The sequence below is a fragment of the Ischnura elegans genome, chromosome 5, assembly GCF_921293095.1.
Source record: "Ischnura elegans chromosome 5, ioIscEleg1.1, whole genome shotgun sequence".
NCBI classification, from domain to species: domain Eukaryota; kingdom Metazoa; phylum Arthropoda; class Insecta; order Odonata; family Coenagrionidae; genus Ischnura; species Ischnura elegans.
The window spans coordinates 81168115-81655701 of NC_060250.1; the positions used below are offsets into that span (position 1 = coordinate 81168115).

Here is a 487587-nt window from a genome sequence, read left to right on the forward strand (position 1 = left end):
ATCGGCGAAAAAACGACATTAAAATACCTTGGAGAAATGAAATGAGTTCTTTGGCGGAAATGAAACTTCCACGAAAAAGTTTGAAAAAAATGAAAAAAGCTGAATACTCCTTAAAGACTAACTTTACCACTTTGAAGCTCTTATCTTCCATTTAGCCATTTAAAATAGGTTTTAAAAAAATCAGTAGTTAAATCTAGGCATTTTTTCTTAATAACGCCCACTTATTGGCATTTTCAACTCAAACAGACATAAAAACTTACCCGTATATGATTCAAGGGCATGGAACAAATTCACTTCAACCAATGAATAAAAGATAAAAAGCGTAGGCCCCAAGATCGTTCGGAGACATTATACATGAGAATGCTGCAGGACTTGATTCCGTGACTATTGAGAAGAAGGAAGAGTTACATGTATAACATGCTAGGACGTTACAAATTACGAACGTTTTGGATGTTACGAAGAGTTGGTAACGAGAATACTATGAAATTATCTTACCGCTTCGCCCGCATATTAACCGCTGAACAGTAAACACATCTCTACAGATAATTTAAAGTCATTAAGTACTGGGAACTCATTAGTCTTCAATGCTCGGGAGTAAGAGTTTCCGCCCTCAATAAAATTAGATGTAAAATTACTGATGAGCAGTCTCTCCATTGCTAGCAGTGGGTACTAACGTAACATGAATAAGTACTTGTCGATCAATACATTGACTACCCATAACAAAGTATAAACCTATATTCGTTATTTCCACTTACTGATAAAAAGAGGAAACAAAATGACAAGAAATTAAACCGCGTACTACAGTATCCATCGAACAGAAAATAACGTTTCGTGTGAATTATTACTACGAATTAAATATGATATCTCTACCATTAATATTGTAATTTTATGAATTGATTCCTATTCAAATTAAGCCCAAATAATCTATATTTATTCAACATGAAATGTGTACTGAATAGCCTTCTTAAATTGAAACAACATTCATTGAAATTCTTTGTTCTCTTGCGGCAAATAAAATTATAAACTACACCACTTCTCCTTCCTGAGCTTCATGAAGTACTTACAAGGCGATTTACTATGCAACTTCGCAAAATATCCCAAAAGGAGGGAGGGAGGGAAGGAAATTTAATGGAGTTCATGACATATCTTACATCAACACTTCTCCACCTTCAGAAGTATGCAACTATGATGATTCCATAGGCACATCATTTTTCTTTAATAAAAAAATAATTTATTTGAAAAACAATAAAATCATCAAGATACACACAGAAAAGACTACAATAGATTGTCATAACGAATATCAAAATCTTGAACTTAAATACACGTAGGATATAAATATATCTAGGAATAAAAATCCTGAATTCAAAATATTTAATCACTGGAAGACAAAAACTGCACATTTTTGAATAGTGATCCAATTTTATGCTTTCCCTTCGATAACAAGTAAGGAAGTTTTGAAAAGTCTTCGCGGGAAAGAAGAAATCCAAAAACAAATATAGGCCAAAGTAGACTGACATCAACGAATCTAGCTTACCGTGGAAGACATAACTCAGATGTACCTACAGATGAATAAAAACTTCCTATGTCTTTCATAATCCAATCACCGCACACAGGCCTCCCAGGACGAGACAATTTAAGAAGCCTTCTCCACGGTTAGAAGACAAAGTGAAACGGGAGGAAAGTCCTCAACATGTCACTCGCAATCCCTTGGATGAATCATGCCGCTGGAAATCACTTTGAATGCATAAAACAAGCACCAAAACCCACCTTTCACCATCAGACGCAAGCATCCAACGTGTAAGCTCCATTCATCCAAGGCGTAGCAATAGTCCCTCCCCTGTTCAATACCAGGGAATTCACAGACCTCAAACACAGGAGAAGAGCGAGCATTTAACACAAAAAGATGTTTAAAAACTTATAAAACGGGAGTATTTTCCTTAGTTTTTTTTCCAAATATGTTAATGCGGAGGATAGCGCTAAAAGATTAGGGTGGAAATCACAGCATTCACAGCACCAGTTAATCGGTGCTTTTACGGGTCCTGCTAGCGAGAAGTTCCCCCATAGCTGGTTGAACGATAGTAGATGTGCCGTTTGGTCCCCCAAGCACTTGCAATCACCAATTTCGCTACCCAATCTCCAATTCTCAGTGTCCGTCTGAATTACCTCTTCCCACACTTTAGTCCCTTCCATTCCTTTATATACTTCCGAGTTTCATCTTCTCTCAGACCTCTTCAATTGCATTTTACCACTCTCTCCCTCAACTTATGCTTACAACCGCAACTCTTTCACCCAACACCTTGGGCTTAGGGACGGATCCCCAGTTGCGTCCCACATTGGACCGAGATGGCAATGTTGGCTTTCGTTGGCCATGGACTACCAATAGAAGCCCATAATGGCCCAATATTAGCTACTCAGCGGAACTCAATACGGGCTATCCCATCTGTTTATACTGGTCCCATGAAACTCAATATATGCTGCTCAATTGTAATTATGATGGTAAATCATAGAGTTCACTAATATCGTAAGCCTTAGCGCACGCGTTTTCATGATAGTTTTCACGCTTAAATATTCAAGGCTTACTTATTAGAGACCAGACACACCAATGTTTTCATATTTTTATGTTCTGTAATAAATATACAAGAAGGAACACTGCTCCCCACCCCTAAGAACGATTGAGGGGGAGGCTTAGTCCCCTCCAGAAATTAGATATTGGTTATTCCTTGGATCTTATTCCATTGCAATCATATACCTAGCCAATAAGGGGTGCCAATTGATAACCAATATTGGGTGGCTCCTGGGGGATCCTTTTCACGCACTTGCGGCGGTTAATAATTGATTCCTAGTAATCACAATTAATATAAGTTTCTTTTCGTTTTTCCCTCCCTTTACTTGTGACCTGTATCATCCTTGCCCATTTGGAAAAATTTCATCCGAACCATTTCAAATCACTGCCATTCTGTCTCATCCTCTCATGCATTCTTTTAATTATATTTTTTCTCCAATTATTGGATGAATTAACACTATTTTGTACAATCAGGCACCAATTATCCCTTCGTACGCCCTTACAATCATCTATATTATAGTTTCTATAATGTTTCTTTTTTTAACGACTAAGAAATCAACTCCCATCCCTAACCGATCCAACTTTCTTCACGCTCATATTTATCGGTCCTCCTCATCACTAAGCCTTCCTTTTAAGGAAGGTGCATGCAGTCATTATTCCTTCCATTCTTTCTCCGGAAATGGTTACTGCAACAGGACGGTTTCACTCCGCCTATCCACCTACCAATGCGGTTCCATTGCATTATATCTATTTCTCACACCCGTTCCTATTTTTTCTGTAATACCACAAGCATTCATTACCCCACTGATCATTATTATTCTTTCTTTGCTCAAATTTTCTCCCATATTAATTTTTTTAAACTCGCTTCCTACAATCTACCTCCCCCAGTTTCAACCCATCGCAAACCAGGACATTTTCCCATTCCAAATTATCCCATCGTTATTTCCCCTCCACCCAAATATTCATCTCCCTTTATTAATGCCATTCAAATTGTTTAAAAACTTTCCCTGCGTTTAACATCTTCCTATTTTCTCAACATCAGCATTTCTTTTTATTTACTCTTCATCGGGTATACCTTCTATTTCACCACGGGTCTTTTAATATACCTTGCTATTCATCGCATTTCCTTTCATCTTAAATTCAAAGTAACTTATCTCCCGGGTAATTCATCTATTTCACTTACAACTTTCCATTAATAACCTCTCCCTCACTATCAAACTATCTCCATCTCTCATGGATCACTCAAACAGTAAATTTTTCGTTAATCAACCACTCACTAGCTGATATCCATGTATCTTGAAGATAGAAACTGTTTCTTTAATGCTTGATTACTTTAATTTGATATGCTGTCAAAAAGTCTCTGACTCACACAACCTATCTTCCCATCTCACATTAACTCACATTTTATATAGCCATCTCTCATCACTGATGATGTTTCATGATCTGGACAATTCATAGTTCTCGTATCATTTTTATTTTTTCAATTTTATTACTTTTCTTTATTTTTTATTCACTTCCTCTCTGCTTTCGGTTTCATCCTATCCCACCATACCTCATCAATTAAATATCAGTGATGAGAGATGGTAAGATAGGGTAAATCATGAGTCGTCCTCTACCCTTCTAGAATTTTTCCTGTTCCCTTGACGCAATGCGTACATTTTCATTTCATTGAATCCTCAGTGTACAAAAACCATTCTCCTACGTAAATGCTAACAAATGGAATGCCATTTAGCAAAATAAGACCGAGATTTCTGACACAGTTCCTCACGAAAGATAACGTATAACAGGAATTCTTCAACAGACGCAAATGGTAGTCACCATTTGAAAAGTCATCACAGCATCCAAGTCGAGCATACCATTTTGTTTTCGCTTTTATCACTTAGAGAAGGGCAAAAAATACACAGTTAAATTGTAGGCTAGATGAGGGATAGAGTGAAGGTGATGAAGGTGAAGGATGAGCAGAAGACATTGGAAAGGAATTTTCAGTCATAAATTGTCGAAGTATATATAGGAAACCTAGCGAGAAAATAAAGACGACAAAGAGAGCATTAACAAACCACCTGAATAAAAACATTCACAATTAAAATGAAGGGACCGAGTACGGAACGAGCGAAAGAATGTCGAACAGCTTCATGACATAAAAAGTACGTGGTATTTTTACGGATCTGTTTAAACCATTCTCATAACACACCTGGTCCCAACAGCAAGTCTTTGAGCAGCTTTCTAAAAACAAGTAGCACCTTTTTCCTCGATAAAACTCTGCCCTGAAATTCTTCCACACAATGTCACCAATCTCTCTGTTCACTGATACCATTCCTCATCTTCGTCGTAGACGAATAGGAGGACGAAGATTCCAGAAAGTGGTAACGTATGTTGTGGACACTGAACTCGAAAACTCAAGTTCTTCACCGCCAGAATCGGAAACACAAATGATCACGCACTAGTTTATCACGCCCTAGAATGTCACTGATATCTGGCAACGATGTCCCTGAGGGATGTGTACGACCCGATGATCAAGCCGAACATAGCGAAGAAGAGGATGAGAACGTTCTTGAAGAGCATCAGCATCCGCTTTGTCTCCTGTCCTTCCCAGTTTTTGGGATGATGTTTTGACATTAAGCCCGGTATATACCAGAAAGTGAAAGACTGCAGCAGGGCGGGATATATGAGTCCAACGCTGGAGAGGCAGAAAGCACCAAACAGCGAGATGAACAACCCCAGTTCCGGTATGGCAGCGGCAAGAGCAACTGGAGCGAGACACAAAACAATTAGCTGAGAGCATGACTTTTGAAGCTACTGCGTCCTTGGGGTAATGACTGACAGCCACTGACAGACGGTCACTATCTCTTACTTACGTTACATACGTTTGCACTGTCTTTACTTCACTGATGTGGTGTAACTGGTGCAACCTCAACCACCCCTATTGCATCTATCCACTTAGCAATAATCAAGTGAAAAAATATTAGGCACATAAGATCTTAGATTCTCCCGGCGTATCAATTGCAGGAAGGTTTCTCGGGTTTTCCACTTGGTAAGTTGCTCCGTGTGACCCGACGTTTCGAAAAGTGACTTGCTCTTCATCCTCAGGGAATCTTCTGATCTCCCGGTTTTGCTTTTTGCTAGCAAACCGTCCGGTAGAAAACTCGAGAAACCTTCTTCCTGCACAAATATTAGGCACCTTAAGTGCACTTGCAAAATCGTTTCAGGCGCTTGACGTGGTGGTAATTCGATATATCCATGACAAAATATAAACAACAAATGGTTATTTGCACACCTTAATACATCAATCCACATCCGACTATGACTTCGTCACTGTCATTTTCAAGGTATTTTCATATGCAAAGCAAAATAACTGTCGTTTGTTAACACCTTGAGAATGACAGAGTGACGGAACCATAGCTTTCAGAGTATTTATTTAAGTTCGGACATTGACATATGTTTTTTATATTATATCATGGATACACTTGCATATGATTTTCCTTTTGCTTATGAATATCATTAAAGAAGCAGGTCACAGACTTAGCTTTATGAATATTATGAAGTAATCCCTTGAGCCTTACTGAAATCAATTTTTGCCATACAATGTGTACCAATGAACAGATGGAATTCACCAAATGCACACAACGCGGAAATCAAACAGACGAAAGATGAAAATTCCTTGTGAAAATAGATTCTAACCTATATTTAAGTCTTGAGACTGGACATAAAATTAAATAGAATTAAATTTATAATCCATTACGTTGATTGTTTAAATGACACTTATCAGAGAAAATAAATTTTCACTTAAATGCCACTTACAGCACACCAAGACGATCAAGGCTCGGACCACACCTTCTATAAGTCTGAGGTGGGGATTCTTGATCAGTATGGGCTTGAGGTAATAATTCCAGAGGATATCAACAGCGACGTAAGCTTGAACAGCGAATGTAACACACATTGCAGCAGAGAGCATAACCTTTACACTTTGCGCCAACCTGGAGATACAAAATCATACATTTCAGTTAGTCACTGACAGTTGAGTTAGAGGTTGGCTCTTACATACGTTTCAATAAATTATAGGCACAAATAGAAATAACCCAAGGGGAAATTCTACGGAAGAAAATTCATAGCGATTGAACTTTCCAATATTGAATAAAACATGAGTCTTGACAGTGCGTTATGCATGAAATACAATCGCTAAGCTAGAACGTTGCGTTAACAAATTGATAAAATTGAAATCTTGGATTTTTAAGCACCAAAATGAACGTTTTTTCGAATAAATATAAACGACAATGCATTGGTGGGAAACACAAAGACTATCAACTGTAGAGACTAAGTTCATTTCAACTCCAAATGAATATAGAAAGATATGTGGGCCTTTCCGGAAAATTCTATGAGTATAAAAACTGAAACTACGGGACTTTCACTCCTTTCACCGCAAAAATGTTAACAGCGCTCGCCAAAGACTAATAGCATATTTTTTTCAATTACAATTGCTACCACATGTATTGTTTACAGTTCTTAACAAGAAAAAATCGCGCCTCAAACCAGTAGAATTTCATTAATAACGATATCCTCATTATAAATATTGGCTGGAGCAATGTGAAGTCACGTCAAGTCACAAGCGGCCCATGCTAATTTATGATAATGTCTTTTATTTTATAATTTAATAATTTCAAGAATTATTAAATATCGAAGATTCTAAATTACTTCAGTCGTCCGTGCGCCTACAAGAATTTACTACTTACCACTCTTTCTGCGGTATGTTCAGGGTGATACTCCCCTTACAATCAGGACCGTACTTAATGTATCCCAGGAAAGCAATTGCCGAGTACAATATCGCAATGAAGGACATTGCTTGATTGAGCACACCAAAGTAACCACCGAACCCTCTTGGAGTCTTCATATTATTTTCCAAGGGCATGACCTGAGGAAACATAATAAATACGCACATATTTAAGGTTAACAGATGCATGGTATGCAAAAGATTGACGGACACTTGATGGCCGGAAGTGAAAATAAATGGTTTCATTCAGTATCATTAATATCATAACATTATAATAAAAACTGGAAATGGCCTCAGCACACTAAAAGACCTGATAGAACAAGTGTAAGTAATAAAAATATTGCATTTCTAACCATGCCTTCCGGATTCAGTAGAAATTTGATTAAAAAGCGAATTCGTGATACGAATAGCGATTTTGTGACGGCACAAAAACCATCCAGTGTTGAGAACCAATGCGATTAGCCGTGGTCGCATAGCAGGCCGAGTGGCAGCCGCTACTATTACCAGCCGCAAGTAAATATCTCCATCAGCCAGCGGATTTGTAGGGTTCACATTATAAGTAAATAGCCTCTAGTACAGTTGCTGTTGCCGAATTGAAAATATTGTGTGTGTGTGTGTGTGTGTGTGTGTGAGTGTGTGTGCGTGCAACATGTCATAAATTGGCGTGAGTCGTGACGTTTTGAGACGCGTGTTAAATGTTGGAGTTAGAGAAGTGTGTGAGCAGATGTTGAAACGGAAGAACGTTCATCAAGTCTTTACAAAAACTCATAATAAACTGCGTCTTTGGCAAAGGATAATTTCGAAATAAATCTAGAAATGTTATAATGCTGTTGTAGAAAAGTTATAAACCCTTGTTGGTATCAACCATATTCACTGTTATTCGCAAAAAGTAGTAGAAAATACAGTATAACGAAATTAAATTACACTGCATAAAACCAACTAGACACGTCTTACTTCACCAGCCACTTGTGAGCTAATAGGGGCACTAGTGGTTCACATTGGCCGACTGGAGCCAGCGATGAGATCACGTGACTGCCAGCGGAGGGTGGGCAGTGCTAAAAAGTTAAATGTGTTCAAATTCTGATTTCAGCTAAACAAAAACTAGCCCGCTGTCAATCACCAGCCGCTGGTTCTGGATCAGACTAGGTTATTTGCTGGCAATATTACCATCGGCTAATTAATACCCCTACCTCTCTTATAATTTAAGTAATATTAATCCTTTACAGAATGGGGGGTTAAGCAGTGTATTCATTCCTTAAAAACTTTTCTATTAGCTACCATATCTCATGCAATAAAAAGCGAAGTAAAATGGTTATTTCAATGGTTTTTTAAGTTTTTTTTTTCGATGTTCACCCCTTAAATATTTTCAACCACAGTCACGTTTGTGTCTTTCATGACCCTGATAGACTCAAAACATAATTTATTTTAATCAGAAGCAGATAACATTAGTAAAAGCCCCTTGTAAAGCGATAAGTTTAAATACGGGGTTGGTTTCCCCAATTTAGGGGTTGCTCGTAAAAGTGGAGGGTGATAGAAAAAATGGAGGTCATTTTCGGATTCAGCGACCCTAAATTGGCCAGAAAGATGGTGAAGAGTTCTCGGGATCGCCACCGGGTCAGGAACTCCATAGCTGCCGACGCGACGTTTCGATGTCCGACTCGGTCATCGTCCTCAGGGCTGTGAGGACGATGACCAAGTCGGACATCGAAACGTCGGCAGTTATGGAGACCCTGACCCGGTGGCGATCCCGAGAACTCTTCACTAAGTCCATTCGCCGGGAAAGCACGAAATCTTTCGTAGCCAGAAACACCCTAGATTGTATTCGAGCATTTTTGAACACTTTTTTTTGCAGAACTGTGTTAGAAGTGGCTACTGAAGAGCTTAATGTGACCGCGGCTTTACTAGAGTCTCATGATAATGGCGCGAAAGCATTTGTGTGACCGAATCTTTTTGAAGGGGTCATGACCGATGGAATGCATACCACTCCGATGGCGTCCAGCGCGAAGAGCACCATGCCGAAGAAGAGGGGCATGTCGTCGAGGGAGCCGACGGCGTTGCGGGTGGAGATTGGCGGCAGTCCCCACACGTCGCTGCCCTCGTCCGGCGCCGCGATGTAGTACAGGATGATGCCGAAGCCCACGAACGTGATGAGGTTGCCGGCGGCGGAGAAGGGCGCCAGGGTCTTGAGGTCCCGGATGAACACGAGGATAAGCACCAACGGCACCACCACGACCACCATGTACAATCGGAGGTCCATCGAGTCCGGAATGTAGGCGTCCACCACCTGCAACGCGAACAATCATAATAGATGTAGAATTTTATTTTTTCCCGGCGTAGAGTTATGAGGAAACTTTCTCGGGTTCTCCACCGGGGGTAGTTTTGGGTAATTGCTCCCAAATTTTCAACGGCTGAGTCTGCCATCATCTTCACGGTTAGATTCCTTTCTGAAAACAAAATACTGTAAAGATTTTTCCCTGAAGATGATGGCAGACTCAGCAGCTGAAACGTTGTGAGCAATTACCCAAAACCACACCCGGTGAGAAGCTTGAGAAATGTTATTTCAAATTAAAATATGAGAATTACAATGGGGAACAGCCACTTCGTTGTCTCAGATCTGTGACTGGTTTTAGACTAAATTTTGGCCCCTGGATAAGAAAAAAACCTCAGTGTTTATCTATCACGTCAGCTTTTTAAGCCACAAATCAGCCTCTTTTTTCTCGTTAATCCTACAAAATTTGCAGGTAAAGGGAGATATTTTTCATTAAATTTAACTTTCAGAATTATTTGCGAAACTAAATATACAGCTGATTTAATGAAATGTATGATTTATCCAAGCGTGCGGACGGACAACAAAATATCAGTGCAGGCAACCTGAACACCACCCTACCTTCCCCCCGAAGCACATGCCAGGCTACACGCCTGCGTCTCACTATGGTATCTCCGACGTAACTAAACGGCTATGCATTTTTCTCTGGTTTCGGTCAGAGAAGGCTGTCAGCCAATGGGTGCAATGATGCCTCCTGTTATCAATACTCAATCCAGCCGTGTGATGATATACACGTAAGGCTTACAGAAAAAAGACGTTGTGGTAAAAGAAATCTAGCAACATTTTTTTAAAACGGCATATCTATTTTAACATTTTCTATTTTTATTTATTTAAGCACGTCAAAATAATAACACCCTGGGATTAGTAGGTTTGGGATTCAGTCACAACGTGCTGCACACTCTTCCAACAAAAATATCGTGTTTATTTTCAGATAAACTCCAATGAAAAGCCACCCACTTGATAAAAAAGCAGTGAAATATAAGGAAACTAAGGGAGAAGGAGTGTCGCGTGATCCCCTCAGTTATTAGATGGGAACCCCATATGGCAAAAACAACGTATTACACTCCTTTCTGAGAAAAAGCAGTGAACTTCGATTTTTCCCCGTCGATGGCTGTAGAAATAAGAGACAGATCTATGTCAGAAAGAAATTGCATTCTTTTATAAATTTAAGATAAATATTAAAGTAAAATAAATTCATTACTGACGTTGAAAATCTCATTTGAGTCATGATGAGATTATATGTAGTCCGGCCTCACGATGAAGAGAATACTTTTTTAAATAACTTTTTCCTCCAATGAAACAAAAATATAACAAGATAAATGTACTGCAAAATAGATGGTCTTTTAGTACAAAATAACAAACATTGTACACACAAGTAATGCGAGAGGTTTTAAGCCTAAAATAGGTTAAAAAAAATTATTCACTATTTCGTTCACGGGAGGGACTAATTAATACCAAAATACGATATCTCCTTTTGATTTAGAATTGAATGGATATAGAAATATTCTTTACATTGGCCCTACAACATTTTAACTACTCTGATTTCACAATTACATCAATGAAACATTCGTTCCGATACAAATTTCTAATGTCTAGCAGCTTAACTAATAATAGGCATGCACTCGGAAAACTATAGGAAACTGCATGAAAAAAACTCCGAAATTCAAATTTGAAAAGAAAAATAATTAAAAAGCAGCTTTGTAATTTATTTAACCCAAGTAAAGTTAGGATGTTCCATCGATTGAGTTTCATTGGAAAAATATAAAAACTGATAACTTGTAACCCATTTCACGGTGTAATCACTTCTCACACCATTTTTGAAGAAATGCTGATACGTCTTTAAATAAAAACTCTCAAGCGTAAAAACTAGCGTTGTGTATTTGGTAGTAAAGCTAGTACCACTCAAAACTTAAAGAAACAACAAGGAAGCTTAAAATAAAAGTTACGATTTTGAAAAATTGAAAGCAATAGGGTAGTTTCCTTCATCAAAGAAAACGAAAGGCATTGATTGCGATTCGTTACCCACCATTAGTGTTTTCATAATACACAAATTATTTGGTTTTTGAAATACCGGTTTAGACGAATGGCAAGGGTCAAATTTTATCCTCATTTGAAAAAGGCCAGATTGGCGCCCATGCGATTCCACTCCACGTGACGTCACAGGGACCTAGTTTCTACACGAGAGGATAGGAGTTATACATCGTCTGAGGTTAGCAATGCATGCATGAGGCACAGAGCTCAGGGAAACATGTCTTAATAATCACCTACTAAAACTGGCTAAGTTCGGAAAGTTTTCTTCGTTTGATAAGGTATTAATAAACCTTTTTTAAGCCAAGCGCTACCATTCAGCAAGGTACTCAGCTACCCGCTGGCAGCCTGCGACGTATCAGCGCTAAGCCTCGCCTCAAGGTCACCTCACCGGGCGGGAGGAACCAGAAATACGACGTACGGAGATATTTCCCGGCATTCATACTCGAGCGTCGCGTTTTCGCGCGCTTGAAAATTTTCACTTTTCATTTAATAGCGAAAAATAGATATTGTCACTTAAAAATCTAAAAGCGTGAAATACGTACTCCAGGAGTAATAATCTTTCGATTAAGGCAATAAAAAAATAATAGGAAACCACCCTAATGTAGTTTTAAATTACCTTTTTTCATAAACGACGGCCGCCATATTCCTTGATTAGGTGATAGATTCAGTTTATAAATCGCAATACACCAATTTACAAGGAATCAGATATTTAGCTATGAATGGCTTCGCCAATTCAACTGATAACCGGGGGGAGCTCTTTTTAAAAAAAACATTATTTGGATGAAAGAAGAGATTTTACATTCAGGTGTCAGGTGCAGTATTTGTGCAGGTAAAATGCTCAAGCTAGAAAATATTCATCGCAATTATTTTGCATCTCTGGCGTTGAATCAACGTATTCCCACTGAAACAAGTCAACCCTGAAATTAAGTACACCGAGATGAAATATTCCAGCGCTCTAAATCCCGAATAAATTAAAGCTAGAATTAAATTTAATCATCATAGTCCAATATTTGAGAATAACGGGCCCACCGTAATTAAGATTTTACTCCCATTCAATCAAGGCCAACAACGCACTAAGCCCTCATAAAAACAGGACGAATTAATTATTTTTTGAGATTAAATTATTATAACTTTTAGATTACGCACAAAAGAATTACTAAAATGAATAAAATGATCAATGAGGGATAAATTATATTCATATTCTCACGTGAAGAATTACTTAAAGTCGCAATAATTATTTCTTTAGCTCCACCAGAGAAATCTCATTTAAAAAATGCGAAAATTCCACAGAGAAAAAGTTAATGGACTTAAAAGGGATTTAAACTCGGATCTCCCGAATTAACAACAGGTGTTCTGCCACTACGTTTCCGATGCATCTCCGACCTCCGCGGAGTTTTATTGGATCTAGGGCACGAGATGGCTTCAACTGCCATGCATACAATAGCACTGGCCAGCAGTTTTGTGCACAAAGCGAGTCCCGAGTCTATTGCGAGAACTTAGAACCCTAGGGCATTCACTGAAAGTATTATTCGTGGAAATAGCCAGAGACGGCGTACCTTTACCCGCAAGCAGTGAAGTGCAAAAATTCCATTCAATCCATAGAGGCAGCGTTCGTTAAAAATGGATATCTTTTAACTTTGAATCGAAGAACTTTGGATAGCCAATAGAGAAATTGAAAGGAAAACTTTCAATGGATTCACAATTTAAATAGAATAAATGGTGAGTTTCCACCGATTTGTTTTTAAATCGTTTAACAGAGCTTAAGTTCGTAAAAAAAGGAATGACCTAGGATTGCGTATTAGTCCCCAGAAAAAATGAAAACGGCTTCATTTGCCTCTAAGTAATTCAGTCTTTCATGAAAGCAATCACACACTTACTTGTTTCACGTGGCCTAATTTATTTCGATGTGGTCACCATCATGAGGTAATTGATGGTGAATACACTGAGTAAAACTGTCTTTTCAGTATTTATGTTTATTTCTTGAACAAATGCTTGATCGATCAAAATATATCATAAAGAAAGCCTATCCAGCATCTTCAAGAGAAATATTACGTCTAGTTCCTCCTACTGCCTTGTATAAGTGTATATTGTGGAGTCAAAAGATTAGATTTGTGACACTTGGATTTCTTGTTCATACCACACCTCATTTACTTCCATTTTTCCTCATATATTCTTAAATAATCAATCCGTTCGACCACGATTAAAAAATTTAATAAAAGAAACTAAGCGATGTCTCCTTTCGTTGACTGCAAAATGGTATTTTAAAATGAAGAATTTTGTACCACCATTATTTTGCACCATTAAAGAATAGGTTTAATACAACTAACCACCCAGTCAGAGGCGTATGCTTAAAAAATGACACATAACTCAAGAAATACAGTCTCCAAGCTTAATAATAACAATTAATTCTCCTTGAATCAACAAATAAGCTATCTAAATCAGAGATAAAAGGGAGATATATGTGGTAAATTTCTATTATAATAGCAGTGAATGAATTTAAACAATTTAATTAGCTCGCAAAAATTCCAAAATTCTACACTGAACACTTAAACTAAAGAATTATTTTTTTAAATTGCTTTATTTCGTAAACAAAAAAGAAAAGTTATCTTGCGTTCATTTCTAGACGGAGGGAGATGAAAATTCTTTCGCGCCATTATGACACTGTGGCATTCCTGACTGAGAGAAATAATTTTTGATGGTAGTTATGTAGTAGATGTTTTCATCGGAGCTATATTCCATTTGAAAAACTATATCACTAATTTTAAAATATATATTTAAGGAAAACTTGCCATAGCAAATTATCTAAGAACTTTCACTTGGGGAATAGACGGGAAAGTTTTTGCACAACCCTTCAAATGGAACGAAACCGCCAAAATGCATTAAATTGAAGGAATGACTGAATGCCATGGAGCTCTGTTCATTGACCGTCAACATGGTTGGACTTGGCTTCTGGGTTAATCGCAGATATTTACGGACTTTTCATCGTGATTCCTCTATACACTTCAACGTCGCGAGTCAGAGGAGGGACAAGAATCACGACTGGTTATACATATTAAAAACAATGAATTGAGGAAGAAAAGTTCAAAAATCTATTCGTGCGATACTGTGCAGATAAGAAAACAATGACTCGGCATTCTCGCGACTGATACACACTACATGTTCATATCCTTCAACAAACTTAACTTCTGAGATACATCGAACGTTGCCAGAAATCAATAAAATGCGAGGAAAGCGGTATATGTAGAAGTTATCTTCCCCTTTTTCTTAAGAACCAAGAAAAAATTCATTATTCTACATTCTCAGACTTAGACTGACCTCCTTAAGATTTGTCGATATGAAGACGATGTAGACACACAGGGTTCCAGCCTGGTAAATGACCTGTAGCCAGTTTAACACGTGCCTGCAAGTATAAAGCGTAAATGGAGAAGGAAACGTTTTACTTAAAAATCAATTAACATGAAGGGGAATAAAATAGAGTAACATGGAAAGAGACCTTGATATAACAGGTGAAAAATCTAACAATAGGTACAAAGAAAAACGTTAATTAGTCACACTAAGGTCACTAGCATTTTAGGTAAGAATTGAAGACTTTCAAAGATATATAATTTTTAAAAAAACATGACGTATGCAAATAAGAGATAAGAAAAAATAGAGTAGTTCTTCATGAAAAGCGATGAGAGGGATAGATAACCCACATCTGACACCATCTCCTGACGAAGTCCTCTTAATATAGCTATGCTCAGCAACTCAGAAGTGGCGACCCCATGTTTATAAGGGTGGGCAGAAAAATGACTTTTTTTTCATGATTAAATTTGCCCAATGCGGGAAGTTGCGAACTTAAATCAGGGTCTCAGATCAGAAATTTTCTCAAAATCGAATGCTGTTGATCACTGGCGCCCGGAGTCTTGAGTTAAAGATTTTGCGAAACAACAGGCAAGGCCAAACACCTATGGATAATATGTAACTACAACTATGCTCATTTTACCAAAAACAAATGATGAATTAAACATTCAAGATTATTTTGACGAGGTCTAAAGTTTAGCAATAGAATTTTATGGTTTTGCGATGGGTGAGAATGATCAACAAATGTAGAGTGTATGCAACCCACTTGCCACCAAATATTTGTGGCTGCATTATGACATCACTTCAAATTTTGCCATTTGGAAGCCGGATTTGCGGTGAATTTAACTAACTTCCCACATATTATCCTTCTTTAAATGCCAATTGACAATTTGGAGCATTTTTTGTCCATGATCATTTTTTATGGACAAAAGTTTTTAAAATTGTGTCCCCTACCACCTCCTGAAGTATTGAAAATTCCTCATTAAAAACCCTGTATTCCTTCATTCCCTCATATTTGATCTGGGAGAAAGGTTTGGCACTGTTGTCCACTAATCTCTGTATTTCACATTCAATCCTCACTCTTGCATCCCACATAACCGTCTTTGCATTCACGTATCCTAACAATGCCGATCTTTCACAACCTCTTTTTTTACTGCACATAACATCCCCATTAGCATGGCTGTCCGATTCATCCCTAAAATGTGCAGCAGCCACCGCGACCTTCAAATCTTTCATGGATATCCTCTAATGAAAGATCTTGCATCGCCGAAGCAACCTCCAATATCCTCCTTTGATTAAATAATTAAATTTTAAAACTTAAATATTTTATTACACTTTTGAAAATTTACCGGAACCCCGGAAATCTGTCGCCCGGGGCACGTGCCCCCTCTGCCCCGCCCAAGTTCCTGGCCTAGTGTAGTCATTGTATCATTGTGTATTATTTTCACTCAAGGAATCAGCTCTAAAGTTAGTTAGGATTTGGTAGGGTAAAGCACAACCCAGTGTATGATATTCCTGGGCAAGTGTAAGGCAAGGCACATATCCATTCCCTGAGCCGCCTCACACTTAGAAGACTTATTTGGGAGTGTCCAAAGACCATAACCGCAGTCAAAGCTCAGGATTTTTCGATTAGTAGCCAAGTCCTCCTCTCATGAGACAACCAAGCTACCTAAGGTAAGGTTAGATAATGCAGAGTAATGACACCCAATGATATTTCATACATAAATTAAATATGAAATAAATGGAACAAATTAGCTTGAGCGATAGGCCTACTGTTTGGATAGGAAATACTACGACAAAGACAAGGACAGGTTGAATGACAAAGATTTCGATTTTCCCCATTGTCTTCAGTCGCCACAGAACTGAGTGAATTCTTCCAAGAGATTCCTCACCCAGCATATTTAGAGGCCATCTTCGCGGGTGGTGGTCCAGCGGCAAACGCAAGTTTGGCGGTCGTCGGGTAGTTTAGGCTCGGCCTCTGGTGGCGACGGCACAACTCGTACTCTGACGCAATCTGGCGGAGGAAAAGAGAAACAATTACAAGACATGGATCCCAACTTGGCGCTGAAGAGAAATGCCCGGTCGTTTAGGGTTGTTGCGGGAGAATGCGCGTAAGTGAAACATTACAGTGTTTCAGTAGGAAACGGCAATACTTCAGGAGGTAGTAGGATAGACAATGTTAAGCTTTGTTGTCCATTAATATGGGGTCAACATTCCTTAGTTACTGAGTTATGGGAACGCAAACATTTTATTACGTGCATTTTGTTCATATGGTGACAAGGCATGAAGAATTCGACTTTTCAAAATTAACATTGTAAATTTCCTATCTTATATTTTTTCATCTTCTCGTTTTAGTTCCATCCTGATATTTACCATCTTTCCAATTCCACTTTTTCTTCTTTTTTGGATAAAAAAAGGATTGATATGATAATTTGTTTGCATCTTTCTTCACATGATCACAGCGCCGCCATCAGATTTTGGTGGCCCATTTTTTGAACTTATCCCCACACCCAATTTTAAATGAATAGATAGATTTTAAAAATTTGAAATTCAACGTTTTTGACAATTTTTCCTGAGGTGTCAGATGATTTTTAGGGGGTGTCGATAATTTGACTTTTTGTTGTATCTCGTCTCGTTTACCCCAAACATTTGTATGAGTAAGTGAGTGGTCGTAAGTGGGCTTTATAGTATATGGACTCAAAGCTCTCGTTTGATTAGGCTCCAATAAAGATACCACCGCCTAAAGTGTTTCAGATTCCTCATGAAACACCCCGTGTATGCCACACAAATTGTTTATGGGCAAGTGTTTGCAGTAAGAGTATACTGAGATTGACAGCACGTAAAAATTCAAGAATGGGGCAAACGATACCAACTAGGGATGGAAAATTCGAACATCTATCCGCTTACCTCTCGATTATTAAAAAATTTAGAATATGAGATAGGTAATATCGAATCTTTGTGGAATTTTCATCATTAAAATATTTAAAATTCAAATCATAAATATACAATGATAACAAGTATAGTCTTTTCTATTACTTCACTCTATATATACTCGATAGATTTGGGGCATTCAAACATCTCTTAGGATTTTGATTAGACAATATTTTTTTAAAATTTCAACCTCAAATACTAGTAATCAGTACATTTTGCAAATGCGCGAAATAAGAACAACGGTATTTTAACTGTCATATTAAATCATAAAGGGAGATTATAACGAAATTTTTCTATTAAAAGGTTAAACCAGACCAAGGTGCAATCATTATTAAGTAAGAAAAATAACGATATGAAGCATTTTATTTTGCGGAAATTGAAATGCCATTCCACTTTTGCACGTTGTCATTCCATTTCCGCTCATGTAAAGCACGGTGGAACCTAATCTCGCTGTAAGTATATGCTACTATTACCAACAGTCGTACCAATGAGTCAGAGCAATTAATCTTAGCAACGAAAAACAAGTGAAAATAAAAATTGAACTCACTTCGCAGAAAAAAATTTATTTTAAGCAGCTGTGATCAATTGAAAGTTTAGTCACATTAAAAAAATCTTTGAAACGCAATTTCATATGCACTCAAAACACATTGGAACAGTATTGCAATGATAACAAGAACCTTTCAATACATGAGTGTGATAAAATTTATCAAATTTCGTGGGTTCTATTGTTATTTTTCCATTGTTTTCTGGGGATAAACACCTATCTCAGAAGTTAATATGATAAAAGATAAGAAGTATCCGATTCTTAAAGAAAATATCAATTAGGCCATTGTTTACTTTTTATATTTTCCTGAAGTCACAGTAATTACACCATTAAATTAAATTGGTTTAAGCTGATCGTGGAGCTAAGTTTCATGTGCATGGGGTAAAATTCGATGTATTAATGTCAAAATTGAAAGTCTGCAGCTGAAAAAGGAAAGGAACAAGATCTTCTCACAAGTGTCGATATTAGAAGACAAAACCTTCAGCTCCACAAGAATTATCATCGCAATGTAATTAGTGTGCCTTACAATAATGTGTCCAAAGCTGATAGCTAGGTCCACGGAAATAAATACATGCTGAACATATTTACCTGAAAAAAAATTCACTGTATTCAATAATTTAACATTCCGTCGTTTTCCATGACTCCTATAAATGATACTTACGCATTGAAACTGATATTATTAAAACTTAGCGAACGTATGCATTCCTTTTTGGAAATGGAGTGATTTCCTAGAAGCGAAACCAATTTTGTATTCTCATACTATTTTCATTCGACTTCTATAAGTAAGATATCGGAGAAAAGTAACACATACTTTCTAGATTTATGAGGAGCAGGAAGAGAAGACGTTTGAAGATAGTCTATATAGGAGGAAGAGGTTGTCGATGAATTAGAATTGAAAGAGCCAAAAGGCAGGATGTGAGAATATTATTCAGTTGAAGACAGCAGGACCGAACACTGAGATGATGAGAAGAACTGAGAGACAGTTGAGACATGGTTTGAAATCGGTTTTCGTACGATTCAGCTTTATTGGAATAATAAAGGTTAAGCAAAATGCGACGGATATGATCATTCCCCATGTATATGGGGAATAGAGTTTTTTAAATTCCCGGTTTTATGAGAGCATTGCGAGGACAAAATCTTTTAAGACGGACGTCTTTAAGTAGCTACTGAATTGGCCACTTTCAGACGCCAATGAGCTTTGCGCTAATTTTTTTCCGCCACTGCATATATGGCAAAGCCTCTAATTATCTATTATAATATTTAAATTGAAAAGAATGTTATATTAAGATAGTAACTATCATAGACAGAGGAGTCTATTGCAAACATTCTGGAATGTATATCGGTACAAGAGAAAAAGTCACGCAATTTTTCACATAATTTATAAACACGATTTCGAAACCTTTTCTGATTAATTTACTTTTTTAATCGGTAAAGGCATTTTCAGATACAGGGAAACCCTAACGAGTGAATCAACCTTACCAATCAAAGTTTTTCAGTAGAATTGACTACGCTCATAACATGTTTTTATTTCAACGACATCGCTCCACGCGGTGATGACTTCATAATTATCAGTAAAACATGGCGCATGCAATTGCTTTGTGGGCCGAAAATTGAAAACGGCTGATTTAACGTTGATTTCTCCATTTTATTGCTTTTAACCTTCTTCTATATAATTAAAGTAGCCATGACACTGTATCTTTCACAAAGATTTCCCAATGCTATACAGTACATAACGCAGTGTGCAAATTTATAAAATTACTCCCTTCAACAAAAATTGGAAAACATTGAATTCGTAAGAGAATTAGAAAGCTGGGTTGCCTCAAAGAAAAATCTGTGCTGAAGCAACCTTAATAACTTTGTGTTCATCGCTAACATGTCTATTTTCCCATACAGAAGTACAAAAAGGAAGTTTCATATAAGAGTAACAAAAAAATTGAAGCTATTTACATATGATTCATAACTAATGTGAGTATGACTACAAAACGAGTGAATATTCTTTACTAGGAGAAATATCAAAATCTGATGACATAAAAAGAATCTTGCAGCATTATAATTAGCCAAAATCCATGACTTAACTACATATAAGTAAAAAAATCTAAATAATTTCACATTCTCGTATTTTCTCGAGCAACAAATAATTAACCCATGTAAACAAATAATCGTTTGAAAATATTGAAACTAGGCTTCATCACTGGGGCACTGGGGTTTCGCCATCTCAAATTAAACTTATACATGCTTCCTCATATATTTGAAATATTACCACACAATTTATAAAATAATTTCAATACTTTAAGTACTTAATAATGCTCTAATGGAAGTAATCTCATATTCGGGAACAAAAATATTAAAATATACGAATGTTCTAACATGCTTTCAATGCCATACTTCTTATTTATAACTTGTTTTTGGTGTCATAATTCTTATTTCTAACTTGTTTTTAATATCATGCTTCTTATAATTCTTTTTTGAAGGATTACAGCAAGCTTTAATTTGTTATTGTATGCGCCACCAAAAACACTCTGGGGATGAATGGGAAACATGTATTTAAGGCGCCAAAAATCGGGGCAATACACTTTTTACGCTGCGCACCAGCAATGATATTCGTCTAAGCTCCCAGTATCAGAAGACAAATCTACTAATACACCGCCCTGGCATCGACCCGGAAATCTTCCGAGCACCCCGGCGTATTTACAGCTTCCGGCTTGGAGACAATAGACGCAGCGATGTCGGCGGCGAAAAATGCGGTCTCTTATGTCTCCCGCAGCCAATGAATCGAGAATCGGAAAGATTCTGGAAGTGGCCCAAGATGGTGTTTACGGAAAGAAATTAAAGACGGGGTGATTTATTTCCTTTCCTCGAAGATTTTTTTATTTCCCATTTCCAATTTCCTTATTGAGATATCACGAACCAAGGAACTGCTCCCACTTGAGAAGTGATTTCTTGCTTTTCCCGAAATCAAACTTTGACGAAACACCAACAAGAAATCAGCATTGGATCGTTTCAAGCCGTAATGCTCTCGGAACAGGAACGAATTCACGGTCAAAGCCTGCACTTGTCAAAGCCGGGCAACAAATGTATTTTCGCCGTTTTATTCCATGCTCCGGCGTCACTAACTTCGTTTCTGTAACTTTAAACCAGGGTTTTTTGACGACTAAAGCGATATGCTATTCATTTCTACTCGTCTAAAAATAACAGACTGTTCACCGTCTTCGCTTTTTCGCCTTTTACATTGACAGCAGCCCTAGATCGGCTACAGCAAAATGACAGGAACGTTGAAATATACGCGAGGAAAAGTATCGATTCTTTGAAGAAATGGGACGTTAGATAATGCTCACAAGCACAGGTATAATTATTCAGACTCATTCACAAAAGAAAAGCAAACGATAGATCACTTCTCATATATCGCTAGCTGTACATAAGACCGCTGCAGATTAGAAATGAAGCTGAGTGCACACAAGTAATAAGTAGCGCCTAACATTTATATCACATCGAATAAAGAATACAATTATTTTTTTAATTGATATGAAAAATGTAGTTTACTTCTGTGTCAAAAGGATACTTTTTAAATTTACTATTTTGGATACTTAGTAACCCCTACCATTACAATCAAAAACTTGAAATTAAGAAAAACTATCGTGTTTCATTAAAAAAAAATTTAAAATAATTTGCATCAACACTTAAGGATTCACAAAATTCGTTACCGCCTCAGTTATCATCGCCATAGGAGCCAACAAAACATAAGAAATTACGCAATGCCTGCGTACACAAAGCCGATCTCTGTTTGCTATTGAAATGCAAGCGTGAGATTCCTCTCCCTCCTCAATAATTGCGTATCCCTTTTCATTCTTCTTGGAAAAACCCTTCTCATTATAAGCACGTTGATGAAAGTTTTACATTTTATGCTGGTTCCTCCTTATTCAACATTTTTCGCCCCCGAAAAACTTAAACGAAAACCGAAATCAGGTTGCCCCTCTTCCCTTCACCCCGACATATGACAGTCATAATTGAAACGAATGAATACCAACGTGTAAAACCATTTTATTACTTCAAGGTATACCTTTCCTTAAAATTTAAAATGTATGATTGAAAATGTGAAGTGCTCAATTTAATGAATTTGACTCAATTAAAATGATGACATATCAAGAGAAATAACATATCGAACGGTGCTGTGGTAGATGGAAAAAGCCAGAAATCAGAGGGTAAAAATGCTTGACTGGGACTCGAACCCAGAACCTCCCGGTTGCCGCCCGGTTCTATCAGTTGCGCTACCAGGACGCTTAGATTTACCATTATTTCGGCGGGGGTTTACACACAGAAAACTCCCTTTGCTTTGGCCCACAAGATAACCAATAGATGGCACTGGGGCAGCTTACCACTCACCAACAGGAGAAATGGACGAAGACACAAGGATGAAAGTGAAGGCACACACTCACACGATAGCGGATAAGAGATACGTTCATGCGTTTCGGGGCACGCAGAGCCCAAGTGAAATAAGCCAATATGATACTGCAAAAACTTTTCATACATTTATGAACTAATTTCACTGCGAGTCCTTTATGAAAATAATAGGTTTTTCCGGAAAGAGCGAATCTCGAAAAAACCACTACAACTTACAGTGCGAACTAAAAGAGGCTGCAAGAGTAACTGGAAAAAAATCCAAATGAACATGACATACAACATCATCGAGATGGTGTACTTTAACTTCAATGCCATAGATCTTCGTTCTCTGCTCAAAGCTTCCGAGGTTAGGAAATCTACTCATATCTGCCAAAGTTTAGTTAAAGCAATCGCCCTAATTTGAACCGAAATCTCTTGAATTAGGGGCACTAAGTACTCTCTAATCATTAAGGAGGACAATGCGAGGGAATTACGTCATTCCTAGCGCAAGTCCATTGAGCGTATTTTATGTGTAAGAATCTACCAAAACGTACACGTTGCTCGTGAAATAGAATACTAAGACGCCCTTTACTAATGCAATCAGAAAATTGAAGTCTCCATGCAACGAGATTTCATATCAATCAATGCCATATACGCGTAAAAAAACCACCGCCAATCAATAAAGTGGTTGACTTCGATCAAGAGATCCTCTGATTTCTCCACAAACCGGAGGATGCATCACCAGCAACAGAAAACGAGTAAACTTCGCCATGAACGGTTGAATTTGATCGGAAGTTGTTGACATCCAAATAAAATATCTCGTATGATATGCGCCATGATGCAGTGAAAGTTCTTAAAATTAGTTCAATGAGGCATTGCAATATTTCCACTGTATTTTATTTTAACATGATGTTTCTTTGTTACAAATAACATTACCAATTGCCAGTGGCTTGTATATGATAATGTTGTTTGTAACAACCAAAATAATGCTAATATAGCTTTGGCATTTGGAAGTGTGTTGGGGAAATATTTCCACAAACAATATGTGGGACGTAAAACTAAATTTATGTTAATAGACTTGCTTACTTTAAGCACTTTCTACAATCGAAGCAAATTCGTTACCCCAAAAAAAAAGTCTATCGAAGAGCCACTAACTGACAGCCAAGCAATCAGTGCCTTCAACAGCTATCTCACCCCACCTGGCATTAGTAAAACCAATAAATACTACCATTGCGTATTCCATGAACTATAACCAATATAATAGGGAAGTACTTTCAAATCAGCTAATTTATGTCGCACCAACACGACTTGCTGCCACGCTTTAAAACAGAAACTTCCAGGTCACGGCTCCCAAGCGTAACCCAGAAAGGACCCTCTTCATAGCGGAAAAAAATGTACGCACAGGCGAAACCAATGGTATGTGGAAACACGCTAAGGTCATTCGAACGAAGCAGCCTTGGCACCAACCCCTAACACCATGAATAGCGCAGATTCACGATGGAAACCCCATTAACTCATTCGACTAAACCGCTCGCGCGTTACACGACTTCGCATCAAAACTAAAACTATGCACCACTGCGCTGGCGTAAATAGTTCCGACAAACACGAAGCTTCGCGAGAAAAAAAAAGGAAAATTTAGGAAAAAAGGCGAGGCGCCAGAGGCAGGACATACTGCATTTTTAAATGGCAACGTCACACACTAAAGGGAGCAGTACGTGATAACAACATTTTACTTAAAAGAAGTCCACTCGACAATTTTGTCAAAGTTCACTACGCATCCGCAAGAATTACGAGGATACATCACTCCTTCTCGTCCGCTCGTGATTCATCTTTTTCCACGGCGTATGACTCGCTTCAAACTTATGTTATAATATTGAAATTTTCATGGTATGTAGAGCATATAATAGAAGATATAAGGTTCGAATGCCAGCTTATCCAAATACATATTTTCTCATGGCAAGTTTCCTGCTTGGTGTATTTATATATCCATATCATTACGCCTGCAACCAGTTTTTGCCATTTCTTATTATGACGTTCTCATAAACTCGCTTTGTTCTATGTCATTTTGTCCGGGTAAAATTTTGCAACTCAATTGTAACCCACTTTCCGATTAGCAATCAAGCTGAAATTCTCAGGATATTCAAAACCAGATATCAATACAATATTTCAACACTTCAAATGTATCTCGATTGTTATCCAGAATTTTGAATTAAATATGGACATTAGTCCAAAAAAAATGGCCACAAATATACGATGGCAGCACTACGATCATTTAAAGGAGAAAGAGAGATAGAGTCAAAACGATATTTTTGCTTACATCAAATTTCATTGAAAAAACTTACTAAGAAAAGGAGAAGAAGGAGGTAAAACAAGAAGACGAGAAAAATAACGCAGGACATTTACAATTCAATTTTTGAAAAGACATATTCTACATTGCTTGTGTACATATGAACAATTTCACCCTGAAAAATGTGTTGTTGTAAGATTAATATTCCCTTTTGTTTCGCATTTCTTACTCACTAAAACTATACTCGCGTATACATTTCTCCGAATTGTATCCTAATTAGTTCGCGCTAAGATCGTTCTTTTTTATTTAATTTTAGTATAATTTTAGATCGAATTTAACCTGATGTACGTGCTGATGTTCGACTGAATTGAACACCAAAAGCACAAAGAATGAAAAATGGCTTGCAGGCACGCTCTTTCGCGTGGATACGGCGAAGAAATCCACGGTTTTGCACATCTTGTCATTCGCAGGCACACACAGAAGCGTGACACTCAATAAGCAAGCGCTCAAATACACATCCCGAGGGAGCGCGACATAATTTTTTCCTCGAAAACGTTTGAGGAAGAAGAGGAAATAGTCGCAGATAGGTGTACTCACTAGAATATGCATGCAGTGGGTGTATATGACGGCGATGGCCAAAACCCCGACGACTCCGATGACGTATCCGGCGTGCATGAAAGCATTGTGCATGGCGAGGATGCCAGAGCCCAGACTGCCTTTCAGCAAGTGGAACAGCGTCTCGAAATTCCTGGAACGACGACATGGAAAAATACATTAAACTAATCCACCACATGAATCCGAGTGTTTTGGCCAAGGGGACTGCATACAGAAATCAGCCTTCCATTCAATGAAAGGCTGATTTCTGTTGCCACTTCAGTGGCATTTTAAACTGTCTGCGGCGCGGTGACGAGTGCAATGCGATGGCTTGGTCCGCGGTGAGCTCTATCGAAACCAACCTTCTGGTTGAATCACTGAGTGAATGATGTTATATCGAGTGCAATACTTTTTAATGCATTTCCTCGTTTGAGCAAATACTTCGTCAGGAACAAATCTACCGCTCTGCGGTACCGTGCTTGCGGTTTGAGGAGTACGGTTTTGAAAACCGATTACAAAGCGGGCGATATGCCAACATAAATAACATAAATATAAATATTTTACGGGCAGGACTGGAGCACCTTGGTTATGGCGATGATATTAGTGTACTTACCTGTATTTATTCATTACACATTGCTATAATTTGGCCATTTCCTGGTGGAAGAATGGAATTTGAATAAACTAATGAAAACTCAATCTATCCTAGAAGTAAAGAGGCATAAAATACACCTACAGCATAAAATACACATTAATTCGAATATCTTACAACTAACAAATTACATTTGAACCAAATAACCCAATTTCCAACTATTATTAATAAATCATAATGACATCAACCAAGACTCGATGCATTATGGCACATATACTCCAAGTACTTTATGGCATTTCCGTATTGAGTCTGTAGCTTATCTGAAAAAGAGCACACAGGTGGGAAAATTTTTCGAAGCGTCTAAATGGAAGCGTTTGTAAGAGACGCAATTCGTTAATTACGCCGATAACCGTTAAATTCGTTTTCCCTCTACTTCTCACATCAAGTGTATTACAAAATTTCGAGGGAATAGAGGGGAATAACCCCTTAAATGAAACACTGATTTAGTCAGTCTTGGAAAATTTGGAAGCCGAACTCACGTTCGAATCGAAAGTTGACCGACACTAAAGTCAAAAAATAGTATTCCGTCTTCTATGAGCGATGTCGGTCAAATGAGCATTGATCACTGAGAAGAACGCATTTTTTCTGAGACTGAGTACAGACGCAGTAGTTCCCTGATTATAACCGCTAAGGTGAAAATGTCATCGATAAGGAAATAAAAATGTAGATCTTTCTTAAACGATCTGAGGCCTTAGCTAGATCTCCTCCGGAGAAGTATTAGAATCCTGGCTTTTCTTTCCATTCCTATCACAATAATTTGATATTTTAAATGAATACAAATATTCAACGGACGACCAGTAGCTCAAATTCAAGGCCAGGACCCTTAAGTACTCGTTTTTTCACACATTCGCACAATTTACTACGAGGTTGGCAAAACACAGTTAATTGACCTCGGAGACAGCTGATTTCATGAAAATTTCAAAATAAAAACTTCCGACTGGACTTGATGGACAAAAGGCTACAAAAAAAGACTTTTCGGGCTGTAATTTTAGATCGTATTTGATCATCATCGAAATCGCAACAACCGCATTTAAAAATCCGCAGTCTTTTACAGGCTATTATGAAATTATTTATCTAATCAATGGGCAAAGGTTCATAAATGCCAGTATTTCGACAAAAAAGGTGATATGATATTCATGATATAATGAGAATCATAATGCAAATAGAATTTAGGCACAAAATGATGCTGCTTTTCGAGTTATTAACAAATAAATGCTTTAATTTAAATCAAATCAATATGGTTGCACTGATGTGACCCAAATGTTGGCTCAAATAGTTTATAAAAAGAGTTAAATAAAAATATAAGGATTATATATTCAACATTGTTTGACCCAAATTTTACTTTTAAAACTTCGAAATATGTCGTGAACGTTGGTCACATGCGATTAAAATTAATTACGCGAAAATTATTTATTTGTTTTGGATTGCGCAGTTGCGAATCAACTCCAAAGCTCAGCTGAAATGTCATCGGTACTTAAAGTTAAAACTTTTCTTCATTTATTTCAAATCTAACACAACAGTTTCGTCGTTGTGCGGCATCGTCAGATGATATAATCGACATCGTCAGGTCAGAACGTGAGGTCGGGGAGATAAAAGTTATCTATGTGAAATCTAAAATGTTTTTTGACTCGATACGAAGAAATTTTACGAAACCACGCCTCAAAATATCCATTATAATAAAACATGCTTCGTGAGAAAAACGTTTAACAAATTCAACGTTCGGAACATGGTTTTCCCTACTTCACAAGGTAATCAAAAACCAAACAAGGATTGCCATTTCACAATAGTAGCCGTCGTGAATCGATTTGGGCCTTTCTTCGTATCTTTCCATATTTTCACGGACACCCCTCGCATACGTTTTCATCGATGCAGAGCACAAACCGGATGAAGGTCTCACCCATGAAAAATGGGACTGGACAGAGCGTTGAACTCTAAATCAGCTGATTGCAGAGAATTGGCGGTGTCCCGCAGTGAATACGTGAAGCGCGCCCAAGGCAATAAGCCGCTGCGAGAGTGTACGTGCCAACGAATTTTGCAAAACGTAGCTATGGAACTGGGCTTTATGACGGGCTGCGCAAAAATCAACAGAAAAGAGGAAAATAGTGATAAATCCGGCCAATACTAAAGAGGGGTTTTCGCAGAGTGTTTTTATACAAAAATTGGTTAGTCATCTTACCAACGTCGCATTTTCTAAATTCATAAAATTATAGGAGGGATTTCACTTATATGGGCCTCATTTTGTATACCTTACTGCCAAAAACTTTTATGTGACCCTTCCGGTTGAAAATGGTATTAAGATTTACTGATGCAATTGCGATCATTTGGCCGTACACACTACAGTGATCGTGTTGGCCTAAAGCTAAAAAAATTGAAATTAAATGGCATCGTGTATTTTTTTTTGTTATTTATTTCATTTCGTTTATTTATTCGCTAAGCATGAACTGAGCAGAAGCTTGAACCATTTTGACTCGAGTTCCACATAACCACACACCAAATCCTAGAATATGGATATCCACGCAATGTTTAATAACACCCAACACAGGCACGACTCCATAGATGAATCATTTTAGTTACTCAGTTGGCCACCTCAGTTTGAGTGATCCCATCTTACATCCTAGGTTTGTGGATGAATTCAAACAACACAAGAGAGAAGGATGAAGACCAGCTTGTAAAAATTCAAATCGAGAGAAAATTATGAAATGAATGGGGATAGCAACCATCTAAATGGAATTTACTAAGGGCTAATGTATTGAGCGACCTCTGCCAACGACTGGCACTACTAAAAACATGTTCTTTTAGGTTTTTAAGTGGGTTTTCTCCATCGCGATCACAAAGCTATTCTGAGAACATACTTAGGGCGGTAAAAGAAGCATGTATCAAAGGAAAAGTTGGATCTTCGCTCAATAATACATGCAAAATAGCTCCAAAATACGGATACCCAAATATATTAAATAAATTGTAAGCAGTCAAAAATATCACATGAGAAGTCTACAAAAATTTACGAAAATCCCTTCGGCCAATTTCAATTGTGAAACAGAAGACATCAGTCTACGTGATAACCACTTCTACGCGTCCATCAGCTACCCCTTTTGGTACTATAACTTCACAGATAACATCCGCTGCGAGACGCAGCATAATGACGGATTTAACAGCACACTCGGTACAACCAGGGAGTAAGTATATACTTACTCTATGGTACAACACATCATGCGCAGCATGAATGAACGATTTTTCGCCCCCCAGAAATTTTTACGCGCAATAAACAATTTCTGGCCTTAAGCTTTTCGTCAATTGGGGAGAACACAGACTGACCCCCCCCATAAATTCTCATTTAATGCTCAACACCACTTTTCAACAAAGAGTTAAGGCTGTTTTACACGTGGCATGGAATTGCGCAGGTTAGTACTGCATTAATTTGTATATTTGGCGTGGAATTAAGTAGAACATGAACGAAAATAGAAAAGGGGGTATTTTTCCATCTCACGTCCACGCGTTCTCCCATAAGTTCTAGCAAATCACCGCTTAACCCTACCCAATTTTGACTGCGCCTTCGTACACACGTCAGATTGTGCAACTTCGTGCCCCGTATAAAGCGGCCTTAGGTGAGAAAAAATGTTGCGCCTCAACATATCAATACTTACGATGTGGGTTTGTCGACTACTCTGTGATCGTAGGGCTCATATTCCTCCAAGAAGTCTTCATGCCTGGGCACCCCAATGACATAGACATCCTCCTTTACGCTCCCGTTGGCTTGGCTTCCATGTATACCCTTTCCTGGGTCCTCGGACGTGTTCGGCTGGTCCATGGTGGGCAGGTGACCACCTCTAGATGACCACTCTCTGAACGACGAGAAAAATAGCCTTAAGTGCACTCCCGACCAAACCATGGTGGTGGATGGTGAAGAAAAACCGAAGATGAAAACACAACAGCGGGAGGGAGGAAATTTTAAACAGGCGATATCGCCAAGAACGCTCAAGTCCAACACAACAACCCCGACTGCGCCAGTACGCCAGAGATAAGTTCCAATTTATACCAACTTCCTCCCGCTTCCAGGGGAGAGAATAGTCGACGTCACCCTGTGAATTTACACCTTGGAATACTGACGTGTATCTGGAGTTTGCATCGCGGAGGGCCGGTTACGAAGACATGACCCTATTCAAATAGATCCCACTTCTGTTTTAGCCCTCGATTTAATGTCAGAACCAAAACAAAATCGGCGAAATCATTGAAAAAATCGGGGCTCAGTCGAAATGCAACACTGCGCTCAGAAATACTTAGGCCCTGAGTCATTTTTGGTTGAGGTCTCTAAAATAGGTTGCAATGGCGGAAGGAAATTCTTTCCAGCTCACTCATTAAGTGTCGGGCACACAGTTTATTGCTCGCTGACTAAAATATTGATAAGAAATACGGATTCTTGTCTTCTTCGAAGTATAACTCCAGTTTCGCACGTTATGCAGTTTTTAAGGCCATTATTATTTTTTTTTTCTTTTCTTGACCTTATTTAATATATAATATGGTATTTCCTGGAGTATAGGTCATTTATACAAAAGTTAGCAGCCAAACTTCACTTCAAACTAAAGTAAATACACTGGTTAAAAAACTTTTTAAAGAAAAGAAAATAGATTTAAGACAAAATGTAAATTAACAAAAAACAACGGTACTCCTCCAAAATTGTATGGTTTAGTTAAAGATCATAAACCTAACATACCCCTAAGACCGGTGGTGAGTTTCATAAATAGTCCTACTTATGAATGTGCCAAATTCCTTGCATGCATTCTTAAGAATCTATCCTCAGATAAATATAACTTAAAAGATTCATTTCATTTTTATAATAAAATTAAGCAACAAACAATTCCCTTAAATCATAAACTGTGCTCTCTAGATGTTAAATCTCTTTTTACAAACATCCCACTAGACCTATTAAACAATATTATTATAGAAAATTGGCTTTTTATATCTGATCATACAGTATTAAACAAGGAAGAATTCTTTGAATTGTATGATATTACTGTCAATCAAGGATATTTACAATATAAGGACCGTCAATATCAAATAAAAAATGGAGTTCCCATGGGTTCCCCAGTAGCGACTATTTTAGCTGATTTGACGATGAACCATCTTTTAGACAATGTAATCACTAGTTTGCCTTTCAAAATTCCTTTCATTTACAAGTTTGTTGATGACTTATATTTAGCACTTCCCAATGACATCAAGGAAGATACCATTTTAAATTATTTTAATAGTTTCCACCCTAAATTGCAATTTACAATAGAATATGAAAAAAATAATACTCTACCATTTCTTGATATGCGAACTATTAGAAATCACGATGGACCCATTCAAGTAGACTGGTGGAAGAAACCACACAAATCGGACAGATTTCTAAATTTCCAATCACATCACCCTCTTAAACATAAAGTAAATGTAGCACTTGCGCTAAAATTTAGAGCTCAGAATTTGAGCGATAATATATTTCACGGAAAAAACCTTAAAATAATTGAGGATATTCTAAAGAAAACCATTTTCCAAAGAAACTTGTTCATTCTATACTTCACAAAAACAACACTAGTTTTTCACGTACTCAAAATTCACTAAACAAAAATGATTCAGCAAATACAACATCCCCATACCGTGGAATCATCTATATTGGTAAATTATCTGAACAAATTACGAAGGTATTCAAAAAAATAAATTACAAAATTGCACACAAAAATCATAACACTCTAAACAAGCTCCTATACACAAAAATAAAATCTGAAACCCCTAAAAATCTAAACAGTACTTTAATATATAAAATTTCTTGCCTCGATTGTGACACTTGTTATATAGGACAAACATCACAATATTTAAAAAATAGAATTTCACAACATAAATCGACAGTAAAAGGTGGTATAACTCTGTGTGCTCTTGCTAGCCATAGCATAAGCAATGGCCATAGTTTTGATTTTGAGAACGCCGAAATTTTAGATCTTGAAGTTATATTGAAAAAAAGACTTTTCAAGGAAATGGTTTATATTTCAAAAATAAAAAATTGTTGTAATAAAAAAACAGACATCGATAACCTCAGCAAATTTTATTTTTATTTAATACATCAAAATTAATGGTAACCTAGGTTGTGGCAATACCTTAGAAACAAAACATAAATAAATATGTTCAAAGTTTAGAGGTATGTCAAAATTTTTTGTATATTCCATTGTTCTTATATATATGTTTATATATACATGTTTCTTTAAATTATATTGTATTATATAAAAAAAAACAATTGTTCCTTCTTTAGGTATAAATATTGTGTATCGTCTTATTCTCTGTATTTTATATTGTTTCACACTTTTTCTAACATAGCCCTGAAGATGATTTAAGAAAATAAATCGAAACGTTGGTTGCTAACTTTTGTTTTTAAGGCCTTGATCTTACAGGTCACAATACGTTTAGGTTTAAATTTAAGTCCATCCCTAAACCGAAGTCCATTGCATGAATTGGGGTAATAAGGTTGAATATTAAATGAAAGATATAATATAGCATTGCCATTACCTCTATTAGAAAAAAAGAATATTTTATCACTTAAATATGTAAATCTGGCTCAAAAAGGAGTGCAAATTCTAAAAAGCATCGGCATAAATACTGCAGGCCGTTCAAACCAATTCTCATTCATCAAGTAATGATCTTGAAGAAATTTTAAATAGAAATATAAAAGCCTATTTTTAATGCGGGACATTTACCTTCATCTCTTATACTTTTAATAGGTATATACTAAGATGATTATAGAGATCCGAAATCGCAACACCAATATAATTATAACACGATATGAGCAGATATCTTATTATGTTCGGCAGGTATTTCATTTTCCAGAAATTTATTCTGCAAACGAAACGAAAATTACGACCCAATTGCAATGGCTTTACGCCAATCTAAATATAAATACAAAGGAGAGGACTTAAAACCTTGTCAATCCTGAAAGATTTTCTCCTCGTTTTTTTATTTTAGCAGCAAAGATATTTTATATGCGATAAAAATTGCCGTAGCAACACTGCAAATGCTATATTTATTTCGTTAGGATTGATTTTGGCTTGAAACTTCCTTCGTCGGCATTTATGTAAGATTCTCCTTGCAACAGCGACGACATGACATAATGATCAAAGCGACTAATGAGTAAATTTTTCATTTCCCTCTCTAGCAATTATGACGGCAAAATACAGGCCAGGGAGAATTTGAAATAGAAAATGCAAATCACCGCTCCATATTTATTGATGTGAAAAATATAAAATACCGTTCACTTGGATATTTGAATATCAAACTACAAAATAGTATTTGAAACACCTTTTATAATACAAGATACATTTGTGCGGAAACTAAGAGATCTGAAAAAATAAACTTCCTTGGCACGTTATAGATAATTGAAAACATGAAGAAAACGATTGTAACCAAAACGAAGTAATCTCCGAAGCATAATGTTATAGAAGCATTATCAGAGCTACTTCAAAAGTATTTTTCGAATGTATTTTCTATTTTAGGATGGGAAAATACCAAAAATCTGTATTTGAAATACCAAATACAAATTACAAATGTATTTCAAATGAGTATTTTAAAATACCGGTACTTGAAATACTGCCCAGACCTGCAAATTTTTTTTTTCATTTTTAAGCTGTGAATGAGCAACAGTGATGACATAATATGGTGATCAAAGCGACTAATGAGTAGCCATTCCATTTCCGCCCATAGCAATATAATTTTAAACAAATTTTTACGCTTCGTAAATGAGCTCATTTAAACGTTCCTCTCTTCAAAGCAGAAAATCAATGATGGCTTTGGATGATAGCAGCATTTTGGAGGATTTATAGGTCATAACCACTAGAATTCGCAGAGCAATACAAAACGGTTTCGTTTCGAGTTTCGCAGGTAAGCCTCGATGTTTATGGCCCCACTGCATCCGCTCATATTTCATAAACTTGACCCACTTTTGAGCATCACTGGGAATACTCAACGATGAAAAATGACCGTGGACATTATGACCGTGCTGAAGTTCACGATCGCAAGTACGCGAATAGCCCAGGAAAATCAAAATAAAACGTTTTATAAGAGGGTAACCCATTCTAAAGAAGTTAGATGACGGTTTCATATGGGACCTTGGCAAGTACTTAACTTAATCTTAACCAGGAAAATCCATTCACTGTATCTACATTCCACGGGCAAGGCGTAGCTTTTTTATCAATTGTTTTTTTTAATAAGCTCATCATATGCATTTACACCATTAACTTTTTCATCTTGACTTTATGTAGCTGTTTGCAATTTTGGAAATTCGGCATTTTTCAATATTTATCTTCCCGATTGCAAATATTAAAATTCAAATGGAGAACTATCCGGACACCTGGCGTTGTTCGGGTAGGCTAGTACCCAAAGGAGAGGGAAACTTGGAACTTGGAGTTCGCGGTTATATGGAACATTGGTAAAGGAACAAATCAGGTTTGGTAATGGTCCCCCCTGCCTTCTAACGTATGTCGACTCAAAATTTAAGTAAGGCGGTGAACGGAAGACGCTAAACAGCAAACAAACGAAGAAAATATTTCCGTATGTATCGTGCGAGGGATCAGTTTATACCCCACTCCACAACATTGATGGTTGTGTGTGTCCGTTCATGCATAGACCAAAAAAGTCATGTGAAAGCATGAGCCAGCAAAAAGGTGTGCACCGAGAGGATGGCAAGTGTACTATCTTTAGAGTCACGTTCTCCTTACAACATGTTAATGTGTGTGCCTAACCTGCAGGATGTCCGACCGAAGAGTTCGTATTCCGTGACGTAACAAATTTTAATTAGAAAAACGACACAAAGAACGCGTCGGATGCGACCAAGAGTAGCACTACGGGGTTTGGGAGCATGAGATACTCTTTTGTACAAACTTTGGTCGCAATCCGTTCAAGCGTATGGATACGCAGAGCGGACAGACAAACAGGCATCCTCTTTTACATAAATACATAGAAATACAGAAGACAAATAAATGGACCGCTATGCAATCAACGCCGCGCAGCGAATATTTTTGAAACCCGATTAAAATGCACCCTATGTTGCAACCTAAATCAAACTTAATCGGGACTGACCGGATAATCCTCTACGTAATGTCCTTACCCGATGTGGTAAAAGATGAAAACTCCCTGTATTTGAAAACGTTTAAACTTCATAACTCCTTTATTAGACGAGAGGCAAGCATGTCATCGATGAACTCGAGGTTGGTCTCCATCTTGAGTGTGGTAAGCGAGAAAAATCCGGCTTGAACGCCTAGGTCGTTCAATACAACCCATTTCTGAGCATTACTGATAGACGAGGTGGGAAAACCGATCGGAAATGAGCGTCTGGCAAGACCTAAATGGGATGGATAACATAGCAATGCATCTCCAGCGAACTTAAAATCGTCATCGCATTCCTACTGCCATTAAGCCTTGAGCCAGAAAAAACCACTCGGCCGGTCACAAGCCGTTGTTAATGATTGTATATCCCCGACTTCCGATTGGTAGGTATGCTCCTCGGCAACATAACATGAGCGATAACCACTGAGACCCAACGTGCGATCGTTGAGAGACCAGAATATTTCTCGACCAGAGAATTTTCATTTAGTTTCAGTGCCACAAGTGGCCAACAATTGGCTTTCTTGGAAGTTTTGATATCTCAATACGATTTGCTGTTACAAAGCGAAGCATCCGCGCAGCAGCCAGAAATATGCGCTTAAATTCAATTTCTGAGGGCATTATTCAATTATTAATAACATCAAAATAGTTTGAATGCCATCGGACGACGCAAAAATAAAATAATTTTAATATGGTGTACAGTGTATTAAAAATCTATTGAGCAGTATTTGAGGTATTGTACTCGGGTAACAGAACAGTGCAACGGTTAGTGGCTAATTTCTGCATACGCGTTCTTCCTTACTGTCACTATTTTATGCAGTGCTTTATTTTAACAAATGGTGGATTTCTTTACCGTGCCTCTTGAGTGCTACTGACTATTATAAACCTACTTATTTAAGAGCCATGGTCACTTAACGATCATTTACAGAAATGAGTATTGAAGGTATTTCATATTAAAATATAAACAAAAATTTTAAATATTAAAAGCCATTCAAACGGTGGTGAAAAAGGATCAAATAATTCTCCTCATAAGTGTGCACGTCGTAATGCCTATTTGCAAAGAAAGCTTCTTTTCCACTTATCAAAAGTTTGTCACAGCACATCACTTGTAAATAAAGGATAAAAATATCTTATTTCTCCAGTGTTTTAGTTAAATTATCTCCTTGTGAGTAGCAGATGTTGTAGAACCCTTACATTAGTGTACTTACAGTACGCAATTCTAATTAAAATACGCAAATTCTATTGAAATAATGAGTTCATATGAAAGATTTAAAACTAACAGAGTGATAGCGGAAAAATTTGAGTAGACATAATACGATTATAAGTTTCAAAAAGATTTTTTTAATGGACAAAAAAAGAATTCTTATAATATCTTAGCATTATATTCAAGAGCTGAAATATTTCCTAAGTGAATACTTCGAAATTTACGAATTTTACGACCACTTAAAAGTTATGAAATGGTATTATCGACTATTTTTCTTCCCTATATCAGCGAAACACACAAGGAAATGTTTAATGATACCTACATAGGGCACTTCCTAAAACTAGAGTAGGAAAAGAATCACTTATACCTTGAGACGCTAAAAGGTCGAGTGCCCCATTGAACTACACTCAGTACTTGGAGGATAATAAATAATGTTATGCCCCAAGAAATACAAACGCCTCTACGCTTTTTGCGCGATGCTACTCGTTTAACTCCCATTCTGCAGCAGCGGTCCGGGAAATTTTGACTTTATCATATAAAAAGAGTGCAAATAAGGGTTTATGTTTCCACGTGCTTCGAGAAAGAAAATATCTCATTGTCTCTGAGAATAATAGGCCGCTGCTTTCAATGCAAAGATAATAATTTGCTATGTTTACAAAGGAGACATCAGCCTACTTAAGAAAAAATTAACAGCAACCATACCGTGAGCAAACACACAGAGAGAGGGAATTCAAAAGCGAAAGAGAAGATAGAGCCAAGAATTTAAAAAAATATCAAAATTAATGCATATTGCAATTGAGAAAAATTCACAATCCAAGCAAACGCCAAAAAATATTTCCTACTGTACCACGAAATAATACACATAGCGTATACACACAGAAAATCACATAACCCAGAGCGAGAAGGAACGACTATAGCCACGATCACACTAAAAGTAATTGGGCTGCACAATTCTACCGCGACAATCACAGTTTTCAACTATGCTTCACAAACTAGCATTTCATAGTTTTCAATTTCATTCATAAAAATTCATATGAGAGCAAATTAGTGGGTATATATAATTTAAAATGCAACGGTTCTAGGACGAACCAAAAATATGTATCGGATTTCAGTTCTCGTCACACGCACCATAACCACCGAAGGAAAAGCCACCCTGCGCTGAAATACATGAGCCTCCGAAGGGAGACTACAGAGCCTGAATATTGATCATTGCCACGATGGGATTATTCGACTCCTTAACTACATTATTAGATTTTTCCATAATTATAGGACTGCATTGGAAATAAAGACAGACGTTATCATTTTTTTCTAACACACAAACGTTACCAAACGGACTGAGAATGGTTCAAAATGGCCACTGTTTCTCTTATGCTTCCTGATTTAATCGCCTTCTCTTGCGCTTTAAAGTTCACATTCTCGGGCGAAGATAGGGTATTCCCTATGTAAATACTAGGTCGTTCGAACCTTTGATAGCCATGCGTTTTCCAATTCCAACATTTTATTCCCCATACCTTTCCAGGAGCTAATTTTACAGTCCTTATTCATTGTGACCAATGCTTTCAGATCTATTGATAACAAAAATTTAATAAATAAAATAAACTAGAATAAATCGCAATCTTTATTAATGCGTGGTACTGGCACCTCGAGTTCAGTACACTTAGACCTACCTATGGTGACAGTTTTGATTTTTTTTAAAAAATGGGTCAAAATTACCCCTTTACAACGGGCGGATCTTGGGAAAATATTCAACTATTTTTACTAATGCATATCCCAAAATTTAAATGGAAAGTTCAGTTCACACTCCGCAGAGGTGTCTCCTACTTTTTTACCACAAAACCTGCGACGAAAACCATCCTCTTTTATAAGTATCCTCAGTCAAATACAGACAAGGTGGATAGTCAGACTTATCTATTCACGTCACGAAGAAGGTATCCCGCATCAGGATGTGTATCAAACACAAGTTAGTAGACTGTTTAATCCTTTGGAGCCAATGATCACAGTTTAACGCCCTCAAACAAATGCCATAAGAGGATTAAACGGTAGACGGGTATCCTGTTTTCCTCCTTTGCCGCCACGCCCTCGCAACTTACAAGTTTCGCTTGAACTCTGACTGCCTCTCCTTGATAAAACTAGCTTCTCCAACGATGCCGTGAAATAAGTTAATAATCTCCCTGCCACGGAGATCCAAAATGAAGGGTCGCTTTTAAGTTTAAACGGAAAGGTCGAGCCTGTTTCTACCCGGGGCTCTCGAAATAGCGTCGAAGCGCTCTTTGGCTTCTTTTGAAAACTTTAATGGCTGGTAAAAATACAGGTAAGTTTGGATCGGCATTTTGTCTGCGTTGGACGCCTATCATTACCATCCTTTTTAACGATCAGACAAGGTTGGATTTGACTGCCTGAGAAGACTAAGAATAGACAAGCGATTTTAAATAATTGTTTCCTCCTTTCATCCTTCGAAGAGGAAACTTTAGTGCTTCCTATTATTAAACTACGGATAGGTCGCGACTACTTTTTACAGCTCCAGGCAATTTTTAGTTGAGATAATCAGTTCCATTCCTTAATTTAGAACTTGGACTACTTAATTTTGATAGTTGGTTATACTATTAACTTATTTATAACACAAATTTGGATTAACTTCAAATAATTTGCACACAATATTTCCTCGAACAAATAATAAAACTATCAATGATGTTTTACGAAATCAAAACGCATAATTAAGTGGTTTTTCATCCCAACGAGATATAAAGTCATATTAATAAACAACATTGTCTTGTAGACGCGTATGAAATTAATTTCCAGGTACTGAAACGTACGGAATTACTGAATTTACCCAGCATTTATAGATAAAACCTTCTATTACTATTCGAGAAAAGGCTTCATATATGTTATTACGTTATTTCTTTCGCGAGCGACTTTATCTAGCTTTAGTTCCGGTTCTCATCTCAGGAATCGCTGAAAGTAAGGCCTAAAGAACTGGACAGACTCATGGAAAAGAAGCAGTGGCTACATAACGTTGACTTGAAACAGTGAAGCTACTTTCACGGGTCGAACAGGTCCGTTGTCAAATTCTGGTAGTGGCACAAAATTAGGTAGGGCAAAAGGATCACAATTTCAAAGACTTTCTGGTAAAATAGAAATTCAACTCACTTCAAGGCTAAATGGAAAGATTTAACGGTAAAGGTCTCTGACAGGTTGTCACGTCATTACACTTCTGCCAAAATTTCTGAGCTGCTCATATATAAGCTGGGAGCCAATAACTCTTGAATTTTCCTCATTGAGGCTTAAGCAGTAATCACGAATCCTGATGCCCGCATGCTGATGATTCCTACGAATAACTTAATTCGGGAAGTTGACTAGCGCGAACGGCGCTGCATTCAAGTGAAAATAATTCAAGATATTATCACGAGGTTGTGAGACTAACTCAATAAATTAAACCTAGATACTTCTTTTAGAAAAATCGAGTAATAATTGGTTTGACTTGAAGAAAGCATTATGAAATGATTTTAAAACATTATAAAGAGAAGATGCGGGTTTCCCTTTTAGTTAGATCACGTAAACCGCATGTTTTTCGAAGCCATAAGCAAAATAAAGGCTTGAAAATAAATCAATGAGGAGTACTACGCTTGTATTCCCCTTCTTTGAACTTTGAAAAGCTGTAGAACTGGCTGTGAAAATGCTTTATTTTCCACTCACTTTGCTTTTTCATTTAATACATACTTAAACAAACTGACGACCAGCCTTTTTTTAAGGCTTCTGGCTTATGCAATCGAAAGTGATAGGTAAGGTTGCACAATACTTGGTTGTACACATTTACTTTAAATCTGCGGGAACAGGTAAATTCACAGCGCACAAATTGTGCGAAAATGTCACAGAGAAAAAATATCATTCGCCTTGACCAGGATTCGAACCCGGATCTCACGATTTCCGGTCGAGTGCTTTAGCCAGTTAATTGGCTTAAGCATGCAACCGAAAATCGGGGAATTCGGGTTCGAATCCCGGTCAAGGCGAATGATTTTTTCTCTGTGGCATTTTCGCACAATTTTTGCATTGCGGATGACTCCGTTATGTTTTCACCGTGGCTAGTCCGGGTATACTTAAATCGGTAAATTTACTCTCCTCTTGCAATCTTTGGTCAATATGGGAGATGCTACATAAAATCATTCATAGATCCCGTAGCCCACAGAACTGGTCTCCCTCGGTAGACGAAGCGACGAGGTGAAGAGGTGACGATTGAGAGACTCACGAGACGAAATTTACTCATTGACGTCACCGCGAAAGGAAAGAAAGGCGAAAGAAAAGAGGCGGAGATGAAGAGCAGAAAGGGCGGAAATGGATTTTTTTCGGCTCCCCACAGTGCAAAGATTGGAAAGGAAAGAGGACATGGCTTGCCAATGGCTGGAAGGGGAGAGAGCGAAGGAGACGATGTCAAAGCGAGGAAGAAAGATTGACACGAATGATGAGAAGCGAAGAGAGGGAAGAAAATCCATGACAGTTGACTGCATAATGGTAAGACTGACGGACTCACACTGCTGTCGATAAAAAAAGGACAACCTACGAACGCCAATAGAATCAATTATTCATAGGTGAATTTCGCTCGAAAAAAAAAATGTCAGCAACTTCAAAATTCTCAGCACCTCAACATCTCACCAGCTTTAGACATTTTTATAGTGTAAGCGACCGCATTTTGCCCACCCCCTCAAAAATAACCTGAGGGGTAGTAGGGAATCTCTCTGGATAAAGTTTAAAATAAATACAAATACTATATGAATAAGGATCCAGACTTAAATATCAGCGAGGACTTATAAGGTGTGATCCTTATATGCTCTCGCTCTTTTATACTTAATGTGATATTTTTCGAGCTTAAAAATCAAATATATACATAAATTCAGAGTAAAAAATGTAAATAAATCAATAATTACAAGATTACACGAAATTCAGCCATTCATTTACTCGACAAATGAAAAAAAACTAAAGAAGTTTCTACTAAAAACACTAAAAAGAGATTTTTCTGGGGTAAAGGTATCCACTTTGTGATATAACCTTACTTCTACGATCATTTTGAGGAGTAAATCAACCCTCAACCTTTATTCTCCTAGATTGATTAGTACTGAACATTGAACTGAGCACCAAGGCGCCCCCTTTTGCTGGGCACCCTACGCGGCGGCGTGCTTTGCTTAAATCGGCCCTACTCAACACACAAACCGAACTGCATGATAGTGAGACTGACGCACTGGCACTACTTAGGGTAAAAAAGAACTACTCACCGACGCCAGTTGAATAAATTATTCATAGGTGAATTTCGCTCGAAAAAAATGCAAGCAACTTAAAACTTCTCAGCGCTATTTGAACAATAATTAAACAAAAGTTCAAACAGAAATAGTTAGAAATTCCTAAATTGGCAGCGGTTCATTTTTTATATGAAATAATATTTAAGATGAACCGTAATTTTCGGCTACCACCAAAGTTTCCGAGCTAAAAAAATCTAATATGGCACATTCAAATAGTAATGAATAAAATACTGAATCGGAAAATAAAGGTGTGTGATTTTTTCGATTTCATAGCAATATAATCTTACGAATGGAATCGTTTCAGGCTTGACGTGGTGACAATGATGTGGTATCCATGTTAAACTATAAACATCAAATGTTAATTTACACTCTTTAAAATGTAACTCCAATACCGACCATGGTTTCTACACTCTCTGTCATTTTCAAGGTATTTTGATTACGCAAATCGAAATAATAGTCGATGTCTCCATGTTCCTGGGTTTCACCGCGTGGATTTTCTTTGTGACGACAGTTTCGCCGGTATTCCAACCGGCGTCTTCAGGTCGATGTCGGGATTCAATATTTGGTGACTTATATAGTTCATTTTTGGCGCCAATTTTTCATGCTGGATGCTGATTGGTCCACCTTCTTTTCTTTCGTATGACCCTCTTCCACGAGCTGTGGAGAGGGTAGCCGTCTTCTTGTCTAGTGTCGAGGTGATGCTTGATTTGGACACATGTTGGCATTGTGTCCGTATCCCGGCAACGTTGAAGGAAGGCCAAGGAGCACAAGAGTCTCTCCTTTTTCTTCCTCAGCTTTTTTAGCTTAATTCGAAATAATAGTCGTCTGTAAATGCCTTGAAAATGACATAGAGTCTCGAAAACATGGTGGTTCATGGAGTTATACATTAAAGTGTGGAAATTGCCATTTTTGTTTATATTTTACCATGAATAGTTCAAAAAGACAAAGGAAAGCTAATGAATGTCACTAAATATTATTATCACTATCAATCTCAAATTTAAGAAATAATAATGATCCTTCATCACTTCGCTACCCTTCACCCGCTTGTTTATAAATCCTTACCGGAATATGTCTCACATGGGACATCGAACTATTTGCATATATTGTGAGTAGAGCTTCGTAGGAGCTTTCCACGAAGGTAACGTTTACTCTCCCATGAAACCAAAACACCGTAGTAAAAGCGATTAAAACGCTTAAACTATTGGGGACAAGGGTTTAATACCAAAACTTTACGGTTACATTGGGTTCTTCATAAAAAAAGTTCTCTTGAAAGGACTTAAAGAAGATTAATTTGACGCCACACCTTTTCAAGATCTGAGATTAATGAAAAAATTAGGGGGTTAAAATCCCGATAAGACAAGTAAAAGATTTTTTTTGTTCAGACTAATAATGATCATGACGCGTTAGTCATACTTTTCGCCTCCTTCAATTAAAGTGCGTATAAAGTCAAAAATGCTTATAAATTCCAATTTTTACAATCCACAATATACAAGGTGCCCTACGAAAACTATGATACTAACAACTGGAAGATAGGCAACGATGGACCAGATTTTTGCTTCGGCCAGATACACACCCCTTCGATATAGCTATCACCGCTGTATGTATGAGGTACCAATCCGGCTTTCACACTCTATGAAACGTTATGACATGAAATTTCGCGTCTTAATCATCGTGATACCATTGTGATTCTACTGAAAGTTGGAAACTTCGAAACAGATTTAGCACCCCTAAATACTTATTGGCTCACCAAACTGAAATGACGTAATTTTTCTCTGTAGGTACTGCATGAATACCTTAGGCCCTAAGGCTTAGGGGCCTTAAAAATTTCAAATATTATGAATCAGTATCCACTTTCCGTTGATCTGGAGTCCTTTACGGAGCGGAAACGTGGACCCTTCAGGAGGAGGACGAGAGAAGACTGGAGGCGTTCGAGATGTGGATGTAGCGAAGAAAGGAGAAGGTGAAGTGGGCGGAGAGGAGGAGGAAAGACAAATTGCTGGATACGGTGGGTGAGGAGAGGAAGCTTCTAGATGAGATACGGAGGAGACAGAATGTATGGATGGAGCCAGTACTTAGCAAGGAGGGAATGTTGAAAACAGTGCTGGAGGGTTGAGTAAATGAGAGAGAGAGAAAGGAAGAGAATAGGATTATGAAATGGAATGAAAGAGAGAAGGCCTTATCATGAACTGAAGAAGGAAGTACATAAAAGAAGGCAAGGCTTCCAGAATGCTTTAGTACTTCCTTAATAACCTACCTTAATTGGTAGAATACTTTAATTATAATCCAATTTCCGAGTTGCTACTGATGTATCATAAATTCATTCTTTAATACACTACAGAAAGCAATGAAAACTATAAAAACAATATTTGGCTAATCCACATCAGTGATGAAAAAAGTCTCCATCATCATCAGAAAAATATCATTCGTCCTGAGGTAAGAGCAGCAATAATCACTTACTTAACACATTCGCCACGCAACCGGATCCCCGAGCAGTGATGACGCCGTAAATTATTTGCCAGGTATCCATAGTTTGGCATTTTTCTCCCGATGTATTCCATTGTAATACGATGATGTATGCACTTGGGGAGATGAGTATCCGCGTGGAAGTAGAAAATTGATGGTTGAGAGAAAGAAAGTATCATTGAACTGCGCTACATTTGTCCTTGACGTTCGTAAATAAGTTCACATCTCCTATCACCTCCACGATATGCCATAGCTTAGGACCTCATAGTAAATATTTACATGGGTAATTTCTTTTCACTCTCTTTAAGACGGATTACCCAGCATATCTTTTTTCCATGTTTACAACAATATCAGCCTCTGATTATACAGACACTACAGCTGACCCTTCCCACCTCCGTCCGATACATCGAACAAGAACTTATCTCAATTCTTTTCTCATATCTCGTTGTAATCTTTGAACTTCCTTGACGTCATTAATGAAAGACTCCTCTTCTCTCCATTCATTTCCAAAGAAAAGGTTTTCAACTATTGCCTCAGAGAAAACTTACGTCAGTAAATTACATTGCTTTTCATGGTGTGCAATCACAACTTATCTCAGGTTTTTCTCTGATTTTTCTCTTCCTCTTGTTCGATTCTGTATGTTCTCATTGTTTGCTTGGGATGAATTTTGCTTCGGTTTAATGTTTTTGGTTTTTGTAGCCAATATAATTTTGCCAGGTGTATTTTTGTTGTTTGAGCAGAAATCGTTGCATGAGTTTGTATTTGCTCTTATGGGAAGCCCACAGCATTAATAAACTTTCATTCATTCAATGAAACTCCTATACCTCTTTCCAAAGACCTTTAATCCCAGTGATAGCTTACCCTCAGTGAAAGAACTTCACGTGTTGGCAACCGCTTTATATTGACCTAGAAGACTTGTTGATGCTAGTGCACTGATAATAGTTATGGTGCTGGCGAAAATCTGAGTTAAAATTTTCTCATATTCTACTACATTATGAATGAATTTCGAGCAAAGCACCAGATAGAAGTTAGCACTAGCGTATGCACAAGTATTCACGTTCGTAATATACAATAGTGTAGTCTGAGAGCCATGGTGGACGCAACCTTAATCTTCACAGCAGCCATTTCAGTTCCAATAATCGATTCCATATCAGTTCAGGTTACTGCAATGTAATTTTGCTAATTTCCTTCCCATAGATGTTCTTAAGCAAAATTCACTTTACTGCCCATCATATCATTCACATCAGATGCAATACAATCACGACTACTCGTTAGTTGTGCCTAGTCCCAGAGAAAAAATATTTTTGGCTTTACTAAGTAGAGTTACTCAAGTGAATAAATGGAAACGCAAACATTAAACTCAAATGGTTATGGTGATATAGATGGTAAATGAGAAATATTCGATGATAATGACATAAACTATTGGGATGCGCTGTTTCCTACAGCTGATTGAACTCCGTAATCACTAAGCTGTAGGAAGCATCTCTCACATATTTTGAAAGTGAAAAAATATGACCCTATTCACAATATTATTCCTCCTTTGCAAACGTAAACATCCAGACAATTTTCTATTTACTTATCGTAATTATTCTTATCTAGTATACATTTTTCATATGATTTCATGATTGCGAAACGCCCTACATTGCATTCTTTGATTTTTTCTAATGATAGATAAAATTCTCAACACAAGCAATATTATCACCAAAAAAAATCTTCATTCAAATAGCGGCACGAAAAGATATTTATCAGCTGCAACGGGTAATGAATGATTGTTAACAATTTAGTGATTTCTACTTCCACAAGCCTGTGAAGGAAATTACAAATGAAGAAAGACAACAGTTTTTCTCTCTCTCGAATACTTTAAAAGTGAAAAAAAAACCTTCCTCTTCACCATATGATTCCTTTCTAGAAAACGTAAACTTCCCGGCAACTTTTCCATCTACTCATCATAATCTTTCTTATCTAGTACACATTTTCATTTGACTTCATGATTGCCCAACGACCTATATCGCATGCATCGATTATTTCTAACGATAGATAAAATTGTGAATTTAAGCAATTTTATCACAAAAAATCCTCAATCAAGCAGCGGTGAAAGAAACTATTTGTATCAGCTGCAACGGGCAATCAATAACTGTTGATAATTTAAAGATTTCTAATTCAACAAACCCTTGAAGGAAATTAAGAACGAAGAAAGATACCATTGTTTTCTTGGGGCAATTCCCAGGCCTCAACTCCCATGACTCCGCAAAGAATGAATTGCTATCCATTGTAACTAATCTGAGGTCTTGGAATAGTTATTTTTTTTAAGTAAGTTAGGGCGATTGTATCAACCAACAACACATAAGCTGAGAATATGATTACGATAGATATTATCTAAAGCAATGAACGGAAAAGATACGCTAAAATTTTCTCGAACTATGTATCTATAATCTAGAGCATAGAAACGATAAAACCATTAATATGTCACTTTTTAACATTAACGCTTCGCTTTCTAGTTTCTATTTGATTTCCCCGCATAGAATAATTAATAATACATTAGACATTATCCATTTCATCTTCAATGAACCGAGTAAGTAATGAGGAAGTGCTGAGAAGAGGGGGAGAGAAGTCTTCAAAAAACCTTTAATAGAAGACGGTACAATTTAGTTGGCCATTTTTTGAGGCACGATGGCCTGATTAAAACAATCATAGAAGGACAAGTGGAAGAAAAGAGGGGCAGGGACGTCCCCGAATGAGTTACATAGGGGTTATGAAGAATTTAAAAGAGAAGAAATACGTCGCTATGAAAATGTTAGCGGATAGGAGAGAAGAATAGAGAGCTTATGTCAAAATAATCTCAGGATAGTTGACTAATGATGATGATAATTTTTATATCAAATAGGGTGAGACAAGGCTGAGCTCTGCGTCCTGTAATTTTCAACATTTTCATCGAGAAATCCAATGAAATCAAAGAAAAGTCTCCAGGAGTGGAAATGCATGGAAAAAAAACTAGCGATTATCCCATGTTATGACGGTAATAGCAGCGACGGAGAAGCTTTTTAAGAAGATTCTAATAAATATAGAAAGCGCAATGGGCAGATACAAGCTGATACTAGGCATAACGAAAAAATATCATCATGCAGTAGAAGAGGAGAAGGCAGGATTAACATAAAATAATGAGTCAAAACCTGGAATAGGCGAATGAATTTTGTTATTTACGAAGTATATTAACGAATGATTGACGAAAAGATAAATAAATTACAATTAGAATCATCCTGGAGAAGAGAGCATTACACAATAAGAAGGATCTACTTACAGGAGAATATATTAGCGAAGACGTAAGGAAACTATTCATCGGAACCTACTTCTTAGGCATTCTTCTGATTAGCAGCGAGGTATGGGCGATTACAGAAGCAAATAAATCAAGGTTACATGCAATCAAAATGTGATGCAACAAAAGAATGATAAAGATCAAATGGATCAACAAAGTGAACACAGAATTAGGTCATAAAAGATCCTTACGAAAACTTAAAGAAAAAGACGGAACAGAATCGGCCATATCAAGAGGCGTAATGGCCTGACAAAAACTACCGCCGAGGGACAGTGGGAACGAAACCCTTAGGGCGGGCTCGCGGGATACACTCCTGGAGCAGGGACTATAAGCGATCAGCTTTTTTCCTCTGCCACCAGAAGGGGAAGGACGGGAAGGAACAAGGAAAGGAGGCGCCGCCGCGATGAGAGCCCGACGACGCCTCCAGGGGAAGGACGGGGAAGGAAGGGAGGGGACGAGGAGTCCTGCACCGTCACAAGGCGGGCAGGTCCTACCATCAGCGAAACCAAGCTTACGCAATTAATATGCTACCAATTTTAGTACATTTTCCTATGAGGAAGAAAAATCTATCGATCAAATCGGTAGATACCGCCGAGGGACAAGTGGATGGCATGAACGAAAATAAAAAAAAAACCTAGGATAAAATATATGGACCGGGTAGTGAATGCTGTGAGAGGGAAGAAATATGCAGCCGTTAAATGATTAGCTGATAAGACAATTGAGTGCGGAGCAGAGCCAAACCATACTTAGTATTTTTGACCATTATGATGATATCCTTTTCAAAGACAGTCCCTATTCATTGTATATACACTAAGAATGGAACCAACCTTGCTTTTTGCACTATTTCCGTGACAGCGAACAAACATTTTTTTACATGCAACGCTTCACGATTTCTAACTCTTGAAATCCCTGCCATTAAGTTATCAACTCGTTTGAGTGAAAGTGCGCCTGAACCTTCAGTTCTTCAGAATGGCATCTAAAACAAGGAGCAACCATTATTGCGACAGTCATTATTATCATATTTACGATGAGTATGCCATAAAATCTCCCTAAGGCCTTAAAAATAGACGTTAAAATGCGGCCCAATGAATATGTCCACTCGCTCAATTCTCCTGAAAATCAGTGATGCAAAAGAAACAAAATATATAAATTAATTAAAGTATAAGAGATAATTCAATATTTTTACTCAAAAACCTCGGGAAAAATAATTATTTTTACTATGCTTCTAATAAACAGCGATCAAAGAAAAATATAATTTCAGGCGACAAAAAAATCTCATTGACTCCTCGTAGGTGAAAGTGCTTTCATTTTCTGCTCCGTTATATATCAAGGCTAATTTAGCTTAATTTAATGCAAACATAACCTCTCGAATGAAAATAAATTATTTCCTATAGCCTATTTTCTAGGAACAAAATACCATATATTAAAAAGACCAGTTTGTCGAAAATGTAGGAAACTTCGTTTATTTAATCAAGAAAGTATAGAATATTTCGGACATGAATAAAATTTTGCTAAATAATAAAAGTAATAATAAATAAACTAAACAAAAATTAATAAATAAACTCTTCAGCTCTCAAGCATCACAACGTATTTCGCAGCATCGTAGATCGTATTATGCTGGTCAAATAATGTCACGGTCATGCCACGATTTCTACAGACGGTCACTCAGAAATTTGCCTAGGGGGCTGAGAGTCAAATAAGCAGCAGAATCAAAAAATCTTAATCAAGAAAGGCACTGAATATTTCGAAAGAAAATAAAATTTAACGAAAAACCAAAAGAAATTCTTCAGGTCTCGGGCATCAACGCTTTTCGTACCAACGTAACTCGTGTTTTTCGAGTCAATTAATAACGGAATTAAAAACTAAATTGACGAAAATACTCAATAAAAAAATATACCGACCATCCACTCAATATCTGAGATAAGTGGGCGGTTGATAAACGTCCGGAAAGGAAAACTCGAAAAAGCACTGTAAACAGAAGTACGGAATGAGAAGGGGTTACGGAAGAAAGGATCAAACCGGGTGAGGAGACTCCCTAATTAGAATGTTCAGCGAAGCGCTGCAGCACACGAAACAAGAATCTTGATGAAAGAGCCCCCGGGGGAGAGGGATGAATTAATTTACCTGACGCATCCTCGAAAGAAGAGGAGAGGGCATCCTCTGACGCGTTTTAGAAAGGGAAATAACGAAAAGGGAAGAGCAGTGGGCGTATGACGAAGAGGACGAGAGATGAAATGAGGAACTTATGGGGTTGCAAAAAAAAAGCATGTTAGAGCCGTGGCGAGAGGAACTCCAAGGGGGATGACGACAGAAGAGGCAGGGTTGCGGCAAGCAAATTCCCATGCGGGCTCTTATCTGTTTGAAGGCGCTCAGCGAAGTTGTGCGCACACTTGAGTGTAACGGGACGCGGAGAATGAGACATAAAGCCCTGTCTTCGACCAGCGCGATATGATGCAAATGTCTCAAGGGTTACGCCTCGATTTCTCAGCACAGGCACTCGGAAATTTCTTACGGGGGACGAGAGTCAAGTACGTTGCAGAATAATCCTCCCCTTCTCCTACATATACAAGGTACCGTGCAAGTCACCATCAGGGTGTGTAGCACGGAGTGGTTCCACACCGGGGACGCAGCATTCATCCTAGCCTTAACGAAACTGCTAATGTAGCTGAGTGCATGCTGGGGAAAAAATTATTCACCCCCTTCCACAGGCGTTAGAGGTGGCTCATTAGGTATCATGCTTATGCATTCAAATTCTCTTTAGACTTCAGTGTCAAACCCTGATAACGCAGAAAAATGTATGTTCAAATTAACCGATGCGTCCAAATCCACATCTATCTTTACGGCATACCGTGCAAGTCACCACCAGATTATGCAGGAAAATGTGTGTTCAAATTGATCGATACGTCCAAATCTACGTCTGCCTTTACGAGATACCGTGCAAGTCACCATCAGAGTGTATGGCTAGGGTTAATTCCACACCAGGCATGCAGCACTCATCCTAGCCCTAATCAGAGACTAGCTCGCTTGCAGGACACAGGCCAAGCACACAGGACAGCGAAACGTAGTAAGACCAGGAAATAGGAGAGCGCTAAGGACACGAACATAATACCAGCCAAATAAAATTAATAGCTGGTTATAGAAGACGAAAATTTTGCGTAGTAAGTGATTCATGCATGAGTTATAACGTGCCAAAAAATACAAGCAGATATTTCGAATTTACAAATAAGAATAGTTATTTACTATGCATGCAAATATTTTGCCCTTCTGAAGCGTGGAAATCAAAAAATACCAAGGTGATGCAGAGTGCTTTGTCGCAAAACGTCGAAATAATTGAAAAAGAAGGACAAAATAGCTTTTAAAAATATCTCATAAATTACTTGGTGTGAATGAAATTTTTAGGTATTCATTATGTATTAAGTCAAGTTAAGCATTATAATTTTTGCTTCGTGGAAAACCTCTACCGAATCCTACGCGTTAGTTACAAGTTCGTAACAAAAATCGAGGTAATTCACACAGAATAAAAGTGAGATAGCATAAGAAAATTACGGAACCGTTTTAAACTGAAGGCAAGCTAAAATATGAGTAAAAATAAAATGATAGAGGTTACAGGCGAATAACAAGGAGATTTTAAAAACCATTAGATGCACGAACGTTATCTTCCTATCATTAACAAGAACAATGTGGGCCCATTTCATATTTCAAGCGTAGATATACACAGAATTGATAATAATATAAAAGAACCAGGAAACTGCTGAATCGACTCATTCCATGCTTACTTAAACAATATTCTAGAAGGCATCGCAAACTGGAGCTATATCGTATACAGTTCATTAATACGTAAGACTCCTGAATAATGATTCCAAATGCAGAGATATACATCTACAGCATCGCCGATAGATTACTAACTCAAGTGAGATGTAGCAAAAATTCTTCACGATCCTTAATAATTAACAGTTACTAATACTCTACCAAAAATATCCGAATAAACACCTAAAATATAAACTGGCGAAGAATGTAATAGAAATAAACATAAATTGGTAATTCTATTGATATATTTATTTCAATTAATCGGAAAGTATCGAAATGCATGTAGGGCAAAGATACTTCTTCCCTATCAAACATCACCATTGTCGACTCATCCCTTCATCCACAAAAAAAGGAATGGCATGAAATCCAACGATTGCTCGTTTATGGTCTAAAGATTTGATGAACGTAATTTTCTGCATTTTTTTAATTTTTGTGACTTTGATGAGTATAAGTAACATAATTTTGGAGTTTTCGCAACTACAACGCTAAAATAATTGATGAAAACTATAAACTTTTATACGAGCCCTTTTTGGTTACTTCGGGTAGGTATGTAGGTCGCTATACCTACTTTAATTGAAATGACATTTTTTTGCATCGTGATTAATTATTTACAATGCCAATGACTCAGATACATCAGTATTCAACTGGACGGTATATTTTACATAATAGATACCCAAAGAAGCATTCAAAAGGACATTTCGTAATTGAAGAGAGGTAAGTGTCCGGCAGGTGGAAAAAATACCCGACACAACTTCGCGTCGAAAGACCTCTCAACACCGAGAGATGAGAGTCCACTCTGAGATTAGAACTCTTTAATTCAATTTGAAGTCCGATTTTTTTTCGCTGGGTTCATCACAAATGCTTGAAATAAGCGCTGGCTATAAACGACACGGAAAGGAGCGCTGGTATGCCAAAAAATGTTCACAAAAAAATAGTCCCCATCCCCAAAAAGAAGACGGGAAGAATGCGAAACTTTCGATAAAGCATGCATCGACAATATTAGCACGACCCATCTTCGAGATAATGGAATGTAACGTAAAGCTCAAGAATTCTTGGCTGAGGATCAATTCAGTTTTGGAAAGGAGCAGGAACGTAAGAAGCAATCCCAATCCCCAGGCACTGAGAAAATTACAGAAAAGAATTCGAAGACCTTTATGGATTTAAAAATGGACCATAGAGGGCGGCAAACGCAGGGATTATACTCTTCGTATTCCGAAAGGTATGAGGGAAAGCTGAACAGACTATAGTATTTTTCACCAATGTGAAGTAGAAATCTGGTACCAATTTAATCAGTATTTTCTTTTGGGAAAGAATTAGAAAGAAAAGTTTAGAAGGGCGTTCATTTCCTCGTTGATTTTCCTAGTCATAATTGTTGGGGGAAAAAATAAAAGAAATTAACCGTGAAGAGGGATTTAATATTCAGGATATTACCATTACCTGAAGGCAAATACTGATGAATACTGATGCAAAGTTTCAGCTGAAACTTTGATGTTCAGAAGGAAACAAGGACCTAAATAGTCAAGTTATTGCAAAAATTAAATACGTTCCAGGAACTATTTATAATTAGAATTACTTTGATACCCATGTATTGTGGGATCCAAAGAATACACGATAAATGACTAAAATGGAACGCAACAAAAACATGAATAATAGAAAGTGCAAAGATCGATGTATCGAGGTTTTCAAATAAGAAGGAAAACGAATATAATTATGAGAATATTGAGAAATACTAGGAACTACTCTTTTCGACATATTTCAAGACACAATGGCTAAAAGAATATATCCATCCGTTCCATAAATATGCATCGTTGAAAAGGCTAAAGTATCGCATCCATTTCACCTTTTTAACTATTTATATAGTTTTCGAAGAAATATGTTATGAGAGGAACAAAATATCATGGGAAACTTTGGTAAAATTTCATGTAAAAGGAGATGAATCCCGCAGTAAAGAAAACTTACGCATGAATAATAAGATTTATTGAAAAATAGAGCGAAATGTAACACCAAACTGTTGATAATTACCTTCAAAAATGCATTTTGGTTTATGATAGCTATTGGCAAATGTTAAATTTAAGATTTGTTTAGATGTCCTTGTAAATTATGCAAAAAAAAACTACTTTAAAATATTTTTGAGTTCACATCGGAGTTAGATTCGTACTTTGAATTTGTTCCAACAACTATTTGAATGATGTAAAGCATAGGAATGCATGTAAAAATTAAAATTACAATAATACAATGAGGTCGATAAAATGCACCTCGTAAGTATTCTATCCTAACGGACCTCGATTTCATTAACAATGGACGGGAAACTTAACCTTTACAATGAGACCTCCAAGTTCTGAAGACAAATTACGAGTCAGATTTTGAAATGTCACCGAAATGAAGGCTCTCAAGCTCTGAAAGGCCCACAGGAATGTAAAACATAAAAATTTAAGAATTAGTAAATGAAAACGTAACCCTGGTCAACAGGTAAACCATTTTCATTCTTTTCGCAGAGGTCGCATATAGCTTTTCGGGACAACCGACTCAGTCACCTAAGTCTTGGAGCACAATCCACGTGCAACAAGCCACAACAATTTCTAGGTCTCCTTCCAAATGAGATCTCTCTCTAGGCCTTGGAGCTTTCGTCACTCCGAGCGATAAGGCATTCCATTTTCAGACACAGAGATAAGACGACTATTTTTACCGACTTAAGTTCATTAAAATCCGTTCATAGAACATGCGACTATTTCTCCGCTAAATAGCCAGTACCGGAACTAATTTTCTCCCGATGGCGTCCATTTAACGACCCCGATGTAGAGGAATGGCGCAGAGAGATAATTCCATTCGACCATATCTTAGATAAAAAAAAACAAGTTCCCTAATAAGTGGTACCTAAAATGTTTTGAGTTAATCTTAAATTTCAATTTTTAGTCAAAGATTTAGAATGTTTCTGCGTAAAAATATTTTTCCATTAATTTCTTCACAACAAAACTACCATAGTTTTTATAATTAATAATCTTAATTTTTCCAAATCTTTCGAAAAAAATAAAAATTTCGAAGAAAATTTAATATCTTAGTGTTTATACCATAATAACTTTCAGTTATCATTATTTGTTAACAGTATGAATTGCGTAGCGATAGCACAATATCGGATCATCCATTACTGACTCCAAGCATGAATTGGAACTGGTATTTACTTACCGGAGAATAGAGCTCATTACATTACGTATATAATTTTTAAAAATTTTAACTTACAGAATTTTACTACTATTTCGAATGTTCACGTTGACTGAAAAGTTCATCTCAGAGAATGTTTTCGTTGCCATAGGCCGGTAGCTATAAAAATATATTGCGTTTAAGGGACGAAAATGTTTAAAATCTATTAACTAACCACCTTCTAACTAAAAAAAATCAATTTGGAATCAAAATATCTCATCCCTCGTTGCTTTGCGCCATAGATATCATACACAAATGTAGATGAATGAAAATACTATGAACAGGGAAAAACAGGAATGCCAATGAAACCCCTTTCTGTGGCACTGAAAGGGGTTTCATTGTTAATGAGAAAATTTTTTCAAGACGATTCTTAATATTTTGAGTATTGATTATCAGGTATCTACCAGGCCAGTAGTTTTAGCACTACCTGGGGACTAAACTTTTGAGAACTCCTTGAGATAGCTTTGCAACCTGGGTGAAGTTACCTGTGTACAGAATTAGGTGCCTTGAGTTTCCCGATATACGAAACGATATTCAAATCCGTGAGGAAAGCAGTAATCCAAGACTGTATATAGCAAACCTGGAACTTTACGGGCTGCAAAGGTAAGTTTGAGTAACTGGAAGTCGAAGAGTAAGCAAACCAACATCACTCTGGTGAAGGGCAACTTCGCCACCTGATATGAAGAGCATCAACTTTAAAAAGCAAAACTACTCAAACTTCGTTTCGTGGAAGTGATAAGTTCGCAGAATAATATAGTAACAGTAAGTAATTTCACATATACTTAAATCATGTGGCCCTAAAGCATAATAAATCTACGCATAGAATTCTAAACGACAAAATAGTCAAAGGAACGTGAAATACTACAACATGTCTCTATTGGTATGGATCAAGTTTCTCTTACATTCAGAGAAGAATCGCAGCAAAATCCTCAATTCAATGTTTTAGGCTAGAGATGATTAAAATTGAATTGAAGTAAAATGGCATGACACTACTTAGAAGCAATAAAATACCTTTTTTAATATTGCCTTATAAATGAACCAAACAAGCGTTAAATGTCGGCAACTTAGTAAAAAATATATGTTGCATTACGTTTTAGTAGCACTATTATTGGTATTAAAAATCCATTTCCTCATTATCACTTGAAAGATGTCGACTTAATTCAACGAAACCTTTACATATTTTAGGAAAACATGTAACTGACTTTTCAATGGGAACTCAATGATATTCAATGCACCCTTATACCGGGATAAAAATATTATAATATCTTATCATTGACAAAGAAGATAGTTTACAGAGGTGTTTTACGAATTTTTTTAACAAAACGCAATTATAAAAAAGCCATTTGCAATACTATGTTAATCTATTCCATTTCAAGACACCAACGAAACGACCAGGGAGGGCAACTCAGTCCCGGTTGCCTAAAAAATTCGTTCATAAATTTTTAAAGGTGAGACTGTCAAAAAATATCCTTAGCCACCTGAACTCTTCACAGTTGTTCACAGAATAATAAACAAAGCTGTGTATCATGTTTGACACAGTTTCCATTGCACAGATAGACACTACCTTTGAGATATCGATTAAAATGTGGATAACGATGAGCTAAAAGACATTCCTAACTACTAAGAATTTTAAAATAGCTTCGTATTTTAACTCGCGATGGAATTTCCAGCATCAGAAGCTTGGCTAAACCATTTCATTGATGTCACGGGAGTACTAGATTTAAATAAATCCAATAAATTTTAGAAAATTTACAAAACTTCAATAATTGGTAAAAAAGCGTTTTAATTGGGATGAATTTTACACATATTGCATAGCCCTACGAGAGGGTTGGCATCTTGCCGTTTTAGGAGCCGACGAGTCACTGAAGATCGAGGTCATAGATCACGAGAGAACAGCACCCAACCATAACCTTCACAACAGGATATTGTAGCACCACTTCACCACAAAATGAAGAACTAAGAGCCAGTGGTTTCCCAAAAATTACAAGGAACAACCCAGATGAAATAATCCACGAGATCACTAGACGCTTGAATGAAGTACTATAGGGTTCCCACGCGGATGACATGATCCATAGTATTTGTATATTGAGATCCCGAACGTTATAGCAATATTTACATGCTCTTACTAAATTACCCCTAAGAGAACCAAATACCCAATTGTGCTGCAGAAAAAAATCACTAAGCAAAATGAAACTTGAGCTACAGCGAAACAAGGGACAGTACAGAGAGAACGTAAAAGCCGTAATTGGAGGTGAACCTTGATTACTTGGATCCATAATCATAATTTAAACCCGACGTGCAAAATGAATTATATCTTTTGTTTTTGGCGAACACTTATAAAAAATAGAGCTGCTGCTAATTTAAAAATTATGTAATAATAGTCTGAAACTTTTTTTACCACTCATATGCAAAATAATTTGAGCAATAATAATGTGACTGGCCTCGATACGACGGATAGCATGAATCTTCTCACCCGGCTGAAAACTTTATCCCGTCTTTTTTTCGCCGCGAAAACACCAAAGATCTTTCTTCAACCACACACCTGTTTTTGGTATATATCCTCCAACTTTTCGACCAAACAGCACTTGTCGCGCTTCACTGCCCACTACTCCGACACAGCAGAGCTACCGCGCGGTGCGACAGCGGTCCGACAACTTATTATCTGTTCAGTCTAATTTCCCTCGATGGAAACGCAGAGGGGACGCCGACGTGCATGTACGCGGCGGCGGCCTCCGAAAGGAAATGACTTCTTTAGACGGCACCGCACAAAACCACCGCAGCAGAGCGGTGCTATCCCTTTTTATATACATATATAACGTGCACTGCGAATCGTTTCAAGCCGATAGTGAAGAGGAGGGAGCTTCGATCTTTATCGGAGATGGCTTCCGCAGATACTCCTCGATTAGAGAGGTGTTAGGCGCAACGGTGCATCTTGGCGAACAACAACGGAAACATTATCGAAGCGCTTCGTTATTCCTGCTTCAGGCCAGCTTCTTTTGAGTGCTAATTAAATTTTCATGGACGTCCGTATAAAAAGTCAAGAGAAATTATTTTTCATTCTGAAATCCGTTCAAACCTCATTTAAAATAGAAATAGTGTAGGAATAACGCGTAATGGTGGCAACTTCAAACGGAAAATCAACTATCTATTCACAGTAAACAAATGAAGGGCATAGAGGATACAAACTCTTCCTCCAGTGTTCAATGCGTTTAGCTTTATTGGACATGGAAAAAATACTGAATTTGTGAAGCACTACCTTCTTGCGATGGTTGATGAGGCACTGTGCAGTACTGATATACATCTTCAGGTTTTCCCTCGGCGTTCGCTAGCTTTCGGCAACTGTTTTAATTGATCGAATAACTTGTTGGTCTTCGAAAAAAATTAAATTCGAGGATATTGAAGGCTTTTTTGCAACCATAACGAAATTAAATCACTGAGCTCTAATCACAAATCAAGCAGTGTTTCCGAGACTAGGACGAGAAAATTAAGCGTATATCAAGCACCGTTTGGCGGAAAACTACTATATCCAGGATTCCACCGAACTGCGCACTCTTTCTTAGCTCTTGCTATGAAGTATAAATCCTCGGAAGTCCACGAAAGATCCGAGCAACGCTAACTCGAACTCGTGAGGAGGTAGCCTCCAAGCGAAGGCGATCATTGCCATTTTGCAGGCACCTGGGAAGAAAGTTAATGAAAAGAGTAAACAAGCATCGTCGTCGTTCACGCGCGAGATACGCTCCGCCTCTCGAAATCTCCGACGCAAATCAAACACCAGCTAGTTAAAAAAATATGTAGATGGCTATCGCTTAAAATCGATTCAAAAATTTCCTTCTAGTCTCTAACAGTAAGCGCTGAGTTTCGAAAGATAAACAGGGGAAAAAATTGGTGAGATAGAGAATTATTATAATCTACTTTGCGAGCGCGGATAATTCACACCGTGAAATCTGTGCCGATAAATCTGAACTACGACTAAGTTTTTCTTAAGCGCTTGAAATCATCGATATCGTTCAAAAGGAGCCGAAATAAAGAATATTTTCACTGATTGGAGGAAGTGGCCTTCCCGCATAGCACGTGAATCTTGAAAAATAAACTTTAAAAAACCGACGAAATCATTTTCCTTCACGAAGAGCTTTCCTAAGCGAAGGCTTCGCCCATCGCTTTCGTTATTTTTTCGGATTTCTTTATATACCAGCCATGTGTCACTACCACTTATCTTCACAATTTCAAACGATATTCCTTCCTCAGGACAAAACATATGACTGCAGGAGCCACCGGTGATATTAATTTCCACCCATGCACACCTTGTGTCTATACTCCTCCGTATTAAGCACCTCTGAAAATAAATCGGGAATATATAGATCATAGAGGAAGGATGCATGATATTCTCGTGACAAAAGAGTAGAATACTAAACATTTCATTTTCCTCTCCTTTTACATTCCTTTAAGAATAAAATATTCGCTTTGGATGTAATTACGAAACGAAACTCAGATGTGATCCATACTGCTATTCTATATCCATTGAACACAGTTTAAGACAATACATCCTTGTTCATAGCACTTCAACATAAATTAAATTGGCATAACTATGGAAATAACTTTAGAGAAGCGTTTTCAGACGGCGTAACTCGACTAAGCATACTTATTGATAGAGAATTGCACAAATATACCTTATAAATAGATAGTGGCAAAGGAGAATTTAGGTACGTCTGTTTGTCCGTGGCAGACAGTCATGTAAGCATTCCTGAGACCTCTGAAATCAATTTCACGATTGATACACGGTCTGAGCCAAAACAGGTCGAACATTTCAGATATAGCTCTGGGGCATATCATGCTACGCCAAGCTAAGGTGAGGCGACGCCTCAAATTACCTAAACCTATAGGCTAATACCTATAGACTATAGACCTATAGACGCCTCAAATTACCTAAACCTATAGGCTAAAACCTATAGACTATAAACCTATAGGCTAATGTCATCGCCCACTTTTACTCGTAGTTTAAATAGAAAATAACATTTTTGTGCTTGTCAATATTGATGGATTTTGTATGCAACCCGCGTCAGGACTTAAAATAGCCAAAGTTTCCTCTCATATACCGGAGACCTCATCAAGATAAATTAATTTTTGGAATCAGAATGAAAGTAGAAGTAGTAATAATGAAACAGAATGAGTTTTAGTAATTTGAGTTTTTGTGTTACCATCATCAAGGATTAACCTTCCACGATACTTCGTCGTTAGAGGTTTAAAACATTACGGGTAGCATGACCATAAAAGGCAGTTGATTTATGTACTAATACTTTATTTTGACCCTTTTTTCTCATTAATGCATTTAAACTGGGAACCATCGGCATTTGTTCAGCCCCTAGTAAGAGTGAAGACAGTTTTCGTGCTTTCCCGGCGAATAGACTTAGTGAAGAGTTCTCGGGATCGCAACAGGGTCAGGAACTCCATAACTGCCGACGTTTTGATGTCCGACTCGGTCATCGAAACGTCGGCAGTTATGGAGTTCCTGGCCCGGTGGCGATCCTGAGAACTCTTTACTAATTCTAGTAAGAGTGTCTACGCAGGGGCTATTTTTAAAATGCATGCAGAAAAATCCATCAATAATTTGTTTGGAAACAACCTTCGCTAGCAACCCATCCGTGAAGTTTTGTGATTTTTTTAGGTCAGATTTTTAATCACTCCGGGGTAAAGTTTAAGCCATGCTCTTATCAGTATTCCAATTTTCTCTTTATTTCCTCCAATACCATCCTTGACGACAATCAGAAAACATTAGCGAGCATGGGGGCCCCCTATTTTTTCTTACCCCTCATTAACAGCTTACGCTTACAAAATGCCTTGTTCTGATATTATCTCGCTCACTCATCACTTATTTCTCTAAATTTCCAGCAATTTCACGGCAATAATAAGTCTTTATGATATGAAAACTGTCCCAAGAAAAGTGACTGTTTGCTCTCTAAGCTTTTTTTATCTTCTGCAAGCCATTCGGTCATCCATAGCCTCAGCCTCCCATCACGTTAAATATCACACTTCCTTTTTCCACTCTTTCATTAGGTCCCATTTAATTGTTCTTCAACAAAAGCTTAGTTTTCAAATATTCCTTCTCAGTATATAACCTAACAATGTGTTTTTCCTCATCTCTATTTCTCTAAACAGTGGTAGTAATGAAATTTTCCTCATAGCGAGAGTGGTATCTTAAGAGCCCCTTGCCTAATAAAGTAAAAATCTAAATATAAATGAAATATAATAAAATTATAAAGACATCACATATTGGGCCTGGGCCTTTATTTGATATCAATTCTTTCTCCAGCTAGCACACACGTCCTCATACCAAGCCTGGAGAGTTTTTTTTATTTATCGTTATTTGTATTTCATATACAAAATTTTAAACCCATAATTAAGGCAATCGGAAGAGCGCCTTCAATGTAAGCATAATTTTCGTGAAAAACGAAGGATTAGATTCTTCATATCTTGCAACAGCGATGGAAGTCCGATAAGATACCCGCGCATTGTTTCTATCCCCGCTGCTGGTATTTCCGCCCATTTCTCCCCGTTTAAATGACGTTATCGCATATCTTGCATTTTATCTCTGCTAACAATGAAATTCTCCAACTCATAATCGCAGATGGATAGATAATGCAATTTGTTGCCTCAGCTATCCTCCTCAGATTCAATTTTCTTCTGAATCACAAGGCCAATTCTTATCGGACCGTTTTACATTGGTAGTTCGACATATCCAATAACTTATGAAAATGGTGCCAGAAACACATAAAAGCCACTGAGATAGTGGTGAAGAAAGAAAAAAATTTGGAAACCGTGAAATAGATGCCATTTGCCAAATAAATTGCGAAAATTTCAAGTGGGGAAAAAATTTAAATTTATCCCAAGCATGTACCAGAATCACACACATTCGCAACGATTAAAAACTAAAATAATACAGTTTTCACGCCAATGTGCATTTGCGAATGACTCCGTTGAAGTTATGAGCGGGAAAAACCGACCAGAATAAACCGAAGTAAGATTCATTGACTCTTAATAATTACAAAATTAGGCATTCACACCTAAATGCCCAAAAGGATAAGAATTACAACAATGACACGACAAATATTACCATGTGACACGGGTGGACCTTATGATGGAATAAAATTTTATTTCTCCTAGGAATTATTTTGACAAATATATTCGACAACGATCCCTGTTGAAAATGCAGCTGGAACCCATGATATTTTCCACAGGACAATTTTTTCATTGTAATTAAATAACGTATGGAAGCAAAAAATGTTTAATAAATATGAGTAAAGTTCATAATCACTATTTTCAGTTAAATACGGCCCCCCAGTAGTATTACCCAGTTCAACAATCTTATCGGAAAACCACAATTGTACTATTACTTGCAAAATATTAACTTTCGGAAATTCTTCTTTCAAAAAATATCTTTAAAGACTTCTGAACATCAACATAAAACCATTTCAGTCCGTATTTTATTTCAATTCAAAGTCAAGAACAATGGAATAAGTTAACATTAAGCACAGGCCATCGAATCGTGAGTGGCATACAAATTCATATAAAATTTGTTGACTTCCTTCGAAGTACATTGTGGCATTTCAAGGCACAGAAACGTTGATGCCAAAGACAGGGGGTGGAAATAGGCCAGAAGACTTCGTGAAGTGGGTACACAGAATAATGAAAAAGATGAGGCGGATTGAGAATAAATATAATTACGAAGTATTATACTAAGTCGGCGAGAACTGGAGGTTTTTTGATGAAACAGAGGAAGATTGCACATAGGAAGCTATTGGCACCATGTCGCTCGACCTGTCTTTTTCCGTTCTATCTTTTTCCGTGTATTTATCTCAATATTTCAAATGCAAAAACTTCGTTATTTTAAAAACTAGCAAATACTGAAAAGGGTTTAATCCATGCATTGAAAATTTCAATTCGATAGCATAAGTGATCAACGAGCGATACGGTGAGAAAAAAGTAAAATAAAAATGGCTGCCGCAGTCAAGCGAGAGTAATGCGTCCTCTTAAGGGTCGCTATTCTGATCACACGTTAGTAGGGATGTCAATCGAAACTTAACGAAAGTCTAAACCAGTGAAATTTCAATAACTTCGTTTCCGGAAGCGAAACGTAGAAACGAAACTAAATAGATTCAAACCTGGGGAGCTAAACTCAGGGTCGAAACTAAACTAAACCTCTCGGACGAAACGAAACGCAGATAATTTTTCACACCAAAGGGACCACGTAGTTCACCTTCGAAAGGTTTTGTTTCGACCCACACGCCAAGTACGAAGTACGGTTGAATGAAGTAGAGGTTCGGCCAACCGCCATTAGATGCACGGGGCTCTCATATTTTGAACACAAACAGGAGAGCGGTGAACGCAAACTGTCCATTCGATTTTTAAGCTCAATGTCCTAAGGTTGATGCCAAAGACAGGGGGTGGAAATAGGCCAGAAGACTTCGTGAAGTGGGTACACAGAATAATGAAAAAGATGAGGCGGATTGAGAATAAATATAATTACGAAGTATTATACTAAGTCGGCGTATACTAACCTCTCTACACGTATGTCAAACGTAATAGGTCGAAACTATTCCCTCTTTTCCCCAACCACTCAACTTCTGGGATCGAAACTTGAGTATGAGCGGCGGATTTTTGATCAATATTAGGGAGTAAAGTTTCGTCCCAGGCCGAAACTTAACTCCGTGGTGCGGGAGCGAAATTAAACCCATGCTCGTATTTTTGTTTCCCTCTGGGTCGAGACGAAACATTTTCGTTTCGTTTTACTAGCCATCCCTGCACGTAAAATAACCTCAAAATCATATAGAATTTCTTTTTTAAGAAGGACATTGAGAAGTAAAAATCCATTTGGTGTTTCATAACTAAATATCCTTACGACGCAAGGCTCGCGATACGGTGTTTCGATGTCCGAATGCAGATTCCAGAGTCCAGAGCTGACATCCACACACAAAAAAAACATACGTTCGCTCACGTCATCACGGAGGGAAATATCTCACCTTTCAACATAAAAAATGGTGTCACAGATAGTTACAGAATGCTTTATCTACGACCGCAGCACTCATGAAGTCATTAACTCCAGATTCGATTGCTCCACCAATTCAGCGGCAATCTAAACAGCCTCACATTCCCCTAAATCCTTCAATTCAACCAATGCCTAAATTCGGAGTAATTCACACCACAGCTCACATTACACCCAACAACATCAAGTCCTCGTCTAACTATCCTGAACGGTATCCTCTCTAAGGACGCACATTTTTTCGACGCAATTCACTAACGACAAAAATACATAATCTTTATCAACGGCAAAATTGATTCCTACAAAAGCAGAACTATCAAGAGCAAAAGCCAGCTTTGATTAACATTATGAATGAAATTTCGAATCTCTAAGTATAGCAAGCCTCTCCATAATTGTGTCATCATTTTCCAACAATTATAATGCGTGCATTCAGATTGTACCGCAAAACATTATCACATTACTTGACATAAAAAATAGGTACTGAAAGTGCTTCATATTTATTTTTCAGTAAATGTCACTCCGATCAGATCAGTCCAAATTCATATCTACTGACAATTCTCCTCGCACAATTTCCCCACGCCAGCTACAAAGATAGTGTCATTGAATTAAGCTGCAAAAATATGTCTTAATCCAACTTCATCTCAAAGTCGTGAACACCGTATTTCCAATATTTTTAGAATAAAAAGTCATTCAAACCTTAATAACATATTTTTTATCCACTAAAGAATTGGGAAAGGTTTTTGGAGGAGAAAGAAGGTAGAATGGAAGCCTGCAAACGGAACAGGATGATAATTTCTCTGCACCAAAAGGAAAAGTAAAACAGTTTTCGGCAAAGTAATGTGGAGGATAAATCACGCTGACGGATACACCCACGAGAAGCAGTAGTTTGAAAGAATAATATTCCAAGAATGGAATGCCGAAACACTTGGTTTTTGCTCGAAAAGACGGGCGGAGGAAAAACATTATGTACAAGATTAGCGATATTCGTAATCTCAATAACAGATTCGCAGTCGCCAGATAGGGAAACAAAAGCCCAAAACTTCTCGAAATAACACCAATCCAGCAATTGAGAGGGCAAAGACGAAACATTTCTTCTGAAAATTATACGAATCGTTGAACTTCAGAACGACACTTCAAAAACTTTTTTCAAACCTCCATTCACTAATATTTTTACTTTACAAAGTCACTAGAAACAAATAAGGATCCTTAAGGATTTTGAGGCAAAGAAAACATAAGACAATACATACGCCTACGGTTATATTACTGCCTTGAACGGTTAGAACCGACCTACTTTAGAGCTAATTTCTGAATTCTAAATGCCAGAGGAAGAGCTAATTAAGCTAGATAAAACTTGCTGAGTTGTTTTTGATTACGGGAGTTGAAACTTAGCTTAAGCATTTTCAAATTACTAAATCTTTCCATATCTTAAGCCCTTTACCGTAGTTTCCGCGAATAAACAGCATCCACTTTAGGCCAAGCCTTCACTAAATCTGCCAAAAGTTGCTCTTCGCTTGCCTATTGATACAACCAAATTAAAACCCCATTTTAAAATTTGTATTTTCATTGAAGGATCCATCATGGTACCTATTTTCTGGTTGAGTATTAACTAATATTTTAGTTTTTCATAGATACATACTAAAACGACAAATATTGATTAGCCAATTTCCTGTTTATGGGGTTAGAAAAACAGAAGTTGACGGTCACAGACGTGTCTCCAGTGGGAGGTGCAGGTGCCACGGTACCCATGTGCGATCTCCAAGGAGAAAGTTGCCTCTCTAAGTAGCCTTCAAAAGCCAAAAGCATAAATTAATATGAACTTAAATCAAAAACACCCGGCTAAAAGATAGGCAAAAGCTGTATCTACAAAATCGTAGAAAGATGACCTGAAGATGTACGAGAACTATGATATGAAACCTGGGCCGTGTTTCTCCAAATATATTAGTGGACCTTGCAAAGTTGTTCTTTCATTCAGCGTACCAGAGAGAATGAAGTAAAACTTAGATTTTACACTGTCCACAATTAATTTATGCCTTTGCTACGCATGTTTCCAAGCTTTCGCTTTACCGACGTGTCTTTTTTAATATTTCTAAGTCTGTCGCGTGAACGGCGGAGAAATATAAATGAAATTCCATGAGAAAAAATTCCCCTGGACCGGGAATCGAACCACGGAAGTTTGGCTTTCCGAACCACGCCAGAATATCTGATTTTGTGAGCACCTCTCAGTTTAGAGCGCTATATTAATGCCGTTTAATTTTTATGCTCGGGCCCAGGTGCCTTTTTTCGTCTTCCTATAAATAGGGCCATGTATATGCATGCACCAGGCGCAATGTACCTTGATAATGGAACACGGAGTAGAAACGACAGATGGTATTCATTAAATGGTTCAAAAAGCAAACAGTATTCCATTATGAGTGATCTCAAAGAGATTCCATGCGGCGAAGGCAGAGGCGATGCTATACATACAATCAAATGATTTATAGATCGAACGTGCAGTAATATCGGTCTCTTTTTCCGTTCCTATTCTCCAACATGCGAAAATATGCTTGGCTGAGATTTCCTCCTATAGCTTCCAACTCGGAATGGCGCAAAAAAACTGCACGGCAGAGAAAATGGCGTATCCAGCTGAGTTATCGTCGGCAATATTTCTCAAGGCGTCCGACTCGCCTCCTCTAATAACTGATGGGGAAGAAAACAAAGGATTTCACGGAACAATCTTCTCCCACAGAAAACGCTTGTCCGGCCCACAAAATTACAAAGATAAGTGGATGAAAATTTCCAAACGAATTACTTTACAAATTTGACAATTAAGAAGAAGAAAACCGATGATGAATCGAGCCCCATTTCGCGAAACTGACACGACAGAAAAGTCAAAAACATACGAAGGACAAAAGGCCGTTGCTGACGGCAAATTATTTCAGGCGCACCACACAAAGAAGAAAAAATGGTCACGGACGACTCCCTTTAACATATTAGATAGATATCATTTAGAATATTCAAGGTAAGTTTGCAAGGAGTTTTTAAGAAGTATTCTGGCTTCCCTTCATTGACTTCTCTCTTTAATTTGCAATAAGACTCCCAATAATTCTCTTTCATTCGCTCTAAAAATGCTATTATCTTCCTCGTTTATACTGTCTCAACCAACATTACACCCTCTAACACTGTTTTCAACATCCCCTCCCCGCTACGTACTCCCTCCAGCCATAACCTCTGTCTCCTCTGTATCTCACCTATAAGCTACCTCTCCTCAACCACCATCTCCAGCACTTCGTCGTTCGTCCTCCTTACCTTCCTTTTTTACCTTCTCAATTCTCCTCCAAACCCGTATCTCGAAAGCCTCCAGTATTCTTTCGCCCTACTCCCTCAGTAAGTAATTTAAACAAAAACATCATCATAAATAGTCGTCAATCCTAAACTTGGTTTCACGCAGCCCTCCACTCAATAGGGTAGTTTCCTATTATTTTTTATCACCTTAATCGAAAGATTATTACTCCAGGAGTACGTATTTCACGGTTTTATATTTTTTAATGAAGATATCTATTTTTCGAGATTGAATGAAGAGTGAAAATTTTCAAGCGCACGAAAACGCGACGGCTAATTATGAATGCTGGGAAAACGCCGTGTGACGTTATTCTGGTTCCCGGTGCCACAGTGAGAGGTGACCATGGGGCGAGGCTTTGAGCGCTGTTACGATGCAGGACGCTAGCAGGAAGCAGAGTACCCTGCTAGCAGGTAGCGCTTGGCTTAAATAAGGATTATTAATACCCTGTCAAACGAAGGAAACTTTCCGACCATATGCAGTTTTAACAGGTGATTATTAAGACATGTTTCCCTGAGCTCTGTGTCTCATGCATGCATTGGTAATCTCAGACGATGTAAAACTCCTATCTACTCGTATAGAAACTAGGTCCCTGTGACGTCACGTGGAGTAGCATCGCATGGGCGCCAATCTGGCCTTTTTCAAATGCGGTTAAAATTGACCATTGCCGTTCGTCAGAACTGGGATTTCTAAAACCAAATTATTTGTATATTATGAATATGCAAATGTTGGGTAACGAACCGCAATCAATGCCTTTCGTTTTCTTTGATGAAGGAAACTACCCAATTCCCCTATTGGATAATCTATTAACGCCCTTTAATTCATCTGCTTTACATCCTAAATAACCAGCTCTATGTATCTCATCCGTGGCTTAACTCAGCCGTGCTCCCTTTGCACCTATCCTTCAACGACAGTTGGCGTCTCACGATCAAGCCGATTAAATAGCTCCGCCTTCCATCCAAGGTTTTCAAAAGACTTGTCTTCTCACTGACTGGTCTTAGAACTTCCGCACTATTCACACGGTGTATCCATTTGGTCTTCATCATTCTTTTATGACACCGCATTTCGTAATTCCACCCAAAGAGGCTACAAAAAGGAGGCCCGATTGCATACCATTGAAGTTTGATTTCTGTTGCCACCTCAGTCGCATTTTAATTGGTATTCAAAAATGTCCGCGCCGCGGTGATGAGTGCAATGTGATCCACTTTTTTCAAATATTTTGCAGTATGGTATTTGCAAATGCGAGGAATAGCATTTAAGAGTTATGAATTTGATATATCACATCATCATGAATGCATATTTCGGTTGACACCCCTAATTTATACGGGTGGCGGATACAGAGAAAACTCATGGGGGGGGGCGCAAAAGACATCTTGAGTTACCTTTACTTTTATCGCAATAAAAAATTATCAAGTCACATGCAGAGCTTCAGAAATTTTTAACTAAAGTGATTATACACACATTCAAGACAATGGCATCTTATGATATAAAAAAGTTACCATTATGGTTCTGCTATGTTCGGCAATACGGGTGGCCCCGCAAAGGGGGGGCGCGCGCCCCCTGCGCCCCCATCTGTATTCGCTACTGATTTATACCTTATTTCCCCGCGAAACTCGGATCAATTTGCCCGTCAGCGACGAGAATGGCGACTTTTGTAAACCGATGTAAATGCGCGGTGGGTGACAACACATTTCGAGGTCACTCTTCCTCTTTTGTAATATTCGCCCTTCCATCATTGATTTATTCGCTACGGTCTTCGTCTATGTCGCTGGAGACTTGGGGAGCTTTTAGAACCAAGTTTTTGCCACGCTTTCATTCGGAGCTATCGATTAGGTACTCATGATTGACGCGGGATTTTCCAAACGACATTCATTTTTACCATATCAGCTATGTACAATATAATCCATCAGAAGCATCATTCACTAGTAAACAGTAACATGTTAGCTAAAAATCATGCAGTTGCTTGAAAATAGCTATACTCTGCGATTGAGAATGAATTGAATAGTGAGCTATTCAGCTTTATGGAAAGAATCGTCTTATGAACGATTGTTCTCGTAACAGGTAAATTTACAATGAAAATCGAGATGATAAAATAAAGATGGAAGAGCATTTAAATTAAGCAATGAAAGAACTTCTTTCGCTTCTTATGTTAAATGAAAAAAGTAAATGTTAGAAGCAGCATGAAGTTTTTTAAATCTTAGGTATTAGTGAAAGTAGAATTTTTGAATGTATGTATGGTGAATTGTATGCATGCATTTTTTTTAAATATCATTCTTCCATGTGAATATAAACTTCATTTTTTTCTGATTGATAAAATTATTTTAATCCATATACAGCTCGCTGAAAACGCAGTGTATCAATATAATAGCTCGATCTTGGGAGTCGGCGCAGGCAGTCATGTTTGACTTACCACCCCAAAAACCTCCAGGTCCTCCGATTACCTCCATTCCCACCCCAGTGGCCAGTGGCCACCCAATACATATTGGCTAATTTTGGCTATTCATTGGCACATCATATTGGCTATATATTGGCAATGAGATGCGAATAGCCAATATATGATTTCTGGGGGGATTAGGCCCCTCACAATCATCCTTGGGGAGGAGGCTCTATGAATCTGGATATTTATTGTCGTACATAGACACATGAGAAAGTTGGTTTGCCAGGACTTTTTTTTATTCTGGAAGGGTCAAATAAGTAGGCCTTGAATATGTAAGTAAGAAAGCTTTGACAAGAATGTGTGCGCTGAGCCATAGAATATTAGTGAACTCTAACATTAACGACTAAAAATATAATCTAGTAGATGATATTGAGTTTTGGGGTAGTCCAGATTGAGTTTTGTGGGAAGCATATTTGGGGTTTCGTGGGGTAGCACATATTGAGCCATGATGGGCTTTCATTGGCAGTCCATGGCCAATGAAAGCTAACACTGCCATCTTGGTCCAATATTAGCCCAATGTGGTGGGCCACTACGGCATTCTTCACCTCCAATAGACACTCCACCTCCATTGGTGGTACCGGAGGCCTTTGGAGAAAGTACTGTGATAACAGTAAAAAATTCAAGCATCAGAGGACTGCCTAATCAGCACAGCTCAATGCACAGCAATGTTTGCAGCACAGCATAGTGTCTGCAGCACATAAGTGTTCCCAGCACTAATCATCCATGCCTCTCTACCATAAAGAAGCTTATTCCAAATATAATTCCTATTAAATTTCTTTCTAACTTCAACGCTTTTATTCTCAGCTGTAATAAGACTCCTCTTTTGAGGAATACCCTCTTCCTTTGGGCTATTCTATTGGAAATTTCCTTCTTTTTTCATCCACCATTGATCACTTGGCTACCCAAGTAGCAGAATTCCTTCACATCATCAAGTTTATGGTTTCTTTGTTCAAGGGCGTACCCCTTTTTAAGGAAACTGTGACAGCTCTTTATTAGTTTTTAAAATTATTTGCTTGAAGAAATATTAATTTACTTAAAGATATTTGTGATTTTTTCTACTAGGGGGAGGCAGCTGCCCCCTTCTGCCCCTCGCTGGGTACGCCTATGCCCTTGTTTAAGGTTGGTCTTTGCCTTTTCTCCCCTACTGCAGACCAATAATTTTGTTTTCTTTGTGTTGATTTTCAGCTAATATCTATATGCATAGGATTAGAGGAGTATGAGAGAGCAATTCGACTGGGGCAGTCAACAAACTCCGCGATAGCCGAACACGCAGCCCTTGGCCACACAATCAACCTCAAAGAAGCCAAAATCCTTGCCAAAGTAAAAGGTTTTAAACAGAGAGTTGTCAGAGAAGCCATTGAAATATCCAAAAATTAAAAGAACAATTTCAACAGGGACACCAGCATTAACCCTTTGGAGACAGCGGAGTTTTCGTCTTAGCATGACTGCTGTACTGAGCCCCAAGAGACTCTTCTTTCTCGTGGTACAGAGCATTTTTGGAGGGCATTCGTTAAAATCAGCCGTACTTGGCAAACCCTAGTGAGAAAAAACAATCAGCAACCCACTCCTCCAGCCTCCCACTCCCCTCCCCCCACCACCTGACACAGATACCTATATAAAAAAATTTACGTTCCCAACTCCTCCGAATCCCTTGAAAAAGCGACCAGCATTGGCTGGGAATAGTTGGGGCCACCCAAGAATTGATGCGGCGACAGAGCTCAAAAGTTTTTATTCATAATGACTTAATGGAAGTGTTTAAATTATTAAGGCTCAAAATAAAAGACTGGATGAGTGCCATGAACAAATAGGTTTGTAATAGAGTGAGTATTGCATATTAAAGAAGCAGTTTTCAGAGGTCCTGAATCATTTTTATGATTTATACATCTTCCACAAAATAGTGTAGAAATCCGTGAAGTTCCCTTTTGTCAGAATGAAAATCCCTTCTCTGGTGTGTGAAATTGGTGGAGATTTTAGAGTAGACATAAGTGAGAAGTGCATTGACAACTGTTATCACCTGAAACTGACTAAATATATTGGTAAGTAACAAAGTGTTTTTTATTGCTAATAACCTGAAACTGAAGTTATTGGAGCCACTGGAGGAATTCATGTGAGGTTTCTGAGACAAACCACGCAGGAAGACCTCCTAACAAAGCTTAACCTGAATTTTGTAACACAGCATTTCAACTTGAAACCTCCATTGGTGACTGCAGAGCCCCTCTACATCAACAAGGGCCTTTGCCAAGGATGCCAGAAGGTAGGTACTCAATGCTACATGTGAGGTATAGAAAAGTAAGAACTACACCTACCAATGGATTCAAGGAGAGAAAATACTCTTGAGAAAAGCAGAGGGGAATATGTATCTGTTTCATCATGTATGGATGACTTAAGCTGTAATCTTAAGCTGACATACATGATCTAATTGTTAGAAATGAATTCAAATCCACAGACATTGTTATTCTCGCAGCTAACATAGCATCTCTCCTTCTCTCTATCCTCTCTCATCTCTCTTTGATCTCCTTCTCCTCTTTCTGAATACTGTCCCCTAAAAACCAGGGCCGGATTTACCGTAAGGCAAAATAGGCAAGTGCCTAGGGGCGTTGCAGACCAAGTGTCATCTTCTGTCAGGCAACTGGCAATGATTTGTACTGGAGGGGCATCGAAGTGCACCGCCATCAGCAGGCTTATTATGTGGGTTCCGTCTGCCTGCAGAAGATATTGCAGGGAGATATGCAGTTGGCCATATCTGCATTTTAGACGCTTTGTTCAATTGAAAATGTCGTTCATACCACTGCTCTTCATGCGTTTTAAAATTAGTGAGTGTTCCACTATTTTTATACTATATTTCATGCTACCGCAGTTCATTCAGTTACATCAGTACGTAATGTTTTTATTTTTGAAGGTACTCTTCTTTTTTGTTGTATGAATTAAGGCTAGACATCATTTTGGGAAAGGGTATTCATAAAGTGTTTTAGTTGCATAAAAGTTGAGCTGTTTCATATAGATTTACTCCAAGCTGTTTTTTTTAAATTGAATTGTCTTATGTTTTCCCTGCGTAAAAATTCAAGCATGGACTAATGCTGTCAGCCATATATCTGTTTATTCCCTTTTTCCGAGCCTTACCTCATGTGAGTGGCTATGCCTTATTATAAAAATCGGGGAGGGGGGGCTCAAGTGAGGAGGGGTGCTCAATGGAGAGGTGCCTACGGTGTAATGTTAGGTAAATTCGGCCCTGCTGAAAACCTCATACTATTGTACTTCCAGAAACTTGGATAAATGATGCTGAGATAGCATTTTATAAAATCAATGGATTCAATGCATATGCTAAATTAAATAATGTAAATCGTGCTGGTGAGATTTTAGATTATATGAATTCTGAACTTCAATGTGAAAATATTGAGGCGTCAAATCAAGCCGTAGATTATGCCCATTTGAATCTTTAATATAGCAATGTTGAATTTGAGCTCCTAAGTATTTACAGAAATTAAAATACCCCATTCCATCAATTTCTAGATGACCATTTCTGGAGCCATTAGTGTCGACTAGGATGAAATTCAGAGATGTGAGCATAAATGTGCTTAATGTGAGAAAAGAGTCAGGTATCTATATAAATTTGTTGATTTGGCGGTTAAAATAAGCAGCCAACAAGAATTTCTACTCAATCATCAACATGTAACAATCACATTTTTGTGAGATTCTACAAACACTCAGCTACAACTCCTAGCTGATGCTTGGCATTTAGTTATTGAAGATCATTTCATGATGACATTGTCCCTTTTTTCTGAGATATATTTACAATGTGACAAAACAAATGAGAACCACAACAAGGGACTCAATACATTATAAAACTCTTGAGAATATAATAGAAAATTGAGGTTTTTTTTCTTTCTCTTGGCATCAATTTTTAATGGTGATTAGTTTGTTAGAAATTTTTACATCTTACTGGCTTTAACATGTCCTGTCTGTAACATGTGAAAGACTTTGGAGAAAACATGGCAATGCCAGCGTCTGTCTCTCTCTCCCCATCCAACATATCTAAGAGTCATAGGTCCCACCTACTGCCACAATGCCACTAAAATATTCCAAGCTTTCACCAAAGACCAAACCAGTAACAAAGACATTTGAAAAGGATCATAATAAATTATATACAGAGAGTGTAGAGTGTTGTTAATCTCAAATAGCAGACAGATAATTTGTTCATTGATGTTAAACAGGCACTTGACACCAGAGGTGCGGCTAGGAATTAACCCATTAGTGCATAAAGTTATTTTTGTCAAATATTTATTTAAAAAGTTATTGTTCTGGCTATTAAGGTCCATTTTAACTAATTTGCAATTTTCAAATTTTTACAATCAATAGTTTAAACAATACAGCCTGTCCAATGTATTGGATGTCATGCACAGGGGGCAGTAGCGTGGGTTGCTCTAGTGCATTCCTATAGAAGTTTTGCTTAAATTATTTGAAAAAAATGAGAACAATAATCATGACAGTGATTTGATGTTAAAAGACGATACATAAAGAACATATAAACTAGAAGCATAATATATTTTGATACTTCTACATGATATTCGCAGAACATCTTTTGGATGAAGCCCAATGTTGCATTTATTACAAAAGAATTTTGCTCTCCCTTTACAGTCTACTCTTCGTCTTTAGGTGACAATAAATTGTGGCCAGAGGTTTGGGCGATCAAATCTAACAGAATTAATGGGAACAGGAGTTCGATTTCCTTGGATAGATGATTTTTCAAACTAATGCACTAATGGGTTGAGGGTAAGAAGGGTTCTAGGCACAACTAATACTGAGGGGTCTGAGGGTATGGAGGCCAGGGTAAGCAGGAGGTGCAGGAGTGGGTGCCCTTCCCCAGAAAAATTTTCAGATAAATAGTTAAAAATGGTGAGTTTTATTTTCTGAGGGATATTTTATTAATCCTCACACTATTCTATAAGTAATATTAATCCAATTAATTGAAATCGATTAAACTAGAAATTTCTCGGAGCCCTGAGGGGGGGGTTATTCCCCAAACCCCCCCCTTTGCTGTGCCACTACTTGACAAATTAAATCATAATATTCTGTTTAAAAACCAATATTAGGCCGGAATCTGGGGAAAAGCCCTGTAATGGTTTAAGAGTCATTTGAACACATGTAAGTCAATGTATACCTGAAAAAATTGGTTGTAATGAGTTTAAATTATAAACGCAGGAGTCACACAAGGGCTGATCCTACACTATTTTAAGTATATATTTAAGACTTATGTAATTATAGTGTTGATGGGTAACTAATGGCATTTGCTAATCACATAGCCTTGAACCATGAGTACTTTTCATGGAATCATATTTAAGAAATTAGACAACGACTTAAGATTCTTAATTAAATAGTATGGCAACAAAAGGCAGTTTTATAGTGAGAAAACCAAATACATAATATATGATTTGTGTAAGAGATATAAGTTAAATTCAGAGATAGTATGTATGCATGTGTGTTCATACATGTATATACTGCATGTGTGTTCAGTATTTTGTATTGTTTATCATATGTAAAACTATATGTATGAATATGTTAATGGGTTATCCCGTAAATAAATGAATGAATGAATGAATGAATATCACAGAGCAGAGTGTACTGTTATAAACTTTGAAAAGTGTGCCATTCAATGTGTAACTCACAGATTTAGGAATAGAGTGAAAAAGTCATGCAAGGTCCCCACAGTTGATGTGGTTTCAGACCACAACCTAGTGCTTATGAAATGCAATTTAAGAATCAAATAACTGAGGAAAATCAGAAAGGCGAGTAAATAGAAAGTAGAAAACTATGAACGAGACTTTGAGGAGAGAATAGCAAGAACTATTGGGGAATAGTATCCAGGAGATCGTACATAGGCAGACTAAAGAGGAAGGGAGGGATAATATAGGAGGAAAAAGAGGAATATTCAAAGCGGTCAAGAAGTCAATTGGCTATGTTGCCAGTAGCAGGATGAAGAAACCCAGGATAACATAGGAAATGATAAAAGTAATGGAAGCAAAAGTAATTGGGCAAACTGGGATCGTGCCCCCCCCCCCCCCAATAACATTGATAAATCTGCAATCGGGCATGAGCCGATGTTATGTGTGTCTGGGTTTTGCGATGTGAAGGAGACTCAGAGCTCTTTCATTGCGTTGAAGAGAGCTGAGAGTGCCACACAGCAAATAACGTTGTTAGTCAAAATTTAAAAAATATTTTAGTCGGCGAACACGGTGCACCCCCAACTCTGCACTCAGGGCAAAATGCCCTGGTTGCCCCGCCCGCGGACCTGCCAACAGGATATAGTGATATAGCTGGGAAAGCTCTATCAGAATGTCATAAACTGCCTCCTGTTAAGTTTGAACCAATCAAGACCTCTCTTGCAGTACTATTTCCTGATTTAACAAAAGACCCAAGTACTGAACAAATATACTGGTTTGATATTTTTGAGTGATTTCAACTGGTAAGTGCCCCCCTGGATTTGTTGACAGACATCCTCAAATGCTAAATCATGCTACATGAGTCACTACTACTAACAGCATTTCACGACTCTGAATTGCTCTAAATTCACCTTGCATATTATTGGAGGAATTGATTAAATACAATTTAAAGGTGTATTCATCAAGTTTGTATGCAATAAAATGCAATCCAAAACCACAAAAAGGAGCCAAAAATCAAGCAAATATTTACACAGTTTACAAGTTAGTATATGAAAGATGAACACAAAAATGTTATTAACAAATGCTTGCAAAATAATGGATACTTAGCCCACCCAGAGTGTTAGTTGAGATGCTAGATGACCCACATGACCCTAGATGACTTAGCACAAGGCACATTCACCAACTATCAGGCAAATCATGAATACTCAAAACCAGGCAAGCAATGGTGAAACAGCTTGTATTAGGGCATTCGATATGCCAAGCATAAAATTTTAGCAAAAGATCAATTTAATTTAATCAATTTAATTGTATGACAGGATGTAAGTGCAAAAAAACCACCTATTACAATGCACTTATCTGAAGTTTATCTGCACATAATCTTGGAGTTGATTAATGTTGTTGACTTTCACTCAGGAGGAATTGTTTTCAATTTACCAATTCATACGCAAGTATAGCTATTCGTGAGCCGTCTAAGAAGTAACAAAGACATCACAGCCAGGGGTGCAGCCAAGAATTAAGGCTAGGGCGGGCTTTAGGCACGACTAACGCTTTGGGGTGCAGGGTATTGCATACCAACCAGGGTAAGCAGGAGTTGCGGGGGCCCTCCTCCAGAAAATTTTTGGATGAATGGTTCAAAATGGTGAGTTTTACTGCTTTATGAGAGATATTTGATTAATCCTAACACTATTCTATAAGTAATACTAATCCATTAAGTAAAATGTATTAAACTTAAAAATTTCTTTGGGCTCTGGGGGGGGGTTTATCCCCCAAAACCCCCCCTCGCTGTGCCACTGATCACAGCAGGTATGTGATCATAGTAAAAGAGATTAAATAATAAGATCCCGAGCACTAGACAGAGCAATCAGGCCAAAATTTGAATCTTAAAAATATTTTAAGGGACCATGTGTGTTAATAGGAACTGAGGTACAGACACAGACATTACGTGCTTTGATGGTTGGACAGTTGGGAGGGCAGGGGTTGACTTGACATGCAACCACCTCCCCGTGGTGAGTCCAGGGTGGTACTATACAGGCATACTAAATGTGTGTTTATTACTAGAGAGTTGCTTACTCATCATAATCATCAGAAGATACAGACTTTCAGATCCACGTCAGCTATAAGGAATTTGCATATCATTGAAGTATTATTTTATTCTAAGTTTCTATACATCTTTGACATGCATTAATTGTATACATTACATTTATTTATTTAACAATATTACATATGTATATAATTTATGGATTGTTATAAATAATTTTGACAACTATCAGCCCATAGAAATAATATAAGACACAGTCTCAGGCGTTACTTTGTGGAATTTCTTCATCATAGAATAAAATAAAATAAATTATGTTGTTTTATTCCACACTTTATTTTAAATAGCATGACCCGGGTTTCAGCATCTAATGCTATCATCAGAATGATGCAATCATTTTTTTTTTCACGATAATTACTATTTTTTACCCTAATTGCGCAGTCTAAAATTGGTGTACCACAGATCTACTATTTATCATCATTGATACTGAACATAAATAGAAACTTATAAGATACATATGTTTCTATTATGGTATAGTATATCATACTTTTATAAATTCTGAAAATTTCAATGTTTTTTACAAAATTTTAAAACTTTATGGCATTTGTGCAGTCTCAAGATATTATCCGTTAGGCCTTATATTTTATGCCATTTATTCTACTGCTAGTACACAACTTTTAAGACATACATATTTTTGATCAGAAAAATTTGATTTTTTTGCACCACCCTAATCTACACTACCAAAGTTGCTATTGGACGGCAAAGTAGAGCAAGCAGGGCTGCCGACTAATAAAAATATTGAGGGGGGGGCTCATACTGGGGTCTTGCCCTAGGAAATTGTATAAATAGTGAGTTTTAAAGTTTTTTAAGCATTTTAGTAGAGTCATATGATCAACATTAGAACCATGAAAACTCGACTCTCGATACCTCAACACTTCGGGGAAAATTGACAAGCCTGACTCATCTTTTGCTCCCCTATAACGAATTTTAGGGGGGTTTGGGCCCCATCAGGCCCCATGGAGTCCGCGCTACTGAGAGCAAGTCATGTCAAAATTAAGACTAATGGTGAAAATATGTATAACAAGTAAGATAATGTTCACAATAGATGGAAGGAGTATGTGGAGGATGTATGACAACAGTGATAGGCAAAAAAAGTTGAACATAGAGGAGGAAAGTGCAGAGGAAGAGGATAATGTTGGGCAGGGTATCTTACAATTAGACGTGGAAATCGAGAGAGCCCTCAATGATGTGTAGGCTAGGAAAGTGGTGCGGGTAGACAATATCCCATGTGAGCTCCTAAAGGATCTAGTTAAGGATGGTAAAAGAGGAATTTTTAACCTAGTTGGAAGCAAGAAGATCAAAGTTATGAGGTTTTGTAAAGCATCGCAAGCTAGAAAGGTGAGATTCAATGTAGAAGTAGGTGGGAAAAAACTTGAGCAGGTAGAGCCATTCAACTATTTGGGCAGAATGTGGATTTGATGAGATTCTAAATAAAACCCTATCATTGTGACAGTGAAAATTTTAATTAACTAGTAAATTAATGCTACCAATTGTTCTTACAGTGAATAAAATCTAGGAGAAAATTTTAAAATAGCTTATAATTATATGTAGGAAATAATACAACTTCAAAGTCACTTTTGTTTACATTGAGCTGACTGGGGTTTCCTGGCCTCAGGATTTGAAATCGTTAATGGACTTCTTATTGGTTTTTGAGATAGTCACTATTTAAAAAAGTAGCTCTTGTGCCCATCCTGCAAGTTAAAGTGATGCTCTATTATATTTCAGAGCCAAAAAAATTGTCAAAGATATCATTCCAACCAACTGTAAATTGCTTGTACTGTAAAGTCTTGAGGTAACTAATTTTGAGATAACTGAAATACACAATTGTGTGAAGGATCCAATGATCCCTGGAACTCTGTAAAAGAATTATAACATTCATAGCTAACATTCATTCATTTACTTCAAAGCAACACTTAAATTTATTCAACAAAGCAAAATGATTCAATAAGAATCAGTGAAGGAGCAGTGTCGGATACATATGTGGAGCACAGAGGATGCGCACCCCCCCCCCCCCCCGTTGCGGGGCCACCTTCATTGCAGAACCACAATAGCAACTATTTTTAGTCATAAGATCGCATTGTCTTTTACATGAGTATAATCAGTTTCAATAAAACTTTCGGTTAGTGGTAGTTTTCTGGGGCCAAGAAATGGCCAGGTCCTTAGTGTAACTAACCTCTTAGAACAACTCAAAAGGAATCTTTGTCTGACCGTTGACTGGCAACTAGATTAAACCTGATATGTTAATCCAAGGGCAGTTTATTTTCCGACGAAGGTAGCCAGAAGGTAGCCTCTTGCTTACTGGATGCTGGTGATTGATCATCCCCTGCCAAACACCTCTGTAGGAGGCCTGCAGAGTAATATGTAGCGGTAGATATTGGCTTCATTCTGTTGTCTCCCTAGGCCATAGAAGAGCCTCGATAATAGCTTCAATGATATAAATCTACTTTAACTACGAATGAATGTGCACGTATAAAAATGATGTAGATTATATGCTTTCATTTATCCATTGCTCCATTGGGGAGCGCGCTGGTGGGGATTCTTTTACTTGCTGCATGCTGGTGGTTGGACACCCCCTGCCAAAGACCCGAGAGGCTGCTCGCATGGAGTTATGCAGATGTAGAAGAATAAAGAAAGTAGTGCAGGTCGGTGAAAACTCACACCCTGCCAAACACCTTTGAGGAACCTCGTCAACAGAATTCTTGAAACACGTGGACAAGCTAAAAATTGGGGTGGGGGGAGAAAAAGGAGCTTTTCGCGTTCCCCCCTCCACTCACAAAATTTCGGCGTTGCCAATTCAGGGGAGGCAATGGGCGTCAATTTGATCACTTTTCGTAAAATCCTTATTTCTCATCGTAGAACCTCGATCAAAAGACGCATTTAATCGCTCAACGGCAATGAGTATGATAGGTGTAATTGTTTACCTCCAAGTACTGGCATTAGTAAAGTAAAAAATGTACTACGAAAGGTCATATCGGCAGCGGTTACCTCATACTGTGACGGCGAGGACCCGGATTATAGCTGAGAGCCCGAGAAAGGGTTCGAAAAAGGTTCGCCCTTCCGTCCAGTATACCTGACCATTTCTTGGCCCCAGAAAACTACCACTAACCAAACTTTCTAAAACTTTGCATGTAACTTAATTATTTTTCCTTATGATAAAAGTATAGGTTCCTAGTTCAAAATATCTTTATCTTTTGCACCCCCCCCCCCCCTCCCTTTTGAGTGATTTCTGTATCCGCTACTGTGAAGGAGTGTCACATTGTGTGTGTGTCACAGTTACATGTCAAGTTATGACGACCAAACAAACTTGGCAACCAACCACCGATAATGAAGCTTAGGAGTACTCAGAGAGATTGAAAATATCCTAAATGACTGCGGTTAGCATTTATAATGCATATAAGCTCAGGAGCATAGAACATGAGCCTCCAAAGCTGATGGTGCATACAACACCTACAACCCCCAGATGCAACAACAATGGGGGAGTAAACACAAAGTATAAATCGGCCATAGGTATTGTTTAACAACTCGAAATTAAAGGTGTGTTATCAATACGAAAGACTTCTAGCATAAAATAAACAGTCTATGCTTCTGCTTAGCATCTTAGCAAGATCTCTTTTAGATCCTGTTTCAACCCTTTGATCCAAGCTCAATCTGACTATAGTAACAATTTTTCATTCCAGTGTACATGCATTATGGCAATTCATGAGAAGAGAGAAATTGAAGGAAAGGGAAAATATTTTATAGCTCCCCTGCAGAATGCACAATAAGGAAGTCTGATTGAAGTTTCTCAATCAAAATGAGAGAGAGCTGCATAAGCTCTGACAACCCAATCATTAATGCTGCCTCAATTATTAGGTACCTGTGTTGGACTACAGGTTGTGCAGAGTTTTGCCAAAGTTATCATAAATGAACTGTAGGTACATAATTACTTGTATGATCTCATACACTCCTTGTACCTAAATATTAGCCCCTTGTCATTTGTCTTACACCCCACCCCAACTAACAATTACACCAATGGCTAAGAGGCTGTACACTGGAGGTGTGCTAGGGAATTCCAAAAATAATAAAATATAAATGTAATACATAATTAATTAAATAAAAGTAATTTTGGTTTTAACACATTTGCTGCAGAACTTAACTCATTAACAGCGGAGTTAATTTTCGGAGTTTTATTTTGTTTTCCCATTAAAAACTGCTTAATTACTGCCTAAGCATTCAGATAAACACATAATTTTAAAATTCTGTTGATTCGTTCTTGCTTGAAGCTAGCCGTTCCGGCCACAGGTCTGCACTCTGCAGAAAAATTGCTCATACCTTCGTAATTCTCATTTTTATTGCGTGATATGACATATATTTTTGCATTTACCCATAATACTTCTTTTATTTACCAATTTGAAGTAAGTTCAAATCATTATACTTTATTTTTTCTGTTTAAACATTTATTTTTAGCTGTCCAAGGAACTTCACAGTATAAAACTCAGTTTTGGAAACTGTTATTGAATGAAAACACATGTTATCAATGAATTTATTGAAAAAATTAGTCCTTTATTGCTGGTAGAGTCTTTGAATACTATATATTGGGTTTTCAACTGCCCAGGATGGTAATCAGAATTTCATTGAAGGCAAAGACATATGTACATCGCACTTAGCACATTTTGAGCATGCTTGTGAAGAACATTCTTCGTAAGCACATCGGTGTCTATCACACGAGACAGTGGTGAACCCTACCATCATACCTTATGTCATCAGACACTGTGATTGGTTGCACTAGTTGGCGAATGTCAAACACAATTACCAGGTTTTGGAAAGGTACATTTTGGTTAAAAAAACACTTTGTGCAATCTATCACCTACAGGCTTACTGCAGTATATGTGAACCAGAATTTTCAATTATAGATCCAGGCATTTACAATAACAGCATCAAGGAGGTAGCTTCATGTGGACCATCACCATTTTTTTCCTCTGATAACATTACTGAACCTGTTGATAATTTGATCCGTGAGAACAGTTCTGCCCATGTATACATTGTAGTTAGAGAACACTGCTGGCTGCCTAACTTGCACCATTTTTGAGGTAACACGAGGGAATCTCATGATCTTTGTGAGTGGGTACACACCATGGCAATATGACTAAACAGTTACCGCCAAATAGTCATTCCATTTAATAACCACAATATTCTTGTTTTTCTCCCGTGCGTAAGCATTGGAACAGCGGGACTGCTTAACTAGCTATTATTTTCGATCAATGGGATACCTTTGGGTAGTCTTTTTCTTCGAACTGTTCCAGTACCCTCATCCTTTAAATTTTAACTGACATATAAGAGGAAAGCTAGTAAAAAAATTGTCAAAATAAATGGAAAAGGTAAGATTTACTGCTTGCTCTAGTAAATTGTCCAACATGATAAGCGAATGGGAAGACCACTTACCTACGAATTTATAGTAGTTATTATTGTCTTCAACACTGCGTACCTGCTATATGCTGAAGTCCACCAAGTTCTCTTGAGGAGTATTCAAGCACCACACTTTAAAGCCTAAACTTATATGTTCACCCCGTATAAACTGCTTGCAGCCACGATTGCCAAAATATTTTATGATGGACTCATCGTAATTTAGCTCGGGGGTTGGCACATAGTTTTCTGAACAAATGTGCTTTATCATATTTATGAATGGCCTAAGTGTGCCCATTATGCCGCTCTTGTCTTAGTGATTATTATCTGCTTAGTGAAAAAACCCTCATTGTATTTTAAAACCCTGCAAATGTCTTTATACACCAGTGTGTTTCGGATGTCGTCGCCACTCTACCACAAATACCCTTCCTGCAGACAGCAATTGCCACTCAGAATAGAATAGATTAGAACAGAAAAAAATGCAATTTCTTCCGTTATGAGCATTTCGAACACCTCAATTAGGGATTTACTGGGAAATGCAGCGAAATTCATTTAGAAGAATATGTTCTTAGCGGATGGCATGTCATCTCGTGCCTGGAATTAGTTGGAAAATTTGGCCACGAGTTCAATGTGGTTGATGTGGTTGATGTGATCAAGGCTAGATGTGTTTGTTTTGGAGGAGGACCATCTGCGGAATGGTTTACATTGTCTGGCTGTTTGCCTTGTTTATAGCCTGTGGTTGAGTCATAATGACATATGGAAAAAATGAAAGGTTGACAAAAACATAGCGTTTTACATCGAAATTATTTGATAACCGACCAAATAACGGCATTTGTAGCCATGAACATCTGCCAAAAAAGACACCCCCGGCTACCGGCTAGCATGCCCATAGGGGATCACCCAAAAATAAATTTGAATTCCCAGTCTTGTATGAAAGATATCACGATGCTGGCAAAAGAAACCAAAGTTGACAACATTCATTATAAGGTTAAACACATAGCCAAGTATCAAAAATAAAAAGGAAAAAAATCACATTTACTGAAGACACTTCGCCATTTTTCCTCTTTTGTCGCCTTGAACAGAGTGAGTAAGAATACCTATCATATCACCGTCAACTGCTGGTACAAATGCTAGCCGTAAACACATGAACCGAGTAAGTGATACATTGTAATCATTTCTGGCGGAGACAGCACGCTCTACGATGTTTGGTTTGGAATTTAAACGTAATTCTTTAGACCATTGCAGCTGTGCCCATATGGGCATGCTAGCCATTCAAGGGTTAATCTCCTTACTCGGACTCTCTAGGACCTACCTGTTGGTCATGGGGGTTCTTCATTCTGTGATTAGGACCCACCAATGGGTCACTTCTTGGCTCATATTCTAGTCACTGCCAAGATATGGCACCTCAATAGGCAGCCTTCTGCCCATGGGGGAGAGTAGAGGAGAGTTGAAGAGCATCAAGAAGCCACCGTTCAGGCCCACTTCAGCTTGGAAAAGTGCAAGCCATCCTAAACTATATCCTATACATATATCCTTGATTTCTCTGTTGCTGTCATTATCCACGCTTCATTATGATTAAAAAGCAAGTTTCAAAAGTAAGTCCTAATAAATTTCTTGTTAAAGTAAATGTTACTGTGACTTCAATTAGATGATTTTCCCTGGGCTGATCACTGAGGTCTTCACCTTCACTCACATGAAGATGATCTGCTGCCCTCTCCTCTGGGTAAAAGAAAGCATATTTTTAGTGGCTTCCAATTGCCTTGTCATGGCCTCTTCATAAGCTTTGGTATCATTTTCATGGCCTTCCTTATCAAAGGACCAATAAGCATTCACTTTTGCTTGACTTTTGGACCATGACTGCTTATATGATGAGTAAACTTGCTTGTATCATAGCTAAGCTCGATATTGAGAGGTCGACCACTATCCAAAAACCAGTAGGCAAACTCAGTGGCTCACAGCTTAACCAGGAATCCTTAGTATATAATAATTCTGGCCTGAATATTGAGAATTCCATTTCACCCTTTTCCACTTAATTTGACTCTTTCATGACTTTCATTCAGGGATTACTTCCTTTCAATTATAGGTTATTTCATCTGGGCTCTTTGTGATAAGAACAGATGTTGCCATTGTGCTTGCAAACCATCATCATCATAAGTCAAAAACCTTAAGATAGGATTGAGGCAGCTCTCCTTTCTGCTCTTCTATCTGCTAGCCTTTCAATAGTGATATGTATATTTCTGGCCTTCAGGGCCGGCCTTAGGGCGGGGCAACCGGGGCGACCGCCCTGGGCCCCACGTTCGTGAAAAAAAAATTAAAATACATATATGATAGTTTTGAAAACGCAATTTTTATGTTTATTTTACGTTATAATTTTATAAAATAAATATAATTATAAATTTTATTTGTATTATACTATTTTGAACTCAACTGCGTGATGGTATCATAGCGGCGTAATTAATGAAGTCTGAATTTGGGAGGGGAACACATACTTAGCCAGAGAGTGGTAGGGATTCAAAATGCTCGAGTTTGTAGATGGGGTATAGAGTTTAATATTTTAAGTGAAGGGCTCCGCACTGAAGGTTCGCCTCTAGCCTGCTAGGGCCGGCCCTGCTGGCCTTTCTTCCCTTCCAACGGTACTTCTAAGATTACTTTTATCAGGCCATCATAATGTGGCCAATCAAGCTGCCACATGATGCTTAAGGTTTTTAGAAAACTTCTATTTTTCTCCCACTCTTCCTAGCAATTACTGACACAGTTGATCCAATTTCATCATCACAGTTCATCGGTAGCATCACATTTCAAATGCTTCACTCTTGGCTTCTCTACAGCTGTAAATCTCCAAGCCTCACTTCCATAGAGAAACACGCTCCATTTGCAGCATCTGATGAATGTTTTCCTTGCTTATATGCTTGTATTCTCAGCTGTTGGAAGATTCTTCTTTTTGTAGAAAGCCATCTTCGCCTGTGCTATTCTACTGATTATTTCTTTCTTGCATAGTCCATAGTAACTTATTTGGCTTCCCATTAAACATAACTCTTTCACCTCTTCAGCCTTTTGTTTTCATAATTTAATGTCAGCCCTAAGCTCCTCTCTTTTGCTGCATACTCATATCTAAGTCTCTTTGTTGTTGATTTTCAGCTAATATCTAGCCACTGTCCTTTCCATATTTGTCGAAGTCTTCTTTAAATCATTCTGTGCCTCATCTACGACAACTATATTGTCAGCAAATGCATCATAGTAATTCTTTCTCAGTGGATATTGACACTCAAAGCATTTTCTTTGATTTCACTGATCACTTTCTTGATGTAAACACAAAAATATACAGGAGGCAGGGCACACTCTTGTCTCACTCCTTTTCCTATTCTTGCTTCTGCACAGTTGGGTGAAGATTTTATCCATGCTATTTTGTTTTAATATAAATTATGCTCATTCTACACTTCTCAATAAGCAGCCTGGCAAAATTGCTACTCTTGTACTCCTGAATTTCCTTAATATGAATTGGTCCTCATCCAGGAATTTTTCTGCTACAAGTTCTGATGCTTTCCCAGCGTATGCTGGTAGTGAAGGATGCTCTGGTTCTACACCGGGTAATATCCTCCATGGCTCCTGACGTTTACTTTGAGATAAATATATCTCAAAGCATTTTAAGCAAAGCACTTTCTTCGGCTCCACTTCTGCCAAGGTGGTTTTTGGTTGCTATGTGGATGACAATTACATCATTTGGCCACATGGACCAGACAAATTAAAGCACTTCTTTGACGATATGAAGACCCAGCTTCACCAGGTAGAAAGAGAAAAATGGTCGGTTACCTTTCCTCAACATCCTGATCCATCACTGAAAAGATGGTAGAGTGGGATACAGCGTCTACTGGAAACATACACACTCCAATCTTCACCGTAATGGAGGCAGTCATCATCCTCCCTCCCAAAGAAGATCGGTTTTGTCCATGCTATCCCACCAAGCGAGGGCCTTAACCAACTCTCAGAGCTAGCACAGGAGATCAATCATCTCAAAAAAACCTTGCACCTGAATGGCTACAGCAAGGAGGAGAAAGTGCATGGGAGCAAAAAGAATGCCAGGACTTGGTGGCATGAGTCGGAATACCATACCTGTCTATGGTTTCCTGTAAAATGTCCAGAATTTTGGAGAGACATGGAATCGAATCCTTCTTCAGAGCATGTACTAAGCTTAGGGACCAACTAGTCAGAGCAAAGAAGAGCATGTGGCCTTGTGACTTCCGGAATATACCAGATTCTCCATGAATGTGGAAATGTTTACTTAGGGGAAACAAGTAGGACAATTTCCACACGAATAAAGGATCATCAGAAGCATTTCAGGCTAGGTCGACCTGAAAAATCTGCGGTGGTGGAACACAGCATCAAATGAAACCATGCCATCCATAGGGAAGATGTAAGATCATATCTCGAGAGATGAAAAACAGGGAAAGGATTACTAAGGAGGCCATAGAGATCCGGATGACAGAAAATAACGTCAATAGAGATGGCGGTTACTCCCTCAGCAACACCTGGAAACCCATCCTCAAAGAATCCCAAGGGCCAATCACAGGGGATTTGAGGCTTCAACACCATTTTATGAGATGAAGACTTTCGGAGCCATGATATTCAGCCCTGATGGAGTACAAGTCGCACCCCAAAACGTTGGCACCCATGGAGGAGGTTACCAAGTGGAGCGACCAAGCACCCTTCACTACCAATTTTTCTGTTCTTCATTCTATTCTCCTGTAAATGATTCTAGTCAATATTTTTGATGCATGCATCATGAGGCTTATGGCCCAAAAATCTTTGCACATCTCTTTTTATTTCTTTTTGGAAGTAAGAATGATGATGTTCTTCTCAAAGTCATTGAGTATATCTCTTCTTGAGTACAGATGCTTTTGTACAGTTGAGTTATAGCCTTCTCTCTTCCTTTTTTGATACCTAATCTCTGCTGAAATATCATCTATTGCTTGACACTCATTTTTTTGCAGGTCTGTTATTGCAGCATCAAATTCTGATCTTAAGAAGCTGGCTCCCTGTCTTACTTTTCTACTTTTACTTTCTCCTTCGATAATTTTTGAGCTTGGTTTCCCTCTGTTGCACAACTTCTCGAGTTTTTCATTCCATCTCTTCACTTTCTTTCCATGTCTTCGTTTTCAATCAAAATATTTCTATATCTTACCCTTATAGTGATACATTTTGTACTCCATTCTTAGAAATGGTTCCTCCCTGTTCTATAGGCCGCTTCCTCTCTCCCTTGCACGAGGTTATTTTGCACATTCTCACTTAGGTTTATCATCCACACTTATCCAGCATTACTCACATTTTGACAAATCTTGCCCCTTGTTCTCTTGTCTATTCAAGCAAGCCTCAGTTTTTGTATCCTTATACTATCTCTATTCTTCAATAAGGTCTAGGACTTAATGTGATCCATGCCTTTTACTTAACATATTTTCTTCTCCCTAGAACTTATCTAGTTGGCTTCCTGAACCCTTCTTTTGACATTTTTCCAGCTATCCTCCACTGATTTCTCAGTCTGATATAATCCTATCTTGCTCTCCACTATTTCTTGAAATTCATGTTGATTTTTTTTACTCCTTTAGTTTCTCTAATTGCCATTAGTTCTTAACTGATTTTTAAAATTCTTGAACTTCAGAGGAACATTTTATTATCACTAAATTATGGTAACTGATTTTATCTGACCCCGGGTAGCTTTCGCAATCCTTTATCTGTTCCCTAAACCTCTGATTCACTAAAATATAGCCTAGTAGAAATCTTCTTTTGTCTCCAGTCATTTTCCAAGCATATCTTCTTCACATGTGATTCTTAAACAGTTTGTTGGCAATAACTCATGTGTTCTAAGCAGAATTCCAGGAGCATTCATTTTTATTTCCTAATCCATATTTTCCAGTTATTCTTCCATCCTGGCCTTAGCCGATGTCTGCATTCCCATTGCCTAAAACAGCAAGTCTTACTTCACCTCTTATCTGTTTGTTTACTTCCGTGATATCTCCATAGATGTCTTCAACTTCTTCGTCCTCGTAGTCTGTTGGAGGCAAGTACACCCGTACCACTCAGGTATCTACCGGCTTGGTCTCTAACTTTACCAAAACTTTCCTTTCCTTAGTCTTGGTTGTGACCATCTAGAAGACTGGGGGGTCACTAAACTGCAGTTTCCATCAGTCAAAGGGAACTTCAATCAGAGATTCTGATAAATTCCTTTCACTAAGATACCAAGTTTTTTTCCTCTGCTAGTTCGCCCTTCATGGCATGATTGGCCTCTGCCTCAGGTGACATTTTAGTGTGCCCATTTGTTCACACTTTTCTCAAAGTCAACTTTAATTCTCAGAGGAATTTACAAACCCTAACTGATGTTAAAAATGGGTGAACATCTTCCGCAAATATTTGGCTAAACATTATAAAATACTCACTAAAAACAATAAAATTGCCATATTTTGGTGACAGTGTACATATTTTAAGGTGAAGACACAACAATAAAAGAACTGGCGTTAATGCCTATTATGTTCTTCTTTTAATAAATGAAACAGCTTTTTCTAAATAAAAATAAGTTTCAATGGCACCCAGGCATGCCAACTTTTGTGCATATCAGGCAACCCACAACACACTTCCGCCACAAATGCTGGCATTTCTTCAAGTCAATACATTGATGGATTTGATCATTCATTTTGGGATTTGTCGCAAAATGTCATATGGATGCCATTTAAATCATGCCACATCCACCTTGACAATTACAATGCTATTACTTTACATTTCAGGACGATCAACGGCATAATCAAGGAACTTCCTAATCTCTTATTTGCAGAAAAATCTGGGTCATATTAAGGTTTAATTGTTGTCGAATCCTTCTCCGAGGTTAAACCCCTTGTTCTCCCACCTCAGCTCGCAATGGCCTGGCCAAAAGCTGAGACCAAAAAAATATCCCAACTCCAGTTTACTCATAGTAAAAGGATAAAGGGCATAGCCGAGTAAGAGATTGAAAAGTCCCGCCTCACGGATTTTTTCCAGACTTGGGGCATAGGATTTGGGATCAAATAGGACTAACCTCCCCACACTTCCAGCCCGCTAGAGGCCCACCAGGGCCGGCTAACTCGAAATTTCGATTTCCACTCTTTTTTAAATATCTCGAGATAGAAAGCATATCTTCAATGCAGTTTGCGCCATTTGATGGCTTTCTTAATGGAGCATATGCTCAATTTTTTTCACAACTTTTCATGGGCATAAGGAGAAATGGCGTCGATTTGAAAATTTCAAACGCTAGTTTTCATAAAATATTTTTGAGAGGGCCACAATTAAAAAAATGTGTTTCGAAGGAGTATTAAAATACCTTTCGGCTAATGCAATGAAAAAAGAACATTTAGGCGGTGGAATACCCCGAAAAAAAATATGCCATTTTGGCCATTTTTTGCTGTTTTTCCCATGACCTTTGCCCCCATAACACCCGTTTCATACCATCTTGCGCATATTTAGTCCTCTCACTAACGCTCAAACTCATACCGATTGTAATTCCAACCTCCAGGGACAGATCTTTGTGGATGCTGGTGCCGAAAATGGCTTCTGGACTCCGAAAACCTCCGAGTAAGCTATTTCAAATCAAAAGATTCCACACACCCAAACCCCTTCTCCACTCCTTCAAAGCTGAGAATAGATTTAATTTGTAAGTGTACGAGATTTATCCTGCGTCCTCGAGGACCTACTAGTCAGATATTCCAAAATGGAAAAACTCCATGAGACTACCCCAACTACGATAACCCTTGGGATTTTATCATAGGTTAATGTTAGGCACGTGCTAAAATGAAGAGTACAAAATGTCAATTTTTCAACTTTTTTTTATCTAGATCATTTTTGAATGAAAATATTATAACATACATCAATGAAGATTCAGAGGATGACGAATAAAATTGTTTAGTGAAAATTCACCAAAAATCGATGTTTGACCAGATATAGTTTATTTTTCATAAGTTTTTTTTTGTTATTTGTATGCCAAACAGTAAAAAAGTTGCAAAATTGAACATTTTGTACTCTTCATTTTAGCACGTGCCTAACATTAACCTATGATAAAATCCCAAGGGTTATCGTAGTTGGGGTAGTCTCAAGGAGTTTTTCCATTTTGGAATATCTGACTAGTTTCGTTTTTAATTTCAATTGAAATTATACACAGTTAAAAAAATAAATCGTTTTTTTTGCTCTCCTGAAAAGTTGCTATTTTTGAGATACGTGTTGTTAGAACTTAGCCATCAACATTACTCCCTACTGTAAAAATGCCACCATTTGGGTATTCCATACTCCACACAACCAGATCATGACCCCCCCAAAATTTGATTCCACCTCTGATGATTTGAAGTTGATTCCACCTCTGAACGTAACGTAATTACTCTGACATTAAAGCCGACTTTAAATATTCATTGCTAAGGTACCTGTAAAGCTCTATGGCTCTAGATGAGTTCTTGAAAAAAATTACTGGCAATTTGTTTTTTATCAAATAAACACATACTAGTACAATATAACCCATGTTTAAAATTTTTATTCAAGCTTTTTTAATGTAAGACAAGGGAGGTAAGTGCTGTTTCTTATTAGTTTTTTGTTAAAACAAGCTCTTCATAAAATAAATAGTAAGTAATAATCGTAATAGAAAGTCAATTTACCGGAAAATATAACTAAATATTTTTGCGCATAGCGGTAACCTCCTAAAATTTTAATTTTATCAACATAGTGTATGTTTTAACCCAAAGGAGGGGCTATAGCGTACTTCGTCCTCTTCCTCCTCCACATAGATCCGCCACTGTTCCCAGGTAGGCTCGTATTGTTATCCCTTGCCCCAACCTGCCTCGGTTCCCGACTACAGCGCTCTTGTCTCCGCGATAATCCAGGCTCTTTCGATCCCTTCTCCGAAACATATCCACATTCCAAGTAAATGTCATCAATTCCTGGTTTCAACAGGCAGAAAACACGAGTGCACTTGGTTTGTCTCTATTTTAACCGTTAAAACGGGAAAAGAAGACGTATCACACGGCACAGAACCTATTTCCAAGGAGGGATTATGGGCCGCGGCCTTCAGTGCCAGCATGACAACAGCCACGCCGAACGGTAAGGCCCAGATTGCGAATCAACTGGTTACCTACCGCGAGGGGACGAAGGTTGCTCTAGTGTCCGTTGCACAAAATAGGTATTCATCCAGAGCGTCGCTGAACCGCTAAGTGGAGTTTCCATTGCATCTCAGAGGACGATTCAGGCCAGTATTGCACTCGACCTCTGGCAAAGCGTGGAATGCCCCACTATTTTGAAGGAGTGACGGGATATCAGTCATGACGACGTAATGCCAATTAATACGCTACTTAATTATGGAAAAATCGATTTCGATTAAAATGGAAAATCGAGTTTTAATAGTCTAATACAGGAAATCGAGATCAAGCCATGATCTTCGCGTTTCGATCCAAACTCGATTTTCCGACTTCGATTTTGACCATTTCGTTTGATATTAACAGCGTCACTACCGACATATGATACCGTCATCCGTCCCGAGTGACAGACTTTTATCTAAGGCCGGTAAATTGGAAAGGCACGCGACCTTCGTTCACCAAGAAAGCATCGCAATCAGCTGATGTTTCTTAAAAGTTTTAATGAACCCTAATGGTTCCAAGCGGTGATTCCAAAACTTTTAAGTGCGCGCATTTATAAATTTTTACCGAAACATTCAGGCATGCAGATTTCCGAGCAGATTTTTTTGCAATTTTTTACTGCCATTCAAATGTATGATGATGCTTTGGCTGAAATTTCGATTTTTGTGGAAAAGTCGTGGTTTTCATTTCGATTAAAAATTGATTGCTTGAAAATCGATTCTTACCGACGTTTTTTCATCATTAACGCTCCTTACCGCTGTATCAAGGGCGTACCCAGGATCAAAACTAGGGGGGGGGGGGGAGCAAGCCATGGTTGTTCTAGGTAAGATTTAAGCACGGAAAAGGTGAATGAAATCAACATTTTAAGGAAACTGTAACAGTTCTTTATTATTTTTAAAAAATTATTTGCTTGAAAAAATATTATTTTCCTTTAAGACATTTGCGATATTTGCTTCTTGGGGGGGGGGGGGAGAGGGGGGCAGCTGCCCCCTCCTGCCCCTCGCTGGGTACGCCCATGCACTGTATCAGTGTTACAATCACAGGACTGGATTACCGCAGCCATCGTAATATTAACATGTGTTTGTAATTGCCTTCAATCCTCTCTGGTTCTTTTCCTCGTATCTTTCTTTCCAGGTGGCCACTCAAATTTCTTCATGAAATGTTGCGCATTTTAAACTGTTTTCACAGAACAGTACGCTACTAGATAAGTATGTCACAGATTACTCATTTTACGGAAGAAATATTTGTGATTAAGGGTAAAATAATAACAACATTTAAACAAACAAAGTGATTTTTATGATATAAAAATTTATTTAAACGGACAAAGAGCACCACCTGAACGACATCTGGCGATTATATTGTTCAGATATCGAAAAGAGAGAAATATATATGCGTAAGAGGAAAAATCACCTCTTGACTTTTACAAAAGATAAGATTTTTCTAGTCTTTTTATTTTCCTGACATTCCAAGACTTGTCCAGACTTTATCTTCAGGTTATCCAGAAGAGTAGCAACCCCACCTTTACTAACACTACGCACTTATCTATTAGCTGCCAATGTATGAATTTTACTTAAATATCCTCTTTTGTTCAAATTTTCACTCGGATATTTTTTCCCTCATCATTTACGTGATGTGTGTCCAAGCGAGCGTGTGTTCATCAGAGCAGGCTGACCAACTGAGCCACGAGTGATCTAATTCATCTCACAAACAGTGTTCCTCCTCGTTTCCCAAGAAGCTATCCTCTCGATCTACAATATCAACCAAGTATCGTTTGTTTTTTTTGTTATATTCTATTTTCTTTCAATAAATGCCGCAGTCTGATATCATCGAAAGCATTTACATTTTATCTTGAGTTATGCTGCTCGTAATTGTTATCCCATAAACATGTTCTAACGATTTCCTCTTGGAAAATTTGACGATGGATGCTTATGCTTCTGGATAAAAGTTAGCAATAAGTCTGAATAGCTAGTATTACTACTTGGCTTACTTTTTAATGAACTTTTTTGGCTGACAAGGCGCCAAGAATAGCGTAATAATAAGCTCAATTAAGTGAGAGGAAATGAAAAATGAGAGAGAGAGAGTAGAATATGAGGGGAGAGGGGTAAGTAGAAGATGCAGAGAGCAGGCTGAGTGGACAAGTTAGGCGAAGTCTCTCCTAGAGATGTAAACAGTAAATATAAAGAAATATTCTATTAGCAACGATGAGGCCTGGCGATTTTTTTGCACAATCAAAATTCCATTTATTTCCGAGGAAACATTTCCATCGGTGTAAATATATTTATCCAATTAACAAAAATTGATAATTAATGAAGAAGAAAGCTTATGAAGCTATCTTTATCAGCTTCAACCTGCGTAAAGAACTATTTAATGTAAATCAAGTAAATATGATGAGTCGAAAGAGCTTTAACTAAAGATTAATCATTATGTAACTCTCTGTAACTCGCTAATAATAATAATAACATCAACGATGGTGCAATTTTTATCACTATATCTCATGATATTAATTTCCACAAATTGGTTCCACATAACTTGTTTACTCATGAGAAGCTTCCGTATGAGAAGCTGGATGGACCACCAAGAATCATCACCTGAGAAAATTCATATTAAGTTCGCTATAAAACCTCATTTGCAGACCTCAAAAAACACACCAATACTACAATGGCATAAATTTATGTACTTCATTAAATAACAACATAAAATAGACAGATTTCGGGTAATTTTCTGACGAGAGGTATTACCTCTTCTAATTTTGGATTGAAACTTTGTTACACAAGCACTACACTACTAGATCGGATGGGGAGGTGTCGAGGCAAAAATTTTCATCGGAAAATTATTTTTTTATAATCAAAGAGCGCGATGTCGCACACAGTGAACGACGGCTATTATCATCGTACTTGGAGACTCATCACATCCTCGACATCGGCCGCACACTCTTAAGAGTTTCAACTTCACTTATCCCTAATTAATAAATTAATAAGGAAAAACAGAAACAACACGTGACACTCAACAGCAAATCTATCAGGTTCAAAAAAAAATGTTTTTAGAGAGTTGTTAAAAGAGCGAATTTTTTTAGCCATAGACAATTAATTCCTCCTTACAGGTTGAAATTCAGCCGTCAAAGATTAATCATTATGTAACTCTCTGTAACTCGCTAATAATAATAATAACATCAACGATGGTGCAATTTTTATCACTATATCTCATGATATTAATTTCCACAAATTGGTTCCACATAACTTGTTTACTCACGACAAGTCACTGGATATATTCTAAATATTCGCGTCTCACATTTTTATCCAAAATTTATGATAAAAAATTAATTTGACCTCGATAATCTGAGTAGACTCTTCTTACTACGGCAACATTTAGAATATTAACTGGACAAGTAAAGTGGCATACATGAATTAAGTAAGAACTAACGGAAAGGAATGATTTCGCTACGGGGCTCAGATACAACCACGACCAAATTTTTCATGCACTTGTATTTTCATGCGGTCTAGACGAAATATTTTTTGTGGAAAATTTTCAGTGTCAGTCAAGTTATTCCTACGTACTGCAAAACATGGTCTATAAGGGGGCATCCATTAATTACTTGAGGCGTTCCGAGGGGAGCCGATTCTCACCCAATCTCACGTGGGGGGTAGGAGAGTCCTGGCAAGTATCATGTAATAATTTTTTCCGCAATTAACAGTGTAAAATTTTGATCTTAATAGTCTTAAATAATAGTTTTAATTAACCTTTGATAAAATGATTGAAATATTAATAACAAATTCAACTCAATGAAGCATATATTATCGTATTTACACTGAAAATACGCATTGAAAAATCTCACGTGAGATAAGAAGGGGGTGGAGCCAAATCTCACGATATCTCATCATGGGAGGAGTGGGGGTCCAAAAATCGCCAAAATCATCTCAAGTAATTAATGGACTAAGCTATAAATAAAAACACCAACAATTTTGAATGAAAGTTTTTTATCTAATTGTCACGCCACTTATTTCATTAAGGAAGTTTAAGGATAGGCAGGAAATAACCAGAGCAGCCGTCACCACTCCTACCGCAAGCTCCACTCCCAATGAACTTCCGGGAGTTTCCATCGATTGATCGGGACTTTCCCGGAATCCAGAGGCAAATCAAACCACGCCTAAACAATTCGACTGATTCATCACAAGCTTATCATTATAACCCATTATGAATCACCGTCTTTCCACCAATTGAATCCTTTTGTGTTAGAGGAAAAGGCTGTTACAAAAAAAAGAGAAAAATCATACAACGCAATGTAGCTATTTATCTCGTTTCCTGTTCCTATGTAGCTGATGGCCGAACTTCATGCAAAATCTCCGATTTCACCTCCACGGGCCGCACACCTACTCTTTGCATTTTTATGAACTTTCCGTTTTATTCATTTCCTACTATAAAATCATTGTGTGAGGACTGTTTTCTCAGTAAAATGCACAGTAGTTGTCCGTTTAAAATTATACCTAACCGGCGACACCTAAGATGATTAGCGATTTGCAACATAAATGTAACCGCAGGTAGACCTCCAACTCCATTGCGTGCTCAAGAGCCGAGAACTTACCGAAAGCAGCTCCCACTCCCCATGAGTTAGGCTGCGAGAGGGTTTAACTATCTATTAACTAACTATCAAACCAGATTCGAAGGGCACTATCATTAGCCAAATTTTCAATTCCTATTTACATTTTAATAGCAGCAAACTAATCATAAAAATTATTATTTGGAGGTATAGTTTCAGTCACGAAACAGTAACGTAGTTTCCTCTTACAGATTTATTTCTTTTGCATGAAGTAGGAAATACGTGGAAAGAAGCCGAGATGATGTTCCATTTTTGTTTTTTTTTTTGTTTTCTAAGCGCATTTATCGTAAAGCCAGCCTTTGGGTTGTTCTGATTTGTGAGGGTAGAGCTCACCCTGAATTAAGTCCCGTATGATATGCTTATATAGGCATGTAAAAATCACGCATTTATGGTAGGAAAACCGGCATCTTTCCATAAACCACCTACGCTTCAAAATTATGATCTGAGAAATAAAAACTTGCAAGGATTTTATATTCAATCGGTTGCATCAAGAAAAATCGCCCGGTTTTGAACCAGAACCCGATCATCTACCAGCTCAATAACCTATCTTCTACACCATCACGCCTCCACTAGGGATTTTTTTTCCATTACCATTTCGAAGTTTTAAACTCCATTATAGTCAACGAAGCCTTTAAAAATTCACTCAACGGCTCCGCACACTCTTACACATTCTTTCTCTCTCCCAGCTCAACAATCTTCAAATATTTTTCTTTATCGCAACTCGGTTTACGAGGGTACACGTGTTTTCGTAGGGTTCCATGACCGTAAAAGAAACTTTTTTTTAACGGTAGCGATGGCTCGTGCGGGTCGCCTCCTATGCTGCGGTGCCAGTTAAGGTAAAACGGGAGGGGGAAAGAGAAGGTCGGGACAGCAGTCAGGGGATTAAATGGTACAAGAAGAAAGACCCTTTCCTTTCTTCATTTTCCCGTAAAGTAGCTAAGACCTTGGCTCCAAAGATAGAGGAATATCTCCGGCATGCATGACGTGGAGGATAGAACTACACTCAAGCCAACGATTTTCACTCACTCTGAAAGGAGTCCAGAATATTTGCTCCCGATCAGATATCCCGAACAGGAATCAAATAACATTTTCCTCTCTCAGTTCCATCGTTAATACCTCGGATCTGGATTCAATCCGTGTGCTACGACCTAAAGCCGTGATTTTTATATACAGGGTGTCCCATTTATCTTGACCACCCGAAATAACTTTTTGTCCAGATGCAAATTCAAAAATGTGTCAAGCAAATGTTCATTAGCCGTCAGGGGGGCATTAATCAGCCTGATCGCCTTCCTTGTAGCTTTGTTATTTACAAAGATATGAACAGGAGAGGAAATGAATTGCCGAATAAAAAATATGGGGTGCCATTTAAAAAAGACATACCGCTGTCACCAAAATCAACCCTTATCCCAGGATAGCATACGTAGAGGGTGGAATTTACACTTATAGATGGCTCACACCATATGAATTTAATTCCCACGTATTTTAACAAAAAACTATGTATAAAACATATGCTATAAAAGAATACGGTGCATATAACTTTCGCTCAAAATAATAACGCTCAGAACGTATCAATGTTTAAATAGCTCAGCAAAAGATAATAATTCGTGGATGGCGCCAGATTTCTAACCATTGACGATTTTCTAGCAAAGGAAATAAATATTTGTCCCGACTCAAAGCTGTCAAACGCTCTGAGCAAAACTACCAAATCACGAAAAAATACTAAATAACTCAAATATAAAGTAAAGAGAAACTCCATATAAAATAACATAGAGGATGGATCACCCAAAACAACAAACGTAAAAAATAATGCTTTCACGCATAAGAAAATATTTAATGATGCGGACAACAAATCACCCCAAGTATCATGATCTCCCCTGATCATTTGTCCAAACTTGAACTAACATATTTAGATAATTAGGATACAATTCCCCTTGAACAAAATGGGTGGAAAAATGTTATCATAGACCAAACGAATACCGCTACCGTTATATAGTGCAGCAGGAGAAACGTACTCAATGAAATCTCCAGCAAAATGCTCCGTTCACAACATCTACTAGGATTAACTTCTCACCGCTTCCGACGCAGGGGGTAAGGCAATAAAAGTCTAAAACGTCGGACAAGTACGGACAAGTCAGTTCGGTTCTTAAAAGTCGACTTCTGGAATGTTTACAATCAACTTTCCCCAAAACCTCGGAAGTCATTATCGGAGAAAAAGCCCCTTCGCTCCTCCAGAGTAGGGTCAAAAACCCTTCCTTCTATCAACATTAGGGAAGGAGTCCATTATCCCTGGTGGGGACAGTGTCGCCGGGACACCCACCTTTTAAAGCTCGCTCTTCACTCTGCCGCAGGTGTCTTAAACCCACCCGCTCTCCCCAAACCAGCATGAACCTTACTAACTACTTCCACCGAATAGAAGTGACGGTAAAAGGCATGCATGGAAAATTTTAAGGAGGTTGCACCATGGAAGAAGATTGCTTGCACCGAGAAGAAAAGCAAATTCTATTTCTTCGGAAATCTCAAAATATTCCCTTCGTTACACATTTCATCGGCCGATATAATAAAAATAGAGCAAAACAACGAGTAGAACTAACAGGACAATAGTTTCAGTCACACTGGCAAAATACAAAATACTCACCACTCCATCGACACTCAGAAATGAGGGTATGAAACTTGTCAGCAAGGAGCCATGTCAATGTTCCGAAGTAAAAATACGTTTCAACGCGGTGAAAAATAATGGATTGCTGCCTCAAAGTACAATTAACTAATAGAGTTCGACGGTGAGTTCATGTACTTTAAGTTATTGTAGGTGATAATTCTTCTAACTATTTACCTAAGTCGATTGTTTAACACCGAATACCGTTATCTTGTAGCACATCTTTTGACACACGGGGTTCCGCAGGACCCTCCGTAAGGGAGGCAAGTTGAACGGTGCGAAGAGAAAGCGATATAGAGGAGTACAAACAACGGGAGGAATGTCGGCTCTGGGAGGAATGGATGGGAGGAGGGTGGGGTAAACAAGGAGGGAAACGAGAAGAGAGTGGGGATGAAGGCGACAGAGTGCGCGCGGGGTAGAGATAGGCAAAAACCACTGGTGACAACCATTGGTATTCATCGTGGTGGTATCTTCTCGGGGTTTCCACCGGATCAGTTGCTAGTGAGCTGGCGTTTCGATGGCTGCCTCTTTCATTGTAGGACATACAGGACATAGGGCAAAACATAGAGGTTCTGGAGAGGGCGTTAATCCTTAAAAATGAAGCCAGCTGAAGCCTGTTTAACGATGCTTTCTTGAAACCTTGAAATATTCTTTTATATATTCAATTACCTTCCTTTGTTGTCGCCAAAGTAATGAGTATTATGTGTTGTGTTCCGCATGCTACTTTTTGGACCACCTTCAGTTATTGGGGACACGCAGAAAGTTAATGGCATTGGCAGCTGAGGATTTTTCTCAGATGACGGCACTTGTGGCATTTCTTCATGGCACTTGTGTGTGCTTTAGATTTCAAACAATTGTTTAATCACATTACCTATTTTACTAGTGGCACGGTTTATATAGTTTTTTTGGCGGATTAAGAGTCAAATGATAACGTTTTTGCACGCAATTGCGATTAAACGTGAATATTATCCGCACGTTCAGTACTATTCCAGTTTTCTCTAGACCACTGCCCTTTTTTCCTACTTTAAATGGTAAAATCTGGTGGGCAAAATTCTGTTGTGATTATCATGTGTAATACATTTAGTAGCGCACATACATTCTCATCAGTTATTCTTCAGCTTTTAGCCAAAAAGTAGCTTTTATTGCTGGAAGTGCCTTGTCTCGCGTCTCATTTTTAATTTTCCGCAACGTGGTTGAATTATCTTTTTTAGACAAAATACGGATACATACCGGATTGATATTCAACTAATATTCTCCGCACATTGATCGGAACGGCTTTTTCAAGCTGTCATTAAGGAAAATATTAAGTGTCCTTCATCGAATATGCCATAAAAGCCCATGTTTTTCTACCTTACTCAAGGTAACCCAATATGGCGGACGGGCTAAAATGCTTGCTTCACTTTCCAGTGCTGGGAGGTATAGCTAGCGCCCTCTCTAGAACCTCTGTGGGGCAGAACGATGGCAGAGGAAGCCATCGAAACGTCGGCCTACAAACAACTCACCCGGTGGAAAACCCGAGAATATTTCACCAGTACCAAACAACGGGAAAGAACTAATTTATACATCAATGGCATTAATCTACATCTACATCTTACCCTGCAAGCCATTTAAAAGTATTCGGAGCATTTGGGGTAGGAGTGTGCCAAACGTATCAAGTAGCCAGATGGTACTCCATTAATCAGGTAAAAGGTCAAGCATGCATATAGTAACCTGTATACCTATGTTGTCGTCTGGACAGTACAATAATAGAGCCTTCAATTGTAATTCACAGTGTCCGGCGATATCTGGTGGAAACGTTTTATATCCATGAGAATAAACTAAAATGGTAACCTTCCACACAATTTTATTTACTAAAGTACCGACCCGGTTTCGACACGACACTTCAATTGTGTTCCAGAATCTCCCTCAGGAAGTTGATGCAGCTGTATGAGATAACTTAGTAAAATATTCGATCCATTAATCGAAATCCGACCGATTAAAAACCGAGCACCCTCAGTTCCAATTTTCTCTCAACGAAGGTATGCGTTTCTTGCGCGTTGAATCAAGTTGCCCGACTATGAGCACTTGTTATCTCTAAAGTTTTCGTTCCAGTAACTTAAAATTCTTCACCTTTTCCTGAAACTTCGGCTCTCAATTCGCCTGAAATATGCTCGTGGTAATTATCTGAATTAAATCACCCAGGAGATAGAAAATATCCTCGAATATAAGATATCATTACACACTCGCTCGCTCAAGGCTTCGGCCCGAAGGTTGGCTAGGATGAGATAGGGCAGACCTCACCCTGAATCAATTCAGTAGCATATTGTTTCGATTGGGTAGGGAAATCAGCCATTGCATTCATGATCGTTGCCATCGAATGCACCGAGATACAAGGCATCGCGATACAGGTCACGTAGGAACAGAAACTCACACTTGTTTACCACCCCTTTATCCAACAACCCTCTGCGATGGTCGCCGAGGTCAGCCGAAATCATTGGCACGACATATTTTGACACTATCAGTGCAAGTGTTGAACGACAGGTAGCCTCGCGCGCGGATATATTTATTTAGAAAATAGACACCCTCGTCTAAAAATCTTCCATTTTATCTAGAGCTTTGGCAGGAACTATGCTTGTCTATATATCAGGAGGGCAAATTAATGTATTTCAATCCATATTATACGTAAAATTGATATCGACGAAATATATATTGGATTTCCAAGGCTATTAATGAGGCTGATTCCTAATAAATGCTCCTCAGTTTACTCAATCACACCATCAATCGTTGATATGATACTGTGATTTGATGACTTGTTCAAAGGTCAGACTTTTGAATAAATTTCAAAATTAAATGTTCTTGGCGACTTCAAAGAATTTGCGATAAACCCAACCCAAAGATAGTTTTCTATAGGGAGTCTGCGTACTTATTTTAGGTAATTATTAGGTAAGCAACAAACTATGCTCAGTAGTACTTAGGAATCGATATGCACGAAATTGGTGCTTGTATGTCAAACACTGTGGAGATCTAACTGTCAACTAGGTAACACGTTAACATCTACATTTGGATAGATTCTAGGGTCAACCGACCGCTGCCAAGGACCTTCGAGGAAGGCAGCAGAGCATTACGTATATTTAAAGAAACAATCCCTTAAAAGAAGCATCACTCCCTCTACCGGTGGTTATCTGCCTATTTCGCGACAAATAGCTCATTTTAAACTTAGCTTTATCATCTTAAAATTTAGAGATTATAGAGTACATGTTCGTCAACATTATCCGTATTTCAAATATAAATATTTTACACATGATTAAATAATAGGGTAGCATTTTTAAAATTGGAGAGATAGTAAATGCTGAAACGAGTCTAACTTTATTCTCTGAAAATTTCAAGATGTTAGTATTAGTTTAAACGTGTAATAGCTCACGATAAAAATACTGATGAAGAGGCATTTTTTGAGACATTGCACGTTTAAAATTAATGTTAGTATTTTGAAAATTTCAGAGAATGTAAAGTAGGCCCTTGTTAACTTATGCCTGTCCCTCTAAGGCGACCTCTGACTGCGACGTAACTCACCGGGAATTGAGCTACACCCACTTTTCATCCATAATGAAACGCAAGATGGACAATCAATGCAACTCGAAGCTGGAGTTGAAAGTTATACGCCCAGTAAACCGCGGGAAAACGAGTTTCGGGACCGGAACAAATGACTACCGAATGAACTTTCGGAAAGCAGCTCGTTTATAACTCGAGGCCTTCCGGTATAGGCATATACCAATGTGATCCCCAGGCGACTTGCGAAAAAAATACGGAAGAGTTTAAGAGGGCAGAGAGAGAAAAAAATTAAAAAGATCCACACCTCATCCGCTCACGAAGTGGAGAAAGCGGCAACATGCAAATCATTGGGTGTCTCTCCATAAAAGTGAGACGGGTTCGATATATTCGCCATTGGAAAACGAATTACCAAATAAACCTGGCGGCGAAATATTAAAGCGGGGATACTTAGGATATGACCTGAGTAATAAAGTTCAGGCAACGACGCTAAAGAACTCGGAATGAGATGATTTCCATTAAGCGTGGGAACCACGATGCCTCCTGCGTCTACTTTCTTATGAAAATGTTGAGGCATCTCGTTGCATAAAAGAAGCAGTGGTAAATCTTGAGCTTAATCTGAGGGACTGAGAATGCCCTAAATGATTTGAGTCAAACTCATAAAGGGTTAATCCTTCATCATCCATGTTTCCGAGAAAGCAGGGAAAAACATCATTTTTCCCGCATGTTCACGCAGCGTGTTGTGTTGAGGTGTTTTGTAGACTTGCTAGTCTGGCTGCCACTAGACTCATGTATGAACAGCAAAACAAATTCATTACAAAATAACAAAGAGTAAACATAATACGGCCTGTCGGTATCGGCGGGGATAAGTCCTCGTCTATCACACCGAAGGTCGCGGGTTCGAGACCCACTTAGATAGGTTGCTGCTGCGATGTGTTTCATCATCTACGGTTAGTTGATGTTGGAACCCCCGATAAATAGACCTCATTGCGCTGTTTCCTGGGGTAATTAAAACCTAAAAAAAATAAAAAAAATAAATTCATAATGAAAGGAAAAATTGAAAGAATAATCCTTCGCGGAAGACCATGGTCAAATGCAAAGACATGCCGGAAAATAATACTAGAGAGATGGAAGCTAAGAATTCCCATGAGATTGGGAGAGATGGAAGACTGCAATAGATGCACCCGAGTACTATTCTACTATCTACGTATGAAAGCATAATTTAACTTTCCTGAATCTTTCAGCAATCTTAAATCAGAGAGATCAAATGGAAACAGAATTAACAACGAAGATTTTCATGGAAGAGAGCGTCGGAATAATAGTGACCGTATGTAATTGATTCATTTATAACTATGGGCTAACTGAAAGCACTGGGTAAATCAATATTCTCTTCCTAAGTCGAGGCATATAAGGTTATAAAATTTTCGAGGACAAGGAGGCTAAATGATAGCCCTACGAACTAGCTACCAGGGAATTAATTACAATGATACCTAAAGTAATAGTATTAAGGAAATACAGCTCTCTAACATCTCTGCTAAGAAATTGAATTCCCTACTTATGTCATCAAACAAAAAAATATACTGAAATGATATTACAACTAAGAAAGGAAAAAAAACTAAATTTCCCCTAACTTCAAGAGTTAATTGTGGCTGAATGAGGACGTGAGTTAATTCAAAGATTCGGAAATTTCTTGACAAGCATCACAGCTAAGAAATTTTATGAAAGAGAGATTTTAAACTATGCTGCTACCTATCGTCGAAATCTACCACAGTTGGTGGATTATGTACAATACATGATCGAGGTTTTAACTAAATAATGAAAGCCAGAAAAAAATTTGCCGGGTTAAGAGAAGAGAAAATTCTGTAAGCACATTATAAGAGATATATCAAGAGATGGTTATGAGTGAATTCGATCTTGAGTTTAGTTAAGCCTATCCTAGTCCTGACACCATTGTAAATACTAAATACTGAACATTATTAGTCTCATTTTGCGCTCGATATTGACTTTGACACTATCACCTCGATATGCATCTAATTTTTCGTCTTTAAGACACTAGTGAACTTGAAGAGTAAGAAAGAATGAATTTACTCCAAATTTCGTAACCAAAAGTTAACATCGACTTTGGCAAAACTTGCCAACTCTTTTTCGTGGCACTCCCGGTGTCGCATGGTAAGGGTTTCATCCGAGGATATCATTCCAAAAGGAATTGAAGGGCAACGGAAGGTGTGTCCTTCTTCTTTCAAGTGCTTTCATCGTGATCATTGATTGTTCTTCCAGAAGTTAAACTGACCTTTTCAAGAATAAAGGATATTTCCTAAAAAGGAAGAGTGTCACATGAAGTAAAAACGGTTTGCGAAGATAATTAAATCTCTAATGGTACTACTACATGTTGCTCTTAAGTCACCAGTAAGACCTTTGTGATTAACTTTTTTCCAGTAAGCTATCAATTTTACGGGAAAAGAAGTTCAAGAGCTGTGTTACACATCATATTATTCTGCTGCTGTAAATCCTGCTCCATGCATGCATGGATGCGGTAATCCCACATCAGATAATCACCATTCTTTTTGGAGAGAAGTTGCTGAGTAGTGTAATGAAAAATACATCCCAAAAATATCGGCATGCAGATATCCCGCTCTTGCCTCCAAAATATTATAAACATTTAGGGGTAATCAATAGATTAAAGAAGGATTTTGCCACTATTCCGAAAGTAACTTAAAGGGAAATAATTCCTTGTTCGCATAAAATGCCACTTCGCCGCTCTTGACTCATCATCGTGTCAAGATATCAAAAACAAGGCTATGATGACGCACATTCCTAATAAGTACATTGTTAGTCGTGGACCCTTCGGATATTTTCAAATCATCTGAAAAACGTGTGGAATTGAAACTTACTTAAAATGCGCGTACATACCTTGTACTTAAACGAGCATTGGGAATACAGCCAGTGTTACACAATAGAATATCCAAATAGAAAATCAAAAAAAATATGCTGGCCCTGAATATTCATCCAAGGTCCCTCATAGAAATTAAACTGCATTAGATCCACACTTTGTTATCAAGCAGTGTAGCTATACGGCTACGATCCATTCTTAAGAAACAAGTTGATTTATCACCGAAGTATAACACTGGATATCAAAGACGACCATAGGGGCAATTTCCCTTATTATGTTCACATTCGCAAGCAGAAAATTTTCCGGGCGGAAAAAGTTAATCAATGTACTACCCATGAAAATTTAGAATGGAATGCGTGGAAAGGTCGATTTAAAACTTCCGCTCCGGCAACAGCGTGGTTACCTCAAGGATGGAAATGTAAAATGCGACGGTTTTTTTTACGTCACGCGCCTAACTGTAAGGAACAATAAAAGTTCGTCCTGGTAAGACAAGCCGGAGGGGGAATAGGAGGAATGTATATCCAATTCACGAGCGGTCGCCGTTTTTCTTTTTTTTCTTTCGTGTGCATGTGAGGCTGCGGCATTGCGTAACTGCTCAGGCATTCTCGAAGTCGAGAGCGACCACCGACCCATACATCAAACCGCAGACATTTACCAAGTCTCCGCGTGCTTCGAGCTGAATGAGAGACAGGAGGGATCGTATTCTGAGCGCGGCCGTCGGCATGCGCGATCTCCGGGAGATGCAGAAATTTTAAGGGAATCGGGAAATCTAGGTAAACAGGTGCGCGCAGACAGACGGCGGCCGGAGGCAAGAAGTGCTGGGACAAAACGCGTCGATGAAAAGTTTGCGCGATTGAAGTCCCACGGAATTCCGAAGTAACCGCCTTACGAGAGAGGGGAAGACCATTACACGCGTCCCTGCGCACCAAGTCGCTTTTCCAATTGCTAAAAATACGGAAACCAATTGCCCGCGTGAAATCTCAACCTATTCCCTAACTATACCGTCGTGAGAAATTGAAGCAAAAAAATTGAATAAAAGGTTTAATAACCTCAGAGTTAATATGAACAAGATCGGCTCCAGCGCATGCGACCACGATTTATAGGGCATAATCCGGGAACATATGACGAGTCTGATTGAAACATTTCATCTACATCTACATACTACCCCGCAAGCAGCCCTTAAAGGGGTGTGGCGGGGGTATTTGAACACCAGCCGTGAACACATAAAAAGAAAATGCTATAACAAAATTACGCCTAGCGTTAATTAAAGTCCTTTATTGTGCGGAGGAAAAACGATTTCGCCAAAATATCTCTCGTCATTTATTGAACCACGGGATTCCGAAGTACCGCCTTATGAGTGAGAAAGACCACTACGCTGGTCTTTGCGTACGAAGTCGGTCACTGAATTGCTTAAAATACGGAAATCTTGAACAAGCGTGAAATCATAACCCATTCTCCAGCTTCGACGGGGCTATACAACCGTCATGAGAAATTGAGACAAAAAATTGAATAAAAGGTTTCACCTCAGAGTAAATATGAACAAGAAAAGCTCCAACGTATGCGACCAAGGGTAAAATCAGGGAAAATCATGGAACATATGACGGGTCTGGTTGTAACATTACATCAATACATCAACATACTAACCCGCAAGCCCACACAATAGGCGTCGTACGGGGGGGGGGCTAGGACACCGGCTGTTCACAAAAATAGGATATGCTCCGACGAAATTACACTTAGCATTTATCAAAATCCTTTATCGCGCGGGGAAAAACGAATTCCCATACCTGCCCGTTCGGCAATTATGTCTTTCTTAATTTATCGTTTCTCTCGGACCTAGAAATGTAGCAGGGTTCTAATATGATGTTCTCCATGTCGCTCTTAACGATATTCATTGTCAATTGCTCAAGCAATATAAATTTCCCTAACATTCACGAAGGAGGAGATCATACGTATACAATTTAATATATATATTCTAATAAGTCAATTGAGTTTTTTTCTTTTCTTGGCTGATAAAATATATTTTATATTAAATCAGTATCTGTGTAGGTCTAGATGAAGTTGAAATGCTATTTTTGCCGTTTCGGTAATTTATAAACCTTCATCAGGGCTTGAAATGAAAATGGATTTATAAGCAAAATAAAATTTAAAACTACAATTGCTTTTCAAATAATTCATAGTGTAGGTAATAAAAAAGGGAAAAAAAATCACTTATTCATTATCAAAAAAGAAGAAACTAGTATTTTGGCACCATTCAATTTCCAAAATTCTAGTTTCTTCATTTTTATTATATTAGAACACAATTCATTTCTTTTTTATTTACCGTATATTACTGTAAATTATCCTTGTTGTTATACTTTATTTTGCTTATATATCAACATTGAAAAATACAATTTCATTTCAAGCCCTAATGAGGTTTTACATACAAACCGAAACGATGGCAAAAATTGCTTTTCAATTTCTTCAAGACCTACACCCCAAAATACTGCTTTTATATACTTTGTAGAAGTATTTCATTTGGCACCTTTTTTTTAAATTTATAATAGTCCTTAACTTAGGGTTTCAATGTTGACCTCCGGTTTTGGTTACCTGGCAGCCACCTTGAATGCTCTTGTTCACATGTACACAGAGAATTCCGTTGAAAAGTAGAGAAAGCACACGGAAAAAAAAGATTTGATTGAAACTATCGAACTGGTGTGATAGGGAGTATTTTTGTTAAATGTACTTAAACTTTGATGCAAATTATTAAGCACTTGATTTATTTTACCAAACGCTAGCGTGAGCTCTTGATATATTTCATCAAACATTTTGGTATTGCATAATTTGGTCAATTTTACGGAAGAGTTTCGTAAAAATAACCGAATTAATTCAATACGATTCTGAGTTTGGTAACTTTTATCGAAGTTATGATTAATTTTACGAAGGTGATTGCTTGTTTGGTAAAAATTATCAAACTCTAAAATGCTATGCAAATTTGGTTTGATAGAATTTACCAAGTGTTTCGTAATCTATCGAACGGTCTATCGCTCCTCTTATGTTTATATCAATACACATTTGCAGTTGAAAGATTCTTAAACAGGCCTTACATAAAGGATAGGTTGGTAGAAATGATTTTTTTTCCTTATTTGTGATGGCGATAACGTTTTAATTTTGTTTACGTTCATTTTTCTGTTATTTCCTGCTTTAAATTGCAATACTACCCGTTAGCTGGTGCATCAAAGACATTGATTGAATAGCATATTATCATAGATATTAAAGCTGTAAGGAGATGTTTGTGTGTTTCGACACATTAAACACAGTAAAAAAAGACAGTAGAGGTATTCCTGAGGTATAGTCATTCGCGATCATGTTAATAATATGTGATAAAAGCCGTGATACTAGACCCAATCCATTCTAAGGATATCACCCAGCACGTTAAAGCCATCTCTATATGGATGTAAAAAGCCTGCAAATAAAGTTTTCTTGCGCATCTGCACTAGATATTCATGAGTAACTACGTAATGCAATTGTGTGCATCAAGTATTCCTCTTAAGCATACAAAAGGAAATTGTAGTCACACCTTATTCACAGTTCAAAACAAAGGTTAAATACTTACAATGATAATATATTACAGCGTTTAAGTAGTCAATTATTATGGCAACCGATTTAGACTAGTTGTTAGAGTACGTTGCTACCACGCGGGGGGCCCACGTTCAATGCTTCATGAAGGCTTGTTATTTTTCCACTTTTTTTTTGTATTTCTTTTGCAGAAACTTACGTCAAACTCCTAATTTTATGATTTTCAATCAGAATAGTGTTTTCTGGGTTGAAAATCATTCACATGTGCACGCTACGTCGGTTTTATTACCCTTTCGATTTTGATAGTTTTTATCGAACAGCTGCAGCCATTTCGGTAACAATTACCAAATCAGTTTGATAGAATTTATCAAACTGGTTTGGTAATAATTACTGAATTTTTCAATGTGCCATATGAACCCAAAAGTTTGATAAATTTCATCAGAATTCGATAGTTCTAACTAAACTTTTTTTTCCGTGCAGCAGTGAGGACGCCTGAAGAACTAAGCTGCATTTTGCAGAGTTATCAACAATTTGAAAAAAACCCTATGGCAGCGGGATGGCCCATAGCAGTACAGCTCCATTTCCTGAATATGTGAAATTTACGCGACCGATTCATCGTCTGATATGAGGTGCACAGTGGCGTAGCCCGGAATTTCGTTCGTGCGGCGGGAGGGGGGGGGGGTTCAAAACCAGCGGGGAAAATATTTGAAAAACAGGGAACTAAGTAGAGAGTTTTTAACTAATTTTAACACTTTTCATAATAGAAAAAAGCTTCATTTGTTAAAGAAATAATTTGTAAATTCATGAGTTTTCAATAGGTATTTGACTTTCTTTTATGAAGGAAAATAATTGTGTTTCTATATTTCGGGGGGGTCCGAACCCCCCAGATTTCCCCCCGGCTACACCATTGGGTCCACTCCATCTGTTAGGCTAGCCTTCAAATGTGAAGCACTAAGTCAATCAATAATTTCTGATCCCATTTCATTCAGGTGTGCACCACACTACAACAAATAATATTATGAGAGGAGCGTTGAGAAAAACATCTTAATCGAAGGCCAATATTTTCTGACTCCATGAAAAGAGAATTGAAAGCGAAAAAATCTTTAAATGATTACTTCTTCAACCCTTGGAAGATGTTAATGATAGGTTCATCATAATATTCCACAACATCACGCATGACACGAACTTAGTCGAGATATATTTTCACCGAATCATGGACGCACCGAAGACAAATTAACTTATAATATTAAATGCTAAGATATTAAAATCAAAAATGTTATTTTTAGTGCATAATAAATTGCCATGAGTAGAAATACAGTTAATCCTAATTGATAATGAGTTTCTCACAATTTAATTCCATTACTACATGGTCTCATGATTGCGTAGCACACACAATGTTCAATTTCATGAAAAAATTTAATGACAATAAAATAGCGCTATTTAAATTTCTAGGTACTAGATTACGCAAAACTGCGTAAAACAGTAGCGTGTAGATTGGGGCTCGCTGTGAAAATACATTCCGTACTGAATGAAGAATAACTACTAATTTCTGAATTATAACTTCGTCAATCTGAAAATGTTCGCCTACTCAGTCATATCCCCTATTATTCCCACAGCTACAAAACATATTTTTTAGAAGCCTACTGAATCATGATTACCATTCTTGGTGGTGTATAGATACCTGCTGAAGGCGTTTTACAGGGTTTAAGGTTAATGCAAGTGGTCCCACAGTACTTAATAAGAGGAAACACTTAAAGACGTTTAAGGCCAAGTTCCCACGCTAAAAGGAATATTTACTGCATGGAAACGTTTTTGCGCCAAACAACCATGTTTAAAATTTTACGTAACATTCAATCGTAAGCTTAACAGAGAGCAAATTAAAAAGATAGAACGACATCAAAAACACTGAGAAAACTGATCTATTAATAAAATAAAAAGGAAAAATAGTGTTTGCTCTCTATGGAAAGTTTATGGGGAAAAAATTAATTGAGTAATGAACACGCCTAACATATTGCAAACAAAAAATCACCACTCCTCCTTTTCTGCCTAATTAAAGTGCATGGGAACATCGGAAGATGGAAGAGGAGCCTTTTAAAGCTTCCGTTGCAAAATGAGAATAACAGGTTTCGCAGCATCTCCCACGCTTTTCGTGGAGACAAGAAAAATTCAGTCACACCGCTCATTAAAAACTTGGCAGCCTCCCTACCTCTGAGACGAGAAAAAAAGCCATGTTATAAAAATTTCCATCCATAAAATTACAGTTAGTTTTATTGTGAGAACACCAGAAATAATGTATTTTACTTCTTTCTTCAGGCAGGCATCGGAATGACCTGACCAATTCCACCTCTAACGCTGATGGAGCAGTGGCGCCGACTCCATGGGGCCTGAGGGGGCCCGAGCCCCCTCAAAAATTCGTTATGGGTGTGAGGAAAAATGTGCCAGGATTGTAGATTTTGCCCAGGGTCCAGGTATCGAGATTCGAGTTATCAGGGTTCTAATGTTGATCATATGAGTATTCTAAAATGCTTAAAAAACTTAAAACTCACTACTTATAAAATTTCCTGGGGCAAGATCCCCGGTTTGGGCCCCCCCAATATTTTTTGTAAGTCGGCACCCCTGTGATGGAGACAATGAGGAACAAAATTAATTAAGATATGGTTGTAGAGTAATGCCTTGTTTGTAGATTTATAGTGGAATAAAACGTGCAAAAATATTTTCCAGGGCCTTATTCGTCAAAACTTTCCTCATTTAACGAACACTGTATCATGCATTGTTATACGTAATTATTTGATTGCTAAAGCCACAAAGAAGCTTACTTTCCTCCACTTGAACACGAGTAACCTCGGACGAATAGGAAAATACAGGGACCAAACAAATCAGCTTACCGCTTGCTCATTCAAATTTGCATACATCATATCAAATATCGATTACCGATGTCCAACGCAATGGCTGTAGTCGGAATGATGAAATGCAAATCAAACACATCGCGCTTCTTTGTGTAACATCGGCTAGAGGCATGAAATTATTGCTCTCATTGAGTAAATTAAGATGCAAGCCAGAAACTTATTATTAATTATCGCCTAACGAGGGGAAATTGATTGAGAAGAAATTACTATATATCAATTTTACAGAATATACTTTTCGAGACTATTTCATCTTGAAAATTGGAAACAGATTGTTAGAAAAGAATGAAAGAAGTAGCGAGGTATACGTTTTCATTTTTGCTGATGGATAAAATAACCTCCTCATAAACAGGAATACAGTAAAATTTTTATTCTGATGACGATTTGAGCAGACTAAGGTCACAAAGGTGTTTAGAACGTATGAGAATGAGAAGGCAGAGCTTAGAATGAGATAAGTACTTACAGTACTGCGTACTTGAACAATGCACATTTCATCGGAGGCTAATTTTTCTCACAAGTAACCTCGTATGTGGAGCCAATGACATATTAATAATTGTTACATATTGTTATAACAGGAACATTTTTGCTTCCTTAGAGGTTTCCTTGTAATTTGTCTCATAGCTGGCTCGTAGGGAAATTATCCCTCAGTCAAAAATATAAACTGCAAGCCACCATTTAGTTGTATCTGAACTGACATGTAAACCACTTACGCAGTAATTATCGGCACATGACAAGGGTTATAACAAATTTCCACTGCTTAGAACAATTGACTTTTACGCGCATGGGCACAGGTGCAAAGTTTTATACACCAAGAATAATATTAGCCACGAAAAAAATTATTTGGTTTAATCGGAATACCATGGCTTTAGTTATTCTTAGTGATCATAAATTTAGTATCTCACTCAAATGAATTGCGAGAGTTTACGTTCGGTTTAAAAGAAAACAATGGGTCTCACAGAAATATATTCGTGGTTAGACGATCTCAAAGCCAGCCGAAGTTTGGAAGTGGGACGCTGATCTGTCTGATACAGCGAATTTCGGTTCGCTAAACGCCAAAGGTGATCACTATAGCCGTGGAAACCAAAAACCATTTCACAATATGTGGTTACCCAGAGAGAGGCATTAGGTAAATATGTACTTTCGGAGAAATAAAAGGTTATATAAGGCCTAAATCGACGACTTCGCTGACGCCTCACTTAATACAACCGATGACTAACAAATTTAGATGCAGGGTCAAGAGGAATCTATAATACCTCAGGAGATAGTACGGGAGGCAATTTTTAGCACTTTTTGTCCATAAACATGGAGTCGAAACTCCTTTGTTACTGAGCTATGGTGAGGCAAACATTTTTTTGCATGCACTTTGAAGTTACCATGAAAACGCTTTTACTTGGGTATCCAGCCTTTTCGACACATTATATAATGCTCCGATTTTTTAAGGCCATTAAATAATTAAGGTTGGACGGAAATTGTTCGTTTATTATGGGGTAGTTCCCTCCATGAAAGAAAACGAAAGGCATTGATGGGGATTTGTGACCCACTATTAGTGTATTCATAATATACAAATTATTTGGTTTTAGAAATCCCAGTTTAGACGAATGTTAATGGCCAATTTTTTCCTCATTTGAAAAAGGCCAGATGTTTGCAATTTACCGCATTAACTTTGAACATTTCAAGATGATATAGTGAATTTTAAATACTTGATACTTGAGAAAAAACAATACGATATTTTTTGAGGAATTGATAGTACTCTTACGACGAAACACAAATGATACTCTGCTCGGTACGCTTCAACAGTTTCATCAGCTCTACTACGGAATATGGAACCAAAGCCTATAAAATGAAGTATTGTAAATTATTTCTTTCATTCATAAATTATTTCGAAGTTGGTAGATCTGCAGTCATTCGGGAAAAACATATCGGCGACGCATGTAACACGTTAGGCCTTGATTTTCACAGGCTAGAGAACTACAGTTATTTAAAACATCTCCTAAACAAAAATCATGGTTGGTGTAGAGATAGTAACACCTTTCTACGAAATTAAACTTTTTAAACTAACAATTAGGCCTTTGAAGAGACCAAAAATTCAATACTGGATCGTTGGCGTGGAAAAAAATTTCCTCAACAATTATTTTTGCCAAGTTACGCTATGGCATCACTTAACAACGATTTTACGTAATTTTGAAATTATCTCCATTTCGGCTATTTTGGGTCAAAAATATTTATTCAACCTCGTTTTTATAGGAAAAAATATTGCATAATGCTACTAGTATTTTTATTTGAATTATTTGAGCGATTAATTCACAGAAGACCCTTGAAATTTAAAAATGGATTGGAATATAGCGGATATTTGCTGGAACCGAGGAATGGTATTTGGTGAGAAAGACATAGCATCACGATTGAATTCTAAATGGAGCAGAAAAATTACACGCTCATTGATCCATGAGCTACGCGAGACATTCAGTGCCGTAAAATATGATCATAAATAGTAATCCACGTTAGATAAGCTCGTTCGAATTCCAACTAATCACAAAAAATTAGCGCAAGTGTCCCTCAGCGGAGAATCGGAGAAAGACATCGCAAAATATTTTCGCGATTCTGGGTCACTGGAGAACAAGATCATGGTGATGGTGAACCGCAGCATCCAGCGAAGGAGCCATGTGTATATATTAAAAAAAACCTTGTGCATAACGCCCAAAAACGGCGATTTCTTCGCTCACGATATGTACCCTTATCAGAGCTTTGCGATCGCAAAAATTCTCCACGGGTTCGCTGGTATAAATACTTATGCATGAGAGCAGGCATGCATATCGAAAACGAAACCATAAACAGCTAAAAACCCCCTCAAGTTCGAGCACGTGCCCATACAAGTCCGTCCATGAAGCTGCCGTCAATTTGCACGAGGGAGTAAATAAATCGTAAAATAATCTACGATCAGCGTCAGACGGATGGGTAAATAAGCGATCACTTAAACGATTCAGAAGAATCGACGGCGCGAAAGATCTTGATAGGATGCCTTGTTATGAAATGCCAGGGCGATGTTACGGATATCGCAATAGCAGTCAGTAGGAACGCGAGAAAGAGAGAGTTGCTCTCAATCCACCGGGGATAGTTCGCTGAACAGGAGCGGAGCCCCAAGAATACCTCTATCGGCGAGAAAAAAACAATGTTTCCATGAGAACGAGAGAGGAATGAAAACGATAATTATAATCGCATCATTACATAAAACCAAATAAGACTGCCGTCTGACCCTGCCAGGCTCCGTGCCACATCCGTCCAAACAACGTTAATTTGAATGATGTGCTAAAAGCTTCATTTAAACACAAGCGAGGCCGTGTCTTACTCCCATACCCCATTTTATTCAACCTTACCCTGCATCCATCAATTGATAGTGCTCCCATGTCTCAATTAGGAAATACTCAAATTAAAAACTTTTTCCTCAAGGTAACTGACCATGTTAAGGCACTTTTAAGATGGAAACCTCGGAGAAATATATTCAAATCTAAATAAGAATAATAATTATGAAACAGATCGTGACTGAGGTTTTAAGAAAATGTGATCAGACAGTTCTCTCTATTGACCAATTGCACACCTTCTTCGAACACTTTAAAGCCAGTCACTAATTATATTTGAACAAATATTCATATATATTTGGCACTGTAACCACGTACATACACGCCATCAACGGTTAACTATAAACATTTCGCTATGGAAGTTATCGTACTTTTATAATTTTTCAGCTAGGCTAGAATTCGCAAGGTTCCTTAGCAGCGATGGGGAAAAAAATAAAAAAGTGCAAAATAAGATTTCATGCTTTCTCAGTGTATCAAGATGGTAAACTTTTCTCGGGATTCCCACCGGGTTAAAAACTCCATTGTTGCCTACGTTTAGATCGCCAACTCGGGGTACAAAACATCGACAGAAATAGTGTTTTTCACAAAGTTAAAAACAAACTGAATAGTTGAAACACACGCTATTCTTGAGAATTCACGTACTAAAAATGTTACTCTACCAAATCGCTAGAGCGGAAATGATTTGCCCCCACAAAATGTCAGCAAATAAAAATTGGTTTTGAAGGGGGGTCACTCCCATGCGAAAGGTATAATAAACACAGTAAAGGCTGTCGCATAAATCACGTATCATATCGCAATAATTTCCGCAGGAGGAATACAGCGACATCCAGTGAGAGAAACCATTGGTAACTTGAAGGTCAGAGCTGTGTGGGCCCGTATCCGCTTAATCCTTTTCACTGTCAACTACTCCCTTAAGACCAATGAAACAATTGGATATCGCCCATGCCCGAAGAGAGAATGAAATTGCAAAATAAAACCGCGAAAGTAAACCCTTCTCCCACAGCTCAAATGTTGACGCCAACAAAATTTCGTAACGTGAAAGATATATATGTCTGCGACGATGATAATTTTTGAAGAGCCCGTAAAACGGTGAGAATGGGACTTATACAGAAAAGTAGGAGAATATATGTAGCTTAGAAGCTTGGCTTATAATTCATCATCAATTTTTTACAGAAGTTTCCTTTCTTGAGCGTTGATATGAATAAATATGTAGCTCCTCCGTTCTTTACTCCGCGTTTGTCCATGAGTGGCCATAAAATTTTAAGGGGAGAAGAGACGATTAACACTTTTTCGATTACTATTCTGAAACCAGTTATGACAGGCATCAAAATTCACACGCTTTATGTAAATACAACTTATGAAAATGTTTAAAATTAACGAAATCACTTCAAAGTAAATTCAGATACCAACAGCTTCTTTTTTTAAATCGTAAAAATAACGCTCTGCCTCGGAAATATAAAGGCCTCCTACTAAGATTTCGTTACATATTTCAAGCAAACTTCGAGAGTACAATTTATAAAACGAATCAGGATATGGTTCCACACAACGTGGATCGATTTCACAGAAAACGAAAATTGAGTCAAAATAGTGCTTCCTAAACAGCAACGCTCAGATTCTCAAAACACGGATTAATTAATCAGTTTATGATTCCCAAATGAGTTTAGTTTTATCGAATCACTTTTTTATTTTATAGTAAATATAACACGTGAGTGTTTCCATACCAGTACTATCGTAGACAGTAAGTTCAAAATAGAAAACATCAAATAAGTATTCATGGAATTATGTTTTTATGACATGTATTTTTAGTGATGGGAACTTTAACCTCTTTCAAACTCATTTTATCGCTAGGTAAATTTCCCCCCACACCGACTACACCAAGGATACTGCCTTTTTGATCATAAACCAGAGAGGAAATTAGCAATTAGATGTGGAAGAAACAATTTATACATAACAATTCACGCTTAAATCAGTATAAGGTGTGAATGGAAGGCATACAGCTTACATTTAATGGAGAAATTGTTCAGATTAAATAACGCGAAGTTGATTTAAACTGAAAATTAGTTCTTGATTTGATTTTAATCTGACGAGGTAATTTAAATTCAAAGCTACATGAACTCTCGAACCTCACAGAAACATCAATGCACTAAGCATGGCTCTGTATTGTAACATTTGCATCAGATCACCTAATATAGAAAATAATTTCTCTTTCTTTGGCACCACTGGAGTCAAGCTTATGCCTAGGATTCGAGGTTAGGAAAAGCAGCCAACACTGAGGTACCGGCAATCGTATATCCAAACCTTGGATTGTGAATTTCCCAACATGAAAGACTTTCCAAATCAGCATCGACTTAAGATTTGCCACGAACTTTGAAAAGCTTCATTTCGCGATCTACTCACATCCCGATCAAACTAAGATTAAGGGGGCGTAATCCTGTGTTTTATTTATTTCAGACAATCATTCACACCTCAGCACGATCATCGTCGCAAAGTTCAAATGTCAACCTACTTATCCAACATTCTTATATCCGTGATTACAACACTGCAAACACATTCAACAATGGGTGGATGGGAGGGATGACCTACGATATTTCATCTTCTTCCAGCCCTAGTTTTAGCGCAGCTTAAGATATAGCTGCAGCTTCTAGTATAAGCCATGCAAATGCAAAAAAATATCCGATGTCCGAGTATAATTTAGGCAAACGAGTTGCCATAGTCCACACTTTTGATCTTGAACACTGAACGATGCAAAAATGCTACTGCATGACGATAGTAATATGGTTCTAACAATGAATTAAATTTACGTTGAAAATATATTTTTTCATGAGAATGTAGTCATTTCCCTAGAAATAATGTTTTTATCCATAATTCTAATCTAATAAGTCCTTAAACATAGTATAAGATACATTTATAATAAATCAAAATTTTATCTTTTACGAACAGAGGTAATCAAGGGCAATGGATCGACAACAAAAACCAACTTCAAGTTTTTTGCGATCAGAGCGTTGGACTACTTTTTGTACAAAATTCAATATTGGCGTTGATATACGCTATTATTATGATTTGAATCAGAATGAAATAAAAAAATCCGTTATTTACAGCGAATAACAAATGCTTAGCTAAAATATAATGAAAAGTTTCTCATTGTCTGCGTAAATTAAATTTGTAGCGTTCCACCTAGACCGCAACAGAGGTGGTATTCAATGAAATATTTAGTTTCCCATGTTGATCAAAGGGATGTTGATCAGTGGCGGATCCAGGATAGGGACAAGGGGGTTAGGTGAGCAGCCTAGGTGGTAACCTTCCAACAGCAAAGAGAGTCCGGTAGGTTGCGAAATTTTTTATCATTTCGAGACTTGTCAAAAAGTTAAACAACAACAAATATTTACACAAAATTTCCATTTTATCAAGTGTAAATTGGTTATCCCAAGGGAATGGGGGTTGGCCAATCCAAACCCCTCTCTGGATACGCCACTGGTAGTGATTAACAGATTTTTAACACACAAGAGTTCCCCTGAGGATGATCAGCAAGTCGTGGATCGAAACGTCGGGAGACATGGATCACATCAACCGGTGGAAAACCCGAGAAACTTTTCTGCAACAAAAGAGTACACTCAAAAGCGGTTACAACATTCATTTTCACCTATTTACGAAGAAATTTTTTAAAATCATCACCGCAAATAAATTTACCCGAACACAGTTCAACAGTAAACTCTATTTTCTGAGTTATGGCAACGGGCTCTTCTAGTCCTTAGGACGGCTATGGTGGTAATCTACCAAACGAATCACTCACGCTCGTCACCTGTTGAAAATTATTTCAGCGAAACAGTTTCACTTTGCGACATGCTGATTTGTATCGATCCGGATCGTGACGCTTCAGTGATTCCACAGTGGGCGGACCTCCTGAACTCCACCACCGTCGTCGAAAAGTTTAAGCTAGACCCAAGAATGCCATTCGCGAGAATAGTCATTCAACGATCAGCGGAGTCCTTTTCCTTGTCGGCAATGGAAAGCGCCAACTATATGCGCCAAAATCTAGTTCTAGGCTCCGGTTTAAATCTAAAAAGTTGGATACGGTCCACTGAATTTTCATTTCTTATATCCAAATTTAGTTCACAGTCCAACATGTATTTTACACGCCTTGATTTTATAGACTTAGTCCTTCATTTTACATAGTATTATAAGTCTGTCCTTTACACCTCCTGTTTGCTCACCTCATTAACCACCTCGATTTCACATACATTGATTTTTCACAGACCTCATATTTGAGTGCGTCCAACTGTATAAAATAAATGTTTTATTATATTATGATGAATTTAATTTTTTTATTTTTTTTCTGGTGAAAAGGGTAATGCAGACGCGCATACATTGCTAATTGGATTCAAATCGATCCCAAAATTTGAAAAATAAAGTCTCTACTAGTCGTAGTCCTTAAGCCATAATATATTGAAATAATTCTTAATCTGAAATTAAACCGTTTAAACGATATAATTCCAAAATAAATAAAAATTAATCTAACTTTCAAGTTTAATCGCTATTTACGGTAAATCATAAAATTAATACTTATTCCATAACGGTAAAAAAGATTTATTACCCGGGGCTCACGTCAACTTCTAGTCAATAAATACCGACGGAAAACAGAATTTCATCTGCGTAAATATAAACCCATTGAGTGATTATTACGTCCAAGAAATTTCAAGTTTTGAACAACAATTTAAGATGCTCAGTTAATGAAACAAATTTTCTCAGCAACAACGGTAAATCATGTGATTACTTTTTATTCCATAACGGTAAAAAGAAAAAAACGAAGTTCACTCCTTGTCAATGAATAACGACAGAGAACCGAATTTTATTCAGCGTGAATGTAAACCCATTGAGTGATTTTTCGTCTAAAAAATTTCATGATTAGAACTACAATTAATTTTGGCAAGGTGCTGGAGGTAATACCGAAGGAGAAACAAATTTCATCCTCCGTAAATTTAAACCCATTGAGTGATCATTTCGTAAAAGAAATTTCAAGTTTTGAACTACCAATTATTTTGGCAAGGTGCTCCGTTAATGAACCAAATTTTTCACAGCAAACGACGCACTATATGGCGCAGCGGTGATAGATGGCCCATGTGAGGACAACTCTCTCTTTCTCGGATGCCGCCCCGGGGGGAATTCGCAGCCGCTCCACCCACTCGGCGAGTCGGACTCCGCTAAGGAGCGATCGCGAACACACTCCTCGCGGGCGCGCGGCAATTGTTTCCCTGCCAAAGGTCCGACCACGCCTGAGACGACTGCCACGCCTCCCTGCCTGCCCCGCCCGAATAACCCTATCGGGAAGAGTCGGCAGCGCGAGCTGCACTCGTGTGTGCCTGGTTAACCTTAAAGGAAAAGGGTGGTAGGATTCCGCAGCCCCAATTTCATATCCTCGCCTCGCGAATCACAAAACAGTCTTTACTCTCAATGGGCTAGATCGGCATTTCTAGCCCGGGCAAATTTATTTCAATTCAATTCATTTACGTGAGCCTTCATGGCCCATGAGATATTTTACAATAATACTAGAATTCAAGAGAATCAATAAATAGATGTATAAAAATCACAGCAATAAGGCTCAATAAGTGCAGGTACAGAGAAAAAAAAATGTTGAAGAAAGAAAAGAAGAAGAAAAACTAGATATATAGATACAAACACATGCACCCACTTCCATCCCGAATGCGAACGCTCGGGAATCCCGTAGCAAAATTTGTCCACACATATGAAATACAATCCCTCTACTCATTCAAATAATACGCTCAATGGTAACAGTAAAACGCAACACTAGTAAAAAAAACCATCAATTTCCATCAATTATGGTGGTATAAACAATTTGTTTTCTGCAAACTGTTAGTAACAGATTTGGCTTTCTTGTATCAAAATTCCAAGTTACTGGAACGAAAACTACGGCAATACCAAGCGCTCAAAGTTGGGCAACTTGATTTTACGCGAAAAAACGGCTACTTTTTCAGAAAAAAAATAAGCACAGGATATGGGGCCGAAAAATTTTTAAAAGTAAATTATCCAACGTAGAAACAAATTCTCTATCGTTTGCTTTTTGTTGCAATGAATTTTATTGCTTAGTTTAGAGAGCTCCTCATCCGGTGTCTTGCTTTATTTTTACAGACAGTAGTTATACTGGGAAATTGCAATGAACTATCAAGAAGCAGCTTGTACATTTTTGCAGAAAAGTTTCTTGGGTTTTCCACCGGCTGATGTCGTACATGTCTCCCTACCCATGGGAAAAAACGGTGGAAACCCGAAAAACTTTTCTGCAACTGATACGCCGGGAAAACCTAAAATCATACATGTACACTTTTGTCTTAAATACTTATTTCGATGGCCAATATTCATCCGATATTCGAAGTTCAATCACTTATCCATGGTTTTCTATTTGGCTTTAGTATGCCCTCAGAGCAAATATTTAGGCACAAATTGCTCAACTAATTGCGCAGTCACCAAAATCTGAGGATTTGAAACCCCAACTTCAGTATTATTACAAGATATAGAAAAATTTAGCAAAAAAAATATATTTTATCACAATCCTCATTCTCTTTTCAATTCAATTCAACAATTTCTCATTCTTTGAGGGCATTATATTCGATGGATGTAGTTTTCAATGAAAAACGACATGGAAACTTAATCTATCGTCGCACTAAGTAAATCTAACACATCACACTATCACGTAGTCTCGGATTTTGAAATTTCAGTCCTAGTCAAAGCCAGAAAAACATTATGACACACATAGATGTGCATATATTATTTAAATTTACATGTGAAACTGCATGGGCAAAAGATTATGCGGCGAGAAAATACATCATATCTATTTCTGCAGCACGAAATGTGGTGTGCATGTCATCGATTGAGCATTGTCTACTGGTGAGGGAACACATTCCTAAAAAATAATCAAAAATGATGAGTTTTTAGGGTAATATAATCTGCTTCAAATCACCAATAAAAGTAAAACCATTAATTGAGTTCAATATTGAGTTCGTGAGCCTGAATTCACCGCCCCAAATCTTTGGCCTCCCACTATAAAAACAATCTCCCTCACACCTAAATTTTCGACACCTTCATTTCTCTCTCCCAAATCAAGAGAGAGAACACGAAATGCCAGACGATCATCAGATAATCATTAAGCCGCCTTCCTCGACACCCTCCGAAACATTCCACGACGAAACAATAGGGCACAGCGGCCTTGGCGGGTGCGCGAAAATGCCACATCTTAAAAACAATGCGAAGAGATTATACGGACACCAGAGATGGCGCCCCACAATCCATCCTTAGTGTTTTCCTCGACGCAAAACTAGAGATAGGACGATCTCACGACCCCTAGTCGCTTTCTTACCCATTGTAGCAAAAGTGGAAGATCGTGATGGCACGATGACGAGGTCGGGGATGGAGAGAATATCGTGAATATAAGGGTTTAAGGTTAATTCAACAATATCTCTGGGTGATACAAACATTTTAGGAGGTAATCTCACACCAAATTTGCATCATTTTTAGCAAAGCATAGATTTTTAATTTAATTGCTGACCTATGGAGAGAATATCGTGAATATAAGGGTTTAAGGTTTATTCAACAATATCTCTGGGTGACACAAACATTTTAGGAGGTAATCTTACATCTAATTTGCATCATTTTTAGCAATGCATGGATTTTTAATTTAATTGATGACCTATGCATAAACTGCCATCAGAAAAAAATCCCCTGGACCGGAAATCGAACCTTGGACCTTTGCCTTTCCGGGCCACTGTATGGACCACTACGCTATCTATGTTCGCAGTTGCAACGCAACGGCAACGCCTCTATGTAGCGTACTATCGAGAACTGTATCATTTAGAAAAATATCTGCTTCGCCGGTTTACGCGCCGATATTTTCTAGAAAACGACTAGGAGGTTCGATTCCCAGCCTAGGAAATTTTTTCTCATGGAAGTTCATGTATATTTCACCACCGTTCACGCGGCAGGCTTCGAAATATTAATTACACCCCGTTCACAAAATGTATTACCCTATATAAGTGTATTTGCCTTGGGCTGCAAGGAACGATGAATGCTTAGCGGGTGCTTCCATAACTTACTTTTTATAATACTTATCACACTTTGCACGCACCGTTTTTATCATTGCACTTTATAAATAACCATATATGGCAAATCAAACACTGGGCATTAGACCCCTGCCAAGCATGCTAGTGTCTGGCAAGGTATTTTTAGACGTACCTGTATGTTTAAAGGACAGCATGGTAGAAATGGGTAAGTTTGTTTCAGAGGCTGGTTTGTACCAAGCTCATAATGATTGTATCGTTGATTGGAGAGCGTCATGTCCCGTGTAAGCTTGCGTGTCGCCACGTTCAAAACTACTCACACAAATAGGGATTCTATTCAATGACTGCTTGGTACAGTACTATATTAATATCTGATTTTTATTCAGGTGAGGAAGGTTTCTGATGAAATTAAAAAGCGGCAAGTACGCAAAAATACTTCTAATGTGGACCACAATGCCAATCAACTCATTATCCAGGTACATACAAGTACCTAACATAATCTTACGGAAAACACAGATCTCAAGTACTCCAACAATAAAATAAAAATGTCGTCGTCTCGATATCTACATTGAGGTTTCGAACCGAAGACCATATAAAATCAAAACATACTTAATGTAAGGGCAGTTACCACGCTAATTAGGATTTTAATTATGCATCAAATTGAGATTTCAACATATCTGTAAAGGCTAAAACGTGGTTTACCTCCTTGAGTAACATTCAGAGCGATCAGTTCCGAAATGGACCACAATCAAGGGTAGGGAAAGGGACCACCCGAACTAGACAAAGGAGCAACAACGCCCAGAAAAATAATATTCAGTTAAATCTCAGCAATATAAAATTAAATTTAGAATTACCTATTGTGTTTGAGACTAAACACTGCAATGCTTAGAATAGGCATGATTCGTTAACACTTACCGTGCTGACCTGACTGCACCCTAGTGCTGCACATTTTCAATGCTTTAGTGTTATTTCTTAATGACCAACTTTGAGGTGTTTGGTATCATTTTAACGAATGCATTTTGCTTTTATTTGTGTCATTTTTTTTATTTAAAAGTTAGTAACACTTTGTTAAAAAAATGGCAAATAAATTTTTTTCCAAAATACGGATGGCGTAATATTACGCTCATAGCACGCAAACTGTTAAACTTCATGATTGAGACTTTTCGAGAATATTTTAATTTCATATCGGAAGTATTTTTTGATATCTCAATTATTTGTGGAATATCAACAATTTAAACCATATAATTTCACACGAAATTCCACATTTATAACTTTTGGGTGTAAAAAATTAATAATCTCAACCGTGACATGTTGTCTGATAAAAAAGGCTTTAAAACTCAAGGCAGATAATAAAAAAACGCGTTCTCCAACAGCAATATTTATATGCTTATTTTTAATAAAAATCGCTTATCTCGTTTAGATATAGAAACTTCGTACGAAAACAAAAAACTATAGCTTAATATTCATTTTCTCAGACCTAAATCAATGCTAAGTCTCAATCATGAAGTCTACCTGCATATTTATATTACATTTATCACCAAACCCTCCCCAATCCTCACCGAAAGTTATATTTTTTCCAGCCTGAGTAATGTTACCCTTCAGCACGCCAACCCGCCAATTTCGCCTCCTGATTTCTCCCGTCAACCTCCTTTCCCCTTCTCACTTAACCCCACACGTTCTCCTTATTCACTTTCCACCCGGCGCGATCTTACCATCCCTCAACGCGCCCACGCCTCAACATCATTCGGTCAACGCTTCACACCTACACCAACATGGCACAAAATCATACGATACCGTCCACCATGTCAGGGACGAAGCTCACGTTATTGCGAAACGACGACAACCCTGACGACGAAGAGGATCCATGGGATATTATTTTTTGGTGATCCGTGAGAGATTCAAGTCGCATCCAAGAGAAGACACTCCAGTACGTATTTTATAAGCTTTATTCGTGCTACCGCTTTGGGCTATTTTTGATCGATGTTAAAAAAAACGTCCCAAACGCGGCAATGAGAGCAAAGCGATCCATTTACAGCCAATATTTGCAGTTCAGTGAAAGAGCATTTAAAATAAAATGCTTTGAAAGTGTCCAATTCAGTGAACCAATACTTTTATTCTTGACATCAATAAATTTCATCCATAAAATCAGAACTAACCACAAAAATTTGCAAATTGAGAATTTTTTAATGAGCTGCTAGTCACTGTGGAAACATCTACAAGTTATATCTAAGCTTTATATTCAATAGACATATATCAACTTCACATTTAGATAAACGCACATTAAAAAAATTATCCAGAGAAAAAGTGGCGATCGTTCTAGTTATATTTGAGACTAAATTTCAACAGATTCAGGCTTCAATTGGTGGAAGTTAGACATATTTAAATAAATAAAAGATCGTAGCACTTTTTCACAAGATTTTTTTAACGCGTTGTACGCATTAAAATCTTGTGGAAAAGTGCTAAGATATTATATTTATTTAAATATATTTGAGACCTCAACTTGAATCACTGTAATAGGTTTTAATATAGTCAAAACATCCCGATGTTTTGATTATTAATCGGTGACCATGGAGCTAGACCTGATGGTGAAATGAACGCGAAAATAAATAGTTTTGATGAAATAGAAATTTTGCAGCTACTCCAAATGTCGATCCTTGCTGTTCTTATTCGAAATATTGCGGACGCCCGTTCGGGAAATGAACTTGGTGACCATTTCCAATGGAAAAAACTACGATGGTCCAGCAATCAATTTTACCTCCTCAGCCCATTTGTTTTTAATACTCAGGAATCGTGAGAAGGTTTATTTTAGATTATACCCAAAAACGAAACTTTCGGCCGGTATTGCGATTGCAGCGAATTTAACAAGGAAGAACGAGGATATTTCGACGGGCGAGAAAAATAAACAGTCGCCAACGTTTTGGCAACATAGTCGTCACCCATCCCCACAGTTATTTGCAAATGCGTATACCAGAGAATCCAATTTTGTCCCATAGCAAAACGAAATCAACCTTTACCTAAACTTTGGGGAAGTAAAAAGAAATTTAACAAACGGCCAATTGTTAGCAAAAACGCCATCATGACATAATAACACGAGGAAGACAAAAATCTCCCTATTCGTGCCATTTAATTATAGAGTATTATGCTTTTCTACGATGTCCCCATTCAAAATAAAACAGCAAACTTCACTCACGCCATTTCACTGAAAGGAATTAAGTCACGTGGGCAGTAACGCTGGTGTGTTCCACGTAGGTACACTGAACGTATGCGGTGATTGCAAGTGACTCGCAGTCAGCCACGTAGCAAGGTAAAAGACCTCTTTTTGGTGCAGCAGCGACTTCCATTGTGCGAAAGGTTAATCAATCAACATTTCGCCGAGAAGAGAAGGTAAATTAATGCGTTAAGCCTACGCACGATAACGTACTCGGGGATTATTTTCAAATTTGGTTTTGGACGTATTTACTGTCGATCGTGTCGCACTCACTTCGCCTTGGGCAGCGAGCCATTAGCGCACTCATTCAGATCGCCGTTCCGATACCCCACTATTAATTACTTAAGAATATTTTTGCTCGAAAGAAGGTCCGTTTACTTCCATTCCGAGGAAAATCAGGACGGTATTAATAAGCACCATAAGTGAAAGAAACTTTCTCCGATTTTCCTCCTGTCAAACTCTTCATAATTTCCTAAGAAAACAATTTTTGATTTCCATTGCAGGTGGAAAACTTAAAAGGCTTGAGGCGATAATTAGTGCGTCCATGTCTCGCTGATGGGACTAACATTACTTTCCATTATTTCTCCAAAATGAAGGAAAGTTGCACTCTCCTTGCAGGATAAATATATGTCCCTTTAAAATTCAGAATAACACTCCCTCTGGGGCAAAAATGAGCTTCAAAATACAAGTAACCACTCGTAGAAATAAAATTTTATGACTATATCTCGGATGTTTCCAAATTCTACTTCTTTTTAAACACTGTTATACTATTCTAGCAGCACTGATATAATAACATTTCAAAGCATTTCCAAGGTTACTTTCTCCCATTGCGAACAAATTGTGGATAAGTAAAACGAATTAATTTAAGTATATCTAAGATCTAGGAGTAGAAACAATGTTAATAACCAAAGAGGTACCTTAAGTTTCACGACGATTTATTCACTACAGAAGAAAAAACTAATGCTTGGATAAAACGATAGCTACTCATGGTTTTCATTTATAAAGGAGCACATCCAAGGAGCCCATGGGAAAGCTAACTACAAACAAATGGACGAAAGAATGCTATTGAGGCCAATCGAATAATACCCAAGAGATTTTAAAATTACTATCTTTTTATCGTTCCCCCACCTGAATGTGGCCAACTTGCATAAGCTATAAGACTTTCCAGAAATATTTATCCGCAAAATATGTCGGACAAGGACCGTAGGCATCGAAATTTGAAGGTTTATGTTACTACCTACGCGATGATGTGAACTTCATGGAAACGGGTAGTTCATAAATATAATGAAATTTACTTTTCCCCACCGAAACAAAGATGACTTTTCGTTACAACTTTGAAATTAAAGTGTCCTCCGAGGCAACTCCTTCAATTCCTATCAAAGGACAACCTCAGGGACACTATGCATCCTTAATGTAAAGCTTTAACTGGTGATATATCTCCATAGTGCCATATGGATCTTGGTATTTAATAAGGGACTCATTTATTTCATGCGCTTTTAAGAGCTTATAACTGGCTCACCGAGACTTTCGTCAGCCTTGCGCCGTAAAAGGGAAACTGCAGTCATGAGGTAGTGCAGGACCGCTCGCCTAATGCACCGGAAAACCTTCTAATCACGATCGTAAACAATGACAGAGTAATTTAATGAAGGCTTTCCGACAATACACCAGTATGCATTTCGCGATCATTAAGGAACGTGAAAAAAATATTCGCATCATCATTCTAAATTCAGATCTAGTTTCCAATAATAAGTTCAACTGATTCAGGAGTGTTATAGGGAGGTTCGACGTATTGAAATGAAAGGCAATTATACTTTTCCACAACTATTTAATGCGTAAGACGCGATTCGGCTCACATAGCCATCACCTGGTACTCTTATACTTTGAATTATTGTAAAAAAGTGCGACTACCTTTCATTTCAATAACTAGTCTCCACCTTAGCGACTGCAACATCACTACTCCATTTAGTTACACCACAACAAAATACCATTATTTTTAGAATAAAAAATTGTTATGCCCACTTCTTAATATAAATGGACAACATTTCTTTCCAGACTGCTTCAAACCCAACTCGCATTAAGTACAAAAAAATTTCTTGAAGGTCTCAAAAGAGGTTAAGGACTGCGATAACACTGAAAAATCCCTGCGATTCAAACAAAGACCCTTGAGATGAGAGATCTCGAATAACCTTCACACCAACTGGGTTCGCCTTATCTGACTGCAAGTGAGCAAGGAAGAAAGATAGAGAGAGAGAGAAATTTCAAATGGGCATACATAACGTACGAAAGAGAATATGAGCGCAGATAATTTTGGGACGGAGAGGACCTGTCACCCTCGTCCACTCCATTAGGGACGCCCGCACGGAGTGGCAACCCACGTCCAACCCATTTATCGCTCTCCTTGAGCCAAAATGGTCAACTCACGCCCTCTCGACCCTCTCGAACTCGCATTTAAATGATTCCTTAATTTTCCGAATTGACTCGGATTACAAATCTAACGCGCTTAAATCACTGGCAATCACTCACACGGGCCCAACCCAATTAAACTTGGTCCCCAACCGGTCGGCCTAAGAGGAGAAAAAGTCGCTGGTAGAACTAACACGAAAGAAGCTTCTTCGCTTTGTTATTCGATTTCTCGTTTGTTTTTTACTCTCTTCATTGCACTTCACAGAGAAAGTGCTTACTTAAATAAAAGATGGTAGCAATTTTCCACAATATTATTTTCCACAATTTCCATAATATAGTGTAAAAGTGCTACTATCTCTTTATTTAAATATGTCAAACTTCCGCCATATAACGACTGCATCTGTTGAACTTATAAAGCGTTAATTGCGAGTTCTCAACAACGTCACGAAGGAACCAAAAGATGAGGACAGCATTGACAGCATTCAAACCGCAAGCATCAAAATTATCACAAAAATGAAAATAAGGTTGTTGAAATAAATATTAAAAATTAGATTTTTTTACAAAATTGATGTCGTTCCTTTTTAGTGAGATTTTAATCCAGAAGTTCTAAAGAGAAAAACAACCTGTTACTAATTCCTATCGCCGGATTCAACAAATAAAACAAGCTAAGGATCATACAAAGAGAGAGTTTGTCATTTCAATTTTGGTCGTATGGGCAGATAACGAAAATCGCTCGTTTGTATTCTTTCTGGGACTGCGTCTATCGGGGTAAATGCACACAAGAACACCCAATGTGGATGCGCAGTAACAAAAAGCAGGGGTCATTGTTGACACCCCAACTTCAAACGTATAATTGGACATGGAAAAAGTTAGCAAATAAAATACTTATAACACTTTTTATTAAAATCCTGACTTGAATCCTCTTTTGTGGGTATCAAAATTTAAGGTAATAAAGTGCCCGACCGAGATAAACAACATGAAAATACGCACATGCGTCGTAGGCAACCATTCAGACCCCTTACAAAACCTCGGACTTCGCCAATTCAATCTTGATCATATGCACAATACCTAAAAATGGCACTAATATAAATTTACTCTTTTACCTTCGTAACTTTTTTCACCCTTATGCATTAAAAACTATAGGAAAGACCATTCATCTACGAACCTATTAGTTAAATATTCGATCGCAATAACAGTGTGCTAAATAAGAGAGTACAAAGTTTATTTAAGCACTGAAATAAATGCCTAACGTAAATCGCAAAAAAATATTTGAACCTAAAACTCATTTGTCATTCATAGTTTTTTACGTTACTAAGGTTTCAGGAACACAAGATTTACATACAAATATGGTTTAGTAATATAAGTAGAGGCGTGTCTCGCTGAAATAATAAATAGATAGAGATTAGTGGAAAAAATAAAGAATAAGGGGACCGATATATATTTAAGAAGATTTCATTTTTATAATGCCATCTCTTCACGCATGTAATCAAAACCTTTTGCATTTGGTACCCGATAGTAGTTCTCTCATGTTTCAAGTCCCCCCTTCAGGCGACGCTATCATGTTCCAAATGTTCGAAAAATGTTCCTACAAACACAAATCTCCTTGACTATCGTAATTTTCAAAACTTATCAATTTGAAATCACACATAATAAGACAAATCCAGGTGACGCTGCACGAGTAATCACATAAGCGCTAAACTTTAATTTAAAATTTACAAGAAGAACTCAATGTGAGATTATGAAAAAAAATTGGCTGGGTAGAGAATTTACATTTTCCGGTTGATTAAATCAAAAATTGAGGTTATGCAGGGTACTTAAGAGGCGCGGCACACGACCGTATAAACGGCAATTAAATCGATCCGCCTCCTCCTCCAGTCAATACACGCCTACTTTTACATTGAGTCTCGCCGCCCCATCTCTCGCCATCTTCGGTCTCAAAGGGATGGACGAGACACGTGGTTCAGTCCCTCTTCATATAGGTCAAGGGTGGACCAACTGCGACACTCGTCAATGACTCGCTGTATGAAATGCGCAAGGTATAAATATGTGCGCATTCAGCATCCTTACGGTCGATCACGAGGAGATATAAATAATTCCCCAGATGCCTCCTCCAATTCTCCGCATTTAAACTCCGCACATAAACTCCGCCCCTATCATACCCTAGAAAGGAACAAGTACTCGGTATACGCCCACGAGAGCACGGTCAGCAGCATGGTGGTCAGCAGGATGGTCGTCCACAGGGGTCCACGCATCAAACAAGTGCATCGTTCGAAGCGAGGCGCGGCTCGCGTGGAAGAAAATATGAATGCATACCCACGTTGCCAATCGTGCCTTATCGGAAAAGCGACCCACCCGCTGGAGATACCCACCCGTCGCGATGTGATGCAACCCAACAACGGGTTAGTTTATTCAAGGCGGTACGCTAATTTATGGATCCGAAAAATACGCCCTATTCTCCCGGCCAATCCGCAGGGATTCATGTGTCAACCACAGGAAAGTACCACGCTTCGTTTTCAGAGAGCCGATTGGAGCTCATTCGATCAGTTTCATGACAAGGTTTACTAGCATTGTTGGTTTTTATATGTTTCGTACGCTTAATTTTATTATTTTATTATTTTTTTCGACTTACCCGTAAACAGCACATGGAGGCCTTTACAACGGAGGAATTAATAAAGCACGACACAAACATCCATGCCCTGGATAGGGACCACCTACCCAGGCGGGATTCGAACCCGCGACCTAAGGTTTCGCAGGCGGGGACTTTACCCCACCGCCACCGAGGCCGGCAAATTACCAAAATTGCTACTGTTAACTTCCCACTTATTTTTGGATGGTTAAATTAATATGTACGCATTATTTTGGAATCGCTTCATTTTAATTCTAGCGTCGCCTCGCTCATGTAATCCTCTTCACATGCATCATGCACTTGATAGAAATGACATGTGGGAAAATAGGAGATGGGTGTACTTACGAGAAGCGAATGTTAAGATAAACATGTGAGAAAGTATTCGAAGAGGTAGACGAATAGGGGAAGGTCTAGCAGGAGACTAAATCCATCATAGTCATTCTACATTGATACACACCTTGGTCATCAACATTATAATGGTTTTGCGACCATTTGAATGCGCTCGCTCACTTACTTTGCTTTTATATTGATAATGAATGAGTTTTAAAAATAAAGAGGGCCGTACCTTTCGTTTCTTCTATCCGTATCCTACTTTTCCGGCTATTTGCCACGAAATTCGACCGCCTTCTACACCTACCTAACACCCCGCGTATCACCGCTATTGTATTTGGCAGGGGTGACCAGTATGCAGTAATGCAACATGCAAGAGGGTTCCTACACACACACCACGCGGTCATAAAATATTACACATTATAACCAAAAATACGTGTACATTCATGCAGAGGCGAAACTTGCAAAAGGTCAGTAATTCTTATAAAAATCCATGCAAGGTTAGAACAATGTAAAAAGATAGACACGCAACAAGTCGTCCAAGTGAGTGACGTTATTAATTTTATAAATCAAGACGCCATTGCTATATCTGATAGAGCAAGGAAAGAATGACATACATCTACCACTCGTTACTCCTCGGCTTCGTGTATCCGACTCATATGCATCGTATCTATTGACAGTCAAAAGAGCAATCCTTCGCATCAAGGGTAGGATCCTTTTGAATTATTTGATGAGCGAAAACACCAATGACGCCACAAACTCATGAAAAGAGGGCGGCAACATAGCATTTACGGCTCGATGGTGACAGCTATTTTTTCGTTGTCACTTAGATTTCTTCAACAAACATCGAATTACTTTCAATTATTCACTAGTACCGGTAGTGGTGAATACTAAATAAGGAGGACATGATGTGCAAAGAATCCAAAATTAAACCCAACATTATTAAAAGGTCCTTAGTTTACTTAAGACCTAAACTATGAAATGATATACCACAGTTTTTAAAAATCTCAGAAAACAAAAGAAAAAATCTAAAGCTTCTGAAGGAATGGATACTATCCGTAAATAAAATCGAGGTTTTGATTAAAATTCGTTACTCATTTTTATTGCAAACTTTATTTAAACATATTAGGCGTTATTATTACGTATTTTAATGTATTGTAAAAAAGACGCATATAATCTTACTTTGCTCAGAAACTATCATAAATGAAATTCCTTATTTTGTTCCTTGTCCTTATTTGCATGCATGTTCGGAAAAATTCAGTACTTTTCAATAACCTCACTAATTTCATGTATTTATTTACAGAATGTAGTCTCGATACTGGTGATTGAACCTTTGAGGCTCCCTAAAGCTCCTAATTACTTGTACTTAAATAATATAAACAGATATGGAACAAATACACATATTATTATTAGCGACTTGGGATTTGAGAGAATGGCACACTTATAAAATGGACTTTAATGCCGCAAAACTCGAAAATTCATCGCAAAAAGCCCATTTACATTAGAATAACTGTTAAATTCGACTCTCGCTGCAAACATCAGTAGCTATATGCATTAATATTTCCGATTTTAACAAAAAAATTATCGCAGGTTCATAAAGTGTGCACAGTTTCATGAAAATGTAGGTGTACACGATACACCTATATTTGCATGAAACCATACAACCTATCTTACGGATGTGTACCATGCATTTTCGTTCCTCCAAGACCAGTTTAGAGCACCTAAACAAGGTAGTAAATAATCGGATCTTAGAAAAGACTTTGATTTTTGAGGAGATTTGGTAAACCAAAACTTCTGAAGATCACAATAGGCACATATCGTGAAGTATCGTTTCTCGAGAATATTTACAAGTCTTCCTTATCTCTCCCTCAAGACGATCAAAGGATGCGACCAATTTCAAGTAATTATCCCTTTAACAAAAGCATTATGTTATCTGGACAACTTTTTGCATCTATGATACATTCTCATCGACAATCCAGGTTTAAAATGCTTCCCAATCTTCAAAAGAAATATCAAACGTCCTTTTCGCAAAGGGAAGGACGTCACTTGGAAAGATAAAAGCATTCACGAACACCTCCAAGATATAATCTCACCTCATGATGGAAATGAGGATAGTGAGGTTCAAGATATGATGCCGAGAATTAAGATATCAAGCCAACACACAAGATAGTAAAAGCGAAAGAAATGGACCTGTAAGAATTGTGGACAGTCGAAGGAAAATAAAGAGGGGAAGAAATTATTGAAAAGAACATTATTTTGATTTAAAATGAGTCTAAACTAAAGATTTAAGCATTTGCTGTCCATACATTCGCAAAATCAATGTATATAGAAACAAAAATACAGCAAATCCCTTTTGGAAAATAGCTACCAGGGAAATTCACACACAAGAATGCTTCTTGGAAATCCAATTGAGCTACGTTAATGCAGGAAATATTTCGACAAAATTAAAAAAGATCTGACGTGTCAGTTCGGTGCTACTACAAGAGCTGTAGTCGCAAGGATAATTCCTCAATTAATGCTGCCAGAATTGAAAAACCACCGGTCAGTCGTACAGATTTCGTGATTATCCTCAGGAAAGTTAACTAACGTGCTGAAATCAATGCTCAGTTATGCATGCAAATTTCCTCCCGACTAAAATTAGGTCCAACTTTCTCAGCCTAGAGCATGTCTAATCATTAAATTTTTCACCCTGTCTTGAGTGGCCTTTAAATTCGGGTCCGATGCAACAAAAGGAAAATGAACGATTCAAACAACTACCAACCACAGATACTAAGCTTATGGCTTAGAAATAAGAGAAGATTCGCTTCTGCCTGTCAGAACAAACGTTCACCTGATTCTTCTCCCCTAAAGCGAACACTGTGCGTAAGGTCCGTAGGCGGAAGCCCCAAACTCAATGCTTATATCTCTTGCTCACAAAAGATCTCTGTGAGGGCGTTTGTTCGCAGCAGCGGAATAATATTTTTATGGGCAGTGAAAGGGAAATTTCGCCCGGAGCCGTCTCCTTGAACTTGCGGTCCTTGCAATCGAAACACTACCCATTCGCTCGCTCGACCGCCCGCCCGCCCATTCACCATCAGCGCCAATATTTATAAACGTCCACCCACTCGAAGGATAGAAACTGCGAACTAAAATCCCACACTGGTCCACAGTGAGCGGTCAACCGAATCGACTGACCCGCTCCTCCGCTATGAGAAAGCCACTCGACATGGCCGTAGACAGAGAAGTATGGTATGGTATTTTAGAGAAGACGACCGACAGCTGAGGTCATTTGCGCCATGAGGGAATGGTATGGTGGAAGAAAGGGTGGAGAGAAACCCGGTGTCGGCATTAGCCTGTTATTAACGAAAGGCGCCAAGGGGACCACGGCTTAACGTCCCATTCGACGGACGGAGTGTTGCGCTTGAAATGCTCCGCAAACAACATTCAAGCAAGGATCGGTCAGTCTTTGAAATTTTTCTACCACCGCCCGAATACAGAAAAGTATCATCAATCCTAAAATGTTTACTAGGTTGGCTCGGTCGCAGATTTTTCAGATCTTGGTAATTGTCATCATCATTGATGGATTTACATCGAGTACCCTACCCATAAAAAAGGCGCTATGCTCTTCATGTAATCTCAACCCTCTCAGTTTCTATTTCTCCAAAACGATAAGACGCATTCTGTGACCTCCGCTTGAGATGATATATACATTTCCATTAAAACTGAGCATTAATTCGAACAAAATCACCACATTTAAAAACAGTGGGTGATCTTTAATCGGAACGCTCCTTCGAGACAAAGAAGTCACCGGAAATGGTTGTCACTCGCAAACAGATATCCCAAAATTTTTCCTAAAGGGGATCGCAAATGAATGGTGGTTTCAAGAAAACGTTCTCGTATTAAGAATTTTCTTTTGTCAGTAAATAGTCACCAAATTCTTAAAGTTAGAATACGCTCTTAGAAGCTAATAATAACTAATAATTAACAGTAAAATTACGTTGCTGCATGCCAGCATTTTCTTATAATACCAATAACAAGATCTTGAATGTAAAATCACCTCTCAAAACTCAGTTTTAAGAATGTATCTCGCTTTATAAAGGAGAATATTTTTCACCGTAGACGACACCTTTTCACCATTCACGGGATATGGTGGATACATAAGATATTAATTTTCGTATACTGGAGTGGTATTAGTTATTTATAGGACCTAGTATTTTTCTAAAGTCTTTGTGTGGCAATTATAGTAAATTTTTAACTAGAATTAGCTTTACTTAAAACATTTGCCGTGTACAGTTGAAGAGTTTGATTTTAAGGTTATAGATTCTGATAAAGAGCGTAAAGCTCACGTAAGTTCATTGGCGGCTGGCATTTCATTCCTGCTCCTGACGAAAACATTTCTGTTACTTTTACTGAGAAAGATGCCATTCGGTACTCACTCAGTATGTTGCGCTGGACTTCCGTGCTAAAAATCATCAGGATGGTAAGGTTATGGATATCTGTGAGTGACTAGATTTACCCGGGTTGTAAAATATTCCTCTTTGTAAATACTATTGGTTGACCAATGATAACTGTATAAATAAAAGATGTTTGTAGATTTCAGTATTATTAGATGTTTACTTGTATCTCTGTGCTCCCTCTCACTCTGAACGCACCGATCGAATTCACAATAAGGCCTATAGGATTAGAATCCTTACATTCCTGACATGAACCCTATTCTCTTCATCTTTATTCCCCACCAATAAGATTTCCCCTCCTTTATACTTCGGTTTCCGGCATTTATTCCACACTAGGTAATCTCTCCTTTCATAACCTGTATCTTTATACACATCATCGCCGTACGGTGGTGATCTTAATTTTTAGCGAGGAAAGAGCGAGAAAGGGGATCGGGTTGGTGTGGTTGCTAGAGTGTTGGCTTCCCACTCGGTGGGCCCGGATTCAAATCCCAGCAGCGGCAGAGAATTTTCAGAGACTGCCCGATCCCTGCTTGAGTGTTGTGTGGAGGACATTTCAAGCGCAACACTCCGTCCGTCGGATGGGACGTTAAGCCGTGGTCCCCTTGGCGCCTTTCGTTAAGAGCAGGCTAATGCCGACGCCAGGTTTCTATCCACCCTTCCTTACCTACCCCTTCCCTCATGGCGCAAATGACCTCAGCTGTCGGTCGCCTCCTCCAGATACCATACCACCAAGAGCGAGAAAGGGATGATGAGGAATTAATCCCATAAAAGTTCAGCTTTCCACATTTAACCGAAAGGCGAAGAGTGATAAATTGTAACAAGCAACACCATCACCTTGTAAATGAATCCCAAGGTCCAATTACAATCACACATTTATCCTTTATAGGTATATTTCGGGGCAGCGCAGTCGCAAAAGAATTAAAAACTTTTCTAATACACGGTCTTTAATTTAATTTTAACTTTCTTCGACCACGTAACTCAGAATAGCGGCCGCACTAACATGTTACAAGGAAATCTAATAGCCATCAGGGAATGTAGGGGACCAATTCTATACAATTTGTCCATTTTTTATGGAACGGGAGTGCATACTCAGGTCGGATTACTTGAAGTGGCAGCGTAGGAAGGTGTTGACCTAATATTTGATCGTGACCCTGTTGGCTCAATAACTAAACGAGTATTGGACCGACTCCAAAAGTGAGGCATGACCGCTCGAAAAACGATAGCGATCGTAGTTTCATGTCACTTTTCCTAGGCGGATTGGATAGTTTTACTCCCATCGGCTTGCATAGCGCGTTCGAAGTCTTATCGATGCAAATGGTTATACCTCCCCTCTCGATACACCTTTCACTCTTACAACACCACGTGCAAGACACGCGCAAAAGGGAAATAATCTCGCGACAGAATCGCGCCAATTAGGAAACGATTCGGGTGGGCTTCAACAACAACAAGCGTAGGTAACCCTTATTACAAGCTGCACTACGCGAGAAGCGAATTTTCCGAAGGCATGAGTCAGAAAGGAGAATTTGTTACCACTAGAGATTTTAATAACAATTGCCCATATCCGCATATACAACTTGATCCTTCTAAGCAATAAGGCTTGCCAGAGGGTTAAATTTATAATATATAGAGATATAGCATATGCAAGCAAAACATTATCATTGCATTTTAAATCTTAATGTCATAAATAAATTCAATAAAAATAATATGGTATTAAAATTTTAAGGAATACTGAAACCAAAATAGGAGATTTTACATTACTTATAAATGTTAGGTTATTTAAGGGATATATTTTTCGTTGCCTATGTGTCAAAAGGATAGGGTATTTATCAATAAGTATTCTAATACGATAAAATGTGCCTGTATAATGAATTAATTTTTGAACTTTAATTAGGTCAATAATGATGGCATTAGCTAGAACTAAAAATAATCAGCATTTTTTTAAGGTTTAAGAAACGCATTGACAACTGAGGGAAAATATGTGGCTCATAGATTGTCCTTTAGAAGACTACCTCTCCAAATTGGGCTTTTAAGCTATAATTCATAAATGGAATTCTCCCCATGGAAAATCACAATATACGCAACTCGCTTTATCTACTTAAGATTTTCCAGAAGCATATTTTGGATAAAAATCAATTTGTATAAAGGAAAATCCTAGTATTTATCTGTAAATTATTAGAACTCGTATTAATAATTACTAATACTGCAAAGTAAAAGTAATTATTTAATAGACGATCTCATGGTTAAAATGTCCAGGTATTATACACCAATAGCGTATTCAACTCTTTTAAGGTCTTAGAGCCTTGTCTAGAATCAAGTCACGAGTTTTAATTAATGTATTCACCATTAAGAAGAAAATTAAGTCCATTAATTAAAGCCAAACCTTGAACTCATCTCGGAAAAAAATATAAAAAACAAAATACGTGAGGAATTGATTGGTACCTCGTCCTTCATTACACATATACGTCCACGCATAAGCCTGCCTCTTGGGCACCTGACTATTTACAACGAGTATGGAAGTGGATTTCTTTAAGAGGTGATTTGCTTTGATATAAATCCTCAAGCCCCACCCACATTCCATATTTCCTCCATCAGACACACACTTAGGTTCGGAATGAGAGGCAGGAATTCAGAGAACAGAAGTTTTGATTGTTTGGCTCTTTCCAAGGACAAAAAGTCGACCTTTGACGCTTTCAATTTATCACCTACAAGGAGATGAATAGCAAACAGATTCCGGAGTGTTACATGCAGGACCATTGTTCCAAAAAACATCCATTTACATGCATCACAATACGTTACTCAGCATCTACCTCATTCGAACACTCGGACGTGAAATATAACTCGTGAACGGGAGCGTAGATAGCGTGACCAAACAAAGCACATATCACGAAAGCAACGGTAACATGAAATATGGGCTGATAGATTCTATGAAAACAAACCTAAAGGAGCCGTATCAAAAAATGACTATCGCAGAATGATCTCTCAAATGGTGCTCCAACCCAGCGACTGGTTGAATAGGTGAAGGTAGACCTCACCACGGACTACTAGCAAGCCATAGGTGCGAAAAGCTAGCGAATTCAGGCAAAGGAGCTATATAGGATATTTGCTCGCGGAAGCTCACGGACTTGAACTCGGGTCCTCCGAATCAAGGGCCAAACTTTATACCATCCACCACACTACCCAGCCTAATGTGAACCACTATTATACGTCAATGCAAGAAATTAGTGGGATGATATTTAAATTATAGAAATATAGTCATGGCAGAGAATGAACTAGCTACACGGAAAAATCATACTAATCCGATGAGACGCATAGCGAAAACGTAAAAAAATCACAACCTTCCGTGACTAGTAATAAATGCGCAAAGCTCATTCTGAATAATGGACTTTAATCACTTCATCTAAATTCGGCAGACAAAATAATCATGCGGAGCTATACGGCCAAGGTAATCAACTATTTTCCTTCGGATTATTAAAAGAATAACTTTTTCACATACCTAAGCCATTCAAAATTTGATCATGGTACTAAGTGCTCAGATATCCCGAGGATTACATTTAGAAATCGTTCCCAGTAGCGAGAATCAATTGGATAAATTGTCTTATTTGTTACCACGCTTTGCCTACAATCATCTGGGTTAGGTCAAACTGGAATTTTTACCCCTGCAATACGAATTTTAATATCTAGGAATTCACGTAAACAACTAAAGTCTCGAAGGGATGTACATTTGGTTATGCCTATACTGCGCAATGAAACATATTAGATTTTTCTGTAGAAAGTAGATGAGGTTTTAATGCTAATTATCCTCCCAAATGCTATATTTTATTTGATTTCCCGTGAAAACCTAATTACCAATTGCTATTTATGAACAAAAGGATTACTACAACAAATTTCTCTCCAAAAGGTTTTATGTTACTTTCTTTAAAAAAATATAGCATCAAATGTTTTTTAACAAAGCAATATTAAAGTATAGAGATATTAAGATAAGAAATTGCGGCCTACAAATTCGGCCTCGTATTTTTCCCGCAAAAAAATTAAGGCAATGCTTTTGAAAGACTCATCAACCCTTATCCGATTGATTCATAACAGAGGGGTTTGTTAGGCTTGTTATGATTAAAAAGGTGCCTCTAGGCAAAATACGAACCTAGGCCTAGCGAACAAGTCTGTCATCTACCGTACGCTCTCTCATCTCCCGTTTAACCGACTAGCCAAATCATCCTTACGATCGCTTATTCCAATCACAAGGATCTCTATCAGCAATCAATATCCTAACAACATCCAGACAACATTTTCGGCGTTAACATATGACATTCGTGCAATATCCATGTTAATCCCATTAACGTTGTATGGATATTTGTAAAATATCCAAAGAACGTTGTCCCACCTAAGAACGTTGCAGGGACGTCTAGCAGTGAACATGGGGGTCCATATAACTACATCTCTTAGATATCTTCACAACATCCAATGAGCAGATAATGGATGAACTTATTATGGTTTTTAGTAATCCCCAGACTAACAAAAAACATTTGTCCTCTTCAATTCAATACAGAACATTTTTTACCCACGGATATTGATTGGTATAACAATTTTTTAATATTACGGATATTGCGTCTTGGATATCTACGTAACATTGTTTTTACAACTCGTCATGTATGTTACAAAGAGGATGTCAATATAACATTTCCCAAATATCCATCATGAAATAACATCGTGTTTTGGATATATAAACCTTATCTAGATATCTAATGGATATCGTCTGCTGCTTGGGATCCAAGTCACGGGCGTAACTCCTATGTTTCGCAAATACTAGCGGGGTACTCGATATCATGAGAACCACTTTCTTACTATGTCATTTTTACCAGTACGTACTATATTTCATCGCTAAAATCGTGATCAGTTCTGTAGAAAGGAAAATACGAAATCTAATTGAGAAAATAAATAAAATCTCCGATGTGAATCAGTCGGAAAGCTAGAATCTGATAAATTTCTTTTTACATCATTGTGGTTATCGTTTATTAAGAAATTTTCCATTTAAGCCAAATTTCAGTCCTCTCAAATTAATACTAAGGCCCTTCCAACGCCTATATTTGCACTGTTTATTTTCAAGCTTATTTTACTCAAGCTTTTCAAGCGGTCCGCAGTATGATCATCACTTGATTCGTGTTTTGACATAAGCCATATCATTCAGTTGGTAATCAAACAAAAAGCGGTTATGAGTCAAAGCTTTATTTTTAGTGGTTCTTTTATGCGCAGAAATATTTAAAAATTAATCATTAAAATTTTTCGTAATAAAAAATTGCTGGAGATTACAGTGCCCACGGAAAAGCCTGTTTTTTTTATCGACAACCGAGTATCCAAATTTTCATGAAAATGACAGTAAAGTTCAATAACTCGGAGGAACTTTTATGATTAACGTAAATAATCCAACTCTACGCCAGACTTCCGCATCACGCAAGCACAACACTTCCGAGATAACTAAAGGCACGCCAAGTAGCACTAAAGTGTTCCCCTCCCCAACCCCGTGCCAAGGTCAGTTAAAAGGAGTATCTCCCGAAATCACCCAAAGGCACTAATGCGTTCCGGGGTCACATCCGGGTCGACCAGTTCAGAATATATGTATAGCGGCGGGAGGAGAGGCAGTGGATGGAGAACGGGGGAATCACCCACCCCTTTTAAACCAGAGTCGAGAGCGCTCGCAAAGGTGGAATTCTATTTGAGAAGAAGAAAAAAAAAGAATGGAGAATGTGCGCACGCGAATGCTATAAGGCAGAAAGGGCGCGGCTTGATATTTCACCCCGCTATATAGCTCCACCACGCTGCAGGAGGAGGAGACTTTAACGCTCGCATGGAAAATGTCGGGCGAGGAGGTAAAGGGCTGCAGGTTAAGGCGGAGACTTTAACGCTCGCATGGAAAAGACCGGGGGAGGAGGAGGTAAGGTTGGTAGTTTATGGCTCGGGTCCTCGGGCTCGCGGGAGCGTTTTAAGAGAGCGGGACGTCTCAATCGGTTCCCCGTTAACTGCAACTCCGCCATCGGTGTGGAACCTCCACTTCCACTCCTCCTCCTTCTTACCAACCACTTTCTAAGCCAGCTACCGAGACGAGGAATGTGTCAGGGAACATGCAGAGGAGAAAAGAAGGCACATAGAGGGTCTTATTGAGAGGCAATGGAAGGGTTGATGAAGGGAAAGAGCAAAAAAAACTAACAGACTGTACTAACCGCTCCACTCCGATTTCTGATTAAGAGGCGGTATGAAATCCACAAATTAAGGGTTGAGGAGGCTTGTTTCTTTCTAAAAAAAAAGATCTGATACTTTCCCAACGCATGCTGGTAGTGAATATTGCTCGGAAGCTCCAACGGGTAATCTCCTCCATGGCTTCCGGCGTTTCGGGATACGAGTCGCATTCAATTCTCAGGGCTGAGCTGCCGATGTTTCGGGGTAGGACTGGCACTACGTAACGCCAGCAGACATGCAGGAGATTATCCGGTGGAGCACCAGACCAGCATTCACTAACAGTATCTTTCTCTTGCTCACCAGTGACAAGATGCCATACACGAAATTAAAATACTGGGTTCGTGTCACTTAATTGGGTGACAAATAACTGACCTCGGAGCGGCCCTCTATATATTATATAAACCCTTATTCTCAAAGCATCCCATTCCTAGAATAATGCAAACAAAAATTATACAGCTGCTTGAAAAGCCAAATCTCGGCTATTCCTACATATGCTATTAGAAAATCTCTCCTTGTTAATGAAGATGGTATCTTTTGGGATTTACTACGCGTTGGTCCATATTTATTCCGGACGACAGTTTTGCTGGAGTTGAAGTCGGCTTCTTCAAGTCAATGAAGTAACGATGCAGAATCTTTTCCGCCTTTTAAATCCTAGCCTTATGTCATGTTGCTCCTGATTGGCTGGTGCCAACAGGACCTATTATTTAATTACCGCTTGATTTCGCGAGCTCTATATGAGGTTTGATGTAATATTAGAACACCATAAACTTGGGTAGGCAGATCAATTTTACTAGGGAAGGTAGATTAATAGTTAAATTTTAGAAATAGTCATCAGAAGAGTTTAAAATAACTGCGTTAATTAATTGGGCCTTCAGGTGAATTTTATCAAATCTAGATATTAGTAAGGGGTGAACTTATTCTCCGCCTAGCGTAACCAACTTTCGGGTTGAAATATTGATATGGAGTACAAATATTAACTTTCAATAATAAATGAGTTTTCAATGAAAGAGATATGTCCAAAGAATACGTCCTAGAAACGCCCACGTTCACCACTGAATATTGCATCCATCACTATGTTCCACAACAACTCGCTTGTAAGTACTGAATTCACCCCTCTTCCCTAAAAATTGCTCTGAAGGAACACAGAGAATTTCAAATCTTCTAACACAGAGAATTTCAAATCTTCTACGGCTTGTATTGCATGAGTAATCATAACTGAGGTATTATTCCTATTTAGCACGGAGAATATAATTTTTCTTGTTTTTCCATCATACTTCCGCTAAAATGTTTAGAATTAATAAGAGCAACAAAATAAGGAAGATATATAACTGAACGATATAAAATATCAATTTTCATTTCAATAGCTTCAACTGTCAGCAAATGCCAGCTTTGCCAGCGTAATGGTGTATGTTCTGTTGATTCCGTGACCCTATTATACGACCTTACCGAACTAAATTAAATACTAATTCCATTAGATAATGAATTCAGTTCTCAATCAATAATTTGACATTACATTAGAAAAGATAGAAGATGAAGGTAGTTACCGACGGTAAAAAAAATTATAAGACGCAGATTGCTCAACTAAACCATCTGAATTTCATTACCTTGAGAACTTAAAACTGGCCAAACACACAAGACAACGATAATAGGAAAGAGCTGAGGACACGAACATGCTAACATACAAATGAAATTAAACTATATTTCAGTAATAGAAAACGAAAAGTTTGCGTAGTGATTAATGCGTAATTTATAACATGCCAATAAATGCATGCAGATAGCTAGTACTGACAATTACAATAATTTATTAACTATACATTCAGAGCCTACTTTTCCAAGTCCCAGTCACGCTATCCTAGAAGTCAACTATCGCAGGTATTGTGGTTCCATATTGTATGCGGAAAAAATTGCATCTTAAATCTATCGGTTCTGCAGTTCCTAATCTTATCCTCGAGATTGTTTCCACTGCAGAAATTAGGCACACCGGGAAAAGAGTATTCTACGTGAAATAACCACAAAATATTTTTCCCTTCGATCGTTCAGACTTTCCCACCTGGTTTTGTAAGAAATTATCCCTCGCCTCCCCCTGAAACAAGGAACGCGATCGCCGTCGATCCGTTTAATTTTTTTGAGCACATCACACAGGTAACTACAGTTAATCGATAGTTTCCGTTCCCCTCCCTCACAGGAGTTCTCCTTCGCTCAAGGACGTCGCGTCGCTTTATACCGTTGTCCTATTAAAGTTTTCCCTATTCGGGGTTTTGGATACGTGGCTATTACGTACCCGTTCACGCCCACTTCAAACGGCACGTATCCTCGAGTCGAACCCTCGTCGTCTCACAGACGCCACCTCATCATTCCCAACCCTTAGACGAACCGTTCACATATCCCCCCACCTCAAGCACCTCAGGACCAGCACTCAAAGAATAAAGGGCTTTTTTTCTTGGATGATGAACCGAAATAGTACATGCCAATGAAGTTCTAAAAACTTTGCTCCCGGTAATATCTCGAGATAATGTAAGAAAATGCCAGAATTTTCCATTCCGATTCCCCTCTCCACCCCACCATAATATATATACGGATGCACTACCTTTCCAAAGCACTTAAGTCTTGAGAGGTCCCCGGCAGTCGGGAAGAAACGTTCATTCATAAGCCAAAAATCGCGAGTTGACCGAAAAGATTATTTGATTGACAGTGCATACCAATATTTCAAGAGCAGCGCTGATCGAAAATCTTCAAAGTGTTTACCTTATAGTAGCACTATGGAGGCTAATCATCCAAGTAATTTCGAATTTTCGCTCTATGTTATTTTCAAATTCTAATTTTAAATACCGCAATTTTTATAGTATTTCTTACGATTGTACATCCGTCGAAAAAATGAAGATTTGTACAATAATTTAACGCTGTTTTCACGTTAAAGAAACAAATACAGCTGAGCAAAAAAACCTGTATTAATGTTATATATAAAGTATTTAATTTTTCCCGAGCTATACCTCCAGCGATATCTTTTGAGGGACCGAAGATATGATAAGAAGATCGACCCATCATTTTCTGAATCACACGGATATTTCCACCATCCCTTTTCCCATCGCTTAATCCGTCACTTTCGAACACACTAATTTCGTTCAATTAAAAGAAAAGCGTAGCGTTACAGTCACTGTTAGTGGCCGCACGTTCTAATTGGCTCCAGGACGTCGATAGGAAAAATAATTTTTCCCGAGGACATTTTATAACGCCGAATATAAATGTTTTTTCACTTGAAACTTATTCTAAATATTATTTTCCTCTCAATTTTTACCTGGAGAGGGACGTCCTCCGAGCATTTAGTTCATATTATTCCCGAGAAATATACACTGATGTATAATCATCCCCGAGGATTAGTTATCACATGGATATATTGAAACATAAAATGTGGCATAAGTACGATATACCCAAAAGGCAATTTTTTTCTCATGGGAATTCACGTATTCACGAATTCCCCGCCGTTCGCGTTGCAGTCTTCGAAATACTTCAACGTAGGATAAGATTCTCCAAGGGCAAAATTATTCAGGATAATCACGTTAAGCTAGCATTAAGGGCATACTCACTGCCGTTTTTCTCTCTCGGGATTATTAAAAATACTAATAAAAAAACTACAATAATTGAGGAGTTACTGGAGTTGATATCTTTAGTAAATAAGGTACATTAGTTTTTTGATTTTAATATTTTAGCGATTTTAATTCAGTCTTCCGTGTTATCATTTCCACACATCAATAGGGGCTTGACAGAAAACGGGATTCAAAAAACTTCCATATCTCCCCCGAGGATTGAGACATTCCTTTATGATTGGTCCAAGGCAGATCCCATTTTCCAAGCCTATCATGAGAAACATATAGGCACTTGGTAACGTTACTGAAAGAAGAAGAGATCCAGAATTGTAATACTGATAACTTCATAACCTCAGCCGCAGGGTATACTGGAACATAGATCACCATAAGAAGCTGAACGGTTATGCGCTGTACCGTTGAATGTTCTTGTAACGGACTGTCACATTATGCTAGACTCATGGATAATACATGGAGACCAAGAAACGATACCCAAATATTAGCTGCTATAAAATGCTCTTTGGGACAGTATTCAACCGGCAAAGGTCCCTATTCTGATGATGAAGTAATGTTTTATTACGCTGAGAATAAAAAGGTTGTAGGCTCTCTATCTCTTTTTCTTTTTACGAGCTATATTCAGTTTTCTCATCCCGATGCCAAGCTCTTAAAATGTACTTCCTGCACAAACAGAAATCGTCCCATCATATATTCACTAACCTTTCATCATCTTTTTAACATTGCCGCAAATATCACAAAATTATTCCCTCTCTTCCTATGTAATGTATTTTCCTTTCTTTCAATGCATTATCTTAAACTGAGATATTCCGGGGAAGCTGGGACACCTCTTTCTTTGTAATTTTAGTGCTAAAAATATATGATAAATGATCAAACCTTACTAAATATAAAACCATATCCAACAAGACCTTTATCTCAGAAATTTGTCTGATATCTTGAAACAATCAGGCGCGGGCTCATTGATCAACTTAAGGCTGGAAGGCGATACTTGGTGGAACTTGGTGACAGGAAACATAATAAAGATACACTTTTGTATATTCCATAGAAGTTTTAATAACCGACCCAGGTTTCGACAGTACACTATGTCTTTGATAAACCTTGAAAATTACACAGTGTACTGTCAAAACCTGGGTCGGTTATTAAAACTTCTGTGGAACATAAAAAAGTGTATCTTTATTATGTTTCTTGCGGGCTCATTGGCCAGGAATTCGAAAGTTGTAACCCAGAGTCAACGCCGCGAAAACACGAAGAGAATACGGTTGTGAATAAATATATGCTACACTTTCATTATGCCCTGTTGTCATCATGATGAGTACAACCAGCGAGGGCAAAATAGATACGGGAACACTCGAGGGTAAAGATTGGAAGACGAGAAATATGGCAACCCTCATCAAACGGGCATTACATTCTCCTCTTTATACAAGGGAGAGCTCGTTGAAAGATTTCCTTGCAGAGAAACGCGTCCTAGGAGAGATTTAGAAGGCCGTGGAGGAAGTAAGTGACAAAAGAGGAAGTCGGCTACCGAAATCCACTAAGGGAAACGGCGGACGAAAACCATCCAAAGAAGGAAATGACTCGAGAGAACCCGTTAAGAAGATACGAGTGGGAGGAGAAGGCAGGGATACGGAACGGAAGATTCATGGAGGACTAGAAATAAATGAGCCTGCCCAAAAATAAAACGAATGAGCCTCACGAGAACTCGCATCCATACAAGCCCTTTAGTAAAAACCCCGATAAGGAGAATAAAAGACTGTTTTTTGGCTAGACCTTGAAAAAAGTACCAGATAAAAGTAAAAAGAACAATATCAGCATGAATTTCCTCAATAGGTGCACTCGAAGAGACTTATACTCTTTACTTAACTTTTCCTAACTTAAAATTTAGAATTTCTAACTCGCGCGGTAATCCGAGAAAATTTCATTAATTCTATTTGCCGAGAAAGTGCAAAATCATACACATACAAGAGAATTGTTTGCAACACTTAACAATTACGTGTATAAGGCCGTTTTTGCTGAGGATATTGTGATGTAAAAGAAATAATCAAATTTAATATCAAAATATTAAACTGGAACGCAAAGTATAAATGCCAATCAATGTGTGCAAGATTTTAATCAACTTACGGAATTATAATATTAGATACAAACGGCACTAGGCGGTTTATAAAATCTTACGTGAATGTTATTTGTGCCGAGCTTTTGATCTTGATAATCTATACCTAGATCATATAATTTTCCAATAAACAAGCTCCAATAATAATTGTATACATTTAAAATGTCGAGAAAAATCATGCTACAAGGAGGTTTAAAAAATTGCTATCCGCCATTGCGCTACTCTCTCCTATGCTAGTACCATTTAAGATGATTTGCGAAAGCCTTAGCATCACATATTTTCTGTCCCTTAAAGATTGAAATTTCAAATTTTTGACCACGATAGATGAGAATATCAAAGTTAAACAGTAAAGTAACTCGGGTAAATAACCCGGTGGACATATTAATTTTTCGGTCAAAAATATTTCCCTCTAAATAAAAAAACTCACTGCTACAATTCAAACACTACCATCTACAGAAACAGCCAATAGCGGTATTTCCTGTAATGGAAAAGTGAAGGGGTGGGCGTGCGTCACATGAAAACATTCTTGTCCTTGAAATCTTCTTCAGAAGCCAGTAACTGCTCATTAAATTTTTGCAAGGTGGTACGAAATTCACCGGGTCAGCTAGTTATTTATATAAAACAACGTCGAAAATCATGTTAGCTACATCATTTATCACTCGAGAACGGCTGCACCGATTTGAATGACATTTAGTTGTTTGATTCGTGTCTACCCTGGATAACTTGATGGAAATCCTTAATCGTAGGAATAGAAGGAATAATAACTTTGCTATTTCCAAATGGTAATTTATTGAGACCGACCATTGTTTCTTTACAACGTTACACCTTGACAATGCTACGCAGTAACGAAACCACGGTCGGTCTCGATAAATTACCATGTGAAAAAAGCAAAGTTATAATTCCTTCTTTTCCTACAGTCATATCTACTCATATATCCTCTAAAAATTCACGCGCTCGTCAAAACATCCCCTTCCACCAATCCACCTTCTTCAACATTAAATGTTTCCCGGCACTCTCAGAATCGAGTCGCAACCTTGAATGGCTGAAAACACACTCGCAAAAAGTCAAACACACACAAAGCGAAACGCACACGTGTTCCAGAGAGAACCGGTTGGCGCAAGTTTACAATGGAGTTGCTGCAGACGTTTCATGCCGAGAAAAACCTCTTGTCCACTAATTATCGCACGACAACTTTAACCGCGATTCAGGAGAGAGAATTCAGTGTTATATCCCCTAATGAATAAGGGAGAAATTCAATGAAGAAGGATATTAAATCTGTAGAGTTTACTATAGCGGGTTATTCAGCGCTTATGATAGATATTAAATACTTTGCCAGCAGATTTAAATGCATTGAAAAAAGCTGATGATGAAAGTCTTCCTCGGTGTTAGTAAGTAATCAAGTAAAAGTAATCGTATTACTTGTTACGATTACTTAAGCGGTAATTTTTAATTGTAACGATTAATTTTTTTTCGAAAAGTAAGTTTTATCTGTAATTTACTCCTCAGGGTGAAATATGAATCGTTCATTTCTTTTTAATCGTTGCCTGCCGCTAATCGACGATTACTTAACTGATTTCACTGATTTACCTAGGTTTACAGATAACTTCAAGTCCCTTATTGCCATAATTTGCTTGTTTAGGTTCAGTCACTCCTATGCTGTAGCCTGCTTATGATGAGTACAAAATATGCCAGCCCTTGTGCCGTTACGGTAGTTATAATTGTTATTATTGTATTGCCAGAGAAATTGCAACTTTAGCAATTTCTACGACTTAATATTCCACATTTTTACTGCAATATCCGACAGTTGCCAGGTGATCTCTACAGGAGAAAATCTTACAATAATTCATTGTAACTGCAATTTTACAACTACACACGACTGTTTAGGTTGCTTGCTAGACAGTATGCAGATGTACATACCATAAATCTCTTTCTGAGGCATTTTCGAAGGAAATGTGCATCTCCATCTAAAACAATACAATGTAAAAAGTAAATATTATTGATAACTTGTATGATGTGAGGCACGAAGTTGTTGAAGCTCGTAATTTTAGTAAAATTGGACATTGCAATATTTCCACTGAGTTCTATTTATTTATATTTTATAAATATTTCTATGTCCAGTTTTACAATAAGTATTATTGAATATTTAAATGAATTTATAATCCCATAAGAAACAGTTATTCAAATGCTGGTAAAATTTAATGAAGCCATTGAACAATTTCTGAATGTATGCTAAGTATATATTTGATAACGGTCGATAATGAAGTAATTTCTTCTAGGGGGTTTAATCACTCTCTTTTGCACATCGATACCTCCACAACACAAATGCTCCACAATCTAGTACTACTAGGGCTACTAGATGAGCGGATTTGATTCGGTTCAGCGTTTGTGCAGTGGAGGTATCGGCATGTAATGTTATTTATTTTTCCCAAGAAAAATAGTTGAAAAACTTGTATTTAACAATCAATAGGTATTAAACCACGTAACACCCAAAGCACACAATTTTATTATGCCTACGAGTATCTAGCTAGCTATTTCGCTCGTAAAATACCTTAGTGGACAATTTTCACCATAATACGGCTCTATTACCACAGGAATAGAAGGATCAACAACTTTGCTATGTCCACATAGTAACAGCTTTATTATGTTTCCACTACGATTATTACCCAGCAATAGAGAAGCCATACCAAGGAAAAATATGTAAGCGTCAGCAGCGTTAGAATACCGATCACGTTTGTTATCATTAAATCCTATCACCACGGTTTTCTTCGCTTCACACATATTTTATACGGGTTCTGTATTCCGTTGGAAAGAAACGCAGAACCCTTTCGATTTATCGGCGTCGCCGACTTTACCATAATTGTATGAGGCATTATCTTTCCCAGACCTTACGGGATTCTTTAATTCACATGGGGTCTCAGCAACTCATTTCCACGCCCAGCCTAACGGATACAATAACAGGGAACCCGTCCAAGAGGTCCAAAAATGACGGAATAAACGAATGGATATCCATAATTTTCGTGCCATACATGTATGAGCTACAACTAAGGTCTCTGAAGAAATTCGTTGGTAACGGAGAAGAAACAACTGGAATGCTTTGACAAGAAATTATAGAAAATCATTTTGTGTACAAAGATAAGAACAAAAAACGAAGATGAAATATTTATCGCTTGGCAACCTCGAAGAAGAATTTCATTGCCTCCCTAGTAAACGGACAGAAAAGGATGATACTAACGCACTCTCAACGTAATTTTTAAAGGTTCATCAACTCTTTCATGGGTATGACCTCAGCAATGATTAACTCGAGCAGTTTTCGTAACAAAGCTTCTGAAGATGATTGAGCGTCGAAACGCCAAGACAGCTAAAGAAGAGTGAGTCGGCTTTCAAAGAACGTGAGAGATAGGAGGATATTTTCCGCTTGAGTAAAGAATCTTCTTAACTCATCCCCAGGTGGAAATTTTTTCAATCGCTAACTTCCTTAGGAAATCAACTAAAGGCTACGGTTGTTCTAATAAAGTTGCGAAACTAATTTAGCTTCAGATATTTTTTTCTAAACATTCTCAGTTTTTTCGTTTGTCGCCAGTCATTATTGTTGCATGGACAATAAGCATTGTTTAAATTTATTCATTAGTCACATTATTTTCAATACGAGATTCGGGTGCAACATAATTAAATTTCATTATTCTACACCGACAAAATGTCAAGGCTAACTTTTTTAGAATACGTTTTTGTCAAGAGCAAGCCCATTTTCATAAAATCAATTGATTTCATAAAAAATTTACCCTAAAGAAATAGAAACAATGTTACATTTGAGACGTCATTCTAATATCATCCTGCGAAAGTGAAGCTCTTGGATAGCTTGACTCAGGAAAGGAAAAATAATCTCTGCATGCACAGTTAATAACTTGCTACATTTTTTCAATACTAGCAATCTCCATGCACTTCTTGGCATGTTATAACTCACGCATGGATCACTTTCTACGCTAACTTTTCGTTTTCTACAACTAAATAATAGTTTTACTTGCACGCTAGCATGTTCGTGTCCTTAGCACTCTCCTAGTTTCTGGTATGACCGCGTGTCGTTGTCGGGTGGCCTGTGTTTGGCAAGCGAGGGCGTTTCTAATTAAGGCTAGGATGAGTGCTGCATGCCTGGTGTGGATGCCCCTGTGCCCTGTGGTGGCTGGCACGGTACCTCTAAAGTGAAGATGTAGATATCCCCTCTCATTCACCCATGGGAAGATTAGGAAGGATGTTTGTAGATGTAGTTATAATTCGTGGATATATTAAAGGGGTAAGATTACAAGGAATCGATTCTTAAATTGCTCCTATTGTCTCAATGGACTTCGCATTAATACCTCGACGTTGTATTTTGCACACTTTCTTCCGAACCACGTTTTAACAATTTTACGTCAGCATGAAAAAAAATCCTTTTGGATACAACATCAGCATCTAGACAACGTCAGCAGAGGAAATGCATACCGTCGCCGGGTAGAATAGGGTTTTTCACAAACTCGAAGTCTTTCAACAGTCTCATACAAATATCTTCTCCCAAGGACAGATTAGTTTTGACAACTCACCACAGAGCATCACCCAGGCATTACGACAAAAAGATCGCAGCCGAGGATAAGCACGACTTTTATAAATTTATTCCAACACAACAAAGCACGATGACGCATCTGAAATTTCAAGTCTGCCAGCTAGGGCAGGTTACTCAGCGAAATCACGGCTGACAGTACGAGTAGTCTATGAGGAAGAGAAGTGATACTACAAAACATCAATGAAGCACACAATATAATGAGGTAGAATGGACGGATGTACTAATCGAAGAATTCCAAAGTTCATCATCCTAGTAAGTTTTTTTGTAAGTAGATTGGTTTGGCGTAAATCTCCACTCAATTCTCCTATCAGCTAATCTTTTCACACCTACGTATTTCTTCTCTTTCACAACCTTCTCCACCCATACCATATATTTCTTTCGTCTTCCTTTTCTGTTCTTGCCATCTTGCCCCTCGACGATATCCTTAATCAAACCATCATGTCTAAGGTGTTCCTTCTTCTTGTCAAAGTTTTCATGAGGCTTATCTTCTCCCCTACTCTTCTCAAGACCGTTTTTCACGGGGTAAGGAATTGCACAGGTTGGAAATGCATTAATTTCTAAAATTGCGTGGAATTGCGCGAACACATGAACGAAATTAGAACAGGGGCTATTTTCCATCTCACGTCCACGCATCCTCGCATGTGTTCTAGTAATTCACCGCTTTACACGACGCAATTTTGACTGCGCTTTCGTACACACGTCAGATCGTGCAAGTACGTGCCCCGTGTAAAACGGCCTTTAGAACTTCATTATTTACTCGTCTATCCATATGATTATTATCGTTTTCTTTAGCATCAAATTTCAAAGGCCTCTACCCTAGATTTCTCCGCGGCTGTCATTGACCATGCCTCACTTCCGTAGAGAGGCATACTCCAAACGTAAGTACTGATAAACTGTTTTCTTACTTCTCATTAATGAAATCAAAGAAAAGGCACTGGGAGTGAATATCCATGGAGAAAAAATTAGCATGCTAAGATTTGCCGATGACATTGCCGTTATAGCAGAATCAGAGACGGATTTGAAACATATTCCGGTTAATATGGGTAGGGTAATGGGTAAATATCAACTGAAAATAAGCACGAAGAAAACCAAGATCTTAGTATGCAGCAGAAGAGAAGAAGTCAAGACTAATATTAAAATAGGGAAGCAAAAACTGATAGAGGTTGATGAATTCGGTTATTTGGGAAGCAAGATAACTAGTGACGGGAGAAGTAAGAAAGAAATTATCAGCAGAATAGCCCAGGCGAAGAGAGCATTCCACCAAAAGAGAGACCTGCTTACAGCTGGAAACTTAAATATGGAAGTAAAGAAACAATTTATAAGAACCTACATTTGGAGTATGCTCCTAGACGGAAGTGAGGCATGGGCAATGACCGCAGCGGAGAAAGCAAGGATATAGGCCTTCGAAATGTGGAGCTACAGGAGAATGATGAAAATCAAATGGATCGACCGATTTAGTAACGAGGAAGTCCTAAGATAAGTAGGAGAGAAGTGAAGCCTCATGAAAACCTTAACAAGAGGACGGATCAACCTTATAGGCCACATCTTGAGACATGATTGCCTGATGAAGACAATCGTCGAAGGACGAGTGGAAGGCAAGAACGGAAAAGGAAGACCTCGAACAAAATATATGGAACAAGTAAAGAAGGTTGTGAAAGAGAATAAATACGTAGGTGTGAAAAGATTAGCTGATAGGAGAACTGAGTGGAGAGCTGCGTCAAACCAATCCTAGGATTGTTGACCAGAGATGATGATGATTTAAGTTCCCACTGTCATCATATCTTTCTTTCGGGGAATGTTTTCTTCGCCTGGGTTATTCTGCTGGTAATTACATTCCAACGTTAGGGTAAATGAAATAAAATCTCGGTCACCGTCATATTCTTTAGCGTTAAGCCTGATTGAAATCCTTTTTGGCCTCGCCCGTAAAAAAAATCGAGTAATAATTCACTCGTGCGGAAGTTTCGCATAATGGTCATATTTAATTTGGCTGCTTTTTGTGTCACAGTGACAGCGATCAACGTCTGAGAATAATCTGCTCGACAATGAGGCCTCAAAATCGCGATCCTTCGGTCGATGCCCCGGGCTGGCCTCAAACCGGAGGCCTTGAAATACAACCAGGTAGGGAGCAGAGCATCAATCATATAGACCAGTTAAGACGGCATAGATAACGAGTCTCCTCGCTCGAAATCGACCTTATTAGGCCGAGCATCGAGGTCTCGAAAATATTTTAGCTCTGAAACGATTCCTACTCGCTCTTACCCCGTAGATAAGTTCGGACAAGAGCGTAGCTCGAACTAGCCGCAGGCAGCAATAAATTACCTGCGCGTCAACGCATAAATTTCCGCTATTCTATTTAGCTGATCCACAACAATTAAGTCTCTTCCCACAATTTTCTGAAAGTTTCAAGCCTTTGAATAATGGATGCGGCCCTTCCGCGTTTTCACTGATTTATCACAGGATTCTATTTACGTTATTAGGACTTAGGAAATGAGAAAACGCAAACAAAAAGGCTCATTAAAAAAATATCGCAATAATTACTTGCTTGGGTAACGGAATGGTTACGAAAATCAGGAAGTAATTCTATTTATTAATTATTTTGACAAGTTAAAGTAACGCAAGGAATTAAAATTCCTGTAGTTTCTCAGAGGCATGGCAGAAGTGCGAGTCTAACTTGCTACCCTTATGGGATATACGTTACGTAGGCTGACACGAACGCTTTTGAAAAAATGACGCGGGCTAGATGCATTAAAAATATGCTAAATGGTAGTGCGAGATATTTTAATCAAATTAGTTATAGGGTCAACGCAACATACAATTCAAAAGTCTGAAATGGCATGGGCAGTAAACTTAAAATAATTTTATACTTCTAGAGTCGAAAAAACGCATGAATCGCTCGCGTGATTAGTGATCCAATCCGAAGGATGCTTTCGTTAGGTGAGGGTAGCGTTAGCCCTGGACTAAGCTGCAAACGTGCGATTCCGCACATTCTAGGTGGATGGACCAGCTCCTTCCAAAGGCCAACGCGCACTTCGAGGATATTTTTGTTCAGGGATATCTAAGGCTTCACCCGGGATTTGAAACCAGTACCTACCGATAATTAGCTCAAAGCTACTGATCCTACCTTCTAATCCACCATACTTCCCAAAAAGAAATTAAATTTCTTCAATTAAAGATTCTTTAAAATACATCAATGGATGCCGACTGAAGCCACATGGAGAAGGCGAGATTGACGAGGAGTTCGGTGGTGCTAGACGTGCTGCTTGAAGATATAAATCTGATCAAGGAGATGTAAAGAAGGCAAAGAGTGTATTCTAAGCGAGTTCTATCCGCATGATTTTTCATTATGTCGACCGAAAATAGTGGACAGAATACAATGACAGGTGTAGACAGTGAAAAGAGCCAAAACTAGACTTAATATTCGGGAGCTTCGGGGTAGATAGAGACATATTCATCATCAATTTAAAGCATGCAGTGTAAGTGGTAGGGTTAGCCTCGCAGAGATCATCAGGTCATCTTGCCCCTTAGATTTTTTATAATTTTACCCAAAAATAATTTAAACAATTAATCCAACCACGGAAACAAGTGATAATAGTTAATGGATATGTATAGATATGGAGATAAATTTTTTAATCAAATCTTGAAGCTTGTACGTGGCGGAAGGGCTCCATATTAGCAATGAAAGACATTTCGTTCTTTAATAAACGAAGTATTTTTCATAGATAATAAATATACAACAAATAATGAACCAAATAATGAATAATGTGTGATTCAATTCCCCAATTAAGGTGGTATATTGTCAAGTATTTTCGGCGGTCATTCCAGCTCCACACCCGTTGCACTTGCATGTAATATCCCTATTTCAATCTTGGTTTCAACTCATATCCCTATTTATACTTTTAAAATGTGAACCAAAATTTTATTCAAACAATTTCCCTCTCAAGTAAAAATTTTACACAAATACTATAAGAACTAAGAATACTACTCATTTCGAACATCAAGCGGTAAGTTAAAGTATTTCAACAACATGATAGCCTATTGGTGTACTTTATGCTATAACATTGATGCCAGTACCAGTCGGCGAAGATGGAACGCAAAAAATTAACAAAATTAAAAAATTATTAATTCAAAATAATAATTAAATTTAAAAAATAATGCCTGAAAAATTAATAATGTGTAACTACCTTTAATGGGATTAATAATAATGACATGAGCTTTAGCTCTAAAAATATTCAGCATTTTTTAAAGGTTTAAGTAAACACTGACACCAGAGGGAAAAGAAATGGCACGTATATTGCCCTTGTTAAAAGATCACTTTTATAAATTGGGCTTTTAATTTATCAATCGTAAATTATATTCTCTACATGGAAAAACCCAACCTACGCAACTCGTTTTGGTTACTTCTTTTCGCCAAAATGCAGAAGTATATTTTGAATGAAAATCAAAGTATAACAAGGACTATTCCAGTCTCTATAAATTATTGGAACTTATCTAGGCGATTCCATGATTAAAATACCCAGGTGTTACAAATCAATACCAAAAACCCTACGTCAGTGCAACTCTTATAAGGTCTGAGTGCCTCATCGAGGATCAAGTCACAGGTTTTAATAAATGTATTCACCATTAAGAAGAAAATTAAGTCCATTAATTAAATACGAAAGCTAAACCTTGAACTCATATTGGCGAAAAATTATTAAGAGAAAAACATGTCAGAAATTGATTGTTTCCTCGTCCTTCAATACAAATGTAACAATATTTAAGAATATTTTCAGCCAACTGCAAGCAGAAAACTTCAGTCCTGGTCGGAGCCAAAGTTTCAATCCCGGTACCCGTTGATATTTCCCCTCAGCAGGGCGTGTACACTATGGCGCTGCCCTTTGTTCTGGGCTGGAATGTCGACGGACCTTCAACGCCACCCGACTTGCAGGCATCTCAAGGTAAAAGAGCTCGTAAGGTGTTCGGATCGCATATCTTAAACTGGATGGCCAAACCCGAGAAGCATTAGGCGTCTTTCTGTAGCATGATGAAATCGCAAGCACAACCCTTGCCAGGGAGGAAGAAATAACCATTTCAAGCGTGGGTGGGCAACAACCAAGATCGGTTAAGATAATTCAAAGGTCGCGACGATTATTACATTATTGTCACGAGCTTAAGGACAACGACTAGAATGAGAATCAATATCCAACCGCACTTTAACATTAAGATTATATTTTTCAAATAAGATTGAAGGCAATTTCTTTAACCGTGCAAGGTCGATCTATTTATTATCAGCCGTTGTCGACGAAAAAATTCTTAGAGTGACAATGTAAAACAGATACTATAATACTTAAAAACAGAAACTATACCATGTAATGGTAATTATTTTCGACAGCTTCCGTAATACACAAGCGAGTAAAACGTATTTCCTTGCGCTTATCTTTACAACGATGTAAGGCCGACATATTTTTGCATTTGAAAGTTGATTTGGTCAATACCTCTTAATAATAAAGGAAAACACTTTCTCTACTGCCGAAAAGTGTTAATTTTCTTAGAAAAACAAAAAAACATGACAGCAACCATACATTACACGAATACATTTATGGGAAAAATTTGATTCAAGTAGTATGCAAATACATTCGATGCAGACATTTAACGATATTTTCCCAGGAAAATGCATACTGTACTCCTCTATGTAACTCGCACAATTTCCTATCAATCTAAATTATGCGGAATTGCACATCATCCTAACCTGTTATTCGTTATTTAACATTAGCTCAAGCCGGACCCTCTAACGATTGAAAATTAACCTTTCCTTCTCCCGTGGCCTTCATTCATATTGCCTTTTATGGAACGAATCATACAGATGAAAGAGTTTCCTCACAAAGACATTTTTTCAATCCTTTTAATCTTTGGTTAGCCACTCTCAGATGGCATCAAATTACTTCTTTGGTCAGGTGTAAAATCCTATGAATATAAATAGGCCTATATATTACCTACTAAGGAGAATGAGATAGGTATTGCCATTGTTTGCAAGCATTCATACACTTCACACTAAAGAACAAGAATAGAACCAGAATATGACTCGCGACCATGTCATCGTCCAATCCGTTACAAGCTTTTTGAACGGAGAACATAACCGCCAACTTATTTTTTAATATCCTATGAAAACATATTGCCTCTTCATCCGTGATATTAGATACCGTGATGCATCTATTATAACGAACGAGTGCAATACCGCTATCTCTTAATTGAAAATCTTTTGTTACTTGCACAATTTTTTTTCAATTTCCCACTCACTTAATACGTAAAAGCCAGTTAATTAGTGCATTCTAGCTGTAGAATACACCCTATGCCGTTACGTCCGGCATTCATGGGAGTTTCTGTTTAATAACGAAAGACTTTCAAAGCCGAAGTCACAATGCCACAAGGGATAAGAATCCGAGAAATACCAGTCGAGGCTGACGACGCGGCACATAACTTTCGCAACCATATCCTGAGCTGTACGCCAGTTCACAGCAATAATACCTCATTATTCATCATTACAAATGAACTTACACTAATTAGTCTGAATATAATAAACAAACTTATTTATGATAGTTCAAAACCATGCTTCCATCATTATAGTAATCAGTCATTCTCGCCAATCTATTTCTAAGGTTACAGTGCAATTTAAATGAAAATATTTGTCACGGCGACTAAGACTACACCTTTCAACTTCATATTACGTTGTAACCGTAATTTTTCTATGCCCTTTTCACACAGTGTGATTAAAAGATTACCATTCCACACGAATTAACAACAAAAAATAAAACCTTATATAATATTTACCATGCAAGTTTGTCCAGTTCCTTTGAATTCCAACAAAAAAGAGGTTTTTTTGTCATCCATAATTTTCTGACAATCGATGATCCTCACGGTCAGAAATAGCTCCTGATGTTTTGTACAAAAAACCTTGACTCTTCATTCAATATGCACTGAAAATAAATATTAAGTCTACTGCCCCAGAAGAGCTCACGTAAGTGGCTCAAATTGATTAGTGACAGCAATACATTTTATTGCACCTGGTATATATTAAAATGCAACTCCGAATTAAGGTCTGCAAAAAATACTGTTATTGAAACCAGCAATAAATTAAACACTAGACATTATTATAGATATACATAATTTAATGCTTATTCGGTTAAGTTAACCAAGCATAACATTATCATGATTTAATTAGTACGTTACAAACGCAGGCTCAGCACGAAAAATGTATAACCGTGTCTCTTGACGTACATCCTACCACCTGATAGATAGACAGTGTCTTCAACCCACTAAAACAACCTTCGAACCACAGGAAATAATCGTAGATATCCGAAAAACATGTGAGCTCCAATAAAAACAGCACCTACCAACTTCCAAATACGTGAATCATGAGGCAAAATAGCATATTCTACGAAGTCTTTTCGAGGGCTTTCAATGAATACCACGTGTACGCGATAAGCAATTATACGGCATAAAATTGTGTGATGGGTGATTTTTCTCAGTGTACCCTGCCATAAAAAAACGAGAAAAAATCACCTAAGCAACAAGCAGAGAGAAAAAAGTTCCCATTACAAAAATATGAAACATTCTGACCACGAAGAAAACCTGTAAGAGAGCGGGGGAGGGTGGGGTTTATTGATCCAGAGGAGTACCCAGAAGTTTCCTTAGTTCTCACAACCCTTTAGCAATCATAATGCGCAAAAGCAAGGGAAGAGAGGGAGATTGAAAGCTTCGAGCGAATATTACCCGGCAGTTCCAACTGTAAACCGATAAATCCATGGCAATAGCTTCATTGCCGTTATTCCTATCATTTTTAGGCATAAAGTATAGAGACGTCTTCAGAAGAAATCACGTTCCTTGGAGTCAAACATAGGGATTTTCTTGCAGACCACAATTCCTCACAGCACAAATAATGTTGTGACTTCCCACTTGTAAGTTTTCCGCAAGTCGCATTTTGTCTTCCTGCATTAATTTATCCCCACATGATTGACTGCCAAGTGCTTCTAGCAATTTCAGGTGTTTTCTACAACTTCCAGGTAGTTATCATCTTTAACTCATCTCTAATTAAGTCCAAGGCGTTAAGTTCCATGTTTCATTCGAGACACTTTTATTTTCGGGTGGATCGACATGAAGATTTCTTCAGTTTTCCGCGTAAAAAAATTCAATTTCATTTAGTTGCTCCAGACGATTACTTTCAAAAAGCAGAGATCTGGTTTTAATCATAAGAAGTCATTTTTTAAATACAACCTGATGCATAGACACACAACATCATGTAAGTGAACTTAAAATTCCTTGGAATCTCTGGCGCTTCGTAACCATTTCGTACAGCAGAGTTTGACCACAGGAGTATTCTCTACCGCGTTCAATCCCTTTTCAATCAAACTCTTCTGGAGGACATTTCAAGATAGATTTACCTTTGTAAATCATACTCATTGGCTATGGAAGATTCTCAGCAAACATTTATCGGGCTTAACATATCCTGTACGTAAAAGCTGGCTGCTGGCTTTACAGATTCTTTGTCGCAGTGAATCTTACTACACCTCTAGGATTTTATCCTTGCTCATAATCCGCCATATTTTCCACCGTTTTCTTGCTTTTCAATGTCACTTGATTTATCTTCCTCTTGCATTTTTTCGGACGTCTCTCCTTAGTTCTACGATATCCATGTTCTAAAAAAACTCACAAGGTATGGTCTTCATTTTTAATTCCATTCAATGCTTGGTAGTTGCTAAGGCTGGCCTTCCTTTATTAGCTCCTGCATGCCATAGCATCTTTACCCTGACTATTATCTTCTGCCACATCCTCCCTTTCTTCTTATACGCGCATCCTTTAATTTCTGCTGTATGTTCTTCTTCATTTAAGGTGCTTAAGAGGGTATTTTCTTCTCCTATTCTCCCATGAACTCTTTGTTTCCCACTTTATACCACCCCCTTTATCTTCAGCATCCACCTCCACAATCAGATTTCGAAGACTTATATCCTATACCTGTACCCTGCCATTCTTCCTATTGTTTTTTTTTCCATTTTATGATGAATTTTTTCTGATAGGGCTCGCAGATTTCTGCATGCCTTACTGCTTCCCTGATACGACCTCTATATTAGCGGCGAAGAAGCTGATTTCTTCTAAATTCAACTCCTCCATTCTACTTTTACAATTTCAATACAATCCATATTCAGTATTCCTCCCAATAAAATATGCATTAGAATTTCTTCGTGAGAATCTCTTACCTTTTCCGTCGTATCATATTAGAGTTGCTCCATTTAGGTTATAAAAGGTCGCTTGCGAAGTTCTACTAGTGGATTTCTGCTTCTTCAAAGGAGACCTAATTCCAAATTCCATTCGATCCCGTCGATAAATCTCTTCGACCGATGCATGCTTCAGATTTTATTTTCATATTTTCCAGCATATGAAAAAATAGTCATCATCACTGGTCAACAATCCTAGGATTGGTTTGACGAAGCTCTCCACTCAGTTCTCCTATCAGCTAATCTTTTCACACCTACGTATTTCTGCTCTTTCACATCTCTCTTTACTTGTTCCATATATTTTGTTCGGGGTCTTCCTTTTCCATTCTTGCCTTCCACCTGTCCTTCGACGATTGTCTTCATCAGGCCATCATGTCTCAAGATGTGGCCTATAAGGTTGTTCCGTCTTCTTATTAAGGTTTTCATGAGGCTTCTCTTCTCTCCTACCCTTCTTCGGACTTCCTCGTTACTAACTCGGTCGATCCATTTGATTTTCATCATTCTTCCGTAGCACCACATTTCAAAGGCCTCTATCCTTGCTTTCTCCGCTGCGGTCATTGTCCATGCCTCACTTCCGTATAGGAGCATACTCCAGATGTAGGGAAAAAATAGAAAAAAATATAAATATATGTATTTATAAATGTAAATATAAATATTTTATTCTTTCCTTTTCTTCTTCCGTCAATCCGTCATTTTTTGTGTGAAATACTAATTTTTTCCGTCGCATCATATTAGAACTGTACAATGTTGGCTAATAGAATATACTTGTGAAGTTAAGGTAGTGAATTTCTAATTCTACAAGAGACGCAATACCAAATTTCATTCCTTCCCATCGATGAATCTTTTCAAGCGATGCCTACTGCAGCTCTTGTATTTGTATATCTATACTATTTTGTATTTGTATACTAACATATTATTCTTTTCTTCTTTATACCAAATCCAGTATTATTATTATTATTATCAAAATTGTTACAAGTAGGGCAAAGCCCAGACATTTTATGAATATTGTACATTTTAACATTTAGATTTTTCCTGAGCCGTATAAAATTTGTTCTCCAATGTTTTTATCTACCTAAATAATAATCACACTTCCGGAAAAATATCATGAATTTCTCCCAGTTCATCTCTTCCGTAAAGTTTTCAAACCACAACTCGCCTTCAACGCAATTATCTCAAAGCATCTATGGGCATGAATTAGCGCCACTAATTAAAGCGAATGGTGGCCATTGTTGTTACTTACATTCGAGTGGCTTTAATAGGTTTTAAAATCACTACTCCCTTGTATGAAGACATTTTGAAACCACAGGCACTTTCCATCTGAATTATCTTCGACGCATGCTTTCCAAAATGGTCATCCTCAAACGTTAAAACCTAAACTGTGTTCCGATATCCATTAGCCTATGCCCGTTCTTTCGCTCTTGTTTTCCAAAGAGAAATGTCTTCCTGGGGGCCTTATCTGGCGACGGTGCTCCAATTTCACGAGATAATTAGGCTGCCTTTCCCTTGATACAATTTTTATTGCATCTGGTAGACCCTCAACAGCAGCGTTCTTCAACTCATCATCAAGGTCCAAGGATAAGTGTTTACTTGCGCCGCGATCGTATCCAGAAACTTCCGGTTGTTTTCAACTCGCCATTTCATCGCACCAGACAGTATACTTCCCTTATCAACGCAAATGGAATTCAGTTGAATTTGGAAAATTCGTTAATCATCCAGCTTTGAATGTAACTACCCATTATGTCGTGGTTAGGCTTTTTGATCCAATACTTGCAAACTGCTTTGTCATGTGACTATTATGATTTTATATTATCTTCAGTCCCGAAGCGTTCTTTTATTACAGTTTTCCTCCAGCGAGTTATCAGTTTGTTAAAGCGATTTGAATTATCAAATGTGGTCTGTGCCACTATAAAATCATCATAAGGTAAACAAATGTATTTTTGAAATATAATTTGAAATTATATGTAAAGTTTAAAAAGCTTGTTGACTAACTTTTAATAAGAAACCGCACGGAATATTCACCAAAGATACCTCTCTCTCTCTCTCTCTCTCTCCCATTATTGAACTGTATAGCCAAGATTAAACATTATTTGGCCTGTATGAGCTACAATTTTGATAAATTTAATTCACTTCTGGTACTCATCTGGGACGATCCTTACCTTTGCTGAGGACTCTCTTGACCGACGTCCCGCGTTGCCCCTACCTGGAATAAACAGAGGAAAAAAATATAAAAAGAAATTTAAAAATACATAAAAAGATATTTTGGATATAATCTACAGGAACTTTAAAGTGGTAATCGGGAACTTATGAAGAATATATTCACGCAGATTCATTGTCCGCATTGATATTGTAACTCTATATAGATGATAATACTAGCTACGAACGCATGACTTGTAGATGCACAAGAAGATTTTATATTTTTCAAACTTAATTTTATTGAAAAACTTTATTTTTACTCTTATAGTGTCAAATTAAATGTTTGGAATTGTATAAAACTAATTTATGCAACAATATGATCCTGATTTCGGTGAATGAAGGTCATCCTCAACCAATATACTGAAGGACATTAAAAACGAAATTAATAAAATTCAAAATTTGAATTTTCCCAAAAAAGTAAGAATGAAGTCACCCAGTGTAGTAAAAATAAATAAAGCTGAGGTTCCGTTATAATAACTACGACAATGAAACAGAGAGCTTAAATAAATCAAATAGAATTTTTTATCGATGAAGTGGGAAGATAATAACAGCAATTCCTATTATTATATAACGAGATGCAGAGATAACTGGCAAAATCTGGGTGAATTTCCGAAAAGAATATCCGTTTTTCCCAATGAGAGAATAGTCTATTTCAGGCCAAGCGTTCAAAATATTGGACACGCATTTTCAGCCAACTTATGGATCTCAATCATAGTTTCTGGTTAAGTACCCAATGATCACGATATTGGATGTATATAAAAATACTGCATATTATATTTTAGTAAAAATTAAAAAATCGCCTTTAAATTACGTTTTTGTCAGCAATCAAAATGCATAAAATATGTTTCCCCTTTCAAAATCAAGTGAGCTCTAAATTAGTTGAGCTACTTTCCAAATCTATGAACCATATAAGAAACTAGAACATCCTATCGTATTTACATTAAGTAGGTACCTCAAAACTGCGAACCAGTATAGTACCTCCAAGTTTTCATCTTTTATTCCTAATTGACTAACGGCTTAAGCGCAAAACTAATCGGAATCAATTGATTTCATCATTTGGACGTAAAATAAATATTAAATCATCAACGGATTTTTATGACTCCTGTTCCACTGTCAACTCTTGTGCATGTACACTGTACAAAATTGATGATGCCTGTACATTGTACAGGCATTATCAAGTCAGTGTATAATTTTGTTACTATCGTCTCCAAAGTGACAGAAATTCGAAATTGTAAGTTTTACCAGTTGGAATTAACTGAACGTATTGTTTTTGGCGTAAAATAATCCGAATGAAAGGATTATAGCTACGTTAACAATCAAATGCGGATTTTGAAACCAAATATATGGATGCATGGATTAATGAACTAAAAAATTGGAGTGACAAAAAAAAACGACTCGTCATTTTCATTTTTTGTATTATTATTTTATGTTTCCATTTAGAGTATCTCACTAAGTATACACATTAAAAATTTTCAAAGTTGATAATGCAATACAAGAGTGAGTAATGCGAACTCAGCTTCAAACAAAATGAAACTTCAAATAATTAAAATGACGAGTCGTTTGTTTTTGTCACTCCAATTTTTTAGTTCATTAATCCATGCATGCATATATTTGGTTTCAAAATCCGCATTTGATTTTTAACGTAGCTATAATCCTTTCATTCGGATTATTTTACGCCAAAAACAATACGTTCAGTTAATTCCAACTGGTAAAACTTACTATTACGAATTTCTGTCACTTTGGAGACTATAGTAAAATTTTTATACACTGACTTTCATATATTAGCAAATGTTTCGCGTCCATAGTTTCAAATTCATCACTGCAATTAGGAAAACCGTTACATATGAAATCACCTTTCGCCTTAAAAAATGCTCCCAATTCAATCTAATCAAAACCGTCAGCGCACATTTTTTGGAGAGAGAGAGCAGCACACCGCTTGGCCCATCTCGAGGCACCCGGCTGTATATCAGTCTTTCTGCTCCACAACGATTAAAATTGCCTAGAGGAGTTTTAAATTTATTTTCTAGCCTGTGACCTAATTGCTGTCTTCCAATCCGTATCTATACTCTCTCCGCACAATTATCAAGTGTTTACTTCCTAAGTTGCGATGAGTAATTTTTTTCGTAGATTGCCGGGAGATAAAAGAAGCGAAGGTGACGTGAGCGATGGAACACCAGCGTTCAATTTCCAGGCATGCCATTCCTCGTAGCGGACGGCTTTGATGCCCACTTCCAAATGCGCAGAAGTTTCAAGTTAGACTCAAGTCTTCCCACTGCCAATGCTGCCATTTTAACGAAGATTTCACATCACAGTATATTGCTGCTTAATAAATATTTTGCTCAAAAGTAAGTAAATATCCAGTCACATTTCTTGCGCAAATGTATCTATCTTTAACGCTATTTTCTTAAATTTCCGCTAACCCCTCTACGCGCTAGCTGCCGGTCGAGAGAATAGAAATGGATAAAGAGGGATAAAAAGAATATGTTTATAATATGCCAATTAAAAATACCCTTTTACAGTCGCGCATTCCCTTTCCCTTCGCCCCTATTCCACGCCCTGAAAAATCATACCTGCATTTTTCGTAGTGATCACTGAGCTAATGCAGATGCAAATTGTCCTCCCACGGGACTCTAGCCATTTCATTGATAGCCATAATAGCCCGGTCAAAATAGACACTGACCCTTGCATAAATAGCCAACAAGCTGAAAATTTGTATGAGCCTTAAGGATACCACTCTGATGAAATACTGAAAATTCCCCATCGATCCCGTGTGTGCTAAAAATTTTATTCGAGGTCAAAAGTCACAAAATGGGTTTTTTGCGTTTTTTGGCAAAACAATTTTTTTTTTCAAATTTTCACAGGATTCATTTTTATCAAATTTTTATGATAAAAATTGCTCAAACCAAAATTGTAGATCAGAAAAATATCTACAAAATTGTCGTTTTACTTTTTTCTCTAATATCTACCGTTTCTGAGAAAAAGCCATTCGAAAGTTAGCTGGAGCTGTATTCTCCGTAATATGCATGGCTATATTATTGAGCTCTCCGAACATTATTGGACACGTAACACGAATATTGTATCGCACGCAAATCGTAGTCAGCTCGGTAATGAAACACCTAGACGCACAAAACTTATGAATGAGAACTCAACATGGATTCAGGAAAAGCAGATCGTGCGAAACCCAGTTAGCGCTTTTCGCCCACGATATTTTAGTCTCCGGAGAAGACAACATTCCAGTAGACGCGATTTTTCTTGATTTCAAATAGGCATTTGAAAAAGTACCCCACGGAATGTTAATAATAAAACTTAAATCTTATGGTCTAGATGAAGATGTCGTTTCCTGGATAAGAGAACTTTTGAGCGACCGCGTCCAAAGAGTCGTATTAGACGGTGCAGTCTCCAATGAGGTTAGAGTCACTTCTGGCGTCCCTCAGGGTAATCTCATAGGCCCACTCCTATTCTTTCTTTTTATAAACGACATTGGCGAAGTAGTACACAGTAAGTAACGATTATTTGCAGACAACGGTGTAGTTTACAGAGAAATCCGTTCCAGAAGAGATATAGATGAACTAACGAATGACCTTGCTTCTATCCAAGCGTGGTGCGATGCATGGCAGTTAGAATTAAATTTGTAAAAATGCGTCGTAATGAATTTCTGGAAGAAGTATAACTCCCTACAATGTAGCTATATGATTCGGGGTACCCAATTAGAGACTGTTGAATCCGTGAAAAATCTAGGAGTTAGACTCAATAATGATCTATCGTGGAATAAACATATTCGAGAAATAACCGTAAAATGGGTTTTGTTAAAAGAATATTAGGAAAATGCGACGACAAAGTGAGAGAAATTAGCTATTTTTCCCTCGTTAGACCACATTTAGAATGCGCTGCCAGTGTTTGGGACCCTCATGAAAAAGGCTTACAAACAGAGGTTGAACGCGTGCAAAGAAGAGCTGCCAGGTATGTGAAAGGTCGTTACGATAGTCTTGTTAGTGTAACTGACCTCTTACATAAACTCGGATGGGAATTTCTGTCGGACCGTAGATTGAAAAATAGACTAAACCTTTTAGATAAATTCAAGAGCAGTGTCTTTTCTGACGAAGTTAACCATATCTTGCGGACGCCAACGTACTACGGAAGATCAGATCATATAAATAAAATAAGAGAGATAGATTGTAGAACAGACAGATTCCGAATGTCATTTTTTCCACGATCAATAAGAGATTATAACGGCAGCAATAGAACTCGTAAATAGATTGCATGACTTGTAGAGTAGCCTACTAACCTATGTAAAACATAATGCATGTTTCTTAATTTTATTATTATTTCTAACAGCAAAAGGTAGTATAATTTGTTAGTATACGTGACGTTTTTTTGGACGGTGTGGTGTGCATGTGGGATTCCAATTGCATGCTGCATGCTGGTGATTGATCACACCCTGCCAAACATCCTAGAGGTGGCTCGCAGGGTATTATGTAGATGTATTGGTTACTAGCTCTCACCTGTCCCTCCGCCAACAATCGGGAAAAAGGGTTTAGTTTTAAATATTCCCTCTTAGTGAAAACATGTATTCATTGCTATAATTGTAACTTAAAATTTGTGCTACATTTAGTTCTTAGCAAATTTTGGGCATGGCTACATCTGTAAAATGACCTCTGCCTGCAAGTGGAATTGCTACTGTTGATCGTGGCTCAAAGACGTTGATCGATGCAAGTGCTCAAAGAGGCAATAAATTCATTAACTACCAAAAAAAAGCCAAAAATCAGTGTATTGCAATATCGGAAAACCTACTTTTAGAATAGTACTATTGTCTCAGTGGAAAGACATCATGAAGAGGATCAAGCCAGTACATCGAAAGTAAGTCCTCCTCGTATAAGAGCACACGTAAATGACTCAGCTTTTTGTTTTAAAAGCATTCCTTCTTTTTCGGCGATCAACGGAATGAAGAATGTAAAGGAAACGATCTGAGAAATATTGGTTTAGAATTTGTTAAGTTACTACACTTTCATTCAAAGAATCTCTTCTGCTGATAGCTCATAATAATTCGTTCTGATAATAAATTTAAAATTATTATCGCTCGCATAAGGTTTAAACATAATTTAATAGCTGCTGAGGCTAGTTATCGTCATGATTGCAGTTTCTTTTTTAAAACTGCCCCCTGGAAGTAAAACTGGTCGTCCCCTAGATGAAGCATCGAATCTGGCCACGGAAGAAATATTTGCCTATATCGAGAGTACTGACGACTGTCTAACTACACTGGAAGAATTAATAAATGTTTGCAAAAATTCATATCTTGATAATATAAGTGTTAAACTGCGATTGATATTAAATATGGTAATAAGGTTATCATCTCTTAGAAACCCGGAAAATTAACATTTATATGCTTAATTGATAATTATCATGATCAATTAAATCAAGAAAAGATGAGTGACTTAAGGACCTGGAAACTGCGGCAGCAATCATTCGAGATGATATTCAATCGGTAGCCATCGATAATTCTCATTATCCTTCACCAGGTCGCATGTTTGTAGATATAAAAAAATCTTATTCCGTAGTCATTGACATATGTTTCAGAGAAAATTATTTTAAAAGATAAACGGCTAAATATAGAAAAAATGAAATGAGTATGTACAAACATATGTCCTAGTATCATGACTGCTGTTAGGGCCTCGGTCTTTCAAGTCCCAGCTAGAATTGGATATTACAGTTATTTTCATCGGCAGTTTGCCTCAAAACGACTCATACAAATTTTTAATACTCCAATCGCTCACAGAATTCGCTTTCTTCTTTCAATCTATGGGGCTCTAGCAAAATACACCTACACTTATCCTTTGCTAAACAATCATATAATAAAAGACGTGTGCAATTTGCTTGTCTTCCTTCAAAGTAGGCTTATGCTCAGCAAAATTTTTATCGATTGTATTAACAGGTTCAAGTGTGACTTGGTATATAAACTGGATCCAGAAGAATGGGGTTGGAAGTTAATTCACAATGTACTGGAGCCAATCCATACTCAACGCCCGTCTCCTTAACGCCTTTATTAAATTTTTTGCAACTGCAAGAAAGGGTGTACTTCAAAATGTAGTTGCAAAAAGCGGGCTTATTTTGTTAAACGGTATGCAAGGCAAAGGCATGCAAGGCAATGGCAACGGCAAGTTGTCAAGCCCAGTCATGTTCAAACGTTGAACTTTCAACAGAAGAAGATACCGACAATAACGACGAAACAGATAATGTATCGCTGTTACAACAATTTACATCGCCTCACGGGAATGTAGAGGAAGAAGAAGAAAAATTAAGAGTGTAAGAAGAAATAAATAAGAAGAAGCTCAATAAGACCTGATTTCCGAGTAGACCGAGTAAAACAGACAGACCGTGGAGTATACCTACTGGGGAAACTACGCTTAAAAAAACGCGTCTCGTACACTACCACATAGGTGGCGAGGAAACGTGTGCATATTATGGAGAATACAAAACCCTCTGTCCCGATTGTTGGCGGAGGGACAGGTGAGAGCTAGTAACCAATATGCGTGTCACGTGTCCAATAATGTTCGGAGAGCGCAACAATATAGCCATGCATATTACGGAGAATACAGCTCCAGCTAACTTTCGAATGGCTTTTTCTCAGAAACGGTAAATATTAGAGAAAAAGTAAAACAACAATTTTGTAGATAATTTTCCGATCTACAATTTTGATCTGGGCAATTTTTATCATAAAAATAACCGTTTGGCCAAAAAACGCAAAAAACCCATTTTGTGACCTTTGACCTTGAATAAAATGTTTAGCACTCACGGGATCGATGGGGACTTTTCAGTATTTCATCAGAGTGGTATCCTTAAAGCTCATGCAAATTTTCAGCTTGTTGGCAATTTATGCAAGGGTACCCCTATTTTTTGGGCTAATTTGACCGGGCTATAAATGCATATTTAGAAATTCTTGTTAGGAAGTCGTGGTGTATTGGTATATCGAGGTAACAAGAGAGGGTGGTGATAATACCGGTGTCAGCATTAGTCTGCTCTCAACGAAAGGTGCATAGGGGACCACGGGTTAACGTCTCATCCGACGTTATGAGAGCTCTCGTTGAAGTGCAACCTAAACCACACCCACTATGAAGTCTAGTCTGGCCGCCTCTTATAACTCACCTACCCAACCTGGTTTCAAACCCAGGTGCACGGATTCGATAGCCAAAACGTCAACATCCTCACCAAACTGATCCGACAAATTATTGCCGACTCATGCGACAAGCACTCTCATTACGGAGCATAATTTAAGAGAGAAATTAATTTAAATAATTTATTGCTAACTCCGACGGTGTTTTTTCTAACGAAAAGTTAATTTTTTTTCCCAGCTGAGCAGATGGTGGCACTGTGATACAAATTTACACAAGAATATGATAAAATATTATACAAAAAAAAGAATTTATGATCAGAATATGGTGGCCAACTTCTCCAGCTACCCTGACTCGCTAGTGACGTCAAGCTTATAAAATGACGCAGCATGTACTCTGGCTTTAATATATTCAAGTATTAATCCGAGTAGAAAATGGAAACAATAGAGTCAATTCACTCTTACCTTTAATAATAAAGTCCTGAATTTCCATCCTCCAAGTTCCGAGCTGAGAGCGAACCGATTCCTCAGCCTAAGCGGCGAACGATAGCACATTATTCGGCGAAAATCAAGATTCACTGCACTGCAGAACTTAAGATTTACTTAAACAATAACACAGATCCCTTGGAAATTTCGTTGTTTGAGGCCCTTCTCTAAAGAACAACTGTTGGCATTATCAAAACTATGCTATCAATAAGGTAATGATTCTTCCCAATCCATCCATTTTCTGAAAAATATTTCGCAAAGTTCCAGTTGCCTTCCTCAAGCTTTGAAGTTCAGCAGACTTGAGGAAGCCAACTGTAACGTTGGCGAAATATTTTCCAGAAAAATGGATAAACGCGAAGAAAGAATCACTGCCTACAGTCAAAACCTCCGTGGAAGCCTACATGGATACGCTGTCAATTAGTTCGCCACACAACGATCGTCAATGCCGTTGATGAACAAATCCAGGCGGTTGATGAACAGATCCAGAACTTCATCGCAATACCGTCTTCTTCAGAGTCTCAAAAGTAAATGAGAAGCCTGGGTAAGGACCGATGAATACGGACGGTAAAACAAATCTCGTGTCAAACAGGGCCACTTGAAGCGTTTCCCATCCAAGTTTTCCGCTGTTCAAATTGCATCAACTTCGTCACCGGCGGGCTCTGGTCACCGCTTTCCTTTGAGGTGCCTCATTCAAAATACTTGTTCGATCCCTCCAGAGTCCAGCGAAGGAAGTGGATCACCTGAACGTAAAAAATAGGCAATCAGCTATCGCTAGCAATAAATAAATAGCACACAATAAGCAAATAGACAATACGAAAATAGCAATTAGATATAGCTAGCAATAAATGACCTTCCAAAGATATCACTGTACATCATTTTAATCAGACATTAAGTAAAAGCATGTGTTGATGATTTTACTAGGTTAGAACTTGGACTAACTTCACATAAAACACGTCATTTTAAATGACTGGAAAAGTATAAGTACCATCATGGAGAGAAATGTCATTTACATATGCTAACTGATTTATATTTACTTCCATCGATTTAGAGTTGTGGGACCTGACACACCGGCCTCACAAAAATACAACATTAAAACACAATCACATCACTGTATATCATTTTAACCGCATAATAGTACGAGTTTTTATTCGTAAACCAAAAATTTCCTCGGGCCAAGAAAAATAGCATCTCCAAAATAAAAAAAGTTGGATTGCGAAAATTACCAAATAAATTAAACCTTAAATTTAGGTGTAATGGGAACAATGTAAAACGGTTTGCGTCGATTGGCAATTTTATGATTCTTCTCATGGCTTAATGTCGCTGACGCAGTGCGTGGACCTGATGTCAGAACATGGGTAAAGTCGTAACAGTGATGAGCGAAATGATATCACAAGGCATTTATAGAATGCAGTTAAATTTATATTTTTATACGCCAATCAATAACTTAATTATCTCTGATGCAACAAGTCAACAGTAATATTTATTCTGGATGACTGTAAATATCGTTCATTTTATTGGGTGTAAGTTTTGTTCATTTTATCAGCAATTGGATATAAAGGCAACATTTATAGAGACAAATAAGTAGGAAAGTTAATACGCGAATAGTAGCACCTTATTTTTAAATCCATAACTAAATCTTAAATATATCTATGCAATTGGTTGAAGAAATATTCACAACTCCAACTTCGAAGATGAGGAAGGGGCCTTTGGACGTACGAGTACACGTTTTGCAATGTTCATGCCATCTCAGATTGCGTTGCAGTCGAGAGTAGTGGCAAGAGAAAATAAATACTTGAATACATCTGTTCGCGTGCATCTTTTTCATTTCCCTAGCTATAAATGACCTTCCAGAGCAGCAAAACACAATGATTTCTCCTACGCAAATGAAATCACATTGTAACAACGTTTTCAATGAGGAAACCTGAGTAATAAGGGAAGAGGAAAAACTTATAGCAATTTTCCAATCATTACTAGGACCTGAAAGAGTCATCATAGCGAAATTCTCTTAGCACAACGGAATACAAATTCTAGCTGATTATAAAAATCATACTTAGCCTAATACTAACTAGTATCCTCAAACTTACTGTCAGTGACAAAATTATGTGCCACTATACTTTGAAAATATATATCTAGGCTTCTAATGCATGCTAAAATAATGAATTACACGTCGTTTTAAGGAAAATTTTATCCTAAATTATGATGCATTTTTTATGATAAAGTCAAAAATGTAGGCACATCAGTGCAATAAATAACCCCGTTCGCCGTAAAATTAGACGTTTTGACAACTTCATGAACTTTGACACTCAACCTGTGAAAAACTACTAATTCTACAGCATTTATCTTCCAGAATAAGTTGCAAAAATTTATGGAGATGTATAAAATGGCTTTGGCGTATTTTTAGATTGCATATTTTGAGGTAAATTAACGAAAATGTTTAAACATTATATAGTCCTACAGTATACCTCGAAAGGAAAAATTAAACTGATATAAACACTTTTTAATGGCTCATTTTTAAACTTGTAATTTTTAAAGCCATTCAATGTCTGTTTAATAGAGCAATAAGTTCTAATATAATAAATACTTCGTAGTTTTCATTAGGTAGAGTTTTCTAGTTCACGAAGTTGTCATAATGACTAATTTTACGGTGCACGGGGTTATTTATTGCACTGACGTATTAATATTTTTGACTCTGTGATAAAACAAAAAACATCTCAAAATTGAGAATTAAATTTTCTATAAAAATACCTATAATTCATTATTTTAGCATGCACAAGCCTACATATAAATTTGAAAATTACAACGGCACATCATTTTGACGCCGGCAGTAGGCATGGACGTTGCTAGCCGTAGAGAAGTCAAGAGTGGAAAAATTGAAAATGTGGGGCTATAGAAGAAAAATTAAGATAAAATAAATCGAGCACAAGATTATTCAGGAAGTATTCAGAAGAGTGGGGGAAAAGAGAGGTCTTCTAAAAACCCTGAGAAAAAAGAAAATGGTACAATTTAATCGACATATCGTAAGATAGATCGTAAGAAGAAAGAAATGATGGCTTTATGAGGGACAAGCGGATAGGAAGAAAGACAAAGAAAGGATCAAAATGATGTACATAGGACACGTTTTTATGGTTACAAAAATGATTCAATACGTAAATATAAAACCGTTAGCTGACAGGAGAGATACATGGTGAGCTTCAAAAAGTCAGACGTCGGATGTTTAAATTATCATGACTCTCCTCGGGCTTGTGCAGCGAAAAATATCATGCAAAGCAGGACGAGCGAGATAGAAATCCTGCTTGATCAATAAAATCGTATCTAGAACACTAGCTCTAAAAGTCAGTGCAACACTTTGCTGATACCTGCTACCCGTAAGACCGCCGACAATTCACTTTCCTCTTTGCTCTTTAAAATTGCCATCTTAGACGCTTAACGATTATGATATTAACAAAATCAACGATACAGCGACCATATATATTTAAATTTGAACACTAGCCCTGAAAATTCTATGGAAGGAAATGACAGGCTTAATCCTATGAAGACATAGAATAATTGTATAAACCACTCAATCATACGCCCGCCATGAAAGAGGTAAAATCAAATGTTCTCCAAAATATTTACATTCTTCTTGACTTACATTCACTAACATTTAATTGTTAAAGATATATAATTTATTTATTAGACGATGCTAGAGTTACATGCATTATACACCTCAAATGTTGATGGTGAATTTTTTTAATCAGTCACAATTTCCTCAAAAGCAATCGCTTTTATTAAATATCACAAAATAATTGATGAGATGGTTATGTTAGAATATTAAAACTGGATAAGTAAACTATTGGACAATAACACTTTAACACAAATGTAAATAAACAGGAGAAAACACTCAAAACTATATAATTTATGTGATAAATACTGCTAGGATAATCAAATATATTGTAGTATAGAGCAAATACTTCTAGAGTAATATGCATTATACACCCCAAATGTTGATGGTGATTTTTTTAACCGGGCACAATTTCATCAAGATCAATCACATTTTATTAAAAATATCACAAATCAATGGATGGGATCGTTGTATTAACAACTGGATAAGTTAACTATTGGAAAATATCATCAAAACACATGCGTAAAGAAATAAAAAAAAACATTCGGCCTACAAATACCCCCCAAAATAATTTCTCAACCCCACACATCCCCAACGACATTTAGTTTTCAATTCTTCAAACGTTCCTTTTTGCTTGTAAAAAGAATGTCTGCTAGCAACATTTATAATTGAAGGAAACTCTTTCCACCTCATCATCCACGTGAGTCATACACGTGCCAGTGCTAATAAATTGAAAATATGACGGAGATACGTAAGCTAAGGAAAATCTAGACGATGCAATTATCTCCAGATCGGTTTCCAGAGAACAAACGAGAATAAACCAGGATAATTTCTTCACGAGACACACTTCAAATAAGCTTCTGAGCGAAAATGCAACTTACGGGAGATTTTTTATGTGTCGTCTGCGAAAGTATAACTAGATAAAAAAAGCGACCTTCACGGGAATTCAGCGGGCAAAAAGTGTAAAGACAGTATGAGAAAGAAAACCCTCCAGTCATTTGCACAACTGACAAGGACGAATTGGAAAATTCTCTCATGGGTCGTCCTTGAGTTTTTTTTCCTATGCCGCTGAGATGCTATCCGCGCACCGTCCTTTACTGAAAATCTCGCCGCATTATGAATGGACCCCTTGATTCCTGAAGTTTCTCCGAATGTTTTTAACTCCCGGAAAAAAGGTCAAAGCCTAATGGCAAAAATATTACACATAAAGAAGCCGCAGTGAGAATGCAATAAGGCCTCTGCTTAGTAGCCTGTAGATAGAGAATGCAAATTTTGGTATTTAGTTTCTTTAACCACATTTCTTCAAAGTCAAAAGTATATCATACTTAATACTTTCCCAAACTTAAGGACGCTTGCAATTGAAATGTGTCCTATTTCACTAACGTGACAAATCCAGCATTAATATATAATAAGCCCCTTCCACGTTATGGCATTGGAAATCAAACCAGCCATTCAAATATTTTTAAATATTCTCCAATAACTATGATAAATGTATGTCCTGCACCATGTACAATAAATAATTTCAATTGAGAAATATATTTACAGTTCGCATTTACAACCTAAATCAGGTTCGCCAAATGATAAGTTAAAAAATAAAATGCAACTTGGGTACTCCACTAGAATTCTTTTTAGTTATTTTCGAACTAAATATGCACATATTGAAGGAGAATTATTCTTCTACATAATTTGAAATAGAAGAAAGAGACAAAAATTTAAATTTTAATACTTGTTAAGGTTTCTTAATGTTTAATACTTGGCCGGACACACCCGAAAAAATACTTTCATTTTTTTATCAACATGATATGAAATCTGATTCAGCTTTGAAACGTCTAATTCTCTAATTGTTCTCCTATGGATATCACTTTTCATTACGAACGAAATTTTAAAACTGAATATTGTTATGAATAGCGTAATTGAAGTGGAAATTCTTGACTTAAACGTGCCGCCATGAACAAAGGAACTTTTAAAATGCGTGCTAAAATAGCCTGCTTGAAAATATCAAAGTATTCTTAATATTATTACGAGTATGCCTCCTAATATTATTATACACACGTACACCCACTCTGATGATAAAAAGTCAAAGTCTGGGTTAGATAATTGTCACATACGAATAAAATATCCAACCCACCGTTACAAAAGAGAGAGTGATTGACGATCTGATATATTCCGCATTCCACCTCAGTGCTTTTCTTCGCAAAATCTGAGGCGCAGTCATCGATTGGAGGTTTTTTCGTACTCTTCCGCGGAAAATGAATCGTATCACGGCAGTTTACCTGGCCCATTACGACGATTTAAAGTCCATTCCATAGATACTTACAATTTCGTCCTAGATTAAGGCTAAATTAATAAATTAAATATGTACTACGGATGTAATAATTTTTGATTTTTTCCCGGCGAACAATGGCAGTAAAGTTTTCCCGGGTTTCGCACCGGGTCAGGTCCTACATATCTCCTTCCGACGTTTCGATGAACAACTCCCCCATCGTCATCAGGGATCCAGGAATCCAAATCCCTGATGACGATGGGCGAGTTGTTCATTAAAACGTTGGAAGGAGATAGGAGGAACTGACCCGGTGCGAAACACGAGAAAACTTTACTGCATGTACTACGGATCCTCCACGCAACGACATACTACTCAATTTCAAGACTTTTTACGCTTCTAATTATTGCGACGGTTAAAGTGACGATTGGCGAGCCTTCCAGGTTACGCTCTTCTATATAGGACCATATCCCAATTGGTCCAGCGTTGCTTAGGGCCAAATACCCGAAGGTCCTCAGAAGCCTCATAGTTACCAGGCCATATAGAAATTCGTAAAAACTTATTATACACTCTTATTTTTTATCATATAGGTTACTTTAACTATTTTCTCATGAAGATGGAACTAATTTTTCAATCCTCTGTATCTCATCATCCTAATACTTGATAAAGTACGTAAAAACCGCAAATGGCTCGCTCATATGGCTTAATGTTTCTCATCATAACTACTAATACCTCAACAAACTATGAATCCAAAAGGCTTCAGATTTGAAACGAAATTTCTGCATGGGTGGAATTCACCTCAAAATAAGTATCCCAAGTCCGTTTTTCGAACCTTTTTTGTGAGATTTACGCGCGTTTTTTATCTTTTCACAGTTTTGCCAATAAGCGTGCATTAAATCATTTAGTTCCGTACAAATCGTCATCCAATAATCGTAAAGGCATAATTATGGCTCATTTAGAATCTAAGACTTTATTTAAAGAAATTCAATGCTAATTTAATTAAGTATTTCAATGCCATTTCGTACTTTTGTTCAATTTTAAATTTACAAAACTGATTATAAACTTTTCTCAAGTCCTCCATTGCACAATCAGCAAAATTTTATATTTTATAATACGCTCACATTTACCTGATGTTACCTAATATTCACAAATTCTCCAAAATCGCAACTTGAATCATATCGTTCCTTACATATCATCAGTCGCAAAGGCATTTTTTGGTTTATTTTTACACTGAGACATTTTTTTAAGAAATTCAAAGTGATTTAAATTAAGTATTCATTAACATTTCCTATGTTTTTAATTTGTAATATTTACAAAAAAATATTGTAAACTTTTCCCAAGTACTCCATCTCACAATCGGCTAAAGCTTAAATATTAAAATACGCACTTACATATCTCACATTACCAGAAGTATATGTAATACAAGCGGGATGTTTGATAAAGCTGGCTATTGCACTTGTAACCAGCACAATTTTACGACCTCGCGTGCTGCCACCTAAAAAAAATTGCATCGAGGCGCGGAAATATCATTGGAATCTCTCTCCATAACCAAAAAAAAAAATAGAAGTTCACTTTTGGAGCGATTCGCGAAACGGGTTCGCGGAAAAAACCCAAATTCCGACCCCAGGAATTCGCTCCGTCCATCGAAAGAGAGGAGAATCAGCAGTGGTGACCACTCGGGAGTGACATGCCACTGGGCGACCGGGCATTGATCAATCGCACAGCCTTTGTCGAGAGGACATCGAAATACATTACGGTATTTTTCCCTTCGACGACGGCATTCCTGAGGCACGCACGTTCGAAGCGGACGGACGGACGGACAAGTGGACGAATCAGGAAGTTTTCGCATCCACCCGCTGGGCGTGACGTCTCATTTTTGGCAAAGAGTTGGCACGCTGCTGCGAATTCCCTGTCGCACTCGACAAAATGTCGCAACAACCGCGACCCCCCCCTCCCCAAGGGCCTTCCTAAAGCCAAGTTATACACCACAGTGCACATGAAGAGAGAATGGGAGGAAGAGCGTCATATTTGCGAGAGACACTCGAAAAACAGCTAGCTGATGGTCAATTAGTTTGAGAGCCAAACGGGAGTTTGACGTGCACACATGGGTGGATATCATCGGGGGAGGATAGGTCACCCAGAATAGATAACATTCCCAAGGAATAGCTCTAGTGGTAACGGGAAATGACAGGGACGACAGGAAACGAATTGCGTGGGCAGGTGACGGAAGGAAGCACTCAAATATTGTGTGCGAGCTACCTCCAGGAATTCTATGAACGGTGAGTCAAAGTAAATATAAGAGATTACTTACCGTCAATTAGAAAAGAAGAGTGGCGTGGATTAGACGCCCACTTTGAGCGTAAGACGATAACGGAAAAAAGCCAAGCGCTGTGGAGGGGATTTAAAGCAAATGAAGGTAACTTCCCGGGGGCTATGTACGGATGCCAGCTACACGCACCTGCGTGATTTTATCACTAAATAGAAATGCAGGTGAACATTATTTTAATATTTCATTGAAGCCCAATACATGACACACCTGGGTAAATTATCACGTTATTTTTGTGATAACGCTCAAGACGTTGATTGTTCTAACTAACGGTATATAACTACTTTTTAATCACTTATTGGTTTAGAGTGTGAGCATTATTCAGAGCCGCATATCATAATATTTATGTCACCATCAATGCGATTTAGGATGGCCTATACTGAGAGACATTAACATATTATTCAATCATCCCTATATTTGAACTACTTACGCATATAAATTTAGATACAAACATAGAGATATTAATAAAATAAAGTGATACATTGGTATGGCACCAAAATAAGTGAAAGGCTAATGACACACATATTTAAATTTTAAGCTCATATATCACCCATTAAATGTAGCGAAAAGTATGTCTAACGATGATAACCAAGACTTTCGGCTCCGCTTTGAGCTTGAGCCGCGCCATTTTTCCCTTCATGTTTCTACATTGTTAATTCCTCAGTATCAATAAGTTGGCTTGTAAATATTACACATTCATGACCGGAGAGCTATATATTACTGGGGTAACCATTCAAAGAATTCGTCACAGACCTTCCTCGTATCACCTTGACTGTATAGACTGTGCTACCATGCTTAAAAGGCTGATAAATGATTATATTTACATGCTAAGATCATATATTCCCCCATGAATGTAGCATGTTACAGCGAAAAGCGTATCTAGCCAAATAATTCGTGAGAAAAATAACGAGGGCGAAAATATTCGACACATGTGAGAGGGAATAGTAGGCTTCTCTAGGCTTAGGCCTCATCATTTTTGCTTATCATATTAATATCATACTAATTCCTCAATGTTAATGTAGACAAGGCGAACTTAAATTTAGTGCACTATACAATTTTTCACCTTTTAGTTAGAAGGTAATGGATGGAGATGTGGATAATATTTTCAGTGCTAGGGTGTTTCTCTGATTATATGATCTGAGAAAAATAAGGCCGAGATACAAACTAATTTCTTTCCTCGTCGATTAGACACTGGTGACGTGGGAAATATGTCAGAGTAATAGATCAGGAGAAAGGATATGAATGCTGAGTAGCAAGTAAGCTATCTGCAACAATCGGATATGAACTGATAAAGATTAGCTTGGAATCGTGAGAGGAGTCAGAGTAATATGGAGGAAATGGATCGGGGGAATGCGAATAAAATAAGCGGGAACCGTAATCTTCGAATTCCGCACACCAAGCGCTACTGTTAATCTAGAGTCAACAGGTGAGATCAGAACTTGTCGAGACACGAATAAAAAGGAAGAGTTTTTGGCGTGGGAAGTATGGCGAAAGCTCGCGTGCAGTTATTTCTAACTTTTTATTGCTACAACATGAACTAAGCTTCGGATTTTATTTTCATAAAGGAAGATGTCGATGCCAATTTCAAATATTTGAGACGCAGAAACGAAGATAGGGAACAGGAAATAAGCGTAAAAGCAGGATTAAATGAATCTTAATTTCATTTTTTCCTAAACATGAAATAAAAATAAAATTTGGACACCTAGGTCATTCCACTAAACGGCTATGTTTTAGCAGTTCATTGATGAACTGCTAAAATCGTCTTTAAAAAAGCAGTATAGCCAGTAAAACGTAGTATAGCTATTTCCATGTTCAGCGCACTCCGTTAACGCATAGTTATGAATTAAAACAACGAATTACAAAATTAAAAATTACACATTTGGAAATAAAGAGTCTGCATGAATCGCATACTAAACGAAATGGGGATGTTAAAATTGCGTTAGAAGGAAAAATACAAGTAAAGCGAGGGAGAAGGAAGACGATAACAGGATTTTTGGGTAGAATGAAAGATACTGGGGGTAGCTGCGAATTAGAAAGAGAAGTTCAATTTCGAAGTCGGGAAAATTCGTTAAATGCTGCATGTAAAGCTAACTTAACTTTATTAATAATTCAAAAAATTGTCAAAAAATAAATAATCATCGTGAATTTCAAGAATATCCCCTCTGGAATCAAAATCACAGATACACATTTATTTTTTGTTCCACAAATAATTCAATGGTCTTATTCAGATTTCAACAATATATAATATGCCTTAGAGATCCAATCTCAAAGGCATATTGTATATTGTCGAAACCTGGATCATACCATTAAATCTTTTATGGAACGTACAAAACTAGTGTATCAATGATTATGATTCCTGCTACACAGTTCCACCAAATATCGCCATCCACCCTTTAAGTTGGTCAATAATCTCTCTGTTATCCTCAATACAACTTCAGCACTATACGACCTTGATCGGGAATCCATTTGAACCCCGAGAAGGAAAAAGAGAGCCGAGATTTAACACGAAAAGCCTCCTACTCTGACTATGCCACTATCTAAATGGTAGCGGCTCTTTCTACACCGCGGCGGGATTAGCCGTCAAGTGGGCTGATCCCAACGCGTGGAGCATTAGAAAGCGCGGGGGCGGGAGAGAGGCGAGGGATGGGAGCGCCGGTGGTGTGAGCAAGAGCTGTTGAGGGAGAAAGAAGGTATGCGGAGATAGTCTAATGAGAGGTGGCCTCGAGTCGCCGAGGAGGAGGGAAGGGGAGGGAGGGAGTTCCCTCGCCAAGCGTGGGAGGAGGGGAGGGGAGAGGGGAATGGGGAACGGCCGGCTGGAAAGAATGCTGCAGCGGAATGCCGCCCGCGCTGCATCCCCGGGGCGCTGCTCGCCCCACACCCCACCCCCACCCCCCATTGCATCCCAAAGAGACCCCACCCACCCCGAGCGAACCGTCGCATTTTCGCCGTTTCGGAGAAGGGGTGACAGTGGGTGGGGTGGATATGGGATTTGCAAAGTTTGCGCTGGGGCTGCCAAAGGAGATTATTTCAGAAGAGATAATAGAAGGGATGTCGTGGGAGGAATCATACGAATTAAACTGATGGAGTGAAGCATTGCTTCGAGGAGTTTAATTACAATAATAACCATCGTAACGTCCCCAATCCAAAATTAGTCGCGGATCGCACGTTTTAAGTGCGGGTTCTTGCCCTTGGCGTCGGGAAGCGAATAATCACACACATATATTTAAAGTATACCTCAGTTTATCTCATTTAAATCCCAACAAATCAATTCAATGAACAAATATCCACCACATCATCAATTGGCCACGACATCAAATTTGAGGAAAAGAAACTTTTAGTTAAGGAGTGCCGATACTTCCCAAGACAAATCAGGGAAGCAATAGAAATTCAAAAAACACCATTGAATTTCAATAGAGAAGATGGATACTTCCTTCACAGCGCCTGGAAAAGAGTCATCAAAGAGAGAGCCAATCAGAGAGAAGCGCCCAGTCAGACAGCCAATCACAGTGCAGCTCCCATCCAGCGTGCAGTATATAAGCGAGGAAGAAACCAACAGCCGACACGGCAGACGCTGCCAGGATAGCCAGCGAAACTGTTGTCCACAAACAAGCTGACGCGGAAGAAAACCCTGAAGAAATGCAGAGATCAAACCATCGCCGCGGAAACCTACGTTCTAACAAATATCCAGCAATGACTGTGTACGACCAGAATTGCGAAAAACTGAGATATTATCAATATCTCGGGAAGAAGAGATGCCGTTGTTGATGGTAGGGGTGGATAGCGAGGCGCTTCGGTAGCACGGGCCATGTGACTTCGACTCCCACCGAATATAAAACGTCTTTATCGGCAGAATATTGATACTTGAATGTCGCTAGCTCCATCTGACCCGTTGTCCTATAGAGGATATTGAATGTCTATAGAGGAATCTCTCAAATATTTAATTCTAAATTCACAATGGTGAACTAAACGAAATATTTCATTCAAATACAATTACCAAAATGTGTATTACAATCTACTATCAGTTGCAATTCTACAAAAAAATATGCATTGTTTCATATGCGTTACGTTCTATACATCACAAATGGGTAGTAGTTTACATGATGATGTGTGAAGTTCCGATACCCTAGAGGGGGGAAATACATGTAGAAAAAGGGGAAAATAGCTTTGATTGTTCAACCTGATCGTTTTTTTTTAATTCCACAAAATCATGCCCAATTCTTTTAAAAAAATCAAACAAAAATTTGGTTTTAACAGCAAGTAGTGCCATTTTAAAATTTCCATCGGCACATTCAGCTGCAGAACATTTTTGAAAGACTAACTGTAATCGAGTTTGCGACTCGCAATTTTGATGCATTCAATATCTCAGCCCTTTTTCTTGGCGGATTCTTTGCATCACGGAAGGATGCAAGGCCTCATAAAACTACGAAAAAATCCTGTTTTTCGTCTCCATGATGCGATGGGTAGGATCGCTGCGCCGCTCTCGTCGATTCCGTTTCAGGAGGGTGCAATTCCAACGCGTACATGAATTATGTTCCACATGTCTCCACGTAACGAAAGCAAGGTGATTCCGGGAGCGAGTCAGCTGAAGCGGTGAAGAATATTTCCTGGGGAGCCATAAAACGGGACATGAAAATGTTCATAAAAGTCTAAAAGGAGTAAAATCCGAAGCAAGACCGCCGCGCGAACAACTGGTATCCATCCATTAGTCCACGCGATTTAATCGAGTTGAGATTCGTCGGCGAATGAAATGGCATTGATTGATCGGTCATGAAAATGCATTTAATTTGAATTAAAAAATGGAATTCGAGTCGGCTTCTTTCCAAATAGATGGCAATTTGCAAAACAAAATTGTTTAATATTAAGAAGTGTGGTTATTTGCGCTTGGTAAGTAGACCCGTATGCGCGCAACCAATTTGATGACCTCGTGAACCTTATGAGCTTTCAGGAATCAATAAAACTTATGTCCCATTTTGACACCTAATAACTCGTAAAATAAATTCTTTCTGCGAAATTAATTAATTTTTATAGTTTTTCCAATTTTACCTTCAAGTACCAAAACAAAATAGCTTAAAAAGTGGGTGCGTATTTGTTAGGACTTTTTTCAGCATACGCATCTATATTATTACCTGTGAATTCTTCTTAAATATGCGTTGTACTCCAGGATACACTACCAAAACAGAACGGTTTAACCGTCATCTCTTTAAAATCTGTACCGCACAAGTACATTTTAGATCAATACGTGTCCATATCTTTTAAATAAATAAATATAGCTCAGCGCATTTGCCAACATGACCTAAAATGAGTACCTAAGTAAATGCTTGACATCTCTCATTAGGGAAAACAATCACTTCCATTTTCCACAATTTATAACAAGACGAAGTACATTTTCTTATAATTGGAACAAATATGGCGTTTCTGTGCCTTCTACAAAGGCAAAAGTTTCTTTCAATCACTCGGAACAAAAATATGTAATTATTTTCCTGATAGGATTCCAAGCATTGAGTTCCAATTCACATGGTCAAATTCCTTCTGAGTCCACCAACGCAACGAACGAACATTGTCTTGTTTTTCTCCATTTTCTTTTCTATGAGCAGCCTAAGGGCCAGTATTGTTTCCCATGTGCCATTGTTTTTCCTGAATCAGAATTGGTCCTCATCCAAATACTATTTTTCTCTCAGTTCTATTCCTCTATAGATGATCCTTCTCAGTATCTTCGACGCACGTGTAGTCAGGCGTATGGTCCTAAAATCTTCGCAGTTTTCCGCCCTTTTTTTCTTAGAAATAGGGATTATAATGTTCCTCTCCTTTCTCCTTTGGTCCTTTGGTATCTCACCTCTCGAATATATTTCACTAATGATTTTTACAGCTAATTTAACGTCTTCTCTGCGAGAATATCAACAATTCCATATGCATTATTTATCCTAAGGTCTCTTACAGCCGCATCAAATTCTGATCTTAAAATTGGGGCTCCTATGTCATCGGCATCCACTTCCCTCTCATTTTCGATAGCATTCGTTCTTAGGCTGCTTCCTTTGTACAAATCTTCCAGATATTCCATCTCTTCCCTTTCTCTTCGTTTTCAATCATCAGTTCTCTGTTTTTGTCCTTAAGGGTATTACATCTTACGCCCCTTTCCTTAAAGTGGTTCCTCACTATCCTATAGGCGGCCTCTACTTTTCCATGTTTAAGATTGTTTTGTACGTCTTCACAAATATTTTTCATCCACGTTTCTCTAGCCTTCCGCGCTTTACGACATATTTCGGTCCTTATTCTCTTGTTACAATTCTGTACTTCCTCTGTTTTCGCAGCCTTGTATTTTCTTCTTTCTTCAATGAGATCTAATACTTGCTGCGTGATCCATGGTTTTTACATATCGACTTTTCTTTCACCAATAACTTCCTCATCTGTCGCTTGAAGATCACTTTTAATGGTTTTTCAATTCTCTTCCACTGATTAATTGGTCGTATTCTCCTATATTTTCTTTTCTACAGTTTCTTTAAAAGCCAGTTGATGCTGAACCTCCTTCAATCCTCCTCCTTAAATTTTTTGAGTTTTAGGAGGCATTTCATCATAACTAAGTTATGGTCACTGTCGATACCTGCCCCTGGGTAGTTTTTTCAGTCTTGGGTCTTTTGCACCTGATTTCTGAATCTTATTTTACTAGAATGTAGTCGTTTTGGTATCTTCTAAGGTCTCCTAGCAACTTCCTCGTGTATCGTCTTCGCAAAGGAATTTTATTTAAGTGCAGGAAACCAATAGCCTGAGTTCAGTTCAGGATTGAAGCAGCCTTTCTCCTCTTTCATATCGATTTCATAATCCATATTTCCAGCTATCATTCCGTCTTGACCTTCGCCGGCGACGACGCGGCGTTGCAGTCACCCAAAATAATAAAATTTTCTTCCCCTCTTACCTGCTTGATAACTTCAGTTATATCTTGATAGACATCTCCTACTTCTCCATCTTCATAATGTTATGAAGACATGTAAACCTGCAACACTACAGTAGCTTCGGTTTTGTTTCTATCCACCATTGCTATCCTTTCATCAAACTGCAGGTAGCTTTTTACACACATTCCGGCGCTCTTCCTCAGCTATCCCTACTCCAGCATTACCATTTAGCGATCCTGTGTGTATCATTCTGTACCTTCCACTCCAAAAATTCTTTCTTGGGGCCACTTCATTTCGCTGATGCCCAATACGTCGAGGTTCATTCTTTGCATATCCACCTTCAAGTTCTCTATTCAACCTCAGGTACGAAGCGATCTAACGTTCCATATTCCTGTCCTTAACATTCAATCACCTTTGACCGATGTACTCTCTCGAGTAGTCCCCGCCCGGAGATCCAAATGGGGGACTAGTTTAGCTCCGGAATATTTTACTCAAGAGAATTCCATCATGTCATGATATAAAGTGTGTGAAGTAGGAGCGACTCCTCAGGATGATAATGTGGTGGTTTCCTATTGCCTTCCACATCGCAGTACTACAGTAAATTTGACCACGCCCGTACTGAAATGTGTGTCGCTGTACTGACCAATATGGTCCCCACATGTGAATGTAATATCATTTTTTCACTCATTATTAAAGGACGCCAATTCAATGGTCCTCCTATATCAGCCTTACAACGGTATAATTTGTAATAACACTTGATGCGAATAGCGCAACTGATGGGGTGCTTTAAAACTAATGACAGAAATATAATAAGAATGTGAGGGGTGAGATGGGTTTAGCGATGCATCAAGCAAACCCTTTCACCTGTGGGCGGGGTCCTATATTCTCCTGCCTTGTAGGGGCATTCTTCATTTTGCTGGCGGTGGAGCGAGTGTGCCAATAAATCTTTTACTCCCATTCTCAAATAGCCGCATCCACTCCGCAGCAATGATTGCTTTTCCGAGGCCACTCCTGGAATTTGTTATTAATTAATTTTTTTATTCGATCCCCAAACTCCAATGAATTGTTCGGGTGGGTAAATATTCTCCTAATAATGATCTCAGGTGGCGATAAATATCGCCGGTAAAAGATTAAAAGAATAAAATCACAAGATAAAACTCATAATTCTTTTCTTTACTCCTCCTATCGTGTGTATAAGAAACCAAAAGAACTCTTCACAACTTTTCATTTGGACTTTAATTAACCTAATTAAAATACTGAACATAGGAGAGCATTTTTTTAGACCAAGCGCCTGAGATACGATCTCTGTCACATCATTTCCCCACGGAACAAAAGTTTTCCATTAAAACTAAATTTAAAAGCAATATAAAATCAAATCAAGCCAAAAGTTTGAGGTTGATACATGAGAGAGGCTAACAATAAAAATAAATACGTAAGCTTGATAAAATTCAGGTACGTTAAGGGAGTAAAGAAATGGGAAAATCGACAATAAATAAAAACTAAAATAATACAAGGAACGATTAACGGCTATAAGTATTAAGCGCTAACTGAGCGGACGATACACCAGGCTAAAATCCTAGGTGAACTCATTGGAGAACCCAAGGAAATATCCTCCGAGTGGGAGATGGCTACGGGAAAGAAACTGGACGTCGCATTTGGGTTACTCTAAGGTGATCTCTACCCGCAGCAATTCCTCGACCCTCAAACCACCCTTCGGGTTGAAATATTTTGTGGGAGAATAAATGTATCATATGATGTTCGTTGAAGAAAACAAGATAGCACTTTTGACACAAGTTTTACTTGCTACGCGTTTCAACTTCTAGGTCATCATCAGGCATATGCGGTTGAAACGGGGTTGAAACTCGTAGTACGGGGTTGAAACCGAAGTAAAACTTGCGGACTATCTTGTTTTCTTCAACAAATATGTATTCTTTCCACTAAATCTCGCCTGCCTCACTCAATTTTATCATATGGTGCTTTAAATTTGAGCGCATGTAGAACTATTTGTGCCCTTCCCACGACTTCCATCCGACGTCGGGGGAAATAATGATGAAAGATACCAACGCCAGGTGGAGAGAAACGAAACACTTGGGAAACGGAAATTTCAATTACAAGAAGTTCATTTGTAGTTTGTTATTCCAATGATTCGACTTGCAAATAGCACATAAGCTTGGAGCTTACGACGTGATTCCTGAAGACGGCAGTCGAAATTACTTCACGCAATGAAAACTCTTCTTAAGCACTACCCTAGATATCTTAAAAATTTTCACCAAACGTGCAAAAATATCCTGAACGGTCCAAAGTTATATAATTTACTCCAATTATCAATAATTTCTCGGGAAACAGAACTTTTTTCATTAGTACCTAGTTTTTGTTATTATTTGTATCCAAAGGCAACGATTCGGAATAGTATATTTTACATTTACATTACCGCCAGGTACATGATCAACGTTAAGAACTTACAGCCGGGTAACACAAATATCATTTTCCTCATTTTTGGATTGCCTTGAAACTGCTCATAGAAGGACCAAAATGACACATACACAGATAAATATGTGTCAAATCAAACCACTAGAAGAGCTAACAGATAAATTTTAGACAGTAAAAAGGCTGCGAATTTATTCGATACTATCTTCTATTTCTTAATCATATTTTTTAATGCAGAAGGTAAAGATTTTAGTTCAGTTAATTAAAAAAAAACAAGGGGCATCCAAGAAATCTAAAGGAGCTATAGACCTGCTATGCCTAACCAGAGTCGAAGTAATTAGACAGACACAATTCCTTAAAACCTCATAAAAAATCCGTTACTGGGTCGTCCATGACTGCCGGTAGGCAATGGATAACCATGAGAGATAAATTTTCTTGCAGCGAATGGCATCCGGCAACAATTGCATTTTTTTCGAGCGATGAAAATTCGAAATCCCTAACGTGATGGCAGCGTCACAACTCACGACCCGCCTACTTATGTTATGATATGGTCACGATCCGTGATTACGTTTCTGACTTCCGTGTGGCACGCCTCACTACGGAGACCGATCGAAATCATGAGTAGGTCAGTGCTTCTCGATGACTTTCCAGTAAGCCGTAAGATGCGTTTCATGGGAGAAAGGCCAAGAATATATCATTGAAACGTAACGATATGAGGAATAAAATCAATTGCTAAATAGATTCCGAATACAATTTAATTCAAGGGAATCGCAGGTAACCTGAAAAAAATAATTTATCCATTTATTGATTTGGAAACAAATATGGACGCGTAAGTGGTGGCTCTTATGAGAACGTTCTCATCCAGACGGTCACATCTTGCCTTTTTTCTGATGTGAAGATAGTACGATTTTTAGAAAGAATGAAAGAGAGTCGACCTTATTGTGATTTGAAGGCGTAAGTCTATGAAAGGAGGGGAGACTACCAGAATACTTCGTAAATACTCAGTGCAAACCTACCTTAATCCTACCTTTATGTAGAATATTTTAATACCATTACCTAATGCTAATTGAAAATTAAAACTTTGTGTATGTCCACAGTATTTATCATTGTACTACGCGTTTCAGCAATCACCTTCGCCATCATCAGGTACAAAACGCGTAGTATAATGACAAATACTTTGGACCTACACAAAGTTTTGATTTTCAATTATCATTAATATGTTCCACAACATCTCGCCAAACACCGTTGAATACACCATTACCCTACTTAATGTAGAACACTTTAATAATAATTGCTAGTAAAGAACACAAGCTAACATCATTAACTTTTCAGGGCACATCCAGTCGAAAATTTTGAACATTTCCTGTTTCTCGATGTTCCTCGATGATTTTCCTGTCTCGAAACACTAATGATGCCAAGCAATATGATAATTTTATATATACAAAATGATCAAATTTGAGACAAGGAAGGAAATTTTAAAAAGAGTCAGCTCCATCAACTCTGGAAACTTCCTAATGATAGCTTATATTAACGGCAAGTAATACGCTTCCAACAAACATTAGTTGACAGGAAGTCATGCTTTGTAGAGTCAAGAGTCTAAAAAATCTTAGTTCCTGCCATTTTGGTACAGATGAGGTTTTGGTACAGACCCAGTGTTACGTGAACCGTCATGATTAATATAGCAGAGGGCATGGAAATGGATAAAATCCAGAGAAGAAGTCGTTTATTACATGGAAATATAATGTGAAATATTCCAGGGCATCACGGAATTAAACCTTAGAAAACGTTTACTCCTTCAAAGAAGGCCTCAGAAAAGACTCCTGACTAACTTCCCCAGAGAGTTTATATTAGACGGAAAAGTCTATCGGGACACGAACTTAGCGATTAGCACTTAGCCTATAAAACTCATACAAGGTATCATTCTATCCCGAGGATATGTTGGTGGCTAAAACATAATTCACAGTGTCCGGCGATATCTGGTGGAAATGTTTTATATCCATGAGAATAAAATAAAATTGAAAATTGTGTGGAAGGTTACCATTTTATTTTATTCTCATGGTGGCTAGAAGATATAAAATGATGCCAAGCAAACCTGCCTGCCATGTAGCCCAAAGTGTACATTTGTGCCTAAAATGTCCCAAGGCAACATAATAAGGCATGCGCCTCACACATTAATTTAGAGGATAAAGGCGAAATTTGACCCCTATTCATGTTCAATCTTTCTTTGACTTAAAGGAAAAAACAGTAGTTTTATGGTATATGACACCTTGGAGGATTATTTAGTGAAAGCAATTGGCACGATTTCAGAACATCCTCGACCGGGAACCGTTCAAGGAATTATCCTCTGGCCATTCATCACACTTAAGATACTATTAATCGAGAAAATGTAAATTTCTCCCACCAAATGGCTTCGTTCAATGTGATCGCTATCCTTACTGATCAGCCAAACGTATTGTTAAAAAAAACTAGGTGAATAAAAAGTTGATATTAAGTTCTTAAGTGTACCATTAGCTATTACGTCAACCATCAAGCTACAAATATTCTGTAAGAACATCTCCGGTGATAACTCTTGGTTACCTTAGTTGTTGTTGAGTTTAGGAGTTACCTAAAATTTCTATTCTCCTGAGAAAAAAAATTCCCATCAAAAATTTCGATCGCACTTCACGTAACAAGTAAATATAATGGAATGCTACCAATATAAACCGAATTATCGCACAATCAGAATAACACCAAGATTAACTATCCTCCATCTATCAGCACCACACCAAGGGACTGCCTATTTCCATTTATTGTCATTGAATAATTTTCAGGGCCTAATGCATAAAATCCTGTCTTAATAAGCGTGCAACATCGGCCTTCATAACTATAAAAAGAAAAATGTAGCACTCGTCTCCGAAGGCTAATTAGATGTCAAAAATTTATCGTTGAAATGATTCTTTTGAAGAAAAAAATTAATATACGAGCATTAAATGAGTGCTAGAAGCATAATCGTTTAACAATGACGCATTCACCGACACTAACTCCGATATGCTCAAGTGTACAATGGGATTAGATAATTTTCCACGCAGGGTCTTAAAATTCGGGTAACCTTTTTGAAGCAATAGCTGAAACCCACAGCACATTCATTATTCTCCGTCACACCGCAGCAATCACGAAAATATTCCAGACCGGCACGACAATTCAAGACGGAATGCCATAAAACATTTTTCTCCCACCAGCGCCTCACTAAGCAGCCGCATTTGCATGAAACGTGAGTAAACCCGTTTTAATCATACTTTCCAATTCTTTCGAAATGTCCTTAAAAACGCGGAAAACAGTTTGCTTTGAAAGTGAAAACACGCGTGAGGCTATTTTCCCGCCGCCTTCGACTACTTGGAACAAATTGAAATCTAGCGGAATCGCTTATACAAGCGACACAACGAGTAGGTACCTACCAACGACCTTGATTTTATAGTGTTAGCTTTCCGCAAAGAGCATTCTGCAGAAAATTGTATTTCCCTTCTCAGTTTCTTCGGATGTTATAGGCCGTTCTTACTCCTAGAGATTATGCTAATTATGCGAAGCTAGATAAAAACTGGTGAGCCTTTAATGCAAATTGAGTTAAACAATTTCCATTTCACATACAATATCCCTTCCAGAATAAATAGGTGCGTGTGACATTTCCCTGCGAACTATTTTAAAGTCCTACCATAATCTTATATCCGGTCTCATTGAGCACAGTATGACTCGATCCGATTTTTTATCTTAGTATGAATCACGGCTTTCAGCTGAAATGTCAGGTCAGAACTTCAGATCTGAAGACGCTAGTAGGATGGCTGGAGAAACTGTCGTCTCCAATGTACAACACAACGCGGAGGAACGCCCGAAAGCCGTGATTCATACAGAGACACGCCACGGAAACCTTAGATCTAACTATTTATCTCAGTTTTGGATAGATTATTCAACGCGCATGAGTCCACGATGCAGGAAAAAATTATATTCATGGTTATATGAGTAAATAATGCAAATCTCAGTATCGTGCCAACTTTTTTTCTGCGCGAGAGAATTATTGATACTCATCTGATAAAATTAATCACTCGGCAGAGATCCACAACCTACGAAGTCAATGAGCATACACCTGTGAGAATGCATAAATAAACAGGTATCTCTCCGAAGGATCTCCCTTCCCCTTGAATTGAGTTCCTCCTCAAGCACCGAACAAATATCTAAAACGATAGTTTCAAGGGAAATGTTTAGTACCGTGCCTGTTCCATCGGAGAAATTGCCAAAATGATGCATTCCACAATAATCGAATATATGGCAGCAATACATTATAATGATAATGGAAGAATCGAATTCAAAAGTAAAATAAGGAAAAGATCTAAAGGTGAAATAATGGAGAATTTGAAAAATGATATTCATATCTGTTTAAAAATCCCTAACGGATGAATATTAATGGAAAACTTTTATCCCTTGCCCCTAAAACTCCATGGAGTAAAATAGTAACAACTCGAACAGTCTCTAACAGCTCCTAAACTTAATATTGAAGCTGTAATAATTACTCTATTTCTTTTGTGTCAGTTTTAACCGAAGCATGAAGCTTTTTCCCGTCATTTATAACGCTTCCAAAAATGTTATAATCAATGGCTCGGATTCCCCGCAGCACGTGGCATTCTCATGCTGGGAAATGGCGATTTCTTCCTTCAAGCACCAAAGATCTCCCTCCGATGCAATTAAACGACGAATCCAAATCTCTTTTCGCTGAGTGGGATGCATGCGCACTAACGAAAGAGTAAATCTCTTCAATTATATAAGATAAATTTTATTCTCACTAACACCTCAATGTTGACCATTTACAGTCCAACCTTTAACGGTTAACCGTTTACGTCTTAAAATGTTCCCATATGGGAACAGACTTATGAAAATTCATGAAAATTATATTTCGTACCGTGATTACATCCGTTATTTATTGCTTTCAATATGAAAATAAAGTGTGAAAGTATTTTTTAACGTGAATCGCATGGCTTTTGGATTCATTGGTCGATAATTATACCTTTTCAAAATTGGTTGTTTTCATCATCTCTGTAGTGCGTATCTGGTTTATTCGCTATTTATCTCTACACTCGCTCCCCAGTGACATATGCTCATTTATTCAATAGATCAATATAATTTACATGGTTAGACTTAGTTTTTCGGTCAAGTGTATATTTGTTTTTCAAACTATACCAAAATTTTGTGGCGTGTTCCCAATTGGGAGCATGGTTGAAAACGCATTTAATTTTTCTCGGGGTTTCTTTCATTATATCTATTAATTAGTTGTAAAATAAATAGGCTATGCGAAAAATAGCAAAAAATAGTTGGTAAGTTAGTTCGGTCTTTAACGGGTTAAAATCGCAGTCGGTGACAAAATGTATCCATTATTGGTAAACCACTCGGCCTCCAAACCAGGTTACTGCAGTGGTATCAGCCAATGCGACTGCAATAACCTGATGTAGAGCCAGAGATGAATACGTGAATATTATTCACCAGGAAATTTTTAAATCGTTTATTATCTATCATTGGGATTGGAATGGAACATGATCAATCATGGGGAAGCAAAAAAACTATTGGAAACTGATTAATTTAGCTCTTGAATAAGATTCTTCGGATGACGGATGCTCCGCGTCATCCTACCCATTCTTGAAGATTAACGAATATTCTGTCCCGAAATTAATGCCATAATATTTATTAATGCTCCTCCTCAGATGGATAAACGATGATCTGTCTATCAATGGGCCCAATGATGGACAAGTTCCAGTCATCAATAACTTCACTTTTAAAATCACCTGCATAAAATTCGTTCAACTTTGAAAGACTTATAAATGGAATTTCATATGAACATCAAACTGGAGCTAAAAAAATCATGAAATGTCAATTGTAGGTTCATTTTATAAAACTACTACAATTTTCAATGAAAATGACGTTTTACTACTAATACTCTCGGTTGCACATCCCGGAATAAAGTATCACGATACAATTTTGAGCTTTTTCATTTCAGATGAAACCGCTGTCCATGCTTAATTGGGCTTTGAGGAAAACGTTGGAAAAATCACATGCCTACTTCATCTTGACTTCTGCGTCTGGTTAGGAAGTTCATTTATTTTTATTCGCATTAAATGAATCTCAATCAGATGACATAAACAAGAGCAAAAATCTCAAGATGTCACAAAAAAGAACACATTTCTGCTTTGAGTCAGGAGAATGTCGGCAGGTAACAGATGATAAATTTTATGACAAAACAATTACACCTTCGGCTTTCTTTCCTTCCTAGCAATCCTTGCTCACAACGTAAGAGATGCCAATGTGATTAAAATCCGATTTAAATGGATAAAATTAACCGTATAACTATCTTGAAGAGATAATACATGCTCATGTAGTCTAGTAAGGCATGGTCAAATCTATTGATCATTATGAATAATGCAAACTATAGATGGCGTATAAATTTCCACCCAAGTTATAGTATCAATTTTCCTCTGAAGAATTTGTGGCCCCCATGGCATCAACTAGGAAATCAGAGTTGTACACGATTCATCGTAAAAAATCTTTTTTTTAATGCCCGGAGTATCTTGTTTGCTCTTATATTTAAAATTAATTGTCCTTTACTTCTCCCAATGCCACAAGTTGTTCAAATGACGGAAAGTAATTGTTAAATTTCAAAACCTAACGGCTTCTGGACACAATACAACATTAATTTCCCAACCAGGGACCAAGATTTACTCATCAGAATGATTACAACCCTCAATTGGTTAGATTCTAACAGTTCACAAAGTGTGCCGCGTTGCTAGGAGGTTGGTAGGCATTGACTTCCGAGATTATTTAAAACACTTGGTGACTGAAGGAATGGGGGCGAAAAAACCGAGTTGGTCATTAACTATGGGTTCCCTAAGGGCAACGATATAGCGTCTCATCAGATAGTTCCCAGTACTAGTGTTTGGTCCTCTTTGAAAAATCCTCCTCAACGCCAGAATTCGAAGCTGGGCACATGCACCTCTTACCATAACCAATCCATAACCATCGCAACAATTGAATCCCCAAAAGATGATGATGGTTAACCACTGATAAAAAAGTAGCTATGTTTCACTTTAAAAAATAAAGAGAAGATATGATATCATTTTAGATATGATATCATTTACTCATGATATCTAAGAAGATATCATGAGTAAAACTGCTTGAGAATTCAGATAATCGCGATCAATCCTTCAACCCGTTACGGCTTTTGGAGTACTTCATTCAACCATGTCCGAAGCTTGGTTTCATTTACACCTACGAGGTACCATGCAAGCCACCATTAGGGTGTGTGGCACGGGGTGATTCCACACCAGGCATGCAGCACACATCCTAGACTGAATCAGACACACGCTCGCATGCTAGACGCAGGACAACGACACGTGGTCAGACCAGAAGTTAGGAGAGTGCTAAGGACACGAATTTGGTGCCATGCATAATATAAAACTATAAGTTAATTATTATTATTAATGTATTCTACCGATAAAGTTAGGTTTCCATGAAGTGCTTAGGAAGAATTCTGGGAGCATCCCCTTCCTTCAAGCTCTTCCGTCTTCAATTCCCTGTAAGCCGTACTTCCTTTCATTCTATCTAAAAATCCTATTCTCCAGTCTTTTATAGAAAACGAAAATTTAGCGTAGTAAGTGCTTCATGCATGAGTTATAACATGCTAAGAAACACGAACAGATAGATAGTATGGATAATTATAGTAAGTGAACGCATAGGACATTTAACTTATTCCAAGTCAAGCTATTGCATGTTATTATGGCGCCCTGACGTGCGCGGAAAAAACGACATCTTAAATGTATCGGTCAGGATATTTATATCCTAAATGCAGGGATGCCGACTTATAAAAAAATATTGGGGGCCCATTATGGGGTTCTTGCCCCGGGAAATTTCATTAATGGTGAGTTTTAAAATTTTTTTTGCATTGTAGAATAGTCACAAGATCAAAATTAAAACCCTGAAAACTCGACTCTTGATAACTCGAGACTCCGGAGAAAATCGAGAAGCCTGACACATCTATTTCTCCCCCCCATTACGAATTTGTGAGGCGGTTCAAACCCTCCAGGCCACATGAAGTCGGCGCCACCGCCTATATGTACCAGATAGCTTAACTATAGTCATGTAAATTACATACATTCAGGATAGCTGGATCAGTTACGTAAACATCCTAACGCGTTGAGAAAAATTTATTTGGGGATTTTGCAAAGGCTTCGTCCGGATTTGAAGTCGGAAATCTTCTGTAATTCTTTCATCTACCTACTAAGTACTACCAGCTTAAAGATTTGAAATAAGTTATATTGGAAACTAGTAGGCCACCTGGTGTTGCTCGGTAAGGGTAGAATCCAGAGAAGAGGGAAACTTGGAACAAGGAATTCATGGTCACAGAATCTTTGTTTTTCCTCTTTACGATTGTCAAGAGGTGTGCCTACCCGGCAGGATGTCCAACTACAGACGTTGTATGACGTAACGTAACAAACGGTAATGAGAAAACGACCTCAAGGACGCGTCGGACACAACCGAGAGTAGCACTACGGAGTTTGATAGCATGATATGCACCTACGTACTTTGGTCGATATCTGTGGAGCCATAGCGGATAGACAAACAGACATCCTCTTCTTTATGTATAGAAGATCACTGTTGTAACATAAAAAGAAAAGTTTTACACCAGAAAACATCGCTCTTCATGCTGGTAACCGAAATTACTGACACAGTATGATTTAAAGACAGCCCAGTCATGACAGATGCATGGTTTTCGAAAAGCAGTCGGGTCAAAGGCCATAGGCCGTGGTCGACCGCAGTCTTTATTTGCCGTTATGATTAAGTAACACCAGCGCGGAAGAAAAGACTTCGATGCAATCGCCATAAATTAAACTTGCGTTCACATATTGAGTCGCGGGGAAATAACTTAACAATATCGATCATCCCAAAAGCAGTTTACATCTTTTCCAGCGATAAAAAAATACCCTTTCTCCAATTTTAGAAGACGCCTATCGGAAATCTCCACCTCCAAACTGGCTGAGGTCAGAGGGGCCAACTCAGAAATGAGCTTTTCAAATCACGCTATTAGTTATACCTATTTCTCAAAAACATGCTTCGCTAATCGAAAGAACGCACGTTTGAACTGACGGTGGCCTAACGGTTAAGTTGGTACTCCTGATCCCCACCCTCTTCTGAAACGAACTTAACCTCATCATTGAACTCGGATAAAATATTTAGCACCAATTTTTTTTATTTTTGCCGTTCGGCTGGAAATATAGTTAATGCGGGAGAAAAGAATTGGGTATAAAAGATTAATATCGGGCAGAATGCCGCCAAACGTTATTTCCCGCTAATCTCTCCGATCCGATGCAAAGCGGCTCTGTTGCTGAAGCATTGTTGAGAGGGTCATGAAGTAGTCACCTACTCTATTCTTCTTTGTTAGGCTCCGTTGGTATCATAGTCTTAAAACATTACGCTGACCAATTTCCGCCCAGAAAACTGCTTGCGATTGTGAAGTTATTTAGGTACGTTGCTCCCACGGTCGTCTTTATTATTCCGGTGAAATATTTTGGACATACATCAATTTGTTTCTTCATAATGACCCATAACCTTGTAGCTACACTAGGTGGTAACGAGGTCAGAATCTAATGTTTTTCAATTTCCACGAGTGAACTTGATAGAAAGGATGAGTCTTTAGGGCAGGCATAATTTTGGATGAAGGAACGTTAAAATAATCTATACAATGCCATTTCCTCTTTATGATGCTTACATACAATTTACGGACAATGGGCGTCCAAATTTAATTTCCGTTTCGCAACTGTCTCTTTCCGTCAGTGGGCTTATTTAGATCGATTTATATTATATTATTAAAAATTTAACTTAAAAGTAGATTAAATTATAAGCTTAAATAACCTTTTTGTGACAATTCGGTTGCAAAAAGGAGAACGAGTTTTCTTCATGAGTCTCACATGCTCAGACTGGCAGGATGTGGCCACATGACTGCAATGGACGGAAATGGGTTAAGATGGCGGGCCATACGCCAATGAAAGTAGGTAATTAAACGTGAACATTGAATGTGGATAATCATCAGGCCGTTGGTAAGTGCCTTAATGTTACCTCAAAAATTCAGCATTTTACGTCGTCGTCAAGTGCACCGAAGACTAGGCGCCTCTCTGTGGCGGGAAAGAAAAGCAAGGTCGTAAACACTTCAGCATAGCCCTCTTATGATACAGTCATAAGAAGAGCAATAAAAAACATGTTTACAAAAGTCGTTGCGCTTCATTCTGCATAGCTACTTAACGATCACTATACTCTGCCTCGCTTCGAAAACTTCAGGCGTTTTAGGCAAGCAGACTAATGGCTCGATGTTCGGCCAAAATCTATTTTCATATAAGTGAGTTCTTGGACAACGATAGTACATTTTCTGGGCATTATAGCCAACGAGCAGTGGGATGAGGCAGAGTAGGATGGGTAGCACCAAAGTGATTTCCTCTATATATGTTTCATGAAAACTTATGTTATAATGAAACAATTATACGTTTTATTTTGTTCAGATGCGCCACCCAAAACAATCGCGGCTGCATCGTATTGAAAATAATAACGCACGATATACAATTGAGGACGAAGTTTATGAGAATGTAAATCTTCGCCCAAAATTCTTTAACGGGAAGAACCGAGTTAGTAACGAGGAAGTCCTAAGAAGGGTAGGAGAGAAGAGAAGCCTCATTAAAAACTTAATAAGAAGACGGAACAACCTTATAGGCCACATCTTGAGACACGATGGCCTGATGAAGACAATCTTCGAAGGACAAGTGGAAGGCAAGAATGGAAAAGGAAGACCCCGAACAAAATATATGGAACAAGTAAAGAGAGATGTGAAAGAGAAGAAATACGTAGGTGTGAAAAGATTAGCTGATAGGAGAACTGAGTGGAGAGCTGCGTCAAACCAATCCTAGGATTGTTGACCAGTGATGATGATTCCCTCTATAATCCGGCCCTTCACTTCTCCGCCCCTTCCAATAATCCGGCGTAATACAGGCAGTTGCCGAGCGGGTAGCTCGGTAATATCGAGTAGTCTACTTCTTAGATGAGCCCAGTCCAACTCAGAAAATAGGGGAAGAAGTGCTCAGGGAGAGGGGAGCCTCCCACTTCCATGGATTAATGTGGATTATTGATAGAAAACAATGCAGTACAGCAATATTAGTTTAAGTTCTCTTTGTTGTAGTTTTAATTAGCGTTAACACTTTAATAGCGTGTATGTACTTATTTAGTGTCAGGGGCGGAGCTAGGAATTAAGGCTAGGGGGGTTATAGGCGCAACTAATACTGGGGCTTCTGGGGGGACATGTAATATGCATCAGGGTAAGGAGTAGGTGCGGGGACCCTCTCCCAGAAAACCTTTTAGATAAATGGTTCAAATTGTGAGTTTTGCGGCTTTCTGAGGGATATTTTATTAATCCTTCACTATTCTATTAGTAATATCAATCCAATTAAGCAGAGCTAAAAAATTTATCTGAGCTCTGGCGGGGAGTTTTATCCCTCAAACCCCCCCCCTCGCTGCGCCACTGTTTAGAGTACAGTAAAATATATGACATACATATAAGTGTACAATAAAACATAGCTTCTGCCGTTTAATTGCGTTATTATTAGTTATTTACAGTGATTCTGCGTTTTCGGTACTCCGAGAATGCTCTGATCCGATATCTGCAGGATTACCGAGAAACCACTGCATGCATAGTGAAACAGTGGAAATATCGCGAGATATTTCTATTCTAAGCCGCCATATTTTTTCTGAAAGAGGTCCCACCAGTATTTCACTAAACTTCATTCAAAGGTCGTTTAAGGTCTGCACTGATTGGCTGGAATTTCAACCGGAAAATGATCTAATGCAATGACCAGACCATAGCTTACCATATTGAGAGACCACACATTGACATAGATGAAAGGGGCTGTGTCAAATTTATGTCGATTTTATTTCACTCTGACACTATCATGGAGAGCTTCTATGGGAATTGAATGAAGATATGACGTTGCATGCAGACAGACGCATGTGCTCGAAGGTACGCAATTCAAGGATGATATTGCTGAGAAAAAAACATTTGAATTAACCGGGATACGAACCTTAAATGTGAACATTCTACCACAGAGACAATGCCATTCATGGTAAAAAAAATCAATTATTATTGTCAGAATACATGCATCTTCGGATGACAAGTATTTTTAATCATCTTAAAGAATAAATTAACATCTACTGTACACTTATACGGACCCAAAATTCGACATGAAAAGCATTCATTTCCTCACATGTTCATTTTCTAATTACAAAGAAGCCTAACGTATTATCCGATACAAAAAAAACCAACATGCTATACCTACCGGTTATGCCTAACACGCATAAAATCTGTCTAGTTCAACGTTGTACGAAAAATTATTGACATAAATACCACCATCCAAGTATTTCAGAAGAAACATTCATTTGCCACGCTGCGTAACCATTCCATTTTTCGGCAAAAAGTGCTGTATGGGGAAGAGTCCTGTCCCCAAATCGTAAGCATTGCAAGTAACAGGAATATTTTTCTCAGAAGGGGCGAACGTTCTTTTGAGAAAAATACAGCTCTTTTATCTTCATGAATACGGGTTATTATAAAAGAATGATGAGTTTTCAGTAGTTCATAGGAGGATAGTGGGAATATAGATTTTTCAGAGACTGCCTGGTCCCTGCTTGAGTACCTTGAGAAGGGCTCTTCAAGGGTACCACTCCGTCCGTCATATGGGACGTTAAGCCGCGGTCCCCTTGACGCCTTTCGTTAGGAAGAGACTAATTTCGACGCCGGGTTTCGCTCTTGTCGAGTGACTAAGGTCGCAAATATTTAAATGCAATAATTACATAAAACAAAGAGTGTTTGAGACGATAAATTCCAAAAATGAAAAAACTTAAATTGTAAATCATTCTGTTTTAAATGAAACAGCGTTCAAAACCGCACTATCCTCTTAAAATAACCCTTTCCGGTGTAATTTTAATCCTCTCGTGCATGTTAGTGACGGCTCACCCCCTGCCAAACACCTATGCAGGTGGCTTGCAGGGTAATCCGTAGATGTATAAGCAAAACGTTCCGCACTTCCTTACTACCACCAACTGAGTGAGATACCACCACTGCTTGCCGTCTTCCAGAGTCCTTCACTTCACACAGGAGAACGGGAGTTAGACCGGGTGCGACCACACCGAACTCTATAATCCTTATTCTGCCAAGACCTTTCCCACGGAGCTCACCGACTGCTGAGCCCAGCCCAACACGCGGATATGTTTTCCTCTTTAAAAAGCTGAATTGTTAAGTGCAAGGTTTATGGCGTTCAGATGACGATTCCCAAAGACGCCGCTGATTGCTTTACGACCGAGTCGTATTCGCGAAAAAGTAAAAGTCGCAAAGAAGGAAACACCTTTTATAGCCTTCTTCAGGAGATGTAGGGTTGAAATGACGGTAAAGAAAGATTGAAAAGATCTGGTCAACCCATTTCTAGTTTCACACGGTTTCCAAGATTTTCATGATACAATTCAGTATGAATAGTGGATCTTCTCCAATGCTACAGTGAACAACGCCAAAATGTTTCCAACCCTGAGTCGCAAAGATGCACAGGGGTACAGTTATGCGGGAAATTCCACTGCGCGTCTCCCGTAAACATCAATGCTTCCTTAGATATGGTAATGAGCAACATAACCAAAGAAATTAATTCTAACTGATGCAATTTTTATCCTCATCGAAGAGTCCTCTTACCTGCTAAGCATACCAGATTACACAAATTGCGAAACGTCCTATAAATTTTTATTGACGCATCTGTAATGAAAGACATTAGCACCTTGGGGATGAAAGCTTGGTAGCCTAACTCTCACAAGTTACGCCCTCTCCGACGAAGACTTTATGAGCTGCTTAACCAGTATCGTGGTGCATAACTTGTAAAAAGTATGAAATTATTATAAAATTTTCAGTATATATGCCTTGCAGAATGTAGCCAGCTTTTGAATTTATCTCAATTATGAAAAATTCCCCTCAGCATTGTATCATATCTTTGGCTAAGGCTATGACGATAAATTTACAGTGCGTATTACACCTCAAACAGATTATGCCGTGTCGTTACCATCACCACTATATGCGGTAAAATGACCTGAATCGATTGGTAGTATCATTCTGCTGATAAGAGACTCGGGATAGCGATGGCTTTTGATAAGTAGTCTAACACTTTCATCAAAAACTAAAGTTAAAAAGTAACTACGCGAATTAGTGAAACAATCAATGATATAACACTAAGGCTGGAAAAGAATGGATATCATTAAGAGCGACTTCAAGATCATCATATTAGAGCCCCACATTTCCAGGTCTGACAGAAACGATAAATTTAGAGAGATATTTTATCGAACGGATAGGTATAGGAATCCGTTGTACCCTCGCACGATGAAATACTTTAATAAATGCCAGGCGTAAATTCGTTAGAGCATTTCCTTAATATGTCTAAACAGCTGGTGTCCTAACATCCCCCGCCACACGCCTATTGATGTGGCTTGCGTGGTAGTACGTTGGCGTAGATGTAAGTCACTTCGGCTTCCACCGTCTATGTGATACATCACGCCGCTTAATCTCCCTAATAACAAAACAAAAGCATTTTGTGCTCATTTGGCCCACAGCATGGGACTGAATGCTGAGGAGTTGAGTTGGAACGCTGGCGACATATTTCTTATCTCATCGCTGAGTGCCAAGCATTTCTATTATCGTGGTGCCCTTAAGCTCATGACTTCTTAAGTCATAATTCCACTGCTTCCATGTGGCGCATTACCTAATACATATTACCTAATGTGAGCATGCATTTGTTTGAGAAGCCGATAGATGACGCAAACTAATATACCTCAAGAATTTCAAATTTTTCGACAGAACCACTATTCCTGAAAATTGGACGGAATGGAATATTGTAAGACAAAGCAAAAGTTGTTCCTACATATTTGTGGCATCTTTGAAAGATTAGGCCAAACACCAAGGACTTTTATTTCAGCAAAACTATCATCTAAGATGGAGGAAATTAATGTTCCTCAAGTTTAAAAGTATCAGAAGGGATAAGAAATATTTGCTTCAAAGCAATTTGTGTTAATATTGCGTTAATGACCAAAAAATATTATTTTTATTAAACATATGCCATGGTGCCTCTGGAGAGATCTTGTTTTCTTTAGAACACATTGGCGGAACGCAATCACAATTTCCATGGCGGTAAATTAAAATTTCAATGAGCGGTAGAACATGAGACGGATTGATCCTTGTTTAAATGCAGAATTAATCAGGAGAACCAGAGTTACAAACAATTTTAAATCAAAACAATGACTTGAAGCTTATTTCTTTCCAGCCGCTCCTTCGCCAAGTATAAATACAGATGATAACACTGCTTTAACCTGAAACTATCCTTTCACAAACCGAATAAATTCGTTAGTGCTTAATTCATTTACGTATACACTACAGCAGCGGAGAAAGTCAAGGATGGAGGCCTTCGAAATGTGGTGCTACAGAAGAATAATGAGAATCAAATGGATCGACCGAGTTAGTAAATAGAAAGTCCTAAGAAGGGTAGGAGAAAAGAGAAGCCTCAACTTTGACAAGAAGACGGAACAACCTTATAGGTCATATATCTTGTGACATGATGGCCTGATGAAGACAATCGTCGAGGGACAAGTAGATGGCAAAAACGGAAAAGGAAGTCCTCGAACAATGCATGGAAGAGGAAAAGATGGATAGAAAGAGAAAAAATACGTAGTTGTGAAAAGATTGGCTGAAATGAGAACTGAGTGAGAAGCTGCGTCAAACCAGTCTTAGGATTGTCTACCAGTGATGATGGTGATGATACACTACACTACATGCACATCTATGGAGTAAGAAATATTTTTTTCAACTAATGACGCATTAATTTGACGAAACAAGTTTTTTCGTTTCGGAATGAAAAGAAGCTCAAAATTGGGCATTGTAGCTAATCTGAATCGCAAAATACTATATTTTTTGGATCTTTAATATTGTATGCTTAAGGGATGATACTAAAGAATTTCGCTCAACAACAGAACCATAAGTATCGCAAATGACTATACCAGGTAGAAGAAAAAGATCTCATTCCACATGGTTCCGTGGCAGGATGTGTGGGAAGTTATTACCATTAGTGAGATTAACATTAAATGAAAAAGCAATGATTCTAAACCACTGTCCATCTATGACAGTCAAATGAATGCCGGCCGTACGCGCGAGGCTTGACGGAGAAATTAATCGTCCCAACGATGGTCTTCGTAACAGTACCTCCTGCCGAACCAAGTAAAAGATAAAAAAAGGATGAATCGAAAATTCATCGCATATGACTGCTCAGGAATTAAATCATCAAGTATCCAAGGAAAGAACTCATGTCGATCCATTTGTCATCGCGTCAGTTAGCGAAACAAGGGCGCTCAGATCACCACGATTATTCAAATCGGCTTTCATGGTCACTAATTACGAGTGGAATGATTTTCTCCGTTGATTCTCTTGTCGGTTCCATCATTGGACTGTTGCGAGCACAAAGGAGATCACTCAATGTCTATCTCACGTCTCCCAGCTTGGAACCTTGCTGGTGCCGAAAAGTAATATGAATGGCCATATACTCCAGGCTGCGATACGGCTCACCATCATCTGCATATCAATTGGCTTCCCGCGGTACAATGACATGATTCTGTATGAAATTTAAAATGAAGCTGGACAATTGAATCATTGCCAGGTTTCATGCGGGGTTTATTTTTTACGGAGAGATGACTTAATACTCTTACCTCCATGTCTGATGTAACGAAGGCTACGTCTATGCAAAATATAGCGCATAATCACCAAATCCTGCAGGTACTTGTAGTTGATTTACGATCGTGGAATGCCACGCAAAGGACTAGCTAGACATAGTACTGGTATAGTACGCATGACCGAGCAGGGTCAGCCTAATTGGAGGTGCCTCGATCCATGCACAAAATCAGAGTTAATGGGAAAAAATTGGGTGTAAGCGAATAGAATTTTGATAAGGGCTAAAATATCGTGTATGAGAGTGCTTATGAGTCATAGGACCAGAAATTAATAATTTCAGGCATTCCTTCGTGGTATGTATGCATGATTTTAACAAGCGATGATAACTTTGTGCCTCCCACAGGAATTTTGTTATTGAGGGTGCAACCAGTTTCGCTAAGTTGCGACATCACCAGATACACTTCCTCATGCGCACAACATTAAAAGTCCTCTAGAAGAAACACAGTCATTATTGACGCTTACAAACAAAGTACATAAGTCTATTCGAATTATGTGGTCAATGAAAAAAAATTAACGACACGAATCTTTCATGATGCCTCCTTATAATTCCAAAGTAGACATTGCAGACGATGTCTTGATGAGCTTTCTCTCGACTCCATTGAAGTCATAGCGTATTCACTTATTGCATAGAGTTATTACGCACAGATCGTGAATAGATGGAAGTGGTTATGACGGTTTTATTTCTTTAGGAAGTATTATCATTGTGGCCTCTTTCCGCAAACGTGATTAAAATATTTGTCACTTCGAGAGTCAGGCCAGATCATCCAGCCTTTGAATTAGAAAAATCAACTACCTTCCTCACCAAATTTTATTCCAAACCAACATTCCCGGTAGCATCACTTTTAAATTCGAGGAAAGATGCATCTTAAATAATAACTGGTACGAGTGTACAAGAGGTGGGTAACTCTGTATACAGGAAAGCAACGAGTGACGATTCCACTAAAAATCTGTTAGAGAAGCGCAGAGTTCAGACTTAGAGAGGCATTGAAGTAATTCCGAATTTGAAGTAATTCCAATTAAAAATTTAAAAATTACTTTGGTGGCAGCATTAGAATGGAAAAAAATTTCTTTTAAATTTCAATTCATTTCAATAAATTTTCGCTCCGGAAGTGAAGACCTTATGTAGCTCCTATTAAGGAAATGAGCCAATTTTCTCGAGAATTAAAAAAAAATATTTTTGCAATTCCAAAGAAAATCAATAATGCAGATATTTTTAAAAAAGAGCTCACTTAATCTGCCTTTTTTTCTATCTACACTACATTTCCTCTGTACCACGGCAAATATTATGAAAAAATCTTGCGTTCACCAGATGGCGCAATTCCCTTACGGTTACAGTCGTAAAGATATAGCTTTTCTTGGACTAGTATTCTGTCGACACTACTATATCGTGAAATTATGCATTCATCTCACACACTAGAATCGATTACTATTTCTTACACCTAGTACGGCGTTGCGAAAAAGCTCATTTTTTTCCATCCTATGGCAACTTACGCCCACTCCTTACTCTGGATACCGGAAGCATCGGCATTTTCATTGCGCTTGCGCTGGGATGATTTAGCGTGCGTTAACGACAGTGACCACATTCGATGAATGACAATCTACAATGAGGTTCTTTGTATCACGGAGTATTAGCGGTACTTACAGCAAGTGAGAAGCCGGATATGCAGGCGTTAGCTGTTATCGTGTGACTGCAGATTGACAAATCGACTAGAGCACTTGAGCCGATCACGACGTTCAGAATAGAAGAGCATGATGCTATATTTATGCCTTGGCCATTCTCGTGAGGCAATGACTTTTATTGGACGCATCAATTCCACTCTGCCGGCCTCTTTCCGTGTCGTGTTACTTGATCAAAAACTATCCTATCATCTTGGAATTTCCAGATTATATGGCGTAGACCTTGTTAAACATTCAACTGGATGTCAAAGATAATGGTTTGCACCTGAGAAAATACTGAGATAAAAGTTTCAAATGTATCATATAAAAAGTGCTGAAAAGTTTGCAGTGTGTGTATCGTGAAAGTTCTGAGACGATATCATATGTTTTAAATTAATTATTTGTCAGAAAAAAGACGAACAGGATTGATGCTTCCTCCTAAGGGGACGCATCACTTCCGCTTGACTGTTAAATATTTAAAAAATGTTTCGAGTTGGAAAGAAAATCAATAATGTACATAGTTTGAAAAAGAGCTCAATTACGTGATTTCCCATTCCTTCTACTTCCGTTACTATTCCCTCTGCACTTCAGCATATATTCTATCTTGCATCGTCAGATGACGCAACAGTCGCAATGCAGTCGCAGCCTTCTCTATATATAACAGATTAAAATTCTACTAACTAAGATAACACCTCTTTGGTATGGTGCCTAATTTTCCCACATTAAGACTGAGACATACTGTGAAAATTTGTTCAGCAGAAGCCGTACGTTATGTCTAAAAGATATTTATGTTCCTCAAATACTCTAAATTTTTTCTTCGCATAATCAAGCAACCTCAAAAGTCTCCCCTAAAATATTCGGATGGTTAAAAAATGTTCAAACAAATCTCACGAGAGCCCAATATTTGCAACGAGATCATAGAATCCCAAAATTGAATTCTGAGAGCAATTGAAGTCGCAAGCTACAGCGCGCTGCAGCGGTACCAAAAAATAGGTGAATCCAAAGCCCATATTTCCGTCTTCAACAGCTGGACAGACTTTTCTTGAATAAACTGCGGTGGACAAGACTAATGAAAGTGATTCACAATGTGCTTCTCAACATTGGTAGGCATTAAGATTCCTTTTTTTATTCACTTTCTTAGAAACTCTGTTGAATGAAGGCTAATGGCGTTCTTTGACACGTGTGTCGTTACTACTTTGTGATTGTCATCATAAGCATACACTCGATGTACTCGTGGTCTCTTGAAAGGTATTTTTCTTTGAAGGTTCCGAAATTGTTTTAGGTATCTACATCTTCATCTTACTCCGCAAGCCGCCTACATACATAAAAAAGAAATTCTCTAACGAACTTATGCCAAGAATTAATAAAACTCCTTTATCATGCGGGGGAAAAACAAATTCCCATACCTATCAGTTCGCCAAAATATCTCTCTTAATTTATAGTTTTAGTTGGAGAAGGAAACGTATTGGGATTCTAATATGATGTTCTCCGCGTCACACTTAAAGATATCTATTCTCAACTGTTTAAGCAATCTAAGCCTTGCGCGAAGCCTCCGAGTCTACAGCGGCTCCCAACCTAATTCGTTTAACATCTGTGTAATGCTTTCTGCATGCCCATAGCAGTTTTTGACGAATCATGCAGATTTCCTTTGTATTATTATTAAGTTTACGGGTTAAGTCTTTCTTCACCGGATCCCATTTGTTTATTCGATATTCAAGGTGTGGCCGGTCGAGTGCGAAATAGCTCTTCTATATACTCGTCCCAAAATCTTCCCACAATTCGAATTCTACCATCTTGATGGCTCTGGCACAAATATTTCTTATGTGGGTTCCCCACAATAGGTTCGCTACTATAAATATTACCTCTAGATACTCCACTTCATCTGTCGCCTTTATGTTTACACCATCCACAGCATATAAAGTTGCACGACCTCTGCAAGAAATGTACCTCTAATCAATCAAATGTACCATCTCAATAAAAGCGCCAAAAGCAGGATCCAGTCTTTCTCTCTCTCCGCCGCCTAAAAATATCATGCAGCGCATCCAACATCCTTCACGTCTTTTCGCGAGGATTGAATCGCGAGTTGCACATTCTGCATTCACGACGACAGCGTCAAATCGAAAGTGGATATCCGCTGGACATTGCACGAACATCTTAAGGACGATGCATCCCAGTGCGGCACTGCGGCGCTCAAAATAGACGCATCGGTCCAGGGAATTTTGAACCCGATCGAACTAGCGAACAAGAACCCTTTGTTCCTCCTAATTTTTTTACTAAAGGACTCCATCATCGGTGGAACCCAGCCGTGAGGTGGCTGCTACCCTGCTGGGATTAAAAGGCAAGGCTACGAGACTCATGGCCGCGCATTCGAAGGATTGGTGGTGATTAATCGAAGCGGTCGCTCACTATGCATTGCTATAAAAATAATAATGTACATTAAAACATAACTGGAGCCGCTTGGTCGCTCCACCGGCGGAATTGAAAGAACTGGATTCAGTGAGAGGACCTTTTCCTCCCCTCTCTCTCTTACCCCCCTCCACCCCCAGCGCCCCCCAACCGAGGGTTTAAAGGTTCTCCGCCAAGCAGGAAGTCGGCCTCGACAATCACTCAGTCAGTCAGGAGGGCGTAACACGCTTCAACACTCGGGATGAGAAAAAAAATAAAAGTATGGAGAGGGGGGCCGAATTTAGACGATCGCCGAACGCGCCGACAGTGGGACTGTGACGAAATGTTATTCCCCAATGCCCCCTTAGCCGCTCTCAAGAAGGCCGATGGAGATATCAGGAGAGCTTCGATGTACCGTATTTATTTCAGTAACGATCCTTCCATCGTGTTTGAGAACATCTATGCGCCGCGTAACTGTGGCAAACGATCACAACATTGATTGGGACCACTTACGTCACACTGTTTACGTGCTCACCTGGGGAGTCCATTCAATTCAGGGATTCAGCATGAAAATCGATAATGAAAAATCAAATTACTTTTACACGGGAGAGGGAAAGTATTGGCCAACGTCTGCCTTAAAGGAAAGCGATTAGAAGGAATGATATGGTATTTGGAGGAAGCGAGCGACTGAGCGAAGGTCATTTGCGCCAAGAGGGAAGGGTAGTGAGGGAAGGGTGAAAACCCGGCGTCGGTATTAGCCTTCTCCTAACCAAAAGCGCCAAGGAGACGACAAATTAACGTCCCATGAGGAGGATGGAGTGCTGCACTTGAAATGCCCTCCACAAGGCACTATGCAGGTATCAGGCAACCTCTGAGAAGTGATTGGAGCGAGTGCAATCATTCGCTTATGCCGGGTGGACCATTACCTGAGTTGGAAGAAGCAAAACATTAATGAACCGTCGTATGGCTCAAGCTAAAATGACATTCATCATGAAGAGGGTGCTCGATATGCAGCTTACAAGGATATCACAATGGAGACAAGGAAACAGCGCATGAAAGCATTCGTGAAGATAGTGGCAGTCAACGGATCAGAAATGTGGCCCATTGGAAGAGCGGAAATGTGGACCATTAGAAAGGAATAGAAGTCTTCGAGACCTAGTACTGTACCAATATTCTAGCATTCATTTCCTGGAATTATTTGGATATTATCCGTCAAGATAATTTTGTATTTAAAATATTTTCAGTTTCTGTTATTAGACAATCTTTATTTTTTATGCTAAGAAAGTAAAATTCGTAAATTAGGAGTTGAACGCAAGGCTAAGGATTTCACGATTACGGCGCTGTGTTATAAATGCAATTTCTAAGTACCTTGTTAGCAACGATTTTGAGAGAACGAAGCTGTTGTATATGATTTTTATTCTCACTACACAAAGCCGTAAGGACGACGAACGTAATAGCCTAATCGAACTGAGCAAATGATGACCACATTGGTAACCGCAAGATACCGTATTTCCTTGAGTAGCATGCGCCATTTTTTGCCATTCGTAATCTTCGATGAAATGGGGGTGCATCATACTAAAGGAAGCGTGGATTACACGAGGGATAATATCGCTACTTTATACCCATCAATAGATTCGTGGTATCGTAACTTCCTTATTTGAACGTATTTTTGGCCTCCTAAGTGGAAAAATCGGATGGCAACTAAATGGCTGTAGATTCATAATGAAATAAAAAACAACATCACTTTAATAAATCAAAGACAACCTGGTACCACCCCCTAAATTACCTAAACCAATACATGATAGGCTATTGCGGGCGTTGTAAACGTTGTTTTTTATAAATATAACCGTTTATGGATGCCAAAATGATTAATTATTCTTCTACTTCATTGATATCAATCCGCTACACATTTTTATAAAAACTGCTTGAGCGGTTAGGTACTAATATACCAGTATATCCAAAATTGTAGGTTAGAGAGGATTAATTTATTATATTTTATGCGCAGAAAATATAAAATAATAAATGGCAACAAATTATTTTAGTCATGGGGGTAAATGATAAATTTCCGCAAATATTACAGTGTATTAAGACTTTTAAAAGCTATATTAAATTAATGACCAAAATGGGGTCGAAAATTTTAACCAGTTGAGCCAACCTTCCATCAGTCAGTAGCCTTACTTGTCGTCCATTTATTTTTTTACTATAACACGATGTATGAAAAATGAATACCCATCTAACTAGGAGATGCATCACACAAGGTTACAGAATATAGATCTGTAAGAGGGTGACCTAGCGAGAAAAAATAAGGACGCTACTCCTCGCACGGGCTTGCGTGTTTACGACACGAGAGGGAGCAATGTATGAAATTTTGTTTGGATAGGACCTATGATAATATAAAGATTTCATTTATATGTTGAGGAGGACCTTATATTTCGTAAGATTAGTTAAATTATTTTCACTTATTTCTAAGTTTACCATCCATCATGGGTCTACTAGACCTAGCATCGGATCTAGGCCTAATAAGTATATATCCTCGACTTATCCTCCCACTTCACACCTCAGTTTGCATGCTCGAATAATACGACACATTGTTACTCTCTGATAGGCTCACATTGGGGCATTATTTTAACAAAACAATTTAACATACAGATGTGAAAACGAATTGAGTTGGGAGCCGCTGGAGACTCAGAGGCTGCGCGCTAGGCTTAGATGACTTGAGCAATCGAGAACGGATAACTCTAAGAGGGACACGGAGACTGTCATATTAGAATTCCACTACATTTCTTGATCCGACAGAAACGATAAATTTAGAGAGATATTTTTCCGAACGGATAGGTATGGGAATTCGTTTTTCTAATTCGCAGTCTCGGGCCCGACTTCAAAGAATCGACTCAACATAATGAAATGTAAAAAAAAATTTTAATTTCACATAAATTTATTATTTTTATTTCACATAAACATTTATATTATATGACCAAGGTTTCGACGTGGCACGTCATCATCTGTTATATTTGCAGTGAATACAAAGAAAAAACGTCCCTGACTCATTTTTTCTCTGTCTTCGATCGGAACCTAGATCGTGCAGCAATAAATTTACGTGGAATAACAAATATTTTCACATCCCATGAAATTCGTTTTCCCCCACGCGACAAAGGACTTTAATTAATATAAGGCGTAATTTCGTTGAAACATTTCCTTAATTATACTTAAACGGTTAGTGTCCTAACACCCCTCCCCCGACAATCGTCTATTGAGTCGGCCTGCGGAGTAGTATACAGATGTACATCCCCGTAGTTCTCGTTATAGTGAATGCAATGCATGAGGGCTCAGGGGAACCCTTCGAGGATACAACATACCGGGGCCAGGAACCAAGCCCGTGGCTTATACTCTCGGTCACCCGGGGAGGGGCTGGAGAGGAAGGAAAAAAGGATAGAGGCGCCGCCGCGATGGGAGCCCGCCGACGCCTCTGGAAGTGATTATAAACTGTCCTTCAATTCCGTTTGCACCGGTCTTCTGATAGTGTTGATGAACATGTGCTGCCGTTGGTTCACGCTTTTTCCAAGGCCTCGTTGACGAAGCTATTTTTTTTTGTGGTAGCTTAAGAGGCATAGCATAGGATGGGGAGCATTGAAAAAAGTGAATCGGCGCTAAGTGAAGGTGCATTACCGTGTAGCTCCAGAGGACATCGCGTATCCTTGGGCGAGGGCATCGCAGCCTTCTCTCTCAGTACGCAATCAACAGTTCCTCCCCGGCAGGACGCAAAGCGAACAAAATATACAGAGATTCTCATTATTTGTCTCGCAGAAAGTGCGTTACCACTGTATCGGTAAAGTAAGTTCATCACAACCAGCCAGTTAAAAATAAAATAGTTTTTGCGCATCTATTTGTGTTTTATGGGTAGTACGAGCGTGATGCGCTCGCTACCAGCGGGATTCCCCCGCTCTTTTCAATGCAGGTCCACATACGGATAAGCGCGTTTCTGAATTTAAAATGTAGAAAAAAAGGCAGGGTCTTATGTACAAATTTAATTGGAATTTTCATGTACAAATTGAGGTCAGAGGACCTCTTTAAACACAACATAGGAAGTAATTACACTATCCTCTGTTAAACGCACATGATGACTCATACTTACGTACCAACAGGAGACTTGAATGTGGAATCAGCCGCATTTTGATAAAAGTTTTTTGTTTGTTTTTTTTTAATTATTTAAAAACCAATTTTAGGAAACAATAGCAATGTTTAGGAAGTAACATATGCCGTCGCATGTTCTCTGATAAATTATGTGCATTTTGGTACCTCATTTGTAGAGTTTGGTTGCGTATAAGTTGAGAAAAAGGTATCTATACAATAGAAATAATATAGATTTTTTTAGCGGATAGAATACACTTAAACACTAAATGATGACATGATTATAAAATTTTTGATTCATAGAAGACGTATTTCTATGTATATTTCCATCATCATGAAGAAGTATTTTTCCATCACTTAGTCTATTTTTTAATGTCGAGTATTTTTTTAAGATTTTCTCCTATAGGAAGAAGTGATTTTTTAAATATATTTTTCATTTTTTTGCTTTTCATTTCTTATTTTTTATTCTTATATTTTGTATTTTTTGGAAATAATACTACCAAAACTGATGCAACATTTACGATATTTTAAAACTCGAAGAAGAAAAGGCGTGTGAAAGACTAATATAAGAGTTAATTGATGAGGCAGTATTCATGTTGTAATTGTTGGATCATAATTCCATTATTCTCGGACACCACATTTAAGGCCATTATACACATTAAGGCGAACGCGATCACTAGCGCACACACCCGACACGCCTCGAAGAGAACTGCCCGCGAGAACCCTATCCGCGAATTGACAGAGTTAATCCATTTTATTGGTAACTAAAGTCGATTAATATTCAGTCAATGCAATTCAATTATTGCAAACGGAAAACTTCAAGAAAGTCAGTGCGTTCGCCAAAAGGAATATTTATATTATAATCGCGTCTATTGTATTAGTATACCTTTTTGTGTAGACGTTAACCGGATAGAATTCTCTTTGCCACAGGACTGGAAACCTGCCCGAATCACACACTTATCCAATACCCAATTTATTCATGAAAATATTGCAAATGACATAGTATTTTACACGATTAGGTTTTTCATGCACTCAAACTTTTATGCTAAGGCAACATAGCCATTAAGTAAATTTGAAACGATACATTATTATAACAACGAAGACGATCACTCATACGAACTGATTGAAAATAATTCGACGAAAACCAATGTATTCAGTGAAGTCTAATTACAGTGTATAAATTGACATCCAAATCGAATGCTTCAATCACACTGCCATCACGTGAGTGCTTGACGATTACCTACTTTGGTGGCATCTATACGTGTGGTAAAGTAAACAACAAAAAATACACTGCGAATTGCTTTTTGATATGAGAGATTGAGTAATATGCGTACTGAAAACATTGGTATTAAATCAATGGGTTCTCTCACGAACGAACAGAACAGTCCACTTGTTATGGTCTGTTAAGGTGGTCCATTCATGAGCAGGATACATGGATTCAAAACTGTCACATACTGATTTTTTTTAAATTATATTATATTCTTCTTTTACTGATGTAAATAATTCACCATTCTTTTCATGGTTTGCCATTAAAAGTTTATTTTTCAGCGTGATAATATTTTTTCTTTGCATGATTTATACTGAAAGAATGCTGAATAAATACCGTTTGACTACAGAAGGAATATCGAAATATTCTGGAGAAATACCTATAAATACGGAAGGAAAACAGCTGGATTGTATTCTCGAGTCATGGTAGGAATACTATTGGAATACAAGGAATACGGAATGCTGTTAAATACCGCAGTAATATTGTTACTTTGGGTACATTTTCTTGCTCAGGGGATAAAATAATGGTAAGGAATGGGTTTTAGCACTGAATTTCTTGCGAACCGAGAAACATCCACGTGACGACTAGGAAAGTAATGAACGGTCTCACTCGCGAGTCTGGGAGGAGGAAGGCGTCCGGATGTCGTTTTGCACCTCTCATCGCACCAGCTACGAAACGACCATGAAAACGCGAGTGATGTATGGACGGGAAAACGTTTGCGAGGAAGAAAAAAATTTTTACGGACCCATTTCTTGACGACCCCATGGAGACAGCACAAGAGCACCAGTAAAATGAACACACATATGCAAGTATATATTAACGTACTCACTGAGGCGACAAGTCACGACGTTTTGACCATATATGATCCGAGTCTCTCAAAGACTGCCAATAAATCCCAAGAAGGTCTGTACCAAGGGTGTGGAGACCTATATGACAAAAAATAAGAAGACAGTAAAACTTTTAAGTCAATGAAAATGCTAATACGAACATCATAAAGTGTACAGCATACACTAACATGTTTTTAAATGACATGCTTTTTCACTTTAAAATATTGCAAAAATAGAAGACAGTAAAAATGTCGAATTAAATCAAAACTAAAATGAATAATGATATTTTGCGGATATCCAGACATATTTACTCAATATTTGAGATAGATTTCATTTTAAAGATTAATAAACCAGAGATAATAATTCTAGAATCAAATTAAATAGATACAATTCAAGCATGTAATATTTTTTTATTCTCAGAATTTACCCGTGAGCCTATTTCTTGCATTTCTGTCGTAATACTGGGGCGAGTCTGAGTTAGGCTTGCTGAGGAAGATTTTATTACGACTGCATACTATTCAAATACTATTTGATTCGATATCCATAAGACATATTCTGATGCTTCAATCAAAGCACATGGATATAGATGTGATATTTACGACCAGAAATGTCGTATATTCAAACCGCGGCCATCCAGCCGATCACCGAAAAACTGTATGCGTTTATTTTAGCTGACTACATAATGTTTTCCACAATTGAAAATACTAACTTTCATATTATGAAAATTGCACCACAATCTGTGGCGGGCCGAATCAATAAACGCGGACGCAAGTAATAAAATTGTCATGCATTTGAAATTAAATTCGGAGGGACATTCAGGTAGGTGAAGCAAAAAAGTTAGCAGAGAGAGAGGAGGAAGAGTCAGATAGGAGAAGCAAAAAGTTAAGCGGAACATTTCCGTTAGAGTCTATGTGATGCACCACATATAGATTTTTTTACATTGAGAATGGTTTCCGAGGTGCTTTTTTCACTCATTTTCGCAAATAAATTCCTTTCCTAAAGCACGCACCGGTATATGGACTTTAGTAGCTCATAAATTCGCTAACCTTGTTAAAGTTTTAATAGAATAATTTTTAATGCTGAGCAAAAGTTACACCTGAATATAACTTGAAAAAATCTATTTCAGTCATTTTTTTCTTATGGACTTATTCACCAAGGGCGTTATATGAAAAAAAAATTCGGACGATTACATTTGAGGAGCAGGTAAATTTCGGAGGGATTCATTTGATGGGGTCATTAAGACAGTATTTCCAAAATATTTCGTGGGTGGGGGAAACTTGAATTCCCACTATGGCCTTGTACATCATCTCAGTCGCTTGAAGTGAAAAACGAACGAAGAGAAAAAAATAATGCTGTTATATCTTAATTGATTCCTATACTTTCACATCAATATATTTATCATTCTGTGATTGCTGCGTAACTAGAACCAATATTATTACACTAACATTGTCACCCAATCTATTTCAGTCATTTTTTCCCTAATGTACTTATTCATCAAGGGCGTAACCTGAAAAAATTCGGACCTTTTCTAACATCGTCACTCGACTGGTACCCTTAGTAAAAAAAATTCAGCCTGCAAGAACCAACAATTATACCTTTTTTCATTAAAAAACCGTATCTTGTCGGGATACGACGCAGGTGCAAGATTATACAATTTTGCACAACAAGAGTAGGTACAACATTTTTATAGCTTGAAATGGCTGAAAAGGATTGGGCAAAAACTTATGCCCGAATGAAAAGTTTCATTTCCGATTATTTACGCGTTGAAAATGTTTTTGAGTATCGGAAATAGCTAAGCAAACATAAGACTAAGTGTTAATTCCATATCTACCTCTACATTACATGAATAAAAATAATTAGGCACCGGCGAGATTCGAACTCACGATCTCCTGTTTACTAGACAGGCGCTTTAACCAACTAAGCCACGGCGCCGTTACGTCTTCTTACAATTTATGTTGATCAACACAGACTGCCAACGAGAAAGAAGAAGACGAGGGGAGGGAGAAGTAGCAGAGGGAAGGAGGAGAAACCTGATGTGAGAGGGGGAATCAATCGAAAAAAAAACTGTACAAACCGTCAAAAATGGTATTTTTTTGGCGTCGCAAGCGGTCGAAAATTATTTCCAAGTATCACATTCTATAAGCTTTGTTGTGTAAATATATCGAGGGAACTCGGCGAAACTATTTTTATGATCCTACATGACTATAAAAATTCGACAAAAAACATGGTCCGCCATTTTGTAACGTAGCGGTCACAAATAACATAAATTAGTCGTGAAAGTTGATGAGAATTAAAAATATCAAACCGTTTAATAATATTGTCAATTTGTTTTGCAATTTAATTATTACAAAAGGCGTGGAATTGGTTTTAACATTCTGAATTTCGAATAAAATTCAATGCGGGAAATGCTTGCGAAATTTTTTCAACTTTGAGGCCACTTATTTTGTTTAAAAAGTAACCCTAAGACAAACGGTGTGCGTCAGTTTATGCATTAATGTACTGACAACAACTGTGCGAAGTTTCAACTCCCATACTCAAATTTTTGACGTTTGGTCCAGTTTATTTATATTTCAGCCCACAGTGTGCAGGACCGAAGGCTTAAACCACGGAATAGGCTTGTGTGACATGATTTCATAAACATAGGGAAAGGAAGCACAGGGCCAAATTTTTCCTTCATGTCTCTCTCGATTGCTGTATTAGTTCCTTGGTCTTATACTCAGCTCATGAGAATATCGCACAGAATCACTCCAATAAATCACTCGATAATCGAGTAAGACATACACTTTCAATAACATGAACAATAATTTAAACATATATTCAAATACGCAAACAATACATTTTCAGCTTCCTCTTCCTCATTGCCAAAAAATCTGAACAATGATTATTTACTAAAATGACCAGAAATATGCTCTAAGGGGTTTAGATTTCACATGGATAGTTAAGTTCCGTGCATCAATGTCAATAAAAATTATCACTATCTAAATATTTAAGGTTTTACATCTCAGCTCTGAATTTCAGCAACTAAGTGAGGGAAAATTTATTCAAGCTCGAGAGAAGCCTGGAGGCGCTTGAGATGTGGGTGTGGAGAAGAATGAAGGCATTAAAGTCGACGGAAAGGAGGAAGAACGACGAAGTACGATTTTACATGAATTGAGTTGCGTGTCGGTATAGGGAATGATCATTTTTTTATTATCATGCGAAAAGCGGATAACTGATGCTGCGATTCTGAAATTGTGCCACAATGTTATAATATTTCGAAACTTTCGATAGCAAATGACTCCGATACGCTAGAGAATAAAATTGAATTATAATAAATTAAATTATTCTCGATTCAATTTACAAGTAAATATTTGACCAGCTTTGAAAACAAGGAGCAAAACTCAGCATTTTTGAAACGATGATTTCGGGCTTAACTGCTTAACTGAGTGAAAACTTTCCATCATGGAAAATGGAAGAATGAATTGTTAGATATTCAGTAATGTATGGATGTTAAATATATAATACTAAAATGAACATAAGTGAACCTCACAAATTTTATTCTTTCATTTTCCTTGCTTCGTATTTTATTTGCACGCACGGATTAATTATTGGATAAGCCAAGCTATGTAGACTAAGCATCGGTCTAAACCCAATATCAAAATGATAGAGCGGTTTGGTCAAATCAAGAGTGGAAATCAATTCAAACCTACCGGGAGAAAAAAGAATAGAAGGTAAAATGCGAGCATGAAGAATTTTTTTCCTTGAGACCGAGACAACGAGTTTTCCACCCATCTTTCTTTCCCTCTCTCCCCCCACCCCTGATTTCCCCGCATTTTCTACCGCATTCCAATGGAAGACTTCGATCGATACAACTGGTTACGGTTTTGCGTCAATTCTACCCTGTCCCACACCCATCTCAACGGCAGCACCGCTCCTCAATATATTTCTCCCCCTCACTCCCCCTTTCCTTCGGGAAGGAGCGAAACTTGATGTAACGACGAGGAAATGGTAATCGCATGAAGATGACGGGAGGGTTTACAGGAGGCTGGGCAGGCGGTGGCGGGTTATTTCCATTCGCAACGGGCACTGATTGTGCGGTCCCCTCATTTGCACCCTTCGACACAGTCGCATCCCGGACCGTGAAATTCCCCCACGAGAAGGTCCCACGGTGGTGCTGGGACTCCCACACCGTTGAGCATTCCGCCCATACTATGATCAGCGCCTCCCCAGCAATCGGCCTATGCCTTTCCTTAACTGTCGTGTTTATTAAACCGAACTTAGGAGGATTAATAATGCACGCGATACTTCACACCGAAAGAGGATGTATCACTCCCGCCTGGCCGGTCGCATTTTGTCTGTTTTCTTTTTTGCGTAAGTTCAATTTTATTATTTATTTATTTACTTATTTTTTAAGGAGTTGCTCACATACAGCATTTCTGCCAATTTATAGTGACGCAGTAACGGACATGAAATTTTAACATAAAAAATCAGAACAGAGAGTACATAAGATAGTAAAGAACTAAAATAGAAGACTCGTGGAAAGGGAGGTAGAGAGGGAGGTTTATCTATTAGCCGGGGAATGGGACATGGCGAGTTTGACAAATGAGTTTAAGGGCAGAAAAAACGGATCAATATTGTCTGGTAATGATTTGAGCAGGGAGCAAAGGCGGTGTTGGAGTGAGCGCTTAACGAGGGATAGTCGTACGAAGCAAGGAGGGGATAGGCGTATGAAGCAAGGAATGTGTGAATTTATCGTGAGTGAAAAGAAAAACTTTTTATGTTCCACCTAATATATTTTCAGGCACCACTAGTCTCGACGCATTGGAGTATTCTTCCTCCCTACCTAACCTGGATGGCGTATAAGGATGATAAGAAGGACTTTTGATTTTCTCTTTGTACCTGAAATTGACGCCGCTGAGTCGAAACTAGTTGTACCTGATAAGAAATTGGAGGAACATAGCAAAGTTTTTGTTTACATTTTCTATAAAAATGAAGATATTTTCCTTCAATCCATGCATAAATATACGGTAAAAAGGAATCAACAGGAATGTTTACATAAGTAATTTTACAGAAATATACGTAACATTATAGCCAGGGATTGAATATCGAAATGGAAAATCGCATTACATAGATATAGCATAGAAAAATTATTATCTCGCGTTAGCAGAATAGGACTTCAAATTACAGTGAACGCACGAAAGAGAGCAGAGAAAACAATCGAAAGACTTAGGATGTGCGTCAAATAATGAGCTATTATAAAAAGAATAAAAGCGATTAAAATAAAAAAGGAGATTCGACTGTTTTTTCACCCGGAAATGGAGAGTGTCTCCGAAGGTATTTTAAAGCCAACTACGTCATTCCTTTCGCAGGAAGAGGTATCTCGACAAAAAAAAACAGAAACTCTTTTCGTGCCAAGAAAGGACATAAATACAGAAAGGCGAACTCCATTGCATCGATGCACATGACGAAAAAACAAAAAAAAAAACCTGCCCCTTAATTGAAAAGACGACTTGGGAATGAAAATCTGAACTTTCAACCAAAAATTCACGAATCTATCGACATGGTTATATAATATAAACACTCCACCTACAAATTCTATTATCTTATGATACACGAGAAAAATGAGATAGTGGTACGACTGTGTGGATTCATGACGTCACCCCGCAGCGAGGATATCACAAGGAGGTTACTCTATACTGGAAGGGGCACGACTCATTCATGTCCCAGCAAAACGTGGCAGGAATAGGGGTGATTGGCTGGGATGGGTCACACCTACATTGTTTAAAGCATTGGCAGTCTCCCAAGAGTCACTGAGTAAAATTCATAGAAAGTTTCGGTCTTAATTCACAAATAAATTAAAATATACTTTCTAACGCACACATTAAACCATCTTCTTCGATTACGTCATTTGTAGCATAGGCAAAATTATGTCCCAGATATCTTTTATGGAAAAAAATGAAAGTGGAGCTCCACGATTACGCTGTACAATTAGACCAGCGATGCATAAAATTTAAGCTATGTAAGATTCATTTTACAATAAAAGTTTCCCACATTTGTAGAGCGTGAGGCTAATCCGGTTTAGCTAAATAGTTGCGCTCTGTATGTTGCTGTACATGTCGATAAACGCGGTAAACTATCAACCCAAAATGGCAGGACTCTGACCACGAAAATAATTTGTAAACTACGCCTCCTCTTACATCAAACACCTAGGGGGATTACTCTAAATTTAAAGATTCGTACGCACAAAGCTTTCGACCCAAGTACGCCGTTTTTCCGTTCCCTCGTCACACTAACGGAAAACCGCGTTCCCGATGGGATCTTGATAAGACTCCCACTTGTCATCGGCTTTTCCAACGGTCGACTTGTCAGCGTTTACACAAAACCGATGACTGCGCCAGCATTTGTATGCAGGACGGACGGCGAAACCCACAAATATGGACCGGACCGGAAACCTAAAGGGCTCGTTGAAGACGCATTCAGTAGGTGGGTACTTCCAAGGCGAACATCATTTTGAAGAAGTGGCCCAAGCACACAATGGGAAACCAAAGCATGAGAAATTTTTCAGCATGCCCGAGTAACTCAACGTCTACCGCGGAAATCGAACCTGGCACCGATCTGCTTAAGAGATAAATACGTTCTGCCCTCAGCCACCCAGATGAAAGGTCTTTATCCGGAGTACGTTTAAAATAAATAGATTCATAGTTCTCTGAATCTTTAGATCAAGTGTGACCTAAACCTAGTCTGAAGATGTGGCCACCAAGGGCCGCGAAACGTCATCTGTGAAAGCCTTAAGCAGAAATTGATTCATGATTCCACCGTTACTTAAATTCTCTTCCTTCGTAATTGGCTGGAAATCGTAACATAGTTTCACACGTCTCTTTTTGTGATACTTTTTTATTTGAAGACTATTAACAACTCGAGAAATATTCTTTATTTATTTATTTCTCACTTCCCCGCAAACAGCACAGAATGGCCTTTATAGCGTGAGTTGCAACATTAACAAAGTACAACACAAACATCCATGCCCTGGATAGGGACCACATACCCAGGCGGGATTCGAACCCCCGACCGTCGGATTGGCAGACGAGGACTTTACCCCACCACCACCGAGGCCGGCCTTGTAATTAGAATCTTGCATTTAGAATCAATTTTCATACCATAATTACGTCGGTAGGTGCATGAAAAAAGGCAAAATTTCGTGGTCTATGGTGGCCACATCTCCAGATCAGGTCGCGGTCAGACTTGAACTGAAGATTCAGACTTGACCTAAAGATTCAGACCTAATCTGAAGAAGTGGCCACCATAGGCCACAAAATGTCATCTTGTAAACAACTTCGACGCAGATAACCCGAAAACCATGGAGAGAACTATGAATCTATTTATTTAACGCGTAATCCGGTGCCCTTCATCTGGATGGCTGAGAACAGAAGCACGAGTTAGGGATACGAGTTCTTGTTAAAGTAACCAAATTTTGGTACATGAAAATAAACTTCATTCAGGTCATTTTGAGACTGAGAAACAATAACTTTTCCAATTTCTGAAAAAAAAGGCCGGCCTAATGTTTATGGTTTAGATGACTTGTGCTAGGATATGACTTCAACTATTTAAGCACTTTTTTAATTCATTGATTTATTCATTCCTATACAACCAAAAACAGCACCATTGGCGTGTTACATGGGGGTTTTTACCTTAACAATTAGAAGTACACGATAATCCATACCCGGGATAAGGGTAACTTCCAAGGTCGAACCCGCGACCTCTTGCGTTGTAAGGCCAAGACTTAACGTCGCCACGGAAGAGAAAAACATCTTGAATGTAGCAACGTGAGGTTTTAACTGAACGTATGTGTTTACATCGGAACATAATAAGCCACATCACCGGACCTCATTCGCAAGAATTCCTTAAGATTTATCCTATATTAGATACCTTGGTTCGAAGGCTTTACCTTTCGAGACTTGTCATTGAACTTTTCTCCAATGCTGCGAGGAAAAAATAGTTGGGAACCTTCAACTCTAATCTCGGGCTCTTCTTCATGCTTCTTCATATGCGTTCACGAGTCGCAGCTCCACTTTTCTGGAAAGTCATATTCCTCTTTCTCGCGACCTTCCACGTCATATTTACTGTCCACACGTTAGGTCGCGGGAAAATGTGTTCCAGCTCATATTTCTAGGGAGAGAATTACATTTCAGCAGCCCGAGGAAATTTTTCATAAAAAGAAAAAGACTCTTCGTTGGCGTGCTCCGGGGTCATCGCTAGAAAACTCTATCTCATCCGGGAGACACATTTTTTTGAAAAAGGGATATGAGCAAGCTAGTTAATTAATCAGTGACCGACCATGATGATGTTAAAGGAAGTGGTAACTATTTGATTATTATCAGATAAAACATGTTTCAGTCGTTAATTTGGTAGATGCCTCGGATGGAAGATATCCCTTTTTTGTTTACATTAATGTAAATAGCATTTCAATTCGTTGGCCCTAATACGGATAGAAGAATATTGGTTAATATCAGGAACCTAATGATAGATAAAATGAATTACGAATAGTTAACTATATTATCGAATACCTATTTTTTTGGTCTAAATTTAAAAAGTAACTTTGTTTAATGAAATTGAGAATTCTATCCTAACTTTATTAATTAAAATTTTTGGACGATACCATATTCTATCACCACATATACCACACACTATCCTTCTTGTTAAGCATCTCACATACGACTATAAAAAATATTTGCGTATTGATTTAATTACCTTAAAATTGAATATTCGTTCAATATTTTGGAAGAAGTGTATTTTGCGGTCCACATACATTAATTTGCAACGCAGAACGTTCCCCAGTTGTCTTCTTCCTATTTAAATGGAAATTTCATAATTCATCTAGCGAAACGTTTAATTCGAATCATTCTGTGGCTTATGTTAGTAACAAGCAAAACCTATGCCGTTGGTACTTTTTATGTGTCTCACATTTAAAACGCTTTCTACTCCCTTTTGCTGCTTGCATTAGGCCTCCTAAGGGTCACTGAGTTTCAAAACCGTTACCGTCATTCGGTGTAATCCTTACTTCCTAAATAGATCGAGGTGTCCAAGTCGGCAGAGGTTTTGGAAGCTGAACAGAGAACCCCAGGATCAACTCAGGAAAAAGCTTTTGAGCATTCCCAATAAAAATCTTACGATGCGAGGCAGCACAAAGAAGCTCAGAGAAACCCCTCCCACCATGCCTTAGAAAGGGGTAGGAGTTTACTTAGTCTGATTTATATAACCAAGCACTATGTTGAGAGGAACAAAACAATATTGCATATGACAGTAATGTTGATAGAGAAATGGAGAGTTACAAAAATTCCACGCTCGCATATGTGAATATGCATTTACTCTGTCTATTACGCAATGTGTAATAGACAGAGTAAATGCCATGTAGAGCGATGCCATAACATGTAGAGCGATGGGGCTGTAATTCTTATCACAACTCTGCAAATTGTTGTCTGACATAAGTGAACAATGCAAATATATTGAAGTTGATCATTTTCCCATACACTCCGCACTTAAGTGCCTGAAAAAAGGAAATACTTAGTAGAAATTCATCCAGCCATCTCTAGTCTCACGTTAGTTCACAGATCCAAAATTCAACAGTCATTTTTTATCCATGGTTTTGACCCAGACTATAAGTACCTAAATAAAAATTATTCTGCTCAATCAGTACTGATTTTTTCCATATTTCAGCTTAATTGAAACCAACATCTACATAATATAATTCAAGCCACTTCTAAGGTGTTTGGCAGGGTGTGATCAATCACGAGCATGCAAGAGGATCTCCACATGTGCAACACACCACCATAAGAATACTGCGCATGCTAACAAATTAAACGTCTGTATTCAAAAGTAAAGGCAAGACTTGTCAACGGTAAGTGATTAATATTGAAAATCCATGCAAGGTTAGTACAATGGAAAATATAAACATGTAATGAGTCATCCTAGCCAGTGACGCCATTAAGTTTATTATATCTTATAGTACCAGGAAAGAAAGGCATTTTAAATCTCCCTGTTTTGCAGTCAATTTCCTTTATTATCCTCTCGCGGCAACTTCTACCATAGCAATGGATACGTTTCACGTTGTCTGAGGAAAACTCTTCCCCGAATTTACTAGTAAATTTTAGCCTGCACTTTGATCTATCTAATCTAAATGTTGCTCGAAATGGTGGCCCTATCGAAAACAAGCATTTACTATAAATCATTCTTTATGGTTGCCAGAGTTCGTATTCCACGGAGGCAATTCTTCAAGGGATATTTATGGATTAATTTGCACCTTTTCTTGTTCGAATATTTGGATTTATCTGTTTTCCCCTCAATTAAGCTGCACCAAAGAACAACCTGCTTTAGTCGCCAAACTCCTGATATTTAAGTTTGCGGATTTGTTTGCGCTACGTTTATGAAGGTGGATTTGGCCACAATTGAAATGTAAATTACTCTTCAGCAACAGTAAGTATCCTCTGAATGCATTAATCAGAATTCCAACTCGCTCCCTCTTGTCGAACTGTGCTGGAACGCCAGATCACGACCGTTACATACCGGGGCGTTACTTTTTTGTCCCTTGGCAGTCGAGAATGTAGGAAAAGAACGGGAGCAGCCCTCGCGATTATCCCCCAAAGACAGCTAATTTCCGTTTCCCTTGAGCTTTTCCTCCATGCTCCGCGGTTTCCGCGTTCATTTTTCACCGATATTAATTTCAATAATGGCCGAATTAACCCCGTCACTTAAGTCCGGGGATGGGATGCCGAAGGCCGGATATCGCGGTCGGCGTGGAGGCGAGCAGTTACACCCATAGGCACATAACGTTGAAGACTCGTCCGAGTATTCACTCCATGAGAAACTCTCTCCGAGAGGGAAAATCTTTTTTTCCCAAACAATAACACCGCCATATTTTTTGCATTTCCCCATCACTTACCAACCAACGAGCAGATAATTTAAAACTCTTACGTGGATTACATCTTTTGGGAGAGAGGGTACAAGATTGATCCATGTTATCCTCATTCCGGGCTGTCCGTTGCCCTTATTCCATTCCACAACCATTGATTTCCTCTCCTTAAGGTTTTTACAAGACTTCTCTTTTCTCCCACTCTTTTCTTAGCATTTTCTCATTTCTAACTCAGTCGATGCATTTATTTTCATCAGACCTTCGGTAGCACCGCATTTCGATTGATACCACTCATGGTTTCTCAGCAGCAGTCAACGTCCAAGTCTCGATCCCATACAGAAACATGCTCCGTATGTAGCCCTTGCCTTTCTTCCTTTTCCACCTGAACTTCTGAGATTGTTTTCATCAGGCCATCATAATGCGGCCAATCAAGGTGCCACATTCAGATGCTTCATGGTTTATAGAAGACCCTCCCCCACTCTTCTTACCACTGCCTCATTATTAACTCGGTCAATTCATATTATCTTTATCATTCTTCAGTAGCACCACTTTTCGTATGCTTTCAGGCAGGGGACGACCCCAAACGTGTTACATAGAACAACGTATTCAGAATGATAAGAGAAGAAAACGAACACATGTAAATGCTGACACATAGTAGAGTGGTGTGGAGAGCTGCATCATACCAATCGTAGGATTTTGGATTTATGATAATGAATATCAATTAAAGATTCGTGGTTAACAAATACTAATATTATCCAAGTACTATAATATAAAATTAGATTCCCTGCAGTTAACATTACTAATACACGGTCTTAGCAAATTATTATCATTATTTTCCATAGATATTAGTTTTGCGGGCTACATATTTCATCTAGAGCAGTATGCGAACGGCGGCGGATATCCAGTTTCAGTTTTAGAGGATGCTTTCGAATCCCACATTAGCGAATTCACTGAAATCAAGGGACACAATAAATCTGCAACATGGAATCTCTCAAGTTTTAGCTAAAATTTGTATATAAAATTATATGAATCTGAAAACACCTTCACATGATTGGAAGTTTTTTAATTTACGTTCAAATAAAACAAAACTGCTATAAAACACTCATTTCCCTCCCGTTAATCCTCCCTGGCCCAGGGGCCATCCGCATCCTTCTATTGACACCATAGAAATGTAGCGTCACACAGAAAATAAATATATTCGATCTTGCCTGAATCTGTCTGCGGCGATTCTGATCGACACGATAAACTTAAAACCATGTAAAATAAAAAAACTATTTCTTCTAAATTTTCAGTAACGCTAGAAAGTAGCACTTGTGAATCACAAAATTACCTTAAGAAATGTTTTGAAAACAGATATTGTCGATGCTAGCGACATTATAAATTTGTACACATTTTTGTAAGGGACATATAGCTGACTTTGACTGTTATAGTAATTCATTGCACTATAGGTGTTTAAGTTCTTTTTGCACTATGCTTGTAATTCTGATAAATTGCGAAAATATTTTACCCTACTATGTGTTTTCAACTTGGGTGAACTAAAATTACCAAATAAATTAATGGCGAATTGAAGGGGGAAGTCCATGAAGGGAGGAGAGACTACCACAATACTTCTTAGATACTCCAGGCAAACCTGCCTCAAACGATAGAATACTATAATAAAATTCCAGTAATCGGTACGTCGGAATTTGTTGGCAACTGACCCACTGCATGTCTGGCGAGACAGTGCTGCAACCCCACGCCAATTTCACTACGAAAAAAGGCGCGGCGAGATCTCGACATATTGGCCTCTTTGAAGGGCATGCCGAACAATATCCCATCGCATTAGCATTGAATATCACGTTTGATCATATACTATGGCCGCAGAGCAGAGTGGTGTTGCGCAGTGCCCAATGGAAGGATTCCCACAGTGACTCACCAACCAAATATTTGACTCCGAATACAAAATGATCGCCGCCGACGATCAAGCGACGCGTTCCGTGAGCTTTAGGATACGTATTCATGCCGCCGAATGCGTTGGCACGATTGAATGCACCGATACGGCGCTAATGCCGCATATCGGGGGCAAGAATTCAATGGTAGACAGAGTTACGATTTGACATAGCTCTAAAAAGCAACCGAGGCGACGTTCAAACGAGAATTTATTCGAGGGGACTACCCAAAGTTGCATTCCTATATCATTGTAGCCTGTTACGCGTAAGAAATTCAGTGCGCGTGTGAATGAGATACATTAGGACCATGTCTATGAGGTTTTCCAAGAGGAGATTAAGCGAGGGTAGCATATAAGTCAAAGATATTTTTAAAAACATAATTAGTACTACATGGATTTTGCTTTCCCAAACCTATTGGACGTCAGCGTTAATTTTTTATTGAAATTTCATTATAATGAAAATTGAAGCGATAAAAATAATTGACATCATAGTTGATGAGTAGAAATTATATGTTGTTAGTTACTTGAAATGTGACAGTGTTTTAGTGGATTTTTTTGGAAAAAATATGATATATCTACTACGCTGAAATAGGAATAGGTTTGTTTCCTATATCTCCAAGAGTTGCCGGGTTTGCCCGCGGCATAAAGCTAATACCTAAGAAATCTAGGCGAGAATAAGTCAAAAATGCTCAACTCCAAGGCAAACGAATATTATATAGGGATCGGGTTGGTGTGATGGCTAGAGTGTTGCTTCCCACCTCGTGGGCTCCGGTTCAAATCCCGGTAGTGGCAGAGAATTTTCAGAGAATGCCCAATCTCTGCTTCAATGTTGAGTGGTGGACATTTCAAGGGCAACACTCCGTCCGTCGGATGGGACGTTAAGCCGTGGTCCCCTTGGCGCCTTTCGATAAGAGCTATTACCGACGCCGATTTTCTCTCCATCCCTCCTTCCATATCCTTCCCAATGGCGCAATTGACGTCAATTGTCATGGCAATGACAACAATCCTGCATATTGATCTGTAAAGCTTACTGAACGAAAGATTCGAAATAGATAATTGCGTATCTTCAAAATAATCGAAAGATTCAGGGAATTATATTGTATATTTTTCTTAAAACTTAATTGCTGAAAATGAGGAATTCGAGAAATGGGAAGATAAGACACAGACTGATGATGACAACACTCGTTCTATTGACAATAAAGACGTTAAGCGCCCCTAATTTTCGTAAAAGCATCGCGTAATTGATGCTTCTTTATTAATCAAATATGAGAGAATGACAGCCACAGTGGAAAATATAAGGGATGGGAGAACATAAACGGTAATTGATTCATCGAATAATGCCGTTCGCCGTTGCATTCAAAATCAACATTACTAAGAGTAGCGGAACTAGAGCATAAGTATATTAGAATTACTGTTGTCTGAGTTTGGTGTGCATCAACAGATACCTTCAAGATTGATTATCCAAATCACTGTGCATGATAATCTTTTCGTGTTGTAAAATCGGATACAGAGAAGGTAACCAATAATTTTAGCAATTAGCTATTTCATTTGATTTATAATTTTCCATGTCGGCTTTGATTTAGAAAATTTCGGAGATGTTGAAGTTTTATAGATATGGATATCTATTGTAGCTAGGTATTTTCATAGATATAGGTATCTACTTCATCTATTCAAACAATAACATAAGTGTAATCATACAATATATACACCTTTGCATTATATATTCAAAGAAGAGGAATTAAATGGATAAGGAACACATATTCAGAGGACGAAGACAACGCGGCTGTGGTAGATGATAAAAGCCTTCAAACCGCAGCAATGTTGTCTCTGTCCATTTTATATTATGTTTTCCTATCCCTTTCTTTCCCCTTCTGGGAATTTATATTGCATATTTATATTATACATAATAAGCAATACTAATCTTCCGAAATATTAAAAACTATTAGCTTTGCATACATTAATTCTTACTTCAGTAATATATTTCGCCGAACACTAAACAACCGATATGATACCACAGGCTCCGTCATACATTCTTAAAAGGTCAATTACCAGTACTTTTTTTAGAACCACCCATGCCTTGTAACAATATAACGGGAAGATCAACGTTAGAAGAGGTGTTCTGTAACCCGAGATTGCTAATGACCGACACATTTTGCTTAACTGTCAGGTAAAAAAAACACAAAGGGCTATTGTACGGAGTGTTGGGATGGATGGATGGTGTAACTATTGGTATGAGGAAGAGAATCGATTTCAGACTACCGAGATGTGAGCGTGGAGGAGAATTGAGTCGGTGCGATGAACAAGTAAGGAATATATAATAGCAAGAAGTACTTGACATGGTAGATGCTGGGAGGAAACCATGCGAAGAAATTAAAATAAAATTGAAAGAGGTTGTAGAAGTTGTCGAGGAGAGATGCGATCTTGAACTCAAAATTAGAGGGTAGGGCGTGTAAACTAAATAAAGGAGAAACGGTTTATTTTTAAGAATTGAGAAGCGAAAGAAGAACTTCGAATGGATACAATACATTCATGCAAATTATGCGTGAAAGTGATGAAATTGCTATGCCAAATGATCAAAATTATGCGCGACAAATACATTCTCGGTTTATCGACCTTCGTCGCCTTTTTTAATAATGAGCACATATTAATCAAAACTAAACCGGTGAAGGCAATCATTCTTATTCAAGAAGAGTTTCAAGAATCTCTTATAGTAAAAACTGAGATAAGTACATAATATGAAGTAAATATAACGAGACAAAATACATATAAATTAAGTCAATTCTGCTACTATTCCGGTGTTAGCCGTCGTCTCGTTCGGTAGTACTTGACTTTTGGCAATGATACAGGATACGTAGGTATTGTCACAGAATTCATACCAGGGTGGGCGGAAAACACCGCAAGTCCTTCTCCAGGTAACCAACGTAACCAAGTGAACAATCAACAATTTTAAAAAAGTGTGCAAACAACAGTTAAAAATCCATAAATTGGAAAATAAATAAATAGGTTAGCTCTATGAATGAGGAAGAGAATTGATTTCAAACTTTTGATAACGTTTTCTCGAGCAACCTTCAATTCTGAGATGAAAATTTCAATTGTACAAAATAGTGTCCCTCTGTGTTGATGGCTGATATAGCTTTCCTCCACATCTACCTCTACCGGAGGATGGATGCTCATTAAAATAATAATACAAGCATATGCTGATGGCTCCGAAAAGTAATTAGTGCTCTTTAATATAATTGCAGGCAGGCAAAAAAAACTTGACTTGCCTTAAATCTCAGAGGTCCATATTCCGAGCAAAACCTAAGACAACAAACAGTACTTTTTTTATTCCTGACACCTCCAAGGCATCAAGGAGATAATTGAATGGTCACGGATGCTTTTTTGTACATCGCAACAACACCTGCGTCTGTCTTCCCATGAATTTATCATCCTCTATGTCCTTGCGCGGCACATCGCTGTGCAAAAACACCACCGTGGCATTGGAAGATTAAAATGTGCATGCATCGAAGTCATTATGCCGATGATTGATTTCATCTAAAGGCTAGTTCATTTCGCACAGCCCACTTAGTTTCCTTCAACTCATCTCGCAGATCATCTCACCGGTGTCGCTTTTTATTCCCAGCTGTTTGCTTCCCCGTATATTCATCCGCTTCACCCACTCACTGATTCGACCCTGAGTTTGGGTTGGGAAGGTGAGGATAGAGCTCACCACAGACAGCTACGGTAGTATAAATATCATATACTCAGCGTATCAGAGGCCGGTTCGTTTACCTGAGCAACAGCGTACTCGGAGGATTTTGTAAACGATTGAATTGTATTTTTTTTGTATGAATTTATTGTAATTTATTTAAGGACACATTGCAAATAGGCCAATGGTCAGGTGACAAGTCCCGTAATTAGAAGCGAAAATTTAAATCCTGTAAAATGATTGCATTTGGGAAAACAGAAAGAAACGGCATGAAAAATACACCAAGCGAGGAGCGAACATTCACAAAAATATAATGTTAAATTAGAAGAAAATCACGATCGAAATTAAGAAGAAAAATATCCAAGTCTCACAACAGAAGAAGTCAGTCCGTGTAATGAGAGGCTATATCCACACCTTCAATATGCACCAGAATTGAGTCTTTTGAGCTCCTTTTTAAATCTATTTGCGGTTTTTGGGTAAAGAGTTTATTCGGTAGTGAGTTCCAATCCCGAATACCCCTATTTATAATTGAATTTTTTTGTTTTCTGCTTCCGTAGTCTACTGTATATTTGTGTAGAAGGTTCAACTTTACCGCGAAATGCGATACACCGAAGACCTATTTGTCTCTGTAAGAACAGACACTTTAGACATGCTGGTAGAATCCCTTTGATACAGCAATTTTAACAGGTGCTTTAATTCGTACTTTGCATTAATGGAGTGCGTATAGAAAAGAGAGGTAAATGCATTACACTAAAGATCTTTGTGACCAACGAGTTACCTTTGTTGCTAATATGTAATAATTGATTTTAAAAAAGTATTCTTTCGCAAAAACTGTAACACCGAGCCATAAGCAAATAACCCTCACTTTTGTTGCAAATGGTATTCAGTCACGTGAGTCATTTTCGGTTCATGAAAATATCATTTGATAATCAGCCACACTTTATAATCACTTTATGAATGAAATAAAATTATCCTAGCCTTTATATTAAAAAGCATCCTAGCGTAGAGCTAGACAAGAATCTCAAAATTGCTCAAAACATTAACCAACCAAGCATAACGAGGAAATAGCCGCAACTTAATTAGCTAAAACAGTCGGCGCGGACTCGTGAGACCCTGGTTCGAGATGATGCCAATACTTTTACTCCGAGGAATTTGGAACACATGGAATGAAATACGCAATGCTATTCATCTACATCAACGAGGTACCGGGTAAGCCACCACCAGGGTGTATGGCACGGGTGATTCAATGCAGCAGCACTTATCCCAGCCTTATTCAGACACGCGTTCCCTTGCCAGACACGAGTCAAAAAGAACGCTAAGGACAGGAACATGCTACCAGGTGAAATAAAGCTATTAGTTAATAATATAAAACGAACATTCAGCGTAGTAAGTGATTCATGCATGTGTTATAACTTGCCAAGAAATACATGAAGATAGCAAGTATTGACATGCACAGTAAGTTATAAACTGCACATGCAGACCCTATTTTACGTGGTCCAAGCTAAGCTATCCTAAAGCTAAACTACAGCAGACATTATGGTCCCTTACTGTACGCGGGAAAAACGAAATCTCATATCAATCGGTTCTGCAGTATATTTCTCTGATAAAATGTTGTGGTCGATTCTACCATACGTATTAAGCTCTCTTAAAATATTTTGAACACCAGGCAAAAAGCATTCTGCTTGAAATTTTCGCAAAAATTAATCTTTCGATTGAGGTAAGATCATACGTGTGTCTTCAATATTGAATTCATTGTCATCACTGATGATGGACTAGTCCCACTTTGAATGGCAACACTTGTCATAATAGACAAAAATCTAGGACACATGCGGTGCAGAAATTCTGATACAATGTGGTATACCGCGTTCAATCGTGATGACCCGAATAGAATTGCGGCAGGGTAAACGGCAATTGAGAGAGCAATTTTTTCATAACAACATCGAAAAAGGATCATCGACAGCTGCAGCCTCGTCAAGCCAGAAGCAGTTACAACTTGCAAAGATCACGACAACCGATTCTATTATGTGCTGACCGCTCCACATTCCAAACCAACACTCGGAATGCAAGAAAATCACGATCTGTTGGATGCATTCCATAGATGCTCATACCACGTCGTTAATTACCTCACTTTTTCATTCAGGACATTCTTTGGGTTACCGCCATGTCTTAAAGATAATTTCTCGAAAGTTTGCGTGTAGGCAACATAACCTAACGGTAGTTTGCACTCATTCACACAGTACCTCCAACCAAATATTACCTTCCTTTTCACAATTGCCAATCTAAACAGGGGCGCCGACTTACAAAAAATATTGGGGGGGCCCAAACCGGGGACCTTGCCCTGGTAAATTTTATAAGTAGTGAATTTTAAGTTTTTTAAGCATTTTAAAAGAGTCATATGATCAAAATTAGAACCATGATCACTCGAATCCCGATATATGGACACTTCGGGGAAAATTGACTGGCCTGACACATTTTTTCCTCACATCTGTAACGAATTTTTGGGGGGGCTTGAGCCCCCTCAGGCCCCTCGGAGTCGGTGCCACTGAATCTAAACGTACCTAAACAATATGAACGGGTAGAAAGTAATTCATAAAATTATAACAACTTATGCTATAACGCTTTTACGGACATATTATACCAATTTCAAAGCCGTTTTCTCTAACGAAAGCCTTGATAAGAATGCGGAACAACCTTATCAGCCATATCTTGAGGTATGATGGCCTGATAAAGACACTTGTCTTGCGACAATTAGATGGTAGGAACAAAAAAGGAAGACCTAGGAAAAAATATAAGGATCGGTTTAAGAAGGATGTGAAAGAGAGGGAATACGTAGGTGTGAAAAAGATTAGCTGATAGAAGAATTGAGCGCAGAGCTACGTCAAAACAATCTCAGGATTATTGACCAGTGATAATGACGGATTCCAATTCCAACATCTATATTTACTGCCAATGCTATCATTGCTTCCTAGACAATCTTCGGAAAAATTCTCCCAGTGTATCTCTATTAAGAATGCTTTGAGGATGAGCTCATCCAGTGATAGCACTGAGGTATGTGATTTTTTCACACCAGCCCCACACGTTCATTCTGATTTACGTACATCGCGAGGAACTCGGATGATTACTTTTCTATGTCAACAACCGTCCCTCCAATTGGAGCGAAGGATTTTCTTGTCTGTATCCCGATGGGCCATGAACAGCAAACACGATACCAGGACAATTCAATAAAATTAAGATTACCTTTAACCAACATGCACCTCTTTTCCGACTCATTTCCATCGTCATGAATTCACCAATTACTTCCAAACCCTTAAATAAGTCATCTCTCAAGCTAGTTTGCCTAGCTCTTGATGATCCTACCTCCATAAAATCTTTAATTATCCCGCACGTTCGCATATCTTTCTTCCATAATTGACCGATCCTGTCTCTGCGATTACATCCGAACAGGAAGTGCGAAAAAAACTAAAAGGAAATAGTAATATATTTTTTCCCAAGTGTCGAGGAATCAGTCATTTCGAGCATAAATACAGAGAGATTTCTTGAACTTGAAATTCCAACGCAGATTGATTTAATTTCCAAAATGTTCATTTCGTTCCCAGCCTACTCTATCTTTGATTTCGAAAATTATTAATCCCATTAACTCCGCGATACCCGCTATCCTCTAGATTAAAATTTCACGGGATATCGATGTGCGTATCCGAGGAAGACCCCAGCGACCCCATCCACCCCCTCTCAGAAATGCCGCGTGCTCAACCGTTTTTTATAATCAACCCCTGCAAGCGCGACCTGCCACCACTTATCCCAACCAGCCCCCCTACCCTTCTACCCGCGACTTCCACTCGAAGAGACCCACTTCGAAAAGCTTTAATACATGCACACATATTTCTGCCTCGCTCACGCCACTACGGTGGCACGGTTCCACTCACAGCCCTCGCGATTGCGAAATTTTTACTCATTTACATAATTTACATCCAAATCAGTTTCTGGGTAAGGAATTTGGTCGAAATATCTAGTAGAGACGCCATAATAAAAATTTTAATAGGCATTTATTGTTCATTGGTCCTTTAGACATTGATAAATGAACAGCAACTAAAAAAATACATTAATATAATCAACAAGCAAATAAGACATATGCAAGAAATACAATTCAAAAATCCTGAATAAATTGGAAGTAAGGAAATAAAACTTTGTAAGGTTCACTGTTATTTAATTATGGGCACGACCCGGGTTTCGTAACTTGGTTACGTTCGAAAAGTTCGATAATTAAATAACAGTGAACCTTACAAAGTTTTATTTCCTTACTTCCAATATGGAGAGGTTTCACAAAGTAAAGCCTGAAGTTATTAGTTATATCCTGAATAAATGTTTACATAATATTACATAGAGTGAATGACAATGAGTGCCCAATAATACATGAATGAGAATGTTTACATGATATCGCATAATAGATTATAATCCAAAAAATACAACAAACAATATCTCCTTTCATTTAAACATGATGGAATTTATCAGTTCGAAAACTGCTCTTTTAAAATTCGCGATGGATTTAAATGTCTTAACATCATCAGGCAGTGAATTCAATCTGCGTGAAAATGAAATTATTATCAATACATGATACATCTCTGTACGATGGTGTGGGATCAATACATCGGAAAGATGAGTTCTTATAGACCGTTGTTGTACATTTCTTTTACAGACAAATTTGTTGAGATTCAGGTTGGTATGCTGATAAAAATCATAAAAATATCCAACTTTTCCCTTGCTTAGCTTGGAGTTACTGATTTGCATCACCGATAGTTCACGTAAAAAAAAGATCATGTATTGTTGCGTAGTTTAACTGAAGCCAATGTAATCGCGGCAGCTTGCGGATCACGAGATTTTAAATAACTTAAGAAAACCATCAGTAAATTCACACAGAGTTTGAAGACAAGGAGGGACTCTTCTACTTAGGATTAACCGAAATAAGTGCATTTTTTATTTTAAGGCTCATTCAATGTAATTTTCATGAACTTATGAGGAAGCTGCAGTGGAAAAGCATTTATTTGTCAAACACGTTAAAAAATTAATTAAAAAATAAGTAATGGGAACAGCATCAAATGCGACACATACGTATTCCGGATCTCAACATTTTTCCTTAATACAAAAAATACATGAACACAAGCTACCATGCTTTCTTCGTCCATAATATACATGAATTAATGGTACAAGAGTAAGGATTATGCTTGAGTGAGGATTACCTTTTTTTATCAAAAACTATGAAGGCAAAATTCATTCGTGAAAACACGGTATGTTTTCAAATCCACCACTAAGATAAATTGAATTGAGTACTAATCGAGACAAATGCGCGTGAGCCGACAGTGCAAATTCAATGGCGGGCATTTTTCTCGTAGTGTGCGGTGTGCCGATACCCTCTAATGGTCTCTACTGCGCGCAATGGTCACTAACGTTCAAATATTGAATTCCAAGAAGTATGCCTTTCAAAACTAATATCAAATATCGAGTATACTTCACGGTACTGACTGTATTATGCGATATTCACGACATCATTTTCAACAGACTCATCGTCGCGACTTGAATGCATACGCATTTATGAGAGAATATTCAGAACTAAGAGTCTTTCATTCCTATTTAAGAAGGGTAGCCCCTGCGGTGCAATTAACGGTCATCACAACCTGCAGGTGAGTCAGAACAGTCTCTTGAGTCTGGAAGGGCACTTCATCCTCAAGCCAAATCAGTAGGGCACCCGGCATGCACCTCAAATTTTGTCTATAAAAGAATAAATTGCTACATATTTAAATCTGACCATAAAAGATAATGAATCGATCCACACGAAAATCATACAACATAAATAAACCACAAATATACCTCGTGCGCAATGTAACATGATTCTTAACTTCTACTAAACTTGAAAATTAAAATTTCTGTAAAAAAAACTGTTTTAAGGAAACTTGTCACTGGTTGGTGGGGTTAATCCCATGAACTTGAGTCAGACTTTAGTTTAAATGTAGAAGGTTTTCTGGAGAAGTTTTAAGAATGATTCCTCATGTTACCGAAATAATAGGCAAATGAGAATACGTGTCATCCCCTTTTTCCTCGACTATTAACAGAATTTTCTGTAATATCCCCGGCTCCTAAAAACAATCAAAAATACCTTACAATGCCAAGTTTTTTCTGCTTTTTTCTGAAGATAACGAACGTAACAATTGTTGCCACGTGGTCTATACAGGACAGGCATAAAGCTGGAAAGTTGCAGAATGACATATTTGCCTACACGAATATTTCTGATGCACTTGGCAACGTTATAGCTATTATCCTACGAATGGTACAATAATTTCGAACATAATATATGACATTCCCTTAGATTTATAAGTTTAATAATAAATTCGAAACTTGAGGCTTGAGCGTGGTGGAAGGGCTACATATAAGTAATTATAACACTTTGTAACTTCCACAAATTCAGGAAGTGTTATCATTTCTAATGAGTTTGATAAATTTAAATTATTATTTTCTTAGTTTTAATTTAATTTTAGAAGATAAATGCGTGGCATGAAAAAAATTATGCTGAATATCACTCGCAGGAATTCTCATAGCAAGCAACGAGATGGACCCTTACATATTTCCCTCAGTAATTATCCTCGCCAGCCAGTATGACTCCGCTGACAACTTCCCTTCGAGAAGTGCCCTCTACTCTTTAATTCGCAAGTTCATTTGCAAGCACTCATGTCCCCCTGTTCCACTTCGCTGCCAGTCGCTTTACTGCAATTAATTTTGGAATTTCCATGAAAACTTGCCAGAGCCACGGCAAGATTGGTAACTATCCAGTTCCACGTTCGTCACTTCGCCCGTTAAAATTACCTGACGAACTTGCAAGTGCGTTCAAAGCATCAGAGGGGGCTTAATAGACCACAAGAACGATATAACCAGCTTGCCTAATTGAAATCAGACACTTAAAAACAAGTATCTCATAATAATAATCTCGAATATTTCGTGGTTAGTTTTTTCCTACTGGAACAAGTGCTATTCAGCACGGCCTTATTTCCTTAGTGATCTAATTAGTTGGCAACGCCTGATTTTGTGAGTTCGAACCGATTTATCGATCCCACAAAAAGTATAACTCCTGATGCTTCTTCAGCGAGTTTTCGACTCGACGCAATTTTTTTATACATTGAATCAAATTTATTCTTTTTTTGCCTTTGAAAAATGATTTGGATCACGAAGTATTGTTCACGGGAGGGAGGAAGGGCTGTTGGTTTACTCTAGAAATTTAAAAGTTTTGGATGATACACACGTTTCTTCTAAAAGGGAAATTACTTTAGTTATTGTAATTATAATTATATATCGCATGAACCTGGCAACGTTATAGTTATATTCTGACCAATATCGGACCAATGTTAAAAATATAATATTACATTCCTGTGGATCCTTAGTTTAATAAACGTAAATTAATCTTTAAAGTTAAACATTAATTATAAAGGATAAATAAATTAATTTTATTAGTAATTAAAAAATCTTAACTCTACGTCTAACAAATAAACATTATATAGCCCAATAGATTACTTTTATTTTCCATGTAAGCATAAAGAGAATGTTTGGCACTTCCCGCTTTCAATTAAAAGGATGATAACGTTACGGATTATCTATTGCTTCAGCCATGGGCAATGAAAGCATTTCACTTAAAATATATCTTGAATTACGCCCAGTAACATGATGACCACATTTTAAACCTCCAATTCCTCATAAAAATAATTTATGCGAGATGATATGTCCCTTCACACATTGAGAAAAATCACTAATCCAATTACTTTCGCCATCCTCAATCTCCCGGATCAACCTTGAGCAGACATCGATACATCTCCAACGCAAGACCTGCCGCTTCCCTCCCCCTCCCCCATGCAATTCCTTCTTGACAGCAAACGAGAGCAACCCTTTCCCCCTCAACCCCCCTTCCAACATCCCAGACGACTTCCCCTCACTCTCGAGAATAAAAAATACGCACCACCCCCTCCTTTTCTTTCCCGCAGGCTCATATGCATACACTCGTATCCCACCCTCCTCACACCACGATCCCGACTGATTCCAACGGGTCCCCCCTCCTCACCACCCTCTTTTTCTGACTTATTCGCCTCCCCTCCGCCCCCGCCTGTTATACACTGCCACCTTCCCCTCTTCCTCCGCTAATTCCCCTCCTCCTGACGGGGCGGCACACTTCCCCTCCGTCGCTTGGCACTCTCCTCCCTCCCCTCCCGTGCCGGGCGACTCGCTGAAGCCGTCCGTTGGCGGTTGGTCTGCAGTCGAGCACCGGCTCTCTAGTGGGTCGTAAGGCGGGCGTTCGAGGCGCTTCGGAGAGAGGATTCGAAATAGGAGTTTGAAGCAGAGAGAGAGAGTTAGTTTTGTGCGGCGTGTTTTGACGTGTATCGAAGGAAGAAGAGGAAAGAGAATAAAACAAACAGAAAAGAAACAGTATCGTTCTCCGCGAGATATCTCTCCCGATATTACGATATTTTTCTCGTTCGAATAATAATAATTTTATTTTTTTGTTTCCCGTTTCCTTCCTAAAACCGTGCACCGCCGTGAAGAGAGTTCTTTTTTGTGCGAGATTTGAATTCGTCGAGAAAAAAAATTTCCAAAGTGTTTCCGCCCGCATCCAAGCAGCAATCGGATATTTCCGTGGGGCGCTCTGGAGGGCCGGTGTCACATGTGGTGGTGCTCGTTGTTGGTGATCGGTTTGGCGCTCGGGTGTTCCTCGTGAACTATTATTAGTTGTTGAATTTGTTTATTGTCGGTGTGGTGGTGTTGGTGGTGGTGTGGGAACGCTCTTAGCGGGACCGCTGTGGTGCGCCAAGGTGTTTTCGGATGGTCAAAGGCGGCGAGATGGAAGAACCTGAGGTAGCTCTGTTGAGCGGGGATCAACCCGGATACCTGCGGCTCCCCCCAGAGAGGATGCAGGAGCTGTTCTGCAACCGACCCATACACGAGGTGTTCGAAGTGGAGGAGGAACCATTCGCAAGGTAAGGAGCAAAACCCACACTTCCATTCTTTCATCGACATCTGCAGTATGCTGTGGAAGTTCTCTCGGGATGTCAGACGGGTGAGGGAGGGTTCAAGAAGTAGACGTTTCGATAGATTCCTCTGCCTACTTCGTCAATCGACTATTGAAGCGTTATCCCAAACCTGTCTGTTATCCTAAGAGTACCTCATCGATGTCGTTCTCCAGGTTTATACATGATTCCACCTATGTATGTTCCGTATTAGCGCATCTCAAAGGGGTTGGGCAGGGGGTGAGTTATTTCTGCATTCCTAAGTCCACTTGTTATTGAATGAATTACTTGTTAGTTTGTTGTTATGGAACTAACACAAGAAAGTATGTGGCTGCGATAGGTTCTAAGGTTGCATTCAGAGAACGATCTTACATTTAAGTAGGGAGATTGATCGCAGAAGCTACTCGCATCTAGTAACTACAAGAAAACAGAAATATCACGCGTATAGTCCTCGAAGTAACTTAAGCATATGGGAATTCAAAAAGTAATGGGCTACCAGGCGGAAGTTCAGGTTTATAAGGTGACATCTGTTGTGCCCTCTATCATGTTGGGACATGAATCTTGAATCTGCTCCCAAATTTTGTAGCCCTCACAATGGTTTTGGGGGGGATGGTCCCCGAGCCCCTGCTGTTACTGATATAAAAACATATTTGTATCTTATTATTTCGTTCTCCGCGAAATAAAGAAATCGATTCCAGATATGTCTGAAATCAACTCAGTGGTGTAGGGAAAATGTCATTCTAGTAACATGTTTACTCCCTTTATTTTTAACGCAACTTTTAAACCAAGCATAAGAAAGCAAAAGAAAAACACTAGCGACGGTGAAATAGTGGAATACGCTGGAACATTGTTATTCATGGGTGCAGCATGATCTTTTCTGACCATTATGTGGCAAAAACAAAACTGCTACATTAAGTTGCGGAAACTATGGCAACCGGTGTTTTCGTTTGGTAAAGAGATAGCGCCGCGTAGTCAACATCGGTTAGAGAGAAACCCGCAAATATGAGAAGGCCTTCCTATACCACCGGAAGACCGTACATCGTTTTAAAAAAAGGCGACCAAGATAAAAATTTAGGTACCGCTAGTTGCGTGGCCTAACTAAGCGTTTACTACACGGGGTTTGGTTTTCGGCAAGGTTGAGGCAAGAAGAGACAAACGACTTTGTTGTAAGCCTCCCACGTAGGGGTTGCGATAATGGTCGAACGGATGGGGTCTTGTCAGTTCTCTCGCTCCCTTCCCAGCGCAGGAAAATGTGGCCGGGCCCTTATGGTTCGACGTTGTTACTACTCCTTAGCGCCCTGTTCCGCCGAAAAGGGAAAGATTCGGGGTACCCTAACATCTCCTGACCATCCCTTCACGCGTCTATGCCAGTCGGGGCCTCTTTTGACGCTTTGAAAAAAGAATAGGACGGATTCTCGGAAATTTCCCGTGAGAGTACACAATGGAAGTGAAAACCTTTTTGCTTCCCCGCACCAGGTTTTCGGGTAACCTCCGAGTTTCTCTCTCTCGCTCTCGGCACAAATTTTCCAGAAAGCATTTCATGGGACTTCAAAGAGAATATTCGAGCTTAGCTCAAAAAGTGAAGGAAATCTTTATTTTACTTTCAGGGTTTGTCAAGCCAACAAGCAAACAATGGAATGCCATTGTTTACCCTCAATTGAGGAGCCAACTTACTGAGCTGGTGGTGGAGAGTGTACTCAAAATTGTAATCCTAACTTTGTAACCAATCTTTCTAGATTAGGGATGAGGGAGAGAAACTTAGATATTACAACGACTTCTTGCTTCAAAACACGTGGTATATTTTAATAATTGATCTTAATTCCTGCATAATCGATTGAGAGAAAAATAGGAAAAATTAGGCGAAAACAAATTATGCAATACCGGTCAATATTAAATCACCTCTCTTCCTAACTTCTACTCCATGATCTGTAAATAATGCTATTTCGGGCAACAATAACGATACATTAGAAATTTGTTGTTTAGCTACACCATTAACAAAGCAAATTACCTCATAACACATTCGATTGGTCAACAATTCACTTTCATGCACAAACGAAATTAAATGAATTTTAGAGGTATTTATTTAACTTAAACCTTTGGTGATGTCCAACGTGACACATCATTGACTGCGAGGCGGGACAGTTTTTGGAGGCAGAACTCATCAACTTCTCGTTTCCCATAGGACACACGCATTTTGCCATCTGTCATCATCACTGCTCGACTCTTACTTCGTGTATCTGTCACGCTTAAGGGTCCCCGTCATGTTGACGAGGACTTGCCGAATCCCGTTGGCTCAAAAACTTTGCGGAACCTTAGGTCTAATGCCTTTTAACAACAACAAGGATTCCCTTTGGAGTCGAAAGGGTGGATGTTATCTTCCTTGACCATGGGTGCAGCGGTAGAAGTTCACTCTCACTCAACTGTTCTCATTTTTCAATTATGTGCAAAAAACGAGCTTTTGAATATTAAAATTTCTTTTGAAACGAGAACACTTCGCGAATCCGTGCTTAAAAACAATGGTTTCCACTGATGAGTGTTTCGTTTACTCGAGAGTCATCTGATAATTTATATTAATGAAAAGTAAACACCATATATATTTCAAATAATATTAAGCATATTTTGTTCTCATTATGATCTGAATTCCTTTTGTTCTTATCATTATGTCGATAAAATTACGCATTGAAGATATTTGCTACATTACGATTAATAATATCAGTCATTCAAATAATGTTGCGAAGCCTGTTAATGATATCTACAAGGAAAGGATAAAAAACACAGCGGGGAATAACAACATCAAGGGATAGTTCGTAATATTGGTCGAAATAAATGTTTGCCATAACGATGGAGAGGCTCTGACAAGATGATGAAATGGATTTAAATAAAATAAACGACCCTATCCCAAAGATGACGGTTAGGGACTTTGGAACGCACTTCATTAAAGAGAGATGTGGTTTAAACCTGCATTTTTAACGGGTGTATCTTTAATTACTGCCGCTATAAAGTTCACCCAAAGAGGTAAACACTAGGTGAGGTTCTCAAAGAAAAGGTTCTCAGTTTCTTTCAAGGCAAGCATCCTCCCAAAGAAAGCTTGATAAGAACGTCTAATGCTAAAAGAACGCTGTATGAGGAGATGAAGGAAGATTGCTGGCATTAGCGAATGGAGCTTCGCGGTCAGGCGCAATTAAAATTCTTCTCCTCAATTTTTTGGCGAGCCAATTTACCGAAATAGCCTCTCAGCACGCGAAGATTATACTTTGTTGGTGCCCACACCTTGCGAAGCCGACGAGACAAGACCTCTCCCGACCGGTAGTGTTTTCAAACCTTATATTACTTTTGATATTTTTACCAGTAATGTTGCCTTCTAAGTCGTTAATGGTGGCCACAAAAATTTCAAGCTTATAAACTACCTTAGGGCAATTCAATCTTATTTGAGCCATAAAACTTGCAAGGACGAGCGAATTTTTAGCCGTCGGAAACGGAAAAAGGAGTGTGCATTTTTGATCGGCGCCACGGAAGGGACAGCTATTTCCGACGACAAGCTAGCTAAACTCAGTCGAGTTGTATTTCAAAGCAATGAATTAGGTAGGCCGTAGTATCATCAATACCTAGCCGTCCAAGTTTTGCGTTAAAAAGGATCTAAATCAATACTAAACCATCTAGACCATAGATAACCTCATTCGCTCCTTCTAAATTTTACTAAGTACATCGTGAATTATATTTGGTGACTTCCATTAGCAATGGGGGATGATCAATGCTATTAGTTAATAATATATATTAGTAGTTATGGTAATTAAGGTAAAATAATTATTCCACCGCAAAACACAAGACGCACAGACACCACAGTAACCATTATTACACGATTTTCGTATGCATAATTCTGAGTGAGCTATTACCAAGAATCGCAAAGTGGGACTTGGTCGATGTCTATGCTTTTCCCAGACAGCATGATCCAAGCGTTTAATCGATGGAAGATCTATTTTTTTGAAGCATGGAAACGAAGGCCCACTCTAATTCATTTGCCTCTTCATAACAATAAAATGTATACCAGAGATTCCACTGTTTCCCAGACTGAATAATCGGAGAAGTAAACTCCTTTTCACCGTGGGTATTGAGGGTATCTGTTTAGGGACTCAGCCGAGAATAAGCATGTCTTTCTTGCATTACATCCTCTCCCAAGGTACTTATTGATTAACAGAATTAAGCGCCGCAAGGGACGTACTTGAAGAAAATCTTGCTGCTTCACGTTTGCTTATGATGTTATAACGCAGGCGACATCAATTACGATCAACTAGAAGGACAAAATAAAACCTTCATTGGTGACCGGATGAAGATCTCCCTTGAGATTCTCGTAGTCCAAGTATCAAGTTATGGGTAGGTTGTGGTATCACGGTAGAGCACGGGTATTTGTGGCCGCACATTGTTACTTGCGAAGAATTTATCACATAAAAGGCGCATCGGCGTTGTTTTCGGTATCCGAGGATAAATTCATAAAGAAAACATATTTAATGCTGTTTTTTTCGAGCCAGCTTATTGGAAAGCAAATGTCCATACCTGTTCGGTATCGTTTCTAGCAAGAGCAGCGATGCGTCTGGAAAAAAAAGAGGGTTGGTTGGCTGACTAAAAAATGAAGCGGACAATTCACGTTTTTTTCCTCAAAGACCTTGACGTTAGTTCTCATCAATATCCTGCCCCATTTCATTCCCATGGTGGGTTAAACCTCGCCAGGGTCAGGATGGTCGGATACTTTTAAAAGGAGGTCCTTAAAAAACATTTTTCCGAATCACTTTCTCTTAGGGGTCGCACAAATCACACCCTTAGGAAGGACTGGGAGGCAACCCTTAGCCCCTTCGCAGCCACCCTAGAACAGCGACCCCTCCCATCCAACAACACCCTTGCCCGTCCCTGTTTTTTTTGTTACCATTAGGAAAACTCAGAGAAACCACAGAGCGTACTCCTCGAAGTTGTTTCGGATGGAGAACCACCTGTTGCATTGCGATAGGGTTTACGTTCCATTCCTCTCATCGCACTGCGCTGTCTCGGTGGAATAGGTAGGGCAACCTTGCAGTCATAACACTTCTTCCCCTTCTTACGCGATCATTTCTCCGCCGACACGCCAGGCGTGAATGTAACTATCAGACTCAATACCCTCTTTTTTTTACAGATTGTGTGAATTAAAATTAGAAAAAACTCATCTATATTGTGGATCGTCGTATAGAAAAAAAGGCCATGAGCATAATCCTTGTAATTGTCCATGCTATGCGTTGAAGCGTTGTGGAAAGTAATTAAAGTGACATGATCACTGCGTTCGGTCGGTGCAGGTAAAAAAAAAGTACATACTTGCGCGGTCGTTGAACAAGATCCAAATGAAGAGCAACCATGATTTCTCACCAATATTTCGTGATTCACGATCTTAAACTGACGTCAGATTTGACGTTGGTTGATGAGTTTAATGCCGAGTTTTATCATGATAACTTTTCTAATTCAGTACTATATTTTAGTCGTATCTCGGGAAGCAATCAGTAGCTTTGACTGTCTAACGATGAACGCCTATGAAATGGACGTGTGTCTATTAGGTACTCGATGTTTCATCACAATATACGCCCGATCTCTTAAGCACAGATCAAGCTTATACACAATATCCCCTTTCCTTACTTTAAGTGCATTTGTCATTTTCTCACCAAATCACATCTAGAGCTCTATGTAATTATTTAATTATCTATTTTAGGTACTTAACGAAATTTTTAAATTACTAATAACAACACACCTCAATTTCTATGATACATGGGATTTGATTAGAGGATATCATAAATATTTTCCAAACTCAACTGTTTTCGACTGTTCGAAATCTTTTTCCCCCACCAGGGTCCAAGTTTCCTGACAATATGAGGTGGAATTTTGAACCTACCTCCATATAAGTCCTATCTAAACGTCCATACACTGCCGCCTTTCCGTATCTTTGCTATATTTTATCTAATCTCTGAAACTCTTGCCGCCCTCCTCTGACGTAGCACGTAATCAAATCGATACTCATTCGCCATTTCTCCGCCGGTAAATGAATTAAGCTTTACATTCCCTGCCCCACTATCACCTCACGTCAACCGTTTGTTTGGGTTTTTATATCATTTTATCTTATTCATCAGTTAATATGAACGTTTATTCTTGTGGTTTCATGGCATGTTATGTGCAATAAGGAATACTTTTACGGTATTGTAAAGAAGTAAATGATCGAAAGAGATCGATCGATATATTTTCCATGGAAATATAAGTTAATTACTTTCAATCGCAATCATTACTCCCCTTGGGAAGGTTTATTCACTTGATTAAACTTATGGGAAGGAAGAAAGCCCAATGCGGGCGTTTTTTACGGGTTCCACCTCCTGGAATCCCTTGACTTAAGAGGGGTTATTGCTGGTTACGATAACAAATCGGAATTAATATCGCAAGAAAAGTGAATACAAGCCCAAGCGATCTTTTTAACTAGGTATTCACTGGAAAATTCACGGGACGCGGGCTTGAAAATTACTTCTGGGGAAGTAGAATTTCAATGACTTTCACCGCTCCGCATTCTCTTTCCGAGAGGCGAATTAATTGTCTGTGGTAATACCAACATTTCGAAAGAAACCGGATATTTCTGAAACTGGGAATCTGGCTCAGCCGTGCCTAATGTAGTGTGCAGTCATTCTTGCTTTTTTCCCCACCCCCTTTCCTAGTCGATTATATTACGTCGGCTCATTAGAGAAAAAAGAACAGCTTCGCACTCCCTTCAATTACGGGGGCAACCAGCTGTGTGCCTTGATTTTTTTCTCACAGATCTCTGGCACGTAAGTACTCTCCTGGCAGGTGCACGCATGAGCAACCATCTCACCCCTTCATAACTTGCGCGGCCCCTTGTAATTGCACTGTTTTTCTCCCGAAGAGTGCGATCGGAAAGGAAGACTTGAAAGAAACTGAGGGTCGCATTCTGAGACGTAGTCCAGAGGTTATCGTGCCGGCAAAAAGCCGCTTAAGTTCTGAGAGAATATCTTCGCTAGACAATAGAAATGATGTGAATAGATTCCATTAATCGAACTACAATTAAGTATGATCAAAGTGTATGTGTAAGGGTTGTTTTACATCTACGTCTACTCAATACCCAGCGAGCTCTACCTCAAGGGTGTTCGGCAGGGAGTGATCAATCACCAGCATTCAGCACGCAATAGGATTCCACACACACAACACGAGGTCATAAAAATGTTACGTATAAGTACTAACAAATTATACTTTCTCATTCATGCAATGGAAAAACTTGCCCACGACTTATGGAGACAATCTGCCCATGAAGCCTAAACATGCTGCGGACTATTAATGAATTTTGCAATTTAAAAAATATAAGGCATCATTCATTAAGTCGGTCCTACCTGTTTATAGGAGACCGTAAGGCTTCCTGCGGAAACTAATTAAAGTTTACTGACAGTTTCATTAATTTTAGATGTAATGGGACTCGATAACTCATGGACGACGATAATCCATATCTTCAGTGTCCAATCCTATGGATGTGATTCTATATTAGGTAAGTATTTCGTCTAGTTAGGCTAACAGCTTTATGACGCCGTGAGGGGAGCGCTACCTTAAGAGACTACTACACTTTCTGCCATTTACACTCGAGAACAGTGAATCACGGCCTGAGTAAGAAAATGTTGACACGATTTGCTTCCACGAACTCGGCTATATAATTTATGAGGGCTGTCAAATAAAGGCGGGGTGAACGTCAAACAAATGACATCCGTTCCGCGCATCAAAAAGTTCGACTCATCGCCTCCTCGCGTTGACACTTGCCTTGCCTCCCGTTATTATTATTACCATTTTTTATTGGTTCGTTGGCACCCGGTTGATGTGATTCATTTTCGACACACCCTCTTCTAGCAGCCATTCTTTCCTTTAAGGAAGTTCCGCCCGAAAATTAAGACTTAGTTAACTTTTTCAGAATATGAGAAGATCGCACGTGAAATTACGTACCCGATAGTCTTCTTTTCCAGGAAAAAATCACATAAACTATTGTGAGAAATTTTAGGCTATCGTTAAGTAGTCGAAGTGCCATTTTTTTAGTGGCACGATTACTTTCCTTCGGTGTTCAATTTGCAGTCGCAAAAATGTTCTCGGGGGAATTCCTTTCTTGACGTTCACGAACTACATCAGTTTTTTTATGTTTCGTAAATTTATTGAAATCATTAAGTCAAATACAACACATCATTCAAATCCCAACACCCTATGTTTTGGTCTAATTTCATGGAAAAGGCAGCCGAGTCTTTGATATTGGAAAGTATACATAATACATTGAAGCTAGCCTTACAGGCATGCGTACCAATGAAACACGATTCATAATATCGAGTAGGTGGCAGTTTTTAGAGAGAAATAATTAAATGGTAACCGTTATTAGATACAGCATTTTAAGATGGTTTATGTGAAGTGCCACAATTTAAAGTACACGAATCATTAGTTACGGGCATGACACACTGCGTTTACTTCGATCTTGATTCCTACTAAATGGTCGCTGGTTGTGAGTGTGGACCTTTAATAAGTAAACGATGTTTACAATGTGAACAGATGCGGTCCTCACCCTTACCAACACTTTGACTAGTTAATTTACATCTCCGCCATTTTGATGTGCACGTGTGGCAGAGAAAGATGGCGGCCCAACACGGGAAGTAAAGAGGGGGGGCACTGCTGCATGTGCCTTTCAGCTGTCTTGAAAGTGGGCCGCCTCCTCTACAATAAAACCCCAGGCTCTCCTCTCTATCCATCCTCCTCTGCATCCGCCATGGCCCTCCCTATCAACCTCCCCCACTCCCAATCTAAAAGACTCATTCCCCTCCCCTCTTAACTCAGCCCTTAACTTCCCCCCGTTCCGTCGCCTCCCTTCTTATGTGCTCCGGTATCGCTTCTGCCTTGGCCAAGGTCGTTCCGAAAGACGGAAGACTCGTCCGGAGCGGCGCGTCGATCGCTCCTCAGGCCTTGTGAACCCGAATGCCCCGCAACAATGCCGTCAACCGGCAGCTGCGCGGTTCGCGTGCGCAGAAGGCAAGCGTGTGGATGAGGTCGCTCGAGCGAGAATGGATTCTCCTCCTCCGTGGCGAATGATCTTCCTCCGCGGAAGGCAAAATTTCCTCTCGAGAAGAAGACGGCTTTTGTATCTTCTTCTTCCTTCCTTTTGGACATGGATGTAGGTATATGGACGCGGGCGCAATGTCTTCGAGAAGAGTGTTGGAAGCGGTTGGAAATGGGGAAAAAACAGGGGTTTGTGACGTCGGAAACCTTGACGAATGTCCCACTTTCACGTGCTGCTGAAATTGGGATTTCACGAGGCCGTGACGTCAGGATACCATCTTCAAGGTGTGAAGTTCCTGGGTATGATGAAGGTGATGGTATTTCTAAACGATTATTAAAAAATACACGGAGGAGTAATTCCAAAAATAATCATCGAGCTTTTCACAACAAGTTCGTGTTTCGACCTTCCAATGATGACTACTGGACTCTATAGAAAAACCTTTGGAAATTAAACATCGAATGGACATGTGAATAACCATGGTGTTAATAATATGGAAATTACTAAGGAATGCGGCAAGTGCATTTTTAAGATTATAACATGCCTTGCCAAACTTCGCGTTGGCCAATATATGTGCTTAGCAACTTGGCAAAATAATATTATTTTCGAGTTCCTCATTTTGTAGCAATAACGCTTGATTTCTTAACCAATATTTTCAAGTTGGACTAAAGCATCAACAACTGGAGGACGTTTATTTTGATTTCGGAGGTTAAGGCTGAGGAAATCTCGGAGTTTTTCTGCCTCTCCAGCTTTAGAATAGGATTGCATTTAGGATAATAAAACTTCCCGGGAATTGTTTCATCGGAAATGACCTGAAACGTCACCCATCCTGCGGTTGTTATATTCGGATTGGGACGTCCTTGCCACTCTTCCCGGATGGCTTTGGGGTCTGTCTGCGGTCGGTAAAATCCTTGGTGCCATTTCGATGCTACCAAGAAAGAATGAGAAAAACGGTCCACGTTTGTGTAGAAATAGGCGGATTTCTAAAAAAAAAATCCGTGTAATATTCTGCTACTTAAACACAGCTAACTAATCAATTAATTAGTATTTGATAGTGAATAATGCACCTGACACAGATTAAACTGCAAGGAGGTTTGAAGAATAAATAAGATGTTGTATGAAGCAAGCTTTTTATAACAAACGCGCTCCAAATTAAAGGATTAATCTACAAGGAAATGTAGTCAGGTAGGAAAGGCAGCAGTAGCTGTAAACATCTCGAACTAATTTCATTCGGAAATAAAATGTAATTTTTTCTTCTTAAGGACCGTATGTTTTGAGTCATTTTCCCTTAGCATCAGTAGCTCAGAAGACGAACACTTGCGTCCACAACCTCATTCAACATTCGAAACTGCAGAGAACGGTATTATCATGAATCATCCGAGCTAATTCGGCCCCTGTCTAAACTTAAAAGGTCCAGCCATTCACCTACTTCGCGGCTTCTCATTGCGGCTGATGACATGCACGATTACTTCAGCTCTGAAACGCTTCCACCCCCCCCCCCCCCTACCAAGGACGTGTCGTGGACTTAGGGGACATTACCATGCGAACGACAAAGGTTATAAAAGAGTTTCCGCCGCTTTTGGAGGATGGATGCCCATAGTCGGCGAGCCACTTCCTCCGTACAACCCTTAGCCTCCTCTCCCCTACCTCCCCCGTCTTCGGCAAACCAGAAGGTTCCTCTGGCAGTTAGTGGCGTTTGATTTAATTAATTGCATGTCGCTGGCGGCGAGAGAGATAGAGAGAGGGAAGGAGGAAGTGGGTATAGTGGTGTCTCCAAGTGCTCTTGTCTTCGGTGCCTTTGACCTTTTCTCCCCATCCCCTCAATATACCTCCTCCTCCCCCACTCCTCGATCGCGAAGTCTTTCAGAAAGGGTAAACTCTTTAAACATCTCCTTTCTTTTCCCACCTCATCGACTAAATGCTATAGCTATATTCTTGCGAATCCAGGCCAGAAATGGGTGGCCAATTTCCTGGGATTGCCCTTGCCATTTGCATATGTACTGTGAAGCGAATATAGGGGGGGGGGGGGTTAGTTTCCACACCCGCACCGCGTTGTATGTTGGCGTTAGAGGCGGAGTGAGGTAGGTATATATGTACCTCATGATAGCTAGGCGAAGGAGAATACTAGGTAGTGGGATTACAAGGAACTGCCCTTCAGGCGCGGAATTCATGCAAATCGGCTCTAGAAGGTGTTCCAGCGTTCGTTTTGGAATGGAACAAATGGCAGAGACGCCCGGATAAAGGGCGAGTAGAAGAGATTTATTGGACAGTTAAGACGTAATGAAAAAGGGATTTAGACATGAGTACGTTTACGTTCGCAACGAGAGCAAGCCTTATTTATTCGCGCGCTGGTGGAAGAACCCGTTGACACATGAACCACAAAGCCGTAGTAGATTCCGTCGTATCCTCCATCGTAAAAGGGGATTAAGAATAAAACTAAGCCGCCGGAAAAGAAACTTCAACGGACTCATCAATTATAAATCGATCGATTGTAAACGGCCATGGGAGAAGCAACTATCCTTTCCACCGGAGCAGAGAACGGATGGAAATAAAGGATAAACGGGTGACGTAAAGGCTATCCAAGATTTAGAGCGAATTTAGAGTGCTGCAAGGTCGATTCCCTTAAATTGAGGAAAAAGGTCATGATGATAATAATAATCTTTTGCATTGTCAATAGCCAAAAACAATGGTGCTGGTTTATAATATCCAAAATAGCGAAAATTCCTAACCATAATACTATGCAAATGGGTGCTCTAAGTCTTCCTAGAATTTTCACATGGGATCAAGCAAAGATCCACCTTTTAACAGTTTTTGTCCAAACGGTATTATATTCTCGTACCAATATCATTTTCCCCATTCGCTATCAGGCTAATGAACAATGTGGAATTTTAAATTTATTCTCAGGATTGAGAACGAGGGAAATCTAGTTTTATTGATATTCAGTCAATAAAGCACGTATAGAAAAACATACTTTGTACTTTTCTTGCAAATGACTTCACCTGATTCCTCGGCGAAATATCTCTATAAGGACGGTAGCAGATGAAGTTGTCGAAGCTTTACCCAAGAAATAACTAACCTGGTGAAATCCCGTGAACCTTTCGATAAAATCATCTGCCGGTAACGAACCGAATCAACTGGGAGGACACGAGGAACGGAAGTCTGCCATCAAGCAGTCAGTCGTCACGCGCCGTTGTAGTCTGGGAATGCGAATGACGACTTTCGTAGAAATGAGGATTCTTCCGTTTGCGAGAGAAGAGGAGTGGAATTTTTGCGTACACAATACCTTACCAACCCTACCTCTTCTCTTCCCGCACCGCAAGCAGAAGGTCTTAAGGTAATGAGGTGCTCCATTAGCCGTTACGTGGAACTGTACCGGCTCACGGAGAGAGCATACCCGCTGGCCTAGTGCCTTAAGGGGATATAAGGATCCAAGTGGGGGGAAACAAAAGACAGGGGAAAATAGAATACATTAGCGGTGTTCTGACCGTACTTTTGTCATTCTGCTGCGACCGATTGTACTTAACTTAAGATTTTTTTCAAATCCGCAGAAGAGCCTTTTCCGCTGACAGCGACGAGCAACGGAGATCTCGCCTAGTTCATGCTGACTCCTACGTGTTAATGTCGTATTTATTTCTGTGATTGCTTTTTTAAGGATAAACACAGTTTGGAATCAGTGTAGTTACTAATCAGCTGAATCCTAAGTGTCTGTTCCGAGATGCTGTTACGTTTCGACGTTCTCTATTAATTGTTAATCTAAATTAATTGTTAATCTAAATTATTTTCTACTCCGAATTGATGTTGGAATTACACGAAAAACCTTGCTGTGTCGATTGTGGGGTAAAACGAGTTACGAAGAGGATACCTCGAGACATTAAAGTAGAATAATGAAATTGACAACCAGGAACTCCTAATCTCTAAGATATATCTGTAAATTGTCACATCAGTAAAATAGCCAAAAAAGGAAAATCAATTCCTCATTTCTTTGTTTCACATTTGTAAAAGCAAAAAGAATACGATTTTTCTTTGTTTTGCGTTATAATTCGCGTATGATTAAAAAGTAGTGCTTGGGACTATCACCCAAAACTACGTAGCCGAAGCAGTTTGTTCCTCGGTACGGCGTTATTTCGAAAAATATCGTTTTTGTTTAATCCAAGAAGTCATTGAAGAAAAGACGCCAGTTCATCTAAAAATAACTCGAGAAGAAAACCTGCTTCGAGATGTGAGTTTTCTGAGCCATTCAAGCTGGAATCAGTTTCATCGATAGGACTACCATTACGAGTTACATTAATAATTTGATTCGATCGTGACGTATGAATACGACCAATTGCGCAGAATTAACTTTGACTCGGGTATCTTCGCATCTGACTGATACAATGCGCAGTCCTCTGCTGAACAGCTGGGGATCTGTGTTTTGTTTTACTTAAAAAGTTTCCACTGGCTGACATTAACAAAAATCAAGCCGTCTATTTACTCAAGGAAGAAAGTCGCCGACACTGACGTCAACTGTACGTCGACTACGGTCACTCATTTCAACGTCCATCCTTTGTGAGTATGCGGCATAACATGCCCTCTAAATAGTGATGGATGAATATGAAAATCACATTCGTTTGATGAGTAAAATCAATTTTGCGAAACAGCATCTTCTTTCGTATCGCGTTTTAATTTCCCAATGGTTGCGAAACTGTAGAGATAAGAAGAGCAATTCATTACGTGAGATGACGTTTCCCAGCTCGAAATTGCTAGTGGAGATAGAAAACTACCATTACGGTATCGCTGTTTCATTAAGTAGTTGGTGTCATCACTTTTCTTCCATTACAAAGCTATAGTTGTATCTCCTTTATGGATCCTGAGTTTATTCAAAACTATTTAATTTTCAAGCATAAACAAGCCCAACATTTCATATCGTGATCTTAGAAACTGAAAGAAATGATAGTGCATGATCGTTCATAACAAATGGCAACTCTTTCCTAGCCGCGCAACCCATTATTTTATTTGCTCATTCAAATACTAAGCCTCATACTTCAAAGTTTATTCATAAAATATTTCTGTGTGTTTTCGTTCACGATATTTACTTCCCTTTAGGACTGCAACTCTTCATCCAGGATTATAAAAAAAGGGATGGCAGTTAAGCTCATACCAAGAGGTAACATATCCACCTCATCCTGCATTAGCAGAGTAAACACTGGGGACTTAAAATGTAATATTTATCAGGGAAGTAATAAGAGAAACATATTCATAATAACGGTATAAAATGCCGTCAAACAAAAAAAAATATAAATAAATTGATACTGAATTGTATTGTATCGCACCTGAATCGCTTTGATAGGAAAAGTATATGGATAATGTCTAGAAACTGCGCACGCGACACACCCTCCCCTTCTCCTTTCATCGGGATGCGGTGCCCATCATCCGACGATGGGTCCGATTCTGTCCAGGAAGTACTCGATTCCGGTCCCCCGCACTTTTTTTTATATGGCTATTGACTCGAGCTAATCACCATCGCGAAAGTAGTATGGAATATAAGAACCCTTAGCTACGTTTTATTTTGATAGCATGGATTCATTTGAACATATTATTAAAGAAGACGACGAAATATACATTCGACTAAACTTGCTTCCCAAGTCCTTTTTACATGATTTCCGGCACTACCCCGTCTGGGAGGGTGGCGGTGTCTCTTTCATTTGGGAATCATAAATTTGAATGCAGCTCGAGTCAATAGCCATATAAAAAAAGTGCGAGGGACCGGAATCGAGTACTTCCTGGACAGAATCGGACCCATCGTCGGATGATGGGCACCGCATCCCGATGAAAGGAGAAGGGGAGGGTGTGTCGCGTGCGCAGTTTCATGGGCAAACGCGCGAGTCCACACTTATTCGGCGAGTTATGGGCGGTGCCATATCCGATAACAGGCTCAACCTTGGTCGTGAGAGTCGCGCCGGTGCGTTCATGGTAAAACCTTCCTTTATAAGACTGTGTTGTGCGAGCTTGAAGAGAGAAAAAAAGGCCAAGGCGTGTTCGTTGACGCCGTGCGACTGGCTCGAGGATTTATCGCGAAACTTGAAAGTTGCTTCTCGCATGGGAGGCTTATTTCTTAGAAGAATGGGTTTCTTCTCGCCTGTTTTGTCTCTCAGAAAAATAGATACGTACAATGCATTTAACCAGTATCCTGTGTATTCGCTAAACACATCTTTTAACACTGAAAAGTTTATGCTATGCGTAATGTTAATTCAAGAACATGCAAAATGAGTATAACAATAATAATAAGTATTAGGGCGACGACGAGATTGTAAATTATGATTAAAAGGAAGGTGAATTGGTTTTTTCAACCGAACGAAGTGCGATTAGCAATTCTCCACCATTACAACGTTGACTGATAACATTTCTATTTTTATTTTATTTCATACTAATCATTTTTTAATCAAACATTCACTCGTTAATTTATCATTAAAGGTTGGTTTGGATATAATATTTGGAGACCTCACCACCACGTTAAATTCAATCATTCATGGTGCAGTTCGCAGTCCCATCTTGCTCTGCGAGTAGTTTTGTTAGTTTCATAGGGGGTTCTCTCTGGATTTAAATGCATTAGCCACTTGAACGAATTATTCAATAGTCAACCACGGTTACAGACCGTATAATTAGATTGCAGTTTTCATAATAGAGGGACTGTCAAAAAATATCCTCCAGATTCATTTTCATGCTTTGCCTCTGTTATTCTTACACTGCAGTGGTAATATGACTGACCGAGACCGACTATTTTCCGCGATTTGTCGCGAATGTTTCCAAGTTTCCTCCCCGGCGTGTCAACGGGGTCGCCTGGACAGAAGAAAAACTGCGGAATTCTCGCCTTCGTAGGTGCCTTCCTCTCCCGGAAATGGGCTAACTATGACGCCGCGGGAGGGACTGAGATGGATGCATAGAGAAAGAGCGCATTGTCTGCGGAAGGGTAGGTGGGGAACGCGGTGGCACGGGCGGGCGGTGGGCGCGGAGGAAGCTGAAAGAAAGGTGTGTTTTGCCCTCAGTCTCCCTCGAAGCCGAGCTCGGAGCTCTCCTCCCCTCGAGAGTACGGTGCCGTGGCAAAAAGGGCAGGTGGTGCGGCTGTTTATCTAATTTCTGTCAGCCAGCTGCCGCCTCCGGTTGTGCAGAGAGAGAGAGAGAAGGGGAGAGGGAGATGAAGAGGAAAGGGGGGGACCTCGTTATGAGGATGATCTTTTCTTTCTGGCTCACGCACGAAGTCACTCCATGCCACTCACCCACGCCCCCTCTCTCAACAGAAAGTTCACATGAACCTTCTTTTGTGGCATGTGCGTATGCACTCCTGTGTAATTCCCCTCATGCAGCTTTCGTCTGATGTCGAGGCCAAATCCCTAGTCTTATTCAATTGCCACGGAGTTCACTTACCTATTGATGGAACCCGAACGTTGGTGTGGTTTGGTGAAGCTAGAGCTCATCCTCGACTAAGCCACGGATGTGTGAATGTTCCTTTCCCTAGCCCACGTCGTTCAGTGCATATTTTTGGTGCAGATTCTATGAGTCAACTTTTGGTTGTCTTTGAAAAGGCACCGTTGAAGTGAGATTGTCGAATGTTTCCACTATCCACGGTTATTGATTCAAGTTTCTGGTGGTTGAAGACCGTGACCGTGAGCAAGTATGAAAAAGAGTCGTGTACAACTGAGGATTACTCCACTCCGTAGTGGACTATTGAATAATTCATTCCAGTGGGGGCTAATTCATTTCTCATAAAAATTGATCCGTCATTGAATATTGTTTTGCTTTCAACAATCGCCAATATAGTACTCTGACCATTACCACCTTGAAATGAACTGCCGATCACATAAAAATTCATCACTGAATCCTCTACGATAGCATCGTTTTGAGTGTCGACGATACTGCGCTTTAGTCGAATTATTGAACGGACGAACCTACACATTCAGAAAGAAGAAGAGTCAGCCCAACCACCCTTGGGGGGTTTGGCCCAATGGGATTTGTATAGCCAACGTGATGGCAGGGGGTGGTTAAAGTTTTGAAAAGGCACGCGACCAGCTGCAAGCGGTGGAGGATGAGTCTTTGAAAAAATTCAGGAAGGCCACATAACTGTATTCCTTTTGTCCAGAATCGGAAAAAAGCTGAAGAATCCATCGCTCCAATTTCGTTGTCCAAATATAATGAGAACTCTCAGCGATGACAGATAAATTGGCGACTAGGGCGGTTAATTTTTTCCAAACTTCCGATAGTCTCCTATGGTTTATTCTAAATAATGACAGTTTTGGGATAATTGAGACGTTCAAATAGTCTCATTGCGATAACTTTCATAGATTTTATCCCGTGCCATTTTTCACTCGAAATGAGGGTTTGCTACATATATAACGATAGTAAAATCTTTCTGAGTCATAGTATGAATAATTAAAGTTGGTTCAAGAAAAAAGAGGATTACCATTTGCACACCCGTGAAAATGTTGCGCAAGCTAGCTAATTATACTTCCACATTCGAGCAAAGGCAATACTTGCCAAATACTAATGTAGGTAATCTGCCGATGCTGTTAGAACACGCAAAACATGCTTTTACAAATATGTACTAGGAAAATTCAGAAACATGCATTTAGGAATACAAAGTTAGCAAGCTAAACTACTATTCAACTACCCTATTTGTAAGTCCTAACGCTGCTGCTATAGTCTCTAATCATTCACGGAAAAAACGACGTTCTGAACCTATCCGTTCTACAGTCTCTTATTTTATTTATATGAAATACCTAGCACGAACCAAGCAAAGCTTACGTATGTATAGTCTGTATCGTAAGAGCGGAAAGGGTACAATGGTATACGTTTTCTTTTTCTCGCAACTTTTTTGTACGCTCCTAAACTTACTCCACAGTCCCGTTTGTACTTAATAGCTTCTTATTTGTGTATAGAATTTAATGAAGAAGGCAAGGACGTTTTGGTTCAGTAGCATCCTTGAGAGTCTCTCATATCACAGATATGAATCTAGTCTTATCGTGTAGAAGTACGTTGTTGACTTCATCCGTGAGACAGATTAGATATTATATGACTGGGTGCTAAAAAAATTGTCTCCGTTGCAAACACAAGAAACATTGACCTGTTTCGATTAGTACTATCAGCCATATTTTCGAGTGTATTTCATGCGCTATAAATAATCACAACCTCATTCAACTGCTTAGGGTGACGGCTGGGAGCCTAGGTGAGTTTCCTTTTCTTTACTCTTCAGTGTCGACCAAAACGTTAACTATTTAAAGGAACATTGGATAAGTAGTCAGCAGGCGATGCCGAAGAATAAGCCGTTTTGAAGGCAAATGTAAATTATTGTTGTTTTGTGCACTTACAATTAGAGTGTGAGTGATCGTGAAGGATTATAAACTCATTCTAATTTCCTAAATAAACATGTAGGATGCATGCATGGATCATATCCATTCTACAGAAAACTGTAATTGCTTACACGATTCATTTTGCATTCAATATTTGCACATAGCATTAATTGATTTTAAAAAGACGTGTTTCACAATATTCAGGGAGGTTCAGGAGGAATCTGCAGTACTTCAGTGGGTGGTAGGGTTGACAGTTTTAAGCATTTTTTGTCCATAAATATGGGGTTGCAACTCCTCAGTTACTGAGCTATGAGAACGTAAACATTTTTTTTGGCTGCAATGGTCAAGAAATGTTTAAAATTGTCTTCCCCACTTGACGATTTTTTAATTAGGTAGTATTTTTTATATTGTTGGATGGACTAGGCTTAGCTTCAGATTTCTCGTATGGTATGTTATAGGAGGGAATCCCTTGAACCTAGTGCCCGCAAAGCAGGATGAAGGGGATTGCTGGTGCGTCCGTCTTAACATCCGGAGACTCTCTTGGGTGGCTCAGAATTGACGGGTGCCTTGGAGTGGCGGATGCGGAGCGCGCAAGACGGATTTCCCGATCGCCAAAGAAAGCCACCGTTCGCCGCACTCCGCTTCCATTTGGCGTCACCGACGTCGACGCCCTTGTGTAGCGATTTCTCCTGTTTTTCATTCCCTTTAACTTCCCCAAAATTTAAAACGCTATTAAAAGTTTCGTCTTCGGAATTATTGGACGCCATATCAAAATATCACGGAAAAAACATAATATTCAATTGCTTTGTTATCGGCGAAAAAGAGTTAACACCTGTACAATAAAAAATGTCCCGACCCATGGTGTGACTATTATTAAAATGCTTTACAAAGTTTTGCCTTCGGTAATCACAGGCGTCAGAGATAATAATACCAGCGTTTACTTTCTAAACTTTTTGGTACCTTAACGCATACCCACACATTTAATCCACACGTAATTGTCAAATGTAAGCCCCCATGACTAACCCCTTCCTAAAACTTCCGATTTTTTAAAAACTGAATAAAAGTTATAATGAGGAATTATATTTTGATAAATATAAAAAAGGATGACTTTTTAAAACTGCAGGCACAGCACCGAAGTATAATGCCCACTTTTCTGTGATAGGTGACGGAACGTTATCTGAATGGATAATACAAAGGGGATCGGGTTGATGTGGTGGTCAAACCAGAGACCAGTTTAGTAATTGGGGCATCTAGGATCAGGAAACAATATTGACAGATTCACCTCTTCTTTAACGGAGTTTCATAGCGCTGTTTTTATGATTACAGCCATGGAGTACACCAAATTATCGAAAAATCTTTCTTTTCTCGCTAGCACAAATGCCATTTTTGTTTCAAGAAAAGTTATGGTTGATGGAACATACGGTTCTGAAAATCGAATTAATAGTCTACATGACCTCCGATTATTTTTTTAAATCTATGTATTGGGCTTAAACCAGCAAGGCGGTATCTCTGGAAGATGCTCTCTTAAAACGGCGAACCAATGCAAAATCGGATGCATTGAAACGCAAATTTACTTTCATTGGCGCGCGGCTACGTCACCCCGATTTCTCCCTTTTAAAAGCCTTTTTAACGCGCAGAATATATCCATCCACACCTTTCTCCCTATCCATCTCTCCCCGTCGCGTCTTTTCACCCGTGGATACATACACCTCGGATGGAAATATCCCTAAGGGGAGGATGGGAAAATGCTTCTCCCTTTTTCCCTAACAAACTTGGTGTTATCTCCTTCCCTACTACGGGGTCGTGCTGCAGCGCAAGTGGTGTGTAGTGGGACTTTCGTGACTCCACGCATTCCACAGCCACTCTTCACTTTTGTTTATTTTTTTCCGTCTCGGAAAGGGGGAAAGAGATGGCGGGTGTTTCCGAGCGGGAAAAATCCGTGCATTTATCACGCATATTTGCGGGGCCGCCACTTCAACCCGCGAAAGGGGAAAGTGTATGTGCATGCACTTGCTTATGAATAAATAGGCTCGCGTCTTCCTCTCGCACTCTCTTGCTATCTATCTCGAGGGCTTGTACAGGGAAAGGTGAAGAAGAGCTTCTTGCTTGGGGGGAGAGAGAGGTGCTAGTACACCTACGAAACGCATGGGATAATATTATGAAAAATAAACGATTCTTATGGAAAAAACGAATCTTCGGGATAGGAGTCGTAACAAGAAATATTTGGTGCTTTCCCGGCGAATAGACTGTGTGAAGAGTTCTCGGGATCGCCACCGGGTCAGAATTGCATTACTGTCGACGTTTCGATGTCCGACTCGGCCATGTCTGTGCTCCACAGATCCACATAACGGTCTAATTCACGTTATATTTTTAAATTATCGACTCTCAACACCTGCTGCACCTGATTTAATTTTTTTCAAAATGTCCACTAAGTATGCAAAAAAGTAACTTATCAAACACTTTCCTTCTCAGCATTGATTGAAGGAGAAACCAGTGTTTCCAATGGACTCGAAGTGTTACTGCCTCTGTTCTTGAATAGTAGAACGAGTTGCAAGATAGTGTATGGAGCGTGGAGCAACAATGAAACTCCCAAGTCCCGGGTAGCGATAGCGTGAACGCGAAGGAAAGTACCAAGATGACGACACTGATTAGGAGTTTTATCGGAAGAAACGTGCCTGCATAGTAACGGGAGTACATTGGAGGGTATCAGATGGAATGTAGAGAAAGGACTGCCAAAATGATGGAGCGAATGAAATCGAATAGTTTTGCAGTGTCATTCGTATCTCGATACAAACAGCTATAGGAGGATGAGGAACGCTATCTGGTTTTCATATACTAAAATAGGAAAGCATCAGAAGAGTTAGCTTAAAACTCGAGAGAGAAAGCATTTCTATGTACCTACTACGCCCGTGTTTCTTCGCGGGAACGGGATGATCTAGCAGTGTCATTAAGAATCGCCAACGTGCTGAACAGGAGTTAGTGAGATAAATTGAGCAGCTACGGTAACATTCCCGTAAGTCTACTTCGTGAAAACCAATCACAATTTCCGAAGGGCATACCGTGTACCTTTCTTCCCACTGTACGGACCAAACTTACGCGCTGAGGCCATGTTTTGACACGCGTCACTGCGCACAGTGTAAACGCGAGCAGTTCAACGGAGCAAGGATGCAAGTCAAGTGTGACGGTTATCACTGCATTCTGTTTTTTTTCGATGGCGAAGAGGGATTTCCTCTTATTGTATTGCTGATTTATTTTCCTATCTTGCTCCACCAAAATGGACGCAAGAATAAAGCTTTTTGCACCACTTTTCTTAGGCTGAGGTTGTGAATGAAAACATTGTATTGAAAGTAATCACAATGCTCATGATACCGCAAAGTTAGCCGTGAATATGATTAAGAGTAGAAGATCGTTAAAACGTGGTGAAACTAACTTCACGTCAGTGAAAGTAATTCGGCTGTTATATTTCACAAGTTTGTAGTCTCATAGGATAGCTTTTGGAAATGTAGAATTATTTAACAAAAATTAACTTCCACACATTACATGTTTTTTTTTATAGTGACCAAACTAGGTTTCGGCGTTTAAATAGCACTTGTGAATAGAAATTAACTTGACGGAACCCATGTCTGTTAAGAAAAACAGTCTGTGGACGTTTGCAATACATCTTGTTGCAATGAAGTTTATCTTAGAGCTTCTTGGTGAAGGGAGTATGTACGGAAATGATCGTACTGAACCAGAAACGGACGGGGGGAGCGTATAGCCTTAGCAAATAATTTACAACCTAAATTATTATTTAACCATGAAATGTATACCACGGAAGAGGGCCTATCTATTTCACGTCCAAGCCGTAATGGACCGAATTAGACACATGTGCAGCCGTCCGGGATCGTTCAAAGAGGCCTGCATGCGAAAAAAAACGCGTTCTCCGGCAGCGAACCACGTCATCAAAAAGAGCGGGGTGGTTGGGTGGAAAGGGGTTGGGGGGGGGGGGGTGAGACTATATTGTCAACGTGCAGGCCCTGGCCATTTCTCGTACTCGCCATTCCCGGCGAGACTCGGGTCACGAAATTTCCTCCCCTTTCGCAAAACTCGACCGATAACTCAAATAAGTGCGTGCATTTCTGCTGGATGGTAGGCATAAATTACAGGGAGTCGTGTGCACCGGGCAACACACAATCCTAACCTAACCTCGTTTTCGCCCAACTCCTTCCCCCCTTTACGAGCTGACGTCATGGGCAATGGAAGTAGAGAATGCGTTCCTTCGTAAGGGGTAGAGCGGAGTGCCGTAGATAATAATGCAAAGGAGGAAGTTAAATAATAGTCGAACTAAAGCGACCCGAGTTCATAACTAACTGGTTATTTGCCATGGGGGACACGTAGACGTAATTGTCTAAGAAAACAGGTTGTCTCTCGATAGAATGGCCATGTTACCGCAACACAAACAATAAATACTCGAGTTTATGTACGTAGTAGCGTGTAGACCTATTTCGTCACGGCGGTATCGATTGAGTCATCAAGAATATTTACTGATACGTGAATGGATTTCACTAGAGTACATTCAACGGCCGTTTAACTTCACAAGATTTCGTCTGCCTTGTGCAGTGCCCGTAGAAATTTATACTCTTACCCTAAGCATCTTCGACGACAAGTCAAAAAGTCTGGCTCGCGTAATTTTGTTTTTAGCGTGATTTTTTTTTTCAATTTAGATCAAAGAAAACGATTTTTCCACTTAGAATTGGAGTTTAATTTTCAGTACGAAATTTCAGCCTTTGATATTACAAACCACTGATGTGAACAGGCCTAGTAAAGGAGGGAAATGTGCAAGGACAATAAGAAAGAGGAATAGAAGATGAAAGCGAGCCAGGTTAGAACTGACGCGTTCGCGTTAATGATTCTAATAATTAATACCTCCTTATCGTATGCAAAGCGGATGATACGAGAAAAAAATGTGAGCGCCACTCTTAAGCCTGCAGTGAAAACGACTCTCTCGAAAGAGATGAGTTCATGATTATACCTATCTGTCTATGCGTACACATTTCCATACTCCGAGAGAGTATGTCAATTTATTACTTCTCCTAAGGCGGACGTCCCCCGCAGGGGTGGAAAACGATTGGCATCGTCTTGCCGTTATGAAGGAGCCTTTTCCGTCCTGCAGATTGAAATGCAGCGTCCGAGATTTCGTCGTCGTAAGTCTTTCCTCTCTCTCTATCACAGAGCTCAAACGTGCGTCACCCTTCCCTCTTTTGTGCTAGCGGGATTTTTCAGTACGTGCTCTTCCGTCCGGCGCGGCGCGTAACCACGGAGGCGTTTGTTGGCGCCGCCGCCAGGAGCTTTCGCCCGTGCCGGACGTGTCTACCGGACGCGGGTGGCGGGAAGGCCCCCTTTAGTTTGAGCGGCAGTGGTGGGGTTAGTGGAAAAGGAGTGGAGACGTCCCATTAAACGACGGCTAAGGCCGTTTATGAGGGTATGGAGACATGTTGTGCAAGTAATTTTATTATTACCGAATGCGAGTTAACGTCGTATTTTAGATAGGAAAGGTAAATTGTCTTGACTTTATTGAGATACATCTCTCTTTCTGTATTGTTTGATTTAATCAATTATTTAATAGAAAAATATACGCATAGCAATATAAAAATATATGCCTAGATATCCATAAAAATAGTTATGCCTGTCTGCAATAAAGTAATACAAAATTATTAGCTAAAAAAGTGAAGAAATTTTCATCCTAGGCGAAGATTTAATCACTGAGCCGAAGCTCGATCACGGTTGTAGTTTTCGTATCGTCGAGTAACAAGTCGACTCTACAGTATCCTGAATACAGCCCCAGAAGCCTACTCCTTAAGTTACTGTTAAAATCGATTGACTCTTGTTCACTCTACATATCGCTTGGCAACTCCATAAGCAAGATATTTAAAAATAAAATCTTAAAAAGGATATCTACACTACTACGCTCCACTCCATCTTTCCCGTGCATAGAGAGAAGAGAATTTTTATCCACCTAGACCATCCATTCTTACTTTCAGCCTCGTGTAGCTTAAAATTCGGATTTGCTTCAGTTACGTGGGTGTGCAGCCTTACGTAGACAGAGAATGGGGAGGTTAAAAGTTTCCTTAGGCAGCAGAAAGAGAAGAATAAAAAGACATTCACTTAGGAGTAACAGGCTTCAGAAAGCCCATGAAGTCGTTTCCTCTTCATCTCCCTTCCTTATCTTTCTTTTATTTTCCCTTATCTTCTGTCAACACACACTTCGCCAAATGACTTCCCGCAGACGGCTGGCTGCCTCTCTCTCGAGTTTTAGCGCACGTCCTGTGGGCCGATAACGGATCGCCTGGCCTGGAAATTTGACTAGGCTATCGTCCTCTTTCATTTCATTAGCTCACTTGACATCAAACTCTTCCCCAAAAAAAGTTTCAAAGTAAGCAAGGGACACAAGTCCCAGTCATGGGTCGAAATGAGGTTATTTATTTGCAGAAACTCTGTCCCTCGAATAAACCCGAGGATTGATCCTGATAATACCGCACCATATATTTCGGCAAAATATAATTCTCAGGGTGAAATTCGACGTGAGGCAACTAAACAATGTGTGATTACGAAAAGATATCTCTTCTCCTAAGTATAAGTATATTTTCACTGAAAGCATGCTGCAATTAGTTTTCTCCCTTTAGGCATCAAGCTTCGCGGGGCATAATCTGGGCTCATTGGCGTTGGTGAATTGAGACACTAGTTAACATTTATAGGTCTTTACAATCTTTTACAAAATCGCAGTAACTCAGCTAAGACGAGAGGCTTACCGCAAATAAACTAAATGTCACGGTACCTCCTACTTGTGAATAACTTAAAGGGGGGGGTGACAAAGGAATAAACCTTCCGGCATTCACACAGTCACAACTGAGTCAGTTATTGATAGTGGCCTAGGGATAATGTGCTTGATGACACAAATTGTATTAAATTACAGATGAAATGATCCTTGACGCCATAATTATAATATCACCCTTGAATTAAAGCTAAAATAATTCTATCTCACAGGGACCGTACGCCTCTATGGAGGCAACACCTCACAATTACTGAACTTCTACGTAGACACGGAGTGACTATAAACAGAAGGGTTGTGCCTCTACTTTGTGAATAGGTCCGTTTTTTTCACGTCGTCGCTATTCAGCTTGACTGTAACTGTTTCACTGGAGACAATGGCTGAAGTTTGTGGCCCTTGAATCTGCCAACCGATGGCTCTTTCAACCTTTGGAATTAATGCGACAGCTCGAGGTGTAATGTCGCATTAGTATCCACGCCAGCAAGGACTTTCACTTCCCTCCTCATAACCCTTTCTCCCATGGACTATTGCTGGAGGTGACATAAGCCTTCGTGCGCAACTCCGTGAATCTTAATAGCGAAGCTTTGGACTCGTTTTTAAAAAATCCAGGGGGTATTCAGCTGGACGAGAAGAATTCGAGAGACTACGCGGTATAGGTTAGCTTTTATGTCACGCTTTTCTGTCCTCATTGCCAACATATCTCGCGCCCGGAACATCCGCGTTGCATATTACATAACCCACCTACTTACGTGGCTTAGCGTAAGGTTTAGTTATATTCTGACGAAACCCCTCTCAAGTCCGATGGGATTAGTGAAATCTTCCCCCATCGATTAGGTACCGACTCCTGTTCGCCGCCAAGAACCCATCTCCGGGTTTCCCCGGGAATATCTCACCGAACCACGATGGATGCGAGTGGCTTTCTCGTAAATTGTGAGACCCCTTTGCCACATGACGACGAATCGTCCGGATAAGAGTCGTAACAAGTCTTCGGCGCCAAGGAATTTCGACAGGCCACGTCATGAGGTGTCGGAGAGTACGGTTAGGTCTGAAAGCTGATGAAACAGCGACCAAGAGGTGACTGTTTCATCAGCTTTCCGACATAACAGTGCTCACTGCGGAGTTCAGAAAGTTACGTGGCACACAGAGGTATTAATATAAAATATATTCATACGCAAGGAATGAATATGCAATTTTATTTTTGAAATTTTTCCATAGTGTTCGCCCTTGGTATTTTAAGGATGGCATTTTAGTACGTGATCGACCCTGGAGGTGGGCTAGGGGGGCCCCATTTAGTTTACCATCCCTCGGCCTCCCCTAAAGCTTTGGCTTTTTCAATTTTTTCGCTCATGAAAAACATCATAGATAGTTTCAAAAGTATCCACAACAGCAATTTGACTGCCGATGAGCAATCGATTATTGCCAATCATTTGACTGTTAAAGATCATGCGGTAGTTGCATGTTATAGATTCTCGACGGTCAACGACCGTCTTCCACTGTCAAATGGAGCAATCGGAATCACCCGATAATTGGGAAAATATGAAATCGATAAACATTAACAGCACCTGAAATTGAAGAGAATTTTTAACTATCGGTAGTCGAGGGAGATTACCATTGATCATCGAAGTACAGCCTTAGCGCTAAGTTAATCAACGAAATCCAGTCCTTGCGATAAATGCGAACAATTGAAACGTGATAGTAATAACAAGTCATAGTCCATCGAGCTTTCGTGCACACAGGAATGAATCACGCCGGTAACCTATTTCTGCTCGTGTTTACGTTGGCTGGTTTATTTCGTTTTCAAAGCGTTGGGAGGCCTTGGTTGGAAAAACGTAACTATTCGTCTCTATTGCGAGTTTATTCAGTACTTTTGGTGTCATGTGCTGACTGTGGGTAATTAAGTAAACTACTCCTTCGTTGAGGAGCCTCTCAACGATCGTGAGGCAAAATTAAGGTGGCTATCTCGTGAATTTGTTATTCCTTGAACTAAACGTTAAGAAATCCCCGAAGATACCCGTGGTTGTGCCAGGAATTTCATCACACCTGGGATGACCACGATATACTTCGGTACTGAGGCTCATTTTACCAGGGGCGCAGCTAAGAATTAAGGCTAAGGTTTTAGGCGCAACTAATACTTACGGGTGTGGGGTATTGCATAGCCACAAGGGTAAGCAGAGGTTGCCCAGAAAAATGTTATGAATAATGATTCAAGATGGTGAGATTTACGGCTTTCTGAGGGATTTGTGATTAATCCTAACCTTATTCTATAACTAATACTGATCCAAATAAGTAAAATGGAGTAAACTTTTAAAAATTCTGACTCTGGGGGGGGGGGGGTTTATCCCCCAACCCCCCCCCCCCCTCGCTGCGCCACTAAATTTTACGATTCCCTATAATACATTCTTGCAAAGGTACTTGTATTATCTGAAACCGAAATGTCATAAAAATTAGCCAGCTCACGGGAAATGAAATGATCAGAATGGGACGACGTCCTTTTTGTATTCTACGCATGAATATTTCAGGTCTAATCGGCCTTGGTCAAAAAAATAGCGAAACATTTGGTCTCAATCACGACTTCATCATTCATTCACTTGTGCCGGGAATGGGGTTGTGAACTTGAACTCGCGAGGCCGTTCGCGAATCTCGTGGTTAAACACCTGTGGTGGAGGTTTCATAAAGGAATTATAGAGAACCGTGATTCATTTCCATCGAACAGTCAACGGAAGTCATACTCTCAAATTTCGTCAGCCCTCGCAAATACTTGAGAAAGGTGACGTAAAATTCGTAAGGCCATCATCATCCTCATGCAAGCTTATGAGTGAGACTATGCGACCTATTTCTCGAGCCCCACGGCGTGTGTGGATAGATTTTTCAGAGCGCTGATCGACCTTGATGCGGGAAAACGTAGCGCGTCGTTGTTATTGCGACTTTTTATTCTATCGAGCTAAGGCGGTGGGACCGCGACCGTGCCTCAACCTCCTTCCAACCCTCGTAAGCACGGTGCCACTCAGTGCAACTCGCAGCAAGGTGCCTCGATTGCGAATTTTCTTCTTTGGTCCCGTGCCAATAACAACTCTCACCCTATCACTCCATATCTTAATTTTGACCCCATTTGTGACCGTGTGGTTTGCGTTTATCGGATATTGAAGTTTATATTACTTCTTTTGCTCCTTATCTTAACATTTAACACCCTTGTGTTAGTTTTATCCTTTTCTTTGTTTTGGTTAGGTCATATTTAGAATTTCTTCTGGTCTTTTATGTTTATCTTTGAAGGTGTCTTTGAATGTTAGGATTTCTTGAATGGCATTGTTTTTATTAAGCGTCAGTTCTTCAAAATATCTCGCTGCGGTTTTCCGCACAACGTCTTTGACTGCGGTTATGTTGCTTAGTTTATAAACTGCTTGATTGCCCATACGCGTCCTTATTTTGAAAATTGAGCGTAGATGTCTTCTTTCCAGCTTTTCGATTTTATCGATTTTTTCTTTGGTTAATAGTCCCCACCAAGCCGGTGCTGCATATAATAACTTTGATTGGATATAAGACTTATAAATTATAGTTTTTGCGGCTACCGGGGTAGCATTGCTTTTCAAAATGGGGTTTAAAGACACCCTCGCTCCTATGTATTTAGCTTTCATTTTATTTATTTGATTGCTCATATTGAGTTTTCTATCGAACTCCACGCCTAAATATGTTATATGTTCCTCCCAGGGTAAGGGCTGCTGTTTTATTCTTAACCTTTCCCGTCTATGATCTTCGACAGTGGCTTGTTTCCTAAACATCATTGCCTTGGTCTTTTCCGCATTAATTTTCATCCTCCATTTGCTGTTCCATTTAACAACCTCGTCCAAGGCCTCTTGGCAGTATTCTGTTGCCTTGTTAGGGCATCTGCTCCTTGCTATAATGGCAGCATCATCCGCATACAGGGCAGTTTTAGAGTGCCAGTCCTCTCTGTCAATCGGGAAGTCTGCGGTATAGATGTTAAAGAGCAGGGGGCCAAGCACAGAGCCTTGCGGCACCCCTGCAGACATTTCCTTGCTCGAGCTAGACACATCTTTCCACCTGGTCACGAAGGTTCTCTGGCTCAAGTATGAGCGTGTCATATTTAAAATCCACAGGGGGAAACCCCACTCAATCATTTTATGTAAAAGACCTTCGTGCCAAACACTATCAAAAGCTTTAGACACGTCAATAAAGACGCCAACTGTCGTTTCGTTTTTATTAAAGCCATCACAGATGTAGTCTAAGACTCTGTGCACCTGTTGTGTACAGGACAGACCCCTACGAAACCCGAACTGTTCTTGCGGGATTACTCTATTGGCGTGCTGCTCAAAGTATGGGGTGATGATCCTTTCCATAAGTTTGCTTAAATTCGAAAGTAGCGAGATAGGCCGGAATTCATCGCAGCTAAGTATTTTGCCTCTCTTCTTCGGAATACAAATAACTCCGGCTCTTTTCCACGGATTGGGAAAATGCCCATGTCTAATGCATTCATTGACTAATATAGTCAAGAACATAATAGCCTTTTCTGGTAGTTTTAGAAGTACCTCGTTGGGTATATTATCAAGGCCACACGCCTTACCCTTTACCAGCTTTTTTATTTGGCTACGTACTTCATTTTCGGTTATTGATGGAACTTCATCGTCCTTTTCCCATTCGCCTTCGATAATTAAATCCGGTGTAAAAATGCTCTTACGCACCGGTTTAAACACCCCCTCAAGGAAGGATGCCAGATGTTCGGCCTTGTCCTTGGGATTTGTTAGCAGCTTGCCTTCATTTGTTTTAATGACCGTATCCGGCGGTATGGTAGTTTTCATGCCCCTTGCAATTTTCCAAATACCTTCTCTGTTGTTTTCGAGATTTTTAAGTTTTGTCTCCCACGTCCTTTTCCTCAGATCTCGAATACTAGAGGTTATCTTTTTGTTTAGCATCTTCACCTTGTTTTTGAGATGTCTCGTTCCAAAATTCCGGTATTGCCTTCTCCAATAATTTCTTTCTTTTATCATGTCCTTGGTATCGGACGGGAGTGGAAGGAAATTGTCGCCCCGTTTTTTCCTTTTGGGGATGGCTTTTTCCATGGCAGCATATATGACCTTACCCAATGTTTCGGCTTTCGAGTCGAGATCAATTGTCCCTTTAGGTTTGGTGGGACTCAGATTCTTCTCAATTTCGTCCTGAAAAGTTTTCCAGTTAGCCAGGCTATAACAATAGCGTAGCCTTTCATCCGTATGTAAAATGGGATTCGTTCCAACCCTTACTATGACCGGGTAGTGATCACTTGTTAGGCTGTTCATTACGTATGACTTCATATATCTTGGGATGTTTTTACTAATAGCGAAGTCAATGACCGAGTTCCCATATATTCGGGTGGGTTCTACTGGAGCTGTAATTTTCAATCCTTTTTCATCCGTGTATTTTTTGAGTTTCTTTCCGTTCGCATTTTCAATTGGGCAGTTCCATTCGGTATGCTTACTGTTGAAGTCACCGCCGATAAGAGTTGCGTTGCCATCCCCAAAAAGTTTATCGAAGTCATTTTCTTCAAATTTCTTCCCAGGGCTTAGATAGCAGGAATAAAGTCTGATGTCTCCCATTCTCGTTTCAATAGTCACTCCTATTGCCTCTAGCGTTAGGAAGTCGTCATTAGGTAAAACATTGGATTTTAATCCTTCAGATACCACGATGGCTACCCCACCAGAAGCTTTGCCTCTCTGGGGATTATCGTTGTCACGTCTATATGTGACGTAGCCGTCAATGCTTATGTCAATATCATCTTTAAGCATTGTTTCCGAAATAAAACAAACATTTACGTGGTTTTTCTTTAAAAACATTTTTAATTCTGGGAGCTTGTTTTTTAATCCGCCATTCGCATTCCACAAGGCGATGACTAGTGATTTATTTCTCATGGGTGTATTATCCATGATTGGTTTGTGAGTTCAAAATTTGCATTATCTTGTGTAAAAACTCCTGCATCATCATCATTTGTTGTTGCATCATTTGAGTTAGCGTTGTTACTGTTTGCATTAGGTCATTTGTGACCTGACTTTGACCTGCCTCCTTGATTTGGCTTTCTGGCGAGTTGGTGCCATTGTTGGTTCTACTTCCTTGACTTTGAACTGGCTCGTTAGATATTCCAGGGATATTTTCCTGTATTTGTGCATGCTTGTCTTGGGTTATTTTTGTTGCGTGAGTAACATCGCCTGCCTGATTTCTATTTTCCCAAACGTTTATTGATGGCTTGGGGGCCGGAATAAAGTTTTCTTGGCGTTCTTCACGTGTTTCATCCCGAAAAGGTTTATTTCGCTTTAATGCTTTTTTGTATTCCACGCATTCTTTCGCTCCTGCTGCATGTTTTCCCCCACAGTTTACACATTTCAAAGGGTCTGTCCTTGGGCAGTCTTTGCCTTCATGTCCTTGAGCGCAAAAATAACATCGCGGAGCCGCCATACAGTTTCTGGAGCCATGTCCATATCTATTGCATCTATAGCATCTTTGTGGGTCCTTGTATTTGTAGACGTTAATGGTGATCGGGTGTTTACAGACGAATCTAATATCCTCCAGTTTCTTTAGATCGAAGTCTTTTTGCTTCTGGACTGAAATTACATACGCGTCCGTCTTAGTTTTTCCTAGAATTCGTGCACCCACGCAGGGGATGCCTTGCGTAATAAAATCGTCTTGTATGTAATCGCAGTCCATGTTATGGTCGAGTCCGTGGATAATGTATCGTACTACTCTTTCGTTCCTATCTGACCAGGCATGATGCTGTGCGTCGCTTTCTACTAGGAAGGTTTTGACTCGATCGTAATCTTCTTTTGTTTTCAGTTGTAGCTTAGATCCGTCATTTAGCTTTTTAATGAAAAAGCTTTTGTCGCTAACCATGGATTCAATCTTTTTTATTAAGGTCGTCATGTTCCTTACGCCATACAAAACAATTGCCGGCGGCTTCCTGGTTTTCGTAATGTTTGCAGCATCGCCTTGTGGGATGTTATCTATATTTTGTTGAGTGGAGGCTCTTGAAAGTGGATCAAATTTATTACTGATTGTAATTTCTGCAGACTCCAAGTTATCTTTTCGTTGTCTTTTACGCCTGTTGGTTGCAGCTTTCACAGTGACAAATAAATCATCCCCTTGAGGGGCAGGTTGATCCACAATGTGGTCTTCATGGTTAATATCCGTGCTTACGGAGTCGTCTATAAGTTCCATTGATGACATCACGTCTTCAGTTTCTTCAGTTCCTTCAGTTCGGGTTTCTTCTACTAGCCGTTTTTCTGCTCTCTTCGATGTCGTCGCCTCCGGGAAGAGAACTGTTTTTAGGTTATCCGGGATGGGCACCCTTTTCTCCTGAGTTTTAGTCACTCGTGGATCTCGGTCAGAATAAGATCGATATCTGGCCATGTTGTTGTTGACTGGAGACCTATTCACAGGCATTTTGAGGGCTCCCTACTCAATACTCGTAACCAGGAGAGGGGGGGGGGGAGTAAAGCTGTGGAGGATCTTAGCGGGAGCCCCGGCCGATCCTACCGCCGAAGCGGCAGGGCACAGACGGTCGAACCCAGATCCCCCCCTAACCTGCCACCTAGTCCCTAATAAGTGGACCCGATCACTTTCCCCAAGAGTGCAATGAGATAAATAATCTCTTACTTGGGTACTAATGACCGAGACGACCTTGGGGATATTCGTTACTCGGGCGAGTCGCCTTGACGTGAGAACGCCTTTGGTGGAGCCTTTATGAGGAGGAACCCAACCCCTAATTTTCATTGGCGACTGCTAACATATGTTTCGATACCTATGCTACTAAATATATGATCAGATAATGAGTTGAATAGAGTGCCATTTATGACGTTAGAATTGGATTTAAATCGGTATTGCGCAGGTAGGAGAATAAAACAAACGCTTCTTTCAATCTATATTGGGATTTCCCGCAGATAAATATTTGATGAACATAATAAGGAAATGCACGAGATTTCTCGCAGTGCTAGCATGGAAACATATTAACCATTAATTAATGCCATGATATTTCGAAAGTGTATTCTACTATCTGTAAATGTGTAGGTGCATCCATGAGCACAGGTCAATATGCAAAAATGAAATTCTCATTGTGATGAATATTCTAAATTGGAGCTCACCGCTTATTATTACACTCATAATAATATTAAGCTCTAAATATTGATAATTCTCATAAAATTCCCTTATCTTTTATAGTTTCATGCATACTTGACTTACAATTGCATTCCCTGAGACATGTTGTACTTGGAATAATTGGACGGACCATCTTTCGTATCTGACTCACCTGGCGATGATTTAGCTCACAGATTATGAATAGGATAAAACATTATTGATTATGCTATATTAACCCAAATAACATCCACTCTTACCGACACTTTTGCAAGGAGGCATTAATTCCACGGCCTCATTAGATTCCATCGCTAGTGTCCGCGTGTCGTTGGGGATGTGCGTCCTTCTTCTATGCACCCACGTACTTCCACGAGTCACTCTTTACGGCCAGCGCATGCGTGCATTCTCCGTCACGCATTATTCATTCTCTGCTGAGTAGTGAGAGAGGCATTGGGAAACCTTTCTTTCCTAACGCTATCGCCTCCTCCCGCGCGGAATTTCTTCAGCTTTCGCCCAGTCAGTCATATGAAGCGAGAGCGCCAATAATCATCCCCAAGGCGATCTTCCTTCCTTTTGCCACTCCCCCTTCTTTGTCTCCTCCTTCCATTGGTATCACACTTACAGGAAGGAAGAACTGAGAAAGGAATGACAGAAATCCAGCGAGGCTGTTGTATGATGGATCGACGACACAATTTATTCCATAGCCCTAATTATACGTAGCAAGTTCAAAAGAAATGTCAATTCTCGGAGAAATATTGTAAACTGAAAGCATTGCACCATGTAAATTCAATTACAAATGCGAAAATCTTTTCATGAGAAAAGCAAAATCTAAAGAACTCGATCTGATTAAATATTCTCATTCCCCATCCAGTCTCTCGATTTTTAAGTTAAATTTGAATATTTAGTAGGTAGTGAGAAGGTATTTTTCCGTTGAATACGAAGCTTTGAGTATTCTCCAGCCAGCATATCATGAATTCGTTTTTCCCTCATTAGCTTTACAGGATTTATTATTTATAGACTGAGCGAATATAATGTTTTTCTAATCAAAATAAAATGCAACTCAAAATTTTTATCAACATGGTTTCATTGTATGTATTATCTTCATTAATACTATAGCCTATACATCAAGCTCTGCTAATGCCGAAATAAATTTTCGAAACTTAGGCAAGAGGAATTTGAATTTCTATTTCCTATTGAGCATTACTACTGGAAAAAATAAATAATGGTCGAGTATTTCCCATCATTTAAATGTAATTTATGTCAATGAACAAGTCTGTCTTTCATAACTCATAGGTTGAACTTTTTAAGGACAGGTGAGTTGGTAGCCCATTCACCGCTTTACTCATGGAGTCGTTTAATTTTCCGAGCGAGATATCCACATCGCTTGTCTTCTGCCTACCAAAACACCACGAAGCCGTGATGGTGCCAAATTCTGTTTGGAAATAGGATATCTTGTTTATGCTTCCTAACTGACTAAGCCTCCATAATGCCTAAAAATTACGCATAGGGAATAAAAATCGCATCTGTCAATTTGTCTTGCATCTTCTCTTAATAACACAAATTTTATTACACCATATTGAATTTTTGAAACTTTTAGGTGGGAGATATTAGAGATTTTTCGCTTTCGAATTGATTTAATTTTGTTTGCGGCTATCAAAAACTCTCGTCATGAATATTTTTCAATGGTGACCATTTCACCATCTATGTTTGGTATATCTGGTGATTTAAAAGCAAGTTGGGCCATCCGACCGACATAATTTTCATCATTCCACACCGCTGATCTTCGAACCCATCGCGACATTTTGCTTCAGAGATATCCCACACCACCTCCTTGCCTTTTCACCCTTGACTCCCGTTCCCTACCTTGCAAAACTACCTCACAGATGACAACACTGGCCCATCCCCCGCGCCCTGGGACCTCCCCGAAATTCCTCCTTCGCCACTTTCTACGAGAGCCTCCCGTGATCCGCCTTGAGAGTGTTCACACCTTGTAAGTCGCTTTCTCCCTGAGACTCCCTTGTATTTTTGTTTACGTTATCGTCCTTGGGGCGGGGGAGGAAGACACAACTCTCACTCTCTCTCGTGTGGTCTCTTCCCAAAAATCCCTTTGTCTTCAGCGTCGTCGAACCCCGACATGCGATGCCAACGCGAGGGAATATTCTGGGGATCTGCTCGCGTGCACAGACTGCGGAGGAAAACGGGACCTCCTTAGTTCCGATTTAATTATTAAATTAATTTAATTATTTAACAGAAAGACCAAGAACCGACCATGGGGACGCAAGAAAAATTAACTACCATCATCATCGCGATTTCATATTTATAAACGGCATTTTCATTATTCTGCAATGTCCAACTAATAGTTTTAATCGGTGAAAAATATCTTGCAGGACACCAACCAAGCATAAAACCACTGAAACATTCGAATGAGTAAATTTTAGTTCCCGAAAATCAAGAGCCACCATTAATCATCATAAGCCACCAATGAAGAAAAAATATATGAAACGATAAAAAAATTATTAGTGAAAGAATTATCTGTGATAAGAACATATTGCTGCAATGGAACATAAGATCAAAACATGAGGGGTTCTTTTTTCTTGGAGTCTTTTTATAAGCAAACCCTCGATGACGAAGGAGTCAACGGTTTCAACCCTAATTCCCAAGGCAGCAGGTTCGAGTCCCGCCTGAACCCTTTCTAAGTGTAGGTGCTTCATTCTTTCAAGTAGTGTCAACCTTGTGGTACTAAAAGTAAGTTCGTGGGTTTCCGCTAGGCTTTATCAGAGAAGCAGAAAAATGTCAAACCCTTTGCCTCGAGCATTGAAATTACCAATTTGCTCATTGTGATATTTCGGCCCACCATCTAGGACAGCGTAAATAGCCAATTGCGGATTATTGTTATAGCTTATAGTTATAATGATAATCTATTTTCGTAGAATTTCGGATTGAACATCTAGTCAACTTTTCCATAGAAGATTAAATTAATAAGAAGGAGAATAAAAGGGACTGTGAGCAGTGAAGAGGTAGTGACCGCCTTGATGAGACCTCGGCGAAGATAGAAAACCGAATGAATTTCTCAACTTCGTTTCCGTCTGTTTTCATAAATGTAAGATGCACATGAGTATCTTAGCCTTCCGGTATTCACGTTGGACCTCCCTTGAGACCTTATGATTTGATTGGAGCTTCCTCATGACTCCTTGTGTCGTATGATTAGGAGTTGAAACAGTGTAAGACGTAGATTAATTCAACAATCCACGGTTCACTGAACAATGGATACCTCTATTTACGGTTATCTATTGTTCATCACTTTTAATTTCTCAACAACCTTGGATTAATGATGCTGCCTTCTTTATCTGTGCTCATTAACATTCATAACGCTTTAGCCTTCATCTTTATTCAAGTTTTTACTGCCGGGATTTCAGCCTTCACGGATAGCATTATGGCAGGAAAGTTTGCGTCTTTTGTGATTCAATTGGAGATTAAGACCCGTGAAGAAGGCGTGTGACTAATAAACGTCATCCTCCAACCTACCATAAATAATCTACGCTTAGAATCCTTGAACTTTGTAGCCAAGAGGCCTGGCTATTTACATGGGAGATTTTGATGTCCCTCTACGCATTCACGAGTAGCAGACTAAATACCATCAACTCCGGGGGAACGAGTTTTCACCGCAGCCTCATAACTTCTTGACGTGATTGGTAGGCAAAAGACGGTTTTCCTGCGGAACTGTACGCCTATAGTTTCCTGAAAAACATGTAATTTCTAATAAAATCCATCCTAACTTTACTGTACCTAGTTTTTCAGATCAATTGGTATCATTTAGGTGATTCATTTTTTTAAAATAAGTATACACCGAAAGGCCAATCTGTAGTTGAGTGCAAGTTAGCTAACTTTTTTGAAACCACTAGAAGTGTATTTAAAAAAGCATGTATATCAGCATATTTCCTAGATAGACTCGCAGTAATTTACTTTCACGATTCTAATTACCATAGCAATCCCAACTCAGAGGGTCAGAACCTCACAGCTCAGCCCAGTGAGATGGGAAACAAAGGTGGAGTTGCCATCGGTTTCCTATTACAGAATTACTTGCACATGCACTTGAAAAAATCATGGGAAAAATCAGGATCGTGGATCACGTGTTTTGAATGTTTAAATCATTCTGCGGATATTAGGTGGATTTGTAGGAGCGTCACCATGCCAGGGAGGACAGTTAAATCGATTCTGGGCAATTTTCATCAATGAATAACCCCTTCGTAGGAACGACAAATGCTAACCCCTGCCGCCTTATGGGTCCCGGATACCCCCATTAGAAGCCTAGCCTTGGGGGTTCAAGAGAATAATAAGTCTTTCTTGTGCATCATCGTCCAGGGCAGGGCCGCCCAGGGTCGGCTCCGATGTGTCGCGGGGTAATTGGAGGAGCAAGAGAAGGGCACGAATGGCGGCCCTTCATGGCGACTCGACTGCGCAATCGCCTCGGCCGGACTCCGTGAAACGGGCAGGAGGAGGAGGAGGGGGCGCCCGATAGGGAGCGTATTGGCGCCAGGCGCCAATGAACGGAGAAAAAAATACGGCGCTCATCTGGGGACCGGCGCCCCGTCTTTGCATACTCGCGTGTGTCAAGGAATCATCCGTCGCGTCGCTTGCCATAAGTCGGTAGGGTTTGAACCCGTCCGTGTGCTCCAGTGAGTGGAAATGGAGACGGCGGCGGTTGGCATTGACTTGAATTTCCCGTTGAGGATATGGTCTAGGCTCCAGACAGAGCAGCCTTATTTTCCTATCTTCGCGATAACGTATTCGACTGCTTAAGATTCATCCCTATCCAAATGGAAGTACGTACATAATGTGTCGGTGGCGGCGGGGTAAAGTCGTTTTGAAAAAGCATTTTTATTGAAATACTATTGAAAATAGGCAGTCACCAAGAAAGCCATTTGTGCAAAGACCAGCGGTCAAAGTGTAGAACGAGAAAAACGAGTCAATCGTTGAAGCCTCTTCCTATAGAAAAGGGAGATATATTTAATTCTTATGAAAAGATTCAATTTACGAGACAAAATTCGTGGTGGATGGAATCCCCCAAGTAGTTTGTCAATTTAAAAGGCTTTCAACAAGAAAAAAATTGAATAAATACCTGAAGTATCATTTTTTTCAACGATTGAAATAAACTTAACTGCATTGAGAAAATTTCGAAGACGACCACGAATTGTTCTCGTGAATTAAATCTTTTCATAAGAATTAAAAATATCGCCCTTTTTTATAGAAAGAGGATTCAACGGTTGACTCGCTTTCCTCACGCTACACTTAGAGCACGGGTCTTGCACTAATGTCGCCTACATACTACTGCTTTAGATGCTTTTTAGCGGAAGATATCCCGAAAAAAAAAGTTCCGGGTTCGAATCCCGGTCAAGGCGAATGATTTTTCCTCTGTGGATTTTTCGCACTATTTGTGCATTGCGGGTGACTCCGTAAAAAGTTATCATCGTGGCTAGTCCCGGTATACTTAAATAAATTATATGACTTAATAAGATGAGAGCTTGGAAATATTTTTCCCTTGGGAAAAAATACTGGCATCATAATCATGCAAATCCACGCTTTTAAGACCCTATCCCGTCAATTTGACATTTAGAGAAGCAGCAGGAATTAAATCACAAATATTACAACATAAGCCTACCGGTCAGCCTGAGGAGGAGGAGGGGATTCTTGTTTCTTAGAAGCGACAAAACTGAGAGTCGAGAGAGGTGGATAAATTCTCACGAGAAATATCACACGTGGGAGAAATGCGAGATAATTTGCATCGCATTTCCCCCAACCCTAAGGATGTCTCCTGGAAGAAAGCCTCTCTCCCCCGCTCAGAAAGGGAAAAGACGTTGGAGAGCTAGTTGCGGGAAGGAAAAAAAAAGATGATGACCGCGCACAAAGAGTCCCCACGAATATCCCGCCGATACGCGGAAGTAATGGAGAAGCCCCATTGTGTTTTTGTGTTCGAGCCGCGCGTGCACCTACAAAACATAACCGCGGGAACCCCGTCTCGTAAGAGAGGGACGGAGAAAGAAAGAGGGAAGGACGCCTTTCGTCCGAGATTACCCTCGAAAGAGCGTAGCCGCGAAGCAGTGGTCATATAACTCGCACTGTGGCATTTCCGCGTAGAATTTCTCCCTGAATACCCGACACATCCACCCCGCCAGGAGACGCTATATTGCGCGACGTTTTCGCAATACTCTTTGTCGGATTGACACAACATGCATAGTATTGCAAATAACCTCATAATTTTCACTGCGATGACCTATGGTTATTATACTAATAAATGCGGTATATCAAGTCTTGAACTTGTGGCTACGGAAAATTATTAGGGAGTAATTCATAGGCGTAACGTTTAATTTTTCACTTTCCCGTAGCGTTTTTACAATTACTTTAAATGATACCTAGATATCAGCTACCGCTTTGTTGCCATATAGCGCACGAGACTAAAAACATTAAATGCTTAAATGTAGGTATCACAAGATTTGGTGAATTATTATGTCAGTTTTGGTGACGTGAAACCAATAACTTTGACGGACAACCACTGATTATTTCGCCGTTTCGGTTTTAATATTCCGCGTAGAATTGGCAGAGAAAATTGCTAGATACCATCACATCGTTGAATTTCTCAGATGCATTAATTTTAACACTTCTTCAATTCTCATTACACATAAGATGAATCTTTGCTTGAGATGGTACATTTCGTAAATGGCGATTGTGGTGCCTCATCTCCCTCCCATATGGAGGTATGCATGCAAAATCCCTACACTATCGCACACGTACCATGTTTTGGAAATAATTTACCAGGTAATTTAAATGATTTTTGGAGGAAAATACCCCGGAACTACCTCTAACTTTCCTAAAGGGCGCGTATAAAGTATTTAAAAATCCACACCACGTGCTTTAGGCGTAACAGTGGACCGCGGAGAATTTCAGGAACGCTAAAAGGTGATAAGGCTAAGCCAACATTTGGATGATGCTTTGTTGCACGCATCGGAATTCTCCAATGTGGCACAAGTGCGAGGTAGTCGAGATGATAACTTCCACAATGTTCTCAGGAAGCGAAATCCCCAGTGATAGTATCGCAATCAGCCGCACGTAAGTCAGGTTTCGGTGACGTAGCGCCAGTTCTTAGCGGTTATTTGTGGGTGTGTGAGTGCGAGAGGCGAAGGTGTCTTAGCTCTCGGCAGGAGAGAGAGAAAGTATTTGGCAACGACCGGACAAAACGGTTTTAGCTACACCGACCGCCGAGAGATATTGGTTGGAATAACATCCTCAATACCTCTCCCGTTAACATTCTCGATCGAGCGGTGTTCTGGCGGTGATGCAAGGGGGCGCCAGCGATAGGGAAATCGACTCGCGATAAAGGGCGAACCATCCTTTTCAAATTTTAACTTATAGGTTTTTCTCAAAGGTTTGTTTGAAAACATAAGGGCAAGTGTGAAATTTCTCACTCGAGTTTTGTTTTATGCCGGGATAAAACTGGAACATAAAATTTCAACGCGGCGATCAATTTGATACGCAATGATATTCATTTTCACTCATACTTTTCTGGAGTTTTATGCAGGGTGCTTGAAGCATTTTTTTCGTCCATAAACATGGGGTCAGAACAACTTATTTATTAAGCTATGGCAACGAAAACATTTATTTGGATGCGCTTTGCAGTTAACGTGAACATTGTTTTTCTTGGTTATCCAGCCTTTTCGAAACATTATTTAATACGCTGAATATCAATTATACGCCTTCTTTTAAAGAATAAAAGCATATAAAATTGTAATTTTTTCCAGTGCTACGTAATTACCGAGTGCCAAATCATAATTTTCGGCGTTTTTGATATTTTATCGACGAAGCGGTAAAATATTTTTAAAGGGTCTTCAGAGACTAACGATTAATGACGCAGTCACCAGTCATTTTATTCACACTTCGATAGAGGAGAGGAGAAATGTTTTGGGTGGTGGGTCTTTGTGGCCGGGAATGCCCACTTCCGGATTTTTGCCCATCCGTCGATCGCCAATAAAACTTTCTTTTTCGCCGGTAAGAGCGGTCGATTTTTCGCCGGAATAAATTGCGTTATTTCAAATGCCATTGATTCAATACTAAGGAGACGGTTATTTATTGCTCGAGTGCGGTATTCATTCTATTTTTTTCGACATCCCAACGGTACGTATCAACTTCCGCTGTGCTTTCGGTGCTATTTCCTCGTTTAAATCTTGAGGTTCGTGTGGGCTGGACCATGGTATTGCGCAATAAAGTGGTTTACCTTTCAGAATGGTCCCAATCGATTTTCCCAACTGCCTATATCTTCTCTCTAATAGTAAACTTTCTTTCCGAATCGTTCAAAATTTAGTCCCTAATTTTATCTCTTCATACTCCTCACAAATTTCCCCTCCCCACACGGTTTTCCAATTATCCACAGAAATGCATCTCATTTCCATTCAAATCTCATATTTTTCTTTTTACTCTTCCCATTTATAATCCGTCCTATTAATTTCCTTACATTCTTTTCTGCTATCTTCAAACGTGATTTGAGACCTCGACGACCTTGTAGGTTACATATTACCCCTTCAAGGCAAAATTTGCGTAATAACTACGAATAATGATAGCAGAAATGAAACCTCCCCTAAATTTTATTGGCCCAATGAGCCACAAAAAATATTTTAAATGTCAATTTTAATCCGTGTTATAAAAAGTTTAGGCTATTATCATAATATATAAAAAATAAATTTAGTTGATTTTTTTGTAAATAACAATAGGTCATTCTACTTCAGTAACTTTCCTGCACTTTACTTGAAATCCTATTCCTTGTTCCCGGTTCAAACTTGTAAATAAAATTTTAGATCGCCCATGATTGACTTTTGTTAACAACACTATAGCTCAAATAGAACTTTTAACTTAGACTGTTGGCCAACGTCATTATCGTGCTACCAATGGATACCATCCGCGTGTGTTGGTGTTGGATTAAGTAGGTTGCAGGTGTTTACCCGAGCCTCTTTACCCCCTCTATAACATGACAAATAGTGCAAACACTTAAGCGTCCGGCAGCGGCTCTGGGCGATGCCGTCATTGCTGAGCAGATAACTTAAACCCGCAAGGAATCGTAATGCACTCGCAAACGGTATCTCGTTCGAAGTTATTATGTTGATGGGTTCTTCTTCTTCCCTTTCTTGTTTCTAATTTTTTATCAGCGACATCTTCAACGGTTCCCATATATTTAACACCAACGCATGGTTTACTTTAATAACGTTTTGGACTTTATTTACGGATATTGTCAAACACTTTTATCTACAAATTAAGGTTAATCACCCGTCAGGCCCCATTCCTCATTAAATGACACCAAAATCTAGATATTTTCCGCGATGGTTAAAATTAATATTTATTTTAATTTTTACGTAGGGGAATAAGGCTAGACGTGGAAACATTTTCTAACAAATTTCTCATGAGGAGTTCCCCCGTAAAATATGTAGGACCGGATCATTGATACTACGATGTCACACCTTACGAATGTTTTTATGTTGCACATACTTAAAACCAGAGCTGCTTCTACTTTCTTCGTAATAATTTTCCTCGCTCTAAAAATATACCGTCTAACGTCAGACCTGCATTTTTTACGTGGCCCTTGAAAAGGCATCGCAAAAGCACACAGTCTTATAGCTCCATTTGCTTGCCATGCGGCCCTCATCAGTCAAGCTTGGCGAGGAAGTAACACTGAAGTGTCTTTTTTTGTAAGTCGCAGAAGTAACATCCGGGTGGTCGAGAGTCTACAATGTGGTCTTGGCCGCGAGAATAGCAAAAGGAGACAAGGAAGCCCACCCACATCCGTGCGTTTGGAATGGGTCTCTTCATTTTCTTGGGTATCATTGGAAGCTTGAGGAATTAGACAGGAATTTCAACTTTAAACCAAAGGATGTCCATTTCTCTCCAGCTCACCCCTAAAAACTAAGTACTCAATCATTCCACCAATAAATCGCTCAAATAAAAACATCTTTGGCCCACCAAATCAATCTCTGTCCTCTTTATGTTATTTTCGATGGACTCAAAGCAATCATATAGTTACATTTTGCTTCGTTACATAGACATTGCTCATTAAATTACTAAGCCTATTCGTGCCCACGTTCGTTCTTGGCTTCAAACGTATTTTTATTCTACTTAATCTGCAAAATAGAGTTAATGTTTGAATAAAAATATGAATAATTTTTCATCGCCATTGTTTTAAAGCCGTTTAGTCTTTCGGGCATGGTGTGTAATCTAGCAGATGCTCATACCAATGCACTATTTTAGGCATGATTAAATACCCTATTTTTACGTGCTAAATTAAGCAGCGAGTATTAAGCAGTTAATTATAGGATTGCGGGGTCACAATTACACCTGCACCTGGTAGACCTTGCTATCTCTTTCTCCTGTGCATATTCACTAGTTCCTCCTCACCCGCCTTGATCCCATCTTTCTTCTTCTCCACCTCCTCCTCCTCCCCGTTTCCTCCGCGTCATTCCTTATCTGTCCCTCCTCGACCCCAGCATGCGTGAGTCACACTCTCTCCCACCCACGCCAGCACCAACACCACCCAGTCTTCTCACGCACTTCCTCCGGCGAGGCACCACTTGTGCCACTACCATTCCTCCTCCTCTTCCTTCTGCCTCTTTACCCTCATCCCACCATCCCATTCCTTCCTCTTAATTCCCCCTCCTCCTCCACCCTCCCTCTCCACACCAGTTCCATCCGGACACATATTCACACACACATTGCTACTGCACGGCTGGGAAAAGAAAAAGAGAACATGCAAACCACTATAATACCCCCTCTTCGTCCTGGCCCCTCCGAAAAAAATATTCATTTCCTCCCTCACTCTCTCTCTCTCTCTCTCTCTCTCTGTACCTCTCACTCATTTGCGTCGGCCGCCGCATTGTCTCTTATTTTCTCTATATATAACTTATCCTCCATTTCTTTTGCTTCCTCCATATCTTTCCCACCGAAAACTTTGAATGACTTAACATACGGATTTTATCATGAATTTGTATAGGCACCTGCAAGATTACACACCATGTCCGAAAAACTAAATGGTTTTATGACGATGAAAAATGAGTGATTTTTTTTAATTCGAAATTACTATTTTGTGGAATAAGTATAATAGAAAAAACGTTTGTGGCACGAAAAAAAAACAGTAAAAAAAGTACGTCCACGTTTACAAACAGCTATATTAAGCACCCTTCGACAGCTTTCTGGCGCTTATTTACTGAAATGTTCAAATGTAGTCAGTATTCATAATAATGAAAGCGATAAGAGATATTGGATGTTTGATTTCGAGAATGTATTCTTTCGAAGGTTCCTCCAAAATTTCGTCAGAATCTCCTTAACCTTAACCGAAAATGTTGTGAGTTTTTATTGCCCGCGTTTACTGACGTAACTAGGATTTAGCCATTTATGGATTTTAGAAAAAACGATAATGTGAGTAAAAGTAATCGATGACATGCAATTTCTTCGACAAACATCATCGGTTAAATGGTTATCCAACATTCTTAAACAATGAGTCGTGGATATTAATAGCTGTGCATTAAAAGGGTTAAATCCTTATGCGTACGCAGTCCTGTGCGCGGGTGCGAACTTATATACACCAAGAATGAAGTTAGCTATCCCGGCTCATCCAAATAGTTTTTCATGGCGAACTTCATCCTTGGTGTACAGTATTCTATACGAATTCTGTATTTTTTTAGTGTAGATTATGATTTTAATCGCGCAAGAAACCGTTTCCGGGTTGACGACATAATTTTTGTCCAAATTATTTCGCGCTCCACCATCTTATTTGCATTGTAGACGCCTTTTATTTCTGGCCACGCCCTTGGCCTTTCTGCGAGACCACCTCTGCTCGTCCTTCCCATTCTTCTTCTTCTTCTTCTTCCATCCCATAACGCCGCTTACAGAGGCGAGGACGGCATCGTCTGCCTTCACTCATATAATCGTCCTCTGCGTGCGTCACACTCTCTTTTCCATCCTCCCCTCCTCCACTCACTTTTTCCGAATGCCACCATAACTCTGTCCCTCGCCACTCTCAAAGAATGTTCGCTCTTCCGTCGTCGCCTCCTCACGCAGACTCGGAAGTCTCTCTCTCGCGTCAGGTTCGTTCCCAGTACTGTGAACATGCGTACGCAAAAATTCTATGGCGTGCAAACAATTTACGGCAAGAATCTGGAAACATCGTGATGTCATCGTGTTGCGCATAGTTTTACCTCTTCACCTTAGCCATTCATCAGGTTTCCAATGCGTATATACATAAACATACAACGTAGATTCCGATTGTGTAGACCGGGTAATATTTGCAGTCACTTTCTTTGGAGAAAAGTAGCCGATGAAGGAATTTCCTGAGTTTATTTCGGTTAATCGGGGATAAAAGTAAAAAAGAGAGTATTTGCTTCGTGAGGATACACAATTTATTCAACTTTCAAACCGATTTTGTACGAACCTACGTTCTCTTTCAGCATTGAAATAATCCTGAAATCACGTATCCTCTTTCATCGCCTTTCTTACCGCTACGTAAGCTATGAATACACGTTCCCAAACCCGGACGTTTCCTGGAGAAATTGACTAGTCTTGAGTGAATTGGCTAGAATTGATTGAATAGTCCCAATCGACCGAACTGTGTTGTGTATGAACTCATGTATCCGCAAGCGAGCCGGTCGAAAAGACAGGTAACTCTTTGGTTGGGAGAATTCAACGCTGGTGACGAACGCGACAGGTTTTTCTCATGAGTCGTGAGTGCGAAAATTTATCGGTTACGACATAAAAATTTCACCTTCTCTATCTCGTTTTATTTCTGTTTGGAGAATTCCAGCATGCCAAGTGGCATTTCCGCTCCAAAATTTTCGCTCGTACCACACTTTTTTGTGACGCATGGTTTGTTACTCCACTCAATATGGTGATATCACACCACCAGTCACCGGTTTCCTTTTTCAAAATTCAGTTTTGAATTTAATTATCTAAATTAGCGATATTAGCGAATTATCTGATTGACAAAGATGTGTTGAAGAATACGACCAGGAATTGAACAATGATCAACTCCTGTTATGGACAAATATGAGCTCGTCATTTCATCATAAAGCGGCTTTCTGTACACTTAAGTTTGTGCAATTCTATATTAATTATGGGATGTAGACCATCAACGTTTCATTTCGGAGCAATTGATAACTATTTTATTTTTAAACGACAATCTTCTAAGCTTTGGAGGAGTTTTTTCACCTTGGTCTGGATGTTACTGCAATTTTACTGCCGCCATGGTCATCGAAAAAAATCATCGTGGAAGAAACGATTGAAAACTATCGAGCCATTAAACTTTTGCTCCTCTGACAGCCGCTCTAGATCAAGAGCATGCGTATTCGACCAGGCAGACCCCTCGATCGCAGCACTGTGTGCGCTCGAACAAAACCAAACTCGGATATTCACTCGTGCGGGGAGTGGTGATTGAGCGACATTCTTGAATCTCCGTGAGTGGATGCTGAGCGCGGCGATTCCAGCGACAACTGCCTCTTACTGTCACCAGAGAGAGAGAGAAAGAGAGAGACAGACTTTTTAAAACCGCTTCCCCGATCACTTGATGCCGACGACGAGGATCCAATAGCGGCGACCTTACCAATCAAAGTCCGGTCGTGCCCGAGCTTCATTTAACGCGTTCGGGTAATTGCGCAAGCCAACACAAGTGGTGCGTCGTGTCTCGATCGTGCTTTCTCTCTCTCCCAGCAGCAGAAGCCAGAGTCAGTCTCCACTCAAAGTGAACGCGAAAAGACCATTGAAAGCATCTAGACCCGACGTCGGCTATTTCAGGCCCTCGAGCGGCTGGGAGGTATGTAACTGCGGTGGACGGTGGGGTTCGGATTCTTTCGAGGCAGATAAATCGAGCGGATCGCGATGGGAGAATAACCGCGCAACAATGCGCGAAAAACAAAGCGCGCGTTCCGTCCGTGAGCCAATGGTCCCCACGAAGTTCCTTACAGTCTCACCTGACTCCGTATTCAGTAAGTTCTCGAGATATCTCAGAGCCTCGGAGTATTTCGTCGGCGTGGATTCTGTTATTCGGCGGATCTCAAAACTATTTTGTTTTCATGCTTGGAAACTTTCTCTGTCATGATGTCAAAAATTAGGTCATTTTCGAGGTTTGGAAGTCTGTAGGCATTACCCAATATGGTAACTTGTCGTGGAACTATTATAAATCTATCAGGAATGAAAATTTATGCTCCATCTAGGTGATTAGATGGGAAACATCATCGAGAATAACAATAAGATCCTCCTTTCATGCTAGAAGGTTGGGAGCCACTAGATAGCCGGAGGATACGCGCGTATGGGAGTTCGTTTTTTTCTCCGCACGATAAAAGACTTTACTAAATGCTGGATGAAATTTCGTTAGAGGATTTCATTAACACTTAACGACTCGTGTCTTAACACCCGCCGCCATACGCCTATTGAGGCGGCTTGTTGATGTAGTTGAACAATATTAGCGTGGAAAAGAGCAGAAATTGGCAACTTCACCTGTTTATTCCCCCTTCGTGCCTCGTCACCGAAATTCCCCACCAGCCCGTGACCCCGCCCTATTTTGATTACTCACCGCGCGTCTCTTTCCATTTCTAATAACGCACGCACCTTTAAGTCGGCCGCTCCCTTTCTCTAGCACGTGACGCGACGACGCCCCCTTCCCTCAATGCCGTTCCACATGGAGTCTCTCGCTCATTTCGCAATACACAACTCTCCCCAGAAACCGTTTTCGGCGCCCGTGTATACCTATCTACTTGCATATTCGCGTTTTCACTCTTTGGCGACTCAAGTCCCCGTGAGAGAGGCACGCGATGCCGACAGTGCGGACTCCACCGTGATGGGCTCGGCCGACTATTGAAGCAGTCAGTGGCGGATTCAGGGAGTGGCCAGGGGGAGCTGTATTCCCCCCTGTGTATCCAATTTACACTAAATAAAACGGCCATTTTGTTCGAGCCCCCACCACTGCTGGGAGGTTACTCCCCCAGGCCGCCCACCTAGCCTTCCCCCTTGTCCCTATCCTGAATGCGGCGCTGCAAGCAGTCCCCCGATGTTTCATGCTTAATGTTCACCTACATAATTCTGAAAGTGCCCCTGTAGGTGTTCGTTGCCGTGAGGTGTTAGTCGTCAACCTGTAAAAAAAATCGCTGGGCGCTTAGGGAGAAATTTGGCTGCCTGAGTCACACCTAGCATTCATTACACTATTGAAATGTTCCCAGGAAAAATTAATTCCTATACACATCCGTTCTACATAATATCTCTCTTATTTCTTTATTTTCTGTCGGACTAGGAAATATAGTGAATTTCTGAGACAAATTTATTTCTAAATTTGTACATTTTTCAAGATTTTCCCTAATATGTTCAATTGGTGAGTGACAATTTTCGATTATAATAACCCTTAATATTTCTGGAAGGTCATATTGAAAGATTTTGTTTTTTCAGGGTGGTATAAACATTTCAGTTGGCCTGTGCTTATGCATGATAGCAAGTCCTTAAACCCACGAGAAAGAGTGGGAACTCATTGTGCTTTCAAGCGTCGTTCCTCATGGTTCCGTACGAAGCGGTAACGTCCTTCATAAATATTCTCTTGGCGAGTGGGCTCATATCTACTTCGTATACCTTTCGCGGACGACAAAACGAATGGGCTAAAGGAACACGAGAATTTTCCGTTGGCACCAGCTGCACGATAGCCGTCGGAATCGTGAATGATGGGGGAATAGATACATAAAATTTTACTCGCTGGCGAAAGAAAATAGCGGATTCTGATGCAATAGTTAAAAGACAAAAAAAAAACATATATCTAACTTTGAAGAGAGCATTAAAAGGAGTTTTAGTTTCGAAATATCTATTGTGCCTTGATAATTGTCTCAATACCAGAATATTAAACGATATCTGCTTTCTAATAATAATTCTTGTTTCACTCCACTGCATGTTTTACGTTACCGACATGAAATTTCAAAATCTATCAATGCTGTACTGCACCTTATAAGTGGAGTTCGAAAAGAAGGGTAATGGTCAAATATAGATGAATCCGACCAACTGAAATATCATCATTTGCCCTTCCAAGCCGAAACGCTACTCCAAGTGGATCAATTTTATTGGGCCAGAATGGAATCGAGGTTATGTAACGCATAAAATTTTTAATGATAAAGCTCCAGATGTCAACCTTACCGAAGCCACCTGTCTGTTTTTCTTACTTGGACGAGAATTCCAGCTGCGGAGGCCGGAAGCGGTTGAGGCTTCCGAAACTGTTTGAAATTCGTGTCGACGTCATTCACAACGAAAAGGTCAAACCTTTTTTTTTTCCTCAAAATCCTTACTATTTTCCTACTTTTATAGCGGGTGATTTTCTGGATCCCCGTGAGCTAAGGATGTAATCTTCACGATTCACCTATTAAGAGCCTTTCCACAACGCATACGCGCATGCGAGATGAATCCTTCGCGCTTTGGCGTGGCAGCTGTTTCGAATTCAAAATGCGAAGGTTTCCCTTGAAACGGTCGAGGTGTGCATCGTTGTTTGCGATTAATCTCCATCACAAAACGAGCCCCTAACGTCCTTCAACTTTGCGAGCAACCTAGCGGAGACGCTTCTGTATGCGCGAGTTCGCCGTGAAAATTCTTACTAAGGTCGAGTCCACCCAGGAAACCCATTAAGGGGTAATATAGCATCATAGTCTCACAGGTGACATTTAGCAGGAAATTTACCTTAGAGAATATTCATAGAGACTAGCGTTCAGTGAAGTTAAGCCTGCGGCCGTACTGTAGGGCACCAAACGCATTATTAATTTTACGCGATTAAATCTTACGGCTGTTGCAATTTGCGATTGTGATTTACGATTGCACAAAGTGGGAGTTGGGTGTTAATAATAGTTTTTTATAGACGTGTGAGTGTCACGAGGCTAAAAGTGTTGTTTGGATCGATGCATTCTTGTAATTAGTGGAATCTCACACCGCCCACAAATACGTGTACCTACGTGTTACGAAATATTATAGTTCGTAACCACGAAATGTGCACTTTTATTGTGCTTCATGCAGGTGGGAACTAATAGCCTTCCAAACGACCATGAGGCGACCCGAGGAGTATTATTTACTTGCAGAGACATTCAATCAGTTAGGGAGACAGTAATTTTCTTGGTGCTTCAACAGCATGAGTTCTGTCGCGCATTTGAAAATAAGATCAAGAAAATGAGTTTAAAAACAGCTTTAATTTCCGAGGGATAGGGTTTTTTTTTTACCTGCTGTAAGACATCGTAATCCACGCGCTCTGAGACAATTTCGTTGCCAGGGTGACTTTTACCGACCTGCCCACGACATTTTCAAGCGTCTTTGGAATAGAGACCACCACCAGAAAAACATTGTGATTAATCAAAGTAAAAAAATACGCAGAAACTTTGATCGTTCAAAGATTGCCTGTCTTCGCGAGCCGAAGTTCTCGTGGGCGTTTTAATAAGAGTCAAGCGAAGTAGGGGAGAAAAATAATTTTAAAACCTTTTCCTCCTCTTTTTCTGTAGGCATTCCCATTTTTGAACACGCCGCTCCTTATTTAAGACTCTACACCAGAAGATCTATTGCTTTTTTTGTCTCTCTCGCGACGAAAAATAAAACGAATCTTAATTTTTTTTATATATAGGAGGATGAGGTAAAGAGGGAGGAGGTCCATCTCGGCGGTTCGATCTCGATTGAAGCGACGCTATTGCTTTTTTAGCTCTGATATTAATAATGATTATAATAAACATATATGATTGTAGACTCATTGGCTCTTTAGATAGTGACAAATAAACAACCAAAATAATACATTAAAATAAAAAATAAATATATAAACAATAAAAAATACAGCTAAAAATCCTGAATAATTTTTACACATAAAGTGAATAGGTAATTCAACAATACATAGGGCTAATGAGAATACAAAAACACAAAAAATACAGCAATCAGTTTCTCTTTTTATTTTAGCATGTTTGAATTTACTACATCGGCAACTTTTATTTGAAAACTTTTCAATGGGTTAAATGTTTTAAAACCATCCGAGAGTGAATTCCATCTGCGAGAAATAGAAACTGCGATCGATCTGTATTGTATATCTCTGTGCGATGGTGTAGGATCAATAGATCCATAGATAGATGTGTTCTTTTAGAGCGTTGTAATACAAATTTGTTAATGGAAGAAATAAGAGTGTAAAAAATAATAATGAGAGACGGTGGAAGTGCGCACGCAGGAAAGTTGAGGCTCGTCGTCGGACGGACGGTGGAAACAGGCTTGTCGCCGCTGACCTTGCGGAGGACTTGGTGACGCGTTTGTGTGTGAGATGACCCTTAAGCGGTACATGCACGCTGCGCCGTGGTCCGATTGGCGGCAAGTAAGGGAGAGAGAATGGGGAGGAAGAGGCGGTTATAAGGAGACGATGATGATTCACCATCTCTCCTCTCCCCAGAGCGTCGGGACTCTATACCAATCGACCACTCCTCTTTTCTCCTCGGTGTCCTTCAGCTCTCAACCGCCTTTCTGCGGATTCATCTCCGCCTCCGGTTCCACCCTCGAAGCTGTGGCATAAGTCTTACTGGAAATGCTTCAATCACAATTCCCTCCATCCTCCCGAAACTCTTATAAAACAGCATTTTTATCGTCATTTCAGTACTATATATTATAAAGTTTTTGTATCCAAGGAAAACTACAAGTTAATGAGCGCTGTCAAGAGTAATTGGAATGGAAATTTAGTGTGATCAACACGTTATTATAGGAATAAAATTTTATCGGACCAGTTACCGGGTAAGAAAATTAAAGTCTGCCGTCATTTCGGATTCCTCTTTTCTCCTCGGTGTCCTTCGACTTTCAACCAACTTCCTGCGGATTCCTCGCCTATTTTTTTCCAGTATAGAAGCTGTAGTTGAAGTTTGACTAAAAGCTTACTGAAATTATTTCAATCACAACTCCTTTCATACTTCCGAGACTCTTATCAAACAGCATTCTTAGCGTTATTTCACGACTAGCTGTTACAAAGATTGTGTATCCTAGGAAAACCATCTACAAGTTTAAGGGCTTTAAAGTGTAATATGAATTGATAATTAGTATGATGAACGCGCAAAACTACCATTTCATCTATTTCATTCGGAAAAATGGGATATAACCATTAGCTGTTGGCATCGTCACTAGATTTTAATGCTCCCAAGAGGAGAGGAATTTGCTGAATACAGTTGAAAGCTGATGGAGGATGAGCAGAGAAGGGAAGTGGTCGATTCTATCCACTTTATGTTAATATTTGTCTGCTTTCGGTAGTGAAACTTTAATCCTTAATGTATAGAAACCATTCCCTATTAACATATACGTGGAGCAGGACGTGGAATCGGAGGAGTTTTCCAGCTACAAAAGCCTTCTCCTTCTTTTCTACTGAAGTGCATACCTGTCCTCATTGGCCGTAACGCCGACTTGAGCGGAACAGATTCGAAATGCATTCACGGTGATGTAACCGTCCTTGGGTTAGTAACCACTCTTCGTGAATTCGCTTCCCCTAAGTCACCTCTTCTGTAACAAAGGTAGTTCAAGAAGTTCCGTGGACTGGAATGTTCGCTTGGTTTACACCTGTGGCCAGTTGCACTTATCATGGAGTGGTATCAACCATTTATTATGTCGTAAGTTTGGCAATCTGGGTGGAGAGTCCATGAGGTGAATCATTAAGGATCAGGAGACTTAAACTGATCAAATTATTTCTTGAGTTAATAAGAAGCTAAAGCTCTTTTACTCGTATGATAGGAAAAAATAATAGATCCGTGAAAGGCTAAGCTTGTAATAATGCAGAGTAACAACTATTGCGCTCAAGAGGGTACAGAAACAACACTATAATATTCCCCACGGTGCCTGATTTCACCTAAATGTAATTAATTAAGTTACCTAATGCGTATTTTTGTACAATTCTTGAACCCCATCAAATCAACACTGTAATATTATTATAAAACCTCGGAACGGTTGAGAAGTTGAGGAAATTCTGCATTCTCACGGTAATTTTATTCGCTCAAGTAGGGATAGTGTTCTTGATATCAAAAATCATACCCATCCCATTTGATTCTGATGAAGGCGGTAGAAAAAACATTTGCCACTCGATGACGCAGTATTTTTTTACTTCACGGCATATTCGCGAGAGCCTGCCAGCGATGGTCAGTATATTTCCCCCCGTCATGCGAGCTTCGTTGATTTGCTCCTCCACTTCCTCTTCCATGCCTCAATGACGGTTCAATTGGAATCAATAGCCCGCCGCTGATATTGTTTTTACGTAGCGCGATGAGAAAAGGAGGATGCGACGAAGATTAATGATGAGGGCAGCGCGTAGGGATGTGCTCAAACTAAGGCCTCGCGCGGCATCCGCACAAAGAAATAAGGAGAGATAAAAAAAAGGCGGGAGAAATGCGTCGTCCTTGCAATGTTGTGGCGCACGAGGCGGAGGAAGATGTTTGAAATTTAATCCACAAATACGTTGTGGTCACTCCAAGCATTAATTATGAGTTCGGCGCCTTTGAACGTGGGCTCCTTTCCAATGCTTCCTGAAACCTTGGTGGCGGTTCTGTGGCCGCTGATCAGTCAGCGATGAACGTAGTTTATCTGTTTGGAGAGCATGCTCGGTATGCTTTAGTGAAAGCCGAATAATATGAAAATAACATATCCTAAAACGGATCTGCGTGGGATGGAATGTTCGCTTGTTTTCACCTGTGCCCTATCGCACTTATCATAGAGTGGAATCAACCATTTGTGAAGTAGTAAGTTTGGGAATCTTAGTATCCAAATGAATGATTAAAGTGAATTATTAAGGAGCAGGCGACTAAAATTGAACAAAAACATTTGTAAGATAATAAGTAGCTATAGATATTTTCCACGCATGATAGGTAAGAATTTATTTGTTATCAGCGCTCCTTTAAATTGGTAGTCTATCTGTATGCTTCCCATTTTATTCAAATTAAAAAAAGAATAAGTAATACGAGAAAGGCTAAGCCTGAAATTATGCGGAGTAACCACTATCAATAGTCGATCGTTTTTCAATACTCATGCCGAGAGATACGTAAATATCGCACTTTCATTTTTATTTTATCGCACTTTCAATTACAGTTTATCACATTTTGTAGCGTCCATTTTTTATTTTCATAAATGGTAGATGACGATAAAATGCAGTGAAACACAGTTATATAACATAATACAGAATATTTTAAATAATTATGTTGTAGAACAATAATAAATGAAGGAATAAGACGTATAGTGGCGGAGGTGTAGCTTGCCCGCGCCCACTAGCAGCTGGCCAGTCGCTCACATGCTTTAAGCGGTGATTGTCGGCGGAGCATTGAAACTGCGCTCGGCACAAAATGTACGAATTTTGCCGTCGAAAAGGCAAATTTGCGTAAAAATATCATATAAGTCCAGTCATCGCATCTATGTCGCATTTATTTGCGCACATCGCATCTATATCGCATTTGCGATTTTCACGCATCTCTACTCATGCCTTATTCCAGGAAATTGTCACGTACTTTCTGTAATTTGCTCCTACGGTTCAGTGACATTCGTTAAACCTTGTAGGACCCTTTGCTTCACTCAGCGCTCCTGAAAGGTCACGACAAAAAGGTAATCATGACGTACGTTAGCCCTCAAAGCGTGAAGTTGGCTCACTTGCTTCGACCGGCCCGTGTCATCCGTCGAAATCTCTCCGGCGCGCATGATGAGAACAAATGGACGTTTCGAGAGGCGTGATGGGTGGTCATCTTAGGGTGGGGCGAGATTACTTCTCCTCTCTCTCCATAACCCATTCTCGTTTCCGCGACCCAAGCGATTGCGACAAGTCAATCAGGAATCCATGCGAGTGGAAGAAGGTGACGTCGGGTGTACGTTGCGAGAAGGGTTTAACCAGCTCCTTAAAAGGTAACACACCCCCGCTGTCTGCCCATCTCACTTCATCCCGGATGAAAAATCCCACGCAATGAACTTCGGAGATGATGATGATGATGATGCGAGCGCGTGTCAATAGCAACGCGGTCAGCGGAGAATTCAGATCGTCGTAATTATATTTCCTGGGGAGGGACGTCCGAGAAGCAGCGGGGACAAGGAGGTCAAGCCACGCGGCGTGGGAGGACGTGCCGCGATAATCCCCACTTACAACCTCTTTTAAGCCGACTTCGAATGTATGCATGGCTGTGAATGTTATTAGTAGTATTTCCGGGCAGTCAGTCAAACCTTCTCAGTCGGCATTGGCACGAGCTTGATAAGTGTTCAACTTACCTCTAGGTGGATTAGGATTAAGCTCGAATATCTTATAAGAAAATTCCCTCAATAATTGGCCATGCAAATTGATATACGAAAGGAATTTCCGCGCATTTCCGCATATTAGCAATAATTTTGTCTTTTTCCCGGATTATTACCTTTTTACTTTTAGTATGACTACTTCTTTTAAAAATGTGTAAGTCATTATTCCTTCCGTAGATACTACCTTGCGAAGTAATCTTCATTCGATGTACACAGACACATTTCAATTTCCAATTATTTTTCCACTCCATCGGCTTGACTTTTTTTATACTTATGCGATTTTTCTCACTCTCTAACTTTCTACCTTATTCTGTTACCTTAATTCTTGAACTATAGAGTTACTTCTTGAGCACGACGACTATATTTGTATTTTATGGATTTTATTAATTTTTCTTCTAAGATATCTATTACATTGCAACCTTTGAATTCGATGCAGGATGAACTGAAACCCACAACCCTGTGCAAGCGAAACTCGTGCACTTCATAAGGTTCTTTTTCGGTCCACTTATCGCTCGCAAATCTAGAAACTCCGCCGCAAGAATGATCACGATCCGGGTTCTCCGATTCTCGACAGCATCACCGTCTCGTCGTCGGGGTCTTTCGCACAAAAAATAAAAAACTCGAAAATAAAGCTTGTTCGGGCTGGACGCGGATGCGGCGAAATACGAACGAATCAGTGAAGAGAGACAGAGAGAGAGAGAGGTAGAGGCTATAAATACTCCCGCGCTCGTCTCTCTCTCTCTCTACCCATTGCGAATGCATTCCGCTGAAAAGACTGCTTTGGTCGGAGGATAAGAGTGGAAAAAAGCTGTTTTGACCTAACCGAGAAAGAGAATGGAAGATGGGGGATGAGGGAAGGAACTTCTCTCGTCTCATCTTGTGTAACAGCGAAAGGACTCTTTCTTAGGAGAAGGAAGGATAGGTGACGTGCCGAGAGGGAGGAAAGAATGAGATGAGAAGAGAAGACAAGGAAGATGGGGTGGGGGCTAGAAAAAAGGGGGAGTTTTTAACCCCTTTTCGGTTTTGCCGACGCACGCAGAACTGGATTTTCTGTGGGGAGGATGTGTGCGTTTGAAGTGCGGGCATACGTACCGAAGTGTTGGAGCGTCCATCTTTAGGAGGTCGGGACTCTTCGTCCGCGTTCCTTCGTGGAAGCGGAACTCTTTAGGGGCAAAGGAAGGGGCGGGCGGTCGAATTCCCACACACACTCAGAAAATGAGAAGAGGTACCGAATGAGGTGGATAAAACGGACGACCCTTTCGCGGCATCCGTCTCGATACACATGCGATTCTGCTGCTTTGCTTTCAGCCCCCACCTCCGCCCATCTTTGATATCACCACCCTTCTCAACCCCTCTCTACCCAACTCTAAAGTAATCCATTTCACCCTCCGTAACTTAAAATGAGTTATTTTAGGGTTCATACTAAATTAATGCATTTCATAGTCTCCCTTAGTAAAAAAAACGCGGAGTGCTCATGGGACTCGAGCAAGGACGTCAACTGTAATTTTCTACTCATAACTGCATAATTAAATTTCACGCTTTATGATACATTCCGCATATTTATCTTTCATCACTCACTCACTCAAATCAAGTCGATTTTTCGGGTCGCCTCTGTCCTCCGACTCGTCAACTTCTTCCCCTTGTATTCTCATGTCTTCAACCTCTTCGTCACCCTTGGTTTTTTTATCTTTTACACCAGTCCGTGTTTTTAAAAAATCATGGCAACTAATGAAATTTATATTCTCAGGCGGAAATTCTCGAATAAATATTCCTCGATGAATTAAAAATTATTAATTGGTGATTATTAAAATTTTATAAAAAAATTATTTTCAATATAATGAAATTGTCAAATTTTCCAAATAATAAAATTTGTGTGAACTAACCAATAAATACCTCCCCGTCGATATCACGTGGGAATCGATAGATTGATATCGTTGCGCAAGAGATCGCGTAACTACGACTGGATATACTTCTCGATAGACATATGTGCGTCGTAGATTAATAAGGATTAAATATCGCCGAGTCATATCGCTGTCGATCCGTCGCGATATCACATTGCGGCGCTGTACCTATGCTGTCTGTGGCGCACGGAGTCTTGACTAATAGCGCCGTGCAGCCAAGTCAGTCATTTCCTGGTCGAGACCATATCCATAGCCGTCGAAAGCGGAAAGCTCATACGCACGTATATGGGTAACTCATTCCCCGCGTGACATGTTTCCCTTTGGAAAAGAAATTAATGTTTCTGCTGGTAAATGAAAGTGACGAACATGGCCTCAAAAGATAGGTGCATAATGGCGTTACGCAGCTAATATTACGTGCTGCACTGACTGATGGATTACCTGTCCTATCCTGTTATAACTTTGCTATACCGTCTGGGTCATTATAAACTCATCAAATCGCCTCATTAATGCTGTTGATCATAAAAATATTCATCATAACGGAGTTCTATTTGTAGTAAAGCCAAGGAAAACTTCATAAGTTATTTTGTCCAGTTTCCATTGTTTTGTTTGCATTCTGATCAACTTGCCGGACAAACCCGCTAGGAATCATGACAGGATGGTCCATGATTTGGCCGAGAAAATTATCTTGAGAGGCCAACAGTTTTGGTCGGTGAGTATGAAGTTACTAAGCTTTGTTTTTACAAAAGTAAGTTCTATAAAAAACGAAACTGATTCGCCTTAATCAAACCATTAAGATGACGGTTAGTTTAGAAAATTTTCACTTCAGTATTTGCACTTTCTCTCAAGTAATTCCATAGATGAGTGTGACTTCGTTAAAGTCTGTAACTTCACCCCAGTTTTTTTTATGAGCGCGATTATTTAAAGTTTGTAGTATCTCGCAGCATTTTTTCAACGCGAGCATTCTTCACTAATTTCCGCGGGGTAACCAGCGCCGAGGTCCGGTTACGAAATTGAGCGTAACTTTGCTTCTGAGAAATCCGACGGCACAGCCCTGAGTCCTACCAGCAGCGTACCAATGACAGAATCGACCGCCACCATATGATGGTTATGGTACCGTGCTGTACGAGATTAAAACCTGCGACCTTCATCATTGTATCATACTCTCACACTGCCTTCGGGATCTCAAATAAGTTTGGCCTTGATGCTGGGCACCCTCATTTACCGGAGAATTACAAAATTCACAGCAAAAGGGGTCGTACCAATTTTTCTTCTTGAGCAACGATCCGAACTCACGTCTGGGTAAATTCTAGTTTCTCTTTCTTCACTGATCAGTGCTCTTCGTAAATCCGCTTCCTCTTAGTGGTGAGGGGATGCTGAAAATGGTGTTGGAGGGTAGAATGTTAGGTAAACGAGGGAGGGGAAGGAAAAGAATAGGTTTTTTTAGATAGATTGAAAGAGAGTAGGCCTTACAGTGAATTAAAGAAGGCAGTGCTGGAAGGAAAGGGAGGCTCCCAGATCGCTTCTCGAATACTCCATGGAAACCTACCTTAATCGGTAGAATACTATAATAATAATAATCTCTTCTCAAGGCCACGAAATACGCTGTCGTTGAAAATACCAACACAGTTTTTATAGATAGTTTTCTTACATAAATTTTCTTAGTAGCTTTTCTTACCTTCAATATTTTTAGTAATTTCTAAAAAATCAAATTTCGCTGTGAACATATTGATAATGTTCATGTATCGATGAGGGTCATACGGTTGAAGGTTCTAATAAGCCTCTTTTTCCCACAATAAAGCGTATAAATACGATATTACAAAAATTCATCACATCCTCCTGTCTCTTGAAACAAGCCTCAAATTTATACACATGGGCAACCTTACAAAAAATCTGAAAGGCCGTAAGGTATTTCCCCAAAAGAGACCATTTGAAAATAACGTTGTTTGACGAGACATTCATGACGAGCCTACCAAATATTTGCTTTCTTCTTGTGTGCAGATGATTTCCGTTGACACAGGAACCGTGTGGACTACAAGTGCTCATTTTCCTCAAGATATAAAGAGGCTAAGTTTTTTTTTACTACCACGTATCATTTAATTGCTAATTCTTGGAAAGGAACTTGAAGGGTCTAGATAGCGATAACCAACAACGAGGATATTCATTCGACGTATAATATGGACGTTGGGTAACTATCACTGATTCAGAAGGATAACATATTATGATCCATCCGCGAATGCGAAACTCGCACTTAGAAAGAGCCTTGGGAAATTGGCTTTTAAACCAGAAGACTTCTTCCATTTTCCCTGAGCGCCATGAATAATTTTCACCTTGGACAGACTTTAAACACATTCAAATTTAAGTAGTGCGGATCGAATCTAGTATTTCACCAGCAACCACGCATGTTGGACTGCTCGCAATCATTAAATTTCAGTGTCTATCCGAATGGATCGAGAGCACTGTTATCATTCACAAATAATTGATTTTTTTGCTTCGGAATACTGTGAATTTTCATTTATCGGGCTATCCCACATCTAATATTGAACCGCATTTAATATGCACGCACTCTTTCATAGCGTCATATCGATCCAATTCGCAACATCGGAAGTAATTGAAGATTTCCCGCAATATGTTCACGGGATTATGAGCTAAAAATGTATTCAACTATGTCTGACGTACAACTTTCAGTACATATTTCTGTCCAAGTATGTCTTATTATCGATATGACGGCGATACGTTTTTTTCGGGTTCAAATCCACCAACCGATTAATAGTGGTGTCGCAATCAAAATAATGCCTTCAATCTCCAACCAACTCTTCCCTGAAAAACTTAGAAATTAAAAAAAAATAAACTCAGGTCTGGCACGTCGCAATTACAACCCGGATCATTACTTTTCTCCGTACTTTCAACACTGTGTATTCCGACCATGTCGTCATCGCCTTTTCTCGTTCTCTATTACCTTCCTATCCTCGAATCCCATGTCCTGGTTCTTCTCCTGAACCGACGAGGACGTCGGCACGTGGAGTACGTGTTGCCTGTCTTTATCGTCTATGCGGGTATGGACTCTTTTTTTCCCCACGATGCACGGAGCAGACAAAGGTAGTGGAAGGGGGTTTTAAGAACATTGAGAGCAACTATCGTAACGGCTTTGTCTCGTACTCCTCCTCTTGTGTCTCTGTGTATATATGCCTGTGTGCGCTCCGCTGCATCGGTTAAGAGGGAGACCTCATCCAGCGGTTACACTTGGATTTCAGTGCACGTTTTTACGGCGAAAGGACATCACCACCACCCCCTATTACTCATCTCTAGCTCTCTATCAAGCCTCCCCCTCAGTTCACCTTCCTATTCCACGCATGTACTTTACATGCAATCACGCTTCCCATAGAGCACACCACCTTCCCGGGCCTGCGAGATCTGTTCACTTAAATACGTCAAGTAACAACATAAGCGTCATGTTAAAATTATATGTATGCATAGATATTTAGGTGGTAATGATTAAAATATAACTCTTTCTAAAAATTTTTTATCATCCAGCATTGACACTCAGTCGATTGAATTAAATGTAAAAACAGTTTTGAGAAGGGAAAATCAAAACCAGCATTCGGTAACTCCGAGGAAAGATTTTTTTAGTATTGTCGGAAGAAAAATAAACATTCAATAAGTTTGATATATCGTTGGAAAGAGTACAGGGAAACGAAAGAAATTAGGATAGCTAATGAGCATATACGTATAAATCAGTACACATTTAATAAATACTAATCAGAGAGTGTAGTTCGCGCTATATCCGGGCAAAATTGCTTGGCCTTACGACGCGTGTACTTCGTTTACGGCGAAAATATATAAACCAGAAGCTTCTAGGGTTCGAAATTTGTGGTGGCTGATCTTATTCCTTTTGCAAGAATAAATTAATTCTTCTCCGTAGTCCGTCTCTGTAGTCCAAAAATGTATATTATTGCTTAACAAAAGTAGTGATAACTCCCTGACCTCACGCTGTTAATAGAAAACGAATTTCTTCTATAATACAGTGTTTTTTTATTAGCCTCAGTGATTGAAGCACTACCATGCCGGAGCAGTTGCATCGCATATCGGGGACATCTACGATCATTCCATGTTGTTTTTTTGTCCTGTGTCGATAATTTATAATCTCTAATTTAAACTACGAATTTCAATGGAAGCCAAACCACGTAACATTCTTCATTCTTTCTTTCTGCCACCAACAGCACATTTATAGAAGCAAGTTGGGCCCTAGTTTTTTTTCATCAAACCCCACGACCAAACCGACTGATAGCGGAGAGAAATTCCCAGGGGTCGACGGTCGCCTCCAATTGGAGCGAATGGAAGAAGAAAAGGAAAAGCAAGGGCTAGAGTTATTGTGCTCTCTCTCCCCCCGCCCCTCCCCCCCTTGCCACGATGATGAGTTGGAGGAGGCAACGGCCGTGCATCTGCATTGCAATTGAATGAACCGACCCACCGCTCTTTTCACGTGCGATCAATGTAGAGAGGTCTAAGTGCACGCGAAATGGTCACCATTGAGCTCTCGTGTACACGCAAAAGCTGACTCGATCAAATCGCTTTAAAAAAAAAGTTCCAGTCCATCTGCTGATGTCAGCGCGTCTGACTCCGCCCTCGTGTTTATGCGAGTGCTGGTCTCGTAGAGTCGATTCATTCAGCAGAGGTCGTCGGTGTTTTTCATTTCTTTTTAATGTCATGAGAGAATGTCTTTCGGTTGATTTGGAAGTAGTTGAATCACCATTTTCACAAAGCCTTAGAAAAAAAAATTGTGGATTCGAGATGTTTCACTACACCATACTAGTATCATAGGAACTCCGGAGGAAGAGAATAGTTTATGGTAGAGAGAATTGGAAATTGGTGGCTCGATAAATTTTTCACCCTGGAATCCCTTAACGGATACGGATACGGTATCTTATCCCTAAACGGATACGGATAAGCGGATGAAACTCTGTTCATATAAGTAATGAATAATATTCATTTTGCTTAAAATAATATTTAAGTGATAGTTGAGTTTATATTTATATCCAATGTTTAAAGCTTTCTCCCTTTCTTGTCAAAATCCAATGATTTAATTTTTTAACTTCATCGTTGTATGCACTTATATGAAATTAAAGCGTTAACATCGCGTTTACTTTAGATGACTATCAATGAATACAAACTATGGAATCAATGGTTTGCGAGTGCACTGTGTGGAATGGTGACATGATAGATTAAAAAAGTAAACTTTGTTGTATTCAACACTGTATTTATTTAAAAAAAAAACAATTTTTACTTTTTGATAATGACCTAAAAAGGTCGAAACCGGTTGTGTATTTTTAGTAACTACTGTGCGGAATACAACAAAGTTTACTTTTTAAGGTGTAATGAAGACAAAACAGGACGTGAGTTAGCAAACCAGCTCCAATTCCATGGAATGCTTTGAAACCAAAATTTCATTTTCTGAGAGCAATGGGTGAACCTTGTGCTCGGATGGGTTCGACAGTTGAAGGCAGGGCGAGATGAGTGGAGAAGAGAAAAGGGATATAAAACATTCTGATGGCGTGTGAGGGAATAAGAAGCTTCTTCTTTATGTCACAAGGAGAGCGCGTGGAGGCGACTGGGGCGGTAGACCCCTCCCGGGCAACAGGAAAACCGGTTGCTTAATTTCATTGGGGAGCCAACGATGGAGAGACTACCCAATTCGCTGCATCCTCCCGCTCAGCATCCACATAGCCTTCCTCGGAATGAAGAAAGGAAGAAGTCTTCTCGTATCTTAGACGACCGCACTTCGACATCTTCGGTTGAGAAGATAATGATAACTCCCTTGTCTCTCTCCCCCTTCGGACAAAAAATATAATGAACCGACCTCCTCGCACGAAACGCATTTCCCATCTCTCGTTATGTGTACCGTATATTTAAATGCGTGCATGCGTTTTCCGTGCGCTCATCTTTAAAAGATTGGAAAGAGGAGGATGATAAAGAAAAAAACTACCCGTTACGACGAGAGACTGGAGACTTCTTCTCTCCTAACTGTAAAACCAACCCCATGTATTTGCCTGTTGATTTCCTCCACTATCATTGACTTCTAACATCATAAATGGAGGGGGAATGATTTCCTTCCGTTATTTCCCTTGGTTAAGACAAAAGGTTTTTTTTCTTCCCTTCAGAATTGCGTGTGGAGAAAAGGAGAATCGATGATTACGTTGAAAAAAAATTGAATGCTGTTACGTCCGTGGTTTTCCTTTCGGTAAAAATTTCGAAATTCCGCGTAAGAAAAACGTGTAAACGCGTGCTTTCTGAACACTTTCACACAAATCTCTCGCTGCCGAAGAGAAGACGTAACATTGAGAAGATTGGGAGAGAGGAGGGGTAAAAAAAAGCAACAACTCTTGTTCACAACCCTCGGTTTTGCCGTAAAGAAAAAAAGAAATGAATAAGAATGATACATATATATAATAGCGATGACCGAAGGCGACCAATTCTGCACGCACCGGGTTCCTCGCATGAAAGTTGTGGCTTTGCTTTTGCGGTCGAAGACACTCTTTGAGGTTACGGAAGAGCAGGCGGAGCAGAAACATTTCTTTCCAAAGAGACTCGTATTCCCAGGTGGTTATCCGTGATCTATTTAATAAATCAGTCCAGTCCTGCACCACCCCTCTTATTCCTCCCCCGCACTCAAGAATCAGAGCCTCTTCCCCTGCCTCGCCTGCTGTACCTAACACCATACCCCCTTATCGTCGAGGCTGGAACTGGAACGTAGTTACATTACTTTCACCCGAGTGGAGTGCGAAAAAGACATCGACTGCGACTCACGAAGCAGGACGCGTTAGAGGAGCCTCTTCTTTCTCGTAAGTGTACCTCTCTCCCCCCCACACGAGCAAATGAAGGCGTCTCGTGGAAAATTTAGAGGTAAATTTAGCGCACGACCCAATCAATAAGGAGAGATGGTTAATGGGGAAGATGTGAGACGGAACTGGTGCACTTAGTTCAATGCTTACGCCCTAACATTATTAGAACTAGGGACTTTAAGAGTTAAATAGATTACCTTTGCTGCGTAAAACAGTCTCTCATCAATATCACTTCATCAATAGCGAATGAAGACTTGTAACACATATGGGTGTGCAATTTTAATATCTTGGAATCTTATATAGGATGCATAAGGCAAACCCATCCACAATCAAATAGGTTTATATGCAGATCTGCTAGATCCTGGAGTCCCCACTAGGTAGTATCTAGGGACTAATTCTTAGGTAAACCTCTAGATAACAAACAGATATGATACTATCTAAAAAAAAAGTAACGTGGTACTTACACCTTAAGAATTTTAAGTCTTAAATTTCACATTTTTAATGATGGCGTGATTTTTACGTAGTATCCTGCTTGGTCAAATAACATTGCCGACACTTTCGTAATCGGTTTTATATGAGGGAAGATGAATTGCATTGAAACTTGTCGGCGGAACAAATTTTTCAGCGTAGCTCACAATACCTAAAACTTGTATTTTTCGTTTTATGTTTTAAAATGAATTTTCCGATGGTGTCAGTCCTAAGTAGTTACACTACAAGCGCAATATGTGGTGAATGAAATTACAAAAATACGGCCACATAGAAAGCTAGGAGTCATCAATGGTGAGCTGAGTAGTAGTTTTTTGCCGCTATCCTGTTCGGCCAGTCAAGCCTACCTTAACGGAAAACCCTTCTCTAATCCGATTCGTTGAGGTGTAAACGCCTACGGCTAGAGTTGTTAAGATGGCAGCCTTGATACCTTGATGTTCTAACACCCCGTGTGAACACGACTTAGTGACATTGGTCCCTTACCATCACTCGCATCGCAAGAGGCAGTGTTTCAGCCCTCTATGATTCGGTGATAAAAAATTTCAGTTGTTCTTAATATAAACATTCGCATCACCATAATGCGATCCTCCATTTGAAAACTAAGTCGTGCATTAAAGATAAATATACGTCCATTTTAAACGGGGCACCATAGTGGGAACAATTTACGAGAGCATTATGTGGATATTCCTTCTATTTGATTTATCGTTAACCATTATCTCAAAAACTAGTCGATCTCGTTCAGCGAATATATAGTGGTGGCAACAATTTCCTTAAGTGAAAAAACTAATTTTTCTTTCCATTTATGCAGACTAGTTGTTTTTTTATAGAAATAAATAACCCATTTCTTCACGAAGTTCTGGATTTCCCACACTCCAATCGTCATGATCACCGGAGAATGTCCACGTATTTCCCCAAAAGTGGCTAATAATATTCTTATACCCGGCCAACACAACTACCCTCATCATTTTATGTATCGGCGTGAAAGTCAACCGAATTCAGTGATTCAGTCGACATATTCATTAAGAAATGCATGTATCGAAAAGAACCTAGGCTCAATGAAATGTCGGATGAAACAAGGACGCCTTATGGCAAGGTCCAAAAATAGGACTTGGAGACCTTCCACTTTTTTCTATCTCTTCCTCTCGCCTAAAAACCTTTTGTTTACACTCTTTCCTGTGGGCGTCGTGTCGGGCGTCCTCCGGCAAGAGGAAGAGGGAGAAGGTGTAGGGGGTGGAGCGGTAGGCAGGAAGAAGGCCCAGAAGGTAGGCAGAGGAAGACGACGGGGCATGGATAAGGCGCTTGGGTTGGAAAGAAAGGCGAGGTGGGCTCTATGCATAATGACCCACTCACAACGCCTCCTACGTACAATCGCCTCTATCACGATGATGGCTTTACTGTATAATTTTCGGGGAGATCACTCGTAAGTGCATGTACTCGTGTGGTGATATGGTTCGTGTTAAACTTTCGGTAAATACGAGCAGAAGAGATAATTTAAAAATTAGCTATGAGGCAGGTTATGACCAGACCATCGGTAAATTTGCAATGAAAAATTATCAGAGCTCACACCTCGATACTCATATATTTCATTGCGGTCAGGTCATGTTCAGATGTACATTAGTTATCAATTATCAAAATTTGAGTGACCTTAAGTTTTTCAGCATCAATCTATTATTCCAAGTTTGATTTATGGTAGTCGGCGATTTAAAATTTTCCATACCAATCATTCACATAAATTGAATCACCAAGTCGATTTTCAGTTCTACCTACACAAAAATGCAAAATATAAATAAGCGTGAAATTAATGGTGTAGGCTGACATTTTGTGGAAGTCCATTGTAGGATATGAACTAAAGATACTTTGCACTTTTTGACGTAAATATTTATTTAAAAATGAGTACAAATGTTTCACTGCACTGCATCATAAATAAGACTCATGGGAACCTATTTTTAAATAAACATTTATGAGGAAAAGCGCAAAGTATATTTTATTTTTCTTTACTTCAAATCCGGCCTTCCTTCATATTGGCTGGCCTCGGTGGCGGCGGGGTAGGTTCCTCGCAGGTCGCGGGTTCGAGTCCCACCCAGGTACATTACCCCTATCCAGAGCATGGTTGTTTGTGTTCGTAAAATTGCTGAATATTAATAACCCCTATGTAAAAGGCCTTATAGAGATGTTTTCGGTGGTACGGAAATAAATGTCCTTAAAATAAGTTAGCGAAAAATCGGATGATGACCCAACACTATAATCCACTTCACCACGCGTCCGATCGAGTAAAATCGGGACGTTTTGAGGGAAACTTGCTTGTGTGTGTGGAAAGTACTGGGCACCTTCTCCACCTCCTACACCGCTGCGCCGCCGGACGCAGAGGAGGAGGAGGAGGAAGAGAGAAAAAATAAGAAAAATGAGAAGGAGACTTGTTCGGGGGAGGAGAAGGTGAGTGGCCAAAGCAAAGGGAGAGGTAGAGGACGGAGTTGGAGGTCGTTCCCTCTTTCCTTCACCTTACCCCTCTTTTCCCTTCCCATACCATCTCCGCTCGGTCTGCTGGAGGAGGGACGGGTTGCCGGGCTGGAAGGGAGAGGCACAAGCCACAGGCTGGGAGGGAGAGAAGAGGGCCGTCAGTTTGCTCGAGGGGAAGAAGGATGTTCCTTGGAATGCGGTGCGTGCAGCGAGCGGCCCCTCGCGAGAGCAGGCCTGCTGGCTGTGGGAACAGAAACAGTGTGGGCAGGGGGAGAGACCGGAAGCATCGCCCTGTCTCTCCTATATCTTCACTATTAACCGTCCTTCACTTCCTATCCTCCTTTCTCCATCATATCCCTTCCTCCTTCTCTTTCTATCTTCACGATATATCTCTTTCTTCTACTCTTCCTATCTTCTCAATATCCCTTTCTCCTCTTCCCATATTTATAATATGTTATTTCCTTATACTCTTCCCATTTCCACAATGTATCCCTTTCTTCTCCTTCGACTATTTTCACGTATACTTTCCTTCTACTCTTCCTATCTTCACATTATCCCTTTCTTCTCCTTTATATATCGCCAAAGTATCCTTTTCTCCTCCTCCACGTCATCGGTCAATAATCCTGAGACAGGTTCGACATAGCTCAACTCTCGTATTTGCTCTATATATTTTTTTTTATTTACCTACTGTTCTCTTTTGCAATTTTCATCACTCAATGGCTGAGAACCGGGACATTCTATTCTCGCTATTTCCGCCTTCTAATTATTAAATAATTTTCATCGAATAGACCATTTCACTCTCCCAACTCAATTTTCACTATTAAAAAACATCCCTATTTGCACAATCTCTCCTACGGTCACGACAATATACCTTTCCTTTCATCCTCCTATCTCCACAAAGTACCCTTTCCCTCCACCTCCCCTATCACTTCGTCCTCCTTCCCTCACACAAACACACATACCTTCCGTCCTCAACTCATTGTCGACTCAAAGAATTATCGCGCTCGTAGATGTCCCCATTTGTACCCATCCAACGAAGTCGCACCTACGTCCTTGTCTCCGGAGTGGCGACGAAGATTCGTCCTGTCCTGTGAGAAGGGCAGGGGCAGAGCAGTGAGACTTGTTCTGCTCCAGAAACAGATAGCTGCAACCGAATTGAACTAGAAAATTTAAACGTTCCGTCATGTATTTGTTGCGATTGTTCCAACAAGCCTTTTCTGGCATAATCTTGCACTTTGTTCCACTCAATTCCGACAAGTGTATTAAACTTACTTACCATCTAAAAACCTCTCTATCCTTTTCCATTTCCTCTGATGCTTGGCTCGATAAGCGTTTTCGTTTTTAGTCGATGGTTTATTTTTTATCTTGATCGTATCCAATTTTTCGTTTTTTTGTTAATTAAACTCTTTCGCTCTGATAGCTCAATCTGTAAATAAGATATTTGCGCTATTTTTATGGTTAAAGATAAATTTTATATGTGAGGCAAAAAATGCTATAAATTGGGTGACTTGGCACCGAACCACATTTTTAGTTCTGGTTAAAATTTTGTGTGATTTTTCCAATTGATATTATGCTAACAAAACATTTCTTTCCTTTCTTTGCAGGTAAGATACGATGTTTCCGGCATCCCTTCCCTGGTCCTCTTATCTACACAGTATCCCGACGTAAGTAAAACGGATTTTCCGACGCTCTGGTACGAAGGATATATTTTACTGCCTCTTTGGTCTGCCCCAACGGTAAAATATTTACACCAAAATGCGATCCGAGCCACACAATACGATCCAAGCCTCGGAAAATGGGCTATTCTTCTCGGAGCAGGTGAATATGCGGAGCGTAATAAGCGTCAACTTGGTTCTCGCACTGAGAGGCTTAGATATTTTGCACTAAGTCCGTACGTTCCCTGTCGAAAAGGAAGCGTTCGGGGAAGTGTCCGGGTAGTGTTGCGGGAGTGTTCAGGAAGCGTTTAACGGTACGTGAACGCTTCCCGGCAGCTTCCCGAACACTTCCTCAACACTACCTGACTGTCGACCCTTCGCTTGCCGAACACTTCCTCGCCACTTCGTGGTTGAAACACTTCCCGGACGTTTCCCCGACACTCCCGGAACGCTTCCGAAGCGTGGGAAACACTTCCTCGACGCTCGCTGGACGTTTCCCCGACACTCGACCGCGACCGTTGTCGACACTCCCCGAACGCTTCCGAAACACTTCCGCGGAAGCGTTCCAAGTGGGCCATAATCTGCTTCCCGAACACTTCCGCGACACCTCCTCAACGCTACCCCAACACTTGCCCGCTACTTCCCGAACACTCCGTCCGACGCTTCCCCAACACTTCCTCAACACTTCCGTTTCGCCTGGGTTGCGCAGCTATGTAATATTCTCGCGTGTTGCCCTTGCTTGCACTTGCATTTTCCACTTTTTCTCGCCTCGAAATCCCGCCGCAACCGTATTCCTTCTTTCCCTATTCTTTTCCAACTCAAAGTTTCCTCCTTCGAGCATTTAGGTATCTCCTTCGTGATTCGTTTTTCATTCACAAGCCAAAGATGACTGGATCGTCGTAAAGCGCGACCCTACTCCTAAACTTCCAGAGCAGAGTAATACAAAAAAACATCATTATTTTATAACCCAATCATTTCTCATATTTTATACACACCCGTCGTCCGATACGACGGAAGGAATACTCTGCCTAAAATAGCGATGTGCACAGGATGCAATTTTAAATTCCGCCATATACTAAACATGTCCGTCATAACTCGTATTCGTAATGCCCTTGTAATCGGATGGAAGCACACTGCTTGGCACCACAAACCAGTCACGGCTTATACCTACTTACATTTCTTCTATGTATCAAAAATACCCCCTGCTCATGGGATAAAGCCAACATTTATGCATGCATCGGATGCCATGTAACTTTTTTTTTCTACAGTCGTTCCTTTCTTGTATTCATCTATTCGTGAGTATGCATATGTCGGAGGATTAAGGCATAAAAAATATAAAAAAATGCAAATTATAAGTAAGTCAACCCCTGCCTGATCCCCTTCAGATGTTTTTTTTGGGTAATATGTATATTTAACTATGAGTATGTGAAAAATACCGCCGGGGCGAAGGTCAGGTTACTTTTCCACCTCACGCTATGCACTATATAGTACTGTGTCAGGTTACCGAAGCTGAAGAATGTAGGTACTCTACATTAAAACTTAATGGTGGGGTGTGGAGGTATATAGGGTCTCATCTTTTTACTGACACGAGTTGTGTACGCCTGATTTAGACTCGCCCCGCTTCACACACGTTGGAAGTGTAATCAAAGCAGCGTTTGTTGACGATGTGTTTCTAGGACGAACGTTTCCACTGCAGAGATAAATTTAGGATGAAGGGATAATATGAGTTGACGTGCATAAAAAAATAAGTTACTGTGCCAACTGGCGAAGTGAGGAAATTAGCGGACAAAGGAATGCCGACAAGGCGCCGCGCCGTGGGGGAGATAGAACCAGGGCACGTTTTGTCTCTTTCCCGTCAACCTTTCATGTTTTCTCACGCGCGACAAGCGGGAAGAAGTCGAGAAGTTTCGCGGCAATCAACGAGGCAGGAACTTCATCCCACGAAGGATAGCTTTTAATATCTGTTAATATTAGCAATAGCTCATCTTCGCTTAACGTGACTTTGAATTACCGAGACCGATAACCGAAATACTCTACCAGTCTCAGCTCAGGTTGCATATAAGTCGTGAAATCTGTTTTAGCAGCCTTCCGATGGTTTATGAGACTGCTGATTGACATGGCCATCTTCCTTAATCTAGTATGCTTTCAAGAGAAACTTGAACTTTCCTACTATAACAACGATGGCAACACAAGTTAAAAACAGTTTACAACGGTTGCGAATAAGCAGACCTTCCTCATTGGTTTTAAACTTAGTGACGACAACATTAATTGTTATGAACAATAATCAAGAATGGTTTTAAGGTGTACAGCTATTGTAATGTGTGTATAGAATGTAGTTTTTTCTTACGGATCGAGAGAAGAAAACAAACGAATCTACTACAAGTAAATTATAATAATTGAAATATTTACCAAACTTTTCTGAAAGTCGGAAGAGTACCAATCCATTGAGGAGAGCATCATTTTGATTAACGAGATTAGTTTTTCTGCTTTAGGGAATGTCTTTTTATTGTGATCTATGGCTCGTTGACTATAAACTAAATCATTAGATGCGGCAGTCATTTTATACCACGTGACGTGCAGTAAAAATAAACGACCACAAATATATATAATTTCCAGGGATCAGAATTTTTATAACTCGAAGATGAAATAATTAAATATCTTATCATGATTCTCCAACGGGATGCACTCACAGACCCAAATAACATGAAGAAAAATAGACGTGAAATATGCGAAAGCGGACGGCTAGATTCACGACGTTCCATCTATCTTCCGGAAGTGATTTTTTCGTGCTTTTAAACATTCTTCGTCCTGAGTAAACCATACTACCATGTCACTCAAATAAGGTTCCTTCACCGTTATTTCGAGAGCTTTGACACGCATAACTGGGAAGGTCGTTGCAGTCTCGTCTGGGGTGGTGTGATCAACGACAGCGGTTGAAACTGTTTGATGAGGATGCGATGACGTAGGGTTTATGCTAATGCGAGTTAAGACTCGCATCGGCTTTCGCGGCGGTGTTATTTTTTTGCCGTTGACGGATGCGAGTGTTTTAGCGCGGCTTCTTCTTCCAGCGCACTCAAAAAGAGAGACGTTCGAAGGTCTACGATCAAGGTTATTGACGGATTGGACGCTGACCAAACGGCTAATGCCTACTCCAAGGAATTTGTTCATTTTCTGGCCGCGCTGCCGAGCGTTGACCTAGGACAAAATCATTGGCATGCGGATGCGAAGGAAGGAGCCCGTTTCTTGCGGAAAATGTCCTTAGCAACATGGAGACAAAACACGGACTTTTCATACAGGCTCACATTAGGTAAGATTTCAAGGAGACTACTTGTCTACAGAATTTCAGTATGTAAATACTTTAAAAAATGGCAAAACAACTCGAGGATTTCCTTAAATCCCCGATCTACTAGTGAAGACGACCGGTTGCACGATGAATATCTGGCGTTAATTAAATAATAAATAAAAAGAATATATTTAACTTGAATAAGAATAGACAACTTTCGCTTGAACATATTTAATTACACCGGCTTCGCTTTTACAACGACTCTAGGAGAATGAGCTGAAAATTCTGTAATAGGTAGAAAGATGCTGTGAACTTGTTGATGCTGTCAGTGCGAAACCGGTAGAATTGAATATTTTTAAGAAGAAGTAGGCAATTTTTTTTCAAGTGCAGTATTTTCATCGCTATACCATCTCGCATGTAGCCACCAACAAGTATACGTAGCCACCGTTGCAAATCCGAGTTTTTTATATTATGAAAAATAAAATGCTAACCAAGTTGGATCCCACGCGAGGAAAATGTTTAAGCCGTGATCACAAAAATCTCGCCAGGCGTTGCGTGTTACTAACCTGGCATGTGTGGCTAATGAGTGCATTATACTAATGCATATGCAAAACCACCACCATAGATTAACCACCTCAATTGCCTTGTCACTCGAAGAGAGCATCCTAAATAGATATCTCCGTTCTATCATTATTTAAGATATGTTTAGCTAAGGATAATCCTAATTCACTAGTGTAGCACTAAATATCACCATTCAACCCAAAAAAAAAATGTTTAGGACGGAGGTATTAATCTCATACAGTTTTTAAAATTAAAAACTTTTCCATCCCACCTCTCAATGGTAGGAGACAATGGAATGTTAGGAGACGAGCATATTTCCAGGCGCAGAATCTTGGCTCCGGTTATGATTTTATAATTTTCTGGCAACGATCTTTCATAAGGCCTTCGCTAACAGCTCACGGCTTTTTTCAGAGAAACTTCCGGCTTGGAAAACATTTTAACCCTCAACCAGCGGCCGGAATGGGAATTCCTCCCATTGCTCATGCGGTTTTCATAAAAAATCATGTTTTATTTTCTTTCAGTAGGAGCTGGTTTTTCGGGGATGAAATACAGTATTTCATTCGTAAAAGGAAATGGGGTGAGAAAAGCATTACTGACTTTTTCTTGTGATTCCTTTTCCGCGACGGGATTAGGTAATCCAAAATCACGTGACCTACATCACATTCTACACATTGTCCGCGACAGGGCAGACCGCTCATTGAGTGATTCTATTGAAGGCCTCATTGGAATTGCAGCTGATTAATTATTCGTTTTGAGTTTAAAATTTTGATTCTATTAACCTTACGACTTGAGTTTGAGAAAAGTTCAAGCACAGCATAAATTTACAAAAGTTTAAGGCCGGGACTCCCACGGGCTGCGGTTTCTATGATGGAATTCTATACGGCAATTCCCAAAACCTTGTGACCCGTCAAACTGATACCGCCGTATAGAGAGCGTTACACATATGTTAAACGAATTAGGTTTGCAGCAGCTAGAGACTCGAACTGCTGCTTGATAATTTCATTCGACATGTAGGATTTAAAAAACACGAAAATTGAATGGAAAATCGATATGAAAAAATATGAAAATGAACTTCGGGAAAAATTATAGTTGAAGTTCCCCAAAGTCACGTGGTTTCAGTATTGCCCCCAGCTGCACCTTCAAGTCGAGCTCTCTTGTTTGTACGTATGAACCTACTTACTCTGTGGTCAAACTACAAGAAGGTCAGTCGACGGAATTTACAATGGAAATCTCGATTCCGCGTGTGAGACGGGAGGAGAAGAAAAAAAAACGTTGGGATGAGTAGGATTTGAACTCATCTCGCGAATGTCCAGCGAGGAGAAGAAGGGAGACCTTGCGTGTCCTTGGAAACCAACGGTTGGGAGGTTGACGGCCCAAAAGAGGCAGACCTTTAACGGACACTGGAGAGACCTCATACTTGCAGGCCGCTTCTCTCGGATGATCGGGAGGAAAAAGTCGCGGAACATTCCGACGGAAATCCCCCTTCCTCAGGTGAGCCTGTTGACAACGCACGCTTCTGCCGAAACTTGATGAGGTCAACCGTAATTTGTAATTCGTTCCGAGCGCATTAATCGCGCGGTTGAACGATGATTGTTACTAGGGAATTAACCGCGGATTATTTGCAGAATTATTCCTAAGGAAGACTTCGGCAATGTCGTCAGTTCGGAGGAAGAGGGTGGGTACGTCTCCTAACGAAACGATTGCTATCCTACAGATACTTACCTGAAGGTAATCCAATATATATTCTCATGAAATAATTTAGGGTCTCTCATATGCTTTATAATAAGCATGATGAAAATGCTGCGCCGATAAATTAATTAGTACTGCACTAAATAAAAGTTATATATGTAGTCAAAATACTTTAATTACAATCTAACGAGGCGTTTGCTATTATACAGATACTTACCTGAGCTTTAAGTCCTATATATCTACTCATGAAATATTTTAGAATTTCTGAGATGTTTTAGAACAAGCATGCAAATGCTATGCTGATATATAAATAAGGACCGCACTAAATGAGATGCATGTGATATGGTAGGGAAACTTCTAATTACAATCCAAGTTTCGGCACCATTACATCAGGGGAGGGGAGATTGGAAGATTTGGCCAGCTAATCCAATGTTAATGGCTGCCGCGCAAGGTCCAGCCGAAGGCTTAAATTAAAAGGGAGGCCTTGTCCCCGTGGTCAAGGTGGGGTTTGAACCAGTGCCAGGCCGGTGAAACGGACGGCGATAACACGATCAGCTATAGCTCGAATTACTTAAAAGATTTCTCGTAGTACACCCCAATGTGGGCGCACAACTAACTACTTCAATTTTTATATTTAAAAATCCTATTTAGCGAAGGAAATTATTCATATACATTACGATCGTTTGCGTAATTAAGAATATTTGAGTATTAAGGATTTTTACCGACGTACTGAGGTATTGGAAGATGACCCAAGGGGGTTTCGCAAGAGAAAGCATTGCATCAAAATGTCTTACGCAATATGGAACACTTTTTTTTACGAACAGTTCGTTAGGCGATAACATGTGGAAGTCAACCCTGCGAATGCAATAGCTTGTTTACTCTAAACTGCTCTGAAGACAATAGGCGCCTCTGAGGTCCAGCTTGGCGATAGTTATATCACACGGATTCCTAGGGAAGTGAAATAATAGAAATAAACGTGAGTATATCGCCAAAAGTAAGTCATGGTCTCACTCAGTAATTTATCGCAGATACGGAGCCGCAATTATAACGTTATCTTATTTCCACGATGATCAACTTTTAAATGCGGGGTATTCTTCATATTTTTACAGCCTCTGACTTCAAATTAAGTCATTTTCGTGACTGGAATATGTCAAGGGCTAGCTGATACGGTCTCAGGATGATGCAGTTAAAAGTTGGTGCGGCAGTGCGTTGGCCCGCATAGCGAAAGTCAGTCTCTGGAATCGGCTCTTTTCATATTGACTGGAATCCGCATCTTATGGCTTCCGTGTACCTCGGCCAAAAACCACGCTGGAGATTTCTGGGCGGATTCGTCTGAGGTCTCTGAAATGCTATCTACGTGACAATTTAATGCTCATTTACAAAGAATAAACATCGATATATAAATAGTGTCAATCAATATGTAAGTAGTGATAAATATATAGTGTCGTAATCTTTCATTTCTCGTTTTTCATGCCGTAGTATTGACCATGGAAAAAACAATAATCTAGGCAAAATTATCTGCCTCCTACGGCGTATATGACGGCGATGTCTACAATCGTTTCCACTCATGTTATTAAAGGTGAATTATTTACCTCCAATTTATTCCATTTGATTATGATATTCTCCTAATAATAACAACATTTCCACACTTAACAATCCAAGTTGTTCTCCCGCTTAATGTGTGACGGTAAAGACTTCAGTGAGGAACTGATGTTTGTTCAACGCCGCCCTATCCAAATCTGTACCCATTCCCATGCTTCCAATTGGGTCTCGTCTGAATCTCTTTTCATGCCCGAGTAACCATTCGTGTCGTCCCTATTGAGGAACGTCTCTTTTGTGCATCGAAAATAAAATCTAAATTCCGAGGCGCACACTGCGCCGTGTCTAGTCCACTTACTCATAGAGATAAGGAGAAGTCGTGTTTTACGCAACAAACGCCCCTACCCTGACTAAACTTGGCACGTGTTTGGGTGATACGTCCTAGTCCCTCGCGCCCTTCTGGCCAGGTTATCTACGCCCTAATAAGGAGATAAGGAGGATGGAGGCAATAAAAGTAAGGGAGATTGCCTTACAGTGAGGGGAAAATATGATGGTGAACTTAACTTTCAAGCGTGCGCAATGGATTAAAAATTCCACCGAGCGAAAATTCTATAAATTTTCTTCCTGAACACAGGCTCGAACCCAAAACCCCCCGGAATTATACCGCTAATTAGGCCACCTACGCGGTCCTTCACTCCGATGGGTTTTGATGGCTATCGAGGACAGATAATAAGAGCACATAGCACGTAATAAGGGTATCGGCTAATATCATGTATGATGTTAGGCACGTTGTGGTGGAAGTTCTTAATATGAGTAAAGTTGGACATTGCAATATTTGTTGCAGTTGTAATAATTATTGCAGCGACAAAAATAAAACTCAGTGGAAATATTGCAATGTCCAATTTTTCTCGTATCGCGTACTGTCGTTTTTTAGGCAGTTCGAGTCGAAGCACTAGTAGAGAAATGGTTTTTCGTCTTTGATGTTGCCACTTAAGTTCACTTGCGCGAGATACGCTGCTAGCTCGTTCAAGGACGTCCCTAAAATAACTCGTATATAATGCGGGAAACACGGCAATTGAGATAGGTTAGAAGTTAATTTGGATCGCCGATTTCCATAATAGGCAACGCAGTCGGCCGGTATACCCATTTTCCAGGGAGGAAGAGTTGCGAAGACCTTTCAGAGATGAAGCGAACTTAATCATCTGTAGGCGAAACTCTAACACCTTAAATAGAGAAGTTGACGGCAGATTTTGGATGACATAACGGACCAAAATATCCGCCATAAAATTTTCAAACTGATTGGCCGGTGCAACAATTAGTGCAGGCTCACCCGAGGCGTCAAGCCAAGGTCGCATTGTGGTCCGACCCAGGATTTCCGACGGCGGAGGCCGGAAAATTATTTCTTATTGGGACGTCCCGACGTTCCTCCACAAGACATTCTCCCGTGCTTAAAAGGCTGTTAGTAGCCGCTTCTCGGTTCGTCGAACACATTTCTCACGCGCCGGATGAGCTAGCCATCCATTGAAAAAAAAAATTGGGTGAAAAAATTCCAACCCACACGGACTTGGTTCGACCTTGGGGGTTCCTCCTTCGTCCGATGAGACAGTGCCCCCATGGTATGCAATGTGCACCGGGGATTCCTTTTTTTTTAATTTTCCCCTCTCTCCACGAGTATTTTTTTCTTCGCCCTACTCTCTCTACCTAAACGTCTCCGCCTCCTTTTTCTTCCCAAGTAGTAGACGCTCCTCCTCCTCTCTCCCGAGGCGTCTACCCGTCCGACTGGGTGGAGACCGAATCGATGATGTTTAATGGTGCCGAGGTTAAAAATATGGGCGCTCATTAGTGAAGTAGTATTCCTCATTCTCTACTGGGGATAAGGGCTAAGATTGAAATTTAGGTGCTTATTGCATCGCCACGCAGTACCTTAAACCTTATTAGCATAGTATGAGAAGTGGAAATGTATGGACCCGAAAATCTCTTTATGAATACTACTGAGGAAAAGCATTTCATTGAACTTCGTCGTTTTCCCCTCTATGTTACTTTTGTGAATTGTATTAACCTCCCATAATTACCGGGCCCGATGGATACCCTTCGAAACGGGATCCTTCACATGCGCAAAATTAAGATAAAACTTAAAAGTGCATACGATGCTAAGATTTTGAAAATTAGCACTTGATCTTAACGTTCAAATATTTTTCATCATGATCTGAATAAGAGGAAGTAATTTTATATACAAACTGTGATAAGCAACTAACTCAGTGAATAAAATTTAGTGTACAATTATAGAGAGTTGTTTCAGGCTTAATTTGGTGGAATCCTAACACATTAGTAAAGTCAAACTGACTTTGCTAATATTCAATGTAGTGAACGAAAGGTTCGTGTATCGTGATGATTTCTTATTATAATATAAATCAAGTTGAGTTTGAAATAGTAAAGTAGGCCTGTTCTGCACGTAGCATTTTAATGAGCATACTTACTTAAATACTATCCTAGTAGCAAGAAGAAGTCGATGGGTTGAAATAAATGATAACAACTAATCAAGCAATGCATGAAAATCCTTTGCGATTATCGTTGAACGCGTGTTGCTGATATAGCCCCGGAACGAACGACTGCAATGCATCTGCATTGGCGTAACATTTAAGTGCCGTTTTGAAAGGATCATTCTCGAACGATCGGTCGCCCTATTTGTAAAAGACTTATTCCTGGAATTATTTCAGAACCGAAGGAATTAAATACTGCTCTCTGATCTCTCAAGAGTTTTGACGGACGCCTGACTGTTGTCTGTTAGTCGGCCTCTCTCCTCCCATCCTTCCTTGACCAAATTTCGGTGAAATCACCTACCAGTCTTCCTCCTTCCCCTCTTCCCCCACCTCCCCCGTCGCTAGTTCCCGAGCGCCGCCGCGACCTCGCTTGGAATGCGAGAGGAGTCTCCTTCGAGAGGAGACGTCGACTTCTTCTTCTTGTGAGTCTGGTTGGAGGGGTGGGAAATGGAGGAGGGGGAGGGGAACAGTCTTGAGACCGTGGTGGTGGAGGAAGAGGCAAAAGAGGAGGATGGGGGTTGGAGAGGGATGTGAAAAGGGTGGGGGGAGTTGGCAGAGGGAGGTAGAGGAGGGGAGGTAGGTGGAGGAATGGCTGGGTGTTCAGCCGTGACTGCACAATCTATATAACAAATACGTTCAGCGGATTGCGTTTTATAAAAAAGGCTGGATTTCAATTATAGCACCCTGTCATTGATATTAAAAATCAACGAAAAGGCGCACAGAACGTGAACAATCCGAATAATGTGTAGGTTTTTATAGAGAGATTTATACTAGAATAATGTGTACTTAATACTTTTTCAAGCTCACGTTGCAGCTGCTCTTGGCAATACGGCCAGTTGGAGATATTCACTCAACTTCATCGATTATTTGACTCTATTCAACACTCATTTACTAATAACTCCGAAAGTAGAACGGAGTGGTGCCTTTTTGACTAAATAATTCTTATCTTTCGCTTTATTTTAACGCACCTGGAGTAGTTATTTTGCGTTTAAGATTAATAAAGGTTCATTCTAGACTTAATCGCCATTTTTCTTTATGCTAGATCAAGCATCTCCATTAGAACCCATTGTAAATATGCGATTTTCAAATAATAATTCCAGGAAATATAGCATTGGTAAGGTAATGATAGGCTATATATGGAACTATTAATAGGCGATGACGTTTTGAATATTTCATGAACAATAAGGCACTAACTCCGATCCTGGTCGGAGCCTCTTCATGACTTAAGGAAAGGCCATACATACGAGGAAGGCGCGGGGTAACTTTTTTTCTTGGGTGGGAAGGCAATAGTGAAGGGGTAGGGGGAGTTGGGTTGGCTTGGTCGGTGAAGGGAACGAGATGGTAATCTAGTTCCATGATGCACCCCCGCGAGGCGTCCCTGTCGTTTGCCAAACGGGCACCTTTAAAGAGTAAAGTTCGAACATCAGTGCCAATCTCTATTTCAAAGACGTGCTCGTGAACCGATGCAGGAAATGAGCAAGTAGGCATGTACCGCACTCCATGACTTTGATCCTCAGCCTCGCTATGTAAACTAACAAAGTCATTATCAAGTGTTTTAAGTTATTATGAGACTCGGGAGCATTCCAGAGGAGTGGATATTGTGGATTCGGATTCACACGAAGGCTATGGCACTGGGATGAGCAAGGTTGGTACAGTATGAGCTTACGATAGGCCAGAGTTCATTGCCCATCAGTGGAGTGTTATTTTATTTTTATCCTTGCCAAATTCAGCTAAAAGGTGTCTCAATACGACAATTCTTATATCCCACAGTACTGAAAACACATACAAAGATGACAAAAGCGGCTATTTCCCTAGAAAAATGTTTTTATTCATTGTTGCGATAACAAAGCGATGGAATGCATCCCAGTCTCTCCTATTTTTTGTCGAAATTTTTCGAAATAGATTTTACAAGAATTGGGAAAATCACCTATAACCATAACCTTTTCTAAATGAAAATTGTCAAAAAGACTTGTTTTGGTGCAAAATCTTATAGATAAATTATAAAATTAAAAGATGTTCAAGTACAGAATTTTTTTCGTATACGTTGTGAAAAAAATAACTAATTTCATCATCTGCCGCTTACCCCGAATATTTTGTGTTGCCCCCTTTGTTTCAGTGAAGTGCATGAGGGAGGTTTAGGAGGAGGAGGCTCTATGGCCATTTTGTTTTCTTTACGTACATAGGATCTCGGCAAAAGGTATGGGGGAAGTACGTTTTCATTGGAGGGCTGTGATTGGTGCCTGCGGAATCTCCCCTTCCCTCCCTCCTCCCCCTTTTTTCTTCGCCCCAGCCAACATCGGCTTCTTGACCCCTTGGCACAACAATCCCTTCCATCCCCTTTTAATCATCCCTTTCCAAACCTCCCACCCCATCTTCCGAACCTCCTTGTCTCAACCCACCTCTCCCCGGAGATGGAAGAACAATCGTGCGATGAGCACGGACTCAAAACCACACACCCCCTTACCGTAAGGGAAACAGCACTTGACATCGGAGCTATTTATTTTCCGCCTAGCTTTTGTGAGCTTTCTTCCAGAGTGGATAGAAAGAATTTTTTCCTCGTCTTTCTCTCTCTCTTTCCTTCTTTCTTTGACGTGCGATTGAAACTTTGCCCTTTCGTGAAAATTGGCTTCGTACGCGGACCGATGAATCTTCAGAGGGTAAGGTTGGAAGGTGGATAAAGAGGGAGTTTGAGGAGGATAAGGAAGTACATAGCAGTTGTTGGTTGATGTCTTGAGAAGGCTGCGTGAACGAGAGTCGTGAGCTCGATTCTAAAAGTAAGTGTGTTCGCTTGTGAGTGGTTGTGTCATGGAGTGGTTCGCTTCCTACAATTTTTTTTAATTCCTACCTTCCACTCGGGAGTTAACGAAGCGTTAACCGCTCAACTTCTTCCCCCTACCCCATCTCGGAATCGTTATGAAAGCTATTTAAGACATCGGCTACAAATTTGTCTTTCCTGCACTTTCCCACTCATTCATTCAACTACTTTCGCTCGACGATAAGGTTATGGTGGTATTTGAACAGTTCTCCATTATATCGCACTTGATATACGAACCTTGTTTCCAAAACCACTACTCCAAAATATTTATTACTCCTCCATCTCCAAACTATTGCATATTCACCACGGACTAATCATTTGGCTTCGCCAGGATTCGAACTCAGATGAACCAATTAATTTTTTTTCGTTGTCAATTTCATCCTTGGCGTAGATAACCTCTATTCTTCGACTATATGTCACTCCGTTACATGACATGCGCTCTGTCTTTCTGTCCATTACATCCAGTATTCCTGTTCTCCCATTACCCCTTCAAAATTTACACAAAACCCGACCCTCCTTCACAGACTTTAGCATTTCATAGCCTTTTAGTACAATACCCATCCATACCTCCCGCACCACTTAATTTTGTCTTTGCAATTGCTTCACCTCAACCACTATATTTAGCACTTCCTCGCTCACTTTCCGCCCATCGAAAACAAAACCTATTCTCCCCTAACTTCAAAACGAGATTAAATTTAAGAAAAAAGTTATCAGAGCCGGTAGCATCAAAACGGGAATGACTCACTGAGAATCTAATCAAATTTCTGATGGTAAGTATGTATCATGAATAAAAATTAAGATGCGCACATTAACACAGCATATCGTTTTTTCTTGTCTCCTGTGTTTGTTTTCTTTTCTTCTTCCTAAAACATGAATAGTTGGATATATTTTAAAACCAGATATTCGAAAGTCTTATTTCTTTGATTCGTGAAAGACGGGCAGTTTGATAATTGATAGTGAGATAAATAGCGTAGACATTTTCATGAGTTCGCCGTTCTCAACGAAGCTAACTACGTTTATTTGTATCAGGTACGAGATTTTAATTTCATTGCTAACATTTTCGGGCACTTGTATTTCACCATCTATAAGCTATAAATTCGATTTTCATGGGCTCTGTCTCTAACGAAATGTAAGTGCCTTTTCTTTGTAAATGGCCGAGAGAATAGTATTTTGTTGAAAACTGTAATTCGTTTTAGTTTCTCATTGGAAGCCGTCCATGTTAAGACTTATTTGCCGCATTTCTCGATTTCAGTTAACACATTTGCAGTGAGATTTCGTCACTAAAACATCTTTAGCACCCTTTAGAAATTCTATAGTTCTTCCTTTCCACTCCTGTTCCGTCATAGTAGATAATGTGATGGTAGATTGTAATGTGTCATGCATTTTTCTAACAAATTTGAAAATTTTCTTGCGAGTTCTTAGGCATTTTTCATCGCATGAGAAATTCAACTATTATCAATTATGAATGGTCCCATGGGTATTTTTTGGAGGTGATTAATCTTGCCCATTCATGTAGCCTTGAAATATACTCAACCAACTCAAATGGCGATTGATAAAATTCATTTATTCATTTTTATGAGAGTTTCCATGAGCTCTTTCGTTAACACTTTCGCGACAGCGGAAGCATGAAGCCTTTTTAATTGCTCAGAGGTGGTTCACCTTGCCAGGGATTACGACATACCTGCGCAACTGAAATTTTACCCAGGGAAAATTCTGCAGCGCAGGAAATAATTGAAGTGTCTATATTTAGCTGCAGAATTGAATACCAATCACAGCATATTAAGGCAACGCTATTTAAAGTGAGGTTGTTTTCTCGTCCATAGAATTTGTTCTCAGCTTATCTGCATGGGTTCTAGCTCGAGGTTGTGTAAAAGTCTAAATGTCATTCCAGTTCCCCATACTCAATGATGTGTTCTTACCAAATTTAAGTCATAACCACGGAGACTACGAGAAATGATTAAGGTCAACCAGAATACATCCCTTCTTTTTTATTCACTCTGAACCGTGATATGCTGACCTAAAAGCAATGTCTTGTTCCTTAATTGATTAGCTCCCTCATCTTCATAGATGGCTTATAATTTAGTAGCATGGAAGGTCTTAAACTTAAATTATTTTTTTCATTCAACATTATCCTAGCCCCCACTACTAACCAGTAGTACCCTTTATTACATCTGTTTTACGTAAATAATCACGTCTCAAAGAGTTATCAAATACTGAATGAATTTACATACCATAATGGTAGAACCATGGGGCTCAGATGGCATTTAACTAAATTACTCCCTGCAATGAGAATGGTATTTAAAAGGTGATTAATTTGGCCTCCTTTGGGGTTTTAGATTTGCATGTTAGCTTCCGTGTTAGTTATTAATGGTTACCAAGGCAGATTATTTTGATAAGAATATCAAGTAGGCAGTAAAACTTATTTCCGAAAGGAATTTAGCAACTGAAGAGAAAGGAATTCCATTAAGAGATGTGTTGTTTGTAACCTCAAGACGTTATTTAAACGTGGCCCTGGCTGTCTTTGGCTCCTAGAATGCGAGAGAGTAAGTTATGATAAAAGATCGATCTTTTGAATTAATGCATTCCAACCGAAGAAGAACTGAGCAAGAGACACTCACCAATCGACAGGAAAAGCCCTCTCCGAATAGAGGAAGGAAAGCTTACGGAACTCCAGTCGTGAACAGCACAGAAAACCCAAAACCGTGAAAAGCACTTCCTTTCCACACAGCCTTGACCGCATAGGTTTTTTTTCTCAACGTGTTTGAGTTGTTTTTTACTCTCCAGCAGCCCAAAAAACCATGTTAAATAACCTTCACGTTTAAAAATACACGACCGCAAATTTTTTTAATTCCACTTCGCGTAATTTTCTCCATCAACTGTTTTTCTGCATCGGAATCCAAGGTCGAGCGAAGAAGATATGTTATTCACGTGGTGTTTCTTATTGGAATTGGGGGGGGGGGGGTAATCAATTTCACTGTGAAGAATTATTCTTCGGCTATCTATGTTTCAAGTATGCATGGATTCGCGACGATGAGTGTTTTAAGTTGGAATGGTTGCTGCAGGAAATATCAGACAGTGACTCTACAGAAAAGTTGGAAGCAGATACCAATATTCTCTCTAATTTGATGCTCTTCGACCATGAGAAATTTATTCCTCCAGGATTCGAAGCAGAGTTCCTCAAGTGGAAGTCTAGTGTTTTGTAAGCCAATTTACCCACCATCAATTTGAGCACAACTCCGGCAAACCCATAGAAGTATTCTTTCTCTAGTCAGTACCGCCCGTAACTGATCTGCTTAGAGAAGGAGATTATTCCGTAATTCATGAGCTTTCGTCGAGGGCGGATAAGCCCAAATGGATTACCTCCTCGGTGAATTCCTTGAAGTGATCCACTCGCGGGAGAATTTTTAAACGCAAGCAATAACAGGATCAGCCTCAATATACCATTTACTTCGGGAAGTAAACAAACTTTCGAGGTATTCCTAGCCATGAATCTATTCAAACACGAATAATTTCCAGCTCAATTCCGATTGAAAAGTCCACACATTTACTTCCAACCTGCGCTGACCAAGCATCGATGTTCAGTACATATAACTCGTAATTTCTCATCAGTAACTCATACCATTCGTTAAATAGCGAAACTCTATGTATTAAGGCGTTGTAGCACCTACGTTGCCGCGAGTAAGGAATGCAGTTTTCCATTTGTTTTGGGAACGGGTACGCTTGCAAAATCAGAAAACCAGAAGCAACGTGTATACTTTCGAGAGCGCGCTGGCAGTTAAAATCGAGGGACGAATTTTTCATTCCGATTTCGGTCGCGGAGAAACCTCGGGACATAGTGAGTGAGAGCGTTCACTGCAATACACGCCTGATAACACGTGTACGTATGACGCAAGTAACTACCAATAATTTCGATTCGAGAAACGATTGGGGGAGGGAAAAAAAATGGAAGGACGCGACTTTTCAAATCCATTCCGATTCGAACTTGACACGATTCCGAAAGTATCATTGGTTGTGTCGCGTCGTCTTCCTTTTCGCAATCACCGCGGAGAATGTGATTTGAAATTGAAATGGGTTGTTACTCTTCCCCTCCCCCCTTAGCAACCAAAGTTATTTTCTCTTCCCACACTCACTCTTGCGTGCTCGCGGAAATGATAATAATATGAATAAAAAAAAACGAGACGCCTAGGGAAAGAGAATCGAAACGAAAGAAATGTCATTCTTAATAGAAAGTCAAAAGTAGGAGTCGCATCGTTAGATAACTTTCGAACGCTAACCTACTTATTTCGCGGGGTGGTGTGGGGTGGGAAGAATAATGAGGGGAGTTGCTCGAACGGAATGACGGGGAACGCGGCAAGAGAGAGAGAGACAGCGGCAGGATGAGAAATGGCACCGCGGAGAAGTTGAAGCCCACTTGTGAACACATGAGCGCACGTTCATGAGCACGATTTGGATTAAGATGGCGCATCACTACTCCCACGAACGGTCTTTGTTCGTCACGTGTTGCTCCTTATCACCAATCAGGGCCGAATTTTCCTATAGGCTAACTAGGGTGGGATCGAAAGGGGCCGCCTACTTTCAAATTGTCAGCAAAATTAAAATAAAATTATTCTAAAAACAGTAAGCACTAAAACACTGCACCGAAAACAAGGAGAAATGCAGTTATAATAGCAGGCTTGACTTAGTGGAAATCCTTTATCGTAGGAGTTGAGAGGGATAAAAACATTGCTTTTTCCACGTGGTGATTTACTTTTCCGACCATGGTTTCGTTACAGCGTACAGTGAAAGAATTTCTCGCCGTGAAGATGATAAGAATTTGTTTACTCTTTAGCATGTTATGAATTCAATTCTCATTCTGCAACTGTTTACCATTATGTGATTGAAAAATAAGTCTTCATAACATCCGCGCTCCTCCCCATGATTTGCCCTTGCCTTCCATATAAGTGAGCGAGAAGTAGTTTCCGAGACATATGGTTTCATGTCATTACACATTCTCATTTTCCCCGATTAATTCATGCCTCAACCGTACATTTTATCCCTTTTCAAGTCCAACACTTACAGTGACTCCTCTAGCTTTGATTCTTCTCAATTTTCTGAGCCAATTGCCTTTCCGGCATCACATCCTACCATAAAACCTTTTTATTTTGGGAGAGAAAACAGGATAGTGAAAGAATCTTTTAAAGGACAGCGAAAAACTAACAATAGAGCATAAATAAATAAAAACTACCCCTGGTTCATTTTAATTGCTGATACCACGTTTTCATTGTTAGATGATATCATCAGATGGGTTTAGACTGTCATAAAATATGCATATATCATAAAGAAGAGTTCAAAGCATTATTATCATTTTATCGAAGTCTTATAAAGATATATGTGTCCCCCAAGGCAATTTTCTTAAGACCATCTCTCATACCTTTTTTCCTCCAGCTACCATCCATATATCCACTATTCATCCTTTTCGGTTCATGTAAACCTGGAGTGTATCTCACATTCGCATCGCATTAAATTATGCCGTAAGCATTTTTTTTCTCAGAGGGAGCGAATATGGCCATCATTTTGATACGTCAAGAGGGGCATTGACCGGTTGGGGATGTGATGCGGGTTCGACGAGTACGCAGCTGCAGCCTAATCTCAAGGGGCCAAGGTCGACCTGGAAAGCCCGTCTAGGATGGTACATGAAACATCGCGTCGTCTCCAGCGAAATGACATTACCGCATCAAAAAAGTGCTGCGTTAAATCACTTTCCAGCTTTTTGTTATTTCGCCGGGCAAGAAATAATTTTGTCACCTCGAAGGCAACCAGTGGTGCTTGATTATTTCATTTATAATATTAAATCAGAGCTACAATATCTTTTTTTATTACGTTTGTATTCAGAGTACTGAATTGAACACTTGACTCTATTTCTCCTCAAGGCATTGCGCATTCAAGCAGGATTGAAAAAATGTATTCCTAGTTAAACCGAAAATTTTCGGGGTTAGAAACTCGTAACAGGCGCTCTTCGTTTCTTTTCCGATGGAGAGTATGACTTGGGGCCAGTGTCCCTTTAGTCGGACTTGTTAATACGAAAGTAATGCATGATTAATATAATAATGCGTAGTAAATATAAGATTTGGACGTTAATGGAATCGTCTTCTTTCCAAGAAAATACGTATGATGTGGATTTTGGTATCTTTCCTTCAAGCAGACAAAAGCCTATTGTTTAGAGTGGCTGATAACTAATAAAGCGATTATTAATTGGAGGAAAAGTTCGTTTTATTCACCGTATTAAGTTTTTTCAGCGTTCAGTCCGTCACAGGGCTACCTTGGAACCAAAGCAGGCATGGTAAAGGAAAATGGCCCGCACCCAACTTGATGTTAGTAATAGTTCAAGCGGAAAGGTTTAACCCAGCATCTGGAATGAATTTTAATGGGGACTTGGTGATGCCCCAATTATTTAAAGGGATAATTTAGTTTAATAATTATTTATGGTGTTAAAAATTATTAATATTTGAGTATGAGTAAAACTGCACCATCATTTCGTTCCCATGCCTTGCGAATTTGACATGAACTGGGAACTAGCACCAGAGCTCCATTACTCATCACTACTGTGCGGACCCAAGTATTTTACTCAAACTTTACCCAAGAATTAAACAAAAATAATTACCGAGGACGGTATCTCACGTACTTGATTGTGATTCCCTATTATATGAAATACGTAATACAATAAGAAAATGCAGGAGTTAAATTAATAATATCGTTGTAACTAAAAGTCTAATTAGCATGTTTTTTAAACTCTTACTTGTTATAAGTGCACTTTGAATTGGCATTCTTCCTTCTTGTGTATTATTTCATTTAAAATAAAAAAATTGAAATTTAAAAAAGAACGTATTCATGAATTCTCATCAAAATGATGATACTTGGAGGAAGAAAAAAAGCAATGAATGCTCGATGGAATGACAAGATACTACGGCTATAACAACATTTTTGGCTCAACGCATCTCGGATTTCCTCCCCACTGAGCACGGGAAGGTTTTTTCTCCGTATTTATTTGAGCTCTGAGCCCGTCCATCTCGTGGGAGACGCGAAGGCCAATGCACTGCGAGCTCGGTGCACGTGTCAAAGGTATAAAAAAAAGGTTGAACCCCGCCACGGACTTTTGGAAGGCGTCCCATCCTGAGAGGAGGAGGAGGAAGTACGAGCCAAGCCTTCCTTTGAACGAAGGGTACTAAGCTAAGCAATTTCCAAGGCACGACACGGCCTTCCTTTCTTCAGTACCTACGGTACCCTCCTCTTTGTGGCACGGGAAATGTGCTGCAATATTTAAGTGCTAGGCCCTTGTCAAGTCTTGAAACGCGAGTTTAATAACCCACTCCGATTGAAAATGCCGATTTCAGCCAGATCACTAATGTGGCTCATCGGTAAATGACACTTTTTCGCACTTTTGCCGGCCTTGGTGGCGGGGTGGGGGGGGTGAAGGTCGCGGGTTCGAGTCCCGCTAGGATAGGTTGCATCCAGGGCATGGGTGTTTATGATCATCTTATGTTGTTGTTTTCAGATATACCCGGCTGGGATAAGTCCTCGCCTTCCAACCAATAGGTCGGGGATCGAGTACCGCCTTAGAGGTATTCATACCACCCACAGCATGAACTTTAGAGAATGCCCCTTCCTCCATTACCAAAGGAGTACATTATCATAATAGAGTTGTTAAAATAACGATTGAAGAAAGAAATAGAAAATATTGTCGGGAATAAGGATGTCGTGAGGAGTAGTACAAACAGCGCTGGATCCAGGGTAGGAACAGGGGGGGCTAGGTGAGGGGTTCGGGCGGTAACGTCTCAGCAGTATTGTGAGTCCGAACCAAATAACCTTTTTATCTAATGTGAATTGGTTATCTAATTGGGGAGGGGTATAGCCCCCCCTTAGCCCCACTCAGGACACGCCACTGACAATCAGTGTGGCATTTTTTAGTGTTCCCCCCCCCCCCAGAAGTTTGAGGGGAGAATTCTGGCTGGTATGCTGTTCACTCAAACCCAGGGATGATGTTTTGCGGAACAGCCGGTCAACAGGAGCAGTGGCACAGTAGTGAATTCGCCTGGAGTACCCCCTCCGCCGCTTGGAAAAACCCCTCCCCTCTTATCCTGTCTCGTCTTGCTATAGGCAAGCCCTCTTCTGCTCGTGGCCTGGTCGTAGACGCATGTCTAGTGAGACATGGCAAATTTAGAGCAATAATCTGCTGGTATTTAGCTGGTAATGTTTCCTTTGGGATAATGAATTACTATCATTGTTTTCTGTAATACTTCTGATTTTTGAATACTCTACTTTGAATAGATATCGAACGGTAATAACTCGTAAATTATTTTTGGCTACCTTTTTCTTGTGAGCTAATTTTCTTGTTTGTGAAGTCTTTCCCTGATCCAGCTTGTGACCGACGGTTGGAGTATTTCCCCGTGTCTGGGCTTACGTGAACAATCAACTAGATTTACGACGTAACGCCACATCAGTACAAATAATCCCACCCCCGATCCGCATACATTTTTGGCATGGCATAAAGCCGCCTCCCACTCCTCCACAGAGAGAGCGAGGGAGAGAGAGAGAGAACGACCTCCACGTCCGCAAGCCACGAAAAATGTCCCGGAGTGACGAAGCGACTCGCCCTCTGGCGGGGCGCGGCTTGGCTGCCCCGGGTGGATGGATGGCGGTGCCCACAAGTGCTGTTGAACTCGCCTCAGTCAGCCAGAGGAGAGGAGGCAGAGGGGATGGCGGGGGCGTGGTGGTGGGAATGGCGATACACACACTGTTGCTCGCCCTCAAGGGGCAGCACCCGCCCCCTCCGGCGACTGAACTAGCTCCACCCCTCCTCCTAAGCCTTCGCTGCTGCTGCTGCTGCTGCCTCTCTCAAAAAGCAAGCAGGTAACAAAAGAAGGCAGATTTTTATTGGCGGCAGAACGACCTCCCTCTCTCTCTTAAGACGCCAGCACCCGCGCGTGAAACTGGTTCCAGATCACGTTGCATTGTTGGCCGCGGGGGGCGGAGTGTGGGGGATGGGGGTTGTTGCGAGGGCGGTTGTTGGTTTGTTGTATTCTCTCCTTTCCCTCCCCTCCCCTTATTCGGCTGACTTCTCTCGAATGAAAAAGGTTATAAAGGAAGTTATAGGAGTTCTTGGACAAGACGAGGGGTCCCGGGGGAGCGCGATTGATATTCTGACGGTAGCTCCTTCACTCCTGTCGGCGTGGAGGACGCGGGGTATCCGGGGGAAGACCAGTGGCGTGGCGGCGGAGGTTCTTTGGTTGTGGTGGCCGCGGCGGGAGGTTGACCGACGCCCAAGAGGTCATTTGTGTCGGCTCCTTGGGAAGAATTTTTTAAAGCTGAGTGGATCTTTCGTGATTCCACCCTATTCTATTGTTAGGGGAGAGTTGTACCGGGATCATTGGTTTCTGCAGGTTCAGACGCCCCGCTTAGGTTGCTTATCTATTTTAATTCCGACTAAATCCAAGGATGATATTTTTGAGTGGTATCACTTGTGTCTTGACGCTTACAGCCCCATACCCTCATGAATTTATTTGAGATCCAGCAACTTTAAGGGGAAATTACATTCACACTAATCATTTGGCTGGTAGAAAACGCGTAAGAAAAAGCAAATTAAGCCGATATTCTATCAAATTGATAGAATTATGGAGATATCTCGCGTTGGAGATTAAAAGATGGTATGCAATGTAAAAAAACCTAAGACTAAATAATACGCTGACTTCGCAATTGTATTTCTTCGTATTTTCCGCATAAGCGTGGCGATTTCTAATTATCAGTCCTTTTTGGCTTCGATACATCTTCTTTTGTCAATTTTATTACTATTAACTCTGAAGAATTTGTCTGTATTAAGATGATAAAAAAAACAAATCACTCCTTAAGACATGCTCTCGGTCATTGAATCGCGAATTTATTGAGATTCCCGTTTTTGGGTGGTGCTCAACGCAACCCTAAGACTTCTGATATTCCTTGCCGAAGTGGTGCCTGCACATGCTAAAACGTATCACATCATAACATTCCATTTCAAACAAGTCCGTCTCAATCGCATGAGGCGAGACAATATCCGTCTAGAAGAGACGTCCTTGGTATTTAAAAAAAAATCACCACTCCCATTTGTCTACCGCCAATTTTTTTTCGAGAACCAGTGTATGATATCACCTTTCTTTTTATGCATTTGCTATACGTCCTTCATTATCGCAGCCTTATGTCTCAATACACCAGCTATCTTCCGCGTCCCGGGTTATCTATGAGAAGATAAACATGCCAGATAAGGCAAGAAAAATGAACGACTTTAGATATCTTTGTTGCCAATCATTTCTCCCACGTGCACTTAAAATTATTATCAGTCACGTCCTCGTCAAGATCACAGAAAATAAATTATGACTTCACTGTAATCAACACGAGTACTGGAGGAGATTAACTTACTTTCGCCATAAGGCCCGTGCAGCCTGCTTCGATTAATTAATTCCTTTCAATTGTCAACCCAAGTCTTCTCCTCCATTGTTCAAGTACGTATCTACGCTTCCAGAGGTAATTAACGGCTGAGAAAAATACACCGCCTAGTCACTGGAGCGATGGGAAAAATGTGTCTGCAATCGCTTGATAATGTACAGCTTAAGGCGAGCTCATTACTTCAATGGAGTCATTAGCGATTTGTAGGTATTCCCGCTGTTTCTATCACGGTTCTTGGTGGGCATAATTCACTCCAAGTTTCGATGCGGAAATCAAAGAGAGAGGTTGAGATGGTTCTAAAAGGAGAAACCTCGAGAAACGCATTCGGATGGCATGGCAGGGAGGTTTTTGGCACATCTCCTGTCAAGATTCTTTTGTCTCCACATCTCAAGTCGTAACAGCGTCGCATTGCACCCTGGGACGTATCCGCCTCGGAGTCCTCTGATGTCGCCGCGGCGTTCTTTGACAACGCGCAGGTGTCACCGACAAGTTCGTTCACGTTTCCCTTAAATCTGTTCGAGCAACCTGATTGGTTAAAGTTCACATGAGTTAGTAGTCCTCGTGCTCATTAAACCGACGTAATCGTTCAGTTGATGGCGTTTAAATGTATTCACCATTCACTCACGAACCGTGAAAAAATCCTACAAATCTTTACGTAATTATGAAGGCTACCGGTTAGTTCACAGTCCGATTGGTAGAGAAAAAAATCGTTGGTAAAAAAAATGCATGCAGGATTGAGTGGCAGAGATTCCATGGAAATCGTACAGAATTAGTCAACAAGTTTTAATTTGCAGGATTAAGCAGAATATGGGTGAGGATACCGAACGATAAGTAACACATTAAGTACGTCGTATATTTTTCATCTGTTTGTTGACTAATATCTTTCCTTAGATTATGTTACATTTACGAAGGGTAAAAATAGAGCTATCAAGGCACCTAATATCGCACGTATTAGGGACATTACTTTCATGCAAACGAGCACTTTTTGTCAACGACAGTGCAGACATTTACCCCTATGGCATTACGCAAGATTATTGTTTTGAGCATTGAAATATTTATGCATTCAGCGTCCAAAAAACTTTAACGTCCACTATGCGTTATAAATAAATAATATAGCATAAATTTTCATCGACTGAACGTGTATCAAACGATGAACTCACGGTCAAAAACCGAATGGGTGAGACTTTAATTAAGACTTTTGATTTCGGAAAGAATCATAAACCATGTTTCTTCAATGGCAATCATTTTTTATTTAGTTTTTATTTTCACCTGACGGATGAAATTTAGTACTTACCTCACCAGTTGGCATAGGAATGACATTTTAGTATCATCATTATTCGCTTAATTGCTTAGGTAGGCCTTACTAGTCAGTGAAAAAATCGTCTTGCACACGACACATCTTCCCAAGCAAGCGAGTAGTAAGTGTTTATTTGGAATGAATTTGCTCAAATTGTCTCAGAAAGACTTTTATATCTCCGATTAGGTGCAATTATCCAAGGACGAAGGAGATACGAGCGAGAATAATCTCTCAAAACACCTACGCCAATGAAAAACCGGGTTTTATACGAAGATGGCAAATGGTTTTCAAATTTAGCTCTCAAGACCATTAAAGTAACCCAGCTAACGATTTAAAAAAATGTCGCTCGCGACCATGGACATTTTTTCAAGGTTTCCAACAGATGGTGTCGAACTCATATCCCAAATTTTTCCTTGCGTCAGTGAACTCGATGTTTACACAAGATAGTAGGACTGAAGGCACTAGGAAATGATTGTATAGACCATTTGAGATTTATTTATTTACTCAGAAGTGTCCATTTTTATTTAAAGTTATGAAAAATCTGGATTTTTTTAAGAGAGAGATAATAATTAGAATTGATACAGTAGTTTCACTGATATCTAGAGATATTTTCCCGTGACGTACCTACGAGAAGCAAGCTGTTCATAGTTTTTTCAACTATTAAATGTTTAAAAAATGATCCTTTATAGAGCCATGCCTCCTTGGGTTCGTGTTTTAAGGGTGAGCGGTATTAATAACACATAAAACTTCGAGGAAAATTAAATTATTAGAATGAACATCATTATTTCTTATGCGAAAGGTCTGGCAACTGGTCTGAAGTCGTGATGGAAACCACTCGCTACGTGAATAACTGTCTGTTACCTTCACAGGGAAAATATATAGTTACAAAACGACGAATGCTTAATATTTTATACAATTCGCAAAAAAAGGCATGGTTTTCGAACATGTGGAGAGTAATTGAACTTTTATTTGTTGATTAGAGTCCGATGATTTAAAATAAAATAAAAACACTTCAAATATAAACAACCATAATGTCACTAATATCCGTAAGCATTACTCCTCATATTAATTGTTATCTAAGCAGCCTAAATTTACCGAGTTTGGCTCGAATTATATTCATCATGTTTGACTTTTGTCATGTCTATGTACTGAGGCACGCCTTCTATTTTTTTAAATGGGGGAAATCCATCGCCTCGGGTATTTTCAACAGAATATATCGAGATATCGACCTAACAATCGAGGAGTTGATGTTCGGAAGGAAAAAAATAATCCACGAGCATGGAGTTTGCAGGGAGTGAGAGAAAATTCCGCAAAGGTCGTTCCGCACTCGGGCCTCCGAGATCGTCACTTCCGGTGCGAACTTCGCGTGAACGATTGTTGAGCGAGTTAACTCTTGGCGATGGCCGCGAGCGCATGAGGGCGTTAACACGTTTTGCCTTCGGCTCGCTCTTTTGTGTCCGCGTGCCTGATTCTCTCGCGATCCTTTAAAGCCGAGGGAAGAAAGAGAACTAACTCCTCTTCTTCATGCTTGACCTTCTACGCTCGCGCCCCCATGAATAAAAATGCTCGTGCAAACTGCCACGGTACCGTAAGGTTTCGGTTTCCACCCTATATAGTCAAAGAGGATTAAAAAAAACACCTCAGCTCCGACAGACCCTGGTGATCCACTCTGGCATCAATTAAATACAGTTATCACTAGTGCAAAAAATTATAGTGTGTGAAATATGGGGAATTGTTAAGAATGATCGCATGCTTTCATGCCCTTATGACGATGGACGATTCGTTCATCGAAACGTCGGCCGTGATGGAGAAGGTGACCCGGTGGAAATACCGAGTAACCTTCCACGATGGGGAATTGTTACTTTATTTTTGTAGATTGGTAACTCACTGGATGAGTAACGCAAGGGGTGTTCCCCGTACATTTCTATTTTATCTTTACCTCTTGTTCCCTAAATGTTAAGTTCTAATTTTGGCTGTAGTCTTATTTCACGTTTGCGGTTTGAAGTACAACTCTTGAGGTGAAATACATTATTGCACATATACGTATGAGAATTTATTTATTTATTTTACACACCACCGAAAACAGCACTATTCGGCCTTTACATCGGGGTTGTTAACATTAACAATCCCAAACATCCATACCCTGGGAAAGGGTAACTTACCCAGGCGGGACTCGAACCCGCGACCTTCGGTTTGGCAGGCGAGGACTTTACTCCTCCGCCACCGAGGCCGGCAATACTCCGGTGATAAAATTACGCAAATCAGCTTCCTGCAAGTATGGTATGCATAATATTATACAGTGGCGCCTGAAACCATATGAGTTATATTTCCCATCACATGGGCTAAAAAGCCAAAAGAAACAGAACATTTTTTTCCGAAATTATATGTCACCTTAACGTTTGGAAAACCGGTTCTTCGCGTGTTTAGAACATTCTTGGCATTTATAAAAATAATTCTAACCGAAAAAACGTCCTCTGGGTATTAAGCAAGCTTAATTTTTTTCAAGAATGACATAAATCATTCATTTTTTCATAATCCCAGTGGGTATTGTTCTCGAGGCGGTAAGGGGCAGGAAAGCGTAGAGTCCCTTATTAATACCAATTTTTAATGATGATGAGCCTCAGGTCCGGAGACAAGAAGAACTCTGGGGCGGTGATTAAGTAGGGAAGGGCTCGTGACACTGTGGTATCCGCCTCCTTCAGTCCGTTCCCAGTAGCCCATGGCAGTGTGCCCAGATGAATTGCTTTTGCTGCAAGCCGGTCATTGAATCTCCCGCTGGAAATCCATGAGCTACCGTATGAAAACCTCCCCGCTCCTAACAGCTCGAGTAGGAGGAGGAGAAGATAGCCTCTCGACCTCAATAGCGGCAAGTATCACGAAACTCAATTTATCAGAGAAAATTTTCACGGCATAAAAATACCGGCATACGCACACATGCCAGCAGAAGAGAGTCAATTTTCAGACGCATTCTATGGCGTTTTGATTCTTAAATCGTGTGAAAGTGGTATCCTCAACTCTTTTGAGCTGCTTTATGGGGGTCAATACAAAAACGCCATATTTAGACGAAAACAAAAGAGAACAGAGACGGAATGCGTGCTCGATTGCTCGTAAAATGATTTGGCTATTGCGCCCACTCCAGCGCAAAACAAAAGCCATCACAAAGCTCTGCGTCCCAACCGATGAGATATTCGGTAAATGTTTTATAGGCTATGCAAAACATCTTCTTGGTTGTGTTTCTGTCCGTTCTCGACATGACTCATGGCATGGTGATAGCATAAAATAATACTGGCAAGCGGTACTCGCGAACAAGGATATCCTGTTTCGGAACTTCGAGATAGTGCGCACTTCCTTAGCTGTTCGACTACGCCTTGCTTGCTAAATTGAAGCTAGGTCTCCTCGGACTTGAGTTAATTAATGCTTCTCGAAAAACTGAAACTCATCGATGAGCACTAACTAAGAAGAGTTTAATTAGTGCGCGAGTTAATTATCTCGTGCGTAACAGATTATTAAGTGAAGATTACATTTTTTTATTTAAAATGAAGATTACCCATCAGTTGCTGATGACGATATTACTCCGCGGGAATGCAAGAAAACATTTTTTTTCACTAAACAAATGCCCCATCTTTCTCAAGTCATTCTTTCGTAGACTATATTTTATAAAAAATTGTGTGATGTCATTGATTGAAAGCTTTGCTGGCGAAGTGGAATAAATGAGCTACTGATCAGTACCTAATCATTTTTAAACAACGGCCAATGCAAAGCATTCACGAACACATACAGTTTTCACCGAAAAAAAAACTCATCAAGAAAGGGGTATGAACACGGTCTTCAACCTCCACAACTTTTTATGTTCAAGCGTGTCATAATATTTTAGCTGAGAAAAAAGATGATAGAAATACAGGTAGTTTGTCTAACTGAAACAATCAAAACTGATTGGTAAAAAAATACATTTTGCAATCTTCAATACAAAATCAATTGGTATATGCTATGAATCTGCGTTAAAAAAAATTATGTCCATGTCATTGTTTTATTGCATAAATCACTCGTATTTTTTATCATTGCAGGTATGTACACGTGGAGGAAAGGAGTAAGGAGTTTGAAGATAAGATCCATACGATCCATGGTCACCGTAAGTTGAACTCCCGAGTACTCCATTTTCCTCGGCACACCAACTTTGTGGAAAACCGCAGCCAAAGTATGGTGGATGCCTGGCGTTCCCTCACCCTCAATGGATTAATTTCGCGTGTTTTCTGGGGTTAAAACGAGGTGAACTACCTACGCATTCAGTCATGAAACCAAACGGGCGAGTAGATGTCGAGGTCTTCGGGTACCAGGGTGTGGTTTCAGTGACATTGGTGTTTGACACCTTTAAAATGACATGTATTCGGTTTATTTAGTGGCCTTACCCCTCGTGCTTCTGATTCATTTAATCCAATAAGTTTTAGAGGAAAATCTGGAGTTGAAAAATCCAGCATGCCGTGGTAGGCAAATTTGAATTTTTCCCTCATGAACGATAGAGTTTAACCTCTCTTTAATCAATCGAAATCTTCCACAGAATATCACAACTAAGCTTAAGTCGACGCTTCGTTCATATTTCAGTGGCGAAGTTACCATTCCATGAAAAATTCCATTGAAAAATAATGCTGTCTTGGCTGAAAGGGGCATTTTATTTTGACAAAAGCTTTCCATCTTTTAAAAAAAATCCCACGAAAATTATTCTAAATCACTTTTATATCATTTAAAGAAAAAAAATCAAATTTGATGGCAATAAGCGACTTCATTTCGAAGTATTACCTCCTTTACTGTGGAATTAATATTTACGAGATTTAAATGACCTTCTTTTCGCTTCTTCTGCGGGTCCCAAACGTTGCTCCAGCGCATGGTTGATCTAATTTTTCTCCATGCGTGGACGCGAGCAACGTTATGCACTCCCATTAGAGTTTCAGCGTTTCCGAAAAAATGAGAGAAAGGAAAGCTTCGGACATGTAATCAAAAGCTGCCGTTTGGGCTCACTAACGCCTGTCCATGACCCAAAAAAATGCCGCTGTGGCGATTTTCGATAGCGAGAAAAGGAAACAAGGAAAAGGGCCTCTATAAAAACCCAAGCGAATTATTTCGTGAGAGATTTTCATTTTGACAAGGTAATCCGAAAACCGATACGTTGTCGCTATCGAGCTTCTTGTCCGTCCAATTAAGGCCACGGTACTCTGTAGAGAACACAGGCGCAGTGAGTGCAATTCATTTTTGAGAACTTATGAAAACACGCATGTCCTTCCATCAGCAGGATGGCGTCATGATTTCATAATGAGATTTTTTGTGTACATTTTATGAAACACCTTTGATAGGCATTAAATATTTTAACTAATAACTTCAGGCTTTACTTTGTAAAACCTCTCCATATTGGTAGTAAGGAAATAAAACTTTGTAAGGTTCACTGTTATTTAATTATGGGCACGACCCGGGTTTCGTAACTTGGTTACATCGTCAGGTGACAGATCTTGCATGCATCATACATTTATACACAAAGTACACATGTAACTGTGAGGACATCTATTGGAAAGGAAAAGGGCGGGTTGAAAGAGCGGGGGTGAGGGTTAAACACGGACTGACCCTCGTCCCAAATCAAGGCTGCCCCTTTCCCCCTTTCCCCCCACCCCCTCTCCCTATTTCAGTCCGTGTTTAACCCTCACCCCCGCTCTTTCGACCAGTCCTTTTCCTTTCCAATAGATGTCCACACAGTCACTTGTGTACTTTGTGTATAAATGTATGATGCATGCAAGATCAGTCACCTGACGATGTAACCAAGTTACGAAACCCGGGTCGTGCCCATAATTAAATAACAGTGAACCTTACAAAGTTTTATTTCCTTACTTCCAATTAAATATTTTGCTCAATTCTATTAATTAGTCAACTCTATTTGTGATTGCTTCAAACAATAAATTCTTGGTTGACAAGGAGATATCTTGCTGGACTTAGACTGAATTTGAAATCTTTTTCATCAATGCGTTTTCAGCCTGAAACGAATAAAATCGACGCCTCACCTTAAAAGCTGCCATCGCGATAATGGACTCACGAATAAGAATTGGAAGCGGGGGCATTACTCTGAATGATTACCACTATCTGAGAACAGAAGCAATGCCCACGCGATATTGATTGGTGCTTCTGTGGGTAATGAAATTCTAGTGGTGAGTGCAGCTAGTGCGTTAGGCAGAGAAGTTTGCATACCTCGGGGTATCTGCTGAAATTTCATTTCTGTTCGACCAAATTATGATGCGAAAAAAGTTTTTTTATCGCTCCAATTCGTATATTTATTTCCTCTGGCCTTATCCTTTAGGTTCTGAGACGTTATCGCGTGAACTTAGTGCCCCTAACATCTGATTTTATGTTTACTTTCCTCCTCCGATTGTCGCAACTTGAGTGAATCATTGGGATGATGCATACACATGCTTTCACAGCCGTAGTGGCTATTTCAACAGAACAGCCATAATAGCCAAGCCTGAGGAATGTGGGTCTATTAATGCGTAGAATGACAAGTCACACTTTGACAACACTTACAATTAGTTCGATTATATGTGCTGAAAAGTCGACAATACGTCACTCATAATGCAATTAACTAATTGATTATTAGTTCTATCAAATCGTTATTTAAACCTTTGTTAAAATATATATATATATATCAGGCAAAATAATACATCCAAAGGCAAATTTTAACACAACGTAATCTAAACTCTTTAAAATAATTTGTGTAGAAAAATATCATTTTTGAGCCTTGACGATCCTGCAAGTTTATTTTCGCGACGGGATGACTATTAATATATTTTTTCATGAAATTCAAAGTGCCACTCTGTATTTCGGGTCAGTACCATAACTGCAATAGTGCCTAAATCCAGGGAACTCTTGAGAAGGCATGGCCTGTAGCTTTAGAGTTCTACAAATATCATATTATCATAACTGATCGCCACGTTTTGACTTTTATTATAAGTATTTCACATTCTCTCCATGCAATCATCGCCATCATACGAGAATTTAATAACAACAATATTTATCGGACATATTAGATGACTATTATTTACACACACGTCACAGGATTGAAAACATATCCTGATAACCTTGGATTGTATATTTTTAATCAGTTAGCCCACAGGTTTACCCCTCACGATCGCCGACGATAGATGGCGGCGCAGATACAAGTTGAAGACGATGACAGCAAAAATCTTATTCCGGAGATGGCTCATCAAGATCTAGCAACATCGCGAAGGTACGATCTCTCCGTTGTTAAAAATATATCAACCATGTCCTTGTTAAACGATATCCTCGGATATTGTGGACGGATTCCACACTCGCGCACACGACTTCGACTCCCGCGCTAAAAACTCTTCAATATCCGCGCATCACCATCGACACAACAAGGTCAAACCACAAAGAGTGGGAGGGCACTGGGGGGGAGGCTTATGGAGTGGGGATTTTGCGATCGCTTATCTAACTCCCTCGTTGTCGAGATCTCCTGTCCACTGGGCATCTTAGACGTCAACTGTTTCGAAATAGAGGTTCGTTCCCCTATCGTTTACTCGCGACATTAAGTTTACTCCATATTCATTGCCTGCATCTTCAAATACTCGGTTAATCGAATCAAGCGTTTTTTTAGCTCGTCAAGGCCTATTGGCACCATTGGTTTCAGCCAAAAAGTAAGGACATCCCCCTCTTTACGGGTGCCAAAAAAGGAAGTTCATCAGATTTGGGCAATGTAGGAAGTCATTCATCTCATGATGATTAATAATTTCACTTCGTGTTTTCTAATATAAAATTTATTAACTTCCGTTTCGGCGTTCACGTCATCTTTATGCCTGACCTGAAGATGACGGAACGGAAGTTAGACAATTCATTTGATAACTTCAATGAAATTTGTGAAAGATCATCGAGGCGTCATGCCCTATGCTCTACGAGCTGAAACGTTTTGAGCGCATTTAAATAATCCTGCATAAATAACTGCATTAGTTTGTTTTCCAAGGCAGAAAATTTCCACTCCGTCCACATCACCGAAGACCTGGAAGCATTGCCTTCATTTCAATATGTGACGTATTCATTCTCGGTTTTTAAAAGTGCTTTCCCTAAATCAAGAAACTCAAGTTGGACCGTGAACTCGGGACTCTTTTGCGTCTTTTAGAAAATTCAGCTTCCAGTTCGCGCTAGTTTCAGTTTTCCTCAATTTTCCATTGGAGGAAATTCGTGGATAAATCACAATTTCCAATCGATCCTCACTGTTTTCTATTTCTTTTCTATTACAAGCTATTTTTCTTCAATTTTATCGGCGGTGCCCACTCAATTGTGCGGAGTTCAGAGTGTTTAGAGCAGGTTTGGATTCGCACTAGCGCAGACTTCTGGAGTGGGGTTTATTTAGGCCGGATGTGTGTGAAATACGGAAGGGGAGTGGGGAAATGCTTGGCGGAAGATGTTTTCCTCTCAGACGCAACACCACGCAGCACCCTTTTCTTCAACTCGAAAAGATAGGAAAGATGTTTCGACAGATGACAACTGATGTGAGCCATTTGCATTTAACCGCTCGCGAGGCATTCTTAAACTAACCAGAAATGAGCCGAGAAAAATTAATATCTCGGTCGAGAAATACATTTTCGGGCAAGGATTCCTGAGCAAAGATTATGATTTATGGGGATGAAAAACGATTGGTGATGTATGATGAGACGGAAAATTGCTATTAAAAGCGTTGAATTTTGCTCGATACAAATGACGCTTGTTGTTTGTTTGTTTGTTCAAACGTCGACTAGATGATGATCAATGCATTTTTTGCATTCAAAGTGAACTAAACTATCAAAATTCCTATGAGAAAACAAAACACGCCCTTGATGTGATTTCGAGCATAATTGCACATGGAATTTTTTAAGCTCTTTTATTTTTCCTTTTCTTTTCAATTACATGAGGGATAATACCATGTAAACCGTCACGGTCATGTTTTAATTTTTGACATCTTTCAATAATTTCATCACTTTTCAATGGAAATCTTTAACTTAACGAGTCCTCAATCATGTATGAATTGATGATTTAATTTTTTACCGACAGTGAGAGGAAAGAAATAACAGATGCGGTTTGTGAAGAATTGGTCTGAGGATTTGTAAGGAAATCGGCTCGTTGAGAGAAAAATTTAATAGTTATGTCACCAACAATGCATTAATTGGAAAGTTCTCCTCTTGAGTGATCTCTTCTCAGGCTGAGGTGACTCAACGAAATACACAGATCGAGGAATGCGGCTGGGAGGAGTCGAAATTTCATCGAGAAAAATGAACGCCATTTCTCATCCGAAAGTTAATGAAGTGTTCGCGCACGCAAAAAATCTGGATACATTCCCCATACTCCGAGAAAAACATGAATTTAACAAGATAACTGAAGTTCGTTAAACATACGTAAGACTCTTCATTTAATGGAAATAATTACTTAATATAGAAAAAATCCTTTTATTAAACGACGCAGTAAAGTGCATTTCAATGTCTTCACAGGAAGAGCTAGAAAAGTTACCCCATAACCTGCACACTTACTTTCTAAGCCGCCTTAAGAAATTTTGGAACGGAGCAAAAGCAGTGATTCATAAAATAGTTCGCTAATACTAAGAAAATATAATAAAAGTGTATTTATATGGGGTAGTAATCAAAGCGCAATAGGGTCGCAATTAATCCTGATGCCTCAAGAATTTCGTGGGGCTACGAATGTTGTTGCAATTTACGAATATACGCAGAAACATAGCCGAAGCATGGAAATCAAGCTAGCAAAACGTGAATGGACTTGCGCAAGAACTTTGTTTGCTTTATACTTGTGGAAAAAAAATTATATAACTTGGACGATATCCAGACACCGAGTTGTTTCCAAAGTTTTCAGCGAAGATTTATTACATCCGCATGGAGCTGGACATGAGTGGGGTATCGTGGGTTCTCAACGACGAAAGCAGTAGAAGAGGGGGAAAAAACAGAAATGCCTCGGATCAAAGCCCTCGCATAAATAAAATATTTATCCGAGAGATTTGAACGATCAAATAAACTGCGGTGAGTGGCCTCCGGTCCTGTTATGCGTAAAGAAGAAGATGGGGATGAGACTAAATTACCGCCTTGCTAAAAATTCCACTCCCCACCTTCCTCCTACAGCTGTGTTCCCCTCTTCGCTGGAGAGAGGATATAAGCGAAACTGCGGTGGAGGTCGCGGGTTATTGCCATTGGGAGGTCGAGAGAGAGAATAGCCACGAGGGGAAGGAAAGAATAACAGCAGACGGAAGAGAATATGGATACACACAGTCGGAATTCATAAAGGGGGTCTGCCCCGTGTAGAAGTCGTTGTCTCCTCATGCAGGCACTTCGGGCGCACTTTCATTGGGTTTCAAAATGTCCGCAGTGCGGAGATAAGTGAAGAGCGATTTATTTATTCTCGATGCTTGCAATAAAGTAGTCTAAAATGCGAGGAATAGCGTTTAAAACTCATGAATTTCCGTAGATTGTATCATCACGAATAAAACATCTCGATCATAGCTTCTTTCCTCGTGAAATTCTGACCGCTCTGCACGTCAGTGACGCGAATTGCGACTTAAGTAAACCCTTTTTACTGTGCAATGGGTGATAACGTATACAGTGGCCGACTGCAAAAATCCTATTTTGTAGTATTCGTGAGCAGCATAGGTAGTGCAGGGACACGCTCGGACACAAAAGTTGAATCCATAATGAAATATTAACAACACTTTAATATATAACACTTGGCCGGCCTCGGTGACGGTGGGGTAAATTCCTCGCCTCCAAAACCGTAGGCCGCGGGTTCGAATCCCGCCTGGGTATGTGGTCCCTATCCAGGACATGAATGTTTGTGTCGTGCTTTGTTAATACCTCCGTTGTAAATGTCAGTTTGCTGTTTACGGGGAAATTGGAAACAAATAAATAAAATAAATATACCGACTCTACTATCGACCATGGTTCGACACTATGATATTTTCAAAGTACTGGCAATGATAGAAGTGTGGAAATTACCATCTGTTATTTACATTTCATCATGTATATATCGCATTTCCACCACATCAATCCTGAAACGATTTCACATAAAAAGTTGAGTTTTCAACTTGCATGCCATTAGCCATCCAGCCATTCTCCTGTTCCCCATTCGCTTTCCTAACTTCAATCCCACATAGCAGGAGAAATGATGATGATGATGATCCCCTTTCTCCCTTTCCATCTCTCCCAGGACGACTTTCCTCCTTCACCGCTACCGCTGCTGCTCCTCGCCTCCCGACAAAGCCAGTCCTCTCCACAGATCCGCTTTCCCCATCCTTCCCTCCGCCGCTGTGACCCCTATATTCATTTTAAGCCCGCTCTTTTGTGCCCCGTCTTCTCTTCAGTGTGGAGCGCTATCGTGGGAGTACTCTCTAAGCGTGCCACCGCGAACCCCGCAGTCCTGGCAAGGGACAATTCACAGCTGGTAAAGGAGTATCAGCCTGGTTTTGTGCCTTCTCGTTCCGAGAGTCAGGGTTCAAATCCCGGAGGGGAGAGATTTTTTTGTTAGGTCACCAGATCCCTGCCCAAAGGCTTTATGGAGACCACTTCCGTCGAATAGGACGTTGAGCTCTGGCCACTTGGCGGCTTTCGTTAAAGGCCTGTTTACAGGGTACATTAACACATACGGGTTAATTTCTAGATGTATGAACGCGAGAATGAACGCCAAAATGCACCGTGTAACGACCCAACTTGTACGAATGTATGCACAGAAAATAGAACCTGTTCTAATTTGGTTCATGCATTCGTACATGTTCCGTTCCGGTCCACAAAAATCATTCACGCAAACGTACATTAACTCGTACGTGTTAATGTATCGTGTAAACAGGCCTTAAGAGCAGGTTAATCCGGGGTATCTTTCAACCCTTCCCAACGGCGCGAATGGCCTAAAGTTGTCCTTTGTCTCCTCTAAATACATACCTACCCACGATTTGGAAGAAAAGCGCCAGGGTTCTTTCCACCGCGGCTATCCGCGGGATTGTGTTTCAGTTCCTGCAAGGATGTTAAACCTACTGCAGTGGTTTTTTCCAAGTATGATTTTGTTTATTAGTCCTAATTTAACTTCCTCGTTCCCCAGGTTTTTCATGCTATTTGATTTATTTAATCTTGGATATATTGTGAAAGACAACAAGAACCTTCCTTAAGTGCACCTACCCAAAAAAGTTTAAACCCTCCTGGAAAAATAGTGGTCAAGTTAACAGAGAAAATTCCATTTCTTGGCATTAAATGAACTTCGAGGAGAATTACAGGCGACGGTCGAGGGACGTTAACGGAAGTAACACCTCTCCCTTCAGCGGATACACGAATTTCGCATGTCGATGACTTATTACGGGATGAGCTGTACCCTCACGTGCCAAACTCACCATTAAATTGAAAAAATGAGTTTTATTCTTCCACTATAATGAACTCTCCATCACCCCTAGCGAGCAACATCAGGATCCTCTCCATCCTAACTCAGGGACGCATTACGATCGTTGTTTTAGAGAAGAGCGTGTAATTTTCGTGACGCAAGGGTTGTATGCAACACCAATCAACGGAATAGGTGTTCTGGAGGATTTGCCTGAGAAAATCGAAATATATGCATCGCCAAAACTTAGTGATATCATGAAATGAATATTAGAAATGGAAGATAATGATTACCATTTCAGTGGTTCCCGAGGAATAACGAACGAATAGTTGAGAATGGTGGTCGCCTCCTTACTCAATTCATCCAGACTGTTAGGATTCCCAAAGTAGTCCTTATTTCAGCAAATCAACCTTGGTAGACGCAGGTGACCTCAGGTGGTGAACCACTCCCAAGCGTCCTCAATCTCCACGAAAAGGACCATCTTCGCTAGAGCACTCCCATCTTCACTTTCCCAACGCCCTGTCAAGCTCCCTCACTTGTCAACACTAGGTCCACTCTGCCACACCTTTGGCTACACTTTCCTTTTTTCAAATTTTTCCACTTTTCCTTCGTCAACTCTCGAAATATTTTTTCTGCGAGAAGTAAAACTTTTCTCTAGCCGGAGAAAATAACTGTCGAACAGATGAAATCTTGACCTATGCAAATAAGTATCACGGAGACAATTTTTCCGCAGGCTAACAGTAAGGGCAGGGATGGTGTGGTAGGAGAAGGATGGTTACACCAGATTTATTTGAGACAAAAGAAGAATTAATACATGGCTAGCTACCCATAGACTCCATGATCAGCTTGGGAATGCGTCATTCATGGGATGTGAAACGTCTATAACAATATATCGATTATTACAAGAATTAATTTAAATATTAATTTATCCACAAATTATGACTGTCATCGTCATAATCCTGAGATAGATCGTGGGTGAGTCAGGAATGTTAGTAAAATATTCACTAAAGCTTACCCTTGTGTTAATCTTCATGGAAAGCCTAGTTAGGAAAGTTATGCGGAGAGCTTGACGCATATGCGAGAATCACCCTGAAGACCAATTGAGATAATGGAAGCGACTAGGTAAAAAAACGCGATGCATTGAGACTAACGCTGATAAGATTATGTGTACGTATGTGAGGGACGCACACGAAATAAACTAAATGAAGGAAAATTGCCTTCCCCTTCTTTACATCTATCACAAAATTTCACTGACCACTCGGCTATATTTTCTGAAAAAAACATCGCGAACACACGAGGATTATATTCTGTATCTGATTCCCCTCGCACAAATACGATAAATATTATAAAAAATACTCAATACTAATACGAGGGAGGGAAGAGAATCTTTCGTGAACAGTAAAAATACCATAAAAGGTATATCACAGAGAAAGATTTCCCGTCCCATGCATACCGATAAGGTCGTTGGCACCAAGATTTCAGACTTGACTGCACATCCAGAAACACCTTCTGTCCTTTCCCAAAAATTTGGAAGCCCAAAACTTTCCGTATGTGTGTGTGTGTGTTTTCTGTTTTTTTTTATTTATTTTCGAGAATTCGCCTTGGGTCGGTGCCCGGAGTCGTCCCTTAAAGGTCACCGTCTGGAATTATCTCATCGAAACATCTCTCGGTCCGTCTCGAACTTAGCTTTGACCCCTCTCCCAAAACTGATGGCCGGCTTTCGTTAAAGGCTTGGAGGTGTCCCGTGGGTTAAGGTCAAAATCCCCGAGCCAGCCACCTGGAGAACTCGATGGAAAAAAAAATTATAATGATTTCCCCCGAAGCGTTTGTCCTCTGGAAGCTTGTGTGCACGACATATGGAGCAGCATTTCGACGTTCGTACATACGCGAACCCATTCGCGGAATTAGATCTGGGTCCATTTCCTCGACAAGCATCCTTGCACACGTACAAGCTTTCGGGTTTACGAGATGAATATTTGCTTTGGCAAATATCGTAAAAAAACACTCGCTGGTTCATTCACCACCGTATTTCAGAACATCACCATGAAGAGATGCGTGTATAGCCACAGAGTAATAGCGTAGTTGGACAGTTCAAGCGGAGTCTGCTTCGAAAGCTTGATATGAGTAGAAAAATACACATGCTCTGTTTTAAGTAATAGTTTGGTACTCACCATAGTGGTTCTCGTTCGGTTTCTCTGTGATGAATGCACCGCCGATCATATGTTCACATTAATTTCATCTTTAATTGAAGATGGAACTTTGTTAGCTGGAATTAAACTCTGTATAGTGTGGCTAAAAATTTTGGTACGAGACAAGAAAAAACAGTAGAAATAACCTTGCAAAACTTGAAAGGAATAACATTATTGAATTCTAAAAAAATGGGAAGTATGTACGGAAAAAGTGAATTTTTAGCTACATAGAAATAGGTAGTCCGAACGTAATCCAAGAGAATGGGTTGGGATACCAGTCCGGACAATAAAGGCCGTTTTACACGGTACACGGAACGCAATGTGACGTACATGCGAAGGCGCAATCAAAATTGCGTCGTGTAAAGCGGTGAATTGCTAGAACACTTGCGAGAATGGGTGGATGAGAGACGGCAAAATAGCCCCTGTTCTAATTTCGTTCACGCATTCGCGCAATTCCACGCCATTTTAGAAATTAATGCAGCTCTAACCTGCGCAATTCCGTGCCCCATGTAAAACGGCCTTAATACATTTCCGCAATTTTCTAGACTTTCATTTAGTATAAAATACTTGTTTTTCTAAAAGATCTTTTGTAATAATTATGAGAACTCTTTTTAGCAAATTCTAATGAAATTCCCTGAAGTAATTTGAAAACGTGGTGAATTTCACAAAAAGTAAGTTTTGCAATACCAGTTAGTTGATGAGAGGATGCCCTTTACATAGCTCGGAATTGCGACGCGAATATCACTTGATCCTACCTATCCCATCTGTCCAGCGTCAGCTCCTAAGTTATTCGCCTCATTTATAAAATTTGGCGAAGGATTTGGGTCAAGATTCATCGCGTTCCTCCGCCGCTTCCACATCATTCGGCACAAATTTGCCAATCGGCATTCAAGACGACCTCAAGCGGCAGGCGACCTTACGATTTCCACCAAGGAGCAACACGCGTCGATGTAAGCTCCGGCGGTTGACGAGGGCAGAGCGAACACGAAGCTATTTGATGGTAACTCATATTTCCATCAGCAGCTTTACGATGGACAAGCCACTGGTCAGAAACTTTCCTGTCGATGGAGAACTAGTAACGTTCATTATTTAGATTACTGCGTAACGCCTGAATTTTGAAATTATAATGGGTGCAAACGTTTGGACTTCAGCGCCTGTCAGCCACTGTACCCATTCACGAGTATTGGAAAAATTTAGTACCACCGTCGTAAAAATCTTATAAAAGAGCTCTTTAAAATAATGGGTATAATTAAAGTAGATTCTTTCTTGGGGTAATTTCTGCTCTTTTACTCCCCGGTTGAGCGTGGTTACCATAGCCTACGCCAAGGAAACGATAATGTGGTGGTTATCATTTAAAGTTCGCGACGAAAAAGGCCAATAAATTATGCCAGTGGGAAAGTTCATACTTTTTTCTCGGAGAGAAAAAAAATGTATGAACCCAAAGTGCAAAAAAAAAGTAGCACGAGGAAATATGAAACCGCAGTGTTATCTCTACAGCCCTTTAGCCAGCTGGCTCGCTAGCGTAACGCGCAATAAAAATTAGCCGGACGCGTTGAATTCAACGCAAATTGCTCGTACTTCTTCGGTAATGGAAGTAGGAATTCGCGCGTTGACGGGAGTGGTTTTTTTCTAGTGCTATCTTCTCCTTGTTTTTCATTTATCGTGGCGGTTTAGCTAGAAGATGGACTAGAGTGGCTCATTCGAGCGTGACGAAGTGCAGAGTTGCGTTCGAGGTGAGGAAGTGCATGTTTGAGTCCCCTCCTCATCCGCCCCTTTGAACTTCCACGACGCCATGCACAAACTGGGCGATACGAAATACTCAGGATTCCTTCGTTATCTAAAGGAATCCAAGCACAGTGGATCCTCCAATGCCATATATTTTCAACATCACATCCCATCCGTATTTCAAGCTCAGGTCCTGGATAGCACTTCCCTCAGGTGAATTTCAACATGGATCAGAAAATCGACTGAAAAAATCTAGTATGAAGGATGGAAAACCTCCAAAATAGGAGTTCAGTCTCACGTCCATAAAAACAATAAATTTTATTTGCATTCAGCGTAACAACCTTTTTGCCGCGGACTAAACATTTTTCATCAGAAAATAAGTAATTTAAAAATTAATAATGGGCAACAGTTTTTTTAAGGTATTAAGAATGACACAGAGCTTCACAGTGAAACTTACACATAAACTCATGTGAGAAACCTAGACCCGATATAGTTATCAATATCGCAAATATTATAATATTTCTGGGAGGTCAGCATGTGATAAATATCTGTGACAATAATGCACACATAAATCATTAATATATTTTGGCAGCCCAAGATCATTAGACCTCCCTTTCTCCCAGCTACGTGAACGATCATGTATGTAACGTCTTCTGTGGCACGAATTTTTACCCAATTTTCAAAATTTAGTTCCTTGTCTTGAATATCCATTAATATTTCGTGCCCAGCGGTATTACTCACGAGTATGCGGTCACGCTTCTGTATATACCGTGAGCTGAAGCTTGTTAATGCATAGCCATCTGGAGGTCATCTGCGGGCAATTAAAACTCTATACGAGATTAATTCGAGAAACTTCCTTTTCCTCCACGTCGCTTATTAATACGAAATACCACCACCACCCAGCACTTGGAAGGTGGGGCATAATGATGAGAATGGAAAAGAGAGCGTCCTCCAAGAGTAATTTTCATAAGAAGGACCCAAACGACCGGACATATGTTCTTGAAAATTTCAAGTAATAACTCTCTCTCTCTCTCTCGAGGGAGAAACGAATCTCGGAGAGTTTCTTTTGAGACTGTTTCATCTCCCTCCTGAGGCGTCATTTATTTTCAGAATGCAGACTACTGAAGCGTCGATGAACGAAAATAGCCGAGTCAGGACATAGGCCCGGCCACTTCGAAAGACCCTCCTTAATTATTACGCCGTCATCGCCCAAACGAATCCACTGCATTAGTATTCAAAACGCTCGTGTCTCTATGACTGCACTTTCATTTTTATCGAAGGCTATTCTTCAACACCACTTTCACTGTGTTGATACATATATATTTTTTTACCCCGTCTATGTCCCCCGTGTGCGCGGGTTCGTCATTATCCTTGATTGCCCTCACGCTATCCAATGCGCCCTTGATAACCAAAAAGGAGTCGCTCTGGCGTAATAACTTATTTAAAATACCCAATGGCGTATACATCTCGGACGCAGCCGATAATGTTTCACTATCGTTATATCTTGGAGAGCCTCCGGCCTCGAAACTCAACCCGTGTGAGGGGTGCGGCCATGAATCTATAAGAATTCTCCGTCGGAAGTCATAAGACTCCTTGGTAGGGGTGATCCAACTCTAGATGTTAGGACGAACCAAGGTGGCCAGATTGCCATTATTTTTTCTGATGGCCTGAACACGAATAGTTCTATCCAGAATGTTACCTTGTATTGGCTCCCTCTAAGTAATGGAGTCTGAAGTGTAATCGAGTCTGAAGTATTCTTACAGGCGTGATATCGTAGAATTGGCTATCGTTGTATAGACGACTTACAGTTTTACTTGGAGAGAATAATGAGTGGAATGACTGAAATGGATTCACTCAAGTACACGATCGAGCTTTTAAATCATTAACTCTCATCTATGCTATCATCCGTAGTTGAAAACTGTATTTAAAAAATAAAATTTTATATCCTCATATAAAATTGCTTTTAGCAGCCGAGTGTGCCCTCTCGGGTACAGAGCACAGGGGAATATACAGCTCAATAATGGAAGAGTAAATTGGTGAAAAGAAAATAAAAAAAGTAAATTATTCTCAGTACTATAAATTCTCAAGTACTCAGTAATTTCCCTTTACCTGAAGCGTATTAAAATTACTTTCCGTTGTGCGTTAAATATATTTGAGCAGTAGGTAGGTATTTTTTTAATTACAATTCGTGACGACCAAATTAAGATATCATTCTTTGAAGTTCATATGCACATCGATGCACACAGTTGGAAACTAAAATGTAACTGAAATTCATTCTATAGTTCATGACGGAACACTTATGCCACATCTAATTTTGTACCTTTAGTTATGTTACCAAAAGAAGACTTGAGTGTCAGCAAGTGCGCGTCAGAATAAGGAGGACATTCTTGTAGCCCACTATGTCCCAGTCCATTAAAGCTTTTAGCGGAGAACACATGAGATCCAAAGAGAAAACGTGTCGTTAATGAAGGTAACTATTTACGGAGACGGTTATTGCGGGATTTCACGAAAATCCGCCGAAGAGAGTAGATATTTTCTAGTCGCAATCGGGCGCTTTCAAGCTGGCAAATTTGAAGCGGCACCTCAAAGAAGAACAAGATTTTTCTAATGTGGTCGGAACCCAATTTCCTGAGGACACGAGTGAGTTTATGGCGTGCGGCTAATGAAAGTTTAACCCTCTTGGCCTCTGGCACAATTGCTCTCACGCCTGAGTTATTTTCGGGCTCTCCATTATCTCATTTTGTACCTTTATTAGAAATCATTTGTAGTAAGAGATTTTTTACGCGTCTCGCACACACCTCAGTGGAGTATTTGGAGCTCCTAATTCACTTTCTATTAAAAAAAAACTTACTGTTAGTCCGAAATTTTTATGGTACAGAAATTACCCCGCTGAGAGTCGTATTTAAGGTCATAGTTCTTCCAGTCCATTTATGCTCCTCCCATAAAGCTCCATCTAACAAGTCTCTGGCTTGGTCATCACCTGAACTTCAAGAAATTCTTTTACATTTTGTAAATATTTCTTACTTTGATGAGGAAAATCAAATTAAATTCGTGAAGTCTCAATAACGCATTTCGGCAAAACAAAACTGTCTGCCTTAAGTCTTCCGTATTAAGAGCATTGAGGATGGATTCGAAGCCATTTTTACCGTCAAGACAACATTTACGTCATCAGCGTATAGCAACCAATCAAGTTAGACTCCTGTTCGTTTGCTCCGAGTTGTAATCTTTGCCTATGCATTGTATTCGGGTGTAACATTGTTGACTCTTTATGATGGGAGAGGAGGAAGAATTTTCAACTCTTATGTCTCCACGCATTCGTTTACAATCACAGACCATCATTCTAATCGAGCGTATGGTTATCATGGTAATTCCCAAACTTTAGTATATAACTCGACTACCGACCATGGCTTCGATACATTATGTCATTTACAAGACTTAAACTGGGGAAATTACAATTTGTTGTCTATATTTTGTCATTGAAATATCGCATTTCCACCACGTCAAGCCCGAAACGATTTCATAAGTTGTACCATTTAGCCTTAGCATCTTGGCTCTTCCTAAAGCACCAACCGGTGGCGGAAATAATCCGGTAAAATTTCCAGAAAAACTGGAAAGGCAGTTTTTTTGTTTCTTCTTTATCTTTTTTTTAGAAGTGTTGTTAAATGCTTTCGGGAGCTTGTCCGACCTTGGCCTCCCTCTCGGACACAACTCGGGAGCGAGAGAGTTCAAAAGCTTCGGATGTAGTCAGTCTATGGGGAGCTCCCCTCCTTCCATCATCCCATCCTCCTCCTTCCTCGAGTCAGATCCCTCACGCTAATGGACCATAGGATTGAGGCGGGGGAGGGGTAACAGACAAGGGGAGGGATGAGGGGAGTATCCTCCGGGCGACCCCGAACTGGGCCCGCCGCGACGGCCCGCTGCGATGCCGGGGACGAGATACGGCGAGGATGGCCAAAATAAAACGAGTTGGAACTGAGAAGTAACTTCGACATGAAGAGGAACGAAAAAAAATTCTAGAGCTCGACGGTATGAATTACACGCTGGTGGTGTATCCGTCTACCCGTCCGGTAACTCAGCGTCTCGGCGCCTCCGTGCGCGCGAGAGGAATAATGTATCAGATTCGTATCCTGTATTTAGACCGGATTGTTTTTTTTTAAGGAGAATAAGAAAATTTACAAAGAAAAATTTTAAGTCCAAGAGATCAACTGTAGGAATTAAATTGAGAAAATATTGCGTTGTACTGTTCCCCATTATTAATTCAATCTCTAAAAAATGGGTTTTACTTCTTATGGCCGCCATTTATCGTTGGATGATTGAAATAAATCACTTAAAAGTTGTAAAGGATTAGGTATCATCGACTTGAGCTTTTGCAACACGTCACACCTGTTTCTCTAGCCTACCAATTACAACAATCAACAGTTTACGAGTGGTTAAATCACTTTAACTGGGTTTTATCGCAGTTGATCAATTTGTAGTGCAGATTTTCGTCGGGCAAGGTTAACTAATGCTACTAAGACTTCATAATACCGAAGTGGAGGATAGGAAATGAAGGCTCATAAGCAAGGACGTTAGGGTCACACCTAGGATGACCCACTATCATGCAGAAGGAACGATAAGTTTGATCATTGGTACCGGAAACTATGGTAAATTTTGTTTCTTTATCACACGGACGGGATACACTAATGTTTCAAATTGTTAAAATAAATGTTTAAGGATTACTTGTCGATATTTCGCCGCGACAATTGCAACTCTCAGCTCATCTGCAGCTCCGGACGTGCTGTTGGAACAAACAGTAGTGGTAGGGGAAGAGAAGAGGTACAGAAGAGTCGCCTGCGGTCAATGGCGTAAATGTGTGATTGTTGGAGAAGGGAGGTCGCCGTCTGGGAGGCTGGAGAGAAGAAGAAAGTTGCACGGATAAAAGTAACCCAAGAGAAAGGAAAGGGAAATATATATTTATGCCTTCGCTGATGGCGAGGAAGAGTTTTCGACGACGAAACGAAGGTCAAGGTGGCGCTGGGATGAGTGAAGAGGGGGCAGCGACTGATGGAACGGAAAGTTTCGAAATATTGACGGGGATGCGCCTCTTTCACCAGGCGATGCTGTTGGAATAAGAAGAAGCTTGAAGCGCTTTCGGAGAAGCGTAAACTGAGTTGCGCTGCCGAAACAGAGGAGAGTCGAGACGAGCCACGGCAAAAGAATAAATGCATATTGCGAGGGAGAAGGCGGTGGTTGATATCGATCGATTACATGATCGGTTGCGTATATCAGTCCGCAGGAGTAACTGCGAATTTTAGCTGGCAAAGGTACGGCTGGTTGTTGCATAATATTATTCTGATTGGGCTTGAAAATCAATGAGTAATTTCTTAAGAAAAAAAATTGTCATAAATTGTTCAGCATCTCCTCCATAGTAAGGTTATGACTGAAGGCTTCTCCTTGAGGAAACTTGAAATAATGAATTACAGGATGAAAAAATATATTCAATTGCGCCTAACATTTTAATTGAGTCGACAAAGTTTTCATTAATTTTCGTCATTCTTAATAATCACTTACTTTGATATACAAACAGTCGAAAATTCGATCCAATAAATTTAAAAATTGAAATAAATTGACGTAAGCAATTTTTAATCTCAATGAAGATTGTCTACATTGTTCATCGACAAATTCCTACCGAATTCAAATCGTCGCATGGATTGATGCTGGAATAATAGGATGTCATATACTAAACGGCCCGCAAGCTTTGAAGCCTGTTATTCATTACCGATTAAAGCGTAGTAGTCACTTACTTACTTGGCGCTCGATATTTTGTGCAAATTAAAAGCAATTTCATGAAATTGTAAGAATGTTAATCCATATTAATCCATCAAAAAAGCTCCTCGTTACGTCTCAAGGGCTGTTTTCACAGGCGACCCGAAATTCCCCATGCACACGTTCATTGTCTTCGGAGCAGGTATCGTCATAATGATCAAGTCACGGATTCCTCGCACCCGGACTTAAGAGCGAAGGTCAAACGCTAAAGCATAAATTACCCCAAAAACACGCCACTTTCCTCGCCGATTCCCTAAACAGTGAACATTTTTGCGTGCGGTGCCGATGGGCGAAGCTGTCACCTCGAGCCCTCTGGAAAAACCGGAAGTTTAGGAATCTCGTCTGGTCTCGGTTGGAGTTCGGTCGAAGATGAAGAAGAAGAGGAGCCACTCTCGAAGTCTCGATATTTTTATCAGGCAGTGAAAGCGACGGAAATACCATAGGGAGGGTCTATCTCCCCCTGTGTATACGCGTGAGAAGCTGCAGCACGTCTCATTATAAAAGCTTACTTCTCTCGGTCTAAAACGCGTGAGCGAGAATGCAGCGCTGCGATCCATCAAACCATGGTGTATGCGTTATACGTAAAGAGTAGGGGATATTGCCCTCTCGTGTACAATATCTACCACACACACAAACGTCATCCATCATGAGGGATGAACAAGAGAGTATAGTGTCGTGCGGCATGAAACCTTATTGAAATGAGGAGCCATTTCGCATAGAGGTGACAACCCACTTTCGAAGTGCCTGCTACTTAGATGTATCACTCGTGGGGATATCGGAAAGCTACCGAATAACCATAGGTAAAATCCTGTTTTACGAGAGCTGAAGACGGGGTTAAAATACTTGAAGCACAGACCACACTTGCAACTTACCGGTTCATGCCCACGCTCTCCAGGCTACGGTGATTGATTCGTTAGTCTTTTGGAGCAATAGTCCCTTCATCAACGTGTATGAACTGAGCGCCTGCCACTGATACTGGAAGCTTAGAGTAAATATTATTATTGTGTAGTTAGTAAAAGCTGGAATTATCACATTATCTATTAAACACGACTGAGCTGCAGAAAAGTTTCTCGGGTTTTCCACCGGTTGATGTCGTCCATGTCTCCCGACGTTTCGATCCGCGACTTGCTGATCATCCTCAGGGGATCTTCCGAAGATTTCGGAAGATTTCGGAAGATCCCCTGAGGATACTGATAGGCAACTTATACGCCGGGAAAACCTAAGATCATACACGACTGAGCTGTTTTCCAACAAATTTATCACCCGCCTTAGTCTAGTTTTCTCCCTGGATGAAAGGGTTTTATAAGTGTCTTTAACGTGCTATGTAAAATTTTAGTGATATGATTCATTAATACTTGTTATGAACGAGGAAATCGAGGTTAACCCATTATAATCGTTATGCTTGGTTTAAATTGCTACTAAACGTCGCACTGCACTTCTTCTACAAAAAATTCATCATTATACTGAGATTGGTTTGACGCAGCTCTTCACTCAATTTTCCTATCCATTTTCGTATTTTTTAAACTTCCAGTTCAGTTCCAAGATCAAAATTAATGAAACAGGACGAATTGGAGCAGGCGGGGGAAAAAACAAATGGTTTACTTTCATATTCCACGACGGACTTAAAATTCAATTTTATCCCATCGTGGGAAGTCCACGGAAGACCATCGCCAGCCAATTTTTCCACTCTCATCAATAAAACATAGAGGCAACGGATGACACGATTTCTTCGGAGAGAGTGCCACTGTGTGAGGCATAGGTAACTTCCACTTCTGCGCGCGTTCTAATCCTAGGAATCTTTGATACGACACAACCTGCCTCTTGAGGTTGACGATGCAGCGCGGGTTCTTTGGCCGCAAAACCTTGGAAAACACGAATGGGAAATCCAAACTTATGGCTATCGCTAGGAATACGAATGGAGCGCAACTGTGTACGCTAGGAATTACACCCTGTGACCGCGCATTCCCTGAGCAGTTGCACCACGAGAAGGTATACATACGCGTATCCAAGTCAGACTGTTTACCCAATTGGTCGTGGTGGGGAAATCGAAGAGCCTGAGACCCAATCAAAATCTTACCCCCAAGCAACACAATGCGTATTTTGATGTACGATGAAGGTATCGGAATAGCGAATTAAAAGTGTGAGCTCATCTTACTGAGAGAAGAAAGGTAAACTCGAGTGCGGCCTAAACATTTTCAAATCACAATCGCTGCGCGTTAACCTGAATTTGGAGATGAACGCGTGGAAAAGAGCGAATGTTTTCACGTAGTGTGGACGCAATAGCTGAAGCGTGATTGAGTCATCGCCTGCTTCGGCAGGCTTTGTTTTACGTCAAACAGTAGCAGGTCTCACGTTTGTTAATTCGCAGACTCGTTAATTCCTCGTTTGCAAACGCCGGTTGCATCGGAAATCAAATTGGCAGAAGGGAAGAAGGGAATTTATACAACACCTGTGAGGCAACCACACAATCTTCTCACGCATGCTATTTGCATTGGAATTCTTTGAAAATTCTGTACGCATGGGTGAATTCTGAAAAAAATAAGGTCACCAGTGCCTTCTCACTTCCAGCGAGAGGGTAATGAATAGCCTCATTCCGATTTTTCCGTGACGAAATCAGCAAATCTGTGAATTGTGGTAATCGAAAAGTTTCCTGATGATTTGATTTGGCATTGGGATACGTGGCTGCTTGCTATTCCTAAGATAAGGTGGAATTGATGCCTATAATCAGTCCTATGGCCCATTTATGTAAATTAAGAATACTTTTCTAGCATCAGTCTGATTAATAAAGTTTGTCGTTAAAGTAGAAGCGATGGGTGCAGAATATATTGACACCTTTTTTTGGCTCCAACCCAGAGAATTTTTTCGGAAATGAGATAAGCAAATCCGAAAAGTCGCCTCAATAGTACCCATTCATCAGCATTTCAATGCTTAAGTCACTGAAAATACTTGGCAATTATCCTACTGGGTATTTTAATAAAAATTATCGCTGTCCCTATTCGTAGACACATATCCTGGAAGTTTATTATTTAGATCATATTAGGACACCAGTTAGCAACCGCCTCAAAACACGCAAAATAAAAGTGTTTACTATGAAAGTATTTCTAAGCTCTTAAGATATATTTTATGCTGCCGTTACGAATTTATATATAAATTTGAAAGAAATTGCACAGTAAAGTCGAGTAAAATTCTTTTGATCGAACACAATTTATTTCATGCGATTAATCGTTTTGAAAAAATATCATTTTTTACATGATTTCTCCCTAGTGCAAGATAAATGCATAAGTGATAATACTGACAATTAAAAGATGTGTCTTATAACTAGGGAGGAGGAGGATAAGAATCAAGAAAGCCTTGCGTCAAAGAATCAAAGGACGCTACCTCGTCTACACACCCAAAAATTTCGTATTCAGGACCACGACGGGTGATATCAGCGCCAAACTAATTCACTCTTCGGGGGTTCGGTGTGAGGAGGACCTTTTCTATATGGGGCAGATCGGTTATTAAAGTCAATTTGCAAAAATCTCTCGCGGAAGAAAGTGGTCTGATAGCGTGCGAATTCGGGTCAGTCTGTCGCGAAGACGTTCCTTGGGGGCGCACTTATGCGATAGGTTCGGTCGTACGGATGACCCATTAAACGTAATCCGATTCTCTTTTTCACGGTCAACGTGCGGCTCTGGAAGAAGAGAGGGACAAATGAATTTCCCACCACCAGTGGGTTCTAATGAGCATAGTCGAATATTTTGGAAAGCGCGATTAATTACGAAGAAGCAGCTTCCTTCTCGAGGACCCTCAAGCGCTCAGTTGGCCCAGTTTTCCTCCGCGAAATGAGCGACAGTGAATCCATTCCACCCCTCATATTCGCCATCTGATGCCGCTTGCGATTCGGTTTCATTTAAGTATCACCCTTGGAAGAAATAGCGCTTTCAATTCTCGCAAAAAATTACCCGTGACTGAAGGAACCAACGGGTTCTTCCATTGCAAGGTAAAAAGAGTAATTCAAGGAACTTAACTTATGGGTCTTCACTTGGGCTGAGTACATTTCCAGCGAAATGTTTAGTGAAAGAAATACGATAACAGTCAATGGTACAAAGTCATCTTAAATTATAATTTAAGATATTATGGTCGATTTGGCGGGACTGCTCCATTAAGTACCTATTATGCGCAAGCAATTGTCGGGTGTCGGGTAAGATACAAAATGAAAGCCAGAAAATTTCCTGGCTGTTGATTCCACAGTTATTATCAATGGGTTTAAGGACTAACTGCTTAAATGATTTTCGTTCCAAACAAATTCCTTTCATTATGGACAATATAATTCTGATTTATAATGTAAAAGTCGTAAAAAAATGTAAGTGCAAAATATTCACCGGAAAGAGAATTTTCTGGATTTCATTTCGTATTTAAACCGACCATTGCTTGCGTACATTAAATAAATGATGGAAAAGTCCCTCCAAATCGACCATAATATGTTAAATTATAGTTTATGATGACTTAGTGCCTTTGAGTGTTATCGTATCTCTTCCTGAAGACACCACCTACACTTGAGGAGAAAAGGGGAACTTGAGTTCTCGCTTGAAATATCCCGGCTCGAGTAACGTGCCGATGAAGACGGAATTGATTACGAGCGACTTGCATCCAAGGACAAATGAAAGCGCAGTCAATTACTGTCACTTTGACGACCTGTGTGCTAAAGCCGCCCCTCCTCGCCTTCTCCTCTCAAGCGACCTCCTCTCCCTACATATATGTATGCCGAGGAAGTGAGCGCAGAGACGGAGGGAGAAAACTTCCCTCTTGCAAGGTGGGCCGACGCATGCCAAGTGGGCAGCCGTGTTTTCTTGCGTATTACAGTCGAAGAAATAATCTCGGTTTTCGTGAAAAAAGGAAAATCCTCTATCCTTTTCTTTAATTCGGAGGATGGTTCAGATAACAAACACAGACCGAGAGTATGGTGATCCACTGACTGAAACTGTTACAATGCATATTATTTGATGTATTTAATTATCGAATTTATGTGCCATGAATTAAATTCTCGCGCTATGAAAATTTCATTTTTTACGTATTTTGCAGAAAATATTCCCTGTGATTTGCACGGGAGGGTGGAATTTTGCGAAGAGCTAATTTGAGTTTGCAATATTTTTTTAGTCTCAGTGTTCATAATTTTTTACCTTTTTTTGTTCACTTATTAAAAATGGCTAATTTTTCCATTAATATCAATAGCAATGGTATGGTGGTGATGGAAGAAGAATAAATTAAATCACTTGGTGAAAATAAATCGTAATTCTATACTTCTTGTTTACTTATCGTAATTTATCATGTCTGCGACGAAGATAGATACCTCAAGATGGTGATATGAGCATAATTTATGTAAAAATTATTACTTGGTGTTGTGCACTATCATGTTAAACAACCAACCCGGGTCGCAACCCTCTCAGTTATTAACAAATTGGCGCTTTGTTTCCAAATTCTGAGACCGTTTTTGCTTTTGTCGTACTGTTACACAAGATAGTGTGCGGCAATTTGACGTTTCCGATGGATCCGTTTTGCATTCTCCCTAAAGCGTTTCCTTCCACCTGCGGCTTTAAAAAAAACTTCTTCGTTTATATTGTTCCAAGGTAGAAAGTAAAAATATTTGCTTAGTATGCGCTTAGTCCCTCCACCAATCATGAATATTTTGCTATCGAACTCGTTCGTTCGCAGGTGGAGTCCTTTCGTCTATTTTACTGATATATGTAGCTACCATGCAATGAGCAATAACCCATTAGGTACGAATCATCAGTCCCAAACTGGCCAAAAAATACACACACACTCAACAAGGGCTTTGCAAGAACTCGTCATCCATTCGTGAAATCCCGACCGCCTTCACTCCAGATGTTTTGAGCACGCTTTGCAAGAGGGTGGAGAGGGATGGACGTGTAAGGGTTGAGAAAAATAATAAAATCAGTGCCGAAGAACGCTCTTTCGATGGGAGGAGAAGATTGACCCGAATACTATAGAGAAGAGCGGGAAGAAGATATTAAGAGGAGACAAAACATACACGGTTCCATAATTAGGTGGATTTCGAGGCGACCTTATTATACACCAATCCCCCACACACTCTAGCTCGCCCCGCGCTATTCATTCTTTTATAAATAGTTCCGGCGGCAGCCGCCAGGATTCCGGGCATTCTCTCGCGACCCACACCATGGCGTCGACCCGTGCTAAAGGGGTGTCCCCGCATTCCCCCAACCCCCACCACCAACCACTGGCTTCTCCTAGTCTCTCTCCCTCCCGTGTTGTTCCGCTTGCCAAAAATCTTCCTCATCGTTCGCAAAATATCCGAATGCCACCCGGCACATACTAGAGTGGCGCCTATCTGCTCTTCTCTCTTACCCCACCTTCTCTCCTGGCCCGCGCACCCCCTCCACTTTTCCCTTCTATTTCCACGGTCTCCCCCACCCTTTGCTCCTCACTTCTCGAATGTTCCTCTCAAACGCAACCCCTCCCACCACCTTTCCTCGAGCCGTCTCGTAATAATGCATGCGGCCCGGGACAGGGGACCATAAATGGGCGTGAGGGTGGGAGATGCCGCTCCACATCTGGGGACTCACTCACTATAGGAATACTCTCGAAACACTCCGTACCCCCGATGATTCATTCAACAGCAATCATCAATGTGACTTGCTGGAATTTTTCAGCAAGATTAAAAATTTAAACAACATGTTATCCTTTAATCTATCCAATAATTTTCCAGTGATTGAACACAGTAAATACTACTAATCTTTCATCTTTAATGAAGTCGGGAACATTTTAGAGTTAGGTTTAATTAACATTTACTTAGTGCAAACAATAAAAAAATTGTTGATTCAGTGATTTGTTGTACAGGTCTTAAAGAATTTTAAATGCTAATTTTTGGCAACGTTGCAATATATTGATATGCCTTCATCAGGGGTAGGAATGAATATGTGTGCATAAGTTTGGTACATAAAAGGCATAAAAGGTTATAAAAATGTTTTCTTCGCAATGATAAAATGAAGAAAGAAAAAATTTAGTTGCAAATTTATTAAAAAGAGGAGACTAGAATTTTTAATTTAACATTTTGAAAAACCCGATGAAGGTGTATAAATATATCGCAACGCAGGTTAAAGTTAGCATTCACAATTCTTCAAGACCTATACTTTGAGACACTGAATTAACATCAAAAATAGAGTTCAAGGGAAGGAAAATAAACTCAAAGCAATAATAATAAAATTATGGGGATTAATATCCCTTCATCTTTACCAAGAAATAGCGTATACGGGACCTCTTTCACATGGGACTTTCATACGGGACCTCTTTTACGGGACCTTTTAAACATTTTTTTAAATTTCGCACGTAGAAAGTATGGTGCATGTGAAGACCAAGTAACAAGCGGGTTTAAAGTCACCTTAACGTCTCAAGAAAATGTCAGGCTTCTGCTTGATTCTCTATTCCACCCGACCTCCTGTATTCTAATCCCTCTCTTTCCGGTATGAGGAACCAATTCGTGTGGAACAAGCCTGAAATATGATCATGACGATATGAGAAGACTTTCATGCGAAGGATGTGTTTAGTTGTAAGACAATATCATGAAATAGTAGCAGCGGAAGTGCTCTTATAATTAAATTTCAAACATTTTTCTATGTACTTCGTCTATAATAGCTGTTCACTTAAGCGTTTCCTTGTTCCAGAAAACCTTCCTCTTATCAAGGACAATACGGTTTAACGGTTCTTTTACGAGGTGGTTTTGTTTTTGTATTGCTCCGAAAATCATTTCAATAATCTCCAACCTTCCTCATCGCAAAACCAATTGCTCTTGCCCGTAATCTTTCGCCTCGCATTTCTTCCCCAGTTTGTCTTTTAATTTGTTCTCGCTGGGATTGTATCATTTCCTAATATTTTCAGACTAAACTTTACAGTTCCTAGCTAGCTTAATAATAGGTAGTTATTTCCAACAGAAATGGTACAAATGTTTCAAAAAGTGAGAATGAATTTGGGAAAATATTTAATTGTTTAGAATAAATGGGAAATTGCAATCTCTATAAATATTATGATGTCATTAATTAAATGAAGCATTGCAATATTTCCCCTGGATATATTCGAATACGACACATTTCTTTGTTACAACAACACTATGAAGTGCCATGTCAAAATCATGTTCCATTAAACAAATATTAAGGACTTGCACCACATCTTGCAGCATATCATACAAGATATTGTGATACCATTCATTTGTTTGCCTCACGTTAAAACATTCCATAATTTAGCGAACGTTACAAATAAAAATAATCCCTCCGGCATTAGAATCTACTCTTGAACCTAATGAAATCACGGAGAAGAAAATTAACAAAGCCAATAATGTCTTCTCTCAAGCAACAACCCTCATTTCCTCCTTTGCAACTGAACCATAAGCGAATTTCCCAAACTAGGCGAAGCGAAAATTTCCGTCGCATATTACCTATGGCCTATTTCCGGCATCGCCTCACCCAATTTCTTCGGTCTCACCGCCACACTCATTTCCAAGTGTCCCGAGTCGGAACTTCTTCTCATCCACTCTCATTTTTCTCCCACTCTCTCTCTCTCTCCCGCAATTTGTCATCCCTTTCCATTTTACTCTCCAACCCCATTCGTTTGTGAAGCGGCGAAACATTAAGCCGGTTAAAATCTACGCGGCTAAACTAAATAAAATGTCCGCCTTTTCTTCAGCGTTTTTTTTTTGCCTCCTCACATTAATTATCTTAATAGCTTCAGTTGTTAAATACATTCAGAAATTCAGGTATGGTGAGTTTGTGCAATGACGCGATTGCAGTTAACTGGATTTATTCATAAAAGTACTTTCTTATCATTTTTTAGGTTTTACTCAGTTTTTGTTTAAGATGATTTTGTAAGGAGTTAGTGTGATGGTGATGATTAAGATGAGTTTTTGAGGAGCAATTTCATTTCTATTATTAAATTTATATTTTATTTTTCGTCTGTTCTTTAGCCAAATATTGAACAACGAGTAGCATAAAAAAATTTTCTAAAACCACAAAAAAAGAAAAAAAAACAAACGAGTAACTACCGCAACCATAGTTCAAAATCGATGCAAGAAAGTGAATTAGAACTACAAAAAAAGTTGCTGTAATGATGGCTGACAGCAAAATAAACTGTTAACAAACATTTTTTCATATAAAATAGTGACCGAAATAAAAAAATGAACTTTTTATGGATAAATTTGTATACTATTACAAACGATATGACTGCATCTAAACTCTTTCCATGTAATGCGTGCTTTTCGTATAATGTTATTCATTTACTTCATCCACTTATTCATTAGCTTCATCCCCTAAATGGACTTTCAAAGAACGATATGGCTACCAGAAAGTAAGAAAAAAAAAGGCTAACCTTATATCACTATAGGTAATCCATTCATCTTAACTCTAATCTGTAGATTTTTTTCAAGCAAGATAATCCAACAACGTTCTGCTTTACATTTAGTCCTGCCTTGCATATGGAACCGTGGCAATTCACGCGCAATGCGGTACCTATATGACTCCGCTAGTACGATCAATATCTTGAAATGAGAGTAACTAGAATGCAACGCGCATGAAATGCATCGTGATATCTTACCACCTTCACTCGTGTTATTCAGTTCACGCAAGCATTTTTTTGGCCTATGGATTATTTTTATTTCGTCTACCACGAGGAATCAAGAGAATGTAATAGTAAAGCTTTTTTCTACCAACTATTACTACCCTTATTGTTATGTCGCAGGATACGAATTTTGCACTGCCTGCAGTCGAGATAAGGAAAGACAAAAATTATCGAGACTATTCCATAGTTTTCTCCTAAGCTTCCAGGTATTATAAAGACCTATTTCAACGCGCTCACTTTAAATGCCTACGAATACGACGTTTATACATTCGAAATGATAACTGCGTACGAATAATTGAAAACGATACCTACATGCATTGTACCTTAATAATAGAATTTTAAAAATGTATTCAATTCATCTATTTCATTGTGATCACCATCGGAGGTCGAAAAAATAACCATCGTAGCAACACTTCTCTCTCTTTTTCCATCCAGTTGTACGGCGGTTTTCATAAGGTGATTAATATGGTTAGATTCACGGCCCTCCTTCCTCTCCACCGAGATCAGCGGGCACGATTCCCAGGCTTCAAGCGTTTCTGTCGCCTCTGGCACTCTACATATTACCGGATTGTTGTTTTGGGCTAGACACGACGAGCGTGGGACCTACTTCCGCATAAATGGAAGGAAGAAAAAAAAATTAATCCCCTCCAAACTTCGCGGCTCACGAAAACCCTACAAATGATTCCACGGGTCATAAACGTTACCCTAGTCACCGCATTGCATATATCTGGGGCGCTAACTATAGTCCGTTGAGTCATGTTGCGCCTAGAGCTGTTGTGGGAAGTCGGAAAGGGCTCGGCGGGTAGATATTCGCCACTTCAGACTCATGTTCTCCCACTCCTACTAAGAGTATCGGAGACTCAAGTTTTTGGCAAAAGTTCTGAAAGGCGTCAAGAACGTATTTGCCAGGTCTTCGAATGATTTTTATATATGGTTTTTGGTTTTCCGGCATCAAAGAAATAAGATTTTAAAATTTTTAAATACGTAGTGGATTACATCCTTCCTTGATCAGAATATGATATAAATTAATAATATTTTTCCAGTTTCATACTTTGATTTTTTCACCTAATACTAAGGCAAGTTAAAGATATTGTGGTAATTTCATCGACCCACGTAACATTAAAAATAATAAAAGATATCGTGTTATCAAGACAAACCTTATAGCGATGGCCGGCCTAATTTTTGGCGAATAATTTCGACAGTTTTAAGTCCTACATGCCACGGGTTTAGAAATTATTCTCTGACATTGTGACCTATGCTACCTTCCTGTATTGATAATATTAACCTCCTCCGAATCTGGTGTTACACTCGGTATGAGATAAAGTTTTGGTTTCGTTGAGTGAGATTTCTTTCGGTCTGAAATAGGTTTTTCCATCGCACCTAACGGGTAATGATTGCGCTTTCAATTGTGTTTCTGTTGGAAATTACTTCAGAAAGAAAGCTTGGCACCCCCTGAAGGGAAGCTGCATTCCAGTGCATCAAGGTCACTGGAAGGTGATTAGTCAGAAAATCAATTCACTGCAAAGTTAAATTACTTAGCGGCCTGCTTTCGCCGTAAAGGACACGAAGATACATCGGCCAAAGTTTAGCGGGCAAAAACTCATTTACAGCGAACACCATAGTCACTGCGGATGAGGGAAATCAGTGGCGAACACTCTGCAATTTCACCTAGGTTAAGAAATATATAACGATCTCAAAAACTCAAATGTAATTGACTATCTAATATGATGATAGTAGAAATAGAACTTCACAACGATTGAGTGCTACAGATGATGACGGAGTCCTAATCAATAATAACAATAATAAGAAATCCGTAGAGAAAAACTAAACAGCTAAAAATTTGGAAAATAAAACGATTAGAGAGCCCCTTCGACGCTAGAAAGTACAGTTAGTCAAAAGAAAACTGTTCACGGCTCTCGCAGAGAAACTCTTTTCTTCAAATGATCTGCGACTCATTGCATTAATTCCGCTATAAGCCTCATTACAGGTGTGGACAAAAATCTGAATAGTCGGAGATTTCTCCAGTAAACGAGAAGGAAGGATAATGGAAAGAAAACACGATGAGTGACGTAAAAATAAAAACAATTCGTTTCTTGGATCCAGGTTGTAAGTAGGGGCATTAGGCACGCTTTGATTTGCCGTGTGAAAGGAAGCGCTTCGACCACGGGGGGTCTTAGGCGGTCCGAACGCTATAATGACCGTGTTTGACCCAATTCTCACTCGTGTAAAACTTTTCACCGACTCTGATGACTTTTTTATCAGCTTTTCCTCCCCCCTCTTGCGTCCCTATCCTCCGTCCATGCCTCCATTATATAGCCTTAGGTATTAACACGAGACGAGGCGGCGGGTATCAACGCGCGAACTGAACATCCACAGAGAGAGAGAGAATTATTTTGAAAAAAAAGACTAAAATTAAAATAAAAAAATGATCGGAGGAGAGACACGACTGCCGAAGGCGCCTCCTTTCGGACCATCCGAAAATTTCCATTTCCTCGCCGTTTCCTACGCAACCCAATTCACAGCCATCTCTCTTTCTCTCTCTCGCTGTGCCCAACAGGAAAAGTCGATTCGCCAAAGTGTCTCGTGAAGAGAGCTCGTATAAGTAGTGTTGGGCCGGCAGATGTTTCCCATTACCTCGCGCCAAATGGGGTTCCGACCATTTTTACAGCCTAGGAAGTCACGTGCACATACACAGATTTTTCAAGAAACCGGAAGCCGTCAAATGCTAATGGGGAGGAACTATATATGCAGTACTGCTTTATCTTCCTTTGACTAATTCCCTCAGGCAAAGTTACAGGCCACAAAAAAAAAACTTATGAAACCGTTGCTTTGTTACTCTAACGACGCAACTGTCGAGTCAATAGGACGGCAGTATATACGATCTTTGCCAAACTTCCACACAAGTGGTAGAGAGAAAAATGTTAGCATCTTCTACAGGAAGCTTTTGATGTTTTGACCTCGCACGGTCCATCGAATTCACTTCCGGTCTTCCGACTTCCGAGTCCTTCCAAAACTTCCTGTTCCCCAATGGATCCGACAGAAATTCTGCCATATAGTCCTTGTTCCACGGCCGTCTTAGTTCCCAGAGCAAGAGCATTTGCATTATTTCGCACATTCCTCAGAAGTGGCTCAGGTGCTGAAACATAATTTACAAGTGGGAGAGACTCAAATTCGGGCGTTTTCCTAAAAAAAAATTCTCGACCCTGATTCCATGTACGCAAAAAGTTTTTGGCTCGTGAGAACTTTATTATGACACCTGAGAAAATTCCTCACAATATTTTGAGCGATATGTAATCTAGGGTAAGCATTCATATCGATCGTATTACATTCAAAACATCCGATCATGCCAGAAATATTTTTCTTTTTGAAGTAAATAGTCTTGTATTCATTATACCGCGAATATTAATTTAAAATAAAGGTCATGAGTTCTCCTGCGTACCATTACAAAATCGCATTCATAAAGATAGAATATCATATACTTTTAGAAGGATGTCCCAAAGTCACCTCTCCCTAAATGAATCCCAAATACAACTGAGTAACTTGAAGCTATCGATGAGCAGCTTCTTTCCCACTTAAAAATCATTCTCATTTTCATAAAACTGTGGTATGATGCTTAAAAACATAGCTTCATTATAGCGACGTTAACATAGGATCTATTACACTCAGAGATCTCTTCATTAACGAACACCAGCCATCGAATCTAATGAGGCGAATGGGAAGCCCTTTCCATTTTTCAAGCGGGATTACAACCGTGAACGGATTTACCCCGCTCGAGAAACCCAGGATACGCTCGGAACGAACGCATCTCGTACGATATAGCTACATTTGGAACACGTGTGTGCTGTGAGCAACCATACTCCTCATTCGATGCAGCCATTACCATCGAGCGATTTCAACGTCCCTTCCTCTTTTTAATGACCTGCCATCTCTTTTTCCAAGTCGCCTCGGCGCTCCTCGATAGAACCTCTCTTTCCCATACATTCGTTCTGCCATTACTTATGCCCTCCATCGCACATTACCCTTCCGTCCGTCGTTCAAACTGTATTAACGACTATTATTTTTTATTCCCCTCTCTTATAAGCACCGCCGGATCTTCGGCGTTGATACAGCCACCGTGTGTCCACTGTCTCCCTGGGGGTAGGGAAGCAAAAGTGAGATATGGATCGAAGACCCAAAGGTTTTTGCCGCTCCTCTCTCACCCTTAAAGGTCTCGCTGAGACATAGAGAGAAAATTTTTATGTGCTAGGCTGACAAATGCTTCCTTGTGTCCTCCGGTCCGCCTTCTTGACGGTTCTTTTTTTAAGTACATTGATATGTATTAACGCTCCCATTACGATTTACGAATAATAATCCATTATGTACCAATATCTACCCGCGCCAATGACGAATACTAAATACAGTGATATATATTAACGCACCCATTAGGAATTACGAGTATTAATCCATTACGTACCAACACATATCCACCATAAAGTATCCGCAACAATTACGCATACTCATCCATTTATGAAGGGTCCATCTTAAGTCATTTGCTGGACACTTGTGCGAACCATGAGGAAACGAATATTTTTCATTTAAAAATCAGCTAAATAATTATAATAATTATATTAAAAGAAGGTAGAGAAGCAAAAGTGAGATATGGATCGAAGACGCAAAGGTTTTCTGCCGCTCCTCTCCCACCCTTAAAAGTCTCGAGGAGACGTAGAGAGAAAATTTTTATGTGTTGGGCTGACAAATGCTTCCTTGTCTCCTCCGGTCTGCCTTCCTGACGGTTCTTTTTTTGTACATAGATATTTATTAACTCACCCATCCCCCCTAATGACGGTCGAAACAATCCTTGGCATTTGAGAGCTATGGCATTGCCGTCCTCATCACAAAGTTACCGCGGCGAGATTAAAAAATTTGGCCCATCATAAATCGGTGTCTTTAAACCCGAGGGAGCAGACGGCATTAGTACAAGAGATGTGGGCTCGTGTGGAAAGATGAAAGAATTTCGGTGCAGGCGGTACTTTTATCGGCCGGTTAATGTGAAGAAATTGAATTCAATTGGTAGTAATTTTACATTTTTGATGGCGTTTTAATACCTAAACGGGATGGGAGATATTTTTATGCATTACTGCTAGGCTCTAGTTATGCAGGAATTCCTCAGTCAATTAATTAAGTACTTAAATGCTAGCGATGTATGCAATTTGCTATTATTTTGACAAGAAACTAGATTGATAACGCATTTTTAGTTTTAATCAGTATTAATTGTCTATTTCAATTATGACTCCTTGTCCATTTGTGAAGGGCCATCCTTAAGTCTTTGCTAAGTGCTCCCTTTTAGTAATCTCTTGAGATCTAGTGTCCCCATGAAGTACGCGAGCAGAAGAGCACAAAATCTTAAGACATATTTATGTACCCGCACTCTCTCTTCATCATCGCAAAGTAGGCAGGGGAATAAAATTGATTGACCAACATCTAGCAAGTCGGTAAGCGAAGATTAGTAATATCGACTCCTAGACCTCAGGATATTTTTAAGAACAATTTTAAAAAGTTGAGATTCGTCATAGTTGAGAAGACACATTTATAATGAATCCCCGTAACGCATAGATTTAACTTAATATGGTCCAAGAATGTGCCTACTCCCAAAATCAACTATGCTCCTCTACCCAAGAGATACCGATTTCCTCCATCCCTTATGTATCACCTTTCCGTTCCTCATGCAAGTCGGCTTAATGCTCTGATAAACCACCCCGTCAAAACCCAGGGTCACGAAGTGTTCGTCGAAAACACTTCCGGGACCCCCCCGTCGTCTCAGTCAAGCACGATCTCACACGTGAGCATATTCGTGAAGGATGGATCTGCACGGGTTACGCCCTCTTTAATTGGGTTGCATTGAGAATTGGGTTTGCAGCGAGCGAGCCGCATCATTTCATTGAGTCGCATGCTTTTGTGTGTATCATGCGTGGTGATCATTGCCTAGGTTTACTTCTCCCCATTTTTAACTGACACATATTAATTGCATTCCATCCCTATTTCTCCAACTTTCCCGGTTATGAAGTATCAATTTATACTCTAACTCAAAGGCCATTTCCGTATCTCATAATATCAAAAATGTCCCTGCATAACATCGGCATAACGGTGTCAAGCAACAAAGTAGGCAAGTATTTCCGACCATGTTTCGATACATTATTTTAAATTTGGATCTTCGGAAGGTCACAAAACATAGCTTACTATTAGTTTGATTGCAGAATATACCTAGCACCCTCGAATTCCATCAAAAGGATAATAAAGAGATGATTCGAACGTCAATGCAATTGGAGCACTATATAATATTTCACGGGAAGATTTACAAAAAAATTGGAACTGCTCTCAATCGTTAAGAGTTATGTGATTATCTATCGACTGGGCGTCCTTCTCATCTATTGAATCGTTAAGAAGAGCACTCCTACGCCTTTTTCCTCTCTGTTATCCATTTCCAAAATAATGTACCTGTTCCTCTTAGCTTAAGTGTCCTTCCTTGTCGTTAGATTACCAAGATGACCAAGAACAGCCAGAGGTGCTATAAGTCCCAACTAAAGAACTACCTGTGGCACGAATGGTCAATATCTCAGAGATTTCATTGCTCAGCTTATCAATCGACCTCTACATATTACATACAATTAAGCAGACTCGAGTGGCGTCCCACACGCGCTCGCAGTACCTTAATAACTGTGTTATCCTTGAGGTGCTGGCCGGTACACGTAATTTGGTTTAAAAGCAAATATCTGTCCATCGGAGCGCGCTCTTCAATTATTTTCTCGTCCGAAAAGAGCGAGGACGCACGTATAGGGGAGAGGCAGGAAGAGTTCGTCTTGTCAGTCCAAATGGAAAGACTCCTTATGTGGAGAGGAACACTTCGCGCAGCCGCTAAATGTTATTTTTTTTTCTTTCGCGTTAGTGTGAAACCTAAAAGAAACGAGAACCCCAATCACGTGCCGTTTAATTGTTACAACCTTTGCAGAGAATGAATTTGTTTTCAAGGGTCCGACTGCATTTTGCGAGATAAATAGGGCTATTTTCGCCACCAGTCGTAGTTTTCCGGAAGAAGGTGAGACGTGGGTGCCACGAATTTGTACCCTCGGTCAAGCGAATTTTTTTTTTTTTTATAAGGTCGAGCGGAAAGTTTTTCAAATAGCTCTCATAAATAAAGAGAAAAAATGGTTCATTTTCACATTTTCTGAAACCTAATCGAGACACGTAAGTTATGGATGAAATTTGGACTAACAATAAGATGTTTGATATGGTTGTATGATGATGTCTCTCTCACTTAAGCAATCTCAAAATTAATATGTAGGTTTTGAGACAGCCCCTGATTACCTTCCCACGTCATGTTCAACTTTGAAGCCTTCCCACGCTTTAAGGATGTGTTTACCAAGCACGCATAGACCTTCATCATTTGCGAATCAAGATTTCGTAACCATTTTTCCCGCTGATTGGCGGATCGAACCCAAATACGTAGATTCTCCAATTTCATAATTTTTTTATTTCCGAATTTTTGAATTTGTATCTATATATACTACTAATTCCGGCTAATTATAAGACTTCTATCTGGTATTAATGTGAGTTTCATTTTTTTATCGTTGCCCGCATCCATGTGCATCAGTAGCCCTAACAATTTTGCATCCAGATTTCTAGCGAGCATTTCTCTGCATGTAGAGGGAAAAATTTCTGCGCTGAACGGTTAATTATTCTAGTTATGTCATATCTCCATAGCAAGGGCTTTTTTTCATTATCTAATTATCTCATTTGTAACCTCAAACCCCGCCTGTACATAATCAGTAATAAATCATAAAATGCATGCGTAATTCATATACCCTTAACTCTAGAGCACGGGACTCAACTCAAGAATTCGATCTGCAACGAGATAAGACCGAACTGATATTACCCATGGTCTTTATTCGTTCCCATTATTATCAGCGCCAGGAATGCAAGGAATTTGGCATATTTGCGACCATTTCCTTGGCACCGAGATGGCGGACTAAATAATTTGGCCGAGTTCCCCATCACATCTGCGAGATTAAAGAGGAGGACCCTTTACGCTCCACTTCCTCCCGGAATCTGGGTGATATAAGTTCCCTTAACTCACACCCTTATGGCAACACATCATCGGCAGATAGTACTGCGGGCAGTCCCGACTCTTTTTCCAGTCTATTCAACGGCCCCCGGAGGAAGGAATCCTCCTGCCCCGTGATTTAATCCCCACGATAATCTTATCCCACGCCCGCCCACACGAAAATTCCTCAGCGCCATCTTCCGAAGCCCGGAGTATCTCTTTTCCCGAGCGGGACAACCCGTTTTCTGCGAACCAGTGGCGTACCAGAATCTCCAGTATGTGGGCCATCCAGCCACCCTCGAGCGCCTATCCCTCCGAACGAGTCCATATCTATATACTACCTGCGTGCATAAAGTAGATATCGGATCTCCAGTTGTTTTAAATAACGGCTCCGCCTAGCCCTCTCGTTCGAGGTGGTGACTCACGACAATACTGCGAGGTCTGCTGGCCTCTTAAATGAACTCTATGAGAGTAGTTACAATGAATTTTAATGGAGAGACGAGGATGACGGCTTCACGAACTGGCGACGGAGGTGACAAGGTCGACTGTATGGACAGTAAAACGAGAAAACGACGTTTGATGAACTGGCAACGTTAAATGCTGAGCAGCGATGAATTCTTTCGCTAGGTTTACCACCACACATCGAGTACGATCAAACATCCTACCGTGTAATCGGTTATTGAATTCTCTAACGAATGTATGAAACACAAATACTTTAGCATTGGTCAACTAAAAATAACTTAAACAATACAAATCTGCAGTAATGTTTCAAGTGGGGCTAGCGTTATCATCTAACTCGATGAATATTTAGTTGCGACTTAACTATCTTTTGATGTAAGAATATATATTAATTCACCCAAAGGAAATTAATGCATTAAAAGAGTTGAATTGAAGAGAAGAATTGAATTTTACAGTTTTTCACCGTACATTAAAGTGAAAATGCGTATCATTTTCGTTAACATTTCGCTGTTAGGTTAATATTTGGAAAGACTCTCTTTGATTATTCAATGTCGTATAACATGCTCGTCATTATCGACTGTTTCCAGTGTGGGCTTCAGAAGAATAGAGATCTGGAATTATAGTTTATAAGTATAGTTTCTAATTTAAATAGATGAGAGGGTTATAACTGTTACACTTTCTCTTTCAAAATAAACATCTTCAGCCGCATGAAGCACATATTGAAAATTATATTAAACATACTCTAGGATTCTTAAAAAGAGAAAACACGACTTCCATTTCAACCTTCATCGGAATGAAATAATCACGGTTTCGTTAGATGACTTGAGTTTTGAAAGATGGACGAGTCACGCCGTAAAGCAAGAGCAACCTTGACTTTTCTTTGGAATATTTTCGCCCGCGTGTGAAATGGGGGGGGGGGGGGGTAAAAAACCTCGACGCGTGAAAAATTTGCGCGATGAGCAAAAACTTGTGAAGGGAGTACATATTACGTTTGCCGGAGGCTGCGTCATAAGTTTCCTCTTTTCGCGGAGCAATGATCACAATCCATTCCGGTCAATGCCGTTTCTTCTTCTTCGTCTGCAGCGAAACCTTATTCGCCACACGATGCCAGGGGGTGACTTTCGCTGGGGAGCTTGCATCCGAGAAAATCAGAGCGACTCGCGAGAGCAAAAAATGCGACGAAAGGAAACCAAAATCATAAAGGAATCGCGCACGAGGAAAACACTGCAGTAAAACTTTCGAATTAGAGGCAGAGATAAATGTTGTCCAAGTTTTTCTTTGTGCTCACTGAAAATTTTTAGACGATACTTAGCTTAAAATTTTAAAAGGGCAATGCGTAGCAAAAAAAATTAAACCGATATAGCGGAAGTGATGCTTCGCCGTAAATATAAGTAATAAAAACAGGTTTTATGATAGATGACCTAAACTGTAGGGTATAGCACGGTGACTTGGGTGGAAATGATTCCATTAACCATATAACTACACAATACCCTACCAGCCACTTCTAGGGTGTTCTGCAGGGGGTAATCAATCACCAGCTTGCAACATGTAAGAGGATTCCCTCATGCACACCACACGGTCATAAAAATGTTTCTCAAACTAACAAATTATACTTCCACATTCGCGCAAAGGATAAACTTGTCAACTACTCATAAATGATGTGATTTTTACGGGTGACACAGGCATCGGTAACTATCTCCATTATTTTGATACGTGTTTCTTACGTACCTGGGTATTTTGCTATTTGCAGTCATTTTTTCTCCGGGCATTATTCATCACGGCTGTGTGAATGCTGAATGAACGCACCCACTTACTTACCTAGCTGTGCGTAAGAGCAAGAATGTTCCTGCGTACCTCAAAATCCAGAGTATGCAGGTGTGGACGTGAGTGTTAACGAAACACCATTTCCGTTAGCGCATTCATACACGCGTATTTAGTGGAGTTTAAGGTCTCCTACGCTCTCATTAGTCATGGGCACTTGCGTCGGTCTGCGATGACTTGTGGCGATCGGAATTCGTGGACTGGAATGCCATCAACCGTTCGCCGCTCTGTGGGAAAACCTCTCTCGTTGGAACTTAAGAATGAACCGTCTCCTTCTTCCAGATAACCATCTTCCTCCAGCCTGATGAATGTTTCCGAGCCACGGGTTTGCTCATTCTGCCGAGAATTCCTGAGAATATTATCCTCAAATCGTACAACTCCGGTGGCTTCATAAGTTATGGTGTACAAGGAAAATATCAGTTTCTCGGTAGCAGGGTGAAGCATTACTCGTGTGTGTATGATTCAAAGAAATATTGTTTAATAGTCATGGTGTTATCATCTCTTAAAGTAGTCTGAACGTGTTCTGCTTCAGCTTAAAATTAGTTTTGGGTGCTCAAGATAAGGCATAACAATTTATGGTTCCATATTTTCATTTAACTAACACTGACGATCTGTCATTACCGTAATTTGAAATTGAATAGCGTACTATATTTTTAAATACAAGCTCGGATTGCGTTTTTCGGCATATTATAACTCATGCATGAATAATTAACGTCGCTCAATTTTCGTTTTCGATTATTAACTAATAGTTATATTAGCATCGTACCATGTTCGTGTCTTAAGCACTCGCCTAATTTCGGATCTCATCGCATATCGCGTCTCTAGTTCTTGGCCTCTGTCCGGCAAGCGAGCGCGTTTCTGATTTGAGGCTAGGATGAGTGCTGCAAGCCTGGTGTGGAATCACCCCGTGTCACACGCCCTAGTGGTGGCTTGAACAGTACCTCGATGAAGTAGATGTAGATTACGTGCACGGCCATGTTTTAATTTCCGCCCCCCTCATCTGTGAGTGAGCGTTAAAATTCCTCCGACCAATCACAATGATGTATCTCTCACGCCACCGCTCATAAGATCTCTTCATACATTTTCTCCGCCGAGGAAAATTGAGGTTTGAATGTAAAGAAAAAATGCTCCAACCCTCCTCTCTCTCTCATACGATTTCCTCCGCGGCCGGTGACTAATCCCTGCCTCACGCGTTCTTCAAAGGAGGGGGAAGGAAATTGTCTACCGTGTGTGCTTCGAAGTGAAGATGAGTCTCTTCGAGATGAAGTTTCTATTTGCCTTCGTCTCTATGCCTTCTATCTTGCCGTCGTCAATGTGTGCTTATCTATGTCCTTTGATTAGGACGAGGCGATTGAGAGAAAATTTCATTTGAATCATGAAAAAAGGGGGTTGGTACAAAGGATTTTTGGAGTCGATGTTACTTAACCTATGACTGATTGAAGGCGACATTCCACCTGCTTGACCAAGCGAATCTTCAACTCTAATAAATATACACACCAAGGATAAAGTTCGCCATGAAAAAATGATTGGCTTAGTTTGGGATCATTTAGTTCGCTCTGAGAAGATATCTTGGTGTAATTAGCAAGCACGCCTGACCTGCAATCCGGGAGATCCGGGTTCGAATCCCGACTAAGCCAAGTATTTTTTCATGGCAAACTTTATTCTTGGTGTATATAAATTTGCACCCGTGCGCGTGACTTCGTACAAAGGCAATTGTTTCATTCAGTCCTTTCAGGTCTCATGCCATCACAGCTAGTGATCTGAACTGAGAAATATATGCTAGGGTCTACGCTTGCTAGTTTCCAAGCTTGATTTTTCCTCATATTTCCACTCAGGAATTGCGTCTAAATTTTATGTTCAAAGCAATTACGTTAAAATTTAAATATACATTTACAATGGATCCCCAATGAATATCTGTTGAAATCAGTTTTCTAAAACCAGAAAACAATTATTCATATCCTGTAGTATCCGAGATTAAGATAAAACACTGTACCAAGATTCAAGATTCGAATCGAGACCCGCAAACAGAAAAGTGACTGGTTCTCCAGCCACTACAGATATTTGGATCCCTTCCATTCCCGCCAAACCGATTGGAAAACCGCCTCTTTTTCCACCCTCTTGCATTTGGCTTAAGAACTGCATCATTGGTGAGGGCATTATTAAGAATTGCATGTTGCAATTTCTTCCCTAACATCCTGAACCACATCTCGCGGCAATTTTCCGCCAATACCTATTGTCTCCTCCACATCCCCTTTCCTATGTGTCCTATTTCAGTATCCCTCCTCTTTCCTCGTGAGAAACCACCCACCCACCCTTTCCGTTCTCCCCTCTCCCTCCGCATTGTTTCCACCCACCCCTATCTACCTCCCCCCCCCCCCGTTGCTAGCTCACCCCTCCTTTGCGAGCCACCCCTCCTCACCTTCCCCATTCCACATCCTTCGGCCTCCAAGGACGCTTGGTCTTCGGCCACGTCACCTTCCTTCTCCTCGCTTATAACTTGAGGCCAAAGGCAGCCGCTTGGCTTTTGGAGTAATGGAGGAGCGGGAGAGAGACACGTTACAAATTGGGAAGAACGATTCTTGTAATGGGACGAGGGGAAAAGTGGTGGTGAGATAAAAAAAAGTTGGAGGAGGAGTAATATGGGGACACCCTCCGGTTTTTTTTTTCGTCTGCACTCGGCTTCCTACATGAAAAAAGAAACGCACCGAAATAATGGAGATAGTTAGTTACTGAGATGCCTGCGTCACCCGTTAAAATCACATCCTTAAATGGAATTATTTTCACCCAAGCTTCCGTGCTATACCCTACCGTTTAGATTATCTACCATAAAACCTGTTTTTATTTATATTTACGACGAAGCATCACTACCGCTGTATTGGTCTTGTTTTGCTATCCATTGCCCATTTAAAATTTCAGGTATAGTCTTAGAATTTTCAGTGAGTACGAAGTGGACCTCGGACAACATTTTCCTCTGCCTGTTATTCGAAAGTTTTACTGCAGTATTTTCTCATATATACAGTTTTTATAAGTGGGATGTAGACGAATGTTTATTAAGGTTTAATCTGTATACCTTAGATATTTTAAGATGACAGCGTAAGTTTAAAATAAGCAATACATCACCAAAAAAATTATAAATACGACCGGTTGAGCAGGTGTGATGATTCCTTAAGAAAAGAAAAATGTAGCTTCTTCTGCTTTCCTGACTGTAATTACACATAAATTCTTCTACAGCTCTCAGGCGACGCGTCGCAGCCGTTTGATGCGATATCATCATGTCAAATATTTGCTAGAGATAATAGAGCCTTCCATCAAATTATCGACTTCAAAGCTACTGTGTACCTGACTGAATTTCCAAGAATAATTCATTGGGCAGTGACTATTTTCTTTATATTATGCCTTTGTGGAAGAACGTTATGGTTCTAAAATATTTGATTCTATACTCGCTAATTAACGATCTGTTTTTTAAATTTTGATCATTCCGGACATATTTTAGTTCGCAGATTTTCATTGTGGTAAATGTACTACTGGAGTCGGTGAAAATGCAGAGTTATTACGAGCTAAAGTTACTGTAAGTAAAAAAATATTTGCAGTGTATTGATCCCATCTGACAGATAAGGCATAATTTTGATTTAAACACTTTTTTACGCTATTAAAAATAAATAATTCCCAGAAATTACGTCCCCTGATAGAAACGAGCGAAATATTTGACGAGCAGATGCGTAGTCGTGAAAGATGGAGGAACTCACAGAAATATTTATGAACAAGAGGGCTGGGAGGATTAGCTAAGGTAATCTTGATGATTTTAGAAGAGGAACAATATAGTTATACTAAATTAATTGATAAATTGGGGGCTTACATCCCAAAAAAAAGAATTCCAAACATTTTTACTCATCACAGACGAAGATATTAAATAATTTCTCGATGAAATTGTCATAAGGTTAATAGTATTTACCCATCATTTGAGAGGATCTCCATAAAAAATGTGGCAAAAACAAGTTTCGTGAAGAAAAAAGATTTTCCCGCTCGCAGTGCACCTCATCCGATCGAACGAAGGGTATTGATCCTTAACCCTATCCATATTTCGTCACCGGAAGATCACACGATAACTCCTCGACGGCGTGATCAACGTAATAGCTCATGGCGTCCAGGAAAGAATAAAAAGATATACCCTATGGAAAACAAAGCCAAGAAATAAAAGATGCGTGCTCGCAAGATAATTCTCCCTCTCTCTCTCTCCCTAGAGGAAATCTTCGATCACCCTTTGTCTCCTTTTACGCATTCTGCCCACTCCTCGAAGGCGAAGAGTGTAAATATACGTGGGGATGGATGGAATCTGCATTGTTTTGCCGTCTTCCGGCAACCCTCTGCTATGGGTGCTGCTGGTAATGATAGTGAGCCACTCTCCCGTCCTTTGAAGATATGGCGAGTGGAAAAAGGAAGTGCGCTTCGGATCGAGGGAGTGTTTGTGTGTGTACCCACTAGCCCTTAAGAGATTAGCGAGCGAAGCCCAACAATACCAAGCTCAGTTCCTTGCGAATCTCTCTTCCCCCTGTATTCCCAACCTCAAAGGAGGCACCATAGTGACTGCTTTCATTAATTATTTATCTTGTATAATATGCGGCATGACGTGGCGGAAGTTCTGCATATCAGTTAAATGAGATATTGCAATATTTCCAATGGAACAACAATGCAGATTCCAAAGGAAATATTGCAATGTCTCATTTAAGTGATATTATTATTTACTAGGTACTGGTATTGGCAGCATAAATATTACAGTCATGGAATTTCCTGTTCAAATCATAATAAGGCCTACTCCCTTTAATTCTATCTAAAAATCCTATTCTCTTTCTTCCTCTTCCTTGTTCACACAACATCCTTCCTTCTATCACTGTTTCCAACATCCCTTTCCCATTAAGTACTCGCTCCATCCATCATAGGTGGTGTTGCACAGTTATAATGATAACAATCTAGTTGATATGGGCTTAAGGTTTTAGAAAACTATGGCGAATCATTACGATATTGTATGAACTATAAAATTGTCCAAGAGTTATTAATTAATTAATTTTAGCTAATATTTTGTCATATACTTGATCAACGAAATGCTAAAGAGTTTTTTCTCTCTTTGCAGGTAATTATTACAACTATATTACTGATTTCAACACACTAAAAACGGCATCACTGCACAGCTGAGCGGTAAGTTGTTGCGCTTTGAATAGCCTAACATATGGCATAATTTTTTCTACATTCGGTTCCATTCTTGAAAGACATTTGTTACCCGTCATATCCTGGCATGCCTTCGCCCCAGCAACAAAATGGCACAGCTTCAAATTAATCGGACTCACACCCTTTTCCTCGACAGCCCTTATGTTCACGATCATCCTCCTTAATCCTTCAAATGAAACCATCTCAATTCAGGCAATACACTCTTATGATGGAACTCCGGGAAAAGGATCCATTTCACTTCATTTTTATAGTCTGTTAGTCTAAAGTGCCTTTTTACAAATTGTACTTGTAGTAATGAGCTGCATCAAGGCTGTTTCGTACTCATCGCCCATGCATCGCCAATTTTCACCCGTGCAATTTTCGATCACCAACTTTTCAGTTACAAAGAATATTATGCACAGGCACGTATAATCATGGTATTTTTGGCCCAACGCTGTGACACGACTGTCACATTCGTGCTTCCTCCGCACCATTCCTTCATCTTCCAGTGGCTGAAGTAACATTCAATTTATCATACCTCGGCAGCAGCCAACCTCTAAGAGACAGGAAGTCGTACTTAAAGTGAGGGTCCATGGGGACCAAGTGCTTCGGGCGCCGACCGATCGGTTAAGGATCGCTCTGTAATTGGCCTCCGGCGCCACTCCGTCCGATGTCTCGCAAAGGGGTGTCGACACTCGTGCATAAGTGGCTTGAGAAAAATAAATAGCCCACCCTTACTCACCCTCTCTAACCAAATAACATTCTATGGCAGTGAACCACACTCTAGAAACAACCTTTGATGATTTCACGCTGTTATCAACGAGTAGGTATATCTAATTCTTGAGGATTCCTTCCGCTGTTACGAAGGGGAATCGAGTGACCCCATTCTTTGAAAGAATAACATTGGATCCTTTCCTGTAAACATCCTCAAACGTGTCATTAATGCGAATACCTTTCGAAGGGTCGTATAAGCTATTTTAATTTCCAAGGCGGTTAGTGATGGCAGGGTTGTAATATTCAGGGCAAGGTAAGGGGTTATCCCTCCTTGGGCTTGAAGAAAAAAAAAAGAAATTTGGAACGGGCCTGTCGTCAAGGCTCAGTTATTTTCCTTCCACCTGTGTTTCGCCTGTTTCCCAGGGCTCGTTAAGGCCGTTATACGAAAGTCTTGATTGAGAATGTTCCTTTCTCTTCGAATATCTATTTCATTATAACTAAATTCCTATTATAAATTAAAAAAAAAGCTTGAAGCATTCGTTGAAAATATTATTGATTCTGGATGGTACCATCCGTAGAGCCCCTTCTTTTGGAAATTTGTTACATCTTTACCTTAGTGAGCAAGATATGACGTTTTAAATTAAAGGACTACAATTTTAGAGGGTGAGGCTTAGTGTTTAACATTTCCCGGAATTTGCAATTACGCTTAGTCCAACGACATTAACTGGTGGGGATGGACCGAATTTTCCTCTGCTAGTTCGGTTGTGCGTCGGAAACTCGGAATGATTCATGTTCGAATCCTGATCTATCATTCTTTTAATGACTGAGGCCCTATGGTATGGAGTGCGTAATTCACATTTACAGTGGTGATTATGCGCTGTAACTATTTATGGATAATTAAAATTTACTGCAATAATAATAAGTTTTTTTGTAATTCTTATTAGGAAAGCAAAAAATTAACGGTGCCAACCTCCGTAGTCAAAGATTTTGATATTGAAAACGAACGCATATGGAATAATCACAGGCATTATTTCGTCCACTTGAGCGCTCTTGGATTTCAATTGGACAGACTACCTACCACCTTTTTCTATATACATTTATTTCCAGGGAGGAAAGAACACAGAAATCAAATCAGGCATCATTGCCTCCCACATTAAACATCTGATCAAGGGCAGAATTTTCTCCTTCCTGCGGCTATCGACATGGGTCAACTCCATCCATCTTTCGAATGAATGAAATCCTACGACCTGACCGGGAAAAAAAAACGATTTCCTTCCTGACTTCAAAACGGCGTGTCTACGTCTCCGCCCTTCATCTGTTTCGCCCTGATTCGATGACGGAATCGCTGAACCGCTTTGCTGATCGCGCCTTTCTTGAAACAGAGAGAGAGAAAGATATTGCGTGAGGGGGGGAGGGAAACAAGGGAATTGAGACGCTTATAGCCATCCGTGCGTGCGAATTCGTGCTCGGCCGCGGCTGACATAACGATATCGCCGTTTTGTGACCGCCGCAGTGCATCAAGGTCGAACCCGGTGGAGAGCCGAGCGAGTCGCGGTCGAGTGCTGGCTTTCTACCGCCTTCTCTCTACCCCAAACGCCAAGGAGTTGCTTCGTTTTTAATGCTATGAACTAATATACAGGGTTATCATAAAAGAATGGATAAGTTTTTAACATCGTTTAAATAAAAACAGAATTACTTACAGTTGCTTATTTTGCGACTATGTCGTCTCAAATATTTTATTTGCTTAGTTAATAAATTTCATTTAATGCGCCCTTAATCGTTAGACAAGAGAGAAACCCGGAAACGACATTAGCCTACTCTTTAACGAAAAGGAGCATGGGGACCACGGCTTAACGTCCCATGTGACGGACGGAGTACTGGATTTGAAATGCCTTCCTCAAGGCACTCAAGCAGGTATGGGGCAGTCTATGAAAAATCTCTGCCACCGCAAGGACATGAACCAGGAAACTATGGGGGGAAAGTCTACACTTCAGGAGTAGGCTACCACCACTCCGCGAAATCCACCATCAAATATCTCTAGAAATATTTAGTCCATTTGATATCTGGCGCGTTTTTTGTGAGTACCTATCCGTTTTACGTGAAATAAATGTCTAAAATACGAGTCACACTATTTTCAGCGTGACTGTCGCATTATAAGGATGTGATGGTAAATTCTCTTCATTTCTCCTCGCTGTCTATCCCATGATAGTTGCACCTGCCACATAGATACCTCCCTCACCGTCCCACGCCCCCACCCACCCACGCATAGGAATGTTTGAAGAGAGATTTCTCCGCCGCGACATTAGATCCCGGTCGATTCGATTACCTTCTCGCTATCTTTTTCTTCTGCCTTCGTTATTTTTTTCCATCATGTACCGAGACGCGTGTATGTGGCAGGGAGGCTGTACCAACATCCTCGTCTTCAAGAAGTAGTGCACGCCAAAGATTTCACCCACAGCTGAATGTGTATTTCACTCTACACCTTGTCCCGGTAGCCACCGTATGGATACGTGTTGGGAGGTCATCTTTGCCGCAAAGTGACCCATACAATACGCTGCGAAATTCTTCAGTGCCATTCAAGGTAATGCATTATATGCATATATACCTGTACGGTATGAATGTAAACAAAATGCCTTCGAAAGTATACCGACGATAAAAAACAGGTTCGAGTGCAAAGGAGAACTTAGTAACGATGATTAAGTGAATAACCGCGCCATTCTTGGGGTTATTCATCATTTTTCTACCGATTTTGTGCCTAAAGTAATATCATCAAGAATATAACGTCACCTCTTCAACGTAACTGGGCACATATGACTAGCGAAAGTAGAAATATACACTCAGAATCGAATCCCATTCGCCTGAGAATTTATAATTCACCGAAAGCAGCATTGAAACACACATAAAATCAACAAATCACACTCAAAGCTGTTAATTACATTCAGTTTTATTATTTGATAGTATCCTTAAGTGATGTAATCCATAGCTGTTCAAATAATAATAGTATTGCGCTAATCCTATGACCTATGTCCATATACGCACTACGACATTTTAAAATTGTTTTTCATGCCATAAAAGGATTTTCTTCGAGTATGAACAAACGAAAACGCAACTTTGAAAAATTAGATCCCACGTGATTTCATGACAAACTTTTTTTGTTATAGAAACGTTTAACGCTCAAAATAAAACTGCACAGCTAACGGCCTCCCGCATATCGAACTGATCTTTGCTCTGCACGATTTGATTTGGCATTTGGAAGTCTGGCTGTTACATCCTCGTCCTCAAGACGAAAAGTGTTACGCGCGTGCAATTTGGAGTTGCGGAAGGTTCGCTGGATATCCGTCACGATTCGAGTGAATTTGTAACTATATATATATATATTAAGGATAGAAGCTTTTTATCGCGTTGAACGAATAAAAGGCGAGGTCCGTAACTGGGGCGCGATATGAGATGGTTAGATAGTGGGTGTGCGCGAAAGAAAGATGTTCGATACGTATAATGCCTGGGCCGAATGATGACCGGTTCTGCGACCGGAACGTTCCGTCGTAAAACCACTGTTCCCTTTCCATATCGCCTATGAGCTAAAAGAAAACGCATATAAGGATCCACCGATAACATGCGATACTCAATACTCAATATGCTCAATTGCGATACTCAATTTCAACTAGTTGTGCCTACTTTCAAAAATTAATTTCTACATTTCGCATAAACTACATTGTATGACTTAAAAAATGAAACTCACGATTTGCAGCGGTGGAGGAGGTCCATCCATAATCAAGCCCAAATTTTGTGTGTTCTCTCATAGGTAAACATCTCCTGCGACACGCCTGTAGAGGAAGCTTGCGTGTTTGATATATTAACTATTCGTGATTGGGGACTTGGGGATAGTGGTATCATTTCCTATTTTGAAAACTTCATTTGTAAGCACTATGTTCCATTCAATGTGAGTGTCGATAAAGTTTCATAATACAGTTAGCACTAATAATAGAGATAAATAATGCTGAACGGAGATAGACAACCTTTGTAAATTTTCACATAATTTTTATCTGGTACGACGGGTTTCCATTCAGCATGAATTTTCATCGAGTGAAATCCGAATCTATCGTTTTCATCAATTATGATATTGTGGGAGCGATAGTAACCGATCTGGGTTGTTATGGATAGTTTTTAGATCGCACTTTCGATAGTTATCCGCCACATATGGGGGGAGGGGGTTCAGGGGGGACTCTGAGCCTTGGAGGTAGACGGGGAGAGACCAAGGGGGGTTGTGGAGGAGTAGGGGAGGGTAGGCCGCATTCCTTCTGAGACGCGATGCACCAATCCGCACACGCTGAAACTCTCTCTCTACCGTTGCGCGAAAAGGAACGCGCACCTGTCTTCGTGGCCGGCGGCGGAAAAAGCGCGCCCGGCGCCATGATGGGATGGGAGCTGCGGATTCCGAATGCACGCGGGCTCAGAATATGTCCCTTGGAGGGGGGTAGTGGGGGGTGGGAGTTGAGTCTCCCTCTGGCTTAGCGTGCGCCGGTTCGCATTCCGGGATGATCGTTACAGCGCTCAGGCTGGCTTGTTCCCTGTCTCTCTCTTTCTCTCTCCCTCTCTCACTCCCTATGGGGTATATGTCGTTGTGGGGGTGGTAACTTTTAAGGAATACGATGAACGGATAACACTGGCGGATAACTATCGAAAGTGCAATCTGAAAACTATCGATAGCACTAGAGATCGGTCGCTATCGATCGCACAATAGTACCATTGTTGATCTTAATAATTGGCACTTCTTGCATTATCGATCGCTTTTGATGTGAATGGAAGATTGTAAGATAACTATAGCAATTAATTCAACGTTTTTACATTTACCCCAATTGAAAGTGTTGTGACTTGGATATAAAATGAGTCAACTTACGAATAAATTATAAACATTAAATTTAGGACATTAAAATATTATATACTACTTACCCATAAATAAGTAGCTTCGACACAATTGTCGATATCGAAGAAGGTACAATTTATTTACTGTGAAAATGCTTTTCGGGCTCAGCATCGGGTGATGAAAGGCTTTGTAATGAAAGAGTGGAGATTGGAAGTGATTACTAAGAAGACCGATCCCCCTGCGAACAAAATCAAAGATTCAAACCCTTCATTTTACACAGGTAGTCATTACAATAAGCCATTGTGATTACCAAAGGGGATTTTATCCAACTCCAAATCTCTTGAGCCATTAATAGACAAGAAGTGTAGCCACATCTGGGGAGGGGTAAAAATGTTTGTGTTCGTCGTGCCATATTCGCAGCCACACAAAAATTCAAGAGAGAGTCAATGACCCGTAATACATTCGCTTGAAATATCACATTCAGCAGCTGCTCCTCGTGATTACATTGCGGCTTATATATACGAGTACTCGCAAATTTTATTAAGGCTCTGTGTCCTAATATTTTCATATCAAGGGGAAGGATAGCATCAACAACATAGTTGTTGATGTTATGTTGTTGATGCTATCCTTCGTGGAATTTACTGGATATATTTTACGAAGCCCCACAAGCCTCTTTAACTTGCCTCGTCTGCCATTTAAGATTGAGAATACCTTACAAACAAACAAGCGAACGACAGTAACGCACAACCCAGTTTACAATCATCCAACTTGTTTCCTTTTTGTGTAATGAGTTGATGAAGTGCTATGTAAATGATTTTTTTGACTCAACGCTACACTCCTTATATCATTTCTATCTATCTTTGAAAAAGAAACCATGCATGAGTCCAATTAAAAAAACGATGTTGGCTATGCATGCTTTTGGGAAAGGGAAGCGAAACACGATTTACGACATAAGATTTAAACAGGGAGACGGCATAAATCTATACTCTCGGAATTTAAAAAGTGATCCCCAATTTTCAATAACGATGGCGAATATGATATGATACATCAGATTTTCTTCAATGAATTTCTATCTGTATATGCAGACTATGTTTTATGTTTAGAAAAGCTGGTTAATAAATTAATAAGAAAACGATTTAATATCTATTTTTATATATTCGCATATATTTTTCCTTGGACCCTTCTCTCTTCGTCTCTAACCTGTGACTAATTACCCAGTCATTTACCCGAGGTGGGAGTAGCCATGGCAGACAACCTCGCTCGCTTAGAAGTCAGGGCAATACTTCCACGATGGTTTGAGAGAGTAATTTACCGAGGCCGGTGGCTTAAATGTGTCTCATGGGTGCGGGCTTCAAGCCAGCAGATTCCGACGAACCCTTTTGAGTGTCGAAAATAGTTTCCCGGCGGACAAAGTTCTTTATGAATCAACAGTTTGAATGGTCTTCCCTTATACAGTGAGAACGCTGTTCACGGCCAACTGCGTGTTTCCAGAAAAACAATTTTCAGGCGTGAACTCTCATTTTAAAGCTTTCCCTTCATCCGCAATCACCTTTACCATATTGATATGTTTTAGAATAGAGGCTCGTTGAGTATTTTGACGTGGTATACAATAAATAAGAAGTTACTTCTGGTAGGAGAGATGCGGTAAACCAGTCTGTGGGCTATTACCGATGAGTATGACGAAAATATACAAAGAGATGGTTACTAGTATGTTGATAGTTCTATTGGATCCGAATCTAAGTCCCTCTTGGGATTTTAAAATACAAAACGAAGCACAGGAATCTTTACAAAACAAACCATGCAGTTTTTCCATAGGTAATCATAGTTGTTTTAATTTAAACACCTAGTTTTTCTTCGTCGCCGTACAACGAACAACAGCGTTGAAAATGAACTTCTACTGAATGAAAGTTAGAAATTGAGTAACTAAGCTTCCTCCTTCCTCGTACAGCGACCTTCAGATATTCATAATCGACTCAAGTAAATTACAAACTCTTTCTAAAAAGAAATTATATCAATTTCCATCCAGAGAAACTTTTTATTGTAATTAATATAGAATCAAAATTCGTCTTCTAGAAATGGCATTAAAATTCAACCACTTAGGGATTATACCGTTCGATAATCGATCCCACAATCGAATCGAATACTTGGTTAGCGCCGATTTCAATTGTTGCGCACATCGCATCGCTTCGAACAGGAACGCATCCTACCACGTGCTTCTCCTTTTCTCTCTCGTTGCTCACATTGTCGCGAGCGTAGGTAAGAGCAATGTCGCGACAAGAATGGAGTTCTGCGCGAGAGAAAACCAATGCAAAACACTCGGCGGGGTCTATTTATAAACGGAGTCCGTAGGCAGCGCAGGGGTTCCCTGCCGTATATGCCGAGAGTAGGTACGCCGGCTGCCCACATGGTCCTTCCTCCGCTCGGGAGACAACAAGCTGGGATGGGCACCTCGATACAGCTGAATAGCGTGGGCCGTGCAGCGCGACACACACGCGGGGCCCGCTGCTTGAAATTCGTCGCCTCCCGGAAGGGCACGCGCCGAAGTATTGCACTTCAACTCCTCCCCGCTTGGCACTAATGGCGCGATAAAGATCTCTCTCCCATTCGAGCTTTCGATTTTTTTAGTACCGTCCTCACCTTCGAGCTGCGGCCCACACTACTCGCCGTTTTCTACGCGACGTTCACAGGTGGAGCTGATGTCGCCATACTTAAGACGTGTTTTGTACTCCACCTTGAGAGAATCGGCTATGATGAGTGGTTAACGAATGTTAAGTAACTTATTTCTATTTATTAATACTCCGAGCAGAGAGGCTCCAATATTTCCTCAAGAAACGGCAGAAAAATTCACATAAATTAAAGGTGAAAATTTCACCGCGACGATAAATAGAACCAAACGGAGTAAATGATTATCTAATTGAAACGTGGCCAACTTTGAAACGGCATAAAACATTGAATTACTAATTTTATATATTATTCTGTTGATGGAATAACCTTACAACTTAACTATTGCAAAAATTTGAAGAAAATGAAAGGTGGCTATAAATTATTTTTCAAGAAGTTCTACTTGTTTATAATCGCTTATAAGAGCTTGAAAATTGTGCCAAAAGTGCATGTGTGTATATATATATTTTATTTAAAATAAAACAATAAGAAATGCTACATCAGCTTGGTTTCATAGTTCTTTGTATTTATGTGATTATTGATTTCTCTTCCCAGGCTTGACGAACTTACGTTAAAAGCTTCGTAACATTCCTTGGGTCAGGTTCTGAGCTTAAATAAAGAAATCACAATTCGTCATAAGGAGACTTCTTTCGCATTCATAACTTTGGGAGAAATCGCTGACGGTCATACCAAATACACATATAGCTTGTTAGTTGTCTACGGTTGAAAGTCATTTCGTGGTTCAATTCCAGCTCCAGGTGAAACCGCCCGCATGGAAAATAATGTCAACCTATGTTGCTAATGATCATTGCTCCGTAAAAATCACGAGGCTTAATGCAGTAAGTAGACATAAGGATATTCTGTGGTCTCAGGAGAGAAAAGGAGCTTGCAATTTGAACAATTCTCAGGGTAGGAAGGCTTTTGGAGAAAAAAATGAGTTTTAGAGATTTTAAGGACGCGAACACATTCAGCATACCACCGGGAAAGGAATGGCTTCTCATTTTTTTTAATAGGGACATTTTAATGCGCTCTCAGCTTTTCCGAAGGATTCCAAGCCCAAGGTGGAGCAGAAAAATAAAGGCGTGAGACAAAACAAGGGGACCGAGTTTCGGAAATGGGGCCAAGCGTTTAGGATTTTTGCGTCTAGAACCGCCTGGAGAAAATATTCCACCTGTAATCCCTTGGGGGGCTTCCTGCTCACGCATTAAGATGCTTCCCTCGTTTTAGAACGCTCACAAGGCGACATCATGGATCTAAACCACAATAGAGTTCGGCCCTTGGGTTTCGCGTTGGAATTTCTAGAGCGTTTTGCTTCTTCCACTGCTCGCTATATTTGTTGCACCCTAGGTTCTTCCTTGTTTATTTTTTCTGGTCACCTGAAATGAATACCTGAATTTTCGAAAATTCGCTCCTCAAGACGGTGAATGCAAAGGTAATACTCAGACCTGACCACTGGGTACTGTATGATTACACTTGCAATACCATTTTCCGCTTAAAGGAGAAATAAATTCAAATTTGAATTTTGGTTAACAGTAATTATGATATCCTCCATTTGTTGGTAACTTAGATAAATTATGTCTCCAGGAAATTTTGTAACAACATTAGGTAGAGCTTCACAAGCTGACTTCCAATATAACCATAGTTTTACTGACATTGACATTGGTATAAAGTACCTCCCCTATGGCAGTAGCTCCCCCCCTCCAATTGGGTCTCATCTTACACTTGGTAAAATGGCTTCCGGACGTTTTTCTTCTTGGGGGTGCAGAAACAACAGCTTCTAACGCACATGCTCATATTTCTTTCACGTAGAAAGCAAATAATTTAAATCGAAAAGGCAATTTTTTACCTATGGTCGTAATAAATATCAACCATAGGCTAAAAGCAGGAAGAGTAAAATAACATGCCAGCATTAAATGCTGTTTTTTTTACATGCAAATGCCCATACTTCTTTTGGCTCAAAGTGCAATAATACACCTAAAACCAATTGTTCTTAGCTGTCTTAAGACGCGAAAAATATAGTCCCTAACATTAAAAAGTAATTCGTTTACCTATTTTTAAGATTTTTAAGAAGTGAGTTAATATTTACCAGAAATAAATTTCACCCTACAGATGGTTATTGGTCATTGCTACATAAGTACGTAATTGAGTGTTTTGCCGCAGAAGGACTAAGCCAGACAGAAATGAATGAGTTGATGGAGATTTAATCCAGGTCATGGACCCTTGGAGGCTACCAATGGCATACGAAGTTAACGATTTTTACAGATTAAAGACTTCTGATACATATGATAGTGAAACCAAATTGTTTATACGCCAAATCACCGATCCATCAAGGAAGTGGGCAGGTCTCTTTCTTTTGTTTTTTATTTTAAGCGATCGGAAGGGACCTTGACACTCTCCGTTTCAGTTTTCCTTAAGAAGGGAAAAGCGCTCTTGCCGGAGACTCCTCGAGGGTTTTCAGCTTTGATGCTTATCACATCGGAAAGAAAAAAAGGGATATCTCGGGATTGTCTCCAGAGAGATCTTTTTTCGACTCTACTAGAGCTTCCCTTTTTCTTCTCTAAATTTTTCACTTTCCCATCGTCCTTGAGATTTTCACGCGAGATAATGGTTCCGAGTGAGCTGCGCTTCCTCGTTTTCTCTTGTTTTGGGCAAAGTTTCCTTTTCGCGAGAAATAAAGAAGTCACACACCTTGCATTTAGATATTTTCGGTGACCTTAAAAAATTAACCACCTATCGGATTGATGAGGAGCTTTGGAATTGTTTAGTTTCTCATCCATGAATCTGAAGGCAGCTTCGAGCAGGGCTTAAGTATATGTGTATGGGTTCTGAACCCTCACCCCGAAATTATGCACTCCCAAAGAATTTACTAAGAAAATTAAAGCAATTATGTATATGTTGGGCGAACATTAAACACAATAAATTTTAAAAAAATAGTTTTAAGGGCACCCCCTACCACTGAAACTCCTCGAAATGTATACCCTCCACAGATAACCCTCCCATAAAAATTCTAGCCAAGACCCTGGGGAGACCTGTTTTCGACTGCATCAATGCAAACGGGATTATTCACTCAAAGAATTTCAGGTCCTTCGCATAGAGTTGTGCGTTCAATAAATTGAGTTAAATACTATTGGGGGAGAGGTTTCCGCGTAAACCCATAGGAGATTTTCAATATTAATAGGATGAGGCCGAAAGCTCAAGTACTTGAGCGGTTCCTTCGAACCTAAAATACCCTTGCCCTATCTGACCTTTACACCTGACCTAAATAGCGAAAGAGACCTCTGTTTCGATTGCATTTTTCTGTAATAATTCTTTCCCCGCAATGGTGACCTCTGCGAAGGAAATTTACCTCGTCAACACATTCTTCCCTTGTCTTGCCCCACCCTCCTTTACTAGTAGTCCTCTCCTTCGTTTAACCCCAATTTGGCAGCTGTCCCATAAAAATTTGGCTTTTTTGCTTCCCCTTAAGTGATTTTTTTCTCAAGTGTCAGTTCTGTTGCTTCTCTCGCCCGATGCCTTCGATTTATCTATCCGGTGTGGCAACATTAGTAGACCTTTACGCTATTTTTGGTGATTGGGGTGTATTAAATAAATAAGCAGATATTTAGAACCATGCAGGCCGAGGCGGCGACAGTTGTCGGCAGAAACCCTCTTCGTTTCGTCGCTCCCAATGAGACGAGGTTAACTCCTCGGCCGCTCGGTGAAACTCTTTCTCAGGTCGGCCCTACTTATAAGGAGAGGATGTTCTCTCAGTTTCACTTTAAGGCTCGTTGGGTCAAGGGCAAAGTGAAATTGGCGGCCATGTTTGATTCGCGCATTTCGCGTTAATAATTCGATTATGCAGCGTGCTACTTTGCATTCGTGTTTTCACTGTCAAGGGGGCAAGTGGAGATGCTAAATGCCAGGTTTTTACGTGCGGTAAAAATTCTTTTCTAACTTTTGTTGTGCCCAAATTCGTTAGAGGAACCGGTTTCGTTTCCAGGGAAACATATTGAAAACAAACATTCAGGAGCATCGTTTCATTTCGTGGATTCCAAGCAGCTATGGTCACGAGTCGAATAGACGCTTACACTTTCGATGTATCCGTTTTCCTGGGAATTAATGGGATACCTGACTATTCTCACAGTAACAATTCTCAGTGAAAAGTGGTCACTATATGCAGCTAAAAATTCAAATATTCCTATTTTTTTATTCCTGCTACTAAAGATATAAAAGGCGCTGGGCGATGTTGGAAAAGATTGTAAATTAGTGAAAAAATCAAATACGTACGCTTAGAATATAACTATTGAAGTGATGAATGAATGTCAAATTTTGTTTTTTTTTACCTTTGAGATTTTCAGAGAAAAAGTGTGAGTTAAAAGGAAAGTGTTAATTGTATTCAATAGAATGTAAATGGAAATTGACTTCCGCAATTCTCGGGTCCACAGGATTCCTTGGTTCCCATGCTTGAAAAAGGGTTGATGCACGCCCTTTGTGAAAAGTTTTCCTCTCGACTATTCAATCCAGACTGCCATTCAAATGTTAATCCTTTGTTTCACTTCTGCCGACGGCGCACGCAAACAAAACATCTTTTCCACCTCCAGACAAGGCTCATTTAAAATTCTTCTACCATGGAATTCGAACGCGCGCCTGAAAATGTATCATGAGCGACGTTGATAATCTGGGGATCTGCTCGAGGACACCGTAAGGTTAGAACATTTCCAATATGAAATCTTAATGTAAAAAAGGGGAATCGTTTATTAGCGATGACATTTACTTTTTGAAACTACTTTTTGAAATCGGAACTATTCCAAATCTCGCATTTTTCCACCCGTTGGTGGACGCGTCGGAAAAACGTAAGTTTCTTGTCCGGTTCATTTTTATTTTTAACTCTCCTAAATTTTTTTCGCGTGGCATTCAACTTTAAGAAGAAAAAAAATGCATGAAGACCGAACGCATTGTGCACTCAAATTTTATCGCGCCGCGCAGCCACGAAATCTTTCCTCGACCCTCACGCACGACTCAAATGTGGAGACTCCCCAAGAGCGTGGCTCGAGTGCTTTGAAGCGGTGCCTGCGAAGCACTCATGAGGAGAAGGGCGACCCATTCAAGTACTTCCACTCAACGATGCCTTCCTCGCCTGGAGACGAGACGAAGACACTCGCACGCACACAAGAGTGTGAGGGCGACGAAGAATGCCCACGTTTTTCGCTCTCGAAAGTGGATCAGGGGAAGAAGATACAGAGGAACTTACGGTCGCGACTCTACGGCGTCCTCTCCTCTTGCGTAGCGAATATTTTTAATGTTCAAAAAAACTAGCAATTTTCCACGTTCATAAAATTTATGGTGACCTATGTTTCAATGTTACCTCATAATCTTCAAGGTGATGTAGTAATATTCAAATAAAAACTTGTAATTTTCACCATAATATAATTTATTGCGACCTACGTTTCAGTGTTACCACATCATCTTCAAGGTCGTAATCAATTTGATAACCGTGGAAAATTGCTATTTTTTATTTCAACATGGAAAAGTTCTACGTCAATAACGGTTGAATCTTCGGATTTAATTTATATTTCCATACGCTCTCATCATTATTGATCATTCTTTGACCTTCATTTCTTTGAATAAAACCCTTTTATTACTCTAACCATGCATAGATATATCTATACTAATTGTTATCAGATTTTAGCTGTGTATCAGTGTCAAAGTTTCGGCTTGAATGGAGCGATTCACTATTGGTGCTAGGTCGCACCACTGTCAAGAATATCCGCGAATTATTTTCATCATGGTATGTTTTTAATGGTCATTAAAGTGTGCATTTGGATGTGCATTTTGCAATATTACATGCTGGCCATGGGTCATCTCCTTCCAGCAAACCTAAGTTCAATAAGATCTCTTACTCAAAATCATTCGGCCATATCGTTGAAATTAGAGTTAGTGCATTTTAATTGCGATATTTAAAAAAGTTTTGCAATATAAAGGAATTCCGTGCGGATGACTTGAGCCACCAAGCATCCCATTCCAAGCAAGACAGGAGTGGCCGCAGGAAACTATTCTCCCAGCCCGGCTGTAAGTGACCGTGGGTGTCTGGTTATGTGTGGCGTGATTCATAACGTAGAAATGCGTTAAAAAGAGAAAAAAAAAGCGCGTACCCAATCCCTCGCGGGCGAGTTAAAGGATTCGCACCGTCACTAACACGGTTCACAGCAAATTCACATTCGTACCATTAAGTTGGCATTTTAAATGACGCTAATGTATTGAAATCGAGGTATGTCAATGAAAATCTTAGTGAACTATTGAAAGTTCATTTTCATCAATTAACAAGAAAAATGAAGAGGCGATTCTTTTATTTCCTGCGGAAATCTGACATTTTACATCCATACTCCAGCATAATTGCAAAAGGGCGAATACCCCGTCATGCCACTAGAAGAAAATAAAAGGACAAACCAGAAGGGTATGAAATTTACGACGAATGGATTAAACGAGGAAAATTACGTGAAATTTTTACTTACTCCGTTAACAAAATAGAAACAGACGTACTAATTTTTACACTCTTATTTATTTTTCTCAACCGGTTTCAACGTTTACACACATCATTTCCAAGTGCTGTCTCGTTAATTTTTTTTAAATGAAGATTTTCCTGTTTTTCAAGCATCCTTGTGCCACTGACTGCTGATAGAATTACGGCGTAATTATGAGAATCTACCAACTAATGCTGTTAAAGAAGTCTGAGTGGTCCTAATAAGTATAATTATCAGGGTGATAAGACCCGCGAAGTTTTTCAACAAGATCCAAACCTAATTAAAACTTGACTCGTTCAGTTTGTAGATTCGATTTCACCAATATATGATGGCTATCAAACTTTAACGATCCAAGCATCGATACTCGTTCGATCACGGACGTGGAGAATGGCCCGGTTCCTCTCCATTCGAGTCTTTTCCTTGACGGTTCCTCGAGATATGGTGGGCGTCCGTTGCGAAGTGTGCGTGACTCATTCATCCCAAATCTCCGGGAGAAATATAAAGTATGGTTACTCACGCAGGCCGCTCGGCAGACCACTCCTTATATACATTTTCCGGTCCGACCGAAAAATTTAAGTAATGTCAACGCTGATTCGATTCGAGGCGACCTTATCGTAGCAGGTGCGTTCTTCTTCGCAGAGACTTTACCGGGCGTGTTCGAGGTCTGCTTTTTTTCTTCGAGACAAAAAAAGAACATTTTTCGCAGCTCAATCCTTTTTTTTCCAAACGGTTCACTTCCTTCCCCTACCTAGAGAACGCTTGCCAAAAATGCAAATTCCGCTTCATTTTTCAACTTTATTTTTCTCCTGTGCCTTGATTCCACCCCTCTTCTGGAACGAACCTCGACATTCTTTCGTCTCCCCGACCTTCCAATGACACTTTTTTTCGTATTTTCGGTCACTTTTACGACTACGACGGAGAAGAAGAAGGGAAGACAAAAAATATATACATTTCAAAGATGGCATGTTTTCGCGAGACCTGTTCTTGAATTTATTCTTGTGTTTGTTTCCCGCCGTCGCTCTAGCTGGCGAAAGATCCGCGTTAGAGAAGGGTGTGGACGGGTGGCGGATAGGAGAAAATATTTTGCTTCCTTCTGAAAAATTGCTTTATGCCTGGGGGGCGACCAAAAATAATTCGGTCTTTGGCGGGATTCGGCTGCGTAAAATCACTCGTTTGTCGCCTCTCTTGGGAGAGGAGGAGGGGAACAAGCGCGGAATTGTAATTTACCGAAAACTCCTTCCTTTGACCCTTCAGCATTTGAATGTAAACACTATATTTTACGCGCAGTAAAATGGTGGTTCACAATTTGCCTTTTCGCTACTATGAATAATTACTCATATTATTTTAGAAACTGGGTACCCATGTCTATCTAGCTGGTAAATTTTTACTGTAGACCAAAGCGTTAGAATTTTGTACCCATTGCAACTCCATTAACTTGAGGGTTAGTCTGGATTAGTTAGCATAATAACTCCGGAGACCCACCCTGAAGTTAATATCAATTCCTCATCAGCTTTTTATTGTCTTTGCCTATAGGATAGTCTGCCACCTTCAATTTAAAAGCTAGGGCTAAATTCAGGATAAAATTAAGGATATGATTAAATTCAGTCCGAATGGAATCCCCAACGATCACCGATTTAAAGCTAACCCCGCAGCTATGGTTAGCTCTGACTAGAACTTCAAATCGATAGCAGGCAAGCAGCATCATTTTTTTGATAGTTCCGTTCGAGCGTTGTATAACCGATCCCAGGCTAGATGCGCGTGTCACTTTCCGAGTTACTATTATCGGTAGTTCGTCCTTGGTTTCCCTACTGCCTATCCCTCTAGAACATTTAATTCCAGTCGTTTGTGGCGCATTTGTATACACAGCGCAGTACAAATGGATGGTTGATTTTCCAGAATACATACCCGCGTAAAATATATCCACTACCAGCCAGCGATGGATATGCCACATGGTAATTCTTTCCCCATAAGGCAAATTTCCGAGGAATCCATTTCCATATTGATCATCGTTTCCTTAATCCGACGATTTTCATGGAAAATGATTTCGTCAAATTACGCGTCTGATGTAGCGAGAGGGAGGCGGTGGTTAGGTAAATTTTTATTTCCTTCCCCCCTCTAAACTCCCCCCCCCCCCCCCCCCCCCGTCCACTTGTTCCCCTCACCCCGAGGGTCGGTAATCGTTCGGCCATCTCGATCTGCGATAATCGCTTCGGTTGTCCTCGATGGAGGAAAAAGAGAGAGCTCATTTTATCTCGCTCGGTGATCGGGTGGATTTCATTTTTACCTGTCTTCGCCCTCCCTCACCTTCCGAGGCTCCTAAAAAAATAGGCCTTAGAGAGAATCAAATCGTAATAGCATCATCTTTTTTTACATAAGTTATACAAAAAATTGATAAATAGTTTACACAGTCAGCAATGCCGAATCACATTAACACAGCTAATCGTACGATACGACTGTATTACCTCGCAAATCATGGACATATCATTCAATCATAAATGTTACAGCTACTGCTTGAGGGTTGAGTTACCAGCGTTTGTTTTCCATAGTTTCATCAAAGGTTATCACATATTATTTTTCTTCTAAAAAATGTGCGATCGCTTTAACTTTATGACTTGGAACTTTGTGTCATCAACACTTTTCACTTGGCAACAGTGCCTTCATTAAATTTACCATATATTTTTTAGACGGTTCTTATTCGTGTAGACGAAAATCAATTGTACTCGATGTATTTATTCCGCAGTCATTCTGCATTTGTCTTACCGCAATCGGTTGGAGCACACAAAAAACGGAATTTCCCACTACTTTTTCGTTATAATTATTCACTTATGTCGATGATTTACCATTCATGCGAATTATCTTTCAGAGATACGAAATAGAAATGAAAGGCAGTCATTTCACTGCGTCTATTATTTTTTCCGTAATCCCTACTCGAACGCCCACTGTCTGACCCACATTAACGCGGTCAACTGCCCATAAAAATTTACGTAGATAAGTTTCATTCTTTTCTTCAACATGAAGTGGCTGCGTTGGTATCCATTCGGCTGCCTTGTACTTGTAACCAAAGACCGTCTCACAACTGAGCTAGTTTTTTTTCAGCCTATCAGTTTACTGGCGCGTACGCGGGTAAAAATTTAAGTGCGAGAGGAAAAAAATAGACACGCCACGCGCGAACCCAAGTGGATAACCTCTTCTGTGAGTGACCCATTCATTCATCCGCTAAGACCGCTGACTGTGGACTCCGCGTAGCTGACGCTAAATACTGACTCTCTGCAAAATGTGGCCTCTTCTTTTAACTCTTGCACGTGACCGTTATGAGCGGTAGCACCCATACTTTCCTTGGACCGGATGCACTTAAAAAAATGACTTCGGTGACCCCGATAGAAGAGTTCAAAAGTCTTGACGATGCCGAATCTATTTAAAGAGCCAAGAAAAAGCAAAGGATAGGGCTATGTAGGCAAATGTCGTTCGACACAAAATACCTCTGCCCAGTTTGAACGTGCTATTGCTGGGGTGATTAAGATTCAATGAATCGTTCAACCGTGGAAAATTGAGTCGGCCGGTAGAAGAAGCTTGAGTGCGTCGTACTAATGTCGCAAGCCAAGCAATTTTTGCGAAAATGTTTCCCATGAAACTTAAGTTCCGACGATTTACCTTCAAAGCAAATGTGCCAACTTCAAGGAAAGTGAAACTATGACGGATGTCGGATCCTTCTACCGTGCTTTTACGAGATAATTTATCCCAAATGATATCATTTCAACAGCATGTATCATTCTTCAGATATGTATGGAAAAATACAGCACATCAATGAGAAGTTTCCACCGATCGCATGATAACATCTTTGATCAAGTATTGTGAAATAAACCTTAGATTAAATTTTGTCGTTAATGTTACCATTTTAAGCTAAAACTCTATTTTTTCTCTTTGCAGGTAATTATTCAGATACGATAGCAGATTCCACTTCCTAAAAAAAACCGATACCACATTCCGACTGAGTGGTAAGTCTACTAAGGACTTAAATTTCAGGTTGGCGCATTTACAAAATCTTAGTTCCAACAACGAGACGTTAATCGCATAAGAAAGGGATCGGATAACAAAGGTTCGGAAAACTTCTACATCGTTCACAACGAGCAATTAGCCCTGAGAGACTAATTAAACGAAGCAGTTATAGAAATGAGCAAAGAAAGGGGAACCATCTACTCTGTTTCTCACCATGGACTCAATTAAATTTGATATAAGAAATAAGATAGTGACAAGAGCGGAGAAGAGACACAAGGAGACGAAGGAGTGTGATCTATATAAAGGTGCCGGCGGATGCATAACTCGTGCCACTGTAGGGAGGGGGAACGAAACGAGAGATGATATTTCGTATGGTAGGTTAAGTTCCTACAAAAGGAACAAGCTTATTTAAAAATTTCGAAAGTTTCTTAGAAGGCAAACGCGCGTCAATTGGATGAATGATTTTGTGCTCGTAGTTAAGGTCTTATGTGTTCTGAGCTATAATTTTAACTTGCTGCATGTAGTATTAACAAAAATTTCCGCATTATTATCCGGTATTCTCGCCTGAGGTAGTGTGATAATTATTTTACGTAAAGTTTTTTGTTAAATATATAGTAGTTTACGGCAGTTAAAACGCATAGTTGAAGCCCATTCACACAATTTCTTCGGCCTGCCCACTTCGTCGGTGAAGCCGCATTAGATCGCATAAAAATTAGTAAATTTCAAGCAATATTTTAACCTTTTTTTAAAATACATATAATCAGTGTAAATTGAATTGCTTTCCTTTTCCTTGACCTTTGTCTTTTTATGTAAAATATATCGGTGTTCTGGAGTGTATTTCTTGAAAATTTTTAAAGATTTAAAAAAAAATTGCATTAAAATTTTTCAAGACCTACGCTCCAAGGCACTAATAATTACTGAAAATGTAATCGCAACCATTCACTCGGTTGCTACCCATTTCTTGGTGGCGGAATGCGTTTGCCGTTCGGCCAAAGTCAAGGAAAAAAGGGGTGGCGAGATAGAAAGGGAGGGAGAATGGGTCTAGCAGAGAGGACTGGCGGGCAAACCATATTCCGACATTTTCACGGCGCAGAGGGGGAAGGGGGCTTTCTATTTTTATGACGCATTCACAGCCACCGTCTCCACGTCGTCCCCACACACTGTGCCTACGTTCTCTTTGATGGGGGATGAGAGTGGGACCAACCAACTCTCCTCTATGTGTGTATAAGAAGTAACACAATAAGAAGAAGAAGAAGATATGGTAGGAGGGAAATGAGCCAGCCAGCATCCCTCTCCTTTCCCTCCCCCTCTTTCTAACCCCTTGCGGAGCGAGGAACACACTCACCCCTCAAGACTTTCTCACCCCTTTCCCCCTCCAACCTTTTATCCGGCACCCTAATATACTCATCCTCTCCCGACTCCAAGTCTCCCTTGAGCCAACCGCGATCAACCCCTTGGACCCGCCGCGAGGAACTTAGGGGGAGAGGGTGTTTTTGAGGGACTGAGATTGCTGAAAGAATTCGGGGAGATGGGGGAAAAGAAGTTAAGGAATTCAAGTCACTCACCTCGGATATCAAGTGCGTGCTGCCAGGATGACATTTCCCTAACGCATGCATTTCTCAGCGGTAGTGACTGGATTGACTGATGCGCCAGCACAGTTTAGTTTTACTTTTTCCTCGATTACATAGCAAGTCTTAAATCGATACAATAATAAAATGTAACTAACCTGTTAAAAAGTTTTCACTACGTCGATTGATTCATAAAGTAAAAGTTAGAGAATCACTCATCTAGGATTGTTTCTGAGGAATGGGATAGGTATCCTTTTTATCGTCAAGTGCATCGTCTATTGCGAGATTCCAACCCTCTGTGTAGCTTAGGAGAGACACTTCCTTTCATATATTCTTGATTTTAATAAAAAATAATGAGAGCTTCGCCAAATAACATCTTCTCGTTACCGCAAGTTAAACATCCCCAATTAGGTTCCTCCTCGAGTTAAATATTTTGCAATAGATTTTTATTATTTAACGCAAATTATTTTGTCGGTAAACACGCGCCATGAGGCACTCTGAGGCTAAATAATGAGTACGATTCACATCTGCATAATACCCTGCGAGCCACGTCAAGGGTATTTTGCTGGGATTGATCAATCACCAGCTTGCGAGAGGATTCCCACATGCACACTACACGGTCATAAAAATATTACGCAGACTTACAAATTATAATTCCACATTCTTACAAAGGCAAAACTTTGCAACTACTCATCATGGTAATCTATCTATGAAGCTAGAATATGCATATCATGCTGTTAGAAATACTGGGAAAATTCAGGAACATGCACCTAGGATTACATAAGTTAATGGGCTACACTACTAGTCAACTACCCATTTAGTAACACCTAATGTTGCCGTTAAAATCTCTTATCGATCGCGGAAAAAACGATATTCCGAATTCACTCGTTTATTTTTGAGCATTCATGAAATTCACTTAAATGAACCGAGGGCAGAAAATGAGGTTCTCGAAATATCTCCCGAGCTTAATCGCGTATTCAATTACAGGAGCATCACCTGCAGATCGGAACGCGGGGTGTAGGTATGTGCATTAGGGTGGGCCGAAAAAAGGTTTTTTTTCCTGATCAAATTTGCCCTATGCGGGAATGCTTGGTGTTCAGGTTATGTTTTTTCTCAGCCTTGGCTGAATTTCTTGTTGAAAATAGCTCCACAGGTACGTTATTCGTCATTATAATTGATGTTAATTTCAAATAATTTTCCTTGTTCATAGTTTTTGTGGGATTATTTACTACCATATGATACCTTATTTGATAAGAAATGAAATTCAATCGAAATAAATATTACTTTACCTGCAATTTAGCCCCCAAAATGGAGTTTTAGAAATGTAGGCAAAAATGAGTTGTGTTGTGCGGGTGGTCTATACTCTAATTTTGTTGTTAATTCATAGACATTTTTTTAACCATAGATGTTTTCAAAAAAACTTCAAATTTCATTTTCATAAACTATAAACATGCATCCACTCTTTGATATTATCCATTATTCCATATTTTCATAAAATTCGTCTTAATAGCCGTTTTATTCTGAAATCAGCCTGATTTTTCGCAAATTTTTAAACTTTAGAGCTCGGGCGGCAGTGGTTAATATTATCCGATTTGAAAAAAAATTTGTGTGCGAGATCCTTATATCATTTCGCAACTTTCCCGCATAGGGCAAATTTGATCAGGAAAAAAAACCTTTTTTCAGCCCACCCTAATGTGCATACCCCCGGCCTGCCGCAACACCACCACCAATCCTCCTCATTCACCGCTTAGTCATCCCTCGCCCGACCACACTCTCGAGTCGGGCGCCATACATCTCCCATGGGTTAAACAGCCGAACGACGGCTCTGAGGGTGGTACAATGTAAATAAGAATGATGCCGCGTGCTTTTAGTCCCGGGTAAGGGAATAGGAGAAGGAAGGACGTGATGGATGGGGGAAGGAGAGAGAGAGGGGTTGGGGGGAGCTACGGAGCTCGAAGGGGACGGTGGGATGGGGGAGCGAAAATAGTAGGAGGGGAAGGGTGTGTGCTTTGGGTACAGACGAGAGAGAGGGGAGAAGGGGGCATCCGGCCAACTGCATACCGATAGGAGAGAGATGTCAGCGACCATAGCTCCCTCCCCACTCTATACTTCCTGCCCACCGCCACCCATGCCTGAGTCACCCGGACGGGAGGAAGGAGAAGGAGAGAGGATGAGGATTGGACGATACCGAAAAGAGTATTAAGAAAGCGCCAAGGAGGAGATCCGCACCAGCAAGGGGGATCGGGTTGGTTCCCGGTGGCTTCAGAACTGCATTCCGAATTTAACATAATGATAGCACTTGTCTCAAAAGAGTCGTTTACTCAATATTTTCCACGAATTGAATTCAATCGATTCGGCTTTTACTTTGTGAAAATCCATGTTGAAATGAAAATACACAACCCTGGTAACTTTTCACTGGAAAATTATTTCTTGGTACGACGCGTTTCGACGCTGAGGAAATAATTTTCCAGTGAAAAGTTACCAGGGCTGTGTATTTTCATTTCAATATTTTCCACTTTGATATTTAATTTAATGAAAGTACGTGTCTATTTCCACTCTTCTGTATTTCTACCGACCCCAGGTTTCGGAACATTTTGCCATTTTCAAGGTTATTTCCATGTAAGCCGAAACCTGTATCGGTTTCGGATCGGATAAGAAAATGCTTTCATTATGTTAATGTATACCATTATTTACCTTAACACATGATGCCATTTTCGAGGCAAAAGAAAATGGCATAATGTTCCGAAACCTGGGGTCGGTAGAAATAAAGTTTGGAAATAGACAAGTACTTACATTATATTAAATATATAAAATTAATAGATTTCCACCGAATTACGCCGTGAACTATATCTCTCGTGCATTCTGAATTTCTTTGCTGTGAAGTTAGTAGCGTACGAGGGTGGGTTAGGATATTGAAGCACCCCATAGCCAAAAATACATTTTAAATCGAGTATTTACAAAATAATTGATCGATCGAGGAAACATTTAAAATACATATATTTAAGTGCGCTATAAAATAATAAAATGGATGTTTCAAAAACTCCCTTTACTTCGGAGCCAAATAAAGGGTTTTCTATCGATGCATAATTAAAAATCAGGGTTCGATTGTGGAAAACTTTTAGATTCTCTGATTAAAACAGATAATAAAATAATATTACTTTATTCGATTCACTTAGTAATTAATATTATTTTATTAATATTTTTTGAATTCATTAAATCATATTGTCATTGTCCTAATAATCCCCAAGATCTCATTTTTGAGTGCATAATTTGGGAAACACATGACGATACACGAAATAATACTTGGGCATTATTTGAGTAGTGCGGAAAGTGTGACACTGAGTTTTAATCTTCCTCTCAAATAGTGTGGGAGCTATTCGAGCGAAAATTAATTTTATAGCCGTGTTGAAGAAGCTCATTGTGAGACTCGAACGACTCCTATTTATGCCTCTTCTATTTCACTTGAAACATAGTATTTGTTGATAAACATTATAATTTCCCTTAGCATCGCTACAGTGCGTTTTTATTCATGTAGCGAGAAGTCATTAGCGGTTTTATGGAAATGTCATCCTGCTCGTTATGCAATTTTTTCTGCAAAGGTCGTACGAATCTCCTTCGATGTCGGTCACGGTCGGTCTCGTGTACAGTCAAGAATTGATTGCGTTGATTAGCAGAGAAAGCGTTGCGAAATCCACTATGCTCATTTGAACGAGAAATTTCGAAGACACACAAAATGTTTTTTTAGTCAGGATATATTTGATATTGTATGACTGAAGGACATTTTTGATGTACAATCAAAGAGCAGATATTATTCCAAGGTATTGCTAACACTTAATTGATCTTATTTTAATACCAACAGTTATATGAGATGCAAATAGAACCCTCTATTCTACTTGGTGGAGAAATATCTGTTTGCCTAGGGGAAGCACTCGCTTATGTAAATACAAGGATAAAGCTACCCTCGGATCCTGCTTCGCTCGACCACACTATCAAGGACAATGTGAAGTATCCATCTCCATAGCATTGACAGAATCCATACTCAAAACGTTTATTTTAGCTAATCTGAGCATCTGTCCTCCTATTCCCCTTCTGTTCATGCACATAACTTTCTTTGGTGAATAACTGTATCCTTAAGAAACTTAAGGCCTGAGAACAAGTCGCGGTCACACGTGTTATCATTCATCGCATACTTAAGATTCGCTTGCCTCCCCATGATATGGCATTACGAGCACCGCGCCACCGCTAATGCTTCTCATACCGTTAAGTTTTTCCTTCAAATATGTCATTGTTCAGTCACAATCTGTCGGTAAAGAATTTTTACGAATAAGCAAATCTGTTTCTGTAGTCTTCAATTTCCAACATTAGATTAGCGACTTCGAGGCTCTATTCGGTTTATAATTATCCTAAACATCAAGTACTTGTCTTTTAGTTACAAGTATTGAATACTATGAAGGAAACATGAATGGTGCAAGATCTTCAAAGAAAATTATAGCAGTTAATGACAAAGAATATATAAAAGCCGAAACCTTTGGCAAAACAAACAGATCCAACCTCAAGACTCGGTTTAGACGCCGTGATTCAATGGTCTCTTCTCTGTTTCCACATAGGTATCTATATTTTCGTGGACCTCCATTGCGATGACAGATTTTTTAAAAAACATGGAACAAAAAAGCCAAGGCTCCTCACATTGGAATGAATTCCGAAGGTTTTCCAAGGTAGGTATTCTCGTCGACTGTTCCGTAAAAAGAACGGGCGCTTCCTTCGCCTACCTTTTCAAGTGACAAGGTCAAGATGTTTTCGGGATGATGGCGATGGAGCCTAATAGTCGCAAGGTTAATTGCCCTCGCTTGTGCCAAGTTCTGCTGCTGGGATGCCCCCGGTCTCTTTTGTGAGCTCATTAATGTGCTCTCTTCCGTCCTGGAAGCACTTGGGACTCCTCGGTTATGATGGCGCCGAAAAACACACGCGCGCGCGTCGCTCGTATTTTAAACGGACGAAAAAGGAAGAAACAATCGAATCGCATTCCGCGTTTCGATCCAGAAAAAAATAATAAGTTTTATTCCCGAGCCTTTTATGAAATATCAACCATGGTGGGTGTCCGTTTGTTTTTAGATTTAAAAATCATGTTTACCTTTCGCTTTAAGTGAGTGGACTAAAATCCCGGTGATGCTTGTTTTCTGGAGCAATTATATTTATTATACACGGGATAATTGTACAGACGTATAGTGGATCGGGCCTCAATTATTGCGCAAAAAAAATAAAATTTGGCGAGATAGCTGTGACACCCGCTGAGACCTTTTCTGGAGCCGTATAATTATTCACCAGCTTATCATACATGTCCATAAGTGACCGTACCTCTATTATTGGGCTAAAGAAATCACAAATCTTTGAGAGACGTCTGAAAAAAAATATCGCTTCCTGTTACGCATTTACCCCGAATCATTTCAGTGGCTGGCCGAGTTATGGCATCTAAACGGAGTGCACTAAGTGTTCCTGTGATTGGAACCTCGCCTTGGACGAGGCGAAACGCGGATGGATTCAGAGCCGCGGAGCGCGAAATAATTGGTGCTGCGGATGAAGAATGGTATCCGCGTGTTAGAGTGCCAGAACTAGTTCGTAATCATTTTGAATTGTGTCGGAGCGTGGAAAGATAAGTTGCCAATGCCTTTTGCCCACTTTATACACACACGGAGGAGAAGAATTATTTTCGCGTGGGCAGACAGATAACTCGAGTTTCTATTCTGCATGGCTCTCTCAGTCTTTGCAAGAAACTATGCCATTTAACTTGGGAACTTTCCCTACCAGGCAGATTTATACCCAATAAAACATGTTTATCACCCCTTTTCCTTCCAAAGCCCATTATTTTCCGTCAGGTTTCAAGGTGACAAGAAATCATTCCAGTCTATAGGCAAGACGCAGAAAAATAATTGACGTTGAAAATCTCATTATAGTGTGCTACCTGATTTAACATCCTCCGGTTTTAACGGCAATGCATCAAACACTTCTCCAGTTTCAAATAGTTAGCATGCCATAATTAACGGCGACTCGAATTCCTATAGAAAATGCATTCCTTAAAAACAACTTTTCTTTTATAACCAGAAGCAAAAACCTCAACTAAGAACATACCCTTGCCACTATGTAACAATCATGCCAAGAATATCGAGAAAATCGGAGATTGGGTTGTATTCCGATCACAGCGCTGGAAAAAAAGATGAACAGGCATTTAGAAACGATACGGTACACGCACGATTAAATCAACTCAAAAATCTTCCATGGAAAGGAAATCGAGACAAAGGGAGGATAATTACATTGCTTTAGGGGACGACTTGTAACAGGAAGCAATGCCGCCCACGACGATGAATGTGAGGTAGGGTGGTGGCTTACCGTTTGCCCGAATTAAGCTTGTGCGTGTGCTCAGAACGGTAGCAATAAAATGGGAGGAGCACAGCTACCCCGTGCGTGAGCTGTTTGGACCGCGAATAATTTTTTTTGAGAACATGAGCGCCGAAATTTACGTATGAGCAAAAAATGAAGTAGGAAAGAAACGTTAAAAAAGATGGTACAAGCTATAGCAATTCAACAGTTTAGAGAATGCAAAATGTTGTGGCCGACACAATACCGAACGGATGCAGAGAGACGAAATTTATGGCATGAGGTTGCGTAAAATCCCTAAATGTCACAAAGCTAGAAATTTTCAAGAAAAATAAAATTGGTATTTAAAACTAAGAAGTTAAATAAAGAAAAATAATCTGATCAAATTGCATAAAATGCATTCACACGTGTTCTTGCTCAATGGAAAATCACTACGAGAATATATAATTATTACTCATCTAAAAAAAATATTATTCAACTTTTCTGATCTTAAATATGCTGATGAAATCATTATTTCTCTACATTTACAAACTTTTCTTAGATGAATGGATCTGTTCAAATTAAGAAGGAAAACATAAAAGCGTAAGAAGTAATAAATACCCACGATAGCAGTGCCAGCTCATCCTACACTACACTGCGGTAATATAAGATACACATTTTAGCATATGGATGAGTAAATTAGCATTCATGATCCTTGAAAAATACAACAGTCAATTAAAATAATGAAGGAATAAGGCAAGCAGATAAAAAAGGCTCATGAGAGTATAATTATTCTATGTTAATACAATTATAACTACTGCCAATGGGCATTCCAAAATCTGGTAGAATAATGCCTACTCACTTGTACCAAGTATGTAAAGCCTAGGTGCACGTATACTTTGAATGGATGCTTAAGAATCGGGGTGAAGGACAAGTAGTCCAGGTTTAACGCGACGTGTCAATGTTCATGACAGCGATCGATGGATACGAAGAAAGGGCCGAGGATCATCAAACGGCCACCATCGAGGATGAGTTATGAACGTTTGACATAAGGTGGGATTTCCCAAGGTGACTTCACAGTATTGCGCTGCGCAGGACAATAAAAGTGTTCAGGAAGACAAGGGTGGATAAAAGCTGATCCGTAAAACGTCACTGTTACATGCGACCATCCAATCGAAACCAACGTCGGTTGTTGTTGAATCAATGTAATGCTGGGAGAACGGGGAGACATGCAGATAAATTTTGTCGGTTGCGTCGACGACATGACCACTTTTTACAACCTTACATTTTTATTAGTATTCTAGATGTTTCAGACTCTACTCTCTCCAATAAGGTTATGTGCATTCTCTCAAGTTAAGATGCGTAATTTTTGCGTTATTTGCACGTTATGAACCGAGGGCACATGAGATTCCAAGTTCTAAATAGTTACATGCCCACTAGCGTAGCTCAAAAACGTTACTGCAATTTTCATGATTGAATTCGGTGATGACGGTGTAACACGTCGTCGATATGTTCGGCACAAATTTTATGTTACGTAGCAAAGAATGGTTTTGAGAAGAAGTCGTCGAGTGCCGTTAAAGCTTTCCAGCCAGATTGCATAAGGTTTCAGCCATCAGGTCGCCATCCTTGAATGATCCACGCTGAGTTATATCCGTGGACGTGTGGGAGGTTATTCTCTTCCGAGAAGAAGAATACGCACCGTTGTTCGGTAAAGGACATCTTGAAAAAAAAATATGGGAAGGAAAACTTCGACATCGCAACCGACTCGCAATCATTCGAAAGTTTATTCTAGAAAAAACAACCAGAAGGACAAACGGAGCCCGTTTAGTTAGCAACAAGGTGCGAATCGGTTTCCATCCCCGGTCGCTCTCTCTCTCCGGGCCACATCGTTCCGTGAGTAACTTATAAGAGAGAGTGTTCAACCGTTTCATCCATGATTAAAACCCGGAATTCTCCACTATCATAGCGAAAAACTTGGACTAATTTAGTAATCTAAAGATTCCTTCTAAATGATGGACCGAGTTTCAATTATTCGTGTGTATTAATAATAACATAATATTAAATTTATTATTTATTATTGGTGAATTGATATCACACATTATTTTAAAAACTTTGAAACTTACTCTATACATTGGTATAAATCTTATTCCTTTTGCATTTGTACTTGAATAAATAGGAGGTTTTGAAAATGGGTCCATCATAATTTACAATAAACCTTTTTGTTCCATGAAAAAGTCGTTGATGAAATTCAGGACTGCTGAACTCATTAATTTCATCGGTGAGTTTAGTTTTCATTAGTGCCTACTAAACGATGCTTGTTTTAGCAAATGGAATGAATTACGCGAAAGGACGAGAGAAGCCTTGGAGGCATCTTCAAGTGATGGGAGGCTGGAAACAAACCGCTCACATTGAGCGCCCTCTTCGACGAATATACAGTATTTGTATTCCTGAAAACCACCTTTCGCTTACTGTATGTGCGTGGGTGCCAGCGAAGGACCGATGTAGGATGACGGTAGAGACACCCTTTTCTTGGAAAGGTGAAGTGGGACCCGTGACAGAGCCTCGATGCCTTTTAGAGCCGTGAAATATTTTATTCTTTGCTCTCAACGAAGGGGAGTCTAGTGAGTAGAGCGCTTGATCGAAGGGTCACCGAATTCTAATCCCGAGTGAAGGATTCGTACTACTCCACCACAAAATCCTGGAAGTGCGAGGTGACACAGGGAAGGGAACTGGACTCCTATTCTGAATCAACGAATAACGCACATCTGTGGCTTACTACAGGGTGAGCTCTACCCTTACCTATCCTAACCATTAATCGGGTTGATACCATGCGTGAGTGAGCTCTCGACGACAAGGGTAAGAGTAAAAATTGGTGTTACCGGCAAACTAATTCATAAAAGGTTCATATTTCTTGTTTACTCCTCCGGAGGAGCAAATTCAACGCATCTATAGTTCGTGAAGGAGGCGAGACCTTAAAAGAATGAAAGATATTTGTTAAAAAAATGTCAAAGTTACAAAAGTTTTTGAGCCTACTCCTTAATCCTTATTGGAATATGAATGCATGGTCTATATCCTCATTGCGAGGTTTAATTTTCTCGCGCGAGGCTTAATTTTCAAAATACTTCTCAGAAAGCGACTGGTAGAGGAGATAGTGCCATTTGTACCATTATTTCTAATTAGAATGATTATGGTTCTTCCGAAATTAATATATTGTTAAATGCCGTTTAATAAGGTAGGATATTAAGTGCAGTCATTTTAACGAATAATTGTAGCGCGTAAATTGGAGCCGTATATGAACGTCACATCAATTGTCTAAATGGTAACTAGAATATAAAAATGAGCTCAGACTTTTATACAATATCTTGCACTTTGCAAAATTGCCTGCTTGAATCAGGCCACAGAAATCCAGCAGCGAGCGAAAAAAATCGAAAAAACATTACCGATCCGTGGGACCTTCGCCACGTTGAGTTCATTTCGCGACAATAGCGGCTACGGCATTCCGTGGGATGACGTCACGATGTCCACAGAGGCTCGGCAGCGATGAAGCCGTAAGGGGAGGGAGGGGAAGCTAGAGGAAGGGGACCCGGTGACCAAAGCGTCGGAGGGGAAGGAATCCGTTGCGTCCAGTTTTATTATACCGTTCGAACATCCGATTATTTATTTTATCATTCTCGTCTCCTCACATTTATCTCCATTTATGCATGTAGCAGAACGTGAGATATTTTTTTTTTAATCATTTCATCGCTGCCCCATCTTCTCTCTCCCTGACCAGCCAAGCGCAGGCCGACTCTAAGCTCGCTCGCGCATATAGATAAATATTCCCTGGCCGTTGGAGAACGTGACTCAAGCATTTGTGATGCATGCGGCGGTCTCCAATCCGTGCATCGAACGTGTCACGGCGGGAGAGGCGGATTGGAAAAAATACATACGAAGGAGAACGTGAAGAGAGAGGAGACCAACGGAGCGCAAACGCACTGTGCGCATGCATCTTCCGTAAGAGCAACGTTATTTTTGAGTCCTCGCCCAACTTTATCGCACCACCTAAGGTTTTATCTACAATTTATCGGCCGCCTGATCCTGAGCTCCAGTAAATATCTACTTATTTCAAAAGGCCTTCATGAGGTAAAAGAAAAAAGGTTCTGTTGTAAAAAGTACAACCGTGACGCGTGACTCGAAGAGAATATATCGCTTAGCTCATTGAACAGCTTATGCTGGAATAAAATTGTGATGGTTTACTTTTTTCTTGGGAAATAACAATTTCAGTTACAGAAACTTATGATTTTATAAACTTATTCGCGCTTTTTCGAGTGTCAAGCAATTATTGCCCTTTTAGAAAATTTAAATTTGAGAGTCAATGGACACGACTACACTGACAAGGTAAAGAATACAATCTGATACATATTACGATAAGGCAATTCCCATACTCACGCTAATATCAGTAGATACTTATCTATGTTTCATACATCTTCGGTCGTCCTCCGATTATTAAGCCCCATCTCGTTGATTTGATCTCTCCCGTTCAAATTTTTTCGTTTATTTATATTCCATTCTCCTTAAATCGAATGGTTATTTCTATATCTTTTTGGGAAATAAATATATTATAGATCCTCTTCAACAAAAGATAGCTAGCGGCATCCTTGGAAAGGCCTACAATACTGATTTCAAAGACTATAATACTAAAACTAGTAAGATTTTAATTAACCCCTCAATATGGCGGAATAATATGACGGCTTCTCAGACACTATCTTGAAGAGACTCTCGAACAATCTTGAGAGATAGTATCTCCGAAACTTTCTTTTATATGTTAAATTTATAGCATTCTTGGTGGCTCGAGTGCATCTCTGTCCTTTCTTCACACTTCTCATTCTGAATGGTTGTACACGCATGGGAAAGTGGCCGACTGACCTCCGAGACGCGTCGAGAAAAAATATTTTAGCGAGCATCCTTAATTTTTTTCCCGGTAAAAATTACGTCAAGTTATGTATACCCGCGCGCACACAAATTATGCGGCTGACAGAATCGAGTAGACTCTCCGGTAGTAGTAATCGCGTCGAACACCCCGTCGCGTCGCCTCGCAACGGTTCGTGAGAAAATTCCGCTCATTCGCCGGGTGTGGCAATGAGAAGAAAAAGCAGACGACGGAGGAGAAGAAAACGAACTCCGGAACGTCCTGTAACCTGGCCAAGGGAAGGGACTCATTAATGAACGACCGTTACTGGAGATAACGAGTTTATTCCGCGGGGTGGCGCGGTGGAGGAACAAGTGGAGGAGAGTAGAGCGACTATGCATTGAGTCGCGAGGGAGTCTATCTGATGAGCCGAGAGCAGATCACTTTGCAATCGAAGAGTCCCCAAGCTCCTCCAGGCTGAAACGGGATGTGGCAGGAGAGCGCGACTGTTAATAGGTAAAGCACGAATCACACGATCATTTTTTCCATCCCTTTGGTGGGACAGCTCCAGCGATGGCGGAAAAAATGACCAATACTCGCCATAATTTTCCGTGATGATTCGAGGAATGTAAATCCCAGCCCTTCTTCCATAACTCGGCACGTCCCATTTTCTGTCGCTGAAATCACGGCTGACACCGTCCTTTAACAAATCAATACGCAAGGCCGCTAACAGAGATTGTAACGCTACGCTTGGCATTTAATTGAATGATACTTGTAAATCGGAAAGAGATGGAAAAAGCTATGGATAAAGGGACGGTGGAAATGACCGTATGATTCAGAAAACGATGCGCTTGAGCTGTCACTCTTTTGGTCGCTGTAAACCTTTCGTTGAATCTATCACTCTGAGGGAAGATACAATGATATGATCGTGTGATTCAGGTTTAAATTAACTTTTCAAACGATCCAAGACAGGGAGGAGAAAATGTGAAAATATTTCATGACCATATTTGGTCCAAAAAATTGTGGTTTGAATTGAAGCCATCTGGAAAAGACGAAATTTTTTAAAAATGAATCGTATGAATCCATAAATCATCGAATCCAATCATACGATGGTCAGAGGTAGAAGACACAAATGGAAAAGAGAACGCTTGTCTTTCGGAAAGTACGAAATTCGAACCAAGATGATAAAATGGCACTAAACTTCTTTCCGTGTAGTCCTGGAGCGAGAAATAAATTTGTCTGGGCACGATTTCGTGGGGGCGTGTTATCGGCGAGATGTATTCCTCCCCACGGCCAGCCGTCGCTGGACCCACGGTCAGAATTTCGTGAGCCCCTCAGCCCCCTATCTCTCTAGACTCCGACCGCGAAAAAGAAACGGGTTTTTCGGAGCTCAGTTCATTAATCTGGAGAATCATCCGCATCGATCATTTATAAAACATCCAGACGGAGATGACGATTCGGACGCGAAGAGAAGGTAGATATAGGGCCGAAGGAAGGGATGGGTTTTAAGACGAATGGAAGCAGCCACCACGGTCTGCTTCGCCCGAAAGGAAGATCATCGAAACGAGAGTGCTCCACAATGCGTGCAGTGATAATATTCGTTCGCTCCCGGTACGCACTGATAGCTCCAGTTAAAAAGATCTGTCGGCTTTGGTAACAATTCTCGACAGCTCTTTCCTCTCCGATTGCCAGAATACCACTCAAAGCACTTGCAAATAATACGTTAGAGGACTCCACCGTCTGCCGCTAGATGCAATGTCACCTACCGCGCATTTAAATAGGTTTGCAAAAGAGGCCACTCCCGTCGCTTTCAGTAGAAAGATCAGAATTAATTGGGGAAATGTACTGTAATCAAGTTTGTTATGCGGATTCCATAATCGAGATAATATACTCCACAGAATATCTTGTGTTATATGCGGTACGATGTGGTGGAAGTTCTTAATATGATTAGTTAAATCAAATTAGCTTCAACAATTTTATAAAGTGCTTGAATATGTTATTGTTACAAGGACACGCTTCGTGTTCGAATAAATCCTGAGGAAATGTTGCAGTGTTTCAATGAAATAATTCTCTATCGAATTCATAACTTTTCAGTGCTGCTAGCGAGCGCAAGTACTCTAACCTAAACGTTGGGAATAAATACTGGGCTCATCGCCGCAGTGCAGTGCGGACTTTTGAAAACAGATTAACATCTGCCAGTAGAAGTGGCAGAGTAAATTAAGCTACAATAATACTTTCTGGGACCTCCTCTATTTAGTTCCCTCAGTGAATTCCCTACCTGCCCATTTCCCAACAACTTTACCCCCTAGGAGAATTTTCCGACCGACCTTGAGTGAGATATTTCCATCGACGACGACCGGATAAGGAGGAGGGGGAGGAGAGTTGGCAATCGGAAATATCATCGAACTTGAGGGCAAGAGGATAAAAATCAACCTCCCATCCCCCCTCCACGTCGAGGAGAAAGAGGGGTGTGGAGCGCACGTCTCTTGAATCGAAATCCGAAACGGAATTTCGCCTCCCTCTGGCATTGAAGTCTCCTTCCCACCCACCGCATACTAGCTACGTACCACCCAAAACAAGACCGCTCGCTCTCCCGAGAGCTGCGATGGAATTTTTCCCACCCACCCAACCGCTCCTCACCCCCTACCACCCCCAGCAATTTTACCCCACCCCACTCCTGCCCCTCCTTTCCCACCCTCCGCTCAACCCACACCGTTGACCTTTCACCGGAGTATTCGCGTCCCGAGGCAGATGAGCGTGGACTGGAAGCTCTCGAGATGTGGGTGTGGAGGGCAGCGGCGGTGAAGGAGAAGAGAGGTGGGGAAGCAAATGAGGAAGTGTTGCACGAGCTGTGGGAATGGGGGGCCGCGTCGGTTCATCAAAGCCATAAGCTAAATGATCCACGAACACCCGAGGAAATACTTCTGTGTTGATATCCACTCATGTATGCATTACGAAAGTACATTTCCGCGGATAAATATACCGTTTGCCCAAATCCTCGCATCATCAGTGCTGTTCAACAATCCTAATATTGGTAACCATGTGTTGAATGAAATTTGGTTTTAGGAAAAATTAACTCACTTCTTAAAACTCTAAAATACTGATTAACGGACCACTTTCTATTGTTTGGGTCTATATTTTTAGTGCTCAGAACTTATGTGACGTACTCCGTCCGTAGAAAAACAAAATGGGTACATGAAGATATAAAACAGCACTTCATGCTAACGTGATGTTATTTTACCCTTCCTGCTTTTAGCTTTTAAGATAGGTACCAATAAGTACTTTCATCACGTTTAATATCAAAGATATCCACCGAATTACGCCGGAAACTGTATCCTTTATCATTCATAGGTGACCCTAGGCGCGGGGATTGGTGTGAACGGTACAGAAGGCAGTGTGGGTGGCTGGAGGGAGACGGTCCGATAACTGCCGTGTCTCCCCCGCCTGCCCAACAGCGACCCCTCCCAACCGCCGCCCGCCCGCATCTTGGCATGGCTTTCCGATGCCACACCCACTCTTCCCCTCCTTTGACTGCTGCCACTTACCACCACTCCTCCAGGTGCCCCACCGAGGCCAAGTCCTGCACCACCACCTTTTCCCACCCACCGCTCCCCGACAACCCCGCCGCCGTGCTCTCGTGATGCAAAGTGTTTCATTTTTCACCTTTCACTACATTGGGGCAAGCGTAGCGCTCAAAACAGTCAAGAATTCGCGTACACGGCTAAATACGTTTAAGTACAGATTCATTCTTGATGTATTTTTGCTCCATTTAAACTTATACTGTGCGAGAGACATTCAGTGAGGATTCGATTCTTTTCCGGCGAATGGTGACTGGCTCTAGGGCTCCCCACAATCGTAGGCGCTCCATTTCTGACGACGTTTCGATGGAATACTTTTTCATTGTCATTTTCAGTGTTTCACTCTAAATATAATTCGACTCCAGGTTTACAGGGCCAGAGTTGCAATACAATCTAAACGACGAATAGTTTTTTGATGATGCTTTTCATTGAACTTAATTTTCAAAAGGTGTGGACTCTTTTTAATTTATGACATTTAGACAGTTTTGATGATGGATATGAAAGGAAAAGCTAGGTTTTTAAACCCAGCAAATGTTCGCAAAGAACGGCGAAATTACTCCATATTTTACGGTGCACAACACTATGGATATTGCACTCGTATCAAATCCGAGTATTCCATTCCAAAATGTGCCACACGTCGGCTCTGTAACCAGGTAGCTCTGAAGGATCTAAAGGTCACCCGTAGCGGCTCAATTCTCAATAAACCCCGCGGCAAACTCCGTACTTACCCTCTCTCAATCCCTAACCTCCCTCCCCTATGCTACATTCCCCTCCCCTATCCTCCCTCACGAACTGTTTATTCCCTTCACTTCCCCTCCCGCGGCATACCGACGCCCTCTCCCCCGACCCGTTGCATTCCTATCGAATCACTCGATACATCGATATAAATCGACTCGTAGCCGATTCCCCTCCCGTGCCCTTATCCCACCTTCGCGACTTCGGCCGAGGAAAATGCCCGTTTTGCCCTCAAGCCATCTATCTATTGCCCAGCACGACCATCCACGTCTGTCGAGCGCTGGACATCCGCCACCTTCTCCTCTTTCCACTTGGATCGATGCGTGAAATTCGTAATGAGATCGTTGGAAAATAATGATCTTATCATCCCCTTGATCATATATTGAAACCGATATGAAAGGCACAGTTATTCATTATGATTTTGATTGTTATGCGGATCTTCCTTCACAATCAAGTTCCACATCGGAGGCTGGCAAATATCATTTTCGCAAAAATATCAATATTTGCCCTCATTTTTGTGCTTGACCGCATCTTGGTCTTAAACAATATTACGAACTGAATATGCGATCTTTCTAACCTTGACTGCCATACGCGCCTACTCCTGATTACGGACATGCCAAATGAAATTAATATGCCAACATCCAAAAACGTTTACTTCACTTCACAAATAAACTTTCGTTTTCTTTCAGTGGGAGTAGACGAGATTCAACGCACACACGTTATTCTCCTAAATCGTAATGTTTTCCTAACACAATTGTTGCCGGGTAGCGAAGCTGCCACGATTTTAAATGGAAAATGTCTGAAATTTCGCATCAAAATCCAGATTTACATTTCTTACTACGTAAAGGAAATTCATTTTCTTGAATCTCTTTAAGAAAGACGGCGAAGTACGAGAATTCGTAGCCGAAAGTCCCTTCCAGTAATAGGTCCATAAATTGTCAAACACATTACATTAGAGCATAAAATTTATTCTCAACCCGTAGAAAGTAATTCTTAATCGGAGTGGCGTCGTAAAGAACGGCATTCCAAGGAATAAAATAGGACTATACAGATGTGAACACAATAAAATATCTTTGCCCCTCTCAGGAAAATGGGGAAATATTCCTTTTTAAAGCCATTTTAGAGATTTTCATCGCAGTTAAATAAATGGCTAGACTTAGAAGGCATAAAACACGCTTCGTGTGGTGAAAATTAGAAATACTGCTGAGTAAACCATGCCTTAAAGACGTTCGTACGTTTTATGAGTGCGCAATAAAAAGTATTTTCGGCTGAGTTAATCGTTTGGGGAATATTTTCATCCTTCGTAAAAGTGGCGCCATCACATAATGGATCACTTGCGATCAAAATTCCCGATGAATTTTCCTTACCTAAACATTCCGAAAATCAATAAATTATTCAAGCTAATACGATTAATCATGATGGGATATGGAGAAAAAATTAATGTGTCCATTACTGAAATAAGAGATACGTGCCCTGTGTTTAATAGCAAATTCACGTGATCATTGTCCACTAAGGATAACTTGAAGGCAATCTCAGAAGTAGTTACCACAAGCGGACTGGTGTGAAGCCCATGCATTGTTTTCTGCACATTATTCATCATTTCCCACTAATCCCACAACCATTAGAAGGGGAAGCTGGTATTAAGTTGCATCACAATACCAGTTTAACTTAAGGATAAGGCTTTTCCACAGCGAGACTTCACACGCATCCAATCCCACGTTTTCACTTTCTTTTACAATGAATTAACCATGAAATCAGTTTGAAATTCCAACGAGGGACTTTTCCAACCGAATCTCGGGGTAAATAAGAAAAAAGCTTATTTTTAATATCTCTCTGGCTCAGGCTTGCGCGTTAAGTACAAATATTTTATGTATGTTCATGATTAAACTGAAAAGAAAACCAATGAGGCTCGCTACTTTGATGCTTAATACCTGAAACATCATAACACTTTTGCGAAGTCGAGTTGAAAGCATGCTCACACTGACAAAAGACATATATCCACGAGACTTATTACTGATTTATATTTTCTGGTGGTATTTTTTAACAGTGACAGCTTTCCACATCATTTGCTTTGTAGGTGCTTTGAAAATAATATTTCCCTCCATTTGTTATTCCACGATCAAAAATAAGAATTAATGTGCTTACGAGAAACCAATCGTTGAAGTCTCCATTGTTACTTCTCAATTTCAATTCTCTCTTCGTCGTATCCGTCATTTTTGGTCTTGTCAGACAAAAATAACAGACACGACTACCTAAATTTGAGGGATCACATTCTGCAGATCCCAGAATGAGTAGTAAAATAAAATTTGTCTCATTCGAGACCAAGTGGCAAAAACTCAGTATGTATTGATTCGAATGTGAAGCCCAATGCATTGTTTCCCTCATTTTATGCCGATTGTTCGAATTGGTATAACATATTTGGTTGGTTAGTTTAAAATTTCTGATCGATTGCTTCCTTCATTTTGTTCTTAAAATTTCCGCTGTAAGTAGATCAATTTTGATCCATGTTTCTCATAATTCTCCACCGGTAATCACTCGATGCGAATGAATATGCGAAGATGAAGGTGGAAAAGCCATCAATTCCGTAAGGAACGGAATGTGGAAATCCGTCTTGGTAGTAGGCCTGTCACAAAGGCACCGATTTGGTCCAATTACTCCCGAGGAATTATTGCAGGTGGAAACCAACGAGGGTGAATAAAGATTCCACATGCTACTGACCGTGTTACCGCTGCGGCCGGGAGCAGCTTCCACATGAGACGTCGGTTTGCGGCACAGATGACAAAAAACACGAGTCAAGACGCCTTAGGTAGTGTATCACGGAAATCTTACTTACCTAATGCTCACGGCCGAACGATCCACGCGACTGCGTCACAAAACCTCCTTCATTTCACTTGTTCTTTTCGTGATTACTTTATTTCATGGAGTGAGAGCACCGAACTACATTTTCATACAAATTGCCTCTATTCAGCGCACAACTGCGTTAGTATCTCGCGGAGCTTAAGTCACTTAAGGCATTCCATTCTTTTCGTCTGCTTTCCCTTCACTTGTCGCTTGGAGCCAATTTTCCCGTCGTATGCAAATCGAGCCACCGATGCATTCATTCTCCATTTCCATGAAGCATAGCTCTTTTGACTTCTAGTGGTGATCATTGTTCGAAAACATTGCTCTTTTGCTTTGGAAACAGGTCATATAAATCTTCCTGGTTGACCAGTTATAATAATAGGGCGGAGCAACGTAACGAAGTTAATACGAAACAAATGAAAATAGTTTTTACTCATCGTAATGTTAAGTATAATCATTTAAAATAAAGAGGGCATTGAGCATATTTACAGATTACATAAAAATATGCAGTTTCTCACCACTCCCACTGCTAGCCAATGACATATTCCCGCGCTAGCTCTCATATATGGAAATTAGACACATCTTTGCGTAAGTACTTCACAGCGTAATATTAAAGAAATAGAAATAGTATTCCATAACCGCTAATAAGAATTACTTGTACTACAATGTATCCTCGGAATGAAACAGACACTACCGTTTGTTATTTACGAACTAAACCATAGTTCATATTATTCAATAGGTTGCCAACACAACCGCACTGTGACTTTCCACCCACGCCTTTGGAATCCCTGGGGCAACATACTTTTACACAATTCCTCAGTACAACGATCTTAGTAATTAGAGCTTTCAACACCTGAACCGGTTAAAATTTATAATGTTTTCAACTTTGGTCGATATTCCTCGGCCGATAGATTATAAGTTAACTTTTCTCCTTCCGAAAGGTGTTTCTACTTCTAGTTTAACTTATATCAATTGTTTTATAGTTTATGCGAGCAAATCGTTATTAACACCTCGCGCTTTTAGTAGCTAGCGTTGATAAATTGACCTCAGTCGTGCAGTAGCCTATACTACCGAAATAGTTTTGCAGTACTGAAAAAGTTCTTTTTAAATCTGGCCTGAAATTCTTTCAGTCGACCAAGTAAAACGTGGAATTTTCTCTCGAACAGACTAGGAAGACTGAAATTGAAGACCGAATAACGAACTTCCCATTGACCTCGAAACGTGTGAATGGTGAGAGAATTCGGAGCATCTTGTGTTAAGGTAATCATAAAAAAATTAAATAAAGCGCTAGAGGATGGAACAAAGCGCGGGAAAGACAGCTAAATTGCACGAGAATATATATTGCTCTCTACTCCAAGAAATTTCTAATGGCGGGTAACTCTTGTCAGGCAACGGGAAACAGCTCATCAAAACTAACATTATCCTCAACTATGGAGAACATAAAAGGAAATGTAATTGATATTGAAAACATGTTGAAAAATACATTTGTGGGACAACTAATAAAGATGTATTTTCAAAGAATTAGCGAAGAGAAAGTCTTTGGATGGCATTGGCTAGAAATGGGAGAAGTAAACCGGACCGACTTATTCTATAACCAACATGAATCTGCTGAAGGTCGCCAAGGAAAGAACGCGAAGAATAATGCGTAAAAGATGCGTCAATAGTGCTTTATGTTTATAGCGACTTAGAAAATGAACGCCAAGGAAAGGCCAAGGGTGAATAACAAGATATTTTAGAGGTTGACGTCAGTGCAAAAATGTTCCGCAATGTGTATTTGCACATGGAGCACCCTGCAAACATCTTTTAATACTGAGGGAAAGTGAATATTCGTGTAGGCAAATATAGTCAAGGTAAATTTCACGATACTAGAAGAGAAATAGAAATAGTTTTATGGATGTGATATCCATATGAAAGAAGTAGTGAACACAACCACTGTGGTTGTAGACAAATTAATTTAAAAAAATATTATTATTAATGTGTATTTGAAAGTTTAAATCATATTCATTTCATTGAAAATATTTTTAATAATTCTGTTTACAATGATTTATGACCAAAATTTTGATGTAAGTTGCAAGGAAAAAATATTTAAAATACCATAAAATACGTTATGTTTTATTATAAAATGCATTTTCCAAAACTTTGGAATTTTAATTCGGTGCGTCGTAAAAATTACGAAGGTTTAGTGAACCAGGGTTAAGGGGCAGTTGTTGACTAAACGAAACCAAAAGAAGATTAAAACAGAGACATGTTATACTGACACCTTATGGTAGCATACACAGAGAGAGAGAGAGAGAGAGAGAGATGATGAGGGTTCATGGCGAAACCTCTTAAGGATACAACACGCCGGGGCCGGGACCCAAGCCCGAGGCTTATACGCCCGATCACCCGGGGAGGGGCTGGAGAGGAAGGAAAAAGGATAGAGGCGCCGCCGCGATGGGAACCCGCCGACGCCTCTGGGAAAGGATAGGAGCGGAAGGGAGGGACGGGGAAAAACACATTAACGCTACAGAGCGAAAAGGGCCCACTAAATAGCGAAACCAAGCATACGCAATTAATTTTCTACCAATTCTAGTAGATTTTCCTATGAGAAAGAAAAATCTATAGGAAAATCTACTACATACTTACACAATATACAACACTAAATACACAACATACTTATACATTACAGCCTCACGAAGGTTCGTCGTTTATAGAGAGAGCCCAAAATCGAAGGAATAAGACCCCAATGCTCTCCGCCATCATCACCTGTACGAGTCGTCAAGCGAGGGAGAAAGATTCACGAGGATAGTAGAAAAAAGGATTGACGTGACTTTTAGCGTCAAATTGCAGATAAGGTTACGCACACACGTGAGCTCGTCATCACAGCAGCCCAAGCGGAACAATGTCAACTTCGAAGCTATTGAGAATATTTCGTGGTCATACGAGTACCTTTTGCTCCTTTTTTTTTATAACTTCTTTGCTGGTAATTTTTTTTAGTCCTCGTCCGCCCTTCGAAGCTCGTTGCACCGTGAATAAAAACTCGAGTTATTCAACGCTTTGCTGTCCCTTTTGTGTGCGAGGGTGAGAAAGGAGAGGAGGTTGTGGAGGTGATCTCACCGAGAGTTTCTTCGACGACCGAGATCACGTAATGAGGAGGAGCGGTTCTTTTTCCGAGTTATCCCTTCCAGACGAAGCGCGGTCGTCTCGGGCAAAAATTTCTTCCTTTTCGTGAAGCGCGAAGGACTCCTGAAGCGAACCACCCAAGGACGTCCGAACGCGAAAGAAATAAAAAAAATCCGATTGACCGTCTTTTTTTTCGCGCGGGTCCAGGGAAATGGCGAGTCTTGCGTGCGTCATTTCCCTTTCGTTACATTTCTCTTTTTGAGCCACTCGGGTACTTTCGGGCACGAATAATGTATATTCAGAGCCGCGTTCAGTCACGGCTTGACTCGTCGCAGCTTCGAAATTTTCGTGTGCGATAGGAACTTCGACGGATGTCTACGATTGTAACGGCATTCTTCGGAAATTCCCAGTTCTTTTCACCAAGAATAACTAATTCTTTGGCTTTATTTTTGCTTAACCTTACTGGATAGGTATATGAGCTGGATTTTTGGCAATGACCTAGATAGGGGCGTCAAAAAATTTCATATCATTAAGACGTATAGGTGTGCCAGGATGACGTTACACTGCCATTGCGGCACTTATCGATATTGGTCTTAGGTGGCTAGGCTTCCTTAGATAAAAGTGTCCCTTCCTATTACGTTCTCTCTATTATCATTAAAGATATTCCACTAATTCAAGGTAGGTTTGGGTGGAGCATTTTGCGAATGCGAATATCCTTGTCCACCATCCTGAAATTAGGCTTCCCCCTTCATTTACGAGTAGGACCTATGCCCGTATAAAATCGTCTCAGGCTTGATTCGCTATATCCATGATATAAACACAAATGGTAATTTCCACACGTTTTAATTAAACACTCAAAGACCGACCATGGTTTCAACACATTGTGTCATTTTTAAGCTAAATAACTTGAAAATACCCTTCAGTTGCAAGGTGCAAAGACCTTGAAAATGACGCAATGTGTTGAAACCATGATCGGTCGTTGAGTGTTGAATTAAAAAGTGTGGAAATTACCATGTTGTTTTTATTATGGATGATGGACCTATACCCTTTCATTATATCAATAAATCTGCTCTTTTCCATTCCTTTCCCTGCTAGCCTAACATTCTATCCTCTTATACGGTTTTTAACACCCAATCCCTCGCTTAGTAGTCTCTCCATCCGGACCCTCTCCTCCTAAACACGGCTCGTTTCGAAAATGGCGTGACTTGAAGGACCTTGAAGATACCTACCAAGAAAAAAGGGACTACCAGTTGGTGGATGATTGGGGAATTAAGCCGCTCTCAAGAAGCACCCCTCTCGGACGAGAATTCAGAATCTGCACAGATTATTCGTGCTTTCGGGGCACCGCCATAAAGACAGGGGAGAGATACCGGCAAAAACACCCCTTTTAAGCCACGTATTTGGATCGTCCTATCTCACGTAATTAGGAATTACGAATCGTTCCCAAGGGAAACTGAACATATTTTACCCTCTCCTCTCTCTCGCGCTCTCCCTCTCTCTGTATTCATCATTTTCTTCCTTCAGACCGGCGGGTAGCCTTAATTTGAATATATATTTCATCTCTCCCCCCGAGGAAGTCACGAATTATCTTGTTAATGTAATTTAAAAATATTTCGAGCCGCGTAACTCGACGGCAAGTTTTTTTTAATAATATGCGCAAACATTAAGGCGTTCCTTTTTATTAATAAGTAGGTTGGAAGCGGCGCGTGGGAAGGTTCTGGCAAGGAAGTGGTTATTCAGTATTTATTCATCTTATCTTATTGAAATCACGATCATTCTATTTGAGGCTTCGAAGACATTCTATCGAATATCTGATTTTCTCTTCGTAAAGATCAGGAATTGCGTTCCGCTACCTGTTCATATATCAAACAGTGTCTATTTAATGCTCTGCGTGGTTTGGAATTGGTTTTTTAGGTGATAAATATTCGTGAATTTCAGTGTAAAATACATATGAAACCGATGCCAAAGCAGTTACGTAATGAAGAATTCATCGGGAATTCAAATGAGTTTTATTATTTACAGGAACCTGAACTTTATCGCGTCATCGCAGTAAACAAACATTAAGTAATTTATTTTCGATAATTGAGTCTTCTACGGTTCTGGAAGCAATGAAAAGGCGATTAAAGCAATCAAAAAAATTTCCGTTGTCCATTTAGATGGATTCACGGCTATATTGAGAATTTTATTAAGATATTTGCTTACGCGACCACTTCAGTGAGGTTTCACATTCAAAATGATTGTTCGAAGGCGACAGTTCTTATGGCAAGGCACGCGTCTCAACCCGTGGCTAATTTGAAAACTTGATTTGCATAGCTAACCATCAGAAGCCACGAAGCTTACGTTACCACCCTGAATTAATTACTCACAAAAAAAAAGAATCATCAGTCTTTTCCAACAAAGAACATGTTCACTTCCACCTCATTGTATTCCGAGCAGATGGCTTTCTTCCAGAATTACACCAGAGCTTTCCCCTTGCGCCAGGCGTAAGAAGACGACCTTCAATGTAGGGCAAGAAATGAGAGGTAACGCCGAGGTTATAAATAGACCATCTCCCCATCCTCCCGTTGGCCCCAAGCAAGGCAACAACTGAATTTGTGATGGAATCCTAAGGGGAAGTAAAAGTAGGCGGGGAGATAGCAGAGGGAAAAAATCCATCCGCATCCGAGTATACTAGAGTGATTCAGCAATTCCACCTGTCTCTCTCTCCCTTTTGTGATGAAAAATGTCCCGGTGATTATCAGTAATGTGTCCGGTGCAACGTTCTTTATTTTTTTCATTTACTCCTTCCTCATCTCTCTCAAATGGAATCTGCCCTCGCTTAATCAACAGTCGAAGCGCAGGCATGCTTGAGGTAAGCAGCGAAAGAAGGTTCCGTCGCAGTTTTGGGTAGGGGTAAAAAGTGCGTGTACATAAAATATATCGTGGCTTCCCCTGCGGCTCCACCTCGAGGACTTTGAAGCAGACTCTCTTTCTCCAGCGCTTGCCTTTCTGGAGTCGGTTTCAGAGAACGCCTCATCGGAAGCATTAGGGAAGGATGTCAAGTCGGGTGTAATTGCACTTACGTTTAATTAGAGACGTTTTTTCCGGCGACTGGGCGCAAGATTTATTTTAATCGATTTTGAGTGCACGAATTAAGAGTTGCAAGAGCACTTCGAACAAAATGCACGAGTAACGAAAGAAACGTAATTTTATGGAGACAATATAAGGTCAGACCCCCAATGCAAATAATTCCCTCAGGCATGCGACTATAGGAAATCATATAGTACCATAAGTAGGTGAGCAGTCCTAGCCAAGAATATCAAGACTTAGCATCGCTAACCATTCAAAAAAAAAATAATTCCTCTAATAATAGCACTAATTCCTCTTTTTAAAGAAAATGTCGTTAGGAAACGATTAAAGTCAGCTATTACATTAAAGTCCTTTTGCAAACGAAAACATATTTTATAGGCGCATCGTAACAGTTATCTCAAGTAGAAAATCAAAGAATGTTAATAAGTAGGATGCAAATTTTCCCGAACTATTGATCGCTCTAGTTACTGAATGGCCATGCGATAGTTCCTGCAAGTAAGACAGGCTAAAAAAACACGCTAAATGGAACATTTCCCCATAGTAATTCGAACTAAGAATAACCGCAAAATTTCCTATGGCCAACCATGTGACACTGCACAAATTTCTGGTATGGAGGATTTGTAATGATTTTGAAGGCTGTTTTCCAGTTAAGATTTCCATAAATTGGCGTTGTCGTGGGGAACAGATTCTAGGATGCAAAAGTAAAGGAAAGGTAGCTAACCAATTTCGACCACGTAACAGAAAACAAGCTGGAGGAACCATTTGCGGAAGGATAAAATCGATGATGAAAGAAATTTCAGTTGAGCAGGGAACTCGTGACTATTATTTATTTGTTCGGCAATAAATAAAAATGTCGGCAGTTTAGCATCACATGTACGTAGAGGTCACGAAGAAACTTCCATGCGACCTTGGGCATCTATCTGGGCGTACCTTCTCTCTTCCTCCACATTTTCCGTGGGGAATCAAAATTCGATGGCGGACAACGCCCACGCATGATGCGGAAAAATATGGAAGCCTAATCTGAAGCCGATGGCAAGGATGACGCCAAACCATTAGAAAGGAACCGGAGAGAAACAGCGTGTATCCTTCCGGCATCAAAATGAGAATTACGTTAGGCTCCACGCATTATATTTAATGATATCGGCCCTCCCCGGCAGCCTGCAAGGCCACGACTACAAATGAAAGCGAATTGAAAGTATTTACCGAGCCAATGGCTCCTAAACTCACGCAAAAAAACAAAATATCTCAAAATTTGTGGCAATATGAACTATTCGCTAATTTTATATCTGTTTTTTTTGCTGGAAATTTCGTCATTGCAATTTGTATTTCATACATCCGTGAACTTTACGAAGGAGATGGGTACTGGATGAGAAAATTAAGCTGATAGTGGCTAGACGATATATCAAGACGGAGATAAGAGAAAAAATTAGGATGATGTGTCATTTTGAAGTCTAAAAGATAAAAATTTCATACCAATTAATATATTATAATTTGTTAAACCAACAAATGATAACGAAGTAATGTAAAAATAACTGCACCCGGTAAAGTAATAGTATCTTTGGCCAGTAAATATTTTTCATCGCAGCGTACCATAGCAGTTTTTAAAAATTATGATAAGGAAATATTTCCTATTTTTGAAAATTGAGTGGTAGTCCAATATTTTGGCAGTTAAATCTCACTCGGTGATAATTAGTATTACCAACTTAAGGGTGGATGGCGATATTTGGTGCAACCGTGTAACTGGAAACATATTAACAGGTACACTAATACTGTATGTTTCAAAATTATTTTGATTGCCTGACTTAGGTTTTCTGCACTACACGCTATGTCATTCTCAAAGACATCCTAATATTATATTCTTCGACGAAATAAAAGATATTGCCAGCGATTCATTTTTTACGCACGGATGGAAATCAAAAAGATATCTCAGAATGCTGCACGGGGGGATATCTTTTTGCGAAAGGGGAGGCATGAAGAAGTAAAGGGTTGGCAAGTCGGCGCCAGCGATACGACCTTGCGGCGTCGGTCGTCGCAGTCTCCGCATCCACCGGCATTTTCCACGCGTCCAGCGAGTGAGAGAAGAGAAAGAAAGAGGCGATGTATGGAGGGGTGGGGATGGATGGATGGATGCGGTTCACCTTGAAAGGGGCGGAGGGAAGGAAGGACTTAGCGGTGGACGGGGGCGGCTCTCGGTTTGCTCTCGGAGGGGTTGGTCCGCAGAAGAAGGCGATGGGGTGGGGAGGGGGAAAGGGTATCTTGAAGACGGGGAGGCATAAGGATGTGGGTCGATGCATGCGAGGCGAGGCACGCGAGAATGTTCGATATCTCGAAATTATTATCGATAGTGTCACTTGAGTGAATATTTACTCAGAACTCATATGATACTATCATGCCTCGTTCACATTACGATTGTCCGAGCAATCGTCCTAACGATAGTTGGCCGAACTAGCCGTGTGAATGCATGTCCTGACAATAGTTGACGTAGTTCCGAACGTTGCCACTTTACGATGGTTAGGCGCTGGGAGACCGGAAACGGAAGCGACAAGAGAAAGACGAAAAGCTCGTGAAGCTATATTTTTTCATGCATTTGTCCTAGGAAGGAAGAATATGGGCGGAAGAAAAATTATTCGGTAAATACACGTTGAACACAGTAATATCTTGTCCCTGCATACCTCAACAGCTTTGCTTACCGTCAATTTCCCGTTCACTTTAGATTTCAGCACTAGAGGGCAGCACATGTTTTAACCATCGTTGTGTGAATGCACGATAGTTCCGACAATCGCTGGAACAATCGTAATGTGAATGAGGCATCAGTGGGGTAGGCAGCACTAGTCAAGACTATCTATAACCTATCTATAATTCCTCTTTTTAAAGAAAATTTCTCTCGGGAACGATTTAAGTCAGCTATTACGTTAAAGTCGTTTGGGAAACGCAAATATATTTTATAGGCGCAAAGTATTTAAAGGCATATTAGTTTTAAAGGCATCGTAACAGCTATCTCACGTAGAAAATCAAAGGATACTAATAAAATTCGGAAGCAAATTTTCCCGAACCATCCATCGCTCTTGTTTCTGAACGGCCATGCTATGGGCTGAGCATGCGAGCTGAAGTACGCGGGAATGTTCGATATCTCGAAAATATTATCGATAGTGTCATTCTAGTGAATATTTTCTCTGAACTCTACTTCGAGCATGTATCGGTACTCAGTCTAAACGAAAGATTGTTTTGACATCATGCCTAAAAACTCCGTCTAAATACAGTCTATTAATGGTTTTACTTACCAAAATCGCCACGATTCTCAAAAAAATGTAAGTAATTATTTAATATTCGAACCATCAAAACCATCATTGATTTTTTTTCCTTTATCGAAACCATTGACCACAGTTGGATAGATTAGAGCCGTAAAGGCAATATATAAAGACTTTCTGCATTTCATTCGGGCATCAATATCTAAGTACCTGAGAGTAACAGAATATTAAGTTTCAGTGAAAAAAAACGACAATGCGATCCCATAAGCAACAATGCGATACCTAGTAAATAAATACGTATAAGCATAAAGCGGAAACATATCCAGTAATCTAACGTTGAGGAAATATGTTGTGACGGAAATTCGCTATTTTCACCGGCTCCGTTTCACTCTAACCTTTGTGTGATTAATCTGCGTCGTTTCAGCCGATTTTATAACGTGCATTTCGTTCCCTTGATCGTACGTAGCTTTCGTCTCCAAATCATTTATAGTTATTGCTTGGAAAGCAATTATTTATTAAATAAACATCTTTAACACTCGGTAATTAACGCACTTTTTTATAAAAAAAATCAATCACGCCATGTGGCAGTCATCTACTGTGTAAATAAAGGAGATCCAATTCACTCCAATTTTGTCTCGGCCTCGTTAAAAAACATTCAGGGACATTCAGAAACTTCGTAATGTGAATATTCAGCTCCAAATATGAGTGTATTAATTGGAGCAGTTTGTAAATATGAGTTACCATTTAAACACGCGGAAATAGCAGCTGCTTGACGCCGAGATAAGTGCAGTCGACATAGCGGCACCAAACACAGACGGCGTGTGACCAAATAAAAAATCAAATCGAAATGTGGAAAAAATGGACCAGATAATCCCTACATGACGCGTTCCACGGAGATATAAGGAGCCACGCTGTTCTGAACTGAAATATGGCCCGCTCCCTTTCTGAGGAAAAACATCTTCCGCCTGAGAATTCGATGGGGAATAATCCTGGATAAAAAATTGCCCAAGAGAGAGGCAGAGAATGTCGCGGCTAAAACCCTATCGCCCAACAGTCTCAACAGCATGAAACGAGTCCAGATGAAGAACAGAGATAGGGCTTAAATATCGGTGGTTGTACCGACCTGCTCTGCTAAATATCACTGACATGTTAGATAGGTCTTGAGTGGGTTGGGCTGCTAGCGATTAATCGGAGGATTTCATCGCATAAAGTGTAGTTTCTTGTATGCACCGGTCGTGAATAAAATGGTGTCTCTCTCATTGATTGAAATGGTAAAATTAAACGAGCACAGTTATTTCTAAAGCAAAATAATGCGGCTTTATTTAGAGCTCATGTTCGAAATTTGAAATTTCAAATCCTGAAGGTCTTATCTACGCAAGAACTATTCTCAAATGGTGTTAGTTCTACTTCAATTAAGTGGATTTCTTTTTAGCAGGGCCCACAATGAAATGAGCTCCATCAATGAATTCATGAATTTGCACGAATGTAGTTGATCCTTTGTTCAATATACATCCATATAAAGATTTTGTATTTTTTTTACTTTACTCCGCACCTTTCGCAGGCCCTTGCATGTTACTCTCCCTTACCTATATCGCATTGATGGTTGCCAAATGACAAATTGGCATGACAATTTGCTATGCATTGCATCGAAAATAAACTACATATTTCGTTCGTGGGAAAAGTTGATAAAGTGTTGCACTCACTCCGCTCCGTAGAAATCTTCTTTTATTCCTCAGAATGACTCGGTTTTGTACGTTCCTTCTGAGATGGCCGATATCTCACCCTCTTGATGACCGTGAAGGAAACATCACCGTCTTGATGACACTGGAAGAGGCGCGAGATATCACGACACAAACTCCATCTGAAAAAGAACAATGGTAAAGTGAAATTCTCTTGACAACACGGGGTCACGACTTGGCTTTGTACCAAATTTTTAGAAAATATAAAAGAGACAGAGGAAATCACGAATAGATGACATTGTGTGCGAACCCAGACAATTCTTCTCTTCCGTTAAACGTATAGATTAGATACGTCGCTTCGTGGTTTCGATAGGTGACGGGAGGGTTTGATTTTCTCGCGATCGGATTGACATGCGAGCTTGTACTTCACGGAGCACAATCTTTCATTCTTTTTTAGTTCCGATGGTAGGGTGAAACCATTGGAGATAGTTTCAAGGAAGGGGTGAAGCTTAATGGAAGAAAGAAAGTATTCAACACACGCGAAAGGGGATGGGATGAGGAAATGGCGTGATAGGATGAAAGTTATTGACGAATCACGTTGTACCATACCAAACCAACTAAGCTATAGCATTCATTACATATATGCGTGTTTGTTAAAAGATTTTAGTTTATCCCAGAGATGATATGAAGATGGCCATTTATCTTTCGCAAAAGAATTTCAATTGAAACTATTTTTAATTTATAATAAAATAAAATGATTATAGTAACGTATAGTTAAGTGAGGAGTAGCAGCTTCTGCATGAGACGCGGAGGAGACAAGCTACGGATGCGAGTATTTAGCTGGGAGGGGATGTCGAGGGTAGAATGTTAGGTAAACGAGGCATAGAAAGGAAGAGAATAGGACTTTTGATAGAGTAAAAAGGAGTAGATCTTAGAGTTCAAGAAGGTAGTACATGAAGGAAGGAGAGGCTGCCAGAATGCTTGCTAAGTACTCAATGAAAACTTACCTGAATGGGTAAAATACTTTAATAGTAACTTTATTTTGCAAAAGAAATCATGGCAGGGTTTCAGCTGATAAGGGAAATGAGAAAGAAAAAAATAATGCTTCGGAGATCAGTGTAAAAATGTGTGATGTCCGAGGTAAATCCCATTACTTGTCAATTCCTTATCAATATGCGGTGCAGGCGATGAGTGTTCGTACGTACATATAACATAGGTATCTTTCATGTTAGGTCTTCCATAAATAGATGCAGTGAGGAGGTCTGCAACAGTACGAAATGGAAATTTACTCATCCCTGCGTAACCTCACCTCAATTGCACCAGCGTTTCACTATCAAAGTCTCGTTCTGGAAGAGAAACTTGTAGGAGATTTCAAACATGAATTTCAACCTGATTATAAAGAAAAAACTCTATTCGTTCAAACTATGCCTCTTAAGTGAGTGATCTTGAGGGAGAAAAATTTTCCTTGCCTCAAACTTCCGTTCAAACTAATATTGACATTGATCTCAAATGGGCTCGCTATATAGCATTCCTCCGAAAGCAGAACGGATTTCAAACCTTCGGAACATTTCCTGTCGAGGCCCGAACTGTCTAGGAAGCAAATATCTGAACCACGCCAGGTGCGCGCTGATTCATTCTAGAGAAGTCAATTGCTCGTTTCTCAGCCCCACACGAGACTGCTGATTCTTTAAAAAACATGTTTCTTCCTCAATGGAAAACTCTCCACTTTATATCGCGCATTCTATCCTGTAGTTGCCGATTGGCGCGAAAGGCTCACTAGTGATAAACGCAGATTTTATTCGTGTATTGCTTATCCGCATTATTTTTTTCGTATTTGTTCAACACTTTCATGCCAGCTAAAATGTTCCGGCCCTCAAATATATATCTCATTCGTCAAAGAAGTGAAATTTGACTTTTTACTGTAATTATTTGTCAGGCATACCCTTAAATGTTCAACCTGTGGTAAAAATAAAACCGAGGAGTATAACGTTAATTTATATAATTTTTCTCTTTATTTTTCGCTTAGAGGAATTGTATTTTTTTATAAATTGTGTTTCAAGTAATTTTTTAAACATTTACGCACAGACATGTGTAATAGGTCCTCGGAAGAAAGGAGATAAAATTATTTGCAAAGACACGAACGAATGACTTCCAGTAATTAAAAACTAACTAACGCATTCTGAATCTCACTTTTATTGCAACATACGTTAAAATACCCGCTTTCATTTACTCAATGCCCATTCCGCAAAAAGGATTAATACTAAAAATCCTGGTTTTTTCTTTCCTCAATGGAAATAAAAGCGACTTCTTTCCCAAGATAAAGCCAATGATTTCTATCATTTTAACCGTTTACGCAGTCCCTGCTTCCCTCTGTTAACACAACACTGCTTCCACGACATTTAACGCTTTCACTAATGTTATTGCGGAAATTGATTGAAAGGCATTAGCGTTACATCTTCATCTCAATTCACCGACAGAAATCAGTTGACTGAAATAAAGACATAAATAACACATTGGCAAACTACGCGAATATTTGACAGATTTTCTCCACCAGACTCGTCAGTATAAAAAAAAGAGAAGGAAGTCATCTGTAGGGATAGATATTACACTCTTTGTTTTGACATTCGAGTCGCATGCTCCTTTGTGACTTGTCATCGCGAGCAAATAAAAAAATATACGATGTTTGTGGGTTAAGGAGGTCATATCTGAGTGCGAGCGCGAAATAATCATCTTCTTTCATGTAGTAAATAGGTCCGATGAGGCAATACCCCGCGAGAGACGGCGGATTCGTGAGAACATGACAGTAGGGCAGACAGCGGGCAGAGTGGGTGGGTGGAGCAAGTGAAAGATAACGTTTTTAGAGTAGATCAGCGGAGCGTTCTACGGTGGCCGACGAAAAGGGGGCACGGAGAATGCCATCATCGAATCAAAATGTGGGGCCCCGAAGCTGGAAATATGTTGAGATAGGATGGGGTCTGATCCACTTACAAAACTTTTTCATGAAAATTGTGTACCGCATCAGAGCGTGCCAAAAGGATGTCTTTACCATGAATTAATCATCAGCTAGGACATTAAGAAAAATCTCGTCCTCATTAATATCTAAAGTAAGTACTTAAGAATTTATTGAGAAAGTTTTATTGATATAAAGGCCTGCCTTGTAGCGGAATGAAGATAGCGCACTTTGGGAGATTCACGGAAAGGCCTATGAATTTCGTATGAACGATGCCGTAATACTCAATCTGCTACTACATTCATGATCTAAGGAAGTTTTGATAATTTTCTTCAGGTAATGGATTGGTGAAAGTACTTTGCTGCCTGAGCCACTTATGTTTCATCCTCAGAGATTCGCTGTGAAATATGCATTTGGAAGTACACCGGAAATAAGTTTTCTGACAACGGATATTTCATCACAGTTATTCTGAAGTCACCACTGGATAAGGAAATTTTCTTTTACGTAAATGAAATAAACATACCATGTTGTTTGATAACATACTTAACGGACTAAAATTTTTTTGCGTCAAATGGCAAGGCAGTTCTGATACCATACAACGGTGACTGGTTTTACAAGGATGGTGCAAGGGTACCATCTCGCTTTCCTATAGGAAGATGCCCGAGTTTAACTCTTATGTTAGCCAAGCCACTTTCTCCGCCTAATATTGCCCAAGAACCTACGTATCACGTGTCCAAAATCTCGGAAAAAAAATATTCTCCGAAAACCGCGGTTGGTGTTATCAAACGCGCTCACCGGCCACGGTATCTGCTTCGAAACCTTATGCCTCAAGTAACCGAAGTTCGACAGCAAACCGTTCCCCCCAGACGCCATATAAAAAATATTGATCATGCGGTTTAACACTTCGTTGCCTCGATTTAAGCTGGAAAGCCGGTATATTCAAGCACGTCGATTTATTGTGAGCGCGAATGAAAAAACGCCTTTTTGCTCGTTGCAATATGCTTCTAACTCAATGCACTAATATCAGAAATCAGATTTGTATCAACTCGCTGCAGCGGTATCGTTTTCGACTTGATGCTTGCAGAGTATTCAGAGACTGAATATTATTGCCTCCAAACCCGACTTCGACTGCGATAATTCTACTTGAATAATGGTTGTAAACAATGTCTTTTAAGGATCTACGACATGGGTCGAGTTTACTGCATTAATTGTTAAAAATTTCCATTAAATTTGCAAAAATACCCTAACGGTTGTACCTATTGGGTTCATTTATTGAAATGTGTGAAGTGATCGCAGTCGAGAACAATTTATAAGACTGTTGCGATAGCATATACTAGATATAACTCAAATAAAAATGCATACATGAGCATCAAAAGTATATTTTTTTAATTTCACACATTTTTTCTTCCAGGTATGTTATCAAGGACACTCCAGATCCTTTACACACCTTTCGGGAAGCATTGCTACATGGGGACAGAAAATGTGTCTGCAATGGTAAGAGTAGTAATTAACGCCAATCCCTTGGACGAAGCATGCAGAAGCAGATTAAGGGAACAGGATGCAGTTTTGAGAGCACCAAGATTCTACAGTTGAAATTGTTAGAAAAACTCTTTCTACGTCAAATAAGAAAAAGATTTAAGGGGCTTACGAGAAACCTTTTTGTGCCCTTCTTCATTTTGGCTTAGAATAATCATGGAGAAAAGCTCCCAAAAAGTTCCTCGCTGGCCCGTCCATCGGTATCACTGCTCCTACGTTGGGGAAGTAGTGCGATCGCCAAAGAGCTCCTGCAGCCGACGATGAGAGTATATTCTATACCGTTTCACATCTCTTCTAGGTTTCTCCATAAGTATAACCAACAATTTCCACATTCCGTATCCCCTAGCCTTTATAACATATGGTAACGTCACTTAAGAATAAGAAAATCTACCAATCAGGTGTAACTGTGATAATTATACTTCACTTCGCGAGTGAATTTTAGGTTATTCATTTTAAGACTTGAGCTAAGTATTTTATTAAACGGTGTATATAGTTTCAACGCTTCACTGCATCTCCGAGTTCGTTCACTTTATTGTTAAAAATTTGCAACTTTAACACGATCATCCGCTATTCCTCCGCATTCTACCTCATTCAACCGTCGGATCTTTTTTCCTCCCTCCTTCACCAGATAAACTCCATTTTACGACGGGTATTCCCGGAAAAATCGTTCCCCGGGGGGATGTCCCACGAAAGACTTGGAGTTTAAGACAAAAAGGCATTCATCAATCGGAAATCCTTTTAAGGCCTCACATGATTTGCACGCCGCCTGGTGGCTGGGGAGTGAAGGGCCCAGAGAAGCCAACGCAGATGGTCGGAGACGGCTTTACAAAGTATATCTCCTCTCTTTATGGATTTGCTACCATAAAAAATTACGTCATTAACTTCACATAGGCCTCTTTCGCGTAGTAATTTTGTTTTTGTCAATCCGTAGTTCACGGACATCGGATTGCATACGATGTGCATAGCTAAGAGAAAGTAAAAGCTTTCCTTAGATTACTCTAAAATACCAACAACTCGTTTAAATTCAGCATGGTATGATCCTGAGTTACATTGCAATCGACATTGTAACCTTATAACATGCCATTTTAAGTACATTGGTTTACCCATTACTATCGCGTGAAAGGTATTTTCAAAGATAAATTTTGTTGATGCCACGAGACAGCATGCAACGAGTTACAAAAATGAATCGGGACATGTTAATAGGGATTAAGAGGATAGTCAAGATAATTAACGGATAGATAGCAAGGTCCTCAGAGCTAGAAGATCGGAAAGATATTTTAAAATAATTTTTAACCAAATAGACCCACACATGCTAAGTCGAATTTTAATATACTATAATATTACCTCCAAGTCCGTGAAAGGCAAGGAGTTAAACATAATTTCTGGAATATTTTAAGAGAAATGACGCAATTATTAACCACTCTTTCCTCGAATACTATTCGTTGTAAAATTAAAAAAAAAACTAGGCTTCAAAATAATGAGCTTATTTTAGTGTCTCTATTTTCTTTACTGTGCGTTCCATCATTTAAAAGAATATTTTTCGAAATTAACGTGAAAAGAAAGATTAAATATGCTCATTTCTTTTGACTCGCGCAGTCGCAACAGAACTTCCAAAAGGGGAAGAAGAAGAAGAAGACATTTGCATAAGGGATAAAGCAAACGACAAGTTTTCGAGCATCGCCTTTTTACAAAAAATGTTCGGTAGTTAAAATGCTTAAGAACCATATGTCAGCGGATATTCCTTTCCAATATACCGAAATCAATTCCCTGTACGGATATTGAATAAAAAAAGACATTCCTATTTGAATTCTGGTGATGCATTCACCTGTCTCGAACAGCAATTTTTTACCGAAGTCGCTTGTCACTTGATGATCACTTTAAATAGGAATTGTCTTTTAAATGATTCATTATAATAGTTTTTCAGTTCCATCTAATTCCTCGGAGAGGGTGACGTAATTTTTAATCTCGTCCTCCGCGAGGATTCACGAGATTCCGGGTTGCTTCTGGGAGAAATCGGAAGATGATATCATAATCGATTTCCCTTCCATCGCCCTCTAGTAGCTCGGTTGGACAATTAGGTCACCGGAATGGTGAGGAAGAATGTGGTGAGTTAATTAAATTATCATGTTGAAAATTCCCATTCGAATAGGAGAAGAAGGCTAATCTCTAAGGTTTCCTTGATCTGTCAAGATAGATACGTCATTTATTTTGGTTAACTTGCGAATTCAGACGTTATCTTATCTATGGAATTCACGTAATTCTACACTATTACTATTGTATAATTTTATAAATCTAAAGGGCGTTTTATGATATGAATTGTATTTAGACACTATCTTGTATGTGTAATTTACTGAATTCAACACTACAATTCTACAGGTAATTTTATAAATGTAAAGAAAGGCCTCATAATTTTATGCATTTTAGAGCATTCTAATGTAAAAGTAATATGCTTCTCACGCCCGCTGGGCTTCTCAAATAGCTGCACTGCACCATAGCGTACATTGCCTCAACAGTCTCAGGCAAAGTGAATTGATAAACGAAAATAGAAGGATTTTTACATGATTTGGCTTGCGCACACTACATTTCAGCTGTGATATTGTGGTTATAAGCCCGAATGCTATTGCACTGATTCGTTTTTACGGAAGGAAACACTCATCGTTTTAATTTTCACAACAGTTTAGAGCGTAGTTTTCTCAAAACTCATATACACTTTTCAATTACAGATTCGAGAGACGAACTGACGACTTTAAATTGACCAATATATAGATACTAGTATATAAGCATTGTGTGAAATGTATTATGCAATTTAACTGATATTAATTTAATTAAAAACATTAATTATAAAATAAAGCTAATTATGATCTGAACGCGTTTATTAAGACGTTCTATTCCCGAATTAGGCGTGGTGAATCAGATACGTATGAGTGGCGCGTAGCAGGACACGCATGGTCCCTATTCGCTTTAGAATTACAGACGATTTATCAAACGTTGTTTTTTTCTCTCCGCGACCCATTTCCCGAAAGCCGTTTCTGGATCCAATCCTTCCAATCTCGAGAAATGGAGATAGGGTGGGGTAAACCGTCACTTATCATGCTCTCTCTCTCGCTGCAATTGCTTTTATTACGGGCAAAGTTCAAGTATCATCTCTTTTTATCTCTCTTTTCATTCTTCCCACCCATATATATAAACGCTATAGCACATAGGCTCACATACATAGGAAGGAGAGAAAGATAGCGCTTCTCCACAGTGCCGGGATGGTCGCCTCAGGCCCACACTCAATAACCCCCCACTTATCCAATCGCCTTCGATCATTCGTAAATATTGCCGAACCGCAAAATGTGCCCCAGAGTCTGTTATGAGCGATAGAGAGAGAGGGAAGGAAAGGTCAGAATCCCCACGAAAGAAAGCTTTTTTGTTCGCTTTTTATTCTCCGAGAAAAATCGGGGAAACTTAATCCGTTCTTTCTAAGACATATTTCTTCAAAAATTCATATGATTACGCGGATCAGCTACGGTACGAGGTCACCATCTCTGTGTAGGTCGTCCCAGTCTCTCCCAAACCAGGAAACATAGGAACGCTCTTTGAGAAATAAAATGAAAGAAACATTTCCTAAAAATACTAAATATTTGGAACACAGACTTGTTGTCGAAGGAATAGTAAACTATAAAGTGTGTAATTTTGCTTATTGTCACGGTGTGATGCAACGCTAATGAAAATGCTTAAGAGCTCTACAAATATAGGAAGAATATATTATCATGAATCATTCAAAAGCTTATGTATTGATACATATATTTATATAAACGATGCAATATAACTGTATGAACGGAGAGGGGAAAAGTCTAGCACTCGGCAACAGGATGGGATTTAAAAATACGCAGAAAAATAACACGTTCAAATAGGGATATGCACTATACACCCAAACTTCTGAAACAGGAAAATTCTTGACAAATATTAGAACGGCATTTTACCTTTCCAAGTATGGTCATCACTCAGCCTTGCCGTAAAATATGATCCGCCCTCCACAGCAGTATCCATATTTATACCTTTTGTATGGCTTGCTTGCCATCCTTCAATGCTTGAGAATGCGTAACGGTTTGGGGAGGAAATGTGCGATTATTATGGAGGCAGCATATCTGTCCATATCAGTATTTGTGTGCGTAACAGCATTCCTTCAACGACGACAAATATCACCGCGACGAAGGAATTTTTATGACCTCAAAATGGTGTCGCTTGAATATGTACACATGAAAATTGTTATTTTCAGTTTCGTGTGACGTAAGGCCAGATTAGCGCTGTGGAAGATAAATACGAATAAGTTATCTCATTTCGAGAAGCTGGTTTCAAGATGATCGAACGTAGTGTAAAGACAGACTCTGCCATCCTCAAATTTTGAAAAATGATTAAGTTGGGCATTATCTACGTTTAGGCTAGTATTTTGCTTTTAATGAATAAGTCATACAGAAAATGAGGAGCGTTAGGATGTGTTTTCAACCTATGACAGAAGAAACATCAAACAAGAATATTTTTTGAAAAAATTAAACTCGTATTTCATTTTCACGTGTTATTACGAATCAAGCCAAAAACAAGAGGGTATTAGCTGAGTATTTAAAAATATTTTTAAGAGCCTTCTAATTTCTAGTAACAGTAAAATAATATTTTTTAAATCTAAACAATACCGTGTGAGGCACCTCTAGGGCGATACTCTCGGGTTGACTTTTCCACTGCGTTCCCCAGCGTGCACATTAATACAGATATCGACACACACGAGCGTCAAACTGCAGTGATCGGTAATCAAGCACGAGCCTTTTTAGGAGATAGAAAAAGTGCTACAAATCTTTTAAGAAAGACTCTCTCTTTTCTCTGTCCAAGCGGCTCATATCCACCTAACGTTACCCTAAATTAAACGAGAATTCATGCGGCGGAAATTTGTCCAAGAGGATTCCAAATATGAGAGGTATATGCATACTTTCCCATGGCTCGGAAAGAGAAGTACATAAATTCTCTCTATCACTCGAGTCTTTTCCGGCTAAGGATTCATTCCTCTCTCCGTCTCACTGCTTCTCAAAAGTCTCATCGCCTTTTTTGGGAGCCACCCACCCCAGCAGCACTCTCTTCGGTCCCAGGATTCACCTCTCTCCATCCGCATCGAACCGTTATACCCCGCCGTGAACGTGCACAATGCCTCGGATGCAAACGATCAAATGTAGGAATGTTTGTATTGACGTAGTGCGTATAGAGAGAATATGTCGTGCTCGAGGAGCCGTGTCTGTTTACAAGACGAGCCCGATGATGCACTGCTCAAAAATAAGGTCGACGAGAATGATCTCACGCATCCACTGTATGTTTATGCATATGCATGAATATATTCTTTTACGATTAATACCAAGATTCCTTTATAGAATGAGTTTTAGTATTCTGCGGGCCCGCAATTACTCCAAGAAAATGGCATCTAGTAAAAATATCCCCAAGGCATGATCCTGAAATACGCTTTCCTCATCCTAATGATTCAGATTTTAATTATAAAAGCAAAATTTTTGGTATTTCCAGTTAAAATCATTCCTATAACTACGATGGCTTGAGCGATTTTCGGCTAATTTTCATGGCAGCTAGTCTTTGGCGCCGTGATCCGCTAAAACATTTAACCTCGTGCAACTTTTCGAAACCGTCAATTAATTTTAGGCTACACAAGGCTACACATGTTATCCCCAAAAATCGATATTCTTATCCATGTAGCATGTCATTGACCCATGGATATGGAAATCATGGATAAGTCGGATAATGGTAGTCATCGGTCATAACGTGGCTATCTTGTGATCCGGGTCGCTTCAATTCCCATGGAGCTCCATGGTACGGCAGGGGAACAGTGAACAAAAATACTTCCCTCTTGGGGTAGGGGGACAAGGAAGGTTTTGTTCGTAGATTTATGTACATTCTGAGAAAGGCCGCATTCCTCAAGATGGTGCAGATGCGCGCACTGAATTGAGCCTCCGATGCCACGGTTCGATATGCTAATCCACTGCTCCGTACTCCCCGACGGCAATGAAGCAAACTTAAAATCGTGCGTGAACCAATTTCTTTATGCCCGTACTACAGAAATGATAATCCGGTTAATAGGCTGAAAATTGGGGTCGTTACACCGAAAATCGACCAGATTATTCGGCTTGAGACGGATCGATTAATCGCATTGGGATGATAATATGCCCTTCAAGTCATTGGCACGATTACATACTAGTTTTAACGGTCATGCCCACCGTTTAAATGTGTCGCACGTTCTCTTCAACTCGACTTGATGGAGCAAGGGCATTCTGATATACTTTATCAAGCGCTTAGCAAAATATAGAAAAAAATAGGTTTTTATGAGCAATTTTTAGTTCCTAACGATAAGGTGGTGAAGTAAGATAATAATAACAACCTTGTTTTATTGAAACGATTTACGAAACACCAGAGGAAATTATATATATCTCAAAATCATTCGTCGTCAAAACCAGATGGTTGGTGTCCATGGAAATGTTACAAAAAACTTAATCATAAGAGCATAAAAGAGTGCGCAATAAAAAGAGAAAATTGACAAATTGATAGAGCTATTAATATTACCTCCAGAATGAATGAAGAGATATTTAAATTTGCTTTCAGGAGACGCCTGAATTTACATGGGAGCTTGATAATATAGATTCATAGAGAGAGATAGCTACTTCACAGCCTTTCATCGGTCACTCATGGAACAGACAACACCACTGGAGTTCAAAAACAAAAGACGGAAGGGAGAGAAAACCGCAAACGGATGAAACGGTTGTGGTTAAAATCTTCGAGACTTCCTAATACCCGAGGCTAGATAGTTAGCTGAGGTCGGCGCTCCTCACATAATGCTTTTAAGACGAGTGAAGTATTTGGGAGTGGAGGAGGCCAGCTCTTTGCCACCACATGAAGTCTTGAGGTTTCCCAGAGAATCTCGCAGTCTGTTCTACGCGTGACCGCGATCTAACAGTCAGAAAATTAAAGCTAAAAAGCTTCCTCCACCGATTCCTCGGAATGTTGTGTACGAATTAGTTACTCGAAACAAATACCAAATAAATGTATCCTTTTCGTATTGTTTCAGAATTACCGCTATCATAGAATTCACTATGTACAGTCAAAAAGAAAAAAGAGGGTAGAATTAAAATTGAAGCCAAGAAAAGTGAAAAAATCCAAGGTATAAGTAAGGTACGATACACTCAAATTTAAGACTCTGCGCGACTTCAATAATTATTCACCTATACCCGTGTCGCAAAAGAGAAATTTCCAGCCATTCGTATAATGTATCAACTGGGTTAAAGTCACCTGCTGAATCGCTCAGTAAAACTATGCCTACTTAATGACCTCTTTAATGGAGTAGAGGTGTGAAACAATTTTTCTGGCATTTTTTATTCCTCGTAGTATATAACCGAAAGATTGAGCCATCCACTTTGACAAAGCGCTTCACGAGAGGTACAAACTTGTACTAAAGGTTCAAGATCCTTTACACCACAGCTAAGAAAATTCTTCTATTACAAATCCCCTGTAAATGAACGAAGAAATTTTGCTGCCACTAGTCTCAGCAATCGGAACTAGATCCAGTATGTCATACTAGATGAGTAGTAATGTACTACTCGTGGGCTTTAAATGTTTCGTCACGATTTTCAGACTTATCAGTTTTTATTCTTTTCGCATGCTCGATTAAGGCAAGGTTACAGTTTCAACTCGGAAGTTGAGGAAAGAAGAAGAAAAAGGACGACATTGGACACGGTCGCCTTTACCATTCAGTGGCTGGAATTCCTAACCCTTTGCCCTTTACAGCGCTCTTTTGTTAGGTATGTGTGTGTAGCGAAAAAAATTGGAGGCGGAAAATTGTTGAAGAAGAAAGAAAAAAACGACGATCGGCCACCCCGTTACATCGCCGCGTGTGCGCGCTCTTAATTTGCATCGGAATGGGGAAGGGATAGACGGCAGTGGGGGAGGCAGTTGGCTCCGTCACGGATATTTCGGAGAGGGCAAGAGCGGGGGTGGCGGGCCCACCGATCAAGGGGAACTCCCGCTGAGATTACTTCTACCGATCCCCGCCCAACCGACCTCTCTGGGGCGCATGGGGTCTTCCACCCCGACAGCGCGACAGTGGTACCTACACGCGAAGCAAGAGAGTTCATACAGCTTGTACATCGGCTTCTACGTAAAACCCTACGAGCCCCATTGCAAGCGCGTTCGGTGGGGGGTGAGGTATTAGCCAATCGCATGCCTGATACAGTGCTCCCTTAAGGCGAGAAGTTTGCGAAGGCGTTAGCAACTTTGATCGATACAATAATGAATTTACCTCTAGGTCATTACTGACAAATTTGACATTGCGAGAATCATAAATTAACGGAAATACCTAAATTTACTTTATCCAGCGCTAAGCTCATCAAACTATAGTAGAAAAGATTGTAATAAGCAACTATTCAATTCCTAACGATGTGATTATATAATAAGATGATACTCGGTTTCGTTAAATAATTTACTAAACACCAGAGCTTCCGAGCCACTTCGCTACAGGATGGAATGAAACAGTAATTTGGCATGGTGAGGGACTGAATAGCAACGCTCTTAAGGAAATTCGCTCACACGACTCCTTTTTGGCCCACTAACGGAAGTATTTTCGTCGCTACATTCGTAAAGTGAATGGAGGGGATTGTCCCCTACTTCCTAAACCCTCAAACAACCAACTCACCCACCCTCCCACGACCATCTCGTGGAAACATCACAGACGGACTCCACACACACACTTCCCCGCCCCCGCAGCATCCTCTAACCTGGACCCCATCGCCTCTCTCTGCACGCTCGACCATTTTTCAAAATCCTCCCGCCCCCCATCTTCACGTACAGCGAGAGGAGGCGAGACTCCGCAACCCAAAGCCCAGAGCGTTAGCTAACGGAACCGGGGGAGGAGGAAGGGAGACGAAAAACGCCATCGCCACACCTTCCTCCTCTTCTGCTTCTTTTCCTCTCCCGCGCCGCCCGTATCTCTCTTCCTATCGAGCATCTATCTTCCCCTCTCTGGCTTCCAAAGAAGAATGCATCTGCACGGGTGTCTCTCTTTCTCTGGGTCGCACAGCGGTCCCGAGTTGAGAATTAAAAAAAAAATAAAACGACCGATGTAGATGGGGAAAAAAAGGTTAAATAAAGGTGTTCCTGACTCAACCTACCTACATATACATTATCCAGCGTTGAGCTTACCAAAATATAGAAAAAATGTACGCCTATGGCTTCCAAAGAGGAATGAATGCGCATACATCTGCACGTGTCTCTCTCTCTCTGGGTCGCAAAGCGGTCCCGAGTTGGGATTTAAAAAAAACGACCGATATAGAGGGGCAAAAAAGTACAATGTGGTGTTCCTGACTCTACCTACCTACATTTATCTTCCAGGGCTAAGCTTATCAAAAGATGCATAAAAAATAGGTTTTTATGAGCAATATTTTCGTTCCTTACGATATGGTATTAAAGTAAGATAATAATTTACTTGGTTTCGAGACACAATGTACGATACACTAGAGCTTATTGTTAGAGCCCAGAGCAGTTTTAATCGAAAAAATCATTGTAGTTATCCCTTAATCTTGGAAGAAGTCAGCGGTGATAAATCCTTTCTTTGCGCGTTTGGTATACTTTCAGGCGTTCAAGTCTCCAAGGAACTTACAGCACTGTGATTTGAAGTTTAATTCTTTTTAAAGCCAAAAAGCAAATGAAAAATCATTGAAATAGATGTACAAAGTATGGAGATCATATGCTACTTCATATAAAATTAACTGCGGTCTAAAATTAGGAGCCACTTTTTCCACAAAAAGTGAACAGAACGTGGCCAATACGAAATGCAAGCCACCATCTGATTGTACCACTGCATTTTTTTTAGATGGGGTTACGTATGTGATGGGAAGATCGCTTCCCAAGTACGCGTGTGGGGAGGAGAAGGAAGTCGTCTCTAACCTCATCCTCCTCCTCTTGTCCCTCACACCAAAGGGGTCGCGCCTCCGCCACCGAGTTAGTCGAACTCTCCCCGACTCGAGTGCAGTCCTGGACGGACACGAAGATCGGATGGGGTGGGTAGGAAGAGATTCACGATGTGCGATACGGCCGAATGAAGTGTGTTGTGTGTGCATGGGGCTTTCGGCTCGCGGAGGATGAGGCGGAGAAACGAAGAAGGGGGGAGGTGATTGTAATGGAGTGGATGGAAGAGGGGAGGGGGAATGATTGGCAGGAGGATGAAGAGGAAAGAGGGAGTGAGAAGGAAGAGAAGCGATAGAGGGTGTAGTTGAGGGCAAGGGTTATGCAGGATTTATGCTAGGGTGGATGGGAAACATAGATCTATGATCAGCATGTACCGCGATTTTTGGCGCCTCAGTATTTGTTATCGCAAGCAATTGCGATAACATAGGAATCAAATATGCAAATATGGTTCGCATTCTTTCAATTAGAAACATATTCAACATGGCCTTACAATACGAGTCGTACCATTCAGCTTTCCATTAAAATTTTTTTTAATTAATTATTAATTCGAAATATCAATTAAAATGGATTAGAATACGTGATGACAATTGCTATCGAAGCACGTGTAGTAGAGCAGTGAAATGAAGTTGTGTGTGCAGCACGATATCTTTGTTTATTCTTTGATAAGCTTTTCCACGTTATCTTTCCGGAAATATGTGACTTCATTTCGATGAGTATACGCAAGGACTTGCTTAATTTTCGCCGGGATTCCTTTACCCTGATCATGCCTTAATCACTGCTTTCTTCGGTTCTTTCAACAAAAGCGGTCGTATTTATTTGAGGAACGTGTACGTAAAGAAAAGTGTCCAACCTTGGCTGAAAGTTTTCACCACTGCGCTACCGACACCCTCACTCTACTAACCCTACTCTATGAAAAGGGGATGGGATGGGGGTGCATAATTTTTTACTCTTTCGATTCCAGTGGGGGTGGTAAGAACAAGGCGTCGTCGTGTGGAAGTGTATATCCGCGCGGTCGTGATTCAAAACACGAGAAGAGGTCGTGCCTCAACCTCTGCCTCTCTCTCTCTCTCCCTCGCGGTAAGGTTCAAAAATCCCTCCCTCTCTTCCCTTCTATTCCTTTAAGCGATTCTTTTTTTCGTGTTTTTCTTTTTCATTATTCAACCCCTTTCCTCCTCCCCACTCCTAACCTTCTCCAGCCAAGACAACCTATCCACCAACCCTCCCCTGCACCGCAAACCGACCGCTCTTCGCCAAGTCGCAACATTTCGTGCCTCCGTGAACTGTTACCACTCGCTCCACCATTCTCGTGGGAGTTTATTTTTTTTATCTTTCTACTCCCCGTTCTGAAGAGTCCCGCTTTGCGAGGGAAAAGGGTTCAGTGGGCGAGTTAGCGCCTGAGGACGTTCCCTCGTCACTTGCGAGCCGGACTCTCCATTCACGTGAAGAGGGAATCCCAATTTGGTTCGAGATCTAAGAAAGAAAATAATTCTCCTCGCTGATATCGAGTGGTATTTTTTTCTTTCCACCGGAAGTAAGGGATAGCACTTCGAATCGATGCGAACTACGAAAAACAGAGCTTCAATCTAAATGTGATATTAGTTAGGTGATGCACGGAGTAAAATGGAATGATATTTCGAGATGTTCGGAGAAAATCGGTAAACTGATAGGAACTAAAGCGATGTACGTTTCGTTACTCATTCTACGATTTTAACCGAAGAAGATGAGAGTAAAACTCGTAATATTTAATGCTTCAAATAACTTAGCGAAAAAAACTTTATCGCTTAGGTTTCTTTAAGTACTTTCATCGATACATTTATTTATATTTCCAAACGGCAATAATGATTAATAATTCAAGTCTCAATGCCGATGAATTTATTTGCGTAACATAGTAATTATTACGGGCAAATTCAAACAATTTTTTTCGATAAAAAATGTATTCCTCCAAGTGGTATCTTGAGAAGCTGGGACTCGATACATTGCTAGATCATGGAATCCTAAGATCAACATATGCCTTTACTTCAATGATTTAAATTAAATGCATGCAAAATGGGGTGGATTGCGCGTGAGGTAGTTGTAAGAGAAGGGGAAAAAATGACTGTAATGGGAAAAGAAATGAAAAGATCGTTCGAGAAAGGAAGAGCAAGGAGGATAAGGAGGGAAGGGTGCATCGTTTCCACTCCATTCCTTTCTTTTTTCATTCGAGGGTGTTGTGGGAAATAGGCTGACGAAGGCATGAGCTCGGGATGAACCAGACAGACCCGTGTACGTTTTTTTTCACGTATCCTTCCGATCACTTTTCACTTATGCCTCCCAAGCTTTAATCCTTGTGGAAGGGGGAAGTATGAAGAGCGGATCGATGTATTATACGACGCGGGATGAGAAGTAGTTGGAGGGGCAAGGGAGGCAAAAGCAGATAAGCGAATCATCCACTCTTCCTCTCTCTCCTTGTCTGCATTTCAGTATTCAGAAGATATTGGCCGCCTGCAGGATCTCTCAAGAGAGTCCATTAGGGCGCGTGGTTGTTCTAAAAACCGAAAGAAACGTGAGTCCCCGATTCAAGCCGTGATCCGTGGTTTTTAAGAGCCTTCCGTGGTTTACATCCCGGGCACTAACACGCGCGGGCTATTTCTTTCTCGTTTCCAGGTTAGACACTTATGGAATCCTCGTTGCTAACTCGATAAAAATTTTATTCTTTCTTTATTTGACATCCCACACAATCGTCTCGTCTATCGCGTATTATGGCATAACCTATACCTATATTTCTACCTTTACTGGCTTACATATTTGAATTTTGAATTTAAATGGCTAGATCTTAAAATTCGTACGTACCGGGGAGTATATTATTCAACTAGTTCATTATTTTTACTTGAATAATTAAAAATAGTTAGGGGTAAATGCATTATAATTAAATGCATTAAATTATACCACAGTTATTGTGGTTCAAGTTTGTCGAGTTGAAGTTTCTTTAAGGACCTACGAACTCTAAAATCTTAATTAATCTTGAGTATGAGATCTGATCCACTGAGGTGGAGCGAGGACTCAAGATTGAGTGAGATTCGATAATGATACCCTGAGTATCAGAATAAAAATTTTAACTTCGCTCATATCTTTCATGGATCGAAGTGGGTACTCGGATGCACTTTTATGATCAAGGAAAAGTTTTTTTTTCGTATAATTATTACCAAATTTTAAGCGTTATCAAAAAAAACGCTGCTCTTCAATACCGACCATTGTAAATCCTCCGAAGACATTTTGCCTCAAGTACGGATTTAATTGTAAGCTCTTCCTTCGAAGTTACGAACTCTGGAGAGGGTTGAGTTCGATCTTCTTCTGTCTTCGATGATCTTAATTGCACCCGAGAAAGTCGTTCGATCCACGAGTATTTTCTCGTGCACGAAAGCAGCTTGAAAGTTTTATTACGTTTTTGTAGTCTTTGGAATAAAAATACTTACTTTTCTATTCCCACTTTCTATGGGGAACAGGTAGCCCGCTACGTCCTGTAAGCAGTTGGCCGTGTGTATTTCATTTCGCGGTACCAACCCGAAGAAGCGAGCTTCACCGCTCTCACAGAGCAGAACGGAGCGGCGGTAGAGTATATAAGTGCAGTCTTCTTTTGTCTCCGCGAAAAAGGAACGCTTCACCATCACTACTCGATTTCCCTTACGATATTTATTGTTGCCCGGAGGCGTCTTGGCTAATATGCATTTCGGCTCTCTCAAATCCCGCGAGAGTAAGCCAGCCAGTCAGCTGACGCAAAAGGTCGTGGGTTTGAATCCAGTTTCGTGGGGGAGTGCGGTATCGACAGTCGCGATCGTAAATCGTGACACGAATCCGTGGAGACGGTAAGAGAGAATGGCTCTTACACAGCTGACGGAGCGCCGTTCTAAAAAAGAAAATAAGAAAAAAAGGTCAGCTAGGAGGGAGGCAGGGAGATTGGTGAGAGGGCGACGTTGTCCTTTATTCTGCAGCGTAAGGATTGTTCTTGAGTTTTATGAATAAATCTCTACGAAATCCTTCAAGAAAAAATTCACTGGAGTTATCGTCTTCGTAGAATCTTACGCCAGTACCTATTCAGAGCTGCGGGTTTCTAGGTTACACATGCTTTTTTATTTATTTTTAATATAAATAATAACACTAACAAAATTAATAAATATTATTACTATCCTTGTTATTTTTTATTGTTGTTATTATTATCATCTATTATTTATTTTGGAGGACGTTGCATTTTGGCGATTTCTTTCCTGCGATGGGAACGATATAAAAAATGTCATTATATCTATATTTCAATCGTATAGCAGCATCTTTTTTCCTCGGAAGTTTTTCGCTATAATAACCTTAAATTATCTTACGGTAGGTTCCGCTCACTGAATTTATAGCGCTATAATTATTCACTAATAAATTTTTCATTACGATTCTTACCAAATTTATGATGTCGTATTTTTCTAGCTATCAAAAACATATTTGGCAAAGCGTGAGCAGCTAGTAGTATGTATTCATATTCTGCAATGAGTAGACGATTCTTGAAAGTCACGCACGCTCAACCGTTTTTTTCCAGAGCTGTGTGTAGGAAGAGAGAAAAGAAATTATCTTGGCTCCGACCCGATCTACCTCAGAAAATCCTCGTCGACTCAGCCAGCTCGTGTGTGAGAGATCAAGCGACCGTGACAGCTGCGGCGCAACCGTAAAACTTCCACGGAATCTTTTGCAAGCGAGAGAGGACGTTAAACCCAACAAAATCAAAAACACTGGATCATTTTGGAAGGCGTACATAACCTCTCCTCTATTTCTCCTCCCGTCTTCCCTGCTTCTTCGTGCCCATGAAGCTACGCGGAGAGGTTTCTATGGGAAATATGCCGTGGCGATCCGCGAGAGAAATTAATCCGACGCCCACGACGAATTCGCTGCGGGAGACGCTGCAACAGTAACGGGAGAGCAGGAGACTTTTTCCACTTCGTCCGGGTGCTGTGAGGGCTTTGCGAAATCATTTTAAATGCCCACTACTTCTGGCCGTCCTCCTGTTTTCTTCACGAACCTTTTCTGCGCGACAGACGGGGTTATAAAAGATGAACTCCGGATCGCCACCTTGGCTTGATACCCTTACCCCATACCTGATAGCCGCCGTCTAAAGCCAAAACCAACATACCAGTTGTATTTCCGTCCGCAATAGGTGACTATACGCTTAGCGGGATGTAGAATTCAAACGGGACAATTTATTTGATTCAGCATTTGGCATCGTGAAAATTACATTAACATAATAAGGTATGCATATTACCTCAAATAAAAGTATCCTAAATAGAGAGTTACAAATTTGGACTCCACCCGGTCAGCCCTGATTCAATTTTCCGCGATAGCGGAGAATTTTCGAAGGTTCCTGCTTGAATGAAGTTTGGAGGGTGTTGTGTAACCCTGTCGGTCAGATGAGATGAGGTCCCATTCGCGCCTCTCTTTAAGAGCACGCCAATATCCACTCAAGTGATGCTACGTCAAGTATCTCTCCACACCTTTCCTGGCACATCCTTTCATCCGCACGGAATTGAACTTGAGAACCACTCGAGAACCACCTCTAAATTCTAATATTCCTTAAAATTTCAAAGTAAATTCTTGGCAATTTTGTTTGATGAATATTAATCTGCATTTCACTGTGCCCGTAAGCTCCGCCTTATATCCATTCATCCACTATTTCGTCTCTTCTCTTCATCTATCTCGCGTAAGTTGGTACGAACGTATTTTCATTCGCCCAGTAAATCTCACGAACGTCAGTATGAGTGCGGCGCCAGTTCCAACAATGGACCACTAAATCACTACGTCAGTTACACTTGTTTACTTATGCACTGCTCTCCCATATGGGAGCGAAGTCGATTCTTTAAAAAAATAATAAATAACTACGGCACCAAGCAGTTAAGGAAGGACGCCACGACTTTACCATTTCTTCCAGACAACCGCCATTTTCCAAAACAACGTGCGGATAACACTTCCCATTCCATTCCGCTGGTATATACTCTCCTCTAAGCGGGAGAAATGCCAGGATAAACATTCGAAAGTAACTGAAAGGATAACTTCCAAGAAGTGGTCTGAGTGGATTTCCTAAGAGTGCTTTTGCTTTTAAAATTAGGAAAGAGAGGTTAATTAATGAAGCTGGAATCTTGGGAATGGGAGTTGGTTGCTACACAAATGTATAAATGTAAACAGGGTCACCTCGCGGATCAAAGAAAGATGGCAGAGGGATAGACAAACAAATTGGTCGTTAGAGAAGTTTATTTCGAGGAGAGAGGAGTGAGAGAAAGAGGGGGTACCACAAGTGAAAACAGCGAGATGAAGAAAGGTATCAAGATTCACGAGAACAAAATGGCGTAAACAATGTGTTAACGCGGTAGAGACGAAATTATGACGCAAGAGGAAGACATTGTTGAAGAAATGAGCTCCATGGATAACGCAGGCATATTTGTCAATACGGACTTTTTTCCTGTACTTTTCCATCCATAAGTTGGGGAAAAGCAAAATATTTTTGGAGTCTGGTAATTTGAGAACTAGTATGGAATACGTAGATTAGACAAGAATGAATGATAAATTCATGCCTGTGCAAGGAAACAATAAGAGCTTAAGCATTCTTTTCAGCCAATGTTCGATATCCTGTCATGTTTAACTATTCTTCAGAATACGTAAAACTCAACAAAAGTAGCTCCAAGCCGGTGGCCTGTAAGCGAAATATAATTCGCTCTAGAGCCGGAAGATTATACATCATGGCAACCAAAAGAGTTGTAAAAACATTTTGAAACGCATTTTCGTCGTATGAGATGCGCCAAAAAATTAGTCATCAGCAATTTTTGATGTGTTCTCTTAAATAAAAACATTTCGCTACCACTAAATTGTTCTACGGGCAAGGCTAGCAGGAAGGATCACAACTTATTTTTACGGGGTAGGGGGCTTAATAAAAGATATGATTCCTGGCTGAAGGGGTCCATAAACTTTTAGCGACTGGGAACCAGTGTGTACGAACACCACCGTGTACTCTTGCGGTGAAGATTTAGGGAGGGGGATGTGTGTAAAAAAATACAAGATCACTTTGTAGGGCCTCTTATTTAGCGTCTGGGAAGACAAAAGAGGTGAACAAAAAATTGGACGTGTTCTGGCGAGGGATTGGGGTGGGGGGGAAGGCCGGAGGCGACGCTGTGCCCTCTCTCGGTTCCGTGTGGCCGCGTGGGCGGTGTTCTGTGCTGTTGTTGTCTGCAGGGAGATCTCCTCTTTCGTGCGCCCTCCCCCTATCCGCAGTCGGTTGACCTACATCGGCCACGAGACACTCTCTTTCTTCCATCCTTCCTCATCCAGCCTTCTCTCTCTCCATTCCGTTCGAGTCGCGATTCCTCACGTACCAGCCTCCCCTGAAGCCGTTTAAGAACCAACCGCACTGTATTCTAATCCAATTTTAAATGGGAAAATTTAATCACGGATAGACTAATATTGTAAGTTACACATTTTATTAAATGGTCTGACCACGGTTTCGACACTACATACCAGAGACGTCATGGAAAAATTTGCAGAGCCGGAACGAACTTATTTTTTACAAGTGAAATATTAAACTGCGTGTTTTTTCTTATTACAAGTCATTATTTACATTTTATTACAAATTTTTATGTATTGGTAACGAATGTATAGACTAGAAATATTAAAGAAACAAAATTGATAAAACTGTTACTTGACTATTATGTTTTGTGTTCGGTAGTTTCACCAAAATTCGCCATCTACCCTTAAGTTAGCCTATATGAAATACTCAATACAATATCGTTCACAGTAAATGTCGACTGAACCTTCGATCGTGTGCTTAAATAAATATTCCCCGTTATATACCCTCTTTACCAATGAAGTGGTTGTTTCCAACATTAACCCAGACCACTGACGTCAAGCTGTTTATATTTTTTTAAACCTAGAGGCCCATTCATGACTTGGTTAATTTTAAATTGCGCATATGCTGCGAGACTTTTTAATGTGTGATGCCAATGGTCCACGAGCTCCTCATGAAAAAGGTGCGAATTTAGGATCAATATTTTTACCTAGCAACCCTACTGTTGAACGATCGAATCGATTACCTGCAAACAATTAAATGCTGATAAGCCCTGCCATAGGGAAGCCAAGAAACTTTGCATCTGACCATCTCGGGAAGGATCTCGTGCGTAACGGTCGATTAAAATTCAAAAAATTATCCCAGTTTAGTACTATTCGGATGCGATTGAAACATATAAGATAAATTACAGGGATTCCATTCCTAGCCGAAGGACCTCAAAATGCAATATCCTCACATAAGAATTCAGTGCGGGATCAAAATTTAAGTAAGAATTTGTCTCACGTCCACCGTCCAGGTCACTATACTGGCGTATTCCTATTAAATTGTTCTCGGGGTAGTGAGATTGAAAATTAAAACGTTTGAGGCGTCCTTATCGCGCGCAACAACTTCAATTACCTCAAATAGTGCAGAACACATGGAAATATAATGGCTCCATTTTCTTCCTTTAGGAGTGGGGATCTGAATAACTTAAAAATGGAAGTCAAAATTTTCTCACCAATTTTGCAGCTTTTCCATGGCATCTATAACAAAGATGTTTTAAAATTAGCCAGTGGTCTCTTGCCTGCCTTCTTAATTATATGCTTTACCACCGAATTTATATCATAAACATAATGTTCTTACCTCAATTTCCTTCGACGTCAATGTTTGCTCAGCGACCATGCCAGTTCGTCACGCTTGTTGTTATGGCAACAGCGGAAAGGTAGTAGACTCGAGCTGAGACTCATTATCACGCGTAGGGAAGTAAAATAATAACTCGGCAAGGACAGGTCCCAAATTCACACCCCGGCATAAGAACGTTCGGGTGCAAAAAAGGAAAATTGTGAAGATTAAGACGTATGTTCGCGAAGTCAAATAATGAAAACAACTCTGGCGAGGAAATGATCGCGGCGTCCGTCACTTCACAGAAATCATCAACATCATTACGGGCGAGCGTAATTGTAGCTCGTGGAAGTGGCGCGGGTTTTTGCGCAGTAACTGTCTTGTTTTGGCCACGCTAAGAGATGAGAAATAATGAATTTTGCCCATAGCCGTTCCTGTGTTTTTTTTTTTCAAATTAATAATGATCATACCGGCACATGAAAGAAGATCTTTCCGAGAATCATTACAATGGTTTTTATTATATCTCTCAGCGGACGCAATGGCTGCACTAATTTTTCCTGTCCAAAAATATACTCCTCGATCGGGAAATCGCGAAATGTATGTGCCGATTCCGTCGGTGAGGGAGCACTCTATAAATAAAACTCGACTATTTTTTATGTCGCTGGGAAATTCCGTCGGCGAAGCAGCAGCCATAATGAGAATGACTGAAAATTCATAGGGACAAATAATATAATTTCAAAAAGGCAAAGCAATGTATGTTGCAAATCAGTAGTGAACAACCAATTCTTAAGGCGATGCAAAATGGCGAAACGAATTCCTCTCTAAAAATGGTTGAACAGCAGCATCCTTACGCGGACTACGCATTACCCACACAGGTTAAGAAAACTCGAAAAAATGGAATCAGTTTCTCCATTATGATGATGGAGGAGGAAGTCATCGGGCGTTGAATGCTAAACTAAACTTTTATGTACAGTAAGGCTAAAAAAAAATATTTTCGAGCCGCGAAAATGGCTTGAATTCAGGACCTATCAGTACAACGAAATTAAAAAATATTAATGAAAGCCATTAATTAAATTGGTTTCTTAAGACTTAGACGCTTACATTTTAAGACTTAGCGCACGCGAAAGTTTCGAGGCTCCATCACGTAAGATCCTTACAGATTGGTGCACCTGATGAGACTGATATTCCGAGGAAATTTCATTTTGTCTATGGGAGCTACGACCTTCCGCCGCGTCATTCTACTCCTTTCCTCACGGTACGGTTCGCTCGCTTTATCACCGTCACTCTTCCTTAGTCGCAACGTCGCGTCGTCGTCTATCCAAGTCGCGGAAACAAAAAAAAAGTTTTGCCGCGAGACAACCAGGGGGAAGGAGGTGCAGCTCACGTCACGGATACATTTCTCTGTTGCGACACGGTCCACAATTTGCGATCTCTTTCCCTCTCTCCAGACTCCGTGGGGGTAGAGAAAGAGTCAGTTGAGCGGACAGCCAGTCCATCAATCATTTCCGTTCGGTTCCGTCCGGTCAGCTGGCGCGTATTTCGCACAGACGGCGCACGGCAGTCGCTTGAATCCGAACGGCTCTTGAGGAAGGCGCCTCCGAAATTGAGTTCCTAAACATTTTGGCGTGACCACGAATCTGGACGTGTTTGCTCACTTATGTTTGCTTGCTCAACGCTATAAACCCTTTCGACTTTGATCCAGAAGTGGTGGAATAAGTTCGCGAGATTAGATGTTAGTGTTAACATGCTCCTCATTTAGATCAGCAAGTAGACACTAAAAATTTCGCGTGCTTGCTCAACGCTGGAAACACTCTTGCCTCTTGCCCAGAAGTGGTGGAATAAGAGCGCGAGAATAGATGCTTGTGTTGCCCTCGTTTAGATAAGCAAATAGTCATTTTGAAAGCCGTACTTTCTTAGCTGAACGTTGCACTTTGATTTTCCACGGTGAATTAGTCCGAAAAATAAATGGCCCCAAGTTAACAGAAAACAAAGAACAGAAAAATCCACCTTGAGACGCCGAAAGGATAAAGGAGCTCTCCCGATCATATTCGGCATGGGCATGATAACGCTCTTGACTTGAATAAGACTCCATTCCTTGTCATCTTCATAACATCGTGTAGTTGGTTAACTCGTCCATACATCTCCCTCTCCACAAAATTCCTTGAAAGACCAGTATACTGGATTTCCACAACGAAAAAGGCACATTAATGGCTCAGTAGCACTTCAGAAGTAAGGATTAATGAAATTAAAGTTCACAATGGGGAAGACAATGGAAAAAAAAGCTGAGATGTTCGGCTATACCTAAGAAACTAGCAGGAGTCACTGATAGTGGAATCTTTATGGTATCAAAAGACTTAATGGAAATGGTTTTGCTTAATTGAAGCCCGTGTTCAAGCATCATTGTGCTTTAAAAATCGCCATAGATAGAAATTGGATTTCATTACGGCACTCTTTAAAAAAAATTAATATGGAGTGACTAAATGTAATTTTTCTTGTCCCTAGGATTTCTAATTGAGATTCCTTCAATTCACGTGCATCACCCAATCATACCCTCCGTTAGCACCACCAATATTTTCTCAAATTTGAATTAAATGTATCCATCGTCTTCGTCTAGGTAAAGCAGGATACGAACACGTGTGAAATATTTTTATAAGTTGGCTCAACCCACAGCTATCTTCTCGAAAACAGAAGGCATTCCACACATATATATCCCTGTATTTCCCCACGCGTTTTTTCGCCCGACCATAAACTTCTCTTAACAAACACTATGGCTCTGCCCGATGGGAGCTTTCTCTCATCGTTAAGTTTTCCCTCTAAAGGGGCCAACCGATTTGAGCTCGAGAGAGACATCGAGTCAAGCCGGAGGCGGGCCTCGAGCCCATGACCTTTGCGTCAGGCGACCAAAGAGTGCCCGCGGAGTCTCGGTCTCCCTTCTAAAATTTTCCTGAGTGCTCTGCCTATCCATTTGAGACGCGTTTATGGCGGCGAATAAAACGGATTGCACTACATCAGTGTGCAACTTAAATTACTCAGGTGGTAACCTTCCCAATCAGGGGATTCTAACTTTGGGTCTCCAGGCAAACCGAAACAGAAGCTTCTCTATTTCCCAGTCTACTTATATTCATAAATATTTCTTACAAATATAATGTTGAAATTGGTGACTTGATTCTGATTGGGTGTGTAAAACTTCTGTAAGTGCGGATAAATTTTTTGAACGAGTCAATCATTTTGATTTCATCTAGTGAAAATGAAAGACAACTATTTCCATCGTTAGAATGGGTCCAGAATAAGTTAAAAGCAGAGCAGTTCTCACAGGCGTCTCCGATCAGACAAGAATGATGCACATTGCAGATAAAAATAACACCATTAAAAAATTAAAAGCTGTCAGAATAACTTTCGAAATCAATCTAGGAAGATCTGACAAGATCACAAGTTACAAAATGGCAGACGCAATATTTTCTAGGCTTTCCATTACATCTCACGGCATGCTTAGCGACTTGACTCGCGGTTTGCGTTGACGACATAAACCAGGGCACGTGATATCATTTCACGGGGAAAACTTCATATGGAGAATATTCTAAAGGCACAGAAAACCAGCTTCCTCAAATTTTTAACATAGCAGTGATGCCAAGTTTACACTGTAAGCAATCCAGGGCGAAATATTTAGATATTAAAATTTTTATGGAATTCCGCGGTCCATCTCGTAGACCATGTTGCCTTATTTATTTACGATGCCTAATTTATTTCGCGGAAAAAGGATTTCTGACTCACAAGTCAACGACGCATAAATGGCCCAATCCCTTCTTGTCAAGTGTTTAGTTTTTTGGTGAACCATTTTCTAATAGCGCGGTTTTTCATTCGGTATCTTCGCAGTCATTATTTTAGTAATGCCATGCAGTCGGGAACCACCAGCTGTGACAGGCTAAAGTGAAAATGAAATAACATCTATTGCAATAGGAACAGACCCATTCTGAACGGTCTATTGGACATTCGGATAGCTTTAAATTCGTAATAGACCGTACCTTGCATCGTAGACAAGTTGTTCTTAAATCTCTCCAGCCCCAAGTTCGTTTGCTAGACCTGATTGAAAGTCCGTCTTTTCAATAGAGGTTTGCACAGCGGCGGTCTTTCATTTGATCTAACCTTCACTTCACTACGCCTTTACCCTCTCAGTTTACCGGCATGTCTTGCTTGCCTCTCCCTGACGGCCTTCAATCTACAAAACCCATAGCCGACGTTACCATTACCCATCCGGCCAGTCAATCCCCGCACAGCACCGTACCCTTCATACCAGTTCCGTACCAGTTTTTACCTCCTCTTTCCACCGCCTACTAACTCGAGAGCATCGCAAGCCCTCCAACGGAAAGAAGGAGAAAGATTCTGCCTCCCCCAACTGAGTTACAGTTCTCTCCTGGTAAATGTCGAGGATTCAGTAAATTTTTCGTGGGATAATAATATGAAAAATTCGACATTTTTCGAAAAAGATATTATTAAAATTTGGGACCTGAATATTGGAGGTTACTTGCTTATAGCCGTTGAAAATAACGGAGAAGAGCGCATAGCGCTACAGGTAGCAAAATAATCATGTAGTAGCATCTTTAATATGCGGCCAAGCGAAGGTATAGACATACCCTCTGCCTATTTCCTCGAATTTCCTGAACTGGCTAGCTGACATTTCATCAATTGAAAGTTTACGAGGGTGAATTCCTTCAGCAATTTTACCGTACCTGCTTACAACAAAATGGAGAACTTTTATCATTACAGATAGGTTCCTTAGAATCCAATAAAAGTTTTTTTCTTCACTTTCTAATAATGGAATACCACCAAGTAAACGTGAAGAATGCGAGTGACTTGAGTATTTAAAACTAATGTAAAGTATTCTTTAATTACTCTGGTTTCGATGCTGTGAATTTACATATTGGACTGCAATTTTTCTCATTAATTTCGTTTTTAAATTTAAACATACCAGGGGATGGCATTTTCTTTCGCCCCCGTCATCAGAAATATCAATGCAATGAAACTCCAGGCATGATAGATACGCTCATGAGACTACGGAAGATATTGCAATTCAAGCTCGGAAAATTTTTATATTCGGTCAGTAATTTCAAATATTTTTGCCTTGAAGACATGGACTTCGTTTTTCCTTGATAAACATGCATCGCAAATGCCTATCTCTTTCTCTCTCTCTCTCTCTTGCTATACCTCTCGCAGAAGTGCAAATATCCGGATGAGAGACGACTCGAGGAAGAGGTAGGAGTAGGAGGCAATGCCACGCAGTGATGCCAACTCAAACAAACACCCACGCAGACGTCGCGCCGGTCGCTAAGTCGACCAACAAAAGAGTTTCGCCCCAGCCAATGGTTGTCTGCCTGCCCGCAGCCTTCGCAAGACGGAGAGAGAAATTCCGCTAATGACAAACATATATGCGCATCCCACACCTATCCAAACCAACCTACTCTCTTTTTTTTGCCGCCAGGCACGGTTGGTTTTAAGAATGCTGCACCCAGCTCGGAAATTGAAGTACTAAGAGTGAATGACGGTCAAAGTAATGGAAACCTATTTATAACCGTAGTCAATTAAGTTCAATGGTGGAGGAAATTTTTGATAGCAGTCAAATGATAGTCCCGTTAATGCAGTGAGCCAAAGAAAAATCTTAGGGCAGAAATGATAATTCTCCACACGTGTAAAACTCAGGGCTGAATATCTAAATGTGCGGCATGTATAACTGTATTATCAATCCTGAACTTCGCTAGCGCGGATAGTTTTAATAGTTTTGGTAAAATAGTTTGCTATTAAAAAATTGAAATCATACGTGGCAGACGCCATTGAGCGAGTAGATTTATGCTGTTTTCAACCCAAATGTTGTGATTAAGTTTCCTCCCTGCGAGCATCAAAACCTGTTTTTGTTTTTCAGCGTTTTCCACCATTACACAATCTCAATAACTTTAACGTTACCAAAATGATATGGATAAAGAAAAAAATAGAACTTTAGAACCCTGACTGATATAATCATTAATCCTATAACCATCTAACCTCTCTACAGAACGTAGGTACTGTTGTCAAGGAAACAAAAGCAAAAACAATTTTGTTTTTATTATGGCTAGGCATAAGAGGTGCAGCGAATCTGGAATTCTGATATCTACTACTTACTTAACTTTTCTATAACAACACGGGCTTTCCATCTCTCCCCCATTCTAGCGCAGGGCGTCCTTCCCTCAAACCAAATAATCTCCACGCTTTTGCCATCTTTTCGCTTCCCGTTATCTCATTTAACACCATCTCCATTCACCTTTCCTCTCTCTCACACTAATTGCCTTCCCGCCAGCCACGCCCCGTCTGAGACTCTCCTCCTCTTCATTCATTTTCTTTTAACATTCTTCATCGCGTTCACCTCTCTCTCTCTCTCTGGCACACACAAAAGCCAAGGCAATTACGCGCTCAAAGCTCTCTTTTAAAGCAGCGCGAATCCTTCGCGGATGCTATATTCACTCACCCTTCTTTCGGACGAGGTATTTTCATAAGAAAAAAAAAGAAAAATGTCAATTTTATTCTTCCATATGATTTATTTATTTATTGAAATCTTATGGAAAATGAAAGAATATACTTTATTAGGTTCACTAATTTATTTGAAAAAAAGCACCACCTGGGTTTTGTAACATAACATGTCCTGACAATATAACTATGTTATGAAACCAGTGTCGTGCTTTTTCAAATATATTAGTGGACCTAGCAAAGTGTATTATTTCATTTTTCATAATGGAAAGTTTTCACGAAGTTAAGCCCGAAATCATCAGTTATATTTCAATATTTTTTCACATGAAACCGTGGCGCCAATTTTAAAGTATCGGTAGAGGGAGGGAGTGATTTTAGAAGGGAAGAGAGGCAATATAAAGATGAGCGCTTAGTGAGGGAGATATTGGAATTTATATATTTTTTTAAATGCAAACCCATTGAATCACATTTTTTTTAAACGATTTTTTACAATTATTTGTCGAGTCATCTGAATTCAAGTTCAAATGAGCACCGCTTCATATTTTTCAAGCAATCAAGGAAACGAAGCGGTAGATTAGCTAAACATATTTACGGAATATCCAGGATAGTTTCCCAGATAATTATGTGAACTCACATCGAAGACCAGATCACAAGATTAACTAAGGGTATTCGATAACAGTTTCGCTGCCTTGATTTTGATGCCTTGCGAATACCAAATGACATACCTTGGCAGTGCGATTGCTATTTTAATTTCGTTTTGATTTCTTAAGGCATTTCCTGCGGTAGGTAAGTTGTGCAACGCCCTTCAAATGTAAACAAGACTGGCAACGATTCAACGTGACCTAAATGATAAGAACGTACCAATTTCCATTGTACTCCCTCCCCAGCGAATTCATATGAGACTCAACAATTCCGTTTTTTTTTTTAAATGAAAAAAAAAAAGATCCGGAGAGGAGCATAACTGACAGCTTTACGACTGTGAATAACATCTCGCACCAGATTGGATTCACGCGCTACGGTCGCTAGGTGTCTCTTATCTCGTAGGGAAGGCGAAACTTGATAAGGCCCGGAGAGCGATGCAATAACGACGTAATTTTTAGGCAAGACCCCCGTTACGAGAGCGCTCGAGGGGAAGTGGGGGAGTAAGTTGGCGGGCAACGTAACTAGAGCACGGTGGACAATCCAGGGCCGTAAAGGAGTCCAAAAGCCGAATAATGGACACGCGCGAAGACGTGCGTGGAATATTAAAATGAGCACGGGACTGAGGAGAATTTTCACTGCTCACGCATTGCACCGTTCACGTAACCCTTTTTGCGCGCGTTTCTGGCCAGTTAGTCCGATGCCAAAGGCGAGACGAATGAGCAATGGATGATACCGCTAACGGCGATGGTTATCGGCGGAATAATTAGCGGGAATTCATTTTATTCATTGCACCAAACGCTAATTGAAGAGTCCGATTCTCAACTATTATGTTGATTTGCATCGGGAAGTCGAGCTCTCGCTATGTAACGGTTTCTTAACAAACTAATTAAATAGAGAGGCGCTCGACTTTCTGGACCGAATCATGTAGTACCTACCACGTACCGAATCAAGTGTGTCTTAGCCTTCTATATATGCAGAAGGTAGTGAAAAGGGATTTCAGTTCGACAATCGTTGTGGTAGGCATTGAGAGCTTGATATTATGAAAGGGTCAGGTTGTATGTAAATGTGATCATACTCAATGCAGGGCACAAATTACGCGCGTTTCTTTTTGCATTTTGCTTCCGTTTATTTTCCGCAATTATTTTTCGGATTAATTTATTTTTTTACAACAACACCATCAAGTGCGAAACACGTCGTGTTCGAATAAAACCTGTGGAACTATTGCAATGTTTCATTTAACTAATATGACGAAAATGACATATTGACGTGTCGAATCCATGGTTGGTGGAGGAATTATATTTTAAAGCATGGAAATCACCATTTACTGTTTGTATTTTATCATTGATGTTTCTATGATGCCTGCAAAATACGCGTGGATATTTTTCTCAGCGAAAAACCGATATAAATCGTAGGAACACCTCAATCTCTTGTAGGCTAAGGACGCGTCTCAATCATGACATTTCCTATAAACTGTCCCCCACGTAGGAAATTTCGGCGCCGTCGAGTGCCTTCGACCGGAACTGCTCGAGCGAGCGAGAGGAACGACCTGTGTAGTATAGAGGGCGCCGTGAACACTATCGACTCGATGGGCGTGGTTGGTTGACTTCGATATTTAAGGGCTGGCTGGCTGCTGCTCCTCAGGGGCGGAGGTTAGTGGTTCTCGGGACAATGAGTGAGGGGGAGCACTCCACATTTGGCTTCGCCGCCGACGGAACTGGGTGAATGGGCCCCCGCCACTCACGGTCACGAGGAGGAAGTGTGATCTTTGCTTGGCAACGCCAGGTCTCCACACAGCGCATGACAATAGCGTAGCCCTTCGTGATCGGCCGTTGAAAATTAAATCCCCACTCCTGCTACCATTGCAAGTTATATTCCGCACTGTACTTATTTTTTTAAACAAAACCGGTTTCGACCTTTCTCGGGGCATCCTCAAGAGGCGAACAAAAATATTTTAATAAATACTGTGAGGAATACAACAAAGTATACTTTTATATCTATCATGTCACCATTCCACAAAGTGAACTCGCAAACCATTTATTTCCCACTTCAACTCGAGCAATTTAGTTAACTATAGAAGTGATATCATAAAAGTTACCTTTATGCCAATCTTTAAGTTATGCTCTCAAATATCATAGACCAATCGGACACTAGTGTATTATCAGTCTTTGCTCCATCAAGCGTTTTACTTAAATCGCCACTCGCGTCGCTGACGGGAGAGTGATCCGAATTCAACGGGAATGAAAAACAAATGTAAACTTTCCTTTAAGGCAGTTGATCTATCAATCTGCCTCATTTTATTTTTGTGAGATTTTTTTTCTTGAACGTTACCCTCGTTGAAGTCCGATGTCGATTCGATAATTGTAGAAGGATAACTTTTTAGTGAATACTGTTTCACTGCATATTTAATGTTGTATATTTTTAATAAATAATAGGCACCATATTAAAAGCTTCGTACAAGAGCTCTGGGTCAGGGGATACGAAATTTTTTCCATTGATCCTTAATTTATCACCACCATATTGAAGCTTCGTACAAGAGCTCCGGTACAGTTGATGCGAAAGTTTTTGCATTCATCATTAATTATACGTTTCTTCTATACCATTGGTTCATTTAGCAAGGAATTAATGCGGGGATGAAACCAAGGAAGTGATGAAAATGATGAGGAATTCGTTAAAATTCGCAGGGATATTTAGATCGATGAAACTCTAAGCGATTTAATACAACGGTTGAAGTTACAACGCACAACAATTCAAACGGCCAGAAGTAATATTTCATAATAATATTTTAGGTCATTACTATCCACTGAATGTAATTATTGCTACTGATGATCTCCTTCAGATATAATGTACACAATTTGTTTCTATTACTGAAGAGGAGGAGAGTAATTGATTTTGATACAATCATCAGATGAGAAGATTTCACTATCCCAGCTACTACCGCAAGCAATTACGGAATTTTTCCTACGGTTCCGGTTCTCACGGCTTGAAAACGGGTTTAGTTCTTATTGTTATTGATGAATTCAGTTCTTAAACGTAACCGTACATACAGTGGTTGGCTAATGGATAAAACAAAGGGACCTATTCTTCAATTTTAGCCCGAGAGTTATCGCGGGAATTGGAAGTCATTGTTTCCGTAGGTATACAGAATTGTTATTGAAAAGGCCCCGATGGCGCAGTTACTTCGGCGGGACAACTGACGAAAGAGCTCGTATTCTCTATCTGTAGTGAATGTCGTGGAATTTTTTGTCCATATATATTTCCATGATACCCACAAACAAATGCGCTAAATAAAATTGTAATGTAATCTGGCTGGTTGTGGTAAACATGGTTTACCGGTACGGCGCTTACGCGCCTTCGGCGCGAAATTTGGTGTGATTCCGTGAAATGCATTTCTAATATACCCTAATAGTTAATTTTGAAATTTAATCTCAATAAAGACAAGACAAAAAAACATGGACAGAGGTCAATAAAAAAAACTTAAATTTTATCGTCGCGACTTCTTCGGATTTAATTTCATTAATTAAAAAAATAGCGGTGTCAATAAATATCTCACGCATTTGTTATTGTGAATTGTCCGGTGCTGTAGCGGAGGAAGATTGATGTAGGCACTGAAGAGCTCATTTGATTCATAAAGCATTTCCTGTTGATTTGACCCAGCTCTGGTGGTGCTCATCCACTGCCTGGTTCGCAGCCTTGGCAAAGAGATTCCGTGTCGTTGCGCGTCTTCGCGTGATCCGCTGGCATCCTCCAATTCTCACCCGTTGCCGAGAGATTCTGTGCCTCCGAGCTGTATAATCAGTTGGATTCTTTCGATTCTCCCAATGTCTTGCGCAAAGCGTCTCTTGGCGAACGCGACTTCATAAATCACTCTGGTCAAGTACTCGGGAAGAGTACTTGATCAGCATGACCTAACTAAAACATCCTAAAAAAAGTCTTTTAAAATCAAGGCATACACTTCCCTAAACTCCCGTAGTACGAACCATAATCGTAGAGTAGAACGTAATTGGCATCAGAATACGTTTTTTTAATGAAATGACGAACTCTCTGAAAAAGCAAAATTATCATTGAAAAATTCCGCTATTTCACAATGTCAATTATTTCGTTACGGATCTCTGATATGGTTCGATAACATAAAAACACATTATTGGAACATTGATATTTAGGAAATGAGTTAGGAGCATTGTATGCTGCTTTTTAGACAGCGGCTACTTGCAATCAAACGACGGAATATTATCGAAGACGATTTTAATGCAAGCATCAATGATTTTATTTAAGCTGTAAGATAATGAATAACATTCAACAACTAACAATAGCATTTTATGGTTAATGTGGTTGGTGCCTTCGGTTGAATTGAAATGATATAAAGTGAGTTTTCCTTGTGGACGGAGAATAATCCTATCTCTCTATGAAAATGACGAAGGCGTGTGTTTCGTCCAAAAATAAGAGTTCCGGTCATATTTCCTCAATGATTACACATTCCAAATTAACCCGCTGATTTTTAAGGAGTTTTTTACCGGATGATCGAGTCCACATTATTATTCGGAAATCCAGACTGGCTTAAGAATTTGGGTTAATTGGGAGGGACAGTAGTTTCTTCTCGATGACGACGACAAATTGGGAACTCCACCCACTTTGATCCCTCTCAACTTTCGCCAAGACGAGAGACGCTGAAGGAAGCGGGCGTGGAACACGATCGGAATACATGATTATTTATCCGTTCAAAAAAATAAATCCGGCCGAATCTGCAGAATTTTTATGTCAGACATTCCTGTCACATAAGTCTGTCCTTATTAAAGAGTCTGTAATCCGATCTTCGACTCCATTCTGGAGTTCCTTTTTATTTGAATTAAGCAATTGAGTATTTTTAGCTGCATCTGCGGGATATTTCACGTATTTTGTACCGACCAAAAATCCATAAACAATCGGAGGTGCGCAAAGTTATTGGCAAGAATAAACCCTTTCTAACCCAGGGCTGCTTCTGGGAGAAATTGAATTTCAAGACTTCTCATTTTTTAAATATGAAAATTTTCTACTAAGTCATAATTATTGTGGCAGCTACATATTTCCCCATTAAACTTCACCGCACAAAAGAACTCGTAGTTTAAATTTATCCTGAATAGAGATGAAAATTTATACATTTTTGATGTTACTTAGAAGTAGCATTGGGTTATAATGGGTTAATACGCTTAAATAGGTTAGAATCACCAGTAAACAAAGGAGTTTGCAATGAGTCGCGTTTCAAACTTAATTTGGCATTCGGATGTTTACTCCCCCTGTCTATTCCCCGAGTTAACTCCCCTAAAAGATGCGCTATCTAAACTCATTCATCAGTTTGCCTGCTCTCGGAGCAATATCTCAGTATTATTGTCTCCGTTTTCCCCATGTCATGCTGGAAGGATCCTCAAATTTTCAGGTCTACTCGAAGTACCTAATATGACGGAATTCGTTGATCTACACAGGTTAAGCCAAACATTTCTTTTTAGTTTCCCAGAAGTAATAGCGAATTAATTACTCGAAAAGTTGAAATAGAATGGAGCAAGTTATTTACACAGCAAAGCTCGGATATTAATTCCATCAAATTTTAAAGTTAATTTTGCCTGTTGGAAGGGCGTCGTAAGTAAATTTTCCCCGGAGAATTCGAGAAATTAATACAGCGGGAAGGTTTTTTTATACATATATAGTGGGCGTATTCACTGCAATTTATCAGTTGCGAAAAAAATCATAGGACATATAATAGTAATGAAAGAAAATAGGGATGAGGAGGAAGTAAAAAGAATTAAAAAACAGCAAATCACGAGAATGATGCTGAAATCACCCCCGCCAATGTTAGGGTGAGTTCCATTAACTCTTAAGTATTTCTAAACTTTTTTCTCCAAGCGTGGAACTTCCTGGCGTACTGAACCTGAGGGGGTGATTAACTCGAGAATTCCGAGCAATTAAAGCGGGACCGGGTGCTTATAGAAGACCACTCGGTTCACGTTCCTACCGCGCCTTTCCGCTTGACTGAAGAGGCGCTGTTATTACAACCAAAAAGTCATATAGACTCAAATCCGTGCGCAACAAACCCCCACGAATTCTTCGGATGATTTTTTTTGTGGTGAGTCTGCTAATCTCATCTCCCGTGCTTCGTTCTTTGGGGAAAAATAAAAAAATGATGGTAATGCTGGGAAGACGAGGCAGCGTTAGCGAATTTTCTTCGTTCCCGGTGGCTTTTGTGCTTTTTAACTTTTTGCTGCAAGGTTATTTCACGTGGCTGTGATGGGTGACTCAGCACAGTCGCCACCACACTAAAATTGGAATTTCAATGAAGTGACCCTAAAGCAAAAACGTTGCATGCCGAGGATTTACTTACGTACCATTACGTATTGTCAGATTTCACCGTTAACGAGACAGCGAATCCAAAACCTTGCTTGATAACAATTGATGTAGTATGGCGCGAAAAAGGTTGCGAATGCTTTCCAAGAAAATATTATTGCGATTTGATTTATAGAATCGATTGAAGACATTGTTGTGAACGATGTAACAATGGGGAAAGTCGAAAATTGTATTGCGGGGCAAGTGATTCTTGTTTAGACTGCGGTCGTTATTCGATCATGTTGTTTCCAGTGAGCACGTGACTGAGGTTGATCAAAGTTACTTTCGAAATCTTTTGCAGCCACGGGATCCATTGACGCATTCACGCACTTCCTGTCTCCATTTTCTTTCTTGGAAATTTGATATTTGACCACTTTAGTATGTTTACTGCTTACAGATCGTTTACTCCTATTTTTGAGATATCTTGATATCAAACCGAGTAGTCGTTACCCGGAAAGACATTGATATTATTGTCCCGTCCCACCACATCCGGTGCCAACAGTGACTGAGGAAGCAGGAAATCAGAAATGAACCACCCGACCAACCCCCACCCGAAAACTTACCACGGCGAACTCCGCCCTACCAAACCAACTTTTGATCGCTCCTCCTCCGGTTTGCGAAAGAGTTAAAACCTAATGCGACAGAAGTGTAATTTTTAAAATTTGAATAGCCTTACACGATCGATACCCAGTTTTACTCCGTAACGAGGTAAATTTAAATCATTGGGCGCGTCTCAAAGTAGGTTGGATTACCAAATCATTCCTGTTATCTGTTATATCAGCTGTTGCTCATCTTATTTTTGGCTTGTTCTGGGCTGAAGGCTGATCATATCAAAAATTTAAGTTAGAAACCAATTCATATGCCACAAAAGCTCACAAGTCTTTGTTGTAACGCATATGAGGATAGTATACACCGCGAAAGGCAGACGTAGTGCCAAGGGTTTCCCGGGTTCGAGTTCGTTATAAGGAAATGGCTATTCGGTCAGGCTCAATCCAAAACTAAAACAAGTCTACGATATCCTTCCGAGCGATGCCAATATTGCCATTTAAATTCGTCTATTATCTCTTTCTTTCTATTTCCTTAGTTCCAGTCATACAGCCTGAAACCTCTTCTCCTTACCCGCTGTCACAGATGCAATCAAGTTCAGATAATTGCGCACTAAATAGAGCTTGCTATGCATTTACTGCACAATACATAACACATGAGCTACAGGGGTATTCTGAACAGTGCAGGAGAGGCTGCGAAGCAGATGCCACGTAATTACAGTCGCCCTAGCAACCTCCTCCTTCATTAGAAAATGACCACGCCCCCTTCATGAAAGATTTGATTCGACGTGGTGCGTTGGTACAGAAAGATGAATTATTAAAAAAAAAATAAAGGAAAAGATCAACCCCTGTGCCCCACCGAGGGCGGAGAATCTGTTTCCATGGTCCAGGACCAACAATTATCGAGAGATGGTGGAGGAAAGCTTCGTCGAATTATTATTACAGGCTTACTAGTTCGCGGGGCAGCGCAGGGAGGCATAACACGAAACCCTGTTCCCCCCCCCCCCCTCCCCCCCAAACATCCTGCGTCCTCAATCATCAAGTGTGTGCGTATCGAAAACTTCCGCCTCGGATATCGTTTGTGCGTTTTATAAGTGCCCTCTTCCGGACACCTCTCAGAAAAAAAATTGAAGAGCGACGAACGCGCGCAGCTGGAAAGGGGCTCGCCGATATCTATTCGGCGATATCGGAAATTCGTTATGCGTTTTTCGTCATCGCTGCTGCCCCGCGGGGTGTCTGTCTCTCTCTCTCTCTCGTTCTACGACGGACATAATAGACCCTTTCCACACTCCTTCATCGCAGGACCGTTCCAATTCTCCGCCCCGTAAAACGCACGGAGCGTGTCCCACACCCTGCGGACTGGAGCCTAATCTACAGCGGAGGCGTAAATCGTATGACGTAAGCCTCGCGGCTCTCTCTCTACGGGGATGCCTTTCCACCTTCCTCGATTGATAGTTTCATCATTCGAAAATGCTCGCGAGAGTGGTTACAACGTAAAATTGGTTGCCATAGCGATGATATCGAGGAATGAAAAAAATAGGGGCACGTTTATGGCATAATCCCATCTAACCTGAGCATATAGACTAGAGTTGGTGCAGTTACACTAACGTGAGATATAATTGAGCTAGTTTCTTATGCAAGCAAATAAGAGCGTAAGAGCCATCTCTTGTGTGTAAATGGGCACCTGCATTCGAACTGCATACCCTGAGGTAGATTTGAAAAATAATGACCTCAGTGAAAGGAGTTTATAGACTAGTTTATTTAGAAGCAGTCCAAGGAAAAATAATTGTTCACTTAAAAAAATCGAAAATTGATGCTCATTTTATTACCGCTCAGTTCATTTTGATCTAAATTGATGAAAAATCAAATGATTTTCCATCGTTTTTTATGGTCAAACAAGTGCCTGGCGATGATGCTGTTATCAGATATCGCAACGCGTGGCATATAAAAGTAAACACTAATAACGGCTTTTCATTAGTGCCTTTTCTTATCTTTCCTTCACACGGGAACTACGGTAGTTGAAGTCTCCAGATAGAGGAAGGGAACGATACCTACTGTCGTCATATGATGTTGGTTCTCGCGGCTCGAGAAGTACGCCCGAATAAAATTAGATTATAGTTGTCCAAGCTCTTTCTTCTCCCCGTACGTTACGAAAGAGAGAGATTCTCATCCTCTTTTGAGAGCTCCCGTCTATTCTATCCACCCTATCTTCGATACGTAACCTCCCATACCTCCCTCCCCCTTCCCATCCTCCTCCCCGCACACCCGGCGTGGACTATAACGGTGCCTCGGCCCCATCTTGGAAGTCTCCCTGTCTCTCCTCAGAGCCGTCTCGCGGAAAGCCGCCGAAGGAAGCGAAGGGGATGGTAGGGTGGGATGGGGACTTCTGAGGGGACGATCGTAAGGAAATAGAAGAGAGAAAGAGTAAACATAGGAGGAGAGGGTGGGCAAAAGACACACGAGTGGGTAATAATTCAGGGGACACAAAAGAACCATGGTTACGGAGGAATCTTATTGTGAGGAGTGAGGGCTTTTCTGGTTCTCCACCCGGTCAATTCGTCCACTGCTGCCGACAGAATTTATCTATCGACAGAATTCATTTACGGATGGAATCCACGATAACCTACTTTTTTATAATTTTGGCATCACTTTTAGATAATATTTTTTCTGTCCCATGGTACGAAATATTTTGTGTGTTGGGTTAATGCTATGAAGAAAATGTTGAGGTAAGGAACAAGAGTGAATTCTCCGAGAAAACGTAGGAGCTCTTTCTAGCATTTCATTGAGAAAACTTCACCTCTATCCACCTTTACGCCTATTTATTGCCTTACCGACCGGTGTGAATTCGGAAGTGATGGGTAATCACGTGCTAATTTCAAATTCACAGTCATTGCGTGAGTGCGACGACGTCACGTTACTCGACAGTTTCAAATAATATCATGAAATGAACAAATCCTGGGGTACACTATTTTCCATACCTTCTTTCGCATTAATTCTTTCCCGGCTAAGAACTCTAATTTTAGCACTAAACTACTTGTTACACATCTCTTTATTTTGGGCGAAATTTGAGCCGTCACAAGGGGTTATTATGTAAGAGGAAGAGAGAAAGGACTTGAGTCACTAACAATCCACTTGGCACGAGGTGGTGATCGAGCAGCCGGGAGCATCGCTCGATATATTACTAATTCAACCACCTATAAGTTCTCCAAGAGAACCCATGAGGATGAGGAAACTTCGGCACACCGCCCAGCAATTTGAAGTTGCATAAGAGCTTCCGCGTCATGTAATTTTGTTTGCAAATCGTCATATAGACAGCTATTGAACGACGTCATCCTTCTACTTCACGTCAGACCATTCTCTTCGAGACAGTCATTCATAAAGAGAACATGATCGAACAACGAGATGGATGTCAAAAAAACAAACAACTAACTTACTGCGTCATTCGTCCCGAAGGAAAACAGAACGGGAGATAAACTTGGAATCAGCCTGATTATCTGTGAATAATGGACAATCAGTATAATGCATCAGTATTATATCAACATTCCGGCAATATAATAATTAATTAAGACAGAGATTCTCCGCAAATCTAAATAGTGGACTATAATATTGGTTGAAACTACTGAGAAAAGGTTGTTGCCAATAAAGTAAATACATGTACACAAACAGCGTTAGTCCGTCGTATGAATCATGTACGAGTAAAAATCGAATGCAATGAACGTTAACGATAACATTTGCTCCCGAAGTTCCGCAGCGGAAAAATTAAGGATCAAAGTATCAGATCGAAAGATCATAAGAAGACAGAATGACATCGTGGGTGAACACGCGCCTTAGATTTGAGGATAAAAATTTGAGCCGTTGTCATGGTCGTTACGTAAGAGGGTGAGTTATGTGACCGTATTTCTAACGGTTCATTGATGAGCATCGAGTCGTTTTAACATACGGAGAAAGTCATTGACGAATTCCACCTTCTCGTTAATAGGATACTAGAGAGCCAGTGAAGAACTCTTTTTTCAAACAAGTGGCCTTGATGATTGCACGTAATCCTAAAAGTTCCGAAGACAGAAGGGATAAGCATAGATGATTTCAAGCGTATGATAGAAAGTTGCCCATGGTATTTGGTTCATGGGAAATCACAGCTAAAAATACGTTAAAAAAAACTGTTACAAGTGCTGTTAATTCTTTTCGATGTAGACTTTCATGGTCCGAAAGTAAGTAGGCATATAGTCACACTTTAGAGAAGAAGACCAAATCCACAATTGGTCCAAAAATAAAAATACCACTGGATTTAGGGCTTGTATTTATTTCGTCTTCATTTTTGTTCTTTCGGACAGGACGCGTAGGAGCCCAAAACTCTGGCGATGTAGACATTTAGAGTGAAATTGATGGGATGCTTCGGGCCAGACAGCCATTTAAAAGACACGCCCGTATCACCCTGTTCCATAGGCTTCGGTAAAGTAAGACACCACCACGATTCGAGCGTGAAGATTTTCCTCTACTCCTTACTACAAGGTTTAATCCCATAAGCCCACCTCTTCGACGCCCTTTTTATTCGTGAGACGATTAAATTTTATCGGCTAGAGAATTTTCGCAGATTCACTCATACGATGCCTATCTCAAGAATACTAGAGAACACCTACCAGTGCATTTTGGTCGCTCAGTACTACTCTTGGTTTGGAAATTCTTCTTAACATCTCACTTACCGCTGAAAACGTCACAATCATTTTATAATCCCTAAGAATACAATTGTTGCTCATTTTTAATGAAACATGGTACGATAAAATGCTAGGTAAAGTTAAATATTCTTTAACTTTGTGCTTAGGTATATTTCTCTTTGTGAACAACAACCGCCGGTTAACGCAGTCGCGACTTTATTATTCGCAAATCTTTCATCAATATCTTCAAGAGACAAATAGCGTCACCTACTCTTGGCTGAGATTTCACGCTACTGCGCACAACTCCCACTCGCTCTACACAATCCGAATCAGTTATGACAAAAAAAACGAGCATCGATGGCTTGGAAAAATTTCGCGGATCAAAAATCTGATTAAAAATAAAAAGAAAATAATTAAATCCATGGCATCGAAGCGAGCTTCTGGTCGCGCCTATATATTTATTGCCCCACGACTTTAGGGAGAGGCGAGTCACGCCCATGGGATCAAGACAAGAGAGACAGCAACCCATCTAATAAAAGAGGACGAGAGCACACCTACAACACGTGGAGAAGAAGAAGAGTTGAACGAAGGTTGTGGAGGCGTAAAGCTGCGAAAGGTCCCACGACGATAAAATGCGCTGATTCAAAGACTTATTAAAACTGTGGGCGTACCTACACGGAAAGATTGAGGCAAAAGAGGGAGGGACGGTGTCAGAGGAATTGGAATGAGGTAGAGTGGGAAGTGCAGAATGGAGTTTCCATCGCGAATCCGATATCAGTAATAAATCTCAAAAATTCGTTTGCCTTCTCATAATCATATTTCCTTAATAGGTGGCGTGGCTTAGCTACCGTGAAGGATATTAAAATGAATCCCTCACGCAGAACATATGACGTCCGATTGAATATTTTTAATCGACATTTTTCGCAGTGATGAATATAATAAAGCTTAATCTACAGGGTGTTTCAGGAGGAATCTGCAATACTTCAGAAGGTGGTAGAGGAAACAATTTTAATCATTTTTTGTCCATAAGTATGGGGTCGCGACTCCTTAGTTACTTAGCTTTGGCACGCAAATATTTTCATTGGCTGCACTCTGCAGATACCATTAATAACGGTTTTTCTTGTGCATTCAGCCTTTTTGACATTTTATACAATACTCTGGATTTCAGCAAACCCGAGAATCATGGAGAGAACTGCAATCTTGGACCTCCACTTCGCCGTTTTTTATGAACATAAGCACGAAAATGTTTATTGTAAATATTTCCGTAAATACGAAGTCATTTTACTGTACATCGTCCTACTAGGGAGAGACGACATGGGAAATTAACCGCAAATCCGCAACATTTCTGCGTCGCCTTGGCTACCCCGTTACCTTTTTATGTTCCGGACCGCTGTCGCCCGACAATCTCCCCCACCCATCCCTGGACTTCGTCGTCGAAGGATGGCCTCTCGCTCTTTCGTAGCCTCTATAGAGAGAGGGCGCCTTTACATATAATCTCATCCTCCTCGTATAAGTTTAGCGTTGACCAGAGAAGTTCACGGCGTGGCCGCCTAACGGAGTTAAAGCGAGACGCCCGACTGTCTACCCCGTCCCGACCCGGCAAGCCCTCTGTTTTTATTATTTTTATTTTTGCCCCCGCAAAATCCGAAATTCCACAATCAGATACACATCGCTCAGTAGCTGGGTGAGCTGAAAAGCATCCTGCACGGAGGAAGTAACCGCAATTCTCAATGTAGTGTTCTTATGATTATAAAATATAAATCTACTTTTTATTACTAAGTCTTCTTTGTGTTATTTATGCATCAAAGGTTCTATTTATGTGTCTAGAGGACATTTTAATATTCAAATATGCTAAGTATTACGATTGTTTTTCGGAAGGTGATCCCGCCAACAAGCAAACGCCCTTAGATTCACCAAAACCAACCTGGTTTTGTATCTATGATATATTAAAATATTTAAGGAGCACTCAAATATATTACGCTATTATATTTTAGAGCTTTCAAGTGAGCATTTTTCGCAGAAAAAAATCCGTAAAATTCAACGGTGAAGCAAAATATTATAGTATATAAAAAATGTTAATCGATAATTTCATGATGCAAGTGAACATTAAAGAGAGTATAAATTCAATCCATTATCACTATATATTTGCGTCCGTTGCTACCTGATTGCCTCGTTATCCAATCTCTCGCTGGCTCCTCCGTAAAATATTCTAGTAGGTATTTCATGCTATTCCCATAAGTAAAGGGGAAACTGTGCCGCTGGACGGAAGCTGGATTCAAATTGGCTCATTCATAGACGTTTTGAATCCCCGTTATTCGGGTCGATAACTGACAAAAACCTCACGGCATAGGATTTTATTGACTCATAAAAAGTATAATCGGTCTAAAATCGCGCGGTTATGCTACGGCGATTATAGCAATGTGTCTCACCGTAACGGATGCCTCGGGAGAACGGAACTTTGGAGGGCAGGAGGAACGCGAATGATCCCTTTGAAAAAGTGCTCTAACCTCTCAATTTCCGAATTTTCTAATGTAAAATAAATATCCGGATTTCGCTTACTTAACTTTTGAGTAAATAACTATCAAGATTCTCTGAGAATTAAGATTTGAAGGACAATAAACCCAAACTAATGGTATAATTCTTTGTAGACGATCCGATTGAGGGCCTGGCCGGCATTATCATAATAACATAATGAAAAATAATTATTTTTTATCCAATATTGGAGCTATTTCAGAGAAAAACTGAAAACAGAGTGATGTTTTTCTAGTAAATATTATTTCAAGTAAAGACCTTTTTTAATGATGTTTTCGATTTATAATTAATTACAATAATATTGAGGATGAAATTCGATTCCAAGAGTGAGATTTTTGGGTATAAATTAAGTGCTTGCGAGAAATAACTTACTTTCATGGACCTATGAGCTCCCTTTGAGGAGATGGCTTCGATGAAGGCTGCGTTTGTTTATAAAAATGATTCTAAAGGATGTTGTTTCAGATCTTGCAGTCAATATAAATGCTGATCACCTCAACTTTAAGGATCACATCACAGTACCCAAGGTTATTCGTTCATTATAATCATTAGGACAGGAACTCGTTGCCATGATTGACCACCATTATCCGCGCTTCATTCATCAGACCAGGTAGACACATACTATCCGCGAATGGCGAAACATCGCGTGAGGCCTCACTGGACGAGAATCACGATTCGAACAAAAGAAAAGCAGATCGCGCCAATCAATCGCTCCCCTGATTACCAAAGGGTACCTCTCCATGCCCAGACGATCCTCTGCAGAATTCTCGCGAACAACCTTGGACCACATAGCCGCGAACGAATTTTCTTTCGTGAACGGAGGGTGTTTTTATATAAGTAGGTAGGTTTATAGGCATGTCGAAATTCGCCCTTAGGAAGCTCTAATTCATCCGAGCGGGTGTTGGGTTTTTCGACAAGAACCCGATCGGCTCTTAACCTAGTGCCGGGCAATAATTAAAAAAATAAAAACGGAAAGATCTATCGTCGCAGCGAAAACGGCATTCCGATTCGAATTGCCTCGTTGCGAACCGATAAAACGCGCTGTTATCGACGCCACTCGGCGGTGTGCGGCGACGACAAAAGCATTACCCAAGCATTCCTCTTTTCTTCCCTTTAAGGAATGATTGCCCCTCCGACCGAATAGGCTGCAAAGTGCTCTCAGCTGCTTAGGGAACGAATAGCCCAGATATTGGGTAAGAAGAAGACCGTTTCTTTCCCCGCCCGCCTTTCTACTCGCTATGTGTCGACTCGACCGGCAAATCGCCACGAATACCCATCAATTTAGGATCCTCTCACCCATTCTTTCGCGGCCCATATCGAATCGATAGAACGGCTCTTTCTCATATTACGGCTCGTTCAATCGTTCCAACAGAAATAGGTTCGCGATTGATCCGCTCCCGGTTAGATGCACTTCACCGTGTTCTTACGCTTGTGTCAGCTACACAGGGATAAACGACGTATTTTTACCATGCTTTTTGGCTCACCATAGATTAATGCTTAATGTAACTCATTCTCTGACGTCATTAAACTGTGCACCGTTTAGAAAATGAAAATCAACTAGTTCAATTTTCCGATTTTATCAATAAATACGCAACAGTCTGGAAAATTATCGAGAGGCATTTTATTTAATAAAATAAGAAGAACAAAGCGTGATAGAGTGGAGTTTTTCCATATTGAAATAAATAAACCTTTGCAATTTTCCACGATTATATAATGATATAGTATAGTTGTGGAAAGTTGCAAGTGTTCATTTCAATGTTGTTTTAAAAAAATACCTCTTTCACTCGATTACTTATTTCGCTGATAACGAAAATCTGAACCACTGGTAAAAAAGCAAACTGCGAGGTGGCGTCAGATATAGCCTTTCGTTGGGACCTTATTTTCAATTAAAGGTACTGAGCGAGAGTAGGGGAAATGATTGGTTTCTGAAATCCACGTTTGCATATAATATAATCGTGTGAAGAATACCACGTACTTTTTAATGAATTTAAGCGCTTGATCGTAAGATTCATTTAGGTGACAGATTAGTCACAGTAGCACCTATGTATCCCATTTGCCTATTCCTCTTTTCTTTCTAGCTCAAGTTATTAATAACTATCGATTATCCCTCAACCTGAATGGAAAAAACCGACACATATTGGCTCAGCACCTGTTGAGGACTACAAATATTTGCTTGATAAGTACCTTCTCCCCCTCGTCGTGAACGCGCGTGATCAGCGTTAAGGCCGATAGAGGAGACTGAACCAGGGAATAGATCGTACCTCGGTTGGCAACACTAGTCCATTCTTATATGATGCACTTAGCGGTCATTTATACTAAAAATTATTCCAACGAAATGCAAGATTCCTCCTCCGAAGAAAACATTTATGCGACCTTCCACAGGTATTTTTTATAGATTTTATCTGCGATGATTTGACTCTACAAAGGAAGTATCGTGTCATTATTTACTATTTTATGATAGAATGTATGAAATAATACAGAAGCACCGAAGATAAAGTGAGTCAGCCTACCATGTTGGAAGAGTTAAACATTTTGTGAAGCAATTTTCGCAAGCACTGATTTTGGAGGCGTAAAACCAGTTGTAAAACTGTAATGTGTCATTATCAAGTTTTTGCAACATTAAACGACGTTTTGATAAAATCTCAACTCTGCAATCAACTTACTGCACTGCGAGTGTTAATACGAATATCGAACCTCTAGAACGTAAGCCTTGTACTTACAGAGTGAACGTGATGCGCCTCGTCTTTTGACATACATTGCTTTCCATTCCGAAACAATAGCTCACCGCTAATGCATTAAAATGTCCAAGAAGAAAATTAATCCGTGGAAAATGCCGTAAATAGGATGCATGCGATAAATGCCATGCTTTGTTTTATTTCGGTTTTCTTTCTCATAGGCATTTAACGATTGATTTTTTTGGAGAAAAATAAAATTCGTTCTATGCGTGGCTCTGGTTCACATCCATCTTGGAAAAGTATGCATTAAGTTTCCGTAATCACGGATGTGACGAGGAAAATAGGAGACCACTAAAAGGCAAAGTAAGTAGCACATCAAATGTTTGCTTCTTTCCCTCCTAATTGACGCCAAGTGATATAATTACGAAACCACACGTCTGACAACCGCGCTTTCAGCGCCAGCCTGAAGATCATTTGCTGTACCCATTGGCAATGTGTGCTTAGCAACCCATCCGTCACGATCCGTCGTCATAATAACGCGTCACTAAGTCCCATACGTCACGAATGTTGGTCATGCGTTCCTCGTCCGATATACCAACCTCGGTTGGGGTCGAAAGTAGAGATTTATCGCCCCAAAATGCTCGAAAGTACTTTGCCCTTACTGGAGAGTGACTTCGGGCATGGCAGCGAATCGTCTGAGGAGCCCGTGGAAATTGTATTTGAGACATGGAAACAAAAGCCTGGGCACTCAAAAGGTGATACAGATGGAGTGACAACGGTGAGCGAGAGAGAAACGCCAGGAAAATACGAATCTCGACGGGATTTATGACCAGAATTCCGAAAAACCACCCTAGGCCCACCAAGCTTTGCGTGTCTCGTCTCGCAAGGCTTAAGGCTCCCGGATACCTCGACCAAAAACTACGCTGCAGACGTCTGGGCAAATTCGTCAGAAGACTCTGTTATTCTATGCACATAACATTTGAATGCTTCTTTACAAAGAAGGAACATCGATATTTTAAAAGAACATCGTAATTTTTCATTTCTCGTTTTTAACGCTGCATGATAACGATTCCTAACTTTAGAAATGAGTGAAACTACCGCTCGCGTTGCATGGTATCATTAGAAATTTTTCTCAAATAAAAAAATTACATCTAAGAAAGTATACTGAGGCTAAATTTTCATGTGAGATTTAGGGAAAAATGCTGAAAAGGTTACTCTCTAATACACCCTGAACCAGTGGCGGATACAGAAAAAAACTCAAGCGTGGGCGCTAAAGATACATACAGATAGCTTTAGTTTTAAACATGGGCGTACCCAGCGAGGGGCAGCCCCCCCAGAAGCAAAAATCGCAAATGTCTTTAAGGTAAATAATATATTTTCAAGCAAATAATTTTAAAAACTAATAATGAGCTGTTACAGTTTCCTTAAAATGTTGATTTCATTCACCTTTTCCATGCTTAAATCTTACCTACAACTTGAACAACCATGCTTTGCCCCCCCACCCCTCCCCCGTTTTGATCCTGGGTACGCCCTTGGTTTTAAACGAGTCATTCGTCACGAGAAAAGGCAAGTTGAGCGGGAGAGGTACTTTCCCTGAACCTAGCGATACGACGGACGGGCGACAAAAGCCTTTTAGTAACCTCAATATTCAAAAGAATCGAAAAGAAACTGCAGTTCCCACTTTAACGAAATGTCTCGGGAAAATTCGGATTACACGAAGTTTTCTCTCCTCCAGCATTCCTCTGATTCTCGCGTTTCTCGTCCGCAGATACAAGCGGCGATGCATTCTCAGACGCAACGGACTCTTACACGTCGTCACGCATTTTAAAGTTAGTTGTTTTTAACTGTGTTCCACGTGCGGTAAACGGTGTATACGGTAAACTCCGTCCCAGTTCCACAAATGCAGCACAATGCATCGAAAAGAGACGTTATACAAGTAGTGGAAACTGCGAGAAAAGTTCTCTGAAAAATAATACCCTGGAAAATAGAAAAAAGAGACGATCAAATTACAGATTATACATAACTGAAAATTGGTTGAGTAAATGAGCGCCTCTACTATCACTTGAGAGCAACGTTACTTTTTTACCGATAGCACATTTCTGAGAGGAGGAACGATCGGAAATAAAATTTATTACGCCAATGGACAGAAGTATTCCATTTTTCCTTTGATTCCTTAAGATTATTCTGTGAGATACTTGAAAAAACCACCAGTAGTTTTTCTGACATTTGATAGGCGAAAGTAACCGATTCCTCTAAATAAAAATGCCTCAAAATATGAACGGAAAGAATCAAAAACTGAAATTGTAATAAATGTTATAAGTTTATTCTCAACCGGACACAATTCTTACTTAACATATTTTAATTTTCGAACTACATCTAACTGAAATTAGTTATAAATCTTTTTTATTGCAATGACAACCTATGAAGGCATTAGAATAGTCATTACTTTCACCACTCTAACATTAACTCCTACCATTAAAAATTCTCCAAACCGAGTGATCGACTAAAGAATGTATGAAAGCTATGCTAACATGTAGAAGATGATCACTTCCTGAAATAAAAAATCAAAACATGGTGAATAAACTAAATTAATTCATCATTCTTCAGACTCTATGGGAGATATTTAAAAACAAAAATGTTAATTTCTCAACCTATAAGTTATGGATGTGAAACCAATGCTGGAGTGATAAAAAATTCTGACTGGTGCCCTTTTTTTCTTGAAGGGGAAAGTATGCGGCAGTACGTCGATGCAAGGACCGTGCGACTGGGGCATCCTTCGCAGCCAAATTCCTGAGGAAGAGGCGTCGATCAGCCGATCTGAAACCTGAGATAGTCCATGAGGTGGCAGTGCTAGAAGCTTGCGCGGCCTGCCCTAGGATTGTCCAACTGTACAAGGTGCTAGAGTCCGCCACAGAGATGGTCCTCGTCCTGGAACTGTGAGTATCTAATTTCCTTGTGACCCTGACTTATATTTTATGCATGTGGTAGCATTGCTCTAAAATACTTAGACTGAACTCTGATTGGAGGAATCAGCTGTAAAAATTACACTTATCTTGAGCATGATTAGAACCTTAACATATCTACACTTAGATGTGGAGTCAGTCAAAGAAATGAAAACTTTAAAGAGTTAAATGCCTTTGTTTTCATTTCTGGGGAAAACATTTTTTACGGGGACATAAGCTTATTTTGTCCCTATAATTGAATTTTCATGAATAAACTATATGTACATTTTATGCAGGAATAAATCAGCTACATATCACAATACTTGGTTATGATCAGATTTTTAAAAATACAAAGAAACCTCATGGTGCCCCTTCAGGGCTCCTATAGCTTTAGGACTCTCAGGCAGCTGCCTACTTGCCATATAGTAGCCCAGGGCAGCTCATAGTAAATGAACGATAAAGGTGCTTTTTGTATCTTTATTCAGATAAGTATACCTATATCTGATGAACCTTAATGCATAGAATGACTCATTGAATCTGTGAGCTCTACTGCCCATACTTTGGTATGGCTGCATTTCCTCCTGTAAACACTCTTCAAAGGTCGAAATGCAGTGAGAACGATCTTGATTCATGTAGGCTAACGAAACTTACTTTTTTTCTTCTTTCAGTGCTCCTGGTGGTGAATTGCAAATGCTACTCGACAGGGATGAGGTTCCAGAGGAGGTCGAGGCAGCCAGGCTTATGTCGCAAATCCTGGACGGAATAGCCTATCTGCACTCCATCAATGTGGCTCATCTTGATATCAAGGTAAGCAGCAAAACCTGTCCCTGCAACAGAATGAATCTGTAAAGAAGCAACTAAAACTTTTTGTTAGGCCTCCATTTCATGAAACAACTGTGCAAGTTGGTTTTCCTGTGATATGTATAATTTATTCTATAAAGAATTCCAAGGATACTTAATATTTTATATATGATTGGCATAACTATTTTTTTTTTTATTTCTGAAATAATTTGTTGCTCATACAAATTTTGGGGTATATATAGGCTAAATAATAAACTTTAATATACATTTTTCTTTCTTACAGCCACAAAACTTAGTACTGACGGGAGAATTCCCACAATGTGATGTCAAACTGTGTGACTTTGGCATATCTCGCTATATCAGCAAGGGAGCAGACATTAGAGAAATTCTTGGGACCCCTGACTATGTTGGTAAGTGATGAGTCTTAGTGTTTTTAAATCTTCCATCATTCAATTCATATTAACCTTATTTTTAAATATGAAAATGTTGAATTCTCCCCCCTTTTTTACAAAGCCATGTGGCAAGCCTGAAAATATCCTAAGTAAAACTTGGAAATTAGAGAAGTTTTACCTGAGCTGCACATTACTGCAACTGTTTAAATCATGGTCAAGTCATACAGATATTACAAACACTAAGTGTATATGTACGTAAATTTGATTAAAGGATACAATTGCAATACATTTTGACTGATATTGACAGTTAGCCAACTTAGAGGAATAAATTTAGCTTTTGTAGGCAAAAAACGAATAAATTAAAGTGACTTCATGGAAAGTTGGATTTGTGAATCACTGTATACCACAATATTTTTTAAAAGCTAAGTGCTTAGATATCTGCAACATTGCTCCTCGTATAATTGACAACTCTCTATGACCTCGGGCAATAGTTCAAATGAGGAATCTATATCTATCTTCGCCTTAGATATCACTGGGCAGAAATCTAAGATATCTTATTTTTATTTACAGCTCCAGAGGTCCTAAACTACGAGCCAATAAGCTTGGCAACTGACATGTGGTAAGTGATTTAAATTTTCTCCCTACCACTTTGATATTTTATTGTGGCACTATTTGGTAATGAGTACTGATTTTTCATCAACGAAATTATGGTCTTTATTAATGTATTCTTTTGGATTTCAGGTCAGTAGGTGTGCTTCTTTATGTTCTTCTAACTGGCTGCTCACCCTTTGGAGGAGATACCAAGCAGGAGACTTTCTGCAACATTTCTCAGAGCAAACTAGACTTCCCTTCTGACCTTTTTGGTGATATATCAGAGGAGGCAATCGATCTCATTAAGAAACTACTCGTGAAAGAACCAAGGTAAGGCATAATGAACATCATATCTGAGATATGTTTTACAACTGAACGTATTTCTAAGTTCTGGAGTTCCCATAAATTTACAAAAAGTTAATATTTAACGAAAAACATCAAGGCTAGAGTCAAAATTGTGAACTATCAGCTGCTATTTTTTTGCAATATTAAAGGTGATCCCAACACCAGTGTGGTCCATTTAAATTGAATATTGATCAAAATTAATATTCAAAGGACTTAAAACGACTTTGTAAGGATTCTGCAATGACTGCTTGAAATTTTTTATCTGGAAAAAAATGCTAAAACCTATTGTTCAAAGCCAGACATCACTTTTTTAAAAAGTAGAATCATAAAACTTATGGAGATAATATTTGGAAGCAAAGCTGAAAAAATACCTCAATAGTATAATGCAATGCACAATAATCTCTCCTTGGAGATCTCTAATCAGTAAAATTATTTTTAATTCCAGCAAACGGCTGAGTGCTAAAGGTTGCCTTCAACATGAATGGTTCTCCAAGTTAGGTGCTGGAAATCAAAACAAGCTGTACAGATCTCCATCCATCAAAAAATCAGCCATTTTGACTGATGCCAACAGCACAACAAAAAGTGTCAGCAATGAGAAAATCAAGCCCAAGAGAGAAGAATGCATCTCTTTGAGAGACTATTCTCAAAATAGTGCCTTATCTTTTAAGAAGAGCCAGTCCCCTCCACCCAAGGAAAACCAAGAGACTCAGCCCCAAAACAACGTTGAGAGTGAGGAGGTGAAGGAGCCAGCCAAGAGTCCAGAATCCGGAATCAGCAGCAAGAGAAGGAATTGCTTTGTGAAGAACATGGAGGACATACTCAAGCGTCTAGACGACACGACTCCATCAATGACCCCAGCGACACCATCTTATCGAACCAAGGCTTTGGCGCAACGCACTATGCCTGCCAATGCTACGTATTCCTTCACTTTCACCGATCGCTCCGAGGAAGTCAAAGCACCAGAGGAGAGAAAGAGTTTCAGCAACGGCATCAACACGGATGAGTCCAAGGAAGAAAGGCACTACCTGCCCACGAGGCAAAAGTCTGACTGCATTTACAAGATCAGGAGATGCTATATCGAGGACACTGACGAAGAGGAAGATGACGACGACATCCCTCCCCCTTTACCACCATCGCAACCTCCCCCGCAGTTGCCAAGAAACGCACATTTAAGACTGATTGCTTGCGGTCTCACATCCATGAAGTCTCCCTCACCGTCTTCCTCTTCTGGCTGCTCCTCCGCGTCATCATCGGCCGAGGGACACTCCGACCACGGAAGTGACACCAACAGTGATGTCATCAGCGAGATGTCAGGAGACTCGTCCAGTGACAGGTCGAGCATCATTTCCCTCGACGATTCCCTCGACATACCCTACTCCAAGAAAATGACCTTCTACTCCACCAGCTACTCCCACACCTCCACGACCTCCTCCTCCTCCTCCTCCCTCATCTGTGATTCGTGGGAGAGCGCCGCCTTGGGGTCCTTGACCAGCAAGCAGAGAGTGGTCTCCGTCAACCAACAGCATCTAACCTCGCCCAGGGCCATCCAGGCAAATTTCAGGCATCCTGGGAGGAGATCAGAATGCAGTGGATCGCTGCAGAGGGCATTTAGTCGCTTTGAGCAGCAGACTGCCAGCTCCAAAGGCCTCTCCTCTACCGACTCGTTTGGAAATACTTCCCCGTCATCTCTACTGGCCATGAGGACTCTAGGAAGGTTCGATAGGTCAGTGCCATCTGGTCTCAATGAAATAGGCAACGTCAAAAAGTGTGGTGTGCAGTTGGAACGGGAAAAGAAGGGGAATGTCGTGGTCATTCGTGAACTGAAAGGCGGAAAGTTTTCTCGGTTTAGTGAGGTTAAGTGCGAATCTGTCCAAGCTAGGATCAAGAAGCTACAAGAGCAAGTAAAATCATGATGTCACCAGTGTCTCATCAAAACTCTCATCTTAACTTATCTTATTTTTTTTCTTTGTGATTTAACAAGGAAATCGTCCACAGTGAAGATTCTCATGAACAATTTGTTTGTGTGAACATCTTCAAAAACACTAGTCATCCCCCCTCCCTCCCTGTAATACTTAGGTCAAAATATTTCAATTCCCTTTGCATTATGCAAGGCAAGCTAGCAATTGAGCTAGATAGCTTGAAAGCATAACATTTTGGGCCTGATGCCCAGAATAAAAACTTTTTTTCATTGTCATCATCATCACCATGGTCCCGTGAAAGTGAAATCAGGTGCTCTTGCATTCCCACTGTGCTCCTGTACGTTCTCCTGCTTTGAGACAGGGTTCTTAACGTGTGCAATCAAAGTTCCTAAGGTGATGATAATATTAGAAAAAAACTTGGTCACTGCCACAAGTGCTCTGTTCTTCCTCTGTGACAAGTCGAAGAGAGGAAAAAATGAAATGAATTGAATTTTTCTAGTAAACATTCAAAAATTTCATGAAAGGTGCTGATAAAATAAAAGAACTTTAAAATATGCTAATGAAGGAACTGTAATATATTAAAATTAATTATAACTTACAATAATGATATAAATTCTCTGATGATGATGCAGAAAATGTACTTGGAATTGTATAGTTATAAATATTTTGTACTTTACATTCATTGTTTCATTACATAAAAACAGTGCAAATATTAATTTAAGGTGACAAATCCCTGTTAGCTGATGTCCAATGATATAATGTTGGCTGTTTCTACTAAAATCAGGCAATAATAATCACTAAGAAACTTAAATAAACCTTCCAAGAAATTCAGGCAACCCTCCTATACAATGCACAAGCTTTTCAGAAAAAAATAATAAGTTCGAAAATACTTGTGTATAACAGCAGCATCAGAAGGGTTATTTTAAGTCTGAATTACTCTAGTCACGGCTTAAGTCAATGGACTGGTAAACTCAATACATTTCCTATCATTAGTCATCTTCATCTTTTTCCAAACAAACCTTTTTGGCCTATCTCAAAGCATTGAATGAAAGGTAAATCATTTTTCCAATCTTACCAGTGGAATACTTAGAATTAAGATAAACTGAAATTGTATCATTGGGCATGATGTCAGTCATGTCTTTACTCATATCACACTGTCAGGTAATATTGAACTCAAAATTTATCTTTCAAATTATGAAACTCTTGCTGGGCGGCCTTGTCTCCCTAAGGTGATAAGATTGTACTTTAATTTTGAACTATTTAAAGAGAGGCAAAATTACTTGATAAATCTATTCA

At 39.6% G+C, this 487587-nt stretch overlaps 2 protein-coding genes and 1 non-coding gene across 4 annotated transcripts; 1 reads left to right on the plus strand and 2 right to left on the minus strand.

Moving 5' to 3' along the window:
* Positions 1–1405: 1405 nt before the first annotated feature.
* Positions 1406–57588, minus strand: LOC124159113 (proton-coupled amino acid transporter-like protein CG1139). 2 transcript variants are annotated; one of them, XM_046534671.1, is made up of 9 exons: positions 57342–57588; positions 30051–30248; positions 25764–25914; positions 16920–17041; positions 15001–15085; positions 9310–9612; positions 7291–7469; positions 6362–6537; positions 1406–5310 (listed from the first exon to the last, which is right to left on the minus strand). In XM_046534671.1, the coding sequence occupies exons 2-9, from the start codon at positions 30212–30214 to the stop codon at positions 5027–5029; spliced, it is 1464 nt and encodes a 487-aa protein (XP_046390627.1). In that variant the 5' UTR covers positions 30215–30248; positions 57342–57588; the 3' UTR covers positions 1406–5026. The 2 variants fall into 2 exon arrangements, with proteins under 2 accessions (XP_046390627.1, XP_046390626.1); XM_046534670.1 differs by lacking the exon at positions 57342–57588 and having other exon boundaries at positions 30051–30397.
* Positions 57589–218412: 160824 nt separating this feature from the next.
* On the minus strand, positions 218413–218486 carry Trnat-agu. The gene has a single exon. It is a non-coding gene; the product is annotated as a tRNA-Thr (tRNA).
* A 22834-nt stretch (positions 218487–241320) lies between these two features.
* Positions 241321–486967, plus strand: LOC124159115 (death-associated protein kinase related-like). Its single transcript, XM_046534672.1, has 7 exons — positions 241321–242059; positions 482025–482237; positions 482912–483050; positions 483328–483454; positions 484007–484055; positions 484178–484357; positions 484818–486967. The coding sequence occupies exons 1-7, from the start codon at positions 241905–241907 to the stop codon at positions 486283–486285; spliced, it is 2331 nt and encodes a 776-aa protein (XP_046390628.1). The 5' UTR covers positions 241321–241904; the 3' UTR covers positions 486286–486967.
* Positions 486968–487587: the final 620 nt, after the last annotated feature.

Excerpts from the sequence above, each read along its gene's own strand:
- LOC124159113 (XM_046534670.1), bottom strand. The coding sequence starts at position 30,295 with ATGGTTTGGTCGGGAGTGCACTTAAGGCTATTTTTCTCGTCGTTCAGA. Across the intron at positions 6,538-7,290 it reads AACATACCGCAGAAAGAGTG|GTTGGCGCAAAGTGTAAAGG; the intron begins GTAAGTAGTAAA and ends TTGTATCTCCAG. Across the intron at positions 5,311-6,361 it reads CTTGATCGTCTTGGTGTGCT|TTGCTCTTGCCGCTGCCATA; the intron begins GTAAGTGGCATT and ends GTCTCGCTCCAG.
- LOC124159115 (XM_046534672.1), top strand. The coding sequence starts at position 241,905 with ATGGTCAAAGGCGGCGAGATGGAAGAACCTGAGGTAGCTCTGTTGAGC. Across the intron at positions 483,455-484,006 it reads TGGGACCCCTGACTATGTTG|CTCCAGAGGTCCTAAACTAC; the intron begins GTAAGTGATGAG and ends TTTTATTTACAG. Across the intron at positions 484,056-484,177 it reads AGCTTGGCAACTGACATGTG|GTCAGTAGGTGTGCTTCTTT; the intron begins GTAAGTGATTTA and ends TTTGGATTTCAG.